The 541,825-nt window shown below is 39.7% G+C and overlaps 12 protein-coding genes across 37 annotated transcripts; 7 read left to right on the forward strand and 5 right to left on the reverse strand.

Moving 5' to 3' along the window:
* The first annotated feature begins 2,535 nt into the window (after window positions 1-2,535).
* On the forward strand, window positions 2,536-24,827 carry PAXBP1 (PAX3 and PAX7 binding protein 1). The gene is made up of 19 exons (XM_039732712.1): window positions 2,536-2,551; window positions 2,870-3,142; window positions 3,877-4,005; window positions 5,604-5,780; window positions 6,871-7,092; window positions 7,647-7,750; window positions 8,117-8,337; window positions 9,283-9,472; window positions 13,410-13,533; window positions 15,555-15,654; window positions 16,104-16,219; window positions 18,599-18,798; window positions 20,241-20,385; window positions 20,581-20,702; window positions 21,280-21,356; window positions 21,619-21,685; window positions 22,386-22,532; window positions 22,925-23,079; window positions 24,253-24,827. Exons 1-19 carry the CDS (start codon window positions 2,536-2,538, stop codon window positions 24,368-24,370), a joined length of 2,703 nt encoding a protein of 900 aa, XP_039588646.1. The 3' UTR covers window positions 24,371-24,827.
* A 578-nt stretch (window positions 24,828-25,405) lies between these two features.
* BACH1 (BTB domain and CNC homolog 1) lies at window positions 25,406-59,300 on the reverse strand. Of its 10 annotated transcripts, XR_005630256.1 has the most exons (8): window positions 57,526-57,907; window positions 46,862-47,159; window positions 43,706-45,097; window positions 41,869-42,075; window positions 35,598-35,690; window positions 31,291-31,398; window positions 27,692-30,506; window positions 25,406-27,613 (listed from the first exon to the last, which is right to left on the reverse strand). XR_005630256.1 is itself a non-coding variant. In XM_039732748.1 (7 exons), the coding sequence occupies exons 2-6, from the start codon at window positions 47,099-47,101 to the stop codon at window positions 31,330-31,332; spliced, it is 2,001 nt and encodes a 666-aa protein (XP_039588682.1). In that variant the 5' UTR covers window positions 47,102-47,159; window positions 57,526-57,907; the 3' UTR covers window positions 25,406-27,155; window positions 31,291-31,329. The 10 variants fall into 10 exon arrangements, 8 of the variants coding, with proteins under 8 accessions (XP_039588682.1, XP_039588681.1, XP_039588677.1 ...); XR_005630255.1 differs by having other exon boundaries at window positions 27,692-31,398; XM_039732748.1 differs by lacking the exon at window positions 27,692-30,506 and having other exon boundaries at window positions 25,406-27,155.
* A 21,393-nt stretch (window positions 59,301-80,693) lies between these two features.
* MAP3K7CL (MAP3K7 C-terminal like) lies at window positions 80,694-112,237 on the reverse strand. 2 transcript variants are annotated; one of them, XM_039732846.1, is made up of 6 exons: window positions 111,884-112,237; window positions 109,656-109,800; window positions 109,026-109,134; window positions 100,778-100,836; window positions 92,362-92,477; window positions 80,694-82,759 (listed from the first exon to the last, which is right to left on the reverse strand). In XM_039732846.1, the coding sequence occupies exons 3-6, from the start codon at window positions 109,093-109,095 to the stop codon at window positions 82,579-82,581; spliced, it is 426 nt and encodes a 141-aa protein (XP_039588780.1). In that variant the 5' UTR covers window positions 109,096-109,134; window positions 109,656-109,800; window positions 111,884-112,237; the 3' UTR covers window positions 80,694-82,578. The 2 variants fall into 2 exon arrangements, with proteins under 2 accessions (XP_039588780.1, XP_039588779.1); XM_039732845.1 differs by lacking the exons at window positions 109,656-109,800; window positions 111,884-112,237 and adding an exon at window positions 109,391-109,462.
* A 15,553-nt stretch (window positions 112,238-127,790) lies between these two features.
* On the forward strand, window positions 127,791-138,546 carry CCT8 (chaperonin containing TCP1 subunit 8). 3 transcript variants are annotated; one of them, XM_039732795.1, is made up of 16 exons: window positions 127,791-127,942; window positions 129,759-129,849; window positions 130,464-130,543; window positions 131,717-131,866; window positions 132,135-132,315; window positions 133,015-133,076; window positions 133,745-133,882; window positions 134,314-134,492; window positions 134,601-134,667; window positions 134,749-134,836; window positions 134,944-135,059; window positions 136,192-136,263; window positions 136,435-136,599; window positions 136,983-137,102; window positions 137,544-137,668; window positions 138,305-138,546. In XM_039732795.1, the coding sequence occupies exons 1-15, from the start codon at window positions 127,883-127,885 to the stop codon at window positions 137,634-137,636; spliced, it is 1,662 nt and encodes a 553-aa protein (XP_039588729.1). In that variant the 5' UTR covers window positions 127,791-127,882; the 3' UTR covers window positions 137,637-137,668; window positions 138,305-138,546. The 3 variants fall into 3 exon arrangements, with proteins under 3 accessions (XP_039588729.1, XP_039588728.1, XP_039588730.1); XM_039732794.1 differs by having other exon boundaries at window positions 137,544-137,642; XM_039732796.1 differs by lacking the exon at window positions 137,544-137,668.
* A 9,566-nt stretch (window positions 138,547-148,112) lies between these two features.
* On the reverse strand, window positions 148,113-169,935 carry LOC120513403 (cell cycle control protein 50C-like). 2 transcript variants are annotated; one of them, XM_039732829.1, is made up of 9 exons: window positions 169,094-169,935; window positions 168,163-168,273; window positions 166,902-167,003; window positions 165,418-165,508; window positions 162,877-163,014; window positions 161,678-161,887; window positions 160,772-160,897; window positions 151,604-151,676; window positions 148,113-148,902 (listed from the first exon to the last, which is right to left on the reverse strand). In XM_039732829.1, the coding sequence occupies exons 1-8, from the start codon at window positions 169,304-169,306 to the stop codon at window positions 151,639-151,641; spliced, it is 1,029 nt and encodes a 342-aa protein (XP_039588763.1). In that variant the 5' UTR covers window positions 169,307-169,935; the 3' UTR covers window positions 148,113-148,902; window positions 151,604-151,638. The 2 variants fall into 2 exon arrangements, with proteins under 2 accessions (XP_039588763.1, XP_039588761.1); XM_039732827.1 differs by lacking the exons at window positions 148,113-148,902; window positions 151,604-151,676 and having other exon boundaries at window positions 159,845-160,897.
* A 130-nt stretch (window positions 169,936-170,065) lies between these two features.
* Window positions 170,066-395,858, reverse strand: CMSS1 (cms1 ribosomal small subunit homolog). Of its 4 annotated transcripts, none has more exons than XM_039732831.1 (11): window positions 395,761-395,836; window positions 278,829-278,834; window positions 190,563-190,663; window positions 185,855-185,926; window positions 182,699-182,828; window positions 179,823-179,882; window positions 179,026-179,128; window positions 177,563-177,623; window positions 176,636-176,723; window positions 174,919-175,007; window positions 170,066-170,728 (listed from the first exon to the last, which is right to left on the reverse strand). In XM_039732831.1, the coding sequence occupies exons 1-11, from the start codon at window positions 395,819-395,821 to the stop codon at window positions 170,645-170,647; spliced, it is 855 nt and encodes a 284-aa protein (XP_039588765.1). In that variant the 5' UTR covers window positions 395,822-395,836; the 3' UTR covers window positions 170,066-170,644. The 4 variants fall into 4 exon arrangements, with proteins under 4 accessions (XP_039588765.1, XP_039588764.1, XP_039588766.1 ...); XM_039732830.1 differs by lacking the exons at window positions 278,829-278,834; window positions 395,761-395,836 and adding exons at window positions 352,230-352,400; window positions 354,715-355,046; XM_039732832.1 differs by lacking the exon at window positions 278,829-278,834 and having other exon boundaries at window positions 395,761-395,858.
* Window positions 202,075-394,234, forward strand: FILIP1L (filamin A interacting protein 1 like). 3 transcript variants are annotated; one of them, XM_039732817.1, is made up of 9 exons: window positions 202,075-202,301; window positions 244,472-244,617; window positions 290,179-290,268; window positions 313,093-313,389; window positions 315,562-315,735; window positions 322,772-322,950; window positions 374,219-376,955; window positions 390,432-390,616; window positions 391,894-394,234. In XM_039732817.1, the coding sequence occupies exons 4-9, from the start codon at window positions 313,120-313,122 to the stop codon at window positions 391,982-391,984; spliced, it is 3,636 nt and encodes a 1,211-aa protein (XP_039588751.1). In that variant the 5' UTR covers window positions 202,075-202,301; window positions 244,472-244,617; window positions 290,179-290,268; window positions 313,093-313,119; the 3' UTR covers window positions 391,985-394,234. The 3 variants fall into 3 exon arrangements, with proteins under 3 accessions (XP_039588751.1, XP_039588753.1, XP_039588754.1); XM_039732819.1 differs by lacking the exon at window positions 290,179-290,268; XM_039732820.1 differs by lacking the exons at window positions 202,075-202,301; window positions 244,472-244,617; window positions 290,179-290,268; ... (1 more) ...; window positions 315,562-315,735; window positions 322,772-322,950 and adding an exon at window positions 357,141-357,401.
* Window positions 395,859-396,835: 977 nt separating the features above from the next.
* Window positions 396,836-429,370, forward strand: TBC1D23 (TBC1 domain family member 23). 5 transcript variants are annotated; one of them, XM_039732822.1, is made up of 21 exons: window positions 396,866-396,905; window positions 397,385-397,432; window positions 402,745-402,871; window positions 403,560-403,671; window positions 403,921-404,026; window positions 406,023-406,227; window positions 407,513-407,636; window positions 410,064-410,188; window positions 410,302-410,345; window positions 411,233-411,336; window positions 412,244-412,366; window positions 413,314-413,406; window positions 415,968-416,138; window positions 416,333-416,375; window positions 417,125-417,231; window positions 418,030-418,172; window positions 419,635-419,679; window positions 422,677-422,765; window positions 425,613-425,748; window positions 426,264-426,458; window positions 427,598-427,679. In XM_039732822.1, the coding sequence occupies exons 3-21, from the start codon at window positions 402,825-402,827 to the stop codon at window positions 427,677-427,679; spliced, it is 2,094 nt and encodes a 697-aa protein (XP_039588756.1). In that variant the 5' UTR covers window positions 396,866-396,905; window positions 397,385-397,432; window positions 402,745-402,824. The 5 variants fall into 5 exon arrangements, with proteins under 5 accessions (XP_039588757.1, XP_039588758.1, XP_039588759.1 ...); XM_039732823.1 differs by lacking the exon at window positions 397,385-397,432 and having other exon boundaries at window positions 396,836-396,905; XM_039732824.1 differs by lacking the exon at window positions 419,635-419,679 and having other exon boundaries at window positions 396,865-396,905.
* A 2,421-nt stretch (window positions 429,371-431,791) lies between these two features.
* Window positions 431,792-443,035, forward strand: NIT2 (nitrilase family member 2). Its single transcript, XM_039732834.1, has 10 exons — window positions 431,792-431,856; window positions 433,964-434,082; window positions 436,388-436,508; window positions 436,629-436,717; window positions 437,476-437,569; window positions 438,536-438,610; window positions 439,076-439,154; window positions 439,802-439,900; window positions 440,936-440,991; window positions 441,379-443,035. The coding sequence occupies exons 1-10, from the start codon at window positions 431,829-431,831 to the stop codon at window positions 441,465-441,467; spliced, it is 849 nt and encodes a 282-aa protein (XP_039588768.1). The 5' UTR covers window positions 431,792-431,828; the 3' UTR covers window positions 441,468-443,035.
* On the reverse strand, window positions 442,970-467,823 carry TOMM70 (translocase of outer mitochondrial membrane 70). Its single transcript, XM_039732826.1, has 12 exons — window positions 467,519-467,823; window positions 459,132-459,305; window positions 457,940-458,066; window positions 455,362-455,471; window positions 453,903-454,051; window positions 452,575-452,782; window positions 451,850-451,984; window positions 450,453-450,560; window positions 449,151-449,267; window positions 448,215-448,312; window positions 447,567-447,689; window positions 442,970-446,631 (listed from the first exon to the last, which is right to left on the reverse strand). Exons 1-12 carry the CDS (start codon window positions 467,768-467,770, stop codon window positions 446,478-446,480), a joined length of 1,755 nt encoding a protein of 584 aa, XP_039588760.1. The 5' UTR covers window positions 467,771-467,823; the 3' UTR covers window positions 442,970-446,477.
* Window positions 467,824-470,839: 3,016 nt separating this feature from the next.
* LNP1 (leukemia NUP98 fusion partner 1) lies at window positions 470,840-479,671 on the forward strand. The gene is made up of 3 exons (XM_039732749.1): window positions 470,840-470,986; window positions 477,221-477,466; window positions 479,471-479,671. Exons 1-3 carry the CDS (start codon window positions 470,840-470,842, stop codon window positions 479,669-479,671), a joined length of 594 nt encoding a protein of 197 aa, XP_039588683.1.
* Window positions 479,672-488,881: 9,210 nt separating this feature from the next.
* On the forward strand, window positions 488,882-516,671 carry TMEM45A (transmembrane protein 45A). 4 transcript variants are annotated; one of them, XM_039732801.1, is made up of 7 exons: window positions 488,882-489,297; window positions 493,446-493,554; window positions 506,621-506,830; window positions 508,755-508,967; window positions 509,439-509,623; window positions 511,749-511,894; window positions 513,320-516,671. In XM_039732801.1, the coding sequence occupies exons 3-7, from the start codon at window positions 506,641-506,643 to the stop codon at window positions 513,411-513,413; spliced, it is 828 nt and encodes a 275-aa protein (XP_039588735.1). In that variant the 5' UTR covers window positions 488,882-489,297; window positions 493,446-493,554; window positions 506,621-506,640; the 3' UTR covers window positions 513,414-516,671. The 4 variants fall into 4 exon arrangements, with proteins under 4 accessions (XP_039588735.1, XP_039588736.1, XP_039588739.1 ...); XM_039732805.1 differs by lacking the exons at window positions 488,882-489,297; window positions 493,446-493,554 and adding an exon at window positions 493,757-494,031 and having other exon boundaries at window positions 513,320-513,418; window positions 513,931-516,671; XM_039732802.1 differs by lacking the exon at window positions 493,446-493,554.
* The last annotated feature ends 25,154 nt before the right edge of the window (window positions 516,672-541,825 follow it).

Genomic DNA, 541,825 nt, shown 5'->3' on the forward strand with positions numbered 1-541,825 from the left:
TTTAATCTAAATTAGATGGGTTTGCTATTCATCCTGTGTACATTACTCTATATTTAAACTCCTCTTTGCTTAATACATCACTTTCAGATAGGCATATATTAGCACAAGTGATGAATGAGGGGTTTAATTAGTTTTTTTCTGAAGAAGGAATGGAAGACATCAATTTCATAGACTTGGAACTTCCATTGAATAGGATAAACTTTCCTTGTGACAGTAGCATTCTCACACAATAGTCAAAGGCTTTTTATTGCTTTTTTTGCAATTTTCTTAAGAGACAGACCTGCAATTAGAGGGGAAAAAAATTAAAAAGTGGAATTGCCTTGTCCTCCTTGCCTGTACTGGCAAGCTTTTTTCCATGTATGAACCTTAGCCTTCCCTTCTCCAGGCTTCCTTCTTGATAGACAGACCTGCAATTAGAGGGGGAAAAAAAAAAAGTGGAATTGCCTTGTCCTCACTGGCAAGCTTTTTTCCATGTGTGAACCTTAGCCTTCCCTTCTCCAGGCTTCCTTCTTGAGAAGGAAGAATGCCTGGTTCCCTCACACTTTTCTCACAATCACATGTGTCAGCCCCTGACTCTTCACTGGGCCACTTCAGCCGATTCGTATTTTTCCAGGGAAAGGCTGCCACCTGCATGATGGATGTGCTGACACCTGCAATTTCCCCAAATGGAGGGAGCTTCAAATTTTGTAATAATGGCAAACTGCTCATGTTCTCCCATATGGGAGAGTAGAAATACTCCATATAATGACTCTCATCTGACAAGGGAGGTGAGGCTTTGGGCAGACAGTTTTCAGATGTGTTGCCTGAGAAAGGTTGCTATCCCCTGAAAAACATACACCAGGACTATCAAAATAGCCCAAAGTCTGCTCCTTGCCTGTGTCTGCAGGTTTTGAATTCTGTGAGACATGACTAAGGCTGGATCCATCCCTACAGTACAATAAAGGCTTTGAAATAGCAAGTTGTAAGAGTCCTGCCTTGCCAGCAATGGATTACATGAAACAGAGATAAAATATAAGGAAACTTCTGCCCAGAGAAGCTGTGGTTGCTCCATCCCTGTGAGTGTCCAAGGCCAGGCTGGATGGAGCTGGGAGCAGCCTGGTCCAGTGGAAGGTGTCCTTGCCCATGGCAGGGGGGATTGAACTGGGAGGTCTTTAAGGGCCCTTCCAACCCAAACCACTCTGGGATTCCATGATTCTCTGTGCACTTAGGGGAATGGCTATCAAGATTTCTATTTTAAATAGTCATATTGATATAACTGTAATCAGTGATGGAGCAATTTTGCTAGGAAGCAAACTTTAATTTTTCAGAAGACTTAAATAAATGCCCAACCCCCATTCCTGTGAGCATTCCCACTGAAATCAGCAATGTGATAACAGTGGAATTCATGAGGTCTATTTGTAATTGCAAATATATTTAAGCACACTGGTGTTTGCAAGCTGAGTACTGAACTCCATTTACCTCAGCCAGAGAACAATGGAATCAGCTGGTGTAAAGACGTCATTTCCTTTGTCACCATCTTGGCAACAAACCACAAGCCTTTTTCTCCAAATTATAAATATTTCCAGTGTCACCTCTCATGACTGTCTATTACAAACACAGGCAAATAATTCACATCATCTGCCCTTATCCAGCTGTCTGTGCAAGAGAACTAACCTTGCCTTCAGAAACTGGCAACTCACCAATCCTACATAGGACAGTGGTATTTAAAAAAAAAAACCAAACCAAAAAACCAAAACCAAAAACCCCCAGCACACACAAATATATTGATTTCTAAATGTTACCAAAGCTTTCTCCAAAATCTGGAAAAATGAAACCTAGGTGATCTTCAGCAAAGATCTGCTGCCCTCTGGTAAAAAATGTGCTGAAATCACAGTAATTCCCCATTACCATGACAGCAGTGTCCAAAAATTCACACATGCAGCAGTAGCTGAGGATGTATGTATTCTGGCCTTGTTGGGAAGAAATGAGGTTAATAAATCCATGGGCTTTCCAACAGAGCAAATTAAATTTCTAGTTACTTTTGCCACTCTAGTGTTCTAAATAAAGCTGGTGCAAAAGATATTTTATTCAAGCGTCCAAGTAAGCACAGCTGGATTTTTTCTTGCAAAGAGCAAAAAATCCTCAACTACAGAAACCCACAGCTCCGATATTGTGGTGAGCTTCCCAAAGGCCCTGTTCTGCCCCAGCAGGTACCAAGAACCCGCTACCAATTTGTGAAAAACGCCAATCACTTGTTTTTGAAATTTTAAAAGTTTAATAGTAATAAAATGGTTATAAAAACAGTAATATAATTAGAATAATAAAATTTGAACATTTGTGATTAGGACGATATGAGACAATAAAAACAAAGAGATACGGACGTCCGGGTACCTTTTTCTGGGCAACACAAGCCCGAAAAAGGACCCCCGTTAACAGAGGATTAACCCTTAGAAACAATCGCCTGTTGCATATTCATGCACCTCATACATGATGCATAAATTCCATTCAAACACAGGATTCTGTCTGGTCACTGTCAGCTTCTTCCTCTTAATCCTCATGCCGTCTGAGCGAGGTGGGAAGAAGTTAGTTTTCTGCTGATAAGGGAGCAATAAATTCCCTTTCTCTGAAAGATTTAGGTGTCCTGTGGCTTCTATCTAGTGCGAGTCCTTTCTTAAACAAGTATCTTGCATAGCATAGTTTCTATTTTAACATTATGTTATAACCTAAAACTGTATTTAATACACTACTTAAGCAAATTAATATAGCATAACTTTCTAGAATAACACAATATTTAATACTTGCGAAAAGCCAATCATAAAATACACAAATTTCACACAATTCTATTATGGATGGCTGTGAGCTACGGAAGTACTGCTTTAGAAACTCGCAGAATTTTCCCAGAGCGACGTCCCCAAAACGCACTGCGCCGCCAGCTACGGAGCGGCTCTCGGCTTGGGGCTGGGCTTGATGGGGGGCGAGCGGGCAGGCCTGGGGGCTCTGCCCGCGCCCGCTGCGCTGCGGCCGCCGCCGCCACCGCCGCAGCCCCAGCCCCAGCAGGGCAATGGGCTGCCGGCGGCCGGGCGCCCCAAGGAGAAGAAGCGGTCGAAGGAGAACAAAGAGGTGCCGAGGGCCAGCCTGCTCAGCTTCCAGGACGAGGAGGAGGGTGAGGCGGGCTTTTGGGTCGCTTCTTGCGGGAGTGGAAGGAGCCCGGAGCTGCTCAGCCTGCACTGGGCCTCCCAGAGGGCCGGGATCCGCATTGATTTTTTAGGGCAGTCCCCCGTGTGGGGCCTGGGGTGATGTGGGATCGCTGAGAGGGGGCGAGCCCTGAGGGCACGGTTCGGAGAGCCGGGGACCCGCGCCTTCCCCGGCCCGACCCGGCTCTGCGGGGCCAGCGTGCTCCCAGCGGGATGAGCTTCACATTAAATTTCCTCTGCTTCTGTGCTGCGGGTGCATCGCTTGTGCTGCGCTCGCCGCGCCTGGGTGGCCGCAGGTTGGTGCGGGAGTTAGTGCAGCCAGGAGTCAGCCACCAGTGCCAGCGGAGGAGCATTGTCCCGTGGCTTTGTGTGAGGTTGTTTCGGTCTGATGTGGTCAGTCTGTGGCTGGTGGTCATGGGTCACCTCGGACTCACTGCCTGTTGTCCGAACAGTTCGTACAGTTTTGAGTCGTCTTAGAAGGAATTATCTGCAAATCAATGAAACTTAGTTTCTAAGACTTGTGATTTGACATCTTGATGGAAGCACTTGAAGGTGTACAATCACACTTTCACTATAGACTGTGAAAGAACCATACAATGTTTGTTAATAGCATTTGTGAAGTTCCAGGTACAAAATTTAGGGGTTTAATAAATAAGTACGCTTGACAGATCTGATGTAACGTTATCAAATTTCTCTTTTAAAGAAACAGAAGAAGTTTTCAAAGTGAAGAAATCAAGTTACAGCAAAAAGATTGTAAAACAGTTGAAGAAAGAATACAAAGAAGATCTGGAAAAATCAAAAGTTAGAACAGAGGTCAATTCTCCAACAGATGGTAATTGCAAACCTAATAATAATAGTAACTTCAGTAGTGGAAAAGATAAAGTACCGTAATTTAATTTCTTGTTTTCAGAATGAATTGTTAGTCTTCTAGAGAATTTCACATTTAGAGCTGAAGTAAAGCACAGATGAAATGTGTTACTTGAACCTTAGGAATGCTGTTCTGTGTTGGTAGAGAGTTCCTTGGTTCTCATGTAGAAGTTAACATAGAAGGCTGGAACTTCTCAGCTCTGTTACATGGTTGTCAGTAGACAGCAGTATTCTGAATTGCACCTGTGTTTATGACAGATGAATTGCTTACTGAATTAGGAAGGAATTCCATTCATTTGAGAACATACCTGGTGCTTGTCTGACAAGATGTATCCTTGTAATGCTTTTTCTTCGAAAAGGAAGGTTTTTGGGGTGAGCAGAGTGGTGGTCTTTGTTATTAAGTTAATTGTTAAACAGCTGCCTGTTTCAGGATTTGGACCTTTGAGTAGACTTGATTAAGATGATAGATGATGGACACTTTAAGTCTATCTCTTTTAAAAGGATCTGTTACAATGTACAGTCCTTGAGAGCTTGAAATAGAGCCTGGGACCTCAGTTTCATTTTACTGTTGGTTTTTGGGAGGCTCATTGGTAAAGTGTAGTGCTTCCTTTTCCACTTAAGTTTTTACATAGATTATGTAATGCTATGAGCACAAGCTGGGAGGCTTATGACCTGAAGGTTGCAATGATCTAGGGAAGCACATGGGGGTTGAACATGGCCCCATGCAGGAAATACCCTTTTAAAATTTAATTAAATTATTTTAAAAGGTTTTGTCTGCATTTAGAAGACCCACATATTCCTTGTTATTAGAATCCTTAAATTGCCTATGCAGTGGTGTGGGGCATGAGCAAAACTTTAATTTCTGTGGCTCATGTTCAGGTCATCTGTGAAAACCTGGATTCTTGCTTCTGTCACAGTGATCCTTAGCACATTACATTTTGCACACATCTGTGTGGGCCACGTTTGTTTCCTTTCTGTTTGGTTTGCTCCCCCTGATTCATGTGGCTATAGTTCAAAGATTTCAAGGCTGCTACTGAGAGAGTAGCCTGGATTCTCTAAACAAGTGCTTGAGTCTGAAACCTCAGCTATGTGCAGCTTGGTTTGGGTAGCTGGGTTTAACTTGCATTATTTTACACATTATTTATACTTTCTGCCTGTATCTGTGTATTACCCACCTAATGCAGGGTGTAGCCCAAGAGGAAAATGAAGGGTCCCTTTGAAATCAGTTGGTTCTTGTGGGAAGACTTGGTGTAACACAGGCAGTGCTTTCTCATTGAAAGAGACTTTGACAAGGTGGCACAAGGCTGAGTTCCCCCACTTTCTTAATACTTGATGACAATGTGGAAAATGTTTAGTGGTTGGTGGGGCCAGCCTTGTCACATTTTATTTTGTGAGGATGTCAGTGATATAATCACAGTTAAGAAAGTGTGTTTTCCTAGATCTCAAACAATTATTATTTAACATTTTTATTTGATTTTCACTTTTGGTTGTTATATCTTTAAAAAAATACTTCGGAGTGATCTTTATAAATAGAGTAAAACATGGATTTTGCTGTCTTATCAGTTGAAGCACCACTAGAAAAAATAGGACAGAATAAAGATGTAGGCCAAGAAGATGGGACTGCAAACAGTGAGCATGGTGAAGAAGAAATGGAAGTTGAAAGTGAGAAGGAAGAAGAAAAACCAAAAGCTGGTGGTGCTTTTTCAAGTGCTCTGTCATCACTGAATGTTCTCCGCCCAGGTTGGTTTTTGTAATATGTCTGATAAATTACCAAGTGATTTAGCCAATGTTTATAGCAGACTAATATGTGTGAGAGATTAGGAAATTGTTTCCAACAATTTAGTATCTGAGAGTTCAAGCAACTGCTATTATCTAAAGGTGTTCAGTTTTACAAGTCTTATGGGATAAAATGTTTTGCTACGGAATGCTTCATCCTGATGTCAGAAGCAGGAATTTGTCTCTCAGGTAGATGACAAACTGCAAGAAAATCTAGATTTGGAATAGGTGACTTCACATGCGATTCAGCTGCTTTCAATTAAAATTTCTTCTTTAATTAAAATGTTTCAATTGGGTCTGCAAGGTATCTGAAATATTTTCCTATCCTGTTTTGTATACTGAGGTTTTAGTCAGACCCTGAGGCCAAAGAAATCCCTCTGAGAAAATATTTTTGAAACTAGTTTGGTAATTATGGTGGTTTGCTCCCCAAGTACCAGATGGGTGTCCTGGGTCCACACATTGATTTAAATGACGTATGGAAGTTGCATTAAGTTTTGTGCTGTATATTTTAGAGTTTTCTCATTAGGTGGGATGCTTTTCATGTTCCCCCTTGATTGTACAATTTTCTGTATATTAACTTTGTCTGATTTGGTGTTCTCTTAATCTCTGACTGATGACTGTCTGTTGGAATGGTTGAAGCTTTTTATTCCCTCAAAATAAGAAGAGCTGGGAGCAATATTGGGATAGGAAATTACAGAGTCACACACCTCATTTTCTTCTTCCCTTTGCAATAGTCAGCTCCTGTAAAGGGCTTCCTCTTCTTTGGGAATATTTCACATAGGAGCATTAGACTTCTGTCTTATGAACTGCTGGAAGCAGAGCCAGACTTTCTGTGACAATCCTAACTTTGAGACTTTCTGGTCAGAAAGTTGACATTTTTAGCATCTAAGTTGCTTGCAAATGTTTTTCGTGAGTATGGATTTGCTTCCTCTCTCTTTTTTTTTTTTTTCTGTGTGCAGAGATGATTTGATACAGTGACAGAGATGAGCAGTAAGAAATTATAACACCTGTTCTGTTGCAGAGGTTGTTTAACCGTGCACACATCTGTCTCTAGGAGAAATTCCAGATGCTGCTTTTATCCATGCCGCTAGGAAAAAGCGTCAAATGGCTCGTGAACTTGGAGACTTTACCCCCGTTGACAGTGAACCAGGTAAAAGCCGCCTTGTTCGAGAAGATGAAAATGATGCCAGTGATGATGAAGATGATGACGAGAAGAGGAGGATAGTTTTTACAGTGAAGGAAAAATCCCAAAGGCAAAAGATTGCTGAGGAAATAGGTAAACCCTTTTTTGGAAGGTCAGCTGATAAATGTTCACACTGTTTTCACTGTGAGTGCTCCCATTCAGTATTTTTAAACAACGTGTTTTTATGGAGTTGCATAACATTTCTGAGGAAAAGTACTAGATAATGGAATATGCTTGTAAAATTTTGAGCACAAAACTATGTTCCTGTGCACACTGCTGACTCTGATAGAAACTTACACTAAGGATCAATTCCTGTTTTTCCTGTACTCTGTTTTTAGGAAGTATATAATTGTGAAAAGAAAAACATTTTATATGGAATTCTTTTTGCTGGCTAGCAGGTAAAATAACCTTTTGGAAAAGGAGTTAGACATTAGAGGATTTTACCAGCAGTGAATTGTGAATTTTCCCATTGGATCTTTCAAGTGGAACCCCTGTGCTAATAATTCACAGGCTAGTGTCCTTAATTCCTCATGAAGAGGAAAGGAAAATGCTCTGAGGTGTTCTCACTGAGGCATGGTTTCAAGTTTTTGAATTTGTGGTCCTTACAATTATGAATGCATTATCTTTTTTTTCTTACTTGCGTGAAGGTATTGAGGGAAGCGATGATGAAGCACTAGTGGCAGGGGAGCAAGATGAAGAACTCAGTAGATGGGAGCAAGAGCAGATACGAAAAGGGATCAACATACCCCAGGCACGTATATAATTGTGCACTCTTTATTGATTTGTTTCTGCAAGTATTGGCTAAATCCTTTACAAACTTGAGTAGTTTACAGACGGCTGTTTCATTTGAGAAATTAAGTCTGTAAATTCTGATGCTCTTTAAAGAGAAATAGTGTAAGTATTTAGAATGGTAATGATATTAAAAATTTCTCCATCTACCTTCTTGAGGGCATTTGTTTTTTCCATCTTAGACATTGGATGTTAAAATCCCCTTGAAAATTACATTTTTTAACTGTATCTGCTTGCATTTTTCACTTTGATTTGAAATGTATAAAAAAGTAAGTTTCCCCTTTCTTTAAAGCCTAACATAGTACAATTACATTTCCTCTGCCACTAGGTTCAACCAAGTCAGCCTGCAGAAGTGAATAATGTGTACTACCAGAACACTTACCAGACACTGTCTTATGGTTCTTCATATGGCATTCCATACACCTATGCTGCGTATGGATCATCGGAAACCAAGGCTCAAAAAACAGATAATACAGTTCCTTTCAAAACTCCCAGTAATGAGATGACTCCTGTTACTATTGATTTGGTAAAGAAACAGCTTAAAGACAGGTAGGACAGACCATCTTTTTAGACTTAAAGACCTGTCCCCTAGGTTTCTGTTCCTCAGGTGTCTTTTAGTCTCGGTGAGCAAACACAGAGTTTCATCGCTGGAAACTGACTGGTACATCCATTAAAAAAAAAAAAGGCAAACAAAAAAAGCTCAAAGTGAAGATGACATTGACACTTTGTTCGAAAATCTCCTTGGATTGCTTCTCTGGAAGTGAAACTTTAAATATGAGGCCATTGATCTTGTTGAAGAGAGGTCTGAGTTCCATCTTCTGGACACTGCACAGTCTTATAGTGAAGAAATGAAAGGCCAGTGAGGTGTTTAGCTTATCAAGCTGCATTCCTTTAAACTGTGAATCAGAGATTTCCCCTTCAGTAGATAAATAATTTAATTTTTAGTGTATACAGGGGGTTTTTGGCTTAAACATTGTAATCTGCTTGTCAGGTATGCAGAAGGTATGGAATGAGCAACACAATTGCAATGAGATATCATATGTAATGAACAGCTTGCACTTTACATGTCTTCGAAATTGGTTTGTATGCCCCTCATAGTGTTGCAGCCTTTGACAGTGAATCTAGTTAGTAGAGGAAAAAGAATACTTCGTATAAGCTGTAGTCCCCATCCATCCCCAACCTGTTCTGCCAGCTTTTCATTAGGGACAGCCTTGCACTATTCTGTGTGCTATCAACTCCTGTAGAAGGTTGTAGGAGTGGGCAGTGCAATGCACTACAGCATAGTCTGGCACAGGAGTGTCCATCATTAGCCTTGTGCTTCATGAAGAGAGGGGAGAGAGGGGAGAAGGTGACAAATCAAAGGTCAAGAATTTCTTTGCAAAATTTCCCATCTCTAGGCTCAGTACTTGCACTGTACTGTCTGTTTGATGTCTCAATGGTCTGAAGTAGACAGACTTTTGGATGTAAATTTACTATTTATCCATTGCCCTTCAGGTTGGACTCTATGAAAGAAATGCACAAAGCTAATCGGCAGCAATATGAGAAACATCAGCAAAGCCAAGAGGACTCTACCAAGGCAATTGAAAGATTAGAAGGGTCTTCTGGGGGTATTGGTGAACGGTATAAGTTTTTGCAAGAAATGCGAGGGTATGTCCAAGACTTGCTTGAGTGTTTCAGTGAAAAGGTAAGGATGCAAAAACATTCATCTCTTTACAAAAAAAAAAAAAAAAAAAAAAGGTCTCTTATTACATGCCAAACAGCACATCTCCCTCTGTTGTTGAAAAAAGTTCTTTGAGAGCATATTCTTCAAAAGGTTTGGTTATTTGAGGATTGATAAGAACTTTCTGTCATGCTAAGCTCGTTATCAGAAATCTCTCCTCCCAGCTCACTGACTTTAGATTGCCTAAAAACTTGCAGGTTTTATGTCCTCAGGATTTTCGTAGATACTCTGCATTTCAACTTCACCCAGATACTCCTTTTTTCTTGTGTTGGACATGAGGTTAGCAAAAATAAGGGCTGAATTATGACATTACTGCTTTCTGGAGTGCTTGATGTACACAACAACAGGGGCTTGTATTTTCTGTGTTATTATAAACTTCCTCCTGCCAGGTGTTTCTTGGTATTGCTCTGGAGTCTGAAGGAGAGAAGTTTTAAAACTAGCATAGCTGTTCAAAGACACCCACACTTAAAAATATATTTCTTTCATATAATGTGATACCTTTATGCATCTCTAAGTCAAAAACTTAGTATTTTTTCTTATGTTATGCACCGTGCTTTGATAACTTACTTTCTTGAATATATATATATACACAAAGGTATTAAGCACATATAGAAGCTGTAGAATTCAGTTAGCACTATATTGGCTATTTCTTCATTGTCTTCTGATTTGAATACAGTAGTAGTATATTAATTTCTTAATATCTTGTCAGAACAATTGAGTAGTTGTAAGCTACTGCTTGCCTAGCCTGTTAAGTGTGGGAGAAAAATGGAGAAGTATTCTGGGTGCTGATGGGTTAGATACTAATTTTCCTCTGTTAGCGGAACTGGGAGAGTCCAGTCTTCATCCTGTAAAAGTGCAGAGTAACTATGTCATGAGGAAACCCATGAAGTGTGGGACAGTTAATTCACCCAGCTGACTGGTTAGTGTAACTAATTAGTTGCAATTGATTATTCACTTAAGAAGCCATATTCCTGAGTCTGTATTAGCATTAGCTGTTGAAGATTGATAAAGGTACTTTTATAAGCACGGCTGGCAGTGCTGCTTACCCAGATGGCTGATTTCCTATTAAAGATAAGTTTTTACATTTTTACTCTGAGATAAATTTGTATTTCAGAAGTCAAGTTAAATATCTGTGATCTGTGTCTCTATTGATTGTTTGCTTTCTGAAGACCTTGTGTTAAATTACTTCTGTGACTATAAACCATGTCTGGAGGTTCTCCTCGATAGCATAAGCTGTCTTGTTCAAATATTTTTAAGATGTGACTTTTATCATCTCAGGCTTCTTAAAGGCATTCACAGAGTTTTGCTGGTTTCAGGTGGAGGCTGCTACTGTACTTGTATGTAGAGTGAATTGCAAAAGCAGCAGGTGATGTGGTCAGTCTAGCAGGAGCATTTCATTTATTTTGATATTGTTTGGCTAGATAATGTGGTTTGGAATTCAGTGCTTTCAGCATGACACAAGTACGAGCAAATTCAGAACCAGTAGTCCACAGGATACTGAAAAGTTTTCTAAAAAGGAGGTGTCAGAAGGGAACAAAGTCAAGTAATAAAATCAGTATCAGTTTTTATTTAAATGGAATGTGGTAGGATGGTAAATAGTTTTAATCTTTTGAGTGTAGAGATAAATTACCTTCAGCTTTTTTTGTAGAACCTGTGGCCCTGACTGCTTCTATTTAAAGTGTTGTTATTGTTTACAATAATGTATGTAGTTATTATAATATACATAAGAATATATATATGTGTAATAATAATCCCATATGTGTATATACATATATTTATATATATATATACATATATGAAAATGTACATTTAAATATGATATTTTGAAGAAATTCTGAATGTTAGGATCACATCACTTTGCCCAGTCTTAAGGCTCAGCAGAGTATGAGAAGACAGCTATTGCACAGATTTTAGAAACAAGCATTAGAAAGGTCATATCCTGTATAATACCTTTTATCCCCCCATAAATAAGAAAAAGAGTGGAGTGGAAGATGGTTGCATGACTTCCTTCAGAAGTAATTACTGTAAAAATTATGCTTTCTGAGAAGGCTGGCGAGTCACAATGGCATTTTTACATTTTGATTGTAGGAATGTACAGTGGACTCAGAAAGATTGAATTGTTCTGGGCGTACCTTTGACAGCACAAGTAGATGAACTGTTACTTAACCTGCAAAAGTGATTTACCAAAATAGGCTCTGTGTATCTGAATTATCCTTGTGATCTAAATGTTTAGAGACCTTTCTGCTTTTCCTCTTCCACTGTTTACAAGGAAAGTGACTTAAAAATCCCCTTAAAAATACTGAATTTAAAGTACTGAATAAACAAAACAGGGAATGAGGGCTATAACTTTATAGTAGTCAGTGAAATTGTCAGCTAGTCATTAACTACAGTATTGATTAGAGAAGAATTAGGGCTTCTAAGTCTCTTGTTTTCTGAATGGTAAATATTTTGAGTGGATTCATATATCTGAATAAATCACTTGGTTTCTTTTATCCTGAGAAAATTGCAGAAAGAACCACTATGGATGTATTGATAAATTTTCATTTAACTTTTCAATCTTAGAATTTCCTCTACATGCTTAAGAGAAGAAGCTATATTTCCTCTGGTAAACTGCAGTAAAGCCAGTATTTTTTAACTATTATTTCTGTTTTCAAAACTTTCTTAAATTCCAAATATGAACTTCCAGCTCTTGGAAGATTATTCCCTCCTTGTCTTCTCTCTACTCTTTTCTCCAAAAGAAAGGTGTGTGTATTTTGAGTTGGTGCAGAGCTGCTTTCATTTTAATCCCTGGAGCCTCGTTCATCCTACAGAGCTAAAACCTTTTTCTTCTCTGATGTGTATGTCAGTCTCAGTGAGCTGAAATGGCCCTGTAGTTATGAACTCAGAATTTTACATTTTACTGAACTTCAATAGTTGCTGAGTCACATTCTAAAATACTTCAGGAAACAATTTCTGATTTTACCTTTTGTTTTGAAAAAAACATAATCCTGGATGGTAGGCAGCAATGAAATATAAAAGGCTGGAAGACTGTGGAGTAAGCATACATCTCAGAGGTAAGGAGGACATGGCTTAAGTGTTCATACCAAAAGGACTTTTTTTTCAAAGGAAATGAAGAAAAAAAAAAAAAAGAGCAGTGAGCCTGCTATTTAATGTCAGGAAATTCCTGGCTGGCATAATATCATCTATTTTTATTAGAGATGCTACCAAAATAGTTCATTAAAGAAAAAAAGTGACACGTCTGACATGACCTACCTGATTAATTCAAGGTTATGCTTAATACATAACTTGCACAAATTGTACTATTTTAATTATAGTGATTAGCCAGAGGAGTATTTGACTGATTTGAATTACCTGTTGGCATAACACCCTTATGCAGGATTTTATTTCATTTCAGTCATAATATTTCAGCATGTGCTATTAAGAGTTAGAGGACACAGAACAGTAGCTGCTGGCTTCAGTAGGTTGGATTGATGGATTTTTTTTTCACTGTGTAAAAAAGTCAGATTATTTTCTCACTGAAGTGTAAAATACTTCTGCATTCTTGTTTAGAGGTAGAGAGGAAACAATTGATGTCTGAGAATTGCAGACCTCCACATAACACGTGACACACTTGGTAGGGAAAGCAAGAATACTGGAAAGAATATTTCACACTCTAAATAGGATGTCTAGCTGTGTAGGCTCATTCAAGCCGTGGAAGTTGCTTTCAGAATGCTTTTGTTCTGATTGAAGGCTGCCAGTGTTAAATGTATGGAATTATTTCCTGGTGCAAGTGAGACAGTAAAAGGCAGGACTTGGTGCTGCTGGGAGCACAGTGACAGCGTTTTGCTCCGGAATAGACTGGGACCCCAGAAGCTGAGCAGCTCAGGATCCGGGTATTACGTGGTGTGTTGTATTTTTACAGGTGCCTCTGATTAACGAGCTTGAGTCTGCAATGCACCAGCTGTACAAACAGCGAGCTTCCCGCCTTGTCCAAAGACGACAAGATGATATTAAAGATGAATCTTCGGAGTTTTCAAGCCATTCAAGTCAGTCCATCTTGAAGGTTTTTATTATTCATTAAACAACCTTGTTTACTTAGTATGACTTAATTGAAATGTCATTGTTTAATGTATTACTGTCTTATTGAAGTTTATTCTTACTCTTGAGATAAGTAGAAGCAAGTTTAGATGAAAGTTCTCTAATCTGTTTTGTTTTAAACTCGAAACCACTGTAACTCTGATTTCATCTCTCCTTACTGTTTCTCTTAACTATATTTTCTCCTTCCTAGCACTAAAAATGTGTGCATGGTGGCTGTGAGAGTAGTGGTATTATGTGACTCCCCATTTTCTTATATCAGAACTTTAAAAAAATTTATTTTAACCTTCCTGAATCTATAAATGTCATTTAACATGTACAGTTAACTGTATAAAGCCACGAAGCACTGGGCTAGACTTTCTATCTAATGTTCTGTTTTGTAGCCAGTATAAGTATTTGATTTCAGACACTTTACTGGTAAATTAAAGAACTGGAAGACTAATCAGACTAATACAGTGACCCTGTATGAAATACAGCTTAAGAATAGCCAGTTAAAATGCCTGCTTCCTGTGAATTTGTGGATGGGGGATTCTCACTAAGGAGGTTTCTTGTGGTGATTACTCTTCAGTATGTAAAACTCTACAAAGGTGTAAATGTTCATTTGGATGGAAATACCTGTTTCTTGGAGGAGGTTTTGGTCAGCATATTAAATCAGTGGATGAATTATCCTATTAACAGGAGGATTCATAAAGAGGAGCCATTCCTCTTTATGCTTCAGAGAGGTTCTCATTTTTAAAAATGGCATTCTGTCCTGTTGCTGATGTAAAATTCTTTAATCAATGTCATTTCCCTGTTCTGCCACAGTTGTTAGAGATGAAATCTTGTTAATACCATTAACTAGAACTCACCAAAGGTGATGAAATGTTAAGCTGTCAGAGTGATCATTCCTTTATAGAGTGGTTAGCATACATATTCTTTTTAGGACTGTTGGGTGGAGTTCCAGGCATCACATGGCCTTGCAGTTTCATCATGAAAATGCTGTTTTGAGAACTAGAAATCTGTTTCCTGAAAGAAGATTAGAGTGGATTTTTTTTATACTGATACTTAATATTAGGATGGGAATAGTTCTCATTACTGAGGTTGGGTTTTAGAGAAAGATATTATTTAGTGTCTGGCAGTTTAGACAAGGCTCTTTGTAGTTCAGGTCTTGAATTGGAGTATTGACATAGATTGGCAGTAATACTTAAAATTATGAATTCGTAAATAGATTTTGTCAGAACATGTAAATTTATTCCTGATTTGGAATGTTTGGATAGGCTGTTCTGTTGTTTAAATGTTGATGTTAATACTATGATGGGTGGACTTGAGCAGTGGCTGGCATTCAGTCTACTGTTTAAAATTTACCTGGAAAGGAGGAACTGGAAACACTCCTGCCTGCTGTCTACTGTTCTAGCTGTGTTGTTTTCCATAGCCAGGAACATAAATAAGCAGAGCTTGAAAAAAGGAAGGAAGATGGTTTATCTTTCTGTAGATTTTGATGTGTTTTAAACTTGAGGCAATCTAAAGCATATGAACTTAGAAACAATGTGACTAGAACTCTGAAATAACATATATTCTTGCCCCAGTCACTCTTGTCTGCTTTCTTTTTGCTAGTTTTCTTCTTAACAATTTAGTGGTGAATGTGTTTATGTAAGGAACACTTTTTTCTTGGACATTTCATTTAAGCTATTTCTGTTACAACTGTTGACTTCTGTGTAGTTTGGCACTGTTGTGAGAGAGATAAGAGTGAAGTACGGTGAAAACTATTTGGCATTTGAAACTTTTCCAAAGTCCACTGCTTTCTGTTTTAACCTCTACACGTCGTGAATTCAGGCTTTTGGGGGGCATTGTGGTTTGTTTTTTTTTAACTTCAACTTTCTATTTCAAATTACACTTAGTTTAAAAGTGGGTAAAAGGCTCTTATGAAACTGCCTACAGCACATTTATAGAATCATAAATAAGCATTTTAATTTTCATTGATGTAATTTTACAGGTAAAGCACTGATGGCTCCAAATCTTGATTCTTTTGGGCGAGACAGAGTGATCTATCAAGAACAAGTGAAGCGTCGGACTGCAGAAAGAGAGGCTAGGAGGTAGAGAATGAGATTTCTTCTTTAGGAGTCTTTGCTTGCAAGATACAACTGTCCTGTGTGACTTACTAACATAAGTGGCAATGTTTGCTTCTTCCCTGAAAAGGGAAGAAAACACTTCAGCTGGTATGCTGGGCAGGGCTATTCTTATATATCCCAGCTTATCGGGCAAGTGTACAAAACATTCCCTGATAGTGATTTAAAATCACTAAAAGAAAGCATAGTAAATACATTCCATATCTATATGGTCTGCTGGTTTTGTTTCTTTTCATTGTTTGAGGCAGCAATGTAGTGGAATGCTTGAGGTTGTGGCATAGAAGAAGTTCTTTTCAGCTTGACTTCCCTAGAACTAGAAGGACAAGCCTAAGTAGGCATATTCATTGTATAGGTGGGGAAAACAGCTGGTTTCTCTTGCTTTGTCATGGCTGGTTTATACTGCTGCTCCTTTCCAGAGCTCGCCGCAGACAAGCCAGAGAGCAGACTGGGAAGATGGCAGATCACCTTGAAGGCCTTTCCAGTGATGACGAGGAAACTTCAACAGATATCACAAACTTCAACTTGGAGCGAGGTTAGAAAAGCTACCCAGGCTTAATCACAGAATCACAGCATGGTCTGGGTTGGAAGGGACCTTAACTCCCACCCAGTGCCACTGCCCTGCCATGGGCAGGAACACCTTTCACTAGACCAGGTTGCTCCAAGCCTCATCCAAGCTGGCCTTGAGCACTTCCAGACATGGAGCAGTCATAGCTTCTCTGGGCAACCTGTGCTAGGGCCTCACCACCCTCACAGGGGAAGAATTTCTTCCCAGTATCCTGTCTAACCCTGCCCTCTGTCAGTGGGAAGCCAGTCCCCCTTGTCCTTTCCCTCCAGGCCCTTGTAAATAGTCCCTCCATCCCACAGACTCCCTTCAGGTACTCTAGGGCCACAGTGAAGTTACCCTGAAGCCTCTTCTCCAGGCTGAACAATCCTAATTCTCTTACATAACAACATCCCAAAGACTTGACAGAATCCAAACGCAGCCCTTTTTATATACTTCACCATATTTTGGAAGGAGTTTAGGAACTTTTGATTCCTGTATCATCAATGTGACCAGAATAGTCTCTATCACCAGCCTGTTGTGTGTCTTGCAGCTGACTGAATAACCCATCCTTAGTGAGGTTCTTTTTGTTTAATTCTAACATGCTTTTGCTGGCAGGCAGTAAGCTTTTGGACTGTCAGTCTTTCAATTTGTATGATAGTTTATCATTCTTGAAATACATATTTGTCTTACTTGGGAAATTTTGAAAACCTCAGTGCTTTAGAAGTCTTTTTTGTTCATGAAGTTTTGTGGCGCTGTGAATAAGCTTCTAGAAATGCAATGATAAAAGGTTTGTATAGTCTTGTTGCAGCTTGGCAAAGTGTGCAAATGATAGAAAACAATGTTGAATGCAAACGTTGCAGAACGATCTTGTGGTACAATTAGCATTTTTTCTAATTAAAAGAGCATCAGGGTAGATGTGAGGAGGAGGAGACCAGCAAGGATTGCATACACAGAATTGTTTATGTTGCATTTGAGGAGGGGTTGAATGGTTTTGGTCTCTCCAAGTAGAACAATATCAGCTTTTCACAGTATGAAAGCTAGGGATCATGAAATTAAGTGATAGGATAGGTTTAAAATAAAGAGGTCATTTCCCACAGAGAAGGTAATAAATGGCAAAGTCATTGATGTAGGTGGTTGTGGAGACCCAGAGTAAGAACGTAATAGAAAAGCAATTAGATGAACTCTCTGGCTGTTAGGTCCTTTGGAAGTGCAGACACTTTCCACACCTTTAATTGCTGGCTAATTTACTGCAATTTTATGATTGCACTGATTTTCTTCTTCCTACAGGGAGGGGGTCTTGGATAAACAGAATAACTGTTCAGGGTTGTTAGGTACTATAATTAACTTTGTTAAATTAAATTATGTAGATTCAATGGGGCTGAATTGCACTTGGTAACTTGGCAATTTATGTGTGCAAAAGTATTTTGTAGAAATGTCCTCAGTTTCTGAAGAGGCATCGTGTTTGTAAAGCTTTTTTACTATTGTTCATGGCTCTCGTGTTAGTCCAGAAACAGCAGTGGAATAGAGGAGTGCACTTTGGACCTAATAACTTCATATGTACTGTTTTTTCTTAATCCCAGTATGAAAAGTGTGGTTATATGGCATAATCTCATGTTCCCTCAGCCCTGTCTTTGCCTGCTGTGTGTACTAGTTGTGTTCAATGCTTTTTACTACTGTAACCAAACACAGCTGTGGCAAATATGACTGATTAAACTGAAACTAACCCTGAGAAGTAGAAAAGATAAAGGGAAAATAATATATGGAGAAAAAGTCTGGACTGCCTAGAATACTGGTACTGTAAATACAAAAGAAAAAAAGAAAAGAAAAGGTGTTAGAGGCCTGTAATCACTACCAGTGCTAACAGGCATGTTCTGGGCAGCATTTTAGCATGGTATCTGCCAGGACCCACCCTGTCTGAACTGGCAGTTCAGTTGGCTTATCTGAGATGCCCTCCTGTATTTGCACTTGGATTATCAAAGGTGTAGAATAATCTGGGTTGGAAGGGGCCTGGAGATCAGGCCCTGTTTGAAACCCCCATGCAAAGCAAGGCCAGCTGTGAAGTTAGAGCCACTCTGAATACAGCCCAATACCTCACCAATCCTAATTGTGTCTGGTAACTTAAAATCCTTCCATGAAATGTTAAAAGTAAGACCTGTGATAAACGAGTCTGTTGGAGAGTACTCGTGTTCCTGTTTTTATAGCTTTGTGTGTTTGAGGCAGGAGTAACAGAGCTTCTAAAGGTGATGGGGTTTTTATTTTGGTTTTGTTTATGGGAGTTAGCTTATGCCAGTGAGCGTAAAGTATGTCTTGAAAGAGGCACTGCAGGGAGGAGGTGATTAACTTTTTGTTCCTTTTCTCCCCTGCTAGATCGCATATTGAAAGAATCCAGCAAAGTTTTCGAAGATGTTTTGGAAAGTTTTTACTCCATTGATTGCATTAAGTCACAGTTTGAAGCTTGGCGCTCCAAGTACTTTGCTTCTTATAAGGATGCTTATATTGGCCTCTGTTTACCAAAGTTGTTTAACCCTTTAATCAGACTTCAGCTGCTTACCTGGACTCCTTTGGAGGTAAGCTTGTCTGCAAGCAGGTTCTGTGTTAACTGCTACATGGTGCTTCTTTCACACTTGAGCAAAGTAACCTGCACCTTTGATGTATGCTTCTCCTGAAGGTGTGTTCTAGGGATGAAGTTTCAAATGGGCACCTGTCTTGGGGCGAAGTTTTTCTGGGGGGTGCCTGGACTAGTTGATCTGCTGTTCCCAGCAAACCAGAGTTAAATTTGGCACATTGCCAGATCCTTCTCAGGAAGTGGTGTAAACCAAAAAAACTGCAACTGCCCATGCAACTTGTAGTGGGTTGGAACTTCAAGGTGATCTTTAAGGTCCCTTCCAACCCATACCATTGTATGGTTCTGTGAAAATGCATTTAGTCTTTAAATTACTTCAGAGAAAATTGTGACTCTAGATAATGCTGTTTCGTCAGAAGTGGAACTAAGAAGTTTGTTCTTACATGGCATTACAACCTGTGTCTCTAGGTTATGTATGTGTCTCTCACATACACCTCCATACGCTGTAGAATTCTGGCTGGCAATTTCCAAGTCTTTCTCTTAGTACTCACTGCCCAGTTATTATGTAGGGAACGTGGGAAGAGCAGGTCAGCACTGTGGCAGCCCAGTATCCCTGGCACACATTCATTGTCCAGCCTGGATATGTATGTTTTCATGAGATGCCTCCAGGACAAACAGTTCAGGTAGCGTTTGACTCCCTCTCTGTTCCTCTTTTTTTCAGAAGCGTTTTTTTTTTTGTTCCTTAGCCTACCAAGAGAATATCTGCAGAAGGGGTTTTTCTGTCACCTCTTCTCCAAGTGTGGAGGTGGAGGAGGCATGACTTCTCTTCAGAGAAAGTTCAGAGTATTAAAATAATTTTATTAATTTGATGTCTGGCTTCATTAATTAAACAAGGATTAACCTAAGAAAGACTCCATCATTAAATTTAAAACATTTTTTTGTGCATTCTCATTTCCCCCATGCTATTTCTCTGAGTTTTCAGGTTGACAAAACAAAGCTCATGTTAGTTGGAGACATGGTACAGAATTGTAAAGTCTAACAGAGAGTATTCTCTACTCTCTGTTACTGATCCTGGTAAGCATTTTGTTGAGGTAGAAAAAGTACAAGGTGCTCATAGAAAGGGGTTTTAAACCCCAAAGGCATAATTTTAAAATGCAGCACAGTTGAGCTGTACTTCTGACTTGTACCCTAATCTGTAGGCTTTTGTTTGGTTTAGGCGTAAGTTAAATTCTGTGGGGCAAAAACTGTTAAAAAATCAGTCTTGCTTCAGCCATTTTCTCTTTTCATTACATCTAGTGGCTATGCTGGTAGAATGAATTGGTTCATTTGACAGAGTGTTTTAAAGTTGTTTTTGTGTGTCTATCATACTCGCATACTTAATACTTCTTCTATATGTTGACTTCAAGTCTTTGTTTAGGAATCTAACCCGAATTCTTTTTTTATTAGGGCAAGTGTCGAGATTTTGAAACAATGTTGTGGTTTGAGTCATTGCTGTTCTATGGCTGTGAAGAGCAGGAGCAGGTGAAAGATGATGCTGATATTTCACTGTTGCCTACCATTGTAGAGAGAGTTGTTCTTCCTAAATTAACAGGTATAGGCTTAAAAAATGGGAGGGAGGGGATTGTGGAGTCTGATGCTTGTTTGTGCTTTCAGATTTTATTGTTTCATAAATAATTGCATGGATTTGAGTATATAATGCTGTATTTGAGTATATAATACTGTATTTGTATAATAATTACGGTATTTGAGTATTTGTAAAGTGGAGTAATTCTTTAATCTCTTACAGTAATTTCTGAAAATATCTGGGATCCCTTTTCTACCACACAGACATCTAGAATGGTAGCAATTGTACAGAAACTAATAGATGGCTATCCCTCAGTGGTGAATGCAGAAAACAAAAATACACAAGTAAGTTGTTGGATTTTTTCTTCAATGTGTTGCATAAGTTAAGGAAGTTGAATACATTTTTAATACCTTATGTTGGGAAGTACAGCAAGAAAAAGAACTTTAAATTATTTGATGCTCTGCAGCCTGATTGTGGGGAGTAAAGTATGGTGATAAATTAAAAGAAGAAACTCAGTGAAGACTTCCCAAAATAGATACCAGAGATAAAAAGATACACCAGATGTAGTAAGACTTGCTGGTCTCCAGTTTTGCTGTAAGGGTTGGCTACAAATACTTGGACTTTTCTTTTTTAGATCTTTGCAGCTTTGTCAAATGTATTGCCTGGAAATTGGGTTGTTTTACTTGCCTTCTGGGAATGCAGGAAGTGGTAATGAGAGTTCAAGTTTTAATTGAAAGTGTCAAATTTCTGCTCTGTTGATTCTTACAGACTTCTTTAAGACTATTTATTTGTGTGCTCAAATGTATGTATGCATGTTTAGTGTTATGGTCACAAGTGTTCTTTGTTGCTTTAAAAATCAGTTTCTGAGTGTTTAAATACTAAGCAGTGCTTTGGACATTAAAAAAAAATTACTTGTTTCAGATGCTTTTAAAGGCCTTGTTGCTAAGGATGAGGAGAACACTAGATGATGATGTATTCATGCCCTTGTATCCAAAAAAGTAAGTTTACTTTCAATTATGCTGTTAGACCTTTCTTAGCAGGTCACTGTGTTCTGTCCATAGTTAAGAGGGGTTTTTCCCAGTGTGGTTCAGTGCCTGGGTACAGGAGATCTTTTGTTATCCTTCTGGGAGCATTTGGCAGACAAGAAGGATGAAAGGGAATATTTATGGAAGTGAACTGTGTCTTGGAAGGAAAAAGCCAGCAAATTCAAGACACAGGTGTAGTCTTGGTTGCTCATTAAAGAAATGTCTTACTTTCCAGCATCTTAGAAAACAAGAACTCTGGTCCATATTTGTTTTTCCAACGTCAGTTTTGGTCCTCTGTTAAGGTAAGTCAGTAAATATGTCCAGTAAATCTTTGGTCTAAGACAGTGTAGCAATAAAATCCTCCTCAAATTTGTGGAAAACAGTAGATGGAAACTGCTTCAACTTCACTTGCAAAAACTCCAACTCTTGATTCTTAGTCTTTGATAACACACCGTGCCCTCTTGGTGGTGTGGCCAGTCACTCGTGGTGTCCCCAGGGCTCACTTTTGGGCCCAGTCCTGCTTTATATGGTGTTTGGTCTAAGAGTGGACTTATCTCAGAGGTCTTTTCCAACTTAATTGGTTTTGTAGTTGAAGAGGTCGAGTGGAAGCACCATCATTTCAACTTGAATGTTATGGGGTCACTTAGCTTACTCACCCCAGGTTTTTTATATCCTTGTGCTTGTCAGAATAAAAGACACTACTTTTGGGGAATGTGGGAGCTCAAAGCTGTGGCTGGCATAGTTTTTGTCCAATAAAAGACTGAAAAAATATCTCCCAGCTAAACAGATAACTAGAGACTGATGTTGATTGAACAACTCTCCATGATCACACAAGCAGAACTTTTCTCTGGAATTTTCTGTTCAAATGGCAGCAGCAAGGGAGACTGTATTCTGAATAGATTTGCAAAATAGTTAAAATATTTTAAAATGTTTGATGTATTGATAAACTCTCTGGTTTCAGTACATTTTGGAATAGTTATTTTCCCTGTGTTGTATTTTTAGTTATTGGGAAACTTTCTCCAGTGGTATGGAATCCTCTCAAACAAAACTCTGCAGGAGCTGTCCATAGATGGGTTGCTAAATAGATACATTCTTATGGCTTTTCAAAACTCAGAGTATGGAGAGGACAGCATTAAGAAAGCTCAAAGTGTAAGTAAAATCAAGCAATGTTTAAAGTAATGGATTTAAACTGAAAGAAAAATATAGTTAAAACTTGATGTTGCCTATGAAATCTTGGCTTTGATACCTCAAAAGCTGTAGTCAGTGAAAAATAGATTTATTTTTCTTTTTTTGTAGTATACAGACTAAAGAAAGAACCTTCTCTGGGTCATGCCTGTAGATGGATTGGGTATACTGTGGGTTTCAGTGCTTCACTGCATGGATTTTGGTGTGGGGTTTTCTGGTAGTTTTCTCATTTTTTCACTCAGTTGGGCCTTATCTCTGCAGCCTTACTAGGCAGACTTCACAAGTTATACATGTTACATAGCTTTTAAAGATTTTTATTACGTTGTATTTAACTTCCTTTTTCCTGTTTTTCGTAGGTAATTGCTTGCTTCCCTAAGCAGTGGTTCACTAATCTAACGGGAGACAAGACCATTTCTCAGCTAGAAAACTTCTGTAGATACCTTGTTCACCTGGCTGATACAATTTACAGAAACAGCATTGGTTGCTCTGATGTAGAGAAGAGAAATGCCAGGTAACTTACTTTGAGTTAAAGCACTTGCAGTTCTTGTGATTTGATTTATTTTGCCAATGCATGCAAACATGGGTAACTCTCTCTGTCCTGCTGTGTCTCTTTGGAAACTTCTTTGAATTCAGATGTTGGAAATGGATACTTTTAAGGTGTCTGAAAATAGAACTGCTGGAAATACTGGAACACTGATAATATATTTTGCACTACTGCTTAGTGTCCTGGATTCTTAAGGGGGTTTATAAAAAGCAGGGAGAAGCACTTTTTATATGAGCAGATACTGTCAGGACAAGGGAGAGTGGCTTTAAACCAGAAGAAGGAGATATTTGTGCTAGATATTGGGAAGGAATTCTTGGCTGTGAGGGTGGTGAGGCCCTGGCACAGGTTGCCCAGAGAAGCTTCTTGTCCCTAGAAATGCTCCATGCCAGGTTGACTGGAGCTCTGAGCAACCTGGTCTGCTGGAAGGTGTCCCTGGCAGGGAGCTGGACTGACATAAGCTTTAAGGTACCTTCCAACCCAAAGCTTTCTATGATTCTGCCAAATTTTGTTGGACTGTTTCACCTTGTGAGTCTGTTGCTGACTCCTGCATAGTGGCTTCTATATTGCAAACTGTCTTCTGTATGCAGTTCAGAAGTTCTGACTGTTTATGCAGCCAACTAGATGAACCTGTTTTGCCTGAGATCAAGAGTAATTTTACTTAAATCCAGTAATCAGCTTAATTAAAAGTTTGCATTAGACACGTTGCTGCTGGCCAAGTAAGCTGACGTGCTATGGGAGCAGCAGCAGCACAGGAATGAACAGTCTTCCAGTCTTGGTAGAGTCCTGTGTAACAGTTTGGGATTTAGATTTATTTAAGGTTTTCAGCTCTCTTGTTTTGCTGGTGTGTTTCTAAATTTCAAATATCTTTTTTCACCACGTGAAATGATAACTTGGTAAAAATTTTTATTGGAAGAGAAACATCCAATTATCCTGTTTTCATAGCAGGTTCTAATTTGATTTCTGTCTTGCTTTTTCCCAGCATTTAACAAATCTGTTGCCATTACCTCATTAAGCAAATATAATAAATCTGCAACAGGAATATGAAATACATGGCTCCATAATGTAGTCTTCTGTTGGAAAATTAGTCAATGTCATTGGTTGTTCTGTTTCTGTATTGATTTCTCCTGCCTCTTTTTTTAGGGAGCACATCAAGCAGATCATAAAGCTTCTAGCAAGTATCCGAGCTCTGGATCATGCTGTTACTGTTGCAAATGATCACAACGTAAAAGAGTTCAAGATTCTAATAGAAGGAAAATAGACTTTTCCCACCACTCATTTTGAGCTTTAAAACCATTCCTGATGTGTAATTTATGTACATATGTAAAGTTTCTTAAACTGTAAAGTATTGATCTTTGTTTTAATACAAAGTGCATTCTTATATACAGCATCCTTAAAAATAAAAATCATTGACTTCATTGAAAACAAAAATGGAATCCCAAGATTGTCATCTTTCCAGAAACCAGATTTTTCCTCAAGTTTCTCAAAATCTTGTTCACAAAAATACTTTGTGCCCATAATCAGTGGTCATCTTCTCCTGTTAATTGTTCCATGGTTAACTGGAATGTGTATAATAGATTCTGTGTAATACAGTGATGCATATTTATACCACCATGTTGCTTTCACACTGGATATAGAGATGTTGTACTGTTGCAATAAGCTTTTCATTTGCTAAAAAAATACTTATTTTGAAAATAAAATGATCGTATTATTGGTCAGAAGGGCTGGTAAAACATTTAAATATGTGAAAAGTCACGAGTTGAAGAATAGGGGAACTTTGAGTGGATCCTGACCTTTAAAAAGCAGCTGTGGCAATCCAAGTAGAGTAACTAAAAAGTTATTTGCATTCAGAATATGGAACTCTTAACACTCTTCTTCAAAAGGAAGATCTGGATAAATGGTGAAGTTTGGTTTTTTGTTTTAGGCTGGCAAACACTGAGAATTTGTGCTTACTGTGCACGTGTAGATGGTGGCACTTCCTAAGCTCAAAACAACTTTCATTTCATAGGACTAATGGTTTACTTCTGAATTCTGGACCCTCCTTCCTTTTCTAAATTGCTTAAGTTGTGTCAGGATTGGGGGAGAGGCAGGTGGGTTTGGTTTTTTGTTTGCTTGCTTTGGTTTTTTTTGTTTTGTTTTGTAATGTCATTCATGGAACCTCTTTCTTCAGGTTAGAGTGGCTGAAGATACGGAGCAAAATGAAGGTATTTTGAAAACTTTGAAGTATTTGTCTTGTAAATATTAAAATGTTACACTTCCCACTGTTAGGAAAATTAATCCACAAACATCAGAGGGCTATGTCCAAAAAGGAGACAGAGAAGTCTTTTATTTGAATAAAGGGAGAGGGCATGGGGCATTTCCCCTGGGGCCTCTCAGTTTTTTGGAGGACGCAGCCTCCTTTTTATCCTAATTTCCTGGGCACATTTCCTTCTCTTTCCCCATTGACTGAGGTGCTTGAGAGGTACAGACTTCCCAATACACCTGATCCTGAAGATTTTCCTCTAATGTATAACCTTCCCTTTAAATTTTTAATTCTTTTGAAATTTAGGGGTTTTCCCCATTGTTTATTTTATCTTTCAATGTCCAATTTCATTTATCAGCAAACCTGAAGTTCATTTGTAAAAGCAGATACCTTTTTCCATTCATTAATCAGTGGAATCCTTCCCATTGTTTCTTTTATCTCTCAGTGCTGGTTTTATCTACCAACAGACCCACAGCTTGTTTGTAAAGACAAATTTTTCATTCCTGTCATCACTAAATATCATCTAAGTGTAGTCCTAAAAAACTCAAGGCATTTAATTTAAATGTAAGTGAAAACCACTCCAAAAATCTGTTGGTATACATGAAAACACTGGTGAGTTGATCTTGGGGTCCAAGGCAGGTGGGGAGCTGTAGTAGCCTTGGATTAAGTGTTATTCTCCGTGTATGCCCACCTTTTATTTCAGGGAACTGTAGCAATCTGCATACTGAATAGTATTTATGCTTATGGCATGTGATATAAATGAGCACATCAAGAAGTGGGATGGAAAACTCACCTCTGCCCTGGCAGCACAGGTATAAATGCCTTTCCCATTTCCTGTGGGCAAGTCCTCAGACACAACAGGAAGGCTAATGTTAAATCCAGTCCTCTTGAAGGATTCCAGTTCATGTTTACAAGAAGTGAGCAGTGAGTACCATGATGAGAACTAGAGGGGCCCTGTCTCCTGCCAGGTGGGGAAAAGGGACAATCTGATCTATGGGATCCAGTGGGCTGGCATCAGATATAAGGCTTTAATTGACACTGGTGCACAAAGTACCCTGATGCCGTCAAGATGCGTAGGGGCAGAATCCATCTGTATTTCTGGGGTGGCAGGGGGATCCCAGCAGTGACTGTGCTGGAGGCTGAGTGAGCCTGACTGTGAACAAATGACAGAATCACCCCATTGTGACTGGCCCAGAGGCCCAGGACATCGTGGGCATAGATTGCCTCAGGAGAAGGTATTTCAAGGACCCAAAAGGACATAATTGGGCTTTTGGGATAGCTGCTGCGGACACAGGGAATTAAACAAGTGCAGCTCACACAGAAAAATGTACCAGCAAAAAAGGATTTGCTGGACTGCCCCTTCTCCTCACTGCCTATCAGTGCACCCAAGCACTGGGGCTATGCACTTTTCTTGCCAGCTGTATGTAGGGTCTCATACTCCTACAGTCTGGTGAGTCCATGTGCCAATTTGAAATCTCCAATAACCCTCAGATTAAGGTCCTAGAACAAAAAGAAAGTGCTGGGCATCACCTTCTGCTTGCAGCCTCTGCACACCTGGTGCTGTTCAGTTTCCTTCTCTATATCCCTTCCCATTCTTTCCCTCTTACAGACCCAAGATCCCAAACAGTTTACTCACTGCTCCCACACCAACAGCGTCCCAACAAAAAGCTTGTGGTGTCTTTTACCTTCCCTGCTGCAGTTGCCCAGCTCCACACGATGGCGACAGTGCAGTTGCAAAAGAGGAAAATGTCCTGGTCCTCCAGAAGCAGTGAAGGGTGCACATCCCAGCTTGAAATTATCAGTCCTGGCAAAAAAAGCAACGTGCCAGGGCAGGAAGGTTTGTCTGGCCTTCAGATTCCATTTGCAACCTTTAATTCACATCACACTCTAGCAGCATGCACTCCCTCTTTGGCTGGTAAACTGCTGTTCCATGGCAAGGAAAACCTGGAGACCCAATGTTTTAAGTCCTGGTCACAGGCTGCCCACTGGAGGTGAAAGCCAGGAACAGCTTTCTAGCCTGGCACCTGTTGTGTTGGAGCAATCCTTGGACATACTCAATTTTTGAGCTTAGCCTGAAATTTCCAAAGTGGGGCCTAGGAACTGAGTGACAGTTCCATTCCTTAGGAAATACAGAACGTAATGCCAGTGTTGCTGCTGCAGACCACAAGCTTCCAAAGGAAGGTAAAGGCCAGCAAGAACTTTGTCCCAAAATGTTTTTTGTGCGAGCAACCTTTGGATGTATCCAAAATTGCAGGAGGCATCCTGAAAGAGAGCAACAGTTCTTTTACATGGGAAGGAAAGCACCTAGACCACAAGTTTCAGTAGGAGAAAATAACTTACCCAGGGGAGGTAAAGACCAGCAACACTTTTTCCCTTTGCAGCTTGGATCCATTTGTCAGAGCTCATGTCCTGAACATGAATCACATCACCTTTCCTTGGAAATATACACAAGCTCATCCTGCAGATGAAAGGCTGCCTCACAGAGGTTAAGGCCAGCAACTGCTTTCTGTTCTGGAATGTCTTGTGTCGGATTAGTCCCTGGATGTATTCAGTTGAGCAGTGGTATCCAAATTTGTAGGAGGGAGAGAGAAAGGGGGTGAAACATCTTCCTGGGAAAGGAGAGCACCTTGCCCCAGTGTTTTTTGTATAGATGCTGGGCTGCCCAGACAAGGTAAACAGCAATAAAACCTTTTTTCTTGGGACATTTCTTTTTGGGAGAGTAATCCTGTGCCCCATTTAGTTTTGAAGATTGAATTTAACTTTTGCATGTGCCCTCCAAAAAGTGAACTGTATCTTTCCTTGTGGAAGAAAGCATGTAACCCCAGCAGTGGTTGAAGTCACCAGGCTGCTCAGGAGACCTAAAAGCCAGTAACAGTTTGTTCTCTTGGGGCCTCCTGTATAGCCTCAATTTTGGAACCTGTTAAGATTTGATTTCCGTTTTGAATGTGGGCTCCAGAAAGTGGATGTGACTGCCTTTCCTTGGGCAGAAAAGCACTAAGCTCAATATTGTTGGAGCAGATGACAGTCTGCCAAGGAGAGAGAAGGACCAGTATCAGCTTAGTGTTCTGGCATCTTTTTTTTGGGAGCAATCCCTGGATTTCTTTAATGATGGTGCTCAGATTCAAATTTTGGAGGAGGTATTCTGAAATTTGTGGCAGCAGCATTCAACTTTGCAAGGAAAGCACTTATTCCCCATGGTGGTGGTGCAGATGAGAGGCTGCCCAGGAGAGGTAAAGGCCAGCACCAGCTTTCTGTCCTGGCACCTTTTGTTTGGGCTCCAAGCCCAGACTGATTCTTTTTGGGAGGTGGTAACGAAATAGGGGATGTTGTCATCTGAAGACTATGAGAGTAAATAATTTATTTTGATGTATCTGGTTTGCTATCCTTGATCTTGCAGGACAAAGGCAAATTCCCACCAACACTGAGACTATTGTGCATTCCTTCCCAAAGAACAGTAGTGACATCCTATTTCAGAATCCCACCTCTGGAATTTGCAGCTGAGCTCCCAAATTGAATGTGTTCAAGATTTGCTCCTACACAGAAGGTTCCAGGACAGAAAGATGTTCCTGGCCTTTACCTCCATCAAGCAGGCAATCATCTAGAGCGCCCTCACTGTCAATAAATGCTTTCCTTCCCCAGGAAAGGAACCTCCTTCAGGAGCCACTTACCCAGTTCTGCATACTGCCTGCACAATTATGGAATACATTGCTCTCACACAAAATGTGCCAGGACAGAAACCCTTCCTAGCCTTAAATCATTGCCAACACTGGAAGTATGTCCCTTCCTTCCCAAGGAAAGCTACTGCCATACTTCTTCAGAAGCCCCTCTCCTAACTTTGGATACCAGCTCCAAAAATGAATACAACAGGTGATTGCTCCCATAGGAAAAGTGCTAGAAGTGAAACCTATTGTTGGCTTTTATACTCCCTGGACACCTCACATTTCCAACACCGAAAATGGGATCAGGCTCTGTCTTTCTATGGATAGGTATTGTCATTCTTTTTCAGAAGACCTGCTCTGAAAATTGGAGCCATCCTGAATTCATGCAGTGCTGAATACATTCAGGGACTGATCTCACACAAAAGTATCCAGGACAAAAAGTTGTTGCTGGCTTTTACCACCTCTAGGCAGCCTTTTCTCTAAATCCCCAACACTGGCACTATGTGCATTCCTTCCTGATGAAAGAAAGGTGCTGTCATCCTCTTTCATGAGCCCAACACTGAAATAAGAAGCTGAGCTCCAAAACTGAACATGTCCAAGGATTGCTCCCATACAAAGGTTTCCAAGAAAATAAAATATTCCTGGTTGTTAACTCCCCATGGTGTGTCTGCACCACCAATAATGGGGCTGGGTGCTTTCCTTCCCAAGGAAAGGTAATTTGATCTTTCAGGAGCCCACTCCAGAATATGTCTGGGGATGGCTTCCACACAAAAAGTGCCAAGAGAAAGTTGTTCCTGGCCAAGAATTTCTATAGGCACCCTACAAATCTGCACTACCAACACTGGAGCTAGGTGCTTTCCTTCCCAAGGAGAGGTAATGTAATCCTCCTTCATGAGTCAACCTCTGAAATTTGGATACCACCCCCAAAACTGGTTAGCCCTGGGGATTGCTCCCACGGACACAATGCCAAGAGAGAAAGATGCTGCTGGCCTTAACCTCCCTTGGGCAACCAATCATCTCCATACCAATACTGTGGCAAGGTGCTTTCCTTCCCAAGGAAAGGCACCATCATGCTCTCTCAGGAGCTCACATCACGGTATTTTTTCCCTCACTAGCAATGACAGCATGCACAAGAAAGTTCAATGCAAGAGATTAATTTGCCTTAACTCAGAGCTGCATAGTACTACATGAAAACATGAAGAGTTCACAAAGGGGGTCACACACATACACAAAATCTTACTTTTTGAGGTCAACAGATGCTCTGCCTTTTAGGGCAGAGACAGCTCCCAGTTGTGTCCTTAATGCACATGGCTAGAGATGGATGGTGAGAGCTGGTTTGAACAGGCACATGCCTCTGATGGCAACTCTAAGGGCATACAAGCCCCAAAATTTATTTTACTTTAAAGTCCATTGGTGTGAACTGGCAGGTGTGGCTACACTACACAGTTCATGTCAGCCTGGGATGTAGCAGAAGGGAAACACCTAAAGGACAAAGCCTGCAAAAGAACGTCCCCACACACGGTTCTGTTGTTGCCTGTTACTCTGACATTTCCAACCAGTTAAGAATCCAAATTTCTCTGTTAAGATTTTGAGGTCTTGTAAGTCCACCACAAAGCTGAAATAGTAATTTTATGACTCAGAAGACCATGACAAATTCTGGTATTCTGTATAACACAAAGCACAGAATCTCGTTCAGTCCTTCATCCACTATTTTGATTTGCATGTAAAAGGTTTACAAAAATTCTTGTAGAGGGAGGAAAAAAGAAAGGACATAAAAGCACAGAAATTGTCAGTGTTTTAAAAGTCCTTATAAAAGCCTGTGAAACAATTCACAGGACAGATTTTCAACAAGAACTGTGACTGGTCCATAGGCTTTTTGGGATAACATCTGGATAGATGCAGGTTAGCAAAGTTCCATGGTTTTATGGGTAAGCAGGACTGATTAACTTCAGAGACCAGAATAAGGGTCTGAAAATTCCATGCACCTTTTAAGATTCCTGCATTCACACACCACTTGTGAAAAATGGACCAGCCCAACAGACAGCTGTCAGTGATATCCCCCAAACTTCTATTGTCTTTTATCCCTGCAGCTGTCCCCTGGTTTTTAACCTTCTACTTTTAAAATAATAATGATAATTTCACACAGCTGATAGCTGATTGTTCTGCATTCAAGTAAATGTTGTAAATGTGGGTAGTTTTATAACTTGTTGTAATTATTTACAACGAGCAATTGTGTGACAATACCAACCAACAGTGTTATAACATCTGCATTTAAATTACCTTCACATGTTGATTCAACACACCATTTTTCACTGCCACCTAAAAGTATCTGACAGGCCTGTAGGAGTGCAAGCTGATGAGGCTCCATCTGAAGGACTTCAGTGGATCCTGTACAAAAGCAAATCAAGTGTATTTTTAACAAGAGTCAAAGTAACAGGAACGAAAACTCAGAACCAATACTGAAAATCCTTATTTCCTAGATCATTACCTGAAAAAGTCCCAAATGTTGCCAGGTTGACATGAAATGTATTTATCTGATTTATCACCACTGGGCTGAGAAATACAATTGCAATACGATTTAGAACTTTTCAGTCTCTCTCATCACCAAATACTTCTAAATGAAATCATGCCAGTTCACCTGAAAGCTTGAGACTTACGGCCTTCAACAGTTAATTAAGTTGAATATACACACATTCTGGAGCGCTATTTTGGTTACTGAGTCTTGTTTCTTCCCAAATCTCTCACATCCATCTCCTCCTCTTCCACAGGAAATATGAAATAGTAATTATAAAACATTAGGAAACCTTGTTAAAGCATCATACTGAATTATTACTAGACTATTGACATATACCAAGAAAGCCTTAAATGTTATTTCTGAAGTTAACAAGATATACTCAACTTACTTGTATGGCTATATTATTCTCACTCATTACTTATTTGTTAATCATTTTTAGGGTTTTTGTTTTAAATTCTGCCTATTTTGGCTCTGTCATTCACATGAAACAGCAGTCTTCCACATGGCAAATTTAATCTTCAGTAAGTTGAGAAGAAAATTCATGTATTTAAGAATATGCAATTAAAAAAGAAAATCAATATAGCAAAATACACACTGCTGAGGAAATATCGTGAGTAATTAGTACATACCCAACTTGGGTACAATTACCTCTGTATTATTAGATGTCAGCTTTGTCTGAAGAATCCTAAGCTACTGGTTTGGGCCTATTAAATTTATAAACTATATAGAGACTACATTTTCAGAACTGTTTGAGCAGTAATACATAAATGAATATTGCACCAGTAGAGACTTTCACAGCAGAAAACTTACACAAAATAGAAAAGCCTTTGTAGAAAGGATAGTGGTTTTTATTGCAGACTTAGAAAATACTGAATTATGAAAAATACAAAATCAACTGTTGTAATTATCTGTTTATTTTACAATCTGTATGCCATCATACCCATATGGCTTTAAGATAGTCTATTCAAAGTATTTTAAAACATGCTTTAACAAAGTATTTTACAATTTCAAAAACGAATATTTCTTTACTGGAAGAGAAAAAAATAAAACCAAACTCCAAAAAACATTTTCCTGAGAATTCTGTATCATAAAATTGTCATTCATTCATAACATTTGCAAGTTGATGATATAGGCTTATAGAAGTCAACATGCAACTTGTAGGTCTATGGTATTAAATAAATATTTTAAAAATTAATTAGATGCAGCTGGTCAGGCAAAAACCTACCCTCAAACTTCATCAAGTTCATGTCAGGTTTAAAAACATGATGTTAACTTTTATCACAGGTCAATGACTGCCATGATTCCTGCCCTGGAATCCCTCCACCATCAGCTACATGGAATTCAGGCTGTGGCTGATGCCCAGACTCCAGCAGTGGAGCACAACTCACACTTGGCCACCACTGACCTTGTGTTCCAACACCTGCAGCCAAGTGTGTCAGGGCTTTGGGCCACTGGACAAGCCATTCCCTACAAAGATGCTCCACCTTGTTATAATAAGGACTTAACCCAAGGAATTCTATTTCCAACTATGTGCACTACTAGGACAATGTTTCAATGCTATTGTCCACGTCATTTCAGAATATCACCAGCTTTAAAAGTGATAGTAGTTATGAACAGTAGAGGTTTGGGCTTTGAATTTTGTTTTTTATTATTTCTTTTTGGCTTGCTTTTTAAACAAATTGGAGACATAAGAGCAAAATGCTTCCCAGGGTGGCAGCATGGGAGGGAGACAGGATTAAATTAACCAGGAATCTACAGAAACTGAAGAAAAAGCCCAGAGAGCTTCATGAAGTAATACATATACAGGATCATCATATCTCAATTATGTAATTTGAAAGAATTTCAATCCAATTATCATGATGTCTGCCATGTAGTATTTATTTCTGAATTTCAATTACTGCAAGCATTGTGATTTATACAAGCTATGCGCCATCAGCATATTTTTTCCCTTAAAAAAGTAAATGATACATTATGAAAATCCAAGGATTCACTAGAGATTTGAATCAACTTTCAGTCCCATAGGTGAGGTAGTGTAGTCATTTGTGTTGCGTGCTGGTTATGAGAAGTCCTGTTGAAATCTGTTAATTTTTAGATTTTTGTTTTAAATAAGTGGCTTACTGTATCTATTAATGCTATGTTACCTATGGATGCTGGGGAGAGGAAAAAAAGAGCCTTGCCAAGAACAAGTTTTGCCTTGCTGCAAGGTAAAACTGAAAAACAGTATTTACAAGGGCTGTTGCTTAGTTGCTGCCTACTGTACATGCACATAAAGACACAAAAAGCTAATACACATTCTGAGGTAGGAAATGAAGAATTCCACTGGCTTGTACAAGATTCTTCATGTTTTGTAAACCAGCAAACCCAAAGTTTTCTGTGGTGAGGTTCAATACTTAGTTCTGGTGTGAGAAAAGCATCTACATAACAAAACATCATTGGTATACAATATGCACCCACTGCTATGTAAAAATCTAGAAAATGGGGATTATTTTCAGTAGCTGAATTTCTCCTTCACAAAGTAATAAAGGAAGTAACTCCAGCTAATTTCTTCAATAAACTTTTTATATATCTATGCTAATAGCACAAGCCATTGAAAATATACTACAGGTTTAGCCATAAAGTATCCTGAAGATTGATTCTGAAATTGAACTTTACTGGTCCCAGTGATCAGAGAACAAATATTTGTAACTTACTTTAGGCAGCTAGGCACTGAAAGAAAAAAATGTGGCGCCTGAATACCTAAAAAAAAAAAAAGTCTGTCCTTAGACTTTGACAATACTTTGATTTCAACTTGCCACAAACAAGCAGCAAGCTTGAAGGTGCTAGGACAGGAAGTCACAATACAACTGTGAGTTTTAATAAGCCTGTGGGATTCAGATGCCAGAGGATCCAATGCACACTCATCCAAGAACTGCACCAGTTTCAGATGTCTGCCTTCCACAGTGTGTTGTTATTCCTCCCACTAAATTTAGAGAAGAGAGCACTATGTGGCAGCACCTCTGCTGCTCCAGTTCTTTTAATTCTGTACTACATTGACAAGACAAAACCACTTATGCAATAAAAGCCTACTACCAATCAATTCCTCTACTACTAGTAGTAGCCTACTACTTTAATTCAGTAAAGTCTTCCCTGGGATGGGGAGGGGAGCAGCAGGAAGCAAGGAGCTATACCAGAGGGCACTTTTCAAAATCTCCTCATCCTGTCATGTAACAGCCCGTGTACAAAATGAACATTTACAGAGCTATATATGCTTCTTAAGGTTTGTCTACCAGGAAAAAAGAAGTCTTAGAAGAATTCCAGGTATAGAAGTCATTGTGCATAAACAGCTGTCACGAGGCTTTCCTTAAAATGCAGAGTGACATTAAGTACTGTGGCATAAATCAGAGTAGGCTGCTCTACACATGAACAAAACTTCCTCACAAATAAGCACCTGTGCATGAATTTGTACTTTCCAACAGCTTTCCTGAACCCTCCTTGGCATCACCACACAGACAAAGCTCCGAGGCTGACACATACAAATTATGTTCTGGAACTACACAGAGCAAACCCAAAGCTTGCCAAGTAATAATGGTGACCACATAATTGTCAATATAGTTTCAAAAGACTAAACTTTTGTCGTCTCTCTCACTTAGTAAGTTACTTTCCAATAATGCTCAATCCCACTTCTCGTTGCAATGCCGAGGGGCTGGCAATGGGAAGGAGAGATTCATTCATCTGTAGTGCATTTGTCAGTCATTTGCTGGCAGAAGTCTGTGATGCCACTGCTCTGTCCACAGGGCTCCCCCAGCGACGTTTGCTCCAATGCTCTGGCAGGAACTGGATGCAGCTCTTGCACTTGATCGTACGCGGCCTCACACACGCTTTTGACACACTGGTAACAGGAGCTCTGCTCAGCTGTAGGTGTGACACCTGAAACACCATTTGCTGGTTCTACAGATGCTGGTACCACGAGCTCACTATCAGATGGAGCTGTTTGTTCTCTTTTTGGGAACAAAAATGAGAGTGGGCAATCTGAAGAAGAATATTTTGCAAGTATTTGTATTTGCTCTTGACTCAAGGCTGCTTCCTTACACACCTGCTGGCAAAGTCCAGTCAGATTTTGCTTTGTCTCACCCAGAGTTGATAAAATGTGGTTTCTTTCCTTCAGCAAATTCTCCTTCTCATTTTGCTGCAAAAGGAAAAACAGTATTTTAAATATGTCTACATTTTAACATAAAAACTATGTTTTAAACTCCTACCAAAGCTAAAACAAGACTTTAAATAGTCTGGTCTGCTGAAACAGAAGTTGCTTTCTTTCTTAATGCCAAATTACAACACAATCAAACACATATCAAAAGGCCAATCCTAACCTCTCTGGAAGCATCATCAGGTAAGGTATTTGATTGGTTTTTCAGATATGCTGCTTTTTCCAAACTCATGCTGGCAGACAAAGGAGTAATTTGTAGTTATTGAACAAATGAAACATGGCTGCATTTACTGTAAATATTCTTGAAACACTAGTTCTACAGGATAACACAAACCCTACCATTGAGCCAACAAAGCATTAAGCAGTCTTCATAGAAATCTGTATTTTAGAATTGAAATGCTGAAAATCAAATATCACATTTTAATTACTGATACTCTTCTACTTAGTGAAAATAACTTACATTCTTAAGAAGTGCCAATTCCACTACAGGACTAACAATGTAGTTAAGTATAGCTCTTAAATTAGATAGAAAATTTCAGAAAGGTAAAGGAAAGAAGATGTGGTGAACAACTAACAACTTAGAGATAATGTAGCAGGATTGTCCAAGCACATGGCAACAAACAGGATGGCACCTCAATAATAAATATCAGAAAAAGTAGCCTGTATTAAATCAAGCTTTTATTTGGCTTCAGTGTTGTGAATTTTGTGAGGCTTCTGATAGAACTGGCTAAAGATGAAAAGACACTGATAACTGAGAAGTCTAATCACAGAAACAAGCAACTTTTTGAATAAAGAAAAATGAGGAAATGGCAAAGGACAGGGAACAACCAAGACCATCATGAAGAAGTTGAGCGAAAAGAACAAAGAACCCGAATCCAAACATGTCACAACACACACATTTTTAATTCTGTAATTAATTAAGATAGAGTTTTGAAGGCTTTAAAGAGTTTTCAAGTTTTAATCATAGGGATCATGTGTTACAGCTACTGTTATGTCAACTCGCTCTTAGAAAGTTTTATTATTTTCACTCCTCCTCACATCCCCTTTTGCAGAGAAACCTCATAATGCAACCTCTACAACTTCTTTTTGAAAGAACTGATTTAAGTTAGGCAGCATTTGGCAAGAGGAACAGTTGTTGCCAGTTCTTTTTGTCTAAAATTAGAAGAAAGAGGACTTGGCGAATAAATTTCTATTTGTCAGCATACTGGGAACAGCTGTTAATCATAAAATATGCCACACTGGAAAGGAGCCATCAGGGTCACTGAGTCCAACTCCTCAGCCTGCACAGGACACCTCAAGAGTCACACCCTGTGCCTCAGAACTTTGTCTGAACGCTTCTTGAGCTCTGTCAGGCTTGGTGCTGTGACCACTGCCCTGGGGAGTCTGCTCCAGTGTCCAACCACCCTACAGGGGGAAGAGGCTTTTCCTAATGTCCAACTTAAAACCTTCCATGACCCAGCTTTACGCTGTTCCCTCGAGTCCCGTCACTAGTCACACGGAGATTGGCACCTGCCCCTCTGGAGGATGCTGAAGACCCCAATGAGGTCTCCCCTCAGTCTCCTTTTCTCCAGACTGAATGCCCACTGTCATCTCTCATAAGATTTCCCCCCTCCAGACCCTTCCCCATCCTCACGACCCTTCTTTGGATGCACCAATGAGGTCTCCCCTCAGTCTCCGTTTCTCCAGACTGAATGCCCACTGTCATCTCTCATAAGATTTCCCCCCTCCAGACCCTTCCCCATCCTCACGACCCTTCTTTGGATGCTCTCCCATGGCTTAAGGCCATTTTTTAAACCATGGTGCCCCAAACTGCCCCCAGCACTGGAGGTGAGGCTGCCCCAGCACAGAGCAGAGCAGGACAATGCCCCCTCTTGCCTGGCTGGCACTGCTGTGCCTGCTGTCCCCAGGACACGGATGTCCCTCCTGGCTGCCAGGGCACTGCTGACTCCTGTTCAGCTGGCCATGGACCAGGAACCCCAGGTCCCTTTCTGCAGCTGCTCTCCAGCCCCCCATTGCCCAGTGCACACACAGAGCCAGGGCTGCCCTGTCCCAGAGCAGAATCTGGCACTTGTCCTCGTTAAACTCCACACTGCTGGTGACTGCCCAAGTGTCCAACTGGTCCAGGTCTCTCTGCAGGGCCTCTCTGCCCTTGAGGGAGTTGACAACTCCTCCCAGTTTAGTGTCAATGGCAAATCTAGGGTGTTCCATTAAGTCCTGAGTCCAGGTTGTCAGTGAAGATGGTGAGGAGCACAGGGCTCAGGATGCAGCCCTGCAGAGCCCACTGGGGACCAGTGCCAACCTGATGTCACCCCAGTCACTGTCACCACTTGCTCCTGACCATGACCCAGCTGCTCTCCCTGACATGATGTGTTTATCCAGCTGTGGGCTGGACATTTTGTTCAGAAGGATCCTGGGAGAGCCTGTCAAAAGCTTTGGTGAAGTCCAAGAGGATTACACCTACTGGCTTTCCTAGATCAGCTGGGTGGGTTACCTTGCCATACGAGGAAATCAGTTTTGACAAGCAGAACTTTCCCCTCATGGAGCCGTGCTGGCTGTGACTGATCCCTGCATTCTTCTCCAGGTGTTTTTCAATACTGATCAGAATAATCTTTCCATTCTGTTAGGCAGATCACCTAATACCTTTTGGGTATGTAGAGGCACTCAGCTGTGTATTATTGACTGATGAAATTATCTGGATTGCTATTTAAAACAACATTCAGAAATAGCTATTCCAGCATAAATTCCTCACCTCCCTTCTGAAGCTGTTGACAGGTTAATACATTTAAACATTATTATTTTATCAGCATAATACTAATACTGTAAAAAAAAGTCAGTCAGTTTTGAGATCATAATAAACTAAGAGCTCTTTTGAATCTCCTGGTAAAGAATGTACCTAGTTCACTCACCTCACCCTGCTATAATATATATTAACAAGATCTCAATTACATTTTTCTTGGAGCACTGACACATCCTCAGCTACAGAATCTTCAGCAAAGTAGTGCTTCTTGATACCAGTTGTGCTCTACTCTGCTCCCCCTCACAAGTCCCCTCATTTTAAAAGTTTCCAAGTGAAAAATCCAAGGATGGGTCAGGTTGGAAGGGACCACAGTGGGTCATGTGGTCTGACCTCCCTGCTCAGGCAGGGTCATCCCATTGTCCAGGAGAAAGCACAAAGAACATACACAGGATCTGTGAAAGAGCTGGTTCTATCATCTCCTAAGTAGCCCTTGCTTGTTCTCAAATACAGAACATTAAGGAACACCCAGATTCACCTGAAAGGTCAATAAGCAAAGGCTACATGGGAAGGTAAAAAAATGACTTTATCAGTACAGAAGATCAAAAGACATGATCAAAGGTAACTCTCCCAGATAACATATTCAGCACTGAACAATATTGTTCTTCCATCTAAGTAGAACTTAACGTAAGATTTCCAATTTTACAGAATCACTTGGGAGGGGAGGTACCTCAGCATTCTGTAGTCTGACCTGCTGCTCAAAACAAAGTCAGAGATCAGGTAAGATCAGGCTGCTCAGGGCTTTGCTCAGTCATGCCATAAAACCCCCAAAGACAGTGCATGCACAGCATTTCAGGGTGAACTGCTCCACTGCCTGCTGGTCTCCACTGGAAGAAAAAACTTTCCTTACATTCAGATGAAATCCCCCTTGCAATTTAAGACCACGTCTCTTGTTCTCTTGCTGCCAAGTACTCCCCCAGGAAGCTGAGGATCTTCTACTACCAAAGGCTGTATAACCTCAAGGATAACCCCACAGATATGGGCAGGGAGCCATTAGGTCTCCCCACCCCTTTCCAGGTAGAAGCCCCATTTCTTTGGCCTCCCACCACAGAAGTACTTCAGGCCTGGCCATGCCAACAACCTTCACCCAACCTTCCTTCTGTCTATCAATGTGCTCCTGGGACTGGGGGGGTGAAAACCCAGCAAACAAATCAGTGTCACATGTGCCAAGGTAGGTAACAACCACGGCCCTCCAACAATGGGCTGCACTCCTGCTAACACAGCCCAGGACACTGATGGCCTTTTTTTTACTCAGGACATGTTGCTGATCCTTGCTCAGCCTGCTGTCTGCCCAGGCCCCAAGGTGCTTGTCAGCAAAGCTACTTGCCAGCTGCTAGTCTCCAGCCAGGCAGGGGTCATTCTGTTCCAAATATAGGACTTTTCCAAGAAACACACCACAAGGATCTTCTGAGAGAGAAAAAAACTGAAGCAGCACCAATTAGAAACTATTACAAAGCAACATGCTGCACATACTGAACACCAGGATGAGGAATTCCACGAAAAAGTATTTCCTAACTGGTATACAGAGTATTATCTATCTGTCAAGAGCTGTCAAACTACAGCTACACCATTCTATTCCCTCTCAAAGCCACATTACAGATGATACCATGAGATGATCAAAGTCTAAAAGGTCTGAGACATGACTGAGCCAGAGAAGAGGAACAAGGCAGGAGCCATCACGCATGAAGCAACCTGGATGTATCACACATAGCCCCTCCACGACATCTCTTTTCTTCCATCCACCTGGAAATCATGCCTAGACTGATCTTGATGTTTCTGTATTTGTGTACAGCTTATACAAATTTGATGATCTGTGGCTATCAGGCATGGTCAACAGCTCCAAACAGAGTCTTTTCAATAATTTCTGAAGAAACTTATCAGCACAGTTGAAAAAAACATATGCAACTGGAACACGTTTGTGCCTACGGGATGATTCATATAACTCAGACCTCACCTCACAGTTCTCAAGACTCAACACTTCTTATCTAGGCCTTGCACAGTGTTACCTGTCAAAGAGCAGACATTCAATCTGTTCCAGCACAGGTCCATGAAAGAAGGATATTATAATTATTAGTTTCAAACAGCCACATGCCTAATCTTGCACACCAACCTTTAATCGCCTGCCCAAGTATTGCAAAATATTGACAGAGTTACATAACAGAAATGACAACATGATGACAAAACCAGGCAAAAAGTTCTGAAATGCCAGAAATGCAACTTCTCTCTTCAGTAAGGATATTATTAGTACAATCACCTGATTACCCTCCCTCACAGTGCACCTTCTTCACTGAGCACAACCTGCTCTGTCAGCCTATCAGAGCTCTATGGCACTGCAAGCCCTGCTTCAAAGCTGATCTCCTCACTGCAGAAGTAGGAGTAGATGAAGTGAAAGATGATGATCACAAGCAAGTAAGTTTCCAGTCCGTGGCACTTGGCTCTAACTTTACTTTCCTTTTCACTTTGAAGTCAAAAAAGATGCAACATGACTGCTGTATTCCAGCTGATGCAAATACCAAATTCAGGAACACCAAGCCTAAAATGCTCCATGAATGAGAGTACAGTAGTCCTAAACAACTGAACTATTTTGTGCACATGGCTATGACCAACTATGAAACTGAGATGAGAGTCAAACAAAGACTTGTTTTTCTGAAAAGCCACTCAATTAACTTCTTGCCTTTGCTATTTTTACATAATCTTAACCTCAGACTACCTACATTTCTCTTAAATTACATATTTATCTTTTTATTGCCTTCTTAAAGAGGAGAAAATATATTAACAGATGGCTGCTGAGAAATCTGGATGCATCAATTCCTCAGCTACAATCTTGATGCAACTGCTAAAAAGGCAAGCAACTTCCCAAGTTCTTCTGTATCTTCTGCCTTTCTGCAAGGTTCTCATTTTCAACACTCAAGACTCAGGAAACAGTTTGCCAGCCCCTGTTGATGTGTTCCAAGAACAGCACTTACACAACTAACAATTGCGTAACTGCAAACTTGATCATGAGCAATACCATGAGCTGAAGAACAAAATCTTGAAGCAAGAAAGGGGAAGAGGCAAAAAGCAGTGTAGGATAACAATCTGGGAATCATTCTGTACAATTAAATTCAAAGCTTATGGGTCTCAGAAACATCACTCACCAAAAATTACGCTGTGATGCATGTTTTATTCGAATGGAAACAAGTCCACAGAAGGAAAGATGTGTGTACTTTAGAGCAAGGCTCAGAAAAATCTAGAACTGCTATCAAGGAGTTATACAAGACTTGAGTGGAAAAAGTAGTAAATCACCCCACTCTCAAGCTACTGCCAGATAGCCAGTCAAGATGTTTAGAGAAAGACATGACAACAGCAATGAATATTTATACATACCAGTTTTTCAATTTCAGATTCAAGATTTTGTATACAGTCAAGTTTTCTCTTGCGACATCGCTGCGCTGCAATTCTGTTTTTACTTCGTCTTCGGATATCATGAATGCAGTCCAATTGTTCAGGAGTTAATTTATGCATTTTCAGAAATGACTGGAAGTCATTTCTGGAAAGTGAGATAATCCTTTGTGCATTAAATGGCAGTTTTACCTAGAATGTGAGATACAGTTGTAAATCCAAGGTGGAACTGATATACACAAACACCAACAACTCAAGTTTCCATCTTAAGCATTCTTTACCACACAACTCATCTTTATTCCTACATCTCAGAGACAAGAGCAAACTAACAACCATCAGATGATGGGATAAAATCCAGGGGATTCAACTACAGGAGTTCAAGCACAGGTGCAACAGAGCTTAGATCCTTACAAGCATATTCAGGATAGGCTGAAAGCTGCTTGTGTGTGCATCAAATATGCAGGTGACACGCTCTAAGAACATGAGTTACAGTTTGGTAAGATACACAACAGGTGTCAAGACTCACTTACACAGTCTAAAGTTTTCCCAAAGCTGCTATTAAGACTGTATCCTGCATACATTTTTATACCTATGTTTTTTTTTTCTGCAGGAAAAGTTCATCTGAAAGAGGCATTTCCTTAAAATACAGAAGTTAAAATATTCATCTTTTATTTCTTAGTGTTGGAGAAGACAGAGGACCAGGCTCTTGCTACTGTTGTATACCTGAGCTACAAAAACATTTGAGATCACAAAGTGTTGACTAATACTGAAAAACATATTTACCTTTACAAAATAATCACCGTGGTTTTGAGTATCCGCCTAAAGACATTTTATTTCAATCCTTACATTTGAGTATAGGAAGTAGCAGAATATGTCACCTTACTGTAGTCAAAGATCTGAATTTAGTTTAAAAAGAACACAGAGAAATCCTTCCTCTGATTGGCTACTACTGGTGACAAATAGGCAAAAAATAATAAGAAAACCCAGAGTACTATTCTCAGCAATGATACCACTTTCTCTGTCACATAAAGGTGAGGAATGTATTTAACCAATTCTGGCCTTTTGTTTAGCATTCCAGATTTTTTGTATTGATGGCAGGTTCCACTTATGTTCAGCCTCAGTAAGGCCCTGCATCTTGAAAGACAAAAACCCTAGTGCTTTGAGAACAACTGAATTTTTGTAACATTGAATGATACATCACGCAGAGTTACACTGCAATTCTATGATTCTAAGAACTGAGATGGAAATTGTTCCAGGTATATCACTTAGTACTAGAGAAGGTGTATTATTAATGAGTCTTAAATATACAGCTGTTGAAGCCAGCTTAAAAGATTAATTTTCACTTCACATTAAATCTGAAGTATAATTTCTCTCCCACCTTCACCACACAGCTCAGAATAAACCCAAGAAACTGGTAAGTTTCTATTAAACAAAGGTTCCAAGACGTTTACAGTTTTCTTAAACTCTAAACTGAAGCACATAAAAGAAAAAAAATCTAAGAATGAACCTTCATGCCTTGATTTAAGGCTCACAACCTTTTCTGACAGTTGTTCCAGAAAAAAAAATCTTAAAATATCTAATATGTAAGCATCTAACACTTCAGTATCTGACCAAAAATACTTTCATACTTTTATTCAGTCTCCCTGAATTAACAGTGACCTTTCATATAAACCTCTGAAGGGTTATTTAAAGTTTCAGTCCCAGACTTTTTAAAACAAGCAGCCACAGAAAAAACTCCAAAACAACAAAACACAGAAAACTCATATTTCTGAATATGGCCTTAAAAGACTGGGAAGCAAAGGATACATCAGGTTATTCTTACCTCACATTCTTGTTCTCTTGCTGAACAGGATTCACTGTCTCCCTCAGTGTCAGTCTCCGAATCCTCTCCCAAACTTATCACATAGTTATAGGGACACTGTTCTTGTTGCTGTCCTTGAACATAATCTCCACTGTTTATTTCAGAGGTGCTGGAACATCCTTCAGTGCTAAGGTTGCTTATAAAGGGGCAATTGACTGAATTCAGTGTTGTAAAAGTTCGCTGAGAGCAAGGTTCAGGGCTTTCACTGATCCTGATCCCCAGCCACGGACACTCTGATTTTTTCCCCGAGTAGGTGGGCTCCAAATACTCTTTAGAAACTGCAGGTGGTAAATGTATTTGACAGGCATCTGTGCTGTGAACATCACTCCAGAACCCCTGTGCTAGCTGTTCTGCTATCTCTCTCTCCACACTGCTTCGATCTCCAGCTGAGGTGATGCTAGTGGCTTCCCTAATGCACAAATCCACCTTTGAAGATGGGTTACCCTGACTTTCAGTTTTGTCATTTCCAGCTCCAGTACTTGACACAGTTTTTTCAGCTAAGACTGTGTTGTTTTGCATACTACTGAAATTCAAGTTACCATATTGCTCACAACTATGTAAAATAGACACAGAATTGAGTCCATGAGGTGCAGCAGAGTTTTGGGGAAAAGCAGCAAGATCCATTTTCTCCACAGGACATGACACATTCCGAGTTACAGAATCTCTCCTTGACTCTTCTTTTTTCTGAATGCCTTCTTCCCCTTCTTCCATTTCTACCTGAGTCTCTTCACAGTTTGAGATCAGCTGCATAGGCACACACTCCTGAGCTTTTTGTATGCCATCGTTATCAGGTATTTCCTTCTCAAGAGAAGTTGCAAATGGTGGTACCTGAACATCTTTAATACTGGAGCTGGACTCTGAAGTATTAACTTTGTCATTTCCAAAAGCTTTCTGGAATTTTCTATACTTTGGGCATTGGGAAGATAAGCTGGAAGCATTACCCCTTTCTAAATGTACAGGATCACAGTTTTGATTGGCATTATTTTGGAGAACAGGCAATGATTTAGCATTTTCTTCATCTTTACAGGGCTTTGTGTCAGGAATTTGACTATATTCCTTTTCTAGAAGTGCTTCTACTTCATCATTTATTTCTAGGTCTCCATCATCCACATTGCCAGTTTTAGGGTTTGCTTTCTGACAACGCTGTGTGCAACACTTTTTCCTAGGACATTCCTGCTGATCCAATTTAAAGTCCAAAAATCTGAATTTGAGAAATTGAAAGCAGGACTCTTCAATGTTGCGTACACCCAAAAATTCTGCACATTTGCAAACTTCAGACACATTGTCTTTATTTAAAACAAGTTTTGCTGTATATGCAAACTGAAGCAAAGGACTAAATCCTTTAAGTGTAACCTATTACAAAAACAAATGAAAAAAATTATTATGGTCAATTTGGCTTGAAGCAGAGAAATACACAAATTTACCTGTTTTGCCAGCAGGACAGAGCACAGGACAAAAGCAGCAGACTTGTTCTATTGTGAAAACTTGGTCAAACTCATTCTGAAACAACTCATCTGATACAATTGTATCATGCATATTTTGTGACAGTTTTCTTTACTGTGATCTTTCTCTTAATAAAACGTTCTGGCAACGCAGTACTAAAAGCAGAAAATACTGTTGTATACCGAAAATCAGTAACTAGATTCCAACCTCACAAAGATATATTTCTTAGCAAGTTGTATACTAATTACTTTACAGTATGCTGCTGGTATTTAACTGTAGTTTTCGATGAGCAATTACTGTTAATCACTTAGTCTTATGCACCATTCATGCAAAAAGTTTGAAGAAATAGAGTTTGACCACATATGATTATTTACTACTACAGCCACCTACTCCTTTCTTCCTCCCATAGATTTAAAGAAAGGCACTCAAAAATGGTACACCAAACAGAATTTTCAGTTTAAAGCCCCTTTAGAGCAAGTGATTTTAATTGAACATTTATGTCTTCACAGCAGTTGCCTCTCAAGGAACCCAGAGATAAACAAAAACTGTATCATTAGAAACTGTGCAAGATCTTCCACACATAAAAAATGTCTAAGGAATCAAGTAGAAAGCCACAAACAGATCCCACAAACAGATTACCAACTACATGACACTTCCTTTAGCCTCTTCTCTGCAAATGAAGAATAAAGCAGTATGTCCACTATAATACTAAACTCAGGTCCACACTCTGCTCTCTGCCTTTACTGAAATGACCAGTATTTTATGTTAAATAAAGCACTATATCAATGCATTAACTACACTGAACCCTTCTGCCAGCAAAATAATGAATTAATCACACAATTCAATTTCAGAATCAGTTGAGGGTTTGTTTACTTTGGTGTTTTTAGTAGTTGGTTGGTATGTTCTTTTTAAAGAATACAACACATGAAGTTGATGAGATCTGCACAGAGCCCAGTCCTTTAAAGCTGTCTGTAAACACTTACAATCTTCCTAAAGAATTCTTAAAATAGCATTTGAAATATGCTCTGGAGATTATACCACCACATTAATTCATCCTTTAAAATGCAGGGAAGTAGAATGTAAAAGACAGTTTATCCATAAGCTGTCAACATGTCTTCAGACTTAGTGTAGTTAACAAAACATTAAAGTAGCTTTACAAATAAGTAGCATTCATAAATGAAACTGAAATAAAAAAATACAATGGTATTTTAAAACTGTAACTTATTTCTATTTAAGGGAGAAACACTGCAAAAACTGCAATGTTCAAGAGGGGAAAAACACTCTCCTCCTTTCACTTTCTCTTACAAGTTTTAGCTAGCTATGCTCAAACAACAAAAAATCATAAAGACTTCGTGTGACTGACCTAGAAAAGCAATTCTTGCAATAGTCATTTATCTCTAATTTTTATTTGGGATGAAAGTCAAAGAATAAAAACACTGGCAAAAAACCAACAGACCTCTGACCAAGAAGACAGCATTTAGTCTTTACAATATAATATATATGAAGTACTTGAATTAAAAAAATATTTTGGTACCCCAGATTGTGGGCTGGTGTCTTTCAGCTCTTAAATCCCCTACTCTAAATCGTCAGTTAAACCCCAGCTACCATAAAAGAGAACTGAAGAAAGCAGATCAGAAGCACTGGCAGGTAAATGCAGAAGGGAGTGACACTCACCTCTTCCGGCAAGGTGATGATAAGATCAGCATCCACCTGGCCCACAATTCTTGAAAGGAAGTAACTGCTGCAAGCTGCAAGCACAGCTCTGTGGGCCCGAAATCGCTGATCCTCCACTAAAATGGTAACATCACAAAGGATATCTTGCTTGCGCTGATCATCGAGGCTGAGGAGTACATTGGTACTGTGCACTGAGGATTCATAGGCAAACACCACACTGTTGCTCTCACTTAGAGACATTCTGTATCACAGGTGGCAGTGTGAGGCTCAGTGGAAAGCATGCTTCTGTGCTTCACACCTGGGGAGCAAAGAAACAAGGGGTACCCCTGAAAGTCATGTCCAACAGGAGGAACCTATCGGTACTGAAACACGAGCATGTTAAACTGTCCTGGTCTAATTCTTCTTCAAATCAGTACTTCAAATAAATACATGCTTGTGACCATTTAAAGTACCCAAACCTTGATATGCACACCTTAACACAGCTTTTAGAATCTCACAGACCAAAAAATGGACCTCTGCAATAAAGAACTGTTCTTTCTTAGCCAAGTGATTCAGAGGTATAAATTTACTGTAACACCTAGAAATTATTTAAGCTTTCATTCTTAGTAATTGGTATATTCTAACTCCAACACTATGAAAATGTAAAGAGAAATAAAACAAATGCATTAAACTAAAATTCGCCAAAATACTATGTGAACTATTTCATTTTACTGATTCACCTAATGCAGTCTAAAATATATGTGGTCTGTCTTCTTTCAGAAGTATTTTGTGTGCTAAACCAATCAGGCATTGATAAAATACCCTGATTTTCTAGTAGGCTGGTGTTTTAAAATTTGAATTCTCTAACTGCCTTAACACAAGTTTTTCCCCCCCTTTTCCTCCATGACTACTTGATTTGTCATACTTGTTACAAGCTTGCTTTCCCAATGGATCATTATGATTCAATCACCTGGCAATGGAACACTGTCTCTCTTCTGACAAAGTTCTCAAATAACAGTATTCATTGGATAATAATCAACAGTTAAAGTTATACAATATTTAAAAACTTGAAATGTATAACTCATATATAATGGTCCTGAAGATTCTTAAATTTGCAGAGAAATAGAAGGACTAGGGAGAAGGCAGTTCTGCTAGAGAGTGCAAAGTTTTAAAGTATTTCCAAATCTGATCTCTACACTGTGTTTCACTTTCAACTGAGCCTTTCTTCCAATTAAAAGGAAGAAAAAAAGATTATTAAGCAGTGTCCTTGTTCGATTAAGAAACCGCTTAAAGAAAATATGGTATTACTAGGACACGTTAGACCTTAACAAACCAAGCATTGAGATTACACTTGACCCCAGAGTTCCTGTAACTGAGCACAGCTGTGGAGACTCCAGCTGACACGGGACTACCTCATGCTCCATTGCTCAACAGAGGCTGTTCCCATCTGCCAGCTCCCAACAATAATGAAACTGTAGCCAGTGCAAATCCTCAGGTTTCAGGTGTGGGGAAACTTTCACAACATGGGGAGTGCACAGGGCATGGACATATTTAAACACACTGTGGAAAAAGCAACCACGCTGCCAGCCGTGCTCCTGGTTACTCACTGCTCAAGCTGTTTTCATGGCACACAAGCATTTTGAGTGAACTTTTGAACAGAAAGAGGGAAGAAAATCCCCATTTCCAGTGGCAGTAACAGCACAGTACTAGTCCGGACCCCAGGGAAGTGCAGAGCACATCAGCATTACCTGCCCTTCCCACTGTACACTTAACTTCACCAACAAAATGTACAAATGTATAGTGAAAACAGAAGTTTTGAGGCGAAAATCCCTAAAGTTCCACAAAGCTGAGTTTTTCCCGGTAAGAAGCAGTAGAGAAAAGTTCTGTATGCCACGCACTGTTAATCCTAAAGGGCTTTTTCCTTTTTGGAAGGAAACAGTTTAAATGTTTTCATATACCTAATAACAAGACTACAGATTAATTAACTTAGGAAATATTTAATTTCCAGTCAATTTACATGGGAATACAATTGTTCCTCATGGAACTGCTATTCATGAAATTCTATTTTTGTAAGAGCTTATTTAAAGTAACCAGTGCAATATAAATTATATATTCCTAACTGGACTGCTCTATAACCTAACTTATCATCTTGCTCATATCTTACAGCACACAAAGTTTAATGAAGTATAACTTGTGTATTTGTTACAAGGTGAAAAAAAACAAAATCCCAAAAAGAAACAGAAGACAAACCAGAAAAATTGAAGACTAAATCCACAGTGGTGGGGAGCACAGGGAAGTATTATAGACAAGGACATATTCTGGGTGAACACTTAGGCAAAACTCATGAGGGAGACTATAGTTAAAGACAAGCCTTAAAGTGTTCTTTTTTTTTCTATCTTCTTAGAAGAAAGAGCCCTCAGACAGACAAGACACATCATATATGCTGCTTTTGGGTTTTTCCTGATAAAATAATCAATTCCAATATCCAGTTCAGTTCACTACACTTCTCTAGCACAGAAGGCTAAAAGGAACAGGAGTTTATTTCTATTTGTACAGATACAGACAAATTAATGCAAAGAAGAGTTAACCATCCTTCTCAGTTATCTCTGGGAGACACACACCATCTTTTCAAAACAGCTTTTGGACTACTTGGAGCAGAGGGAAAGCTTCCAATGTTTCATCTGCCAGGAAAAAAAAAAAAAAAAAAAGAAGCTTTCCACACTGAAACACTACCTTCTGTTTCTTGAGAAGTGAATGAAATATTTAGTTTGAGCATAACTCCATTTAACACTTTACTCTGACAGAATGTTGTACTTCCTAATTGTGAGGACTTTATCAGCCAAGTTATGCCCCCTCTATATTTAAACAGGATGACAAGTTTGAGGTATCCAAAACCCTCAAACACTAAATTTGCTCAGTCTTTGTAAAATTTAGGTATTCAAATACAATAAAAAGAAATCCAAAGGTAAAGCATCAGAAAACTGAAAATGCTGGTGAAAACAAAAGCATGAAATGGGAACAAGAAAATGCAACCACTGTTAAAAGCTATTACACTTAAGAACTAACAGAGGTCAAACTTGTGAATGTCTGAATTCTGTTTTCCAGTTGTGTAGTAAGGGCAGGATACCACATTTGTGATAGCATCTGTCATGATGATGACCAGAAGAGCCAACCAGATTTTCCACAGCAGCGTGAGTACAAAATACCTTCTCTATAACCAGATTTGTTCTACACACATCCACAACAAGAATACTTCCTGTCATAGCAAAGAGAAAACGTACATCTCTTCTGTGAATGGTTAAATTTCTCTTTTACTATAACTGTTCTTCTAGTCCACTCAGAATTCTTAAAATTAGCTTTATTTATGATTCGGTGAACAAAGAGGGGAAAAGGTATGAAGCAGAGAAAACAATTCAATTAAACTTACAAGTTTATGCTGCAACTGTCATGAGGATAGACCTTCTAGGCTCTTCTGTCCATGTTATGTAATTTAATTTTCTACAAATATTACTTATCAGGCTCTTTTTACCACTTTTGGAAATAATACTGATATTGGCAACCAGGTATTTAAAAGGAAAACCAATACTACAAACAATAACAAATAGATATTTGTAACAGACATTGCCATAAGAAATATGGAGAGTCCAAAAAGATCTTCCAAAACTTAAAATAGTTCTCATAACACAGGTTGGAAGGATTAAAGAAGTAACACCATGAAAGCTCACTTTCTACAAACCCTCAGTTTGTGGAAAAAAACTAGTAGTGTGAGCATTCCTCAAATTCCTCTCACCTGAAACTCTGCACACCTAATAATCTCATACTCTTGAGATTGAAAATTAGAAAAGCTTGTGAATGTAAGCATGCACACATGCTAGTATAAAACCTACAGGAACACTTGAAGCACAACCAATCAAGTTCTGCTTTGAGAACACAACCAAGTCTGCTACTACGAAGTTTTCATTCTTTATCAGTGATCTTGAGATAAATAATATTTTGCATAAGGACAAAAAGATTTCCTCCTAAGCACCAGCTATAAAACTTTATCTGCTTTATCAAAGAGAAGTAACTCAATTTTTTTCTCCCTACTAGTAAACAATTATGAAAATTATGCCCAACAGTTACCCCCAAATTACCATATCCTCAGTAAATTTAGACATCTCTCCATCCAGATGACTCTATATATTTTTTTCCCCAAAGAACATATAAATACTTATCTTAATGGAAATCAGTAGTGCAACCACATTTAAAGAAGGAATACATGTTTGTTTAAGTACACAGTATAGAGACCACAGCAAGATGCTTATCAGGACTCCTTGTAAAATACACATCTCATCCAAGGCTCATTTTTCTCATGCATTCAAAGTCATTCATTACATTATTGCAGGAAGGTAATAGTGAAGTACAGTGAGTGTAAGGTACTTTAAAATTAGGCTGCAGGTTTTGCTCATCTGATTGCTTACACCTGATAATTACTGCTCTTTACTAGCTGACTGGAGAATAAAGGTAGATGTAAAATCCTTTACTTCCTTCCACCACAGTCTCTGCTTTAGAGTGATGCAGATTCTCAGGTAAACTGTGAAGTCTCCCCATTGATAGTTAAAAAAAAAAAAAGAAAGAAAAGTATTCCAAAGATGAGAATCGTGATGGTTGAAACCAGGTAAAGCTAAAGCTATAAGGAACTGTTGTTGCTAAGTTACAGAAGAAAATAGTAGTAAAACAGGTAACCTTGTTGAGGAATGTATCCACTGCATGTAGAGTACAAGAGTAGGAAGACAGTACCAGAGTAGAACCCAAAATAGCGTGATGTATTCCTCATCCACACAAAAATCTCACACAAGGCAGACAAACTTTCATCCAAGCTCAGCACCACCACCACATGTAAGAGGACACTCAACATCCTGTGGACTAATAAGTGTCCTGGAAGAGTTGAAGGAAGCTAAAAGGCATCAAATTGTCATTGAAGGTGACAAAAGCACACACATTTGTACATATCTTTACCAAAACTCTTTTTGAACATTCTGAATGTTTCAAGTGCCATTAAAAATACTAAAGCAGAGCACAGAAACCCATGAAAATCAATGACAGTCACATCTTTACTACTTTGAAGACTTAGACTTTCAGGAAAAACAGCTATTTACATTTTACAATCTTCACTCCTTGTGCTAAATCCAAGGACCTGGAAATTAAATTATAGTATCTAATGGTCACCAAGATGCACTGGGAACACCAAACCTAGAGGCAGCATCCATCTCCACATATCAAAGTTTGTCTTCCAAATTCTTTTTTCCTCTCCAAACTATGGGTTTTTCAAATTCAGGAAAAACCAGACTGAAGAGCAGAGTAAACTGGAGAAGGTTTTGATACAGAAATCATTTGACACTCCCTCTTCTCCTTCACAGCTGAGGAGCCATCACTCCAGTGAGCCTTGCAGAGCAGCTACTCTATCCAGCAGGATCTCACTGTGCCTCTGTGACCAGGAATTTCCTTATCACCAGCTGAATATTGAAGAAGAGAGGACTCATCCAAAGACACCCGATGTAACCCAATCTAGGATCCAAACCTAACAATTGTTTCAAATACTCACTGCCAAATAAAACACAGGAAACTAAATTGTTACCATCAACTGTAACATACCTGAGAGCAACTGAGGCAATAAACTAGCAAAAATGGACCTGTGGTCCTTCTGTTTAAGCTCCACTAAGCCATAGTTCTAGCAAGAGCCAAGCAAAAACACTTGAGCTACAAGAGCTACATCCTATGAGCTCAGTGTTCTTTTAAAGAGCAAAAGACTCTTATTTTCCATCAGTGAATAAATCCAATTCAGTATTCCTATAAAGAAGAGCTAGCCTTTTATTCCTAGACTCAGATATTATGCATCCCTACAATCCCAATCAACTCAGTCTACATGTGTCTGGCTTTTTTCTGATCTGCACCTACCACATAATTTCCACACATGATCCAGCTTAAGGTTACCCAAATTACTAAAAATGTAAACAAAACCCTGTTCCTCAGTCCTTCCTTAGTGAACAAGCATCCAGCAATACCACACTGGGTATCAATCCTCTCTAGCAATCGCAGTAAGTGTCACTTGTACCCTGGTGAAGTTCTGAAATAAGAGAGCAGAGAGCAAAGCTCCCCTTGGGAGCTGCAGAACCAGGCAGGACACACCTCGGCTGTCACTGCATTCTAAGCTGCTTGAACTTGGACACACAGATGTAAATTCAGTTGTGATCACAAAAATGGTAAAACTAGCAAGATTAATTTATCACCTAGCAGACAATATGGGGCTGTTCAGTTAGCACCATGCTTCTAAAATATCTGTATCCTTGGAACACCACAAATTCCTCAGTTGGTAAAAATATAATTGTAGACCCTCAAAAATATAGCCTGGAGAAAACCAAACATTTGGTGCTGCTCCTATTATGCTGATCTATTGAGTAAGTTCTAGCAGGTCAGTCATTCCATCAGTTTGCTTACAGTTGACATTTACATTTACTTTAGCCTATAAAAAAGTTCTGTCATCCACACACGTGAAGTCCAAAGCAACAACTATAATTTACTACTACTAAGACAAGACAGTTTAGATAAGACACAGCTCATTCAAAACACATTGCAAAGACTTCTTTTCTACAGTTTATCTCTCTGTCCTTGCCCCCAGCTATCTCTCCTTTTAAGGAAATAGTTATATTACAGATGAATGCCTACAGTGGTTAATAGCTGCTGATTCACATTATGCTGACAAAGAATGAACAAGCATTTTAGTGTGCATGCTCACTGCTTCATCTTCAAAAAGACTGCAAAAGAAAAAAGTGATAATAAATGAAAAAGCAAGCTTTGCTGCCCAAGAACAATGCTTTCTCCTTTAGGAAGAAAGTATATTTAATCTTCAGCTATTAGCAGAATCATAATTCTAAACTGTCTTCTTTATTAATCCAACACATGGAAGGCATTATTCACAGCTTAATTACTTATATGAGATTTTTAAAAAAATACTAGTCTGTATTTTTGTAGAATAATTTTAAAAACTGCATTTGGACTGCTGTCAAGTCACAAGTAAGTATTAAAAAGAATCACGGAAGTCTGACAAGTCTTAAGTCTGGGCTAAGAGTCTTAATTTGTTTTCCAGATTTTAAGACTAAATACACACTTTTTTCTCAGTATTTGCAAGCTATATGAGAAATTGGGACATGGGAAGGAGAGCAAGGGGGATCCTGAGAGTTGCTAGCAGTCACAAGCCTCCAGAAGCCACGATTTTAAAAGGAAAAAAGAGATTGATACTGTGTAACCATAGACATTTTCCAAAGAACAGACGTTTGAAAAGCTTCCCCCATAGGATGACACAAAGTCTGTGTCAAAGCCAAATAAACCTCAAACTACTCTGCAGTTTCCCATTATTTTAGATGACGCTAATTGTTTAATTTTTGGATCAGGGATAAAAATCATGTTGTGGGATTTGGTTTGTTTCACTGCTAAAAAATGAAATAGGTCTGAAGGGATTTCAGAGACTCCTCTGAAAAATTGCATCACTTACAGCCCTTCAGTTGTGCTGGTGTTCACAGAGAATTGCTCTGAAAAGATAACAATGCACAGACTTTCTACAGAACTTTAAAAAAAAAAACGCAAAGCCTCTATCAACAGCAAAAATAACCACAAACACAACACCCCAAAAATGCAAGTAAAAAGTGGTTTCATTTTTTTCTTAAATAAGTACTAGGTTAGATAATAAAACATTCACTTAGGATAAGTAAAGCATGCACAACTAAAATCTGTCAACTCCTTTCTTTGCTTAAAGGACAAACACCTTTGTATTTAGATCTACATATTCTACTCATTGCCACATTTAAACAAACCACATTAATAACTTCATCTGAATGACTATCACAATCCATTTACAAGTAGATATGTCAAAATATTTATGGTGAATACTAAATTAACCATTTAATGTACTTAGAAGGACACAAGCAACAAGCTGAAAACTGTGAAACAGCTATATTTCCAAGTCAAAGAAAATTCTTCCTGGAAATTATATTCAGAATCTCATTTCTGGCATTATCTGTTTAACTTTGATTTGTTTCCACAACTGTTCTTCACAGTATGCAAAACTGAAAGAAATCTGCAAATGTTTTAGACATAAATCAGAATGAACTTCAGAAACATTTCTATGAAAACAGAACAGCACAGGTTTATCAGAACTAACAATATATAAAAACAAAACTTAAAAAAAAAATATATGCACTAGACCAGGCTTCAGATAGTAGCACTAGTAAAGGTCTCCAACAAATCACATGAAACTGCCTCAGTCTTCCCATCCTGAAACTGCAGGCTATTTTCTATCTGACATATGATGTCAAAAGACACGATCTTTCTAACTGACCTGTAAATAACCATTTTTGGGATGCCACCACATGAAATACTGATCTCCAACTCTGGGAGAACATCAGAAGGACATGGATCTTCTGGAGTAAGTCTAAAGAACAAAAAGATGCTCTGAAGGCTGGAGCCTTAAGGTCCCTTCCAATGCAAACCACTCCAGGATTCTGTGATTTGATGACCTTAAAAGTAGCATGAACAGGGCGAGCAAGTGCCATACATTTACTTATCACAGTATTTGTCAATGGGCCAAGACTGGAACCCAGACACCTACAAACATTATGCTGACAGTTCAAATAAAGTCATTCACAAAGTATCTCAACACAATTTTTAAAATTAATTGAATATTCTTTAAGACACAGACTCTCATTTAAAGACATTTAGTTACTGACACCCTAGGCTACACCTCTGCCACTCTCCAACGTATGTTTAATGATTAAACTCAATTTATTTGTATTTCACCAATGCTTCTAAAGTCAATTTACCCTTCACAGCACACTTTCCCCTTTTTAAAGCTTCAGTAGCTGATCGGTCAGTTGAGCCTTACTCTGACCTTCTAACTCACTTTTATACCAAATACTACATTTCCCCTTCATACTTCACAAGAACAAAACTTTCTTCCACCCTTAAGAGCGCCTTAACCAAAAACCACTGCATACTGCTGGAAACAGAGTGCCTTGTGATGCAGCCTTTGATTTGTTACAGCAAAGCAAGCTCTTCCATCACTTTTAGTCCCCTCTCCAGACTGCTTATCTCTAACTCAGAGGTGGGGGCAGGGAAACCTGCAGGTGGATCCTCACACATCATCCCACTGTGGTCACGCCAGGCTGAATCTACACAACTTAATGATTGGCTCAGCAGTTAATTTTGGCTCACTCAATGTTTTGTTCCTACCCACACTTGCATCAACCAACACGCTACCTCTGGTTTAACTAAGGACTACACATAAACAGGACTCACGTTATGAATACCACAGTGTTTTCTCCTGCTCCCCAAAACCTCCCCCATGAAACTTTCAGTGGTCAAATTCTACAGGACAATTAAAATGCCAGCATTCAGGCACAAATGTGAACCCTCTGACTGATCTACCACTCTTCTCTGCCCCCATAGCAGCATGCCCAGTGCAGGGAGAAAGACAGGACCATGGTTAAAAGAAAACCCATGAAGTGTTTACAGAAACACGCTGATTATCAAACTTGGGAGGTGGGGATGACAGTGACAAGGAGACTTGTTGAAGTATGTTTTCCTGAACCACAGAGCAGAGTTATTTGGGACTTACAGAACTCATGTGCAAATACCTCTCTATTGTACAGCTAACAAGGGTGCCCACCTGATCCAAAGGATCAGGTAAAGGGTATGGGTCTTAATACGAGACCATTTCTATCACAAGAAATTTATTAATGTTCAAAATATCCTTTGTGTAATAATATTAGAACCCATTAAAAGCAATTAAACATTTAACACATTAAGATCTTCTACATTTTTACACATAAACTCAAAGATACAGCTGATGGAAGCTAAAGCTGTGCTTCAGCATTTCAGTTAAAATCAGAAGTGTGCTAGTGAAGCAAACTTCCTAACACCCCATTTATTGTGCTCTTGCTCACATCACAAGATGAACCCAGACAACAAGTGTGGGCTCTTTTTTTGAAGTAAATTGGAAAACATGCTCTAGAAGTTGTCAAGAATTTCAAATACTAAGGGATTTAATTTTTTTTTAATTTACTAAGCCAGGTCAAAGGGTACCCTTCTGAAAAACACAGTGTGTATTCAGTTTTCAGTGACAACTGTTTCTCTCTGCAAATCTGCCTGTTTTGGGCCTCACTGCTTGCTAAGTTACATACAGCCTTATTCACTTGAGTTAGGGCATGCAAGAGTAACTATGCTATTTAAGTAATCTTTAAAGTTAAACTCATTACAAATCGTATTTTGTGATCTACCTTAGATGGTTTAATTCAGACTCATCATGTTGACAGGAATAGAGTCCTTTCTTTTCTTGCTGTATGGTGTAATACTTGAGATGAAATAAGTCACTATATGCTAGAGCATTCTGAGTGCTGCATCACCTTAATTTACAGGGCTCCTGGACTGCAATTACTCCATTACTGCAGCCAGATGTTTTTCACAGAGAAACTACCTTCCTCAAGCGCCTCGAATTAACGTGTCTGTCCAAATTTACTCCACATACAGTTACCTTTACTGCTAGAACACTTTCTCCCTCCTTTTTTAGCTCAGTAAGGATTTGGAAGACCGAGTTGTAGATGATTTTGGGATTACTGTTAGGCTAAAGGGGGTAACTATTCTTTTGCGATTACCACATTTCCACCGAGCCCCAAAGCGTGCCGAGGATCTCGGCGCACCGAACAGGACGGGCAGCACTTGGATTTCGTTGTTTACAGTCTAAAACAGACCTTCCCCGGCTCCCGGCAAAGGCACACGAACACCGGCGGCACCCTCAGCCGGCCGAGCGGGGCTGAGCCGGCCCTTCCGCGGGCAGCGCGGCGCGGGACTCCCGCCGGTGCCACGGGGCACAAGGGCACCCCGGGGACCGGGACACGGAGCGCTCTCGGGGAAGGGGGCAACACCCTCCGCAGGGCACCGCCGAGGCACAGCCGCCGCCGCTGCCCGGCGCTGACGAAGCGCCTCCGCCACCGCCCCGGCGCCCCCGCGGGCGGGACCCCCGACCCCGCACGGGCCGGCCCGGCCCTCACTGCCCAGACCTGCCCTGCCCTGCCTCCTGCCCTGCCTGTCCTGCCTCCTGCCTGCCCTCACTGCCTGCCCTGCCTCCTGCCCTGCTCTGCCCTCGCTGCCCTGCCTCCTGCCCTGCCCTCACTGCCTCCTGCTCTCCCTGCCCTGCCTCCTGCCCTGCCCTGCCTCCTGCCTGCCCTCACTGCCCTGCCCTCACTCTGCCCGGCCCTCACTGCCTCCTGCCCTGCCCTCACTGCCCTGCCCTCACTGCCTCCTGCCCTGCCGTGCCTCCTGCCCTGCCTTGCCTGCTGCCCTCCCTGCCTCCTTGCCCTCCTTCTCTCCTTTCCCTGCCTCCTGCCCTGCCTTGTCTCCCTCTTTGCCCTGCCTTCTTCCCTCCTTTCCCTGCCTCCTTCCCTGCCTCCTTTCCTTCCCTGCCTTCCTTCCCTCCTTTCCCTGCCTCTTGCCCTCTCCCTGTTCCCTCCCTCCCAAATTCCACGTACCTGTTCATCCAAGGGCACCAGGGAAGGCAGCCTCCTGCAGAAGCTGCAGAATAAAACGTTAATGACAGCAAATGATGCACTGCCAAGAGTGCTAATGGGAATTGCGTTGTTAAGATATTTTAACCCAGTTTGACAATTTAGTGTGCCTTTGAATGTTTTTTTTTTTAATGTCTCGTAGGGTGACACACTGTTTTACACTGTGTTTAAGTGTTGCATAACTTTCTTCAGCTGCTTTTACAGTAGGGTTTCAGTTTTGGTAGAGGCTAATACAGATTTTCCTTCAATGTCTGTTTGTTGATGGCCTTTCACCTTGTTAAGAAGGCAGAATGTAATTATTTGTATTTATTAGTTGGTCAACGTATTCACCAGTACAAAAAGTTGCATTACAAAATAACTTAAGCAATTTGTTGGAATTTAAATTTAAGAGCAGCTATTAGGTAATGATATCCACAAAGTAGCATTTGTCTTGAGATTTGGGTACTAACAATACTTAAGGTACTCTGAATCAAAGTTTCTAGGCCTGCTTTTTATGTTTTCTATGACTTGTTGTCATGCTCTTATATCTGTTGGGAATTCCTATTTCCCTGGTATTCACACATAAAGAGGGGGAAAAGGGGAATAAACTGCTTAGATGGTAAAAACTGAGTTGCAGAAGTATGAGATGTTTACAGTACTTAAGCTTAAAATTTAAAATACCTACTGGTAGACTGAAAGTTGGGGATTTTCAGGTTTTTTTTGTCTTCCACAAAGATTTTTGTGGGGAAGAGGGGGAAACAGAAGAGGGAAAAAACGAATAAAAACAAAAGGAGCTCTTACTTTGGTTGAAAGATTGACTACAAAATCGTGGACCGCACCCACCGAGAAGGGATCTTCATCTCCTGTTCTGGATCTTGGGGATGATGCAATTCTTACTTCCCACACAATAGGGAGTGAAGTTACAGTGTAATGGCTTGGTTCTCACTCACAGTCAGACCCAAGAACTGCACAAGTATTCCTGCATTGAGATTAGACATAACTAGAAAAAATACAAAAAATATTTACTCCATTTTTTTCCTAAAGTGAAGAAGTAAAACCAATAAAAAGGATATCTGGGAATCTAAGCTAAAAATCAGGGACATACATCTTCCTGCACATGAATAACAAATGCTTTAAGCATTTAAAACACTACAAAAACTCAGGTGACAAATGCTCACAAAGTTAGCGTGCATGATAACAAATAGTAACAATATCACCAGGAGAAAGCAAGAGAAAAGTCCCTTTTTTTTGGAAATAGATTTATTTTTCTGATACAGTGGTGGCGTTAGTGGGACTTTAAGTTCCATTCTATCAAATATTGTCACTTCCTTATGAAGCCTGGCTGGAGCTTTGTGTTGTTTTCTGCTCCTGGCACTCCAAAAGCTCCAGCTTCAGCCACCCCCAGTTTGTAACTGGATTTATTGAGTTCTGGCTGCTCTGTGGTTTGATTTGGTCCCGAGAGATGAAAGTGCTCTAATCCGCAGGTTAGCTGTGTGGCCTGCAGGGCACAGGTCATACCATGGAATACTTAGGCCATCTTTAGTATTGGGTGTGTTCTCTTCTGCCCTTGCCCCCTCTTTTCATCCTTTCTGTGCTGAAGCTGGTTTCCTACCATAGAAACTTGACCAATAAATTCTCAAGAGGTAAATTGTGACATATCCCAAGGCTAAAGGTGAGATTCATCTCACCTGTCTTTAGCCATCTAAAATTTAGCTGTCTAGTGTAAGCAACTCATCCAGGGTCCTGTGTAGCTGAGGGAACTAGATGGGCATCTCCATGGGGTTCCCCCTCTGTGGCTGGTGTCTGAGACAGCTGTGCTGAAACTCCTTTTGGAGATGCCTGTCCCATGCTTTTGGGGTGGGAATGTGTATCACTAAGGCTAGAGACAGAGCTCCTGGATTAAACCCATGGCCATGGAGTTCTGCAGGATGCTGCCAGCAGAACCCTTCACAGCAAAAGTGCTGGGGAGTCATTAGGAACAATTAATGCTGAAGGCCCATCTTCTGGTTCACATTGAAATATGACTTCTGTAGGCATCATGTAGAAGATTTGTCCATTTTACATTCCAGTAAATGAAAGGCAAACCACTCCCTCCTGTGAACTTGCAAACACAAAAGCTGTTTTCTAATCTACATTTAGATAACATTTTCTAACTGTGAATTGAGCTATCAAGGAGCTCCTCTGGTATGTATCTAAGTGATTGAAACCTCAGGGCTGTGTCAATAGGTATGAGCTGAAAAACTGACTCTTATTTTAAAATGGTTTTTGAAGCCTTTCAACACATTATTTTAGAATTTATTTCCATACCGTCTTCTGCTGTATGCGTGTAATGCTGTTTTAATCCTTGGGAACGCACATGCTTATTTTTTGTGGTTTCTGGCTTACAAAAGTCTTTTGTTTGTCCTGGGAAAGCATGGTGTTAATCATAGGAAAATATTTTTGCATTCCCTTTTTACAAAAAATGAGAAAAAAATGCTTCCTATCTAGAAGTAAATCCTATTCTAGTAAACTATCTTTTAAAATGCAACTGTAAGTGAAATTCTCTTAAACCTACAGCTAATATGGTCCAGATTCACATAAAATCTTCTTAAAATGAAAACTGGTGTCTCAGTTAAATCTGGTTATCTGGTTTGTTTCCTTTTTTTTTTTTTTTTAAACCATCATCCTTAAATTAAGCAGTAACATTTCAATGGGAATGTTCCCTTTTGTTTTTAACCCCAGATATAATTTTTAAAACCGTTATCCTTAAATTAAGCAGTAACATTTCAATGGGAAAAAGGGACTTTTTTCCTTTAATAATATGAGAATTATTTTTGATCCCATGAGAAGGGATATAAACCACGTGTAAACAAAGGCAAAAAGGTGGGAAACGAAGGGAAATAAGAGATCTGCTTAGACAGGCTGGGGGAGCTGTATGAAAAGACCAAAGAATGAGAATTGCAGTAGGACAGCTAAAAAAAACCTCATAAGGGTACTTAACTTAAAAGAGGAAAACAATTTGTTAATGAAAAATGGATTTGCCTTCCCGGAAGCCTGGAGCAAACACTGTCAATGCTGTAATTGTGTCAGACAGCAATGCCTGAGCCCATCCATCTGGGAGAAGAGCAGAGGTGCTCAGCAGGAGAGGTGAAGTGACCGCAGCCAGGCTGTCCAGACCAGGCACTGGCACACAGCAGCTCTCTTGAGCCCCGTGAGGAAAGGCAGCTACACGTGGGGAAAGCAGAGCACGTCCTGCAGGGCCCAATGAGTGTCTGCAGCCTCGAGCCACGCTGAGGGGTCACACCTGGGAGGGCTCTGCAGGAATTAAGTCAGAAAACTGCTGAGCCTGAAACCTGCAGGCACTTAGTTTCCATCCACATATCCACACATGGACTGATGGAAACACCAGGAGCTTGGAGAGGTAGAGGGAGACCTGGTGAAACATCTGATGCTCGGGGGACTGAGGATGTGCACTCCCAGGACCACAGACTGAATGCATACCAGAGCCCACTGTTTCCACGTCAAGGGGTCATGCTGGGGAAAAGAGTCATCTCTTCACAAAACAAACTGCTAGGGTGGGAAGAACCCATCTTTTAATTTATCACACAGTCTATTGAGAGCCTCCTGAAGCAGCAATTTGGGATGACCCCTCTGCATATGTTTAGTTTAGGAGAAATAATTGCTGGTAGTGCAATATCCCACACGTATCTGGTTATTGCTTTCACTCTGAACTGCTTTAATCCAGAAGTTTACTCCTTAGTGCTTCATTATCGAGATATCTGGAGTACTGGTTTGTTGCTCCTCTAGAAAAATGCTAACCCTCCTCACCCCAGATTATAACCCAAGGAATGTTCAGTATATTTGCAAAAATAGGTACCCTGAGATTTCTTAAATGACAAAAGTAATCTGTGGGTGAGACGCTTGAAATGTTGAAACTTTGGATCTATTCCCTATGAACTGTAGTCATACCCTGAGAGGAGAAGGATGTTGAGTCATAGTGAAGAAAGGAAAGAAAGAAAAACTGAATGTTTTTTCTATTGTAGTCATCCCAGAGGTCAGACGCAACCAAGACAGACAGATGAACAACAAAAACACTGGTTAAATGACTCAAAAGGTTAGGTTTTTCAGGCATTGGGCTGAAAGAGTTCAAGTACTCTGAAAGAAAATATAAAAATAAACTGTATTTTCTTTTTGAGTCTAATGCCTGAAGAAAGATTAATTTTAACATTTATTGGTAGGAACTTTCTGAAGGACTTAGACTGTCTGAAGGCTGCTATGGATATGTGAGGACCAGAATAGAGAACAATGAAATTGCATTTGCTTTTGGAGGTGTCTGAGAGTGGCATAAAGTAACATGTCTTCTGCAGCATGATATAACATATTTTTTAAAGTAACTTATGAAACTACTCTTTTGCTTAAATAAATTCTTCTTTATGATCACTCAGCTTGCTTGTGCTACACAGAATGATTGCAAAAGTGAATGACGTATTTGAAGAGCTAAGGCTGGAAAGCATACCAAAAGTAGGAAAGAATACCATGCATTCAAACACTTGGCTAAGTTTTAATTTCACAGCATAATTTCACAGCATATCATTTCATACCTTAAGCATAAGCATAAGGTATTGCAGCCTGCTATTCATGTATTGATCATTCAGTGACTTGCCAGGAAAATAGTTTGACTGTTTGACATAGTCACTCTCCTGTTACAGCTTTTAGAAAAGGTGACTTATTTTTCTGAGGTTGTACATTTCCCCATTTGTCATAAGAGAGGAAAAATTGATTCAGTATCTACTTCTGTCTAGAGCTGCACATTAAAATGTCCTACAACAGAGGCTGTTCAGTTTCTAGGACTCATTACCAAGCTGGAACCTCAGTTGAGAAACCAGGGTGATTGCTGGCTTGTTTGTCACTGTGGTGATCCAGTAAGAGGAGGGAGCCAACCTTCACCCCTCTGCTGTGTCTATCTGGATTGCCTTCTGTTCTCAAGACTGGCCAGTCAGCTCATCATGGGTCTGGGTGTGACTGCAAGTCATGATGAGTCATGGTTTAAGTGCACAGCTCTACTGCAGGGAAAATGAGACCAATTTTAACTCTACTTTTGGTTTTATCTCCAGGTTAGTTCTGTGAAAGTCACCAAAACTGCTACACATAGCAAGAAGTTACCTAGTGCAAACCAGACACAGAAAGAGATACCGCCATCAACATGAAAATTAAAAATAAGTTTTTTTTAAAATAAAAAATAAAGAGAAAGAGATAGACATAAACCTGCAATTGTCTGTACTGGCTCTGATAGCTTCTCAAAACCAGATCATTGGATGATGCACAAACTAGTGGTTGGTGCTTGTCAGAGGATGAAAGTTATTGAAAACAGCAAGCTGACAATTGGAAAGTGCACTTGCAAATCTGGAACTTGTTATAGAACTGATGGAACTGATTATACAGTGTAATTTCCTGATAACTTGGTTCTTAGCTTTTTTTTTTTTTTGTCTTATGAGATGTAGCTTAGCACACAATAATCAGCAAATCCCCTACTGTTTGTACTTTTCCTTTCCCTTCTTTGCACAGCTCAGGATCCACATCTTAGGAGTCTGGCTGTGCCAGGACCAGAGGAGATTCACAACCTTTTTTTAGAAACCTTTTGGAGTTGCGTTTCTCACAGTGCAAGTAGGAACTTCTTGAAACCAGTGTCAAAGCTTATCTCAGGAGCACAGTTTCTCTTCCCCTTTCCCTTCACAGAATCGCAGCATGGCTGAAGTTTTAAGGTACACTGCTCCAAACCCCCTGCTCAAGCAGGGCTGCACAGGGCTCAGGACCATGCCCAGACACTTTTTGGTATCTCTAGGGATGGCAGTGCTTGGTCACCCTTAGAGTGAAAAGAGATTCCCTGATGCTCAGATGGAGCCTCCTGTGTTGCAGTCCGTGCCAGTTCCCTGTCACGGGATGCCACTGAGAAGAGCCCATGCCCATCCTTTTTATACCACCCCTTCCGGTATTTTACCTGCTAAGATCTTCCCTCAGCTTTTCCTTAGCAGGGATGAAGCACTAAAGGAAGGCTGAAATAGGCCAAAAAGCCTTGTCAAAGACATATTTACTCAGCAAAAATCTCTGGTGTGTTCTTGCACGATTGCAGCAATTTTGAGTCTTGCTTTTTTACAGACAAACCTGTAAACATTGCTCTTAAAGGCAGTGCAGGTCTTGAGTGTTTTTGGAGCCTGGCTGCTGCTCCAGCCAGAGCTTACATAGCCTGGAACCTTTTCAAAACTGTCTGCAAAAAAACAACCTGAAAAAGTCAACGAAGGCTTTTTAAATACAGCTGGATGGTGCAGCAACCTACTGTTTCATGCCTTGGGGCTGGTTCGATATCCAAAATGGTCAAACGTATGCTAGGCTTGAGTGCAGTGGTGAAAAGCAGTCTGTGAGTATATTGGTGATAGTTTCTTTGCAAATTCTCTATCTTTCCTGAAATTGGCTCATATCTCTTGTTTGCAGAGCTCACATAGGGTTTTCAGTCCTGAGGAGAGACCTGATTAGTTATGTGTTGGCTGCTTCACCCCTCAGCAAGTATTTGGAAGGTTGAGAAAAAGAAGAGAAGGCAGAGGAAGTGAAGGGTTGCCACACTACCAAAAGGCTGGGAGAGAATCTAATTTTTGTGGGTCCTTCTTTGTCCACTTACTTCCTGATAAAGAGACCTAGAAACTTGAATTTCCTATAAGGTGATTCCTGACTGTTGTTTTGCTTAGGAGATTAATTTTCTCTCAGTATTTCCTGTGCCACTGTGATTCTTTTCTCCAGTACAAAATCCTCCTCTTTTATCTATCTAGCAAATTCCAGCTGTATTGACTCAAGGACTGTCCCACTACGTAGCTGGCTGTAGTAAGGCTTTGTGTAAGACTGTTGTCTGTGGGTGGGCAAGACCCTTACAGCCTTTCTAAGAGGATGTGACCATTTATGGGACCTGCAGAGCAGTCTCCTCTACTTGCTTATGCCAAGCACACTGCTACTCTTGGGGCATCCAGAGGAAGTGCTTGGCAGAGCAGTCTGCTGCTGACTAACCTCTCAAAATGCCCTGGGGCAGTGATGTTCTCCATGGTGTGTCCTACCTGTGCACATTACCTACTTCTCCTCATGTCCCTCCACCTCAGAATGACTTGGAAAATTTGGGATTCTGGAGTTCAGGTGGAGTTTTGCAAGTTAGGGTCAACTTGTTTACATCTCTGCTTGCAGCCACAGCAGAGCACAGTAAGGTTTGGACCTGATAAGCCTTCAGCTCTGAGTGCTCCCTCACATGCCTTAGATGAATCAAAATTGGTTGTTTTTCTCTGAGCATGAATTTAATAAATACATACAGAAATTGCATGCAAATACACAGTAGTGGCTCCTGTGTTATTAAGAGATCCTGAGGTGTGGATGAGGGTGACCAATACAGGGGCATTTTTAACAGCGTTTCTGAAGCAAAGTAACAAATATAACAGAACCATTTGGGAGTGCAAATCAACTGCTACTGCGGGTGGGAATGTAGGCTTTGGGACTGGCACTTACAGCCTATGTAAGAAATGTTTATGCAAAATGATACAGCTCCAGAGTTGTGAGTTACAAATACTCTAAAGAGAGAATAAAATGGAATATACGATGGGCTGAGTCCCCCTTCTGCTAAGACTAAGACATTTAACAGAGCAAATGTACATAAGTAGAGGAGTAGTCCCACTAAGATCTGAGTGAACAAGTCTTTAAAAATCTATTCAAAAAACATACCCTGTTCTGTTGCATATCAAGGAATGTCATAATTCTGATCTCTGCTATTTTAATACCACTTGGCAGTTCCATTTGTGGCACAATGTGATTTAACAAACTGAAACAATATAGCAGAATGAGAAGGAAACTTCCAGACACTAATCTCAAAAAAAAAGAAGTAACAGATATTTTGTGTAAAACCTGTTTTGGGTAAATGTCATAATTAATGACCAATTTCACCATCTTTGGAAAATTACTTTTTTCCACAACTGTTTCACATATGAGACTTGTAAACCTGTCTGTCAATATGCATTCAGATTAGCTGAAATGTGAGGTGATATACAGATAAAACACAGTTTGAGGTTCTACCCATTCTGCCTCTCATTGCCCAAATCTTGCCTGTTTGACTGAGAGAGGTCATGTGTCATCACAGGCATGTTGATTTGGATTAGTAGCTGTTCTTCTTCCAACAAGAACTTTTAGCTGTTTTTATGTTGCCAGCAGTTGTATTTGTAAGGACATGATGACTAAGTTTCACATGTTTCTATTAATATAAAGTTGGCTGTCATTGATATCAATACTTTCTGTTGCATAAAGTGAGAAATACTTTTGAGAACCACTTAAACGTTTCTAGAAACTTCTCAAATGTACATTGTGGTATAGATTTGGGTTTAAATGTTCTCAGTTGCACAGTGCAATGGAAAAATAACTTCTGTCAGGACATGAACAGCCTGCTTGGGTTTTTTTGTTATTTGCCGATTGCAGTGGAAATGATACAGCAGAAAAAAACTGCTGAAGAATCAGTTGTATTTTCTAGGTATTTTCTGGTTTTGAAATAACACGATTGATTATCACAAATGATGCAGTTTGAATTCAACTGCTGCCAAGTTTTTACACTGCCGATGCTGGTGAGAATAGAGAAATCAACATTAGAATCAACTTCTTAATTCATATCTTGTAATTCTCAATATTAAATATGAAATTATATTTAAATTAAATGCCACGTATTATTTTCATGACATTTCTTAAATTACAATGTATCTTAAGAGCAGTGTAAAGAATAATGTGTATTGGAGAGCAGTCTGCTGCTGCAGAAACCTGTGATCTACCAGAACAGGTGGACAACCAGAAGGTCGTGAGGTAATGTGCAAGGTGACACAACGCCACTGGTAGTATAAATCCCCTAATGAATGATAATAAAGAATGCATTTATCTCAATCAAGAAAGACAGCATTTTCACCAGATAAAGCCTGTGATGGAGGTCTGACAAAGAGAATCATGATCATAGAATCATAGAATCATAGAATATTCTTAGCTGGAAGGGACCCAAAAGGGTCTTTGAAGTCCAGGTCCTGACTCTGCACAGGGCTGCTCCAAGAGTCCCACCCTGTGCCTGAGAGTGTTGTCCAGATGCTCCTTGAGCTCTGGTAGGCTTGGTGATATGACCACTGCCCTGGGGAGCCTTCAAGGAGCTCTTCAAGGCTCTTCACCTTAATCTGAAAGCAAGTGCCCCCGGGGCAGCAGAGCACTCCCACACCCCAGGAACTTCCCAGGGCTTTGCACAGCTCAGCCCTGCTGCTCTCAGTGAATTTCCTGGCAAAGGTCACTGTATTAGCTGGGGTCTGTGCACCCACCTCCACTTCTACCCTAAGGTAAGACAGGGTCTCTGGCTAAATAATTAGCAAAGGCATTAGCAAAAACTTGTGGTGCAAAATGAAAGAGGGTATGTTTTATTTGCAAGTATTGCTCTTCAGTGATTCTTCTGGGGAGCTAGAAGAAGTAAAATATTAACTGGACTGAAAGGGGAGGGAGGCAACTTCATAATAGCTGGTGTGTTTAAAAGCACTGCATTTGATAAAGCAGTTCAAACAGCACCCCTGAGCTGGTGACAGAGTAGCACAACTGCAAATACTGCTCTGTGGGAAGAGTTTGGAAATATGCCTGGGTATATCTAGGTATACAAATACACCTGGTTTTCTAAGACTGACTTCCACTTACATCCAAAATGCAAAACTAAGCAGTGTGTTCCTTGTTTCTCCTCCTGCACACAGCTCCATCCTTTCCTGTTTGACCTGAGCATCTTCTCAGTGCCCCCAGCTGTGAGTGCACAGACCAGCACAGCCCAGGAAAGCCATTGCCTAGTCCCTGATGAAGTGCAGGGCTCGAATTTTGAGGAGCAGGAGTGGCATTTGCAATGTCCTCAGTCAGTGAGCACAGGTGGAGCCCCGGGCTCTGACAAAATGCAGCCCTTTGCCTCCTGACTGGGGCACCTCGCTGGAAACAGAGGGGACTCGGCCCCTCACCTGAGGGCTATTTCAAAAATAGAAGTATGAAGTTTAGGTGCAGAGCTCCAGTACCCAAACATTAGGGTTCTGTTTCTTGTTTGCTCTCCCCCACTCACAAAATTTTGCAAAAGTTGCTGGGAAAGGAGCCATTTGCTACATGACAGGATCAGGGTTCATCCTCTGCCGGTGTCCTCTGACTTCCTCAGCCTATTTTCTGGTGTTGGGGACACTGTCTTTGAAGCTGACAAAACTTGCCATTACATTCCTCTGAGCATTCCTTGAATTATTTTGGTAGAAATTACTAAAAAGCCACAAAAAACAAAACTGCCATTACCAGTTTTCCTTAGTTCTTCTCATCTCCTTCCGATCATTAGTTCTCCAGATATTAGCCTGTTTATGTTGATCAAACACTGCTCTTCTGAAGACATAACCTGGATTTTATTTTAATCCATGTTCACTATTTTAAGCTTGGAATTAATGAGTTACAAAAAACAGGGAGCAGGCAAAAAAAAATGTGATAGCTTGGATTAAACTGAGCTTCTTCAGATGCTGTCAGAGTTTCATACAACAAAATACAACATATTGTCAACTGCTAGCTACCTTCCAGATGCAAGATATCCTTGATTCTTTGGCTACATGGCCATCAGAGTTGAGCAAGTATTATGGTGTGTAAGTAATAAATAAATAAATAATGAAGCTTCATCCAAAGGAGGAAAATGGTATTTAGGTAGATAAAGCCCTGGAATATTCATACAGTAAAAACATAAAATTTAATCACTGATGGAATGAGTTAGAATTAGTTGACTAAAAACTTCTCTGGAAAACAAATGAGAAATACTGAGAAAAGTTGTGCTGTTTTGGGTGGAATTTAAAGTCGGCATGCTCATAGAATCTGTTAAAGTACAAAATATGTTTGCAGTTTCAGATAAAAACAGAAAACACACTTCTATGAAAATGAGTTCCAGAAAGGAAAGGTGCCTCCATATCATTGTCAGAGCAGACATCCCAGAGATAGAGTCCTGTCCCTACCGTACAGGCTGTGAGAGAAAAATAAGCTTATACTAGGGGAAAACCTGCTGCTGTTAGTTAAAGAAAAGGGGAAAAAAAAAAAAGTAGTTCAAAAGAGCATTTAGGAAAAATAAATCAACAAGTCTGTAAGAGACTGGAAAGCAGAGTAATTATAAAACAAGTAGCTTATTGCAACAGACTCTTGCAATCAGGGAAAAGCTGCCCATTAAGAAAGTTAATTGGCTGTTAATAAATTAAGACAGTTGTGTTGCTACCAATAAATATTTTTTTTCTTTTAATAAAGCATTGGTGTGGGTATGAAGTTAATTTTTCTATAGAAAGAGCCATCTGACAGAAGGTTAGAGCAGTTCTAACACAAAACACAATGAAATGGTTCAATTCAAAACAAGGAAATGAGAAACAAACTTGTAGCAGAGAACAGGTAACAGAAAAGTTCAGCCCTGAGAATGTTAGTAAACAGCATTAAAATTAAACATTTCTGCTTAATCAAAAAGGACTGTTGGCTCAGACCAATAAAGAATGGTTAAACTGTGCACAGGGTTTCCAGAAATAATTAGGCAGAAGGAAGGATGAAACTGGAGCTGACTTCACAGAGTGCACAGCCCAATTAAAAGAAAATTAGTAACAAGAACAAGGAAGGAACCACCTGGAGCAGAAACTGAAAAAAAATAGCAATCCAGATCAGTTGTCCAGAGTGAATGGGAAAAGTGGGAAAAGTGGGAAAAGTGGGCACAGCAAAGGGATGCCAGGCAGCCCAGGCACTATACCTGCCTTCTTCTCTCCTTCCCTTGTTTCCTCCTTCCATTCCTTGGGGGTCTGTTCCTGCTTGGAGTTTCCTGGAGTTCCTGCAGCACTGGAGATGAATCATCAGATGTGTCCTGGGATTTCTGGTCCTACAGACTGGCTCTGGAGAGGAGGATTGGTAGGACATCACTGCATGCTTTTCTCCTCCTGTTCGCTGCACATGAACGAAATGGTCCCGAACAGTTTTCCAAGGAAGTTCCAAAAGACCCACTTACAGTCTCACAAAGTTTATACTGCACATTTTCCCAGATCTTTATTACTCTGCTAAGTCTGTTCTTAAGCTGACACATCATCAAAACCTTCTGGAGGTCAAAGAGTGCAGACGAGCGAACTGATTTGTAGGGTACTTTTCCTGCATTTCTTAGCTCAGTTCACCAAGCAATAACATCCTTTCAGCATGTTGGGAAAGCAGTGTCCTGCCCCTGGTCAGCTGTCTTTCTCCAGAGTTTCCACTTATTGGAAGAAGCTGCAAGCTGAACCCTGAAAAAGCTCAAGTTCTTCTTGAATATAATTGTCCATACAGTACAAACAACTGTCAGTTTGTGTCTCCCACTTCTTCATTGCAGCAATACAATAGTATTTCTAGAAATTGTTGCTTTGGCTTTTTGTTGTTGTTGGTTTTTTATTTTTTTTAACAGGAATGTTTCCATTGTACTTTAAATCCCATTTTATATTTGGATCTCCTTGTATTGTTGAGTGGACTAGGACCCTCTGGAGCTGCAGGAGCTCTTGCCCTGCATGTTTGAAATATTTTTGGCTTCTTTGCTACTTGATAGTGCCTCTGGTAACAAAGGGCCACATTTTCTGTTCTCTACAACTTTGATGCCTTTTACCAGTTACATGAACAGGCAGAATCAGGAGATCAAGTTGTGGAGCAGCCCCTTTTCTCTGCTTTGCCCTTGTCTTGGTTTGGAAAGATCCGAAGATCCAGTGGAAGAGGCAGCTGTTCCTCTGGGAAATCCAGTGGAGAAGCGGTGCTGGTGTTCCAGAATCTCAAGATTATATCCAGTGAGGAATGCTTGGCTCCTCCCTCTGGGCAGAGCATATAAATGGGATGCTGTGATTTTTATCAGTCATGCAGTGAGATTCAATGGCCCATTATCAGCAGATGTCTCCCCGAGAGAGGCTTGGTTGTGTAAGAAATAAAGAAAACTTCCCAATTAACAGAAGATAACTGCCATACAGATGGCAAATGTAATACAATTTGCTTGACAATCCAGGACAGCCCTGCAAAAGTTGGAGATGACTCCATAAGGAGGAGAGGTCACAAACCTACTGTGCATGTGTGGCCCACAGTGGGGCTTTACATGAGACCCCCAACTTCAAGAGAACAATGTCTGCAGCTTCACAGACTTACCACAAGGATCTGAAGTTCCTTGTCACGTGTTATGTTTGTGCCTGTGCCATATCCACTGTGAAAAACGCCAATCACTTGTTTTTAAAATTTTAAAAGTTTAATAGTAATAAAATGGTTATAAAAATAGCAATATAATTAGAGTAATAAAAATTTGGACAATTTGGATTAGGACACTATGAGACAATAAGAACAAAGAGTTACAGACAGTCCAGGTAACTCTGGGCAAAATAAGCCCAGGTTCCAGCAGCCACTTCAGTTGACTAGACCTCTACATCCCTAAACAGTCAAGCAGAAAGAAAATACCTCAATCCCAGGCACTTAAAGTTTGAACAAACATTTCCTGCCTGACCTTGACCCTATTCCCAGGGCAGTATCACCCCCACATAACATGTGATCTGAGTTGTGGCATTTTCTCTGTTGTCCAAGTTCTCGTCAGATGTCAGAAGGGATCTTTATGCAGTCTTAATTTGCAAAGGTGAAGTCTGGTATGATGTAACATGTCAGGTTTTGTTTATTTCAGGAAAACAAGATACTCAGAAAGGCCTATTACCCAGTCCCTGAGAACGAAGTCCCAAGAGACTCAGCCTGCTGCTTAGGCAAATACTGCTTAGTTTTGAAAACTCAAACTTCACAGTGATCTATCTAAGCTCAGTATAGACTCCTCTTCTAATTTCATCCTTTAGCTGGCACTGATTTTTAACTAAAATGGTATTAAAAATTTAATGAGGCTGGAGATATTTATTTATCTATTTTGGAATAAAAGTCCTCAATTACACATCAGTAAGGCTGAGACTAGCTGAAGATTATGTGTTTCATAAATCTTTTGCTTGCAGGAGAGAGATGTTAAGTAAATGCTTCTCTTGAAACAGGAAAGTGCATAATCAGACAAAAACCTCCAAATACTGAAATAGTAATTTTGTTTGTTCAGTTGTACATGTCATGATAGGTCTGAGCTCACTGCTATATGACATCTTATAAAAGCACTCAAAGTTCCTTATCTTTTGTAGGCATATCATCTGATACTCCTGAATAGATAAAAAGAAAAAGGAAAAAAAAACTAAAGAAGGGGGGAAGGAAAAAAGAAGGTGAAGCTTTGGTTTTGATTAGTACTGATTGGTGATTCTGATTAGCAAATCAGAAAAGTAGGAACAGGTTTAAGCCAAATTTAAGGCAATTCTTCCTGGGTCCAGATATTGGATTATTTTGTTTTTGAACTTGGTATATTCTTCTTTCACAATTTACAAAGACCAAAGGAATGGCATTGACAGCAGGGGAGAATCAAATTTTAAGATGAAATCACAAGCACAATTGTGGCCACATACGCCTGTGCGAAGTGTGCATTTGTGAGGAGAGAGATCTGTGTGCTGAATTGTTGGCAATGCATCCAAGTTTGCAGGAAGAGATGGGATGGAGTTGAGCTTTGGGGTGTGGGGCATGCTTCCAGAAGCAGCTGGCAGAACAAAGAAGCTCATGGCAGCACAGAGAGGCTCGTCCCCTCCGGACCCTGGGAGGAGGAGGTGTCACCACAGACCCCTACGGGCAAGGACCTGGCTGGAAGTGACAGATGGGTGAACAGCGTGTGATCACCCCATAGAGGGGCTTTCAGAAAGCAACATGGGATAGGTACGTAGTGAGAATTACCGTGGAAAGAAATACTGTGTCTTGCAACAGTGTATGAAACCAGCTCGTTTATTTTGAATAAACGATTGGGATTCCCTGCCAGTCTGGGTCCAGCTTGAGGTCACTCACAGAAGTTCTTGGGTTACAGAGTAAATTCAGCTGGAACATATTTTTGCTCTACACCTTTACTTACTAAATGCAAACTGAAAATTTTATTTGCTTATCACACGTCCAAATTTGAGTAGCAATTCATGTGAAGAGCAGAGGGCCCACCTTTAACCCAAGCACTACTCCTCTGCCCAGTTCCTATATCAAAAGCAGAAGGTGCTTTCTCCAACAAAAGGGTGGCACAACCACAACATTGTAGGAAACATTTTATTTCTCTATCTCATCTTTGAGGCAGCTGAGATCTCCTCTTGCTGAAGAACAGGGAACACTATATGAAGAGAGAGAAAGGAGGAATGGGGCCTATCTGACAGACACCCATGGCATTTTTGTTCTAGTCCAGTATTTCAGCTACATTTTTCCAAAAAGAAAAAACCAAGCAAGCAAGAGGAGCATTTCTAAAATTTTTAGTAGTATTATGCTGTTAGTCTGCTGTTAAGAGCTATTTCTAAATGTATTTATAGTCCTTTGTAAATACTTGACCTTTCTTCTGTGTTTACTTGCTTTTTTTTCCTTTTTAAACTCATATAGTTTCATATAATGACCCTACAGAGTCACTTCATATGGGTTGGCATGGCTGCAGTTGTGTGAGTGGGAACAAATGTGCTTACCAGGAATGACAAAGAGAATGTTTTGTTCACCACTTCTGCATTACAATCATCTGGCTTGTGTGGCAGCTGCAGCTGGATCTCGACCAGCTCATGGTGCTGCAGCAAGATGGTTTTGTATGTACCTTACCACACAGAGGTGATAGATGCTGTGAAGATCTTTTTAGCCCCCTGACAGAGGGCTCAATGGAAAGGCCCTGATGTTGCCCAGTGTTTGAAAGCTCCAAGCATGTAATTAAATTCCAATGAATCCTGAAACAGTCAAGGTTCAAGCCGAGGAACTGGTCTCTCTGGCCTCAATCCAGAAAAACACTTCAGTGCATGAGTAAACTTACTTTGAATAGTCCTGTTGGCACATCAGTGGGAACTACTTACTGCTTCAAGTTAGGGATATGTTCAAGAGATTTGTTTGATGTGGCCACAGTGCCCCACGTTAAGTGCTCTTTGAACCAGAGCCTAAATCCAGTTTACCATGTGGTGCCTTTTTGGCGTTGCTGATTTCTTACCAGGCAGTCTTGCTCGTTTAGACTTGGACAGCTTCATTTCAAAAGCAATGTTAAGCACTTTTAAATGCCACTTTCTCATGATAAACATTCACAGATGATTTCCTTGTGGACAGTAATACAGTGGTAGATTTACTCTGGCAATCAAACAGTGAGTTGAAATTACCTTGAACAGAATTTACAGGATTAAAAGAATATCATGAACATCTGAAAACACTGCACATACAGTTATACTCAGAAGATATAAAGGTCTCAAATACTGCCAGTAAAAATGGTGTATTTGGTTAAAATCCTTGTCTGTTGTCTTAATGTCTCACCTTTAAATACAGTGTAACTAGAATTTTACCTCTTACCATGTTTCAGACAAATGACAAAACGTAAACCTCTTTTTATTAATTGAAGGTGAATCCTGAAGCAGCTAAAGTTGAAGACCAAAGTTAGTAGCATGCTCTTTCTGCTCTTTTACCTTTCAGAATGTTCTAGGGACCCAAATTTCCCAGAAGCAAGTTTGTTCAAGTAGATGGTGGGATGTGCAAGAGCCACTAAATTCTTTTCTGGTAAAGCAGTTCTAATATTCCAGTACAAGCACTTTGGGTCATTGAAACTCAAATTGTGGTTGGAGCCTTGCCCATGCATTGGGACACTCTTCCAAAGCCTGACACTTCCCCTATTCAGATTACTTAACCTAAATACAAAGAGAAAAATAGGAAGAGAACACTTGTGCTTTTCTTTTAGAAATGGGTCCCTCGTTAATATTAGAGTGTATGAGATTTAAGGCATATTCAAATTTACCAGGAAAAAAGAGGCAGATTCGCCAGCTGTTCTGTACTGTGTTATTGAAAGCATATTTGACTCTTAGTTATTGTACCATTAAAAGAGCACTGCAAAGTGCCTGCAGTTGGTCAGTACTGTCTAAAGCCATATAGGCCATATTTCTAGGTATATAAATCCAGCTGAACTCCAAAAGTAGTTTGAACAAACAGAGACTTTAGAGTGGTTTGGGTTGGAAGGGACCTTAAAATTCATCCAGTTCCACCCTCTTGCCATGGGCAGGGACACCTTCCACTAAGACCAGGCTGCTCCAAGATCCATCCAGCCCAATCCTTGAACACTTCCAGGGATGGGGCAGCCACAGATTTTCTGGGCAACCTGTACCTGGGCCTCACAACCCTCACAAGGAAGAATTTTTTCCCAATACCTAACCTAAACCTACCCTCTTCCAGTTTCAGCAATAACTGTTAATTATGAGCTCTCTCAGCTTTTGTAGAATGCCAGAACTCATGTAACCTGTGTGCTCCTGTTAGGTGCTCTTCAGTGTTAGGTATTGAAAACTACGCCTCCACTGAAGTATCTTTAGTATCTTAAAAATATTAGATATTACTCTTTGGGTAGTTTCAGATGTGATCAGATAGTGATCAATTTGTATGCTGACCTTTACCTAGTTATATAAAAAATTATTTGCTATAAATAAATAAATAAATAAATAAATAAACTCCATTTGGACAAACATAATTGTACATTTTTTTAGTATCTCTGCTTTGTAATAATAATGCCCCATTACCCACCAGAGGGAGCTCAGTGAAATGTAAGGGCCTGTTCCACCAATCTTGGACAAACATAATTGTACATTTTTTTTAGTATTTCTGCTTTGTAATAATAATGTCCCATTACCCACCAGAGGGAGCTCAGTGAAATGTAAGGGCCTGTTCCACCAATGTAAATTAGTGAGAGCTATTTGAAGGGTTATAAATAGATTTAAGCACAATTTTAGCAGTTAATGCATAGCTGGATGTAATTTATATTGGCTGGGAACTGTGATGTGGGTGGTTTGGGGTTTTTTGCTTGAAAGAATACTCCTTTTTTGAAATTATGTTAAAAAGAAGTGTTCACATTCTTGGCACAGATAATTTCATCAGAAAGTACTTCTTCATATGTGAGTTGCTGGCTTTTATATTCACAGCCATGGAGGAAACACCTTGAGTAAGTCTATTATTTAGAACAGCATTCATAGGAGTATGTCTGAATGTGCCTCTGTCTTCCATGAATATTAACATTGGTATTTTTTTGTACTGACATCTAATCAGTAAACATGTATACTGATGTACTTGCTGACCAGGAATACAAAAGGGTGTGACCACAAGACAGTCAATTTTCTTAGCAGATAATGTTAAATGATGCGTTTGCTTCTGACAGCTTTAAAAAGTTCAGAGTGGTTGACTTATTTCATCTGTCCACACACAGCAGAGGAATGTGGGAGTCAGATCCAGACTGGGGAGAGCACTGTGATGGAATGGCTGTGAAGAAATCTGTGGTCACAAGGCAATCTGGGTTGTGCACTGAGGTTTGTCATGCACTTGTGAGAAAGTTACAAGACAGAGGTGAAAGTTTTTTAATCACAGAACATCACGCTGCTGCTATTCCTTCATGTGCTAAATTGGGGATCTAGTTCATAAAAGTACCAAACTCTGCTTGTGCAGTGAAAGCACAAAAGACCATTAGTGGGGCTGCAGTTATTTTAGTACTGAAGTGCTCTGGCTTCAATGCAGTTTTTACTTTACATAGGCTATTTATCAAGGTTTTATTTATCTTTAATGCAAATACAGCAGTTGGCATAGGCTTGGGCTCAATGACCCCTATGGGACCCTCCCAACTCAAGATTTTCTATGATTCCATGATTAGCACAATAGTCATATTCTGATACTGGTTATTCCTCTTTCTGTAGAAGAACCATCTGCAATGCTCTGACATCTGTGTCACAACATAGCTCTGTTAATTCTAGACAGCTGAAAAAACATTACCTTAATGAAGTAAATATTCCAGTATAAAATTTTAGTGTAAACCAGGCTTGGAAAAGTGTTGGGATACATCCAAACAAAAGCTTCTTAATGCTGAGTTAAGGACAACAGCCTGTACATCCTACTGGTGCAAGCCGTAAGCAGCCAGAAAGCAAGCAGTTAAGGCAGCAGCTCACTCACCAGTTCCTCTTCCCAGCTGTACCTACTTCCTTTCCATCACTTGAAGTTCTCATATCACTTAACTCATTCTAAGCACCCAAAGCACAGTTTGGCATCTGGCTGCACATTTGTTATATCAGCACACACATCCTCATTTCGTTTCCCTAATTCCTGTGTTAAAATTTAGTATAAGATTAAGACAAATAACTAAATCCACAGACCACCTATCTCATATTTTCTAACCAGTTCAAGGAAACGAAGCATGCCTCACAGCAGACACCTGCAGGCTGGCAGAATTCCTTGCTGCCACATACCAGCACCAAACCACAAAACATCCTACGTAGCACTTGGAAACCACCTTGGGCACATGGTGATCATCAGACCATGTCATAAGATCGTCAGACAACTGGATCTGAGCTCCAGGCTGACGCTGCTTACTCAGTGGGGATGGATTGTGGTCAGGGGGATTAAAGGAACTGGGGTTTAGAAGGGGGAACTGATAATTGGTGCGTAGAAAAGCAGGGTGACTCATATGCCAAATCTTGTGCTTTCTACAGAATAAACCATGCAGTAGAGGAAGCCTGGGTTGAGGATAATGGTGATTTGTGAACAGTTGTCATCTTTCATTCATATGGGTATGAGTAACACATGACATTACTTATTAGGAGCACTGAAGAACCTAGAGTTGACTGGCACTGTCCCAAGCAAGGTAGATTTTTCATTCTTACAAAATAATCTACTTTGAATTTAAAGTGTCGGCCTCACAGTTTTGTTGTGCACCTGAAAGACCACCTTGATAACTCCCAGTTTAACATTGCAAAACCAAGTGACTCAGTCAAGGAAATGGAGAGGTTGAGGTTTCCCCTCCAGCTCTGCTTTGTTACCTTCCCTTCCTCCATGATGTGCTCCGTGGTGCAGTCATGCAGGTGGTGTCTGGTCTTGTCCCACAGAAGTACATCAAGATGAACAGCAGGACCCAGCTTTTGGGTACTTGCTCAGTCTTAGTCTTGCATTGCTGCACACCTTCCAGGCCTGTCATGAAGACAGGTAATAGTTTCATCGTGGGTTTTCCAGGGATATGTATCACCATATCATCCATGCATCTGCCTACCACGACATTCCACCAGGAGGCAGAAGACCCTCAGAGCTGTGGGTGCACAGGTATGGCTGTGGAAGTATGAAGATGGGAGACAAAAGTCAAAACCACCCAGGTTTTGTCAACTCTCCTCACATCCCTGCTGGACACGGCCAGTGCTCTTCCTGTTACATCACTGCCTGGACCAAACTTCCTTTCCCTGCAGCCCTATTCTTCCACCATTGCACATCTTGTACCTCCCACAGAAAGAGAGGCAAGACTCTTCCAGACAAGTCTCCCCTGTTCCTTTAGATGCTTCCACTTTGTGCATTGATCACGAAAAGAATTTTAGATAGGGAAAAACACCAAGTGGCTTTGTGGTTATTACTGTGACTAGTTAATTTCTGCAAGGTGTCCTGTGGCAGGAGGTGAAGCAGCAAAGGGTCATGTGGCAGAGCTCCCCAGCCACAAAACACAAAGGAAGGCTGAGAACACCTCTCTGTCCCAGCTGTCCCCACTGCTAACAGTGTGTAATCTTGACAAAGGCCTAGATGGTGGAAGCCTCTGGTAGAAGGTGACACACTTCCAAAGATCATTAATTCACAAATCAGCCAGAATAGAGGTAATTCTGAAACTTTTTTTTTTTAAAGGCACTGAACTCAAACTCACAGCTCCTCATCTTCCAGACTTTCCAAGTGTCAAGTCACCCTTGGCTCTGGCTGTTTCAAGACCGCATGAGTCATATCCTTGCTAACTGGAAGCCTTAAATTGAGTTTGTTCAGCATTCTTCACGACGGAAGGAAGTTATTTAGCAATGATAGAAAATGGAAAGCACAGGTCTTGTTTTTATTTTAAACCCATGCACTTCACTGTGCCTTAAGTGGTTTGAAGCAAATGCATTTACCATGATAGTGGCACTTTTGCTAACCTGAATAACCTGGATAACAGCAAGAAATACTTTGTCTGCAATACAACTGCAGTTCTCACAGGTTGTAGTCCCTTGTTAAACCTTTCATTGGTACTTGATTTCAAAAAGTGGCTTTTAAGTTTTTGAACTTCTAAACCCATCTTTGAAATAATTGCATAAAACTTGTTTTTATAGTCTGATAGATACAACAGGACCTAACATGCAGACCACTTCAACCAGAACACAAACCATATTGTCTACGTGGAAAATACAGGATCAGTATGATAAATGCTTTATTAAAAAGCCTAATTTCAGCTATTTAGTCAGCAGAGCTCCATTGTATCTAGAGAAAAACTCATCATGTCCAAATTGGAGACTTACCGAATATGAAAATATTATTCACTATTATGCTCTTGATAAAAACAGATAAGAGATGATAAGAGTTGGATGATAGATATAGCAGTTACCTCTCAGAAGGTTATTCCAGCTACCTTTACTCTTTACAACACCTGGATGATTTTCTGCATTATGTTGACTGTGCCACGTTTTCATTTAACTTGCCTAGGAATATTTTTGAGAAATTCAATTTCTCTACCTTCCTGCCTTTGAATCCCCCCTCCCCCAATTTTTTTTAAAGATAATTTTCAAGAGACACTAATTTTTCATCCTTGGTACCTCTATATCAGGTTTTTCTCATATGTATTGCAATACAATTTCTTGAGCTCTTGCTCTCAGGCACATGAGCATGCATGCAGGAAAATACGTTCATACAATGCTGTTATTTTTTACTTTAACTATAACTAAAAGTAGGGGGAAAATTTGCTTGCACATAGCTAAAGTCCAAGTTGAATATAAATCTTTGACTTAAATTAGTTTGGGATGGTTTAAGAATTTCATATTTATCCAGGCTTGTAGGCTGGACCACATTAAAAATTCGGCATCTGCACATCTGTAAAATATTTATTGAATTCTTCTATACTGGTCAGTACCTACAGGTTAGGAAAAACATATTCCCTGACTATTCTCAAAGTGCTGATTGCCACAAATGAGGCCCAACTTTCCTGCTCCACCTGACTGTGGCTCTCTCTTAGGTTTTTCTCCCAGCATATGGTCTGTAATTTTTCTAAATATATCTAATTTTTTCTAATATATCTAAAGCATAGTGACTGCACTTAAATGGAAAAGTTCAAGGTGAACATAGTTATTTGTAAGTAAAGGTCTGCTGTCTGATCCATTGCATAAAAAGACAGTCTGTCAACAAACTAATTTTATGTACTTTATATGGTTTACAATGAATTCACTGAAATCATCTGACTGCATGATGTTTTCAAGGCTAGATGGAAAAAACTTTGACTAAAATGACAAACTATTTTAAAATGAGAATTCTCCTGTTCAAAACACACAAACACAGGCAAAAAGGGGTAATTTCAGCTTCTAGTGGTGTTCTGTGCTCAAAGCAAGCTTTCATTTCTCTTCAAGTTATGTTTCCCAACAGTGCAAAACTCAAGACATTTCCAGCACTTCCAGGCCTAATATTCCAAGTGTTTTTTATTAACTATGTTTGGTTTTTTTTTTCTTCAACTATCCACAAGGTGCAGTGAAAATTGGATCCTCAGATAATAAGAGGAATAAATACAGTGTTACACTGCTCAGGGAGCATTCCAGCAGGAAGCACATCCCTCAAGAGTGGCGATTTCCCAGGTACAGCAGGAAGCAGTGCCAGGTTTGGATGCTGACACTGCCCTGGTGGCTCAGGAGGAGAAGTGGAAACAAGGTTGTCCTCTCCTGATACCTCTTCATGCTCTCCAAACAAGGTTGTCCTCTCCTGCTGCCTTTTCTTGCTCTCCTGCTGCAGTGCCAAGTGCTTGGGGTAACACAGAGCCAGTTTTCCCACCTGTGCTGCAGGGAATACTCTAGGCAATTAGCACAGATAAATTACAGGCAGCTTGTAATTCTTTTTTTGTCCCCTTTGCTGCCAGGAATTGTTCTGATTAACATGAAATTCCATTTTCATGACAGATTAATGATAATAATCAAAGCTAAAGTACTGGTGCAAATCTTAAGTTCATAGTTTTCAATTACTAAGACACAGTACTAATAACACATTAAGTTGAATTTGAAGCTCATGAAGATGTAACAAGCTCTATCTGAGAACATTCAGAACATAAGAGGGCTTTTCTGCATCCACTTTTAATGAAAAAAACTGCTCTATGAATAGAAATAGAAGTATAATGAAGTTTTTAGTTGATCTAAGAAAATACAGGGATAAATAGAGCAAGTAAAACTGACATTTTACTTGCCAGTTATTTATCACAGAACTCCTGTCCCTACTTACCAACCACTTATGTTTCAAAATAGACCAGAAATTAAGAACAAAAGATCCTTACAATAATTTTACTGACATAGTCTCAGTTGAAACGATGATGAAATTATTATTCTTGTATTAATTTTTCATTTCTTGCATGCCTAAAAGTACAATAAAAAGACACTCAATCTTTACACTTAAGGAAGGAAAGTTTGATCTCATCTGTTTCCTTTTAATTTTATAACTTGCAAATTATCACTGCAGTCCACTTGTTTGATAAAAAATGATTTTGTTACTTCAAGTTTTAATGTGCAGTTTTCAGATTTTATACAACAGTGTGAAGTTGACATGAAGTATAGTTTTTACTAGTAAGGAGATCTGCTTCAAGATAACTTCCAAACACTTTATGCATGAGGAAAATAATTTAAAAAGAATTTACCAAACTAAAATTAACATACATGTATTCCATATATTAACATTGTCCCAGTCCTTAGTATGATCCAAATTTCCAACACAGAGACTATTTATATAATTTTCTAGTGTGTCCATATCTTCTTAAATTGGAAGAAATATGTTTAGAAAAGAAACCTGATCCACTAGAACATATAATGGGGATAGATTAACTTCAATTATGTTACTTGAAATAAAACATTCATTATATAATGGATGAAATATCCATTATATTAAGCTACTGGGTGGCAAGCATTAAATCAAATTCAGACTTCTACATACTCTGTATCCGTAGTAAAGTTTTGCAACATATTAAACAGATCTTTATTTTAAAATCTCTTTCCAGCACAGGACCATTCCTGTAAGAACTGCCTCCCATGAGCTAGCTGGGAGTTATGAGGAGCCCTGTCTTTTTTGGTACTGTATCCTGAGCTTTTCCAGTTGCTCCACGCACTGCGTCTGGGCCAGCTTCAGTGTCCGGTTCTCCTCTGTCAGTTCTGCATACTCCTTAGCCAGCCGAGCAGCATCCATGCTTTCCTTTTCCACTTGTTCCAGTCTGGCAATCAGCTCCTTTCTGACAATTATGAAAAAAAAGCCCAATTATTAGAAATGGCAGTAGGCAAAAATTTGTTGTCCTGTGTTTGGTCAAAGATGGGCTGTGTGTTGTTAACTTTCTATTACTTGAACTTGTGTGAAACAAGGACCTAAAAAATTAATTTTTTAGAGTCCTGTTTTTTCCTTTTAAAAGACTAAGCTTCCAAAATCTCAGATTGGTTTGCTGTTCAGTGACCAAGCCTGAAAAATGCTGTGTTCATGTGTCTGTATTTGGGACTGTTCAGCAGATGAGAAGGCTTTGGAGAGCCCTTTCCAGTACCAAAAGGGGCTCCAACAGAGCTGGAGAGGGACTCCTGACACAGGTGACAAGACAAGGGAATGGCTCTAAACTGAAAGAGAGCAGGAAATGGGATACTGGGAAGAAATTCTTCCCTGTGAGGGTGTTGAGACCCTGGCACAGGTTGCCCAGAGCAGCTGTGACTGCCCCATGCCTGGAAGTGTTCAGGCCAGGTTGGATGGGGCTTGGAGCAACCTGGTCTAGTGGAAGGGGATTGGAACTGGGTGAGTTTTAAGGTCCCTTCCAATCAAAACTATTCTGTTGATTGTATGATTCTGTGATCTCTAGCTTCACTAAGAGTTGAGCACACAATTCACGGTGGAGAATCAGGTTCCTAGAGATGACTTGTTAATACTTTGCCAGAAGAATAACAATTTATTTTTCTCATGATACCAGGTATCACTGAAAGACAGTGAGGTGTTTTTGTTTGCTTGGTTGGATTTATCAGTAAGTTCTGTGAAGTGTGCCTGGTTTCCTTTTCTCTACTACAAACAAATCCAGTAAGTAGTAGGCACTGAATCTGAGCTTCATGTATTGCTTCTATAACGTGTTTAGATCTTAAGCCCTGTTGCTGAGGAAGAGCTGCAAACCTGACCCCTCCTGGTCCTCTTAAGTACAGACACAAGAGGATTGGAGCTGTGACTTCTGGATGGAGTCACACAGTGCCCTGTATTCCCAGAGCTGGCCAGGAGCTGGATTTTCCTGTATAGTATCAACTGAAATTACCTCAGCACAAGTTAAGATAAAAGAGGTCTTAAAACACACTGAAGGCATGAGTAACTCTCAGAGTATCTAATGCTCTCCCCTTAGTCACCCACCAGGCTAGCCTGGCCTCTGGGTTTCTTTTTCCCTTTAAGTCAAAAATTCACCCATTACAGGAAGTTTCTTCTAAAAGGTTCTTTTGATCATTCTGTCTCAGAGATTAGTTAATCTTTTAACCGTTCATAGCCCTGTGACTTTATTTCTGTCATGTCAAAACAGTGCTTGTAGATCATCAGTGGGAAGTTGTTAATGCTTTCATAATGGGTAGATTTCACTGCAGTCCTTGGAGCCCACTGGTCAGGCTAGAGCAGTGCTTTCAGACAGGAAATTCCTAGAGATCTGCAATTCTATTCCCACAGGTCAGAGTATTCATGAAAAGATAACATTTCTGTTTTTCTGATCACTTGTGTTACTCATAGCTGAAAAGCTACCATGTAGAGCAGCAAAACTGAAAATCTGGCTTTTGAAAAGCACTTCTGTGTGGCCTTCATTTAGGATCAAGTTAACCTTTCTCTGTCTTTACTGCAGCTTTCAGTGACTGCCCGTGGTTTAGTTGACTGTTTACAGTCACAGTTACTGCAATTCAAGGAGTCACAAGTTAGAACAGACCCTTGGTACAGCCATTTCTACCAGCTGTGCTTCCCATAGATTAAAAAAAAAAAAAAACCAACAAAAAAAAAGAGTTAGCAGCTGTTACAGAATTTTTAAATCAGCCAAAGAGGCAGCATATAGTCATCCTCCTATATGATAGCTTTGTTTTATACTGCCGAGGTAAGGCAGAGCAGCTATGCTGCTGCAAAACCTCTTCTTTTTCCTTTTACCAGGTGACAGGTGCATTCAACCAGGCCTTTGAGAAGAAACATCATGAGGGTATTTTTGCTCAGTAGAATTCTGTTTACATTTAACACAATACAGTTGTACAAGTTTTAAACACAGCAAGCCACTAACAGGTTCATTTCTCTGTGGCTGGGCCATTCTAGATCAAGAAGATTTCACAGAAGTTGAGACAGTCTTGCTAGACAGCTCCTATTCATGGGCCTGAGGCTGTGCAGGAGTGAGTTCACATGAGAAATACATTCAGGGACAATGAGTTTTTACAACTCCAGATGTTTGGGGGGGGTTTGGTTTATTGTTTGTTTGTTTTTTTTGTTTCTCCCTGGTGTTCGTCTGGAAGGCTTTTATCTCTGGAGACCAAATAAAAACTTCTGTAATATTTTTTTGTAATTATTCTCTGGTGCAATGTTGGACTGAAGGGCTAAATTAAGCTCTTTCAAATTACAGACTGTTAATTCAGAAGTGTCCAAAGGAATGATTTCAGAATCATTCTTCCTTACTTTTCTTACACTCATGAGCTCTTTGAAAGGGAGATGCAGTGAACACACTACTAGGTAACCAGCATCTTAAAAGCAGGTAAACCTTTTCTGTGGGAACTTCCAGTACTTGAAAAGGAATGGTACTGACTGTCCTGGACCTGAGCCAGGAGAGGCACAGACAGACAACGTGCAAACTCAGACATCTCTGGTAATGAAGGTCAGTTCTCATTTGATGACATCCTCTGCAGGCTTGGCTTTCATGCTTCTCTCCAGTAATACTCAAGCAGCACAGATAACTTCCCTCCCCAGCATTCAGATTTGCTATCAAACAAACTATAAATGCATTAAAATCAAAATACACTCATTGCTGTAGTCCACACTCTTGGACCTCCCTCACAGAAAGCAGTTTCCTTGCACTGAGGTAGTAAAATTGCCCACTTCTGAGTCAGCAGAACCTACTTAGTCCTTTCCCATCAGATCATCACCTGTTTACAGGATAGGGTGATGTTTCAGGCTGATACTGTCAGCCTGCCACAGATCTAAAATTAGAGTACCAGGGAATTGCTAAATGTTATGAATGGTGTAGTTTATGTAGCTCACAAAAGGATGAGGACAGTAACTAACATTTACATCTGATCTAATCCAAGATTTGAACTTAGCTTTCAGAGGTTAAAGAACACCATGCTAAGCTCTTGCACCATCTAGACTTTGTTGGGGATGCTTAATAAATAGATGTAGCACTGTGTAATCTGTGTTTTCTGTTAATGGTTACCCCAAGTTTAAATATTAACAGTATTGATAAGGTATTTTCCAAACTAGTGCTGAGGTACTCAAAGCTTTGAGACAATCTGTAACATGCACTTGAAGTGTTCTTTTTTGGGGAGGGTTTGGGAGGCAACATTAGTGATTTGCATTGTAAACCTATAAACCACAAGCAGGAGAAAAACATAGCACTGTCTTAGGGAAGCAATTTCTCTTGTTCTGGCCTTAAGGACTAAACATGAAGGGAACAGAGCTCCTCAACACTCATATTCACAAGGAATAAATACAAAGAAAAGTGACAAACTAAGCACATAAATCTGTCTGGAGATAAGTGTATTTGGAGATGGACTACACACAAGGAAAACAGTTTCCAGACTACACAGACTCAGATTTGCCTCTTCCCCATTGTGAACAAGGTATTCAGGATCATGTGTCTGTGCCAGTACAGTATCTTCTCCAACAACTGGTGTGTACTGGTGGCCATAAGGTCATTTTCTCTTCCCACATTTGGCATGGCTTTCCTATCAGGGGGAATTATGAGACCCTGCAAGGTAACTGCTGTCTTGGGGAGACTGTCCTGGCATAAGTCTACTAATTAATTTAAAAAACAACACCATTAAAGACATTAATGTCTGCTTTAATGTAAATGAAAATGTGTCTCAGATGCCAACACATAAAAGGTCACAGAATGACAGAATAGTTTGAGTTAGAAAGAACCTTCCAAAGGCAAGGACACTTCCTTTAGAAGAGGAGGTCTCTTTTTGTATTAGAAAAGCTGTAATTTAATTTCTTGTATTTGACAAGTAACATATATTTTGCATATACGTGAGATAATGAAAAAATAGGTCTAGAATGGCAAAATTATTGAGCTAAAACGTTGCCTTTAAGGTTTACACCAATCTTTTTCTGAAGTACCTAGAAGTCTAAAAACTACTTGTCTTCACAGTGTTGGGAAAAAACACTCAAGAAACAAGAGTACCTGAGAAATCCTCTGGACCAAAAAGCATAGAAACAGTCCTATGGTCATGAGAGCAAGCTAAAACATGTGAAAGCCTCCCACAAAATTAAGCAGTCATCTCCACTGCATGTCATTTGCCAAGAGGGCCACTGGGATGCTGGATTTTGTCATCAGTAGCGTGTCCAGCAGGACCAGGGCAGTGACTGTTCTGCCTGCTGGGCACGGCTGAGGCCACACCTCGAGTCCTGAGTCCATCTCTGGTCCTCTCAGAGAGGCACTGAGGTGCTGGAGTGTGCCCAGAGAAGGGAACAGAGCTGGGGAAGGGTCTGGAGCACCAGGAGCTGCTGAAGGAGCTGAGGAAGCTCAGCCTGGAGAAAAGGAGGCTCAGGAGGGACCTTTTCACTCTCCACAAGTCCCTGACAGGAGGGTGCAGCCAGGTGAGGGTCAGGCTCTGCTCCCAGAGAACAAGGGACAGGGAGAGAGGAAATGGCCTCAAGTTGTGCCAGGGGAGGTTCAGATTAGATATCGGGAAAAACTTTTTAATTGAAAGGTTTGTAAAGTACTGGAATGTGCTGCCCAGGGAAGTGGTGGAGTAGTTAAAAGAACAAAAAAACATGTGGAGTTGGCAGTGGAGGACACAGTTTAATGGTGAACAGGGAGGTGGTGCTGGGTTGGTGGTTGGACTTGATAATCCTAAAGGTCTTTTCCAATCTTAACAATTCTATGATACCGTGTCTACTCTAACGTGTAAAAGAAGGAAAAGAAATCATATCCACGGCCAAGAAAATGAGTGTTCCTAAACCAGGTGGTGGTCGAATGATATTTTCTGTAGAGTTATATTAGAATTGTCTGGGGGAGGAAAAGGAGATAACCATCCAGTGCTAAGAATATAAGATACAGCTAGCAACCATGGCAACTCTAATATTTAACTACATAATCCAGGGTCATTATCTAGTAATAGCAATATAACAAGTGCTCAAAATAACCAGCCATCTCATCCCTTTCACCCAAAGTTAGATACCCAAAACCATCTGTTATGGAAATACGTGTGTGTTTCTGGAACATAAATTAAATTACATTCTGTGCCCTAAATGTGGTGTGTTCTCGCTTCCACACCCTTTTCTTTATTTTCAATCATGTCTCCCATTCCAGAGTGGCTTTTTTCCCTTGTACTACGTATTGCTGGCATAAATGTGAAGAGTGGGAGTGAAGACAGCAAACAAAGCTATGATTAAATTAGCAAAAAAGTCTACCCACTGTTCTTTCAAATTCTTGCTTGCTTTTTTATTTTTGAGTAACTTATTTTCCCATCTTTATTTGCTTTGTCCTGTGATTTTCCCTTTTTTGATACTACAACCTCTTTTTCTCTCTCACATTTCCCATTTTCCTGTGAAATACTTGTCATCTTCTCTCCCACTGCCAGCCTAGTACCTTCTCCTAACATCTATATTGCACAAAAGAGAACAAGTAAGTAAGTTTGCTGTCACCCTAACGAAAAGCAACCCTTGTAATTTAGTTTCATTGACTTCTTACTTTGGCCATACTCGATGCTCACATTGCTCATCAAGCTAAGCAGAAGCAAAAAAGTTGTAAAAGATTCAGTGTTTTTCACTATTGTTAAAATAATGTTTTACAACTTTCTATGTCTTATAAAATAATATAAAAATATACCTGTATATATTGTTTCATGTATGAAAGGTTACACTGAACTTTGGAGGTTGGAACAAAAATTATTTAAAATAGAATTAATTCTATTTCTTTTTTTTTTTCCTAAAAAGCTCTAATACCTGTACAGATATTTGTCAGGTTAACATTATTTCTTCCTCCTAGCCAACAAATAAAAAATATTTGCTCAATCAATTTTCTGCTTTTTCTGTCAGTCATAGCCTTCAGCATCCTGTATGTGCTATCAGCAGGCACCACAGGTGCAGGAACTGCCAGGTGAGACTTGCCATTGGAATGCCACAGGTGAATTGATCTGTGGAGAGACGTTGGGAGCACTGGCAAGGATACCATCCAACAGCATTTGTGAAAGCCTTTGGTAAAAATGTACACTGAAAAACACTATAAAAGCTGTTTGTTCCCATTACAAGGGATGCAACTTGATCAAAATACTATTTGCAACTATATGTTAATACTATATGCAACACTTAAATACTATTTTTCAAAATAGTATTTAAGAGAAATAGACAGTAGATTGTAGGTGTAGTAGACAATTGGGCATCTTCATTTCCATATGTTCAAATTCAAATGTAGAAGAAGACACCCACAGCAGGGGCAAATTTTAGAAAATTGCAAACTCCGTGTTTTCAATTTGATTGTAATTGGTTTTGAGGCTAAAAGCTTGTGCATTTCATCAGACTTTTCAGACAAGTGAAAGCATTCTTCCCTTTTAAAAACTGAATACTCTATACTTCCAGTGATGGGCAGCCAGGGCTGTCTGGGCAACCATTTCCAATGCCCCAACATCCTCACAGGGAAGAATTTCTCCTTAATATCCAATCCAAACCTACTCTCTATCAGTTTAAAACCATTCTGTTTTGTCCTATCTGTACATGCCCTTGTAAATCCTCTCTCTCCATCTTTCTTGCAGGCTCCTTTCAGGTAATGCAAGGCCACAATTATAAGGTGCATATATAAGTATATACAAATATAAGAATATACACAGGTATTTATATACATATATATATATATACTTATATGTACACACACAATGCAAAACATGCCTGCCACCCCAGCCATTATAATCTACTCTTCATTCAGTATATGCTAGTCCCTAAACTACTTTTAACTCTCTTGCTGTAAGTGCTGAGAATGTTTTTAGACATAAATCAGTGAACAGGAGAGCAAAACTCCCTTTTACTTCTCACTTATTCCTTTGCCTCCACACTTATAATCCCTTTCTATCAAGTTTTAGATAAAAATCAAGGCTGTCATGTTCAGGTTTGTTTGCTTACATGTGTGTAAAGTTACATGTGTACTAATAACTTTCTAATCCACCTTTCAATTTCAACCAAGCCATGTGGTAAAGAGGTCCCAGTTAGTTTCTGGAGGGTTTAATAAAAACAGACTGCTCCAGAAAGGAAATATACATAATGGGGGAATGCAAAATGGATAATCTGCTTGGAGGAAAAAGTTATAAGCAATCCACATCTGGAGAAAAAATATCTTCAATTTGCACTTGCAGTTTAAACTTCAAAATTAGGCAACCAGAGTGAACCAGCTTGTAGGAAATTAAACGTCTTTGATCCCAGTGCTGTAGGATCACTTTTTCAGATTAAGACACACATGAGGTGTGAAAGGTGCTGCCCTGATATTTGTCATGTTTAGGCATTTCACTGCTATATACAGCATGTGAACATAAGGCTACAAATATGTAATTACAAAGTACATATGGGTCTCAATAAAATAATTCCATTTGTTGCCTTACACAGCCACTCCTAACATGTTTACTGGGGCATGGAATTCCCAGAACAGGTTCAGCAAAGACAGCAGTGATGGAAGCTTCCTGACATTGTTCCACTGTTGACATCCACTGGTGGAATGAAGGAAAATGCCAGCCTGAAGCCCTTTAACTCATCCAAGACAAGCACCATTGAGAGGCTGACCTCTGGGCTCAGAGGTTGATTAGGATAATTGTGAGTTTAGGTAAATAATTTTGTGCACGTACCTGCTATTCTCAAGAAGCAAACCATTTCTAATTTAGCTAGTACCACAGACTTAGAGATAAAAAAATTGCATTCAAATGGCAATTTTTTTTTTATTCCAGAAAGTGCAAAAATATACATGAATGTCTCATTTTCATGAGCTCCAAGCATTCTTCATAAATAGGCATAACTGATTCAGGGTTGTGCCAATAATAATAATAATGGATTTATATTAGTAGAGTCCAAAACCAAAATGATTGAAGGCTACCTTTGGTGTTTATACAACTAAAGTCAAGCACTTAAACAATAATTTAATATTTTATATTGCGCTTGGATTTTCAGAGTAGACAAAGACACATGGTTTCCACAGGATTGATTGCTAAATATGTATGTAAGCAGCTTGTATCAGACAACCAAATTTGAAAAATCATTGCAAATTTAAAAAAAAATACTTATCTTCTAATCTCTTTAAAAACACTAATGGCTTTTGATTGGCCAAGTTCAATTAATGGTGAATCAAATGCAAAATGCATTTTCCCATGACATTGGACATCACCTTTTTTAGCTTTTGTTCCAGTCTGTCAGCCTCTGAGTGCCACACTGATCCTCCAGTGGAAGGGGGTTTGCAGTGGGAAACTTCAACTAGCTTTGACACTTTAGGCAAAAAGTAATTCTATTATGTCTACAGCCATTAACCCAGATAAAGACATCTCAGTTTCTTACCCTGCATAGTTTGGATTCAGGGAGTTCTTTGGCTGTCTTGTAGGACTACAGAATTTCAAGTTTCCCTCTTGCTTCTGCAGCTGAAGATTCCCATGGATGCAAACTTGGCAGGGTCAGCTGGGCAGAGATTTCACTATTCACCTTCTTTCTTTCTCTGAACTTCTTTTTTCAGGCAATTTAATTTCTTTTTCCTTTTCTTGTGGAAAAGGATGGACAGCCACAGAGTGCACTTTGCCATTTAATAGCCAGGCAAAAGATGACAAGGCTATGAGTACAGGCATAGACAAGAAAAAAGCCTCCAGCTTATTCACTTTGTGTATAAACACCTGAAATGCCAATGCATATTGAACCAGTGTGCACAAAAACAAAGCACCTCACAGAAACATGTTTACTAGTATTGTCAAGTATTCTAAGCCTAAATGAGGATCCATTTTGTTCTTCATTAAAGGGTGTGACGTTCATTGAAAAAACGAAAATTGAAAAGGAACCTGCACCAGATGGACTGGATTGTTATGTGACCTGGAGGCTGTCAGTGAAGCTTTTAAGGGACACCCACAAAGCTGAACTGTGACAGCCCTTAGTGGCCTCAGCTGATCCTGTAGAGCAATGGCCAACTTGTGCTCCACATCAGGCAGAGGCATGAAATCCTAGGATCCTAAGATGGCTTGGGTTAGAAGGGACCCCCAAGATAATCCAGTTCCAGCCCCATGCCACCAGCAGGGGACACCTTCCACTAGGCCAGGCTGCTCCAACCTGACCTTGAACACTTCCAGGGATGGGGCAGCCACAGCTTCTCTGGGCAACCTGTGCCAGGGCTTCACCGTCCTCAGAGGGAACAATTTCCTCCCAATATCCCATCTATCCCTGCCCTCTGTCAGTTTGAAGCCATTCCCCTTGTCTTGTCACTCCAGGCTCTTATAAATAGTCTCTCTCCATCCTTCTTCTAGGTTTCCTTCAGCTACTGGAAGGCCACAATTAAAATATATGTATAAATAAGTATATACATATATAAGCACGTATGTATAGAAAGTCAGAAAATACAAAGTTAAACTTTCATGTTTCAAACAGGGTTTTACAAAGAGAATATAGGACAGTAAATCCTTTAGGAAAGTTACTCACTTTCTTTCTTCCAGCAGAGCAATTTCTTTCTTGACCTCGTGGTATTCTTCTGCTATTTTGCAGTGCTGTTTATACACCTGCATAGATTCCTTAGAGTCATGACAAGGAGGCAGAGGCTTTAAGAAAAAAAAAGAAGAAAAAAACCCCATTGTTTTTTGATGAAATATTAGTTTAAACCCACATATTTTGAAAGATACAATATTTATCTAAATTCTTGTGAGAATACCTAAAGAATTTTCCCCCTTAACTGCAGTATATGGCCAACTATTCCTAGTGATGGTGTTTCATGGAAGGAAAAAACCCAAACCAGTTCCCTGCATAAGAATATGTGTGAAATTTCAAACATATGTGTAAAACTTCAAACATTGTGAAAATGTTCAGAACTCTCCTTGTCAGCTTTGCAAAATATCCCTGAAGATTTTTCAAAGAAGGATTTCTCCCTTACCTCCCTCTTTTTCAGCTAGAGTGATAAGTAAATGCTAAAGCTGACGCATTGATCAGACCTATCACATACATCTTTACACGGCCAGGAACTGACATCATTGCAGCAAGATCATCTTTTTTTCAATGCATACTGAATGTAGTAAATATGGCAAATAAAACCAAGCTGTTCTAGGACTCCTTATGTAAATTTCATCAAAATTCTTGAAAATACATTTTGGTTAAATGTAGGTGCTTTTTGCTCCTTAAAAAAGAATGCATCTTAATTCAGGCTTCAGGTTTGACTGTCACATTTTGGTTATAACACATTCAGGAAGTATTTTTGAGTTATTAGCCATGAATCTAATTACTGTAAATGAACTCCAAATAGCATCCTTGAGCCACCTGTTTGAAGTAAAAGGAAACACTTAAAATAGTTCATTTACTGCCCATTTAAATAACATCCAATTGCTTTTCACAATATTAGTAGATTGTTTTGCATTTCTTGCTGTCCTACCTTGACTCTTCTGTGTAGCACAATATTCCCTTAATGACATTATTAGGAAAAGAAAAGCACAAGTAGTCAGACTTTTCCTGTTTATAATCTTGTAATCTTTTGTTTAATCTAAACTGAAAATTCAAATTTTACTAAACATGTTAAAAGACAAAGATTAAAAACCATTTTTGTTCAGGAGACAGGGTAAGCTGGCTTCAGACATAACCCAAAGCACAGATGTAAGTAATGTATGGAGCTTGCAAGTACTTGTAGTTGGTATGTGATTCCTCACTGAAATTTTGACACTCATATTCCATATTCTAAATTTAAAACTGCTGCAGCAGAATTGTTTCACAGCACATTGTTTCATTCTCCCTGATCTTGGAGATTTTGGGAACCCAGGGAAAGGGCAGCCCAATACTTGATGAATCTAATCCCTAGAAAAGGGTTTTTAATTGCATTTCAGTGTGGATGAGCAAGAGCACCATTCATATAGCCACCCAAATAATAAGCATAAATTTAGCAAGACTGAATATAGAAGTCTCAGTGCTCTAATCCAAGAATGCATGGATGAGCCAAAGCAGCATCTCTGCTATCTACCAGAGATCAGCTACCAACAAGTGTGTCACAATAAAACAATTTTGAACAGTACCAAGGGGAAAGTCCCCAAACAGTGATACTTCAAAAGAAAAACACAACAAAACAAAGCAGAAAAGACCTTGGATTTGCTTTCAATTTAGTTTCCACTAATCTAGCTGGTTTAAACCAGTTTAAAAATTAAAACAGTGCTCAGTTTCTATATTCCAGCTTCCCACTCAAAAGATATATATAGAGAGCTAAAAATTATCTAGTCATGCTGAAACTTAGTATCTAAGGCTCACTTAGAACCAGTTGCTGACTTTTAAACCCCTTCCTATTATTGTTTCCTTTTCAGTGACATTTTCTCTTACACTGATATTTTACCACTTAAATTAAAAATCAGTTTACTAATTTCTATTCATAAAATTCTTTTAAATTTGTCTGATGGTAGTAAGCACTATATCAAGCATCTTTTAAATTATTGGTGTATATTTCTTTAAAACATAAATGTTACAATGTTTTCAAATGACTAGATAGAATATAATTGGATCATACCATAGAGTGGCTTGGATTGGAAAGGACCTTCAAGAGCATCAAGTTCTAGCCCCTCTGCCATGGGCAGGGACACTTTCCACTAGGCCAGGTTGCTCCAAGCCCTGTCCAACCTGACCTTGAACACTTCCAGGGATGGGGCAGCCGGAACTGGAGAATATGGTGTGCTCCTCTGTAATCTGGAAACTTCTAAGACAGGCTCCAGAGATATTATCTACAGCATCCATGAGTATTTCTGGTCAGTAGCATACGAAACTGCATATTTAGCAAACACTTTCTACTGCAATAACATGGGAAAAGGAGAGATACAAATCTCCATTCCACGTGGAAGAACTTTTTTAATGGTCTGTGGCCAGGAAGTGGGAAGTACTGCAGATACTGCAGTACAGAATGCCCAATGGCATTCCATGAAGTCTGTATAACATCTTTGTGTTAAGGGATTGCTAGTTTACCAAGGTGACTAATTTCAGAAGGCCTTAATAAAGTTCAATTTGCATATGCTTTTTTTTTCCACTGAGAAGTAAACAGCCATACTTTACTTTCCTCTTAGAACAGCCTGAGCTTGCTGTACCTTGCCTGTCCACAAATTAATATAAATAAAACATACCTGCTAGACAAGCAAAAAACATGCCTGCCACAGTAGGTTACATTTAATGGCAACAGTTTCTACTTTTAATCCTGTTTATTTCAGGCTTCAGTGTCATCTACCCTCATTTTCCTGTGCTGGCAAAATATGCACGTGCAGCACCTCTGATCTTGTTCACAAAGCTAGTACAAAAGCTAAAGCTGTAAGTCATACTGGTGGTCTGTCCTATTAAGCCTGATTTTCAACAAGGTCTGATTTTTCCATGTATTTTGTTGAGTAACTCACTGTAACATTGAGAAACATTCTACAGAATTCAGCAAGTAGACATTAAGAGTTCCTTTTATAGACCATCCTGTAACTGCACATATATATGTAGATCTTTACAAGACATATGTACTGTTCATTCAGACTTTTGTTCAGACATGAAAGGTGTTGGAAGATGACATGCAAAAGCAGTTTTTGAAGAAACAGAAAATCACAGAACCTTTGGGTTGGAAGGGACTTGCTTTCCTTGCAGGAGAGGTTCTCCATGCCTTTAATCATCTGGGTAGCCTCCTCTCTGCCTGCTTTTTAAGGCAGGTTGAAGGAGGTCTTCTAAATAAAATATTTGGTGGGGTGACACAGAATGAAAGTTTTCAGGTTTGGGCTTTTGTTTTTTGGCTTCCCTCATATGACAAGTTTTTTTGCCTTGCCATGTGAAAATCAGCATTCCATATCTACAAAAGCTCTATAGTTGACAGTGTCAATCAACTGTTCAAAAGCTTTAAACCAGTTGATTTTTAAATTCACCATCATTGCACTTATGTGTTTAACTGTGAAAAAAATTAAAACTTTCTCCTGAAATAGTTGAAGTTTCAAAAAAAAAATTGTATCAGGCAGTTTTTTCAGCTCACATGAACTTGTCTAGAAGTCTTCAGTACTGATCTAATTAAAGAGTGGTGTCTTGCTTTTTGTGAATTCGGTAACTTTCAGCTGAACTCTTCTGGAAAAGTGGAAAATCCAATGCTAATATTTTGAATGTGGTCTATGTTCATTATATGGCCTTGTGCACTCTTCTATGATAGAAAAACCCACATTGTGCCAAGCAAAAATAGCACATGGCAGCTACTTTTTGTTGTGCAACTGGAACCCTTCCACCAGTTTCAGATACCCATCTTAGGATACATCTAGTCTAGTCTAGTTTTACTATGAAAGTAAACAGTTATCTTCCAAACAATTCAGGTCAACTGGATGAAAGCAATTGTGAGTTTAGCTCTCCTTCCTGGGAGATTTTCCATTCTTTTCTAACCTTAGTATGATGCTCTGACTTGGTGAACATACATGTTAACATACATGCATAAAATGGTCTTACATAATCTAAGACCAAAGTTATCACAGCAGCATTACAGGAGACTTATCAAGTTCGTAGGCAATCAGATCTAATTATAGAGCAACAGAGTCCTCTAGGAATTCTCTTGGAAACCAATACATAGTAAAAAAATTACAGCATCCTCTTTAAAAACAAAGTATGCTTTTAAACTTTCGAAAATTAATTTATGTATCTAACAAAAATCCTGGCATTCAGTAGAAGCAATTAAAGTTCCAGAGTAAACAAGGTTTCTGCTAAATGCTTATATCACACACAATGCACTGCTCCTTTCATAACATTTGCATTACTTTTATATGAGCATTTTCTACTAAAGTGAGAAAAACTATCCTTTGACTTGAGGCTGGATGTTATAAATGGTTGGAGCTTTTTCTTTGTTGCAGCAATTTTATAGTCATCTAATGACACAGATTTGTAACACAAAATATAACATAAATGTCTCTCAAGCTCACAAGCTCATTTCACGAGACAAGATCACAGAACCATTGAATTGTTTTGTGTTGGAAAGGACTTTAGTGATCACCTCCTTCCACCCCCCTGCCAGGGACACTTTCCACTAGACCAGGTTGCTCAGAGCCCCATCTAACCTGGCTTTCAAAGGTGAAGAACTATATGTGTATACATATGTGGCTTGTGTTCTTCCCTCTTCAGATGAAGCTCTCATCTGGAATAAAGATTTTGATGGGGAACAGAGAGATGAACTGAGCAAGTCACAGGAAGTGTTGGAACGGGACAGGCAATGCACAGGGCACAGCAATGCAGGTATGAACACTAGATACCCTCCTCCCCATTCAGTGACCTGAACAGCAAGGCCTTGGATGCTGATGTATGTTTCTAAACACAGCAGATAACCCGTAGTAGAATTTCTGTCAGAGGGGTCACTGGGCAGCTAATCAAGGAAGTGCCTTCCAAGGACCCATCCAGACAAAGCAAAGGTTAGAGTTTCCCAGTGACAGAGTGACAGGTGTAGCCAGCCCACCCTTGCTGCACTGCACACACGGAAGGGGGGAAAACCCTCAAATAAGCAGGTATTGCTTGTCAGTGGGAAGAGAATAATTTCCAATACTGCAAACAAAAGGAATTGAAAACAAGAAGATTATTAATATGAGTTTTGTTTCACTGATAACTTAGCAGGAAGTTATTTTAGTTGTGTGTGTGTGGTTTTGGTTAGTTTTTTTTAAAATTAATAATAAAGCTGCAAATATAGCTTAAATTGATCTGTTCTCATATGAAGGGCTTTCATGTCTGGTTGACCACAGACCACATAAAAAATTTGATATAAAATAGTTGAGTTATTTTTTTGCAAATTGTTTCTTGGAATGTGTAGAAAACTGTAACATTCAAAAAAGTGATTTGAAAATAAAACATGTTAGTCTGAAGCTAGCTAGTACATCAGAACACACAGACTGATAATTTTTATTCTTCAGAAAGAAGCTGCAACTAGAACTGTCCTTTAGTAAGAGTCCTTATAGAGGATTAGCTCTTTTGCTAAGTCTCCTAGAAATACCTTCCCTCCAGGCAATTCCACATCCACCTCTGTAGAGCTGGGTGCTTGGACAGCAGGGTTTGTTGCCCTGCCAAGGGGAGGCTGCACTGAACTTTGCCCTGCCATTTGATACTGCTGCCCAGGGAATAGGTATGGAAGAATTGTGGGAGGAAAAGTGGGACCACTAGGTAATTCTGCTCAAATAGCCAAGTTGTCTGCCAAGGCCCAACATAGGAGGACGAGAGCTTGAAGCCCAAAACAGAGGTGCAAATTGCTTGGTACTCAGGCTGTGGTCTGCTGCCTGCATGAATAGAATTCTAAGGCTCTGATTTTCCAAGTGACTTGCTGAACTTACATAGCATTCAAGCTGCTTTCAAAATTAAGCTTAAAGATCATCTAATTTAGGCTTTTTGTTTGTTTGTTTTTAAAACAGGTTTCAAAATTTTCCTTTGTATGCTTGAAATCTGTAAAGTTATTACTTTTTTTTAAGGTGCCTATTACTATATAGCCACATAACCTGCATTTATAGTTTGCTTCTTTAAATAAAATTCAAATAATTTTGACTGTATTTATAGCACACTGATTAAAATCTTGTGGCTCTCAGATATGATATTTTTATTATGAACATATGTATCAGCATTCTTATAAATTCAAGCATTTCAGGCTGCTACTGCCACAGTTGATTAAAAGGTTCATTTACATGACCCTTCATGTGTGTGCTCTGTATTAATGCACTTCAGGACAGAAAAAAAGATGGATGGAATGACAAAGGACACCACCATTCACTACTTCTGCAGGTCCTGGTGGAGCCCATTTTATCTGTTTCTGTAATGCAGGAGCTATCTGTTTCAAAGTTGGCATGAATTGCAAGCACATGCCATAGAGTTCTGACAAACCTGCAGAAGTTTGGATTGCAGGATTGAAAAAAACCACAATTAATAAGAAATGTAATAAGGTAAATAATAATTTTGTAACAGCTATTACTTGTTTGAAATTTTACAGCAGACTAAAAATACTGTAATGACATTAAATAATTATCACATGAAACTGTGATCCAGATTGACAAAAGCAAGGAAAATCAAGTTTTTATTGCTAAATTTGAATGCAATGTTATCTCTGCATCAGCTCAGAGCCCTGTATTGACTTCACTGCCCTTGGATGAACATAAAGGCATCCAAATATAAACACGCACATAAGCCTGAAAACAAAATTATTAAGTGCTGCCACAAATTTTATACTTTTAAGTGGTTGAGTCAGACAGGTAGTTCTCATAAGTTATCCTTTCAGCTACCCTGATATTACCAAGGGATTTTATGAAGGATAATAAAAAGAAAATTACATTAACCAAAGCCTTTGATTGTTTCTTTGAATTTGTTATCATATTCAATTATTCATATTCACGATTATGAGAGTAAAGGAAGGTTTTCTTGAAACAAATGTCAAGTACTTTACAGACCAGTTGGATACACTTAGTGGGATTGTGCTAGAGTGTACTTCAAAACTTTTACTGAAGGGCTATTATATATCCAGAACACTTGAATGCTTCCAGAGGAGCATTTTCAGCCTATCATGAAATTCCATATTTAGAGTATATTATAGGTTCCAGAAACGTAAAAGTCATAAAAGTCTTAATAAAAAAATCATCACTCGTCCTGCAAAGTACTTAGACGTAATGCTAGTAATATTGTTTTTATGTATCAATAGCAGCAATAATAATCATATTTCACTCTTTTAGAGCAATCCTTACCTACTGGTCTTAATGGTCTTTAACAAAAGATGCAAAAATTATTAACTTAATTTCAGAGATGAATAGAGGGATGAAGCAACTCCGGGATTAAACAATGTGTCACTGAGAGAATTGGAAACAAAATGCAGGTTCTTTACTTTCAATTCAGTGCTCCAGCCATACAACACAATTGTTTTTCTGAAACTGAATTCTTCTAAAGAAAAAAAAAATACCAATCCTGTTTGTTGCACTGGAAGGTTGGTTAGTGGAATAAAGAGGTTAGCATACTACCCGGTTCCTTTTGTCCCAAACCATAAGCTGTTATTAATTCCTACTTATGCCTAAAGAACCTGCCTCTATCCTCAGGACTAGAGGGATAGAGCAAGAAGAGTCTCTGTCATCCTCCATTCCCTTCTCAGTCATCCTTTTGAAGAGAGCAGCGGGACAGAAGCGTCACCCTTGAAGTCAGCAGCCATCCCGTGTTGTCTCACAAGATGATGGGTGCAGGAAAGATGGCATTATTGGTCAATGAGTGGTCTACTAATGCCCTTCTCAATTTACAGTCAGGAAACAACTGCCTTCATAGTGAAATATCAGAGGAAGTCTAAATGCTCCTGGGAAAACAGATGATCTGAAGTAGTCTACAAAAGCCAGCCAACACTCCAGAACCACCGCAGAGGAAAGGGAAATAATCCCTGGATACAGAACTGGCTTTGTGCCTAGAGAACCATGGAGCTGCCATCAACTGCTCACTGTCCAGTATACTGGGAGCCCATCATTCTATGCTGACAAATCAGACTGGTCACCAAAGGATTCTTTTGTAATGTATCTGAGAAAACTGATGGTATCAGTCATAGCACAGCCTGCAGGCATTACAATGTATAATGTCCCTCTCATCCCTTCTCCCATCATCTAGAGAACCATGGAGCTGCCAGCATGCAGCAGCACTACAGGAATGGGATGGAAAATCTTAAAAGCAGGCAAGATTGTTAAAATAGTGATTTCCCTGCGGTTGGACGAAAAATTTTCTGAAGATCTTGAAAAAACAGTGTTTTCTTCTATGGATATATATGGTCTTACTAAATGTTAATAGTCTAGAAAAGCACCACTGAAAACTTCCACCATATTGTAACAACCAGAGGCCTTTTATAACAACAAATACACTGAATGGGAAGTAGAACTGTCATAAGAGAAGAAAAGTTTACCTGCAGCTGCTGATCTAGTTCTGGAAATGCCAAAGAGAAGCTTTCAGGGGAAGCGTCATCTAAAAGGTAAACACAGTATTAAAAGTTATTGTCTACCAAAGAGGGCATTTCAAGTAATCTGTTTAATGAAGTTCTACATTGCATATATGGACAGTAATATTGGGATCCTGAAAACACCTCCACATCTTATCTTTTACACTTGAGATGCCTCAGTAGAATCCTTGAAAATACTAGTGGATTGGTAATAAGAAAAGTTTATGTTCTGGAAATAAAGTCTATTTTGCATTGCAGTGATTAAGAAACCAAGCAGTTGGTCCATTAGAACATGTGATAATTTAATAAAACAAATAAATCTAAACTGTTTTTCTTCCTGAACTCTCTCCACTACACTGCTAAGTAAAGGAGTGTCTTAAAGGACTTTACCTGTCAATTACAATCCTTATGGGCTAGAGTTAGTTCAATCATGACAACAAACCAAGCCGTGTTTTTATTTATTTGTTTGGGATTTTTTTTGGTTTATTTTTAGAACAGGCTTCCAGCAAAGGTGGAACAGATTGCGCCAGTTATGTCAGGGTTGTGCTGTGGACACCTGCCCACTAGTAGCTGGACTGAGATCAGAAACATGAATCACACTTGGTAGCGCTAGTGCAATATTTCTTTCTCAGTGACTTTCACACTCTCAGTTCTGCATTGGACTATGATGACTGTTTATTCATCTTACTACAGGTTATGGGAGGTGAGGAGAGTGTAACTATTAGCTTACAGTCAGTTATTTGTAATGTGTCAAAATTAAATAAGGATGGCTCTTCCAGAGAAAATTGCTAACACAGTTCAGATCCTGCAACCTGCTGTGCACTTGTAGACTTGAACATAGCAACAAAACCCCAACAGGATCAAGAGGACCTCATATCAAAGAAGGATTCTAAAAGAACACAGACTAGGATCTAAATTATTTCTCAAATATTTGATATCTCTTTCTCCTGGCCTCTGTGGTGATAAAGCAAAGGAGGTTGGGGGGAAAAGTAAAATAAGTCACCTTAGCCTATGAAAAATAAACATACTGGCTAACACATAGCCACAACCTTACTCAGTGATATAGCTAGAGCTGGGCAGCCTCTGGGAAGAGATGTACAGAGAAGAAAAAATGTATAGTGATACAAAAGCAAAAGTTCTTGAATTTCCTCAGGAAATAAAGTGAAGTTCCTGTATTTTCATGGAGCAGTTGTCTTGCTGTATTATCAAAAGGTCATACCCATGTCATATGAGTGTCCCCCTTCTTTCTTCATAACATATGTCAAGCATGCCCATTCTGGAAAATACTTAAATTGCTTTAATTGTACAGAATTTTATCATGCTAATATGCAAGTGTTTATCTTTAATTTGCTATTGCTTTCTTGTACAATATATAAATAGACTAATATTCTAAAAGAAGAAAGATGAATCATATGGCAAGGCTAAAAGGAAGGACAGAATAAGACTCAGTCTGACTAGGGCTACAGCTGCTCTACAGGTATTTGGCTGAATAGCTGTTAAATATTCTGACAGAGATATTGGACCAGAGTCATGGATGGCAGTTAAACTGCTATTTGCTTTGGCAATTCCAGCAGTACAATCTTTGGAACAGTAGCTTTATTGAGGTATCTTGAACATCTTTAAAATTCAGAAAAAATAGCAAAAGCAACACTCCAAATGATTAAAAAAATCTGAAGAAACCTCAGAGAGTAATTACATTTTCACAGCATCAGCTATTAATAAAAAATAAAATTAATGCAGAGTTAGAATATTGGAAAATAAATTGGATCATACTCTGAAAGGAACCAGTTAAAATTTTGGAAGTACTTTATAAAGGATGGAATAGAGAAATTAATGTAGAGGAAATCCTTTCAATAAACAGATGTTCCCTGCTTATTTTTTGAACTCAAGTGACTGAGTCAATGGTACTAAAAATAGAATGCACTGGTATCCTAACCATTATGACATACCATAGTACATTTTATAATGGGCTTGCCCTAGCATCTATTGAACAGCTGCTAGGGTTTTTTTTAGTTATACTAGTTTAAGACTTGTTTAGATCATCATCTGATGTGCAGAACATCATCGAGAAATGCTATACAGACTTCAGTCTGTAGTTTTGAAATTTTGAAATTTGTAGTTTTTTGGTTTTACAGGTTTTTTCAGTAGTTTCAGTTTTGAAATTATCCTGAGTTCCTAATTCTCTTCGGCTCTTCTAAGAATTTCAGCTGAAGTATTTAGTTTACAAAAATTAACAGAAATCCTCATAGCTAACTACAATCTTGTTTTTCACAAGAAGAACAACAAATGGCTTTCCCCACAGCTTTCAGTAAAATAAATCATTGCCCCAGATCAGTATTTCGCTGTTGTCAAAGTAACAACCACAACAATAACAATAAAAATCACTTGATAATAATGAAAACTTAAATTTCACACAAGGGGAAAGCAAATGAAAGCAGTCATTCACCTCCTAAAACTTTTTTGAGGATGTTTTCAGGATGTCAAGAGGAAAGATAGAAACTCTTGCATTTTTTTCTGAAGAATTTCTATTGCCCTTGCCAGCAGAATACCAGTCAAAATCACATTGATTTCTAGTCTTAAAAATCTATTGACTCTGAAAATCAGATACAAAAACGTTTGAAATGCCTATGAAATTATTCTGAAGATCAAAACATTCTCAAAACTATCTCCTGATCTGTGTTTGTTATTTTCTATTCTAACTCTCCTTAACTAGAAAAAAACCTCCGAAATACCTCTTTTCCCCCTTTTTCTTAATTAACTATCAATTTTTAATGAATATCTAGATTATTATAAGGAATCACTTATATAATTAAAAACCTCTTTTATTATAGAGTTAGTGGCTTTTCTGTACCACAAATTCCTGAAAATATCTAGGCTGATTCTTCACCAGTTACAAACACCATCTTATCCCTATAGTCACTATAAAGAAACCATAAGGAAAAATGATTTATAATTTAAGCTGAATGTTGAAAACTTATTTTGTTTAAAATAAAAATATATTTAAAAAGCAGAGACAGCAACTCACTGCACCTGAAAATGAGTCAAGATTTGGGTCAAAAGGAAATAAGAAAGAAGGAAAAATGTGTATATTATGGCCATACAAACAAAGTCAACAGCACTATCCTGTGATGTGAAAGAATCAGATCAGGGATTTCATTACAGACACCTAAGTTCATGTATCTGTAATATGATTTCTAAATGAGTAGCATTTCCTGATTTCCCATATATCCCAAATCTAATTTTGAAGTTCTATATTTAAAAATGCCCTAAAGACACGTACCCTGACTGCAAACCCATGTGTTTTAACCAAAGACTCAGTTGGTGTGAATGAAATAGTGTGATTTTCATGTTTGTTTCATCAGGTTCACATGCTTGCTTTGCCTGCTGCTGAAAACTGTCATTTGTAACAAAGAGGATTTGAACTCTATGAACACTGATTGTCTTTGCACAAAGAGCTCACTATTAGCCCTGAGGCAGCTGATTTATGCTAAAGTTGCACATTTGATTTCTGGAAAGCTTCACTTATTTAATCATGTTCTGGCCTCCTGGAGATTCCAATATCCCAGACCTCCATCACTGAACTCTATGAACACTGATTGTCTTTGTACAAAAAGCCCACTATTAGCCCTGAGGCAGATGATTTATGCTAAAGTTGCACATTTGAGAATGAAGCTTGATTTCTGGAAAGCTTCACTTATTTAATCATGTTCTGGCCTCCTGGAGATTCCAATATCCCAGACCTCCATCATGTAGTCCAATGAGAGAAATCCTTCACGTGTTGCTGTCTGACTGACACAATGTCTGGCACAATGAAGTGTAAACCCCAATTTTTTTCCTCTATGGCTGTTGCATTTAACTGAACTGTGAGCTAAAGGCAGTAAATCCATTAAGAACAACACCTGATTCACTTCCAGTATAATATTGAAAATTAGTTTCTCTATGATCTTCACTAAGATAGACAAAAATAGAATATAAAAAATTTAAATGTGTTGAAAGCACATTAAGGTTGCTAAATCAAGCACTTGAAACTTAGGAAATGCCAATCACAGCTCTGCTTCCTTGAGTAACTGAGTTATGATCCAGTATTTAATTATACAGTCAGGTCCTATTTTTTTTTCTCCTACATGTGTGGGCCAATGTATTCAGATCGCTTCCTTCTAAATTAAAGAATTAAATTGGTAACATAAGTAGGCTGCTGTCCTGTAAGTGGATCAGCGCTTGCACAGGAAAAGTGCTCAAACAGAACTGCAAGCACCACAACTTGCACCAACAGCAGTGTCAAAGTGCCTGTCAGGGTCCAGCCTTGGCCCTGGGAGGGCAGTGAGATCCAGCAGCTCTGGGCCTGGATACTGGCAGACAAGCATAGACTCATCAGATTCATCCTGGAAGGCTCTGTGGCTAAGTGACTGCAACTTGGCACTGCTTTGTGGAGCTCCAGGGTTTCTATTCACAGCCCTGCCTGACACGACCTTACACAACCTCGCAGTTACCTCACTCGTAAAATAGTGGGGAACGGCCACTGCCCCACCCAGGAATAGGATGTGAGGGCTTGCTCAATAATAAGAGTTGTGGACCTCCCAAAAATAGAAACAGTCCATAATGAAAGAGATAAGAGCAAAATCCTACTTCATATAGCTTCACTCAAACCTAAGCATCCTCAGATGAATGTCCCTTTGAGGCTGTCTCACCTGATCTCCCATCCAATTCCCCAAGAACCAAGCCCTGTAGGTTGGGTGTAGATTAGGAAATTAGCTCTGTAAATTTTAGCCATATGTTTTAGCAATCCTCACTGGTTGTCAGTCAATGTGCTGAAAAACCTCCGGAGCCATCACAACCAGTATGAGGGTGGAGTAGCAACTTGAAGGTTGCTTTTGAAGAAGCAACTGCTGCAAAACAGTCTAGCATGATAAACTAGAAAAGCAAAAAATTCCTTGTAGTCTCTAGGATAATGAGCATAAAGAAGAGTAAAATAAGTAATTTTGCTATGCTTGCAAAAATATGACACTATTCCACTGTCTGTCAGGTTCATTAGAAGATGTGTGTTTTGCCTTTGTTGTCAGTGATTTTTCTGTAAAGTGGTGTCAGAGGTATACAATTTCAAATTAACGAACTCACAATTTCAGACCCAGTCATTTATCACCACATATCATGAGCAGAACTTTTCAGCTAGATTCAAGCTTTTATTTGAAGAGGCAAGGTAAGAGAGATGAACCTATAAACCTTCTCTTTGAACCATTACACAAAACAAATCCAGCTGTCTAAATTCCATGAAGTTCATGTATTTTTAAGATTGATAAAAATTAGGACATACTGAATTTCACCAGTAGCATTAAATTGATTCTGACAAACCAGAATGAATTTTCAACTTTGGAACACTTATTTGAATCTTGGAACACTACATTCAGTTCAAGCTGCATTGTTTGCAGCACAAAACTGCACAAGTTTCCAAGTGATGTAAGGTAGGTTGAAATAGTATGTTTCCAATTCATTTCTTTAAAATGGTACTTTAAGTCAAACTGCTGTGATACGGTGCACAGACACACCCTGGGAAACTTGTGTTAGTGAACTTGAGTGAAAGGGCCAAACATAGACATTTATATATATGGGAATAGGAGATACACAATAAAACTGTCTTCTTATATAGCATCCTCTGATGGGCTGCTCCTGAGACTTTTAAGGAACTGATCACTCTACTATCACATTAAAAATACCTCACAAAGCTGGCCAGAATTTCAGTCATCAGGTGTTGACTGACAAATAATGTAAGACACATTTTTTCTTGTACACTCAGGATAGGCCAGCTCTGGTTTTGTAGGTCAGTTAACACAAAGTAATTTCTTCTCATAAGCTGAGAGTAGTTTTTCCTTTCACTGCTCCTCACACCCACTGCTTGGTTACAATCCTAGCCAGTGAGATAATCGCCACCCAGAAGAAGCATTCCATTTCCTCTTTTTATATCCAGTTATGCTGTCAGTTCCTCCTAGTAAGCAGTTGCACAGCCCCCGGAAGGAGAATGCAGCCTTTCTTGGCGAAATGTGTCACTGTGCCTTTCAAGTGAGGTAGAATTTAAGGAAAAGCTTAAGTCAGAGAGATTTCCTCACCACTTAGCCCTTGCCAAGAACTTATTGTATCCTAGCAGTGCATGGGCTTCAGCTGATGCTTTGCTATCACACATCAGCTAACTCCTGTTTGCACTGAAAACAAATATCCTCATCAAGGAGAAAAAAAAAGATGAAAAAAATATAAAAGAGTAAGGGGAAAAAAGCACCTACTACAGAATACTTAAAGGTCTATCTTTTGAATGTTTTTGTAGATCATCCTAAAAACAATGTGTTAAATACTTGTTTGTACTCTCTTGATTCAATTATGGTTTGCTGGAAATTTTCACACCTATTAAAAGCTTATTTCCTTTGCCCTCTTGAAATATACCTAACATAAAAGCACTTGAAACTCTTATGGTATGGTAAAATAATGATGTTGGTTTAGACCTCCTGGTAACTGCAAATGGAAGTGATGCAGAGGGGAACACGGCACTCACTCTACTGGTTGCTGGTTTTTTTTTTTTAATCAGTACTCATGAAGATTCTCGATTGCATACTGTAGGAACATTTGTATATATAGAATAAAGGATTCAACATTTTAACAATTTTAACATTTGGAACAATTTAACAATATATAGAAGAAAAATATTACCTTTCTCTAATTGAGTTTATTTTTGTAAACGTTAAGAAGGAGGCTGGAATTATTAGCAGGATAAAAAAGTAGAAAATAAAATATGATGCAATGTTAAGGAAGTTAGGCTTCCTGCCTTTCATGTCCCCTTCTTGCAAGCTATTCACAACCTTGTCATTTCCTACTGCCGTCTCTTGTCACAAACCACTCTGCTCTCTTTGATTTTCCCATGGTCTCAGCTTTCCCTGACTTGTTTTCAGTGTCTCACATTAGCATTCTTTTTTCATAATTTGTAAGAGCACGCCCCTTTCTTTTACATCTTTCTTCAAGACCTATCTATGCCATAATTCCTGCAAGAAATTTACCATGTGACTGTATCTTGAGAGATGTGAATGATTCCTTACTGCTCTCTGTAATAACAATGTAATTACCAGGTTATTTTAATTTATGAAAAAAGGACACATAGATTATCACATGTTTCTTTATATTCCTTGTTCCAATCTTTCTTTGTCACTCATCTTTATGAATTGAAAGTTAGGTTCAATAATATATGAAAATGTTTGGTTTTTAATTCCCTTGGCTAGGGGATGAGATTGTATCTCAGTATAGTCACTGAAAATTAGTAGTACGCAACAATTAGCTAGGAAAGATAATGCATATTCTAAAATATTTCTAAACCAGAAAATTGCATTCAAGCTGAGATTCTGTTCACACAAACCTCAGGCACCAACCATCACATTGTCCTACAATGCAAAGAGTCCCATAAAGCTTATAGGGTTTCAGTTGTCCTTATACCTCATGCCATAAACACAACTCAGCCCTGACTGCAGGCATTCACCTTTAGCAAAAGCAACAGCCAACTTTTTTTGGATGCTTTTAAGCTTCCCCTTTGATTTATTTAATTTTGACTTTCACTGTTTGACAACAGCTCTCTGGTCCTTAATAATACTGAAGGTGCAAACCAATAATATTTATCTACTCCAAAGGGTCCATGTGTGTACAGGGTATGTTTGGGGAAATTAATACTCCCTCAGCATGAGCTGATAGGATAAACATCAATGAAATTTCTGCTGCTGAGAGAACGTGCCATGTGGGGCACCTGTTTCCTGAAACCTTTCACCAAGCTGGGCATGTGTGGCACTTTCCAACCTTCCCCCTATAAAAAGTCTCTTCCTCCTCTAGGCTCATGCAAATATGTCCTTTTACTTTTCCTGTTTTACAATTCCACAAAATCAGACATACTGCACATGCAGGTAAGTTTGATAGTTAATTACAGTCCTAATGGCATTCCACAAACCACTGAAAGGAAGTAAAGATAGAAACTGTCAATCTAGAGAATCTAGTCTAATGAAATTGTTAATGGAAACACTAAAAGTTATCAGACAGGAAAACTGACCACAAGCTACCACTCATGAAAAGAAATCCATCCGTTACACTGGACTACATTTAATATTGTAAACACTGGAAAGTTAATGTAAAATTTAAAAGCAGTTGTGGTTTAAATTTAAAAGCACTGTGTTTTACTCCATAAATTAAACTGTACCTGGGGAATCATTAAGGCTGAAGGCAATTCGTACCGGCTTATCAGCAGGTACCCTGGCGGTGGTGATCATGTGGGCACTTGAGTCAATGCTTTTACTTGTTTGCTCCAGCTGCAATAATACAAAAAATATATTTATTACAGAGCATGTGACATCATTCAACAAATGAGTTTTAATGCTTTTCATGCACTCACAGCTGCCTTTCCCATCCTATCTAGATGTTTAGAATCAAAGTCAAGGGAGCGCCATTTCACTTTTCCATTTAAAAAGAATTTAAGTGAAATTCAGTGCAGAATCAGACTGCTTTTATTTTTGCTATTTATAGATTAGAAAGAACGATGGCAAAGGAAGCTGCCTCTCTTCTCACCTGCTTGCTCCCCGCCATTGCCCCTTCAGCAAGCCTTGACTCGTGGCAATACTGCCTGGTTCTGAAGGTGAAGAAGGAAGAAGGGGTGGGGAGTTGAGAGTAACATGACCCCAAGGCTGCCCTGTGATTGGAACCGTGCACACCACTCCACATGGTGTCAATGAGGAGGCACTCATCCTCCTACCTTCCACCCATACTCCCCCAGTCCAACTGCGTCTGCAAGTCACACACTTCATGACCAAAAAAATTCATGGGGTTTCCAAACCTTGGTGGTGATTCTTCAGTGGAAGCCTGTGCAGGTGTAGGGGTCTGTCTGCATGGATTTAGCTCCTGGGTTAGGACCTTACTCAGTCCTCTGTTTTTCTTCTGAGACCATCGATTCCAAAACGTGATTTTACCGCGATGAAACCCTGTCCATTAAAAAAACTGCTAGTTCATTTCAAATATCACACTAAAGAACTGTTGAGCAATAAAAGAATGAGCTACTTTTGATCTCTAACAGTGTAATTAAAACATCTCTGTGCCCTGAGAAGTTGTACACTGAGCTCTACTATGTACATTTAACTTTTTGAATGAATAGTTTTGGTTAAACTCTATTGAGTAGCTGAATGCAAACAATCCCCTTGATTATCTAGCACAAAGCTGCTAAAATTCAAAGATACTAATCTTCTGATTAGCACCATGTGTGGAGAATGTGAAGTCAGTGGGACTTTGTGCATGCAAAAGATCTGCCCATAAAGAAATTATTTTAGGACTCTGGACTGCTATCCAGCACACATTGTATTCATACCAAAAATGTGGACAATTATGCTTTCAAATTACCATAAAAACTTCTTAGGGAATTAGAAACCAAATTCATCAGGAAAATACAATGGATTTACTAACTCACTGTCAGCAGACAACAAAGCATTTAGCTGATGAAAACAAGAGCCAGTTTCCTAAGCCAACAGTCTTGCAGTTTTACAGTAAAGTACCTATTGTACTGCATGAAAATTCTACCAAGTCATTCTAACTCATACTGAATTATTTTGCAGTCTCAAAAAGTCAATAGAACAGAACACTGTTTCAGGAATATAATTCTCCTTGGTGGTGTACAAGTGAATCAAACACTTCTCTGACATCAATGCCATGCAATCAGTGGAAGAGGATAAAATTTGCATTGGGTCCATTAATTTCAGCATTTCTTGTTTATTTGCTTGGTCTTTCTTTATATTTAGGTAGCAGTGTGATATGGTTACTTGTTATTAGAAGAGCATAATCTTTTCTTACAATAACAACAAATAATCTAAAATCCTTACTTTGAATAAATTTTATTTCAAGCTGAAAGTGTCTCTTTCTGCTAGTATATGAAGGATATCAGTGATTGCTCTTAATTTCCCATTACTAGTATTCAAGACCCACAAAAATGGATCTGTTATCTGTGGAGCAGAGGCAAAGAAAAGCCAAATAAATTGCAGCCATGTTTTCAATTCAGCAAAAGACCCTTGGAGTCAACTGAAATATTTTATTTTGAAGTGAATTGCATCAGAGTAAATAATTTTTACCTTCTGAGCATTCTTGATCTCTTCCTCACCCTGACTTCAAAAGAAACATCTGAGTCATCTCATTGTTTTTAAAACACAAAAAATTACCAATGCAAAATTCTTAAACATATTTCCCTTCCTTACTTCCCAATACAAGGTAAAGAAAAAAACCTCTCCAAATAAAGAGATTTTAAGTGATAAGCAAATCCTTAAACCAAGGCTTTTCATTGTTCTGTGCTGTTTGTACACTTTCTCTGACACTGACTGTCTCAAGTGGTCTTCCACATAAGAGTACACTTCACATTTCACATCATAGACTAAGAAATTAAAAGGATGCCTTCTGCTAGAGTTTTTAAAGTTGCCATAACAATATTGCTACAAGACTGTTTTTTATCCCAATCACACACTCTGTGGTGTGCAATGTTTTTAAATTAACTCTTTTAACCATCTACTCTGTGAGGGCAAAAGTCAATACCCTTTCAGTAAGAAATGCTGTATTCTATTGAAACACAAGAGAAAGTATTAATTTTATTCTAATTCAGAAAAAAAAAAGAAATCTCATCCTTATACACAGCATTTACCCTGTTATCTTTTTTTTTTTATATTGCATTTATCCCTTCTCTCCTTTTTTTGCGAAATCCTCAAGCTCTTCATCACAAAAAGCAATCACAGAGAACAGAGAGGGATGGAAAAAGCCTGTGTGCAAACAAGGTGATATTATGAAACATGCAGACCAACTACCCCTAATTCCCCACATGCTTTCTCCATGAATGAAGAACAGTGTCTCTGTAGACAGAGATGAGAGTGAGTGGGCAACCTGGAACTTAATCAGATTTAATGAGCAGCTCTCATCTTCCCAACAATTGCCTATAGAGCTGGCTGGCTGCTGTTCCTCTGTAAAAAACCTGCAGCAGAACTCAGATTAAATGCTGTTACAGCTCTATGGATTTTTTCACACCTGTTGCCTTACCTCACTTAGCGGAGTGTCTGCACTTGTATAATCCGGGGCCAGCCACTGCCTTGGCTTGTCGTTGCCTTTCTGGAGTAAAGCTTCAATAAAAGAAAAGGCTGCACCTGCTGCATAGCAACAAACTGACAAGGTCTGAGAAGCTGAGACAGCTGTCAGGGCAACATGCTGCTACCTGCACTTCCCATAGGCTTTGCTGTCCCAAAAGATAACCCTTTTCCACAATTCTGATTTTCCTTCCTCTCCTTGCCAGGGATGAGGAATTATGATGCTGTCACGCTTCAGGGAGGAAAAAATCCTTCTGTTACAAGCATTATTAAACAGCAAACTGTGGTGAGCCCAAGATTTTTAATTCATTAGTCCTGGCAAACCTGAAATACAAACAGACTTGCTTCATAGGACAGGAATGTTTTCAGCATGACCCAATCAGTGTCTGTGTCTATTCCAGCAAACTGGCAAAGATAGCATGACTCCAGTCAGCAAAAATGTCTGCAGCTCCAATCAGCTTGGGCTGACACTGCCAACTTGGACTGGCTACAAGCACACTCTCAAATGATAGCAGTGACTATCAAAGCTAACAACAACTGATGGACTTGGCCTCTCGGGCTTCCGATCCTGTTGGCTTTGACTAAGCCAGGCTTGTTTAAGAGAAGCCACTAGCCCTTCTCTTCTGAGGAGATAACAGCAAATCTCAGAATGCTATAAAAAGCAGACATAAAAGCAGATGTATTTATAGACCAGTGATGGCAGTGATAAATGAAGCTGACTCAGAGATTTGACTGAACTCAGAGGATTTCCTAGTGTGATTTCAGATAGCTTTTTTTCTTTTTTTTTTTTTTTCAAACTCCTGGCAAGGAATTTATGGGATAAATCTTGAAGTATTACTAGAGATTAATTTCTTCAGTTTAAAGTTTTATTTTCTGTTGTCAGAAAATAAAAGTTTAATCCCTGTCATGCACATGTACTTCCTACATGACTTCTTTGATTGAGTGCTACCACTGTCATTGGAACAAGTGGAAAAAAATGAAGAACAACTACAGAATGATTTTACAGAATATCTTTATTGTTTTGTGCTTGAAAAGGGGGTCTCCTTCAAAATGTACATGAAGGTATATTTAATCTTTAAATTCCTAATGGAAAGAGCTTATCTAACCCAGATCTATATAGACACATTCCTAGATTTCCTTGGCTGAGCTGACACATAGAGAGGTTGCTGGACAAATAAAGACATGAAGGGCTAAAGTAAAATTTTCATCCTCCCTCACTCTCTCACCTTCTGTCCCTAGACCAGGACTGATCTCACCAGGGCAAAACTCTGGAAGCTGCCAGTTGTAGCCTCAAAAGACCTTTTTTATACTTCAAAATTCCCAAACTGCAAAAATATCCTACCTTTACTCCAGGAATGATGTGGGGAGAAATTGGACAGCTACACCATTAGTCAGGTATCCCTTGAGGCTGTCTTTAACTGCAGTGGGATTTCAGAGCTCTGGCCCACACAGCTGGTGGAAAGCTGGACTGCACCTATGACTGCACTGACCATTTTCTCTTCTCTCAATGTGTTTCTGACAAGATTGAGGGCTCCTTTGGAAGGAGCAGAAGACAGATTTGCCTCTGATCACAACCATTACAGCAAATAACATTCTACAGCTCAATATTATTAGCTCATTATTATTGATGTCCAGCTCCACATCCAATTACTGTGAAAGTATTGGAAGATACAGAAAATCCTGGCTCCAATGGAGTCACAAAAATATTCTGCATCAGTTTTCACGGAGCCAGAGTTTTCCCCAGATCATAAGATATTGCTTTGTATGGACAAATGATATTCAGATGGTGTTCATACTTTCATTACATGCCGTTACAGTAAAGCATAAGAAAGGCTCTCTATATGAAATCTTAAGACAGGCAAAACTTCCGGTAGCCATGACAGCAAAGGTCTTGGGCATAAATGATGTCTGAAAAGGGCAGGGTCCTTTTTTCCAGATGGCTCTGACACTCCACGTTTCCACACTGACACTTCAATTGCACTCACTTTAAATAGCATGTGCACTTGCAAATTACATAGATCATCATTTTATGTGTTGTAGCCACTACATCCATGTGGTTTTTTTTAATTTTACTGTTTCTAGTTAAATCTGTATTTTTCACAGACTCATGGAACACAGAGCTTTTAGGAAGGGACCTCTGGAGATCACCCTGCCCAACCCCTGCTGCCAAGGCAGGGTCACTGGAGCAGGTGACACAGGAATGCATCCAGGTGGGTTTGGAATGTCTCCAGAGAGGGAAACTTCACAAGACTCCTGGGCTCCCTGTTCCAGTGATCTGCCTCACTCCATGGAACTCCATGTTTTTCCTCATGAAGAGGAGTTTTATCCATGTTTGGATAAAACTTCTTGTGCAGTTTCTCTGCCTCACTCCATGGAACTCCATGTTCTTCCTCATGTTTGGATAAAACTTCTTGTGCAGTTTATGGCCATTGCTCCTTGTCCTGTCACTGGGCACCACTGACAAGAGCCTGGCACAATCTTCTTGTCATCCTCCCCAGAAATATTGTATGGATTATTGAGATCTCTCATCTCATCTCATCTCATCTCATCTCATCTCATCTCATCTCATCTCATCTCATCTCATCTCATCTCATCTCAGTCTGCCCCAGACTAAACAGGCCCAGCTCCCACAGTCTCTCCTCCTCAGAGATGCTCCAGAACCCTCATCATCTTTGTGGCCTTTGCTGGACCATCTCCAGAGCTCTGAATCTTTCTTGTCCTGAAGAGCCCAGTTCACAGTTACACTGTGTGAAGCTTCTGTGAAGTGTGCTGCCTCTGAACTGTGGGCTGAGATCCAAAACTGCACAAAGCAAAAGGCCCTGATTTGCATTTAAATGTCAGCTCTGTGCTATACACAATGATTAGTCACCTGAAACTACTGCTTTATGGGAGGTGGCATATTCTTAAAATGTGAGACTGTTATAGCATTCTGCATACAGGAGATCAAATCTGAAGCACCAGGATGAATGATTTGACTGTAATTATCAACTATCTATTCTTGGGATGATTGTGCTAAAACTCTCAACAACATGCACTCAAACAGCATATTTCAAAAAGTTCTTTAAATTACTTTATAAGGGTAAACTAGGGAAGATCAATTTTAAAAAATGGGAAAATTGAAGTCCAGGATGCTTCACTTTGTTGACTTGCTCAAATTAATAGTCCAAGGCATTTGGGTAGAGATAAATCTCACAATTCTTCCTTACTAAAGAGGTGATTAAAATAATTGCACCAAAACAAATTACTCTCCAATTTCTTGCAATACAAAAAAATACTTCTTCCTGACAGACTGCACATACACTTTACAGTCATCTCTGTGAAAATTACAGAACGCTGATAACTCCAGGGTGGTTTTTGTTGTTTTTGTTTGTTTGTTTGTTTGTTTTTGTGTAGGAGCACAGCCTGTCCTGTTCCTTTTTCAGAATACTCTTAGTAATCAGGTTCCTGGTATCCAACCAAAATTCTTTTGATCTTGCATCACTTTATGAAACTGGTGATGTGCTAGAAGAGGATATCACATTTTATTAGTCAAAAACACCTTAAAGGAATATACTCTAAATTAGGAACACTGGGACTTACTGATATTCAGTAGTGGAAACATGCAAATTTTCAAAAAGCTTTAGGATGAAGTAGCAGTTATCCCACAGATGTTAAAAAAGCCAATATCTGCAATCTAATAAAACACCTGTTGCCTTCACTTTTTAGCTGTGCTACTTCCAATTCATCTCAGTGTCCTAGTATAAGTAGTATTTTAGTAGCATATGACCTCATTCATGCTAAAATGGTGTTTTGCAGATTGCCAGTCACTATTTAAAAATACACTTTAAATATTCTAGCATATGGAAGATGTTCCAAGAAGAAATCAACTAAAAAAAATATATTGCCTGAAATTACACAAAGAGGAAAATCACTCACAATCCAACATCTCATATCCTGACAACTGGAGCAACCAACTGAGTATTTCCTTAGTGTTCTCGGGTGTTACCTCTGGTCTCCTTGCCTAGGTAGTGTTTTAACACAGGTAAAATAATGTACCTTCACCAAAGTTCTACTGTCATGGATGGCTGACCCCCACCAGATTAAATTAAATCATTAACACCAGCAGGAAAATACATTGTGCACTGAGTTATAAAAGAGGACATAAGCAAATTTATAATTAATGGCAAACTGATATGCAATAGCTGAATTCACTTACATAGGATCATGCAGGTTTAATAAAGGAGATCATTGCCAAGAAATGAAAGATTGGCTTAATCAAGGTAATGTGGATTTATTGGAGCTGAACCCAGCAATTCAGCAATTTTTACACCTGCCTCAAGATAAACTGCAAATAACTACATTGTGAATTATTTGAAAACCTGGTTGGTGAAAAACTCTGTCACTTCCACAGCAAACTCCAGGCAGAAACTGTGAAAAGCTAATTCTGCTGAAAGAAAACTGAAGCCTTTGAGATAGGATGCTGCCAAAGATCCTTGTGAAACTCTGCATGGAAAACAAGATGAAAGTTGAAGTTAGAAATATTACTGGAAAAGCTTCACTATTGTCAGAAATCAACAGGTGCAAATTTACACACTTTATTCACATCAGCATAGAGATGAAAATAACCTTTAGAAGCTAATTATGGGAAGAATGATGGTGGGTCATCTCAGCAGGGAATGCTGAAGGAGGACACAGTTAGATAGTGTGCAGCAATTCACTGGGAGGTCAACAGCTGAATGTTCAAAGCCAGCATTGGCTAGCACTGGCTAACTGGAAACATCAGCATTTAAACAAAAATGCATCCATTTTGCTTACCAATTGTGCAGCTAAATTACATTCAGCTTGGTCCTAGATGAGAAAGATGGTTCTCTCACGTCCATGGATTAAGTGGATTAATCACTCCATTGCAACTGGACTTGCTGTTCCTGAAGGAAATGCTTGGCTTATCTCATTTAGGAGCTCACCTGAAGAGGACATTACAAGATATTACAGCCTCAGCTGTTGATGATGGCTGAGGTCATCATGCTATCATGGATACATGCACAAGACTTTCAAGGCAGCACAATATTTAATCAAGCTTTGCTGCTCTGAGGAAGATACCAGCATTTAGAAGAATGTGACAAAATCCCAAACTGCAGCTGGTATTCTGGCAGTACTTGACCCCTCACTACTGATTTAGCACTGAAACTGCCTTCAGTAATACTGGAAAAAGGGGCCAAGGTGGAGATAAGGCAGCACTTTTCCATGAGAAAGAACCACATAGAGTGTGGCATAGGGGCAAGAATGGGCAGAGACTATGGGGTGGAATTAACACCACCATCAAAGCCCAACCCATTTCCTTCCTTCCTTCCTTCCTTCCTTCCTTCCTTCCTTCCTTCCTTCCTTCCTTCCTTCCTTNNNCCCTCCCTTCCCTCCCTCCCTCCCTTCCCTCCCCTCATATTGCTTCTCAAAATGATGATACTGATATTTCTCACAAAGAAATTTCTCACAATGCTAACTGGCTCTGCTGTCAGTTTTCCACAAAAACCCAAGCAAACAAACCACAAAATTAACAAAATGTCCACCTTTTTTGTTTGATTTCGAGTACTTCACAGGAAAGAATTTTGATGGTTTCATCACTTAAACTGAAACATGTTTGCTACAGGGTTTTTGACAGATTGGCACTAATACTCTCAAACGGATGAGTTACCTTTGAAAACTAATGATTCCAGACAACAGAGAATAAGCTCTAATGTGTTAATCCCTTCCTTATGTCTAATCCATAGTATGACTAGAAGGAGCTGTTTACAGAAACCTGCTCTTCAATGCTGCCCCTCAGAGGGCACATTCTAGAAATTCACAGTATCACAGAATGGCCTGGGTTGGAAGAGACCTTAAATATCCTCTGGTTCCAAACCAGGCCATGGGAAGGGACACCTTCCACTAGACCAGGCTGCTCCAAGCTCTGTGCAGCCCAGCTTTGAACATTTCCAGGGATGGGACAGTCACAGCTTCTCTGGACAACCTGTACTAGGGCCTCCCCAACCTCACAGGGAGGAATTTCTTCCTAATATCCAATCTAAACTTTGTCAGTGGGAAGCCATTCCCTCTTGTCAATCACCCCCTTGTCTAAAGTCTCTCTCCATCTTCCCTGCAGATTCCCTTCAGGTATCGGAAGGCTGCAGTTAGCTCACCCTGGAACCTTCTGTTTTTTCAAGCTGAACACTCCCAACTCTCTCAGCCTTTCCTCACAGCAGAGGTGCTCCATCCCCCTGACCATCTTTGTAGCCTCCTTTGGACTCGCTCCAACACGTCCATGTCCCTCTTGTTCACCAATATGGCACATTAATGTAAAACTCCTTAATGGCGTTAAAAAATTGCTTTTGCTACAGCAAATTTTGTCCAAAAAAGAACCTTGATGCCCCATTCCACATTCATGCTACCCCCTAGTGACAACCTTGTTTTGATTTTATAATTTTCCTCATATTATCATCTCTAATAATCTAAAAGCAAAATGAAATCTCCAAACTAAACTTGTAATAATTTTTTAATAAGCTCTACTGGCAGTACCAGCTAATTGTTTTAGCACCATGAACTAGACAGGCTGCTGTAGCTCCTGTCTGAGGCATCTAAACCCTGATTCCAAAAAAAAAAAGTGTGCACATACATTTTTTTGTGAAAAATTATATGTTCCAGGTTACAATTTAGATTATCAAATTGTCTGTTACTTGGGAATTTCAAGTCTTCAAACAACACAAAATTAGAAAATAACTATTGAACTAGCTAAAAGAGAACGAACTCCCATCCCAATCACCTAGTTCTTAGAGTTTTACAGCCACAAATAAAATCAAAGTGGTTTAAAATGAACTAAGTCAGCAATTAATATAGCTCACAATTCTCGACAAGTTTTAGAGTGCTCTTTGTGTGGAGAACTGACAGTTTGTATTATCACAGCTTAGCAATTGATGATATTTAATTTTAAAGCATTACTTTCAAAAGTTACAGAAACTGCGGCAGACAGACATGACAGACTGGTTTTAAATTTTAAAAATTTCAAAAAAACAAGTATAATAAAAGAGTTTCAAATATTTTTCTTTCTGCAAAATTTTTTACAAGCCATAATTTGCCATTAATGATTACAAAAAAGTGAAAATTAAGAAACATTGTCTAATTTCTTGCTGATGAACGCCCTTTCTTTAAAGTTCTGTATACCCACATATTAGACGGTTTTACTATTGCTCTTCACACCACCATTGAGAAATTTCACCATAAGCTCACTTAAGCTTCCTTAAACCAATAAACAGACACAAAAAGTTAAAGCAGCAGGATTCTGTGAGACTTAGATGCTGTGTAAAGACTCCTTGTTTTATTCTATTCAGGGAGAAACATCTAAAGCATGTGTCTGGAATCCTCTGACACAGGCAAGTAGAGATACATGCCCAACTGAAAATAATCTGTTCTTTAGACTACTGAGAAGTCTGCAGAACATTTTCAACCTTTTGGAACCATACATCATACAATGGTGTCACACAACTGGTAATCCCACTTGTTCTAAAATCTCCCTTATTTTCACACTAGGGATGGTTTATTATAACTCCTAAATCTGACAATAGATTAACTGAGTAAGCCACACTGTTGTTAGTAACTTAACCCACATCAACTTACAAGCAAGTAAAATCATTAAAAAAATTTTAACAGTAAAAATATTGTACATGGCAGTCTTTCATTGTTTCAGCTAGGAGTGTGATTCTAGTATGTAATATCAATTATTGGCTCTCAAATTCATAGTCCTTTTAAGTCTCATCAGAACAGAGCATTTTCTTTTGTAGTTTTTTTGTACATGCTAGCAGTAATAGAAGTTCAACACTGAAGACAAATTGCTGGTTACACTGTAATGTAGAGAATTAGAATCATGGAGGCACAACTTCAGGGAAAAGACAACTTTCTAATATCCAGCCTAAACCCTCCCTAACACAGCTTCATGTTGTTCCCTCAGGTCATCTCACCAAACACCAGAGTCAAGAGATAGATGCTGTCCCTCCACTTCCCCTTGACTTCAAGAAGTTGTAGACCGTGATGAGGTCTGCCCTCCATCTTCTCCTCAATGCCCACATTTTAGTCAACAGAACTCAGAACCTGAGACATAAAGATGCATAATAAACATTTAGACATTCACTTTACTGTACCATGTTAAAACAAAAGAAAAAGAAAAAGCATGCTCAAATACATAAGGGATAAAATCTAGTTTTGATAACCAATGAACACCTAGCCCGCAGAGTTACTAAGATAAGCAATACTTATGATGAAAAAGAGTTTTGACAATTATCCTTCAGAAGAAAAAAGGCAGAGATTTCTTTATGGATCCATTACTGTTTTAAGAATCTTAACCCACAGTACAGGGTCTGAAATGAAATCTGCCTGATGCTACTGATTCATGGAATCATTAAGGTTGGAAAACACCTCCAAAATCATTGAGTCCAACATTTGACTGAACACCACCATGTCACCTTCACCTTGGAACTTCAATGTCTGGTGACATCCTTTAGCTATTTTCAGTGAGCTTGGGGCTTAACAGGATGCAGGATGTCACCATTTTTCTTGTTGTTGTTGTACACATTACAACACTGGTACATTCGCAATGACCTATTTTGAAGGTATATTAGAAAAATGTTCTCTGCTTATTCCTTATATGTAAACTGTATTGCACTACCTAAATGATACCTTGGTTAACTGTCAGTAATGATTTTATTTATTTATTTATGTGTGCGTGTGTGTACATATATACATATATATCAATCACTTTATTTTAAAAAATAAATAGTACAGTCTTCAACATAACAGGTATTTTTAGGCAGTGTGTTTGACAGCTATAGTGGGTCTATAAGCTGCACAGATAATTTGGCTTAACAGATACCAGCTCAACTAGCCTAGCTCGAAGTAAACAAGTCCCAGGGCAGGATAACAATAGGTCAGATGTAAACCCAACCAGAGGACTCAGCACCCTTTGCAGAGTGCAGTGATGTGGGTGCACAGATGCACCCATACCATTAGCCAGTGAGCTAGGTGGAGCTGAGACCCTGAACCAGTCATGTCTGTAAGCGAGGGAAATTTGAAAGCCCTATAAAAGGAGCTGCCCCACAATAAACTTAAGCTGTTACTGCATGAACTTGTTGATGTGCCTGTCACTTGCCTGTCTCCAAAACTGTAACAGTGTGTACCTACTGTTCAAGAAGAACAAGATCACACTTTATTTAGTGTGCAAGGCTGAGAACAAGTCCCATGCGATAGTCTCAACTTCTGGTAAGAATCCATTCTGTGGCTTTTGGCCCATACTACATTATGACATGATTCCCTTATATGTGCAACATGGTGTAGTATTTCCTGCTTTGCATAAGTGCACAGCATTTTATTCATTAACATTTCCTTAAACACCTCAAGGTGTTTTTCCATGCAGGAAAGACTATGCATTTTCCATAGTGTGGGCTATGGGTCTTAGTTACAGCTGGGCAGGCTTTGCAGTGCAGAAATGAGGGCTGCGGGAGCATCTTTACAGTTCTTTCAATTCACCACCAGACAGATTCAGGCCAATTTCTGAGCTGCTGGCAGATACATGCCTGACAGAGTAGCCAGGAAATAATGGGACATGCTGAAGTTCCCCAGGTCACGCTGGTGGGTCACATTCCATGCTGGCAGCAAAAAGGACAGTGTCCTTGCACACCCTGGGCCAGAAAACTCTCACTGACCTGAGTTCTGGAGAATGAATGAATTTCTCAGCAGGTATATTCAGATGACACATGATGAACAACTCTAAAACTAATCCTCAAATAATAATGGGGACAATATGAGAAACAAAATATTTAGTTACTTGGGGAAGGCCTTTAAAAATATTTAGGCAGATGAACAAAGTACTAAAAACTGGAAAAGCCTCTGTCTCTATCCTGAAGATCTTGTACTGGTTTAGACCATCCTTAGAAAATTCCAAATTGGGCAACAAAGTCACAATATGAGACAAAGTGAAGAAAGTGAAGAAAGAAGACTACAGATATCAGTGGCTCAAGCACCAGACAGTGTAAATTGTGGTCTTGATCTCAGAATCCTGCCTTTTTAGCTACTTATTTTTTTGCTTAGTGTTTTCAGAGCTGAAAGAAATGCTAATTAGGTGTGGTAGCAGCTTGTTTCCAGAAGGCTGCAGATAGATTTTATTTATTCTACTCTTCATTATTTCTTTTGGGTATTATTTCTGCAGACCTCTTCATTTATTCAATGCCGGGTTTGCCCCTCTCTTCTGCCGTTTCCTGTCTTTTCCAGTTACAGCCTAAAACTCCCATTTTCTTCACTCCTCAGTTTGGTGTTCTCCAAGTTTCCATCACCACATAGGTCCTGGTAAATCCTTCCCACATGACAAGAACACCTGAACTTTCAGTAGTAGCAGGGATATATTTCCAAGTATTTCCAGGCTTCTGTGCACTCTACGGGATAAGAGTTCCCACATGACCAAGCTGAAAACTGAGGAAGGGTGTTTTGCCAGCCCTTATCTGATTCTGCAATTCATTTCCTCAAGCAAAACAGAACTCACCATCTAGAGGATATGTTTTATTTACATTTTTTTCTTACAGCAACAAAACAAGAAGGATCTCCACAATTTTGCCTTTTCTTGGATTGTATTTTGTTGAGTACCGTACCAGTGTCACAACATGTGTCTTGACTGTACCTACAATACAAACTCAATATAAACAGCATTGATTCCTTTCTGATATTATCATCCTTTCCAATTTGCTTGTTCTGAGGAACTTCTGATTTCTTGTCACTTGTGCAGGTGGAATCACAGAACTGTTTAGGTTTCAAAAGACCTCTAATACCATTGTGTCCAACTATTCCCCCAGCAGTGCCAAACCCACCACTAAACCATGTCCCTCTGCCTCATCTAAAAGTCTTTTGAACACTTCCATGCTAAGGCAACACTCCTCTAAAATCCCCAGAAATGCTTTCCTGTGACTCAAGCTAACTGGATTAGCTATAGCAGAGAGAGCACACACTGAGGTAAGAATTCCAAATGGTAAGGAAATCTTGCTTTCCTGTTGTCACGATCCGCTAGTACAAGCAGGGGTCGTGATGGTTCATTTAACCAATCTCAGAGTGCAAAAACAACAGAGAAGGGGATTTCAGTATTAATCAAACAAATGCACCTTTTATTGACTGCCCACAGGAAATGTGATAGAAGGATTAGAAAGGAGATAAAGAGGGGGGAAATATAGCTACCAAAGGAGAGACGAAATCCTCGTGGTCTGGCCAATAGATCCGTCTTGTCACGTCAGGGAGAATCTCTATATCTTGGTAACTCAGGGGTGTTTCATAGTCCTCTGCTGGGAGGGGAACAGGTATAGGGCAGTGGAGAATAAGTCCACTGAGAAGTACAGACAGTCCCATTTGGAAATAGGACAAAACCAGTTCCAGCAGTCAGTGCGACCCATTGTTTCAGGATTGGTTTCTATGGGAAACCAGTCTTGGTCCAGCGAACACACCTGCAGGCAACACTTGGCAGACATCCTGCTAAAGCCAGCCCAGCACCCCCCTGTTAGAATTTTAAGGGTCTCAGTCTCAGTCCTTGGGGGGAGGCTTCAATCTCCCTCCTCGATAACAGTCGTAAAGCAGATGAGAGATTTTCCATGGGGGATCACCAAAGGTACCTCAGAAAGTCAGACTTTCTCCAAAGCGGGTGGCATCTGCCAAGAGGTGGGGAAATTCATGGGCTATTGTGATGAGTGGGGATCATCCCAGCTTGAAGCAGTGTACTGTGGTGGCACAGCAAGCACACCTGCAAACAACCACTTGGCAAGCATCCACCTCAACCAGGCCAGAACTCCAGCCAGGGTCTTCAGGGTCCTAGTCTCTGTCCTTGCTGCAGTTGTGAGGCGAATGAGGGAAACTTTGGAGTGTCTCTCACACCTGTTTAGCTTGCAATCTTCTGCACAAGTGAGAGAAGCCCAGGATGAGGGTAGTGTTTAACCCAGGACCTGTAGAGCAATGACCTAAGTAGTACTTAGCTGACTGGACGTACTCTAGTTAATTAGTCTGTTCCTTCCCATTACATTACGCGTGACATAAGTACAATCTGGGGAAAAGCTAAAGTAACTGCTGCTGCTGTTACTGAGAGGATTATCCTGAATGTTCAGCACTATGTGGCTCACAATTTTCTTTTTCAGATTTAAGCATGATTCTCTGCAAACTCAGCACGACCCTTAGCCTTCCCTCAAGATGCCACTCACATTTTTTTTCACTGGCCAGTATTATTGGTGAAACACAACTGTTCTACTCACACTTCAGCAGATGCTTTTCAAACCCTTCTGTTCCATTGCTCAGGTTCCCACAGCTGAATAAGCAAACAAAAATTACCATTCTGTCCTTCTTATGAACTTCCCAAGATCTTGTTAAAATTCTACCCTCCCAGAATTTGACAAACAAGTGCCTACAGATAAGTCGGGGATTTCCATGTGCACAATTATAGATTTTGGGTGGGGAAAGTGCAGCCAACGGCCAATAGCCAACCCTCTGACCTTTGCATGGTCCTTCAGCATGTCAATGTCTATGCAGAAAATAAATGGTGTAGATGCATAGCTAAAAAAAGATCAAGGCAAGTCAAAGTTGTGATTAGACAGTGAGTCCCAAAGAAATCCTGGTTGTAACATAAAGAGATGTTTTAGTGTTAATTCAATACATCTTAATACATAGATATTGTCTCTATTCATAGTCACAAGCATACATATATATTATGGTTTTAGTAGTATTCTGGCTTTAAAAAATGTAGGTAGCACAAGCTTTGATAAAAGCACTGTGCCAAGAGGGAAGTTCAGAAATCACAGCAACGTAGAATATCCTGAGTTGGGAGGGACCCACAAGGATAACTGAAGTCCAGTCAGTAGAGTAAGTGCTGTGGAGGGAGCAGTCAGGTATTGTCTGCTATTGAGGGGTTTCTGTGTGGGTTGCTGATTTCCTCTGTCAGAAGTATTGTTGTTGGTAGTGCTTGTTTTCTAAATTCACTGGTGTTTCTGGTAAATTGTTCTTACCTCAACCTGTGATCTTTTACCTCTTATGCTGCCTCTTGTCCTGTCTAGCCCACCGTGTGGTGGGGTAGGGTGGGAAGGAAGGACAGTGAGCAGTGCATGGTTTCAGTGGAAGTGGAAGCAATAAACTGGGGAGTACCATTCCTAAATGACAACAACTCTCAGCCACCTCTCCTTCAGGCTGGACAAGCCAAGTGACCAGAGCCACTCCTCGTCGGGCTTCTTCTCAAGACCCTTCACCATCTTTGTGGCTCTCCTTTGGATGTTCCCTAATAGCTTTATATCCTTCTGATATTGGGGTGCCCAGAACTGCCCCCAGCACTTGAGGTGAGGCTGCTCCAGTGCACAGCAGAGCAGAACAGGAGAGGACAATCCCCTCCTTGGCCCAGCTGGCGATGCTGGGCCTGATACCCCTAGGACACAGCTGGCCCTCCTGTGACTCATATCCAACTTTCCTGGAATCCCCAGGTCCCTTTCCCCAGTGCTGCTCTCCAGTGTCTTGCTCCTCACTCTGTCCATACATGTGGGGCTGCCCCATCCCAGGTGCAGAATCCGGCACTTGTCTTTGTTAAACTCTTACAGATACCTGGAGACAGCAGAAGACAGCAATGGCACAGAGAGAATGCAGATTATAAGGAGAAAAATTTATACAAAGATTTGTAGAATTAGGGCAAAGTACAAAGAGTTATTCAAGCTGTATGCATCAATTAGCAGACAGACTAGCAGATATCCATCAATTCATAGAATCTAAAGTTTTCTGTGATGACTTAGAAGTAAGTACCTCCTCTGTTCTCCATAGCTAACATTAGATTATGGAAGTTGCTTTATAAAGTATTTTGACCCTAGAACGGGATGGATATTTCCTTCTTCCCTTGCTGCAGTGTGGTGCAAGATACACTGGAAAAAAAGAAGAGAGGGATAATTGGGGTGTTCCCCAGCAAATCTTTTTGGAAATGCCCAAAACTCACAGACATGGCTGAGTAAGATCCCTCTTTTGCTTCAAGTGGCATCTACCTCCAAGTACTTCTGGCAAAACTGCATACAGAATGTTTGAAGTTCATTTGTGGGGCAAATTACACAGTTTCCCTCTATCTTTACTCTTTTTAATACTTCTGGGCAGTGTACAAAACTGCTACCCTGTTTTATGATTTAATTTCAAGAATTATGGGACAGTAAACTTAAACTGTGTTCTTCTGAGGTTACTTAAGCAACACATAGCAAATGATTTAATGAACCTTGCAGGCAGCCTGCTGGAGAGGTGGGGTAACAGTCTCTGCTGGCTTACAGACTCAATATTATTTCTAAGGCCTTGAACTCCTTGTCTTTAAACACTGTATTTGATTCTGTGTGGCCCAGAAACAAAGTTAATAAAACTTGTCAAAATTAAAGCAGATCTACTGCTGGCAGGGCCTCAACTACCTGCAGAGGTGTCAAGGTGGGCCTCCAAACTGCTCTGCACATGTTTGCAGTGAACAAATTACTTGGATAACAATTATATATATATATATATATATATATAAATAAAAAAATAATAATAATAAAAAAATATATAAAATTATATATAATATTTATATATATATATATAATATAAAATTACCCTGGATAACAAGCACTTGACTGTACTGCATCCAGCTCTGGGATCTCCGGCACAGCAAGGACAGGGACCTGTTGGAGTGAGTCCAGAGGAGACCACCAGGATGATTAGAGGGATGGAGCACCTCTGCTGTGAGGAAAGGCTGAGATAATTCTCATAAGAAAGGATATTCCTTCATGTTTGGTCTTTGTATACTTGCAAGATTAATCAACAAGAAGGGACATTTAATCCCTGAAACAGATAGCAGCTAACAAGCAAGTTCTAAGTGGTGTCAGAAAAGCAAATTATTTGTTGTTAGAATTGCCTTGTTAAGGTTTAGGGCTTGACATGCTTTAATGAGCTCAGATTTAGGGGAAGGAAAACAAAGGGAAGAAGGATACCCCCTGATACTGGACACAAAGAATGCAGAATTTATGGGCCAGAAGAATATCTGGCAGACAAAACCTAATAAAGCCAATTCAGCAATTCTGTGGAAATCAGCTCGAACTGGGTGAAGGGTAAATCTGGCAGGAGGAGATCATTACCACCGACTCACAGACCACCAGCTCAGGAAACTCACAGACTCAAAAGACTAATTGGCATGAGAAGCAAGAATCATTTTTAGAAAGCAGACAGGATACTAATTAATAAGAGAACCATGTAACTTGCAGCCAATGAGCACTAACTCCTTTGTTTGCTGAAATGTATTTATAGAAAAAAAAGTTTTCATAGTTAGTGTGAAAAATGTGTATTTTATGACGGGCTTCTGTTGCGGGACGTCCGTATCTCTTTGTTTTTATTGTCTCACATTGTCCTAACATCAAATGTTCAAATTTTATTGTTCTATTACTATTTTTATAACCATTTTATTACTATTAAATTTTTAAAATTTCAAAACCAAGTGATTGGCGTTTTTCACAGGCAAAGTGTCCCTGCCCATGGCAGGGGGCGAAACTGGCTGAGCTTCAAGGTCCCTTTCGACCCAAATCACTGTGTGGTTCTGTGATTCTTAATTTTCCTATCATTGTGCTTATATTTGGGTAAGTACGTACTAAGTGAAACGCTTGACGGCAGTCGGCTCAGTTTTATGACGTTTATCATCAGCGGCCACGAAAACTCTGCAAAGTTCCTGCAACTTCCACCGCAAAACGTAACGAGGAGCGCCTGGGGGACGCTCTCCTGAACGAGACGTGGAAAGAAAGAGGGAGCGGAGCCGAGCCGAGCCGAGCCAACTCACGGGCGGCGGACCCGGCCGGGGCCCGGGCTCCCTCAGGGCTCCGCCCGCCCCGCGCCTGCGCGGTGCCGCGCTGCTCCCGCCGTGCCCCGCGCTGCCGCCGCAGCCCCGGAGCGGAGCGGAGCGGAGATGGCGCTGCACGTCCCCAAGGCCCCGGGCTTCGCCCAGATGCTCAAGGAGGGCGCGAAGGTGAGACCGCCTTCGGATGGATGGATGGATGGATGCGCGGATAAACGCATGGGTGGGGCGGGAGGAGCCGCAGGGTGGCGGCGGGGCAGAAGCCCCGGGAGGCCGGCGGGCCCGGCGGCAGCACGTGTGCCGCGGGGCGGGGGCCCGGCCGCTCCCCGCTCCCGACCCGGGCCGGGCCCTCCGCGCTGCGGGGAGCGGGGCCCGCCCGCTGGATCCCGCCTGTTGGAGGGAGGTTTCTGAGGCACGCGGCCTTCCAGAAAGCTCGGCGGGATGGATCGCGCTCCCCGCCCCGCCCCGGGCCGGGCCCTGCTCTGCCGCTGCCGCCCCGGGATGCGCCCATGCCCCGCTCGGGCCCGCGCTGTTGCACAGCTCTGGCAGCGGCCGGGCAGCCACATGCGGCCGGGCCCCGAGTTAAAGCTGTTCCGAAGTATCCGGGTCGTTCTGCTTGGTTTTTTATTTCGGATACCTTTGTCAGCGGTGCAGAACAATGAAATGTTTTCTGTATGTTTCCTTGCCAGTAAATCCGGTTTCACTGTATTTAACGTTAACATAATTAAGGTTTTGGTAGAGTTGAAGGATATGTCCTTTTGTTGAAAAGTGGGCAGAAAGCATAAAGTTTTGGTTTTGGTAGAGTTGAAGGATATGTCCTTTTGTTGAAAAGTGGGCAGAAAGCAAGTAAGAGTGTTTTTGTTTTTTTTTATTTTTTATTCATATAATAATTAATAGAGTTTGGATTGGAAGGGACCTTAAAGATCATTTAGCTCCAAGCCCCATCTGGTCTTGGACATTTCCAGGCTTGTGCATCTACAGTTTTTCTGGGAAATCCGTGCCAGAGCCTCACCACCCTCACAGGGAAGAATTTCAGGGCTTCCTAACACTTCATCTAAACCTACTGTCTTCCAATGTGAAGACATTACCCCTTGTCCTGTCTCTCCAGGCCCTTGTCCTAAGTCCCTCTCTCCAAGAAAGAGGGAAAATAGGAAAGTTTTCCATTTGCTGCTACTTAACAGAAAGAAGAGTGAAGGTAGCAGCTCTGAGAGCCCTTTGTGTTTCTTTTTAGAATTCTTCTTGGAGCCAAATAATGGCCTGCGTTCAGGGCAGGGGCAGAACAGGGAAGCAGAGTGGCCTCATTGTTAGAAAATTCAAGGCCAGAACAGCACGAGTTGTCTTCTGCAAAACAAGGAGGCAGCTGGCAATCGAAGATGTTTGGTTATTACTGATTTTCTCCCTTCTCTTGCAGGCTGCACAGTACTTTTTATCCTGCTGTTTCTTTCTTAATGTCCTTTCTGGGGATCCCATCTTGTCTTAAGGTTTCCAAACTGAAGCCAGGCTTGTTCACCTTCTCAAGCACAGATATTTTGCTTAATCATTCTGCTTCTGAATTTTCAAACTGCACATGTTTTAATGTAGAACCGAGTTAAATTATTTTTTTATCCTACAAAGATGCGAGTAAAGAATGATATACAGAAGCCCTTGCCCCTCTCCATCTGGGTCTTCTGTTTATTTTTGGCATGGCACAAAACTTTTTTGGAAGACTGAGGGGATGCAAATTGTATGGCAAGTCAAGTCACTGTTCAGATTTTCTCTTTGGAAGCTTTTTGTGCCTGCTGAGCTGCCTAGCTGAGAAGGTGTACGCAGTAGTTCTCACTGTCTTTGGGTAAGGTTTAGTGTCTGTTTAAACTGCATGTGAAGTACCAAATGTACATTAATAAAAACCTTCGAGGGGCTCAGTAGATCGATGCTGCTTTGATGAGAAATTACTAGTTCATCCCTTTTTTTTGTTAGCCTAATTCTGATCAGTGGTTGTTCTCTTCAGCATTATTCAGGACTGGAGGAAGCTGTCTATAGAAACATCCAGGCATGCAAAGAACTTGCTCAAACCACCCGTACAGCATATGGACCAAATGGTAAATAAATTCTAAAATTATTGCTGCATTTTTGGGACAAATGCTACGTTTGGAGGCTGAACATACCTTGACAAAGAAGCAGCTGTTTGTTTCTGGGGAAAACACACTGGACTTGCTCTAAAACTGCAAATGTGTAACTATTTCTTTGTGACTGTAGAAAAGAGATTTTTTGTTTTGACAGCTCTTGAGTTATGCTCAGTGCCTGATTTTGCCAGGTTTTTGTAGCAGTTACTGTGTTCTCTTTGAAACACAGTATAAAATATGTGAAAAAGCATAAAAATTAAAGGAAACATGATAACATGGTAGGTAGTCATGGTGCACATAATCTTGTTCAGTCAGATATATAGAAACAAAATATTCTGTACCATTTAATTAAATTATATGCTGGTATTTCAGAACAGAAAACTTCTTACTCAGAAATTACTGATTTCTCCTCAATGTGCTACACTTGAAGTATTATTTCACAAAAATGTTTTGAAGTTCTTAAATTGTAAACAGAGCTCACCATTTTAATGTGCAAGATACGCCTGAAAGTTAGGAAACAGTGTCCGTGCACAAAATATTGTTTGCATGAGGAATTATTTCTGTAAATTGGATTTTTTTTCCCTATTTAGGAATGAACAAAATGGTTATCAATCATCTTGAAAAGCTTTTTGTTACAAATGATGCTGCTACTATCCTGAGAGAGTTAGAGGTAAGTTTCGTTGCTTCAGGTGATGTCAGTTGTGAGCCAGTGTTTCTGCTCATGGGCTGTCATGGTCCTGACTGTCAGAAAGGAAAGGTCACTCTGACAGATTATTTACATATGTCACTTTGGAAGTCATTTACTTTTTTCACTGAATTTGAGGTCCACAGTGAAGAATTTAATTCTTTTGTGAAGCATCATTAATAGTTGTAGGAAATGCTTAATAATTCCTTACTTTCCCCCAAAACCAGTAGGTTTAAAAGAGGATATGTCTAGAAATGCAGTGGTTTGGAAAAGTCTGCATGACATAGTTGTTGAGTTAATCTCCCAGTGTTGTTGCTTGCCATGTTCTCCTGACTGTGTAGAATCCATCAGTTGAATTTTAGAATCTGAGGCTATAGCAGCATCCTTCTGTGAATACTGTGAAGGCATGAAAAGACTTTCCTAATTGTTCCTGTGATTTAAATATTATATTTGTGACATAATGCGAATAATATTTTCCTGAATTTTATACTTAGTGATAGAGATTATGTGAATATGAAATATTTACTTATTGAATACATTGTGTTGGTGTTCAGCATGAGTAGAGTAACTGTGGAAGTCTCAGTTCTGTTTTTTTAAGAAATATCTGCATACTAGTGACCTAATCTGATACGTTTTGCATGTTACTTTCTGGTATAAAATGGCAGGTACAAGTATTCAGGAATATGGTATTTTATTGCATTGATATGAAAGAAAAATGAAGCAGTGCAGTCTTTAAGCAGAACCCTCCCCCACTGCCTCCCCTTAAAATGAAACTGTTGTTTAGACAATATTTTGTATGTTACACATGAGTTCAATTTGAAGATCTAAACTCCAGACTTTTCCTGTTGCAGAACTCAGTTGTGAAGCCACTACATCCTATGAAAGTAGCTCAGAACCAGTGTCAAGGATATCTAATGTATGTTGTAGTGGCAATGTTCAGTTCTCTGATTTTTTTTTTAATATGTATTTATGTTTTTTCTTACTAGAGAAGTTAGCCAATTAAGAATATCTGTGCTGCTTTCTTTTCCAATTTTCTGCATTCTTTATATCTCTAGGTACAGTTTGAAATAAGAGAACTTAAAAAGATGCATAGAAAATGCCTGAAGCTGCAATCTTAGGTAGTGTGTTAGTCACCAAGGTCTGTAACTTCTTTTAAAGGTCCAGCATCCTGCTGCGAAAATGCTTGTGATGGCTTCACACATGCAAGAACAAGAGGTTGGAGATGGAACAAATTTTGTCCTTGTTTTTGCTGGAGTTCTTCTGGAGTTAGCAGAGGACCTTCTGAGGATGGGGTTGTCTGTCTCAGAGGCAAGTTAGATTCTCATTACAGTTCACAGGGCTTGAATCCAGATTGCTGCTGGTCAGTGTTCTTGGGTCATAATACTGTGAAATCACCTGCTTTCTTCCCACCTAATTTTTTAGATAAAGATGTTTGAAGGGGAAGCATGTGTTCTGCTGCTTGTGATTGCTTGCTTCCCTTGTAAACTTTTGCATCTGTTAATGTTTTATGTCTATTTGAAACGCAGTTAAAAGCAGCATGAATTCTTGTAGTGAATATTTCCTGTTTGCCTCACAGGTGATTGAGGGATATGAAAAGGCTTGCAAGAAAGCCCTGGAAATTCTCCCAGATCTGGTGTGCTGTTCTGCAAAGAACCTCCGAGATGTTGAGGAAGTGGCATCTTTGTTGTCCACATCAGTCATGAGCAAACAATATGGCAATGAACGGTTCTTGGCAAAGCTTATTGCTCAGGCCTGTGGTAAGTGGGGCTGGAATAGGTATGGGCAACAGCTAAAAAACTGTGAGAGTTGGTTTGGGAATGGTCCTTCCATCTTCATGGAAGATAGCAAGGATGGTTAGTTGAGCAGGTGGGATGGAACGCTTTACCTCTGAAGTGAGGGTAATCCTCGTGTTGAACTCTGCATTGGCATTGCAGCTCAGAAAAGGTTTGCCTTTCCTGCTAGGCATTTCTGGAAATTAGCTTTCAAGTCCTTTTAGTGCAGAAATCCATCTTTCTCCCTCTTTATTCTCATAAGGAGGTCATATTGTGCTTCACATAAGCTGTTTTTAGTCGGAGCCACAGAACAATGGAAGTAAGACTGTAGTTCTGTTGAGTTACCCCTTAAGATTCCTGGGATAAAACCTTCATTTTTAATTCCAGTGATTTCTCTAAATACTCTGGGTTAGACTTACCTCTTGACTTTACCTGTTTGAGTGCATATTTGAACTTAATTAACTGAGCAGCCTGAATAAATGTTTCTTTCTGATTATTACTTTGTAAAAACAAAATGTCTCTTTATGCCAGTTATTAGCAGGTTATGATTGAATTTAGGCAAACATCTCAATCTACTGAAATTAAATAGTTCAGAAAAATTCCAGGCATTATTTATGGTGTCATTGTTCTACTTTATTCATTAGGCAAGACATAATCATTATTTTTCTTCTTTTTTTCCCCCAGTTTCTATTCTTCCCGATTCTGGTCATTTCAATGTTGATAATATCAGAGTGTGCAAAATTGTGGTAAGTTTGAAGTAGCTGGCTTTACTGTAATTATTAAGACAAATAGTGTAATGAGGGTTAATCTTTGAATTTCCAGAGTATTTTCTAATTTTGTTGTGGCAGGTATACTAAGTTTTGGAAATTAGTTTTTCTCTTGTTAATACCCAGTAGCAGCATTCAGAAACAAAAATCATTAATATTGGAAGTAACCTAAAATGGGAACCTGTTAGACAATGTTTGTTGTTGCTGAATGAGCTGAAGTCTTATACTTAGGGTGTTACATCCAAATGATTGTAAGGTCTGCTGTTCAGGCAGAGTAGTGCAGTTTTTGACCATAAATGGTCAGCAATACAATGTTCCCCCATTCATAGAATCAAAGAACAGTTTGGTTTGGGCTGGAATGTGTCTCAAAGATCACCCACTTCCAGTTCCAGCCCCCTACCATGGGCAGGGACATCTTCCACTAGACCAGGTTGCTCCAAGCCCTGTCCAGCCTGGCCTTGAACACTTCCAGGGATGGGGCAGCCGCAGTTTCTCTGGGCAGCCAGGGCCTCACCAGCCTCACAGGGAATAATTTTTTCCTGATACTTAATCTAAACTTACTTTTTTTCAGTGAGAAACCATTCTCCCTTGTCCCATCACTACTTGCCCTTGTTAAAAGTCTCAGATTCTGTTTTATTTCCTTTCAGGGTGCTGGTATTTCTGCTTCCTCAGTACTGCATGGCATGGTTTTTAAAAAAGAAACTGAAGGAGATGTTACTTCTGTCAAAGATGCAAAAATAGCTGTGTATTCCTGCCCTTTTGATGGTATGATAACTGAAACTAAGGTATGTTATAGCTCAAAATAAGTTACATCTCTATTTATGCATATGTGCTCTTATTTTTAGACTTAGCTATAAATATTCATGACACTTGGTGATTGAGATATTTTGGTGAATATTGATTTTCTTAGTATAGAAAAGTTCTGAACCTTGATTGCTTCACAGGGTTTTTGAGATAGGGGAAATGGTGTTGGTTTTTTTGGGTTATTTGAGCCAAACTATGCCTTGAATTTCTGAACCCCAAGGTTGTCTAGAATTGCCTGGTGATTTCCTTTTTTTTTTCTCTCTTGTTTTATCCTGTTGCCTGGGGAGTGTGTCAGTATTACAAAACAGAATGACTTAAGGTTTACAGATAGGTTGGGCAACAAATTGGTTTGTCAGGATTTTGTAGGTGTGTGGTTTAATGCTGAATTTTAACAGTGCATGTGTTTTACTAGGGCACCGTCCTAATAAAGAATGCTGAAGAACTGATGAATTTCAGTAAAGGAGAAGAAAATCTCATGGATTTGCAAGTCAAGGCTATTGCTGATAGTGGTGCAAACGTAGTAGTAACAGGTGGCAAGGTGGCAGACATGGCTCTTCATTATGCCAACAAGTACAATCTTATGTTAGTAAGGTAAGTACTAGGAGAGCATGAAAACATTGGGACTACCAGATTTATGAAATGTACTTGCCAAGTTAAGACAGCATGTGGTAACATTGTTATGGAAACTTCTTTTTAAAGGCTGAACTCCAAGTGGGATCTGAGAAGACTGTGCAAAACTGTTGGTGCAACAGCCCTACCCAGACTGGTATGTACTTCCCAAATGAGGTGCCAGGAGGATGAGAACTGATGAGCAGGTTCAGTTCTTAACTCATGTTTTTCTTTGCAGACTCCCCCTACCCTTGAAGAAATGGGTCACTGCAATAGTGTGTATTTATCAGAGGTTGGGGATACACAGGTTGTGGTGTTTAAGCATGGTATGTATGTTCTGTAGAACTGCTGATACTGCTGTTCTAAAGTGTGTTTGTATGTGTTTTGGATAGAAGATTAATGAATTAATTCAGTGATGCATGTCTCTGAACAGAAAAGGAGGATGGAGCCATTTCTACTATCCTCATTCGTGGATCTACAGACAATCTGATGGATGACATAGAGAGAGCCGTGGATGATGGTGTCAATACTTTCAAAGTGCTCACAAGGGTGAGTAATGAGAACGCTTGAGTTGTCAAAAGTGAGAAGTGGATCAGTGTGAGGCAAGGCTTGAGCTGCTCTGTGCTCTGGAGGGCTGTGTAGGGAAGATGCCTGGTGTGAACATAGGCTACATAGAAGGTGGTGCTTAGCATGGACTGCACTGAGTTTTCCAGTAATGAGTGAGTGCTTGGAGGTGGATTACCTTTACCACTTTTTAAAGACAGTCAGCTCTTCCTTGACTTACTCCCTAAATGTTTTGTAATGTTCCTTGGAAACCAGGCACAGAAGAAAAGCTAGATAGCTTTGTCACTTGGGATCAGGAGAAAGTGATTGGTTGCAGACTCAGTTTCTAGTTCATTCATGCTTCCTCCACATAATACAGGTAGGTTTTATGGATGGAAGAACTCTGTTTTACAGAGGATTTTTTTGTGGGAGCAATTTATGTGGTCTTATTATTTCAATTTTTTTAATACAAAAATAAATGTTCCTGTATTTGCTTGGAAAACAGCATGCAAAAATTGTTAAAACTGTTAGAATCTCAATATCTTCTACATACCAAGACATGGATATTGATTTTGAGTACAGAAATGCTGAGCATTTATGATTGTCGTGTTTTAAGATTTATGAAGATTACTTTGAGGGCTAAGAGACCAGAGTTAATAAGTAAATTCTGGTTTGCCAAAGGATGTACAAAATGCTTAATTTAAAATGCAAGAAAACAGAAGTCCCAACACCTTGTAATACCTGTTGACATATTAAACTTAGAGTACAGTAGATTGATTTCCTGTATGATATTTCCCACCAAAATAATGGAAAAAATGAAAAAAATCTAGGAATGCTGTTACAGTTAACTGGGAGTTGCATTTTTTTTTAAAGCCAAAAAATCCAAGACAGAAATACCACTGCATTATTATTTTGATTTTTACAAAAGAAGCTGTTTTTCTTGAAAGGCATTGAAATGAATGAGTAAATTCTGGTAGATTTCCCTTAAATGCATGTTTGTTCTGAAGTGGATTCTTAGTAAGTCTGTGCGGAATAAAGTTCGGTTGCATTCTTGATAGACTAGAAAAATCCTAATAAACAATAAGAAGTAATGGATGCTTTAAGCAAAACATTGTGTTTTGGTGTGGTCTTTCCACAGGATAAACGTCTTGTTCCTGGAGGTGGTGCAACAGAGATTGAATTAGCCAAGCAGATCACATCTTATGGAGAGGTATGGCAAACAGGCTTCTTGGTTTTTCATCTTCACACACACATTCTTACAAAAAAATACAAGTATTATGTCATACCAACATAGATATTTGTATAATAACAAGTGTGGGGGGAAATGCCTCCCTATCTTACAGGTTTTGAAATGCTGACGTGGTTTTCATCTTCATTTTAGACTTGTCCTGGGCTTGACCAATATGCCATCAAGAAGTTTGCTGAGGCATTTGAAGCCATTCCTCGAGCACTGGCAGAAAACTCTGGGGTAAAAGCTAATGAGGTCATCTCCAAGCTCTATGCCATGCATCAGGAAGGGAAGAAGAATGTTGGATTTGATATTGAGGTAAATAGTCTCTGATGTTACTTGTTGCCCTGCAGTGCAGGGTTATACTTAATAGTACTTCTATCAGTATGAAGTATTTATAGATTGTTTTAAATTGTTGGGAGCTCTGTGTTGCACAGTCTAGAATAATAACTTTTTGTATCTGCAATCCTGAAATGTTCTTTTTATCAGCAAACAGTTCAGTTCAGTATAGTATAATGACCTTATGTCAGAGGTGGAGGGGGATACTGAACTAATGTGACAGGCCATAGGTCTTCCTCTTCCTGCTAATGGGTTAGGAATGAAGGTTTTCTAAAGGGAGTAGATGAGATTGGAAAAGTGATACCGCCTTGCTAGGTGAAGGCCTGGGAAAGATTTGAATAATGTTTTTTCCCATCTGACAGGCTGAAGCTGCTGCAGTGAAGGACATGTTGGAAGCTGGTGTGTTAGACACGTATCTTGGAAAGTTCTGGGGTATCAAGCTAGCTACAAATGCAGCAGTAACTGTCCTAAGGGTTGATCAGGTAAGTTCACGTGCATTTGGGTGCTGAATTAAAACCTGGCAGAACCCTTCTGCAAATAGGTGGAATCTCCTGCAAATGCAAGGTGTAAACATAATGCTACTTGAGAATGTGGTTTGTTCATTTCTGGAAGCCAGGAAGGCGTTTTTCAAGAGCTTGTAGTCTGGAATGTGGCTGCTTCTATAGCAGTACTATTAATGTGTGTTGGGATATTTTTTTTTAAAGATTTTGTTGATATTTTGAAGACAGTTTATATTTGTATCCAGAGAGCTACCCTAACTTCTGTAGGAGCAAGCTTTAGTAGAAGAAACCTTCTCTCGTCGTACATTTTTACATGAAAATCCATTTTTTAGGAAAAATAGAGGTTACAGTCTTGAGGATAAAACTCTTTCATTATTTTATGAAACTTCAGCAAAAATGAATTTGCATGTAAAATTTTTGTAGATTATTATGGCAAAAACAGCAGGCGGTCCAAAAGCCCCTAAGCAACAAGGACATTGGGATAAGGATGACTGGAAAGATGAGCCTGAAAACTAGAGTGCAGTAAGCTCTGTTTCTCTAGCAGAGAGGTATCTGTGAGTGCATGCATGAGTTCATTGACAAGCACATGGCAGATTGTATGCTCCTTGAGAACACATAACACTGCTGTCTTCTGCTGTGTGCTGATTGCTATCCTGTGTTTGTGCCCTTTGCAAATGGATTCTGCTCCTGAATCCAAATTTTCATGGAAGGGATGATGTGCAAGTTCAGATTTACCTTACTTGTCCATGTAGCCAGAGCAGAGAATGAGCTTTAACGTAGTAGGACTGATGGACTTCATGGTTTTAAAGTGTGATACTTAGAGACAATAATTGAGAACAATAGCTTGATAATCCTTTCTGTAATGTGCACCCTGTAAACTAGTCTGCTGTTGGCCTATTTAAGCACTCACTTTCTGTAGACTAACTGAAATCTTACTTTGCATGCAAAAATGAGGTAAAATACCTTTTTTTACTGTATCAGGGCTCAGCCTCTACCATTCTCAAGAAAAAAAAAAAGAAAAAGTTGTTAATATCTCAATTAGATAGATACTCACTGGCTTGGGTTAAGAGTAGGGAAGTTGCATGAATGTAGTGAATGCTAGCAGCCAGCATCCTGCGGCTGTAGAAGAGGGATACAAGTCTGATTTTAACATTAGCTTTTTCTACTTCTCTGTTCTCTTCAAGATTATTATGGCAAAACCAGCTGGTGGCCCAAAACCTCCATCAGGAAAGAAAGACTGGGATGAAGACCAAAACGATTGAACAATTTAACTGTATTTCTTAAGTGACATGACTTTGTGAGTTTTTTAATATCCCAGTTGGAGCCTGTCACAGTGTTTTGCTCTTGCCTTTAAATTATGAAGAGTGTCCAATGGAGTGCAGAACTTCAAACACCTCAATAAACGTACTCACTGTTAAAATGTTGACTTGCTTCATTTGGAGCTGGCATGACATGTCGTTCCCAATCTGTGAATGTGTAGGGGATGAATGACACTGTGGGTATGATGGGCTGACCCTTGGCTGGCTGCCTGATGCTCTCTTCCGATGAAGAAGGAGGCAGAACTTCTCAGGGGCTGAGTTAAAGGGGGAGATCACATACCAGTTCCTGTTGCAGGCACAAGAGACCCAATGTGCAGGGAGGCTGACCATGAGCCTGCTGCAGGGAGCTTGTGATCCATGATTGTCGTGGCTCTTTGTGTTCTTGTTTGCACTCCTTGGCCAGTACTTGAGTGTAAACAATTGAATGTTGAAATAATTAAGTGTTGCAGCAGGTCTTCTGCATTCAGTAGCCCCTCTCCTGAGACCCCAGTTGGAGCACTGTGTGCAGATGTGGTGCCTCAAACACAAGAGAGACAGAGGGCTATTAAAATGAGTCCAGATGAGGGTCACCAATTTGATAAGGGGACTGAGCACCTTCCCTGTGGACAGGGGCAGAGAAAGTCAGGGCTGTTCAGCCTGGAGAAGAGAAGGGTGTGTGGAAGCCTCACAGCACCTTCCAGCGTCTGAAGAGGCTACAGGCAAATTGAAGAGGAACTCCGCATGAGGGAATATAGTGCCCGGAAAAGGGGAATGCCTTCAAACTGAAATAGGGAAAATTTAGAGTTGAAATTCTCCCCTGTGAGGTCTTTTGCACAGGTTGCCCAGAGACACTGGCTGCCCCATGCCTGGAAGTGTTCAAGGCCACGCTGGATGGGGCTTGGAGCAGCCTGGTCTAGTGGGAGATGTCCCTCCCCATGGCAGGGGTTTGGAACTGGATGATCTTTAAGGTCCTTTCCCACACAAACCAATTTATGATTCTATGTTTCATTTTTTTTACTTGCGGCTCTCACCTCACACTTAATTCCCCATGCTCTCAAAAGGGCATCCTGACAGCAGTGAACTGCATCACATTCTAATGACCTTAAAAATAAATGCTGAGCAGCACTAGCCAGCATGATGCAGAAGGGCTGGAATCTTTCAGCTGAAGTCCTCTGTTAAGATTAATCTTAGGAAGTAAACAGCTTATGTGTCTCCAAGTATCTTGAAAGGAGAACTGCACTTGAAATCCAAGCCACTTCAATAATTAATCCTTTTACTACTCTTGCCAGAGCTACTCTATCTCACAACCAGAAGGGAGTGGAAGGCTAAATCAAGTCTGGAGCGATCTTATGCCTAAATAAGGCTGCCATACAACAGCTCTACTAATGCTGGCTTTATAGTAAGTTGTTGGTGAGGCTGAAAAATAAACTCAGCAAGTTTTCAGGAGGATTGGCATACTGCTATAGTCAGCTGCATGAGGGCCACTGCTGATGGCTCTAAGGGTTACAAGAACAAGATGCCCATTTTCTTGGTAAGGCTCTTGTGAAAAATGCACTGAATGCAAGCAGCTGCTGCTCTAGCGTGGCAGACCCAAGATTTTATTCACATGAAAGCCAACATGAAGTTTGTGGAGGAGAGAACTTCAAAGTTACAAGTCAGTGCAGGACTACTGGTCCTTATGCCCACTCTGCAGAAAGGCTACATGGGACTGCCTGTAGTGAGGGTGAACCAAGCACTCAGCCTTGCCAGAGCACCAGGAAAAGAATTCCTGGAGCATTTGCAAACTTGAGAGCTCCTCTATTGGACATAAACCAATAGTGAAAAGGGAGCTGAAGCTGCAATTGTTTTGGCTTTTAAGATGTGTAGTCTTGTAATGCTTCAGCTTCTTATGCTTGGAACCCAGGTCTAAAAAGTGCATGGGAACACATGATAGCCAAGATTAACTACAGTTCAAAAGTAGAGCTGGTTGCTTTAAAGTGAAAAACCTGCTGATCAAGATTTATATCAACACTAGCGATTTGCATGTTCCTTCTCAACTATATATATATAGCATCAGCACATTCTCTCAAAGTGGCAGAGACTATCGTTACAGCCAAGCATTTCCAGCTGCAATTCTGACTGACAGAAGTGCCAGGACAGAAGGCATTTGCCAACCTACCCTCTTTGCTGTGCAAACTGACATTCGCAGTGCAAATATTTTCACATTCTTTCATTGTCGCCGTGTCTGAGCAGCTAGAGGTCACGCAGATGAAAGTGTCAAGACAGAAGATGTTCTCAAAGTATACCTCCTCTTCTTAACAGCTTTTAAACTGCTCACAATCCTCTGCATCTTCTTTCCCAGATGCCATCACTTTTTCACTCTCACATCTTTGTTGCAAACGTCCTGCAGCTGTTTGCATAGAGAAAAGCTCTAGAAATAAAAGCGAGCCTTGGGCTGCACCTTCCGCCTGCCCCATGTAAGCCACATCAGACTCACCAGTGCACTCTACTCTGTCCTTCCCTTCTCCGCTGCATCTACCATTGTGTTCTCTGGATCTCAGAACCTAAAGGTAGGCACAGCTGTTTCCACAGAGGGGTTGGAAGAGGCACAGGTAGCAGCACAAATAGCTCTCGTTGAACTTTAATCCTTACAACTGCCACCGTGAGTTTGATTGTTAGGCCAGTAACAGCCACGCTCCTTTTACAGCCTGTATGCTGCAGCTTCGTTCTTTGACTCTTGTAACCTGTCCTGCTTTTACTCTCCCAGAGGGGAATAGGCATCTATTTCTCACACAGATCATTGTGGCAGCAGCGAAGGGCTCTAGTGCACTGCTTCTGCCAAAAGACGCTCGGGCCAGGCACTTACGTTCTCAGCACTACGTAGCCCCGTATTCTGGGTCTTTTGTTATCTGAAACACACGTACTGGAAAGCATTTCACAGAGAGAAAATGTGCCAGGATTAGCCCTGAAAACTGGTGGAAATTTGTATTTGCACCACATTCAAGGGGCAGTCCTCTTTCCTATACAGCCTGCAAACCGCTGTCAGTGCTCTCTGCCTGCTCCTTCTTAACTTGAAGTACCAGTGTGCACATTACAGCCTCGCAAGAACAAAAGATCTGGAGGGATGTCGCAATGTATTCATGCAGCACAGACACTGAAAAGTGGCAAAGCTGAATGCCTTCGCTGAGCTTCAGTCCTGTGCAGATGACAGAATGAAGCAGCAGAGTACTGGGATGTTGTGTGCAGTGTACCTCATTGCAGAAGTCAAGAAAGAGCTCGTTGACAGAGTCAGGTGAGAATACGCTTGCAGCCATGAGACTTCATCACAAAATGCTTTATCCTGCATGCTACCATAGCAGAATCACAGAATCACAGAATGGCCAGGGCTGAAAAAGACATTAAAGGCCATTTAGTTCCAACCCTCTGACATGGGCAGGGACACCTTTTGCTTGTGGAGCTGTGAGGATCTTTCTGTAAAATTCCTGGAGCATAGCCAATATTATATTCCTTTAGAGGTTCTTGCTGCCCTAGGGGAGTAGTGGACAGTCTACAGCTCCAGCACTTCAGCCAGACCCTCTGCCTTATTCAGCATGGCTACTGCAGCAAGGACATCATCTATACTGGCTTTCTATCCAAAATCCCAGGTCCAGGGTATCAGCTCAGAGGTGGCATTTGTCATCTGAATCATACTGGAAAGGTTTTCAGCTGTGTCTCACACTGAGGAAATGTGCCAGTATAACAAGCTTGCCTGGAGCGTACCCCTGAAACTGATGGAAACTTGCACTTGGTCCACATTGACCTATATCAATTTGCCTGGTTTTGAAAAAACACAGATCTCTGAAATCAGTGGCATAAATTACTACATCACACTTGAAACAATAACACACAGTTTTCTGTAAAAATATTTGGCCTTTTTAAAAATTCTATGCTATAAGTAATGTGGTCATGCCTAAAGGCGCAAAAGATTTTCCATTTCTATTCTATACTTCATTATTATTTAGAATGAATTGATAATGTGTTATTCAGTGCTGCACATACAAAACAGGACATATAGAACATATAGTATGGTTCAAAATCACATGACTCTAAATTAAATGTAAACTGATTTTAAATTGTCTCTATACTATTCTCATGCCTCTATCAATACAACCAGAGATGATGTCACTCATATCTGCAAACACAGAATTGTAGAATGCTTTGGGTTGGAAGGAACCTTTAAAGAATTTCTAGTTCTAAGCATCTGCCTTGGGCAGAGACACCTGACTCTAGGTCTGGTTGCTCAAAACCCCCTCTAACCTGGCCTTGAACATTTCCACTAATGGGGAGTCTACAACATCTCTAGACAACACATTCTAATGTGTCACAATCCTTATTCTAAAAAATCTGTTCCTTGCAGACAATCTAAACCTTTATTCCCTCTGTTTAAAACCATTGCTCCTTGACCTGTCACTACAGACCCATGGTAAAAAGTCTTTCTCCATCTGTCCTATAGGCTGCATTACACATATGGAAAGGCCACAAGAAGGTGTCCCCACAGTCTTCTCCAGGCTGAAAACCACCAACTCTCTCCATTTTCTCTCATAAGAGAGGATCTGATCATTTTCATGGCCCTCCTCTGGGCTCATTCCAACAAGTCCCCTTCTTGAGACTGGTTTCCACTTGTACATTGAAACATCGACCATAACTCTTTGAACATCCATCCATCCATCCATCCATCCATCCATCCATCCATCCATCCATCCATCCTTCCACTCATTAATCCATCCAATTCTTTATTAATCTGAAAGCTCACTCAACAAATCCATGCCTCTCCAATACAGAAGTAAGAACGTTGTGTGGGACCTTATCAAAGGTCTGGGTAAATGGCATTTATAGCTTTTCCTCTGTTCACTGGTGCATGATAGGAGGCTACTGGTTAATGAGGCAAACACATTCAGTGAACAGCTGAATAGAAGTGGAATGAGAAGGGAGGGCACAGAAAAAAAATCAATCAGCACATACACTGTGATTGCAAACATGCACTCACATATATTTAATTAACAAGAAGCATGCTTTCAGTCTTTGAAGGATACATGGATTGTACTGAGTCAGTTCCTGTTGAGTCACAGTGGCATGAGTGCTGAACAAGTCTCTGCAAGTGTCACAAATGTGAGAAAAGATAATTATATCTGCACTGCAGATATTTCCTGCTGACAATCAGATTTTTAAAAAGCCTATTGGAAAAAGTTCTCAGCAATTTCAGTTGTTTTTTTTATTAAACACCATGTGAAGAGTTTACAATATAGTAAGTAGATCTTGCATTTAAATAAAGTGCTGTTTTTTTTATCCAAAATTAGCAAATTTTGCTAATTTTAGTGAATAAATAAAAAATTCCAATCACTGTGCAACTAACATTTGTAAAATTAAAAAGTGTGAGATTGATCTTTTCTGTCTAGATCTCATATTCTGTTGTATTTATGTAATGAATATATTCTAATATAGAAATAGATGAACTCACCTCTTCTTAAACTGAAACAGGAATAAAATTTCTTCCCTATCACTATATTCTAATGAAAAAAAAAAGAAAATCTTAAAAGTCCTTTTTTTTTAAGGGGACAGAATCTAATATACAAATAGATGAACTTACCTCTTAAACTGAAACAGGAATAAAATTACTTCACTATCACTATATTCTAATGAAAAAAAAAGAAAATCTTAAAAATCCTTTTTTTTTTTTTTTTTAAAGGGGACAGAAAAGCTAAGGTAGGTTTTGACATTCAGCATAGTACAGTTGAATAGGCAGAAGTTTCAATATCAGGGCCAAAAACACACTGCTGGCTCTACACCCTTGCCACAATGCAGTGGCTGACATGTGCATGTAAGAAAGATGATATTAAAACTAAAAGCATGAACTTACCCTGTGTGGTTTTTTCCCCCACTCTACTCTGCTGATCTTATTAATAAAATCTTCAGGACATTTTTTGAGCCCTTTTGTGTGTTTTTTAGGACTGAAAGACACACATAACCTGAAGACTTAGTTATTTAGTAATTTATCTGGCCCATGAGAGACAGCTAGGATGTACTATACAGACATTTCTCTTCAGAAAAAAACCCCAAAACCCAAAAAAAACTTAAAATGCTGATGCCTGCTTGACATTAGGCATTGGGAATTTTGAAAACTGCATCTTTGAATTTGATCCTATTTTTCTGGCAAAAGTCTTGAACTGCATTTTGTTACTTGACTCTATCTCAGACTCTATGAACTATGTGGTGTTCTTGTTACTGAGGAAACGTTGCAAATGTCCTACCCTTGTTGCATTATAAATGGTGGCACGCTATCTTTGTGATGTTCAGAATGAAAGGAATGAAAGGAATGGAGAGTCAGAAATCAAAGGATTGTAGCAGGTAGGCAGCCAGCATTAAACTGTTAAGAAGTGTTAGAACTATTTCCGTCACCATTTCTAAGATTTTCTTTCCACATCCAGAATACTCCTGTGGAATACAGTCATTCCTTGAGTCTGGGAGAAGAGGAACAGAAACCCACAGGAAACCTTTGAGTTTCACTTTGTAGCTTTGAATATTGTATTGAGTTAACAAACACAGTCCTATTTATTTCTATTTAATTAATTTTATAAATATCTGTTTTATGAACATTAAATATGGGATTATTTCCTACTAATTGTATGAGTCATAAGTGATGGATTTGTAAGAAATAGTTGTATCATTATTGTTTATTATGTACATGTAAGGTTTTTTCCCCAGAACAAATCAGATTTTGATTTCTGATACTAGCTGCTTGTTTACCATAAGGGAAGTAGTAAGAGCAAAAAAAAGGCAGCTGGAATGAACCTATGCTTTTTGGGAAACCTTACCCTTCAGTTGAATGACTGTTACCCTGAAGCAGGACAAAAGATTTGAACTGATTTTACCTTTATGGAGAGATAAAACCTAAACTCAAAAATTCTTGCCAAATGTTTTGGGAAACTGCAGTGCAGTATTTGTATTTACAGAAACTACTATTCAATGAAACAGATGATGATGCCAGTTCAATACTTTTCCATATCTTGAAGGCTGGACCTCCAACCATCTACTTTTCTGTAACAAAAAAGAGAAAAATAACTTCTACTTGTATTTGCCCTATGCTACAGTGAAAGAACAGCCTATGTTCTGAACAGAAATTGTATAGATAGTGTGGTTTGGCCTAAAATGAAGCTTTAAAGATAATAAAAAAGACGTCATTTCACATGGACAAAAATGTTCAGCTAAATGGCATAGACAAAACCATTGAAACTGCATGGCAACCAGGTCAGATGCACTTTAAGATGAAAAGTAGAAACTTCATTTTCTTCTTCATTATGTCTGAAATTAAGTAACACTTGATACCATATGGTATTATTTCATGACTCACACAGAACATTTTAAATATCAAGAAGGGATGCATCAGATTTCCATAAAAGTTTCGAAAAGAACAAGGTTTGGGTCCAGTGTAAATACTGTTCTGTACCTGGCAGCACAGTTTGCCCTACAGATGGAATGAAATGCTTGACCCTCTGAAATTCAAGGAAATTTATTTCAGTGAACTGAAATAAATTCCCACTAAGAACTGTGGGAAGTAAGATAACTCTACAGACAAACGCATTGATTGATGGTTAAAGACACAGCAGTTCTAAAGAAATCAATTTTGATTCAGCTGTTTATGCTTCATAAATCCCATCACCAGAAAAGGCATATTCTAGTCAATAACTCTAGAAATATACTAATAACCTACAGTTAAAAAAAACCCCAAACAACCAGAGAGGAAGGTTCGATAATAGGGATTTTTATGTTTATTTAAATATCAGTGAACTTTATCTTTAAAGAAATCACAGGTTTTGATTAAAAAAAATATATATATATAAAGATATGTGTGGGTGAAGACTCAAAGCAGTCTATCAAAAAAGGAAGAGATTAGTTCTGTCCAATAGATAACCTGACAGGACACAGATGATAATGTTATTCCATCTAACTGAAAATCATAACTGCATCTTAAAAATTAATGGGAAGTATTAATATTTAGCAATATATGCTCCCATCTTATACTCACTAGAGATTAATGAGCATTCAAAGAATGAGCAAAATCTGCAATTAGAAATAATTTGTCATTTGGACAGTGTCATTGATCAACATCAGCTTTCAGCAGTATCTTTGATTTCTATTAAAAATTATTTATTTTCTATTCTTAGTAAGTATCCACAGAAAGATCCTTCAGCTCCCATTCATGTGCACACCCTGTGATCATAGACCAGACAGGGGGTGTCCATTTCTGAGGTCCTTTCTTGACAAAATTCACATGAGCATGCTTGAGAATGGTGAGAAAACAGTCTATGCTTGGTGTCCTAAAAAAATTTTCTCTAAAAGTGCAGCTGCCCAATACTTCTATAGCTAACAGAGAATCCCTCCTTTGTTTGATATGCCAATTTGTCTCCTTTGATTCTTCTAGGGAGCCTGGTTTGATGATGTTTCCAGATATGCCAGGTGCCTAAAGTGAGATTGAAGGTTTCTACATGAGGAAACACTGCAGCTACAACAAACAGAAAGATGTTAATGTCACTAATGCCTTTCCACTCTTTCTGGAAAAAGAAAGTTTTCATTACTAATAATGATAATGGAAAAAATTATTTCCCGTCCTCAAGGAATGAAATTGGAATTTTTATGCAGATTTTTCATCTTCAGATGACTTATGAAGTGATAGAAAATTATGCATTGCCTCACTGCATTATCACAAAGCATATTTATCATGGTTTAGTTTGAATGACAAATTTGACATTTCTTTCTCTGTTATTATATTTTAAAAATCACAAAACCTAAACCAAAATCAAAATAAAGAGATAAAATAAACAATGTGAAACAAGCAAAGTAGTGTAATTAGATGTTCTGTTTAAGGAGACGGTATATTCATTGAAGCAATTATGAATTTAAGCAATTAAACATTGAAGCAATTAAGAAATTATGTTGCCTGAAGAGAATATAAATATTTTCCCATTCACCTGCCATTTCTTTAACTGTTATTAACATCCAAGAGGATTTGGCCAAAGAAGCATAGGAGCCGTTTTGAGATCTTCAGTGTCATGGAGCAGTCTTCACAGCTGTACACCAGCAGGGGATGCCAAAAGAAAGTGTAAAAGTCATCGTGTCCCATGAGCATATACCTCAAGGTATTTCATACCTTGGCCTTTGAATTCTGAAGTCAGAAGGCTATAAAAAACAGTAGGAAAAAAAAAAATCACAGAATAATCACTCCAATAGTGAGTGATTATTAAAGTCAGAAGGCTGAAAAAAACAGTATTAGTAGGAAAAAAAAAAATCACAGAATAATCACTCCAATAGTGAGTGATTATTATAGATTAGTGATTACTAATCAAGATACAGTAAAACTTTGTAATGAAAGAAGCAGACTACTTCATTGGTATGCAAGTAGTGCTCTGAAAAATTTGAAGATAATAGGACTATTCCACATAATAAATAGTAGGGTTGTAAAGAATCAGACAATATGTACCACCACAGGAAAAATATCCTTTTATTTTTTTCTTTAAGAAAGTATCTAGGTCTGTAATTATGAGTTTAAGCCATCACAAGTATATATTAATTCATTGACATTTCTCTCTGAGTTTGGCAATTGGTTTATAGGTTGCCCTATGATTTATGATTTATCATTTATAGCATATCACTTTTAATACATTTTTCTAATTGAAGTTCTATTTATATACCATGAGGTAATTAAAACAATGACTTTTCTTAAATGACGTATAGGGTTGAAATGTCACTTTGCTTTATGAATTCCTCTTGACCTGTTTGTTGGTTTTAACATACTTTTTCTTTGCAGCATTAGCATTTTGTGGTGCAGTTGCATTAAAGTAACAGAGCTAGGCAGGCATGGAACCAATGCTGTATGTATAAGGAACATCTAAACCAGCTGATACAAAGGCATGGATGATTAAAATACTCTTTCAGAAGTAACAGAAATAGATCTGTTTCAAACCCTTCTACATCTTCCCTTTATAACCTCTCAAAAGTAGATTCACAGATAGGGTCTATACTGCTGTACCTTCAGTAATTGTGATTTTTTTTCCCCTCCATCAAAAATCACACAATCACCCAGCTGTGAATGTGGGATAAGAAGGCACTGGATCATCCAATAAAGTCACCTGCAGTTAAGGTGAGAAGCTGTCTCTCTGCTGAAAGAATATCAAAGATTAGAATCTTGTTTCTGATAAGGAGGCACTTCTAAGCATTGAAAAGTCTCTCATGTTTTGCTCATCTTCTGGGCAGGGCAAGATTTGTGGTGTTCCTCATCCTTCAGCATAATGAATACACTTACCTAAAATACCTAAGCTGGGAGTGATTTTTCATGTGTTGAAGAAATTCTAAATCATCTCTTATGCATGTATAACCTCTTTGTACTCTTCCTATACTTGCTTCACTGAAGCCTGCTCACAAAGAAATACATGGCTTTTCCCCAACTTTCTGATGACCAAGACACCAAATGCCTGCAGAGGGGAGGAAAAATAATTAATTGAAACACATCCCCCTCTGAGAAGAGCTCAGCTGGCTGCACTGCAGCCAGTTAATTTACATGAAGAGAAATACAAGCTTCTGTCTTTAGTCCTGTGCATGTTCTCCAAAATACCTGACCAGCTAGAGAAGAATGGAAGGTTCATAGAGGAATTCTCTCTGCTGCTCTGCAGTGGGGAGCACTCAGCTGGGTTTCCCTCACCTGGCCATCTGCTTTTGGGGTTTTTTGATTAAAAACAGCCTCTGGTTTTTCATTGACTCATAGACAATACAGAAAGCATCAATTCCTTCATGATAGGATATCAAAAAGGATTTGTCAAAACTTAATTGCCATCAATGTCAGCAAAGCACTGAAGTGTAGCCTCTGCCAAGGCTTCTTGTGAATCTGCTCGGGGAAGGAAGGCAGGTGGAGGCAGGCAGGAGAGAAGTGCAGTGGAACAACTATCCCAACACATATGTCCCCATTAATGGTTTTTGGAAGTTGGTTGCATTCCCTGACCTGCCAAAATTTTGCAGTCCCGTTTTCAGTGGAGGTTTGTAGTGTCTTAGAGGGAACAGTTTAAAGGTAAACCTTGTGTCAATAATGGAGTAACATTCCTTAGCTGCCGAAGTCTTGAAGAGCTATCTGCTTTGTCTCTCGTGAACTGAAGAGACAAAAATAAATTTCCATAGCAACTATTAGGAGCAAGTGAGGAATGGCTACAAAGAAGACAGAGCAGAGAGTATGTTAAATGTGTGTTTCGTAGGATCAAAAGACAGACAAATTCCTCACATTACCTCTATTAGGCAATAAAGAAAGTCATTAAGAGCCTGATGCAAATAAACAAAAAAAGCCAGTGATATTTTCTACTCCTTCATATTTCAAAGGGACTGAAACCAACCTCATTTAAAAGTCAGGTCTGCTCCATCACAGTAAACTCAGTTTAAAGGAGAGATGAAAATGGACAGACATCACTGGAAGACTTGATCCAGGTAAAAGTTTGAAACCAGTGTGGAGTGTTATACAACATATACTAAAAGGAAACTGATCAGAAAAAAATAAGAACAAAGGGCTTTTACAATTATCTACAGGTCAAATCCTACCATTCAAAGGCTAGGACAGAGCTGACACCAACACCACAGGAACATGTGGGGTTTATTATGTCTTTCTTTGTTTTGACTTAACTGCGATTCTCTCCTCTTTATGCTGTTCCATGTTCCTTTGAAAATTGAGAAATCTTTCTCTTGAGGGGTTCACTGTAAGTTGAGGTCCAGGGAAATCCATCTCAAAGCTCCACCCCACAGAAGATCCCCTGACAAAGCTGCAGAGTTTGCATGGGAACTGAATCAGGACTGTATAATTTACATTTAGTGCAGTCCAGCAGGCAGCAGTGCCTTGAACAGGAGCTCATCCACACATGGAAACAGCACCTGTCTGAACTGGTTTGTGATGTCCAATCTCCTGACACATCAGTGAAAACTCTGATTGCCAGGAATCTTGTTGAGATCCAGGATTTGTTTTTAGCTGCTTTTGTGAACACAAACCAATATTCTGTTCCAGAAATAACAGCATTGTAAAATACAGACAAAAGTCTAAACTCACTTCTGTATGTTAAACACCTATGATGGAATATATTTGAAATTCATTCAGGACTGCATTTGCAAAACAAAAATTAGAATATTCTCTAGACCCTGAGACAAAATACTTCAAATAAGCCTCTGCTTTTCTCTTCAGGTGTTACAATGACAATTTTAGAACAAAATACCCAAACAGAGAAAAAAAAAATCCCAAAGTTCCTAAGCCATCTGTATTAAAGGCAACTTTAACAGTTACCTTTTTTTTTTCTCAAAATTAAATGGGATCCAAATTCAGTACTTTGATGTGAAGGAAAAAGACCCAACATCCTAACAAAATTTCAGTTCCTAATATGAGATTATAACCAATGGTATATCAATTATGTTTTCTTAGAAAAATACAAATAATTTATGCTTCTATGCATATTTTATAGCATTTTTTCCAACACAGTAGCGGAAGATGAAACCATAATCACAAAGTACTGGTCTCTGCATAAAGCAAACAAACAGAAATGAATGCTGATTATTAAACCAAACGTGTCTCATGAACGAAAACCTCCACTGGCAGCATTCTCACTCCAAACAGTGGCAGATGCTAAATTTGTCAGCATCAAAAGACTGAAATCATTACTGATTATTTCAAAAGTTTTAATTTCTTTGCATCTGTATAAGATTTTAAACTCACATGATAATGAGGCAGTCACATGATATCCAGTACTAATCCAGCTGCCTGCAAGAATGAGTCCCAAGATGATCAACTGCATCCCAGCTGAATCCTCCTTCATAAATTGTGGAGTGACTAATGGCTTTGTTGGCACAAGCAGAGAGGAAGCTGTTTTCCCATGGGAACACTGTTACACTTCAGGGGTTGATTTTTTTACAATAACTAGTTATGAAACTTCACCATTTTTCAGCATCTTGGATGCAGAACATCCCAGAGCCAGCAGACTGACAGTGAGGGGCTGCATGTACACTTTTACACTGTTTCAACAAGTTTTTTCCCCTTTTCATTTTGCATGGTAAGATACATCTGACAAAGTCACTGTTTTGAAGTTCTGTAGTTCGGCAGTTCAAACACAAATATTTTCAGATCTTCATTCACATAGTTACAAAAATCCTTACCTGGCATTCCTTTTTGTGCGTCTTCAGACTTAACCTCAGATGCTTTCCATGTCTCCTAACTGTGAAGCTGCACCTAGAACCAAACAGAAATTTAAAATTTAATAAAAGTTATTTTTCCTTGACTGATACCTTATTTGCAACATATGCACAAATAATGTATATTCAATTCTTGTTTAGAAGTATACAATAATATGATTACATATAATTAGTTACATCTAGTTAGATACCACATGTAGATCAAATTCAAGATAGCATTACTAAGTTTGCAAAATGAAACCAAACTTATTCTCACATAAATTGAGGAAAAACAGCATGTGAAGTCCTATTTTTTCTATACAACCAATTATATAAAAATACCAGTGTTTTAATCAGCTTTTCTTTAGTACACCTGCACTGAAGTTTATTTCCTCACAGCATTTACAATTGCATGGAAACAAGTGGATTTTGTTACCAGCTACTTGGATGTTAATTATTAAAGTAAAACTGTGTCTGTATAAACTGTAAAAATATCCAATGGAAAATACTAAAAAATACCCCACTGAGTCAAAAATTGCCTGAACTCTGAATGTGGGCTATTGCCGCTTAAAAATAAAATTTTTGCTTGCATATCAAATAAGTTCAGCTCAGAACATACTTATTTATACAAAAAAAGCACTTTATACCACGTATTATGATGAGAAATTATTTTACATTTGTTCAGCAACATAACTGTTTTCAAACAAAAACTGTCTTCAAAAGGCCTCAAAAACAAGCACACCACAGACTTCGTATTCTTCCTACCAGAGAAGGAAAGTGCTACTGCCTGGAAAATGTCAGGATCATTCCAGTGTTTTCCTCACAGGCCCTTAACTCACCGGTGAGGATCACACATGTTATGTAGGGACAACTCAACTCTGGTATGAGCCTGGAACTTTAAAATTACACCACACCCCCACAGGAAAAGAATATATTTCACCCAAGAGCTCAGCATTATAAAATTGAATTAATTATGGAAAATAATCTTTCAGCAGCTGAGAACAATTAAAATTACACCTGACACGTTCATACTTCATTTACTTCTATGACAGGATCACTGTTAAGTTGGTGTGGGAAGTGCTGACAGAAAAAGTAAGTTTCAGGGCAAGTCCCAAATGACAAAACATAGCCTATTTACTTACACGGTGTGAGACATTCCATTCAAAGCAAACCCCCAAAAAGCAAAGAAATACAGAAATGCCCAGCAGGCTTGTGCTCTGCCTTCTCATTTTCTCACCTCCCTTTGAAAAGCAATTCTTGACCTTGTTAGTTAAGCCTTGGCTTGTCACTAGTTGCCTGAGGTGAAGTTACACACTTAGAAATCTGAAGGATAAATTCCTCAAGCTACAGCTTAAAACCCGTTGGCACAATTACAGTTTATACCTGTGTTAAGCAGTTATTGTTTTTAATTCATTTTATCAGTAACAAGAACAGGCAGAGATAAAATTTTATCTACAGCTATTCTTCTTAGCTCTTCAGCTTCATTCAGGATCAATTTTTATTAACTGCACAGCCAGAAATGACAGTGCATGAGGAAAACCTGCTCAAAGGCTTTCCATGATCATTGTTGGGCCTCATGTCAAAAAGACAGAAATCTGACTATAAGCACTGGTGTAAGGTGTAGATGATGACTCACTGATAATTATTTTATTAGTTTTAGCGATTCTAATTTCAATTTCTGGATGTCCCACACTGGGATGGCACCACACAGGCCAGCAAAAGCCAGCCCATGTATGTGACTGTCATCGAATTACACAACTTGGAAGCACACCCTGCCACCCAGCAGGATGAAGTGGGTGGCACTGCATTCCCTTGGAGCGTGTCCTTGGCTCCCAGCACTGAATCCCTCCTCCTGCCCAGTGTGGGGACACGGCCCCGCTGTCCCCTGCTGCATGACAGACTTCCCAGCACAGCCTCTGTGGGGAGGAGGATTATTAACTGCAGATGTTACCATTGTCCTGAGCTGGTGTGAAGCCTCTTGCTGCACTGCCAATAAGTGCCACATTCCACCTCAGAGGCAGCACAGTGGCTCCACACTCGTTAACTGGTTGTGACAACCAGAACTACAGGCAGGTACTGCTTCCTTACTTTTTTCTCTTAACCGTTCTGGTTTCTTCAACACATTCAGTTTTCCAGTGTTTTAAGGTTCATTGTTGCTAATTATACAGCCCAGAGACAGCCCATGCGATCATATAAGTTATCTGAGAAATCTCAAGACCTTTTAACCTAATCTTACACCCTGAATCCTCCAGTGTTATAACTGGTAACACAACAGTCTTCATTACAGACTGGAGCTGCTATAGGGAAAAGAGCAAATAACTTTGGGTAGCTGGGTTTGACACAGTAGAAAACTTCATTTTCTTCACAGGCTTTTAAAATTGTCTCAGTTTGTGAAGGATAATTTTAGGCACTTTACTGCAAAGTGGCAATAGCTGCAGTTGCATAGGAGTATAACCAAAAGGCCTCTTCTCATCTTGTTTCATGCTTTGTGTTTTTGTTCACAGAGTACATAGTACATACTCAGTAAATACTAGATATTTTGATTAGAGCTCTCTGAAATATAAGCTTTCCAGGGTATGAGCTATTTTCACAGAATCACAGAATGTTCTAAGTTGGAAAAGACCTTTGAGATTATCAAGTCCAACTTATGACCTAGCACCACCTCATCAACTAAACCATAGCGCTGAGTGCCACATTCACTTTTTTTAAACACCTCCAGGGATGGTGACTCCACCACCTCCCTGGCAGAATATTCCAGTGCCTAATGACTCTTCCAGTGAGGAATTTTTTTCCTGATGTCTAACCTAAACTTCCCCTGTTCAGCTTGAGACTGTGTCCTCTGGTTCTGTCAGCCGTTGCCTGGAGAGAGAGACCAGCCCCACCTGACTGCAGCCACTTTTCAGGAAGTTGTAGAGAGTGATAAGGTCACCCCTGAGTCTCCTTTTCTCCAGGCTGAACACCCCCAGCTCCCTCAGTCATTCCTCACAGGGCTTGTGTTCCAAGCCCCTAACCAGCCTCATTCCCTCCGCTGGATGTGCTCAAGTGTCTCAACGTCCTTCCCAAACTGAGGGGCCAGAACTGGACACAGCACTCAAGGTGTGGCCTCACCAGTGCCGAGTACAGGGGAAGAATGAGCTCCCTGCCAGCTCTGCTGCTGCACCATGGTCTCCAGCTCTTGTTTGTTACCTAGCTCTGTGCATCAGTGTACATGCACCTCAGCTGGACTGCTGATTTCACCCCTGACTCAGGCTTACCACCCTTGGGCCTGCTTCCAGAGAGCCCAGCTGCATCCCCTTCCCCCTTCAAACCTAGTGGAAAGCCCTCTAAATCAGCCCTGCTAATTCACGGCTAGAATCCTTTTGCCCTTGATAGAGTGCATATGGCTACAGCAGGCCAAGTGCTGTGAAAGTTGCCCCATGATCAAAAACCCAAAATTCTGCCAATGACACCAACCCTTGAGCCACTTGTTGATAATGTGTGTTCTCCTGTTCCTTTCATCATTTATCCCTGCCACCAAAGGGACAGAGCAGGACACTACCTGTGCTCCTGCCCAATCAACCACTTGACCCAGTGCCCTGAGGTCCCTTTTAATTGCCCCGACACTCCTCTTTCCAGTCTCATAGTGCCAGCCTGGAGTATCAGCAGTGGGTGATAACCAGAAGGCTGAATCAGCCCAGGAAGTCTCTCAGAGATATCCAGGAAGGCAGCAGACCTGCCTGTGGGATGGGTCTGGTCAACGTATGGGGCCCTCTGTCTCCCTCAGAAGGGAGGCACCCACCATGACTGCCCTGCTTTTCTTTTTAGTGTCAGAGGCTCTGATCTGTCTGAATTGGAAGGCTCACTGTGCAGACAGTTTTCTTCTACATCATCGGGATCCAGGGCCTCATACCTATTTCAAAGTGGCACCTGGGTAGGTGATGGGGGTCAGGAGGAATTTTTATTACCTCCTCGAGTAGGGAGCCATTTCTACTCCCCTTCATCTACCAGGTGTCCTCCTTCTGCCTGATGGTAGGAGACAGGGGAGTCCTCTGACTCCTGGTGGGCTTCTCTCAGGGATGGAAGGGTGAAACTCCACCAGTCTATTTCCTTTTCACTTTCCCTAATACTCCTTAGTCTGCCTACTTCCTCCTTAAGCTTTCTCATTCATTCATGAATGTGAACAAAAGCAAAACAAGCCCCACTCTCCAGGAAACCCTGCCTGGCTTCCATAACCTGAGGAAAAAGCAGGGCCCAAACAGAACGAAAAATGCTCCACAATCCCTCTTTTGGAAACAAGAGATCACCAAATTGAAGGCAGCTGCCCAAGGCACTCCCAGCTCATAACAAAATTATTCTTGGAATTGTAGGGAATAATGCAATTAGAGAGAACCCAGTCAAAACACCTTAGCTCAAAAACTATACATTGGAGTTCAGACTCACTGCAAACCAAGGCACTTTGGCTGCTGCTCAAAATCATATGGGCTTTCCAGATAATGTGTCAGAATATCCCATCACCTTGAGCAGCCCAGCCAAATTTCTTCACCTCCACATCCATGAGGAGCAACAGTATTTCTTCCCCTTCCACTGTTCCCTCATTTTGTGGCTAGAGGTTTTTCCCAAATCAGCTGTTTCAAACCTACTGACTGCTCCAGTGAGGATTGACAGCACCTTCTCATGTGACAAAAGCAAATGCTCTCTCCTTTTTTAGATCTAACTCAAATCCAAATTGCTCTGCAACTTCTCTTTATATTATCAAGGCTTACAAAGCCCTCCCTTCCCTGAGCTGCCATCTTTGACTTTACTCTTAAGAGTTTCATTTCTCAGAGGAAGGAGAGGAAGTTTTTACACTGCAGTGCATCACTACAATAACACTATCCAAACACTAATATTAATAATCTGCATGTAACACAGCTGTTAATATAAAATAGATGCAGCATGTAACTAATTTTTCCAGATTCTATAGGTCTGTGATCATGCTAATATGTTTCACATGAAGGACTCATCCCTTTCTTTTAGATGAAAGCAAATGTCTGTGATTAGAAACAGAAAAACCAACTTAGGCAGACAAATACTGGACATATATTCATGAGACTGTAAAGCCTGAAAAAGGCTTGGAAAAATTCTCTAACTGAAGTGCTATTGAAATCTTCTGTAACACCTGATTTTTATGTCTCTCTTTCCAGATATAGTTATATCCATTAATGAAATTTAATCTGAAAAGGAGCTGGAAACCAAAACCACTGCAACAGCTTTGACATCAGAATATGAATGTCCCCTACACCTCCCTGTAGTTTAGAAATGAGATTTAAATTGCAGGTAAGTTTTTCAAAATGATGGTCTCTTGTTCCCTCCAGATATTTTTGCCATTGTTAAAAATGGAACTAAAGAATCCCAGAAGATCCACCCACATGTAATTGCCATCTTCAAAATGATAAACAAACACTAGAAACATATATTCCATTTGACTTACCTATTTTAGATCACCATATAAATTTAGTTTACATCTGTTAACAGGAATCCTTTGTCCAGTTTTCCATCTACTAAATATCCGCTCACCTCCCCCACCCCCGCAAAAAAAAAAAAAATTGAATAAATAATATCCTCCTTTATTTATCCGTTCTAGGTAAAAAGATGGGGAAAACAAAACAAACAAACAAAAAAGCAGTTTCTAGTACTTCAGCATCTATGACATCATTAATTTAAGTTCACCAAACCTAAACTTCACTTCTGACATGCATCTTTCTTTTGTTGAGAGTGAAGAAAATGGCAAAATTTCATTTTGCTCAAAGGGACTGAAAATGCAGCAATGATGCAAGATGAGGCTTTAGGTAACAAAGCTGTAACAAAGGAACCAACAATTTAATAACTTTACTATGTCAAGATATTACAAATAATGGCAGTTAGTATTTTATGGCTTCGTGTTGTAGGCCCCACGGTGCTGCTGTTGACTTAAGACTTTTCAAGTACAGCTCAATGTCATCCAGCAATCATAAGCCCAGACACCTTTGCACTGAGTTGTCAAACCTACATAAATCAGCCTCTCTGAGAAAAGAGCCCACTTACTATTGGTGAAAATATGTTTAATAGATAAGCTAATTACAGTTCTATTTTTGAAAACTTTACCAAGGCATTTAAAAAATTATACCTCTTTCTCAAGACACATAATCTTAATTAATAAAATCAAATGCCCAAGGCCAAAGCAGCACTGTGCCAAAGACACAGTACTGGTCATAACACTCCTGGTATTCTGAAAGCAATTTGTATCTCAGGAAAAGTGCAACATCTCTGCTTCAAAACTCTGCCTTCCAAACCTCAGTGTTGCTTTCTCTGAACCAATTGACCTAATGATCTCCTAGCCAGGACAAATTAATTCAAAATCCCACTGGATATTTGCCTGGACCTGTGCTTCCTGCTGCTACCAGCAGCTGAGAAAAGGGGACGGTCCCCTGGGACCTGGCACAATGAGGAGCAGTTGATGATGGCTTTTCCCACCTTTCTGTTAGGTAAGGCCAGTCCTTCATCCCAGCCTCTCACTTCTGTTCCAGCCCTGCACAAAGGAGACTATGGCAGCAGCAGCATAAAGGAATTCAACAAACATTTCATGTAGATAGAGAAGTATTCCTAGTGTGAGGAGCACACCTGCAAAGCTTTCTTGAGAAGGTACAATTGTGCCAGCTCTGGCACAGGGGGCAGACTCAGTGTGGCTACAGCACTGGCACAAAAGGAAGCATAAGAAGGTTGCTAACACTTATTTCCCACCCTTTTGAGCAAGGCAGATTCTGTCTGCTGGGAGGAATTAACCACACCTGCCATTCCCACTGCTCTGGTCTGGGCAGCACACCCTGAACCAGCCAGACACTGCAGAGCTTCTCAGAGCTAACAACAGAAACAGTTGGAGCTGAAGCAGCAGCTTCCAAGGACACTGTTCAGAGGGTACCAGAAAGATGTCAGGCATGTTTAAAGCTGTGGTAAGGTAAAAAATGTGATTTTGGGTTTATAAACAACTTCTGGAAAAAACAGAAAGACTTGTTTGAAGACAGGTCTTCTCTATGGAGGGGTTTGAAGACAACCTACATTTGAAGAGAAGATGTTCCTGCAAAAACCTCTCAGAGATAATGGGCAAACACTACTTGCTGGGCTATGTTTTCTAGATAATTTTTTCCTGGTAGACACTGACTCACTGAAATACATACCTCATTATTCAGTCTCCTTTTACTAACTTTTTTACCAGATACTTAATGAAAAAATGAAATCAGTGATAATTGCATCGTGACTTAACCAACCTATCATTTCTTGAAAGTCAGTTTCTCAGACAATGAAAAAAAAAAAAAAACAACATAAAAATAAAGAGAAAGAGAAAAATGAAGAAGTTCCCATGGTCTGTTAGGAGCCAGAAAACCTAAGTTCAGCTTTGTCAGGAAATCCCATCAGGGCTTTCCAGAGAGCTGCATGGAATTACATTTTCAAAAGGACTGAAAAGATTTAGGAGCATGTCCCACCGTTAAAAGTGATTTAGACTAACGACTTAAGCATTGTTGCATGCCCGGCTTTATGCTCTGTCCTGTCCAGCCCAGTGAGGGTTGGGGTTCTGCCACATCTCCTGGCAGATCCAGCTGCAAGGTGCAGGAACCCTGTTTCTCCAGCTTCAGGATGGAGGTGACCGGCCCCGAGCAGGAAGAGCAGAGGGGACAGGCACCGTTCCTGGTCAGCACAAAGCGCCGGTGGGGCAGGACTCTCCTCCCAGGACGGGCTGGGAACTGGAGCAGCTCCTCTTCTGCTGCTCATGGCTCAGCTTCAAAGCAGAACATCAAGGGAACTGCACCTTCTGTGCTGCCAACCCCTTCAGCAGGGCCATCTGTCACAGGTCACCAGACCCCAGCCCCAGGCACTCCAAAGCAGATGCCCTGACAGTGGCTTGCAGGCTCCCTGTGCCACATCCCTTTCTCCTGCTCCAGTCTGTGATTCCTTTCTTGTTCTAGTGAGAAGGCATTTTAGGAGAGATGCAAGGCACACAAAATACTTATGAAAGTAATTGAAAGTGTTTTATTCCACTTGCACTTTTACAACAGAACAACTATTAAAAAAATTCACCTACCATGGTACGCTTGACCTAAATTCTTCAGTGCTGTCCCTTCATTTTGTGCGACTAGAAATAAGTCCTAAATGTGTGAAATTTTGAACGTGAAATACAAAAATTGATGAACCTAGTAATGAACTGCAGTTTTCACTTTAAATTGACGGATTTTCTGGCGCTTTGTTTTTTATTGACAATAAATTACCATTCTGTGTCATGTAAGAACTTGTGGATTTTCACATGGGATAGGTAGAGTGCAATTTTGGCCTAATAGTTAAATTAGGTATACGGTTCTGCTAAAATATTTTGCATTAAAGGAGCTTTTCATTTAGGATTTCTATCGAACCATAATTTAAAAAAATGCAAATAAATGATTGGATGCCCTCCATCTCTCAGCTGCTAGATAAATCAAATAAACTTGGTCTAAACAAACTCTGAACTCCTGATAAATGCCCTGTATTCAACCACAAATCAGGTGTCAAACTGAGGTGAATGCACTGATATAAACTGGTTGCTTTTTCAGCATAACTGAAAAAGGCACATAAAACTCAAGCTGAGCCATTAGGCACATGTATGTGGCCCACAAGCAGATTTTAGCAATAAGGTCTACCTACTCAAGCTTTTTGCTGGATCAAGACTTCACGTTTTACCCATCCAAAGCTCCATTCCAGTTAAGAGAAATGTTGTCTGAATTATAGGCTGAGTAATAAATTAACATGGACCCTGACTTCTGGCCAAACATTGGTACCACATAATTTCTTTGCCATTGCAATCCTCATCTGCTGTGCTATCTGCTGTTTGAAGCTCATCTCACTACAAGTTTCCTAGGAAACAAATTTAGGCTCACACGTACATTAATGAGAATGGTACCACAGGTAAGTTTCGTTTCAGGTGATGGACTAGCCCTGCCCCTCAGCTTGCTTGCATTCACCCAACCTGACACTGAAAATGGTCCGGAGCTCAGGGGAAAGACTGAAAGGTCTGTGCTGCACCTTCTTTGTTCACTGCACACTTCTTTGTTCAGAAACATGAAACTTAATGCTTCTGAAAGTATGTTTTCTTTTTCCTGAGCTTTAAGTGGATGCCAGTTATGACAAAACCTGTCAGGATTGCTGCTGTGCCAGAAACCAGGTAGGCAATTCCCAGGAATGGGTTCCTTCCGCCGCTCCACACCACGGTTGAAAGAATCACATGCTTCCTCCCCTTGAATATGGTAACAGGGAAATCTGAGAGAAGGATGTTAAGGTTTCACTAACAAAGTCTACATTATTTCCAGAAGAAGAGAAAGTAATGTGTAAATGCTCAAAAAGGTTTCCAAGGCATAAAGAGTTTTGAGGTCTGCATTTGCTGCCAAAACTCCTTTAACTTATTGGTGATGTTTCTGCTATTCTGGATCCAAAAACCCATCTGGTCTTTAGGAGGTGGTAGGCAGCTGGTCGTAAGAAACCCAGTTATTTTAGATACAGTCTTTGTGTGCATGTGGAAATACTTCCTTTTTCAAAACATTGTAAATTTCAGATTCATCATTTATAGGAAAGCTACTGCATTAATTTGCTATGAAAGCTCAGTTGAAAATGGGCCTTTTGGGAAGCTCATCATGATACTCCACATAGTCTCTGTGAGCGTAAGTGCTCAGCTCTACCTAATATGTTGTAGCCAGAATGTTATATGAGTTTACCTTTCACCTCTCCCATGGAAGCTTTCAGAATAGAACCATGACAGAACATTTTATAACCCCATTTCTGTCAGCTGAGAAAGAAGAGAAATTTATGGTCATGTTGACATAACTCCTGCTGACAAAAGGAGTGCTTTAGTCAGCAGTTCCCAGTGTTGGCAGTTGCACCAGCAGAAGAGCTCTTGTCAGTCAGGACATGGCCCAAATCCCTCGAGGGCTCTCCTGACACAGGGGTGTTCTGCATCACTTCTTTGCCAGTTGACCACATAAACCCTATTCACTTCCATGTCACTGTAACTGCCTAGGAGCCTTAGGGACTGTGAAAGGATACTGTAGGAAATCTGGAAGGTGTAATTCCCCGCTGGCAGGCCCTCCGCGAAGCGCCGAACGCGCCTGACGCGCCGGTAGAGATTCCTGAACGTCGCGAAGGCCGACACTCGCATCCAGACAATGAAGTCATCGTTCACATAGCCATTGTTCCTCTCATCTTCCTCGTCCAACAGATACACTGGTTTCTGCCAGTAAGGAGGTCTGGCTGTCCCTGGTCACAAAGAGACAAAGCAGGAAAGCACTGTCAGTAAAAACTGTGGTTGCTGAGATTGTGGGCCTCACACAACCAACACAGAATATGAGTGGTGGAACAGACATTAGACACTGTCCAAAATTATATGTATGCCAGATAACAGCATCTCCAAGCATGTCCACTCAAACACAAATTGACAGTTTAACAGCACCCAGGGGCTGCTACACATTAGAACCTTCAAGCAGAGGAGAAACAAAGTGACTTGCACAAGTGAAAATGCTGTTTATTCTGGATTCTTGTCTCTTCAGCAAGCAATATGTTCTCTATAATGAGGAGCTGGCCTTCATTTTTACACATTAATATATTCCTGTACAACCAGAAAGGCAACTTTTTGCAGCCTAATGGCACAGCCTACGACATTTAGAATAAGTCCCATGAAAATTACTTAGATCATTAGCTCTTGCATGTTGCACCCAGCTCAGCACTGCCCTGATCCACAACAGGCAGCTTTTAGCCCCAGTTCAATAGAGATCAACCATAACAAGGAAATAGCCCTAGGAAACAAATCTGAAAGAATTAGTGACAAAGGCAGCCTCTCATGTCTCACAACTGCCCAAGAATCTGCAAAGGCATGAAGGAAAGATGGGACATGCAATTCTCCTTCACGGATATTTTCAACAGGAAAAAAAAAACAAAACAAAACCAATTGCTTCCTTGCTTTCTCTGCACAGATTAAGCATTACAAGAAACTATAAAGAAGGGTGTTGATGTGGGCTAACTTCAGTCTTCCAAAACCATTTTTTCTCAATTTCTATGGTCACTGATTAAAAAAGTTAAAAGGTGGTATTTTGGCTAAATGTGCCTTCTGCTATCAGTCACCCTCTAAACCCTGCTTCTTCAACTTGCTTTCTTGCTGTTTCTCCCAAAGGTGATTTTTCTGACAATAGCAGAAGGGGAGATAGGGGAAGCCATTGAAAAATAAGGAGCACCAGCAGAACCATTCTTACCTGCAAATGCAGAAGAGAGATTGTATGATTCAGGATTGCGGAATTTCACATTTTTATCTGTCCACCAACTGTTTCCAGTCTTCAGCAGTGGCACTTGAATCACAGATGAGTTATAATTGTAAAACAGATCAATAGTATCTGCAGGGAACACAAAAAGCAACATCTGTGAGTCAAAGACAGTCATTCTAATAGCCAGCATGACTAACAAAAAAAAAAAAAAAAAGGCACATTGAAGCATCTTTCAAGTGGATAGAAAACCTGAACATCCTGGGTGTATATGGAACACTGCACATTTCACAAGAAGAACTAAGGTACCAAAGTCTTGGAACTACTGAAGTTTTAAAGACTGAACATTTCCTATCAATCCCTGTGTATGTTGTAATGCTTCTCATGTCCATCAGCTCCTGTGGGACTACCTTCTTTGCAAATCACTTTCTGAGCTCTCTAGCTAGTTACAGAAGTTACTGTCCTAGCTAGTTTCTCCTAGAATTTCTTTGACAGTTGTCCAAAACTTTGCTATACATGATGTGTTTTCAGGGACTAGGGTAGAGATAAAAGCACAATCAAGGGAATCCAGTCCTCTGGAAAAAAAAAATTGCTTTATTCTTCTACCAGTTAGAGCTTGCTTACCAACTTGGACACAAACACCTTCTTCAATCAAAAAACATTTCGTTAAAATTGTGCCTAACTATGTCATCCAATTTCAGTGGGTGAACAGCACTTGTTTTTATCCATTACTATTTTCCTACATAGATTAGTCTAACATAAGGCAAAAACATTATAGGATGCATTAACAACCCTGTAAACCCCTAGGCAGCCAATGGGATGATGGGCAGGGACAATCAGACAATACAGATGGGGAGAAGTTGCCTTTTAGGAGACATGAAAAGCACAACTCAGCTGCATTGGCATCAATGAAAACATACATTTTTATTTCCTTCTACAAAACCTGTGCTCATGCAGCTCCATAAAGCTCAGACACAGTCTTCTGAGGAATGATCATTCTGTGGCCCACCACATCCCCAGCTATTTGTCACCACTTCATTAACAGGAATTGCAATGCTCTGAGCTCTGCCTGCTCAGTTGCTTTTCTTGACTCTCCCTCACGTGCTCCAGAACAGCGTGGGCTGCACACAGCTGTGCTCTGCTGGCCTAGGTCTGAGCCCAGCCCAGTAAATCCCACTTCCAGCAGCAGGTGGGTAAGCAAGCAGACAAAATCAAATGGATCTAGAAGTTACTGAATGCAACTGGCTTTCACAAGTCCCCTGGTGTGGGTGGTGCAGCTGCTTGCAAAGAGCTGCTGCCTTCTCACAACCTGCTCCATGGAACAGGCTAAAAAGGGTGAGAGCAAGGAGTGGTAGAAATTGGAAGACATAAAAGATGGGGTAGTGGAGAAAAGTCTGTAGTTTTTTTGTTGTTTTTCCTTCCAAAGATACATTCTGAAATCTCCCAAGTGTATTCAGAAACAGATGATGGCCACTAGATTACTACAAAGATCAAATCCAGGATCAAATTAAGACTATGTATGCTTCCAGCATTCTAGAACAAAAATGAAATTGGGTAGATCCAAAGATCCAAAGTAATGCAGAGAATGTGGAGAGTCCCTCCTTCTAAGTACAAGATTGTGGGAAGGCAGAATCTGGGCTCTCCCCTCACTGTATAAGAATGTGCCTTTTAGCACATTTTATGGGGTAAAGACTTTTTTCCCACACAGAAGTATGGGGAGATGAAAGTGTTAAAATTGTAGATATGGAGCAAAGGCCTCCATGTTAAAGTAAGCAGATGTTAAAGTAGCTGCAATACTATGAGAAGTTTGAACAGAGAAAGAGAGAAGAGTGATGAAAATCCTGTCCTCCCAGGAAGAAGATGATTCCAGATACAGAAATGAGAACCTTTGCCTTTAAACAGCTCGTCTTTAAAACAGCATCCCATAAGTTAACATAGCCATAAACACAGCTGTGGGAAAAGCTGTGGAAAATGGGAGGGATCTCATGATTACAGATTTCCCCAGAGGCTGCTATTCGTGGAGAGAGCCATGAGAGAACTGTTTTCTTGTAGATAATTCTCCATAACAGTAACAAGAGAGACTTCTCTCCCTAAGTGAACTGAAGAAAGGCTATTCTAGCTAAGAAATCTCAAATTAGCAAACCAAAACCATGACACCCTCTTAAGAACATGATTGTGGGAAGGCAGAATCTGGGCTCTCCCATCACTGTACAGGAATGTGCTTTATAGCAAGGAAGTACATGAAATCTGTTGTATCCTTGTTCCTTATTTCAAGAGGGCCTAAATTCCTCACTCCTGCTGTACACTCACATGGAAGTGAGCCTTAGAAAATGAGAAATCTCCCTCAGTTTCCAAACAAGGGCCAAGTTACTAAACAGTAGGAAGCAGAGCCTCACGTTCACCAGAGCAGCACCACCAAACAAAGCCTTTTATGGGAGAAAGTAGAGACCTTGCAGTACCAGGTCTGCCCTGGCCTGAGGCAAGGGAATAGTTTCAAGAGGAAATCAGGAAGGGGCAGAGGAAGGTCCCACGTACCATTGAACATGCTGTTGGCAATGGCCCCGCATGGCGCCATCGGGGTCCCGTTCCTGTAGGTGCTGAAGGGCGCGCAGTAGCTCCTCTGGATCTGCATTCAAGGTCACACAACAATCAGGCACAGACCTGGGGTTTGCTTTTAATTGGTGTCCTCCCATGCCTTCTTCTGAAAAGCCACTGAACAATTAAGTCTCCAGTACCTTTTGGTCACATTAGAGAAACATTATATGAATGGTTGTGTAGTTCAGGAACACCTTCCATATCTAGGCACAGAAACTTAAGGTCTTCACCAAATTCTGCTGCTGACTTGCAAGCTCCAGACTACAAAAAACAGGTTTGGGGATCTGCCATTGTAAAATGGCTACAACTGAAAATGTTCCATTAAAGCCTTGGCTTACCCTAGAACATCTTATTTACCTTCTTTTTAATTTTGACCTGGGCTGAATTAGTGCTGGAGAACAGCAGACGTAGTTGGCCAAATTACTGCAGGTCAACAAGGCCAAATCTTGAGGTATAAAGATCCAGAATGAAAAACAGAAGTCCACCTCAGCTTTACCACATCTTTCCTACCCCATTTTTAAAAGAAACTATAAATCTTCAACACGGAAACAATTTTCAAGTAAGTCCAATGAGCTGTGTATCTGATTGGCATAAAAGCCAAAAGCAGCTGCATCTGGATGCAAACAAACAAGCTGACGGGACACCTGGAGAGTTTTAAGAAGTGTTTTATAGAAATGAGGAACATGTCTTTAGAGTTGTAAGAAGCACTTTATAGAAACAACAGATTACCATGGCACAACCATCTGAAAGGACCTGTGGACCATGTCTATATTAAGAAATGCTACTTTTAAGCCAAAGAAAATATGTTTTAGATTTGTAAGTAAAAGAACCTGAATGCCATGATTGCATTCTCCAGTTTCCTGGAGGTCTGCTGCAGCTGATGCTGTCTACTCCCTCTTTAGACTTCTGGATTGCATACTTAGAATGCTATATGATCACTTATTTCAGAACTAACCTTTTTCTGCTCCTTGCCCATTTCCAAAGCCAGATGGCAAAATTAAAGACTTAGAATAACTTAATTCCCTAGCCCTATCTAGGTAATAACTTAATTCCCTAGCACAGCTTAAAACACTTCTGGCTAAGAAGACTGACAACACAAGAAGGAAAAGCTTTCTGTATTTTTATTTGAAAAAGACAATGTATTTTTAATCAGCACTACAAGGTGCAGGTTTGAGAACTGCAACACAGGAGTGACATCTTTTATTTACCCCCCACCCCCTTCAGCCTTCCTCTCTTATTAACTTATTAGACGTAATGGCCCCAACAAGCATAAAACACCAGGACCAAGCACTGAAAATCTGTACTTCATTATTCCCTAGAACCACCTAAACACACTTATGGCTCTGCCTGGTTGGCTCTCCATAAGGTCAAAGGCACACCTGCTGGGAGTGCTGCTGATCTCACAGCAGAAAAAGAAAACTTACATTTACATTTCGGCCCAACAGTTGCGCGTCACTTCTTGATATCACATATCGACGGTGGTTTTGATAGAAGTTTTGCAGACCATAGTACATAAAAACATCACCCTAGAATCCAAGGATAAATCCCTTCAATAAGGAGAGTTCATGAAGGCGATAAGAAATCCTATTACTTGCTAAAAAAGAGGGGAAAAGAGTACTCATATTAAAATGTCATATTGCTTAGACTACACTCTAAGCAATACAGCTGTCATGGGCTAGAATGTAATCTTTACCCTAACTGTAAGTTTTTATGTTTTGGCACAAAATTAAACATAATTTAAGTCACCAAACAAAACCTAAATAAACAAATTTAAAAAAAAATAAAAATGCTTGATAATTATTTTACTCAAGATGGCATGGCTGGCCATGAACTTGGAATGACTATGAATCATATTGCAGAGACAGACACTCATTTTCCATAAAAGAAGGTGCACAAAAACCTTCAAATCAAAAGAAGAATGCTGGGCAGGCAAATCATGGTAATTATGCAACTATAAAAAACCTATTACTCAGTTAAATAAACTTCTCATCTCAAACATCACTGTAATCTGAAAAATTACAAAGTATTTTAACAGCCTCCTCAATACTGAAGAATCCTAAAATGACTTTAAATTGCACTGTCATTTTAAGGGATCATTTATTCAGTACTAAGTATAAGATCTCTTTGGCAGAACGTGAAGCATTTTAACAGTCTCAACAACACAACCTGGTAGGTTAAGGAAGGAAATGAAGGACACTTTAAAAAAAAACAAACTTCAGAATCACATTGCTAGACTTGAATTATTTCAAGGACCTTGGGGATTAGCAGCACAACCCTTGTAAAAATGACTACAGGGGTCTACTTATGTAAAGTGGTCAGAGCTTCAGATTTCCTTCTCACTTGAGAGCTTAGCAGGGCAGCAACAACCAATCCCAGGCCAAGGGCAAAGCTTTGCCTCTGACTCAGAGAGAGACAGAGAGAGGTCACCTCCACAATCAAACACCATTTCCTCCACCCCCTTCTTCTCCTTGGGCATCCCCCAACCAAGGGGCCTGGTCTTGATTATAAACACCAAAATGAACAACAAAGGCAAAAGTGTAAAATTTTGAGCATTTCATGTTCAGAAAAAGTACAAAGCAAATTTAGTCAGGAGCTCTACAGAACAGAATTACTGTCTTTTATCATTTAGGGATATAAGTAACAGGTGGTACACAGCAACCTGAGTTGGTTTTTGCACCCACTTACCAATATATCTTCCTTTAGTGTGAAATTAATAGAACAGTGGCATTCCTTATTCCAGTTAGAGGAATTTTCACGGAGCTTTGAACAATCTGAGCATTTATCTGAATAATCTATCTGTCAGAGAAGTGAACAAGGAAATACATTGTAATAAAGGACATGCTCATAGGAAAAGGTTAGTGTTTTAGTTCCAAGGCTTCTTAGAGCTGTTCTCTTCTAAGTGACCATGGGCTGCCAAAAACATTGCTGAAAATGAAGAGGCAAAGTGAGGACTTGGCCCCAATGAACAACCACAAAATTTATCTATCCCTATTTTAAAGCTGGTTCAAAGCCTTTTGATGACTGTTGCAGAGCTTTCATGTCTGCTCCTCAGCAAAGGAGTGCTGAGTGAAGAACACTCCTGCACCTTGGGCTGGCTGACCAAGCAATGCTTGACAAATCCCCACATGCATCATGGCCCACCCCCTCTGAACAGCCTGGGTGTAGTGCTGAGTGTTGGCTCCAATCAGGAGTCTATACACAACACCACAGGTCTGACTAACTTTTTCTGCAGGAGGGATTTAAACATTAGGGCTCCATGTATTTCAAGATCTTGCCCAGCAAACATGTATGTTCTTATACTGTCAAACACTCTCTGAGGGATTTGCTTATTTCCCTTCAAAACCCCAGAAGATAATGACAAAATTTTGGTATTAGCAGTAATTATCACCCATATTTCAGATATTACCATCCAGTTAATCACCCAGTGCTCTGATTTTATTGATGACTGACTGCCTCTGAAGACTTTCACAGGAATACCAGCTGCTGGACACATGTCCAAGGCATAAAGCCATTGTTATCATCTTTATTCAAAAGCAAAAATTCAAAGCTTTTTCTTTCCAAACCTGGCCTGGTTTCTACTTTACAGAATATCAAAGAACAGCACTCCCAAACCAACCTGTATTTCTCTGACGCTGTTTGCAGACAGGACAAGGCAGACTCCCACAGCGAGGCAGAATGCCCCTGTCAGAAAGAAGCTGGAGAGCACAGATGCAATGGTGAGCTGGGGCTTCCAAGCTGGCAGCCTCTGCTGTTTGAATGCACTGTTATCTGGACACCTGGAAGGCTGGGCTTCTCCTTCTCTGGGAAGAGCACTTGTCTTGTTTTTCATTTTCTTCTTGGTGAGAGAAAGGAGTAATATCCTTGTGCTGGAGAGTTTTTCAGCTGAGATACTGTCTTTATTGCTGGGAGACTTTATTCGATGTTCAAACTTGCATTATGGTGAGGAATTACTTATTAACTAGATCTCTCCTTCCTTGTTTTCTGTATTTGTGCCTGGATCCCCATGATCAGCTTGTACCAACCAAGTGATTGTGTACTTTGATCAGGGTGTCCAGTTCATTCCTCCTAGAAAAACTTAGTATCTATTTTTCCTGCTCCACAGCTCATTAGGATTTGTTATGACTTATTAATTTGCAGGGATACTGGCAGCTATACTGGAATTTCTGTGTAATTTCAGATGCGTTATTTCTTCTCCCTGCACTTCCACAGCTGCCCAGCTAACAGGCATGGCATACAAGGAAAGGAGTTCTACTCCAATTGCACTGGATTCCACTGGGGAGGACTGCAGGTGCTCAGACAGCACTGGACAGAGAACATGGCTTTGGAAGACCAAACCAATTTTCTTAACCTATTACATTCATTACTATTGACTTAGATGCAATTAAAGGTTGTGAAAAGGTTGTGTGTTCTTTATCATAGAAGGACAACTCATTTTTAAAATATCCAATTTGGATCAATGGCTTTCCAAGGTACTTAGAAATACTTTGGATCAAATACTTTCCAAGGTGAGTTCCTCATCTCTATTCATCTAGTTCTCTGAAAAAGAATCCATCCATTCCCTATTATCTACAATGACAAAAGAATCACCCAGAGATCACCTCATTTTAATTTAAATGGACAAACATAAGAATACTTTTTGCACACTTTAACAGTTTAACCAAAATAAAATCTCAGTACAGTATACAGATAATTTATCACGTAAGAGCAAAAAGCAGCATTTGGCCAGCTCTAGAACAGATAGATGAAAAATACCTTTTTAACATGTTACTGAAATTCATAACTCTTTCAAAGACCCTCCAAGAGCAAGTAGATTACCACTCTCAGAGAGAAATACATGTCTCTTTTAGGACAGCACAGGGAGGGAACAGAAAACTGAGCTGTGCAAAGACTTTCACACCCATATTCGCTCATTTTCAAAGTCTGACTAGTGAGACGTAGTAGTAAATCTAGCAGGTGAAAGAAGTGTAACTCTGATTTCCATATGACATTGTAACTGCAATAAGAATAATACTAGAACTACAAACAAAACTTCTGGGGTTTTATTAAAAGAAAACAGAAAAAGTTGCAATGTGCCTTCTGTATTGAGACCTTGGAAAAGTCAAAATTCAGTTGCAGACAGGATAATAGTAAAATGCAGCTGCAAATTACTTCCTTGTTGGTAAACTCATTAAAAGAGTCCCAGCTTCACAGATCCATCTCTGCACAGCTTTATAATACTCTTCTCCAGTAGGTCAATTGTTTCTTTCTTTATCTGAAGAAAACAAAAATCAAAGAAAGCATAAGAAGTTACTGATAATGACACCATTATTTATTTACTGAGGCACCTTATTATAGGCCTAGAAATTAAAGAAAAGATTCCTATACAAGGTCCTCTAGAACATTTTCAGTTTTTAAAATACCCACCATTTGCCCTGCAGCCCTGAAGTCCCATTTCACATGGCTACAGAAAGGTTGTAATTGGCATTGTTGATAAAGCACACCACAGCAAAAGGCCCATCCTGGGCTACAGAATCCATACAGAACTCTCCAGAGGAAAAACTGCCTTAAAGCAGATCAAGGGCAGTGCAACAGGCACAGCCCTGTCTGTGTCTGGGACACCTGAATGAAAGTGAGCATGAAGGTCAGGTCTGCCTGTGCTGTGTACAAAGTACTTTGTTTTATGACACTGGTATAACTGTGGCTTATGGCTTATCTAAAGATAAAACAAATATATTACAGAGTAAATATTGACTACATATTTCAGAGGGAACACAAGATTCTTTATCATCATGCTTAGTCCAGAGTTTCCTTATAGCTCCCTCTTACCACTTACAAATCACTTGTTTGCAGGTTTTCTCTCAGGATTCTATTCTTTCATGCCTCCACTTTGCAGAGGAATAAATGATGTAAGAAAGCCCAGCCAGCCTCAATTTCAGACTGGATGTGCTACATGAAGGTGAACACAGTTGTCTTGCTATCACAAGCCAATTCTCACAAACCTTTTATTTTCAAGAAGTCTGAAACTTAAGCAGAATATTTTCAAATTTACTGAAGGCTTGGTGTGTGTATTATTTGCACACAATATAGTATTGGGTTTTGGTAAAAAAAACCAACTTCATTTGAATTTTAGGAACAAGTAACTTACGGAGTTGAGACAGCTCTGTATTGCCACCAACCTGTGTACAAAGATCTTTCAAAGCAGAAAGCTTGTCCTTTGCTCAGACCAAAAATTACACAATCCATTTTGATTTACAACTTTATGCTTTACTTCAATGCCAAGACAAAGTCTGATAAACTCATTCACTCCTCCTGTGGTTTCTTTGGGAGCTTTCATCTCCTTCTCTCTCCATTGTTTGGGATGAATGAAGTGGGAGACACAGAAACAGAGAATGAAAAATTCCAGCAGCATTAACTAATGAGGTGCTGAGGGAGCTGACAGAGCAGCGGATCAGGGCACCATCCCTTGTTTGGATATGATGGTATACAGAACTGCATGTGGAAAGATCCATGTGGTTTTAAATTAATATATTTATTAGAATATAAATATAATACTATAATAAATATATTATAACATTACATATTATAATACTATAATATATTATTAGAATAGAAATATAATTCTGTGTACATCATTCTCCACTGAACATCAGGTGACTACCAAAACACCAAGTACAATGGACATGTGCTTCCAGTTGTTCTTGCTTTCTGGTTTAAACACAATGAAATTCAGCAATGTTGCACCTTAAGTATGCAAGGAAATTATTGATAATTGAGGTTTGCACTGAAAATAGGCCAGTATGCTGAGTTTCTGACTTTAAGTGTACAATTTTGCCTCCATAACTAACATAGGTGAAAGAAATTATTACATCAAACAGCCAATTCTCTGAATTGTATTTGGTACTCTCTTTCCTCTCTCTGTGAAAACTTATGACTATTCATAGCATGTATTTGACATTTTTCTCTACAATTAGCAAAGCTGACTAGGACTGTATTCCATATTTGAAGCCCACAAGCTGCTAGAACATCCCATTGGTTTATATGTGATGTTAAGATGCCTTACCACCAAAACATTATTTGAGTGTCTTTCACTGTTGACATTCCTTATTCATAACTTTAAGAAATCTGCCTGATGTCTGCAGTGGGATAAATGCTTGCAAAATACTCAACTTATAAAGCCCAAGATGTCAAAAACCTTCCTTTATGATGTGTTCCATGAGCCAAGAGCAGTTTGAAGACTTTTCTGTAATTATATATTCACTACCTTGTAATCACACATAAATATCTATTGCTTCTCCTAACACAATATTTGATGGTCCAGTGTTCTTACCTACTGGATTTAACTTCAACTAAGCTTTAACTTTTTATGCTAAGACAGCCTTAGGATTTTGCCTTAATAAAATAGACTTGGAGTCACAACTTTTGGCCTATATTTCTAGACAGACACACAGAACTACTATGATGCTGCCTACAGTGAGCTGAAAGGTATACTTGAGGTTTGCAATAGCCCAAAATTAAATAGTGGCAACATAATCTTAATTTTTTGGAGGTGGATCACCTATGGTCTACTTTACTGATGTTGACTTCAGATGACTTAAAAAATCCATCCCACTGCCATCAACATCTTTTGTACTGCCTGTGATTTTGTACTGTACTGTCTGTGATTTCATGTTTTCTATTCTTTACAAAACTTACAGATAAGTGTAAGCACCATACAAAAAAAGCCTTATGTATTAGCCACAAGAGGGAGCCTCCTTGCCACCAAAAAAGCAAAAGCAGGGGTTTTGTTGCTACTTCATTTCTTCAATGTATTTTTTTGTTTTGTTTTGTGTATGTGGGGTTGTAAAATGCAGCACATTCAAATACTTAGACAAGTACATAGATGGATTAATGATTGATAATTTGTTTCACTTGAGAAACAGCTTAATGTTTATATGCAAAAGAAGTCCTGTTCCCTGGAGATTCCTTTCATATATGGGCCTGCTCTAAATGCACAAAACCTCAAGACAGTGTGCAGGAAATTGGGAGCTTTCTAACGAACACTAATAGAGGAAACCGCCTCTTCATCTGGCTAGAAATAAGTGATGCCCCATAACATATGGTAAACATAGCTTGCTACAGCAAGAAATATAAAATCTGGATTACAGAACTGTAAAGAATTGGGAATTAACTTAGAAAGAGTGTACAAGTGATGGGTCTAAGTTGTTTGTTCTCTACTTCTTGTCAAAAGAAACAAAAAAGAAAAGAAAATACAAGAAAGAAAAGAAAAAACCAAGAGAACTGTCTGTAGATTTACTCATATGATGTTATCTTGCTCTCAGGTGGAGAAACATAGACGTTTGGCCATAGTTTTGTTTAGTTTTTGAGGAAACTTCACACTGAATCACAGTATATGGTGAGTTGGAAGGGACCCACAAGGATCAAGTCCAAATCCTGGCCCTGCACAGGACACCCCAAGAGTCACACCCTGTGCCTGAGAGCGTTGTCCAAACACTTCAGGTCTGTCAGGCTTGGTGCTGTGACCACATCCCTGGGGAGCCTGTTCCAGTGTCCAACTACCCTCTGGGTGAAAAATCTAATATCCAACTTAAACTCCCCCTGATACAACTTCAGGCCACTCCCACAAGTCCTGTCACTGGTCACCACAGAGATCAGTGCCTGCCCCTCCTCTCCCCCTCACAAGGAATTTGTAACTGCAGTGAGGTCTGTCCTCAGCCTCACTGAACATCCCAAGTGACCTCAGCCCCTCCTCATACAGCTTCCCCTCAAGGCCTTCTCCATCCTCATTACCCTACTTTGGACACTCTCTAACAGCTTTATACCCTTCTCATGCTGTGACCAGACTATATACAATATTCCAGGTGAGGCTGCCCCAGCTCAGAGCAGAGCAGGACAATCCTCTGCCCTGCCCAGCTGTGATGCTGTCCCTGATGCTCCTAGGACAGGGTTGGCCCTCTGGCTCCAGGGCACTGCTGGCTCAGATTCAACTTTCCATCGACCAGGACCCCCAGGTCCCTTTCCATGGTGCTGCTTTCCAATGTCTCACTCCCCAGTCTGTCTGTACATCCAGGGTGCCCCATTCCAGGTGTAGAATCCAGCACTTCCCTCTGCTAAATTTCACACAGTCGGTGATGCCCATCTCTCTCATTTGTCTAGGACTCTGTACAAAGTCCTCCTGCTGAGGGAACTTCCTGGGCACAGGTATCCATCAAGCATAAACAGGGGAAACTCACAGCACAACCACAGAAGTCACAGCTGTGACTTGCAACAATAAAGGAAAAATTCTTTTTCAGGAGATAATTTTGAGACGCGTGAGTACAGACTTCTCAGTCAATGTGAACTTTGTGTTCCTTTACCACTGAAGACAGCTTTACAGAAAGAAAACTTTACTAACCAAGACCTGAGAGGTACAAAAAAAAGTACTTAATACATAGAACATAACATATACAGGTGCTTATACAATACCTCAGGGATGTCCATCATTCTCCTTAGTTTTTGATCTCTCCAGTTCCAATCCAGAATCACATATTTCGTGGAGTTTAAGCACAGGGCATCTAAAAAGGCAACATAAATTTACTACCAAGATAATATGACATGTGCTTATCAAAATGATTTTTGGCTTTTACATATTTTGCTCTCTGTTTCCAAGGAAACTAATCTTTGAACACTTAAGTACTACATTTGCTGCTTAGAAAACTAATGCACTGACACTGCAAACTCCCTTAGCCACATAATCTCATGCCTTTTTGGAAGATAAACACAAAAGCAGAACAACTACTGTTGCCAGACTTGTCAAGAGCTTAACATCCTGCCAGAAAGTAATTCCTCAAGCTTCCTCTTGATGAAACCACAGGAGTTGAATTTCCAAAGCTGATGTCACTGGTAAGTTACAAGGACCCTAACCTGAAAATTGATGTTAACAGGAACAGACAGTGCTCAGCAATTTACAGGACAGGGTGCTCTGTGAACATGAGTCAGGTCAGTGGTGCTGCTGAAGAATTCCTTTATCCTTCAAATAAGTGGTGGTGAATAAAAAGGTCCCCTCTGAACTTCCTTTTCAGCTGTTCTCCTATTTTTTCTCTGGTCTTCTACATGATGCTCACCAATTTTTCCCATCAGTTTTGATTCCTCTCCCTTCCCTAAGTGACCTGGCACTGCAACACTACACTGTCAAAAAAGAACTAGAGCTTGGGATAAAATTTCTTCCAGGGATGGGGCATCCACAGCTTCTCTGGGCAACCTGTTCCATTGCCTCACTACTCTCATGGCAATGTGCTGATGTGCTGAGCACTAACATTTAATGTTGGTGGAAGCAACAAAATAATGTTACTCCTGCACTCTTTTGGAAGGAGCAGTAGAGTCCCAAACCACTGCCACTCCCTGACCAAGAGACCACAGTCAGAGCAAGACAGTGTCATGCATAAGAGGAATAGAAAGAATTGACTTATCATCTTGTCATTTTGTTGTTTCTTTTTCTTTGTGTACGTACTGTCTACTGAGTAAGTAAAAATACTCAAAATTTGGGAAAAGATTTATAGAGAATAATTAATTTTACTACAGGCAAATGAGAAATAAGATCAAATCAGCAAGCAGATCTTTCATACATCCCTCACAAAAGTTTACACTAAGCTCAGAGTAACATAAGATACAGTGACTTCTGCCACTATTTCCTTTTGATCCACTTGCAGTGTTTGGTTTCCTGGAGCTTTAAATCTCACATTATGGTTTTGCAATCACTTTCAAGTCAGCATAAATCAGTATTCCTGCCAAAAGAGGAAGTCTCCCACCTCTGCCTGCTCATTACCTGATTTTGTGTGACAGGTTTTGGTTTAATTGGGGTCATTTCACTGAGCTGCCAAACAGACTTTTGGGCTTGCACAGGGAGCAGGAAGAGGGAATAAGCACTGACTGGCAGGTGAGAGGAAGCATTTCTCTGCCTTTCTCTGCTAATACTGGCTTATGACAGCTTAAAGTGATCATAAAACAAAGTACCAGAACCTTGACCTTGTTTTGACTGACATAGTGAAGACAAGTAGTGACTGACAAGTGAAGAAACAGAACCATACAGTTTAGTACCCAAATCTGTATGTTCATGTCAACCTAAAAAAACCCACCAGTTTAAATTTCACTTCTCATGAGACCAAATATAAAATGCCTAGGGAGGAAACCCTCATTCTCCTACCTTGCTCCACTAGTGCCTTTACTCTCCCAGGAGTTCCAACCCCAATGTGAAACATGCCTTTCTCCAACATATTCATTTGTTCCTTTATCTAATTTGAAGAAAGAAAGAAATATCAACAGTAAACCCATAATTGTTTTAAAATTTCTTCTCAAGGAATTGGAAATAAATTCAAGATCTCAGTGTATTTCTTTCTAGAACACCATCAAGTAACAAATTATATTTGCCTTTCAAACTGTCAGATGATTATATCTGGAAGAAAGTTTAAGAAATATAACAAGCCAGCTGGGCATCACACTTCTCTAGAAGTTTAATCTTTTTTAACTTTAAAAGTCTGCTATTGCACCAACTATTTTTAGAGGTGAGAACAGCAAGATTCCTTCAGCATTTAAACAAATGCTCAGGAATACTGAAAAATTTGAATTAACTCTGAAGTCCTTCAAGATGAAGATACTGGAAAAAGGTGAAATAAAGCAAATGACATTTGTGTGTTTGACAGCATTTATATCAAAGGCCAAATGTCCACTCATTACTCCCAAAACCCCCATAATTTGTGCTTTTTAACAGGTATGGATACTGGGGATCCAGGCATTTGATTTTCAGAATGCAAATGTGGGTGGTGGACAGTGTGCTTCCACAGAGCTGCACGTGTGAGCCTTCTGGCACTGAATGAGCACTTGGTGGGAATGTGGAACAGTGAAACTCAGCAGGTGCACAAGCATCTACATTCTGCATAGGGCTGCACCAGAGCTACTGGAGATGGTGCTTAGTGAAATTCTTCACACTGCAGCAATGGGCTACCAAAGGAAGCACTACCTAAAGGAAGGAACTTCATATGAACACTAATGAAAGGCACTACTGCCAAAGGATTTAAAAAGAAAATCATATCACACTATTTAGCTGCTTACTTGCTCTATTAAAATTCCCTACCTTTATGTGCTTTGCAAACAACTTGATGACTCTGCAATCCCCTTTAAAGGCTGTCATTGACCTAATAATGAAAAAAATGAACGGTGAAATACAAGAAGCAGGGCTGGGCCTAAGACCACACATGAGGAAAGAAAAACCAACTGGCATTTCTCAATACGTTTGAGACACACACAGTCCCCCAGTGAACTCTGGTTGTACTCTGAACACTGTGTACATTCTTGTTTGCTACTCATCAACAGAGATCAACAACTGGACAGACACAGTGGAGAATATCAGGGCAATATTGTTTAGATAGCTTGTCAGATAATATTTAATATTATGGCCTGTGCTTTCACAGCTAGCTTAGGTCAAAACTGGTTAATCACCAAATCCTCATTAAAAAATAATTCAGTTACTAAGATAGAGGTATTAATGAATATGGGTGTGTGTGCAGAAAAGGAAGGATCTGTGTATGGACAAATCTATGTTTCACAGTCTTCCTGCAGCATGGCAGTTGGGAAAACCTAGGCTGCCACTGTCTTTACTGTAGACATTGTCCAAATTCCAATTAACCAAACGAATTTGTTAGAAACCTTGACTTGTTTTTCTGACACTCCATTTCGGCACACCAAAATAACTCTATGTTCTGTATTCATCAAATAGGAGACAATATATTCAGTATTTGTTGAATGTCATTTAAGACAGCTTGTTCTGCATGCTTCTTGCAGGGCAGCAAATTTTTAATTTGCAAAGCTAAAGGTTTATCTACACCTAAACCACCTAAGTCTCAGGTGCTAGTCTCTGCATGCACGACCGGCACTTACCTGCCTTATCTATGCTTATATCTGTGTCATGGAATCAAAACTTCCCAAATCTACATCTCATTTTGTACTGACAGATAAGTAGGGTCAAGACCACCATGAAATTTGTGAGGTATCCATCAATTCATCAGAGTCATCAAAACTTCTGGCATGAGAAGGGGAAAAAACGGGGGGAGAGGGCACACTGAAAATTGTCATCTCTGCCCAGCAGTTTTTCCAGCCTGAGCCGGCTGAGAACACTGACACAGACCTGGAGGCACTCAGGCCAGACACACCTTGGCACCTGAGGCCCTGAAATACCATGTCCTTGCTGCCTTTGGTGCAAAGCCTTAACTACTAGTGGTGGATCATCATTCTTCATGGGCTTACTCTGTTCCCAAGTATAACATGTTCCATGTTTCCCCTAAATTGGTTACACTTTACTTTTGGTTTTTAACAAAAGTAACACTTCCCAGGCAACTGAAATACTGAGCATTACTTGAGTCCAAAACCGAACACCACGCTCCCAGAGTTTAAAGAAGGAAGGGATATTGCATCAGTTTGAGTCAGTGAATTTGCTGGCTAGCAGAGGACAGTGTCCCAGTTTTGCCTTTTTGCCTGTGGTTCCAAGACAAAACTCCTGACCGACTGCCAACCTCAACACAGCCTTTGCTGTTGACATACTTGATGAGTTCCAAGGAGCGAAGGGCAGAGCTGCAGAGAACCAGCATCACCACGGACTTCTTCTCCTTGTGGCTTCTCCGGAGCTTCGCCCACTTAGGACAGACTGCAATGGAAAAGCCCTTGTACCCACACAAAGTACTGCATGCCACAATTTTAAATTACTAGAGTACATGATGAATGGTAGCCAGCAGCAAGAACACACATGCTGACTCCTTTGAGGTCTGGAACTTTGGCATCACTTTCGCATTTAGTCATGGCTGAGAAATCGGAAAATGGAATGCCCAAAATAAATATAATACAGAAATATCACATAACTGAAGAAACTAGATAAGCATTAACAATCAACAGTTTTTAAGGTGATGAGCCTATTGTCTTCATTTGCCACATATGGCAATTTTTATCAGAGAAAATAATCTGCAAAGAAACATTTACCAGACCAGAAGTTCTACATAAATATACAAGAGAAAAAAAAATTCACTTGGTTCATGTCAGCAGCCAGCTGCAGGCCTTTCATTCTAAGATAATACATACACCTACTCATGAAGCCACAATAAATTACTGACAAATAATCTCTAGCAATTATAAGAAAGCCTAGAACATTCTTGATACCAAAAAAGTGTGATAAACTAAATAAGAGCCAGAAAAACAATACCTGCAATTAAAAAAAATAATTAAAAGCCTTAAAGTAATTAATATTTCATAATAAACAATATTTGGAGCTACATATAAAAATGCAGCAATATTGTCTAAATAATATTTTTCATATAACTTTCATCCAGACCAACATTTAAACTCACTTTCCTTCAGGTATGAAGAAAAACTGTGGGTAAGATCATTGGCTGGCAAAAAGCAGGAGTCTGAAAACATAAAGAAAAAAATATTTTTTGTTGGTGTGTCTTAACAGCAAAGGGAGAACATATGTTTGCAGCAAAACTGCTAGTTATGTTGATGAAATCTCACCTTCATAAATCCATCACCAATAAATTACCATTTCTGAAACAAAAATTAATATAGAAGAAACTTTGTATGGGTTAAATCAATGAAGGTAACACCTCTGAATTGCAATTTCTTTTTTTTCTCCCAGCCTGAAACCTTGAATACTGGGCTGCTGTGTAAGTGTGATCACATGCTTTCAAGAAAGTTTTCATATGTCTTTGCCACAATGAATCAAAGCTCAGCCAAAAGCCTTACACCCCTAGATTGTTCCTCCAATGTACCTGTGATGAAATATGTTTGTACATCCCCCAAATCATTCATACTGTGCAGATGCAAGAATCTACCAATAATTTACTTGTCAGTAAGTTTGTTCACCTTTGTGGCAACCTACCTAACTACATCAACCCTGACAGCAACACCTTCACTGCATTTTCAGTGCCTTTCTCTTTTCTCATTTCCTGCTGACTTCCTTTTCTCTGGTCACTGTGTTAACTAGGAAGTCTTTTAAAAGCACTCTGTGGCAGACATGCCATTTAACTTCATATAATGGCAAAGAAGATCCTAACAGGTTCTTTGGAAGGTCCTTTCTCATGCCTATACAGAAAATCAAAGTTCTTGAAAAGGTGATGCATGGTCTGAAAACTTGCCACTGTTGTTAAGGACTCTGCCTGATGGAACAATATGCTTTTGCAGAGCATTAACAATTCTTTTGTCCTTAAATACTTACATATTTGTCTTACCATCTTGCATGAAGCACAGCCCCTCAGGGTGTCCATGGATGTTTGCTGATAGATTTTCTAGACTAAAGAGGTTTCTTCAAAGAATCATTCATGTTCACATGGATGATGCACTATGCTAGTGCTGAGCATCAATCCAAGATCTTCATCAGAACAGACAATGTGACAAACTTGCTTTGTAGCCAATGCCTGGCTCAAGTCCTGCCTTGCTAAAAACTTTTATTTTGCGCTGATCATCATTCATGTTCACATGGATGATGCCCTGTGCTAATGCTGAGAGCATCAATCCAAGATCTTCATCAGAACAGACAATGTGACAAACTTGCTTTGTAGCCAATGCCTGGCTCAAGTCCTGCCTTGCTAAAAACTTTTACTTTGCACTGATTCCTATTAAATCCTGAGACTGACATTTACTGTAAGTTGAGCTTCAAAGGAAATGCAACAATATGCAATATGTACAACTGAAGCATCAGCAGCTGATTTACTTTAAAAATCATGTCTAAAAGATGCACTTGATGCTGGTGGGGATGGGCAGGGGCTTATCTTCTGAATACATGGTCTCATTAATGATGACAGTTCAAGAGATCCTTTCTGAAGGACACAGCTTCAGTCACTGACTCCTCACCAACAGTGCAGCAACATTGCAGTATTTACAACAGTTTTAAATAGAAGTTTCAGAAAGGGGGGAAGAAACACACAGCTCCAGACCATGCTGACTTTCTGACCAACCCTGACCTTCTGCACTTTGCCAGCGAACAGGAACACACAACTCCAAAGTAGCTGCTTGTTACTGACTCAGTGCTTTGACGTGAATGACTTGACAGCTGTACAAGTTCATAAACTCCTTGGCACTCTAAGCCTTCAACTCCCAGCAAAAAAAAAAATAAGGAAAAAATATAGCCATCCAACACATATGGAAATGGATCCCTTCAGTAGCCCAAAGGGCTCTTTTTAATAAGAAAGAAACCAAACCAATTTATTATTTCCTAAAACTCTTATATACCAAAAAATACTTAACACAAGCATTTCAAAGAAATCAATAAGGGATTTCTCCAGGTTTCTTTGATCCAGTAACAAAGCTGAGACTGCCCCACAGAAATAAAGAAGGGTCCACCTAGAATCATGGGGATTAAGGAACAGCACATTTACCTAGAGAGACAGGCTTATGCATTAATAAAGCAAAAGCACTGCTGGACTAGAAGGCTTCTGCATTGGGCATTGGTCACTGACAGTTCAGTAAGTCCCAAGGTGAGTGCAGATTGGTTACCAGCCTGCTGCTCTTCATGAGCCCTCCCAACAAATAATGGACAGTGTCTCTGTCTGCACAGGAGAGGCAGAGAAATTCAGTGTTGCCATCATTTCCAATGCAACCCCCAATTCACAGAAGCTAAGCCTGCTCTGTTCTGCTTTTTGCCTCTTCTATTTGGCTTTTAACTGGAAGCAGGATACAGGCAAAAAAAAAGGGTCCCCATGGCTAAAATTTGGTCACTTCACACATGGATCAAAATTATCACCTCAATTCATGCCACTCCCTAAAAAAACCACTGCATTCAAAATCTCATGCCCATATGAGAATGATGCCTCATTATTTCTTTGTCTGTTTCTGTGAGCCCCTTCTTATGCACTGACTCAGATAATCCCAGGAACAAAATACATCTCTCACAGCTGTGGAATCATAAAGGAATCATAAAGGAATCATAAGGAATCATAAAATTATTATCAGAAAGGTGAGCTCAGAAATTAACACTTTGTAATAAAAAGAGATATTTAAACAATGTTTTATTTCCATTCCTCCAAGCCACCTCACATTTATTCCAAAGAAACTAACATTTCAACTTAAACAGCAAATTAATATACAGTAAAAAAGAAATATAAGAAAATATTTTCATTAAAAAGTACAACTCAGTTATGCCCCAAAAATCTTCTTTCCTCTGCAGAAGAAGAAGTCAATAGTATAATGAAAAAACCATTATTTATATATTAAATACAGGATAAATTACCTGACAGCTTTAATTCCTCTATTTCAATCACAGAACGGTTTTCACCGAAATGTTGAGTAAGCAGATTTTGTAGATCAGCAGGGACACCAGGTTTTGGAGCAGATTTTTGCAGAACATCAGAAATCTTCTTCTAAAAAATCCAAGTAAAATGGATTAATATGGTATTTCTATACAGCTCTTTGGCTAGCTAACAACACTGTACATAAATGTTCTTCCATATCTTTATACAGTTACAGCAGTTTAATTATGGCTTAATTGGGAAATCACCTTACAATGGGACAAGATTCCCTTTGTCTTTAGAGGGAATGCAGACTTGAGATGCAAGCTGAGATATTTGAACAAGATGGTCTGTGAGCCTGAGCATTAAAAATCTTGTGCACTCACCTGAAATGCTGCTGTAACAAAAATATAACTGAAAGCTGGTTTTTGAGTTTTGCTATTGCTACGCTTTAATATCAGATTGAAAATTCAGGCTTTTTTCTCCCCTAATTTATTGTAGTTTAATATTCTTAAGGCATAACAACAGGAATCAAGTGACAGTATATGATGTGGTTATATTTTGATTTAAACAGAGTAACTATCTATCTATCCATCTATATTTGGAAGGGAAGATGGTTAGTTATATGCATAGAATACCATGCCAGGATGACGAAAATTATTTAAAACAACAGAATCACAGGTCAAGCAGCAGGAACTCACAGCTGCTTTGTTCTCTCACACTGTAATTTTTTTTAAAAAAACTAATAATTTTTAGAGACTGAACATGAGTTCATAATGATTGTGTTTTGCTCCTTAGGAATGTTATTAAGTAACAGGTCTGAATTCTCACTGAAGTGAAAGGATTGCTGTACTTTTTGCCATAATTAAATGGAATATGTGGGTAGAATAGCCCATGGTTCCCATTGACTGATCTGCCAGCATTTAAGAAAAGCAAATGATAAGTATTTTAGAAAACAGCAAATTTGCAAGGATAGAGGCAGTCTGGAGAGAATGACAAGAATGTGACGCCTCTCTAGTTCTTGCTGAGATGTGTTTAGATTTTGAAAGGACAGCTCAAGGTTTCTCAGCTGTGTAAGCTAAACTGAACTCATCATGAAGGGGACACATGGTAGCATAGGTCTAAAAGTGAAAAGGAGCAGAAGGGCATGGTAGGATGGAGCAAAAGAGTCTGTATTCTTGAGTCAAAGTGGGATTTCAGAGAGATGAGGTGGATCTGGAAGAATTTTTGGCAGCTTTGGAGGAATGGTGGGTACCTTCAGTTTGATAGGCTGAGGTTCAGGACAGCAAAGATCAATGAAAATTTTGAAGAGAAGTACGGCAGGAATTTTAATGTCAGGGGCAGACCTTCTTCCATCCATTCTTTCCCCCACTCCACCTCAGCACCCACTCCCTCCTCTCTTCCATTCCCCATCACTCTGTCTGTTCCTCTTGCCCAACGCAGCCCAAATACTCCAACAAGAGCAACATGAGGGGCAGAATGCTGAACAGGGAAGAGCCATCTGGGAGCTGCCAAAACAGCCAAGGCAAGGCAAGAGCTGTCTCTCCCAGCCATTGCCACTTTGGCACTGCCTGTTTCCCCTGCTAAAAGCCACCTGTGGGTTTGCAAGACCCCAGCTGAACCTTTGACATGGAGATGAAGTCTTTTTGCCTTCCTCTCAGTCTAGCTTTGGCCTGGTGCAAAGCCCTCTGCAGTCCCTGGAAGACTTTGTAGAGGACCTCTGGCTGTTCCGCAGGTTTCTGCAGTGCTTCAATCTGCAGCATTCCTTCCCAAGATTCCCCTTCACTTACCACTGTTGTATTTTCCTGCCATGGAACAAGTGTCTTCCCAAAGCACGACCAGAGGCCGTGGGAGCACAGCCAGCCTCTCTGTGAGACCCACAACCAAACCTCTCCACTGTTCCTCCCAACAACCCCAGATGCTTTTCCCCAGCCCTGCCTCACAAGCTGCATCTGAAATGGCCCACATTTGGGAACCTCTGATTTAGCAGACAGCAAGACAGAACTATCAGGCTCATTTTACTGGGCAATTCAGTGTAATTCACAGGGCTGTTATGTCATTCATTGTGCCACTTGGTTCCTTCAGAAAAATTATTGTCCTCTGGAGGGGAGAAGCCTGATACAATGAGAAATTCTTTAAGAGCAAGAACAAGGACACCTGAGCAAACTCTCTTCCTTCAAGGAGTGCTGTGGGGAACTGTTCCTCATGCAGGAAGTTTTATTATTCCAATTCATTCCAGATGCTTAAAAACAAAAGGGTTTTCCCCACTTTTCCTTACTTTTGGAGACAGCACTTTGTTTGGAAGCCACAGATCAACATAATAAATGTTTCCTAATGGGGTTTTTTGACAGGCTGTGTATGTCACTTAGTGGCCCACTGAAAGCAAAGGTGTAAGCAAGCAGCTGCTGTTTGCCTGAGGATGGGGTTTCTTGCTAGGTGGGTTTGCCAGCCTCTGCCATGGTATGCCTTCACTCTGGCTCCAGTGGAGTGAGTACTGCACTTACTGTGCCAGAGCCACACTGAAAGCAAAATCCCACTCTTCCCTCTTCCCATTCCCTGGATGATTAAGAAGGCTGACATAACATAAAAAGGCCACCCCTCAGCCTTGTGAGGGTGCCAACTATTTACAGTCTGTCCCCCTACAGAAAGACAATTAACTTGCCTGGTGCCAGATAATCTCCATTTAGACTGCAGGGTGTGTTTGTTGTTGTGGGTGAGAATGGAGCACGGCCAGAGGGACAACACAGACTATTTATTTATATACTTATGCAGAGAGGAGAAAAGTGAACAAGGACTGTCCTTGGCTCAAAAGATGTAACAGCAGCTGGAGTCTGACCACACTGTGGGAGTGGGTCAGATTCTGCAGCAACTGAAGTTCCACCTTTCTTCCATACAGTCACCCTTTCCTCGTGGGCAACAAGTGGGGTGTAGACATACACAAGCCTTGAGTGGAACACAGACATAATGCCACAGGTCAGGTTGGGAATAGGTATCTCAAGTAAGGTTTAAAAATCAGGAATTTCTCTTCTTCTCCAAAATAGGCTGCAATATTATGACCACATTACATCTCATCATCACGGGGTTGTCCCCATTCTGCATCTTGTAGCAGCATATAAACCCACTGCCCAGACCCCAAACACACTCCAGGACACTCTTACCTTCTTCCTCTTCTTTGCCTTCACAGCACTCTCTTGCTTTTCTTTGGGCTGACTTAAAAAACACTCTGTAGGCTGCAAAACACATTAAAAAAAAAGAGGTAAGAAAAAAAGTCACCAAAGGAAGGCGAAGGAGGTAAGAGGAGATACAGAAACACTAATGCTGGGCTAGGAAAAAACAATTGAAACTGAACGTCCCCACCTGTAGATGGAATCAAATCCTTACAGCTATATGTATATAAACTAATTTTGGAATTGAGATTGCTGTTGCAACCAAGAAAGGGAATAAAAGAAGAGAAAATTGAAGCATTCAGGGTGCAGTCATAATTCCCTAAAATGGTGAAAAGCAGGCTTCGATACATTTAAAAAATCAGGAGGAAAATATGAACAAAATTACCACTAAATTCATATTTTTAATCTCTGCTGTTATGAATGATAATTTTTCTAAACTTTGCCAGTAGTGTTCTAAAATAACTGGGTCTAAGGTGAGCCTCCAGACAGTAAAAATAAAATGGAACTGGGCAAGATTAATTAGAAACAATCAAACTCTGAAGTTCCTTCTACACTTGTAATGCAAAATTTAGGAAAACATGTTTCAAATTTGTCCTACCCCATTCTTGCTTTGACTTTTCATAGCAGGCAGGGTCAAATACACACAAGAAAAATACATGGTGCTATCATTAACCCTCTTTTGTGCCTGAGTGGACAGGCTGAATTGGTCCATTTGTACCAGGGTCCCTGTTCAGTAATCCAGGGCTAGGATTTGACTGTAGACACCTAAAATTGTCCAAAACAGAGGAAGCAAGGCACAGACTTCTCTTGTTCTGAGTGTGGCAATTCTCTTTTCTTTTGCCTTCTTGGGGCCTTCTACCTAATGGAAGTGCACATTTATCTATATAGACAGGCTCTGGAACTTAGTAAGTGACTTAATGAAAAGCAATGGCAAAACAGGCTGAGCTGCAGGAAAATGCTCCACACCACTGCGATGCATTTGGCTGCAAAACTCTGCTCTTGTGAGAAAACGTGGAGAGGACTCATCACATGGAACATTAAAAAGCTCAGGAACAGCAAATCCAGCACTCCTCCTCGGGGAAAGCCTGAAAGAAAAGTATCTGTGGAAAAGGGAGCCTAGCTGAAAGCCAGAGAAGCTGCTCCTTTGTTACCTTGGGAAGGCAGCTCCAGTCAGGCCAAGGGGCACAAAGGAAAGCTAAGAGGAGTTGAGAGTATCTGGGCCTTTCTGAGCCCTCCTTGCACTGCCCCACCTTAACAGGAGGACACTTCATGGCAACTGCCGCTAAATGACCCAACCCAGCACACTCCTGCCTTTCCAAGCCCACTCTCACAGCCTTATCAGAAGCATTTTTTGAGGTTTAATTGTTCATATTATGCCTCCATTTCTCTTTTCCTCCCCACTCCCCTTGCTAAATTAGCTATTCAAACAGGTAACCACCATGCTCAACACAAATAAATGACCTCTTACTCTCTGTGCTGTGCTGCAGCCCCAGCCACTGCCCTTGCCAAGGTGGTGGTATTGTACAGCAGTGGCTCTGAAACTGGTTGAGGATTGAAATGAAACTTAGGAACTACCAGAGAAGGTTTGGCTGGGGACGTGCTACAGGTAAGTAGCAAGTAGGCAAAGCACTCTATAACTACGGCTGGAATGTAACACAGCCTGCATCAAAACCCATGGGAAGTTGTGACAGGGATTATATCTTGCCTCAACAACAGAAATCTGTCCCTGTGATTTTCTCAGGTATAAACAAAGATTATCATCACTAGAAACGAAGAAACTGCAAGTGGAAACTCACTTTAATTAACAAAATTGTTCCAGAGTTAATATAAGTTTTTGCTTTATTTTTGGTTTGTTGCTATTTTAAAAATCTCTGCCCTGACTCTGATTCAAGTGTTTTTAAAACACCACCATACGTTTCTTCATTCCTGTCCCTACCATTAGCATTCCCAGACATTGAGACTGAAACAGAGCTACCCTCTGCTCTACTCTTACACATCCCAGCTGTCCATAGATACTTAAAGGCCATTAGCCAGGTGTTTTAATAATAAATTTTATGTTCAACATCATATTTTATGCAGAGAACAAGCCTTTGCACTGCTTCAGTCAAGGGCTACCTACAAGCAATCAAAAAGTCAGAGAAGGGCCAACATGAATTTCTGTCCTCCAGCAGAGTATGATGGTTCCCTATCCCAGTGGTGCTTCCAGCATACTGAAAAATATCACTCATTCACTTTAGGCACATTTCTCCCTTCTTATACATCATGAACTGATTAACATAACTCTGCAAACACTCACAACTCCTATCTGTATGAGAAAAGAATGAAATGTGCCACACAGCTGAAAAAATTTCTCTGAAAGAAAAAACTTCTCACTGCTAAACCTTCATTCAAATATTTGAAAGTACCACCAAGTGCCATGGCTTCTTTTTTGGAGGCAGTATGTAACCCTTTCTTTCAAAAGCCACAGAAACAGCAGGCAACACAAGCACACAGCAGGCTTGTAGTCAAAGCCTTGCTTCCTTAGAGAGAAGCATGTTAAGACTCAAAATTGCCTCCTTTACACTGCATATATATATTTAGGCATAGCATATTATGCCTAAATTATTAGCCCAGCAATAGTAAATCCATGTTATTCAGACATTAAAAATAGTGACATAAAAAGAGAAATTTTGTGGTGGTGAATGGCTGTAAACTTACACGTCTTTGATGATCTGCAGTCTAAAATATTTCAGCATCTGATCTATCCTGAACTTCTGACCCTTATCCAAGCATTAGTAGCCTACCTACTCATGCAATAGCTCTTTGCATGCCACCCTTAAGAAAAGGTCATTTGCATGCTTTTCTTATGCAAGACACAAAGCAGACAACCACTGTTTTTTGACACGGCTCCCTCGTGCTCTGTGTTTTTATGCTATTTTTACATGGAAATTCTTAAAATGCAGAAAACAGGAAATTTGTGCCGAGACTAGTGATTTATGAACTAAAATGTCATAAATTCCTTGTTTGTTAATCACACACAGAGCATAAAATATTTCCTGTATTATATTTCTAACATGTTTTTTTTTCTTTACACGCTGCCAAAGTGATGGGAAATTCAAATGTCGAGTGAAAACAGTCTTGCATGTGTGTGAAAGTTTACATTCCAGGTCAGCCACATACTCTGACTTTTGGAGTTTGTGACAAAGTAAACACATCACTGCACCACTCAGACTGGAGAGAGATCACTCATTCCACTGTAAGCCCAAGCACAGCCTGCAGACTAGGAACATGGATGCTCCTAACTCTGTTGGGTTGTCTCGTGACAGGCTTTCAGGTGCCAAGTCCATTGCAGAACAACTTCCAGCCTCTGAATAAGGCAGCATGAGTAAAACGGGTTTTGTTATTTGCACCAGAACTACAAAACCACCAGCTTTCCATAAATAACTCTCAATTGGTATGTCTAAAAGACGGGCAATAACCCTTCTATGACTTTGAGCTCCCATAAATCATTTCCTTCTTGCAGTTTCACATCTAAACATCAAATTACCTGATTCCAATATGCAGGCTGATATTCTTTATATGACAGAAACAGCACTGGCAGGTGTTCTGCTACAGCTGAGCACTGCCAGGCTACCTTGGTAAGTAACTTGTCTTGGCTATCCTTTCTAAGGTTCTCATAAAAAAGGGTCAAGCAACCCTTCCAAACAAAGTGTCTTAATCTACTTCTAAATGCTTAAGTGAAAATGGTGATAAAAGGTGGTTCTGTAAGAATTCTCACTCCTCAGCATCTGACCCCCTGGTAGAGCATGTACAAAGGCAATACGGCTTTCTCCTTTATTGCTTGGTTCTCTTTCCTAATCAAAACATTGATCTCATTCAGATATTTGGATCACTTCACCTTTGGTCTCTTTGGAAAGACATCCAAAAGCATAGTAATTGCTACCATGTTGTTTACACTTCTCTGTTACAAAAAAAGAACATCCCTGCAAATGGCTTTCACTTGGGCAGCTGCCTAGGCATTACAGAGTGAATTTACTATTGACCTCGGGGTCAACATTGATATCCATAACCTCAAGGAGAGATAGCTTCCAATGTAATTTTAGCTCTCCGACAGCCACTCAGTCAATTCTCCTGGGTGGTATGAGGAAGGCAGAACAAATTTACCTTCAAACAAGAAACTTCATAACATCAGCCAACCTCTAGATGACTTTTTCCCTCAAACTGGGGTGATGCTGATGTTCTTTGGCATACTGAACAACACAGTTCCTCTTGGCATTAAATGAAGGTTTTAGCAGTCCAAGGGTAAGAAAACATCAATCCATGAAGAGCTAAATTCTTTTTCATTTGGACCTTGAAGTGGGGACATGCTTGGGTAGATAATCTGTATAACAAGTAAATACAGCTTTCCAGACTTTGTGTGTGCAGGGAAAGGGAAAAAATTGCAGGGAAGGATACTCAGTAGCCACATCCAGGCTTGTACCACTGGACAGTCACTTTATAGGACAGGCCTGGCAATCTCAACTCACACAAAACAATTGTGAAGTTATTGCTGAAATGTACTAAAATGTGACCACTTCCAAGTAAGGCAATATAATTAAAAAAACCCCAAAAACATGAACAGATCAGAGAGAGTGAAGAAAACTGTCCCTTTGCTGAAAAAAAAGACATTATGTTTCCCTATGTGTTATTGTTGTGCTAAACAATTACTTAATTCACAAACCTGCTTTCTTTTCTTTTTCACAGCAGGTTTGGATTCTGAATCTTGACATGTTGCTGTCCTGTCTTCACTTGCTTTTTCAATAGCTTCATCATCTGAAGGATCTAATCAAAAACAAAGAAGAGCTCTTGTAACTGTTTTTCAGATCCATCTACTCATCTTTGCATTCAAAAACAGGCATAAATCTCTAGATGAAAGGTTGTCACCATAATACAATCTCATGATTGGCAATAAATACAGCTGGTAACAAATACATTTTTCTTGCTAAGTTTGCTGATACTTCTTTCAAAATGAAGTTATTTCCTCCTACTAAAACAAGTCTTGCAGATGAAGGGAAAAAAAAATCAAGCAAACACATAAAAAAATGCACAAAATCTCCATTCCAAACTCCCAAATGCTTTACTGACACACATTAAAGAGGAAAAATTACAAGACAGGTATAATGTACTGTTGCATAAAAAATACACACACTTCCTGCAAGTACATTTTAATTGTGTCTCTTACTTCAGCAATAATTAGACAAAGGCACCACTCCCAAAGTTTGAGCGGAATGTCCACAAGACTAAAACATGCTTATGTTTTAAAAGACAACTAATGAAATTTTCGTGTCTCTACCCATTCTTTTCTTCATCTCTTTTATCTACAGAGAGACTTTGGGGAAAAAATAAATGCACAGCAACAGCTCCCTCCAACAGTGCCATAATAGTGCTTTAGATGCATTCAAACACAGACTTTTCTACTGGGGACTGAGTTACTTCCCTGATTATTCCCAGAAGTGTTTGCATCCATCAAACTGAATTAATTCAACTTCTGTAATTGGAATATAACTGCCCAACAGGTATTCAGTCATTATTCACAGCTTCAAGACCAAGTTATTTATTTTTAAAAGAGAGGAATAGAATGATTTTTAAGCATCATCTGAAGTACAGATGATATAACTGTATCTATGCATCACTAGCTGTGAACAGAGTAAACTGGCAATCTCCTGTATTCCAAAGCTGTAAATTCACAGCTTCAAGACCAAGTTATTCATTTTGAAAAGAGAGGAACAGAAGGATTTTTCAAGCATCATCTGAAGTATAGATGATAACTATATTTATGCATCACTAGCTGTGAACAGAGTAAACTGATGGCCAGAGAACATGAGAGAGAGAAAATCAGTTATAGCTGGTATTTCCAAATTCCATGTTGAAATAACTAATTACTGAAAAAAGGGTAAGTGAAAGGATACATGAAAAATATGCAAAACAATTTAAGTGAAAAGCGAGTAAAGGGATGAAAGGGGAGAGGGAAGACTTTCTATTAATCCACAAATGTAGCATTATATATTATATAGCAATAAGGCAGTGGCTTTAAAAATCCTAATGTGACAGAATGGGGAACAAAATGGTACATATTTATTCCTAGAAAGATACCATCTCATAATCTTCACTCCTTTTTCCCACCTTGAAAAGCCTGTGTCACAGTCAACTCCCTAAAGCTGGGGTCTGACAGCTGTTAGGAGTTCAAGAAAGTTTAGGAAGTTGAAAGAGAGTAAAGAAAATCAGGGAATGTTTTAGCAGGTTGGATGCCATTTCTAATGAAATCTTACTTGATATGGACTAGATTCTTGGCAAACCACAAGAGCTTTAGAAAGTGAGCAGCAACTGAGAAGAGAATTTGTTTTCTGTTCAGTAAGAGACTAAGAGATTCCCAAGTGAAGAGGGTAGATAAATATGTTAATGAACATAATTAAGACCAAAATAAATGCCATGGAAGAAATGACAGCACTTGTTTGCATCTCAATATAGGATGCAGCCGTTCTGAAATCTTAAAATAGGAATTCACCAAGAAAAGCCCTCGCTTTCCAGCTCCAGTGCAAATGCAGGAATGCGTGCAGCAAGTGAACATTACAGCTCAGCTGACCTGTCTGTTTCCTTCTCCTTGCAGACACAGCCTCAAAGCAGAGCTGAATGGACTGTGGCCACACAAGTGCCAGAGCCCAGGCAGAAATGATGTGCCTAGTCCTGTACAGCACAACACGTGGCAGCAGGTGAACAGGGCAACAAAGAAAGCTCAAAGTTTGTTGGACAAAGCTTTTCCTTTCCTTACATTACAGAGCAAATATCTTTCTCTTGAGGATGTCCAAGTGCTCCAGTACCATATGGCTGTCCCTGCACAGCAGCAGATCTTTCCTGCCTATTCCTCTCCAAAGTCACTGAGCACTTATGTCCCCCAGCCACTTTGGAATCTCAGATACAACACTTTGTTAGAAGAAGCTGAAAAATCACATCACTCAGCATACTCCAGAAAATTCAAAAGGTGTCTTGGTAATTCAGCATTACACTGGCCATTACCATGGCCTTGCTGTCCTGTGGATCACCCTTTCTCTGGCATATTTATTGTGCTATATCTTGGTAGAGCAGCTTCTGTATTTAAGGGATCCATCACTGATTTCTGTTTCATTTGCCCTGACTCCAGAGATACTGAAAGAGTGACCAACTTTAACACACACCAGCTCCACATCCCTGGGGTCTTGCACACACTGCATTGAAGCAGGCTGTGAAGAGCTAATATAAATGAAGTACATCAAAGAAATAAGAATTGCCTCTTCATCCCTTTTGCTCACTGCACTTGAGCCCCAAACACTGACTCCAAAATGAATTTGTGCATGTTTCTCTGAATTGAACTGCTGTGTGAGCTCTTTCCAATGTTTCACATTGAAAATAAATGAGAATTGCATCAAATAGATTCAGGGGAAGCTGCCAGTGATCTGCAAGCATTCCTTCTAAAATCCCACTTGGCATGCTCTGAAAGGCAAACAGGAGTTGTGTAAGTCTTAAATAACCTCTTCTCTTTCTCCCAACTGAAAGACATGCTGCTAGCAATAGCAATCTAAAACTGGACAAATGGTTTCCATGATCTGAAATAGCCTGACAATGTACCACCTGTTCACTGCTCATTTGAGTTTTGGACAGCACTTCATGGTGCAACGTCCAGTGCTCTCAGCAAGAAGTGAGAGAAGAGGGCACAGACTCAGATTCAACAAACATCAGTTCAAATTTGAGCATCTTTCTGCAGTACCTGAATATCTTTATTTCATACAACTGGAGAACTTTCTATCTATTCCAGAAACAATCACCCATGTCCCAGTCAGGACAGCAGCTCATCTCAAGCTGTAATTGTTTGTGACACCATGTCAGCTCCTGTGATGACAGGAGCATTTTGTTGCAGGCATCAAAGTACCACAGGCCAGACTCTGCCGTCCATGCTCACATTAAACTGTGTACCTTTCTCTGCAAATAGTTGCCTTGATGTCAGTGGGGTTACTCGCAAAATAAATCATAACTTGATGCAAATCTATGCAGAAGCTCAGAGATCACAAGCATGTCTGTAACAGACCAGCACTGTCTGCCCCACTTTGAGGTGTTGAGCTTCCCAGGAGACCTCTCTCTGCCAGAACAGGAGACTTCACAAATCCTTCCTTAATAATAAGCTGGTGAAAATGCAGAACCTAACTGATTAATAGAAAGTTGACTTTCATCTGGCTTGAGGTGCAAAGGAGTGGGCAGGCAGGTGCTGACAGGACACAATGCTTGCAGGGTGATGCTGTTGAGCACAGCAATTCTCTGCCTCTGCTTCCCTGAGACTTACACCATTCACACAACCACAAGGTCGTCCAAGGCATCAGAACAGTCACAAAATGCTCTCAATATAGAAAAATAAAGGGGAATTCCACAACTCTCCACGTGTTTTGCTTTGGTATTACATCAGCAGCATGGCACACACTAACAGGCTTCCCAGCCATGAAGTATTTATATTTGATCTTATTTTGAACCCTGCAAAAATGGAAAAAGCCATTTCTGCTTCACACATGCACACGCACACACACACACAGACTTCTTCATTTATATAAATCACTGTTTAAAATCAGCCACTGCACTAGTTTCTAACTTCCTTCAAATTTAGGACTAACATATGCATGTAGTGTAAGTACATAAATATGTGTACTATATACACATGTAAACACTCATGCTAACACATACACATCTGCATGTTTATACAGATTCACATAAAAAGTACAGAGATATTTAGATAACTTAACAGGTTGCCTTTAATAATCACCTTTATTAACTAATGTATTCACAACTAATTCATATTTTTTAATTATTTACTGTGGTATTTTTAAAGGCCACAATGATATAGGATGTAATGACATGCGCTTTGATGTCAATGCAATTTTGTTCATACAAAATAGCTGGTACATACAAATTTGCACTCGCTAGACTGATTCACAGTTACTGAGACTTCTGACCTTCACATGCCACTTTGCTACTCTGAAATTATTAACACAGGAGTTATAATGACAACAACATAAATAATTAATTCCTGTAAGAACTAAGGCTGACTGAAAAAGTGAAACTCTTCTAGGCAGGACACTTCCAAATGCCCCAAAATAAGCAAGAAGTTATGACTGAAATTAATCTTAAAATTCTTTGGGAAATGCAGGTTGTGGTTTGAGCCAGCCTACTACTGAAATAAAGATAAATGCAGCTCACAGAAATTATGCCAGCCATGGGAAGCTTGTTACAAGACAGGAATATGAAGAAAACAAAAGGAGCTTTTTGAGAGTGTAAGGAGGCAAGGTTCTTAGAACTCTTCATAATGTAGGAACAACCAACATGTAAGTAAAAAGAAAACTTGGAATAAAAATATGTTGTTTTGCATATATACTCAAAGATAAGTGAGAGAATAATTTCTGTTAGGTGTTTTTTTGCTTTGGTTTGGGGTTTTTTTTTGTTCTGGAGCTAAGCAAGATCAGGCTTGATCAGAGTCCAAAAGGCTCCCAGTGACAGAGTCCAGTACAGGACAAGTTCAATTCTTACCACTGAATTAATCTCTGTGACAAAATTTGAAGGGAACCTGTTTTACATGCCCACAAGGGAGAATCCCTCAACTTTTATTATATGTATTTCCCTGCAATCAGACATACTCTTGGTCAGAAATCCCTGTTTTTTTCCCTTATGCTTTCATCAGGGCTATGTATCAGTACTGAACTAGAATTACATGAGAACAAAGTTTGTACAAAACTTATTATGCCCCCCCACCCCTTTACCCCTTTCTGATTTCCATCCTTCTCTGCCTTTTCTAAAACTGTCTCATATCTGAAACCAGATTTTAAATAAACCTCTGTTTCCTAATTTTTTATAAGAAGTTCAGGACACTGTGGAAACAGGTTTTGTATTTGTTATGCTCTCTTTACAGTGTCAGATATGTTACAGAAAATTATGTGCTTGTCATTGTTCTGTAGGTGGGCATAGTTCAGTTTGGGTGTGCTATGATGGATTAATTTCAGGATGATTTGTAACTGGTATTTTTATTTACTGGTTGATTAAATTGCTCTGATCATTAATCTGAGGCAAAATACTTAGAGTGCTCCCACCTCTAGATTCTGTAGATTGAAACACATTTGATGCCAATTAAAATGCCAAGTGTGTTGGGCACATCTTGAGACTTTTCTTAACTGCCATTTTTTTTGGGGAGGAAGGGACAAGAGGGGTAGAGAAAAAAAAAATTCTGAGACTTGCTTATTATTCTCAGTTCTGCTATTAAAAACTGGCCTTAATCTTCAGTGAATCAGATTAAGTAATCTCAAGGTTAATGCACTACCTGGAACTTTTCTCACTGCATCTCTCCTGCATGTCCCATCAGGTACACACAGTGCAAGGTCAATTAAATTTCTGTAAAGTGTAACAGCTGTCAGCAAAATTGGCTCCCAAGTCCCTGTTCATCCTTGCTCAGCTGAGAGGGCTCCTGTTGCCAGCAGAGCTGTGCTGACCACAGTAGCTGGGCTAAAAGTGGCAGTGACAGTATTTTCCAGCACACCCCTACGGTGCCACTCCTGGAGGCAGCAGAGGACACAGGGCTCAGGCGGGTCCTGCCTCGCTGCCCACCAGCACCCAAAGAACACATGAGCTCTTCTAAATGCAGCAGGCCTGGCTGGTGGGCTGGTTAACTAAGAAAAGAGGATTCATACTTCCCTGACAAAAGGAGAAGGAGGTACAGAATTCAGCATTTCACACAGTCCAAACCATCTCCTGGACAAATCCCAAATTACTCAGCTGTGTGTCACCAGCACAGCTAACCCCAAAAGGAAGATGTCTTTCATGTCTACCAGGTCAATCCTCCCTAAATTCCCTCTCTGTAGGCAGTGGACAGCATAGAATTTTCCTGTTGAGAAGGCCATTAATAGCTCAGATACCCTGGAGCCCATGGTGTAAAGCCAACTGGCCAAGCAATAGCCATGAAGCTCTTCTGGGGACTTCCAGACCATGGAATGGCTAAGAATGCAAATTTTATTATTAACATGGTTCTTCGGATAAATTGCTGGCTATTTATCATGGCAATACTTTAGAAATTTCTAGTAAATGAGATAAAAATTGTTAGACACAAAAGCAATCTGTCCTTGGGAAGATCACCACATAACCATTGCATTAAAAATAGCTATGACAGTGTCAGCATCCTTTTCTTTTCTCAGATTGCTCTGGCTAAATTAGAAAGGGTCCCCTGGCAACTCAAGAAAAATAAGTAATTCTCCCCATCACAGGCATGCATCAAGTGCAGTGAGTGGCACAACTGAGAAATCTAGATGACACATTACAGGAAAAAATCCCCAAACAACAAAACATCTCCTTACCTACTTGACTAAGGATTAGCAAAGTAATTTAAAGCAGTAGAGTAAGACAAGATCTAGTCTTAGAAATCAATACAAGAACATATACTCACAAGAAACGAAAAAATAGTATTTAATTGTATCAAAAGACATATTACAGCTTAATGGAAAACTTAGGCAATTTTTGCAGTGTAGCTTTTGCAAAATGGGCACATGAATCAATGAAGTGCCTTCATTCATAAGGCCTTAAAATATGTGGGTATTTTGACCATTTAGAACTAAAGAGGGAACACTGAATGCACTGGTACCAGTTTGTTATTGTCACTAGGAAGCACAGAAAGCTCTGTTACAGGTCATTACCAGTTAGCAACCATTCCTCTGACTTTATCAGCCTGCTGCAACAGAGGACAGAGCTGCCTCTGCTCAGGCTGAGACAACCTCCCCAAGAATTACACATAGTGCCAGTGCTCCATCATCCCAAACCAACCACAGCCCCCCTAGTCTGGGCAGTTCTGCCTTCCAATCCCTACAATCTAAGGAGACCCTTCCCAAAACAGGTGCATTCCAGCACAGCAGCAAGTTTTGATGTCTGCGAGGATGCCTCAAAGTGCAGACTTTACCTGACAAGGTATTTGAAAAAAGGTATTTCCAATTATCTTTGGAAATATTGTGAGGCCCCCCTGAGGGGCAAACAGCGTGGGACTCAGCACAAACACAGTCCTCTCAAAGATTTAAATGAGCTTCAGCTTTGTCCTCACAGGTGACATTCAGATAACATAAACTTCTTCACACTCCAGCCAGGCTAAGCCTGTGCCAAGCCACCCTATAGGAATTCCCTGTAACAGCTCCTAAGGACTGGCCAAAACTTGTAGTACAAAATCAAAGACAACACTCTTCAGGAAATGCAAACCCTTTCCTGGGGTAGTTCGAAAGGCATTTCTAGCACAAACAACTGTTTGTGCCTGATAAATCCTGTGACAGGATGTTCAGTTTAGGTTACTCTTCTTCACCCTGATGGATAATTTAAATTAAAATCACTGTCTATTCAAGAAAAAAAGAATAGGTCTTAATATAATAATAGCAAGTTAATTTTCATTATACTCTGATATGATAAAAGAATGGGTTTTTATCACAGACATAACTATCTGCAATGCAAAGGATTTTCCACAATACATTTCTAACAATTACATCTCCCCTTATTTAAACACTTTTACTTTAATATTCAAAACAGGCACTTACAAACTAATTTTTGACATGACTTGCTGACTGGGAGTGAATTAAGAGACAAAATACAGGGCATATCAGAGAATAAGACAAGAAGAAATCCTCTGTTGTACATATGTAAGCACAGGAGAATAAATTTCATATGGTTGAGATTAGGCCCAGCTTGTAGTACAGCTACAGCCTCGCCCTTCTCATAATTTGACTTTTTCATTGTTATATTTTACCTGTAAGACAGAAAGATGGTAAAAAAGCCACAGAACATGACTGATCAGAGGTAAATAGTAGGCTGCTCCCCTTCTAATAAGAATTAACTTTTTCACCTGCTAGGTAAAGGTTGAATACTTATGCCTTGGACTATGGAAAACAGCATCACCAAGGTAAGCAGAGAGAACTCAGTATTCATTTAGTCACTGGAGTTTAAAAACCCATGGTAAGCAAAGGACAAACATGAAGATTTGACATGACAGGAACATGACAGGTCCTTTTACTGTTTGCCATCCATTTTAATTTCTTCATTATGAGCTTGCCAAAAAAGAGCAACCAGAGACTTCAGCACAGGGTACAAATCAGTTCTGTTCTTTGTACCCTTCACCAATGGTATAATGAGTGAAGGCTGAGATAACATCCACAAATCACTTCAGTCTACTCTTTTTCTTTTGTTCTCTCAAAAACTATCCTTCATGCTAAAACTTCCAACAATCTTCTTATAACTCCAAGTTTAATTCAAAAAATATTTCTAGAGAGATGGGGAAATGGGAGACTGTTTTGTTTAATCCTGTGCAACAGTTTATGATCATAAGACAACATTATCCAACTCTAAAACTCAGAGGAACAGGGCAAGCCAGGATACAGTTGACCACACTGGAAACTGTGCCATTATGGTTCACAATCTCACCTTGTAAATGCTCAATGGGATATTTAAACAACCACAAATGTCTAGGAATTTGGGGTTAATCAAAAGAAAAAATAGCTCACACATACTAGTTACAGAATGTTTAACTGTGTTGAGGGAGAATCCCATGAGCCTGGCTTGAAATAAGTCTCAACCCCAACACAGGCATCTGGGCTCTGGAAAAGTCAGACCAAACTCATTCCACAGGAAATGCTACCAAAGAAAGCTGGGCAGTTAAAAACTGTCAACAAATATGCAGAAAACCCATTCAGAATTACAAGGAAAATACAAGAGCTCAGGAAAAGCTAGGCACAAACTAGGGCCAGACTCTATTGCATTTTCCTCTTCACCGTGCAGACAGAAAAATTAAAGTCATCCTAAAGAAAACTTGAGTGTATACAGCTGTCAAACTAAGCACTTTTCCATCCATCTTGATGAACACATACAACCACTTTTAAAGCCTTTTCCCCTTCTTCCAGGAAGTTTGCATCACTGGGGCTGGTCACGCAACATTTAGAGCCCTGTACACATGAACCAGCGCCACTCTATAAAAACTTCCCCAAAGATTAACTCCCTGCCCAAAGCCAACCAGTGTATTATTTGTATGAGCAAGAAACCACTCCTTCTCCACAATATTCCTACGGGAGAAGTGCATGGCCCAGTTCCTGCCAAAGTATGACTATGCCTGTGCTTAGCACTGTGATTCCTTCTTTTTCTAAGACCCATCTGTCTTGTATGGAAGCTGCTGTTTGCTGCAAGGGTGCAAAGCTGGTGAAAAAGTGGGTGAAAAGTATATTACTCATGCTGGGGAGGAGTATATATTCCCTCTCTTACCCTCATCACCTTTTCTGGACTGAGCGAAGGGATCTGTGCTGAATTCAATATCCTGGCACTAGAGAGAGGGGTAGAATTGCAGTGGCACTGTGGAGCTGGAACTGGGAGGGTTGGTGTGGCTCTCATGAGGGTACCACCCTGGAGCACAGGCAGCACAATGCTATCCATGTTTAGTGATGTTGGTGACCTGCACATTCAGAATTTCACTACTTACCCAGTGCTATTTAATATACACCTGTCTGGAGGTGGACTTGTTCCTTTTTCAGGTCCTCTCTTCAAAATCAAACACCAACATTCTTCATTTGTTATAATATTAACTTCTGATAAACATTTATTCATGTTAATGGGGAAGAAATAGGTAAGCTGAAAGATGAACTTGGATAGATCCATAAAACTACTTAATGGGTGGGGTCTAGCCTCGGTCTGACTATGACCGAGTTTCAGCCAGGAATGTAGCATGGTCCCAGATGTGATGTTTCCCTTAACACTGCTAGTGATTTGTGCTTTTTTACTGTTCTCTGTATTGGGAAGCAGCTGTGGCTCACAGCTGCAGTTCTTGCTGTGAGGGTAACACAGAGTCTGGCTGATGCTGAGCACTTCAAGTCTATAGATCATGATAAAATTACACAGTGGAACTTGCCAGAAATAGTAGGCTGCAATTAAAAGGATATATAGTACACTTCACAAAAACTTAACAGCATAAATTATTGTTCATAGAGACATATTGCTACTTTACTGACTACTGATACCATTCGCACCTTTTGGCTCATGGATATTTTGCAGATGCACACATCTGTAGCATGCAGTTATCACAGTCCTGACTTTTCTCAGGTTTTCTCTGTACATGGAAAACTGCACGCATGCATATCATGTAGCATACACTCAGACAGATGTCACCACCAAATAATATATCCCGCTGAAGAACAACACTGCAAACAGTCTTTTATCCCAGCTCTCCTACCCATCTTTACACACAAAATGAAAGTTGACATTTTGAGCTGATCTGATTTCTGAAGCCTTTTTTATTTAGAAGCCTTCATATGACATAAAAGTATCAGGTCTCCATTTGACAGAGTATCAGGTTGACTCATATCAAGTTAAACTCTCCTTCAGGCTAAGAACAAAATACCCTGACATGTTGCCACACAGAGTTAGAGTGGCAAATTCCCCAGATTATAAAACATCTGTTGAAAACCAGTTCCCTCGCACAAGGGCTATGTTTCTATTTCTGTTACTCTTTGCTTCCTTCTCCTCTGCATATACTTCACATTTCTCTGCAGTTTGATCTCTGATATCCCCTTTTAAGCTATCCTAGCATCCCAAATGCATATGGTACTAGAATATACATTTGTGGATTTAACTTTTCCAAAAAGTCTTACTTATTATAAGAGCAAGTAAAAGGAGGGGTAATTTTTTATAGTGAGAAGCATTTAGAGCAATACTGCACACTCTGACACATTAAGGTTTTAGAGAGGAGGAAAGGCATCGGGCTTGTCATCTATGTCAGTGCTCTCTATTTAAGACTAACAATTACAATGCAGTCTCTCATCTGCACAGCCTTTTGTGAACTGACACACAGCTCATTTGTTTCAATGATCAACTAAAGCACATTATGAGTCAATCAGTTCTAAGGGAAAATAAGAGCCCATACCTAAATTCATTTGCTGCAAGCAGATGGCGGATTGCTTTTCTGTCCCTTTATGCTGCAGTCCTGTTCCCTTAGATCTTCTCTACTAAGAGGGGGACATACCGGGAGGTCAGCTTTCTGACAAGGTCATCTGCCTCCAGAGTATGAAGAGAATTGCACAGAAAGTGGGTTGGGCTATATTTAGAGTTTGGTCCAACTCCGTGCCAAGGTCCCCCCCACTGTCTCTCTCTTGCAGCACCGTCTCAGGTTTATTCTTGCAGATTCTCAGCCCACAGAACACACGAGAATAGGAAAGGCGCTCCGAGCTACTGCTGGATCGAGGTTTTTTTGCAATTTGCTAAAAACAAGTGGATCAGCAGTTCAGATGAGAACTCCTTAAATCACTCACTCTTCCAGTCCTTATCTTTCTTTATTTAAGTGGATTTTCCCTTTTCAGTTGAATAAGGGAAGGAAACTGCCTGGGATAGAGCAAAAAGACTCTCCTGAGCTAAGGTAAGGTTGCTTCATTTTTGTATTGTCATTGTAATTACAGCTCAATTAATGATTTGGATCAGATATGCTTCTTCTGCTACACCAGTTTTGCATGTCAGTATTAAGGGTATTTTTGGATAATGAAATTCTCAATGTAAAAATATAAATTCTCATTATCACTGTCTATAAGAAATGGGAAACTAAAAGGGTATCAGCATGTGTAAGAGAATATATACTCTCTGATTTTTACCTGCTTAAATTACTGTAAAAACCACACAGCCATGCCAATAGACTGTATCATTCTGAAAATGAGAGAACCCCAAATGTGTGGCTATATGCACATGATTACATAGACAGGCATGCAATTAGATGTGCTGAGTGATGTTTCAGCCACATTCTTTTGCACAATATGAGCAAGCATGGCAGCAAGTTTGTGATATAGGGCTTGCTGCAAATGGCACAGATAGAGTAAAAAAAAATAAAATTACTAAATGAACACGTGCTCAAATCCCTTTATAGTTCCAAAGTTGCTCAGCTCCAGAGTACAGGCAGTATTACAGATCATATTTTATTTGGTTTCCTTTCCACTGTATGCCATGCACTGGTTCAGCATTGCTTCTCTTTTTAAAAACACATATGGCTCAACAATTTTCCTCATTTTAAACTGTTGTGATTCTTAAGGGAAAACACCTCTGGACAGAATACATCATTGCATACCTGCCTGTTAGGAGATCCTAACACACTTCAGGTCACAGGGCCATCATGATACTGTACTGTGCATCCAGAATGAGGAGAATGTTGTCGTGTAAAGACACTCTGGAGCCATGGATTAAGCACTGGCACAGACACACACTTTCTAATGCAACATGATCTCAGCAAGACCACAGGAATGGCAACATGAAAAAATTGGGTAGGAAGGTCCACTTGACCCAAAGGTCCAAACACTTATGGGACAGCACCAACTCACACTGCACAACATAATCACTGTGTAAAAGCCTTAGCAGAAGCAACTAAACAAAGGCAGACAGATTCTGCATTACAATTCAGCAAAGAGCAAGAGAAGTCACTGTGAGTTCAGCTAAGGTGACTGGGTGAATTCCTGTACTTATTTCAGGTTGTCTTTTCTTAATACAGCTCCTGGTTAAACAATGCCATGCATCAGGCTATTAAACATTCCAAGTTGGCAAAAGTCTTATCTGCTGAAAAAACTTCTCATTTTGCTCACTCTCAACTATGTATATCTTCTCATCCTTTGCTTCTGATTTGGCTTAGTAATTTATGCTTGGAGTCTTGAGTGTTAAGTTTATTTGACAGAAGAAATAAACACAATCCATTTCACACAAAATACCTTCCTAGCAGTGCTAAGACTGTTTAACAAATGAAAATGATGGTAGCATGCCATGGAACCAACTTGGACTGTGTTGCATGTGATAACTCTGATTCATCCAGAAGGTTTATATTGTGAGAACTTGAGGAAGAGGCTGTTAAAGGAGGGTTAATGAAGTACTGCAAATGCATTTATCAAATTTATCAGCAAGTAAACGGCATCAGTATAAAAGCATCTAGTGCAGTCTAAGATCTGAACAATCTCTTATTAAGAGTAGTTTTACACTGATAGAAAAGGGGAAATATACATCTTTATAAAGTTTCAATGTTCAGGCTTTGCCTAATGAATCAACTTAGTTTTTTTATTACGCTTTGTGATACTATTCTCCATTTGCACATGGGAAAATATTACTTACTCCCCCATCAATATTAAAGACAGCAGGGATGTAGGGTTGGCTTAAAAAAAAGCAGTAGTGCTGTGACTAAGCTTACTAAAGCAGTGCTCCCAAACACCCCCTGGCAGATGGACAGGACACTGCTGTGTCACAGTGGCAGACAGGACTGGCTTGTTTTGAAGGAAGGGTCATCACACCCTCCCCACAGGAGCTGAGCCTAAAATGTGTCTGTCACCCAAACTGGTGGGAGGTTTGTTGACATGGAGATGACAGGATGGCAGCTTTGGAAAATGGCAGTATGATGATGAATATGGGCATGGCATTACCAGAAGAAGCTAGAAATAAGCACATCTGAGAGAACAGGCTTCATATTTTAAGGCAGACAAACCTCAATCTGTTTCTAACCTCTTTCTGGAGCCAATCCTACTTGGTGGGTTCTTCCTCTTCCTATTCTCTCCTCATAAAACTCCATTAAAAATTCCAGCACCATGAGCTAGCTTTGCCTTGCTAAGGTGTGGTCTCCAATGGGCACAATATGTCCATTCTAGTGGAGACCACTATACAAGTGAAAAAAAATTTTAAAATAGTAAATTAAAAGGAGGAAATTTATTTTTTTCTTCTCTCATGTAAGAAAGACAGACTAAAACCCTTCATTTCTATTAGAGGAGCTGATGGGGCTGAAACCCACCTTCCTCCCTTGTGGTGGGAGGGCATGGCCATACATATTGAATGACATGTCCAAGGCTGTGGAGGAGGAGGAAGGGAAAAATTGGCTGATGATGTATGCTGCCAGCTGGCCAGGCAAAGCTCCAAGAGGACATTCACTCACTCCTTGCTTTGGCACTGTCCCTCTCAGCTGACAGGTGTAAGCAGGACCAGAGCCAGAAGGGTAAATCCAAACAACGCCAGGAGGACAAGTCCCACCAGCAGTCAGATCCCCTGCTCCTCTCACCGTATTTACCTTCTGCCTTGGGGGCTTTCTTCTGGTGCAACCAAACAACAAACAACCCTGGGATTTTAATCCCTCCCTGCCAATCTGAGCAGACAGAAACAAGCTGGGATTTTGGGGAGAGTCAAAGCATACCTCACCAAAGATCTTTAACAAGAAGTCCTGCCAGGTGCCATAGCACCAATGCTACACGGCTCTGCAGAACCCAAAACTCATCTCCACCCACCACCATCAATGCAGAGCTGGTGAGGAGAGTCAAAGCATACCTCACCAAAGACCTTCAACAAGAGGTCCTGCCAGGTGCCACAGCATCAATGCTACACGGCTCTGCAGTCAACCTGCAGAACCCAAAACTCATCTCCACCCACCACCATCAATGCAGAGCTGGTGCTGCAGCTGGCATCGAGGCAGGGACACACAAAAGGGGCTTGGAAGAGTGTGAGAAAGTTAAAGGTAGCTCTTGGAGTCAGTCTGTGAGTACTTGGGTACAGCTCTGTGTGCATACCTGCATAAGGGAGGAACACACAACTTGGTATGAAGACAGGTGGCTACAACTGCTGAAGGAGCTCTGCCTTAAATCCTACACTGAGATTTTCTTTCAAAACCTTTAGACTATTGCCACAACTTCTGAGTATACTTTCGAGGAAAGGATGAACAATGATATGACAATATATGCTGGATAGGAAAGAGAGATACTTTATAGACACAGAAAAATTTAATTATTTTTAATAATTAAAAAAGCTTTAATTAAACAAACAGCTAATTGAATAATTATAGTCATTCAGTTACACAGTACCTTCCCCTAAGACTTACTAGTAATAAGGACAGGGAAAGAAATCAAAGTTCGCAGAAAAATTTAATTCTTTTTAATAATTAAAAAAAAACATTTAATTAAGCAAACAGTTAATTAAATAATTATAGTCATTCAGCTAAACAGTACTTTCCCCTAAGACTTACTAGTAATAAGGACAGGGAAAGAAATCAAAGTTCCTACTCACATCCAGGCACATAACCCCAACCTTTGTCTGACCTGCTTTCACAAATCCATCTTTCAAAAATAGGAAGGAAAAAACTCCAACAACACAACTTTTCCATAGGGCGCCCTGCTGGTAGAGTGATAGGTCTTTGCAGAAAACTGTCTGCACTGAGGAGAGGAACAGACTCATCATCTGCATTTTCTTTCAGTCTGATAGAAGTGTTGGGACTGATGGAAAGATCTCCAACACTGGTTTTCATGTTTTGCATTACAGAATATCACTTTCAGCTATGGCAAATTGAGTGTTGTCTACTCAAAGCACAATAAATCTTCATGCTTACAACTAAGCAAAGTAAGGCACAGGACAAGAAATGCCCTGGAACAGTGAGGTACTCCTCAGGCCTGCAGCACCACACTGCTTGGCAGCTGCAAATGCCAGCTCTAAACTCAGGAAAACTGCAGGCAGACCACAATCTGCTACACCCACTGCCCTACTCCCAGACAACTTTGTGGTCCTACTCAGCACAATTTTCTGGCTCTCAGTCCTTACTTTGGTGATTATTCAGGATGGGTATACAACCCATTCACGCCAGAAGATGAAGCTCGTCAACTTTAAAACAATTTCCAGTGACAACCCCACCTACACAGTGTGGCATTAAGCTATGCAGGAAGAAACAGTTAAAATTTGGATTATATAAAACTGACACAAATTTCTTATCTTCCATTACATAAGCCTAAGTTTTTTCAATTGCAGCAAATTCACAGTGACCACTACTGATGCTAAAATGCCACAGAAAGTAATACAACAACACTCAAGTTCTTCTGTGTCAAACACCAGAGGGTGAAAGTGCATATAGATAGCTGCAAAACAGTAAATTACAATTTTACATAAAATGATACATAGTCCTGTTAGAAGAAATCCTTGGAGGTGAACTTTCTTACTTTTCACTCATAGCCAGCTTTTTAGTATACCAATCTGATCTGCAGGCATTCACTTCAACAGGAGAACAGAGTCCAATCCCTAGCACAAATAACATTGCAAAAAAAAAAAAATAAAAAAATCAGTATTTGCAACATGGTTGTATTTTAGCACAGTCCTCATGCACTTTTATTTCATCACGAATAATATTGTGGGTGAATATAAGAATGAAGGAGGAAAAAAACCCTCTAAATGGATGTCAGTTAATTGAGATACTCTCCCTAAAGAAACAAAGTAAAAATCATGTACAAAGTACGGTAAAAATAGGCATTTTACACCATCTTGTCTGTCTTTAAGAACACTCAATTTAAATAGCAAATGAGCAGCAGCCACTCTTCCTGTCACTGCATTTTCCTCTGCTCACACCATGCTTAGAGATGTCATCCAGTACAACCTGATGCATGTCCACACCTGCCTGAAAGAGGGGGATGGCAAGAAGGAAGGCAAGGAAGTCCCACTTGGGAAGAAAGTGAGGCTGTACAGGATGAGCTTGTCAGAATATGAGAAAATGAAGAGTTGAGATGATTTGTCAGGGCTCGTGTGCTCGAGCACCTGCTGCTGCTGTGCAGTTCTTCTCACTCAGCCAAGCCAAGGGGCTGCACATTCCCTGCTGCACATTCACCCACTCACCAGCAACAACCCACTTCGAAGGAAACACAACCAGGCTGTGATGGGTTTCTCAACACAGACAAGTAGACACCAAGAGGTTCAAATTATATGACCTTTTTTGCAACTTGAGGCTCTTGAAGAGGGGAAAACAGAGCCTTTGTTCCCCCTCACACAAACTTTCATCTGACTTCCAGCTATCTGAGCTGCAGACCATGAAGTCTAATTATAGGTTTATTGAGTCTTCCCAGAGACTGGCTCCTTACGTGGGCAAAGAATTTCACAGATCTCTTTGGTAGCCTGGATATTACTCCATTTTAGATTTCCCTGTCATAAATGTACAAAGTGGGTTTCTCATCAAGTTTGCTCTTTGACACTGAAACAAAAGGAAGAAATGCCAGGCTTTATCAAACAGTGCAGGGTATGGAGTGATCACTGCAGAAGGCACAGCTAGAGTCTTCTCTACTGTCCTCTCCTGTGACATGTCACTTAAATAGAACTGCTAGCACTGAAGACATTTTTATTATTAAAAGTACAAAGTTATGGTGGATACTAAGCAGTCAATATTCTATTTTACAATTGCATAGATGAGCCGTGTTTGCTTTGTGTAAATGTCCAGTGAACGTGGTCAGAGGAGGGAGTTCTAGAAGATTTATTTGGATGAAAGTCAGGTGCATGTATGTGCATTGTTATACTAAAGAGATTGGGAGTATGCATTGATACACTGAGAGGGACTACTTAGCCTTTAGCAAACCACTAGCACTTTTTCCACCTCAGCTTGTCTTACTGAAAAAAAAAAAGAAAAGAATGTAGAAATATTCCTTAATGGGGTTTGTTGGAGCATAAATATAAAAAGTTCTGTGGGATTCTGTAAGTGCTATAGGAGAATATGATAGTTGTTCATTATATTTTGGCAGAGAGGACATGAAATCCCTTTCTTTAACACTTTGAAAAAGCATGAGTGTTTTTAAAAGTATTTTTGAGAATCCAAATGCATTGTATTCAGATCATTAATACAAAGAACAAACTTGGGCTCACTCTGTCAGAGCCACAACTCAGTCAGATGCATTTTGATTCTGAGTTACAATCTCCGGGTTCCAGTATTGACAGCCACAATCAAAACCTTCTTTGTCATGTCTTTGCTATTCGGCAGCTTCTGGGACAGTGCCCGTGCCATGACACAAGAGAAAGATAAGGGTTAGCCTTATCCAGAGGGTGTCACTACTGCATCCAGCTCAAGGACAAACTGCTGACAGACTCTGCAGAGCTGAGGCCAGAACATACACAGGGTGGGAGAGACAGAAGCAGTGCTTTATCTAGTCCTGAAGCCAGAGCTTTGGAGACAGCCCCGCAAGGGAGATGTCCTCTGCTATCCTGTAAGAATTCACATGATGTGAGCTCTTCCTCCGAGACCCTGCTGGGAAATGCAGTCTCCACCTTGTTGATTTGCTGCAGGACTGCTGATAAGGAAGCCCCTGTGCAGCAGAGCACCACCCCCAGCACAACAGGGATGAGATAGGCAGCACATCTGCAGAGGGAGATCAGTGCCTTCGCCAAAGTCACAGAAAACAGCAACTGTAAAATATTCCATGTCTTACAATATGGGAAACAATGTAACCCTCACATCAGAGATACTTTGTCTCTGTTTGTCTTTGGGAGCAGAAAGAATGGCTATATACAATTAACGATATCGAACAGAGCCCAAGCATAGAAATAAAAAACCCCAAACAATACATTAAGTACTGTCATGATAATTTTATCCTTTTGTTTTTGTTTTAAAATGAACTAATTACTTAGCTCAGCAATGCTCAGGACTGGAAGGCTACACCAGGACAGTAATGAAGGTATAATCCTGGGGAACAATTTTGATTATAGTGAAGGTTTCAGCTGACTATATTTTAATTAATCCAAGTAGTACAGCATTCTGAATCCCCAGATATCCCAGATCAATTTGATGACTCATTTTACAGCATACTTTAACATTGCTCTAATAAATTCTTCAACAGTTCTTTTAAGTCTCAGAGGTAATCTAATTTCTCTTCTGTTTTTATTATAGAGGCTTTCAAAAGACATTTCAACTATATATCATTAAAATCACGTGGCTGTGGAATGCCAAATATAGCATCAGAAACCAAATAACTCTTCAATACTTGTATTCATTAAAAAGCAGAAAGACATTCCTAATTACAAAAAAAGGGTTTTTATTTGTATTGATAAAGCATTTTAATTTAAAATATGTCTCTATCATAATAAAGATGAGCCACAAGCATTTGGCTAAAAAGCTCAGCAGTGAACTAGCATAATAATATGAGATAACATGACAAGATAAGAGCAGGATGTTCAGGGTTCAACACATGGTGCAGTGTCATATACATTTTCTGTATAATCCAGGCTTAAGGAAGTCATGCTTAAAGTCTGACTAAACATGCACAGAAATACATAGCAAACAAAGAACCAGATCCCAAGATAAGCAAGTTCTGAGCTAATACATCATAAGACCCATAAGATGATGTCATTTATATATTTAAATTAAAAAAACCACACAAATTTTCCTGTCCGTTCTCCTCTGCATCATTAATTCACCACTGTTTTGCTACTGCATGGAAATGAAAATTTTAAACTGCCCAGTACTCTCCCTGCATCTACTGAGACACTGCAGACCCCAGCATCAGTTAAATGTGACCTGCAGAGGTGGCTGCACACTGTCCCCATCCAGCAGCAGCAGCAGCAGATATCAAATCTGCCTCCAAGAGGGATGTAAAAACCAGAAAAAGATCCAGACAATGTGAAAAAGGACCAGGAAAACCCCAGAAGCAGAAAGGGCTAAACCCAAGAGAAGGGCAGCCAGCACATACCACTGAAGCCAGTGGCAGTGGTGGCAGGAAAGCGAATGAAGGCAAGAGATGTGGAGCTCCAATTCTGAGGCAGAACACTTCTCCTTGCTGTCATGTAGAAAATGCTTTGTTTTCTTCCTCTCCATTCTCCTCCTGCTCAGGGTCTGGACAGTCATGGTTCCTTGGTCCCTGCTAGAGGCACTGTCACACAGGAGTGGAAACACACTTGCTCCTGGAAGCTCCTACCCCTGTGAAGGGGTACCAAGTCCCTCCCTGCTACACCACCAGGCCAAATGCAGCCCAACTCTGCCAGCTGCTCATTGTTACCTAAATCTTTGGAAAAGAAAGGCACTGAAGAGGCTGGGGAAAGAAAGAGAAGTAAATTCACATGTCCCTTAAACCCAGTGTATCCATAAAGCTGACAAAACCCAACCCAATTAAAACAAAGCATGAATTACATTAGTTTTCCAGGGTGAAACTGTTCTGTGCAGGATAAAAAGCACATCCCACTTCTGTGCAAGAGCAATGAAGTAAATGTGATTTAAGAGAATGATAATGGATATCCTTTGACAACAGGCCTATGGTCACATCTCTAGCAAAGCACCTAGTTCATTATTTTGTTTGCTTCTGCTAACCCAACAGTACCACAGATACTCTATTTTGCATTGTCATTACCCCAACAATTACAGTAATAATTTGTTACAGTAATTAATCACAGAATTGGGGAAAGGTAATGGCATTCTCTGGAGCATGTAAAGTTATTCCAGGCTGGAAACCAGCCATTCATGCTCAGCCGTAATTGTGAAACCAATGCTTGAAGAGCTTGGACTGCAAACCTCAAAAAGGAAAAAGCATCAAATTATTACTGCAGAACAGGGTACAAAACCTGACTATTTTATTTGAAGCAGCAATCTCTGCACAGATTTGCAAGCCTCAGTCATTTTAATTTTTTTGTTTTGTTTTGTTCACACTGGGCAACCAACTGAGTATTTAGTTCAGGTTCCAGAAGAGCTTGAGTGATGTATTTAACACCCACTGGGCCACCACTTACACTGTGCTCAAGCCAGCAGGAAAGGAACAACTGCTATTGCTCCCCCTGCCTCAGGGTAAGCACCAGGACTGGGAACCCTGTACCAGGAAAGTGTGAAAGTTCCAGCACTCACATGCTGCAGCCTCAAGTGATCTAGAATTCCCCTCCTGATTTTCTATTTTTCCCTCATGCCATATCTTTTAATTGCATCCAAGGATGTGGAAAGGTAAATAATATGGTGCACTTCACATTAGGCTGACCCTAAAAACTTCAAACTTGCTTCAAAACTGCAAGTTTGGGCAGATCATAGCCAGAACCTCAGAAGGGAGCCCAAAAAAGCTTGAGCCTACCAATTTCTATCACTCCATGGCTCTGAACAATACTCTAGATGAGAAAAAAAAAGATAGGTCAAAAGCCTCCAACCTGTGTACAACACAGAAAGTATTCAAGAGCTCAAACAATTCTCAACTTCCAAACTGAAAATGGGAAGCAGAAGTGACTGCAGAGGATTTTAACTCAAAAAACTGCTGCTGTTGTGGTTTGTTGGTCAAGACTCATGTTAGCATGTATTTCATTAAGCACACTTGTAGTCTGCTATACAAGGGTGAAAAAAGTTCCTTCTGCTGTATTCTTGTGTTCAGTTGTGGGGTCATTTTTTCTAAGGGAGTTTCGAAGTGTACAGAGCCAGGAACTGGACATGATCACACATCCACAGATCTGTGCTGCATTCAATACAGTCTGCTACAAGGTGTGAGCAACTGGCCTGCAGAAGGAACAGGAGTCAATCCCAATCTGTCTCGGATGGTTCCTCTTGCTCCTCTCAGAAGGCCCAAAGCAGGCAGCTGCTCCTCCTCATTAGGAGTGCTTGCTGTGGCATCCCAACAGATTAGGCTCCATTCCCCATGAATCTATACATTATTAATCTTATCTGAAGCAGACAGTGCTGACGCCCAGCTTCCTCAGTGTCTGGAGGAATACCAGCTGTCTCCAGTTCAGCACAGGGAAATTGAATCTCTGCATATATCAAGAAGAAATATTTCTTAAGGATTCAGAATCCTTCTCCTCTCCTTTTCCCTATGCACTACCAAAGTAACTGCCTGGGATTCATATGCCACTCCATGGCTCTGCATGTCCTTTCTTTATCCTCTGCTTACAAAATGACTGTGCCACTTTCTCTCCCACAAGGACCTGGCCCCAACAGCCCATCCATTGGAGGTTTTTTGGATGGGTTACACAAGGACTGTCTTTATCAGACCAACAGAAGGAGATGCCCAGATTTTGCAGCCAGGGGAAGATAGGGCAGCACACCTCTTAGAGCACAGGAATGGACACTAAAAAAAACCTACAAACTACTATACTCAACAACTCCTTAAAATGTACCTCTAAGAAGTCCATGTCCTTTGTTCTAAGGTTCAACAATTTCTATGGTTCTTTTCATCAGCTGTGGAGCATTACAGACAAGAGATGCCACACACTTACTAATGTTGTAAATAAAATAGTTAATTGCTACTGAAAGACAACCAAATTGAGAACAACCAAATTGAACTTAAGAACAGGTTTATAAGGGGGAGCAGATAAGATTAATATTCATCAGCCCTTCTTAGAAGTGACCTTAAAGAACCTGATGGCAAATTACACAAATGGAAGATAGGGCAGCACACCTCTCAGAGCACTGGAATGGACACTAAAAAAAACCTACTGTACTCAACAACTCCTTAAAATGTACCTCTAAGAAGTCCATGTCCTTTGTTCTAAGGTTCAACAATTTCTATGGTTCTTTTCATCAGCTGTGGAGCATTACAGACAAGAGATGCCACACACTTGCTAATGTTGTAAATAAAATAGTTAATTGCTACTGAAAGACAACCAAATTGAGAACAACCAAATTGAACTTAAGAACAGGTTTATAAGGGGGAGCAGATAATATTAATATTCATCAGCCCTTCTGAGAAGTGATCTTAAAGAACCTGATGGCAAATTACACAAACAAGGGGAAGAAATGGATTTTTACTGACTTACAGAGCTTTTGAAGTCTTTAACTATCTCAGAGATGTTCTCATGGCTGTCTGGACATGGCACAGACTGGTGCATTACAAAAACAAGGTTTGATTAACTCTTTAAAATTGTAGATTAACTCCTTAAAATCCAAAGAGCACTAACTACTAGTAGCTAATTTTGCGTCAGAAACTTGTTTCTTTGTCCAGTTTTGCATTTCAGGCTGCAGTGCAGCAGTAAGTTGGTTTATTAACAGTCATGTTAAGAGACATATATCGTGCACATTTTATCCTTTCAAGGAACTCAGGGATCTCTACTGTGTCCACATTACATGTGAAGAAGCACTATTTTAAAAGAAAAACATTTCACTCTGAGGTAAAACACTATTTCCAAACAGTTTTTGATCCCTTAAATCAGGAATTGAGACTTTGCTAGCAATTGGGAGAGTTTTCTACAAACCAAAATGTTACAATCAAGTGATGAAAGCACCTGAAATGGCTCACAAACATTTTTAATGTAACACTATTTTAAAAGAAAAACATTTCACTCAAAAACTATTTCCAAACAGTTTTTGATCCCTTAAATCAGGAATTGAGACTTTGCTAGCAATTGGGAGAGTTTTCTACAAACCAAAATGTTACAATCAAGTGATGAAAGCACCTGAAATGGCTCACAAACATTTTTAATGTAGAAAGAGACACACCATGTTCAGGTCTAATAAAAGCCCATCAGATTTTGTTATTAAAAAGACACTAATTTGACCCACTGTTTTCCACAGGCTTACAGCACTAATAAATCCATGTTTGTGTCATTAATCTATAGAACTAATGATCAGTAAGAGTGCAGTAAGTGGTGATTAAAGCAATAGAAATGGCTCATTATACAGATATTATTGCACGTTGTGTGTGGAGGCACTGTGTGGTAAAGGAGTATTAACTTCAAAAATTGTGCTCATTTTATGCAGTTGGGCTCTCCAATGAAAGCTGGATTTGGATCATGTTAGTGTAATAACATGCTCTCAAGTGCTATTTTATTTTTTAAATTGGTAATTATAATTAGACACTGTGGCTGAATAGTATTACCCTCACCCACATACACCATCAAAATAAGATGTCAAATTTACTTTTCCTAAAGCTTGATTTTGGCAAAGCAAGTAATCTGTACTCTCAGGTACTATTTAGAAAGCAAGATTAGCAGACTGAGCCATTTACCTCCTCAAATATTGCACTTTTTATGTTGCCATACTTGCCACATAACTTGCCACGGCAAATAAAAATCTGTCATAAATGTGTGTTTGTCAGGGCTCTTTATGCCTCTTGGAGCAGGCTGATAAGTTTTGTATGCCCTGGTATGAAGTACTTGAAAAACATAAAGATTTCCAAATAGAAAATTGAAACATGTTATACATCCACACTCAAATTCCACATGGCAAACCCACTCACATAAATTTACCTGGCAAATATGCATGAAGGTGCTTTGACTGATTATCATTGCAACAAAGAGAGACTGGATAAGCACTTATATCTCAACAAATTAGTTTTAGCCTGTGGCCTTCCCCACACTCATATCTGGGTTTGACCCTTCCAGTCACCTATGTATTTCTATTAAGACACTTCCACTAAGCCTTCATCACAAGGCAATGACAATTAGTTCCCATTAACTGATTTCCAATTAACCAGAGGTCTTAAGAATCTGATGTCTCATATACTAATGCAGAGTTGGAGCCAAGATCTGCCTGTTTATACAGGGCAAAGCAATTTAAATATACACTAGTAAGAGAGTTAGATTTTAATCATGTAAGACACAGTATTTGTCCAAGCAAAAAGCACAAGGGGAATACACTAAAAACCAAAAGAAAATAAACCCCTAAAATGTGGCTGTTGAAAGAAAATTATGGTCACATCTCATGTTAGAAATGTTGATATATGAGTTCAGAGTTGCTGCCAAGGCTATGATCATTCTGAATATGTACTGGTTGTTCAGCTTCTACCCACCAGATTTAAAGAATAAAACAACATACAGGTTTGCATAGGTCTGATACTTCATGTAAAACTAAACAAGTTGTTTGCTTCTTTTGTTGTCTTGTTTTGTTAAAACCAACTACCATTCTGCATGTGTTTAGAAAAAGTCACATTTTTCAGGAGTCTTTTAATCAACCGTAGCAATTTATAAACCCATTTCAAAAATAAATATTTAGAGGTCATGTAAGCAATGAACTCAGAGAATGGCTGAGATCCAGGCATTGTGTAGACTGAATGACATGATCCTCCAGACATTTTTCTGCCCATGTGGTGCCATCAAAGAATTCTGGGGGTTTTTTTTTTTGTTTTTTTTTTTAAACATCATGACAAAAATTAGGAAGGAAATAGAGAGACATATGAGAACTGTGAAGTGAGACAGGAATAATGCAAGAGGGGTCATATCCCATCACTCAAACATGGGCCAGCAGAAGGGAAGGAATGAGATAAGAAAAATCAGAGCAGCACTGGCAGACAGGTCTTTTCTTGGAAGGAGCTTAAGAACAAAATTAAAATCAAACACAACCATCACATTTTTCTTCAGACATCAGCTGCTCTCTGTATTCTCCTTGTCTCACCAGTTTGGACATGACTTTTACCAGGAAACCACCTTCAACTGCCCATTTGGACTGTGAGGTGCTTGAGGAAAGCACTGAGGACTTGGCAGTCATGCCAACATTAAATGTGGTTGGCAAAATACTCTGCTCCACTAATTACCTTCAATCAAAAAGCTTCCTGGGGTGACCAAGGAAAAGAGGAAAGAGAAGCAACACCTCCCTGTTGATAAATTATTTGCCATTTCAGACCACTGGAAAACTCTAGAAAAGTGATGCCTCTCCTTCAGTGTGCTCTGTGAGCACAAGAGACTGGGGCACCTTGATTTTGACATCCACACAAAAGATTCTTCTCTGGACTGGCCAACAACCATGCCAGGTCTCTGTAGCAATTTACAGCAATATCCTTCATTGGATTATGCTGCTAAATTAGCTGCAGATGCTTCTGTAGTCAGTCTTTCCTCAGCTGTGCGCTTGAGAAAAAACGAACTGGAAAAGTCTGCTTCATCGGCTCGGTATCAGCCACAGAAAACTGCATGACACCATGAAGTCAAGCTCAAACACCCCTGGAGAATTCTGGAGCATCACTGTCACATCTCGATTTTACAATTTCATCCACTCAGCTGAAAGGATGTTTAAAACCAACATTTCTGGGGACAAAGAAAATCCCATTTCATTCTTCTTTCATTACTGTAGTGTGGCTGAAACCGTCTATTCTCAGAAAAGCCAAAAATAAATAAATGCTGGTATATGCAGGGAAGTTTTAGCCTCAGAAGTGGAATTTCTCACAAGAACTGCTGAGCAGCTGAAGACCTAGGAAAGAACACTATTACTTCTCTCAGCTACAGCAATTGCTAACACGATTATATCATCTCCCTTTAAGGTTCATTTGCACAATGGAGGTGAGCCTATCAGTAAGTGACAGACTAAATTACCACATGCTCATAAACCTCTCCTACAACTGGAGAGGTTCATCATGAAAGCAGATCCCATACTCAAGATGAAGGCCTTCCTGTAAACTTAAGCTCCATTTCAGACTCTGAGATGCTGTTTTTTAACAGCATGACACAAGCCATTGTGCTGACAGCCAGGCTGTTTCTGAGAAACACCATTGCACTCCATGCCTGACTCTTCTCCTACTTTCTTAGGTTTACTTCCTATCTGAAAAGCTTGTTTGGTGCTCCAACTCATGCTATACCATGAGCTAAACCCCTAAATGTTAAACCCATAGTTCCTTATTTTGTCTGAGATTGAGAATCTAATAAAATCCAGGATACTCAAACTATATCCTGAAACGACAAAATACAATTATTTTCCCAGCACCTTTTCTATATGTACTGGAAAAAATACTACAAAGCTTATCAGAAGAAAAAGCCAACTTCTCTACAAGTAGAGTAAGATTTCAGAGGAAGCCACAGTCTCTAGTGAAAACAGATATGCCAGAGCACAGGAAGATGATTTTCCCCAAATCACATGCCAAGTTAAATCACAACACCAAGAACAGTATGCAAATCTCACTGATGTGGTAAAACATCTGCAAGTCCATGTGTGGCTTTTCTGCTTATTTATACGTCTCTACATCTCGTTATTTTTCACGAGATGTAGAGACACATAAATAAGCAGTATTCATGCTCAATACTGAACTATGCTTCTCCCACACTTGGGAAGTGTTACATGTAACTGCTCGTTATTTTCACGGAGTGAATTACCACCAGAGTGGGAAACATACCTTGGAATAGCCTCTGTTCATCTAAAATCCTGTGTCTTTATGCTCACAGTTACTTTGTAGTATTTTTTCCCTTAGGGTCACTAGAAATAGTACCATATTTCTCTTATTTCTGAAAACTCTTTGTGGTTAAATAGTTGTTCATCTAAAATCCCGTGTCTTTATGCTTGCAGCTACCATATTTCCCTTAGGGTCACTAGGAATAGTACCATATTTCTCTTATTTCTGAAAACTCTTTGTGGTTAAATAGGGCAAATCCTCCTTGTCTCTTACTACTTGTAAGGTTGTTTCTCCAAGTGCCCACTGTGCCGAACTTGGGTTACAAGTTAGATCACAAAAGAAAAAGCCACCAAGCATCCCCTATAGAGTTGGTGGCACATAAAGAAACAGGCAGGGAAAGAGAAGATGCTGTATTCCTCCTACCCCCTGCTTTGTATGCGTAATATCCCCGTTTCTCAGGACACTCTTGGTGATTCCTTGTCCCACATAGAGCCCACAATGTGGTTCCCACTAAACATCCCCTTTTCTTTGCTTCCTAGGGAATCAAGATTTATACATGACAACCACAATATGTCTGTGTGTATGTCTATGTCTGTGTGTTGATCCCAGAGTTTCTGTCTTGGCCCACAGCCACTGAGCCAAGGTTTGTCAAAAAGCTGGAGAAAGCAAATTCCTGCAAGTTCTTACAAGTTTTGTGAAAACAGGCAGGAAGGCATTTCTATAATTATCTCTGTGAAAGGCAAGGCTGGCATGTGCAGTCCCAGAGAGAGGGGAGCATCCCAGCAAATTCCTCAACCATGGGAAAAGTATCCACTGAGACTCACAGTCAACCACTGGACACAAATTTATAGGCAAGTAGGCATGTTCAACCCCAGTGCTCAGAAAATTACTCATCTGGCTAGGCAGGCACTGCAAAACATAGTCATTTGAATGATTTACTCTGTTCTTTCTTCTAAATCTTTCCCAGCATTGGATCAGGAGGGAGCAAGCTGGTGGGTGACACACATTTGCTAGCACAGCAAGGATCTTTACAAAAGCAGATTTTGTATTTTCCAAATTAAACAGAAAAAAAGCCAATGACAGGGTGTGGTAAGGGATCCTGCTTGTTTCTAAGCCTCTTTTCAAACACTTTGCATGCATGTACATTCAAATACAGAACAGCATCCATTCTGAAATAAGCACCAGGGTAGAGCCAATGCATGGGTCGTGGGGTAGCTAAATTTACTTTTTCAAGGTGTGTATTTCAGAGCACAGATATCTATTATGAATGTTTTCATCACACGTCCCTGGTCAGCACTGGCTGTGACTGCTTAAATAAGAGGGGAAAGGGGAAGACTGAGCCCATCATCACCCTTAGTCAGGTCATGCCCCTTTAGTTGCCCACGCATAGTTCAGCTGCACAAACCAGCCTGGCAATGGCCCTTTACTCAGGCTGTTTACTGCTCACCCTGCTCGTGATGATCCACAGAGCAAAAGCAAGCCACTCACCTGGGAGATCTGCAGGCGACTGGGGGAAGCAGGCTGTGAAAAAACCAGCCAGCAAAAACCACAGCAGGAAGACGGCGCTTGTACAAACCTTATCATGCCACATAATACTTCCCCATGGGTGTAATAATGCAGGGGAAACTATTTCCCACCACAGCTTACTATGTGAGGATGTAGCCTCAGTACAAAAGCACGTGTGAATTTCCAGGCTATAACAGTTGTGCCAGACCAGACTCTTGAGGAGCTCAGACCTGGGCAGGCACACATCACACACGTTGCCCACAACAGCAGCAGTGGCAACAGCACAGGCAGAACAGAACGGAGGACAGGAGACTCACACATGTGACTGCACTGCCCAGAGGGTCTCACCAGTGAGTGAGAACTGAGCTTTGACACATCTTTTCTTGAACTTTCATCGTCCCAGAAACTAAACACAGTGTGGCAGGAGAGCTGTGGACTCCCTGCAGCTCTGTTCACCTACCCCAACTGCATCAAATCTTGCTACTTAATACCACCTCGCAGATAGCTTCCTTTCTTCCCCCCATGAAACTTTAAATGTTATTTTTCACAAGTTGAAATTACCAACAGTGGTAGAATTCTTACACCTCTGTTTTAAAAATTATTTTTAAAAAGCTTTATGATTGCACTAAATATATCTCTATCTACTCCAACCCTCTCTGCTCAATCCCTATCTATAGATCCTTTAATGGGATTTATTCCATCGATCTTCTAGTTTCCCAGGTGATGACATGACAGACCTTCAGCCTGGTCTGGTGCAATCAGCAAAGGAGAGGTCAGTGAATTGGCAATAACAAGGCATTTGAGAGCCAGCAACAGGGAGGGGAAGTTCAGATATTCAACAATAATGTGCTAGCACAATTGCATCCTTCCCTCTATGAAGACTCCAGCATATGTAAAAGCTTCAGGAGCAGATCCTTCACCATAATCCCTTAGATTGTTTTGATGTGGTTACTTAAGCACAGTTTGATTTGCTTGTCTTCATCCATGGCTGGGATCTGCAACAGAGACAAAGATCTGGCGCCTGAGGTCTAGAGAAGGGACCAAAATACAACAGGTCCTACACATCTGTGAAACTTGTAATTGGCAATCGGGCAAGGATCTGAGTTTAATCTCTTGTCCCTGTTTTTCTGTTGCTTTCACATTCCCCAAGTCAACAGCCACTTCTCTTTTAAGGAATTTGGGACGAACATGCATTTCTTGCCAGTTCTCACAGGTGAGCTCAGTTGGTCAGAGCATGGTGCTAAGAACAGCCAGGTTGTGGGTTCAGTTCCCACATGGGCCATTCACATTAGAGTTGGACTTGATGATCCTTGTGGGTCCCTTCCAACTGTTATGCAGGAATTCAGGCATGTCTGCCACCATCAACACGGGCACAGTGCCTCTTCCACAGTATGCAGTGGGAAAACCTTTTCAGCAAAATTGCTCTGCCAGGGCTGGGTCATACTGTCAGGGAACCCCTGAGCAAGTCAGATCCCTGATGTGGGAAAAAGTGGGCCAGAAACACATGCATGGGAGGCAAGGGAATGGGAGAACACTTCTCCCCAGTAATATGAGATTTTGAAAAGGCTGATGTTTGACATTAGAGAAATGTGAGGTTGAAACATCTCTTTCTAAAAAAACCTTTCATGCATGGACTCCTGCATAGCAACATGAAACTCCTGAGTAGGAGGTTCAACAAAACACAAACTTTCTTAGCACAGGAGAGCCTTGTTAGCTCACCAGTACATGGAAGTCTATATGAAAGAAAAAAAGCAGCGAAGTATTTTTAAAACATCAATTTAAATCCAGAGCAGCTCTCCCTCCTCAGTAAGGCTTCAGTGTAGTTGCTTCTGTTAGTAAGGGACTGGAAGTGGTGACATTTCAGGCCTATTCTTCAGCAGTGCTCTAAAACCCCTGGCTCTGAAGCCAGCCTGCCACTCAGCCACCTTGCTCTGTTTGCACACAAACCCAAGTCGAGTAACCTGAGGAGACATTAGCAACTCAACACTCACCACAGTTTCATGCTGTGGTCTGACCAAGTGGCACAGGCTCTTAACCACAGCATGCTGTGCATGCTAATCCCTCCTTGATACTTCATGTCAGCTCCCACTGTGAATCAGCACAGAGAGCAATGGATTTTGGCTTAACAAGTGGACTCAATTGCACTTGTACTTTCTGGATGGAGAGAAATTATCATTCTTACCTACATTACACAATGATCCTGACTGCAGTCCATCAACATCCTCCAAATGGTGCCTAGCAGAGCTGATGTGAAGCTAGGGGTGTCCCAGCTGAGACTGCCTGAACAGCTCAGCCATTCCCTTCAGGGGAAAACACCAAAGGAGCTGATGTCATTTACACTTTACCTGACTGTGTTGAGCAAACTTGTTGGAAGCCAACCACAACACAACAGTGACACTTTAAAAGAAGTGCTCAGGACATGCTTTTCATTACCCAGTCAATCCAAACACAGCACTGCTGCCTCCACCTTATCCCCTTGTGCAAGACTTAAAAAAGCTAAAGCAATAGCTACATGTGGATGATGAAAACATTCCATTGGGAACTGGAATATGCTGAACACTGCACAAGAACATGAAGTGGGATATTTTCTGTATCCAAAAGTGGTATTTCATGACATATGAGACTTCCTAGTTTTTACACTTCTTCTTTGAAGTTTAGGTCCAGAGTGAGGTGAGCAGTGTGGCACAGGAAGTTGTGCAGCCAGTATGGTACAGGTAACAATTCCTTTGACTCTGTCCATCCAGAATGGCCAGATACTTTGAGAGGTACCGACAGCATTTACAGCTGCCTGATTGGAGGAATCTGTTCTAAGCAAGACTGCTTCTCACTCTTACAGCTGCCTGATTGGAGGAGTCTGTGGATACAAATCTGTTCTAAGCAAGACTGCTTCTCACTTATCTAGACTGGGAGCAGGTCTTTCAAATATTCAATAAAGAGCAAAGCCTTTGGAGGCATGACTGTTCTTAATGGATGTGTCAAGAAACCAAGAGCTCTGCTGTAATGGAGGGAATCACTTATCTGCAGACAAGATACTGTGCAGGATCACTTCCAAAACAAAGTCAGTTATTTCCTTCCAATTGGTATCTGAAATCTGCCAACAGCCATAAGAAAAGTATTCAAGAGAAAAAATAGGGGAGCACAAACACGGGGATTAGCTGAAAATAGATGGTCTTTTTTTTATTACCATTAGTATTTTTAATTGCAAATGGAATCAGACTACATTCTCCTAGTGATAATGTAATTTAAGCAGTCAGTTATTCAGCATTGTGTTGAATCAATATTCTGCAGAATGCTAACCTCCACGCCAAGTTCATGCCCCCATCCCATCCCTAATATACTTGTCCCAAAAAACCCACTATATTTAATCCCAAAGTTTATAAAGCAGATAACAAAAGCTATTACAGTCAACTCTAGACAATTACCTGCCCAGTTTTCTCTTTAAATCTCTATGGAAACTCTTGCTGGTATAATATTTAAGACTTTAGTCCCTAAAGCAACGTTTTCCATATAAGCTCAGGCCTAAAGCTACCTATGTTGTGTCAGAACTGCTCAGACATGTTGACGCTGGCATCAGTTCAAGTTCTTTTAAAATACAGTTAAGATGTGCAATAAATAGAGAACAATGAAGTCACCACATGAGAAAAAATTTCAAAAGTTACCGATCACAAAAACAGATCTTGCATAGAAACATGAGCAATCATTTCAAAGAGTGGCTGAGTGCCCTCCTCTCTCAGAGCTTGCTCAGCCATTATGCACTTCAGAGTACTGCATGTCACCCTTCAGCTCTGTCAATATGCTATAGATCAAGGATGGAGATACAGGTTAATATATAACCCAAGAGAGGTGAATATATTTGAAATTCCATCTGATCCTCATCAAAGGAAAAAATTCTTCACCCTTACTTCAGAGTGCAAGAAGTCACCAAATGCCCCTGAGTACGATGGCCGCCCTTCTGAAATAAGGTCTTCCCCCCCACAGCAACGCCACCAGCCCCAGGTGGACTATATGGGCTCTCCATGGGATCTTCACCTTTCAATAGTGGCTCAGAACCAAGAATGTTACTATTGAAGAACAAGGGCGGAAGGGCTGAATCCCAAGATAAGCAGCAGAGCTGACCTCATCTGCTGTTCCCTAGGGCATTCCATTTAGGATCGCATGAAGTTCCTGAAGCAGTATATGAAAAACAGACATTGAGGTTTTACTATTCATAGGCAGGAAGTAAACAACATTTAGCAGGAATTATAACCACTTATTCAGAGAAATTTAAAACACAAACCCCACATATAAATCATGCTGGGGTTAAAGCAGTACTTTAATCTAATGAGGGAAGCACAGGAGGAACAGGCCAAAGGAAAATCCACACTTGTAGTGCACACACACACATACACCTGTAAAAGTATGGAAAGAACTAGAGATGCAGGTATCCAATGTTCTTCAATAAACACAGCCACTACATTAGAGTAGTAAGAATTAGTTTGGTTCTGACCCATTCCCAGAGAAGTCTGGGAATGGGTCGGAAGTAGAAGATAAACAGCCACAAAACCCTCCAAAACAAACAACACATTTCAGTGAGCAGAAAATCAAGCTCCTGAAAGTCCCCATCCTATGTGCATGCTCTGCTGAGAGAAACCTGTGTAAACTGACAAAACATTGCAGCTTTTGTCCACTTTGTGATCTGTCCCATGCAGATGAGTCTCATCCGAGTTTCCCCCTTACTATGTGAAAGAAATCTTCTATATAAAGTATGCATTTAAATATTCTCTAATACTGAAGATTATCTTTCTAACATGCTGCAAACATTCAGGGGAAACTAACTGGAAAATAAAAGGTTTGACAAACATCAGCAATACAGAAAAAAAAAGCAGAAGATACATATGATGGGCCCAGAATTTCACACCTATCACTGCAACAAGCCATGTTATTTTATTCAAATCCTTACACTTTTTTTCTGCTTTGATGACATTGAAGACAAGTATCTCTAGGCCTTAAATCACAGGTACCTCAGCTGCCTGAGCTGCAGCATTAGGACCTATAGATTAAGGCAGCTGCCATTGTTCTACACTCATATAGTCTGTGACAAGCTCATGTGGACTGCACTACAAACAACACAAGCCCTGTATTGGTCCTATTGGTCCCCTGCCACCAAACTGGCCTTGAGATCAAGTCAAACTAGAACAACCATATCAGGAGAACATCACAGAGAAACTATTCCAATGAAAAGGCTTTTGCTTGGATCAAACAGATTTACAGTGATCTCCCCTAAATATTTCTCCCCCCCACATTCCCCACGCCAGTATACTGCAATTTGTTGCAAGCAGTTGAGGACTACTGAATACTCAGTACTCTAAGATCAACATTGTGTTTTCTTCCCTTAGAGGCAAATTAACAACTAAGGAAAAATAAATTTTAAAAGTACAATACTCAGTGGTTATATAATGTCAGCAACTCAAAGAGGTGCACATACTTTTTAATGTACTTATCAATTACAATTCCAGAAAACTGGACATGCCTCTACGCAGCCTTTCACAATAGACACCAGATTATGGCAAAAAACCCTGGTTTTTCCAGTATCAAAAACTCATCCCTTTTAGGACCTTAGAAAGATGAAAAACAGCCTTTGGTCAATTGCATCTAATAGAGCCAAAGTCTCACACCCAGCTAATAAAAAATCATTCTCTTGACGTAGCCAAGCTGTACTACACTGATATCTGGGTATTATCCTGGTGCTGGAAACACCTAATTCAAAAAAATCTGGAATTCTATTAAAAAGCTGATAGGACATATGAATCTGAAGTGACAGGTACACTGCAGACAGAGCACAGAGAACATCTTGGTTTTGAGTCCACACATTAAAACCCACAAACATTTACAGTGGGTTCTGCAAGAGAACAGACACATACTCCAGGGCATCCCAAGGCCAACCACTGCTCTGGCCCCTGGTTTTATAATTCTATATATAACTGAAATAAATCCAGCTCAAAGCACCATTGTGAAGACTCAAGGTACTCAAAAGTTGCTCCATTTACATGTTCTCATGTCCTAAGAGATGGGCAGAGAACACAACAAAAATATTAGGAATTGAGTTTTAGGAACTGTGATCTCACAGATGAGAACAGAACTATTTCAACTGAAGTCAATGAAATTATACCCACAGACATGAGATCACAACGTGGCACTCAAAAAATACCTTCAATCATAAAATCCCCAGATGCAATGCCTGTGGCCAACATTTATATTAGCCACACGTGCATTATCCTGAAAGAAGGTTTTAATTATTTTTATAGTGAGATAATGGTCCCTTGATGATCCTAAAGTCTAGTAGCATGTACCAATTAAATTTCATTCTTGAGAAGACATTAACAAACATCTGCTACTTTGAATCTATACAAGAATTAGCTATTTTCCATTTCTTCACAATAATAGGGACTTTTCCACAATACCATAAAAGCTACTGACAAACTACATACAGAAATTTGAGGAGAAAGCAGGGGAAAGTCTTCTCTGGGGCCAAGTGCAAACTGGAAGTTTTACACTTTGCCAGTTGCAAGAAAAATGGGAAAGAAAACACTTCATTCTGTAATAAAGTATCAGCTAACACACTTAGCAGAAGGAAACACATTCATCACCAGCCAGATCTGACTTTCATTCAGTGAACTAAAAATACATCTAGAGAGGCTTGCTAATATGGTTGACCTCAAAATTTGGAACTTCCTTCCTTCCAGATGCAAAATAGCTCAAAATTATGCATTTTCAGGTAAGGATCCAAGGGCCCCTCTACTGTCTATTCCCCACAGAAGTTAATCACCAAGCATTACTGAACACAGTCAGTGCTTTAAACTAAGGAAACAATGTTATCCCCACGTATGGATAGAACATTGAGCAATAAGTCTCTTTTGTGTTTTCTAGGATACACTTTACAGAGAATATGCTTTTTCCCTACCAAACATAGTTTAGAGTTGCAGTTGTTTGACTTACCAAATTAAAAAGATTAGCCAGCCTATTAGGACAAATTCCTGTGATGAGCTGATTGTACACAGACAATGATGTACTGATCTTACACTGTCAGGGATCAAAAGTGCCAGCAGGATTCTCCATGCACAGGGACACTAAGGGATAGAACTCCAGCAGCTTTCCTCCTTGGCTGACCCTTAACATTAATCCAACATAAAGTGTTTACAACATTCCCAAGTACCCATGGATAATAATCTGACAGATTATTCTCTGTTCTGTAGTTTTCCCTCCACATAATTTACAGGTTTGGATATTTTTTTCTAACTTCAGGATAGATAGTAAGCAGTTCAATAGCTCCCCTCAGTTTTTAGCTATGTTTGTAGAGTCCAGTAAAAGGAACTGCTCCGAAGTGGGCACACACTTTTAAATTAAAAGTAAATTAATTGGATCCTACCATTGATTGTCTAAAGAATTCCTTCAGCTGTTTTGATATATGTGGGGATCTGTACAAAACCATTTGGAAGCAACAGTTTCATCCCAAACCAGAAATGAGACTTCTTTTATTGGCATGGTGGTGAGAAATGTGGAGTTACAAATCATGCAGTCATTAGGAATAGTAGACATCTCAAAGACAAAATCTAAATAAATGGACTAAGCTTTTCCATAGCCACTGGCAAAGAAAGCGAGCATAATTATGTAGGAACAAAGCAACTGTACAGCTATTACTCAGTGCATAAGCCCTGAGCAACTCAGTTTCGTTATGCAATGTTTAATTCAGAGGAGTAAGACAGTGCCTCCATCTGAAAACTTTAATCTAAACCAAATTAAAATCCTAGGGAAATGTAGCAAGCACTTTAAAACACATTCTAAAACCAGAAAAAATGATATCCGTCTTAAAAGAGACAAGGATGTATAGTTCAATGGGTTTTGTTTAACCGCCGAATTTTGAGGCCAAGACTCATTTGAATATTTATTTCATTCAAACTACAGAACCTCCATCTGAAAACTTTAATCCAAACCAAATTAAAATCCTAGGGAAATGCAGCAAGCACTTTAAAACACATTCTAAAAACAGAAAATTGATGTCTGTCTTAAAAGAGACAAGGATGTATAGTTGAATGGGTTTTGTTTAACTGCTTAATTTTGAGGCCAAGACTCATTTGAATATTTATTTCATTCAAACTACAGATGAGGAAAAATATATTCACACAGTCTGTAACAATCTTGTGTATAGCTTATGTTTACTTGTAACAGGGCTGCTTCACTGTACTTTTAACTTGCCCTTGAACTCCATCTTTTTAAGATGCCTTTGCAGTAAAAAAAGATGGTGAAGTTTTCAGACTGACTTAACATTAGAGGAAAGAGGAGCTCTCCACAGCTGGCTCACAGTAACACCCTCTGATCTCTTCTTGGCAACAGCTGTAGAGATCCACCACCTCTGTAAGCCATGAAGAAACAAGAGGTGGGGGGAAAAGCCGACAGGTTAATGTGGTGGGTTTTTTTCATCTTCCATTCAGAGGTGACAAAGAGACACAGCTCATTATGTCTAAGACAGCACACAGCTCTGACCTGCTTGTCACATAAAACCAACAAACTGCCTTCCTAAGGAAGTAGCACTAACCTAAATAAGGGGATGGAAACATCTTGCATCACAAGGTCAGGACTTATAGGTCATGCAGCCAGGCTAGTGCATTCAGAGTCAGGTAGACAAATGTCTCATTTATGTTTCTAAAAATCCAATTATGTGGTGTTTCACAAACCTTTTTCTACTGAAACATCTTAGTTAGTTCATCCAGTTAAAAGGCTGCAGGATGAAACTGTGATATTGTGAAGGAGGTAAATTACCAACCATTTTGTTAAGAAAGACGATGAAGACATGGGAGGAACACCCACAAAAGCAGCAAAGGAAGGTCTACCATATGTAACTGTACTGCTCTGCATTGCTGTGTAATCTAGTATAAAACTGGTTCTTGTTTTCTCCTTAGTCGCTCATCCTGCATCTGGCAACTCTTCCCATCCTTTGTGAATGATCCTGATCATTCACAGCTCTCTCACACCTCAACCTTATTAGCTCAGCTGGCCTACTGGGGGTCTTTACAGAGTCTTTGACTTAAATAGGAATTTTTCTGTTGGTGCAATGAAATTCTGACCAAAGTCTTCAAATAGTGCCAATATATATGCTTATGGCTAAATACAACAATTGTGAAAAATGAGGCAATACAGCAGTTAGATCCATTACATGTTCTTGCAGTGACTAATAATTTCTTTTGTGTTTCAGAAGATTTTTAATAGTCAACTGAAGCATGGGAAAATATTTAATGTGATTTTCCAAAGCACTGCATTTCTGAAGCTCTGCCAGTCATGTAGTAGACTGAACAAAGCATTACGAAGTATTCTCACACGTAACCACAGGGACTCTATGACACAGGTCATTTAAAGTCTTGTGAGATTCATTTACAATTCTAGGTAAAGCACATTTCTGAAAGTATTTCATTGGCAACTCTCTGAAGCTGTGTTTCAAAAACCAGAGTGCAAATCTCACAGCCTCTAGCCCCGGGAATTCACATCCTATAAAATATTCAGAATTTTTATATTTTGCAGAATAGCCGGAATCTCATCCTCTTGCAAGACTATTTTTATTTTTTTTTCCCTTAAACAATAAAAATAACAAGAGCTGTTAGCAGGTTGGAAGAGGGTCAACAAAACTAGTGTCATAGGCTTTTTATTTCCTTTCTTTGAAACTCCATGGGGAGTCTAATGATCAAAACTTAGCAAAGTGCCTAAGTATGTTGTGTAACGGATTGTTAGATCTCTTGGCTTCAAACTAAAAAGACTATAAACCAAAATTCCTATTATGGATATTTCTTGATGTTTGGTGGCCTGTTATGCATTCCCAATACGGGTAGTAATTTTCTTCCTCTTGCCATTAAGATTTCTGATTAAAAAGCATTGCTGCAATACTTCCATGAAATTACTGTAATTTGGGAATTTTTCTTTTGAAAAGAATGTAATAGAATAATTTATGTGTCTATCAATTCCATTCTCTTAGTTAATGCCAAAAGTGGAAGGTACGAATTATAACCACTTGCTTGCTCTGGCTATGACATTGACAAAATGTCATAGATCACGGAATCATTTAGGCTGGAAACAGCCTTTGTGCTGGGCCCACTTGGAGCACTTCCACAATGGCAGAAGCTCCATCTGCTTCTGCCCACAGAGACCTGTCCGAATGGACAGCGCAGACTCACAACAAACACCTGAAATAAAGCTGGGTCTTCCTAGAAACACCTGAACCAGCACTCCACTGCTGATCTACAAGAAAAGGGAAAGCAGACAAATTTGAAGCGTATTTTGTACTTATGCTTAAGTAATTCCTGTTTGAAGCTTAAAAAGCTGGTTTTGATCAATGAAGTTCTCTGTTTCCCCGTGCTACGTTAAGGAATGTCCTGCCTTTCTTTGTCTGATGAGATGGCCTGAGACTTGCCCCCAGCAGAGCCAATCTTCCCAAAGCTTTCCTTATTAAAATGCTTCATCTGTTTGGAGGGGTTTTCTGTACAGTAACCCACTGCTGTGGATTACAACCAGTGAGCAGCAGGTTTTGAGCTCCACCAGTGTGACTAAGAAAGGAATCCAGCCTGAGTGCCACAAACACCATAAGCCAAATCTTAGTCACACGGAATTCAATGGCAAACTTCCTACTGATTTTGTGGAATTCAGAACTTGCTTTCTAGTCACAGACACATATCGATTAGAAAACACAGAAGGAATCTGACATTAGACTTCCTTAATAAATGTACTAATGTAAAGATTTTTTATACATTTTCACAAGCACATAATGTTGAACCTTTTCTTCAAAAATTAAAATTTCCTTTGGTATTTCTTACACAGTATTCTACCTTCACACTCTCTTGGTATTTTACAAGCAGATCTTAGCATCATAAAACAACACACCACACTAGATACAGCAGACTTCTCTCAAAGAAAGAGAACCAGAAATTCTGTGGTCAGTTGAGTAGTTTTTCCTCTAAATAGCTACGTCAGTCCCCAATAAATGTAAAATAGCATTTTAGATCTTCACATATTAGTGGAACATTATTTCTTAACTCCTCAATATGGATATTTAACAAGCTTTCTTCTTAAAAAACAGACCCAAATGCCCCTGAAATCAAAATGACCAAAACAAGAAACTCAATCAGGAAATTAAATAAGTTCCTAAATTTCTGCACATGGCTGGACTTGCCTCAATAGGCCTTACATGCATCTGCAAAATAGAAATGAAAGGTAGATAATCTTGTAACCATAACTGTAGATTTTATTGCATATTTTGAATAGTTATTTGCTTCCAAAAATATGCTAATATTTAATTTAGCTGTTTTATTTAGAGGTTTCTTTTTCCAGGAGAAACCAGAATTCCTTGATTTTGATTACTGGCCCTGAAAACTGGGATAATTTACTTTAAAGTCAGCCAAGCTGTGTCTGTTTTGTGGAAAGACAACTAACATCGATTGTACACTACAAACAAACCAACTGACTGCTACTGGATTTATAATTTCTCACATTTTAACACACTGAAGGCAAAACACTTTAGGTGGAATATTAAAAAAGCAAAAGTCAACTCACCCCAATCAGATGTACTGCATGATTTAATTTTGGTACTAGTCAGTGGTAACTGAAGTGCAGAAGTGTTTCAAGTAAATTTTTAATTACACAGGCAAACTGGGAAAAGATGACCAGAAAAAAACTAAAACATAAATCAAGCTAACCATGTATAAAATTAAGATAAAGCACACGCATGCCATATTATCCTTTGAAAAAACCCACGTGGCCAGATTTCTGTAAGAAGCAGTGCAGGTTTTAAGGAGCAGTGTCATTAGATGAATCCTCACTCTGCACTTACACCTTCCTCAACCATTTGATGCACCAGGAGGTGCTGGGAGCAGCTGTGGTTTTGCTAATCCAAAACCCATACAACCATCAGAGTTAAATAAGAGCTGACTAACACAACAAGGAGTTAACCCTTTAAATAAGATGTTGTAGGGCTCCTCCTCAAGGGATTTCTTGATTGCTATAAAAACAATGTTCTAAATCCAGCTTCCACTGCTAGAATAAAAACAAATGCTGCTTCAGTTACCAAATGTAACGATTTCAGTGCCAATGTAAAAATAGCCTTCAAAGTAACACTTTTCCAGAGGTCATGGCTCACAGCTTGCAGGGAATCCATCATCAAAACCTTTCAAAAGTAGGAGCCAAATTTAACTTCAGCACCTGATAGGATAGTATTAAGCAGACAGACTGGCACTAAAGGATTCTTACACAGGAGCTTACACAAAGCCCTCAAAAACGTGTGTTATCATAAAACATACTTAGGCATCTCATGTGATCTCAGCAAGCAAGCATGGGTGAGTTCACCTCATATGGCACTAAAATCAATGCTGCAGATTTACTGCTTCCTTCTCCTAAAGTAATGATGAAAGCCATTTTTCTTCCCTATTACCTCTTCCACTGAGCTCTTCAGGCTGTTGTGATCTGCTAAAGACATAAAACTTCAGCCATTTATTTGCACTAAAATACAGAAACTGATCCATCTTCTGCAGCTGCTAGCTTGTTCAAACCCCAATTTAGATTGTATCTGCCTCATCAGATTTCCCCTTTGGTGATACCTGAGTAATTAGTTTTATTTTCTCCACACAGGCCTGTTTTTAACATCTTTTTCCTAATTTAACTGCCACAAGTTTTTCAAATGGAGTAAAAGTCAAGCTAGAAACTTGTTTTGGGGCAGGGGAACTGCTTTTAATTATACCTTTAAAAAATGCTTGATATATGGGTCATCCAAACGAGCAAGACTTTAAAATTCATAGGAAAGTAACTGTGATTAACAGATGGTTTTACAAGAGCAGCAGTGAATAAAACCTAGCCACTAGGCAAATTCTACCAAGCCAAACTGACCAATGTAAAGGAAAGAGGTGATGGTATCCAGCTGCAAAATAAGCACCACTTTTAAAAAGTTTTTTTTTTTTAAAAAACCCCAATCTTTGGAATTTATTGTCAAATTTTATTTGCATATTTTCCACTGAATTTTATGTTAATGTCCATCAAGAGATGAAAGTTGCCATGTTGTGTTACTGTTCCTCTTATCCAAGTATTCTGGACACTGATTACAGCATTATGAGGAATGATTTTATCCAAAACTCTGAGTCACAGGGGCACAAAAAAACTTATTAAAGGCCATCCTTTCACAGGAGAGTGAAAAGGCTTCAAGGAAGCACAACTGGATGTCACTGCTTGTCAATGCTCAAAAAAGTCAGTTTGGCCATATAATTTCCTTCACTGCCTATCCACACCACTAGCTCAAGCTCCTCCTGCTCACCTGATACCATACAAAACACGCATGGTTACCAGTCTCTAAAAAGTTTCAGTTTGTGTGTTCCTCACCTACTTGATTTTAGGTGGCTCTCCACAGAATAAACGGAATAGGGCTGATCTGACAGTGCTGTCAGAAGAACAGAGGCTGCACAGCCCCATGCTCCCAGGTGCAACCAGCAGCAAGGCTGAAAATGTGTCCTCAGTAGAGATCACACAGCCCCTCCTCAGCTGGACAGGAAGGGGTCTCCTGGTCAGAATATGTCTGGTTTATATGCATACACGTGTTCTTATCATGCATGTGTGTCTATATTTACACACACACACATGTCCACACACTTTAGCAACACAGATTCCTTCAGCTGCTGGGCTCACAGAGTCTGCCCAGTAGCCACTTCTGGATCCCAGTGCTCCCAGCTGCTGGCACCTGGACAAACAAGCCCACTCCAGCTGCTGGCACAGACTGTTACACATATATCCAGACATCTCCAAAAAGTGTTCATTGACTCATCTTGATGGGTTTCAGATCTGGACTCTGGGACTGAGGATCTCCTTAGACAATCCTGGAAAGGACCCTAGACCTGGTATCCCTTTCCTTTGTATCTTTAGGTAGTTTTGTCATTTAGCCTGTCATTGTGTCTCAGTGCTCCTCTGGGCCTGCTGAGGTGGGACTTGGGTGAGGTGATGGCTCCAGTGATGGCCTGGGAGGAGTCCAGGGCAGGGTATCACTTGGGATCCTCTGTCTGCCTTTGTCTGTTCTCACAAAATTATCCCATACTAGAGCGACCTGGCCCTGCACCACCTCCAGATTTCTTTTCCTTTACAATTAATTTATTCTTCTGTAATTGGTGAACATCTGCTCTTCCTGCTTAGCATTTGGTATAATTTAGAGGAAGAACGAAAGGTATCAGTATTGGAAGCACAAACAGAGGCACTTCCTTTCAGACATAACAATCCTCACAGAGAGCATAAAAATAAATGCCAAACAAATGCAAAGTTGAATTTTCCAAATCCCAGTCCCTCTCACATTAAGAGATGCATTGAGCATTTGTCTGTGATTTTTAAAAACTTGTATTTTACTCTCAGACAAAGAACTCCATAAACCTCATTCAACATTCACCCTAACTGTGGGTACCTTCAGACTGGCCCCACCCAGAGCTCCCAAGCTGGCTTTGCCACACAGGATGCTTTCAGCTGGTCCAGAATATCCCCTTGCGAGGAGAGGAGGAGTGGTGGCCAGCACAGCAGACAGGCTTCCCTGGCCCACGCAGGCAGAGCTGGGCTGGCTGACCACAGTCCTGCCAAAGGTATTTTAGCTTTTTGACCACTCACTGCAGGCAGCAGCCCGCTACACTTGTGGGGAGTTGCTCAAATATTTCGATCAATTCTTTCCAAGTATGGGGAAAATTACTGCTGCTTATGTAATCTGTCTTTTGCCAAATGGGAATCTGGGAGCTCAGCTGAGCTGACGTTAGCATTTAAGTTAAGGAGCCAAAACATTTTTCACTCTGATGTTCTTTTGGTTTCCACCATTGACTACAGATTCTGCTAAAACGTTACATCACAGTCTTAAATGTCACCTATAGCACTAGGATCAAGCAAGGTGTTTTGTTTGAGGTACAGTTTGGAAGGCAAATTTTGGGAATACATGGACATCAGGTGGTACATAGCAAAGGCAGCAGCAGCAGCATTGAACTGTGCAAGCCCCACAGGGCCCAGGTACTGTGTGGCACTTGATTATTCCATGTGACAGATTATTCCCTGCTGACCAGTGGCTCCCAGAAAGACACAGCCCCAGGTGTCTTCAGACAACCTTCCTACCTAGTTTCTTAAATTGGAAACTTATTTAACCTCTTAATTGCCAGCACATAATTGCATTGATTTACACTCAGTCTGTTTCTAACATATCCCTTGAAGACGCTGAGTTCATATAAATATGCATCATGGAAAGAAGATGTATATGCCAAGAAAAGAAAACAGAGGCAATTAAGAAGGATCTCTCTCAACCAAAACAGCATACTGATTAATTGAAAGCCTGTTTCATAATCTATCAGGCAATGGCAGCAATGAGTATCAATTTCAAAATAATAAGCACAAAATAAATACAGGAAGCCAACTGAAGGAAGTCTGTTATGGAAGTCTTTTGCAGCAGTAATAAACCCCAAATCCTGGAAAACTTTAAATGGTTCAAGACCACATGTTCTTATCAGGTATAAAAGCTGGCTTATAAACTGCATATGAATTAAGAACAAAACAATGGTAACACTCTTCAGATTACATCTGTGATGAAAAATGGCTCATCCAAAAAGAGGATGTCAACCCACCTGCCGCTCTTCTAACTTGAGTTTGGGTCAATTCTTACTCTCAGTCAAGTTTCTGCTAGCTTGAATGAGAGTTGATCCTACTGATGCTCAGAAAACCAATGTCTCAAGTTTAGAAACTTAACTATTGTATATGTACACAGGAAAAACAGTCTCTTCTGTTCATCTCATGGAACCTTAAAAGAAAACAAGCCATGAGGGCATACAGGTACAAACAGGTGTGACAGAAATCACAAGCTCCCTCTTCTGTAAATACCTTTGGTTGGCAAAGCCTTTTTTTTGTTGCCTTTATATCTACTAAGGGATGACTTCAGCAAGGTTAAGGAAACAGCTGAAAGCAGCAATATTGTTTTTAACTGTTTTTAATTCAAAAGCCCCTAAACACAGTCCAACAAGTAGCAAATTCAACTAAACAGACAGGTGGGTGTTTTGTGTATCCCTCTTCCCTAATTAAATTTCAGATGACTTGTGGAAACGACATACAAGTGGTGCCACCCCCAAACCAGCCTCTGACTGTCACTGCTGTCACTGCTGTAACTGAAAGGGTTTGAAATTCTCAAACCCAGCATTCTGCAACAGCAGAAAATGCTTTTACAATTTTCTTACATGCACTGATAAACAGGTCTACCACTTTCCATGACTCAGCATCAGTCAAGTTTCTTTTGGTAGCTATTGGCTTCTTCCCTTTCACTATTTCCTCCAAAGCTGATCTGTATTCTCAGCACTTAAAAAACAAACAAAAAAAAAACCTAAAGAAAACCCACACAAGCAAACAAATAAACCAAAAAGGCAAGGCTAAAGAGATGCAAAGACAAAACAGGTTTGCTTTACTTGATCTAGCTAACCACAACATAGCACCATGAGAATTGTCTTTCTTCAATACTATACTCCAGCTGAATGCCACATGTAGGGGTAAGAGTAGGAAAGCCTTGTGACACTTGCAGGGATCTCACTGCAGTTTCCTGTGTGATAAACAGAGCCATGTCAGCCAGTAAAGCTGATTCTCAGTGAACCAACGACAGGTGTCATCAAAGTAACAGGAACCTGCAGCAGGGAAAACCGCGGCTCAACGCCCGTGTCAGTGTGTCTCGGGCTCCACTCATTTCTCGTTATGCCAACACACTTCAGATTGTCAAATTTACTTTGAAAACCCTACAGTCTCCCCTAAAATTGTTTCTGTAATAGCAATAAGTAAAAGCTGGAGCACTGTGAGATTTGATTCCAATCAGTGTGATGACAATCTCACTAAAAAAAGAGAAAACATGAGGAAAACAAAGGAGAGATGGCCGATTTTGGCTATGGCTTCCAATGCTGCTGCTTTGCTGCACTTTATTTTAAGTAAAGCTAGATTTTTAAACACTGACAGAGCTCAGTAAAATTTAGTAGCTGTAACTTACAGTTAGTCTTGGTTAGATTCTCCATCACCTGAAGTCCTTAAATCAGTTTTGGGTACCTCCCCAGAAGATAAGCTGTAGCTCAGCCAAGTTTATTGAGCTGTGTAAAAAACTACTAGATTAGGCTCTCTGGTTTGTGTTTATGTAAGATTGCAACCATGACATAATGTCTCTAACCTTAAGTATCCACTAGGCTATAGAATATCCAAAATTCAAAGGCTGTATGTGGGAGCTATTGATTCTAGTGCACCAAAAGTGGGCATGTAAAACATCACATGACAAAGAAGAAAAAAACAGTGCAGTAACTCCAACATTGGTAACTTTGATGAAGCATGGAAAATTACTGCACGCACTATTATGCTGCAAATACAGTGCTGAAAATAAAATTCACATCTTATAACAAGACAAACAACTACAGAACATATCTGTCTTACCAGTGCCATGGCAACTGTAAAATAAAACACACACACTGACCTGAAATAGTAGCAACTTCTTCCCGTTAAGAATATTGCTTATAAGGGAACAAGCAAGAGCCGACTGACCACATATCCATAAAAGCTGGGAATGTTTTCTGTTTCCAGAAAGTGTTTCAATGCCTTTACTATTTTTAACAAAATAAAAAGAAACCAAACAACCAACCAAAAAAAATTAAGAAAGAAAAAAAAAAAGATAAGGTAAATTTGTCCCTGATTTTATAGTCCCCAAGTACATGAAGCTAACAAGCTGAACATATGCACGCTTCAGGGACTTTCCATAATCCAAACCATCCAGTTTCCACTTGCCTCAGAATGTGCTGATAAAAACAAACTCCCTTAACCAGACTCTGATCCCACAGGCTGACCTAACCCTTACACACAAGCATCCCACTCTTTTGTCTCACCAAAGAGACAATGACCTGCTCACACAAGTAGGCTGACAAAGTAAAAAGGAACAGCTGCATCTGCCCAGCCAGGGATTAACTGGCATTTCAGCCCTGTCTGTCCACTGAACAGCTTTCACATTACTAAGATTCACCACTTTGATGCCATTCACTCCAGTGAATTTTTAAGAAATGCTATTTACAATTGGATAGACCTGTAAGAAAGGTTGGACCAGGTTGATTGGAGATTCCTTCCTAAAGAAAATCTTGCACAGAATGTTTTACAATTGTATATCAGATATTGTCCCTTATCACTGCTTGCAGATTTTAAAAGAGAGAGAAGTCCTGAAAACTTCTAACTTCCGGAAACTCCTAAAAATCTGGTAAAAAATTAATGCAGAGAAAAGATGCTATAATCAGAGCATGTTGGGAAAAAGCCCCCAAATGTGAACTGTGCCATTGTCTGTCTTATTTGGTGGTACATCACCAAAACAGCTTCTGAGTGGAGGTAGCAGACAATGGTTATTGCCCAGTGTAGTATTCAGTAAGGAGAACAGCGTGGAGTTGGATGTATCCAAGCAGAATAGGATACACATCTAGTCATTATCCTGTTTTCAAGCCACAAACAGCTTGCATTTGCTTGTTTAACCATAACATATTTTTCTATTAGCAAATGATTGTGTATTCATGTTCACAAATTCTCCACATCCAAGCAAAAATTCAAAGCAGGATCTCCTGCCTAGAATCAAGTATCAATTACCATTTCCTACAATAAATATAGCTGTAACAGAAATAATCTTACATACTGCACTGGACATTTAAATATTGTCTAGCAAGCAAAAAAAGAGATAATACATATACTCACATATACCCCTTCATGTCTTTACTCTGACTAACACAAAAGTCTGATTTACAAGTACTTCATAAATTTGTGAAAACTAACATGGAAACTGTTCTGAAGCTCAGTGACCTCTTGGAGCAAACTCAACCCAAGTGCCGTGCACACTGTTCTTGCCAGTAACACAAGCCTGTGTGCCATCAAATGGGAAGGGAAAACAGCAAAACAACAGGCATGTTTTCGCATTTAATAACCAGAAACAGTTTCAACTGCTATTCTCTACCCTGTTCACTGACTTTCTAAGAGCTCCCATTTAAACACCTAGAATAACTTCTCATGAACTACTTAATCCAGTTCCCCAACCTGAAAGTCCTAACAGCTGCTGCTGTTTGAAGCATCCAGAACATTACTTGCATATACTTTGTAAAAATGGCATTTGCTAGTAAAAGCAAAGCTTTTAAAGCTTAGGGGAAATAGCCTTGGGGTTTTCCCCTTCTGAGAGCTTAAAGTTTTATGAGTGAACCTAAAGGACTGCCAGACTTCTAAAGTGACAACACATTACAAAAAAATTTCCTATGTGTTTTGCAAATTTGAAGTCAGCCACATTTCACTACTGACATAAGGGTTTTTAATATCAGCTCTAATGAAATATAATTCTCCAATGACATAACTGTGAAGTACAGCATTTTCATTTCACTAGCTGGCAGAGAGGTTTTGGCCTTATTATTATTATTTCTTATGTAGAGCCAAAAGTGTTCTAGGCCCTGCACAGACATGCCTGAAGACAAAACCTTTTCCTTGTATCTGCTGTAAACACAGAGACTGCAGCATATTCAGCTTTACAGAACAGGTCACGCATTCTCACACGACTGCTACGGCCGAGTCATATGGTAAGACACAGGAATAAGACAAAAATGTAAGAAATAGTTTGCCTTCATCTTCTCTACAGTTTCACTTTCACTAAATCTCTTTGGGTAGGATTGGATAGTTTCTGGTTTGGGAGAATGTCACTGTTAATTGGAAAAAATCCTACAGTCAAATGAAGAAATTCCAGCCATTATCATAAAAGCCTGAGGGGAGGGGGCATAAGCTGAGGGTTAAAATGACAGTCTTATTTTTAAATCTGATTCTTCCTGAGGTCACAATTCCTCTGCTGGATGAGAAGTGTTTATTTTAGAATTGATAAGTGCACAGCTCACAACAGTTTAACCACACACCAATAAAAATTAAAAAGATCCTGTTTGTAAATGACTGAACTGAGAAGAGCTCTGCTGTCCCTAGACCCAGAACACCCAAGAAACAGGGATGACAGAAAAAGCTACACTTATCCCATCAAGGCCTACACCCCTTGAAGAACGAGATGAATTCCAAGCATGGAAGACAGCAAGTCAGAAAGAGAGACTTGTCTACTCCAAAGCCCTTGAGTAGTTGGTAGGAGCATCTGACATGGCCACTGTGTTCTGAATTTGTTGTGGGACAAGCAACAACAATGACAATGCTGTACTCACCCCTTCACCTACACATCCTGCTCAATGCACGTGTCTCCAGGTCTCCAATGGCATTACTTGGGACAGAAATTGCCTCAGTTTGGCTGCTGCCTACATGCTGTGCTTTGGGACCGAGCAGTGACCCTGGTATCACCAAGTGCTAGGGGATACTGACACTCTAGAGACACCTCCACACACACAGATCCAGCTCCAGCTTAGGAAAGAGTTTGAAAGGGGTATCCCACGGCATAGTTCACAGTAACAAGACTAGTCCTGACCTGCTAAAACATACACAGAAGGAATAAACCATACTGACAGGTACAAAGGGGACGCCTCTGCTGTGGCAACATCTCCTAGTGGCTGTCATGGGTGGAATGTAACAGTCTCTTTGCCACAGGGCTGATGCACACTCAGCTTGAAAAAGAATAAGAATTCAGTACATTAAATTGAAAGGTGGAGAAAAAAGCCTACAAAAACATAAAGGGCAGATGGCTGGTGAGAGTTAACAAGGTTCATTTGTGGGGCTCCTTTGCCACCTTCTTGTATACGTCTTGAGATAACACTTTGTTGGATTCATAAAACACAAATGCACTAGATCAGCAGCAATTTCCCCTTTGGACTGGACTCTAATCAGGGTATTTTGGTACCCTTGCCCTCCTTTTGCATCTTTCTGAAATCCCAAAGCACATTTTAATGGGGGTTTGCAGACCCTGAACTGCAGCCTGAACATGGTTTGAACTCTCAATGAACCACTGACAGCTGCACATAACTTCTGTTTGGGGCTACAGCAGAAGCTGAAAAGAAATCATGTTTGATTTTTCTGCTTTGGGGGGCAAGTGAGGAGAACAGTCCACATAATGCATTATGGTGCAGCTTGGAGTGGTGGTGGCTGTCTCTTTTGGTGCCGCAGCTCACTGCTGTAAAGACAGCTATGCAGGATGAAGTAAGTGTTATCCTTCAGTTTCTCTAGACTGCTGACAAACATTACACTGGTCTCCAACGCTGATTGAACACAGAAGAGAAAACACAGAGTATGACTTCCCAAAAACGGGCAAAAACTTTGGTCCTCTCTGGAGGACACTCTGGGAAGAGGCAGAGGATAAATGGGGTCAGAACAGCCTTTCCCAGCTCCGTGCAACCAAGCACAAATCAGTAACAGAGATGTTACCTCTGAGGGGCTGCGTGAAGCTTGCAGCAGACAACAGCACAGTAGGGGAAAAACTGCAATGCATGTCCGCCCTCCACAGCCAAGAGATCACAGTCAGGGCTAACACACTTGCTGGAAGCTTTGCTTCAGAAGGGAGAGAATCAAAACCATGGAAGGATGGCAGGGTTTGTCCTACTGTAAATGCTGGCATTCATAATGGAGAACAAAGTGTCACCGGATGCCTGTTGCAGACAGTCATGGTTTGCTTTTCACAATGTCATGTAACGATGCTTTGTACTAAGATTTCATACAGTAGTAGTTCTTTCATTGAAGCAATTACATTTTTTGCTTGTAGGAAATGGTCCCCTTTGACCATGCCAAATAAGCTATTGTCCCACCAATCATATTGCCATAATCAGCTACCAAAGTTTGTTCTAAGGCACTGCCATTTCTTAAGAGCTCTTACCTCTTTATTAAAGGACAATGAAAGCCTAAAACCAACAGAATATTCTTCCCCAAAGACAACATCCCTTTCCTCAAGCACTGAAGCAAAAAATGGTACAGGAAGGAGAAAAAAAATAATGAATTAGTTACAAAAACTATCTAAAGCCTCTGTCTATGAACTCAAAAATGCTATTTTTCACACAGTTCTAGAGTGCTAATATGCAAAGTTACACTAAAGCAGTATTAAATCCTCTACATCTTCCACCCACACAAACGAAGCAGTCCCCTCCTATCCCTCCACAGCTTCCAGCCTCAAATATCCTGGCGTAAAATGATCAGACAAAATAGGTGACTTATGTTTTTATTGGTTCCTCCAGACTATGACGACATTTCCTAAAACACTGAGCCAGGAAACTATTAATGTCTCTGAAAAAGTGGAAAGGGTCAGGCTATTTTAAAGGATGTGTTTGCTAAGAGGCCTTTGTTATAGATATATAGGCTACTTAATATTTGATTGATAATAACAAAAGTATTTCACATTCCCATAACATTTCTAGCTTGAAGATATATTGTGAACATATTTGTTACATTGTGTCACAAATACATTCTTATTTTTCTTGTGTTATGAAAGCATTACTCCTATTCACCTTTCTGAGAATTAAAATATACAGGTTAATAAGCTTTCCTAAGATTTTGTTAAGTATTATAGCCATTCCAAAATCAGAATTACCCACAGATCCATATGTGCTCCTAATCTCAGGCTTTTATTGGAAAGAGAAATTAAAATGGTCTTAGCTTATCACCATTATAATAATGAAAGACCTGGAAGATTTTCTAGATTTATCTCAGCTGTGTGGGCCTGCATTTGGCAGCACAAGTCAGTTCAGGCACTTGCAGGTGGGGTCAGAGATCCCTTTAGAAAGCTCTGTGTGTTATATATAAGACTAAACCAGAGCACCCAGTACTCTAACAGGAGCATAGCACAATGCATGCAGGACAGAGAGATCCCACAGAGACTCCTCAAAACCTTCTAGTTTTCTAGCACATACTACATGTATATAACTCTTCATTTTGGCTGCTTTGTCAGTAGGTCTGGGAAATATCAAGGGGGACACAACGGACTTGCACAAAAGCCTTGGAAGCAAAGATGCTCCAAAGACATCACCACTTCTTTTGTGGCCACACAATGTCACCCACAAACCCAGTTCTGATCCTGGCTGCACAAGAGTAGTGTGAAGGTCAGTTCCCTAGTGCAGGAGTGCAAAATGCAGGAGTGCAAAGCAGATACACAGAAGAGCACTGAGGCTTCCTAAAAGAAGTAAAAGTCAGTCTGTTTTTACTGACAAAGGAATTTCACTCTTCTGTCACGTCTCAAACAATCACAGTCGGGTGAGACAACAAACTCTGCAGGTAAAAATCCCACTATTTCACAGTGCCACCTCCTGGGCAAGCAAGACTGGAAAAACACCCTCATGTGTCCCTCCTCTACTGTAGCACCCAACGTTTTAGTGTCACCTCCCAAGCTCTGGTAGAGCAGGCATCACCTCTGTTCTCAGAAGGCAGGCCATGAATACACGGAAAGAAGAGCAGATTGTTTACAGCTCTCCCCACGAAACGTGAGCTGCAGCAATCCCACTCTTGAGTGAGGCTGTATCTGCATAGGCAAGCACCACACAAACCCCCAGGATTAAGTTCACTCTGGGTTGCTGGCTAATCACAAATCAGGGTTTCCTTTCAACATCCAAACAGGAAATGGGAGTGGAGGAAGTGAAAGCTTAATAATTTCTTGCATGTTAACAAGTTACATGAGCCATTCCAATAAAAAAAGCTTCGCTAAGTGAACTTAAACCTAGCACACAGTCTGTCCCAAAATGGCAAGCATTTATCTTTAAAACCAAGCTGTGCATTTTGGAAAGACAACGGATGCAGACATTTAAATCAGCATAATTTAATTTCCAGGATAAGAGGACATCAAGCAGTGATCCGAAGTTGAGGATCCTAGTTTATTGTAATCACTAGTGTTGAGACTATAACCCCCAAACCAAATCCAAGGTGGTAATCCTGGCATCTCTCTTGAAATTTAGTGAAAAAACAGGATTAGAAGAGAATAATTTTACTTATCACAAACCGTTAAGTCCATAATGGCCTCCGACAAAGGAGCAAGAAAATCAGGTCTAATGTTAGCTCAATTTCTTTCCGCCATCTTTTAGGGGTACTGTACTCTTTGGCTGTGCACACCCCATAATATTTACTTGGCCACAAACAGTTAAGTGTCAGGAAAGCTGGGAAATAAAGTCCCTGTAAGACACTGAGAACCCTAAAATTCCTAAAGGAGCACAGGACTTTCAGGCCTCTATGTCAAGCACAGCAAGGAACATCTCTCCATCTTTAGGTTAAGAGATCACAGCCCCTGGCGATTGGGAAAAGCCTAACCCATAACACACTCCTAATTTGGTAATATCTTCACAGCAGGAGCAGGAAAAGCAATTTTGCGCAACTGTTGAGCAATTCTCAAGAGTTCAAGATAGATGAAAGGCCAGTTTCTTGGTTGCCTGAAGATATTAAGACACATTAGGAACAAAAGTAAGATGACTTAAATGGGTGGATGTAGACTGAAGTTTTGAGGGAACAAAATTGCAAGGTAGAATTCCTTGTTTTTTATGGATGTACCCAATGAAAAAGAAAAATCTCTTGGAAAAACTCTGCAATATAAAAATATATTATTTCAGTGGGCTGCATGAAGAACAGAACAGAAGCAAAGGAATTTGGGAAAGAAACCCTGCTGTCAATATAACCACTTCACAATCTCATTATCTCCCAGGGATGCAAGCAAGAACAGACATATAACATAGATAGTTACCATGGCCCACAATAAACTGGCTACAATAAATAAGGAGCTAAACCTGCGTGGGTGCATGCTCTGCATTATGGAGTGTGAAAATAAGTTTTTTCCCTACTTTCAGCAGCAGAGACATGGGCACTCCTAGTTCTAAGGCAGCATTTACCATGAGGTGTTGCCAGCCATAAGGTGCCTCAATGTACTTGTTACACTGTGCACATAGCTGGAAATGCAGACCTTGCTGTGGACTCTTATATTTTTCTGAACAATAAAAAAGGGGGAAAAGTCTGTTGCACATGAAAATCTGAATTTCCATCCTGGATCCTTCAGACTGCTTTCACAGTCGGCATTCCCTGTTTCCAAGGTGACAGGAGGCAGAACAGATATTTAATCAGCTTTGGTTTTAGACCACCCATTTGCAAAAACTCTCCAGAAGAGTTTTGAAAGCTGAAAAGCAAGGAGTCTGTAAGATTGCTGGGTTTGGTGTTGGGGTTTTTGTTTAGTAAGACATAATCATTGGTAGGTTTTACATCTGTCACTGGCAACACCGCTAACTTCTTCTACAGTACTCGTGATCTGGCACTCCAATACTTGTGGTATCACCTGTGTCCAAGAATTTATTTCTATGGAGTCACTAACCAACCACTTCTTTTCTAGGATGTTTGCATCCAGGACAGCAATGCCACTTCCTACTACGTGATAAAGACCATGAGGACTTTGCAGGACTGCCACCTGCGCCATTGCCAAAATGACGCCGCCATCTGCCAGAACATTCAGGTCTCCAGCCTGTGATGCTCCAGCAGGTTAGCTAATCTTCACTTAACTTCTGTTGTACCAAATGGTTTTCCTTAAGCCAGAGACTTCCAACTTTCCTTCTTTCTACTTCCAGTGAGAGAGGTAAGAGTTTCCAGGCACGGTGTCTTTGGTAAGGAGTGTGATGAACTCATACCTGTTTAGCAGCTCTCACTATCAACAATCCACTGTCAAAAAATGGAGGAGAAATGTGCTTGACAACATGAGAGACAAATTATGATCTGTGTCCTCCTTGCTCTACATTCATGTAAAATCCAAGGCTCACATGTGCCATTTACTTGAGTGTCTAAAGGAAGGTGTATTTGTGACCCGTTTCTCTAGATCAGACACCACTGTCTGAACCATAGCTGTTAAATAATATTAAGAATGATTTCACCATGAGATGCTTGTACTGGATCTCACCCAAAACCTTTTTATATTGCATATACTACTGTTTTGCTGCAAATGTGGTCTCAAAGCAAAGTAAGAACTTTGATGAATATATGCATGACATCATCCAGAGGAAGAGACTGAATGTTTACAGAGGTGTGGAAACACTTGACAAAATAGATTATCTTTTTCAGTCTCTATTCAAAAAAAAAGGTTTTCTTGGATGATGAACTCAGGAGTTTCCTGAGTTTTGCTCATGGAGGGCAACCTCATGGGTGGGACATCAAGCTAGGTGCTGCATGACCAAAAAAAAGAAAAAAAAACCAAAAAACCAAAAAACCAAACCAAAACAAAAAAACCCCCAAAAAGAATCAGCAGGACAGTGCAGAAAAGCCACAATTTGAAAATTTTCCTGAGTGTCACATACTTAGCATCTTTCAGGTTAGTCTCTGGGAATCCCTGACTCAGATGTTGAATTCTTGTGAGGAATATGATTGATCCTTGTGTGAAGTCTTCCTCCTCAAAGACCTATTTCCAAAGGTTTTCTTTTTTTGTGATGACTACTGGGCTCTGTGTTACACAAACAGAAGAATGGCAAGGCAAGAGCAGACATGCTAACATTTCAATTTATATGGTAGTTGTAAATGCTTGTATAAGCTCAAAACAAGTGGTAGTCTTACTGAGGAGGCCTCCAGCTCTAGAAGCAGCTCATATATTTAGGTGGTGGTGGAGGGGTAAGGGCTTTTACTGCTTAAATCTTCAGTAGACTTTAAAAGTTTATTTTCATAGTCTAAAGGCTTGGGAAGGTAATGATAATACCACTGTCACTGTGGTCTTGGTATTTGTATGATTTGGTTCCTCAGTACCACAAACATACAAAAAGAGGAAATATTTCTGCCTTGCATCCCCTCTGCAATTGAGAGATTGCCTACAGAGGGAAGAGGAACAGCTGTGGAGATGACTGCTATAAAGAATCGCAGCCTCCATTTACACCCCTTCAAGTGCAAGTGACAGCTGTAAACTGTTCCTAAGATCTGAGCACACAACTGTGCCAGTTAATAGTTCACTCATGGAAAAAGATAAAGAAGATTTTTGGTTTGCTAGTGCTGTCCTGCATTTAAACTTTCTGTGAATATTTTCAAAGGCCTCTCATTCCCAGCTGCACACAGATTTACAAAATAAGATATGTTAGGAACTTGTTCTCCAGTTTGCAGGGATGGCTGAAGCTTAATTAACTTCTGGAGAACATCTACCTTGCTCCTTTGGTACAAGCAGGTGTAATGGAGAATTCCCTTCTGCCAAAATAAACTATCTGAGGAACAAACTAGGAGTCTTTCTCAGCAAACTTTCTGACTTTTAATTTAGATGTTATGAGGGGAAAAGCCACCAGTGAAATGGAGAAGCAAACAGATAAAAATCTCTGGAATGTCCTCTCTGCTCAGAGCACAGGAACTCAATTATGCAGGGAGACCTGGCGTGAGCCCTATGCTCCCCCAAGATGCAAGGGACTCCTTGAGGGTGTGAGAGCTGCAGTCCCAACCAAAAATTTTCTTTTGTCTCTGTTAATCTGGCAGACCTGACAATGAACTTCTCAACTTCTGGGCAGGGAAAGCACGTGTTGGGTTATGCACTCCTGTCACCCTGGATCACGGGGTGCTGCCTGTGGCTGCAGAGCTGTGTGACAACAAGAAAAGTGTTCTGGCATGGCTGAAGCACGCTTGTTAAAAGGCCTCCTGTCAGCAGCAGGCATGACTGACTGGTAGAGATCAGGCTTAGCTAAGTAAACTCCATTTTTCGCCTCATCCCACAAGACAGGTGTGGCTGGTTGAGAAATCCAGGCTCACGCTTCCCCAAGGCCCTGCCCTGCCTCTTTACAGGGAGGAGGAAACGCAGCCGCCCCTGTTGCAAACTGGGCATGGTCCAGGTTGAGCTGTGGGGTAACGTGAGGTCAAAGCCTGGTGTGATGATGGTCTGATGTTCAGTGCATGCACTGTGCCAGGAATGGTCAGTGAGTCACACAGCTCTCAGGAAGGTGCCTGGTCCACGTGAAATAAAGAGACTCAAGAAACATCACTTGCTTTTAGCTGAAAATCAGACAGTAAGGACATATGGCAAAGTCACACAGCTGCTGTGGAAACAAAGGGTATGCCAGGCACTAGGTTTTCTAGGAGACAGCCAGCCAAGGAGGCTGTATCTGACCTGTGGTCTGTTTAAGAAATACAGCCTCGCTGTCTTTGGTGTTTTATCTCATTCTGATCATGGGTTAAGCGAGGCACTCAGTCTATTGTTCTTGCCACATGATAAGTAACTAGCTACATGTAAACAAAGCAATTAAGCTCCATAAGGAACTGTTTGCCCTTCAAAGCTGAACTAAACATTGCATTTTGTTTTGGGAATCCAAATACGGTAAATTACTGACAGTTAACTATGACCATGGGATTGTTTCCTGCACAGAAAGGGCTCCTGGAGTATGCAGCAGAAAATCACCTTTCCTTCTCTTTACCCTGACATTAACCATCTAAGGACCCTGCTGGGCTCACTGCTAGCTGTCTTTTGCTGAGTATCACCTTAGCATAACTAATTTGTGATAATTTATGATAATTTTTATCACAATCTATGATAAGAATAGAGAGAGAAGCTTCTTAGGCTGGCACAGCTTGTTCTAAATCCCTGCTCTTCAGCTGTAAAACCACCGGGCTCCATCAGCACTCCTCCAGGAGAACAACTCTCAGTTGTTAACTCCTTAATGTATTTGGTAGTCAGACAATTCAGTAGGGAGCAGCACAGCACAGAAATACACACCAACTCATTATTTTCTTATTAGCTGTACCCCTGCTGCACCTAAAACCCCCGATCAACACCAGATTGTCAACTTGCTGAACAGAACAGCAAGAACAAAGAATGAACAGCAGAGGAAGAAAGAATCTCATCCCAAATGTCTTCAAGACCAGAAGACTGGATACTTTAAATCCAACACACACATCCAAATAAAAAAACCCCAACTCTCCCACTACTGCTATGTGTGCATGTTCAGCTTTGGAGACTGAATTCATATATTCATAGAATGTAGTAATGTAGCATAGACAAGGTAAAAAAAGAACCACCAAAATAATACCAGAAAGGAAACATTACTAAATCCATTTGGGGCTATTGAAAGCAAAAGTAAAAATGCATTCTGGCATAGCACCCATTATAATGCTCACTTTTATATGTTCCTTTGCAAAGATTTAACAGATACCTCCAGTTACACACCTGCACTGCAGCTCTCTGCTGTGTCTGTCACTGTGGGACAGAAGCACCTGAGCTGAAGCAGGGACATGGCTGAGGGAGGAAAACTAGGAGCTGGCTGGAACAGGACCTAGTGGGGTGTGTGCTGAGCCCTGTGTCAGAGAGGTCACAGCACACCAAGGGGAAGGACATAGCCTGGAAGGTGATGGCAGCTTTCTGTTCACGAAGTTCCCACTGGAAATTTGAGAGTTAAAACCACAGTCATGGTGGATCTTCTGATACCCATTAGTCACGCTCTCCCAACAAACTCTGCTATGTGGTATCTCTGCTTACACTGCCTTAGAAACATCCCAGCCTCCTGATGAAGTTACAAGATAAATTGTGAGTTTTGAAATACAGATAGACAAAGGTTAAGAAAACAAACTGTCTTACTTTTTACTGTAGTGCTGTAACACGCACGTCTCCACATCTGATGAAGGGTGAAAAGCACCATTTTGTGCAACAGAACGGCAAGGACAACTGTTGGGAGGCTGAAATGGCCTGTTACGGTGGTGTTATCCAACTGACACAGCTGTGGGAGACTGGGACACAGGATGTCCAGGTGCTCTTTCCAGTATATTAACAAAAGCAGCACATCTTACACAAAGAAAAAAAAAAAAGGTTCCCAAAACACTTTAATTTAACTAAATTCTGAGTACCAAACTGGGAGGCAGGACCATGATGAAAAAGATAAAACCTCATCAATACTACTGGCCATCAGATTTTCACAACTTACCTTCTCTATTCCTTGCAAATACTTACAGGCACACCTTCAAAACCGCCCATGTACAACGGAGGATCTCTGAGCATCCTATGCAGGAGGCAACAGTGCCAGGAACACACAGAAAAACATTCAACTGTCTCTAAATAAAAAGTCCACATCAACTGCTGTCCCTCAGGTTTCTACTTTTTTGACTACTGAAGGGAATCCTTCATTCAGCAGACAATAAAGGCTTAAAGTTGCTTCTTGAGATATACCTTAGGGTGGGATAAGCTGGGAAGGGATGCAGGCCTAGAGTAGAGCTTTGGAGGCACATAGGGACCTGGAGAGTTTGGGATTTATCCTATGAAAGATCAAGTTAACCCAGAAGAGGTAGAAAGCTGTGAAGGGCTGGACTCCAAGGCCAGGGGTGAGGGGGGCTAGACCTGGGACAGCCTGTAGGACAGTTGTTGGTTCCTAGTCTCAGTGAAACTGGTGCATAGGGAAAGATCCAATTCTTCTTACAGCCAGCACAGAAATGAGATATGAGGTCTGCAGCTTTCTTATAACTGTGTAATTGCAGTGTTGGAATTCTGATTGAGAAGGACTTGAAATTGGGAAGAAAAAGGAAAGCTGCTTCTAGATCCATGCAGTGACTAGGTATGCCAAAGCTCAAGCTTTCATCAAATGGACACAACTACTTTCAGCAGGTTCTACTTGTCCTTTGGACTGCTTAGCATCCATCCTTTCCAACATTTCAGGGGAAAATATTGCAGGAGTGCAGGTCAAGATGCACTCTTCAAAATCTACAGAGTAGTACAAGCATTAGGTTTACCCTTATTCCTTACTTAAACATGGTGTTTCTCTGCCTCCTCTAACCTCTGCACCTTATTTTATTCTTGGCTCCATTAACTGTATGCTTGGCTCTTTCTGTTCTGCCTTCATTCTCTCTGGTTTTCTTCCTCTTCACTAAAACAGCCTTTCCCTCTTGTATGCTATTTCTCCACAACAAAAATCATAACATTAATCTGATTTCACATGTGTAGCACAGTTGCTTTTACTTTTGTATTCCCCACATTTTTCCTTCCAATAACACTGCCCACAAGCCCTCTGGACCCAGACCTCTACAAATTTGAACTGTGTTTAGCAAAGCAGCTCCCAGAAGATCTTGACTGGCCCCTCAGTATGTCCTGGACAATGGCACTTAACCACACTGGTTGCTGAACTTCTTACACAGCTGCCACCCTGGTTCACCTTAGGATTTGAAATGTAGGCAAACACATTAATATCGTGTCATCCCCCAGTACAGTACCTGAGGCAATTTTCTTCAAGATCACTTTGCCAACAACTTTTAAGGGGGTTGAAGAACTTTACCTCAGAACCCAGGCAACAAAAAACCCTGCTGTATCAGGGGAAACTTCCATGCTACAAAGCAAAAGGCCTCTACCTTACCTCCCTAAGAAACATAAGGCACAGTGCCTACCCTGCCCTTGCCTCTGCAGCTCAGAGGGCTTGGGAAGCACTTGCACCCCATGCTGTGGAGCATGGCAGTAAAACCTAGAAAGATTGTTCACACAACGTAGGACCTGGGCATTCTATTTCTCAAAATATACAACTGCTACCAAACATGACACTATAAATTTTCCATTCAACCCAAAACGCTCTTGACAAATATCCAAAAGAAAAAGAATAAAAATATTTATATCTTTAAACATGCTGACTGGATAAACAAGATTGTAGCCGGGCTTCTGTTATGTCCAGTTTCCCCATGTGCAGGCTGAAGCAGACATAAATGTTTACAGCAGACACTCACGGCTCATGGGCTGCACTCATGGCCTACGGGCTGCCCTTCCCACCCCTCTGCCTGGCAGGAGCAGGGTAATGCAAGGATGGGTGCCTGCTTATGCTTAGAAGGTGACAACCCTTGAGCACTCTGCAGATGCTCAGCTTCTCAGCCAGCTGAAATAAATCATTCCCACTCTATGTGTGAACACCACGCACGGCTACAGGAACAACTGTCAACTTTTCTTCAGGTCCCGAGTGCCTGATGGAGCCTGTTTGTAGCTACAGAATAATCCCTTTCTGCATCCTCCATAACTTAGGATCCTTCCTAATTTTTTGTGGGGTCCATTTACTCTCAGATAATTATCTAAAATTTAAATGGAAAAAAAAAAATCATGACCAAAAATGGTCCTCTCCAGCAAGCAGTTCGAGCTCCGTATGTCCATTCCATTGCCACCAGTCACCCTTTACAATGCCTGTGTGCTAGAATTCATTGTGTCATTAATGTGACAAATCTAATTATCCATTACATTAATACTTATTATACTATGTTGCTTTTAGCCAAAACTACCATTCATACATAGAGGCATGTGCCTTTTATAACTCAACATCTTTGGACTACATTAGTGTTTCAGTGTACTTATTACACTGAAGTTTTATGACAAAAGATCTCTAAGCCTACGTATATCCTACCTACCTGTAGTAACAGTCTTCAAAACTCTTCAAGATGACAACTGAAAATCTGTAACCTGCAAGGAGCTTGCAACGTTTCAATCTCATGCAGAAAGTAACTTCTACGCTTTAATGCCAGTAAACAAACACAGGAAATAAACATCCAAAAAAAGATACCTGAGGGACTTTTTCAGGTAGCACCTTAAAGAATACAATGTTTTAACGTAAGAAGAATTCAAATAGTTAAAAATAATTTTATGACAGAAGTTGAGTACAGAGCTCCATTTCAGGTAAGCACCTGAGTTCCTGACTAATCCTAACTGAAGGTCTGACACATCCAGTCAGCAGGTCTGATCTCCAATGACATCTCTGTATTTCCAGCCCAAGTATATACTGATATATCACTCTACAGAAAAGAGGGAAGATCCTTTTCAAAGCTTCTAACATCTGAAGTGCTTCTGAAATATGGATTTGCTACTCTAGTCAGAGCACCTCAGATGCACTTATTCTGCAAATTTCTTCTTATAAACCACACCATTAATAGGAGACAACTTGTAATCTAGTGAACTGTCAGTAAGAGAACCAACAATAAAAATCAGTTAAGTGCTACTGTCTACCCAGTTTTTCTGGTTGATTCTTGTGGTTTTATCATCACTGTGTTTTCTCCCCTTCCTCAGTGCCTGAGAGAACAAACACATAGAGTGTTTGCCTATTTAGCCGTGCAAACACAGCAATGGCAGAGAATATGCTTGAAAATTGTCTGAGCTATTATAGTGAGAAAAATGGATTCTTTTTCTCTTGAGTAGTCACAGTCATTACTTGTAACAGGGATATGCAAAAAACATTAAAGTGGATGTATGAACTCTTACTTGATGATATGCTGTAGTCCATTTCATCTGAGGAAGTGCTGTTACAGGGAATACTAGTGAGAGCATTTTGATATGGGCCACAGAACTGGCTAACACCAGTTTCATTGCTCAGTGTAGCATATTTTTCCTATTATGTAATGCTTATTGGAGGTATTATAATGATACATAGCTGAAAGCCATCAGTAAAAGCTTTCACAAGGGACCATGCAGAGAAAACTGATACAATGATAAAGAGAGAGCACTTGATTGTTTTTCCTTATATTCTTTTGTACCTTTTGGTGGCTGTTAAATCAGTGTGTTCTGATCAGATCTCTTAACCTCACCTGCCACCTTTATGATACCATTTGTCAGACCAAATTTAGAAAACAGCTGCTGGGAGAAGGCTGCTGTCTCATCACTTGTGGAAGGTCACTAAATAAGGAGGCAGCAGGAGGGAGGTCTCTGTCAGGTCACTTCACATCATTACAAGCTGTACAGGGCTCCATCTTTTCCAGGATGATTTCTTTCAGCATGTGCAGATGCCAAAATGGTTAGAAAACAGACTAACTAGCTGGGGCAATTATGGGGAAACCTCTCAAAATATGAAACCATATTAGGTGGCCTTCTATTGACTATGCCTAATTTAAAGTTTATATGTCATTGGGCAGACTTGCAGAAATCCTCATGAATGCAGTGTAATGAAGCTTTTATTAAAACTAGACAGACATTTTCACCACCAAAGACAGGATTTCATTAGGAACCTTTCTCTGGTTACTCTGTTGAACTTTCTACATTTACAGAACCCTGTTAAAATTACCTCTTAAAGATTTAAAACTGAATTAACTGATACTTTCCAGGGTGCTATTTATCACCAAGAAAAAGTACACTAATTTGGATAGTTTAGGGTATTCAGATCTTTTGTATTTTCTTTTGAGAAACTTCAACTGTGCTGGTGAGAAGCAGATGAAAAAGAACTGCTTCCAGTCTCAACCTCAGATATTCAACAACCATTTAATTATTAGAAGGAATAAAGTGCAAAGCAAATGAAAGTTCAGAAAGTAAACAAAGTATTCAGATCTTATGTATTTTCTTTTGAGAAACTTCAATGTGCTGGTGAGAAGCAGATGGAAAAGAACTGCTTCCAGTCTCAACCTCAGATATTCAACAACCATTTAATTATTAGAAGGAATAAAGTGCAAAGCAAATGAAAGTTCAGAAAGTAAACAAAACAGTTTAATGTCTCAAAATCCTTCTGCCACCAATAGACCACAAAGGTCTAAGAATCCACACCAAGTGGAATTTAATACAATAAACAGGGTGGAATCATTACTAAAAATTCATGTGAAATTAAATGACTGAGCACTACTTCAAAGCAGCTGGCTACACAGTTACTCCACCAGTTTATTCATAATCCCCTTTCTTGACCAAATACTCTAAATTCAATACAATATAATTATGAAATGCTGAGTTGACTGTAGTCTGCCGATAAGTTCTTTAAAATGCCACTGTGAAAGGATGCATATTCTAACCTCAATGGGTAAATAATATAATTCCAGGATGAAATCACCACAATTGCTCTAAAAATGCATTGTTTTAAAATCTAATACCTCCTATTTTGGGGGAAAAAAAACAAACTTGCATCTTACAAAGGGAGAGTGAAAGGCATCTCAAGTATGTTTATCCTTAAAAACAAGACTGTAACCTAATGAAAAAAAAATATATCTCCCAGCTGCTTAAAGCAAAGAAAACATTCAGTTACAAGTCCCAGTCCATTTTGGTATCTGGTCTCTCTTGACAGTGCAGATGCAGACTGAGAATACACGGTGTAGGATGAAATAAAGCCACGCTGTCCCATACAGTGGAAAAGGGATAAGACCTAGAACTATTTGCTGATAACAAGCCCATTAACTCATTGGTTCCAGATGATTCCTCCCCTTCATTTGCTTCTTTGGTGCCTTCTGGGCCACTAGAAAGGCAAGTTCCTTCAAGCAGAGATCTCAGTAAGGTCATGCCAAACATCAAAGGTACCAACAAAAATGACACACAAACAAATATGTGAAGGACATAAAAGAAGGCGAGTCTGGAGCAGCTGTCAGAATAAAGGAAGCAAGACTGAGGCTGGGCAGACAATAAGAGATCAGAGGAAGAAATGGTGGCAGATTAGCATCAAGCTGAGCAGTGAAAGCAAAAAAGGAAAATTGGTTATTGCTCTCCCCTGGAACAGAAAAGCAGTCAAGCTAAGAGGAAGAACTTGGTGAAAGAACACAACTGTCACTATAACATTAGCCTTGCCAAACTTTAAAGTCCTTTAAAACAGGCAAAATCAGTGTCTAAGACAACAAACAAATCTGGCAGCCAATACTGAGAAAGAATACAGGATAAAATGATAGAATTTTGTCCTCGTATGAATGCAATCGGAGAAGCTGAAAAGGAGGAAAAAGCTGAAGATGTTGCAAGCATAAGGGAAGAGAATGCAGAGCTCCTTTTGCATGTGGGCAACTAACACAGCTCCAAAGACATGTCTAGACACATTGCAATAGCTCTTTGAGGGTCAGGTATGGGAGCAGCCCAGCTGTGACTACAGAACACAAAGCAGTTTATTAGCTCATATACCAGCCTTGTTAGTAATCAACCTGGTGAGAGCGACTCTCTCAAAGCAGCAAAAATGTGGTGTAAGAGTATGGGGAGCTTAATGCTATGGGGGATAAATGAGACCCTCCATTCCTATGTCAGTTTTTTTGGAAACAGCTTCCAGTTGGGAAGAATTTGGAAACTACATCTCTTGGATTCAGTCCTTGAAGTTTGACAGCAGCAGTTTTGGTCGCTAAGGATTTTGAAGTTGCTGAAAACAAGGAAAACAGCAACTCTGAGCTACAAAATCATTCACTGATTTTCTAATTTGTCAGTCAGAAACAAATTAGAATTTTGCAACCCAAAATCCTTGTCATAGTTACTGCAACCCCTATTTTTAGTAGGGCAAGAATTATATCCACACGACAATAAAACAGGAATGTGATTTGAAGTCAAATTAGTACCATAATGAATTCTGGATCAAAGAACTTGAGTCCTGAAGTCATCTCTTCTTTCTGTTCACTCAGTCCTCCAAGCAACTACATGATGCCTAACACTGTGGGTTTGGGCGCATGGAAAGCCACTCACTGGAGTGTGTCCAGCTTCAGCTCAAGTACAAGACCAAATCTTTTCATAACAGCAACTACTTCAAGAAATTCAGGATGGACATTAACTCCAACAAAGCCATGAAATAGCCATATTTATATGAAGGCCCTGATTAATGTCTTACCATGTCTAAGTGCTTTAATAAAGTAAGGAATTGAGTATGTGGACCTTCAGATTGGTAAATGATGACTGTGTATAAAATGGACTTTGCATCCCATCTGCCCTACAAAATAAAACAATGTGGTCAGCCAGTACTGATTTTTTGCTGTGCTTGTAGTTTATGTAAATCCAATCTACCTCAAGACTGAGAAGAGATCAAATCCAGCTGAAGATTTTTAAGAGAAAAGATCATTAGATGTAGACGGGAGAACTAAAGATCCTCACACAATAGAGATACAATTTGTGCCATGGAAGCCTGGAGAGAATTGATCAGTCAGGCTGCCTAAGGCTTTTGGGCATGAGCAACATTTTAACGAACACTTCACCCACGCTCTAAGCTATTACATGGACATCCTCAGAGCTACTGGAAGACAAAACTGATGGAAGAATGAATCGTGACTCCGTATGGGCAGTGTCACAGAGCTCGTAGAAGGCTGAACCATCACCTCAGTTTCACCCTCAACTCCTGTCCAACCTATGTACCTTAACAAAAAGGCAAAACCCTGTATTAGAAGTGCAAGGAATACTTCAATAGATGCTCAGACATGGTCTGAGATGCATCTGTTCTGTGAGGAAGAAAGGGAGGGAATTAAATAATCAGCCTTAGGGCACACTCCAGTATTTCTTCCATGACTTTTGTACATGAAATCTTGAAAATTTCCATTGTCTCAGGACTCCAGGCAGTTTCCATCATTTAAAAAGGAAAAAAAAAATCAGCAGTCCATGATGAGAATTATTTGGATCTGTAGGTGGTTGTGTTTTAATATATAATTAAAATGTTGAACTGAAGTGAATAAAATAAACATTCTGTGAATACTGTGGTGCACAGGCATATAAGAAATATATTGCTGAGTCTTATTTCCCAATGTAAAAGCTTGGTCTGCATAAGAATTCAGCCTCCAAACCTGAATATCTTAGAAATCTATTCAATTATGTAAGTTTAACATTCTATTCTTTTCTGTTATGAGGTCTAAAAAAGTATCAGTCAACTTTTGTGCTGTTCTACCTTGTGACAACTACACACTGTGGAATGTTAGAAATGAGGCAACCGAGGTCAGGAGCAGTCCTTGTAGTTTATAGTCATTTAGACTGAAAGAATATTTATTTTCAGTCCTACACAGGCATTCATAGAAGCTTTTAGAGGGATCAAAATGTCCCATTAGCATTCCCCTGAGCTGCTATAATACAATTCAAGCCTAAAGTCATTAAAATTTGGTGTCAAGAAGTGGACTTCTTGTAATTTTAATTGTTTCCTAATTAGAGAACAGACTATAGGGCATGTGTGGCTTATAATGTTACATAACAAAAATAGCATTCATTTTAACAATTTTCTAAATGCAGATTTAAACAATCAGCCAAAATATTGCCTCAAATATTATCATGTCTAATTTAAAAAAAGAAAAGCTTTTACAAGCACTCAAATGCAGTTATAGTAGGAAAGCCACAAAATCCTATTTTAGTGATGTAACAAGCCTAATCTGAACCAGCTGCATGAAACATCAATCCTAGAACGTCTTTATTCTGTAGTTTTATATAAAAAAAGAGAGGAGACCAAATCTGCATCTAAATTCAACAGAGTAATTTTTTTAGACAAACACAAGGGAAGACCATGTGGACAGGTCAACTCATTTTGTCACAATATATTGCTCAAATCATCAAATTCAGCTTTTCCGAACCCTGTCTACCAAACACACTGTTCTCTTTGTCCTTCCCAATTTTTGCCAAACACTGATGTGTGAGAGCAGGACAGGGCAAGTGAGATAAAGATCCTTGAGACAGGCGGTTCCAATCACGTTTTCTACAACTGCGTAATAGACTTCCATTTTTAAAATTTTATTTAATATATCACCTATTATTTGGTGTATATATGTATATGTAAAAAATGTATATATATAAAATATGCATTATTAGTAAGCATTATGTCCTCACATACGTTTTCCCAGCTTGCCTCGAAATCTCCCAGTATACATTTCCCCATGCTTTCTGTGATTCCAGGCCCAGTTCCACTGAGCTGTGTATTGAAAGCTAGAAATTTTCTTTCTCTTGTGCTCAAGGACTTCTGTGTTTCTCCCCTAAGTTGCTGCACCTCTACCAATTTTTCCTTAGTAATAAAAAATTTACAATAGACTTTTCTCCTCTTTTTCTACCCACATAGTAAAGAGGTTCCTTCACTTATTATGTGCCAGAGCAAACAACACAAAATTAAAGGACTAAGTATTCTGCTTCTGGCATAAATGACGGCCCAACTACTGGGACCTTTGCTTCTTCTCTAGAAGGAAATTGTACAGGCCTTAGTTATTTTTTTAGGTCTTGTTTTTCAGAATGAGACAAAGAAAAATCTATAGTTCTGTAGCCCACCAGCAGTGTCAGGGTAGTCAGCTTGCTCCTGGGGATGACAACAGCCACAGGACAAACAACTAGTGACAACTCATCGCCAAGCAATGAAAGTACAAATAAAAGTAAAGACTGACAAAGTTTAGAGTTTGGAACAGTAAAAAAAGCAAAGTAGGAAACATAAGTGTGGGATGGAGGATCCCAGCTGAAGGGAGACAGACAAGTGACAATATGAAGCTATGCCCATGGGAGATCACCAAGTCTGGGATTAAATCCCACAAAAAGCTTCCAGAACACACTCAGGTTTGTTTTGAGAAACTGAGGGGTATGTGGGAATTGTGAATATCAATAAATATCTTATTGGAGCAGCTGCTTATTTGATTCAAAGATCAGGAAGTATAGGAATCCAATGCCAGCCAAGAGAAATGTCACACTTCTCCAGCCCAAAGAACATTGCAACCTTAAAAAAACCCACCTTGTATTGAAGTACTTGATTTAATTCTAAATATCTGAAGAGGGAAAAAAAAACCCCAAACCAGGGCCAGTGCAGCAGTTGGGGTTGGAAAGCAAAGCAGAGCAGTGACAGCTTTGTTCCAGTTTTAGACGTGCAGTACACAGAATCAGCTGAAAATAGCCAGGCAATGATGCCTGTTGCATTCTGGAGATTAGGATCAGGCAAAGGCTTTATGCTGGCTGCCAGCATTTGAATAGTTTTGAGACATTTCAGAAGACTACGTGATTCCAGAAGACCTTTTTGTTTTTAAACTAGAGGGTGCTTTTAATAGATGTTGAGTACAGTCAGGCCTTGTTTGAGAAAAGCTCTGCTTATCTCAAAATAAGCAGGATCCAGACAAAATGTTGCATCGGGTCACTGCCGCCTAATGAGATCTTTACGTAGGAGCTCTTCCCATTGTGTTGAATAAATGCAACTTGAAGGTGAAGGCAGAACAACCTAACTGGTAGCAAAAGGTGTAAGCTGAATAGTCAGGGTAAGGGCAGTACGGGATGGACAGTAACCCCAGGACAAAAGCAGTGCCTGAAAAGCTTGGTCCTGGATTTCAAGCTGTGAATATCATCTGCCCTCAGCAACTGCAGCTTTGAGCAAAAGAGATTAGGGAATTACTGTTAGCTCTTGCTCACCTAAGCAGGCTCCTCACCACATGGAAGAGAACAGTCACAAGCACTAGGGGAAATGTGCTCATGTTTTGGCCAACAGGCACGAGATTAACAAGAGATGATAATTGGTGTGATTTTAAAAAACCTGCACAATGCCTCCATTCATTCTGTGAGCAGTGACAACTGGATGGCTACTGGATTCCAACCTGAATCAAACCAAAGCATCTGAAAAATTGAGGCACAACAAAACATAACACTTACTCCACTTTTGACACACAGTAGTCAACAGCTATAGAAATCCTTTTCCCCCCTCTTTTTTTTCCCAATAATTGGAAATAGTGACTCACTAGCTCTGCATCCTACAAATCCTACCCCCTGCAAGGAAGTTTAATCCTTCACAGCCACTCCCATCACACTGAAGTCAGTTGAAAAAGCTTTAGTTTTTAAAGGAAACTTGTGATTTTCAGAGTATTTTCTCCTCACGCTGAAGGAAGCTGTTTAAATCTCTCATCTTTATAACATGCTCCAGTACACCAAGCAGTCTGAAGACAGGGAAAAGGATTAGATAAATAGAAATATTTTTGTAATGACCTAATTTAAGGATCTTAAAAATAATACAATAACTTCAAAAACTGAAAGGCATCAAACGGCTTAAAAATATTGCAGAGACATGAGAGTGCAAGATATCTGGCAAGTATTGATAGAGTAATGCTTAACTTGAATGAGAAACAGGAGGCATTCAGAGACACATGGTTACCATTCACATAAATTTATTACCAGGGCATTTCTGTTACTGTAATACTCTTTATACCAGGAGGCTTATGCAATGGCTCAGCCTTTTATATGCAATGTCCATTCATGTCATATTGCTGAAAATTAAAGAAAGGTTTGAATTTGGAATTTGCTGCCCGCCAGTACAATGTAAAAGATCAAGGTAGTACAGCTTCTGCTCTTTGTAAAAGAAATCAACAGCCCTAGGAGAAAGCAATCTTGCAGCTTTTACAAAATTCACAGTTAACAGCAGAGGAGATGGCTATGACACAAAATTATACTTGCCCCATAATACATACAATTAACATCAGACTAGTACATTTCAAATTGCACCTTTAATAAAACTGCCTAATGTTTCTATCAAATTAATGAATGCACTGCTTCCTTGATTACCTTAAAAATTCATTTGTGCATTTGCATTAGCACTGAAACTTCATTAGCATTACTGCATGTTCTACAGAATACCTTTAGTAAACCACTTTCTACCTCACCATCAATGGTTTTCAAAGCAGATGCACATTGCCATCTCTATTAGAATTCCCTCATTAATTAATTTTACAGTTTATATTATTTTCCATAATGCATTCCTCCTTTACAGAAGCACTTAAGACATCAGAACAGCCTGAGTAAAAAACTCCAAATTATAAATAGAAAGAACTTTTCCTTATCAGGCAGTATGTGTCTAGGATCCAAATAAGGTGAAGTAATTTGTAAACTGGAGAAATAACGAGTTGTAAAATTATTCCAAATCTTATTACAAAGTGCTTTTCCAATGGGTGTCTGCCTTCACTTCTACACCAAATTCACATGATTAAAGTATGAAGGGCAGAACTCCTCAGCCACACGCTGCTCACTACCAAGTTCTTTGATTCTCATGTATGATACCTGATTGCCTCAAATCGCTCCTTGGTTTGTTGCATTTATGGCTTCTCTTAAAGTAGTTTACTTTAAGAGATGAAAAATACTATGCCTAAATCCACAGGAAACACCACTGCCCCGACTCTAACCTGCATTTGTGTTTCCTCTTACTGCTCCTTTAAGTTCCATGTGTCTGTATCTTACTGTCCTGTACTCCTTGGCATCTCTCTGAGCTTATTTGCACAGCCCAATACTGCACTGTAAAGCCCTGAGCTTAGACTCAGTGGGCTGCTGAGAGAAATGCCTTCCCTTTTTGTATGATACAACATGCCAGGGTTCTTTACAATAAAGCAGGGACAGAGGAGCTGGAACCAAGTGGACCTCCACAGGACGCCTGGCACAGTGGACAGCACCTCTGAGAACTCCAACCTGACACAGTCACAAGAAAACAACATGTTATAATGGCTCCTTCCCTTTTTTTTTTCTTTTTTTTTACCACAATGCAGCCGAGACACAAACAGCAAGGCTACAGTCGAAGTTAAATCTAGACAAAACTCTTCTCATAGGTAAAGGGAGATGGGCTTATTAAGAAATATTGCATCCCGTGAATTCATGAAACCTCAAAAGCAGAACATCGTTGCTCCAAAGAAAATCAAAGTGTTTTCATGCAATACACTTCCTCCCCTAGTTTCCCTGACAATTGCTTCATCAAGACTGTCACTTTTCCAGCATCTCTCTACTAAAAAGTTTTCTTTGGAGAATAATAGTGCATTGTACAGATGGAACAGCTTGTTTTGCATCTTTGTTGGCTAAAAAAACCCCAAACCAATCAACAAATGCAAAAGCTACCCCAAAGCAACAAAACAAAGATTTTTTTTTTTTTACTCAGAAAAAGCGTTCCTAACATAAGAAGACAAAAAAAATACCCCATGCACACAGCAGAAAGATTGGTGATTGTCTCACTCTGCTGGAATGCTTTACAAAATCCCTTATATCCCCATATGGAATAAAAAGTCCCAGCAGTTCTTGACACTTCACCTATATTTTACAAATACCTCAGTTGAGAGGTCATGTAAATTTTGCTCTCAGCTCTTCAGTGTGCTTAGGTATCTCTATAGTATTTTTAAGGCAAATTTCAGAACATAAATTCCATTTAACCAACATAGAAGATCATAGTGGAGAAGAAAGAGGAAAGGAGAGAAATATGGTTATCATTGATAACATTTTCTAATTTCCCACCTGAGTTACACATTAAATTCCATGAAATTTCAATGGGATTGATAGTAAAACCACTGTGACCTAAATGCTGTTCACCCAATGAACACACATCACTCTACCCCACCCCAGAAGTGACAGATTTCCAACCAGGGTTGTACCATACTGAAATAGAATCCTGGCTACAGACAGTGCCTCTCACAATGTGTGTGAAGTGTAGGGGACACAGCATTGTGTAAGTCACTGGGTGTTACAGGCATCACAAATGCACTTGGGGGTTTTCACAGCTACAGTTCAATTCCTGTTCAAGGCCACAAAACAGGAAACAAACCTTTTTGCAAGTCAAGACAGTTGGAGAATTTTAAGGGCCTATTCTCTCAATAAATATAATCATCTGAAATTGTTAAGTGAAATATTAAAAAGAAATGTTCTGTCCATTGCACATTCATGGAGATGGCTGCTTTCCTCCTCAGCAGCACCTGAGCAGCTGGTAAGTGAGAGCTTCAGGAAGCCACAATGCTGCCATGTAAGACACTGCTACCTCAAACCTCTAACAACAGCTGAAGCACAGGGTAGGCTAAGGGCAGCACAGTAAAATTGCACAAAGAGATTAAGGAATCTCTCATCGGGTAGGGTGATGTAACAATTTCACACCACTTGTAACCAATCTCTTGCTGATCCTGTTATGCAATTAATGCCATTCACACATTTACAAAGGAAAAAAAAGGAAAATCCTCAAGGCTTCACTGCTTTTCCTAAAGTGAGGACCCTGTTGCTCTGTTATTATACAGACATTTCTATTGGTATGGATAACAGATTGAGGGTTTATAAATTACTAATTCCCAAAAGCTGCTTTAAAGCTTCCATTTCACAGATTTTTTAACTCAAGTTCCATATTAGAAGAGGGGATTAGTGTCACTGTTATAGAGATTACTGCATATTAGTATAAAGACTTACAGAATTTTGAGTCAGTGCCATCAAAGCAGAGTACTGTGCTGTATGGAAAACTGTCACTGCACTTACAATAGCTCATAATATGTTCAGAAATGCAACAAATCTGAAAAAAAAAAGAAGTCTCAGCTCTAATTCATTATGTTCATATACTTAAAATAATGCATGCAGTGCTTTACAATCCTTTGCTCTTCCATAAACATGGTGTAATTTGGAAATTTAAGCAAAAAGACTGCTCTGATTTATTTGCAGATTAAGTTGTATTTTTGAGCTAAATGCTCAGCTGCTCTGCCCAACAGACCACATCATGACATTTGTTCATATATGGTTGTTCTCAGTTAAAAGCTCTCTCCATCTGCCTGGAGGTTTATTAATAACTCATCACCATGGTATCACAGCATCTTAAGGAAAATAAAACACAGAGATAGTTGCTAGGCTCTCTGGCCTCTAGGGCTAAAAGGGAATATTTCTTGACGAAGACTGGGAGAAACTCTTTTATGCATTCACTTATCACCCTTGAGGGTAAGGCTAAGCCAAGAGATGGCCCCCATACTGTGTTCTGAAAGCTGCAAGTATTGTAGCCATCACTCAGATGTGTCACCCAAGATCCAATTCTCTGCACTAACACATTAAAAACAAATATCCAGAAACACAAACTGTGAAGGAAACCTAAGGAAAAAGAGACTGGGGGTGAAGGGATGCATCAATTTCTGCAGCACTCCCATTTAACCCTCAAAAGGACTCTGCAGCTGTTTGCTAACATGCACTGAACCCTACACTGCCTTGCTGCAAACACATCTGACATTAGTGGGGAAAACAGAGAACAGGTCAATGACACATCCTGCACCCAGAAGAGCTTCAGCTGTTTCTCACAAGTATTTTCAAATGTACTGAACATGAGAAGTGCAACCCTTTACCTGTAACACCCTACCCATCGATACTGAGAGAGGAGATGTCCCTGTGGTTCTGGCAGGTCTAAGCTCCAGAAAAAACAGGCAGTCTGCACTCTTGTAAATGATCTGCTTCAATAAGTGAAGTCAGCTCTAAATATGCTAAGATCTTCAGAACACTAATATAGGGAAGCATCAAACTTAAATGCAGTGAAACACACAGAGCAGACAGGGCTGGCTTGCAGATCACATCCCTTTTCAAAAAGCATGTACTGTCAAGATTGCCACACTATTATTCCACACTATTATTATTTATAATTATTATTATAAATCTGTAAAAACAACATGTATAATGCAGGGTACAAGAGTGTGCTTCCTACTTACAAATAACTACAGAATTGACTAAATGCCTTCTAAGGCCAAAAAGCAATGAAGCCAGAAGTCAGAAGTCACACCTTCAGTTGGTATGCTACTCTGATGAAGTGTCTTGTGAGCAGGAAAGTTTTAAAGCATCATTACGTCTTCTGTCAGGGAGAAACATCCAGCCATGCTAACTATCCAGTCTACCCTCTGAGAGAAGGACTGTCAGGGGTTGCACTATTTCCTTCCCTCTTCCCTGTTCACACCAGTTTGCAGAAAGAACCATAGGATGCGGCAGACTCATCTCCAGTGCCATCTCATTAAAGTCACAGTACTTATTTGTTTCTTCACATGTACGGTCAACCCAGCAAAAAGATCATGTGGCTCAAGGGACAGGGAAAACCAGAAACACCACCAAAGCCTTTCCCACTGAAGGGCTGGCATGACAAAAAAGCCACAAGCAGCAAGACTGCCACACTCCTCCAGAGACACTGTCATAGCTCAACATATTTCCTCTCAGAAGGGTTTTCACTCTTGTGTGCTATTTATTCTGTATTTTAGAAGAGGGAAAACTGCTTTTTATCACCTCTTTTTCACACTCATACTACTGCATACTGAAGCAGAAGTCTGTCACCTCCATTAAATATAAGAGGCTGTATTTTGATCTCCAGGTGGCCTCATGTTAAGTTTCAAGAGCAGTTAAGCACAGGAGGAGACTATTCCTGTTGTCCTTCGGCTGCTTAGCTAATTAGTGCAAGCAACAAGAAACCAGAAAATGTTTTTATTTTTGCTAGATAGTTCTAGTTCTGAGAGGCAATGATTCCAGCAATGTGAAGCTGTGTGCTACTTAGGGTCCTCCTTTAGGGTGAAAAAGAAACAGCAGGGCAAGGTAAAACTGTCTGGAAACAAACAAATCGCCCTGATCTAACCCTGCCTGTCAGGGTGCATTTTGTCCATCTCTGTACCCAAAACATATATAACTAATTCTATTTTCTAGAACAGCAATTGTTGATTGATGAGTCATCTTTCCTGTAAATTTATTTTTTTAAGTGATTTTGGCATTGTTCCTTGAAATTCCTCTCTGGCTATGTAATGGAAATTTTGACCTCACACTCTGGTTTCTTTAACATCACAGATGCAGAGATTATGAGTTTAGGAAGACCAAACAATTGAATAAAGGATGCAATGTAGAAATCTGTAGCTCGAAAAGAAAGCAAGCTGTACTAAATAAACTCACAATTAAATATTTAACTGTGTGGCCATTAGGTTATGTTCCTAATAATACAGTAGCTCATTTATTGAAATTAAGAATTCGTGGGGGAGAGGGTTGCTTCCCTCTTTTTTTCTCCCAAAATTGATTATGTTGTTAAAGTTGCTGGCAAGTGAAACTCACCAAAATATATCAAAATTTAGTTTTTTTCCTATTAATTAGCAACTCCCCATATTACAGTTTCTAAAGCAGACTACAATTAGTTGTCAGAAAACACAAAGTAGAAAAATGTAAGCCAGAAGAGAGTAGAAAGAAAACAAAAGCACCAAAGAATTCATGAGACATAATTATTGCAGAGGGTAGCATAAAACTCTTCAGACTGCAACTACCAAGAGTAAGGGTTTTTCTTCCTTATTCTCTCTCCGTTTGGGGGCAATGGAGAAAATACATGGTAGCTCAAAAGTCCTCAGCTATGCTGAGTTCAAAACATACAACAAAGAGCTCAGAATTTTAAATTGCCTTAGTCCCACAAGAAGAATTAGATGGATTTTTATAGCAAGAATAAAAATGAACACATCTGACAACTACTCCAATTTATCTAAAATATCATAAAATAAATAGAAGAGAATCTCTTCCTTCCACTCAGCCTGGATTCAGCCATCAGGAAAACTCCACAGCGCTCAGAAACAGACAGTGTCTAAGCACCTGCTGGAGCCTGGAGCCAGCATTTGCAATTATTCAATTGCAAATCATCATCATCATGTGCTAAACCTATGAAGTGGCACATTCACGGCTCATGAAGGCCAAGCCTATTGAAAATAAATGGACATATCTACCTTCCAGTTGTGAAGTGGGATGGCCAAGGGACATGACAACATGAGCTTCAAATTATGCATTCTTGGAGAAGCTCTAAACAGGATTTCTCAGATGACAACACTGTTACAGTCTCTGGTAATTCTCCATGGTCATGCCAGAGGGCATCCCACTCCATCCCACCCATGTTTACCTTGCTCCAACAACCAGTTTTCATTCAGGCTGAGCAAAAGGGATCACATATTTGGGAATGAGCTCTACTAGCTTCTCTAACCACAGGGCAGCCAGTCTCTTCACAGGTTTCATTAGACACTGAACAAATTAAATGGCCAATTTGAACCAGAAAGGTTGCAACAAAATTGAAGCTTTGAAGACAGTCAGTGCTCTTGCCCATCACACATGGCACTCTGAAAGGAAACTGTGCACCCTACCGTAAATTGGCTCTGCCTAGATAGGCTGGGACATATGACTGTGCTGCTGGCACTCCAGACAGCTTTGCAGCTGCTTTGAAACTCATAGGAACATCTGTTCTCAGTCTGTTGATTTGAGGGAATGAGTTAATGTGATTTGTACAAGGGTGATGGCTGACTGATAAGGTTTCAGAAAACACCTGCAATAAGATACTACTGAAAAAAAGAAAAAATCAATGTATTGTAACATTCCCAGCTCTTATCATAACTTTAATGAGGTTGAGTTCCCAAAAGAAGACAGTAAAATTATTTGGTTTTTACCTTGTCAGTCTCAGCAACCAACCTAACAGCTGGTAAAACTCATTGTTATTTGGGAAAAAAAACCCCAACAAACCAACCTTCAGATTTTTATGTAGAGAACAGCTATAAAAAAACAGCTTAAAGTTTCTGAGAACAGGTAACAGCCAAGCTGAAACTGTTTCTACATATGTTAACAGCTCAGAGATGACTGTAGATTAGTAAAACAAAGCCTCGGGTGAAATACAGAGTTTTAATACAAGCTAATACAGACTCCCTTACATACAGTGACCAGTGGGTGCAGGAGAGAAATGGCCAAAAGCTTTCTTATTACATTGATGCAATTTTAAGAAAAGCATTTTCAAATTCTCCATATCATTCTCTTCATCTTCATAGGCAAACTTTCACTGATGGAAATAGAAGTCAATACTGGGGGAGATGGGCGTCCTTTAGAGTCACAACATACAAACATCATAAGAATAGTTGGGCAGAACATAGGGAAAAAATATTTAGCATCTGTGTAGTTCCTTCAGCTGCTAGGGAAACATCCACCAGATGTTCCTAGATGTTACCTCAGCTGCCTCCCAAACCACTATCACATCTGCTCTCTTCCTTATTGAATACCAGTGGTAACTGAACTAATGTTTCACTTAACTCACCTTTGTAAAATATTCTCAACGCCCCTGAGGAACTCCTTTTTAAGGAGTTACACTAGCCACAAAAAGCAATGTGAAAATCTCCTGTGATTACATGATTGAATTTCCTGAAATTCTCAAGTTATTTAATATATAGGGAATACCATCATCTATACAAAAGTATTATTGGAAGTGATGACATTTTTTCATAAACACAAGTACTGAAACAGCAACAGAAATAATGGTCCACAGAAACTACCAGAATTAAAGAGGAAAATGGGAAGGAAGAAACCCCATTGTTATTAAATGCTCCTCCTTATCAGGGACACCAAAATTCTTCCTCAAGACCTTCCTTATACACCTAGAACTGAAACTATTTTCTGTGTCTAGCTACTGAAAATCCCCTCCTTGCATACCTTTGTGGTATGCAAGATTTGCTTACACTTAGCAACAGTGGAAGGGTTGCAACTGTATCCAGTAGAGAAGAGGAAGGAACACAAAAAACACCCAAACCAACAACAAAAAAAAAACCAAAAACCCAAACCATCAAACACAAAGAGAAAGACCACACAGATCAAAATGTATTATCTTAACAATTTCTATTCTGGAATTTTTAAAAGTTAAGTTTTCAATAAGAAATATAGAGCATTTGTGTATGATCTAAAATAATCCAAAAGGAAATATCTTCCTAAAACTGTTAGTTCAGTTTATCTATTATTCTCAATGATCATCATTTTCAAAATGTGTATGGAAGTAATGATTACATATTCCACACTCTCTGAAGTTATTCTCCAAACTTTGTACTTTCACCAAAACATTTTTCTAGTTATTTTCCAGGTATGCTGCACTCTACTATGTAATGTAGAGAAAAATACAATAAAGACATCAGAAAAGCAAAAAATGTACACATCCATGTCACCACTATGCTCTAGCTGATACCCTGCATGACCCTGAACAAATCACTTAACTGCATTCCCACCAAAAATGGCTCCAGACTCTGAAAAATGACTGTCAGACCAAAAAATGTTTACAGAGCAGCTTGCAATCATCAAACAGAGGGCTCTGCAAATGGAAAGTATTACAACATATGGGATGTTCTAGCCATGCGTTTAAAAAAACCCCAGAAGAGCAGAAAAAAGAACGTTCACAATCATGACTAGGCACATGTTCCAAACAGAAATTAAACTCCTGCTTCTCTGGTATAGCTCTTTGATTTTTCATTACTTATACTTAATAAATACTGTATCTATAAACAAGAAAAATAAATCAGAAGCTCATCAATACAGGATCAAATAAAAGCTGCTGAAATACTTTGCAAACTGCAGGCAAGACAAGGTTCTTGGAAAGAGGCAATATCTAGTACCAGATTTCATTCCTATAGCTAAAAGTTAAATTTCCAGGTACCAAGGTCTTTTCTGCAGGTTTCACCTTTATAAATTAAGGGATAAAAGGGAAATAAAAACAATGTGTGTCATGTCAGGATGCAACAATGCACACAGTAACCATTGATTTGACAGACAGAATGAGAAGTTCTCACCTTTTATTTGTACATGAGAAATGAAGATAACTCAATGTTTATTTGCAGATGAGAAATCAGGATACATTTATTTGCAGGAAGAGAGGATATTACTATTTGAAAGGAACTCAGAAAGGTTCTTTTTTTTCTCCTCCTTGGTAAAATTTGGATGAAGGAACAATGAAACCAAATGCCACTGTTTCCTAGTGAAATACTTGTTCAAACAAACAAAGAAATACATTCATGATTACAAGGGGATGCATAAAACCAATTCTACCTTGTTTCCAGATGCATAGCATAAGCAAAGCAAAAGCCTACTATTTTCTCCATAATTATTTTTCCTTATTAAAAAAAATCAGCTATACCTTTCATTCAACATGTAAATCTAAACAGATAACAGAAATAAGCATTTTCTCTCCATGCGTGAAATTAACGATTAACCTCAATAATTAAAAGCATCAAAGTGCGAACTCCCATTGGTTTCTCCAAGCATTCACCCACACTGCACATCTGACAGTGGTTTCAAAGAAAATCTGGACTGAATAATATGATTCAGATGTGAAGAGACTGACAATGAACAGCATTTTAGTACTGCTCAGTCACAAACCAGCAAGCTTTAGTACTGCATGTCCACATTAGGAAAAATGAAACAGCTTCTTCCGAGAACAACATGCTGGGTCTTTGACCCCTGTGCCTGCATTTTTCTCCTGAAAACCAAGGGAAATTTGTTATCCTCATTTCCCTTGTTCCTTACAGCCATACAATCTAGTGTAACTACCAAAAAAAAATCAAAACTTTGCTTTTAAAATCTTAGAAAAAAATGTTAATTAATTACCCACTTCTGTAACTTTTAATAAAATAATTTTATGGTGTTGTTGTTTTAAAAGAAAAATGTTCACACAAGAATTAAAAGCAAAGCCATAAAATACTTTTCTCAAAGATTACTAAGTGGACTGGATGGCCTATGATAATGCAAAAGCCACTCAGGGCAAGCATATCCTGATGCTAGCATAAATGATTGGCCTACCCATGGCAAGGAGGCAACTACAGAGCTCTGGGAAGAAAACATGAAACACAGTGACTTCTTTCACATTTTATAAGGGCCTTCCTTATCTCCCTTCAAATTCCTACAGGAAAGGGTCTTCTGGCAGTTTTCATAAACACTAATTCTTCTATAAAATGAATGAAAGAACAAACACTGTAACTAGACTCATCACATTTCTCAAGTCTTTTAGGCTATAGTGGACAGACAAATTTATCCTGCTTTAAAAGAAACTTCACAAATACAAGTATATATCACAACACACCATTAGCAGATGGTGATTACAGAACATGTTTGAGGGAGGCTCGGGTGTGCTTAATCACATAATTCACAAGAAAAGACAGATGACTATGGATATGTTACCACAATGAGGCACAATTTCCAAAATTCAAAGCTGAAAATAGACTTCAGAATAGAATTGAGCAGATTTTTCAAAACCAGCAAGATGTGACCAAAAAAAAAGGCATGACTATAGACTTGTCCTATCCCTATGATCTTTCTCTGGGTAGATGACATACAAGACTAGGTGGCCAATGGTCTGACAATCTGCTTCTCAATGCTCAGTAGAAGCCAGATATAAAGAAGTGATACCGTTTCTTAGCCAGTCTATCCATGCGACTGATGGTATGATCTTTTGATTACTTCATTTTTTAATAGCAGTCCTTTTACTGTCAATGGATGTGGTTTACTCAAATCTTATCTACCACAGATACAGATTTATAAATTATTCTAAATTACAGTGCTGTAATGGGACAGTGTTGACATGAAACTCAAGTAGTGTAGGATTTTTCAGAGGCACGATGCCTAGAGCCAAAGTTTAATTTCAGCTCTGAACCAGATTCCCTTTGCACCTTTAGGATACTCCTCTCCATTTCCTCCTCTCTAAACCTGCCTCCCAGGATGGTGCTGGAAGTTTACTTAATGAATGTGAATCATCTTAGCACTGCCTCCTGAAATCCAGATATAATCAATAATGAGCCAAAGCTTTACTTGGGCAAAACTGCATTTGAGGAAAAGCGCACTTCCCATGGTGCCTCTCAGAAGTGGCCTCACAAAACACCAAAAGCAAAACTGTGCTGTTTTTATCTCTGCCAACAAATGCAGCAGTCTGCCTTTAAGTGTGCAGCCACGAAGGCTGCTTAGCTTTCCTAGAGCCACACTCTGACCTGGGGCATTACAGCTTCTCTGCCAACCAGCTCAAGCTTGCGATGCAGGACACAGCTTGTAATGCCTTCACAGCCCCCAGATGCAGAGCAGAGACATCGCTGCCTGTGAGCATGCATCCTCTGCCAGGAGTCACCTCTCCTCAGAGGACACGACTCCCTTTTCCTACACACAGCAGAAGGGCAGGTCAACACTCCTCAAACTTGCCTAGCGGCTTGCATGATCATTTTCTAGTCATTTCCATCCAAGACACATTAGCACAGATGAGCTCCCTCAACTTCTTTGGTTGTTCTGGGCCTGCTTGTTCTGATCAAAACAAGCCAGGGAACAACTGCATCAGAGAAACTGGGTATGAGAGGGCAGAATTTTGCAAGAGATGTGGTAAGTGCTTGTATGTGACCAGCACACCATTAATCAATGTCCAAGGACTTGTTCAAATTATGCAGCTGCCAGATGCGCTCTTCCCTGTGTCATTCACAAGACTCCACAATCAGGAGACTCCCCTGTGTACCAGATTTGATCACATGCTCAAGGAGTTTTGCATGCTGCGATCCCAGTTGGTTTTGGCATCAGTATCAAGGAAATAATTTCAGGCACATGCTCTTGAAGAGCCTGGTTTTTTATGTAACACTAAACAGCTTTACATTGTAGAGCAAAAGGAAGGGGGAGCTACTTGAAGTATTCTAACTGCTAAGTGTCATTAACTTTCCATCTGGTCAGCTCCTGGCAATTCCAGAGGTGTCACAACAGGCATGTTCATGTCCCACCTCCCTGTTCGTTTCTCATGACAGTCATCATCACCCCCTTAACTTTTTGGCCATAAGGATCATTTCAGCATATATTGCAGGCTAAAGATCCTCACAGAGTATTTTCAGTCCTTAACTACAGAGCTGTGAGACAGCTTGTGGATGAATGTCCAGTTTTAATGACAAGACAAAATGATGGAGAAGCTGTTATTACTCTCAGAGGCAAGCTGTTCCTCTAAGTTCCAAGACCAGTTTCTGCAAGAGAGTGTCATGAGAAGAACTGTCAAAAAAAAATTAAACCTGCATCAGCCATTTAATACACAGAAAATAATTAAACTGCTGTCAGTCGTAAGTTTCTTCAGGTCTGACTGTTTCTGCACCAAGTATATTGCCAGATCCACTAAAGAAAGTGAGGACAAAACCAATGCATGTGCCCAGACACACACACTGCATGACAGCCCCTCACTCAGATCTCTGGGCAAGATTGATTTTAACTTTGCTGATTTACCATCCTGGAAAAGAGATTATATTCAGATTTGTAACTGATAATAATAATAAAAAAAACCAACAACCCAAACATATATTAACACAAGACAAAACATGAGGATCTTACAATGAAATGATCTGAAACCTACCACTTATTCAATTTCATTTCATCAAAACAAGAGAGGTGGTCTGCTCATAAGCAAATGTTGGCTGTTTACTGGTATTATGTTACAATCAAGACATTACAGGCCCCCATAACTGACATCAAACCAGAGACCTAAATGTTCAAAGAATTAATGCTTTCACCTTATTCTAGATGGCTAAATTTAATTTCAGCTGGCAATTTCGCCAGGTCAAAAAAAGAGCAGATGAACTTAGACATGCAATCTTTCCACTGTACATATAATTCATTAGCAAACTCGTGCACACTTTCCATCCATTTACATTCACTGGCATTGAAGCACCTTTCAGTGACAGGGTATGAACTCCTTTCCCCTTTTCCACCAAAGCAACACTGTCTCCAAGCCTCAATACCTAAACTGAATATACTTATAGGACAACTACGAGCAATTACACATCTAAAACAAATATATTAGTCAGCAACTGATTATATTAAAAATATGATACTCATTTGAAAATATTCTTATAAAAAACCCTAAGAAATTCCTTGACTTTTTATGAGTCTTTTAAGCTGTAATCAGTTTATAGCATAGAAACTGAGTCAGCTGCTATATAATCAAGGTTCCTCATGAGAACTACAGCTTTGCAATGACACAACATGCATTGTTCTCAACCTGCATGAGCCTGAAACACTGCAGTCACCACCAAGAGCAGCTCACAGAATCTTCCCACTGAAATCCACAGGAAGGTATTTTCACCTTCCCTTCCCAGTCAGAAATTGCTTTGTTAGAAAACAAAGTCTGCCTTTCTTTGCCACAGCTACTGCCTTCTGAAGACAATTCCCACCTTTTGATATCACTAGGTAATTAAGTGCCTCCAGTATAACTGTGACACCTCCATGCCTTTATTCTTGTTCCCTCCCCAGTTTGCTGCCAGGCTATGGGGGCCTTGCCTGAAGCAGTCTTGACACCTCCACAGAAAGAGTCCCACAGCTCTGAAATGCTGTTCTCTTCTTAACAGGCTCAATGAGCTTGGCAGGAGAGATCATACTCAGATCCAGCTTTCAGGTCTCCCTTCCTCCACATTCTGGTGTCTGTTGGCCCTTTGCCCACAAGTCCAGATCAGGAATGCTGGTAGGAAGGGACGTTGCTCATCGCTGCCGAAGACCTCCTCTGTAGGGAAATGCAGAAATCCCCCTGTGCAAAGCTTCCTTTTGCATTTGGAACAGACTTTGGTTTTAGGAAAGGCAAATTTTCCTATTCAAATGGGAAACAAGCAGAAAATGCAACGCATATGAGTAAAAACTCATGTGCGTGAGAGCTCCCATTCCTAGTAAATAATTATTACCTGCAGTAACCAGCAGTGCAGATCCCACCCCTCTCCTTTCTTTGTGTGTATGTGTGGTTGGGTTTTTTCCCTGCTTTTCCTCGCCCCTCTTTTTCTTTTTCTTCAATTATAGCATCAAAAGAAAACTAAGATCTTTTGGAGACATAAATGAAGCATTCCTGCTCTGGAATGGCATCAGCATCTGGACACCTGGCAAAACATAGTTCAATTCTTACTGTATTTATTTCTCAACCACCCTGACAGCAAGCATGAAGAGTCTTGCCTATTTACCAACAAGAATTAAAGCTGAGAATGTTCAGAAGTCCATTTCAATAGGTTTTGTTCTGGTTACATTAACAGATTGCTTTGATCTGGGGGGAGGAAGGAGGAGAGGAGCAGAGCACATCTTAAGTTCACAAAGCTAAAAGCCAAGATGCACAAAACTGAAGCATTCCAAAGTTAAAAATAATCGTCTTTAAACTGCAAGAGCAGAGCTGTAATTTTGAGCAGTACAGCATGACATCACTGTTTATGTGGGGCCAGCTCCATAAATCAAACTGTGCCTAATTAGAGATCATACTGCAAATCTACATTATTTGGATGAATAATTAAAACAGGACAGTCCATAACACAAGTCAGATATGTTTACTAAAATATGTTTTTTCAAACTTTTATGTTCACTACTGCTCACAAAGCTTTCACATTTAGTAAATTATAGACCCCTAAGCTTTTATTTTAGGCTGACTCCACTTTCAAGGAATTCTTCAATTAACTTTATGTTGCTTCAAGCTCTTCATCCAATGAGAAAACAATCTGAGGTTTCTTACTTCTCCAAATGCTAATGGCTGCCCTCCATGTTTGACTTGCAGACTTACTGTCTTTTTAGAGCCAGGATCTGCTTGTCTAAAATCAGCCTAGTTGTCATAGTATTTTGACAAGTCCTCTATAAAAGGAGAACAAACCTTTGTGGTGGGTTAACTACTAAGAATAATGAAGGTTGTTCTCACAATCTCAACAGATAAGTGCCAAAATTAAGGAACATTGAGCAATACACCCAGAGCTGAAATCCCTGACTACCTCAGTTGCCCTTCTTTCCCACCTACTCCAAAATTTCCAATTTCTGCTTCTTTGAGCTGTTTTTCTGAAATGTGTGCTTTTTCTCAAATCTAAAAGCTATGACATACTCACACATTTGTAGCATAAAAAAGCCCCTAGTGCTATCAAACATTACTATCTGTAGATGGTCAGGACGCCTCTGGAATTGTTGGAAATGCTGTGGAGACTTTTACTATCAGTTACTGGGTAGATAATGTCAAATCAAGAGCCAAAGAGTTTAATGAAAAACATGAGCTGAACAAAAGGGATAGGATTCATTCCTAAACTGCACATTCTTCCTCCTAGTGCTTGAGAAATTGGTGTGAAACTTTTAAATCTCAGAAATAAAAAAACAGAGGAGCATTGGCAGCTCTCCTTCCTTTTTCCTCCTGATATTTGGCTTGGTAAATGGACTAACATACAGATGATTAAAGGAACTCTGAAGACAATGACTAAGAAGCAAAATGTTTGACATTCTCAACAAAAAAGGACTACACAAAAATAAGAGTTATGTCTATTAGTGCAGTCTTATGATGTGCAAGTAATTTTTTTCTGTAGAATGTTAACCAAGCACAGATATGGAGAAAGTATCATTCACTTCTTAATACACAGATTTTTAGATAAAAAAATCCAGGGGGTTTTAAAGAAATCAAAACACATTAAACATTAAATGCACAGCACAGCAGAATTTATAAAGACATGACAAATGAGTCTCCTTCAACCACAGCCACCACGATCAGCATATCCTTAAATAGGAATGTACCTTTCAAACCTTCACTTCAATTCTTTGTTGCAATAAATAGGAATCAAACTTGTAATTTCCTTTTTTTAAATTTAAGACTGTCTTTGAGGCCAGAAACATTATGACTGACCTCTGTTAACTGCAAGCATTCAGAGCCATAGCCATTCCAATTTTCTTACATCCTCAGTGTGCAGCAACAGTTTTCTCAGGAAAAAAAAAAAAAACCTAACAAAAAAAACTCCAAAAAGCCCAACCCTGTAACTATTTGGACATACTTCTGAAAGCAACAGTGAAAATGAAGAAAGCAGCCTCCCTAAAGAAGTATCTATTTTTGAAATGTGTGCTTTTAAAACACAATGCTTATGGAATGAACTACTTCAGTTCTCTTGTGTAAACTTGTACAGATTGTTTGCTATTGGTCTTTTGAGTCATATTTTGGCAGGAAACTAGTATCCTTGTAGAAAATATAAGTACTGCAGAACAAGTGATGTAATCTACATCTATACTTAATTATTTTTCTTTTTTTTCTCAGTTAAATTTGTATTTTAAAATAATCTGAACTGCATACTTCATTTCTTCTCCAGGTTAGGAGCTTTAAGATAGTGAAGACCTTCAGAGGAGACAGTTTGTCTGTAGGAATGTGGCTCCTTTAAGTCACAGGACAGAACTCAGATCAAACAAAGTAGTGTTTCTATCTGTACCCAAATCTAGGCCTATTAACTGTTTTCTTAACTGAATGACATGAAGTGACTCTATAAAACCAGTGCAAAACCTGATTTCAAGGAATTGAAATCTCATTTTTTTTCACAGTGTATTTTCTTTCCTCCCTGCCCCCAAGCTGCTGTCCATTCAGAAAACAAGACACAGAAGAGAAAAAAGAAAACTGCACTGTAGCAAGGCTGTCCACATGGCCAGGCTTGTGCTGTGTGTGCAGTATATATACATGTTCTGCACACTGATGTGGTCCAGAGCAGGGGCACAATGTCCAGGTTTCTGGTCCTTTGTGGAGTACATGACACTGCGAGGGAGTTGGACACAAGTAGGGTGAGAGAGCATAGGGAGGTGGGTAGCTGACAGAGTGAAACTAGTGCAATACTCCAGACAAGGAATTAAAGCTTTGCTCAGCCTCAAACTCTCAAACATGGTAATTCTTTAACCAGCAAACGAGATTGCCAGGAAAGGACAACAGTGAGTGAGAAAAAGTACGCAAGCAAGAGCGTGTGCAGGACATGGAGCACAAGTGCTTTTTCCTTTCCTCCTCTCAGGTTTCTCCCACAGAGAACCACTACTTAATCCTGAATCTCTTCTAAGTCTGGTTACTCTAGAAATAAGAACATGGTCAAGGCCAGTATACAGAGAACAAGTATAGGAATTCTACCTTTTAAATCCTAGATCAATGCTTTCTTCCCTCTCTGAAGCAGTGATTGATGTCAGCTTTCTCACACCTTTTCCTCACTCTCATGCCATCAAGTGCCACTACTTCTCTACCCTACTGTTCTTGTCACACTGCTTCCCACCTCTTCCTCAGTGCCACCTGAGATCTAGTTTCATGTGGAGCCATGAAGATAAGGACAAACACCATACACCTTCCTCTGGGCAACTACAAGCTTTGTCTCTAGAAGCACAGCATCTCAAACTTTTCCTTTGAGAGCATCTCTAACAGCCCTTCAGGTGGAATGGCAAAGAAGGAGCATATTTAAGACTTGAGAAAAATTAAAATTAACACAGCTTGCAGTGACTTCATTAGAGGCTGAAGCCCACGTAAAATCTGTTTGAATAATAAGCAAGAGATTTTTGTCTTACATTACACAAAGGATCAGACTAGATGACTCCAGAGAGTCCTTCTGACTAAGTTGTGACAATACATGTGCTAGAGAATTTTAAAGATCAGGGTTATTTCCCAGTATGAATTACACGATTTCTTGTTTTAGTTTTGATCTTCTAAAAGTAGACAAAGCCCAAAGGAGTATTATGCACACAGAAGCCCAGAGCCTACCTTTAGATACTGTTCAAATGACATATTTTCTGACCAAGGAGATAGCAATACCTCTGTTTTCATTAATTCTCTATTAAGAATCACAGGATTGAAATTGTTGATTTCCAGCATTACCTCATGCTGGGCCTCCCACTGATTAATTAAAACTGTACTTGTAGAGGAAAAAGAACAAAAAAGCAGAACTGCAGTAGTTTGAACCAAGAGTGTCCCTGATAAAAGAAATGGTCTGCTGTTCCCAACTCCTTTCCATAGGTTGATTGTGAATTGTAACCAGACAAGATCTCCTTTTTCAAGCTTCCAGAAACTGGCAAACATGTCTACTGCACAGGAAGTCATATTTATAGTTGCATTACTTTCCACAATAAACCAATTCTCCTATAATCAGAAGTTGTCTCTAGGCTTGCTAAATGAAAGATCTTTTCCCTTGAGAATTGCAGCCTCTTAAGAGAAAGCTTCCAACTCTACAGTTAGAAATGACTGCAGAGGGAATACACAGTCCAGTACAGCCCCCACATCATTATTACAAAGTAAAGACATACCAGGATTTTTTATTTCAGAAAAGAAGAAACAACTCTGAAATCCTGGTATTGCAATGTGTGTTTATTACCCTTTTGAGTTACCATTTAATTTTCAGCATGGGTTTAGCTGACCTACTTTTTACTATCTAGCTTTAAATTCTTCTTGGATATAGACAAAGAGCTTCCAGTATATAAGCCTTATTATATACTTGGGCAGGGCCTTTGAGCATGCAGGTGTTCCACAAGAAATCTCAAGCAGTACATTGCTTCATTTAAGGGAAATATATTTCAAACTTCTCCAAATTACTACAGGTGACAGTTAATAACTTGCTTGTACATTTTTGCTATCATCCTGCATACAGAAAAGAAAAACCTAAATTATTAAGAAAAACCCCATTATTAAGAAAATCCCAAACACCTACTTGAAATTTGCAAATTCTCTTCCAGCAACTGTATCAGAGTATTTAAAAGGATACAGCACTAGCTTTGGCCAAGATTTCCCCCTCCTCCCTTAAATACAGAGAGAAAGAATACAATTTTTTAAAGGAAAACAGAGAGATTAATACTTTACCCAAGCAGAAATCCTTCAAAACCAAGAAATCAATGCAAAACTCACTCTTACCTAAAATTAGAAGAAAAGAGAGGGGAAAAGGTAAGAAAAATTAAGAATCATCCCTTGGAGCATTACACTTTCAAAATAGGAAGAATTCCAAACAAATCTAAAGTAAACAAGTTACACCAGAACAGGAAATTGCAATTTCTTTGAAACAGTAATTAACCTTAAGAAGGAAACCACTACTAATATAAACAAATAAGCAATAAAGGAAACCATTTTAGCAGAGGGAAACCTGTCTTGAAGCAGCGGACAAGGGAATATAAAAACACTTTGTCTGAAGTGATGGGTCTCTAAAGAAAATTGGAGCAAATCTGTAGTAAGGATTATGCAGACACAAGCTTCAAATAGGTAATTTTCAAGGTTTCAAAGAGGAGGCTGAACCACAGAAATTCAGAAGCTTTTAAATACAGGACTCAAATTTAAACTGAATGTAATCTCATACTTTTGTCACACATAAACAGGAGGATTTTGAAGGATATCTATGAGGCTAAATTGCTTTTATAATCATAGTTTCCATGCCCAATTGTTGTTATTTATAAATAACTACAGCTAAAGTAAGCACAAGCATCATGGTGATTATTTCCTGATATTAAATGGTATTCAGAAATAAGAAGAGATGAAAAATCAGAAACTTGAACTTTCAGCAGAAGCTGATATTTTCAAAATTTTGCCTAAGGAACATGCATACAGAATTGAAAACAGATCTAACATTCAGAATATACTTTTAGATAAAAACTAATTCTCAAATCTGAAGTATCTTTTACTTTCATTGCTTGCATTTCTTAAATAGCTGCAAGTGAGCAGTAGTTCTGTTGTATTGATTCCAGTGGAAGAAAAGAAGTTCATAGTGGTGTAAGAAAGTTATAAATAAAACAAATACCAAAAACAGAAACATTTTTTAATTTCAGATTTTAAGTCAACTATCTGCAAGAAACAGTATTTCAGACTCTCCTTATTTGTTCTTGTTTATTACACTGGCGCCCTTTGTGGCTTCTTGTATTTTAGCAACTGGAACATACACAGTAAAGCTAGCAACACAACAGAAGTTTAGCAAAGGCAGACATAATTTGATTTTAAAAAACCACCACAGAAAAGAGCAAGAAGCTCTACAAACAGTGGAACCAATGTGGTTTGGCTTCCCATGAAATTGTGTCTTATGGGGATTTGAAAAAATATAAGTAGGAACACAACCTCACACCAAGCTCTCTCTCTCCTACCTGGGAAGCCACTGGAACGAAATTTGCTAAAACTTTTTATCATCAAAATCTGTTTCTCAGCTGGTCCGTCCCCAACACTGAGAATGACTGTCTGAAAAACAGATAAAAGTCCTTCTTCCCTAGAACAACAGGTCAGTGACAGAAGTATCAGATCCCATATTTTTAAACAGGTTCATTCCATTTTTACTAAGTGGTATTCAACAAAGGAAACAAACACTCTTCATATCTGAACCAGCTTCTAAAATTCTATAGCAGTATTAAGTTTTGTGACTTGTTATCTTTTTCATGCATTTAGGAGACTTACTACAAGAGAAAAACCTTTATACGATATTAAAGCAAATCCCCAGTCAGCATATTCCAATATTTATAACCAAGGGGAGTTTAATAAATTCAGAAATTGAAAATATTTGTTATAGAGATCTAAAAGACAAATACACCACCTATGCCTCATTACCCGCACAAAGCAAGTTTTTTCTTACCTCTCCTAAAGAGATTTGGGAAATGGAATTTTCCAACGCTAGAGAAGTGGCAGAAAATAACATGTACAAATTATAAATGTCACAGGGTTGCACTCAGGAAGCTTAAGAGGTTATCTCTGGAAACACCTTCTCAAATGGAAAAATGGTGGCAGCAGCAACCATGGGAGATGAAGGAAAATCAGGGCTATCTAAAAACAAGACAAACTCACCAACCCCCAAGAGGAAATCTGGAACAGGAATGAAGGAAGATCTCTGACGGTAACATGATGCACTTTTCTCATGTTGTTAAACCAAAGAACAAGAGGGCACTGAAAAAGCCCCTGAATTCCCCTGTCATTATCTACCTGCAGGAGCTCAGACTAAGGGCTCCCACAGTGAGCCAGGAATCAGGCAGCAACAACCCTGAAAGGATTCTCATACAGGCAGGCCACCAACAAACCAGGAACGAAGGCTTTGCTCCTGAGAAACACCTGACAGACATAGAGGCTCAGATGAAATGCAAGAAATCCCATCACAGAAGTGTTATCCAGGCCCTTCTCAAAAGGCAGAGGAGCCAAAAGAAAGGCTCCAAGCACAGACCTCTGCACTGCTGATCCACTGCATCACAAGCATGGACCACCTCAGTTTGACAAGCAATGCCTTTGTGGCACAACCTGTTGTGGGTTTGTTTGTGTTTTTAAAATTTATTTTATTTTTTAACCCTGGGATTCCCCATATCCTTCGGGCTCTTGTAATATGAGACTATTGAACTGATGAATGGACACTAGGAACATCCAAAACCTGCAAGCAGATTGTAAAATGCATTTCTATGCACACTCCCTGGAAGATAAGATGCCAATACCCAAGTGAAATAGTTTGCTATGGTGCTGATACAACTAATGCACTAACAAAGGCCATGGGACGAAAAGCATACACAGCAAAAATAAAATACTAAATCTTCATTGTTTTGGAGACTTCAAAGGACTTTTTCTGAATATGTAAGACTCTAATGTTGTCCTTTTGCATCACCACATGCATGGTGATCTTGGGCCACAAAGAAGATAATAACTACTGAAATACCTGCATGACCCCAGCAAGCCTTTGAGGAAGGTACCTAACTGCACACAGAAACATGTGGTGGGTGACCATGGTGTTATCAGACAAGGTCTCTGAAGCTTGACAACACAAATGCCAAACAAAGAAGAGCATGTGCAAAAGGCACAGTACTCCTTAGGTAAACCTGGATTTAAGTAGCCAAATAAATAAGACTGAGCTACAGTTATAGCCATTTAACCCACTTAGTTATTTTGGCTTGGTACGTTTGTTATCTGGCTACCTGAGCCAGGACACTGCTGCCAACATCTGTTTCCTGCCGCTCAGGTCCTTCCTCAATCAGAAGTTCCTCTGGATTTGTGGGCTTGCCTGAGCCAAGGAGCCAGACAGAGCTTGCTCTCTCTCTCTCTCTCTCTCTCTCTCTCCAGGGCTGTTTGCTGCTTTGTGCAGCAAGAGGCAACCACAACCTGATGAACGGGAGGGTGGTGATGTCCTGCCTCATAAACCTGCACAAGTTTTACAGAACAGTTACTTTTTACACTGCTACTTCATTCAGTGCCTTTCAATTTAGAAAAAAAAAAAAAAAAAAAAAAAAAATTTTAAAAATTCTTTTATTTATTTTTTTGTTGCCATAAACCCGCACAAGTTTTACAGAACAGTTACTTTTTACACTGCTACTTCATTCCGTGCCTTTCAATTTTGAAAAAAAAAAAAAAAAAGACATTTTAAAGCCTTGTTTGATTAATTTTCTAGTTGCAAGTGTGAAAAAAGAGGGATTTGGACATAAAGCAAAAAATCAGTTCCACAGCCAAGGCACTGGCTATTTCACCAGAAGAAAACAAAAGCCAGAAATACCATTTCATTGCTCAAACTGAAAGACAGATTCTAGAAACACAGCTTACATAAAGGCACGTGTCAAACAATATGCTTATTTTTTGCCTAAACAGTGACTCACTGAATAAAATCTATGTTACTCTTTAATGTAAACAGTTCCTTTAAAAGCAGGAAAATTAAATACAGACAACATTAAGCTGAACATGAACTTTTGCCATCCCCATTTAGGCATCTGGGTAATTATAATCATTAACTCCATTAGCATATGCTGCAATGTAGGTAAAAAGCCTGCACATTGCATTAGAGAACTTTTAGATATTTTAATTATATGTTTACAATAAGAATTTACTCGTCTGGTGCATCTTTTGAGATTAACAGATCATGGGATGTTTGTTTTCCTTTAAGATATGTTTGCAAAATGTAATCAAAGAGCACATAAAGATTTATCTCAGGCATCAGTATAGTCTTTATTAGAAGTAGTTGAACCTTTTAGAACTAAGTTGGGTTGTGTTTGGGGTTTTTCTGGCTAATTATTCAATTTGACCATTCTTTTCTCTTAAGGCAATATTATTCCAAGAAATGTCACTTTTCCACTTATCAAGGTTGTTTACAATCTACACAAAAATGTTATGCTCTCAAGCTTTCATTTTTGAACATTTCAGAAAGTAAAGGGGATGATGCTGTGCTTGTAAAAACATTCTTTAGTAAGAGAATGAATCTCAAGGCATTTTAGGTTTCCCACAAGACATTTTTCTGTCTATCATTTTAGAAGTTTTTCCCACACATTGTGTTCCTGATATAGGCTTTGGCAGGTTGTGAGATAGAAGCTGGCTGGAAAATGATAGCCTGCTTTCAGCATATTCTTGTACAGTTAAACATTAAGCACTTTTTGCACGAGATAATTCAGACAGCAGCTCACACAGAGAAAAGGCGACAGTTTCAGCTGAGGAAAGCTAAAATCCTGAAGGATGCCAAAGATGTTCTTTGACATCTTGATGACAGTTCTACAGAGAAAATAAAGGAACCTTGAAAAAATAATCAGCATTACTTGAAAATTCTACATTGACTTAGTTCTGGTCTTTTAAAAGAGACTTGAGAACATGTGACAGTTAATGGACACACATACACAAATAGCAGAATAAATATTGTCTGCAGGTACATTGAACCAGCCCTCACTAAGGGAATGACCAAGGCTTCAAAGTGGATCAGAGAACATGCCCATGTTTTCATATCAGTAAGATGAATTTCCCAAATGCTTCATTAAGGAATCAATAGGTAAACCAAATTTGATGGGAACTCTTCCACCTGCAGCCCAAGGAAGTTCCAAAAGCCAGAGAGAGCAGCACAAACTTGCTGTATGTATTTTGTAAGCTTTTATCTGTACAAATACAAAAGAAGAAACAGGAGAGGGATGGCAATTGATTCACGGTCCTATTGCAAAGCTCACTTATGTCAAAACACTATCACTGTTAAACCAATGAACGTGAAAAAGACTTCAGCTGATAAAAATCAGAATTCATGTAAGGACAGAGAAAGTTTCTAAAGCTGTCTGGATCACAGCTATCTAATGGCACTTTTCATTTAGCCTTATGGTCAGCTATCTGCAAAAAGTGTATTGAATGTTTCATAAACAGTTTAAAACAAAAGTGATTCTAATCAGATTTGGCAGGAAAGGGAGAAATGCATACATAGAATGAGGTAAGTGTGATCTTGCCCAGCTGAAGAACAGGGAATGGCAGAGCTTCAGGCCATGACTCACACAGACACTAAACAGTAGAGAGCTGCAGATAATTCTCAGGTAAACTTTGCATGAGCCACTACGTCATCCTTCTCTACCCTTCCTGCATTAATCATGTCATTAGTAACCTGACGCAGCCCAAGAAGAATGTCTGATTTACAGGGAGCCGAGCAATGCTAACAGAACAAACCCTTTGGCAGGTCAGAAAAAGGAAAGACCAACCTAAATTTCATCTCAGTTTGAACCACACCCTAAAAGAACATGGAAACTAGGAAAAAGGAAAAACAAAAAAGGTATCTTCCCACCATGAGATTACATACTTCGTTAAAAGCTCCTGATGAACCAGTTAAGAGTACAAATATGAAGGATTTGGAAGAGTGCACGGATAAAAATCCAGCCCAAACATGTACCTAAACAAAGCAAACGGGGTGGGGGGGAAACCCCCAAGCTTTCTTTTGAAGTTTTTACCACAGTTACGTAATTTCCATGTTAGTCTAGATGTTTTTAAACATCTTTTATAGTGTACAGTTGAGAACCAATTATACAATGAGTACAAAGTGTACTGTTAGGCAAGATTCATGTCTCAGCCAGGTATCTTGGTTACTCCACAAAATATAAAAAGTATAAGGGGAATCACCAGGGCAAGCAAAGCAAAAAATGGGAAACTTCAGAATTTCTTTTAAAAAGTATTGCTCAGTCTGAATTGATAGCAGTCACTTTGATAAATATGGCTATAATCTACATTATATGGCTATTTAACCTTAAATATCCTGTAAAAGTAATGGTCACTTGAAGGAAGGGCAGATCATTGCCATTCATTCCGAAGCAAATGAAAAACCCCTGTAGATTACCTTAAAAGCAGAATAGAATTATCCTTAGTTTCTTGAAAGCAACAAAATTATCACCCAAAACAAGGAGTGCAGGTAGTAGCAGCTGCTGTGTTAAAACTCAAGTCCCACAAAAGTTATTTGATAGTAGCAATTTCCAGAAGAGCACCACAGAAAATGTGTGCTAAACTCTAAGTGTATGGCAAGCCCACTTCTTATGATGGTATTTTGTTCAGTTTTTCATGGCTTCATCTGTTTCTAAGTCTTCCTAAGTAGACTGTCTATTTTCTTGCTACCTCCTTCTGATTGAACACTCCTTTTCCCCTCACTTTCCTCTCATTTCATCTTAGCAACAATTCTGTGAACTGCCAAATGAATTTCTACCTTCATGACTTTGAACCACAGGGTTGCAGATCTACCTTCCATCTTAAAGCAAATCTCTAGAAATTGAAATCTCCTTTGTCTTTGACCCTCTGTAAGAGCTGAGCTGAAACAGCCAAAATGTGTCACCTCAGTTAAAACCAGCTAACCATTTTTGTTCCTATTCATTATTAATGGCATCCTTTTCATAATATTAAAAGTACTGTACAAAATATGACCAACTGTACAGCTAAAATGGTAGCACAATAATCACAATATTAGTGGAATGAAAAATAACAAAGAAAACGCACTCATCTTCTCAAACCAGTTTGGAAAGCTTCTCCATCATGCCATTACAGTAGCCCTGCATCTCTTAAGAAAATTTTAAAAGAGGTGCTTTGAAGGCTTTCTAAACTTATGTAAATGGCAAGTCCCTTTCCTGGCTTCTCACTTTAAAGCCAACAGTAACTTGAGAGAAGCAAAAAATTCTTTTGTCCCTGGTAGTTTTTCAATGTCATGTGCTGGAAAACACAGATAACCCCAAATCTTAAACAGGCAGTAATCTGCCTTACAAATATTCCCTTTGTCATCAGTCTTTCTGTAGATCAGGTAAAGACTATGTGGACACAGTGAAACAACTCTCACAAGAGTGTCTACATGGATAAATAGGGTTTGCCAGAAAACAGTAGGTGTTTGTGCTTCATTCAGCAAAAGTGCTAAGGACAGTTTCACAACTTAGGTTTATTTTGGGAGGAGTGGGAATATCTGGCTTGTCTTTTTTAATTTAAGACCTGAAATCAAAGAAAAGATTTAGAGATACAATGCCAAGAGCTTAATGAATATTCTGTAGTGTATATAAGCACCCTGGGGAAAACCTGCACTCAGATAAACAACGGATTCCATCTTCCCCTGCCCTGAGGAATATAAACCAGGCTCACAGTTTACACCTAATTCAATAGTGGCTTTCAAAACAAACATATTTCAGACATATCTAGCAAATACTCCTCATCCCACTCTGCATCCAAAACTTTCTCTTGGAAACAAAAAGCCTGTTTCTTGACAAAGATTTCACGGGTATCTTCCAAATCTGCCAGCAGCAGATTGCATTACATAGTACACCTAAAAATTTTAAACTGACCTTTGTCCCCTCTGAGAAAGCTGTCTGCTCTAAATGGCCCACACACACTCAAAAGAAAGCCAAAACCCACAGAGACTCTTTCAAACACGTTAGGTATCTGTCCTATGGGGAGAGCCTGTGTGTGCCTCCATACACACACACAAGGGAAGAGCTTTCTGCAGTGTTGAATATCCCAGAGCACATATCTGGATCCTTAGAGGATTCTCCTATACCTTCCTCTGTGGCACTGCTTCCTTTGCCAATATGAGCTGCAGGATGGCAAGGAGGAGGAGCACTCACAGCCCACTAAGGCTGCACACCTACTGAAGTGAGATGGGAGCTGCTCTGTGCCAAAGGGAGCATGCAGTGGAGCTTGCATGGCTATTACATACCCCTTGCAAACACACTGAGTTTTCTGGTGGTGGGAACCGAATTTTATGCCTCCTGCCAACTTAAAAATCATTCCCTGGTGAAGAAAAACAAAACCAAAGAAACAAAGCAGACAATGGCTACAGAGACTCCAGAGGAATGTAATGACTGTAACAAAAGGCAACAGCAGTAGTGTGACAAGGGCTTATTAATGGGTCAAAAAACAAGCTCAAATGACTCAGACACACAATCAAATCCCAGCAGGATTTCTTTAAATCTCCTTCAGAGACTGCAGGCCTTCATGCAGTTTGTATTCAAGCTCTCTTGGGATTGGTAAAAAGAAGGCTCTATCTGGTCTTTCACCTCTTGATCAGAAGGATGCCTTACCAAAACAGGGCAGCATCACTACCCCCTTTAGCAGAGCAGAAAGAGGCTCAGAAGAGCCAAATGGTACCCTGTGAAAGCAGGGCAGAGAGTCAAAGCAGAGCACACACAACTCCTACCAAACAGCCACAGGTGCAATGCAAATGGTTTTCTTGGAGTCACTCTCAGAATTCTGTAAGAAAATGGTCAAGAGGGTTTGCACCTACTACTCCAAAAGTACATAAATAGGCTGTAAGTGTTGAGAGAGGTGACAACAGTGCAGTGATTTAGGTATTTTATCCCATTCGTTCAAGGAAGGCATGTCTAAGCACCCTAAACTACAGCCTTGCTCTTTGGAAACACTACCTACCCTTGCCACTATCGGGACTTTCATGCACCCTATGAATACTTTAATATTTCCTTTTGGTTATTAATTCATATGTAGGTGTCATTCCAAGTACACAAGAGAGAGCAGGGTGTTGTGATTTTGAGCATTTCTACGTTTCACAGGTAACTACTCACAAAATTGACATCTTTAACTCATCTATGCCAGGCCTTATTTCAATTATCCAACTTTAAAAGCTCAGTAGCACAAAGGTTAAAACATTAATTTAACAAAAAAACTCAGTACCCTGGATTTTTTAAAAAAACCCACCAAATAAATTCACCTACCCTTTTCACCAACAAATCTGCAGATTTTTAAACAGAGCTTTCTAAGCAGTAAGAAAATATATTCCTTGATGTTCTGTGTATACCATAGAAGAGCCTTTGATGAGGACAACCACAACAGCCTGGTTTTAGTTTCTTTCAGAATACCAAGACAAGTGCCAAATTCTTTTATACATTTGATGAAGAGGTAAATGCTTCAGACGCATGTCTAAAGATGAAGAAGCAGAAAGATGAGAATACACTGAGATCAAAAAGAGACAGTCACAGAACTGGCTGGAATCATGGACTGAACTGAAACAAAATCCAAATTTTCAGGTCAAAACCAATCCAATACACTTTGCAGAAAAATACAAAACAAACAAACAAGATTTTAAATATCATATATTTTACATCACTGTTACAAGAAAGCACGTTATTTAAGTTCCTTGTGGTAGATCTCCTTGAAAAGCCAAGGAGACAGGCTGATGGACTAACATAATTTCTCATATTTTGCATTGCTAGATAATTTTGTAAAGTAAATATTTATACCGCATCTCACAATTTTTTTTTTTTCTTTTAATAAATAATTAGTAACGAGAATACACTGAGATCAAAAAGGGACAGTCACAGAACTGGCTGTAATTACAGACTGAACAGAAATAAAATCCACATTTACTGGTCAAAACCAACCCAATACACTTTGAAGAAAAATACAAAACAAACAAACAAAATTTTAAATATCATATATTTTACATCACTGTTACAAGAAAGCACGTTATTTAAGTTCCTTGTGGTAGATCTCCTTGAAAAGCCAAGGAGACAGGCTGATGGACTAACATAATTTCTCATATTTTTCATTGCTAGATAATTTTGTAAAGTGAATATTTATACCGCATCTCACAAAAATTTTTTTCTTTTAACAAAGAATTAAAACAGGATTCTGGTTTTATCTCCCTCCTGTGTCTGAATCTGTAACTGTTTGGTAATTACAAAAACTTTCTCCCTTTTGACTTTGAGAATGAATTCCCCACTTCACTATTAAAAATTCAGAATTTAAACAAGAAAGCCACTACAGATGCAAAATTTTGTGCCTCTAGCATTTCCAAAAATAAATAAAATGTAAGTGACAAAGCCGGGCATCCGTAATTTAAAAAACTCAAGCATGTTTCTTTTGTTAAAAGGTGTTATTGCAGCCTTTCTGGTATTTGTTATCTTATTAAAATAGCCAATAGAAAAGTGATCAAAAGGCAGTGATTACCTGAGAAAGTTTGAGGCAGGCAGTCATGGGAATACTTGAGATTACCTGACACTGACATGGAGACATTTCATCACATCCAGAAAGCAATGGGAAAGCAACATAGCCTAGTAGAACTTCAGGAATCTAAGTGTTCAAGAAAGAGTTATCCAGAGCACATGAGCTAACCCAGACTAACTGGTGCCTTCTCCCTCTACTCTGTCATTACCCATCAGGACTAGATGGTTTAATACTAGAAATGCATTGTGTGGTTTTTCACTCTTGGCAATAACTTCCAGGAACAGCAGACAAATCTAAAATATAATTCAGCTTGAAACAACTGCGTGTGTATATCAAATGAGCTGATACCAGGCAAACAACAAAAAATATGTCTTCATGTAACTAAATAATCCCGTTTTCCTTCCCTTTCTTTTCTGTTACATCCTTGAATCATTTTCTAAAAACACAGATTATACTTGTTTCATTCCTCAGCATGTAGCAGGCCTGAGTTTGGTTGCCCCCAGGACTTCCATCCACCAGCCTGCCTTTATCTCCTCATGCACCTCACCTGAGGTCCTGGGTCACATCTCTATAAAAAAGCCCAATCTCTGCTATTATACCAGTCAGCATCCCCATGATCCCTGGTCATGAGTTACACTTTTCAGAGGGCCCTTCAAGGTCAGTGACCCAGCCTCACAAACAGGAGAATTTCCAAAGAGGAAATTACTACACGAGTTCCAGCAGCTATAACTGTTCACTCCCTACCAACATAAATTAATATTTTTTTTAAACTATAAAAGAATATAGGAAAAAAGTACAGAATAACAAGTTTTTAAATGAAACAAAGAGCAGAGGCTAAATAGCAATGCTTTATTTTAATATTTATTATTATTTTAATATTCCTACAAGCATCTGCTAGACTTCATTTCAGTTAATCATATTATTCATGTGCAACATTTTAAATGATAGAGTTTTTACAGGACCAAGTCTAACTCTTAATAAATTATTTTGTAAAAATTTATTAAACTAATGCTGAGATAAGAAACCTCTGCAATCTAAAGAAAAAATCTCTCAAGCAGTATTTACTTATGGTTGCTAAAAAATAATAATTTACATTTGATTTTTACTGCAGATTCATACTATAAGAGCCACAATTGTGGAGACAACTTAGAGGAAATTTAGGGAAAATATCCCTAACTATCAGCAGAAGAGCTCTGAACTGGTAGGAATTCTTTTTATTTGCATGCTTTTACGTGGGTACTTCTGAAAAATATAAAAAAAATACAATCTTTCTTATGTCTGAACTTTTCAGTAAAATAAAAATAATAAGAACCTGTATATACAGGACACTTTTTACAGATAACTTGATAGATTGACTGGTGAAAAATGTTGAATTGTTCAAAAGCTAATTCTTTTAAATTATAAGTCAGAGAATGCATTGGGAGGAAAATGAGATTTTGTTCTGCTTATTAAGGAATTCAGTTGCTTAAATTAGTGAAAAGCACATTAGGTATCAAATCAGTCTTTGAGCATAAAGTAAATGAGAAAATGTAAGCAGACTTGTATTCCTCCTTTACCACTTTTTCAAGTCAAAGATACCCCTTAATATAGGAAACAAAACTATCAACAATTATGTGAAGCCCCCATATGTTTAACAAGCAGGTTCATACAGCCAGCAATATCATTATATTAAATATATACAGCATAAAGCACAATTGCTTTTGCCATTTGTACATTAGAGCAACAAGCAATGTTTTTTCTGGACTGAAATGATGTTTCTGCAAACATAGCCTGGAATTTCACTGTTTCATTTAAATTAATATGGATCTTATGGTAAGTGGCCCCGGGAGAAAGCATATTTCTGATGTCTTTGCATGAAACACACACCTTCCTGAAACACTTCCTGCCTTGCACCCGTTTTTGGATATTATCACTGTTGTCTGACAAGAATGAGGTCAGCTAGGATTTGTGTAGCAATACTTTACAGCAGCTGGCCGGCATTTCTTTGAAACTCCGCAAGCTTTTAACTCCTTAACTGCCTCACCAAAAGAGACATTGAAGTCTTGCAGGAACACTGGAATAATGACTTTTCAGGGTTCTGAATAATCTCAAAGGGTTTAATAGAGAGAAGTAAAAGACTGAGCTTTTCAGGTGAGCAAAAATGAGCAAGATCGTGAGGAGGGATGAGAACTTCAGAAGTGTTACCACCTTTGCAGCAGCCAGGGATGGGGAGGCAAGACAACATGACATATACAGAAGGAAGAGACATACTGTGTTTGAAAAACAGCAGAGAGACACCCAGGTTTAAAATAGTCGGGTTTATCAGCATTCTCCCACAGAGAGCCACTTGGCTGACTCTCAACAAATACACCAGTCCATTTGCTCGGTAGCACCAATAAAGCTGCACTGAAATTGTATAAGCAGCAAAGAGTACTCTGAATTTGCACAGAACTTAGTTATAGGGTTACACAACAAACTTCCATGCCCAATACTGTCACAAAACTTCCTGATGTTTTAAAACTAGCTGTCTCAGGTCAGGCTGACTGTCAGAAACCTTTTAAATTTGTATAGGAAGCAGCATTCACACAATCACTAGCATGAGCTCAGTGCATGAATTAATCTCTCAGTAGCAAAAATTTATTTGAAATGTACTAATCATGCCCATATTTCCACAAATGTAGCCAAAATCTGCACCCATGTTACACTGGCTGTGGGAGGGCAGACAGAGCCTCCAAGATACAGTATGGTATCTGGCATACAAGCTTTACTTGTATAAAAGTTGATGTGTTTAATTATTTTTAAGTTCCACTCCTCCTCCTCCACTCAAGTAAATTTACTGACTATCAGTTTCCTGAACTGCACTGGCCAGGGCTTCCCTTGGAGCAGCTTTAAGATGATCCAAATTTGTCATCTCACCAAACCCAAGTTTCTCTGCTTTGTTGCTTTTCCACACGTTGTGTAAGAGCTGTGGAGGAGATGAGAACAGCTTTACACCACACCACAATCTCTCCAACTCAGGCACCAGAAAAGGCTCTGAGGGAACAGCAACTAGGAGTGCAGAGTATGTGTTAAAATGCTCAGCTATAACATTGGTGAGAGACTGTGATCATGCAGCACAAATATCCTGACAAGAGAGATATCCAAAGCATCTTAGTTTCCTTTTTCACTGTGTTTACAGGTGTTGCACACATCTCCCCCCTTCATGCACAGTGATCCTAGTTTGCATCTTCTTCCAAGAATACTGTGATGACTTTGTGGTTTAAATCATAATTTAGTTACAATATTAAGGCTGGCATAGTTTTAAAAGATCAGCATTCCTCCCTAGGCTCCATACTGGTCACACTTTGCAGGGTTTTGGCAGCAAGTGACTTAGCTCATCTCTTATCAGACTGTGAAACACTTCAGAATTTACAACAGATCTAAGACAGCATTTACAAACTCAGCTCAGGGGAGAAAAAGATTTAAAACCAAATCTTTCACAAAACTGATTCAGTGTTACAAAAGTCTCTGTATGCCTCTGGCAGCTTCTGTTCCCACCTGAGGCAGGGCGTACCCACATGTAATGTATTTTATACGTGTGTGTGCAGGTCTGCAGGACAACCTCCATGCTGCCTTCCAAATGGCAACTTTCCAAGAAGCAGCTGCCACTGTGCACCTTGCTGTGTACAGCAGCTCAAGTTTAAAGCTGAGAAGCAAGTCAACACACTAGAAATTAGCTCAGCAAACCAATAAAAACATAAAGAATGAAAAAGTAAGCAATTTCCAATAACTTCACTCGGCTCATGAATTAAATGAAGAAATGCTTAGGAAGCAAATAACATTCAAATGAATGTTTCTTGTTCTATCACAACAGTTCCTGATGAATTTAATTACAATAATTAGAGTAAATATGTATTTAATTTTATTATACATAAATGAAAGATAAAATAGAAGGAACTAATTAAATTATAATAGATCAGAAACATTTTGGAGTTTAAAACAATTGCAAAAGCTCACATTCAAGATTCACACAACAATTCAAATGAAATTGTCTTGGGTACCTAACAATCCAAATACAAGCCACATGTTCTTTGGGGACAAATTATCTTTGATGAAATGGGGAACAACTGCCCAATCTTACAGGTTACATGATTAATTGTAGCTTTTGCTTACTGATGAATCATTGACTTCATCTTAGGCTAGCTTTAAGAGCCTATAATTGGCCATTCCATAAGCCTACTGCAAGGCTTATGCACAAGTACCCTAGTGTTAAAGGGGAGGGGGGTGGAAGCAAGAAGAACATGGGAAACCAGTTAGAAAGGCTTTGTGTGAAAACCCAGTCTGAGAGAAACAAAAGAAAATGCAGTAAAAGAACCTCTGAGAGCTCCAGCTGCTTTACCTGATCCATGCAGGTTGATTTAAAACGTTCACAGCAGCCCTCAGCAAAGTATCACCTATACTAAAAGACTTCTAGCTTGAGACATGTGAATGTTCACTGGTTCATTCAATTGAACAAAAGCAGACAGGAGCAAGAAGGAAGCCTGAATGATTTTGCCAAAACTAACAGGAAAGCAAACTCTGACAGTTTTGGTGTGGATTCTGCTCTGGAAATGTAAGAACCAGGAAATATAAATAAGGGGGGGAAAAAATCACGAAGTCTTATGAGAACTGCAAAATAATTTCCAGAGGAATGCAGAGGAAGTCTCATCCCTTGTAATACCTTCAACTAGATGGAAAAAAATAATGGAAAGTAACCTAAGGAAAAAGCTAGTACTGGCAAGTAGACAGGCTATATGGAATACATTTTTTCTTGCATCTCTGACTTCTGTTAACATTTTTGTGGCTCTTGAGGCAGCAAGGTAGGAGCTTTGGTTTATACTCATTAAGCACAAGCCAAAAGCCTCCCACAGTTCTATTTGGTAACTTCAGCTTAACATGCTCAAATATACACAGACCTCTGACAATGATTCAATTTCCCACTCAAACATAAACGATGCCAAAAAACATCCAAGATTATTTCAACTAATAAACACTTGATTAAAAAACATGTCAAATCAACTTGGTCTTTACATCAATTTAAAAGCCTCTTACCACAATCATTGTCTAAACCATAGTGTGCAGCAGGAAGCCCCAAAAGAAAAAAAAAGATTGACAACATTCTCACAGTGTTTCTCTGACAGTCATCACTTCTGTGGTTGCACAAAGTTTAGGACCCTGCATTTGCAAGAGTGATTCTCCTGCACGTGGCTTGTGCTGTGAAAATCATTTCGGGAAGTCAATGTCTTGACTCCTGAAGACCAGGATTTGGGACAAATTCTGTGCCAAAATTTAGTTCTTGAAACTAAATAGATCAAAGTCCTGTATGCAGGACATGATGCACAGTTTCAAAGCCCTCTCAAAAAGCTGCCCTTTGATTCAACCTTCATAGACATCTCTTCACAAGAAATACAATACTTGAATATGTACACTGTTACGCCAACTTCACACAGATGCTGTTCAGTGGCATATTTATTTTCTTTGTAAAATAGTGACATTTGAACTTCAGATTTTTTCAAATTCCATCTAACTCCCCTACTAAGTTTGTATATTGAGTATTAAAAAGACAGCCAAAGCAAAAAATAAAAACAAAAATTTCAACACAGGGACACAAATGAAGCGCAAGGTAACTTGTGATATGCTGGATTTATAGATCCTGAAATTGTGTTCTCCAGACGATTATTCTTTCCAAATTTTCACTGTCACAGTAGTGCAGAAGGCATATCTAGTATGGTTAGCTCTTACCCAAGAGGCTTTTCCAATGTAAGTAACATCTCTAATAGACCATTCTGATGAGCAACAAAAGAAAAGGCAGATTTTCACCAGACAGATGAAAGGAATACAGCACAAATGTATGTCAGGTAAAACACTGATTGGAAATCAATGACAAAACATCCCCAGTAGCTGTTATAGCAGCTAAAATCTGTTTTTTCTAATTAGGACCAAGGCACATTTGACAGAGTGTACTGCCAATAAGAGCAAGCCTCCTCCTCCACAACTACCATTCTGAAGCTAATCATGGTCAAATAAATATTAAATTTGCTCAAAACACTTGAGACAAAAGTTCTAAGACAACCCAGTTCAACAGAAAACACATGTATCCAAACACAATGTCCTGTTCCTATATGTATTTTCTCCTACAGAATGGTGGCATGACCTAAATTTCATTCCCACTGAGAGATCTGTTGAGTACTCATGGAAAGATGAATCACTCTCCTCAATGGAAATAATGACTCGTGACAGCAGTTAACTCCTAATGTATAAAGTATTGCATGGGCAAAGTTAGCCTGACTCCCTAGTGCAAATAATTAGTGGATTGCTACAACATGTATTTCTCTACCTAGCTTTAAAAGGTATTGGAGAACTAATAGTCTGGAGTATTACCTGTGCTACAGGAAAAATGCATCAGGAAAGCCAGAGGCTGATCTAATTCAAAAACCTTCTGACAGTGGCCAAAAGCAGATGTTTGCAGAAAGACAGCAACGGGAGTGATCCTTCTCCTAGCATGCTCTCAGCTGTCACTTAAGGGTTTAAGCTGCCTTCAGAACATCCTTCTGAACTACCACAACTAAACTGTTCTTCTGTGGATCTCCCCAATGAAAGCACTGACACCTCTGCTGTATCCTGTGGCTCAGGGGTTTATCTACATGCTGTACATCAAAATACTTCACTTTGTTTCAATTCTGTGGCAAACTGATCCACTGAGCGTCCCCCATCATCATGCTATGAGCAAGTAACTATTTCCATTTACTTAATGTATACTGCTCAGCATATCTGAGTCCTAAATCACACATCTCTTGAACATTTTCTTTCTTATTTCAGCAGTCGTGGTCTGCTTGTCCCAGGATATAAGAGCACAGGTAGTCTGGTGCAACTTTACATTTTATGAAGATAGTGCATCCCATACCCAAAATATGTTTGCACAAAGGCATAATGATGCCTTCTGGTTTAGCTTACCTGCTGTGTTAAAGCTCTCTGGTTTCTGAGCATTGCCAGAGACTAAGTTGAAGTACTCCCAGAGCAATGACAATGAATCCCCTACAAGCCCTCTTTGCTGAGTATCAGTTGCTAATAACTGCCTCAGGACTTTTTCTTAGAGGCAGAAGTACCTAATCAAATAGGCTGATAAGCCATCTATTTCCACAATTTTCATGCTACAATTCTGACAATTCTTAAGCAAGGCAAACTGGTATGTTGCACTGAACAAGAAGCTCAAGAACTCTGAGAAGCAACATGATTCCTTTGAGAAGGAAGGAAACAGGGAAGGAAAGAGGCTTTTATACTTCAGAGTTTAGGTACTTAACCAACCAAGCTGTGGCTACACCTCATGAAGAAATCAGGGCTTCTCCCAAGTGGGAATCCACCTTTGGAATTGTGGAAGTGCCCTCTGAACACCAACTCCATCCCTCTTCACTGCCTACAGCCAGATAGGCTAGGTACACATGCAAAGCTAGTGTGAAAACCTCCCTGCACAAGCATTTATATTAAGTGATCTGATTGTGGACACAGAGTCATCCTTTTTTTACATGGTATCATGGTCTCAGCCCTTACAATTCTTTCTCACAGTGGAGTGAGTTTGTGAACGTGTATGCCTAAATAGTTTTAGAGACAGGTAATCTTACATATGTAAATACATATGAGCTTTATTTGCATCCCACAACAGGGCACAGTTATTCACAGCCTTCCAGATGCTCTGTCCCGTTCACCCTGCATGCACAGCTTCCCTGAGACAATGATGACACTCCAACACTGGTGACATGGCCACTCCCCCAAAACTGTCATATATGTTTTGTCAAGAGCTTCTTTCCTCCCTCCCTTCTGTCCCTTCATCCTCCCAGGCCACACTGCTGTCCCCAGTGCCAAGGTCAGCAGGTGCAGAGGAGCTCTGTGGGCACAGCAGCAAACCTGGAGGCAGCTGGGGTGGGGAGCACAGCAGGGACCTGTGAGACCTTCAGAGCAGCGCTGGCAAACACCACTGTTCCAGCAGCTGGACAGGGACCAAATGTTGCCCTTGCTGGACCTGCCAGGCCAGGGAGCAGATGACCAGGGTCCATGCTTAACCAGGCAGCTGCAAATTCGACAAAGCTGTGCCTTACAATTGTTGTACAGGCCCTTTGGGAAGGCAGCCTCAAAGCTCCACAGGGTTACGTCTTGCACAGGTGGCCTGTAGAGCTTCATGGGATACTGGTCTTAATATTTTTTTCAAAGCTTGCTCACTACATTTATTACTGCAGTAGTGACTAAGTCTCCAAACTATTTTTACAGGCCTTGAACAATAGTAATCATTTAGGATTAAGTTCTGCTTGCTAAACTGAATTGTATCTTAAAGCCCCACATCTCTGTTGATCACAGAACATGAAGGATATCAGTTGAGATAACACTGGCTTAACAGACATTTGAAGAACACCACAAGAACAAGAATTTGCTATAGGGCCTCTTCACTGCTCAGATCCCAAAGAAATGCAGTGCATTGCAATATCTCCTTAGCAACAATTTCATTTTAAAAGGCACAATGAAGATGCAGCAAGGTAAAGATTATCAGGTTTCTGAATGATCACTCTTGTCAATTTTTTCAGAGGCATTTGGGAACCCTATCTAGGACATAGCAGGACATTAAGAAGCTGTATATATCACGTTCAAATAACACAAAACTAAATCTAGAATGTACATTTGCAAAAGGCTACTTTCATTTTATCTCAAAAACATTGAATTTTACTTAACTCATAGGAGAGCAACTTTTTCCAATTTAATTCTATTTCCAGAAACAAGAAGCACTAGTATTTAATGTTGAAGCCTTTGTCTGTCACCACATACATTTTAAACAAATCACTAATGTTTAAGAGATGGGTAAGTTTCAGCAGCTCTAATTTGCACAAAGCTGAAACTATGACCTAAACAATCTCACTACGTAAATGCTCTGAGGATAAACCTACATAATTTGTCTTAAGCTCATGCAAAAACAGAAAATGATGATGAACAGTATTTCTGACATTAATAAGGCTGGTGTTAAAAGCCACAATCTACACCATATTTATCATATATAGGCATTTCTTCTGCATTTTTTCCTTCAATTCTATCCCTGAAAACCAAACCAGACAGTCAGTTTACTTCTCAGTTATGAATATACCTTCCCCTCTCTTATTCCAGTAAATTCTGTGGTTTGCTGGTTGTTAAGGGTTTGGGGGTTTTTTGTGGTGGTGGCTCTTTGATGGGTTTTTTCTTTGGTTCAAGGGGTGTGTGTGTGGGGGGGGGGTGGGTATGGGTGTGTTTTGGTGGTTTTTTTCCTAGTTTTCTTCTTTTTTTAAGGCTGTATGACAAGAACGTGACCAAAACTTAAATCAAACATCTTACTGCTTCTACACTTGTTTCTTTAATTAATAAATATGTTATTGCTAACAAGAGACCTTTAAAAAGCTACATTTTGAGACTGTCCAGACTATACTTAAAGGAAAATACATGTACTCAGAGTTATATGAGCAGTAAGAGTCACAAAACACAGTCCCTAACCCTGTAATCCAATCTTGCACATGCAGCATCACAGACTTTATTGGGCCTATCAGCACAAGGAAAGCTTGCAGAATCTCACCATGTGCACTCTGATGTTTACTGGATATTTGGTATTAAATGATAGAGGAAAGATTCTCTGGCCTTTCATTTAAAAGCCTTACCTTTATATTACCTCTGGAAATTTAACTTAAATTTTGGTGTCAGAGAAGTACTAGGATCTGTGATTCCATTCCTCAAATGGAACTGCTTGCACACACAGGAACATCTAGCTATTCAAGGCTGTGTATCATCTTAATCAAGGTAAATCCACTCTACTCTTAACATTTTCTAAATACTTATTCACTCAAACAGAACTGATTTGAACAGAGCACTATGAAAAATTATCCTCTTAGAGAAAGAACATCAATACTATTAATGCATGGGAACATATGATCACAAATACACACACCTCCTGTGCATTAAAATGACTCCTTTATAACCACCCAGTAATCAAAAGGGGGAAGGGGTGTCCACTTCAGAATTGATCTTTTTTTCACACTAAGCAAATGTTCACAAACAAATTTACAAGCCAGAAGTTTTTTACAAGTCAGTATCTTTTCCATATGTATATTTGTACTAAATCTATAGGAGAGATGTCTGTATGTTCAGATGATGAGGTGCACAGGCACTGTCAGAAGTGGCATTATCCCACTGGTTTAATGTATAAGAAATTAGCATTATTTATGTGCAGAAGAGGCACAGTGCTCTCAGGAGCTAATATAAAGCTTCTGATAAAATAATTTTGGTGAAGTCTTGCTAAGCAGCAAGCTATGGATCTGTGCCTGCAGGTTATGACTCACTGCTTCATCAGGAAGGACTTCCATGTTAAATGCAAACATTTGGAGTCACTTGTTCATGCCCTCCTCAACACACCTAAAAAAACTGTAGAGTTGTCCTCAGCTGCCAGGAAAACACCAGCAGAAATGTACTATAATTGCCACCAAGACCAAAAAAGCAATTTCAACAGGGCTCTCCTGGCAGACCACCCTACTTATGGTAACTGCTGCCCAGGGAGCAGTTCCCACCCCAGAGTTGTCATTATAATTGCAGGGCTGAACACAGGCAGCAGGAGGGCCCCTGCTGTGTCCCCCAGGTCCCACCTTGCTCCTGCCTAGCTCCACATTGTTTGTCACTGGCCATCAGGGGCTGGTGGACAAGCTTTCTGCACATCTCCAGCACCACCACACCTGTAACAAAACCACACCAAAATGTAGGATAACTGGTGCCAAGCAGTTACGCTGGGCAATACAAAGATTCTGCTTTCATTTTAAGTACCATTCTTCCACAAGGATAAACAGGTGTTTCAAGTGGGCTTTCCAGAGAAGCCTTTAGAAGGGTGGGGATGAGGAAGAAGGCATCCAGACCTTGGTGTTCCTTTCAGACCTCTCTGAACATCAGACTCTTGCAAAATAGTCACAGATGCTCTCATTTAGATCTGCAAGATCTGTTTCCTCCACTCTCACTAGCCACTGGGCTAGCAGCTGCTCAGACACATATTTTATTTGAGCAAGCTGAAAAACAAAGAGAGGAGCAAACAACACTATGTGCTCTACACCACACGCCTTGCCCTTCCCCAAGGACTCAGCCGCAGTACCATCAGAACCAGGATGAAGTCACAGCTGCAGCCACAAATCAACAACTTTTGCCTTTTTGTGTGAACCTCACGTGGCAAAACTGTGGGGTGCTTACGCAGCAGTGAAAGGACAGGGTTTTTTCTCTACCTGCCCTACATTAAAACACAGGTGATGGCCTAAAGACCAAACTTCCAATATGGGGGGAAAAGAAGAAGAAAGCACAGCTAGTGACAGAGAGGAGGGACATTTACCTGGCTCACTGACCTCTACCCTACTTCCTTTTCACTGAGAGGAGGCATTTTAACTTCACTGCTTACAAGAAATTTCCTATTAGAAGGCTGAGGTTTCTACTGCATTTTCATTGCATTTTCCAAAGTTTCATCATCAGAATAGGGCATATTCCTATGCAAATACTGTAAGGCATTATAATAGATAATAGGGAGTATCACGGCTAGCCAAACATGTAATGTGAAAACATACAAAAATGAATTTCACTCTGTGCAGTTTCTTTTAAAATTCTGTGCTTTTCACATTTTCCTGTCAGACGCATATAGGCACAGTCACTAATTAATATGAACAGTATAGAAAAATATAAGCCATCACTGTAAATTTACTTTCACTCACTTAAGCTAACAATCAATTTTAATGAAAAGAATTCTTTAAAAAATAAAAATGAACTGCAATGCTGACTTGAGAATCTCCATGGAAGCTCGCATTTCCTGTGTGTTCATTTGTGTGGAGGTGAACAAGCAGCAGATAATTTAAAATATCCTGCTGCCATAAGATCAACAGGTTAGATGTTAATAAGATGTTAATAAGAACAAAAAGAATAAATAAAAGAAGACAGAGAAAACAAAAGAAAAATACTCCAAAGCAAGAAAAAGCAGAAATACATATTCCTGTCACAAAAAGGAGTTTTGATTTGAAAGACCAACACAAGATTTACTTCCACTTCCGCCAAAGCCTAGGAATTAATGTTTTCAAAATTTCTTAGGATCACCTTGTAACCCCAGCGCACTCTTACCAAAATTCTGCAATTCGTCCACAGGCATCACGGGAGTCTTATGGCAGCATATGAGGAGCTGCATAAGCAGGACACAGGGCAGTGCCAGTCAGCACTCCCAGCTCAGAGGCGAGGAGGGAACTCCTGCCATTCATCCCTTCCTGTCACCAAAGCCCCAAACTTAAACCCGCTATATTCCATAGACAATAAGGTGAAATCTGCATGGAAAAGTGAGAGGACTGGAGATCTGAGAGAGATAATACTTTCATTAAACTCCTGGGAAAAATATTTTGGATATTTATCCACATTTTCCTCTTGAATATTAAACCCAGAGGATGTGAGCATGGGGAATGAGTTGAGGAATCTTCCATGGCCATGCATGTGTTGTTATTTTGTAGCTGCAGCCGAAAGAGGAAAATGCCAGAGCAAATTTTCTGTGCAGCTAAGGATTATTCCAGTCAGACAAAAACATGTTAGCCTGCTGTTACATACTGAGGTATTGTCATGAATGAGAAAAGCAAGCAAGGAGAAAATAACAGAACAATATCACACTGGTTTGTATCACAGACTACAAAGAAAACCTTGGTATTGCTCCAAAGTACCAAATCACGGAATGTAATGAAGATCAAAACTTTAGGATATACAAGAAAAATCCAGTCCACAGCTAAAAGAAAACCCTAACAGCTACAAAAAAAAGAAAATTAAATTATTTCATTTATGATGAGATAAATCAACAAAATATTATTGTCCAACTTCTAGGTAGCAGTAGAACACAGTCATTGGTGGAGAGGGCATAAAAATGTTTGGCTTAAACCAAGAACTAACAAAAAAACCCCTAACCCACCAACTTGGAAACCCTAGGTCTACATACAAGCCTGAAGTCCCACCTAGGACGCACAGATGCCCTGTGGCAGCATGACAAAACCAGTAAAATGCTTCAAAAGAGAAACACTATTCTCAACAGCTTCTAAGAGTTAAGAGCTCTCTGCTATAAGAAAGCCTATAAAAATTGGTCTGAATCATAAAAGATGCAGTTCACGAAGCAAACAGACATAAGAAACAGATAGGAAAGAAAACCCAGGCCTTAAAGGATAAAAATAAATTTATTTTCCTGAATGCTATCTAAAGGTGAGGAATTCCAGTGTAGGAATTCCAGTTCACAAACTTTCAAAGCCTAGATCATATGTGTTCTGTGTTGTTTTGATAGAAAGAGATTTTTGGACAAATCAAACCAGAACCAAGAAGCAAAAAACCAAACCCCAAAACAAACAAACAGAAATGGAACAAAAACAAAGAAACAGGCAAACAAAGATGTAAAATTTCAGTGATGTGAAAGTCATACCTGGACATTTCACTGAGCACAACAGCCACAAAAAGCAGATAAAATTGATAAAAAAATGTAAATTGACTCATTCTTACACAAAACTCTTACACATGCACTGTTTAAGACAACTGTTTGAAGCAGAGTATAGTGGGGGAAAACCCAACAGAGTTGGTTTTAAAAAGTTATTTTATTCATGACTTTCCCGGTAAAATTAGGAGCATCTGTGGATTCCCCCACCTCCTCCTTCTTCAAACAAGGCATCTTTTCTCAGAGCAGGCTGCAAATGATCAAATCAATGGAATCATGATCTTGATTGTCTTAACCAGCTCTCCATAGACGTGAGTTCACAAGAGAAGCAGCTTCCTCAGACATTAGTAAAGACCTTTGATCTGTCTTTGAAGAAATTTTTCTCAGGATATTTAAAAGTCTGTGGTTTATTTTCATGTGTAGAGAAAAACAACACTGAGGTGAACACTCCCACACAAATGTCTCAACAAATCTACGCTTGTCAAAAATACCCATAAAGAAAATTAACATATATGCACTTTGAAGGTGTACATTTTTATTCTGTAGTTCTCACTGTAGCCTCTGCTGCTTATTTCACAACTCATGGACATTGGGCACTCCACACAAACACCAAGCAGAGAAAAAAAACCCACAAGTAAATTGGAAATGGAAATGGCAGCAAGATTTAAGAAGTTTCGGTCTCAGATATCCAGACCAATTAATGTGGGGTAACAAATTAACTTACACTAGATAACATATCCTAGATAATCCTTGCTTACTAACCATACATTTTCACTGAAAACAAAAGCAAACTTCAAAACCTGGGCTTTTACTGTGCTTTTAACAAAAGTATCTTATAAAGGCTACTTATTTTGTACTTGCCGTGAGCACCAAGCACAAGAGCATCACACAGACACACACTTGGTACACGAGTACCTTATTTAAAATGTCCATGTATGTCTGTGAAGACACACACATGCACACCGAAATACAATAATTATCACTGGTTTCTTCCTTTTCTTTTGCTCACAGCTGTTCTAGCTAATAACATTGTAATGTTGTATTTCTTGAATCAGATTATTTTTGAAGAATTGTGATTACAGGCTGCTTTTCAAAGTGACTTTGTACCACATTACCAGCATGTTGAAGGGCACAGAAAATGACCATCACAAGCACTTTGACAGAGAAAATTTACCTTCTGTCAGAAAGGTGGGACCTTATTACAGCAAACACCACGGAAATGGTGCTGGTATGTGCAACTGTGTATGTGTAGGGAAAGTTAACCATTGAAGTCAGAGGTGTAAAAATGGCATTAGGCTGAGTAAACTTCCTTTGCCTTTTATTCTTATAAGCTTCTATTAGTTATATTCAGGTTTTGCATTGGAATTGTTTTGATAAATATTTCTAAAATGAGGATATCTGTTATGCTGCTAAAAACAGGAAGAAAAATATTCAATTTATAGTGGTTGAATCCTGCTTATATGATTAAAATAGAACATTAAATATTCCCATTTTGGTAGTGATAGGATGTTTTGGAAAGTGAGAGAGAATACTATAAAAATGGGATTTTTAGGGTTTTTTTAAACCTGCTATCACAAAACTCACCTTGAAATATTTCTATTCTTACCACACAATGTTGATATTTTGGCTGCATCCAGTCTGCTGAGGGCAGCAAAAGAAGTATGGGCAATTACCTAACTTATATTGTCAGGAAGACAAAAATTGTTGCTTTTGTAAGTTCCCATTTACCAAAATCATGTTGAACCCAGGGAAGAAAGGGCCCATCTGTGCATAAGCAAACACATGAAACATTTAGGAGAGACTTGTGCAGTAAGAAACTTTCCCTGGCTTTTTGAATTCTGCCAAAACATGCACTTACAAAAAAACATTGCCATTACTAAGACAATACTTTCACATAGGTTCACACCATGAACCTCTGAATTAATTTACTAAGTTTCAGGAGAGAGAGGGAAAGCAAAAGCCAGGAGCTTTTGTATTAGGTATTATAATATATAGGTATATGTATAATATATAGGTTTTGACCTGGGAGGCACACGGATCTCATGTTAAAGAGTGAGAAATGAGATATGATGTATGAACTAGATCAGACTGATAACCTGTAAAACATAAAAGCCAGGAAAAACCCTCAATAATTTCACATAAAAACACCTTCAGAAAGAGTGAGAAATGAGATATGAATGTATGAAGTAGATCAGATTGATAACCTGTAAAACATAAAAGCCAGGAAAAACCCTCAATAATTTCACATAAAAACACCTTCAAACAAACCACCTCAAAAAACCAAAAAACCTTCACCATTCAGTAGACAGAAGGCGTGTGACTTTGCCCTCAGTAATTTCGCAAAAAACCACCCTCAAACAAACCACCTCAAAAAAAACCAAAAAACCTTCACCATTCAGTAGACAGAAGGCGTGTGACTTTCCACACAGAAAATTCTGGCCTATCCTGAAACCCAAAACTTAGAAAAATTTTTTTTGCGTTTTTACCTTGTGTAAAATAACAATATGCAAGACTGAAACCAAACAGATGGAGAGTGCTTCTCGAATCCTAAAATACCTCACATGAGCTATTGCCTGTGGGCTTTACAGTAACATGTCACACATGCAAAAACCTATTTGTTTCACAAGTCTGAATGTCCTACCCTTCATTTTCATTAAGGTCTCCATGACAGATGAAGCTGGGAAGGGCCAACCAAAGTTCCCAGTGTGTTCTTCCTAAGGATAGCCTGAGCTTGTTTCTCTGCACATTTTGTCCAATGTCTAACCAGGAGTCCCAGCCTGAATCAAGGCCAGTCCCAAACAGGGCAGAGAGAGAGGAAAAGGTACTGACATCTCTACAAATTTCAGGGAAACTGATGCCTGCAGGGAGTTCAGAGATAGCCACAGTGAGGAAAAACTGAAATTATCAACTGAATTATCCAGCTACATAAATGTCTATAGTCCAGGTAGTTTCCAGATATTCAGGGAAAGGGACAACTTTAGACACACTGTTTCCAAGATAGGAACATTTTTGTTTCATATAGCACTATATCATGGTTTTGCTTCAGGGAATGATGTAATTACAGAGTAATTATACATTGGAGCCAAAAATACAGCAGCTGAATAATAAATATTAAACCATGTTTATAATAGTAATAAATACTAAATTCAATAGTAAATTAAATATTAATAAACATTAAACTACAAACATTATATTAAATAATGTTAACTATTTCTTATGCTCATACAAAGAGAAAATTATATACTTGGAAAGTAAATTTATATAATTGAAATTGGAGCAGCTGAATTTTATTTCTGTTTAATAATAAAAATCTGTCATACAGATAGTGCAAGATTCACTTTTTTTTTTGGTTTTTTGAATTTTGTTTTTTTGTTTAAGAGAAGCAGATTGAATAGCATTACAGAATTTACTTTTTCTAACACCTGATGTTATAGCGACATTGCTTCACCAAAAATCTCTCTTGCGCTAATCCTTATAAATAATCCATTATTAACATCTAATTACAAAATAAGTATGAAACATTTTACTTTAAAAACAAAGATAAAACAAAACCTGAACCCAAGTGAGCATACAGAATAAACACCCAAACCCTATCAATCTCAGAGGCCACTCAGCTAATTGTGTAAAATTCTGCTCAACCCTTTATACCCAGCAGTACAATGCTAAAGACATTCTACATATTTTACTTTTGATTCCTCCTCAACTTTCTGAACCCATGAAAATATGGGTTCAGAAGGTCGAGGAGGAACCAAATGTATTTGGTTTGTGCACCTGCAACTTCAGAGTCCTCCCACTGCAATGAAACCCTTGGCTTCACACTGTGACCTCGTGGCAGGGGTGGCACCTCATGGAGAAGACAAATCACCTCAAGCATGTCCACTGTGTGTCAACTACTTGCTGCAGGAACTGTACACTAGTAATGTGATAAATATAATGTCATCTTCCAAGACTACCATCAACTTGGCAAAATGCTGGACCACAAACTAGGAGAGCTGAATTCCTGTGGAGGAGAGAAAAGAAGGGTTCACAAGAGGTTGTTTCAAATTATTACCAGAGAGAAGGAAAAAAAATTCAGTCTGTGCTTTAAAGTACTGATTCCTGAGCTGGAAGTCTAAACCTTCATTTCAAATTTCAAAAGAGATACCCAGGTTTGCCAAAGAAATGGTGTGTGATGCTTCAAGGAGCTTAAACTCTTGATTTTCTCATGGCTCATCACAAAGAGGTCTATTGTGCAACCATCTGAAGAATCCTATTTAAAACAAAATTTGACATCTGTGAACATTCCTAACCATATATTCCTAATGTGAAAATTTCAAATTTGTTCAAAGTGAGCATCTTATGTTTTCATGCTGTGCACCGTGAACTGTGTGCTTTAAACTGCCAAATATGTGGCAAACACCACCTAAGATTTAGCAGGAGATGGGCTGAGATCAATTATCCTACAGAATGGGCTTAACTTGAGCTCAAGGCCACAAAACCAAGAACTAGTCACATGGCACAGGTTCTTCTCTCTACTTTTCTCCTAGCACAAAATCCAGTGGATGGGAATGTGTGTGTGTGTTTATCTATAGCTATATACCTGGAGTTTGAGACATTACAAGAATGAAGACCAGATCATAAATTCACACACCAATAATGAAATGACAGACAGGTGATACAGATATATTCTTCAAAAGAACCTGGTCAAGACCTCCCACACAGACTCATCCTTCTAAAGATGACTGTAAGCCTGCACATATGCAAAATGGACCTGGGAAGATCTTAGCTACCACACTCACAACACATCCTGCAAAACACTACAGAACTGGAAGGGGGAGGAGGAGGAGGCAACAGATGGTGGAAATCTCACAGTGCCCTTACCGCGAGCAGAATACCATGACAACTCTAACACTGTTCAAAAGGCATCTTACTGTCTCAGAAGAGGCTCCCTGTAGCCAAGGGATGAGGAATCTGACTTGTGGTAAGATGAACATAAACCACAACCAGCACAAAAATTACATCCAGTTCTCACACATGCACTTTTCCTGTCTGGGAGTGTTCACATCCTTGGCTGAATCCAGACCTTCTTCCCCTTTGAGTTACTGCTGCACTTGCAGGATCCCCAAGGGCTTCAACTACCAAAATTTGACAAGATCCTGTGAGGGGGGAAACAAGCTGCTAATTTATTTTCTTTCTGCTGCTTGACTTTCTGCAATTCTGCATGCCAACAGATGCACCAGGATACACAGGTAAGCACTCTCGCATCAGTCTTCCCAGAAAAACGGCTTAATCTTGCCATCTCCCTGCCCGGATGAAACACTCATCTCAGATTCCCTGAGTGAAGAAAGGAGTCTGTTTTCACTAAATGACCTATGCACCATCCTATGCACCAAAACAGCACAGGATCTACTGAGAATGAGAGCACAGCTCAAATGAGATAGCTGGTCATGGCACAGACCACCCCTCTGAACTGAACATCCCTCTGGATAGAAGCCACTTCAAACAGTTTTCAGGAAAACACTAATGCAGTCCACCCAAAAGGAAGGACTGTTTTCTTTGGAAGTGGGGCAAATCTACCACAAAGCAATGCGTTTCACTTAGGGGAAGAATAAATGTCTTAAGCACATTCTGTCTGAAGGCACCAGTTCCAGGAAAGGCTCACTGATGCTGTGAAATGACCATATCCTGGGATTCTAATTATTAAAAAGACTTGTTCATGTTCTACCCAGTTCAGTAGGTGCATTTGCTGGCCTAAAGGTCACACCAGGACTGCAAAGGATGAACAAGACAAACCTTTGCGGGACCCCTTTTCTTCTTGCCCCAGTCCACACTTACAGTGATGGGCAGAGGATTGCAGACCTCCTTCCAAAAGCATGTGCTTTGCAGTCTCCCATTACATTGGTATGCCAAGCAATCAGATCTCAACTCCTTTTAAAAATCAGTCTGATGATAGGAGTCCTATCCATTTCAGCAAATTCAAAGCACTGCCCTTTAAGGGATGCTAAAAACTGGAGCAACATAATTCCTTGGTTAGTCATGGATTTTTGCAAGAAGCAGCAAGCTCTTAACAATTCAGGGTCCTCACCCTGGGATTAATGGAATATGTAGTCCTGTGAGGGATTTTGCTAGCTTCATAAAGCAATCACTGACTAAAAAGGAAAACACCAAAGGTGAAAATAAATGCCTAAATATCTCTTAAAACTCTAAGATGAAGCCATCTCTGAAGGATATTTCAGTCCTTCCCACAAAAGTTGCAGGGATTTCAGAACCACCTGCGAATTCACTGCTGCCAAAGAGACATATGCAGTTTAATCTCTACTTCAGAATAGGACTGAGAGGATGGAGACTAAGTTAACATCATAGAAACATTTGGTCCGTTATTCACCTGGCTCTTAAGGAACGTATATTTTGACACTTCAGATTGCTTGTTCATCATCAAGAAAAGAAAATATCTCCTTTATATGCAGAAAGATAGCATTCAGTTCAGAGATGAACAAGATCTTTAAAACACAGAACAGAAAATAAACTGTAAAAAGAACAAGAATATGAGCAACTAAGAATAGACGCAAACTTTGCTGAGTCTCTAACTTGCAATTATTTGATTTATCAGAATGTTTCAGTATAACCCAATGTCATTGCTCTAAGAATCTGGACCCAGCCTAACCACGCTGCACACATCTGATGAGCTTGAGAACCATCACATTGTCACTTCAAGCAAGATACCAGTGCAAAATCTTCTGTAAAACAGGCACCTGTTTTACATGAAGGAAAGCACAACAGTGCAGAACACAGGTCTTGTGCTATTCCATTAGCACAATTACAGAAAAGTAATCTCTGTTAAGTACCCACAGCACAGTGGTCTGTGAATTCCGGAGATGTGACTTTATGATCTGGATGTTCCCTCTAAATATTCTTTTAATTTTGACACAAGCAATAATGCAACACATGAGAATGCTGCAAGTATCCTTGTTTCTTCTGTTTACATAGTTACAATCCCTGTTGTTTAGTAATTGAGCTAAAACAGATGAAAGATCACAAACGCAAGGCACACACAATCAATTTATTTTTAGCAATTGTTGTTTACCGTTTTCTACAACATCTTATATTGTCATCCCTCCTGGTGGTACAGAGAAAAAGGGCTTAAATTAACTTGTATACAAAGGTTTGCCACAAGACACAAGTCAACTCTCCAGGAGCAATCACAGAGCCCCTGTGAATTACAAACTCTGTTACAAGAAGAAACACTTTTTTCTTACCTCTTTCTTGCACACAAATGCCATCATTATAGAATGTAAGTGTTGGTTGAGACAGATATGCAAAAAGGCAAATTTTATGCTCATTAGTTTAACCTTGAGAACCCAGGGTCACTGTTTTGGGTGCCATGATTTATGATACTTACAAATTATATGGGTCTATTTACATTTTTACCTTATGGAAAAAAAAGCCAAAGAAATAAAACGTTGCTCCTCATTAACCCCTCATGAACATGGAAAGAGTTGCTCAAAACAGAAAATAACCCAATGTACTAAAACACACTGTTGAAAAATTTCGAATCATGCTACTTCTGTCTTAAATGTCACATTACAGTCATTCCAGGGTCTAATAGCATTGCAGAAAACCAGCACTCTTTGGAATAGAATGGGTGTTTTTTATGTTTTGTGCCATGGTACAGGGCATGAGTAGCTGATGTTCTGTCCAAAATGTCAGGTGTGTTTTGAAGGTGAGTCCCTTAGGTGGTGGCATATCTAAAAGATGGGGAGTCTGAAAATTTGAAGGTGGTGAGAAGTTTCAGGGTATGTGAATGGCATGTTTGGTTTTGTCCATTTCTGATGTATCACTTGGCTTGCTACACCAGCAGTTACACTGTGAATTTGAAGTTTTAAATTGCCCTTCTGTTGCTCATACCTATCTCCTCTGCCAACCACATTAGCACTAACAGCCTTCTCTAGGCAGACAATGCTATAAATAATAATGCCTAACAGTGTACAGGTAGTTAAGAAAGTTTAAATAAATGAACTGAGGAAGAATATGTTAATAAAGCAGGCTACTAATACCAGAGTGCTTGTGCCTCTCATCAGCTACGTTCAAGTACCATTTAAAAAGTGCTTGAAGTATACCTGTAGTATTTCACTTCAACCTCTAATAATTCACATTAATTGCTTAATTGGATAAATATTTGCATTAGCAGATTTGATAGTAGGCACTGGCATTCAGGAATGTCAGAACAGAATACAGGTAAAGTGTACATAAGTGCTCTCAACAAGAAAAGGAAAAACTCCATCCTGGGAGACTGAACAGATGCCATTCTCCATAGGAGCACAGCCTGTCTGGCAAGTCAGCTGGCCTTCCCAAGGACCAAGTGCCTTTTGCCAGTGCAATAAGGACTGATCTACCTGATCAGGAAGTAGGCATGACAAACCTATAAGGGAGTTAGCTCTCTACAGCCATGAATACTGGATGGCATGGGGCCTTGAAGCCAACAACATACATACATTGCAAGAGTAAATGCAGGGGAGGATGTCCTTCTGGACTGTTTTTCCAAGTTCAGGATTTCCAGATGCACCCAGTTCTAAAGTTTGAAAAGGTATAAGGCTCTTCCTAATACGCTGGTTTCCCTTTCCTTCCACAAGAAATGTCATATTGACATTTGTTGTCAACAAGTTTGATACTAGCTTGATGTCCAGTTTACACCACTGCTGCAACTTACATGCATGAAAGGGATTTCTTGGACTGCTTATGTAATTCATAGTGTCCTGTGTTTGTGGTATCAAAGCCCATAGAAAAGGTCAGAGTACATTCAGGTTACCTGATTTAGCTCACTACTCCTGCATTTCAACTTAAAAGCATAAGCCTTTAACTGCACACAAAAGCCAAATAGGCATCCAGCATCTTACACTCAAAGGAAACCAACAGCCTTCTTCCCAAGTAGTAACAATCTGTAAGCAAGGGGCAAAAGGTGACTATCCTAATAAACCACACCACAGTGAATACAGGGAATCTGCATTTGACTGAAAAAACAGGATGAGCACCAACTAAAACTAATCATCATCCCCTAACATCGCTGCCAGCCTGCTATGAACAACTCTTGGTTTCCTACATGCACTATAGTAAGCTCTCATCCTAACCCGACATTGTTGATGCTTCACAAAACTGTTCCCAGTGCATGCTGCCATGCAAATCTGACATGCCTTAGACCTGGAGGAACAAGTTTTTCTTATTAATGAGTGCTTCAAATCAGACTAGAAGAGACTTCAACATTATAGAAAATGTCACTTTCTTTTTTGGTAATGTTTCTGAGCAATTCACCCCACTCTCAGATGTCATCCATTATAAACCAAAAGCTACTTCCACCTCCTCTGTTCTTGCAGAAAAACAACAAAAGGAATCATTCTTAGCATTCAGTGGAAAGTTACTACAGTTAATGAGCACAGTCACAGAGATTAAGATTTAGAGTCAGAGTCTGGTGGGAGTAGGGGAGGAGGCTCTCAAAGAATCTTAGCAGCCACAGAATTGAGGCAAAAAAGCACTCAAGAAATCATCTAGTGCCTATCATAGACCATAATGATTTTCTGGACTTTTCAGCAATTAGCTTGGCAGTTTAGTAAGAAAAATTGTGCCTTATTTGTGTTTGGAACATGTTGAATTTCACCTTTGAATCACACGATCGGGTTATTGTTTGCTAGATGGTATCCATGACCACAGTTTTCCAGCAGACGTGGACTATAATCCATTCATTCCTTAATCTGAGTGGTGATAACCAAAACACGAGTTCCTGAGGTTAATCAATATTTACACAGTGTTAGTCATTTATCTGCAATGGCATTAGAGTATGTTTCCTTAACAGTGGCACTTCAAAGGGGCCTAGTTAGGATAAGTCTCCCTTCCACCAGGTACTAATACCTCTAGAGTGCTGGACTCAAGCACTAAAGAAGTAGCAAGGTTTTATACTGCATGATTTTAAGGGTGGACAAGTCATAATCTGCAAGGTAGTTTGGTTTTGGTGGTGGTGGTGCTGGGGAGGGAGCATTTACAGTGCTGCTCACTTCTTGCAGTCTGGATGTGTTTGTTAGTCCCTGCATTTTGCCAAACATGGATAATGCAGCCTCCGTAGCTTGCAGTAGTGGACGACTACTTTTGTGCTCTCCCTTGGGTAGACAAAGGAAAACAGAACACTATCAAAGTGCAACAGATAGATCTTCCTAGTGAATAGTTTCTGAACCTAAATCTGCCTCATCATAATAAGTATCTACCCGAAAGGTGAGCTAGGCCTTGTCACAAAATAGGAAACGTGGTTTGCAGTGATGCACCCAGTGCTGCTGCTAAAGATGATGCTTTTGAAGTATCAGGGAGGGAATTGTTACAATGGCATAAGACCAGTAAACACTCACTTCACTACAGACATCCACTAAGGATCACAGCCCAGTCCTGTTGGTTTGCATAAGGTTGTCAGCTTTTGTCAAATGACAAACAGCCTTGTGCAGAAGGAGAATTACCATTCTAGAGGGAATAACACCCACCATCAATTATAGCAATAGTTTTACAGTCTCTGTTAGCTAAAACAATTACTTTTTTCCCCAGTTTCCTTCAGCTTCAGAGATATAAACCATGCATTCCAGAACTAACAGCACCGAAAGCCCAACCAGACCAAAGCTGAGCCAGCCAAGGGTGAAAGACCACCACAGAGAAGAGGTTGGTTACAGTGGGAAAGGAAGCACACAAACACAGCAGAAAGAGAAGGACGATGTAGCCCAAGCCAGCACCATCCTGAGAAGTCCAAAGGCAGAGAAAAAACAAAAAAGTTCTGTCAAGAAAAGAGAGGATCTCTCTCGTGATGACTTGCTATTTCTTCTGAGCGTCCTTGAGGGTGAATTACAGGTAATGTATTGTCCTGATTTATATTCTAAATTAAAAGACACTCCACCCTCCAACCCCATTATCTCCTCCACTACATACATATGCTGCTTTTTTTTTAAGAAAGCACCTTACACAGTCTGATGCAGGACAAATATGAACATATTTGTCTTGTATCATACAAAAACACCCCAAAATTATAGCTATTATAGCTATCGACAGGAAACATGATCTTTATACCACAAGTAACTCTTAAAGCAGACAACTCATAAAACTTTCTAGTTGTGCTGCCCCATTCTAAGTATCTTCAAATCAAAGTATCTGCCATGTACAGCTGAGATGGAGAACATATTACAGACCTTTAAGATATTTTACTTAATTATGTCTTATCCTCCCATCCTGTGAAGCCATGAGTTTTACTCCCTATGAAACAGTATGTGCCACTTCACAAGAAGAAACTCATTTAACAGTATTCCAACACTCTGGGCTAGAAAAATCAAAATAGCCATTTTATTTCCCATAGTACAAAGCAAATGTGTTACATGACACTTAGCCCCCAAGTTACTGGATTTTAAGAGTGAGCATTTTTCTACCTAGAAAAGGAACCATCTGTCAAGTGGTAAATGGTGCTTAACCTGGTCAAACATCATTTTAGGAAGTTGGAACCAGATTTCCAGTGAGCAGGGAAAATATTTCTGTGGCAGACTTATTACACAGAAGCAATAACTTTAAAACTACTCACAGGCACAGAAAAAAACAACCTGGCCAAAGTGGCCTAAATAGGTGTAGCACATGGTGTCAGAGTTTATTACCTAGACAGTACCTGGGTAGTTCTAGTCTTAAAGTGTGTGTGTATGTTTATACAATAATACAGACATGCTGAACAGAACTCACATGTGATATGAATATTTAATAGCTGCACCAATATTTGAGGGTAGATTCAAGGCAAACTTCTACAGAGTGTTTCATTATCCAAACAGAACAATTTCCATATTTGCAAAACATTTCTCTCCTGCCCACTTGGCCTTTCTTAATTTAGGTTAAAGTTCAGATGTCACACCTTTTTGTATATTTATTTATATTATACACACACTCTTCATTACATGTGCATCATATAAATGCAAAAATATAAATGTAAATATATATACACACACTCTTCAATTATTAAGCTTTAAAGCTGGAATAAGGAATTGAGAAACTGGAAAACAATGAACCTGAAATGAACATTTTAAAATCACATCTGAAATTTAAAAGGAAGCAGCACTATGAATGAAAAATATAGGAAATCATCTTTTATCCCTTATTTTCCACCTCCAGCACTGCCAAGTCAAATTACTGAAGATCAGCTGTCATTCCAATCATAACTAAATTTCTAATTTAGATGTCATTCCTTTCCAAGTTCCAGAACATTCAAGGTGTACAAAGACCACTCTTCTGTGTTTTGCGAAGGATTAGAAATAGACTATTTTATATTTTAACGTTTGTTTCAACAGTCATAAATGGGGATACAGAAGTCTTCCAGCCAAAAGGAGTCAGACTAGAAGCCTGGTATATCCTTGTCTCTGATTTCCTTCCTTCCTGGTCTATCCTTCTAGGATTAGCACATACTTGTTTTTAACTTGAGATGATTGCAGAGCACAGATGTTTGAGACAGTTCATGTAGCTTGTATCACTGCAATAAAGGGAGGCAGGGGGCCAATCTCCACCACCAGAGGATGCAGAGTTGAGGGGAACCCCCAAGAGGAACACATCTGTAGTGTGTTTAAACTACAGGAGTCATCTCCACCCAAAACATACAGAATGTACAACACTTTCAGGTTTCAAGAAACATCCCACCATCCTGCACTAACAAGTCAATTTCTAATACCACAAGACACACTTTGCCCTGAAACTTTTTCTTGTGAATGCTGCACATTAGTCCAGAAACAGCAAAACACTCTAATCATTAAAGAAGTACTTAAGCTTTGATGAAGGGTCTGAAGATCTTTGGAGTTTATGTTGAACTTAAAATACAAAGACCAACACTTCCCTCATGCTTTTCAACTGTCTTCACATTTCTGACTGTTTTGTAGCACTTTACATACACAGTGTTATTTTAGAAGCTTTTCAGTTTTCTTAAAATCAAAAGCAGAGAGCTAACCTGTAAATACATAAATACAGTTTAACAAGATAAAGCCTTAATTTGTGTTTCTGCAGGCTCAAGATGAAGTTATAGGAGTACTTAAGGCTGAAAAAATTGACTTAGCTTTGCTTGAAGCACAATATGGCTTTGTTACTCCTAAGAAGGTGTTAGAGGCACTCCAGCGAGACGCTATTCAAACAAAGGCTGAGCAATGGCAAGAAGATGTCTATGAAAAGCCTATGGGAGAGGTAAGAATGAGTAACTGATATTTAACCATAGTTCCCACCAAATTCAACAGAAAATCTCACCCACTGCTAGGGAAGGAGGGAAATGAGCTCTAAATCTGGAAAGGAACATGAGTGTAAGTGAGAGCAGAACAAAGTCCAGGGTCCAGCTGGGACCTGAATCTAGTGATCCTCACCACTTATACTGCAGACTGGGACTTTATACATCGACAGACATGATTTTGTCTAATTCAAACCATCTTATTTTTCTTTTCTTTTCCCTTCTGTTATCCACATTCCCAGTCCATACAAGCAGAAGCCTCGCCAGCTCCCACTTGTCTCATGGAGGCCCATCTTACCAGTGGCTGCAGAGTAGCAATGACACAGCTGTGCACCTCTGCATATCCCTGCTCCCATTAATTCGGGAGCAGTCATGGGGATACCTGCTTGGTCTGAAGAGTTACTATAATGAGCTGCCATTAGAAACTTCATACAGGCAGAAATCTAATATTCTCATGTTATGCTTAAGTAACCTTTAGTTTAATTACACTGCAGCAGCAGCTGCCATACTTTCTGAACAATGTTATCTGATTCATTTCTGCCCCGCAATGCAAATCACTGGATATTAAAACACCTTCACGTCAGATTGTGTTTTTTTATCCCAGGTAGCTGTCTCCAATTCAGATAAACATTTTTTAACATACTGCTCAATATAGATAAACATCAAAATATAAAAGCAGAAATTATAAATAAAAGTCTTCTATCAAGTGCTTTCCAAGATTTTTCAACAGAAATGTACCTAAGGACACAGAGATCATTCCAGACAAAATTATGACAGGCAAAAGGTCAACTCTCATTTCAGAAGCTCAAAGGTTAAAATCTCTGGTTATAATCTGAAACAGATAAAGTTCACCTGTGAAGCTTAATTTATTTTAGAACATCGTGCTATTATGTGACAGAAACTTTGAGCACAAATGGAAATTATTTGAGGAGAAGTCCAAAACAGCTTGAAAACATAAGCTCAGTCTGTTAGTTTACGTAAGTTTATACACTCTTTCCTTCTTACATTTAATGGCAGAGAAATAATTTCTAACACCAGCGGATTTGGCAATTTAAAAAGGCAAAGGTAAACACCTGAGAGCCACTGAAAGGGTAGAAGGACCACTGCCACTTCTTGGTCTTGGTAAACCCAAGAATGCTGTAATAGGCAGGCATTCCACAATTTCAGTTTCAAAATCGCCCTGAATTATGTCAGAGATCCATTTTGTTGTTTTTCTGGGTTTTTGGGTTTGGTTTTTTTTTTTTTGTCTTTTAAAAACACATGTAAAGACCAAAGGAGAGGTGGAACCAGCCACAAAGCCCAGGAACAGACCATTTAAATTCTCCCCTTTGCTATTAGGACAACATACCTTTAAGAGTTTTGCCTGGTAGCTCTAAACACAGAGAATCTTCCTAAAACTCAAGTGAAATTACAATCAATTTCACAAGGCAACTGTAAGATTTCCAGTCCTTTAACATTCTCTCACAATTCTCTTATCTATTCTAAACATAAAGTTTCTTGGCAGATTTGATTAAGAATGTAGTGGGAAAATTTGGTGACTGGACAATTTTACTCACTGGGAACAAGATTCATAGGTGAAGAAATGTAGAAAGCAGCATTGATACATCTTCCTCTGCTAAACCTATGAGAAGTGTGACAGACTAAAACCATTTCTTCTTTGGCCATGAGGAGACAGTAATTTTTTTTAAACAGGTTTTTCAATCAAACTTGCTCTACAGCTATTTCTTTCTGCAACCGACAAAAATGTCAGATAAAATTACTGTTAGCACTCACATTTGTGGGCCATAAAAGAAATTAGACTTTTATTTTGGTTTTGTTTCTGACTCAAAGGCTGAAAAGGTTTTCCATTTCTGCGTGGTTTATAAATTTAGAAGTAGTCAGTTTTTGTGAAAAAAATCTGTCTTCAGATCAATCTCCACTTTTCTTAAATAGACAATGAAGGGTATTCAACATTCTAGTAAATGCAGAACAACAATTTAAGAATAATTTTCCCTGATTCAAAAATAAACAATGTTTTTTAAAGGAATCAAAAAAATCAGAGATGGTGATGTAGGAAAAGAGAGATAAAGATAAAGACACTGCACAGTTTGTGGTGTCTTTTTCGCTTCTCTTTATGGTATCAGAAAGCAGATTCTGGTCAGTAATATAGTCAGAGACAAAAAAAATCATGTGCCTCACTGTTTGAAATAGAACAAACCTCCTACCATTTTGAGAACTCCTCTAAAAGAAGTGAAATGAGAGGAAAGCCTGTATTTTACATCCATCAAGGATAATTAAAAATTGAATCAATTTTTGAAACCTCATTACCAATCACCTTGGGGAAAGATGCACCCTCATCAGTATTTTAACAAAGTCTATCCGATTGTGTCCTCACAACACCTGGTAAGTGTTGGTCAAAGCTTTCCAAGGAAACTCGCCCTCCACAGCTGTAGGGCACCAATAAATCAGTCACAGGAAGAGACTCAAACAGCAGTGCTGACAAGGTGGCTTTCAGGAGAAGACCACCAATGTATCTGCATGGAAATTTGGCTCAGCTAGGGTTGAAAAAGGCAAGGGAAAAAGTGCTCCCAAAATCTCTTGTAATCCTAAACTCAGGATCATACATTTATAAACAATGACTGTGAAGATATTAACAGGAATAATATTACACTGAACTTAGGATAAAAAATGTAACTACCCTGGATTTTGTTCTGGCACACCACCAAACACAAAACAATCTAAAAAGAGAAAGATGAACAGTTCAGTTCTGATGTAATGGGTATGAGATACACCATCCTAGTTTGACTTCAGTCAAGAGTTAGTGACAAAATGTAGTTAAACTATTCATGCTTGCTCAACTATTCACAGTTACGTAAGGCTATGCCTCTGATTTTCCATTGTATTGTACAGCATGTTCAAGTATTAATTCTAGCAAAAAGTCCATATGGTTAGCAAGAACAAAACAACAAATCACTTAATTAAGATTTTATCACTTTAATTTTCACCAGAAGACATTTATACTGCTTCTTATTAGTCCTCTGTGGTTTTTAGCTAGGAACTGTGTAGGCTGAGTAAACTTGTGTGCATGCATATAAATGGATATTTCTGCATGGGCAGATCTAGATTTGGCCAGAGCAATCTGAGGAACCCAGGGCTTTTGGAGACACTTCTGTGTGAGGATCTCACACCAGCAGGGGTTCACATGACTTCTCTCTCTTCTCTAATGGAGACGTGGGAGTCAGCCACAAGATCTCACAGGGAAAATGCAAGAGTCAAATTTGCTCCCAAGGGAGGTGCCCTTATCTTGCAGAGGGCCACATCATTTTCTCAACAAACCACATGGAAGTGCAGCAACCCAGTCCCAGGCTCTGCTCTGTGTGGTCAGGCAGGGAGGGAAAGGTGTGCTGCACAGGGACACACAGGTGACACAAGGCCAAATGCCCGTTCCTGTTACATATCTCACACGCAGATCTCAAGTGTGTGCATTAATTGCGATATAGGATTGCTGTCTCTCCAATTCCCTCCTTTAAGACCCACCTGTACCAGGAGACAGTCCTAGCATTTCTTCCCTTCCCTCCCGAGCTCACAATCTCCAGCTTGTTCCCAGACACAATAGCCAAATGCTCACAGTAGAAATGATTTGACAGCATGCTTAAAAGAAACAGAAATGCATTTTCTCCTCCCAGCAACAGGAGAAAACTGCAACATGCAAACTGCTTTAATACAGCAGCTTATACTTTTCTCTTACTCTTTGATGTGAGTAGGTCTCCCCAAGACACTACTCTTCTTTTTCCCATTTAAAACTCTTTGTTCCAACTCCCTGCCCTGAATACACACCCCACCCGTCCTGAACACCAGCTTGTAATCCAAACTGTTGTAATCTCAACAGTGACAAATGTGCTCCTGTGAAGTGTAAAGTACGGAGAGCTGCAAAACAGCACCCTGGAATTAATAACTTTTATTTTTGTATACATGCTGCTTAGATTACTGCTTGAATTAACCTCTTGTAGCCATTCAACAAGTAATCTAAAGCAAACAAAATATACAGAACATGTAAAACCCTCCTGGTAGGTCCCACATCCTTTACCAAACAGTGTAAGAAGCAGGACTATTTTATACTTGGTTATGTTGCTTGGCTGATGACTAACCCTCATCTCAATCAAGCATTTACATGTCTGGAACCAGGATCATCTCATTTATGATCAGCTTGTAGCCAGAAATGTCAGTGCTTTCTTATGACAGCAATTTACATATCTCCTCAGATTTTAACATATACTTTTCCAAAGTGGTGTTCCAATCCACATACATGTCTTTACTTTCTTAACCCCATCCATGGAGCCTGCCTGACCTCACACTGAGGGCTGAGACCAGCAGGCACTCCTGCAAAGCTGATGCCCAGTTCATATCAATTTAAGCAAAACAGAGCCATAGTAGCAAGCAGCACTGCATCAGAACTTTGGCAAAAATCAGGAGCCAGACTGCTTTCTGACAACATTGCATATTTACCTGACAGCATCATCTTTAAAAATACAAGGATTAGAAAATTAGGTGACAGCATTTCATGCATCTGTAAAACCTGTTCCAAAAACCCTTCTGAAATCTTGGATGGTGGGGTGGGGGGAAGGTTGATAAAACATCTGTCTGGTAAGTTAGAAGCTAAACAAAAGATTTCAATTTTTAAAATTTCCACTTCTGGTAAAATAAGGGAGAGTGCGAAGAAATTAAAATGGACAGTTTTCCTCAACCTGACCTTTTAAGGTAAACCAGTTTTCAACTGCTTTAGAAGATACAGAAAGCACAGCTGAAAGATTCCTGTATAAGGTGATTCTTGCTTACTAAGAGACATTGCATATGCAAAAGTTTATATAAGAAATGTTTTTCTAGGGGAGGTCCTGCTTCAGGATCACGATTCCAGAAAGAAGTCACTTTGCTAGGGTAAAGCATACAAATGACCAGTGAACAAGATATAAAAACCAGAATGATCTGCTGTAAGAGCACAACAAAATAGCAGCAGAACAAATAATCACAGATTTCTTCGCATTTCTTGATCATGCATGAAGCAAGCTCAGCTATGTTACAACAGAAAAGACTCTCTAATGCCATAAGTAGAAAGTGCAGAAAGTTTTAAAAAATGGTTCACATTTCTGTTGGAGTATTTTGGACTCAAACCATCTTCAAAGCCTTGTCAATAGCTCTTTTTTCTTCATTCACAGCAGTGTCAACAAAAGGTTAACAATTATTTAGGAGGAATATAAGAGAATATATCTAGATTTAAAAGAAGCTGAGACGAGCAGGGGTAAACTTGGAAACCGAAGCAGAAATTGATGATATCCTCACTCATTCAAGAAAGTCATATTTAGGCATTCCAGGTCTCTCTGTCATCATTTCTATTGGCCAAACTATGAATAAACATGAGGAAAAGATAATTAATCATACTCCCTGGAATTAAATTGTCCAAAACAAGCAGCGGCCCTAAGAATCTGAAACCCCACTGTTTCTTGTGGCACATAGAATTCCTTGTGGGGGAAACATCAGAGAACTAGAACCAGCTTTGCTTCCCACACTGCCCATTTGTGAATTCTTTCCTATTAATAGAGTGAAACACCACAATCAGACTGACCTACTAGAATAGACTGTGGTTAGAAGGAGGCACTGGGCTGTGAGCTCAAAATTTCTCTTTTCCAAAAAGGACACATGGATTCCTATGTTGACATGATGAGGGAGGCAGTCTCTGAAGGGGAACAAGCAGGGAGCAAAGCTGGTTCACAAATACAGACTCTTCCCAGGTCTTTTGATGGCCTCCAGCGATCTCCTCTGAAACTTCAGCTAGATCGGTAATGCCCAAGGAGGAAATCCACTCATGGTTTCATACGCACACTTGCACAAGTCAGTCACATACTGAACTCAAAATTGTAACAATCTTCAGAATCACAGTTTTCTCTAAGTTTGTGGAGTTATTTTAAGAGCATAAGTCTAGTGAACAGTAATGCCTATACCTCTGTGGTTTAGAAAAATTAAAAATTATTGCCAAAAGCTAAAATAGATTTTTTTATGTTAAAATATCACTATATAGTAATATTTAGAAAAATTGAAAAATTTTTATTATAAGGGTGGTCAGGCATTGGAATGGGCTGCCCAGGGAGGTGGTGGAGTCACCATCCCTGAAAGTGTTCAAGAAATGACTGGGCATGGCACTTAGTGCTATGGTTTAGTTGGTATGATGGTGTTTGGTCAAAAATTAGAATCAATTATCTTGGAGGTCTTTTCCAGCCTTAATGATTCTCTGATCAGGTGTTAAGCAGAAATCCTTGAAGAAGGGAAGGGAATTTTATGCTCAAACTGTGCTATAAAGGCGCCATCTGAAAGAAAAAGACCTCAACAACATGTGCAATCTGAGGAGCATAACAGGAACTGCCACCATTAAAAAAAAAAAAATCTACTAAAAAATTCAGCACTTACATATTCCAGAAACCCAGAGCTACACTCAGAGTAAGCACAAGAGACAGGATTGTTTTGCACTCTTGGCACAACCATGCACATATTGTGAAACCAGAAAACTGCTTTTTGATCAACCTCTACCTTACAAAAGCAATTTAATGCTCTTATTTCCTAGGCAGCTATAAGTGAAGCAGCTATTTCTACTCAACCAAAAGTGAGTCATCCACTGGTGAAGCATTGGATGATGCTTCTTCTGCCAAGACATCTGGTTCTCTACCACAGTGATCAATGAGAAAAGCACAACCCTGGGAACAGTAACTGTTAATTAGTTAAAAAAAGTTGAGGATCACTCATGGCAGGAGGAGGAAAGGGAGGTTACTGAGGGTCTTGAAAAATAGCACCTTATTTTTTCTAATTTTTTGGGATTAGACTGACAGAATTAAGCTGAAACCTGATGCCTTTGCTACTAGGCTTATTATTATTATTATATTTTTAAGCTGCTCTCAAAATTCTTTTAGTAAAGAAAGCCCAAGAAAGCACAAGTTTTAAAATACTTCAGGAGTTTTTCCCTTCTTTTTGCAGCTTGATAAAGTTGTAGAGAAACAGAAAGAAGTTCACAGAAGAATGCTGGAACAACTACTAATGGTAGAAAAAGCACACAGACAGACACTGCATGAACTAGAGGAAGAGAAGAGGAAGCACAGCAAATACATGGAAAAAAGTGATGAGTTTACAAACTTGCTGGAACAAGAATGTGAAAGGTAAGGCTATCTCTTACCATAGTATTAAGAAAATGCACAATTTAACATTACATCTAAGAATCTCTCTGCTTTATTTTGCATCCACTAAAAATCAGACATATTTGTGAAACTGTATTTTGAGAGTTCAGCTGGGAAAACGTAACTAATGACTTCTAACAAACAATTATGTCTACATCTCCATCAGCCAGCAAGGTAGGTCAAACAGTTGGCAGATTCTTCAGCACTGTTGCATGATGCCAAGGAGGTTACACTGCAAAGAATACAGGGAGAGGAGCAGATGTGTGACACTGTAACCAACAGGAAGCAGGTGAACCTTTCCGTGTGTTTTAGAAGCTTGGTACACTCTACAGTATGTAAGGCATGGAACACGTCATCAGACATGCAGCCTTTCATGGCAGAGAAAAAAACATGAGGAAAAGTAGATATTTGGACAAAACATAGAAATACATAGCGTGAAAGCAAAGGCAAAGGATAATGTCCAGAAAGCTTTGAAAGTAAGAATGACAAAGGTCTCCTATCAGGGTTGGCATAAAACACATAAAAACAGCTTTATTTTTTAAGATTAACCTAGAAGTGCCACAGCTTGTTTAAGCACAGTGTTACAGTTTCAATACCAATTCTCACAAGAATTAAGAATTTAATTTCATTTACTGTCTTTAAAAGAAGCCACTTTATACTGTGCCTTCTTTGAATCTGCAGTACAACTAAACACATCCTAAGGGGGGAAAAAAATCAAAGAACATTTCCTATTCCCTGTATAGCTAGCCCAGAAGATAGGAGAATATTGTCTCAGTTTCCTTTCGTTTAGGAACAGATGGAAATGTTTGGGTGTGAGAACGTCAAGCCTATTCTAAACTCACATTATGCACAGATAATTCTTCCTTTGCTTGGCCTGTGTTACATCATGTCCCACATATTCTGGCAGCGCTCACGCCGTGTGCTGCACCTCTCTCCTGCACATCGATCAAAGGCAGCACACACCGAACACGCGGCCGGATTTACAGCTCACAGCTACAGAGGCTGGGGAAGAAAATGTGTACAAAAAAATGTATGCAGGCAAGCACAGACACACAGAGAAAAGCACATACTAGGAACTGTTCTTGGGAATCATCATCAATCAGGAACCAAACCCTGAGATCAAGGGAAGTTTTCATCTCTGCTGTCTTCTCCTCAAAATATGACACATTCATCTCTCAGAGGCAGAGCCAGACAACTCCACTTGCTGAGAGTGGCAAATGTTACATCAGACGATGTGCTCACACTGTGAAAAGCTGCACGCAGGGAAAGACTAAGTACTGGAGTAATTATATATTTTTTTTAAAGAGGACAGACATTGGATTAAAACTCTCTTCCCTGCCCCTCTCTATATCCCTCTATCCCTTCCCCTCTGCCCCACCTCTTTTCCCATTCCCAAGAAGACTGTAAAGCATTTGCCACTATTGTCTGCTACTTTTAGTCAAGCTGCCTGGAAAATGGTGGGAAGAGGGGGAATGCTGAGGTGCTTAAAGAGCCCTTAGAGGATATAATAATAGCTTTCAGATTAAGTCTTTTTTTTTTTTTTTTTTTGAGGATGTATTTTATGTGGAAAACCTTAAGGGGGTGTGATGTCACTTACTGAGCTGATTCCAAATTGTTTGCCAAGTAATGTCACCATCAAGATCTCCACACAGTTGCCTGCCATAACAGCAAAAAAAAAAGAAAAAAAAGAAAAGCCCAACAAAAAAATCCACAACAAAAAAACCACTCACCAAGTTAAGACACATGAGCCTGCCTGACATGGCAAAGTGAACTTTTCTTCCACTTGAAAATTCTTACTGCAATTTACATTTTCTCAAATGCAAACTTTGCATTTGGATTAAGAACAAATAGAACTCTAGAAAAAGTTTCACACATAAAGCAATGACGTGAAGTTTTGCTTACTCCCAATACAAGTAAAAAAAATAAAGCAGGAAGTATTCACCAATTAACTTATTTTTCTTTTTTAGCCAGAAGCAATATCCTCTTCTATATGATGGATATATAGCATTCCAAACAGTATTTCAGGTTCAAAGCATAATCCCCGACTTTCATTTAGCCAAAGACGTGCCTTGCTTTTATCAAAGAGCAAGACTACAGTATATGCTAAAGATATCCTTGGAGGATATGTAATGTATACAAGTCAAACAAAGTACATGTGACTGTGATCAAAAGGAAAAAAACTTAGATGCTATGAGACAATGATGCTGAGATTCTGAAAACTACTTCTTATGGCAAGATTAAAGAAATCATTAGTTAGATCCAAGTTTTACAAACTGTTCTGGATATATCTTCAAATAAGGCAGAAAGAAAGTACTTCCTTTCTCTTGCCTGTGTGCTCAGAAAAACAACTGAAGAATTTTAACATGAAAATTTTAGTGATGAATTTATCAGATTATAATGTTTTACATAAACTAGACAACCCTTCATCTCTACAGCCTTAGTATTGCCTTATGCCCTTCATTGATGGCATCTCTCATTGAAAGATTTAATGTTTGGATTGTGCAAAATATAAGAGTCTTTGGTGACTCAGTAAAAGCTCTTCATCTTAACGATTCAAGAATTTGACTTTACAGTAAAGCAACAAGACTGTCCACAGCAATTGTACATTGTCACATTTGGGAGGTTAAGCTCATGACAGGATGAGTGAAAACTTTCTAGCTATGAGAACCAGATTAGCATTCAATGTTAACCCTTTAGGCAATTTAAGTATTTTTCTTGTTGCCAGTGAAAAACTAATCCTCCATAGTCTTGATGTAGTTCAGAGAAAAAACCTGATCTTCAAAGTGAACAGTCTCATTCCTTACAACAGACATTTACCAGCAAACAAAGAATAAAACTAGGCTACTGTGATTGTAGTGATTCATCTTCAGTCACACTTTTAAAGCATAGAGCCACAAATGAGCCACAAGCCTGATAAACTCATAGCATATGAGGAAAAGTCCTGTGGAGAAAAAAGAGGCCAATGGACAACTGGATAGGTCTTTCCTGCACTTCAACATGAATGATTCTCTGTGTGTGCATGCAGACCAGACAGGAACACCAAGACAAACAACCTGTGCATGGTAGTGTAGCAGACCAAGTCAACTAGAGTTCAGAAGGGAAAAATTGGTTGTATTGTTGAAACTTAAAGAAACAGCAGCACCAAAGTTCAGAGAAATGTAAGAAATAATAAATCCAGAAGCTGCAAGTATACAAAGACAACTAGATGCACCTCAAGAATCATACCATAAAATCTACTGGCCTTGTTTAGAAGCTCTTACATTTCATGGGGTTGGAAGATGGAGAGCAGTATTAAAGACTACAAAGAATACTTACTTCAGCTTCTAATTCAGAGTCCACTGTATCTTCCCTGAGAATGAATGCATTTGTCCAAAATCACTTATCCACATTCCATATTTTTGCAGCACAGTTAAATAATAAAAGCTGCTGTTTTAGAAAACATTTTACAAGAGTAAAATATGAAACTGGAAGGTTTTCCAGATATCCATGATCCCAGTTTGAAAACACATGCCATATGCATACAAGTATTTATGCATATACATAGTACTCCACCCCACACAAAAAAAAGAAACAAAAGAGCAAAATGGTAGAACGTTTAGCACTTCCACAGTCCTTTTCCACTGCATATCTCAAGGAGCTTTAAATATTATCTAAGCACAGCTATTCCCTATTTTCCATTTACTGAAAGGAAATGAAGGTATGAGGAAAATAAATCAATCACAGGTACCTGAGAGTTAAACTGGATGAAAGGAAGAAATGTCCCAATGTATAGGTGTGTTCCACCTTCAAACCTTCTATATTCTATACAGAGTCTCAACTATACAAAGGGTAAAGCTTTATTATGAAAATACACCTGTTAAGAGGTCAATGTTATTCAAGAGGACAGGGGGGGAAAAAAGGAGTTTGCTAATAAGTAATGTAAATACATTTTTGAAGGTAGTTATGATAAATTTGCTCACAGAATTCAAACATTAGCACAAAACTCTGCAGTTTGGTATAGAAGGTATTAATAAGATCTTAAGATTAAGGATCATCTACTAATATGAGGGTCCTTTTCCATGAAACCCAATCTGCAGAAGTCTCACATATGTAGCTTTTCTCATCTAACAAACCATTACAAAACACCGTTTTTTGCTCCATCTGCTGCCACCCTCAATGTCAGTCAGTTAATAGAAAAAATGGAGTGATGCAGGTTGCAAGTGGTCTCTGGAGGTCTCCAGCCCAACCTGCTGAGTGCAGGGCTAACTTCACAGTCAAAGCAGGTTGCTCAGATCCTTGTCCAGATGACTACTGAAGATTCCCAAGGTAACTGTGTTGGCTGCCTGGGCTCCTGATGAAAACGCAGGCATCTTCACCAAAAGACCTGCTCCCTCATTGTAGGCATTGTTCTGGTCTGGCTTCCATGTTCAACCAAAACTGCTCTCAGTAAAAGCTCAGTAACATCTCTTCTTCTGGCAAAGCTCTGAACTTAATCTGTCTTCACTTTCTCTGATAATTTGGCTGCCTTGGGCACAAATGAGCATTCAGCACTTCCTTGCCATCTTACCCACACCGTATCAGCGACTCCAGCTTGGGCTCATTTCTCTGAGTGCTCCACAGGGTTGGAAACCCCAGGGTGGTTCCAGCCTGAGTTGGAAACTTATAATTGTCTACCTCTGCTCTCTTCATAGCACTCCATAGGTCTTATTTTTAATGTCTTTTCGTCATCCATTCACTCTCTGTGCTTCTCCTCACAGAAACTCAAAGTCAGGCATCATCTCTATGGTGATGACTCAAGTGTACTCCAGCCATCACCAAAACACCAAATCTCACCATATGAGCAACCTGTCATGAGAACGTCATGACAGGTTCATGAGAACCTGTCATTCCCAACTTCATGAAAACAGAAGGGAATCAGTCTTTTATCCCTCAGCCTTTTGGCTTCATCCTTACAATTCTCTAATACCTCCATTCTTAAAACTGGGGTAACTGCTTGTCACTCAGCCTGCTGTACCTAGACACATTTTTACCTGAGCCTTCCTACATTTAACTCTCACAAATTCTTGTTCATAACACCTCCAACAAAAATAAATATTAAAAAACAAAGGAACAAACAAGCCAAACACATGCACCCAAATAAGCCAAACATATCTTTCTGTACTTCCAAATAATTAAATAATTTTCCAGGCCCTCACTTAAAAAATACTTTTTGATCATTTCCACATTAGCTATTTCAGCCTTCTCTGTATCTTCCTTGGATGTACACTCAATACTGAATTAAGGCTACAGTTCACTTGTGTACCTTCTTATGTTCTAATGCAACGTCATTACATAGGCTAAACATCACATTAGAACTGCACCAAAATTAAATGAGATTACAAGACTGCTCAGGGCTTGAGTTGGTAAGAAAGTAGGAAGAAACTGAGAGCTCTAGGCAAAATGTTTTGGGTTTATTTTAAAGTGTCAGATGAAAGTAATTGCTACCCACAGTAGATCAAGTAAACAGTGTTTGAAATTCAGGACAGGGTATCAAAGAAAGAAGGAACCATTTAAACTAAAAGGTGAAGTGTATTATTTGCCAACATAACATTGCTATACTTCAATTCAAACACATTTACACATTGGATTAGCAATATTTTCCATGTCCAGCTCTGGAAAATTCAATATTCTGGAAGAGTGAGTTTAATTAATATTTGCTATTTTTCTTAATGAAGTCAATTAAATATTATAAGAAGCAGGACTTTATCTCTGCAGAGAGCTGCAGTAAAAATAAACACTGTCAACTTATTTATTCTACACGTGTTACCAGCGGTTTTTAATTTCATGCACACTGAACTATTGTTGTAGATTGCATTGTACTCAAATGCAATCATTTCCTTTTAGCTTTCTGGCAACGAGTTATATGTATTACATATGCTGGAGACTATGTCTTGCAAGTTGTGAAATGGATGCCAGATCTGTGTACATTTGACCTTTTTCATGGGTATCTTGTGTTCTGTAGGTGAATAAGAAAGACCCACCACAAGCACAACATTAGCATTCTTCCTCCACATTACACTCCAATGGGACGGTCCCACTAATAACACCACTGAGGCACGAAGACAGACTCGAGGAAGTGATGTACACAGATTAATTACCTCATGCTCCTATGTGGAAAACTATGTACTGTTGCACTACATAACTTTCAACAGATGTTGTGAAATCAAATCTTTGTCACAATTCAAGGATTCAAAGATGCTTACAACAGCCTTTGTGCATGATGAAAGATAAAAATACTTTATCTTAGAGCAAATAAATAGAATTTAGGGTTAAGATCCCAAAACTGTCAAACAAGATCACGTTATATTTTTTCAATATAAAATTCCAAGAATAAATACAAATAGAAAGAGGACTCAGTGTTAATGCAACTGAGAATTTCTCTCTAGACCAGTGGTGCAATTCAAAATTATTCCTCCTACTGTCATTAGCAAGGAGATGTGAAATCTAGATGACAAACATTTCTCATGCAACTCCACTGACACTGGTGGAATGACATAGACAAATAGACTCATATTTAGATATTTTTAAAGTTCTGGGTATGCAACATGTCTGTTCACTGTTTCAGGCACACTATCACTATTAGCAATCAATACTATCACTGCACACTTTGGGAGGATGAACACAATGAATAACCTTAGCAAAGGACATTCTCCTACACTGCTACCCTCTCTCCCCTCATGTGTGGGGAAAGAGATTCTCATTGCCCTCCTTGCAAAAGGACACAAATTCTGAAAGGGACAGCTGTGGAAAGCCACCCTTTACCACCATGGTGGTGGCCCTGGTCAGCACTTTGAACCCTCATGTCAGAACTCAAAGGGAAGGATGACCTTTCTAAGCTGGCAAGTCTCAGCATATTTATGGCTCTTGTAAATCAACACCTAAGCAGTGACCAGCATGGGCGATGAAGCACAGGCCAAATATGCTCATGGGGAGGCACTGCCCTCAGTAATGGGGCACTTGCTCCAGTCACCAATTTACATTTCCAAATAAGACTGAGGGCACCACTCCATGTGTGGCACAGCACAACAAGTCTAATCATAAGCAACAATAGAGGCAGATGACTGTACCAAGACCTGTGACCAAAAAAAGACAGGGTGCACTTCTGATTCATTGCAGGGTGGGGCTTTGAGAGAGGGAGAAACTGGCACAGGATTTTGTAACTGTAACTTTGAAAAGCAAACACACAACATCAGACAGACAGAAAAATCCCTAAATCGTTCTCCAAGACAGCAAACTTGACAATCTCATAATTTTCCCAAAAAAAGCCATTGCTATGGGAAAAGATGTAGATGTACTCCTGTTTGAATGTGGAGGAGGAGAAATCTCAATGAAGTTAAGATCTTTCTCGTGGCAGAAAAATTTAAGTGACTTGTATGTGCTATAATTAGTTTCATATCTTAAAAACAGGCAGGAGAAAATGGCCATGAGAACTCAGAATGCAGGTCACACATCAGTTACCAAGACTTGTGATCTAAACTCAACCAAGTTTCCCATGGCATGCTGTGAGCTTCAATGCATTTATGCTGAGCTAAAAAACCTCTGAGTATTATATACACACACGAGAGAAACATGCATAGGAGACTGCAGCAATTTAAGAAAAATGTCTCAGCCTCAGTCTCTGTGCTGAGACAGTAATTTTAAACAGGGAATAAATAAAAAGATCAGAAGCACTAAATCTGTTAAGAAAAGAGATTACTTGAAAAAATTGCTAAAAATAAACACCAAAATCTCTCATGGCAATTTTTATTTTTATGTACTTACATTATTTTGCTTCTTGAGCCTGAAATGCACATTTCAGAGCCTTTCAGAAAAACACCACACACTGGGACCTGCCTACCTACCTGTGTTACCTACCTAGATAGGTAACACAACCTATTTTGAGTCTGAAGATCAAGAGTGTGAACACATTGAAAAACTATGTTCAATATTTGTATCTTTCTACTAGGAATATTGGAAAAAAGCCACAGAAATTATCTAAAAGTTTGGGAAGAACATATTGAACTCTGGTTTTGAAAATTTGTGATTCAGACTCATGTATGTTTCAGTGTGTATAATGATGAGGCACAGGCCAGGTGGATGGCTCAGAGTAGCAAATAGGAGTAGATAGAAGAAAACCTACTGGACCATGTTGTCTTTCCCTTGCAACAGAGTTTTACTCCAAAAGCAGTGTCAACAATTTTACTTCTCATTCCAGATGTCCAAAATACAGAAAAGTCCTCATCTTCCTAGAAATGTTCTATGAAAGTTGCATTGTCATAAACAAAATTATACTTTTCTATTCATTCAATAATTCATTCTGTAACAGCTCAATACAGTATTTCCTCTACTGAAAGATACTGATGCTAGATACTTGGCTAAGACTGAAAAAGAACCCTAAGGTGCCTATTTTGGTAACAGAGAGATCCATAGCAGATAAAACCCTAGGAGGAGGGCTGGCAGTAAGGTCTGCTGCTTCAGGATGATTCCAAATGGAGAACTGCCTACTCTCCTTCTGTGGTAGGTCTCAGCTGCACACCCTTTGGGATAAAATCTGACACAATGGCCCTTGTGAGGTGCAACCTGAAGGAACTCCAAAGACTGAGCAGGCAGAGAATTAGCCAGTCCCTTCATGCTCCCACAGAAAAGTTTATGATGGGAAACACGGCTGGTAAATGCTGAAGCTTGTACAGACATTCTGACAAGGGAAGGCTCCAGCACTACACTCTTGAACCATAACTTGATCATCAACAACAGCAACAAGCAGATAAAAAACCCAAACCAACAGTCGTGATGACTACTGAGAGATGTTACGGGAAATATTCTGCCATAGAAAACTTTTATTCCTCTCCCCTCCCCCAAATAGGAGATTAAAAGTCCAAAAGAGACAACACTGAAATTACTCAGTTAACTGATTTATGTCTGCCAGATCTGGCCTAGCAACAGTGACCTTCACCCAGACTCTGCCTTGGTGTTGTAGAAGGGAAACTCACTGAATCCAGAAACATGGTTGTTTTCAAATGTGTACAAGAGCTTGATGAGATATAACTTGCACAGGTCTGGTCTCATTCTCTGACCAAGATCCACTGAGCATCTTCAGCAGAGACAGCATCCAACTTAAGGCACTGCAAAAGCACATCACTAAAGCTGCTCTTTGCCTTATTTACTTCCTTGCCAATACCTTCCAACTCACACATTTTGCTTGAAATTACACAAGCTGATTAAAAACCTGCAACTTAAAATAGAGCTCTTCACTTTTAGAAGCAGTCGAGGTCTTTGGCTTTTATATGCTACAGGGAAATTCCTTAGCCTCAGCACTTTAATTCACAGCATCTTCAAGTCACTGGGGAAAGACATGTCCCACAAACACTATCAGGTACTAAGAGGTACTAAACCCTGTTTTTTTTGAACTACCCTTCCATCTCAGTAAACTGCAATATTTACCATCTCACCTGCACTTTCTTACACATGATGCTAGCCTCCTTCCTCCTCATAGTCTGAACAAAACCAGAGAACCTTGTAAAAAAGGAAATAAAATCTAGCAGAAATGGAGACCATGCACCCTCCTCTCCCTTCACTCTGATTTGTCTGCTAAAAAATGTTAGGGTTATCAGGAAATTCTGAGCAGTGTAAACCTTATTCTGATGTATAAATTTACTGCTATTAAAAAGACCTTTAGGAATGTTCAGATCCCACAATTTGCGTTTAAGTCATCAGGAAATTGGGACATAATTTATTAAATGTTTAGACAAGATTTCACATGTTTCTCATTTCAAAATTTCATCTTGCATCCAACTGAGCAACTGAGAAGCAAGACCCACTCCCTGAAATCCTAAAATTCTCCCTTTTTTTCAACAGTCTTGCCAGCTAAACTCTGGATGTCTTTGTGTTCTGTCAGACAGGAGAATGAGTCAGACTGTCCCTAACTGGCTTTCTAAAAGGGAAATTGAGAAGTTTGACGACATATTTGGATAAACATACTCACTGGATAAAGTTACTTAACTTTTTATATCTCTAAGTTTGCTCTAAACCTCCAAAATCCTTATAGGCTAGATTTAAGTACAGCCAATAAAAACTATAGGTTATAAATAAAGTTAATGAAAACCACTCTATTAAAACTCCAAGGATCTTGTAAACATGCTCATCAAAGCTTATCAAAGCTTCACCACTGTAATACAGCACCACACCCATAAATCCATGTTATTAATTGCTATTCATCCCCACCTGTTATTGAAATATCAACCCAATACAGATTGCCTTTGGTTCAGAATCTAGTTTTCTCATGATCTCTGAACACAATGTAGCAGCCAGCACTAGCTCTGAATGAAGAAGCAGTGAGTGCAGTCTGAGTTTACACAGTTCAATTCTCCTGAAAAGACAATGAAAACTGCTGTGATCATCTGTATGTGCTTTAGGTCTCCCTGAGTGTAGCATTTGGCCTAGAAATAAAGAATGATTGAAATACACAGAACTGAACCTATAGAAGGGCACAAAGCTGACTTAGCTTCCTAAACCCTCAGTTTACCAGAGGGTAAGGGGGTTTGTGATACCACTTTGGAATGCGTAATTTCTTGCAATAGCAAATATCCAACAGCATGGTGTGTAACTCCTTTATCAAAGGAACATATCTTACAAATTCAAGATCCTGATCTCTGTGAATTCCAGTCTTCTTTAGCTCTGCATTAACTCCAGATGCCAAATAAGAAAAGCAGGCATTCCAATACAAAGAAAGAAAAGAAGGCATTCCAAAGAGAGCTTTTACTCGTTGCACAACATAAAATATTATTTTACATGAATCAGCTTGTTTTCCACATATGCTTATAAGGATTATCAAATTTTAAGATTAGTTTGGTCTAAATTTCTTATCTGCAACCAATCTTAAAATTCAGCTAATTCCACATAATATCAGATTTCACTGCCAGCATTTCATTAAAGTCTGTTATTCATGGTCACATATGCAAAGATCTGAGTCTCAGAACAGTACACACAACCTTGCTCTTGGGTACAATATCAAATTTCACTGCCAGCATTTCATTAAAATCTGTTATTAATGGTCACATATGCAAACATCCGAGTCTCAGAACAGTACACACAACCTTGCTCTTGGGTATTCCGATTACTAAATGCAAAGACAGGTGGTTTTATGATACACAGCAGACATCCAGAGCATTTCTTGGAGAAAACGAAGAAGGAGCTGTTCATGATAAAAATAAAAACATATAAAAAAATTTTCAAAGTGCTTGGAGAAAAAAAGATTAGCTTTTTAGCCACCTGACAACGAGACTGTCTCCATGGCTACATCTTAGAAATAGCTCTAGTACCAAAGCACAGATTCTGGCATTACAGTCATATTTCATAAAGTAGCTGAGAAAATTATGCAGCTAGAAAGAATTCAGTTCTATTAGACTGTGGAAGACTTTTGGAGCAGGATGCACAACTTTACCTAAAAAAACCCCCCAAAACAGGGTACTGGTATTTAAGCTTAAGTTAAGATGAAGACTATTTAATCTTAACAGAAAGTTGGCAGATGCAAGCACAATTCAGGATGATGCACCAATCAGAGATGCAATCATTAAAACTCTGTATCGTTGGAAATAAAGCATTTAAGTAGCTAATGAAGTTTGACAGGAAATAGCAAGCTCTGTCTAACCAAAGAGCATTTCAAACAAGCAGATTTGTAGCAGATCCTACAAACCAAACAATCAAAGAACAAGGGTGCAAGGGCTCCTATGCAATTCCAAGAATCCAACATAAAAATTAGTCTGCCCAGTTGTAAATGTGGCCATGGATGTGATTTTATACTTCTACACTATGTGAGAAGAACATCCAGAGAAATATGATTATACTATTGGTAAGTATTTAAATCAAAATTAAGAGAACAAATTATGCTGATGTAGGAGCTGTACAGCTGCAACAAAAAAAGGAAAGCAGAAAAGTGGAGCCGAACAAGAGAAATGTATTTAACTGTGTAAAAGCATATCCAGACCTGTGAGTTGAAGTACATATTTAAAGAGATAATCATATAAATGATAGATTACTGATCATCAATTCAAAATAATGACGAGGGCTGAAATCAGAATCTGAAGACCTTTCTCCTCTGAACAATGAAGTATAAAATTAATTTGCTTCATTTGTCACAATCTCTTTTACATTTGTATTGACTGACTAACAGTATTGGATTCCAATGTTTTGGAAGTCAAGGAGGTTTCCACATTGGACTCTTTATGAAGAAAGAGTCTGTGAAGCCATCTGAATCCAAACTGGTAGCAGAAAAAGCTTTAAATCAAATTTGTACAACACAAAGCAACAAGTTTACTAGCACTTTACCAGGACTAAATGGTATTTAAGTATTCTAGCAGAACTTGCATGAAAAACTGATGAGCTATTAGACAGGTTCTTAAAGCTGACAGGGAAATGGACAGCACTAATTTTTAACAAGAAAAGAAACTACAGTAAAGAGGAGAACTGGCATGCATCTGAAGAACACAAAAATGTCCAGCCATTTGAGGGAAAAGGAGAATGATGTGGTAAGTCTGCTCTCCTTCCCCACCTGTCCTCAAGTAATGCTTTGCTGTTTTATCCTGTTAATCCTGGTATCTGAACTGAAGCAAAACTAATTTGGCTTAGAGCACTTCATTTACCCCTCTCCCAGTATGGATAGTTTTGTCTTTAATGTGCATTAAAAAAGCCCTTGAGGGTTTGACTATTTACATACAATTGTTTGAAACAGATATTTACAAAGGCCAGTTTTAATTGAGTTTCTTAGCCTCTGCACCTATCCATCGTCACCCCATTTTTTTCATCCATAAGCTAACTTCAAGTAAAATGCAAGAATCTTCTGAATTACTAAATGTCTACTGGGCTCTTGAAAACAGGTCATCTGTTAGTGTCCAGGATATAAAGCAAGAGTGCAGTGTGACCTTGGTAAGAGTATGTTGCAGAAAACCTTTGTGTTCCTCCCAACAGTGTGGAAAATCTGGTAGCTTGCAAATTATTGGACAAGAAAACAAATCCAGTCATGAAACAAACTTCCATAACTAATTTAATTTCGCTATACAAAGAGCCAGCTTTTTTCTACAACAAATAATGTTGTTTTTACAAAGAGCTACCTATTCTTACAGCACCCAAATGAAGAACAATATCAGAAATTTTATTTGCCATTGCAAAAGCTGAATATTTGGATAGCTGTAGAATATCATAAGCTTCACTTTTTCCTTCTTTTCTTTCTAAAAATCAAAGAATGAGATCATGAGAACCCATGCACAAGTCTCTTGAAAACATCTATAATGAAATATTTAGCCAAACTTGTAAGAAATAAGTACTAGCACGTGGCGTCATAGTTTGAAAAGAGTTCAGGCATGCAGCCTTCATCCTCCTAGAGAGCCTCAGCCAGACTTCCCAGCAAAATAAGGCATGCAGCAGTTCATAAAAATAATGGGGAGAGGAATAAAGATGCTGAGCTCAAGGGAACAGTTAGGCTTTTACAAATTATTCCAAATAAAGCAGAGCTCTCCTACCTCCAACAAGAAAGGGAGAGGCTGTTTGTTTTCAAAAGAAAAATACTAAAAATATCTTCAATTACATTTATCTCAAAAAATGCTGGAAAGAACACATCACAAGACCTCTTCAAATGAATGCACACAAATAAAAGAGCAATTAGACAAAACGTATATGATGAATATTTAAGACACTGAAATATCTTCAAGAATTAGGACAGAGGACTACTTGGATTCCAACACAAGATGACACTAAGACCAGGAATGCAGAAAAAAATCCATCTTGAACCATTTGAACACCGTTCCACTTCCTTGTAGCATCCAAACATCAACCTTAATTATTTAAGAAACTTCTTATGTTATTTTGTTTGTTTAGCTGTTATAATTGCAGTGGGAATGAAAAAGCTGAGTGTTATACAGCTGATTTGCTGTATAAGACTCAAGAAGTCCTCCATTATTTCATACAAACTCCTCACTTTCCTGCGTAAAATGGAATGATGACTCTCTAAGTTATTACAGGTGCCAAGCCTTACTCACTGTCATTGCATTCAGAACAAACAAATAAAATGAGAGTACAAACAACAGCATGCTAGAGGAGTTTGTAAATACTTCATAAGGTATATACTAAACAGACATTCATATGCAAGTTTTGTGTATTGGTTTCTTCTTTTTTATATATGTTTATTCTACTTCATCCATCTGTTCTCAGATACTTCAGTTCTTAGTATTAAAACCATTCAATTCAATTTCCTTTTCTGTTCTTGTCATCAGCTCTATAAAGAGTACATATTTTTGCCATCATTATGGCAAAACATGTAGTTTTGGTTGCAGGTCAAAAAAAATCCCAATCTTCTCTTCCTATTCAGATTATGTTACCGTTTCTCCATTCTTACACAAGATGATCTTATGACAGGTATATCATAGCACCTCCTAGTAAGCCTAACATGGAGCAAGTTCTGTCCTCCTACTGCTCATGTCTCCCCTCTGCTCCTGAGTGTAGCTGTAAATTATGTACAGAAACAAAAAATGAACTCTGTTCCATGTCTGGCATTAAAGGCAGGATTCAACCTATAGATCTAAAGTGGGGGACTTTGTTCAGATGCCTCCACTTTGGGGCTGGTACCCAAGATCCCAGTGTTGTCCATAGCTAAATATATGTCCATAGCTATATTTTCCATAGGAAATATAGCTCCACTCAAGTGACTAAAGACAAGCACCTTTACACACACTAAAATCCCACTCCATAAGTGATGACTTGTAGATAACGTAGCTAGGTCACTACTCCTTTTCCATAACCTCTCTTTGATTAAGCAATTAGCAGGATAAATCTGTACTGGGCTCTTTATTTACACCACAATAACTTGAGCACAGTTTCTTGTACATCTCCCTTGTGTGCAGGTATTAACCAATAGCTCTGATCCAGCTTATCTGTTTCACATCTACAGCATCTGCCCATTCAGATTTCTTACCATTCTACTTTTGCCTACACATTTAGACTTCACCTTTCATTTTAAGGAAACACTCTCTTGAAAGAAAATTAATTCATCAAATTGGGGGAAAAAAGGCAAACAGCAAAATCACAGAAACACCTGAAAATTATACATGTCATAGAAGTCTACTAAATTGCATTTTGCATTCTGTGTTTGGACCAAGTGGAATGTCATAAGCAGATATGCCATGTATGGCAGAATTTGTGTCAGTCCTCACCAGGATATGCTTGGTAGTAAAAAATAAAACAGTGAGAAAACTGGTGCCAATGCCACATGGTTAAAAAAAAACCAAATGTGAGAAAGAAAAGAAGTTCTTTGATTACTGCTGTCTTTTCTCATTACTCATGTAGAGATATCCTTATTTATCAGCAAAGGAAGGAAAAATATATAATGACATTTTCATGGGAAGGGGAAAAAATACAACCCCTGTTTGATTCTTAACTGTTTGGCTAAGTTTAAAGTTACAAAATGTGTTTGCATTAAGAACCTGAGCTTTGTTTGAATGTTTACTTTATAAAAGTTCTGAGTTGAGAAGCTTGCAGAGTGAATTGCATGATACTGTCAGTGTAAATTACAGGTTTTGTTTGCCACAGCCCACTGCAATGAGCAGCTGGCCAAGAGCCAAACAAAAGGGCATAATTTAAAACACTCAATCAGTTATATTCTGAGGCATTTTGTTTAGTGTTTAATAAGCTCTCTGGGGATGGAGAAATTACTAAAGCACATTGTCCTGACATGAGCTAAAACGGTCCTCTCTTGTCACCACATTTCTGGGAATTTGACATTAATGCAGTAGATGAATGTAAGTCCATATATAAACACACATACACACTCATATTTTTGCACATATGTATATTGGGATACATTTTATTTTAAGATTTGCACATCTGATGTTCTTTATTGCTTTCCACCTTTCAAATGAGACATCCATAGCCAGCAAAATTTCCATACCCTTTTAGCTATTCACTCATCTACTCTCTCTACAAAATTTCTTGTTTTATATATTAAGAGAGGACACAATCAAATGCATCACACAAAGCATTATGAATGGAGAGTGAAGGCTGTTCAGGAACTGTTCTCTACCTTGCATTATGGAAAAAGGAAGTCTCTATTAATATAAAAACAGGGTAACTCCAAAACTAAAAGTACATCAAAAAGCTTGTTTCTTTTATTGATAAAGAGATTATGACACTTCAACCAGAAATTTCTAAGTCCAAAAGTTTAGGGAATTCTACTGAGCCTTTAGAAGCAAAATAAAGGCACTGAAATGGTTGACTTTCGTTTCTGAGTATTCAGCAGCATGCATGAAACAGAAGGGAAAAACATTATTTTGAAATCAAATGTATTTCTGGTTAGAAATCAAAATGAGACATTATTATAGAACAAATTATTCTGTCCATGCTTACCTTGCAGTTTGCCTCTTACACTTCTGTTAAGCATACTATGCTAAGAGTCATGATATGCTAGAAAAAGTGTACTAACATGCTTTACAAATCTCTTTATTCTCTGCTTCCAAGTCACTATGAAAGAGCAATGGCTGTTGTTGGTGCCTGTAATTCACATAAATCAATATGAAAAAACGAAGGTATTTTGAATTCCTGGAAAGAAGCAAAGAGAAAGGGGTTTGTAATGTCTATTCCCAGGCAGGGAGGAGTCAATTAGAAATGTAAAATTCCTGTCCTGATGACCACAATTTCAAGTGCATTTAGGTTTCAATTACTGTCATCTATTTACATTGTTCAAATATTTATTTCATTAGTATACAGGTAAGGTATTTTTGCACACTTTAAATTCTCCACATTAACAAGCTAACATCCTAGGAGTTTACATCTTTTAAAAACATACAAACATTCCGCTTAAAAGCAAATGGTATAAAACAACATCAGAGGACATTCTAGACTTTAAAGCCTAAATATTTACATAGGATCTCTACTCTACTCATGTTGCATCCTCCTCTTAGAATATTTACAAACTTCAAATTTAATTTGCAATAAACCCCAAAGCATTAGATTTGTTGTCTCTTTAGTTTATTCAGAGAGCTCTCCAGAGTAGGCAATTCCTAATCATCTCTAGGCAAAATTTCATCACGGAAAACAATCTACAACAGCATCAGCACTGCAGACTGGATGGGGAAATAAACAACAATACTGATCCCCAAGACCCAGAGAAGAAACTCATCTCAGTACAGTAAACCAACATAGCTTATATTTGAGTCTGAAAAAAACAACTTCAATTACACCGGATAAAAGGATTTAAAGACTTTTGAAGAAGTTCAAATCTGCTCCTATTAGAAGTTGCACCTAAGAGAACATCTCATCTTCTCAGCATTAAAAAAAAAAGCAGACTGATGCCCACCATGACATCCAAATCCAACTAAATTTGTAACTATACTCAAAACAGTTCATATCCACTGCTATGCACCAGCACAGGTCTGACACACAGAAGTCAGAGCTACACACACCTGCACAAAGCTTTTTTCAAATATCCAAAGCTATACTTGAAGAAGCTTATGGTTCAGTAATAACAAGAGTGACTTTTTTACAGGGCATTGCCAATACTCCTGGTAGGAACAGGACCCTAAAGCTCAGATGATCTAAAGAAGGATTTATCATTTTATTAGGAAAAAACAAGATATTGGTGGATCTTATCTAAAGACAGGTGGCATAAAAGCATAGATTTCAATCTTCAGTTAGGGAGGGATGACAGTAGTGGCTGTCTCTCCTCCAGCATTTGCTATATGGTGACTGAAGTAAAATGGAGCAGAATAACTTCTGTTCAACTCAAGAAAAAGAAAGGGGAAAAGGATGAATTCACTGCTAGCATTTCACAAGAAATAACTATGGGTGCACATGTGTTCCATACCCAGCAAGCAGTCCACACATGTCCCTTTGAAATCTGCCCTTCTACTGGATGGCTGCCACTCATGGCACACAGACAGGAAACAACCCCGTTGCTTTAAAAAGCCATACAAACCATTTGGAGTTTCCCACACCATAAAGATGTCACACCTTGAGACTGGAGTTACGTGGTGGTGGAGTACAATGACATGAGGCCATGCACTGATTCCCTTCTGACACCTGACAGTGGCTCACAGTGTGTATGTTTTAGCCAATGTACTGAAGCAAAAAGATCTTTCTCAAACATGACAAGTCCTCACAGCATTTTTGCTGGTGTGATGGCCAATCCAAGGAAAAACTCTAATCAACTGAAGTGTTTATAATACAAAACGTAGTTCTCTCCTTAACCATTAGTTGCTCAGAAACCAAAACATGACCAGTGCAGCAGCAAGACAAACCTCTTTAAATGCACTCTTCAAACTGAGGCATGATTAGGAGGCAGGGCCTCACAGAAAGGTTACATGTCCCTGTCCCTTCTGACCTGCATCACTGTAGTCCGCACATTTGCAGGATTCTGCTTGCATGGAAGTGATTCCACCAAAGTCAATTTACTAAACTAAAAAGCCAACAAACAAACAAAATACAGGGCAATGGAACGCATTTGCAAGTGGGTAAAATAAGACATACAGAAACTATCAAGTAGAAAATACTTAATAATTTTCCTAAAACTTCTTTAAAAATGTCTCCTCTTCCCAAACAAGCATTACATTAATAATTTTTATTGCACAGGTTCCCCTCTCTAAATAGTTAGAAATTCTTGCCTTCCTTTCTAACTCCAAAGATTTCTATGAATTTCAGATGCATTTTCCTGGCTTTTTGCTAACATGGGTGACAACCAAAATAACATAAATAGGTTTCCTTTCAAAATGTTTGTTTTAATTCATTTTGCTGACAGTATCTTTGATGTCATTTACTCTGGTAGAGATACTAGCTCAGGTTTCTCAAGTTTTCAGTGTTATTTGTTAACACAATATGGAGGCTGTTTTCGTTGTTTTAGTTTTGTTTTTTTAAAAAAAGCTAGAGCTGGCTTTTAATCTGTTTTTAGAAGTTTAGAAACATACTTTCTGAATTTAAGTAAGATTGGTCAGGCATCTGCCCTTCACTCCCCAGAACAAAGTACAATTCCTAGCATAATGAAATCAATTTACCAGTATTTATAATCTCACATAAGACTTAGAATCTCAAAATTAAACCACTAGACCATAAAATCCCAGAGCCAGAAGAGGTCAGAAAGGAGAACGAACAAAATTAAAATGTCATCTAGTCAATTTTCCTCTTCCATTCCAGGACTAAGATCCCCATGGAGTAAGGGCCATAACAAGACCAATCAGTTGCCAAGTTACAGTTCTCCAAGGTCCTCGCCGCTCTTCAGAAAGCAGGCCACATTTCTGAAGGCAAATGTGGTGGGACACATTCTCCCAGGGTTTTGATAAATCATTTTTCAATGGAAAGAAAACATTTCGGATTTCCTCCTAATATATTGAGAATATATTATTTGGATTGTAGAGTTTTCAGCTTCAGGCCAAAAAGCATTCCTAAACACACATTTTACATGTCATCAGAAGCTCCACAAGACTAGGTTTGACCTTGACCTTCCCAACAACACTCTCCCTAGAAATGAATTATTCAACTCAGGGAACAAAATTAACTGAGGAAACAGAAAGAACTACCCACATTCTCTCCCCATCACATACAGTTTGAGATTCTGCATTTTGCTTACAACTGTACACAGATGTAGAATAGGGAGAAACCCTTCTTAAAGTCAGCAGGTTACCTCAGCATGTACTGCACACTGGCAACACTATTTTGGATGATGCCTGTTTTCAGGACAGCTATTCCACTCATTAAGCAGTACATCTTATGTTGCATTGAGCCATAAACATTCTAGCTAGCTCAATATGGTAAAAATAAAAAAGGCACAAAACTGAATATTAAAATAAAGGAGGTTTTCAATTCTTCCTCTTTTAAAATTAGAATATGAATGAAGGTTGGTTTGTCTATTTGCACCCAGACTTCCCCCTCTATTCCTTGCCTGAGGTTCTGAACCTCTCCTATCACCTTCCACTCCCTCAGAGAGCAGAGAAATTATGAAGGCACTGTAAGATGAAGACCACGTATAGAAAACCTGAACAAATGGGAGCATAAATTTTTGTCTTTAAATAAATCAGTGCCTCAGAAGTTAAGTGTCCAATTATGTGGCTAACGTTAGGGCAACAAATTTTTCTTAGCCTTCCTACTGCCATATGCCTGTCATTTTTTTCCTACATTTTCCACTTACTGTTTCAAACATATGTTGCCACTTATATGCCAAGAAAGCAATCTCTGAATTGCCCCCTTCAAGTATGATGGAATGGCAGACTGAATGGAGCCAGAGAGAGCACCATTAGCAGTTGTTCACACTTGTTTTCTCTTAACTTCCTCTTCTCCAAAGTTTATTCTTCCTATGCAAAGGGACATAAAACTAATAAAGCCATCTATGACTCATGCTGCAAAATATATAGCTGCAGCCATGTACTGGAGAAGCAATTTTTTACCTTTTTTTTTTTTTTAAGGCCACTTTAAAGAGACTTTTTCCCCTCTCAGTTTGCAGATGGAAGATTCCTTTGTGAATCGCTTACCCAAGCACTCACACTGGTGATCCAACAGTCTTTTCTTGTAAACTCACTGCTCAGTTTGCCAGTGGTTTGCAGTTTCTCTCCCTGCAACTCCTGCTTCCCAGGGTCAGCTTGGTCACATACTTAACAATTCCAGAGTCTTGCACCTCAAGTAACATCTATAGCACTACAAATGCCCTTGTTTTTGTTGTCAAGAGAAGACCATGAAAAGCTAAAATCACACAGATAATTCTTCAGGAAGGTGGGCAGAAAAAAAGAGTAAAAGATTAATGGATGGGGGGAAAAAATGGATGTATCCATTAAAAGAGAAGTGAGCAGTTACCTTGGTACTACTAAACAGAAGTAATTAGTTCATCAAGAAATAAATTTTTTAAACAGGTTTAAAATTATCAAACGTGTCCTAAAAGAGTCAATGATAACCAGCACAGAAGTAGATATGCTGGCCAGCTTCAAGAGAAGTTTCATGGAATAAAAAGTGTTACTAAACTAAATAGAATTAAAGTAAAACTTAATTATTTTCCTTTCATCAGTGCTCTTGCACTGATTATCAGCATCACAATCACTACGTGACAACACTTTATTTTTTTCTTTTTCTGGTTTTGTTTTTCATTTCTTTGGTTGGTTGATTTCAGGTTCTTGGGCTGTTTTTTTTCTTGTTTGGTGATGGTTTTTTGATTGTTCATTTGTTTGTAATGCAAGGAGATGCAGACAGACGTTTCCAAAGGAAAAAAAGGGAACCAATGTCAGAAAATTACCTAAACTGCATAATCAGATACTACAGAACTACCTTATACCTCCATTTAAAGTCTCAAGAGCATAATGAAACCAACAGAGATGCACAGCCTGAAACCTGGTATTTTCTTAAGTTTGCAAAGCCAGTTAGTTACTTAAAGACATGGGTTTATGCTAAGAATGGGAACTATCCATCACATCTCTACTTTTATTTACAGTTTTATTACTGAGTGACTCTTGGACATGCTAGGTTATTTTACCTGCTTTTTAAGTCTAATTTCATCCCAGAGTTTGATGCTTGTTATTTCCAAGGTATCCTATGAAACTGACTCCAATTCATGTAGAATTATGCTTTTCCTTACATTTCTGAGTAGTATTCAGGACTAATTCAGAGAGGCCAAAAAGCAGAAAGACCTCCATGTGGCGAGCTCCACAGTCAAAAAGAGAAATCCTACAGGCTGATGCTTCCCTACCAAAACCTGGAGGGTGTTTGTGGTGGTGTTTTCCTTAACACATCAGTCACATGTATATTTAGCTCTCCAAATTAACTAGTAATCCTTTGTCCCTATGTCTGCTTCACCACTGGTATAAATATCACTGGGAGACTGAAAGAGAAAAATGCCTACGTGAATAACTACCAGGGAGAAAATGTCACACAGGCTCATCCCCCCACCCAACGCTCTCCTCTCTACTTTTCTAAACAGAACTGCTAATACGAAAAAATAGAAGCAAGTTGGTAGAATGTTAAACATCACCTATTGCCCATCCAAAGGATAAGAGCTGAAACTTGCATTCATCAAAAAATTTGCATATTAGCTTTGTTAGGTCTACGGAGTGCTCATCCACACTAGAAAAAGAGAAGCAAGTTGGTAGGATGTTAAACATCACCTCTTGCCCATCCAATGGGTAACAGCAGAAACTTGCATTCATCAAAAAATTTGCATATTAGCTTTGTTAGGTCTACGGAGTGCTCATCCACACTCTGTCCTGGGTATGCATTTCCAAAAAAAACCATAAAGAATTACACTGTCTGCTGTGACTGGACAATAAAACAAGGAAGTTTTAAATTCTTCTGTATATGCCTTGCTTTTCACTTGAGGATCTTCAGTGCTATACACAACTCTGTCCCAGTGGTCCTTGAAGGACCTAGAAGAGTATTTTGAGACCAACATTTCTGAAATCAGTATCTTGTTTCATGATTTTTATGGGAGCACTGTCCATCTGAAACTGATGTGAAGAACTGGGGGGATTCTGTGAAATGATCAAATCCAATTTTTTATTTCTAAGGATATGTTGGGACAGGCACAATAACAAAAAGAACTTGTTAATGAGTTCCCACTCTTCAAGAAATATACCTCAAAAGCAAAGTCAATATTGATGGATTACTCATACTGGAGCCTAAGTTAGTCTGGGAGCAGCAAAAGAGGAAAGAGAGGAACAAAACCCATGGCCTTGGGTTCAGTCAGCATTTTCCCTGAAAAACACCTTCCAGCCTAAAAGGTACACATACCCAGAGGCTGACTAGCAGTTTTAATTTGAAAGTTTGGTACAATTTTACCCTGAAGCCACATATAAAAACTGCATTAAGACAACACAGGAAATCAGATGTAGATCACCATAACATAAAGCTCAGATTTTTTAATGTAGGGGTTTTGTTTGGTTTTTGGTTTTTTAAATGTGGTCTCATTTCCCTCAGAGTAAGGACTTACCTGTTTATTTAATTTGGTTTATGAAATCCAGGTTCATTAAAACTAGACTGAGATCACAAAAAATACCACGACAATCAATAAAAGACCAAACTTTGGTATCACTTTCATGTAGCTTGAGAATTATAAGCTCTATATTATATCTTTTACAAAAGAAGTTCTTATTAAAAACCAGACCAGAACTGGACTAATTAAGATCACCAGACACATATTTTGTACATATGGTCATTAACAAGTGAAAAACTCTAAAAAGTGCTTAAATTAGCTTAGAAAGACAAACTTAATATTCCATAACAAAAAAAAAAATAAATTCCAGTATTTTTAAGTGGATAATTTTCCAATAAATTAAAACCACAGACTGGGTGGAAATTGGTCTACCTCCTTTGAATTCATTAACAACAGGAATTATACCACATGAAAGTTCAGCAAATCAGTCTATAAATATATCCATAAAACTCTTCTGGTTCTTTCTGTTTGTTTTAATACATTTAAGTGCATTTACAGAAAGATTATTAACTCATTAAACCAATTTAAAATCTTATTTTCTTTAGCTACACCCTTCCCAAGTGAATCCTATCCCCAGGCTATTATTTCATTTCATAGCTGTTGATAGGACGGTTAGGAAATGGTTAAGTCTGCAAGATTATGTCTTCCATATGCAACTACCATTCAGCATCCCACCCTAAGGGTACAATCAACCAATAAAGGCTTTGTTCTGATTATGTCATGCATGTATTTGATATCCCACTTGAGAACTCTGTTGGATGTAAAGACAGCTATAGCCTAGTGACTTGGCAAATAGGATGATGTAATATCTTTTTGGAAGTAACAAAACATCTGAGCATGCTCACTGTGAACCACAGCATTCAGAAGCCCAAGCACTTTTCAGTCTGAACCACTCAGGCACTCAAGAGCTGTGAACTTCTTCATGGTTTGCTTGCTTCATGGTTTGCTGTAGCACTTACAAACTTACTGACACCAAGAACAGAATCACAATTTCTTCCCACACAAAAAAACCACACTACCCAACTTCATTTGAATTTACAGGTTCTCAAAAAATGGAACAAAATTCTCTCCGAAATTGCATCTACGAACAAGAAAGAAAAAATGTTTTCTTTAAGCAACTTCATAAAATGCATATGCCCAAAAGGCAGCAGCCAAAAGACCACCTAAAGAGATCTGTGCAATTCCTAACAGAGAAATAACATGTGGAATTCCAGCTTGTACCAATACATCTATAGCTTAAGAGTTGTGAAACTGTTTTACTTAAGATTTGCATTCAAATGTTGCACATAAATACATTCCTGGTACATTCATTGTTCATCAAAGTGGAAACAGTAATAGCCTATAAATGTCATAAAACCATGCACACAAACATACACTTTAAAAGCACTGTCACCTGATAGGGTTTTAGATACAGAAGCTTTCATAGTTCAGGTCAATGAAGAAGTGGTTTTTAAAAGAGAAGAAAAGTTTAGTGAAAGTAAAATATTCAAATATTCACCAGAAAAAATGACACAACAAAACAATAAGATTCTATTATAAAATCACTGTCACTTAAGAAATTACTATGAGAGAGATAGAACAATGTCAGGGTCAGAAAAATGAAGACATTAAAAAAAAAATCAAACACAAAGCTCTACCAGAAAACAAAGTGAACATTTTTCTTCATTATGAAAGATGTGACCATTTTCTTTGTCCTCAATGCCATGCAATTGACAGTAACACATTGGCCCTATTTGAAACACAAAATTTCTAGGATAATTCCATGCAGAAATGCAATATCCAGGCATTCTCCTTTTTAAACTGAGATTAATGTCAAAGTGAAAAGCATTTGCGATTCTGTGTGGATTACTTCCCAATTCTGGACCTCTTCCCTTTCCCACTGACCTCCCTCAGGGAACAAAAATGCAATCGATGAGCCTCCCTGCATTCCAGTACAAATGCTAAAAATACCTCTAACCATTCCTTCCCAGTCACTCCACTGAAGATTGGCATTGTCACACGGCCCTCCCTCCACCTTCCAATAATCCACTAAGGGATTTTCTTCTTTCAACATGACAAAGACAAACTGGAACCTCACCTGACCAACATTATCCTCTTTTATTGGTTTTGGCTCCTAGATGCACATAAAAACCAGAGAGAGGAACAGAATAGCACAAGAAGATGTTAATAGCTGGTGCAATAGTTAAAGAAAAAAAATCCCAAACAAACAACTTCACAAAGTGATTTGGTCTCTCTGTTATGAAAAGAAATAAACTGCACAAATTGCAGTTATGAAAAGAAACAAAATGCAAATTTGAACTCGCAAAAAGATTCACAAACATGATTCCCCATTTCTTTTTGTATTACCTATGTTAATGCTATTCCCTGAAGTCTGTAGGAATTCACTACCAAAAAAGGGCAGCGTTGCTGCTTTTGTTAAGTACCTAAAATAGAGAAAATGCTTCCAAGAAAGCTCAGTATCGAAGCAAAAGTAATGAGTTTGACTAAATTATCCAAATTCTATGACATCAATACATGTGGAACATAGACCAGGACATAATTTAAAGCTAAGGTATCACAAACAGCCCTCACTCATTCATTCTAAATATTAACTAGCTGAAAGAAATCAAAATCCATTGGAATCATCATTCATTGAAGTTCAGACACACCCCAAACTCCTTTGTGTAAAAGTGCATAAACTTTTCAGAGTGATTCCCAACAGATCTGCAGGGAATTCCCTCCAACTCAGACCCTGCTCTCCACGAGCAAAGCCATGATCAGGGTTTCCACAAGCCCCTGAGCCATGTGTGTTTCTGCTCCAGGGATACCTATGCCTACCACAACTGCTCCAAGAACTGCAACCATCTGTCACACTGACTGCTGAGAAAAATATACTTAGCAACATTTCTGGACATGACTTGTTTCATTTACATACACACAGATAGCTAAAAGTTAAGGCTGCACTTAGGTTCCCAAGCCCCAAGGTCAAAGCAATTTTATAGCTCTCAAAGTGTTTATTCTTGTCAAGCTCTGTATAACCTTATGTCGCTCTGGACACATCTTGGGCTTCTAACAAAATAACTCCTCCTGTTTTGGTAGTGCTGTCCTTGATATGCTGCTACTCAGCAGCGATATCAAGGACTGATTTGTTTTATGTGAGGATAGCCTCTGCCCATATACTATGGGAATTTGAAATAAAAACAATTAAAATCAGAAAAATAGAGTAAAACAGAAAAGAACTAATAAACTTCATGTGCTCCAAACTTGAATCAAAGTAAGTGGTCATGCACAACTGGATCTGGATTTAACCAGTACAAAATACACTAGGAATTCAAAAATATACTTGTTCATTTGCAGCTTTCTAGTTCTAGGCCTCTGTCTATTATAAATGGCATCGAGACATTTCTGTATCGTTTTAAAAGCTAAACACAAAAAGGCTGCATAACTACTATCCTAGGTACTGCATTAAAATAACTAGAACCACTTTGCTCCTCTGTCTTTGCTACTGGCTAGTTAGGCACAAATATTTACCTGTATATATAGTTCTGTATTTACTGGAGAGGGGGCAGGGGGGTAAATAACCTGAAGATCTACAAAATTACAGTGCTTATATTTTTGTTCTGAAGAGTCACCTAAAAGTTACTAAAGTCTACGTTCTTCTGTTGAATCCATTTAAGAAATTAGCTTTTCTTTTCTTGAGTAATAGTACAGTCTGCGTATAAGACAAATTATTAGCAATTATCAAATATACTGTGTGATTTCATAGCAGAATATGCTACTACATATTTCACTTACAAGAAACTGTATCACTACAAGAACCCAATATATTGCTCTCTTTAATTAATACTACACAGTTCATCCTGACCACACTCTTTGTAAGTGCAATTTGTATGGACTCTAAGTACCTTTCATCTATTTAATATTAATCTTTGTATTAAAAGCTCCTGAGTTCACTGGCCAGAGCAAATAGAAAACAGAAATTGTGCTCTGTCAAAATTCTTTCAATCAAGTTACCCAGGGGAAACAATGTAAAAAGGTACAGAAGCTTCTTCCTTACAACTAAAAATAGGTAGCTGAACAAAACAGGTTAAAAATAAAGTACTCAACAACTAAAAAAACTCCACAAACTAAAGCAGACTATAAAGCAGTGGGAAAGGTTGCAAGGAAGACTGTTTAAAGAACATAAGATTTTAGGGACTAAAAGAAAATCTTGCTTTTCCTTCAGGTGCTGGAAGAGAATTTCCTAAAACCACTTTTTTTTGGTGCTTTAGTTTAGTTTTCAAGCATGAAGCAAGCTGTAGGCTATTCAAGCATTTAGTTCATCTCCTAGAAGATTTTCTTAGTAACAGCCCATCCTGTTGACATAACACCAGAGATATGAGATCAATAAAGTGTTCCCAGATAATGACACAACTTCAATATTGCTGAGTTGAAAGTAATGGTTCTTAAGGCCGATACGTCTCATGCCAGCTGCTGTAAAAAAGCCAAATTAATACCCTTTTGTATTTGTTCTCCTTCCTCACTCCAGGGTTTTGTAAAATTTTTGTTGCAGACTCTGGAGCTGTGGAGTGTCTGAGTCTGCTAAATACATTTCCCCAAGCCCAAGAGACTCCTTGAACAGTACCTGCTGTGGGCAAGACTAACACAAAGAGCTACATGTGACTATACCCTAGGAGGTCAAGAAATTCTGTAAATACTTTTCCAGAGCAGACAACTGAACCGCACAACTAAGTCACATTTCTAAACTATGAATCCATCAGATAGCTCAGCAATTCTGAATCCCAAAGGGATCAAAGTTTTACGAGCTACATTACATCCCTAGGAATTCACAATCCAAAACAGCCTGTATAGGATGCATTTGCCTCTGCATTATTTCAACACATATTCCTTGAACAGGTACGAAAATCACCAATAACTTGAAGCATTGTGCTTTAAACAGGAACTAATGTATAGTTACTGAAATTACAGAGAATAAGAAAAGCCTATTTTCTTATTCTACGTACGAATATATTTCTATGTAAAATGTATTTCTTAGCAGGAATCCTAAGTGTCGGGGCAGGGTTATCAAGGCAAAAAACATGTCTGTCATTACACAGATTTTGTAACATAGATGCAGCATCTTAAGACCCAAAGAAGGGCCTCCAGGCCCAAGAGCATGTTTGTGTTTTGCTCTGCTAATGCAGGCAGCCCAATAAAAAATACTTTCTCTCTACTTAACCACCTAAAAAGAGAATAAAGCATCACAGCTTTGTACTGCACTTTGCATAAAATCAATGGCACCAATGAGCCTCTTCCAGTTCCGACGCTGCATTGGAGCCCACATTCACCTGTGTGCTCCCCACACAGCCAATGGCCTCAGGAGGCTCCTGTAAACCTGCAGCCCCCAAGAAATGCACTGAATGCCAAATCCCTTCTACCTTTGTGCTAGGCTTTGCTCTCCAAGCCACTGGTGGAACCCAGCAACAAGTGCAGGAACAAGAGATGTGAAGGGAAAAGCATAAGGGAAGACATGGTGCATGATATGGAGGAGCTGAAAGAGCCTGCAATTACTTGATCTACTTTTTCATTTCATATCAAAGCTTTGAAAGAAATATCCTCCACTGGCACCATGTTCAATTCATGGCAGTGTGAAAAGCCGAGTCAACAAACCTGCACAGTTTTTATTCAAACAAGAATTATACTGCTCTGAAAAGGAGTTGATCACTTTGAATAAAACGACTGAACTCACAGCTTAAATTAATATATAAAAAAAGAGACAGGGATTCATGTGGAGTCAGACTTGAAGCTCAAAATATTTCAGCCATACCACTTCCCTGAAGTTCTACAAAAAGAATCTTGCTTTGACTGAATTCAAAGGAAATAGATAAACAGAAGTAGTACATAGTGTCATTTTTTTCTGCAGTCTAATGACTAAATACAGACATTTAAAATATGTTCTGCTTTCAAGCATGTTTACAGCCATGAAACTGAGCACCTTCCAAGGTCCTAAGTCTTCACAGGATTACAACTCCCTTTTGCTATTGCATTAATACTGAAGTGGCTGTCATGCCTCCAGAAATAGCCCAACTAGACAGGCATACTTGTGGGTGGGGGTGGGCTGATAAAAAAATCTCACTGCAGAACCCATCACAAACAAAACAAACCTCCAATCCCAAACTTCTTCTTAAAATACACTCTTGTACAGACCTTTCATGAACTAAAGAACATTGTCTCATTTTATCACAAAGATTACTTGGCTATATATGGTTTATATAGAGTAGGGGAAGGCATACAAATTAAATTCTATCCGTCCTTGTCCATGGTAAACTCTGCCATGCAAAAAATTGTCTTTTACACAAAAAATTACCTTGGTCCCACATACAAAATGAAACCATCTCACAAACAGACATGAAGCACTTGCAAGCTCTCCTTACAAGCCATTTATAGTTGAGAGGTCCAGTCATCAACTTCCCAATACAGCACCCAACAAAAAGGGATCAAATTATCCTTGCTATTTGGTTAGGAATTTTATTTGTATCTGCAAGAAAAAAAAGGCAGAATAATGGAATCTGTAAACAATAGGAGAGTTTGAAAAAAATATTTCTCTCTGCTGCCAAGAAAAATTAAAACCTCAGAGTAATGGAGATATGAATCTCTTTCCACCCATGGTCCACAGTAAAATACACATGAATCTGAAGAATGTTATCTTTAGAACTTTCCCCTGCTTCTGCCCCTTGCCTTCCACATGCATTTATCAGTTGTCAGTACATTTCAGACTGTAAATAAGCCATCAAAACCTCCATATTTCTCTTTGCAGCATTCAGAAATTAATCTATACATTAGGCTATGAAACTCTAAAAGACTTTACAGATGAAATCTAAGAGATCATCAAACAACACTAGGAGAGATAATAAAGACAAATTAGAAAATTTTTGAAGGATGCTAATAATCTAAGAAATAATTAGAGTGAATTTTCTTCCACTGACTAATGTCCAAACTCCCACAGATTTCAGAGACAAGGCTGAGCACACTGTGGAGAAAAATCCTTGAAGTCACATGAGTTATTAACACATTAAATATCAGCTCCCGTTTATGCAAGGCAATAAAATGCAACTTGTCAATTCTGCATGTTTCAGTTCTCCAGGTATCACATGCAAAACTTAAGCAGACCACCTCCAAAAAAGCAAACAGTTCTAAGTAATGTAAAATACTAATAAAAGTTTTGACAGTATTTGTACCTTAGTAAATGTTTACTTTTGGAATATGATTTAGACCCCAGGGAGAATTTCAGAAGCCCAAGCTTCAGCAATATCTACATGAAGTAAATGTGACCAAGAGCCTGATTCAGCCAAACATTTCAATATATCATTAAAATCAGACTTCTGCTGAAGTCCTTTCCTTTTTCAACAAAAGTACACAGGGCTATGTTTTAAGTGCTTTGTTGAACTGAGGCCCAAGTTCTAATTTCCTTTATTTATCTTAGATACAAAATGGCCAAAGGAAGGGGTCAAATGCTGCAATAGATAGGTTATGGGTTTAAGGACACTGGAGCTGCTGCTATGAAACGCCATGGGAAGAAAAAGAGAAGTTTAATGATGGAAGTAATGGGAGGAATTCAGATAGTTTAAGATAAAGTCTAAACAACTGCCTCAGAGTCTTCTAGCTTATTTGTCCTGTCTTCTCCTTGCCTCATATAATCTTCCATCTTCCCAGCTTCTATTTTTCTAAAGTAAAATCCTGAAAGATTTTGTAAGCACAAAGAACAATACAAAACGATAAGCAGCAACTAGAAAAAGTCACTGCAAGCAGCTGCAGAGAGCAGCCCTGCATTGACAGGAGATGCACCAACGATTTAATTAGATTTTCTTTTGGTCTCCAATTTCTACAAATCAACAATCTACAAATCAACTTTTGCTGTCACAATACTCGCAAATGCACCAGTTCTGTGCAATACAATGTGTAGTAACTAAGGAAACAGAATTCATTTTCAAGGAGCAATAGTGAATAAGACAGGCATAGCTGCCTGCCCAAAGGCTTTCTTTTTTTTCCCCTCTTCAGTGTAGCTCACCAGTGCCAGGATTCCACCTACAGATACTGAAACAAACTGTAAAAATGCAGTAAAGGAAAGCTCCTTTGCAACTCAATTCATTGCCTCAGATAAAAATGAGCTTTTCATGTTATAGTACTCCAGAACTTGGAATTTTTAATAAAATATCCAAGCCCTTAATAGGGCTTGGGTAGCACTGTACAATGTCCTTTAAGTCATAACAATATAAAAGAAGGAAGTCAGGTCATTATACACTCAGCTGATGCTCTTTGATAAAGCTGGTTTGCAGAAGGTCACAGATGTGCACTTTTGTATTGCAGAGAGGAATTAACTAAGAAACGAGGAGTTTGTATTTTGGCCATCCCCAGATGTAAACACAGACTTATAAACAGAAGGACTTGCATTCTCTATTCCCTGTTCCCAGACTACCAATAAACTTATCACCAGCACTATCTGAGCTGTGTTCCTTGGAACTCCAGAATAGAACTAGATTGTGAGGATGAATTTTTGATTACCAGCTTTTGAGAAGTCCTCTTCTTCAAAGCTGCTTTTGGCCAAAAACAACTGTTTCATGTGATAGAACAAAAACGCAGGCAATTTTCACATAGACTACAGAAACAGGGGGTGTGCAGGTGAAGGGAAAGTTGCAAAAAAACAAAGCCATTGCAAAGGGAAGGAAAAAACAAAACAAATAAACCAAGGACAGAAACAGTAGTTTTGACCTCTAAGGATTTATGTATTTATGCTCACATATGTATGCAAACACATGTAAAAAAGGGTGCATTCACATTTAACTCCTACCTACCTTGCACTGAGTAACTTCCTGGACTCCTCCTGCAAATCAGAACTGGATAGAGCAGTACCTCCGTGGCCTTCAGCACCTTGCACCTTCAGCTGTCCTGCCATTTTAAAGAGTCCTAGCAGAAAGGCTGAGTTTGTTGCTGAAGATACTTCCCATACCAAGGTCACCTAGATGAGCTTGGATTTCAATTGATCCATATGGCATAATAATTTTGATAACAACTGTTAGCCTCCAAAAACATTAGCCAAGGAACCAAATAGGCCAATAACAGCTAAAGGACAGGTTATTTTGCTTCTGTTTGGGTTTGATTATTAACTCTTCCTAGAACAGCAAATGATATTATCCTGGTCTGTCCATTGGTATATTCAAATAAGATGTTTTCTATCTCCAAAACCATTTGGGAAGGGTTAGCATTAAATAATTTTAAAGTTTTCTGACAAGGTACCCAAATCTGAACTTTCTCAGAAACTTACACAGATGACACAGCAAGATCACCCATGCAAATAAGCAGCAGAGTTCTGAGGAAGCTTTTACTTAGTACCCATGCATGGGGTTGCCTGGAATTTTTCAACTGAAGAATAAGTACCTTTTTCAGGCTACACTCAGGGTAAATCTATGCAAGATAGCTAGAAGATGTCTGTCCTGTCAATGAAATGCAAACATTTTAATTTTAGTCTTCACACCTACAGACAATACCCCCAAATAACTAACTTGCCTTATTGTTGGCATCATGTTCAATATGACAAAACACACTAAAGGCGGGCAGAGAATGGCTTAAGCTGCAGAGATGAAGACTAAAATTCAAATGCTGCAAATAAATTAATTGTGGATGCACCTACTAGTTCAATAGTGTAGCATGCCTTTCAGTGGTCTAATTTACCCACCAACATAAAAGGAGTTTGTTTCACTAACTCCTGTTATCCCTTAGTGGATTTTCAGTAACAAATTTTGTACCTATTTCCAGTATTTCTTCCATCTGTCATCAGTGTTTATTCAGGGTGTATACTAAAGCATGGAGAATACAAGCGATACATTTTAAGTTCTTCAATCTAAATCCTATTTTTTGGCTTTCTGCCTCTTTCCTAAATATTAAAACAAACAACTCATTTCTTCAAGACCTTCTTACTAAAAATAGTTGGTTGGACTGCTTAATTGTGTTAGCTGAAACACAAACATATGAAAAAGGAAAGGGGTTTGTAGAAAAAACATTGAAGAGAAAAAAAAATCAGATTTCATCTGGCCTTCCCATCATCACTTAAGAGAATTGTTTTGTAGTTACATCATCAGGAAATAAAATACTATCCTCCAAGGACCCCGACTCTTTACAGAAGGAAAAAAAAAAAAAAAAAGGAAGGCTCAAAGTTCATATTCGCCCCCAGAGGAGCTCAGCTAAAGTTGCATTTTTTTGTCATAATAAAATTAAAAGAAAAAAAAACACAACAGAAAAAGCTCCCTTAGAACAACTAATTAAACAAGATGACTTGGAATTTAGATTTTCCGTTTTCAAACTCTAGGCCGCGGGACTAAGTGGAAAACATTGTACCTAATCAGCAACAACTTAAAACGACTTTATTATCAGCGCTGGAGAGGAACTGCCCTAACCCAAACCTTCCGCACATTCTTCTTGGCCCTGAGCTGGAGGACAAACGCAGTGTTCCACAGAGCGCGGGGCTCGGCCGCAGCCAGCACCCGGGGCTGAGCTGCCCAGGGCCGGGGCTCCCAAGAGGCGGCCGGGCTGCGTCACCCAGAGGTAGCCGAGCTCAGTTGCCCAGAGGTAGCCCAGCTGTGGCAGGGCCGAGTTGCCCAGCAGCAGCCGAGCCCAGCTGCACAGGGGTGGCAGAGCCCGGCTGCCCAGGGCCGAGCTGCCCAGAGGCGGCCGGGCTGCATCACCCAGAGGTAGCCGAGCCCAGCTGCCCAGAGGTGGCCTGGCTGCCCAGAGGTGGCCAAGCCCAGCTGCCCAGTGGTAGCCGAGCTCAGGTGCCCAGAGGTAAGGGGTGGCAGAACCCAGTTGCCCAGAGGTAGCCGAGCTCCCCAGAGGTAGCGGAGCTGCCCACAGGTGGAAGGGCCGAGTTGCCCAGAGGCAGCCCAGCTGCCCAGAGGTAGCCCAGCTCAGTTGCCCAGAGGTAGCTGAGCTCAGCTGCCCAGAGGTGGCAGGGCCGTGCTGCCCAGGGGTGGTCGAGCAGCCCAGAGGTAGCCAATTGCCCAGAGGCAGCCGAGCCCAGCTGCCCAGAGGTAGCCAAGCTCAGTTGCCCAGAGGGAGCCGAGCAGCCCAGAGGCAGCCGAGTTGCCCAGCTGCCCAGGGGTGGCCGATGCGCCCCGGCGGCGGCCGCCCCGGAGTGAGCTCAGTTGCCCAGAGGTGGCAGGGCAGAGCTGCCCGGGGCGGCCGAGCCCAGCTGCCCAGGGGTGGCCGAGCAGCCCAGAGGCAGCCGAGTTGCCCAGCTGCCCAGGGGTGGCCGATGCGCCCCGGCGGCGGCCGCACCGGAGCGCACCGGGCAGCGCGGCGGGGCTGCACCGCGCCTTATATGGCGAGGCGCTGACGTAATGGTGCATAGGCTCGGGCCGCCCGCGCGCCCATCCCTCATTGTTCCGCGGGAGCGCTGGAATGCTCGCAGCAGCCCCGATGGCACCGCGCAGCGCCCGCGCCCCGCAGCACCGGCTCACCCGGGATTGCTCTAGCCCGCCAGCGCAAGGTAAGGCACAGGGTGGGAAGCAAGCTTCTTCTGGCAAGCACTGGCGCTTCTGGCTTTTCCTGCTGAGATACCTTTTTTTTTTAAAAAGTCACTTCCAAAGAAAAAAAAAAGAGGGGTGAGGAACTGAGAAACAATGAAATACCCCAAAACAGCACCAGGAGATCTAGAAAATGTCTGGTGAATCATACATAGGGTGGCTATTTCAAGCGTTAGAAACTGTCTTTAAAACAATTCCTGCAGAGGCAACAGGCGAGGAATTAATTTAACATTAAAGAAGGAGAGAGTTATGAATTACACACACTTTCCAAATGGTCGGATAAAATCATGACTGCATTTAAAGCTGTGGAAGGAGTCCAACAGTATTGTAATATATTAGGTAGAGCTACTGCCTCTCTTTCTGCTGCATTTACATGCATATGCTATATATTAGTAGGCATGTACACACACATGTCTCTAAGCATTTACTCTACTTTTGAACAACTTCTACTGTAGTTTTCAGAGCGTGTATAAATTTCCACATGCATTACTTTGCAATAAGGCTATGCTATGCCTAAAAGAAAGAATTGCAACTAGTTTAATCGCTAACAAACTTTTCAACTCATACACACTGCTTCCCTCTTCTCTGTCTTGCGTGCAAGTGTCAAATCACAAGAGGGCAGAACTGTCAGATTTTTTGTGAAAGAAAACTAATCCTCGTCAAACCCATGATGAGTGTGAGGATCAGAAAGCACGCTGCTCTCTGCAAGGCTTATTCTGCAAGATGTTCAACAGTATTGCAGCTATGAACTCCAGAAAACTGGGAATGATAAACAGCTCAGACGAGGCACAAAGCACCTTGAAAGATTAGACTTCGGTGTGTTTATAATTCACACCTGCGTGGTATGCAAAATTACAGTCCTCTCCGTTAATTAAGGGCCAAACCCTGTCAAATCTCTGTTCATAGGAACAACTGCAATTAAGTCAATTGTACTGTCCTACTTGCAAATTAGAACTGCTGAGCACTGCTCTTCAGAGTCCTATGCGTAATTTAAAATGTTAGAAAAGTTAGACCTTGAATTTTGACCTCTTCTTACAGGTAAAACATATTTTTGTGGTATGTTCTTCTTTTCCTTAGTACAAAAATAAATGCAATTTTAGGAGAGAAGTAAGGGTTCTTTTCCCAATTATTTGATGTTTTAAATCCTGCAAAATCCTCGTTCAATTATATATTTATATATAATTGGTATATATATGGTACTAACAGATGCATTGTTGTAGTATCACACATACACGGATTTAGAGGATGAGCCAAAATATCTTCTGTGAAATTTTTCGTAACTTTTTTTTGGCTTTAAACATGGAGAAAATATGAAGCAGTTATTTTCAACATGCTCCTAAAAATGTAAATATAAAGAGCCATTAAATTTCAAATATAATTCAGGTATTTGTGTATTATTAAGCTGGCAAATAGATAAAAGTCACATCCATGTTTCCAACCTATTCTTTTTTATAACAAGCAAAGTTTATACCTCTGTTGAGAGAATCAGGGAAGAGGGCACTGTATAGTGTATATATAGAATGAAAAGAATCCTAGCAACAAGAACAAATGTAATTTCACAGTACAAAAACAATATCCCATATCAGTATCCTGAGCTCCTTAAAAAGTCTTTTGCTCACTATTCTGTCATATGTGCAGAGTCCTTGCAGTTTAAAAATGATTACTTAGTTTTCTAAATATCCAGTGTCGAGTTATAGAGTAGAAAACTTAGCTATGTTGTGAACAGATGTGTTAGGAACCAAACTTAAGCAGCAGTCTTCAAAAAGTGTGTCTGAGTAGAAAGGATGAGCTGAAGAAGTCGAAAGACTACAATATGGGAAATAAAAAATATTAACAGGAGTGCTATGCATGCAATAATTTTGATAAAAACACAAAGTAGAAAAAAGAAAAATGTCTCCCCATAGGTTAGAGACAATTTAAATCCAAATCCAGCAAAGAAGGGTGACTTCTATCACTGATTACTGCTTTAGCAGTATCTAAAGTACCATCTGTACTCTGAATACTGCTCTCCTAAAACAAATCATAACATCTATCAAAAGCCAGAATTCTACTTCTCATAGTCTGTCTTCCTCAGATTAAAAAGAAAACATTCTTCACTTAATACTTACAGAGCCAATTTTGCTCTCATTTATACTGGTAAAACTCCAAAATAATTAGATGGAGGTATAATGATTAAACTGCCTCACTGCTGTTTCCCCCCTGCCACCACCTCTCTATTACACTCCTTTATTAGATCAGATTGCTTAACATGTTTTGGATATTAATGGATCAGTATTCCTAATTTTAAGTGATTAAGATGCTAGTTTCCATTAAAAGTAAAATGACAGTGAAAGAAAAGAATCATCACATAACTCAGTCTTAAATAATTGTATTTCTTCATCTAAATTTTTATAGTAATTTTTCACAACATCCAATGTGAAAACATTTTAAGAACAAATATATCCTCCAGAAATGAAAGTCAAGTTCCTATCAAACTGCATTGACCCTTTGTTCCTTTCCCGTCACTTCCCTTTCCTCCACTGACAAACATCTGCTGACAGCAGAATTTTTAGAGATTTGATCCAGAGGACAAAGGATAGTTTCTATTCCCCATCACTAGTAAAATCAAATTATTTCTTGATCTGTGCTGAGCAACAGAATTTTCATACTATTTACCTTATACTATGATGAATTACCAATTTTGCGCTTGTCATGGCATAAAAAAAAAAAAAAAAAAAAAAAAAAAAAAAAAAAAGCAAAAAAAAAAGCCTGGTTTTACTCCTGGTCAGTCTCCCCTGTGTGGCAGATCTTAAAAAACTGCTACTTTTCTTCAGGAGAAATTCTTTACCACATGTAAACATAGCAAGGGCAACTGAGCTACTACAGCTCCTCTGGACCTTTCATACGAGCAGCTGTTCTCAAATCCTGGGTGTGGTTCTACCTGAATAAAGTTAATTTAAAAAGCAATTAAAATATCTAAGTCAGAGAATCCTAAGGAGTTTACAATGTAGGAAGACATATCTTTAAAAACCATTGTATATAACTGTAGTTCTGTCTCATTAATAGTTTCCCTCAACACTTTCTCTTGTCACCAAATTGATTTGAACTTTGAAACTGTGTCTTAGTAATAATTTTTAATTGCTTAGGGTTTTTGTTTCATACTGAATAGATTCTGCCATGGCACCCTTAGGGTTTAGGTTGAGCTTCTTGATATAGTTGAAAGCTTGGTTAGTTCAACCATTCACTAAACTGTATTACTCAGCTCCAAGAAGGTAAAAATCATTGCTGAAAAATTCTAAATATAGTGCCCAGTCTTGTGATTTAAGTGAAGTAATGGATACTTTGACTCTTAACACCTCTCAGTACATTATGCTGATTTTGAGGTTTGCTGTGTTTTCTGTCAGCAAGACAAAAATCACTCTGACTGCATGTCCAGTGCACCATGATGTTCCTGAAGTTCAGTAGCTGTGCTCACTCCAGTGCACCAGTGGTGCACTCTCAGGCAGCTACAGCTCATCCAGAGTGTTCGCAACTTCTAGCAGGATGTATTTGAAGATTTTCTGAGGCAGTCTGTACCCACCAGTTAAAACCAGTACAAAAACACCTCCCAAAGCAGTTCCTCACCGGGGCTGATGTGACTGTGAAGAGGTGAATGTTCACACAAACAATGAATGCTGGCTGAACACCCAGCAACACCATCATAGAACCATCCTTTAGCAGCAGTAGGGAAATATTGGGGGTGACAGTTCAACTCAACTTTGCTACACGACATTTCCACACAGCTCAAAACCGTAACCTTGGTCATTGAAGCTGATAAATGCGTGGACTTTTTACCTGTTGCAGAAGTCACGCCTGCTGCTGCAGCTCATCATGCACATGATGATGACGATGATGTAACACAGCTGCTTGACTTCAGCCTCAGGCTGGGCAGGTGACTGCCAGAGAGTGGCTGCTGAGGCAAAGCAGCAGAACTTGAGCCATTCTGCTTCATGCTGCTTGCTCAAGGAAGCTGAGAAACCAGAGCCTGCAACCAGCACTGCTCATGCCAAACTCCCCAAAGCTTTACAGACATACATGAGGTAGGGTACACAAAGCTCTAGTGAACATGACTGAAAACGTGGATGGGAAAAAATCCACTCCTGACAAGAGAAACACTCATCTTGCATACATGTTGGGGATGTGAAACAACAAACATCAGACTTCATTTTGCTTTATAGATTTCCAAAGGTCTGGGAAGCAACACAACAATTGCACTTAAATGATGGATAGAGTTCTTAAAATCTGCCTTAAACCTAATATTCAAAGCATTTTCTTTCAAATTCATTGCAGACAGCTGATTTAAAACTTTGTCTTTTTTTATGAGAAACATAAAGCTTATCTAGTGTTTGCATAGCAACTATCGCAATGACAGAGTGAGGGAATGAAGAAAAACTTTAAAAACTGAAATGAAGCAGCATGAAGCTGCTGCCATTAAAAAACCACATAAAACTGGCTGCTTAAAAATAGAAAGTAATGCACTCATAAAACTCACATTTTAATTACACATTGAATTTTAGCACATGGACAAAACTATCTATCTAGCACATGGACTATCTAGCACAAACTATCTATTTAGCACATGGACAAAGCTATCCAGTTAAGTGTAAACTGATTGAATTCTGTCAGCTTTCAATGGATTTAATCTTTTTTTTGGGTACAATTTATACAGCTTTCAGTCAGTAAGTCTAATTATGAAGAAAACAGATTTTAAAATTTTATCACATTTAAGTTTGCCCTACCTGAAACTAACATCACCCATCACATTCCCAAACATGATTCCATTCTACTTAGCCACAAAGAGGTTTCTCAAAAGAAACCTAGTAAATGCCACAGTTGTTTTTGTTTTCAACTTCAAAATGCTACCCCCTGGTCAAGCACATTCCACACCTCAGAAAAGCCATTCTGTTACCAAAAAAATATCATACAAAAAAAAAGAAAAGTGATTTATATTGGTCACTTGAACCTGAGGGTGTAACAATGCCACAATGGGGACAGCCAATCCCTAATCTAAATATCTGAAAACCATTATTGAACACACTAACCTGGATGTAGGAAGGTGTGGGAAAAAAATGGAGTGGTCAAGTGTTAATGCTTAAATCTGAAACATTTTTCTTAACTTGCAAAATACTACTATATACTCTTTCATGTAAAGAGAATTTTTTTTTTTAAATTAGCAGCCAAAAACGAAATTCTGACACTAAACACTGAATTGTCTTCAATGAAAAGGCCACCAGGAACACTGGCAGCCCTAAAACCTCTAAAATCCGTGTTTCTAAAGACACATCTGATATATAAATGAGCACGTTCGTTTGTATGCCTGTGAGTAAGCAGAGCAGGGGGATGAAAGCCTCTACAGCGAAGTCAGCAAGTACAGCTTCAGGAGAGCCAATTCCAGATGACAAATAGCTGCCGCCGAGGGTGGCGCGGGGACGACACCAACCGGTGGAGAATGCTTATGAGGCTTCTGCTGGGAGATTCACACTTTGGCTCTTTTTAGGCAAAGCAGCAGACAACAGCTGACAGGAATAGTCAGGCTTGCATATGTTGCTAACCCATACAAAGGAGGAGGGAGGAAAATGTATCCTGGTATACAAAGGAGCAGCCACTTTGGAAAGGATCTTCTTGGCCCTGCTTTGGTCCCACCGGCCACCTAGAGCCATGCAGGATTATGTCATCTCTGTAAACAGCGACACTTCCTTATTTCCGTCAGGATTAATGCGGTGGGAGGAGTCTGAAATTGACACTGATAACATTTTATAACTTGTAAATGAACTTTTATAGATCTAGATTAAAGCAGTTAACTAAACAATTTGCAAGTTCTGCTAGCGAGAACTCCTTTATTTTCAGCATTTGAAAGCACATTGTAAATTAATGATAAAAGCTAAAATGTATTACATCAGAAACATACTGTACATGAAAACATGCTACAGCTTCTTCAGTGACATCTGAAACAAGAAACTATAACCTGAATACCACAGACCATCAGCCAAGAGGCAAGGAAAGAGATCAAGTAGGGCATGTAGCCAAATGTCACATAACGATACTGACTTATAAATCAGTTTGGGCTACACTAACAAGGCACAGAATGTTCAACTGAATTCACAGTTCCTTAAAGAACAAGGAACTCAAAGTCTTCATAAGAAGGCACAAGGGAAGCATACATGCACGTGACCCTGTTCTTTCCTAAAAAAGCCTTTTCCTATGACAGTTTTTGAAAGGCAAAAAACACTGGAAAACAACCAAAGATGGAAAAAGTAAGTATCTCTCTTGGCTTTAGGAAGACTGCTCAGACCAATTTTAAAAGAGTTTAAGAAATCATTGGTCACAGAAATGCTAGAATTAGTTAAATCTACTTTTTTCATCCCAACAATTTAGGGTTTTTTTTTCCCTAGGAAATAGAGAAATACTGATTTTATAAAGCAAGGAAGTTACTCCAGCTGCTGAACACACATGCAAGTAGCTAAAAACCCCAAAACACCACAATCACCCTAAACACTGCTGTTGGCACTCTGAGTGGACATACTACTAAAGGATCCAATTTCTTTTAAGCAGGGTGTTTGATTTTTAACACAGTGAACAACCAAGGCTGCACAAAAATGTAAACATCTTACTTCAATACATCATAATCAACAGATCTGAGAGTAAAAAATGTTCTTCAGTTAAACAGTTAATCACAGGTGAAGAAGCTACTTAAACTATCATTTGCTATTGAACTGTGAATTATTAAAAGAATTCTCAAACTATCATCTTTAGGTCTCCAAGGTAGCCTCCTATCCTGTAATCTAAAACAATGTGTTAGTCCTCTTTGAAGAGGATCAGTTTGGAAAAGCCATGTAAACTTAAATGGTGAACCAGAGCTCCTTTGCTCAGGATTAACATGTTTTAGACAAAACATGAATTGACATTGCACCTTTAGATAATTCACCAAGTGCTCCCAGGTCTGTGTGGCCAGAGGCCTACTGGGAGAAAAGAAAATACAACTTCCAAACACTAAGCAGGTTTAGAACAGGTAGCAAGAAAATGAATTATCTGCCAGGTCACTAAGTCACCAGAGCTATAGAGGCTCAGTACCTAGAACTGTACGCAATTTGTCATGCATAAGGAAAAGTTTTGATACAATTTCCAGAGGTCACAGAGTGAAAACCAGGAACTAGCAGGATTCTTCATCACTTGTAGCTTTGAAGTTCAGCTAGTTAACCCTGCCACAATGCATTGATACCATCTCTCTCACCTGTGCCTCCAACATGAAGTGCTGGCCAAGCCCGTCTTAGAGAAAGTGGACACCCTCACATTAGCAGATCTATGGGAAAAGATGCATGTTTAGCTTCAAAATGAACTTCTGTTTGATATTAACACTGTTGCTGTTAACATTATTACTTACAGTCTTGGCTACCAGAAAAAGTTGCAACTGTATCAGAAAATCTGATAAAAGTCTCAACTGCACTGCTTCGTGCAACTTAGCATCAAGGAAAATTTAAATGCCTCAAGCTAAATTTGCAGTAACAATTAAGATTTATGTTTTCTGATAAAAAAGAAGAAATGGGGTGCCACCCAAGCCCAGTTTCAAACACTGAGTTTATTAAACACATACATAGAGCTTCTTCAGGAAATAAGCACACCAGAAAAAGGGCTTATTTTTTACCCAAGGATGTATGTATATAATAAAGGTTTATGGGTATGAACAGAACAGAACCCTCGAAAAGTAATGGAATTTGAATCCTGCAAAGCAGTGACACCACCTATATAATTTCTGACAAATGTTTGTCTAATTGTTTACAACCAGCCTTATTCCTCCAGTTACTGGCAAACTCTCAGTCTTCCCTAACAGTGCCATTCAGTACTAAAGTATCTTTATCTAACTTACCATGTTTAATCTATTTAAATAAATTTAAATCACAATTTCAGCACATAAATTCTTGTACACTGAGCATGAAGAATGCATAATAAAGTTTCCAGACAAGTTCCACCTGTCTAGAAGCAAGTGGCCACTGAGCAGCTTATCCAGGGCTGGCAGCATGAGTAGAATGCCTTCAGTTCAGAAGAATAAGTAAGCATGGCAGCATGGAAAGTTCTAAATTTTACCATTGCTAATGCCTGATAATATAAGGTTATCATAAGAGATAGGCACAGTGCCTACTCTGCCCATGGATGAAAATGCCCCAGACATTTATTTTTATATGAAATGTGTGTTAAAATTGTTTTAGAGAACATCCAGTTCCTGTAAATGTTATGGGAAAATGCCATTTACGACTAACCAGTCTCCTCAGCGACATGATGTGGCTGAGTGCCATTTTCTGTCATACCAAAAATATTAACTAATTGAAGTTAAAAAAAGTTTGCATAAATTAAATCCTTGCACAATTATGCCCAATTCTGGTCAAGACAGCAGTACTAGCACTGCCTCAGGTGCATGATATACAGCACCCATTTTCCCACCTGTGCCTCCTTTAAAAACATTCCATAAAAGAGGTCCACCTTGAAACCTAGGCACTATGAAGTTACATACAGAATTAAAAAAAAAATCACAGGATTTATCTATAGAAATTGCTTAAAGAAAACTCAAAATCTTCTCTTAATATAAAACAGTATCATTAAATTGAAGTGTAAAAATGTGACTTAAGGGTTACAAATTTACAGTGAGCTACAGGAACTGACTCATTCAGGGAATCAGAACTTCTGCAAACTCCTCAATCAACTGAAGGATGCAGAGTAAGACAAAAACTCACACCTCCAAATATTACTCTTCCAGCAACAGTAAACACAGCATAGCAGTGATGGCAGAGTAGTATTTGCCTTACACAAACCAAACACACGTGGCTGGGATCACCAGTCTAGTAGCAACCTCACTACAAGTATCCACAACTTGGGCAAGCTGCACTCTCCTGTTTGTGCCTAATCTTTCCATGGGGAGTGGGGGTAAAGACAGGCAGGGCTCCAAAGGACAGTTTTCAGGAGCTGAATTAACTCCTGTAACAGTTTTTCACTTGGTAAAACAGCAGGAGGCTGCAACCTCATCTGTTCACTCTGAATAGAAAATGCAAACTCATTCACCTGCCTGCAGGGTAGAGGGGTGGATAAAGCCCTGACCTGTTTATCTCTGCAGTATTGAGTGTTTTATTACATTGGTGATTTTAAAAACAGCTCAGTAACTGTGGTCAAGCAATAACATTCTACCAGGAATAACACTTCAAGTATACACTTAAAACTCAGGTTCATAAAGACACAAATTTTCCCATCAATTTAACTTGTTAGCATGTAACATTAAATGCAGTCATTTCAATGACACTGTTGTTTAAAAATCACAAATTATAAAAAAACAGTAGTTGTCTTGGTTTATTTTGTGTAATTACTGCACTTAAAACCTGTTTGGATTAATAATAATTCTCAAAATCTGTTACAGTAAGTTGACACTGTTTTTTCCATTTTAATAAATCTGATGATCAGGCACAAAATTTCACTTGTTAAAGATGAAGACAAGACAGAAACAGGACCTGGATTAGTAACTGAAAAGTTCTGCCTCAGTCTTGTTGCTTTGACCCCTATACCACATCTCTTGTGGTTCATCTTTCCATTTCCTTCAGAAAGCTTTCCATCTGCAAAACTATAATTTGCTGGCTGACGTAAATTTGAAGAGTTCCAAATTCTGGTGTTGCATCTGAAATTACTGGCTTTATTTCTGACTTTACAGGCAGTATGGTGGGAGACATTGAGAGATGGGGGAGGAAGGAGAAGGCGGTGAATACGCGCTATCGTAATATTAAAAAAAATTCCTGAATTACTCACTAACAAAACCTAAGTGCTGTTCCTTAGTGAGCTGGTTACCTTATTGAGGTATTTAGATTCAGAATAGAAGAAGATTAAGTCATGCTGCATGGCATTGAAATGCCAACAGTAATGGATACTGACTTCAAAGAATACCTGAAATAGCTGTTAAATCTAGAAAGAGGAAAGAAAAAAGCAGAGTGCATCTGAAAAGCAGTGACACATCAGGGTCCAGCTCACAATTCATAGTGCCATATTTTCTAATAAGCTGAATGCTGGGACCCCGAGTTTTAAAGGCTAACTTCAAGCTCATTAATATTGTGATTTCTCAGATTAGTGGTCTTTTAAAATGTTTTCAGGATAAACAGTCAGGTCAAAAAACAAACCAACCCAAATAGCTGCCAACAATTTAATAGGACAGCTCTTCTTCACTCCCACCTAAAAATTTGACTCCCACCTCCCTATCAATCTCAAACACTGTAGATGGCTGCCATTAGAAAATCAAAAAAGAACAACAGAATTCATAATTTTCATGCTGGCATTCAAATCCTTACTGTCACACAAAGCATTAATGCTTTCTACACAAGACTGATGTTTTGACAAGTGACTTCCAAGAACATCTAGATAAGGAAGGAATGCAATTCAAAATAGAAAATTTTTTTCTTAAATTGAGGTTTCATAATAAAACAAAACTGAATTTTAGTGTTTCAAGTTTCAAGTTTCAACTGAATTTTAGTGTTTCAAGTTTCAAGTTTCAACTGAATTTTAGTGTTTCAAGTTTCAAGTACTGTCACACAAAGCATTAATGCTTTCTACACAAGACTGATGTTTTGACAAGTGACTTCCAAGAACATCTAGATAAGGAAGGAATGTAATTCAAAATAGAAAATTTTTTTCTTAAATTGAGGTTTCATAATAAAACAAAACTGAATTTTAGTGCTGAAGTAAAATTACTTGAACTGGAAGTTAATCCAGTCTTAAATCTTAAATTAACCAATATAAGTTTGTTAAAATTTTCGCACACCATTTACTGTCACCAAATTTACCCCAGATTTTGTAACATTTATGAGTGCAAATATCCCTATATCCCCAGTAAGACAGCAGCTTAGTAGTTGTGAAATCATGGTCACAAACAACATCAGTGTTCCAAAATAATTATTTTTTTAAAGCATTATCTACATATGTTTACTCAGCATCACGACTAAATACATCTGGTTGTCCATGCAAAATTTTGCCCGTTAACCCAGAACTGACAATACCATTCATCTTCTATGACTTTTATTAAGACTTGTAAAGCAAGTCAGCATTTTAAGCATCAGATAAAATGATAATTACTTTGTGATAGTCTATGGAGTAATAAGAGCTCACACCTCGCTCATTAAAAGTTCTCATTTTATAAAATAAATTTCCATATTGGGAAATTTGCCTTACAGTCTCTTGCAGCTGAGACATCCTTTGTGGAGGTTTGTATCCTAGCATAAACAAATTCTTTGAAATTTACAGATGTAAATTAACGTAATGGAAAATAAATTTTAAAATAAGTATTCACATTCTGCTGGGAAGTGCTGACTGATTCAGATGAAGCCAGCAGATTACACAACAGCTATGGTATGTTGTTGCTGCTGTAATTTCAAAGGCTTTTGACTTTCTTTATGACAGAGGAAAAAGAAGCATTAATAAAGATAATAGAGAGCCATAAAAAAAGCTGCAACATGTTTTCATAAAAACGGCACATCGATAAATAGAACTGTAGGCAAAGGAAAAGAAAAAAAAAATGCATAGCCACCTCAAGATCAGAAATACATTAAAAACACAAATTTTGTTTCAATGAACTGTGGAAGGCACAGACTGGCATTCTTACAAAAACAAATATGTAACTGCACTGGTGTCAAAAAATTACAACTTGTAAGATTTACCAAAAATGATGAAGCATGTTTCTTCTCTTATTAAAGGCCAGACCATGTCTTATTGCTAACTGGGGAGAGTGCCTCAAAGGAAGAGGCATGACTTCATCCACATTTAAAAGCTTTCAGCTTAAAGCTTTTACTTGCTTTGCACCAGGGGAAATTCAAGGATATGTTCAAAAACTTTAGAAGTAAGTCTCTCGTGTAATAACCTGTAGAGTCTCTCATAAACCACATCTTTCATCTGTGGAAGGGTAAAGAGCATGACATAGTTAAAAGTGTGTATCTTTATGATTTAAAAAAAAAGAATCACAGAGATTAAAAAAATCACTATAATTTCTGAAGAATGGTCTGATACAGATATTGACAATATGTACATCAAAAATTCCACAACACTGGAGAGGACAGACAAAAGCTGAGGTTTATAAACCAGTGTCTACTTCACCTGCATCCTTAGAAGACAGCCTTTTCTAAAGTTACCACTACAACATTGCTTAAACAAACAAAAAAATAATATTTTTTTAATTCTTATTATTAAAAGAATAACAGTTAATTCCAGAACTAACTAAAAAAAAATTTAAAAACAAATGTGTTGCAATCTCAGCCTCCCGTACTTTCTTTGGTTTCTGTGAAACGCAAAGGAAAAGTCGCCCCCTTAGAATTCTGTAAAACCATAAATTAAACAATCTCCATGTAATACAGGTCACCCCAGGAAAATGGAAAGTCCCTCTTAAAGACAAAATGTTATGACATGACACCAGGACAGTGAACTGTTATGGGAGTCTCACATCTTGTAGAGAATACAGTCATTATGTTGCCAGTTACAAAGTAGTGTAGCTGAAGTTATATGCGCTTGCAAAAAATGAAGAAAAACAAGACAACACAATTGAATGCACGGTGTTAACACCAAGAAGCTCTAGCTTGCATACTGAGGGAAACAACTACAATGAACAGAGGAGAACAAAGAAATACAATTTCTTCCAGGAAATAAAGGAGCAGTTAACTGGTATTGCAAGTAAGTACAATATTAAGCCACCATAAAGCAATAATTTATAACAGAAGCTCTGAAGTAATAAGACACTGCCCTGACTCTCTTTAACTACCTATCAGTCAGGTTCATAAAAACAATTTTCAATGTCTGTTTTTGGTGGCCTCAATTCAGAAAGGGTTGTTGTAGTCCTGTGTAAAAGCTCTGTCTAAATGATATACCTACCTTTGCCTAATACAAAATTACATGATCATGAAATTTAGCTGGCAAAAAAAGTGATAAAAATATTTTATTGGTTAGAGGAGTGTCTTTTCTTCTTAAAAAATTATTATTTATTTGAGCCAACTTTTTTGACCTTTGCATATTTTCAGTAAAATTGCTCTCTCAGATACTCTGGATACTGTTCTTCAGGGAGACAGTATTTTGGATGAAGTCAACACAAAGTGTTTTTACCCTACCACCAGTCACTAAGTGTTATTATCAGTTAAAGCACTTCTTCAAACACGTGACTTTTTAATTCAGATAATATACATACCCAAGCACTAACCCACAGAACTCAAGTTCCCAAAAAATAAACCCTGACCAAAATGAAGCAGTTAATTTAAGAACACAATCAAACAAATAAATAACACCAAAACCCCCAAACATTTCAGGGTCCTCTTCCATTCCTAGGTGCATACGTGCAGACACAATCACTGTGACCTACTGAACCATGAAACAGGAACCCAGCCGCCAAGGAAAATTCTTTGCAAATATTAACAGACTCCCAGTTGACTTCTTACAATATCAATCTTTATCCAAGAAATCACTATCTATTCAGCAGTGTTGAGCATATTTTCTTTATAGCAATATATGACTAAACATACAGTTATCAAAAGCAAGTGAAAAAACTTAATGACACAGTACGAAAAAATATACCATGCTTAATACATGCCTTTTTTCTTTCTAGAAACACATTAAAATCCTTTAACTCTTAGTTGTTGAGCTATGCTCTTAACTTCAATCAGGTGATTTTACAGAAATATTTTTTTAAAATGAAATAGACCTCAGTTATTACAAATATTTACTTGTGAGTCTGTTTCAATGTTAAAACTGCATTTTGTCTTTTGAATGAATTGTTTTTAAATACCCAAAGTCTTTTGGCATGACCAAAGAAACAGACTCTCTTGAAAATCCTTACACAACAATCCAGGTACCAGTAATAAAGAGACTTTTGTTCAAATAGCCCATGCAACACAGACTTCATCAGACTTGACTTGATTGTCAACTTATTTTATTCATTATTTATGCACAATCATCTACTTGAATAATAAAAAATTTAGACAGCATCTCTATGAAAATTACAATTGTTTGTTATTATTTGGCATAAGAGCTTCTTTCCAAAGTAATGTAAGAGGCATGACTTCCTGGATCATTAAGACTTTCATTTGGCCAGAGGGTTATCAACTAGTTAATATGGAAGTGTTGGGTAAAACACTGATTACCTAAGGTATTAATGACCACAGCTAAATCTCCCTTAAAAAAAATAAATTACAGTGAAGCAAGCTAAATCAAATGCTAGTAAGTCCAAGTAACCATATTAGTATGTCTTAACTTCATGCACACACAAAACCTGAGTTCATTCCAAATGAAATTGTTAGTTGTGCTTCTGTTATGGTTTTATAGCTATGGCAACGGTAAATCATCAATTGAACTTCACTACTAAAGCATTCAGAGACAAGGGTGGGGAGGGAAAAAAGATTTTTACACTAAAAAGAATTAGAACTGAAAGTAGCACTGAAAAGGGGACTGAAATTTATATCCCATGAACACAGTAAAAAGCTGCCTTTGAGATGGTGCAGTCCTCCCCCCATTTATTTGTTCTGTCAACCAGAAGCATTCCTTCAAACTCATTTCACAAACCTCTCCCTTTCTATTGATACATTTTCATATCTGTTCCCCCCATTATGTTAATTGACTGTTGTACAGAATTTGTGACTGCTTCAAGACTTTGATATTTATGGCTACTTCCCATTCTGTTAATTTTTAATACAAAGCATTTTATTACATTCAACATCGTGCAACTTAGGCACTAAAATAGAAACAGTAGGGACTGTGAAGATGTTATAAGAAATTTTATTACCATGGATTTCTATACAACATCACCATTAAATCAGACAAGTCTGGTGGACTGTAGTACAATGATGAGGACTTGCTCTCTGTGCAGGAAAATTACATTGCTTCCGAAGGGGATGCTGCTGAGGCAGCCTGTTGGCCAGGAATAGATGCCTTCAGTCAGTCAACAGCTAATTAAAAGCTGTGCAAAGCAGGCCCTTATCTAAGCTCTTCCTGAACTAAAAGGGAGGCTGCAACAGGAACTTGTCAGTGGGAAGCTGTAAAGATTCATCACTTGGACATGGACTTCACAGTAGTGACCCCAGACAAATGTGGAACAGGAATCCTGTGTTTCAGCAGCAATTTGACAGCTGTCATCATATTTCAGAGGGGGGAAGAAATAAGGATTAATGGGTTTTTAAACAGTCATTTTGTACAAGTACAGTCTTGATAACCAAATTATTTCCTTCACATGATCTACACAACTGAGTCTGTGCCATTCTTATGAACGTCATACAAATTCTAATTCTTTATTACTTCAACCTAGGCTTTTCATATTTTGTTTAATACTAGAATGTATTTATCTTGACTGTAGGAAAAATGTAATTGAAAGGAGGCATATGTGCTGGCCAAACCTAATCATACTTTAGACGAACTCCACAAACATCTTGACAAAGAAAAATCCACAAAAGAACCTAAGAAGTTGAGGTATTTGGAGGTTTCTTAGGCTCTTACATTAACAAACACACAACTTTATCCCACTACTTCAACATAGGCTTTTCAGATTTTGTTTAATACCAGAATGTATTTATCTTGACTGTAGGAAAAATGTAATTGAAAGGAGGCATATGTGCTGGCCAAACCTAATCATACTTTAGACGAACTCCACAAACATCTTGACAAAGAAAAATCCACAAAAGAACCTAAGAAGTTGAGGTATTTGGAGGTTTCTTAGGCTCTTACATTAACAAACACACAACTTTATCCCAAGTCTCTTGAAACTCCACAAGCATCTCCTTGACAAAGAAAAGTCCACAAAAGAGCCTAAGAAGTTGAGGTATTGGGAGGTTTCTTAGGCTCTTACATTAACAAACACACAACTTTATCCCAAGTCTCTTGCTAATTAAGTATGCTGCATCCCAGTAAAGACTGAGTATTAACATAACCTTGTAAAACAAATTTTGGAAAATCATGATGAAAACCTTCAAGAATCATGTAAAAGCAGGGATGCACTAAGGCATAGCTGCAAATCCAGGCCTAACACACATTAAGACATTTGAGCTTTGTTAGGTTCAAAAGGCACAACTGAATACCTCTTTATCTGCTGACTGCATTTGTGTGTGCATGTGTGTGTGTATTTGACATGAAGTCACAAGGCCTGCACTTTCACTAAGGATAGACTTGCCTAATTTTGCTCTGGTGTGCTGCTTATCAATTCACATTAGGCAGTCTAACTGCCCATTGCGGCTACATTTCCTTCACATACTCAAAGGTCCTTAAGTTCTGATTCTAAAATATCAGGATGGTTTATAAGTAACAAAGCTAGGAGTTTTATGATGCTGTAAATCATATCTGCCCTTGAGGGCTGCACTGACCTAATTTCTCAAGCATTATAATAATCACATTTCTTAAAAAAAAAAAAGGCACAACACACAAAAACCCAAAGCTTGCATGCACATACCTAGCCTCAGCAAACAGCTAAGAGAGGTGCAGTTCCAGTGAAGAATAACAGATTAGTTTTGTTGCACTGATCCCTGTCAAAAGTTGAAAATGTAATTAAAGAGGCACAATGAGAAGTTGCTAAGTCTAAATGATCATGCTGAAGTGTTCATTACAAAAGAACTTCTGAATAGGAAGGCCAGTGGGCACTTCCAAATAATGCTGCAAGGAGAGGTCTGCTTATAGTTACAAGTGAATGTTCATGGACATCTGGCAGAAATATTGTAGTGTTTCAAGTGTGTTTTTAAATGCCCACTAAAATGGCTACAAAATACAATATTATTTCCTCCCACAGATTGAAAAAGCTTCTTGAACAAGAGACAGTATATCAGGCAAAAAAAGAAAAGGAAAACAACAAGAAAATATCTAAATTGAAAGAAGAATTGACTAAACTGAAATCCTTTGCTTTAATGGTGGTGGATGAACAGCAAAGACTCACTGAGCAGTTGAATCAACAAAGTAAAAAAATTCAAGAATTAACCACTTCTGCAGAACAAGCACACAAAAAGTTGACTTTTGCTGAAGCAAAAATTCAAGAAGAGAAACAGAAATCCAGCAGGCTGGAGGTTGAAATTCACGCCCAGAGCAGTAAGATTTCCCGAGACCAAGAAGCGATGATGGCCAAACTAACCAATGAAGACAGTCAGAATCGCCAGCTCCGGCTAAAATTAACCACTCTCAGCCGGCAAATTGATGAGCTGGAAGAGACCAACAAATCTCTACGAAAAGCAGAAGAAGAACTGCAAGACCTAAGGGATAAGATAAATAAGGGAGAGTGTGGGAACACTGCACTTACGGCTGAAGTTGAAGAGCTACGGAAACGACTGCTGGAGATGGAAGGAAAAGATGAAGAACTCACAAAAATGGAAGATCAGTGCAGAGAACTTAATAGAAAGTTAGAACAAGAAGCATCACAGAGCAAGAACCTTAAAGGGGAAGTGGATAAACTTAATAAAAGAATTATGGAGCTGGAGAAACTAGAAGATGCTTTCAACAAGAGTAAACAGGAATGTTACTCCCTGAAATGCAACCTAGAAAGAGAAAAAATTTTAACAAAGCAGTTGTCCCATGAGCTGGATGGTTTAAAAGCTAGAGTTGGCGAGCTTGAAGCCATTGAAAGCAAGTTAGAAAAAACTGAGTTTACACTTAAAGAAGATTTAACAAAGCTGAAGAGTTTAACAGTGATGCTTGTGGATGAAAGAAAAACTATGGGTGAAAAAATAAAGCAAACAGAAGAAAAGCTGCAAGCTGCAACTTCTCAGCTTCAGGTGGAACAAAATAAAGTGATGTCAGTTACAGAAAAGCTGATGGAGGAAAGTAAAAAGGCACTGAAATCAAAATCTGATGCAGAGGAAAAAATGTCCAGTGTTACAAAAGAAAGAGATGAATTGAAAAACAAACTCAAAGCAGAAGAGGAGAAAGGAAGTGATCTTGTTTCCAAAGTGAATATTCTGAGTAAAAGACTTCAATCTTTGGAAGATGTTGAAAAAGAGTTTCTTAAAAGTAAACGTAGGGAGAGTACTAAATCTAGCACCTCCTTGCAGCAGGAAAACAACATAATCAAAGAGCTTTCTCAAGAAGTTGAGAGGCTTAAGCAGAAGCTCAACGAAATGAAGTCAGTAGAAGATGATCTTATGAAAACTGAAGATGAATTTGAGTCTCTAGAACGAAAATATGTCAGTGAACAGGACAGAGCCAAGCTCCTCTCAGAGGAGTTGGAGGCTGTGAAAATGGAATTGGCGAGGTATAAATTAACGGAAAAGGCAGAGTCCAATCAGGAGCGCCTTTTTAAGAAACTCAAAGAAGAGGAAGCTAAATCGAGTCACCTTTCCAGAGAAGTAGATGCACTGAAAGAGAAAGTTCATGAATATGTGGCAACAGAAGACTTAATCTGTCACCTGCGAGGTGATCACACAGTCTTACAGAAGAAACTCCTCCAGCAAGAAAACAAAAACAGGGAGCTAGCAAGAGAAATGGAGAGCCTCACGAAAGAACTGGAGAGGTACAGATCCTTCAGCAAGAACATCAGGCCCGGTCTCAATGGAAAGAAAATTCCAGATGTGCAAGTTTTTTCTAAAGAAATCCAAACAGATCCAGCAGACAATGAACCACCCGATTACAAAACCCTCATGCCTTTAGAGCAAACGGTCATAAATGGGCAGCTCTATGAAGACAGTGATAATGAGGAGGAACAAACAGCATCTTTGAAAAGCAACTCATCCACTGCAAATGCTGGAAACAAAAAATTATGGATCCCTTGGATGAGGTCCAAAGAGAGCCATCCTCAAAATGGAAAGATACACACAAAGCAAAATGGAAACTGTGCACAGACTGGAGATCTAGTGCTAAGTCATACACCTGGCCAACCCCTTCACATAAAAGTAACTCCAGACCATAGACAGAACACAGCAACCCTTGAAATAACCAGTCCTACCACGGAAAGCCCTCACTCCTACACAAGCACAGCAGTTATACCCAACTGTGGCACTCCAAAGCAAAGAATAACCATTATTCAAAACGCCTCCTTAACACCTGTAAAATCAAAAGCAGGAGAAGGTTATGTGACACCAGAGCATGTAATTTCTCCTATTACTATGACTACTACTTTTGCAAGATCTCAAACTCCTGAATCGTGTGGTTCTTTAACTCCTGAAAGAACAATGTCCCCTTTGGCTTTACCCGGCTCAAGTTCTCAGGAACAAACACTCTCCTCGGAGCCTTTGGAAATGGGAGCCAAGCACGCTGTTTTTAGAGTATCCCCAGACAGGCAGTCATCATGGCAGTTTCAGAGATCTAACAGTACAGGATCAAGTGTAATAACTACTGAGGATAACAAGATCCACATTCATTTAGGAAGTCCTTATGTCCAAGCTCTCACCGCTTCCAAGCCCATCAGCCCTTGCAGTGCAGTGCAAGACAGCAGAACTCCAGCACTAGCTAATGGCCTACCCACTAAGCCCACCAATAAAATCACCAGCAGTATTACTATCACACCAACAGCCACTCCTCTTCCACGGCAATCACAAATTACAGTAAGTAATGTCTATAACTGACCCCCATCCATGCTGACACCCTTACCAGCAACCCATCCTGTTTTTCATCCCAGCGAGAATTATTTGGAACAGCCTCTTTACTTTGGGAAAGTTCTGTGCATGAACTGTACAACAGCATATGGAACTAACGTTAAGTTTTGCCTGCTTAGTGTTATCAAGTGTGCACTTACTGTATATCTTCTCATTGAAATACAGTTATGTAAAATATTTAGTCTTGCACTTGTATAAATGCATCTTTATGTATTGCCATTTTCAAAATAACTCACATTACTTTTGACTGCAACTTGCCTTGGTAAAATATTTTAACATTACAAAAAAAACCAGTAAATAATTATTTTCATCATTGCTTGCTGAATATTTTTTGTTTGTTTTGTGTGGTTTGTATTTTTTTTGCATGTATGGTAGAATTTGAATTAAGCCATAATACTGCCTGCTAACTTCAGATAAGACTTGTTTCATTATCTTCCCTGCTATTTCCCAATTCCTTCTAGCCCTCTCATTTCAGGTAATTATCAGTACATCACACACAAAATATTGTGTATTGTACAATGTTTGGTTAAAATTCTTTTTAAACCCTCATGCAAACTTTGCTTGTAAGTGAACCAAGTTCAGAAGCTTGTATCACAAAGTAATTCTCCCCAAACAAAGGTTTTTTTTTTCCAGTACAATAGAAAAACTGCAATCATTTAGGTATGCTGTAAAACAAGAAACAGCAACATTTGAATTTCTAAACAATAATTCAGGAGAATAGATTTACATACAATATTCAGATTTCATCTAAACTCCTAGCCACAAATCTGACAAACAGTATACATCACACAAGTACTCTGAAGAAGAAACAGGATTACCAAACTATGGCATACCTTCAAGTTTTTTACTTCAGACAGAGAAAGCTTGGCAGAAGCATTAAGAAGCAATACTAGATCAAGTCTCCAAAGATGCAGGCCTCTGGGTCTGGTATAAATAGGAGTGCCATACAGAATTGACAAAGCAGGTTAAGGTATTTCAGTGACAATTACAGTATTTGTGCCTGGGAAAAGCACAGAAATTTAATGTGCCAAACAGTCAGTTTCCCATGAAGTATTGCTAGTGGTGGAAGAGCTTCACATACAACGTAAATCAGTCCAGAAGATCTGGAATGCACATTCAAAATCCTCTTTTTCACAAAGACTGTACACTCCAAATCTAAATTGTAACAATTGTTCTTATTCTAAAAAGTTCTATTCTATTTTTTAGAATAATATTCTAAAATATTCTATTACATTCTTTTATTCTAAAAAAGCTATATTCTAAATGCCCATAAATTTGATGCTTTCAGGGGGGTGTTGGTAGTATGCATTATTTTTAAAAAATTTAAAACTGCAACCTCCTAATCAACAAGGAAGTTTGCAAGTAGGCAGAAAGTCCCTATTCACTAAACCCTTATCTTTATTCTGCCTATATTCCCAAGAGGAAAAGAATATTTCTGCAGTATAACTTAGCAACGGATTCAGCAAAGAACCTTGGCCTGTGATCTCACATAACAAGAGAACTTCTATCATTTTAAGTCCTTTTGATTGACAGGAAATTAAATGTTTATAACTGTAGATAATAACTAACTTTTAGAACAGTTTCCATTGAAAAGCAAAGTCCACTGCCCATATACACTTTTTTCAGTAAACAGTGGGAACAAGAAAAAAAAATTATATATGTGATAGAAATGGATAACAACATATGTATTAGAGTTGAACAATGGCAATTTCAAAAAGAGAAATTGTGTGTGGAACTGCACAACCCCAGCTTATATAATCTGAAGTTACTAGGCTTCCTAAAAGGTCCTTCTTCCTTGTTTTGTCTCACTATCTCCATGGCTGCACAAGTGAGCTCTGACCAAGACCTGGGTCAGAAAGAGTACTGAATACTCTTATTCTGCAAAGCAAACTTCGACTCACACCTACTTCAGCAAAAGTTGCTGTTGAAGACAGTGGCCAGAACTCAGGCAAAGCATAATTATAAAATTTTTAGAGCATGTTAATTATACGAGCAAGCTACCTAATTACATTCAGGCTGCACATTCCTAACTGCAAGGCTCAGTTAAGAGCCCAAAAATCAGTACCTTCAAAATACATTCTCTGCACTTCTGTTCTTTAGGATAGCGCATATCCTGCTGATCTATACCTAAGATCTCTGCAGGAACACATTACAAGCATGGTACTGAATAACTGTGTCTGAAGTAGTCACATGCCAGCATACTAACAGACACCAAATTCTCCCAAAATTAAAAGACTAATGCTTGTCCTCCAGAGACACTAAAATTTTCTTCAGCTAGACCTAAAAAGCGTGTAGGAAAAAAAATTCAGATCTACTTTCAAAAATACACAGAAGTGTGTTGATCATTAACCACCTGGCCACCTATTAGAACATCTTATAAAAGAAAAGTACAAATAAGGGCATAGCAATAAGCACACACAGTCCTTTGGACAGTTACCAAGCTATTATGAATAAGGAAGTCCAGTCTTTAAAGCTCAGATTTGAATACAAAACCTAGATGAAAGTTCACACCATTTGTAAGTATAATCATTTAACAGGAAAGTACTTCATTCCCTGTCTTACACTCATAATGATTTATCAGCAACTGTCTAATTAACAAAAGACAAAGGAAGCAGCCACTCATGACATTAACTCCTAAGTAAGAAGCATCAGCACTGACTGGAAATAAAATTGCTACATTTCCTAAAAACGCACCTTGATTAAGGGATGCTTATATTCCCCTGCTGATGAAACAAACCCTGTGTAGATTTAAGTGACTTCACAGCAAAATTTTTGTTAGTCAATCCAACAGATTAAAAAAAAAATCGAATAATTATTTTTGCCTGAAAATAAGGTTTGCACAGTGAAACAGATTTGTTCGGTTTGAATTGCCAAGATCAATATAAAAGCAGAGAAAATAAGCACTTGGATGTACTTCCTGAGAGCTGAAACATAATTGTTTAAACAGAAAGAAGTTAGCTGTAATTTTATCATAAAATAGCAAATAGAAAGCATAGCTTAAGGAAGCAAATTACTGAATTACAAATTAACCTTGAGTTGTTCAGATCACCACTCCATATATCAGAGTGTTTCCATTTTGCTGAGTGGAAATAGCCACCTGCTTCCTTGGCAGACAATAAGAAAACAGCAGAGCAAGGAGAAATTTGACTAAGTTATCTGCACATTGATTCAAGCACTCTGAACAAAAAACATCAAGCATAATCATATTAAAGTTTGACAAGTAAGGCAACTTTTCTAGGATTTCAACGACCCTGTAAGTGGTAAGTACTGCTTAATTTGGAGGCTGAGACACTTTTGCTTTCAGCAGTTGCTCAAAAGCCTAAAGTCTGACAGGTATGTAATGGTTCATTTAAATGTTACGGGGAAATAAGGTCACATAAAAAGAAGCATTTATCAGAGGGATTAAGCTGTGAAAGAGAGCATAAAAACAGTTTTCAGCAGATCATAATATCAATTCTTCTCTTTTCCAAAACTCTTGGCAAGCATCTCTAAGGTCTAAAAATCTACCCTTTCTCCTTTGTGTTTAGTTAACGACTCTGTAAGTGGTAAGTACTGCTGTTAATTTGGAGGCTGAGACACTTTTGCTTTCAGCAGTTGCTCAAAAGCCTAAAGTCTGACAGGTATGTAATGGTTCATTTAAATGTTACGGGGAAATAAGGTCACATAAAAAGAAGCATTTATCAGAGGGATTAAGCTGTGAAAGAGAGCATAAAAACAGTTTTCAGCAGATCATAATATCAATTCTTCTCTTTTCCAAAACTCTTGGCAAGCATCTCTAAGGTCTAAAAATCTACCCTTTCTCCTTTGTGTTTAGTTCCCAGCAAAAGGGAGAATTAACTGATTAAAAAATGACAGCAGTTACCAGCCTACTTTCCTTCACCATTTTGGGTTTATTGCAGTGAATGATCAAATGCACACAAGAGAAGGCAGCACCAACACTTTGTTGTTTATGCCATTCTTTATATGTGATTAAATTTCTCAGAAGAAATACTTGCAATTTTTGTCCTTACAGGGAGGATGGATGAGGGGAGGGAGGGAAAAGGAAAAAAAGCAAAAAGAAGAGAATACCAAGCGATAGTGGTAATCTGAGACCAAAGCACCCATCCATCAACTATGAGGTAGTATTTCAAGTTATTTAAAGACCTCCTTCAAGACACTAATTAAGAAAAAGAATTGACAAAAATTACAGGAGCAGACTGCTAATCTTCCTGATACAAAGCCCCATAGCCAATATGGTGTGTCTGGGGACAGTATGTAAGACTGTAATAAGAAAAAGATCTGTATGTAAGCATTTCATGCAAGGATTAGGAAGGCGTGCTCCCCACACCAGGGAAAAAATAATCAGAAACAGAATTGTACAGCACTATTTTCTGAATAAGATTCAATGGATGCTGCAGGGTTAGATGATGGAAATGGAGTAACCATCTGCAGGATGACTTTGTCCCTAGGAAACAGATATTGAGGCAGGCAAAACAAAAACTGACAACTGCCTAATCTCCAGGCTTAAGGAAAGACTACCAAAACATTATGTTACCAAGAAACAGAAGAGAAAATTATCTTATGGTTCAAATACAGCAAAGTGGGTGTATAAAAATGTTTTAAAATTAACACCAAGTTCTTTAAGTGGGAATTTGCTCAAAAAAAAAAAGGCAAACCATAAAAATTTAAGCAGCGTGAAGTGTTTTCACAGATCTGCAGCCAGTGGCCCCAAGATGAAGCTGAATTCTCTCTGTGCTGTAGCTAGCACATTATCCAATGACCCACCATACTGCGGGCACTCAGAAAGCCTCAAACAGCAGAGTTGCCAACTGAATATGAGTCTCTTCTGACCACAAAGCAAAGTATTCCTGAGAAACGTTTTTTGAGTTCAAGTGAAAAGACCTCTTTTAATCAATGTCTCTTCATTTCCCATGCAGTGATCTGACATCACAGGGTATTCAAACAGGGATGGGCCAAAGAATCTCCCTCCCCTTTTTCACCCCTACCACAACCCAAATTACAAAATATTGCCCTTTCAGTTGTGCTGTCACCACTTCCAGAAGGCAGCACTGTGAACCAGGTCAAGAAACTAACCTGGATTTAAAAACACAAAAGCTAAACCACAAACAAAAAGCCATATGCCACAAATCCTCACTAAACAAAACAAACCAAACCCCAAACAACCTCTACAAAACAGGATCAATTTCACAGCACAGCTTTATAAAAGAGCTACATCAGCATAACGAAATGGACAAGCAAAAACGAAAAAGGAGCATTTTGTAGTGCAGTCGCTGCCAAAGTCCTGGACCCATCACCATTGTCTGCAGAGATACAATCTAGCACACAAATACATCACAAAGCACTTCAAATATACAACAAACATTCAGCAGCCCCACTAAAATAATTCTGTATCTCTCTTGGGAGAGAAGTTTATTGACTTGTGCAAAATCCGAGCAAGGCAGCTTCAAGTGTGATTAGTACCTACACTTTTTTATCCTTGATTGTCTCATACTCAAGCCACTATAGGTCATGTTTTGTCCTGAAAAAAACTGGACAAAAAGTAGAGTCTTTTGTTGTAATTAGCATTTTATATATATTAGAAAAAAATATATATACTGAAAATAGGACTCTGATTAACACACCTTTTCATGTGGCCTTCCAAGAGAAAAACAGCCTACTCACAGACAGAAAAAAGCCATGATGGTAAAAGCAAGAGGGTCTTTTTCCTTTTCCATGCAGAACCTCTCACCTTTTCACCATAAAAATTGTTAACATGGGGAAAACATACTCAAAGCTTTTGAACAGACAATATTGATGATGAAGACATTTTCACGTTAAAAGGCATGTACATGTATAAGCGCAAACACCTTTTCAAACTGCCTTAAAAATACCCAAACACAAATATCCCTACGTGCCCCCAGTCTGCACTGAATAACCCTCCACTGCCAAGAATCTTTCTCAACAAATGGCAGAGCAGATTTAAACCAAGTGGACTGCTGGTTCTCTCCAACAGCACAGACACCTAAGCGCCTGCAGGAACACATCCATGCCAGCACACCCCTGTGCAGGACACAACTGCAATTGCAGCGTGGTATTGTGCTAAAAAGGCCACACTTCTGTTCCTAGGGACCCCCAAGGGCCCTGTCAAGGTGCCTGAGACCCCTTGGGCTTTCAAGGGGCAAAGGGAAGGTTAACAATGAACAGCTGCTCATTCCAGCTGTGTGGTGATGCTGATCACCCAGCCCCAGGTCACCTTGTCCTACAGGAGTTAACCCACAACATAACCTTAGCCATCCCTGCATTCTTGTCAGCTATCTGCTAGAAATGAGTCTTTAACTTATCCAAAGTTTAAAATCATATCATCGCACTTGCCAGTGAAGACATGTCCCAAGAAAAGCAAGGCACATAACAGAATTTCAGAAACTGTAAATACAACTTCTGCCTCCAACCATTCTTCTTTTCCCCACCACCAGAAAGTAGATCTAAACTCTGCATTCAGGAAGTAAGATCACAGCAACACATTTAAGTGCATTAGTGTAAATTGTGCCACGTGTATGGAAATAATTTCTAATATTAATACTGATTTTTCTGTCAAATATGCCATATTATTGAAATCAAGAGGGCTGTAACAAAGCAAATATCAGCAGAAGAGTAGAAGACACATAAAATAGAGCTTATAAAGGATGTCAGGATATTTTTGAGCCTATTTCCTCACCATGACAACTTAAAACCTTCCAAATAAAAACCTAGTTCATATAGTTCTAAAAAACTTCTGCAATGCCAGCTTTACAGTTACCCAGGAATCTGGAACAGGCTTGAAATACCCTTGTCATTAAGAATCTTTCTAAACAAAATTTATGTTGCTGAAATTGTACTCCTGTATTCTCTTTCCTGTCTCCCCAATGGACTTTGAAAATTATTTTCTCTGCAACACATACTAGAAGACAATTATCACATTGCTTCTCAGTTTTGTTTTCTCCAGATTAAACAAACCCAATTGCTCTTCCACTTAATAGCTCAAGTACTATTACTCTAGATTACTGAGGAGTCATTTTCCCTCTGCTGAGCTGTTTATGGCGGTGTGACAATGCAGTGAGCCATGCCAGACACCAGCCTGGCATAGGTGTCACCCTAAGTGAGGTAGTGGCAGTAAGGATGACACGGCTCCTGCTCACACATCTCAGCACAGTCACACACCCAGGTGTGCTACATGAAAGGGAATCCAGAGCAACTGAGACTTCTCACTTTGGATTCCTAGAAAACAAATGCCAGGATCTAGCAGAAGTACAGAAAAGGAAGTATCTAAATGCTCTGTGCAGTTGAGGATGCCTAAGCAGAAATTTCAGCCAAAGCTTTCTGGCTTGGAGACCAAAGGGAATATTCAAGTTTATCACTTAATCTTAACTCGTTCTCACTTGCAGACCTGGCTTTCATTCTGACTGCATTCAATCATCCAGGAACAAACTTAAGTCTGGCAAGAGGCACGCTTGTGCACATACAGACATGGACTTCTGAGTAAAGGATCTTCAGCACCATCCCCTGGACACTTTCACTAATGCTGCAAATAATACTCACTCAAATTCCTTAAACTAAAAATTTAAGCAGTGAGAAAGAAACTTATCTAAAGTTATTTCTCCTAGATCAAGTGCTACAGTGACATAAAAAAAGAAAGAAAACTTACAGCATAAATACTACATGCTCCCTCCATTTAAATGAATAAAGTTCAAACAGGAAGCAAAGCACACATCGTACTTTCAGAAGGAAAAGGAAGGGATTAGGACCAAAAGCAGAACTACTTCAACAGCACAGAAACATAAATATTTTCTCTCCTTGACACTCCCACACACACTTGCCTTAGCCCACTCCCTAAAGCAAGCATTGCATTGTGTTAAAAGCTGGTCTATATAAATAAGCTGCCTCTGTTCCCCATGGAGGAGAAAAAAAGGTGGGTATAGACCCTGATATTTCAGAGCATGCTTTCTCCATTGTCTTCTTGGAATTAGAAGGGCCATTTTCACATTAATGTGAAAATTTCTCAATTGTCACCTGTGCTAGTGTTTGTCACCATCCCTGAAGTACCCACTGTCATTTGCTGAGACAACAAATGTAGTCCCTGTGTAGAGTTCTCACTCCAGCCTGCTTTCTCCTGCCAATTCCTATTACAGGCAACTGATGTCTGCTTCAGGAGTTAATTTAAAAATCAAATTAAAATGCAGCCTTCTTGATTCTTAGATCATTTCTTGCCTTGAGAATTAGCTTTAACCGTTCATTTCTCCAACTAAGCACTCTTATTTTCCAAGCCTAATGCCTTGAACCAATATGGTGCTATTATACTTACAGACATACCACATAATATAATTTAAAAGTGGTCAGTTTAATGCTTTTGGGGTTGTCATTGTTGTTGCAGTAATTATTTGCTGATTTTTACTCAGACACATTAAGTAAAGGAAAACTGCCTAACTACTCAGACAGGTCACTCCTGGGCAACATTTTGTTTCTGGGGGGGTTTCAAGAGCATTAATGGGAACTCACAAGGGATCTCCAGACCACGAGAGGCAGGTCAGCTTGTTTTTTGAAAAACAAACACGTCTTTTTTTCCTCTTCTCTTCTCTGACTTAGAAAGATAGCAGATATAAAAAGTGGCCTACAGATGGGAACTCAAGAGACCTAGCTAAACAGCAATGATGAACACAAAGCCAGCAAATTCAGAATACAAATGAGAGTTCAAAAAAGGATGAGAAAGACTAAAAACATTCATCTTGAAGGAGAAAATGAGTGGGTAGAAAGGATGCATACATTTGAAGAGAACTGAAGTAATTAATGGTGTGCACACAGATTTCCCATACATAGTTAAAAATCCAATTGAAAAGGCCCACCAAAATCGATATATAAGGGGTTTTTAGTCATTCAGGTCTGTCTAAAAACCAAACCAGACATCTGGAGAGAGAAGCCTGCTATGGCCAATGTATCTGCTCACATGCCTCTACACTAAGCAGCAGGGAAGGACCTAGGAGTATTGCACAAGGATTTTCAGCACACATACAAGTAAACCATGGCAGAATTTTATATTGGTTACTTCCAAGCGCTTTCCAGACAACTCCCACATAGTACCATTCCCTCCTTATGCATACATCTTACAGCAGCTTAAGCACTGATCTTGTCAAGCGACCCAAAATGTTCTGTTTAAAACTCTTATCTGAGATTTGTAATTTATCAAGTACAAGTTTTAGAGAATAAATAAAGTTTAGGCCTTGATCTAGGTACAGGTGTAATTGAATTCAAAAAGCTAAGTGTCAGTAAGTGTTTTCCTTAAATTATTCATTCCTTCCTCTCTAGAATTTGTATTACAAATGATGAAAAATAAACCAATTTTTAAGTGCAGTATGAGGAGGAAGAGAACTAGATGGGCATTTGTCAAATCCTTGCCTTGATCAGAAGTTAGATTGGTACAATCACTGAAGTGCAAGTTCAGATGCTTATTTGCATAGGAAAAAACAGCCCCATAATACAACTGTTATCCTCAAGTTTGAGCCTATGCCAGGAGTTAGAGCAAGTCAGTTACTGTGGCTAAAATCAAACATGACACAAGCAAAAGAGAGCAGTACAAACCCTGAAAGCAGATCAAACCTTGACAAGTCTCCATCAGTTATAATGCAGGCACTAAATGATAAAAATGTAGATGTATTCAATATTGTCAATTCAGAACTGCAAAACACATAGTTTTGAATCATAAAGAAAAGAAGTGTTTGAAATGGAATCTGATGGCTCAGAACACCTATTGTCAATGGTGGTTTTAATGAGCTAGACACTGGTGCAAACTGTAGGCCAGAGCACAGGGATATTTCAACACCTAACTTTTCATTAATTCAATAAAAGCTTACAGCCTGAATACCAGAGTCAGATGCACAAAACCTGTAAAAATCTGGGCCTATGAATACCTTCCTGAAGTACTAACATGGCTGATCAATCACTCCAGACAATACTCCAACCACTCTGTAACCTAAGGAATCTCTGAACTGGAACACTTTTCAAAAAGACCCTGAACCAAAAAAACCAACACAACTCTTAGAGATACAATCTCACTTTAACATGCAAGACTTCACATAAATATTTTTATCTGTTCACCTAAATATACTTGATGCATTTTGCTAATTACATTAGCAAATGAAGGCTAATGTAATTCTTTCTCTAGTTGGGAAACAGACACGTTTTCTATCATTGTTATAATTACATCAGGCAGTAGCACTGCCAGTAACAGCCCACCCAAACATTTTATTCTCAGTACCATGCCTCATCTACCAGGCTATGCCACATGGTCAGAGGCCAACTCTTCCAACTCAGTACTCATGGAAAGCCACATAGCAGTAATGCAATTATCCCCTCCAACATCGGTTCCTTAACACATCACCTTCAGTAATTGAAGCAAAATGCTTTTTGGTTTGGGGGCAAAGAGTTAATTCTTTTTTTTTGCTTCCTTTCCTACTAATAATATGAATGCTAAAATCCCAGCCTACTATGAAAATGCATGTTGATTTGTTTATTCAGCATTTAACGAAGAGTTTTAGTCGGGTTTAAGTGAAATACTACGATGCAATACAAAAGGAAATCTTCGCTGCCACCTAGAGGTAAAATCTTGAAGGAACAGAGGGAAAGAAAAATGCATCTCCTATTTCCTTCCTCACTTTCAAAGCCAAACTCTTTCCTTTCTCAATGCATTGAAAAAATTTCAAGTGCTACAAACTGAAACATCCTGATTTTAAAAATAAAAGCACGAAAGAGGTTTTAGACACTCAGACTACGTATCTCCTCTTTGGTAGTGACCAGTGTTAAATGCCTGTGAACGTTAAGTACAGGCACACAGAGTAGAAAATCCAGCCTTTGGCAGCCTGCACCTTACGGCTGGAATCTTCACACATCTTTGTGTTTAGCAGTCCTTGATCGATGCCCCGAATCAGTACAAATTCTCTCCAAACCTATTTATATCATCACCTCAAAAATTGTCTGTCCCAGTGAGTTTCATTGCTCATTGACAAGGGAAAATGCTTTTCACATACCTTTAATCCACCCTCAGTGGATGCCCCCTCAAGCATACTACAAAATTGCCCTATTCACCATAATGCTACATTTCTGCTGTTCATTTTTCTCACCACTATCTATTTTCCAATCTTGAAGAGGTTTAACATATGTTATTAATCTTCACTCAGAAGTAATTTCGTAATTGATAGTCTTTGCCACCTTTTTGGCATTTTGGCATACCCTTTCTTGAGCTGTTCGGACAAAACCCAGCAAAACATTCACAATGTAGGATGGTTTGGATTCACACACTAAAAAATGATGGGATTTGTTTTCTTCTGTTCTTTTCCTAGTAATTCCTAACTTGTCTGTTACCTTTTTAACAACTGCCAGTTCCTGAGCAATGAGGACAATTTACAGGGATTCCAAGACCCGTGTTCTGACTGACAATAAATGTCACTACTGTACATGAACTAGTTTTTCCTACATATATTATTTTTCAATTGTTAACACTGAACTGACACACATTTTTTACTCACTAACATGAGTTACTGTCGGCTCTTGCTTCTAATATGCTCCCTGGTATAACATATGCAAATATTATCATTTCAGCACTGTCTTCCTGTGCAGTTTATGAATATGTTCAGTATCAGAGGTGTGAGATTCAGATCCTATCTTCACTATACTATTAAAAACTAGGTCACTGCTCTGCTACCTATCCACTTGTCGCTTATTAATCTTGAAAATTTTCCTTGTTTTTCCACAGTTTGCCACAAAATCTGCTTGCACAAGATTCTTTTGTTAGAGACCACTATCAAGGGATTTTTTAAAAACTTACCTAGGTCTTTCCCTCCCACACGGGTCTCATCATTAAACAATCCAATAGCACGTACCTATATAGCAATATCTAACAGACCTGAATATTATCCCTGACAAGAAATGTGGATGTCTTCACAAAATCAGTAACTAAACTTATTACTTAACTGACATTTCTACACTTTGATCAGTTCAGCAGTTACATTCATGAATCTTCACTCTAAAGCAGCATTGCGCCCCTCTAGCATCACCAACAATTCCAGTGGTGGATTGCACATCACTGACAAAGATTCTGCAATTTTAAAAATCATCTCCTTCAGAACTCCTAGAAACGTATCACACTGTTCTGGGAGACTGTTACTATTTTATCTCTTTGTTATCAAACTTTAATTAAGCCCAGGCTGATTTTTTTCCTTCCTCATGATCCATTAAGCACATCTGTGATGTACAAACTTTCCCCAAATTCCTCCACACTGAACACATGCAATGATCTGATGTTGGCTCAGCTTTATACTATTGCAAACCCCTGCCATACATAATTATCTACAGGTAAATGACAAGCTTTTGATTTGTGATTATTTTCATTTTTTTTAACTTGCCCCACCAGATCATTACAGCCACTAGAGTTTTGATCTAGCTCATTCTTACTCATAATTAAGTCACCAGAATTCCAATTTTCTACTGTCCTCATTTGAACACAATTTCCATTTTGTTGTCTTTAAAAAAAAAAGCAAACAAAAAACTATTAAGTGAAGTTCTTTTACCCTTAGCATGACTGAAAAAGTTATATAAAAATGCTTGTGATGCAAAAAGTTTTTCTCATGACTACAGTATGTTTAATAATCCTGATTTCAGATAATGGTACTTTTCAAACAAATTTCTTGCCTTTATAGATTTTGTTGTCTTTAAAAAAAAAAAAGAGTAAAGTTTTTTTACCCTTAACATGACTGAAAAAGTTATATAAAAATGCTTGTGATGCAAAAAGTTTTTCTCATGACTACAGTATGTTTAATAATCCTGATTTCAGATAATGGTACTTTTCAAACAAATTTCTTGCCTTTATAGTACTTCACCCCTTTTCCATGCACATAATAACTTTTCTGGGCATATTTACATTTTTTGCCATTAAATATGACTACGATCATTCTGGAGGGGGAGCTGTCTCACAAATACATTAATTTTGTGTACACTGGTCACTGTCAAAGAATGATCTCTCACAGTAAAGTATGCCCCAGGTATTGTCCTCTGCTCAAGACTGAATCAAGATTTGCTTCTGCATGAGGAAGTTCTTTGATTATCCACCAGAGAACTCACCCAGCTCAATCCTTTCCACTGCATCACTCACCCAGCACCTAGGGTTGTCAGCTGACAAACAGGAAACCCCTCTTATTTATACTCTGAGTTTCAATCCAATGAGATTCTTTGATATTCCCCAATCAAGTGGGTAAGTTAAATACAAAGCTTCTGTCTCATTACAAACAAGATAAAGGAAGTTTAAACAAACAGTTCTAAAAGCAGTGCATTCAGGTTTACAAATTGAAAAAAGCACTACAAAGCTGAAAACACTGCTTGATTCTCCTCCCTAATGCATGATTTATTTTCTTGGTTTATTTTCAGATTACCAATACGTTCCATCGTTCAATTCCAACTCGGATCCCCAAACCAAAGCCTGCAAGCACAACCAAAGCACCTGTCAAAATTCCTGCTGGACATCTCAACAAGCCACTCCAAGACAGTCCTTCTGGAAAGATACGCATTATAAGGACGGTGTCTAAAGCCTGCCTTCAAAGTGGAGGGAGAAGGTAAATACTTTTCTGTGATCTATGACAATAGAATGGATTTAAGCCATCTGAATCTCAGCAGCAGTTGTTGCGACTGGAGAAAAATCAGAAACCATCCACATGGTCAGCACATCAATGGTCACCAATCACAGGACATCAAGACAGCCAAACTCTTAGGAGCAAAGTTAACTGCATGTCTGCAGGGACCATTTTTATGATGCATTTCCAGATTTTGCCACTCACAGTACAGGAACACAAGACACAAATAAGTTTCTATGATAAATTCCGTTCTGACATGTTCTACAAATAACAACAGTAAGGTTATCTCAGCAGATTTACAAAAACATGGTCAAATCACATGAAGAGGGCTTGCAGAAGGTGTCATGTTTTCAAAACTGGTCTAGCCAAGTGTCTCAGTATGGATATCCTAAGTTCAACATTAAGGGTGGAATGAAGAAAGGCATGGAAAAATCTGCTCTTGTATAACACACTGAATTTAGAGAAATGCAGAGCTCCTTGCTGTGCCAAGCATCACTTTAAAAGTATGATATAAAGATAAGTAGCATCCTCCCCACTAGCATGATTATCTTCACTCAATTCATGCAGATGTTATGTCAGGAAAACAGATGTGAGAATCAAGATGGATATTGTTTGCATCAGCTATATAAACTTTCACCACTTGGACTACAGTATTTAGATTTCAGTTCACTTAAACAGTATTTTAGAACTGATCAAAATTAGTATCAGGCTTAACAGTAAGTTGTGGCTTACACAGAAGTGCAACTTTATTCTTGCATTCCTCCACAATTTTGCCCTTCCTTACAACTCCTCACATTCACTTAAAATATGTAACCAGATTCATTGCTCCCAGTGAAGGTTTGGGGTTTTTTTAACTGAACTTTTTGCACAAGAAATTCTAGTTCATACATGAGAGAATTTGCCTTTTTGCTTTTCTTAAAGCATAACTTCTTTAAAACACTTAAAATTCAAGGTTTCCCTTCAGCCAATACACACAAGCACACACAAAAAAACCCTCAAACAAAAACCACAAACCAAAACATCAGAAGAGACTCCATGCTTGTTGTTTCCAATTTTCTGAAGAATAGCAATTGTTGCTCTGCAAGAAAATGTCTCACTGTTCTACAGAATGTTAAGAAAGACTAACAAAGTACTACTACAGCAAGGAACCCCCCCACAAGAATCCTGTAATACCAACTAACAGCAATTAATGCTTTAAAATATAAAAATTAATTTATTTCTCTGGTATTAATGTCTCACTCATTCTTCTTCCCCAACAGAGCGCATTCCAACAGCCTAAATGGCTCAACTGACAATACATGGGAAAACTCCTTACACATAGGTGTTTCTTTAAGAACTGCCAAATCCTAATTCCTAAATACAGCAAAAGCTGGTGGTGATCACAGTGCCATAGCCAGAACTGCAATCCTTTTGCTGAAGCAAGGAGAGATTCTGATGCATTCAGTTACCTGATTTTTCCCCTTCATTTCACAGCTAAAAGTTTAACTTAACCACTGAGACAGCACACAGCACTGCTGTGTGACTGTTTTTGCAAACCCACAAGAAACTTCCCATGCCTTCCTCAAGAGCTTCACAAGAAATTCTCTACAAATACTTTTAAAAAGTTTTATAAGATCAGCCTACTTAAAAATTATTTCAGCTGCATCCTATGAGACACACCTGTGATAATATGAAGACATTAAAGAATTACTTTGCCACAGTAAAAATGAAAGGATTTCCATTTTATTCAGCTGTCAAGTTCTGAGAGTCCATATCATGTGTGCTCAGATCCCAACACAGCTTACAGAAGTACACCATTGCAACCTGCAGAATGAATGCACATTGATGTGAAGAAACACAGATTTAAAAAGCAGCCATCAACTTGGCATGCTAATCAGAAAGATGTTCAAGTACTGACCAAGTTCTATTACAAGGAACAGCAAGTCATTGACGAGGCAAAAAAAAGGATCCAGCAACAGACCTCAGCTCTGATCAAACAGTGCTCCCACTGAATGCACTACAATGAGGAGTCTGCTTCTCAATAGCTGCAAATCACACATTACAAATTTATATTAACTGGCACCCTTCACGACAAAGAAAGAAAAGAGAACCCCTGGCAAAAGAATTCCTGCAATTCCTGCAATAGCATCCTTTGCTTTAGAGCCCACACAGGACCCCACAAGCACTGCCAAATCATCAGCTATGGTCCCATATTATATTTCTCACCTATTTTTGCTGCTGACATACAAGAGTTTTGCTCCTGTCTTGCAACGACACAATTAATTTTTACCTATGAGGGTCATGCCCCTCATAGGTAGATCCTACTTAAGGATCTAAAACTGACAAATGGGGATACTGCACTCCTATGGGATTATGGGCGATACAGAAAGCATGGAGAATGAAAGACAAGGAAGAGCAACCAAAAAGGAGGAAACTGGAAGAATTTCTGAAAAATGGAAGTCCATCTCTCTCCCTCAAACTGACTGGGAGATGAGGCACGCTGGCTACAGGCAAGATGTGGACATTTGTAGTGCTGTGAGAATCGCTCGTTTCTGTTCACAGAGGGAAGAGAAGAAAGTTGGGGTCCTTCACCAGTATGAAATAAACTCCTCCAAATTCCTTACCCTTTCCCTTGTAATTCTGAATGCAATATAAAAATCACATGAAAGTCTGGACAAAGTTGTGACACAAACTGGAAAAAAGGAAGGTAAGGAAGTCCTGCAGTTGCATGACGTGGGACATATGTAACACTAAACTATGCTGCTAAGTGGAGAATAATTCCCAACAGCTCCCTCCACAAATCTCATCTCAAAGGTTTGCTGAAGATGTTATTAGGCAAGATTATTTAGTTTTTGTCATGTGACATGATACAAAGATGGGTAATCCCTTTAGCATTTTTTGCCTCGGGTTTTGTGGGCTTTTTTTACACCTATAAATCATTTGCAGTATGGTAAATATTGACATCTTAAGGTGAGAATAATTACCTTTATTTTTAATATGGACTCTAAAATAATGACTTCCAATGACATGACCAAAAGCAAATTTAGAATTACACATCCATACATAAGGATATATATTTATATTTATTTTGTGTTTTCATACTCTTTTGGTGGAGTGTATGAATGATGTTCACACTCATTTTAAAAGCAGCCTTTTCTAATTACAAGTGGGTAAAATCTAAAACACTTTTGAGAGCTGAATTCTGATGAATATACTGTAGATCAGAGCTTATTCTAAGGTTAATTTTAAAGGATCTGGCAAAAGATCATTATTTCAAAAGTACATTTGAATTCTGCTTTGCACCTGCAGTTATGGCAGAGATGTTATTTTTAAATAGGTCAGCAAATGAGGTTGGATAATATTTTTTTAACAAAACTTCATTTTTCACAGAAATGAAATTGACCAAGTCTTGCAAAGGTGCTCACTAATGTGCAATTATTTTCTTGTATTGCTGCCTACATCATGCATTGTGAACCGTGATTTCCTCTTTTATGCCAACTGATTTTAAAACATTTTACAGTATTGATAAGATGCTGTACAAATTAACCCTTCGTTTTACCCGTTTTACGTGAAAAACAGCTACAAAAAATAAAAGTAACAGATGTTTTATGTTTCCTGTTAGCTTCTGTCAACTTCATCCGACAACAAACTCCATAAAAGGAGCCTGCCAACAAATTTACAGAGGTGGGCTGCAGACAGCAGAGTACGTGGTTTGCACAACACTCACCTGCAATCACTACTCATAACACACTCAAAGAATGTTCTTGGAGTAAAGTTTACAGGATTGGGTTAGACACCTCCAGAGGCTATTTTCCACCTGAATTCTTTTAGCAACTCAAAAGTGCTATTGCAAGAATCCCAAGTTTTTCATAACTGGAAAAGTTGTCATTCAGAGTCTCACCTCAAAGTCAGATGGTTCATCTCCTGTCAAGAGTTCACAATCAAAGTCCTGCTCTGTGTCCAGTGTCTAAAGGAAAGCTGACAACATTGTAGCAGTCAGCTAACCACGCACCCCAAATGAAAGCTGTGGTGGCAGAACGTGCAGGTAGGCTCTTAAGAAAAATTCCTAATGAAGAGCATTTACCACGGGAACTGCGACTGCTTAAGGAACCCACATGAGACTAAAAATAAAAATTAAAGGCTCAGAAACCTAACTAGGTCTTGTGAGCCCTCTTTATTACACACACACAACTTTTATGGTGCTTCCTCTCTAACTATTCTCCAAGTACCTTTTCACAGGAAATAAGCACCAATTATCAAGACGCTCAAAAAACTGGAGTCTTTGCAGAGGTGCAGATGACTCCCAGTAATTCCCAACTCTTACCAATATTGTATTAAAAAAGAAATTTTAAAAAATCAATAAAAAGGGCACTATAAAGTCAAAATTCATTCTAGTTGCCCAGATCTACCAGTGGCTGGAGAGAACTAACTCCTGCCCTTTTCCAGTAACACATGGCCAGGGTGATGCGACACACGCCAGTGAGCACATGGGAGATGATTTTCAAGTACCACAGACACTTTTCCCTCCAAAGGCTCTACTATGGATTTGCTCTTCCCTAGGCCTTACAGAACTGCAAGTTCATGCTGCTAATGGCAAACGCAATCACAGGATAGTCTGAGGTGGAAGGGACCCACGAGAATCATCCATTACGGAAAAGCCTTTCATCAAATAAACTCTTCGGAAGAAAATACAGTAAATGAATGCAAGGGAGAGGTGAGCTCTGAATTCAAACCAAGAGGTTTTCCCATTCCCCTCGCCCCGCTTTTAAAACTTCTCGTAAATGTATTTTCGTTACGTGGGTTCCTGCTGTTCCTTAGGTTCGGGTATTTTCATCTCCCGCTCCATCGTCTATCCCAGGGCTCAGATCAGCCTGGACATCACCTCGCTGCAGACTCTGCTTACAAGCAAACCCGCCCTCGGTAGCAAGCAGGGAAAAACAGGCACACGGAAAAAAAAGCGATTGAGAGTGGGAAAACCTGGAAAAGCAAATTAAAAGCAGAGAAAGGAAAGGCGGAGAGGGGAGGTGGAAAAAACACCCAAAACCCAACGAAAACGAAGGGGGGCAGGAAAGGAGGGTGGGAGGGGCTGGCTCTTAGGCAAAGTGCTTCAATCGCAGCGTGAGGGGCGAGCCCCGGGAGAGCAGTACCTGGCGTGCCGCCCGCCCCGGGCTCGCTGTCCCACCACGGCTCCTCCAGCGTGTCGCCCATGCCGCCACAGCCCCCGCCGCGCCTGCGCACTGCGCGCGGGGCCGGGCCGCGCTGCCGGGGGACTGATACACCACAGCTGATACTGCATCTTCCACAAAAGTCTTCTCAAAGAGAAGGAGGCCTTTAAATGCATGCTGGGGATTTTGAAACTTTTTTTTCTTTCTTTCTTTTTTTTTTAAGTGAAAAGTACAGAAGCGAGAGAAAGAGGAAAGGAGTTAAAACTGTTACCCCCGTTCTTCACACCATTCGCTTAATTGCCTCAACCCAGTTTCACGCTGTAAAATACCTGCTGTCTTGGCTGAGGCAATTCACGTAATCTTTTCTGAGGAGCAGAGAGGTGCCTGCCTTGGAATGGGCGTTCCCGGCCCATGGGCAGCGGAGCAAGCGTGCCTGTCCCGCGTCTCCTCCCGCAGGAGCCGTCCCGCTCCGCTGGGCCTTGCCTGCCGCAGCACATCCCGAGGCAAGGCGTGCAGGCGAAACAGAGCAGTCAGTGTAAGGACTGGAATCTCTCGTACGGCGGCGCTGTTACTCCGCGTATAACCCGCTCCAATGATTTTTGTCAATTTCCATTGAAATATACTAATTTTTTCCCCCTTTGAGGATGCAGGTGGGTAAGGAACGCGCACAACAGAGAGCATTAGTGTTGTTCTGCCCAGGCTTGCTAATAGCCGTCACCAGGTGATTTTCAGCTCTTGTGAAACTTGTGAATTTCCGTACTCGCGGAGTACGTCCAGCTTGCGGCACATTAAACACTGCGGGGGAAGTCACTTAATAATCAAACCCACATCTGGCAGAGCTTTATGAAAACCGAAAACATTCAAATCTCCGGCAGAGCGACGCCCCCGCCCCCTCAGAGGCCGCCCCTGCCCGGCTTCCGCGCTTTGCGGCCCGCGCCCTCGGCCCGGCGGCGCGGGAAGGAAGGCGGGGACCGCAGCCGGGAAGGCGGCGACAGCAGCCGGGAAGGGGACGGGCTCCGGGAGGAGCGGCCTCGGGGAGGCAACACCTCCCGAGCGCGCTTTACGGCCGGGCGAGCGGGCACGTCAACAGCTATGGCGGAAGGAGAGGAGGCGCCGCCGGGCAGCTGGTGAGTTACGGGGGTGTGGGCGCCCTCCGTCCCCGCCGCAGCGGAGAGAGGCCGGAGCGCCCCGGCCGCCGCCGCTCTCCCCCAGGGACGCGCCGCGCTCGGGGCGTGTGCGGGGTCGCGCTGGGAGCCCGCCCGGAGCCCCCAGCGAGCGAACGCCGCCGGCGCTCGGCGGCTCCGGGTCCCCAGAGAGGAAGGGGCCCGTCAAAACACGGGCGAGACACAGAACGGGGGCCGTGCCCGGCCTGGAGCTAGGCGGTCGCTCTAGTTTAAAATGACAGCTTTAATATGCGGTAGGAGCTGCTCCCGGTGTCTGCGTGGAGTGGAGTTGCTTTGTTCAGTTCAGCTTCCCGTTTCTCTGCATTCCTGCTGTCAGGAACAGGTGACAGGAGTGGGTCCTGCCTCATTTTCTGAATGATTTTGCTCACTGCCTTCCTTTAGCACAGCTATTACTTATAATGGATTTTACATTGAACCCCTAGGACAAGAATAGAGACTATTTCTGGAGCGTGTATAGGATCATTTTGATGGTAACAGTGATGTGATTTTAGTGTTTGTTGCATGCGTATTCACTGAAGATTGCTGAGGCTTAAATAAACATTGTGTTTAAACACTGAAGCTATTCTTGCTGCACCCAACATCTCCATTTGCATCTTCACTTTGTTTTTGTCTTTGCGCTTCTGCATTGCATGTGATTTCTTTCTGTGGCTCTGTGCCACACCATTGCTCTTTGTCCCTTCCACGTATATGCTTTTCAAGCAATTGCTTTACAGACCTGCTTTTTATGATCATTTCCAATCTGAGTTCCAATCATTTCCAAGCTGGTTTTGCTTTTAGGCTCTATTTGATGTGGCAGATTCAAAGTTAGCTGCAGACTGAGCCTAGCCTTCTTTGTGCTTAGTTATGTCACTAAAGAAGCCAGAACACACACAGGGGTATGTGTAAACTCTTCTTTGTCTAGTTTGGTTCCAGAAATACAGCTCTTGGTTAAAACAACTACGTATCATTAACTAGAAAGTTAGTTGGTGTCATTTTTTATTCTTGTGTTTTTTCTTTTATTTACAGCCTCAAAATTTATGAAGCTCTTTCTGTAAGCACAGTGTTGCATAAGCATCATTTCTAAATAAAGGCCTGACTGTTGGGCCATTTAATTACAAAGCAAGGGATGGACTCCCTGACAGTGCACTCTCAACACTTTGAATATAACTCTGGACATTGAATAAGAACCATACCTCAAATGCCTCTGAAAAAAATATTCCAGATGACTTCCATTACTAATATTGGAATAATATTGCTGTCTCCCAGATCACAATCAACTTCTCTAGAATTTTTGCTAAGGATGAGAATGAGTGTGTTTCCAGACACATTTCAAGGCACAGCCTGCATTGTTGATATTCTGATTGACAGCTTCAAAACTACAATCAATTTTGTATGCTGATGGTACTAGAAAATGCAAACATCAAGGCATTTGTTAAAACAGATTTAAGTCTTTATGAGAACAATTAAAGAGTTATGCTTAAATGCTATATTAATATGTGACAGTGCATCCTGTTACTAGAGGTATATGCTGTGAATTGCATTCCTTATTGCTTGCTTAGAAACTTCACGTGGCTTTTGGGTTTTCCTGTTTTGGTTTTTGTTTAAAAACCAGTTTCAGTGAAGTACTTGCTTTTTCAGTTATGGATTTAAAGCGTTGTCTTGTATTTATATTTCAATGCTGTTAGTACTTGCTGTTGAAAGAGCTTTTTGATGTAAATTACTACACTATCATATTTTGAAGTATATAAGATTTCAAATTTTAAAAATACCCAAACGTATAATGATACATATGTATGCCTGAGCTTTATTGGGAGCAAAACTGGCAGTGCTGATCCTGTGTCCTCTCTTAACTTCCTTAGGAGGATTAAAAGGCAGATGGAGTTTTGTAACAGCTCAGAGGCTGGTGCTGCCCCTTGAGTGTGTAGAATCCAGATGTGCTCACTAACATACAATTCCCTTTGATTTCCCTGTGTTGTCATGTGGTGCTAGTAGAAATTATTCGGGTGGGGGGAAGTGTCACAAACTAATTATGAATTAAACCCCTCAACACCTGTACTGACTGCTTGATTTTTTGCTCAACAGAAAACAGAAACCTTTGCCACTGCACAATGAAAATTAAAAAGAAAACCCAGCATCACCAAACTTATGTATAGAGAAAGATGAGAGTGTAGGTTTTTTTCTTCAGTAAATATAAGAAGTTCATATCAACACTTTTCATTTTAAAAATGAGCAAAATCAGGTAGACCTTGTTTACTAAATATTTCTTCTGAGCTATTTGGCATATACTCAAAAGCTAATTTGAGAAATTGCCAGCACTATTTTGTTCTGGAAGACATATCTGTCCAAAGCTAGGAATGCTGTGAAAGACAAAGGAGGCAAGCTGCTTTCAAACTGCTGTAAAATCTTTTTTTTTTTGTCTTATTTGTTTATTTTAATCATAATTTCAGTCAATGCAATACAATGTAGTTAGTACAATGTGTAGACACAAATAAGATGGCTTGTTATTAGTTAAAATGTTTGTAATTGGAAGTTATAGATTTTTCTTGTCTCATTTATCAAGGAAATCGATGGTTTGGACCTTATTTTTCTTGTTCAGGTTTTCAAACAGATTAATGGTTATGAATTAATTTCTAAAACCTTTTCGTAGATGTTTGTTTAATACTCAAGCTTCAGGAAACTTGCTCAATTAATAATTTTTAAGATCTGTACTTGGGAAATCAGGACCTGAAGTAACTAAATATAATTGTAACCACGGATGGAATTGTTCCTGTACATTTAACTTTGCATTGGAATAACTCATTCTGTGGGTCCCAAAATGCACTGCAAATGCCTAAGACAACATGGTGACAAACCTAGTTTCCATATATCTTTCCCATTCTCACAATCAGCTTAATTAGTACTTGGAGCCATAATATTTCTTCTGAAAGCCCATGAAAAAAGTCCCTTCCAGTTAAGCATGAAATTGAAGAAAAAATGTCAGGGAATTGTTTTTCTCCAAAATTCTATTGGAGAATAAATGGTGGTTCAGTGCTGTGCTGGGTACAATGGATATTTTGAAGCAAATGTGAGGGATTGATTTTTGTTTGTTTGTTTTCAGTAGAGACAAACACTCATTAATTTCAATTCAATATAGCTCTTGTTGACGCTTTTTCCTGGGAGTCAGGAAAATCCAGAATTAAAAGTAGGAACCGTAGTAATGCCTTCTATAAAAGTATGAAATTGATTGTAGTATTCTTAACACTTCATGTAGTTTATTTATCACTTACTATTATCTTTTTTCTGCTGTTCACATTCCAACACTTTTCATCCCTTCTCTAGTATTTATGAGTGATTATTACTAAATATCTCAGTTGTATATGAAAAATAATTAGAAAAAGTGGCTTAAGCTGAATTCTCAACAGTTGATCAATTTTTCTTGCCACCAGCTTACACATCTTAAGTTAAAAAGGGTCCTGTTTAATGTCTGTGAAGACAGCTACTTATTGAATATAATATGTCACCAGACTGGCATGAATGTAAGAGATCCTTCTGTAAGTATGGAAATTGACTGCAGATGCACTAACTGGAGCATTTTGTATTACGACATTTTGAACACTATATCATGTGGGAATTTACCTTTCAGGCCATGGCTTGGGTGTAGGCTGGAATTCCACACATCTAACCAAAATTTTGAGTAGCACCTAGAGACAGGTAGTGGAGCCGTGGCAGAGCAGAAAGTGCAGGTGTTCAGGTCTGGAGGAGTGCTTGCATAGGGAGAAGTGCTGCTTTCTGTTCAAAGTAAGTGTAATAATTACCCATGTGAACAGAAGACTTCCTAGCTGCTCTTCACTCATAAAAGACAAGGATCCAGATTGCTAGCAGTTCAGTGGAATAGTTATAGAACAACTGACAGAAATAAGGTAAAGCACAGCGAGTGGACATGTGTTAAAGTATTGAAATTTCATGTTTTGTACTTTGCAAGTTGGCCTGAATAGAAAGTTTATTAGAAAAGAGTTTACTTAATCTTTGAGAAGTCCTTACTTACAGTCTGTGAGCAATCTTGTAGTTGATGGAGGAAATGAGCACCTAATTGAATCACAGCAGAACAAAGCATTTTCCCCCCTGCTGTTATTTCACTTAACTCCTTGTTGGTAATGCATCACATCTCATCATGTGGCAGATGGGCTTTGTGAGGTGAAGTGGTAAAACTGGCTTTGTGAAGTGAAGTAGTAAAACTGGCATTTGCCTCTCATCTTCACAGTGTAGAAAGTGGGGGTGACAGCACTTGGAGGAAGTTTTTGCAAATGGTAATATATTGTCAAGCAGCAGAAGCACACATTTGGAGAGAACACGTTGAAGTTGGTGTTACATGCACAGCTTCTTGAAGGTTGGATACTAGTAACTGGTAGAATTTGTACTTGTGGATTTGTAAAACATTCTTTGCCAGGTGATTCTGTACTTAGTGTAGATGTAGTTTTAAGTGTCGTTTCAAGTAAAAATTACTTTCTTATTTTCAAAAGAGTTTCTTTGGGTGACATAGAAATGAAGTTAAAGTATAACAATTTAAGACCTTTCTACTTGAAATGGAACATGTACACAGCTGTTGCATTAATTTCCACATACCTGTTTAATACTTGGCTGTAGTTGTAGCAATTAGTTGTAGTTCAAGACCTGACTGTTGTTCTCTAGACCGTTTTTCATACACAGTGCTCACAGAAACGTGCAATGTGTCTAAGAGCACCTCCTACTCTCCAGCTGATGCTTGATGTTGGCTTCTGTTGAAGCTACATCATCCTAGAGTTCATGCAGTTCTGCTGAGAGCTAGGAGGTCTCTTTGTGTAAATGTCCTGGAAATACTTGATTTTTATTCACGGCTAACTGATCCATTCATTTAACTTTTCAGACATTGAACATTGTGTACACAACTGGGCAACAGGATTGGTGATTGAAGTACAAGTGTGCTTCCATATTCTGCTTCTGCTCTGTTTCTGTCTCAGGAAAGGGATTGACAAATTATACAACCTGTAGCCCTATACAAAACAGACTTTGGGATTTTTTTCTTTTTTTCATAATACTAAATGTGAAAATACAAATTTGTGAGAAAATAAGGCAAGTAATTATCTTTATAATTTATGCTTTCTTTCGTCCAGATTTGGAAAATTACTTGAAAAAAGTGGAGTTGTGCTCCAATGTATATTTGAAACATGATTTAAAATGCAGACCAAAAAGTAGTGACAAAGAAACTGCCTGATACAATGCAAGGCAAATGCTTACTCTTCAGACCTGTAAATACTTTGGTAACTCTTGAGTAAAGCTAGCTAAGTATTTGCATACCTTCTTCCAGGTCTGAGATTTTAATCTTTTTGTCCCAGAAAATCAGAAATGTGTATTTGAAGTTTTCAGGAGACCAAACTTGTGAACTTTTATATCAAGGATTTGGTTGTGGCTATATGGAAGTTAAAGCAGACAAGAGTTTAACAGCTGACGTTTTTTTCCTGTGGCTATTTGAATTGACTGCACAGTAGTCATGGATCAATTGAGAATTGTACTGATAACACTTTAACATCTGTTGCTCTGTGTGTATAAATAGATGTGTTATTCACCAGGAATCCATCTTCCCACGTGAATATCTGTCCTAGAGAAACAATCCTGTTCTTTGTTTTGCTCTGGCTATAAACCCCCTGGATGTGTTTAACTCATGGGGTAACTGAAGAAAGCCTTTCTGAAGGCAGATGTCAGAGCAAGTAGAGAAGAATTGAGGATATAGCAAGGGAGAAGTTTTGCCTACGGGACCTATGTGTCACTGCCATTGCTATTTTTCCAGTGAACCTGTTTTGCCACTGCCCTGCTACATGATATTGAAATCCTGAAATCATCAGATGTGGTTCTCCCATTACTGACAGCATGGAAACATTGAACCAGTCTGCAGAAACTATCAGAGAGATTGTAAAGTAATCATTCCTGAATGCTGAATTTCTTCTTATCTGTAATTCTTCTGAACTTTTGTTGTCTTACTACAGCAATCATCATTAGTGTTTGTCTTGTCAGTTTGTGTATTTTGCTACTCTCTATATTATTAACATTTTTGTATATGTTCATTCAGATTTGTGCATATGTCCATACTTGAAATACTACAACTGTATAGTTAAATAGAGTTTCACTAAAAGGTCTTTTCCCGTTTCAGGGAAGGTGAGGTTAAAAGCTGACTGTTCTAAACCTTTTAAGAAAGTGTTCTGTTTTCTAGGCCAGCTAATATTTTATTTAAAATAACTCCACCATCTAATTTAGGTGTAATATTTGCTTTGTGTGTGTGTGAAAACTTGCTGAAATTGAAAGTTGCTGGAAGTTGTAAACTGCAACTGAATTTGCATTTTTATGATACATTTTGCAACCTTGTCACATAATGAAAACAAAATAGCAAACTTTTTTTTTTGTATGGAAGTTGAATGGAATTACAAGTTGAATGAGCAGCTTTAAAGTAGAGAAATAAGTAACATTTTGCAAGTATTTCTTTTTAGTAATTTCCAAGTTGTTTTATAGCTTTGCATATGTGTGGGATTTGCCTGACAGTAGCCTTCAGTCTACATAAACATTGAAAAATAGTATAATTGATTTTTTTAATTACATTTCATTTTTTAGGATAAAAGATCTTGCAGACGCTCTAGAAGAAGGAGGTTGTGATCTTGAAACTGTGAGAAACATCATTCAAGGAAGGCAGTTGCCTGCTGATCTAAGGGCCAAAGTCTGGAAGGTAAATATGAGCTTAAATCAAGAAGCAGGAAATACCTGAAGTTGCGTTTCATTTGAGGTAAAAGATTTAATTGCCAGGGATCTCTACAGAAGAGATGTAGTACTGGAATTTTAACATCCATCTGGTGATTCAGTTTAAGAATAGTTCTCTTATTTTTTTTCTTTTTTTTTTTTAATTACCGAGTTCAGTAATTGAACAACTGCAAAAATACACTAAAATGTTTAGAGGGCTTTCTATTTTTATTTTCAGATTGCACTTAATGTAGTAGGAAAGGGGGACAGCCTAGCATCCTGGGATGGCTCCTTAGACCTACCTGAGCAGAGTATAATTCATAAGGATTGCCAAGAGCTAATTGGTAAGTTCTGTTGCATTTAGATCATCAGTTTGAAAACTTCTGTATTCTCAGTTGTCTTAAGACTTTATTTCAATTAAATTATCCGAACGATGTTTACATTTTGGAGGAAGATGAAAGAGAAGACAAAAATCAGTAAGAAACTGTAAGAAAACAATAGTATCTTACCTGTACACAGACTCTGGGAGGGTGACATCATGGGAGTTCAAAGTATTAGCTTGTATATATGATAGTTTGCATAGTCTGAAAGCTTTGTGAGATGAAGAGATGGTAATCATTTTCCAAGCTCCATCTTTTAAAGAAGACATTCTTTATTTAGTGTCCTTCAGGTTTTTAATTGTGGAAGGTCTGGTTCTTAATCTGAAAACCTGTTGTAGCACAAAAATGCATATAGCATTTGAGAGAAGAAATATATTAAACATTTTGGGCTTCAAAAACTGTTTTAAAGAAAGATACTTTTTAATAGCATTTTCAGCAAAAAAATGAAAGGCTGTGTTTGTGCAAGCAAGGTGCTGCCAGGACAAAGGAAATAATAATCTGGTATGTTTGCAAAGAGCTGTCACAGGATCTGCTTGGCAGCTCATCACAGAACTGGTGAAACCCCTGATGTGATGCAGCAGCATTGGTATCAGTGATCACTTGATGGAATCAATGCTGACTCATAAATCAGGATACATCTCACAACTTCAATAAGAGAATCTTCTATTTCATTACCTATCATTTTATTTATTCTTGTGCAAATGAAAGTTAGGGCAGAGGATGGAGTTGGTGCATGCATACATACTTACCATTTCTGAAATGCAGTTCTACACTTTCTAGCCTGGTAGGAGTTATTTTCCTTCTCTCTGTCCTGTAAAGGAAAGAGATGGGGGTGGAATTTCCACTATCTTTTTTAATCATAGTCTCTCTTCAGGAAAATGCAAAATGTTCAGATTATATTCATGACATACAAAATTAAGCACTTCAGTGTCTGATAGTTCTCTTTTTGTATTTATTGGCAAATATTTTGTGATATGTAAGGATTTAAACTGATAAGGGGACCAAATGTAAAGTTCAGAAAGAAGGTTATATGAAAGAAAGAAGGTTGTATGAAAGAAAGGTTACATGGAGAAAGAAGGTTATATGGAGACTTCAGAAAGAAGGTTATATGGAGATTTCAGTTTTTCATTGGATTAAATGTCTCTATTTCAATGTTTTAGCAAAGCAAGTAGTCTCCAAAATTGAAGTATATCCTCAGTTAGCATGTGAGTTTTATGTACTGTTTTATTTTTCTGAGAGATAGAGAAAAGGAATGCCAAACATTGACTGGGTTGTCAATATTCTTGATGGGAAAGTATTAGACTTTTGTAATAAAAAAATTCACTAACAGTCATGAGACTATGGTCTTCTTGTAACTGAGAGGGAAAGATGTTTCCTAGAAATTTAATGCCACTATGTTAATGTAGTGTGTACAGGTCTCTTTCCTCCATCTTGGGCATAAAAAATGTGATTTATAAGTTAATGCTAAAATCTAAGTCTGTAAGCCTAGCTGATCTCAAACTTCTGATTTAGAAAAATTACATGTCAGTCAACTTTTGAGGAATTGAAAGTATGCATTGTGGGTTGATCTGTGTTGAAATTCAAAAGAATTGTTGTAGAGCTGAGCTAAGTTGTGTGCTGAGCACATCAAATAGGAGTAGAAGAGGAGCATTCTGTGCATTGAAAGAATCTACCTCTTTTTTTTTTTTTAATAGATCCTGGAAACCCCAAACTTCTTTCATCCTGTTGTTATGTTATTTAAATGTCTTATCCTACTGGGTTTATAAAGTTACTTGTATTCTCATACCTTTTTAATGCCTTTCTGTAAGAATTTAATCCAAATAGCCAGCTTTTTGTCTGTCTGGTTTTGTTGGGTTTTTTCTCCAGTTGGACCTTATTGGTGCAATTGTGCTATGAAATAATCTCATCCAATTTCTTTGAAAATCCTTTAACACAGTTTGTATTACTGTGCCTGTTTCAGACCAGTTGTCGGTGCCAGAAGAAGAGAAGTCAGTATTAACTTTGGATATTGAGTCTGTTATTACTTTTTACTGTAAATCACGCAATGTTAAATACAGTTCTTGCCTTGGCTGGATACATCTGCTCAGACCTCTGGTGCACCTTCATTTGCCCCGCAGTGATTTGTACAACTGCTTCTATGCTATCATGAATAAATTCATTCCAAGGTAAAACTCTTTCTTTTCCATATGTACTATTTTTATTGGCAGTAGAAGTATTCTCTGAAAGATACGCGTGTTGTTTTTGGTTAGAGTAGCATTGTTCCTAGCCATGTTGTCAGATTCTTTCATATGATGATAAATTTCAGTACCTCTTGGTTTGAAATCCAGGATATGGTTGGATTGGTTTAAGATACAAAGAGTTAGCTGACTGATGTGACTGATCTAGATTCAATATGCCTTTTAAAGAGCTATCCTTTCATGCAATATCAAAACCATTTTTTATGAACTAATTCGCATAGGTTATGTGAAAGTGGTTTTTTGTTCCTTTTCCTAGCATTTTTACATCTAAAATACTTCTATTCCTTCAGAAACAGTAATTCATAGGCACTAATGAAGTCTCAAAATCTTTTTAGAAGTCATTAATATTTTCCTTATGTTCTTTTGTGTTGGGACTAATTTTTTTTTAAGTTGCTAGGTCTTTTTAATGACAAATACTAAATTTGAGCTTTTCATGCTGTTAGATAGATGCTCTCCTTAAAGTGAGTTTTTATGTATGTTGGAGCACCATGACACTTCAGCAAGGCTGGATAGTCTGTGATTAAAGGTCTTAGTCTGATTGCCTGGAGAGAAGATTCAGCCTGGCTGTGGATATGTGCCCAAAATATGAAAAATGCATGTTTGCTGTAGTGGCAGGAAGCAAGCATTTATCAGTCCTGTCACTTGACTCAGCTTGTGTCCCTTTCTGCTCTGAAACACTCTTGGGCTCTGTGAGCTGTTTGGGGATGGTGGAAATATGGCCACATCACCCCTGTGCTGTCAGCTGTAGAAGGCTTGCAGAGTATCTGGTGTTTGAGCTCCTCTATAGGAATCTAGGTGGTGTTTCAATGAGATGCAGGCTGTTTCCTGGTTTTTCTCCTCAGTGGGAGGATGAAAGACATACACAATTTACAGTAGATCAGTGAATCTCTGCTCCATGGGTACCATGATAGACTTGTTTTGAGATTTAAATCTGTTTTAAATACTCCTGTATTACGTAATCTGTCAGGCAGTATTTCATTCTGCTGCCTTGATAATTTAGTGGAGGTTTCAGTGTTTTTGGGGTTTTTGTTGATTTGATTTGATTTGTTGGTTTTTTGACTCTTGAGGCAAGTTTACTTCGTGATCAGTCCCTGTGAATCAAAAGAGCCATGTACAGGAAATTATATGATCACAGATACTAAAGAATTGCTGATGTAATTCTGAAAACTGCAATATTATGGGGGAGTTTATTGTTTTCATTGCTACTTTTTAGGGATTGTTTTATGAAGGGAAGACCCTTTCATCTATTTAGACTGTTGCTTCAGTACCATGAGCCTGAACTCTGCTCCTTTCTTGATACCAAGAAGATGACTCCGGATTCATATGCACTCAACTGGGTAATAAAGTGAAAGTAGGGAAACATAATAAAAAATAAATTTCTGTTAAAATTTAAGTACATGTTGTGAGTTTATGGAAGAGTAGTACAAGCAATTAGAATTGCATATATATTAAAATAAATTGCATATTTTAATATAGTGTGGGCTTTTTTTAGTGTTTAGCATGAGATATGAGGTCTTGTTAATGTCACATTTTTATTGTACTGGGTGAATTCTTATTCAGTCACTGATACTAGGAACTTCTTGGAGTAAGGAAAAATGAGAGCAGCTGGCATACTCAAAAAACAAAAAGTTAGTTTTGATTGTGGGCAGCTGTATGTTGTAGATATGGGTAACATAAGTCTAACAGGTCTTTTAAAGCTGAAGAATGAATTATTTTAGAAACCTCCCTGCTAAGGTGTATATGTGTGTCTTCTAGAATTTAGGCACATACATTTTAGAACTTTTGAAGCATTAGTCATTTCCTCTTCAAAACTGCCTCAGATCATGGGTAGTTACAAAGATTCTGACCTCATAATGTTTTATAAATTTTGTGTGCCAGGACTACATCAAAATTTTTGTATCAAGGCTTGGTATATGCAATACAAAATCATGATACTGTGCTTGCACAGGCAAAGTCTGTGATTTAATAGAGAAGGCTTTGACCCATGAACTTTTCTAGGTTCTTCTTTCATACTCGTTGGCTATGTAAAATTCACCTCATAATATTTTATAAATTTTGTGTGCCAGGACTACAACAACATTTTTGTATCAAGGCTGCTTGGTATATGCAATACAAAATCATGATACTGTGCTTGCACAGGCAAAGTCTGTGATTTAATAGAGAAGGCTTTGACCCATGAACTTTTCTAGGTTCTTCTTTCATACTCGTTGGCTATGTAAAATTTTTTTCAACCTTGTGAATTTTCAGTTAAAGAAGTGAAAATTAATGTATTATTAAACTGTGAGATCTGTCTTTGGGGGTTTTTTTGTTTGTTATTTTTAAAGTCTGCTGCCAATTTTAGTATAAAAATGTGTCTAGGAAAAATTTTCACATTCTCAAAATCTGCCTTTTGCCAGTCTCATGAGCCTTCAAAAGAGAAATCAGGTCCATTTTTGTCACTCAATTTCCATTTTTTAACAGAATTTTCCTTAGTACATACAAAATTCTTTGAAGTTGTTTCTTCAGATTTTGAAACCTAATTAGAAAAAGAATCTCCTCTCTGAAAGGTGGTAGTGAAGTAAGCTGGTGTAGCTGCCCGTTCTCACCACCATGCTCCCTGGTGTACAATTTTAGGAAAAAATCATAAGTTTCATTTTATATAATGAGATTACAGTAAATTTCTCTGTTTCATCTGTGAAAAATCTGTGTAAGTGTATCACTAATACTTAGAAGTATATAAGCAACATACTAAGACCTGCCACTGTCATCTTGTTCATGGACGTTTTGCCTTCAATTCTCTGTTTCATCTGTGAAAAATCTGTCTGTATAAGTGTACTAAGAAGTATATAAGCAACATACCAAGACCTGCCACTGTCATCTTGTTCATGGATGTTTTGCCTTCAGTTGCGTTTGAGCCAGAATTGAATAGGTCTATCTTTTGCTATAAAACTATACTAGGAAGTGTTGAAATATTCCATGATAGTGTTTTAAAAGAGATACCAAGCTTTTGAAAGCTATAGCTGTGTTGATACATTTGTGAATGTATGTGGAATTTGTGTGCATCAGCAAGTACAGTAAGACCCCAGTGAAGTCAGGTGGTATGCGTGTGAGTTAGGTGTGATTGTAAATCTGGCATGTATAGCAAGAAGTTCCTACCTTTTATCTGCTTTGACTTTGTGTATCAGAGGAGATGTATTTTCAAGTAGGAGCATGGGAACAGGCAAAGAGTTTCTTAAATGGTAATGAAAATTTTCTGATGCTTGCAAATGTTTAATTACTCAGTCATAATGTAATGCTAAATAAGTGATGTTGTCAAAATAATGTGCAACCATTTTCAATTAGCCAAATTCTGCTGTGGAAAATAAAAATAATTATGTTTGCAGGATCCTTTCAAAGCCCTAATTGCTATGCTATTTGAGTAAATATATTCTCTTATGATTGTCTTGTTGGTATAATTGGTATTTAGCAGTGGCTGTGAGCTAAACAGTACTCCAGCTTGATTGTGTTATCTGTGGTTGAATTTGCAAGGTTGGCAGTGTACAGCCAAATTTGCCTTCACAATAATCATATTTATTCAAAGATAATCTGTAGTGTTGTCCACTGTTTCCATAAAAGTTGGTTTCGAGGTTAAAACCATCCTTCAGTACATTGTGCAGATGTAGGCTTTATCGTAATTTTGTTGGGTTTATTTTCTTTTAGATACTTTGTATCTCTCTTAAAAATTTATTCCTGATAAGATTGTTCCTGGTAATTGCTTTTTCTCACATTATTTTCCAAATTTTTAGCTTGGAAGCCTCTTCTCATACTACTGTTCAGCTGAAGTCACTCAGGCAATATGGGATGGATATCTACAACAAGCAGATCCATTCTTTATTTACTTCTTAATGTTGATCATCCTTGTCAATGCAAAGTAAGTGTATAGTTAATTCTTTGGGGCATTCTTTGCTGACACTGTTTTAATCCAGGTTTGTTTCATTTTGGTTTTACTGACTTAATCTGTGCCTGTGACTTTACTGTTTTCAGAGACGTTATCTTAGCACAAGAATCAGATAAAGAAGAAATGATAAGTAAGTACTTCTCTTACATAGCTGTTAGTGAAATATTTACTATATACTGTAATCCCCATTTATTGCTATTTTTTGTTGCTAAAGAGCTAGATTGTTAATTTCCATGTGATTTTTCTCATTTTTTAATCCCTTCACACACTAATTTTTTCTTACTTTTGCTGCCCTGTCCTTGACCTTCTTACCTTATTCCTTTTAGTGCTCCCACACCTAGTTCTATTCTTCAGTTTGAAGTACTGGAAACAATCACCAGAAACTGGTCTTTCTAAGCCCAAAGCAACAGCTTTCAAATCCTTCTTTCAATCTACTGCACTTGTTGCATTTGCTGGATTGTCATAATGCACACTTAATTTGAGCCTAATTAAATGTTTTTATAGAAAATGCTTTAAATTTCAGTGGAAAATTTAAATAACTCTTGCCTTTGTATTTTTTTACACACATAATACAACATAATTAATAATCTCTAGTAGTTCAAAATGAGAGTGCTTGGAATTTTGTCTTTGCCATAAACTGCCAAACTACACCCTTGGGTTATCCTGGACAGAGACCAGTGCTACTGATTAAGTACTCATTTTAAAGGATTCTCTTGGTCAGAGCTCTTTAGAAAAGTAGCTGACTTAGAATTGAAAGCTAAAACTATACCAGGAGTAAGAATGTGGTGAAAAATAATTTGCATAGAAGGTTTGAACATCTAGCAAAAAGTAAAAGTTTTCCATGGATAAGGAATATTTCCTGTATCTTCACTTTTCATCTGGAGAGTGGATCAATATTCATGTTTAGTCAATACAATAGATTGTTACGCCTTATTTAAAATAAGTTCTTTTGTGGTCTGTGTTGTTTGATTTCTGTGTCTGAAATAGTGTTGCATTTATGTTGTTTGTTTGTCTCAGAATTCTTAGAAACATCACCAGCCAATCTTGATTTAGAGGATATAGAAGATCTCTTCTCTTTGGCACAATATTACTGTAGCAAAACTCCGGCTTCTTTCAGGAAGGTAATAACAGTAATTTTGAAATTCTCTTCATTCTGACAAGTGTTTAAGCTCTTTAAGCTGTCAGTAACTTTGAATATTTCATTGCAATACTCTTTTTTCCAACTTTTTTTCATGTTGTTACTCTGGCAGTATTTATTGTTAGGCTCTTTGAAAGATAAGGTTAACTGTTTCATTTTGACAAGTGTTTAAGCTCTTGCTGACAATAACTTCGAATATTTCATTTTTTCCAACATTTTTCATGTTGTTACTCTGGCAGTATTTATTGTTAGGCTCTTTGAAAGATAAGGTTAACTGATACATGAGAGAAACTTCCTTGCAATATTCTCACTTCATGACTGATAACCTCATTTTCCAAAAGAGGCTCTGGAAAGAACTGATGAGGCTAAACTTCATACTGACACAATTGCATGATAGTACACTGCACAGCAGTGCTTTGCATTTTGTGTTTTGCAATAGCAAAGAGGAAAAAGTCTCTTACTATAGATAAATCTATTATCATCTGCACTGTTTTTGCAGCTCTTCCTTAGTCATGATATCTGACTTAGTGAATGAATGAAATAAAAATATTTGATAGCCATTGCCCTCAGCTTGTGTGTACTTCCTCTGATGTGTGTAGACAGATATAGGAGGTTTTCTTGCGGGGAAAAAACAAAACAAACAACTGAGAAACAAATACCAGAGGCACTGCATCACGTTGGTATGGTCAAAGTGGTGAACAAGCATGTTTGTAATGGAAGTGCAGACCTTGCATGATTTTTCAGAAGGAATTTCAGTTGATCAGAAGTTTCATTACTATGTGGGCAGGATCCGCATGTGTGGAACTTTTGCAACGGATGTAGTTTAAAATAAAACTTTCATACATAAAGACAATGGCTTCACTTAATCTTTTTTTTCCTTGCCTTATTAGGACAACCACAGTCTTTTTGGCAGCAGCTTGCTGGGCCTCAAAGATGACGACACCGACTTGAGCCAGGCTCTCTGTCTAGCAGTCTCTGTGTCCGAGATTCTGCAAGCAAATCAGCAACAAGGAGTCAGTATACTGAATTAACCTTCCCCCCCAGTTTTATAGAAAAAGGATATAATCAATCACTAACCACTGGTTTTAAATGCTCACAGCACAAATGAGTGTTTGCTATTTCAGGAAAAATATTTTTTGTCTTCAAGCTTTTTGCCTTGTAAACGATCAGCTGTCTTCAATGCATTTGTGCTGTAGCAAGGAGCATAGGGGAGCTTAAGACAGATTTGAATTTGAGGAGTGTGAGCTGAAAGTAGTATCTCACTAATTTGAATTCTGTCCCAAATGTAGCTGCTGTAGAGGAAAATTTAAAACTCACTACTCAGTACCTTTGAGAAGAACGCTGTTAAGGAATATCTATCTTTTGTCATTGAAAGGTTTAAATGAAAAAAGCAAAATTAATTGAACTTGTTTCAGTAGAAGTTAATTGGAGATGTAGATGCAGGGACTTCACTAGAAATATTTAAGACCCATATATGGATCATAATGTAGTTAGATTACAGTGTTTCTTAATGACAACTGACTTCTTTTTGCAGTTTCCAAGCACCAGTTTTGTCGTGCATAGTTTGGGTTTTTATCTCTTCCACATAAAGTTAAACATCTGTTTATATCCTGTCCAAGTCGGTGGGACATAAACCCATCCTTCTGTGCTGTGCTGACTAGTAGTGGACTCTTGGATTGTCTCATACCCACTATGTTTCCTCTCAGTAGAAATTATATAATTGCATTTGGATGATCCTTTCCCATGCCCAAGCTGATGTATTAATGGAAAGCTGATACAGGAATACTACTGGTGGTCTGGTAACTGTAGACAAAGTTTAGATTAATCAAAATAATTAAGATTTTTTTTAATAGCTCCTAGCCCCTCTGAGCAGTTCCTGTAGTATTTGAGTTAGTATTAGAATGTAATTGAATTCTGCCAATAATTATGCAATTTTGAAGTTTAAAAATTTCTCTTTCAGGAAGGAGTGAGATTCTTTGTCGTGGATTGTCGTCCTGCAGAGCAATACAATGCTGGGCATTTATCAACAGCATTTCATTTAGACTCAGATTTGGTTTGTATGCTTTTTGTTTCTTTACTGCTATTTGAATCCTAACTGAGATGGAAGGGGAGAGAAATGGCTGCCTTGAAAAATGAAGTATTCTTAATTTAGGCTTTAATCTGTGGACTTCAGGGTCTAGCTGTGTGATGATAAGATTTTAAAATTTAGCATCTCTAAAGGAGATGGTAGAACCATCATTTTACTGAGAAGTTTAGTCCCTAATGACGTTAGAATTTGGGATTCCAGACTTCCTGTTCTTTGGTTAGGAATTGAAACCAATACAGATTAAAGACTATACATTGCTTGGAGGAGAAATCTCTTTTTAGCATCCTAATTTCCAGTGAAAGGTGTAATTAATTTTCTAAAAGAGCACTTTTTTTCTTTGTCTCTTTTTGTTTTGTTTTTTTTTTTTTTTTTGCCACAACCAGTCTTATTGCAGTCTGCTTTTACAGGGCATATATCTTGAAAAGGATTTTGGTGTCTTCTTTAAAATTTTTGCTGTACAATATGAAAGTACATTGATTATGGCACTGAGATCTCCCAGAAGTTAATAATTTCAATAAATATTTTGTACTTTCTATTTGATTATGAATTCCTAATTGAACATTCAGTCATATTTTTCTCTGTCCTTTTTTCCTCCCCAAATCAATTCCATTTCAACAATGTATTCATCACTTCTGGATTAGCCCTCAACTATTTTACTTTAAGCAGTCTGTGGAACCTGTATGGAATGATTTATTTGGAAATATGGCATAAAATACTTTTATACCTTAGTTAAGTTCAATCCTGCATCTAATATCTTTACCTCTCTAATTAAAATGATGCATTTTTCAGTATTATATGCACATTTATAAATATAATATTAAATATAATTGCCTAGCAGAGAAATGGAGGCTGAAGTACAACCTTAGTGCTTTCTGTAACCATCTGAAGGAGGTTGTAGCAAGATGAGTGTCAGTTTCTTCTCCCAAGTTATGAGCTGTAGGACAAGAGGAAGTGGCTTCTTATTGCACCAGGGGAAGTTTAGGTTGGATATTAGGAAAATTTTTTTCCCCAAAAGGGTTGTCAAGCATTGGAATGGGCTGCCCAGAGAAGGGGTTGACTCACCATCCTTGGAGGTATTTATTACTTTTAAACATGGCATTTGGGGATGAGGTTTAACAGTGGAGAGTTGACATTGTGAGGTTCATGGCTGGAATCAATGATAAGAGTCTTTTCCAACCTAAATGGTTCTTCAATAGTGTGGTTTTTAACCTGGATCAAAAAATCATTTAGGAAAAACTTTCTCTGTCCTGTGTGGGTGTTCTGCTAATCTTAATTGAATGTCATATTCAGTATAGTAGAAATAAGCATTTAAAATTAAGTAGTACAAATAGCTGATAGTATATGAAAAAGATGGCCATGAAAACAAGTCTTAAATTAGATGTGATCAGTTTATATGTATTTTAATTGTATATTGGAATTAATGGTATTTAATGAACCATGGTGGATGAATGTGACCAGGTTCATCCTTGTTTTTAAAAGTCAATGCTAGGAAAACATTATAGAGAAAAACCTTTGTGATGAGAAGTCATTAATGGAATTTCAGTGCATTTTACATTCCTGTATGTGCAAAGTATGCAAAAATTATTGTAGGGAGAGACAATGGGGAGAGAAAGCACTTTGGAATCCATCCCATTTATAGTTAGAGGAAGTAGTGAGATTTAGGACCTGTGTAAGAAAGCAGTAGCCTTTATCTCTAGGAAAACCTCAAATAAAATTCTGCCTCACTGATAGCTAGGTTGTGTACTTTTGACTTTGTCCTTCATCATTTGATCCACTGTACAGACAAAATTATGATAATCCCTTCTGGCCCCTCCCTGCCCCACCTCCGTGTAGGTACAGATCAAAATTCTCTTATAAGTTTAAATAAGTACCTTCCCCACAAACACAGGTTAAAATTCTAGCTGTATTGAGAAAGTCCATGTTTCTCCATCTCTTTCGTATGGAACTCATGTTTTTGCATGCATAGCAGCCCTTCGTGTATCCCAGCCTTAACTTTTTGAGAGTACAAAGAATCAGATACCTCCTTGTACTCTCAATTGTAGTTTCTTTTCCCAAACCTTGATAACTGAATGAGAAAAAGCTTAGTGGGGAGGCAACAAGAGGAAGACTTTACTAGCCTCTAGAAATTCTAAGTAGTTTAAAGGATTTCAAATCTCCAAAGTTTGGATGTGTTGTGCCCAAGCATGTGTAAATATGGAAACCAGTCTCACTGCTGTATTACCAAATCAATGCAACATGGAAATTGCAAAGACTTTTTCCACTGTTACTTGATACCTTCAGAAATAAACTAACATATGTTAGCTGTGTTTCTTTCCTGGGGAGAGCAAGTGGGGTGAGGAAGTAAAGGACCAGTCGCAGTGTTCTTTATGTAATGTGAGGTCTTGCTCAGGTTCTGTGTGTGTGACTTCACAGTGCTGAGGTTGCCTTGCTTGTGCTCAGGGAATTGTAAGCATTCTCAAAGTTTGTCTCCTTTCACAACTCATCTTACAGTATCTTGGTGTCAGTATTTTTTTTTGTTTATTTCACAGATGCTTCAAAACCCATCAGAATTTGCACAGTCTGTAAAATCCCTGTTAGAAGCACAAAAACAATCTATTGAGTCTGGCTCCATAGCTGGTGGGGAACATCTCTGCTTCATGGGAAGTGGCAGGGAAGAAGAAGATATGTACATGAACATGGTGTTAGCACATTTCTTACAGGTACGATTAAATTGCCATTGATTTAACAGCTGGAGTAAAGGGTGTTTGCATGTGTCATTGATGGTGAATGGCAAAATATGTTCTCCTTAAAATCTGAACTGGTTTTTACATTACTCAAGTTTACAGGTTGTAGTAAACAAACAAACCCATTCCACAGGCTTTTGCTCTGATCAGAATTAACTTTTCTGTTGCAGAAAAACAAGGAGTACGTAAGCATTGCCAAAGGAGGCTTTATGGGTAAGCTTATTAATAATGAAATTTTCCTTGAAAAATTTCTTAACACTGTTGGTATTTTTGAGGCTTTTGCTAAAAACCATCTGAATGAATAGCAACTAGGTCTCATTTGTCAGACTTTTGTTTTGTGTAAGTAAACACTGTGCACTTACACATTTGTGGTTAACTCTTAGGGCTTTCCCAAATTTCTGAGTGGTGAAAAATTAATGCAGAAATTGGAGAAATTCCTTCTTCCAGCTTGTCAATCTTGATGTTTTAGCCACTGTAAATTGCAGATTCATATGAAGATGCAACTTCATAATTACTATTAACGGCTGTTATGATTTCTTAAATCAGAAGTTCATAATTGATTAGTTGATGTTGCTGGAAATAATCAGGCTCTACAACAGTGGAGAGATCTGTGCTACAATATGACATTATTAACAATACAACAGAGGCATTATTAATCAATATGTGTGGTGTTATAAGAACTCTTAAAGATCGAAGCAGTGATTTATTTTTAATTGCTGCTGTATTCTAAATGTTTACTAAAGTAATTAGTTTATTAGGTTGATAAATAGGCATTAGATTTTCTTAATGCCTTTGTACTACTGAAAGAAAAGCCAAGGATTATTATAGTGACCACTGAATTTATCTATTTTATTGAATTGTGGGGAAAAAATTGTCACTGATTAGTCTTGGGTATATACAATATTTTCATCAACAGACTAAGTCCAGTGTAATTCTGAATATTTTTAATGGCCTTTTAACAGCCCTCCAACAGCACTTAGCAGATATCAATGTGGAAGGACCAGAAAATGGATATGGCCACTGGATTGCTAGTACCTCAGGCTCAAGAAATAGCATAAGCTCTGTTGATGTAAGTGAAATTTTAGTGCAAGTGTTACAGTGGGATGGGAGCCCTAGGTGTCATGTGTTTTTTCTTCACATTCCTCATTCACATTCCTCATTCCTCTATTCTGTAAAATGCATTATTGCAAGTCATGACTGTTTTCACTTGTGTGTTTAATTTCAAACTATGATCACAGTCTAGTCATAGGTGACCTAAACATTTTTATCCTCTTGAGGGGAAGAGTTTGTAGGTAAGAACTTGCTGTAGGCATTCTCCAGCAGGATACATGTAATAGATAACTCTTTCCCTGGCTCTTACTCACTCTGGGAACAAGTTACAATAAAGTGGCATACAATTTTGTGGCAAAGCTCAAAATTGTATCTTTTCTACAGCTGATATATTATGTGTAGAATTTAGCTTTTAATTTAGATGCAATGTATCACTAATAAGATTCCTTTGTCCAAATGTCCATAGTAGAATGCTCAGTAATACAGTTTGTCAAGCTTGCCTTATGGGATGATATTTTCCTCAGTCACGTATCATTGCTGTTATTTGATAGAATTCTAGAAAAAACTCAGTTGTGTAATTGAAGTTCTACTGAGTACCAGAAAGTAAATTGCTGTTTTGTAGGGATGATATTTTCCTCAGTCACATATCATTGCTGTTATTTGATAGAATTCTAAAGAAATACTCAGTTGTGTAATTGAGGTTCTACTGAGTACCAGAAAGTAAATTGCTGTTTTGTCTGTTTCCTTTTTAATGAATTCATTGAGATGAAATAACATACTTTTATATGATTAATCCTGAGAGGAGTTACTTTTACAGGGTGATGCTCCTAACGGTTCAGGTGATGGAAAAGGAGTGAAATCCCTAGTGAATAAAATGACTGTTGCTTTGAAGACAAAATCTGTGAATGTGAAAGAGAAAGTTATCAGTTTTATTGAAAATACATCTACTCCAGTGGACAGGTGCGTCATTTGTATCTCACCGTGCATTAGCTGGGAGAAGTGACTTCCTATTTCATGTGGCTGTTTGTAAGTGAAAACTGGGCTATTAGGAAAAAGTTGTCTCCCATATTTGGTTTTTTAATTTTCTACCTCTACCCTCCTCACAATTTTATCGTGACCCAGGGTGCCTACTGTGCTCCTTAGTACTGGAAGGCCAGTGTGGGTCCCTGTTGCCTTCAATGCTTATCTAGAATTTGTCACTTAATTTCACTTGTTATAGTGTGTCAATTTTGTGTTCAGTCTGAAAGTGAACAATGATTTCACTTTTATTTGAGTTCCTCCCCGTCCTGACTCTGATGAAATAGATGAATGACAGTGAGATTCTGGATAGGTTCTTTTGGTTGGTTGGTTTTGTTCTGTTTTGGTTTTTTTCACTGCTGCATCTTGGCAAATTGAGTTTGCCTCTTTTAAAGATCTTGATTTTTTTCAAGTCCTTGTGTAAAGCTGCTTTTCAAACTCAGAATCGACCCTTGTTTGGTTTTTGTGTCTTCAGGTACAGCAAGGAATGAGAATGTGCAAGTAGACTGCAGAACACTTTCAAATTTGGAAGTGATCATTCCAAATAATTATCTTAACTAAATACAAGAATAACAGCACTCATCTGTCAGGGCTTTAAATGAAACACTTGTTGTAGTTCTTTAAATTCCAGCTTTTGAAGGTGTATGTTGAATACCAAGACACTGGTATTCAGGAATCTCAGAAACCTAGCATTTGTTTCATAACAGGACTTAAAATATATGCCAAATGAAGAGTAATTTTTAATAGTCTGGTACCTCAGATCATTCCTTTATTCTGTATTGGAAAATGTTTTTCTAAAATACTATTAGTACTTTTATTTAATCATTAGAGGCAAAAAATGTTTAAATAATGTTTGGTAGCTTTTGCTTTATGAGGAATTAAACTGAATGAATATGAAGATTTAAACTGAAAGAGGGTAGATTTAGATTAGATATTAGGAAGAAGTTCTTCCCAGGGAGGGTGGTGAGGCGCTGGCACAGGTTGCCCAGGGAAGCTGTGGCTGCTCCATCCTTGGCAATGCTCAAGGCCAGGCTGACAGGGAGGGTGGTGAGGGGCTGGCACAGGTTGCCCAGGGAAGCTGTGGCTGCTCCATCCCTGGCAATGCTCAAGGCCAGGCTGGATGGAGCTTTAAGCAATGTGGTCTGGTGTAAGGTATCCCTGTCTGTGAAATCAAGTAATGCTTACACATATGCCATAGGTAGCATATGAAATGCATCTTTTAGTAGATTTTTTTGCAAATATTTCTTTACTTTGTGTCCAGCTTTCATGAAGCCTTGTTTTTATTTACAAGCATTCTCCTTGAAGAAGATACATTGCCAATATAGAAAATTTCAGCTATTTATCTAGATTTTTCCTTTACATTTTTTAATTCTTTTGTTCTGTCCTCTGCCCCAATGTACTGTAGAATACCTTTCAATATTTCCTGGCCAGACAGAGCAAGCCTGGAGCGGTAAGCTTGATGATTAAGCAGTCTGACTAAAACCACCTTTCTTGTATTTAGCATGGCATCGCAGTGTTTGTAAGCATTGGTTACACTGACAAGATTGCTTGCATATTTTGATATTAATTTCTTGAAATATATTAAAACTAGTGCTTTTTACAAGCACTGGTCAAGAGACTAAAGGAAGGAAAAGGAATGTATTGGCAGTGCTTTCTTCTCTTAGTTTCTGCTTTATTATTTCTGTTCTCTTCCTTACTATTACTTTTTATGGATTTTTTTTAACCTGTCATTTCCTATATACATTTTATTAGTTACCTGTATTAGTAGAAGACACCAGAAACAATTACTGAACAAATTATGGCTTAAGGTTTTAACAAGAGAGATTATAATTATGAAAAGTAAACTTTTTATAAAATTTCTTCAGAACTTAGATATGACAGGGAACCCATGTGGAAATTCTGTCTGGAAGTCTCAAATTTTTATGCATCTCATCACTTGGTGGTAGAACATGCTGAACGAAGCAGACATGCTCATTACTGGGAAAAGAAAACTGATAAGTAAATATGCTTTGCAATTGTACCTCATCTTGTTCACATAACTACTACATTTCATGCAAATGTGGAGGCCCTTCACATTTGACTCAGATATAGTGTCTTATAATTATTTCAGAAATAAAAATTGTGACCTGATTTTTTATAAAATTACTTGTGATAATTGAAGAGCAGCTCATGCATAATCACTTTTGAGCTTTGGTTATACTTTAGGAGTCCTGTAGCTTGTGACCCACTTACACTGAAATGCATGAAGGTTAGTGCTTGATTAATTATTGAAAATTTTAAAAGTGGATTTTCAAGGATTTTTGACTAATTTTGCTTTCAAGTAGTTTGTACATAATTTGAGCTGGGAGTCACCCAAAAGCATCACAGGTGTTGTTTGTGTGAGAAAAATCAGTAGTAATGTTCTGTAGAAGAAGAACAATTGTTAATTTAGAAATACTTAAGATCATGGGGATTGTACCCCACATTTTGTTGATCTGTTTCTAGAATATGGTAAGCAAGTGTTGAAATACCAAATTAAATATGGTGACTCTTTGATAACTCAGAGATGCATGAATCTGTATTTCTAATCAAGAAGTTTTGATATATTGAGATTTTACTTTGGTGATTTTGTTTATTCCTTTCACTCCTATTGCACATCTTCTTTCATTGGGTAGATGCAAGAATAAATTAGCTCACACTTTATGTCCCTAAAGTATTTTATTAAAATTACAGTTGTTAAAATCCTAGAATGGCATTTTTTTCTGCATCAATTCAATTAGATCTACTTTGTGTTTATCACCAGGATGTTTCATTTGGCAGGTTTGCCACCAAAGGACATTGCATTCAATTTGTAACCATGTAATGATGGCCTTCCATGTAAACAGGTTAAAGGGAATAAATTTCTAGTTTAAGATGTTACCAGGCTTTTATAAAGTAGCTTTTTACTCTCTTGTTTACTCTCTTGTCCTGACTAACTTCATTAGCAGTTAGTCTAAGAGCAGTGAGATCTGCTCTTAGATACTCTGTTTAATTCAATTTGACATTATTTAAATGTGCTGCCTCTTACTCAATTGGTTATGTATTACTAAAATATGTTTACCAAAGCCTCCATATGGAAGCACTGCCCTCTTGAATTGTCAGTGTCATTGATGCTTATTGTTTTAAACACTAATGAGCATGTTATTGTATGTTTATTTTTGTGCCATTGTAGACCACATTTCTGTTTGTTTGGTTTTAAAACTTTCCCTTATTTTGTTTATATTAGTAAATTTTACCCATAGAAAATGTTGTTTTCTTTTCTAACTTTCAATTCTACTTTCAGATATCCCTAAGTAATAGCATTAATTTACATGTTACTAAACCTGTTCCCTGTCCAGCTTGGTTCTACAGTAGCATTTAAACTGGAGTTTGTGAATGTACTTAAAACAGGAACCAAGGCTTAGTGTTGGTAGGAAACATAAACACACAGTATGGAAGGGAGGTTCTTGAACTGGAGGAAAGGGACAGGCAGGTTTTCTGGTTTTGTTTTGAGTTTTTAAAAATTGCTAAGTGTTGCCAGTTCTAAAGGCTAAAATTATGAACTGTTTGGTTTTTCCAGAAATTGCCTGTATTGTTGCTTTCTGAACTTTCAGGTTTTTCTCATAATTTTCAGGTATTCTCAACAGTTGAGGGCAAGAGCTTTTAATTCAGCTGTGACCATGTAATCTCAGCATTCTGAGCTGGAGCTTTAAAATATCTCAGGATTTGCAATCTTACTGTCACACATAAAGACTCAGTTGTGTGTGTTTGTGTCATTTGATATGATCTGTAGAAACAATTTAAATGTGATTTTTGACAATACATGAATATCACAGTGGTGCTGGGATTGTGGGATTGTAGCAGTAGGAATTGTTTGAGCAAATACTTCAAGATTTGACTCAAGCTGGAAGTAATGAACAGGAAGTCAGGGTTTAGACTACCACAGATGGTTTGTAATAACCCCACTGTGTAGTTCTTAAGGCATTTTGTTATCTTTTGATGAATTAATCAGAAAAATGAACTGCTAGACATGTTAATTAATAGTCTTTGTTTTTTGCTTTATCTGAATTTGGCATCCTTGTGAAGTTGCCCTGACTGTCCAGATATGTTTTCATTTCATGCTAGAAACGTAGCATGTTGTCAGTTTTCAGGTCTGTAATGTATTTGAGAAGATGGGGCTTTTTAAAACAAAACAGCATTTCTTTCCACTTTTTGTTACTACAGTCAGCCTCACAAAGTGACTGAACTGTGTGCTTTCACTAACCAAGATGCTTGATGGGTCACTCACTTCTTCCTTGCAGGCAGCTTCATGAGAGTCTCTTGTCCTTCTCTGTTGCACAGCTGTGTTTACATTTTGCTAATATGTTACTGTGGAACTCAGACCATCAGTTTGAAAGTTACTTTTCTTCTCCCATCCCACGCTTTCTCCTGCCCTTTTCATTGCCAACAGACATGTCAGCAGCAGTGACAGAGTAGGAAAACCCTACCGTGGTGTGAAGCCAGTATTCAGCATTGGAGATGAAGAAGAATATGATACTGGTACAGTAGAAAATTTTTCTTTTACCTAGCTTAACCTATTTAGACAAAATTATTAAATTGGACTAAATCAAACAGTATATCTTACATCTTTGTCTTGCAGTGTGATACTTGTCTATTATTGTTGCTCATGTGTGTTATGGTAATGCCTAGGACTGACTCTCTTCAAATACATAGGAGCAGATAAAATATAAAGTAATTTGTGGTAAGCACCAAACAGCCAACAGGTAGAAATTGAAATAAGCAGATTTGGGGGATCTTTTGTCTTCACTTGTTATTTCTGAATTAATGATCTTTTTCAACACTGATCTTGTACATACAAGATGGCAATTATGCCTTTATTACTCACAACATTGAGCAAAATATAAAAGACCTAGTTTGGCTGATGTATCTCAGTTTAAACGTCTAGTATTGTCTGTTAGTGTAATGATCTAAATTTCTGAAGTATAGTTGGCTAATGTGTGCACACCTCTCCAGTGTTTCAGACTTGGCTTTTTAGCACTGAATCTATTAGTAATTGATTCATCTCTTGATATACATGCAGATTGCTGTAGAAAAAAAAATGCAATTTTTATTTAAATTTTTATATCATTGAAAAACTACCAACAGAATTGGAACACCACACATTTCATAAGGGTTTGTTCGGAGGGTTTTTTGAGAGCAATTCCAACATTAGAGTGGTTCCAGCCTACTGTTGCCCTGGTTTTGCTCTGGTAGCTTTAGCCCACTGCCAATCATCATCTCACAAATAACTCTTCTGTGGCCAAAAGGAATGTTTGGCTTGTGTTGGAGAAACAAGTAACTAGTCTGAGAATCTTTGACACGCAAAAGAAGCAGTTCAGGAAGATTAATGAGAGTCACAGGTTTAAATAACATTAATGACAAACAGTTGATCATCATCTGCAATAAAAATTGTGAAGGGGCAAAGTGAAATTATCAGGCAGAAGCTTTAATACTAACAAGATATTTCTCCAAATGCCATGTAATTAAGTTTGCACAGTTCTTTGAGCATCCATAACAGTGTTTTGCAAAGTCTGTGTAGTTTCAGAAAACCAAATTATCTAGAACATGTTTTCAGTAATATTTTTTTACTAAGTTCTGTTTAATATTAGCTTTTAAAAGCACTGTTACACTTGGTAATTAAGCAGAATCACAACAATTGGAGTAAGCAAAGCCAACACATATGAAGTGAAATATCTATGATCTTGATACAGTAGAATGCAAAAAGTTAACCTGTTTCTGAATAATTGGTTTGGTGAAGTTTTAGTGTTTGGGGTTTCTCTGTAGTAAGTAATTGCAGTCAGCTGGAATTATTGCAGCCTGCTCTAGGTGGATCTGCTTGAGCAGGGGGATTGGACCAGGTGACCTCCAGAGATGTCACCTGTCCTCAGCCATTCTGTGATTCTGCGACATGAGGGTGGATTATTGTTCCATTTGCTCCAATTCCATAATGTATTTTTCAGTGAAAATGTTTCCTAAAGTGTGTTTCAAATTCTGAATTGCATTGAAGCAAATAGTTTAACAAAGTCTAGGAAACTGGCTTTGAAAAAGGCTCTTTGAAGAGCTGTCCTGAGTTATTTCTGGGAGTAATTTGTATGGAGTTAATATAGTTGATTGTGTTAGATAACTAGGTTGCTTAATTTCTTCTAATGTAGCACCAAAATTACTATGTAAACATAATCACCATCTTTAGACATAAAAGCAGTATTTTGCAACTAAGTAATAGCACGTGCAGGAGTTTTGGGTGTTTCACCGAGGTCTGTGCTGAAAATTTTGGGTTGGAATATGTTCTTAAAATGTCCTTAAAAAAGGATATGAAGCCAAAGACACCAATTTTTGCCAATGATCCAAGGTTATCTGAGATAGTAAGGACAGACTGAGTCTTTTGCTAATGGGCATGACTGGGTAATAAAGTGGCACATGAAATTCATATGATTTTAATGCAAGAAAGACATTAAAAACCCCCAACCACTTCTAGTTTCAGATCCAGTGGTGGTAGAATGATCTGTCCATGTCCAGCAGCAATGGGTTTATAATACGTAAGCAGTCACTGACAGTCAGAAAAGCAAATCAAATGCTCAGAAATCTATGATTCACCCACACATTGAATATTGTGTGTCTTCTGCCCTTGATGTCAGAAACAATGTTTGAACAGAACAAGGTTCAGAGAGGCATAAGTAGGGTGAGGAAAGATGTGATACTACTTTCACAAAAAGCACAGCTGAATATTAGAAGTTTTGTTATGTAAAAGAGGCATTTTAAGGGAGGAAAAGTGATGGACAAAAATAATGCCTGACCTTGAAAGGGATCAACAGGTGTTCATTTCTTCTTGTAAAAGAAACTACAAGCCACAAGAAGAGACTCTCCTGGACTGTAGTTGGCTTGATTTTGATACTCCTTGCCAAAAGATATTGGTGGTTTAAATGCAAAGTGTTTATATGTCTTCAAGGAAAGTCTGGACAAATGACTTGCATTGTGAAAGAAATCCATGGCACTTTACTGCATGGACAAATCGGACCAGCCAAAGATGCCCCCTGACCTAAAAATACTTGTTTGTTGAGAGAAAATTAAGTGAAATATCAGATACGGCTTTTTCTTTCTTCCCTCTCAATAATTCTGTATGGTTGGGTGCCCTTGCTTTGAACCAGTCTAGCTACAATGGGTTTGAGTGAATTGAAAAGTTAGCTGATGGGTGTGAATTTATATTTTTTTTTATGTTTTTTTTTCAAACCAGATGAAATTGACAGCTCCTCAATGTCGGATGATGATCGGAAAGAGGTCGTCAACATCCAAACATGGATAAATGGAATTTTTTTTTTTTTAAATGTTTACCCCTTCCATTCAAACCAGATGAAATTGACAGCTCCTCAATGTCGGATGATGATCGGAAAGAGGTCGTCAACATCCAAACATGGATAAATAAACCTGATGTGAAGTATAACTTTCCATGTAATGAAGTAAAAGAAAATGGACATATGTTTCCCAGGTACTGAAATTAGTGAAAGCATCCATCTTGATAGACATTCTGTAGAAAAGTGTTGGTCACTGAACTTAGCCTGTATATTAAACTAGGAAATGAAAGTGTGAAACAAACTAGAACAAAGTGTTACTGTATTTGCATTCTTGCATTTGCAGAGTTGTAGAATGGTAATTATGTATAAAACCTAGTGTAAGGTTTTGCTTTGAAGAACAAGGTAGTAAAAAAAAATGAAGAGGGAGAAAGGGGCTGGAGGTACTTGACATGCTCTGTGCACCAGTAATACTGGGGGCAATGCCATGTTAGCTTTCAGAAATAGCTGTGTTACAGCACTCAAGGAAATTCTGAAGTCTCTTGTAGAACTTTCTTCTTTAGGTATTATGAAAGTATTAAAACTGTTTCTTAGATTTGGTAGCTGTATTATCTTGCTCTCTCCATGTAGTTTAGTAATAGAATTTAACTTTCTAAATAGCTGATATTTAATTCATTAACAAAATTAATTTGTATTTTTCTTTTCCTTCAAGTCATCTCCTAGTAACAGCAACTCATATGTACTGTTTGAGGGAGATTCCATCACGAAAGGGACTGGCTTACATACAGTCTCGACAGGCACTCAACTCTGTAGTCAAAATCACATCCAAGAAGAAACACCCAGAACTGATCACCTTTAAGTATGGAAATAGCAATACTTCAGGCATAGAAATTCTGGCAGTTGAAAGGTAAGGCATCTCAGTAGCAGAGGTGTAAATGGTAATGATACCCAGGGTGCTGTACACTGGAAATCAGGGATATGCTGTAATTCCCAGAATTGAGTTCAAAAATAATAGTTTTTATTTAGGAATACATAAATCAGATGTGAACTAGGGGAAAAGATTTGCCAGTAAAATGATGGGTGTTTATGAGACCCAGAAGAGAGGAACTGCAACTACAGTTGTTGGGGATGGGATGTGTGCAAGTGTATTCTTTTTGTAATAGATCTTAAAAATGAAGTGGACAGTTCTCTGCAGCAAAAGGATGGATTTGTGAAGCGAGGGATTTAAGAGTACGGTGGAGTAATTTTTTTTTTTTTGACATCTGACTCATAGTCTCTGTGCATTGTGCAGGAAGTCCAGAGCCTAAATTCAAAACTCTGATTCCCTGAAGCCTGATTCCTGGAAGTTACCTGTTGCCATGCTCAGTATTTGCATGCTTAAGGGAGGAAGGGGTCAGATGGAGCGAGCTATCAGGCTTTTTTCCACTGGTGTAGCCTGCTGTTCTTGGCACTGTTTTAAGAAGGTTGCTGATAGCAGCTGGATGTTTTCTCATCTTCCTTGGAGAGAACTGTGTGTAGGGGATGCTCTGTTTTCACAAGAGAGGGGAGATGAGTTTCCTACCTAACTAGGGATGTTCTGTGCCTGTTGGCTCCTTAGGTTTGTAAAGATAAATTAAAATTTTGCAGAGAACTTTACTGCTTGTTGAATTACTTAATCACCACCTTGTGAACTGAAGCAGATTGATCTAGAGCTATAGGAATAGAAAACCAAAAACCAAAATACCACAAAACAAAATCCAAGCAAGGACTTCTATGCTGCAGTCAGACAGTGGAGATCTGTGGAGATCTGGAATGGCCTGACTGATCCCATTGTCAATTTTTCTTTCCAAGATGGCCTGTAAAGTACTCCTCAACAATTCTAAGTTCACAAAGAGAAAGTTTCATAGTGTAATCAGGAATTAAATGTTATTTTCTTAGTATTTTTTCCATTTCAATGTATTCCCCTCTTCCCTTCCTCCTAGTCAGAGGAAGAATGAAAATAATTATGGAATTTATACTCAAAAATTTTATAGTGAATTAATGATGGCTTTTTCTAATTTTTTTAAGGTATTTGATTCCAAATGCAGGTGATGCTACCAAAGCCATAAAACAACAGATCATGAAAGTATTGGATGCCTTGGAGAGTTAATAACTAAAGACTTTGTAGAGACCAGTTTATAAAGAAGAAGCAACCAAGATACTGTATGTGGACACAAGCTGTTTCCCAACTGAATACTAACTTAAGAGAATTTTTCTGTTTGCTGGTGGGACTGCCTGAGTAGCAGGCTTCAGATAGGGTAAATTATTATCCATTTCAGAACAGAATTTTTGTTTTTGGGGGTTTTTTTGATGTTTTTTTTTGTTTGTTTGTTTGTTTTTTGGGTTTTTTTTTTTGAGAAGTGTTTATTATAAAGGTCAGTTTATTTCTTTTTAATGCAGCCTTAATGGGAGTGATCTGCATCTTTGCAAGAGCAGATGCAGCTGGGTGTATGTTAAAGGAATGAAGGACGGTGAGATACAGAGGAGCAATTGAAAACAGAATGCTTTTAAAATTATCTCTTGTAAATAAAATGTCTCCGTTACCTACAGTCTAGAAATTGGATTTTGCCTACCAGGTAGTATCAAAGACTAATTAAAAATTTGGGGTTTTCAACAGGGCAGATACAAATCTTAAAAACACTGTTTTCACATTAAAAATTGTTAAGTCCAGTTTGGGCTGCAGATAAATGGAAAAAATACAAGCAATTTGTAAAATTAAGGGGTTTTTAAAGTCTTGCCAGCTACTAGGCTAAATAACTGGAATTGGTGGTAAAGATTATTTTTAAATACTGAAATTAACTGTAGCTTTTACTACAGGGTTGTGATTTTTTTTTAAATTATGCAAAATTTTACATTTCATAGGTTGAGGCTGTTTCCCTTGTAAAGATGAGTGTGTGCATTGAAATGCATGTTTCATGACAAAATATGACAGTCAAAAACAAGCTGCCTTGCTCCTCAGAAGCAAAGTATCTAAGAACTTTAGATGTTTAAAACCCTTCAGTTCAGCACAAAAGTGAGTGACCAAAGGTGTGTTCACACCTTTGGACATGCTGACCAAAGGTGTGTTCAGCAAGAAGATGAATGCTCAGAAAACCAGGGGAGAAATTCCAGTGCTGCATTCCTCTGATAAATGTATTCTTTACCAGTTACTTTCATTGATTCAAGCATTTGTTTATATTATTTTGAGTAACAATGTCTAAATTAGTAAAGATTTGGGAGATGGCAACTATATGAATATTCATCATAAGCTTTCCATTTGTTCAAGAATGGTTCAAAGCTCAGTACAGAAATGTTCTTATGGACAAGGCAGAGCATCTTTGTAGACTGATGGGAAATCACCAAAAACTGTGAAATAAAGATAATGGGGATTAGCTTTGCTGCATAAAATCTTCTGAGTACTTGAATCAAAACCTATGATTTGGTACTACATCAGAAGGTAAAATAAGTTAAACTGACCTTTATAAAAAACAGTTATTCTAAGTTATTTTACTAGGAATCAAGCTAGGGCACCTTAATTCTGGAACTAATTACTTTTCCTTCTTAGTATCTGAGTAAACACCAATAGAACTTGAACTGTTCAAAATATTTGCATGAAATTGCACCTGGGCCAATGCTCATGTATTTATAGTTTTGCCCAGCAGCTGTTGTATTACATTTTCCTCTTCCTAGTCCCTCCTGAAAATATCCTCAAAAATCTCTGACTCTGTGCCTACTTCAGCAACGAGATTTTTTCATGTAAAGATGTTTGTGCTACTGTTTATAAACTACAGTTGTAAATAAACCAGTACAATTTGAACATAACATGTTCTGTCAGAAGGCATTTAGTTGCATACTGTGTAAATTCTCTGAATGAATTAAAAGTTTTTCCTAAAGGTGTTTTGTAAATGGAAGTGAATTTGGTCTTTGGAGTGGAAGATGCTGATTGTGGATCATAGGGAGCTACTGCCAGTGACTTCTTAATGTAAGTATTTCAGAATTTAAGTTAATTTCATTAAGGACTTCTGGGTGAGCATTCACAGAAAGGTCAAAGTGAATTCACAGATAATCAAGTTATAGAAAAGGTTTCTGCACAAATTCCAGACTTCTCAACATGGTATTTTTGTTATGAAAATGCTGACAGAATGATACAACATATTTCTCCTAGTCAGAAGGGGAAAAGTGAAACTGACACTTGGTTGTTAAACAGGTGTATTTGAGTATTAAATGTGGAACGTGGCTAATGTGTATGCTACACTGTGAGGACAGCAAATACAGCAGATCTTTGAGATTTACAGCAAGTAAAGGAACAGGAAGTCAGTTCTTAAATACTTTTTCTGTAGAAACATATAATCCAAGCCATTTAGAGGCTAATTAATTGTAAATTTTAAGGCAATATACCAGTTATCAACAGACCTCTTATCTTAAAAAGCTCAGCCCAAATTATGAGTAATTTCAATGGTGCTGGTGTATCTCTACCCACAGTTTAAGGGCCAGTTTTGCCTTATATTGTACATACCTGTAGTTACTGTTTTAGTTATAAAACTTGCATTACTAAGCAGGAATTCTAATTATAGTACTGCAGTGATACTTTTTGAAAAGAAAAATCAAAAAAGTTAGTATGCTACTTCGTGTCCCTTTTAGCTTCAATGTTTTTTTTTAAATTATATTTACTAGAGATGTGTTGGCTCTTGTTTTATTCTGCATGCACCACGGTCTATATTGCTGACTATAAGGTGACAGTTATGATGCAGGAGTGACAGAAATCCAGAGGTCTGGAGTAGGAAAGAAAGTCTTGGAGTAAACTTCCCTGCCAAATGAAAGCTCTTACCTTTGTGTCATAGTGAAAGTTGGTGTTTCTGTGCTCACTGATGGTTCTTTACTTGTCTCACAAATTCTTTTAGATTCTGATTTGTATGAGAATTTGTAAAGAACTTTACATGTACTACCTACCAAAAATACTGTTGATTGCAGAGTTGAAAATTTTAAAGTTGCCTTTTCCTGTTAGCCCTAATACATGAGTCTCACCTGTGATTGGATCTTTTCCTTCTCCTACATGTCAGCTGTAGTTTCAAAACCAGGTACTGCCAAATAAGCTTTTTCAATATAGGTGTAGTCCACTGAAGGTGTGAAAAGTTTCCCTTTAGGGAAGGAAAAGGGTGGTATTATGTAACTTGTTCTACTGGGTATACTTAGTGCTTTCAGATACTTTTATATGGAAACTTGAAAAATACATTTTATCTCTCTGACCCATGGGAAACTGGATTTTTGGCCTGTGCTTTGCCTCTTCAAGGGATGTTAGTACTTGATTTCTTATTCTTTTTCTTATTTGGGAATAAGTTGGGGGACAGCTGTTCTTTGCACCTGGAGCCCTGCAAAGTGTGATGTTTGGGGAAGAAAAAAACTTTTTAAATCACATATACTCATTCTAACAACATGGCCATGTATAAGAAGGAGGGAGGCCTGCTAAGGGCTGCTGCACTGTCTGTTCTGCCATCCTTTGGGTTGGTGAGATTGGGATGAGTGGTTCCCTTTACTGCTCCAAGGGGCAGGTTGAACAGTTCTCTCTTGAAGGAAGGCTTGTAATTGTTACACGCTGTAGTGGTTGTGCATTTTACAGTGATTATGCACTTCCCATCTTTTATCTCTGTGTGTTTCCTGAAAGGGGGGGTGTGTAAGAGATTGATTACCCATTTTATCTTTACCCATTCTGCCATTATGTGCTTTCAGCTTACAGACATAATCTTGTATGCTACACAAAATCTACAATTCTACAAACATGCTTCTAAAAAGCCCAAGGCTGGAAAAGACGTACATGAGACAGCAATGTTGTGTGCTGAGCAAAGGGGAGCACTTGGTCTTTAAAGCCAAGGAAGAGCAGCATGGTACTTAGTGTGTTGGTTTCACAGAATTGGCAATGTTGGACCTCTGGAGCTCATCTAGTCCAAGTTCCCTGCCAAGGCAGGGTCACCTAGATCAGGTAACACAGGAACTTGCCCAGGTGGGTTTGGAATGTCTCCAGAAAGGGACACTTCACTGGACAGCCTGTTCAGTGCTCTGCCACCCTCAGTGTAAGGAAGTTCCTCCTCATGTTGAGGTGAAAGTTTGTGTTTTAGTTTATGGCCATTGCTCCTTGTCCTGTCACTGGGCACCACTGACATTAGTCTGTCACCACCTCCTTGACAAATACCTTTGAGATGTTTATATGCACTGGTGACATCCCCTCTCAGCCTTCCCTTCCGCGGGCCGCCCGCCCGGGCGGTGCCGGGAATGCGGGCCGGGAATGCGCGCGGCCGGCGCAGCCATGGCGTGTGAGTGGAGCCTGTCCCGTCCCTCTCCTCCCGGGGGCCGCTGTCCCGGGTGTCCCCCGGCCCCGGTGAGACCGGGAAGGGCCTCGGTGCTAGGCGCTGGCACAGCCGGTGGAATAGTGCGGGGAGGAGGGAGCTGCGCTGGGCGCAGACCGGGATGCAGTGCTCGCCCTGCGGGATCAGCTCCTGCAGAAACGCGAGCGAACCGGGCGTGCTTCGCTGCCGGTGCTCTGAAACAAAAAAAACAAGCATGTTCTGTAGTGTAGTGGTACAAATATGAACCATTATTTTACTCCGTTGCGCTTTTACCTGGTTGTGGCCTACACTGCTTTAGATTTATCCTGAGAGTTGCTTTTATCAAAGGTTTTGGGTTTTTGGGTCCCAGCTGATCAAGGCTGGGAGCAGAGGTCTCTCTCCACAGCACTGCTGCACATTTCTCTGCATTTCTATTGCTTCCACATCTGAATGTTTGTAAACGAAACTGTGGCACAAATACGTGTGTTCTGTTGTGGCTGAGCCTCTGTTTTGTGCCTTATCGAACTTCAAACCTGAGGCATATAATGTTATATTTATATATAGGGAAAGAATATTAATTACCTTAATTACCTTTCCTGGTGTTTTAAACATGATGGGGGTTTTTTTTTCTAGTGCCTTTTTTTTTTTTTAACTCTGAAATGTAAATCTTTTAAGTGGCTGAATTAAAACACATTCCACAAATGCTGGGAAGTTTTTGACAGATCCCTGGTGAGATTATCTCGGTGGGTCTGGAACCTGTGGTTACATCTGTTCAGAATATCAGATGAGCTTTGTTTGCTCAATAGAGCCAACAGTAAAAGTCTCTCTCCTGATGAGTGGCAAAGGGAGCAGTGCTTAACCCTTGTGCTTCAAACCCTTCAAAACCTCTTTCTAGTGTTATTAATACAACATATGTTCCTCTTCCTCCCTGGATAGCTTAGATGCTGTATGAAGCTTCAAAATAAAACTGAAAGCTAAAAAATCCCAGGGGTCGCAGCTGGTAGCACACTAAGAGGTGGGAGTGAAAAGGGAAACAAAAACCAGGTTGATCTTTTTTGTAGTGTAAGATTCTGGTAAAGTTTTTGCTGGTTTAAATCCTAGGCAATGCCTTCACTGATATATTCTGAATTCAGGTCAGTAATGCTGTAGTTTGAATCTTTGTTGAAGAAGTGTAGAAAAAAGGCAATTTTCAGCCAACTGCTCCGGATCCAGTCTCATCTTCACTTGAATCAGCTTTTCCAGTTTCCCTGACCACTGGGACTGTGTTGCTTCCAGCTTTGTCTTTTTCTTCTTGTGATCTTTGAATGTATGATGGGGGAGTTTTCCCCCAGACAGGAGAGGTGAAACTGGGATACTTTTTTTTTATAAAGCCAGAAAGGATTGGTTGGTTGGTTGGTTTGTGTTTGTTTTAAAGAAAACAGTTCTACCTGGTGATGATCAGGGTGTGTTTCCCTACAACCTGGGGTACTCAGAGACTCATGGAAGGAAATACAAGGGGTGTGCACAAAACTTGGCTGCTTGGAGAGCCTGCAGTTTTATATCCTGCTTAGTGGGAGTAGAAGCTGTTAATAACACTTGCAAGTTGGCCAGAAACCAGTTTGCTAAGAAGTGATCAGGAAAGATGTTAACCTTCCTTGATTTTCGTAGCCATTTCCAAAACTAGGTGTGAATTTAGGCATAAAAGCAAACAATTCCTTTATTTGGTGCTTTGGGGATTATCCAGTCCTTTGGTGTTATCCAGTCCAAGAAGATGGGCTCCCACAGTGCACACAGCCTGGGAAGGAGGGGCTGGGGGGACCTGTGCTCTCCCTTTCTGTGACCTGGTTCCTTCCCCTGGGACATGGGCTGGGTGTTGCTGGCACGTGAGCTCTGTGATCTTTGCAGGGAGGTGGCCATGCGTGGCTCCCTTTGACAGTCCTGGGTTTCACTGCTCTCCCTGTGGTAAGAGAGAGGCTGCAGAATGAGTTGGTAGTGGTTTGTGCAGATGTCTGTATATTAACTCATTTGTTTTCTTCAGTGCTTGTTACTGAATTCAAATTTGGAAGAGTTTCCTGTGGGAATTCTGATGAACATTTTTTTTCTTTTCTGCCATCAGCCTTCCGCCTTGCTCTTATCCAGCTCCATGTATCTGCTGTTAAATCAGATAATCTCCAGCGAGCCTGTGGACTGGTGAGAGAAGCATCAGCTAAAGGAGCAAAACTCGTGGCTCTGCCTGTGAGTAAAGATCATGGCCTACTTAACCCTTGTGCTTCAAACCCTTCAAAACCTCTTTCTAGTGTTATTAATGCAACATATATTCCTCTTCCTCCCTGGATAGCTTAGATGCTGTATGAAGCTTCAAAATAAAACTGAAAGCTAAAAAATCCCAGGGGTCGCAGCTGGTAGCACACTAAGAGGTGGGAGTGAAAAGGGAAACAAAAACCAGGTTGATCTTTTTTGTAGTGTAAGATTCTGGTAAAGTTTTTGCTGGTTTAAATCCTAGGCAATGCCTTCACTGATATATTCTGAATTCAGGTCAGTAATGCTGTAGTTTGAATCTTTGTTGAAGAAGTGTAGAAAAAAGGCAATTTTCAGCTAAAGAATGTTGACATGAAGGAGAAAGAGGGTACACATTAGCTTTCCTTGCTGTAAACATTCCAGACACATGAGAAACAAAATAGACTTAAAACATATTTCTAGCTGGTCTTTTGTGGCTGTATTATGATTAAGACACATTTCTCTTAAGACTTCCATGTGTGGAAACATAAATAGCCACTTAAAATGATCAATCACTTCTGACTTGCTTTTTGCACTTTAGTCATAATTATTTGGCTGAATTTTCACACAGTGGGTGTGCTGACAACAGGGTGGGCTTCCCAGTGCAGCTCTGAGCTTTTCTCCTCTCTTCATGGGGGAACTTGTGTTACTCCTGTACTTCTGACACAGGAGTGCAAAGTTCATCTCTGGGTGAACTTCGGGTCTCAGTTTTACACAAAAACAGAATGTTTTCTCTCCTGTTGTCATGGGGGAAGCATTGAGCAACCTTCCCTGGTCCTCTGTGCTAATGTGGTTCTTGTGTTGCAAATGTGACCATTCAGTGTTCTGCCTAGAGATTACTATTAATTACTGGCTTCATCATGTGTACAAGCATTGAATTTTCCAGACTTACTTAGCTGAGATACTCACTTTGCTGCCAAAGATTTATGCTTTTAGAATACAAGTTGTGGAACATAGGCAAGGCATTTCACAGACTTTTGGGAGATATATTTTGTATAGACATTGGCATGGGCATGAAATATTGTCTTTCCATTGTTTTGTTTCTTTGGGGGTCTGTTTTTTGTTTTAATTACTTCATATAAAATAAAGTAACTCACACTGGATATATGAAGATGGAGGCAGCTGGCTTTGCTCTCACTTCTTTGAAGTTCAGCCCAGATTTCAAAAGCCTGGGAAGCTCATTTTGGCAGCCTGCAGAGATTTCCCTTCCTGCTTCTTCCATCTACATGTTGTGCTGTGAGTTAGCTGGCCTAGTGCCCTGTATAGGGGGGAAAAAACCCTTTCTAGCTTGGATTCATTTGTTCCACTTCAGTGGAACCTACCTTAGTTGTTAAGAAGTTTGCTTGAGCAGATAAAGCAGAAGTGTTTATTGTGCTAGTCACAGTTTGATTTTTTCCCCTCTCCTTTTTCTTTGTGGGGGTGGAGGTGTGTTTGTCACTTCTGATGAGCAAAGGGAACAATGGAAGTGTCTGGGCTGGGAGTCCCTTTCTCACAGAAGAGAAGTTGCTTACACAGTTTGATAGCCTATCTGTGGCCTCCAGCTGTACTCCTTCAGGGTCCAAGAAAGTGTTGGGTGGAGTGTCTCACGTCCTCACAGAGCTGGCAAGTGTAATGCAGAGTGAAAGTTCCTCATCTCTTGGCAATCTCAAATACCACTGGCCCACCTATTTTGGGCATCTAAACTACTCTACTAATCTGACTGTGTAAAGATTGCATGCCTGGTTCTAAAGGGATGGCAAATCTTTAACAAGGGCCTGAGGTGGAGGACACTGTTCAGTTGTGAGGAGATAATGTTTGAAGGATTGTTTTAGCAAAACAATAAGTAATTTTGAGAAATGCATGCCTTTGCAAATGTCCTTTTCAAAATGAAGAAATCATGGGCTGTGGATGAGCATTTCGCAGTTTTGAGAGGATCTGTTGAGCTTGTAACTTGTCAAATGAGAGCTGTGTAGAACTTGGCTCCTCATTCTGATGTGAACATCCCTTGTGTTCTTGCTAAGCCCAGAGCAGTGAATGTGCTATTTTTACAGCTTGCATGATAGTCTTAGCTCTTGTTCTATTTGGCATGCACTCCACAAACACACCTGTTGTATTTTCAACAATTGTTCAAGTCTGGTTCACTTACTGATCTCCTATAAACTGAACTACTGTAACCGAAGGTTGTTTGAGAACATGGTTAGAGAGGAGCTGGAAAAGTTAGGTACATCTTACTGTATTGGTGTTACTGGATTTTAGTTTCTTTTTTTCCCCCATCTAATTCTAGGAATGCTTTAATTCTCCGTATGGAACCCAATACTTTAAGGAGTATGCAGAGAAGATCCCTGGGGAATCAACACAAAAGCTGTCAGAAGTTGCAAAGGAGTGCAGCATATATCTCATTGGAGGTACTTTACTCTTAGTGACCATCTCACTGTGGAAAAAATGGGCAGTGTCTATTACTGCCATTGGATCAAAATTACATAAATAATACAGTGGGGGAAATCTCTGTTCTTGCCTTTACAAAGGATCCATTCCAGAAGAGGATGGTGGAAAGCTCTATAATACATGTACTGTCTTTGGGCCTGATGGTGCTCTTCTGGCAAAGCATAGGAAGGTAAGATGGCAGAATATTGTTATTAAAAGTTTTCTCAGCAGTGTTGCACAAATTATTTCATCTGTTCTGTCATTCTTAGCCCCAGTTTCTGTTCATGGGACTGTGCACACAGGGATCACTCCATGAGTGAACAGCAGCTTATTTCTTTTAAGGTTAAACCAAAAAGATACTGCAGGGTTACTTGGAACAAATCAGGTGGTGCAGATATTAATTTATTCTGTTTGCTGATTCTGCATTAGCATTGCTTACTAGATCACCTCTGTTGCCTTCCACCTGTCACAGCACAGCTGTCTGCAAGCCCAGGAGTTGCTCATAGAATGGGTGCAGGCTTGTGCTAAGTATGAACAAATAATAAAGTAAAACCAGCTCTGTGGTTAGGAAGCTCCAGTCAGGAACAGCATCTTCCACTGCAAGGGAGAAATGAAGGCAGCTGCAGGCCTTCAGAGGCAGCTGCATAGCTGAAGTAATGGTATTTTCTTGAGAAATTTTACAGGAATGAGACTCAAATGTTAGAGACAAATCATTAGGTCAAGACATCTAGCTGTTTTGCATGTATTTTCAACTTTAGACATGTATATTTCTGTATAGAAGAAAATACTTTAAATAATCTTTGGGGGATCCAACAATCTTAAGCAATGTTTACTTTGGATCCTGACAAAAGAGTAGTCTAGATAACAGTAGAAAACACATGCCTAAATAGCTCAAATACCAAACAGAGAAATTGTTAGTAAATGTTGTTAATCGTAGTATAATTGCAGGTTCATTTGTTTGACATTAATGTTCCTGGGAAGATACAGTTCAAAGAGTCTGAAACACTGAGTCCAGGGAATAGTTTCTCCATGTTTGACACACGTGAGTATAAAGTAGGCTCTCTCTTTAAGGAGCTCTACTACAGTAACATTACAGTCACTCTACAGTTCTCTTCCCCCTCCTTCATTCCGGCAGTGGATTTTTGGACTATCAGATTGGGCATTGGATGACAAATATAGTTTAAGTTTGCTTCAAGTGTTTGGGTCACTTCTGAAACTTTTGAAAACGCAGTGTGGTTGCAAAAGGACAGAGGAGTACAGAGGGTTGAAACATATGTCACCCTGCTTGCCGTAATTAAAGAATGGTCCTATTGATTTTTTTAGAGGGAAGTGATGGTATTTTTTATAGCAGTTACAGCTTGAAAATTGTTCTTATAAAACATGGCCTAGAAAACAAAGTATCTAAGAGCTACAATGGTACATTGCTTCATGTGAGGATGATAAAATAATGGAGACAATTAACTAGATCAGGAATCCCATTCCAGCCTTCTTGAATCAACCACCTCAGATAAAAAAGCAAAATATCTACTCCTCCCCACCCCATATTGCTCAAAAGCTGCCACAGTCTGTTAACTGAGCTCTCCAAAGAGTCTTGTCTGCCACAGTCACTTTCTCCTCCTTGCAATGTGCATGCTGTAAGAAAGTACATGACTATTTTTACTCCATGAAAAGCAGGGAGTGTTTTCTTTTATTGAAAAAAAATTGAAAAAATTGCAGCTAAATGAGAGAGGAATATGTTACACAAAGACCTAATACAACATGATTTTGTGGAAATGACTTTTCTTAATGGGTAGATAAGACTGCTTCTCAGACTCTTTCTGTCCTCATGAGGCATGAATTCTCCCCCAACAATAGCCAGTGCTTGTTGGGCACACATTTAATTATAGCTCCTCATGTTGCTGCAAGCCATGTAAAATAACAGTTGGCTGGATGGCTACAGGGAGTCTTGTGCTTGTTTTGTGTACTTGTGCCAGTGATCTGACTTCTGTCTCTTGTGTTTTGAGAACAGCATACTGCAAAGTGGGCCTGGGCATCTGCTATGATATGAGATTTGCTGAGATGGCTCAAATCTACGGCCAGAAAGGTGAGGCTGGGTCACCTAAGGGAGCTTGGGCAGCCCTAAGGCCAGGGCTGGGCAGGGTTGGTTCTGGGGGGTCCGTGCTGGGTGATCCCTGTGATCAGGCATTCCTTGATCCATGTGATCAAGGCATTCCTTGATCCATGTGATCAGGCATTCTTATCCCTGCCCAGTAACACAAAATGCATCCTGTGGCCAAGACTTTTACTCAGATGAGTGACTTCTCTCAGGGAGTAAACCATCACTTCCTGATCCCCATGTGGTGGTGGAGTGATGGAGTTGGGGTATCCCCACCACAGCTCCTGGCTGAAGTAACCTGTTAGGGATGGACAGGCTCTGTTTGGTTCCATTCTGGGCAGAGGCTGGGAAGTATGGAAAGAAATCTCACCTTGGGTTTCAGTGTGAAGGGCCACTCTAGGGTAAACATTTTCCCCTTGATGATGCTTAGGTTCTAATTGTCTCTTAACAAAGGTTGCCAGCTGCTGATATATCCAGGGGCTTTTAACATGACAACAGGACCTGCTCATTGGGAACTCTTACAAAGGGGAAGGTAAGATCACAGCAAAGTTTATTCCCCTGTTCTAGAGGAGTTTTGGTGCATGGAACTGAACTTTCTTGTGTTCCAAATGACGCTTGTGTGTCAGAAGTGGTGCTGCAGGGCCACTCAGCCATTGGAGCTGTACCATCCTTCAAGCCTTGCATGGGACACCCAAATTATTTTACTGTCAAGGAGAAAAGCAGGAAATTCTTGGCCTTTACTCCCTCCCGCCCCTGCTATGCCCTTTCAATGACCCTTTCCCATGGCTTTATAAGCACCCTTCACACACAAATTATAGAGAGAAGAGCCAGTAACCTTTTGGAAAGTGCTCTAATTTCAGATGGAAATAGACTGAGATTCCTGAATGCAGTATTGCTTATTCATTTGGTCAGCTTCAATCAATTTTGCTACATACTGAATGAGCCTGTGAATTACATGATATTCTATGCACTAACCCTGGAGCCAGGTGCTAGAGACTTCTCTTTCCAGGCTCTTCTTTCTCTGACCTTTGTATCATTCACAGTTTGGGCTAGTCATTTAGAGGATAAATAGGTTGTTCTTCAGAATGAGTTCTTTCTCTTCTGCTTAATTAAATGGTATTATAAAAACCAATTCTTCTCACTTTTTCCCTCCCTTCCTTCATCTTTCTGTGAACACAGAGCTGTTGATAATCAACTCTATGTAGCTACTGTATCTCCTGCTAGAGATGAAAAAGCATCCTATGTTGCCTGGGGACACAGCACTGTAGTAAATCCATGGTGAGTTCAATAAAATAAAAAACACCACCTTTTCTTTGGTAAAAAAAAAAAATAATTTTAGTTGACAGTCACATTTCGATCTTACTTTTCCATCTACTGCTAAAAGTGCAAATTCTTTTTACAAAGCACATGAGACTTGAGCCTACATTCTCAAGATCGTGATCCAAAACAGCCACACTAAAAAAACAAGAAGTAAACTAGAACTAGTTTGAGTATGTATTCATTTTGGTAGTAAAGATGCTCCTTAGTACTGGGATTAAGCATTAGTTAAACTGCTGACCTTGTCACCTTGTCCCCGAAGTTCAGTCCATTATGCATAGGGTGCTATGCATAGGGTAATTCTCTTAAACAGCTCACACAGAACTATCTCATTTCCTCGAAGAACAACACTGCTTTGACATAAGAAAGAACAAGAAGAATGTCTTCAGCTAGAGAAGAGAGATTCTGACTTGGGCAGAAGTCACGCAGGTGCACAGGAGGTAAAAGTGACCAAATCTTCAGGCAGTTGTTTTTCTTTCAGATAAATCTACTGATAGGTCTGTGGCACAGTAAGAAAACTTTGTCTGTGTTGTGAGCTTTTAACTTTATGTGATGAAAGCAGTGAAAGAACACTTGGGGGAGACATGGTCATGTTCAGAAGTTCATGCAGAGTAAAAGTACACTGTTAAAAGCCAGTAGGGTATTCAAAGGAGAACGTGTTCATCTTTGCCAATGTGGTTGTTCCTTTCCCCTTGAGGTATGCTGCATGCTCACAGGCAGTGGTTCTCAGAGTGGCTTTTACCACAGTTCTTGATCTTTGAAAGACACTGATGTTAAATATGTATATATCACATATAGAAAGTCCCATATATAAAGCCTGGAACGCATTTCTATCATGCCAGAGTTATGGATTATGGTGTTATTTTTAGGACAGCCCTGTCATTACAGCTGTAGGCATCAAGGGTAGGAACTCCTTTATGTACAAACAGCAGCAACTGCACTGATGCCTTGAAACCAATGTGTTAATCCTGTGAACAAATGTGCTTAATTTTGCAGGGGTGAAGTCATAGCCAAAGCTGGGGCTGAGGAAACAGTTGTATACACAGATATAGGTAAGGGGGGAATTGAGTACAGGTTACGACACTATGGAGAGACAGTTTTTTAAGTCTGTGGCCTTACACGTGCAACTACAGATGATGCAGCATTCCTCTGCCTTGTCCACCTTTGCTAGGTTAAAGCAAGAACCAGCAGCACTTGGCTGTACTGGTCTATGTACAGTACTTTACAGCTGTACCCTTCTAGTTCACTTCCTTGGGGAGAAGGTGCCACCTCAGGAAAGAACAAAGCTGAGGCTTCCTTCAGCCCTGGCTGCTCACTTGGCAATGCCCTACCACCCCATTCTCCATCAAAGCTGCTATTTTCCCTGTCTTACCTCAGAGCAAGTCAGGAGCTTTCTTCTTTGGCTGCTGTTCTCTTAACTCTTTTCTTCTCTCCTGCAGATCTAAAGAAGCTTGCAGAAATACGTCAGCAGATTCCTATTTTAAACCAGAAGCGTTCTGATCTCTATGGTGTAGAGATGAAAAAGTGAAGCTGGGTCAAGAGGGAAGGTTCTGCTGTCACAATGGTTGTTGCCTTCATCTTTGGAAGGATTTCCTTAGTAGTTGCTTGACAACTTACTACTTAATGTGCCAGTTAAGAAACCACCATGTAACAAAAATCTTGGTGCAATTCTAGCATGATTGAAGCATAACTTTTGTATCTCCTCTCATACTTAAGTATTTCATAGTATTTTACAGCTAGGATAAAGATGGAGATGAAATCAGTTCAACACAGCAGTGATTAACATTGATTTTTATGCATCATAATGTTTTAGTTACCTTCTGAGGGCTGTTTTGTAGAACACAGAAATGGAAATCTTGTTCTCTGAAACTCCCTCTCAAGTCAGCTTTAGTATTATGAATTTTTCAGTGAATTGTCAGAAAATCTGGAAGCGTGATTCTTCTTACTCTGTCCTTTTTAGATGTACATGACTTAACCAAGGTCCTTGAATGCCCTACTTCTAACTTGGGAAGCTTAAAATTTAACACACTGAGCAAAACAGGCCAAATTCTGCTCTGTGCTACTCAGGACACCTCAAGAAGCTGCCAGACAGAGATGCTCCTGTAGAAGAATCTGTAACAGTTTTTGGTTCATGTGTTTTGTCCGGATCTGTGTATTAAATTCTCCTTATGGCAAATCCTGTTCATTGCTGAAGTGACATGAGTTACTGTGTTGTTACAGTAATTCACACATTGCCACACCTTTGCTCCTTAATAGAATGTCTGAGTGCCTGGAAAAGGCTGAGGGGAGTCAGGTTGGAAAACCTGCTGCACTAAGTCCTTCTGCCCACAGTCTCCCAGAAGGCTGCCCAATGCTTGAATGCATTATTGCTACCATGGGCAGCTCCCATCCACTGCAGAGAAAACATTCCTTACTGTGCTGCTTTTGCTGGAGACAAACTGCTTGTGAAAGACGGCTTTAAAATACTGCAAACCAGCCCAGCATGTTGCACTTCTGGTTTTGGGGTGTCTTTTTTGAAGGAAGACATCTTTTATTATAAAAATAATGTACAAATTATGCTTTTTATTCCTTGGAATGAAAAAAGAAGCAACTTGCCAGCCTTCATTGATAAGCGTTTCCTTTTCCAGCAGCATAAAACAGCTATAAGGCTAAAAGGGATTTCAAAATACAGAAATGGGAGGGAGAGAAGGTTTTGTCTTGCACTAGCTAACCACATTTCCCCCAAAACCGTCTTACATTTTATTCATGTTCAGCAATTCTCTTCCCACAGTTTTTTGGTTTTGTGGGGGTTTTTGGTTTTGTTTTGGCTTTTTTCTTTAACATTTTGGCTTCTTTTCAATGAGCTTGATGTGTGTTTTATAAACAAGAACAAACACTCAGCCAAACCCTGACGCATCCTTCCTCTCAAAAGCCAGATCCCACCATTCCACTCGGTGGCGTTCTGTATCAGCAGGTATTTTTGGTCTGTACCTTTCACTGCATTTTGGTGTACATACTGCACTGGAACTTTTAAGAAACAAGCCACAGAGCACAAGCTGAAATGAAGGTTTATTTGTTGAAAAATAAATATTAAAAAATTAACAATTTACCATTTGAGCTGAGTCTCCTGCATTAGATTAGTGCTTCCCACATATTCAACAACCCATATTATCCATGATGGCCATTGCTGGGCTCCAACTTCTAAGTCATAATAACTATTTCATCTCTTTCCCTGCCCTCTCTCTACTTGTTCAACACACAGGAGTAAACAAATACTACCTTTGGAGGATTAAAGTGGTGCAGGACTCTCATGGGCTGAGCACTTAAATCTGAGAAATGTAAAGTGCAGTTTGCAACAGGTAACAGAATCTGTGGTCTGAACTCTCCTCCCCTAGAATCCCAAATGGAGAGGATGGATGAAAACCTATTACAAGCTACTTTGGTGAACTCAGCTGAAGAGCTGACATGAGCTCAGTTCTTTTCAGCCTATCAGAACAACTCTTAGTAGGGTAGTTAGTAGGGTCTTCAGTGTGCTGCACTCAGAAGTGATGCAAATGGGACTGAATTTGTGATGATTTCACTAAAAAAGTACACTGTCAGTTCTTAGCCATAGTGCTTGAAGCAGCCAACTCTCAACTTTTATGTTGGTAGAAAACAGGCACTTTTTGGTATCCATACGACACATATGCACCAGTATTCTGTAAGTACAGGAAACTAATCAGTAACAACCCTGAAACGGTTCCAGAATTTCAGCCTGCAAGAATTTAAGTTTTTGAAGAAATGGCAGGGATTGGGCAGTGTTAAGATTGCTGGGCTGGTTAAAGCTTTATCTAAGCTGCTCTTGATAGTTTCAGAGTAAGTTACAGTATACTTTTCAGAGTATGTTAGTTCCCGTTTCCCTTCGCATCTGCAGTTAGATCCTGGTAATTCAAGTCACAGCTCAGAATCATGGAATATGCTGAGTTGGAAGGGGCCCATCAGGACCAGAGTCCAACCCGTGGCCCTGTGCAGGACATCCCAAGAATCACACCATGTGCCTGACAGCACTGTCTCCATGAACAGGGTCCATACATGATGAGAAGTGCTAGACAATTGTATGTAGAAGTATCCCTCTAGAGTATCCCTCTAGGATACACGGGCTTTATCCAAGTCTTCAGTACTTGCTTCCTACATAATTTCAACTTTTTTTTTTTTTTAAATAACAGTAATACTTGTCTTACTTCAAAGTTCACATGCACACCTGGCTTAAAAGAAAACTTCAACTGTATCAGCCATTCACAAAAAGTCCCTTTCATCACAGGGATGCACCTGCATGCACACATGAACAGGGTCACAGCTACTCAGATTCCCAGCCCTCCTTGCTCGACTTTCTTTTGTCTGTAATCTTCAGGGCTCAAGATCATACCTCTGAGGGTGATGGAAGCAAGCAGAGATGGTATTTGTTGATTCCACATTTCCTCCTCATTCTTTCTTAAAGGTTGAAGTGAGAGAAGATGACAAGGAGTATCAGTTCTTCCTAGACTTAGAACATAAGCACAGAGCTCACCACTGCAGAGAACACCTTCATCAAAACCTGTTCTTATACATGTCAGAGAGAGATACTTGAAGGTAGTATTTATTTTTTCAGTTTACAGGTGATATGTCATTTACAAAAAAATTACAGACAATGCATCCTTTCAGTGCAGTTTCAAACTAGTTGAAGAACAGGCAAAAGTCTGTGATGATTTGGAATGCTAATAATTGACAGCACATGCTTTTTTCCCTTAACTGATTGGGTGGGGTAAGGAATGGGGTACAGATGGGGTGATGAGGAGAAAATGCCAATGTAAATAAGGCCATGCGAATAAAAACTCTCTCGGAGAACAGGACTCATCAGCCTGGCATATTTTTGTTCTCAGGTAATTGCTGCAGAGATTGGAAGTTGGAGAAGACATTTGACACTTGTCACATTCAGTGCCCCTAGAAGCTGCCAGTACATTCCCGTATCTTCAATATCACCAGTGCTATGATTTCTGATCATCTAATGAGCTACTAAAATAATGATTAAATCTTTATCTCTACTCTCCACCATTTGAATACTCTACTGTAGTTGCTGGGAGAAAGGAAGGTCAAATTGAAAATGCAAGCTGCTGCTGTATGGTGGCACAACTACAGACGAAGACAGTTTGACTACAGCATCATTCATTTCTTTAAAAGGTTAAATACATTAGACAATTCACCACAAACAAATCTATGATTTCAGGATGGAAAAAAGCCCAAACCAGAGTGGCATAAATTAAGCTACATCATTTGCATGAGGTTTGTCCAGCCACATCAGTCCAGGGAAAGGCAAGATGGACTGACTGAGCTCCACACCAGAAAGATCAACCCAAAGCAAGAGGGCCCTCTGTGAAGTTCCTAATGAGAGGAAAACTGTTTCATAATTTGCCCATCTGCTGTTTGCAGCACAATTGCTTCCATTCTATGGTATTTGAAATTTTGGACAAAACAGGATCTACAGAACAAGGAAATGAGTGCAGTTTGAAAATCCATTATTGGAAGTTTGAGCCTATGCTTTGTTCCTTATCTCACTTAATCCTGCCAAGGGGCTCTTAAAAGGAGATCATAACCCAGCAGTCTCTAGAGACTGAAGAGAATTTAGATAGTCTATCAGCTGCTACACTTATGCAAAAGCATCAGAGATTACAAAGATTATATGCAAGCATGACCTTACCTTTTGGAGCTTGACTCCCAGCAGTGCTTTCTGTTCTTGAAAGTCTCTGAACCCTCCAGAACAAGTTCCCATGACATTCAAGTAAGGACTGCTGCACAGGAATACATTCTTTCTTCCAGTAAAGTCTACACTGAAGCAGTGTTACTGACCTCCTTCCCCAGTTAACCTTTTTCCTAGCTCTCCTATGCAGTATTCTAGGGCTTTCTGGGGTGAGAATAAGGACTACCAAATTAATTCCCTAATAGCTGCCACAGGACTATTCCTAAGTAAGTTATGCAGAGGGTGGAAGGGGATTTAAGGGAAGATTGTGCATGCTTGCATATATTTACAGGTGTCCTCTCCACATCTACTGACTTAAAAAAACCCTCTATTATTAAAGTTTGAAAATTAATTTTTGCAAAATTAAAATCAACCCTCAAGGATTAATTGGATATAAAACCTATTTTACAGCACTGACTAGTATTACCTTTAAAATCAACAGGAAAAAAACCCACATGCTGTAATATTATTTGATAAAGCAAAAATCGCCCACAACATAATCACCCAAAATGAACCAGTGTGAAGTTTTTATTTGCATGGCCAAAATATGTTCCTTTGGTTCCCCTGCAACTTTATTTCCCTTAACACACTCTAAGGTTTCTGCTGCAGAAGGAACAAGATGCAGCACTGCATACTTCCTTGAACAACCACTCCCACAACACCTAAACATTTAACAGATGTAGCAAATGACAACACCACGAACGGGAAAAAACTAAGTTCCACCATTCAGCATGGTCTGCAACAGCGTCTTTAGGGCTGGCTGAAGTGGGCAACTTCACTTTGGAAGGTCATCTCCTCCTTGTTTCTTTACAGTGTTGGTGGTTTCAATCCATACTTCTTTGCAACTTCTGTCTGAGCGTAGGCAGCATCACAGAGTGAGTAGAGGTGTGCCATCTCCATTTCTGATTTGGCCAGGTTGATAGCTTTGTTGAACATTTCAATGGCTTTGTCCAGGTTACCTCTGAAATAAACAAAAATTTAGCCCAGTTAAGACTGCCAAAGCATCTTGTCATCTCTAAAACATCCTTTTCTTTCAGGACTTACACTCTCCACCATTAATAATTTAAAAGGACTTCGGGAGGAACCACCACAAGAACTTGTGGTGATGCTGAGTGAACTCAGAGTTGTTACCAAGCCTAAGCAGCCAGGACAGCTGTTAAACAGCCTTCCTCTTGAGAGCCCCCACGGGTGATGGTGCAGGACAAAATGCTCTCCATGGGACACCAAGTTCACTACAAAGACAATGCTGGGCAACTGAATGAAGTCTCATCTCCCCTGAAAGGCCTTAGTATACAAAAAAGGAAAACTTGCACAGACAGAAGCACATTATTTAAATAGGAAATGCTTGCAAAATTTCTTGTGGCAATAGTTTAATTGTTTAATTAAGTCCTTTAGAGGACTAGACATATTACAAAGAGACCCTGTACTGTAGTGTCAGCTACACCCCAAACCTTTGCACAGTTGCAATACAATGTTACAGAGCAGGGCATTCCTCTTTCCCCCAAGAATTGTGGAGTCCTGTTGGCTGCAGGCACAGGATCCTCAGCAGAGACAGTCCAATGTCCAAGGACAACATCAGATACACACAAAGCCAGGCAATGATTTAGGAAGTCACTTTAAATGCAGAAGGGATGTATTTAAACATACACAGACTCCCCTGCATGTTGTCCATTAAGTATGGAATTGGTGATAAGAAGTTGTCAGATCATAAATCACAATTATGCCACAGAGAATGCATGCTTTCCCTAAGAGTTACAGAACAGAAACCAGGACTTTGGGTAAGAGCTGGCCTTACAGCACACTAGGGAGAAGATCTTAGGATCCATGAGGAAATTCAAAGAACTACTGTAACTTCAGAAGTAACTAAGAACTCTTAACACTGCAATTCAGCATTACCTTTGCACTTCAATCGTTCCCATGGTCTCATATGCAAAATCACATTTGTTATCAATTTCAATGGCCTTGCTTATGAGTTCTAATCCTTTGTCTAAATCTTGCTTCCACTGGAGCTGAAGTAAACTATAGAAGAGAGAAAATTTCAAACAGGCTTCACATACTCCTCCCAAACCTTCATCATGGTAAGCAAAACCATCCCAAATGTATAATGTATTTAATTTCTAATGCAGGAACACAGTAACTTAGTAACTTCACGACTTTTAAAAACACCTGTGTGAAAGTCACTTTAAATAAGCCACTTTACTGCTTTAATGACTCTAATGAAAGGCAAATTTTTCCCAAGAGGACTTGGTGCATGTAGTTTTATGAAAGAAAAGACTTCAACACAAAGCTGAAACTAATAGAGGTAAAGGAAAAGTCAGATACACTTCAAGCAGATACTCAATTAGCAGTGAACACTGATGAAACTTTCCTGAAACTTATCTGCAGCTTAGTCAAGACAAAATACAGAAATACATTTAAGAGCACAAAGATGGTTTCAAGTTATTTTTCCTGGCTAAATTTCTAAACATAAACACTCAATTCAGGTTGGTTTGTCTAAATATGCCAACTGCTCTCAACCAAAAGGACTGCAAATTCAATACATACCCTTTATGAACATATGTAGTAGCATTGTCTGGCTCAAGGTCAATGCATTTATCATACATTTCATCAGCCTTGCCAAACTGCTGTTGATCAGTTAGTGCCTGAATCAAAAGAGAAACCTGTTTGTCAATAAGCTTCCAAAGCATGCACTCTGCACTCAGCTAATTCTAATTAAAACTGTATTGACAGTGTGAGATTGGATGTAGTTCATTTATGGTAGAGCAGGCCAGGCACATCAGTTTCCAAAGTTTCAAACTTGAGGCTTTTTGGAAAGCTTCTGTGCTTTAAGTGCACAAATTACTGACCACACTGCCACCTGTAACAGGAAATCCACAAGCAACATGCTGTGTGCTGTAAATAAAAACCATTCTAAGAGTCTGTACCTGCAAGCTTCAACTTTTCCTTTTTCAGATATACTTCTTTCAGAAGGAAATGCATATATATTGCCAACCCACTTAAAATCAGAATGTCTCATGCTTCCTACTAAAACCAGCAGTATATTCTTAGAGAAGAAATTAGTCTCTGTTACAAGTGTACTACTCCCAACAGCTGTTCTAAACCACTACATGCCAATGGCAGCAGAACAAAAATATCACTGTAGTTCCACACATCTGACTCGCAAATTACCCAGAGAATCCCTGACATTCATCAGCTGGGATTCCACATACATGCAGGAAGGAGGGAACCATGCAGGGATAACCTCTGCCTCCTAATAACCACCCTCACCTCTCATTACTTACACCCTGCTCCACCAGTTCCCCCTCTACCTCCTCTGCCCCACAACACCCATAACCATAAATGCAAGTAGCTAACTCCAGGCAGCATGTCTTATCTCAGAACTTAGCATCACAAATCTTCATCTGTTACTTGAAGAAAAGTTATATCCAAGATAAAAAGTACAGGAGAACACAGCAATTTCTTTAAGAGAGAAAAACATACCTGAGCATAGAGTGCATAGCCCTCAGCACACTTTGGAAAATTTTTAATGACATCTTCAAAGCCTTTCATGGCTGCTTGCACAGTCAAAGCATTACTTCCTGTATAAGCTTGGCGATACTATTCCAAGGAAAAAAATAAATGAAAAAAATTAGGCCATCACCAGACTGAAAAAATGTGATCAGGCCTCTACCCACCTCCCCAAGAGTTGCCTGCATCATAATAATTCAGTTATTTTACATAGTCTGAGTGAATTGGGATTGTTCAGCCTGGGGAAGAGAAGGCTTTGGGGTGGTCTAATTGTGGTCTTCACACACCTGAAAGGAGCCATGAGAAAGATGGAGAGGGATTTTTCAGAAGAGTACGTAAAAATGAGTTTTTACAAGAACATGTAAACAGGACAAGGGGAATAGATTCAAATTGAAAGACAGCGTGTTTAAATTGGATATTAGGAAAAAAATCTTGTAAAGGTGGTGAGACACTGGAACAGTACCCAGAGAAGTTGTGGATGCCTCAACCATGGCAGTGTTCAAGGTCAGGCTGGATAGGGCTCTGAGCAACCTGGTCTAGTGGAAGGTGTCCCTGTTCATGACAGGGAAGTTGGAACAAGATGATTTTTGTTCCAACCCAGGCCATTGTATGATTTTGTGCTAAGCTCCAGAAGGTGATATGCCTGTACGAGATCCCTTCCAACCCAGGCCATTGTATGATTTTGTGCTAAGCTCCAGAAGGTGATATGCCTGTACATCCTACCAAATCTGTTTTGGGAACTCGTCCAGGTGTCTGGACTTGGAGAGGAAAACAGATGAAAGAAGGAAGTCATAAGACCTGATAATTGTGATAGCTTCCCTCTATTTTAAATGCTTAGAAATTCCAAACTTGGCATTCCTCCTTGTTCACACCATGCAAAGCTGCCCTGACAAGATTCTCGCACACTGAGTCATTGTACTAGCTTGAAAATGTTTGTTTCCAATTTCTTGATGATAACCATTTTCCACAATAGTAGAGTTTTATTAAAATCAATTTTTTTGATTTTTCTAACTCCAGTTAGAATCAAGATTTTAGTTTCTCTCTCACAGAACAGAAAAAATGTTCTTCTGTTTGAACAATGAGTGTTTCAAAAGAAAAGCAGGAAATCCCTACTCCGACTGAAGAAATTGTTGCATTATTCCTTTACTCTATTATTAAGACAGAGAAGTATGTTGCCCTACTTTCCTGTTAAATTTGAATAAACCAGAGAAACATAGTGTTTTAGAGAGCTCTTTAAAGCAAAAGCACCCAGACAAACCCCAGCACGTTACCTACCAGAGCAAAGCATTTCTGTGCTTGTGCCAAGGCAGAATTGGGTCGCAATCGGATACATTCATCAAAGTCTTCCACAGCCTCCTCGATTTGGTCAAGCAGGATTTTCAGCTAGCCAGAATGAAAGAAAATCCTATTTCTCTATTTCATCTGTGCTTCAGACACTTACATGATAATTCAATTAGCATCAGTTACTCAGATAATTTCCAGCTCAGTTGCAGAACTGTCTAGAAACCTACAAAACCTGTAACTAAAAATTACTGTTATTATTGTATTATCAAAGCCACCAGTGAAACTTTGGCTACCTGCACAAGCAGGCAATGACCCTGTGTAGGGATTGAGACTGCTTGCATTTTAGACTGTTGTCATCATTGTGTCAGCATTATGACCAGTCTCCAAAATTATACCATATTTTCTCAAGTTGTTTTGCCTCTCTGTAGCCAGTATCTGTGGACTATTTGGACACTGAAACATTTCAGCTTTTCCAGCTTCTATTTCAACTTATTTTGTTGGGTTGGGTTTTTTTTTGTTTTATTTTGACATTCGTTTCCTCCACAGGAGCAGAGTTCACTTCATCATTCTCTTACTTTACTGTGAAGGTACTTTAATTGAAACATTTCAGCTTTTTCAGCTTCTATTTCAACCTATTTTGTAGGGTTGGGGTTTTTTTTGCTTTTATTTTGACATTCTTTTCCTCCACAGGAGCAGAGTTCACTTCATCATTCTCTTACTTTACTGTGAAGGTACTTTAAAACACCAATTTTCAATCTGCAGAACATTTTCATTCCCTTCTTAATTTCTGAGCACTAAAGAGGTCTAACAAATTCATGGAGAAAAACCCTTGATCCATGGAAGTCTTCCTTACAAATATGACTTAGCCTATCTGCATAAGCTAGTGTTCCTTTTTTACTTCCAGCACCATTCATTTACAGGTCTGTGGCAGCCCAGGCTTCCCTAGAGCTAGAAATTAGTCAAGGACACAGCAATGTCACAAGCAGAGAGGGATGAGCTGAAGAGACCCAAGTCCAGGGCTCAGGGCTGCAGGTATTATCAGGGACATGTTACCTCTGCTGTAACAAAGCTTCCTGCTGTGCAGATGCTGCTCTGCCATCCAGGCCCCTTCACAGAACAGCTTTTATCTGCTGTACATGTACACAAGCCCCCACACTTGTAAGTCTCAGTTCATAATATAGACAGCTTTCCTATAGCTAAAGAAATTAATTGCTTCTGCCTGACCTGAACCTCCAAAACAGACTGTGTGTTTATCCCACAAAAGTTTCTAATTAGGAGTTCATATTTTTCTGCCACCAAGAGCATGAAGTGTCTCCAACGACACCTTTTTTCCTTTCAGTATAACTGAAGTAGCCAAGTGTTGGGACCAAATCCCTAGGGTTTCTTACCTGTCCTCGATGGTGGTAAACATCAGCATTCTGAGGATCAATGTCAGCAGCCATGTTGAAGTCCTGGGTGGACAGCACAGGCTGCTGCTGCTGCATGTACATGCTGCCCCGTTTGATCAGAGCGTTGGCTCGCAGCTGCAAAACACGGCAGGGAAACATCAGCCACCCCAGAGTTCCTGCACATTTCAGGCTTCATTACAGTCACAGTAAATTCTTCGTTTGACTAGTTTCTCCTACTGACAGGTTTCCATTATTCTAAGCAGGAGTAAGTTTCACATTGACTCTAAATAAATGAGCCCCTTACCTAATTTCAAAAATGTCAGCCTATGCTTTCATCTCCGTGGATTTCCAAGCCCTCCCAAAATCCTTCTTGATTCCTATGTTTACAAACACATCAATGTTTTTTGAAGCAGCTGAATATGCAAGTGCAATTAAGGTTTTTCACTTATCCAGAGTGGATAAGTGAAAATTCTTCCAATTCATTCAGCTTCCCTTGTTATTTAGTTTGTAGTACTTATCACCTTTAGTTTGCACTACTCAGTACAGCTGTCTCAAAAATCAACAAGCCCTTGAGAAAAAGTTTGTCAGTAAAAATACAGTAAATAAACCAGAATATTCCCACTAATACATCTGAAAATTTGGACAAACAACTTCTTGAAGTATATTGCAAGTTTATTATCTAACTTCTCAATCCCAACTACAATCCAGCTGTGACAGATTCTTACCTTCACATTTGCATCTTCCATGCTGATGACCTGATCTAGGTCTGGCTTGGCAGCACTTGCATTGCCAATAAGTAAGTAGAAAGTAGCTCGCAGAAGCAAAGCTTCTGCCATGTATCTTCCCTTTGCTTCAATTTCCTTTGTGCTTTCACTGATAATTTTGTCATAGTTCTCTTCTTCCATATATTGTTTTGCTCTCAGATAGCCAGAGCTGTAAATGATGTAAGAACAGTTGTATATATACATGCATTCACTGAACACTGCAATTTCCATTCAGATGTTTCATCAAATCATTACAAATACTAACTTGTGCTGTATTTTACAACACCAGCATAGTCCCATTGGAACATCCATCCCTGGATGGAGCCATCTTAGATGGAAAACAATTTCCACAAAAACTGGCCAAATTACATTGGAAATAAAGAAGAAAAACGTTTTAAAAAATTTGAATTTGTGCTTCATTTGTCCCTTGAGTTGTTTTTTTTTATTTCACACGAAGAACAGCAATAATCTCTGGTCTAAAACAAGAGGATGGAATTCATGCACAGGAAAGGGAAATGTTAAACCTAGCAATGTGCAGCTTGTATATGGAAGAAATTATTTAATAGCAAAATATTACAGCACTGCCTTGTTCTCAGCTGTATCCTGGATTCAGTGAATCTGCCTGTAGATCAGGACATTCTCTCTTACTTAAAAAAAAAATCATAATGCTGTTTGCAATGGTTTCCAAACTGACAGCATTGCAATCTTCCAAAAATAATCTGGAAAGTAGCATAGTAAATTAAAGAACCATTTATGTGGTGCTCAGGCTCCACTAAACAAAACACAAAACAAACCTACAAAACCAGAACAAACTTTTCATTTATGGGCAATTTGATTCCAGAAAGATAAAACACCATTTCAGCCTCAGTTGCTGTAAAAGCATGTTTTCATTCAAAATTCCCTTTTTCCTAGCTCATCTTCTCCCTGCCAATCCAAAGGCTAACTTGCTCTCTTCCTTGGAAATGCTCCTTCAATATAAAATATTCCTTGCCCGCAAAGCATCATTCAGCCCTCTCCAGTTCTCCCATCTCCTAAGATTTACTGTGATACTGTAGTAAATATTCAGCATATCATCCCAGTCTCATTGTCCTTCTTCTGCTTTGTGCAAGTTTAGAACTAGCCAGTCAGCTTCCACTAAGGTTTCACTTGCAATCCTGGTGTCATTTATGTCAAAGGCATCTCCATGCCAAGTACTAAACAAACAGCAGCACGTTACACTGAGCAAATGTCCAAACCACTGAAAACTTAATTCCAGTACCAAACAATGCTCAACTGTACTGTACACTCACTTTTCTTTTACTTCAGAAGCCTCTCCCTCCTTGTCCTTATCTTCATCTGATTTCTCACCCTTAAGCAAAGGTTGGGAAATTATATCATCTGTGAAAGAACTGAAGTAGGATTTAATGAACTGTGGCGAGGGCATCAGAGGCTCCCGATTCTGAAACAGAGAAAGGTAATTCCAAGTCATTATGTGGTGAGATCAGATGGTAAAGATGGAAATGGACAGCAAACGTGATTATTTAAAAAAACAACTGATGAAAGAAACAATGTATGACTTTCTCATCTGATAGCCTGATGTTTTGGATTTGCCATTTTGATGTCTAGGGATCCTTTAAGCTGCAGATCACAAAGCAATACCCATCACCAGTGAAAACAAAGTGATGATATTTGGGGGGAAGGGAGATTGTATCTTTCCACATATGTGGCTAGAAATAAGGACCCTTAGGAAATCATAAGACATTGGGTAGATGTACTAAAGCACTGGGTGTGCACATAAACTGGGTGAAAAATGCAAGCTGGTGATTTAAGCATGACCCTAAATTCAAGCAGATTCTGAATAGCAGTTTCCTCTTTTCTCCAGCTTGTCCAAGAGAAGCTGCTGTCATCATTACAATGGAGACTAATGAAGCAATACCCTAGTTCTGTGTGGAACTTGGACTGGATACAACCTATTTTACTTAAAGTCCCAGAAGTAACACCTCTCAGGCAATCAATCCTTTCTACAGCCAAAAAAGACTTCTTGTTTAAAATAAACTGCACACAAGAATTACAATGCAGTCTGTCCTGCAGGAAACACTGAGTGCACTCTTCTGAAGCATACCTATCTATGTCCCACACACTCATAACACTATTTGTTATTACCTCCACACTACACATTTACGTGAATTTCAACAGGAAAGAAATTCAGCATCTCAAAACCAACACAGGATTTCAGAACTTCAACCACCATCAAAACGCAAACAAGAATGCTTTAATAACAGCCAAGAACATGTTAATATCTGTCCCAACCTTTTTGTAAACCTACAGTCACTTAAAATGACTGCCCCTGGCTACCCCTATGCTTCCGCAGTTCTCTCTTCTGCAGTTTCCAAACATTCATGCACAGATATCTGTCTGTTCCAGCACACCCACTTTCTGTGAAATTGCAAGTTCAGAAAAGCCCTACACAGGGCAGCACACCAACTTAGGGTGTCTCCTGAATGTCGTAATAAGTTTCATTATTAAAGGGAAACAACTGCTAGAAGAGATGTCTCTTCCCTGCTGAGGTTCCAAAAACTTTGGAGAGGTCCCACAGGAAAATACCATTGGTACAATGGCAGCTTTGTAGAAACCAGTTTGTGTTGCTTCTTATGCTTGAGCAGATGAAGACAGTGACTTGTTTACAACAACTGACAGAATGCCAACAACTGACTTTTCAACAACTGGTCAGGTGAAATGACAATTAGGCAGCAGTATCACAAGTCCTACCTTGTACTTCTCTTTGGCCTTTTCTTTTCCAAGGAGTTTAAGAACTTTATCAGCTAATAACATACTTTGCTGGTTTTGGAAGGCTTCTAAAATGCAGACTGCAGTGACATCTAGGAAACAACGTACAGAAATGAGATTAAAGGAATTCTGATAGTCACTGAAGTACACTATAAAATGTGCCACTGAGTACAATGAGGCATTGCCAAAATAATACATGTCCTGTTCTCAGGCCAAAGCCTCTGTTTCCAGCTTGCTGTATTTAGTGTACTATTCAAGACACAAATTTGTATCCAAAATGATCTTCCTGGGATAAAAGGACTTCATGACAGTGAATGAAAAGAAATTACATTTATTTTTCTGTTCATGTTTTTATCTAGAGAAATACACTTAAATCAAAAGTGAAAATATATACCTCTATCAGGGATTTTCACCATTTTGAAACTTTGAGGACAGTAATTATGTTCATATGATGTTTGCATTAAAAGCGCTAAGGCAGCTTTTCTTCTGGGACTGGTCTTTATTTTCTACTTCTAAAATTCACATTCAGTCCCATCACATCTCGCCTATTCCTCAGTATAAGAAATCTGCCGAAATTCTTCTCAAATTTTTCAGCTCACCTCCATGACTTTGGAAGGGAGCAAGGAGAAATACCTTGCTGGCCTATTTGAAGTGCCAGCCCCTATCACATGGCTCTCATTCACACAGAGAAACTTCTGCAAATGTTAACCCACTGCTGCCCAAGTGAAACTTCCCAGTGTGAAATGCACTCCTACACACACAGCTTCTCTGGACACTCCACTTAATGCAATGCTACCACATGTTTTCCATTTTGTTTTCACCTAAACATGAGTGAAGATGACCAGAACCTGGATTTGAAATTCAACAAGGGTGTGGTCTGAATATGCTTGAAAAGTAAATGTCTTGCCCTGGAGTTTTACTATATTTCTCTAATTCTGCTGCTAGAGAGACTATTAAGCCATCACTTACACAGAAACTCCCTGCACCTCTGGCATGGTCCAGAAGCACATCAGAGTCCCTGGGAAAATATGGTACCCCCAGCAAGAATGTGCTATACAAACCCAGCAAACACACTCTGCCCAAACCCTGCTGCACTCCACGCTTGGCTGCAGCAGCAACATCTTCCCAAATAATACTGCCAGGGATCACTGGAGGAGTTTTCTGCTGGTAGTAGTTTTGAGGTTTGTTTGGTTTTGCTTTCCTCCACTACAGGGGCATACCCTACTTCCAGGGATTTTACTGGCCATATGTGGCTGGCAGGCAAAAGCAGCGTTATAGAAAAACAGTGTTGTTAAAAAAAAAAAAAAGCAAGAAAGCTTCAGATCTGAAAAAACTGCAAGCAAAAAATCGAATAGAAGTAAAGGCTGAAAATAATTGTCACTAGCATTACTGCTATTAACAGTAAAAAGAAGTTATATTTAAAACTGTCCTACTGTCACAGGGACACTTGATCTTTCTTGGGGCTTTAATCACCTGGCAGCTACATAAGGTTTAGATTTTGTTACAGCACTCTGGAAGTGCAGCTGATACACAGTGGTTGCAAAGGAGTGCACTAAATGGACCAAGTTTTCCTTTTCCAGTTACTACCATCTTAAAGGGCGTAAAGGCATTCTGCCAGCAGATAAACAGACAGATAAATTTTTCACATCTAATTTACCTTCTAATTTGGCAGACCTAATTCTTGTCTGTTACACATAATGAAACCAATTTAACAGTTAGATTTCCCAGCCAAAGCACTGCCTTATTTTCTGTCCTTTTTTGATAATGAGCACAGCTGAAAATTTAATTTGTCTTTTAACCTAACATCAGCAGGAATTATTTCACTTGATGAAATTTATATGGGTCATTTCAAGCAGCGTACTATAGCTCAAAAGTGCCATGAGACAACACATCTGACCTGTAGTTCTTAATTTCCATGGCTTCTCAGTGATATCTTCCTGACAGTTCAAAACATGTTCTGTTTACAAATAGCATTGGAAGGTTTGATACAGTAATTTCTTCTGAATACAAAGTATTAATAATAAAAAAAATCAATCTGTTCTAGTTTTCTTAAACTATGCACCAGAAGAAAATGCTACTGAAGTTATTTTCCCTCTAATACCAGTCCAATGCATTTAAATTACTGCAATACTTTTATTTCTGACCATGCATCTCTACCTGCAAAAACCCACATTTCTGTAGTAGCATAATTTCTCTAAAACAAACTGAGAAGAAAGTCTCTTTACTGCATGGAAACAGAACAACTGGTTATCCACTCATGTTAGATTAATTCTGTCCTAAAGTGAAGGAGTTTCCTGGACAAATAATACCTTGAGTGGCTACAGTAACATCAATTTCTCAGCAGTCATTTCAGATGTGAGCAGATGAGAGTTAGAGAAATGTGAAAAGGTTTCTTTCGACAAGAAAATAATATGTATTGCAGAAGCTAGGAATGGTTTTAAATACATAATTCTGTATTACCGTAGCTACAGAAGTGAAAACAAAACATTTCCAAAAGTTGCCATCTCCAAAGCAGCAAAACTAATTCCACTTTTCAGTATACACAGCATGAGCTACTCACCTTCTAAACATTCCTTCTTATTGTCTAGCTTCTCATGAGCCTTTGCACGTCTGAAGAGAGCTTTGACGTATTTAGGGTTAAGCTCAACGGCCTTTGTACAATCTTGTGCCACTTCTGTCCATTTTTGCTGTGGGCAGAGAAGCAGCAGAGTGAGAGGGGCCCTGCTCAGCTCCCTGTGCTGCCTCCCCCAGCCAGCTCCGGGGTCACGCACCCCGCGGTGGCTGCGGCTCCCGGGGCTGCGCTCCTGCAAGTCCCACAGGGAGAAAGTGCCTGCAAACCACTGTAAACACCTGCACCAGAAATGGAATTCCTACAAAATACTACAGCAGACAGTGCACAAATCCCATGGGAGAGCATATGACTTGATGCAAAGATGCTTGCAGGAGGTAACATTGGGACTGAAAGACTGGTGTGAAACAAGTAGAAGAAAAAAGATGGAAATATAACGGAAGCAAGCAAGTTTACCAAAGTGCTGAAACTTCTTTTTTTAATGTTATTTCAATTTATCAAAACAGGCTTTTCTAATACAGGAATCATATGCATTTGGTATTCATTATGGCATGAATTTGTGTTAGACAAGAACTAAATCTAATACCAGATTTATGTAAGCACAGTCTCTCACCTGATACTTCAGACTGTACAAGGCCAACTTTTCCTCTCCTTTATACAGCTCACCAACTCGACCTCACAAGCAAATCCATCATACCATAATAAGCAACACTGGCTGACTTCTAAAATAACACCCAGTGTGTAATTACCCAGCTGTCGAGTAAATGTTATTTCCCCATGTGCAAAATTTAGGTCTTGGCCTTTACTAGGATTTCAATGATTTTTTGTTTACATTTTGAAGTAGCATCCTTCCAAAATATTTGGCCTTTCACCTTTCTTTCACAGTTAATTACTCAAGTAGAGAGAAGTAAAATAAACTTATATACAAGAAAATTCTTCCAGAGAATAAGAAATTAAAACTTTGTCTTGGAAGAACCAGATGCATAAGAATTACATAAGATATACTGAGTGTGATTTTATTTACATGTAGAAAAGTATGATAAGCTGAAAAAAGCTGCAATAGCATCTTGCAATGAAAGCAGATGTTATCACTTGGGACCTTTCAGTGGATGAAAGTGACAAAATGCAAAATTGATAATGGTACTTTTTACAGTAAGTACACATTTATCTTTTAATTTCTTACCAGTTGTTCATAGGCAGCAGCTCTGTTTTGATAGAAGGTAGAAAGATCAAGGTTTTTCTCAGGAGGACACAGGCTGATAGCCTCAGTGTAACACTGAATAGCTAACTCATATTTTCCTGCTTTAAAGTATTTGTTTCCTTTGTTCTTGGCTGCTTGGGCTCTACCAAGAGGACTCTGAAAAAGAAAATGAGAGGTCAGTTCAAATTAAAAAGGCATCACAGCACACAAGCTACGCACTTTAGGGCCCATCTTCAAAGATATAAAAATGGACCTGACTTGTGAACTCTAGCCCAGACTTCTGAAAAATCTCACTGATTTCAGTTCCTGGAAACACACAAGAATTTTCTTTTGCAAGTATATCAGATAGTAGATAACCTTTTCACAAGATTCACTACAATGGTAATAAACAATGCAGTCATTTCTGTTTGAAAAGCTAAACAGATTCTAATCTTTTACATGGCTGGTGATCAGAAGAACCAATGAGGTAAGTTGTTTCTCCAGAGGCTAAATGTGTAAAGACAACAAAGCCCTCAAAGCAATTCAAACAGAAGATCCTCCTTCTGAAATACAGACAGCCTCTAAGACAAGAGGTGATTCATCAGACTATGAATTAAATATGGAAAACACTTTGTGGAAAGACCTACTGAGCAGGACAAATAAAACCTGAAAGGAAAATAAAGCTGATTTGGCTCTCATGCACTAGACAAATCAACTTTATAGTTGACTTCTCTACAGCTTCACACACTCTGCTCCATGTAATGACAAGTGTTGGACCATCACCATCTTAGCAAGGGATGGGAAACTTTGCTGACTGGCCTGAGATCCTGCTAAATGCATCTTTATGTTCTGCACCACATGTTGATGATCTGTATTTCTGCAGAAACTAACACTGCTACCTACCTGAAACCCCTGGATTTACAAATCAGTTATCAAATCTTGTGGTCTGTAAGGAATTAGATGTAGAAATGTTCTATCAAAGAGCATTAACGAAAAAAGAGCTGCAAAAGATTCTCACATTGATCTTCTGGATTTCTGCTCTTCTGTCACAGCCTTATTTCATGGACAACATTTTGGGGCAGTTTTGCCAGAACAAAATGAAGGGAAGTATGGGCACACATGCTATTCTACCAACCTTTCTGAGGAGGGAAAGGCTACAGACTGGGGGCAGAAGTACCTTTAACAATAGCTGCAGCATTCACTACATGTCCCCTGCACTTCAGATCACTGAGGATTTGTTGGGAATTGTCCTTGTTGCTCTTTGACCATACTGCTGCCTCCTCTACCCACTTACCCACTGCCAGGGCCAAACTGAACACATACAGACAACCAGACAGCTATAACACAAATTTGAAAGCAACTTTGCATTTAATTTGCCCATTCCCCGTAATGTCTGCTCATTTCATTCCAACCTGATCATTTTTTGCATCTAAGTGATTTACTTTAAAACTGAAAACCTGACGGGAAGCCAAGACTTGCTCTATAACCTGTCTTTTAAGGCCTGGATCCCTATCCTGGCAGGAGAGAATCAGATAATGGGTGCTAGCCTCAGTTCCTAAATAAAGGTAGGCATCCAAATAGAACAAAAGTATCCTAGAAGCATTCTCCTGAGGGGAGACTTACAAGTGAAACCATATAAGGCAGAGAATTTCTTAAATATCTCTACTGCCAGCAAAGCTCTTCTCTCAAGTCATTAATCACTGGGTTCACAAGAAATCAATCTGCACCATCTTTACTGTTCACAGAACAAAGCAATCTGCAAGGTGTTCAGATTTTTCTATTGTAAAGCTTCAAATTTAATTTGATGAAAGATTGTTAACTTGAGTTACTGTGTAACTCTATGCTACTCTAGGCCAAAATTAGGGTGCAACTATTTTTACTGAGAGACAAGTAATTGTGTATCTGGTTAAGTTTTAAAGAAACAACTTACCAAAGTTTCAAAAGGTTAAATTTATCTTGAGTAGGTCCTAAATTTATCTCCAAATATGACAATGCTTTTCTTGTAACAAAGGGAAGGGTTATGCATATGGTGCAACCTTAAATGCATGCAAGTCAGCTTGAATTTTTCCTTGTGCATGTCTAAAGCAAACCATGTTAAAGATGCCCTTGTGTGAAAATCTTACAAAATTCAGTGCTGCTTCTATTAACTTGGGTCTAAAAGGAAAAACACATGATATCAGCCATGTTGTAACATTCATACATGTGTTCCTAGTGTGAAAATTATTTAAGTCTGCAGAGATGAAGCCTAAGTGCAGCTAGGTTACTACTTCATGATCAGTGCAAATTGCTTCATGCCAGGGACGTCCCATGCCAGTGTGTGTGCTCCATCCCAGGCACTGTGAGAGCCCTGCCCACAGCCCTGAGTAAAGACACCAGGGAGGGATGAGGAGTGCTGGGTAACACCCCAGTGCCATGGCTGCTCCGGTGGCACCTGTGGGAATTGTAACTGCAAGCAAGACACCTGGGGTCTGGGGCTCTCACTGGTGCTCTGCTGGATTCTGGGAAGCATCAAGCCTTCCCACAAGCCTACAAGTGCACACAACAGTGATCACAAACTTCAGAGAATACAGACACGATGGCAAAAGTTATTAAAATCAGTAACTCTGTTATGAGAGTAAACTTTCAGTAACCCTTGCAGGATCACAGACCACACACCCAATCATACAGAAATGAATCATGGAACATTTGCTGACTCCTTGGTTACCCCCTGCTGCACCCATTGCATGAGGCAGGAAATGTGGGGGTAAGGAGGCAGAACTTGGAGCACAACATGCTCTCATGCAATGAAGTCAGCAGTATCGCCCAAGGCAAGGGAGAAATCAACTTGTTTATGTTGCCTTAAACTAGACTGCTTGCTCTGAGATGTTTTATTTCTGCACTCTTACTCAAACTACTCTGCTGTAGTCCTCAGTATGCACCCAAAACACCACCAAATCCAGTGTATGTTTTTGTTTGGTTTGGTGGGGTTTTTTGCTGTTGATGTTTTGGAGGTTTTCTGGTAGCTGTTTTTTTCAAAAAATAAAGTTATTAAAGAACTCACATCACATTCTGTGCTGGAATACATTTTCATGACAGCACATATAAGATGAATTCCTCACATAACATCAGTTTCTAAAGGTTTGTCAAGCCTTAAATTTAACCCTCACATAATTTTTAAGCGTATTTTTAAAAATTCTTTCTCAATTGCTACACTGGACATACACGAGATAGTACTTAAGAAACTGATTATGCAAACAAACTTCATGCACAAGTAATCAAAAACCTCATTCTTCCGTTTTCTTGCCGAAGTAATAATTCTAGACATTATTTTCCAATTTCACTGCTTCTCCCCACCTGACCCATGAGCCTGACCTCAACCATGCTATGTGGCACACTGGACACTTTTTATCCCCAAGGTGAAGATCAATATAGAGCAAGAAAAACTCTCCAGTTTGTCATCTTCTGCTCAAAGAATCTGTGCAACAACCAAACCTGCTCAACAAAATGAATGTAAGTTCATAGCAGAGCAACAAAACAACTCAAGTTATTTGCAGCTACCCAAAAAATAACATCTCAGTACTTAGCACTGCTTTCAGCAACTGTTCATTAACAAGTTTTAGAACAGAGCTTAAGCCAAAGGACACTTGTGAAATTGAGTTATCATTTATCCAGGTACCTGAACAAGCAGATTGCTAACTGACTAAAGAATAGACAACACTGGCAAAATTTTCTGAACTTCTAGTTTAACCTCAGCAAATGTGCTTTCCTCACAAAATGTTCAGAAACCATGCAAACAGCAACTTTACAGCAACAGACTGCCAGCTGCAAGAATAATAACGCTTAGTAACTCCCTGAAATGGCAATAGTGTTAAACTAGCCATTCAGAACCTTTATATTTGAGGGGGACTGTTATTCAAAGCAGAACAAGAAATCTCCTGCCAGCCAATGATGACAGTGATTCACAACAGAAGCATGAGCAGAGAGCTTCAGCATTTTCCCTTGGTTGAAAAGGATTTGCATGAGCCCTTATCTGACAGATGACATGGAGGGTGACTACTATTTCAGCCATCTTAATTCAACCTGCAAAAAAAGAAAGCCTTGGTCTAGGCCTCTTTTTTGTCCTTTTTTGCAAGTGAAAGAACCCTCTTAATGAGATGAGGTACCAGGAAAAAAAATCTTGTTCTTTTCTGAATACCTACCTTTCTGCTTTGTTTTTTCACTAAGGTTCATCTCAAGTCTTTTTTCAAACAAAGGCATTAATTGAACACAAATGGTTTAAAAAGTCCCTTTAGCACTAAAACCACTGTGAGAAAAAGTATGTTTACATGAGCTTTAGAAGTAAATTCAAAGCACAAGTAAGGATGTATTACACTCAGAAAAATGTAATGAAGTTTACAGGACAAATTCACAACGTTCTCAGTCACCTTCCTGTTAAATGAATTTGCCATCCACGCCTTCCATAAATAAGCCAAGAGTCAAACAGTTTTACTGCTATTATACACACATTTAGGAGTTTTCTACACCTGTTCACTATAGCTAGCACAAAAGAAAGACTCACAGGAGGTTGACAGTGAGATTTACTAAGCAACAGGTGCACAGTACAATAGAAATTACTTTTTAGTTACTTTGCTTAGATCAATCTAGAGTAAGTACCAACATGAGTGTATCTAGACTAAGGGGTTGTATTGTTCATATCCTGATCTAACATCACAGCAGTGAGAGAGGCAGCATTCAGCAATTGCTACTAAAACAGACCCTGGAAAGAAGCCACGCTGGCTGGCTGCTGATCCCGGGATGTGGCACCACAAAGGCCGCGGAGTTTGTCACGTTCACCCACCCCTGCACTCAAGGACAGTGCCCAGCTCACAGGAGAGTGTGCACACAGGGAACTGCTGTGACCCCAATGGCTTTTTCTAAAATACACAAGGCCACCCAGCTGACCTCCTCTCACAACAAACACAGGGTTACATTGTCAACTTACTGAAAGAGTTAAGGGGTCAGATCTGGACTATCACAGAACTGCAAAAGGAATTAATTCCAACTTCAGGGGAAAAAAATACTGAAGCAACCAACACACTATCTCACTGACTAACCACTGATCACTCCTGCAAGACAAGGAGGGTAAAAAACCTGCTAAAAATGTGTCATGGAATAAGTTTAAAAAAAATCAATTGGACGCCAACTAAAGCAATATATGCAAAGTACTCCACATTTTAATTACACAATACTCCCTACAAACCAGGAGAGCATGTGAAAAGCAACTGCTACTGAGTGACCAAAACACATTCCATCTAAATTATAAGAAACAGTGACAACTGTCATTAACAGATGCAATTTGGCTTTACGACCTTTGAACCATCATCATCACTTAACTGGTCCAATAATACCAGTTTACTGTTCTGTCAAGGAGCTGTGCTTACAGGAGAAGGAATCTCAAAAGCAGTTCAGCTTTTCCCAATATAGCACCTGTGCTAAGGGCTTCTGCCAACACAATGTCAGTCACAGATCACACACTTGGCCAGTGCGTTGATGTCAGGAGAATCCTCTGGTGCAGACAAAGCTGGGAAAAAAATGTGAAGCCTGTGCAGCAGGTAAAAGAAAAGCTTGAACTGCATGCAAAATAGTAGCAAGTCAGAATAAAGAACAGGGAAGATATAGGACCTTACATATTTTTAAAAAAACAAAGGAAAAAAATTCAAGGTCATGTCTTCAGAAAAAGTGACCAGAACATCAAATGGATACGGGGGCTGATTTAATGAAAAGCACAAAACAGTATGAGTCCTAAGTTACATTTATGAGTAAAAGAATAGTTAGCTGACACAGCTGTTAGTAGTAGATTCATTATTGGCCTATGTGTTTTCCAAAGGATTTTCCTCTTGTATTTTAACTGTGAAATGAATTACTGGCTCTTATTCACTGTGCAGACTTGTACGTGAAATCCAACTGAGTTTCAAAAAATATCTCATCACACTATAAAGGCAGACTAATGCAATACAGGCACTTTTGTAAGTGAAGCATCTGCAGTAGCTGTATTTTTAGTCATGGGTCTTATCACTAATATCCATAACTAATAAAATATGAGAGGAAACATAAAATCTACATGGCATCATAGCTTTGGATATGTAACAGGAAGACAATCCTCCACACACACATAAAGCAGTCCTGGGAACTTGCAGCCACATTTATTTCCCTGATGCAGCCATATTTTGACCAGCTAGACAATTATCTCATGTAATCAGTCAAATCCCATAACTTCTGCAGCTTTCCTAAGCAACATCCTTAATTTCTTTACAGTGTAAGCAATGCCACTCTTCAAGAAACTTTGCATCAGCTCATACCACTCAACTTATCCTTAAATGCACAGAGCCTTCTAGTAATTCAATTTGTGGAGCAACACACAATATTTTAAATCAAATGCTACATGTTTTAAATGTTTTAAGTGCTTCCTTCCTACAACTGTAGAATGACTACAAACTCCTGGATAGTGCTGGAATTCAGAAACACAATCAAGAAACCCAGAGTGAACGCACTAACAGGGAAGTCACTGCAGGAAGACAAAGGTCAGGAGCAGCCTGCAGACCTGCAGAGCTCACACGCAGCAAGCACACTCCCATAAGTGTGCCAGATGCTGCTTGCAGCCACGAGCCAAAGCTACCACAGTAAACAGTCTCAATTTGTCCTCTGTACACAACTTCTTCAGTACTGTTTGGTGCCCAGGAAGGAACAAATCACTGCACTGAAGTCACTGCCTCAAGGTCCAGCAGAGGTTTTACAGCTTACCATGCTTTCAGGAATGCCTGAGAGCAGCTATGATTCACTGGCTGGGGAAGTTGCCACCTTCCTCACCACTCCCGTGCGTGCCTGCCACTGCCTGCCCCAGCGCGTCAATCTTCACCATCAAACCACCAAGGTTAAAACGGACTTTTTCCAGCCTCCCAGAGGTGATTCTTCTTCTCTCCTGATCTTTTCAGATGGGAAGCTTAAACAGTCTGACAGTTCAAAGCATTTTGGGTGATACACAGGAACAGGAGAAGAAAAATGCAGTGTGGGATACTCTTACCAAAGCCCATCAGTTTGTCAAATCCATCACTTTAAACGTGCTTGTCAACTGCAACCTCACCTCAGCAATGCTGCATGAGTGGCAGGTACATCTGGAACTGCAGATGTGCACAAAGTGCATCTTAGAGGCATTTTTTCCAAACACAGATATACAAGAGAACCACAGATCTGATCTGGACTCCAATCTTACATGTTGTCCTTAAGCTTTCGCACAGACCATTTTATCTGAAAGTTCTCAGAATGGTAACTTACAACAGGACAGATGTATGCTTTGAGAGCATGCCTACTAGGCAAATTCTACACTTAGAAGTCTCTGCTGCATGAACTCTGTGGATTCTATATTTTCATGGAAAGTACTATTTAGTTTTAAAACCATTTTGGTTGTGTTTTCTTTCCACTCTGCTGTATCCAGCATCTCACACACAACAGATCTCAGATTTTCTTTTCAAAACACTATTCCTGGAGGAAACTTATTCACAGATAGCTCTGCCTCAGAGGTCTAGAGTATGTTCCCCCCTCAGCAGCACAGATCCATGCTCAGCCACTTGAGGAGAAGATGCATTTGGCAATGCCTGATCTTGGAACAAACTACTCCCGATCCCTGTGCAGCAAGGGCAGAACCGCAACCGTGACTGCCTGGCTAAGAGCTCCGTGTCACCCAGGCTGACCACAGAAAAGACATGGAGGTCCAACATCCAACCAAGGGTGACAAACGTGATGTAAGGGACTGAAGCATCTCTCATAGAAGCAAAACCTCAAGGAGAATGGCCTGGTCAGCCTTAAGAGATGGCTGAGAGAGGACCTCATCATTATCAGTATCTGGAGGAAATGCGTCAGGAGGATGGGTCTGGGCTCTGCTCGGTGGTGCCAAGCAATGGGACAAGAAGCAACGGGCACAAACTGATGCACAGAAGTTCCACATGAACATGAGGAAGAATTTCTTTACCGTGCAGTGACCAAACACTGAACAGGTTACTCAGAGAGGGCGTGGAGTCTCCCTCACTGCAGGCATTCCAGACCGTTCGGACACAATTCTGTGCAATGTGCTCTGGGACGACCCCGGAGGTCGGACCGCATCACCCACCGCGGGCCCCTCCGACCTGCCCGGCCTGTGACTCTGTGACCTGCCGGGCGTGTCACGCACAGCACGACCAGGATGTCACCCGAGCTCCATCCCACCGCACGCCTGCTCCTCGCTGGGGACCGGCACCCTGGCAGCCGCACTCCGGACGGGGCCAGCGGCCTGTGGGGCCCTGCCGCCCGCAGATGGCAGATGCAGCCCGGGCATCCCCACGCTGCTCCGGGCGGCCCGGCCGGCGGCGGGACCCCGGCCCCTGCCGCTCCCCGCTCACCATCTCCTCGTGTCCGGGCCCGTCGGGCTGCCCGGAGCCGCCTTCGCCGCCGAGCCCGGGGCTCGCCCGCCCCTCCGGGGTCTTCCTCTCGCTAGCGCCCTTCCCGCGCCGCGCCGCCCGCCGCCCCCACAGATAGATCGCGCCGGCTCCCAGCAGGATGGGCGCGCCCAGCACCAGCGCCAGCTGCCACCGGGACAGCCCGCTGGTGCCCCCACCGCCGCCCGGCAACTCCACGGGCTTCGAGGCGGCCATGACGCCCGGGAGGAGGAGGAGGAGGAGAAGGAGGAGAAGGAGGAGGAAGAGGAGGAGGATCGAGGGTCAGCGGACACGCGGGGCGCGCCGGGAGGGCGCGGGCGCGCCGCCGCTTCCGCCCGCCCGCAGCGCCCCCTGCCGGCGCGGAGGGGCACCCGCAGCCCCTGTGGGGGAGCCCGGGAGGGGAGGGGAGCCCGGGAGCGGCCGGGATCGGGATCGGGCTCGGGGCCGGGATCGGGATCCTGCCCGGCAAGCAGCGGTGGAGTGGCCTCGGGGCTGGAGCGATCCGTGCCGAAGGAGTTCTGAGCCGCTCACACGAGAAGTGCGCTCCGCGTCTGGAGCGCTGCGTCCATCTCTGGGCCCCTCAGCACGAGAGAGACGTGCAGCTCCTGGAGCGGGTCCGGGACAGGGCGGCGGAGGGGATGAAGGGGCTCTGAAGAGGAAAGGCTGAGGGAGCTGGGCCTGTTCGGCCTTGAGAAGAGACGGCTGAGAGGGGCCCTCATCAATGTCTACAAGTACCTAAAGAGGGAATCCCAAGAAGATGGATCCAGGAACTTCTCGGTGGTGCCAGGCAGTGGGACAAGAGGCAACGGGCAGAAGTTCCACCTGAACATGAGGAATAAATTCTTTTCTGTGCAGGCCACCAAGCACTGGAACAGGCTGTGCAGAGAAGTTGTGGAGTCTCCCTCACTAGAGATGTTCCAGACCTGTCTGGGTACAACCCTGTGCTCTGGGATGACCCTGCTGGAGCAGGAGGTTGGACCACATGATCCACTGTGGCCTCTTCCAGCTTTACCTTGGTTCTCTAATTCTGTGAAGTTTTAGCTAATGTGGCTGATTCAGACCTTCTGGGACTTTGTACTTAAAAGTTTTGAAGCAATCCTTGTTATAAAATAAATCTTCCTGTTTTCTTCCCAGTTATTAATTGAATCTGTCATAAAAATAATTTAATATGTAATACTAGAATTTTGTTTATGTTTGTGTCTATGCCTAGTTAAAATCCTTACCTGTAGGCAGAGGAAGCTTATGTTCCTGTCTCCACTTATTTCCATGGAGCACTCAGCTGAAGATAAACAGAAATCATTTTTGATACACTTTTACAATCAGCCCCAGTCATCTCATGCCTGAAAATTTCATTTTAGGTAGGAGGGAAATGTTAGAAGATATTGCACAGAAGAAAAAAGGGCTGCAAATAAAATCAACAGTAAGATTGCAAAGCAAACATCTCAGGGTCCCAACTAAAATTTGCCCTGCTGCACTCTGAGTCAGTGTATCTGCATGCCTGGTAGTAAACAACTTGAGAAATGTCCTTTAATTGATGGATTATTACTACTTATGTATGAATATTTGGACAAAACTGGGACAACCTTTTCCCTGTTCTCCCTGTCACCTCACAATAGAAAATATGTATCAGGTCAACAGCTTCCTGCTGGGACAGCTTCAATTCCACCCACATCATGCTTCCTGCAGGCCTTCAGATGTGCCTTGCCTGTACACATGGGTGGCCTCCAGGATGTAAGTCAAATTCTGGCTGTTTGAATGTGGCCAGGAGTGTCCTCCCCTACCTAGAAAATCAGCCTACACATCCTTTTCATTGCTTCAGGTGTCTTCTTACTGCTCTGTTTTGCAGGTATTCCTCTTGCTCCTGTCCAGGCTGCTGCAGGCATGGCTGTGTCCCCAAGCTCCCATACAGCAGAGACTTACACCTCACACTCACACCCCCATGAGTCAAACTGGAGTTGTAGCTACAAAACAGATCTTCTAAACAGTTCTAAACAGGTTGAGGAAAAGGTTTAATGCTGGACCGCTGATTCTCTGTAATGCCAAATTACCAGCATATTTCTGTCCAAGACTAACCAGCATCTCCACAGCAATGCATGGGCACCAGAAGAACACCAGAACATACCAAGGTTTGCTTCCAGTGAGAAGTTCAGTTTGGGTTCTTCCTCCCATGCAGCTTTCCAGCACCATCCCAACAGGCTCTACAGCCTCAGAGCCCTCACTGTCCTCCTGCCAGGCCCAAACCACCTAACACATCTTCCAGTTTCATACCATGCCGACAACAGTTTTGTGAGCCACAACAGTTTTTGTGTTATATCAGAGATTTTGAAATACAGGAGACACAAAAATGACAGCAAAGCATTACAGCCACAGTGCAGTAATTGCAGTGCAGAGCCCCGAGGAGACCCTCAGCACAGACACCATGTAGGGTACATGTGGTCAGTTTAGACACTTGGTCTGAGGGCCAGAATTCATTTCCTGGCCCTGTTTGTGGTATAGGCAAGGGCTGGATGGTTTACACCCTGGGCTGGTGAGGAAGAAACAGCACATTCTTACCCTGAGTGCATTCAAGTGAGGCAGGGCTTCCCCTACCCCTGATACAGCAGATGAAATTACTCAGGTGAAAAGCAGCAGCTGCAAGATTGCGCTGTCTGTCATAACCCAAAAATGAACGAGCAGTTGCTTTAGGAAGGGTTTCTACCTAGGCAGATGACATTTCTGGGATACTAAAGGAAGAGCATAGGCAACACAAGTCAGGAGAGAGAGAGCAGCAGGGGAAGAGTGGGCCATTTGTGCTCCCTCCCACAGAGCCAGCGAGGTCTCTGCAAGCAGCTGTGCCACTTTCTGACCAACATCAATATGTCAATTCTGCTTCTCAAAAATCACAAGCCTGCTTTGGGTCTGCCCCCTGCAGGCATGTAACTGTGGGCAATTCTGCATTGGTATTGACAGCTGGAGCACTCAGCAGCAACACAGGGAGCAGCCACAGCCCTGCCACCCACCCCCTGCGGCAGTGTCATATTGGACATCGCTGCAATGGAAAGGTTAAAGGAAACCTGGTTGAAAAGAGATGAGAAAGGGCTGACTTAATGTTTAGACAGTGCCCGGGGCTGCAGTGGGACAGGTTTTGGGGAGGGAGTGCAGAAAGGGTGGTTGAAACTGTGTGTCTGCTTCCTCTTGTTGGCAGAACAGTGAGAAGCTACTGGCTTGGTGGTGGAATTTGACCTTGCTTTGCCTTGTCTGGCTGGGAGAAACCACACCTCCCCCCCAAGTTTGGGGCATCTGTACATGGAATATGATGAGGATGATGATATTTTCTTTGCAAAATGGATGAGCAGCTTCTGGGGCCACAACTTGATCGATGAGGAGAAAGAAGGCAGAGGCCACAAGAAACGTCAGCCACAGCTCTGGAGTGAAAGGAGGGCATCCCTACCGGTAAGAGCTGTGTGCAGCTTTCTCTGTGTGTGCAGGTAGTGTATGTGTAAATATGAGTTCCATCCCCAGAGGCACGGCCCCAGGGATGTATGGGGAGAATGGGACACCTTGCCAAGTAAATTCAGTTCCTGCTGGCAGCTGCTAGTTGCTTTTTGAGCTTAGCTGTCTGACAGGGTCAAGCCTCTGGGGTCTTGGAATACAGAAAACTGGCAAAGTCCAAGAAAAGTGATGATAGGACCAGAAATATAAGGAGAAGTGTGTAATAGCTGCCTAACTATGTATTACAGTGTTGTTCTGGCTGCTCAGCACAACCTGGTAGACATCAAAACATTTTGCACCTGCATCCATAAAGACTGCCTGTAACAAGTCTGTTCTCATGTGAAAAACTGTACAATTCCATATGTTTTAAAAATTATGCAACTATATTGTCTCCAGGAAGTTTTACCCTTTACCTCTTGAGACTTACCTGTTTTCAGGTAAGTGTAATTTCTATTTTAAGCTAGAAGATGCAGTCCCTCCTGCTTTAAAACATCTGACTCTGAAAACAATGATACAACACATAATAAAGCTTACTAAACTGTGAAGTAAGATTTTAAGGTAGAAATACATTCTTTATTCTTAAAACAATCAGGAAAGGGGCAGGTTCACGTGCAGAAGGCTGCTCACAACTATCTAAGTGATTATCAAAATTAGATTAAACTGAAAACTGTTCATAATCTTCTCTTCATTCAAAGATAGTTGCTTTCATTTCAGCTTTTAAAAGAACACTTGGGTGGTCCAAACCTGTCTCCTTTTTTTTCCAACTACATCAGTTATCTTAACAAAGATACTATGTTTCCTTACAAACCAGTTTTTACTTATATCCTTAGATCATTATGGCTGCAATGAAGCAAATCCTAATACACTGGGGACGAGCAGCTAATCTTTTCCAAACTTTTTTTTTTGTGCCATTCCATGTTTCCACCTTGCAAGTTCTCCACTGCAGCTGTCAGGTTCTAAGCTGTGGGATTTTTCATTAAAAAAAAAAAATTGGCTAAGAAAAACCATCGAATTCCAAAACCACTTCCTCCCTCTTTGAATTCATGGGCAGGCTGGAGAGATAACCTTCATTCATAACTTCTGGTCTGATCAGCCACATTTGTTATTTACTCTTATGTTTCACCTCAGCCACAGACTGCAGGACAGACTCTGAGCTAGAGCTTTGCTGCTGTATTCCACCAAAATGCTGAATACATAACATTTATGAATGGGAGGGGAAGGAGGATAATTAATTTTAGTGTATTTTAGTTTTGTCACTCAGAGATCCATGCATATGTGATTTCTTTAGGCCTCAAGAGAAACTGGAGTGTAAGAATGCACTTTAAATCTCTTTCCATTCAGCAAGGTGCTGAACACACCTTGTATATTTGTGTCTGTATTAGCATGTCCTTATAGTCTGTTTGTTCAAAAGCTATTTAAATAGTTAGCTAATAGCTTCTCAAATACTTTGCTATACTTGCATTCCTGAATCCATACCTAGAATTTAGGTTAAGTTAGCTGACAGGAAGACTATGACTTTTTGATGTTACTGTTTAACAAGCTAAAGATACTGTGTATACTTAATTATATCTGACCTTTACATTAATGCTTCAAACAAAATTGTCTTGCTCCCCTAGTTTCATATAGAAGATGTAAGTTTTAACTGCCTTTTTTCTCAGTGCCAGATGTTGACTGGAGGAATGAGACAGGAATATTTGTCTGGGGATTTTATAATTTGCGGATACATTTTGAAATGAACTCTTGATTTGGAAGTTGAGTAGTCGGTAGTAAAGAGCAGTAGTGTGTGCTGTCTAACCAAAGCCAGAAGTTAAACAAATGGGCACTGCTGATGCCTTGTAAATACCTCCAGAAAGAGCATCTCCTTGGTGAGAGCAGTAACTTGAGAGCTATTGCTTCTGGATGTGTGTTTTTTGCACAGTTACTTCGAATTATAACTACTGTAAGATTCATTACTGCAAATTATAACTGTTGTAAGATTCAAAACACTGGTACTGCTATTTAAATATTGTCTTAATTTTATCTGCACAGTGCTGATTATCAGGAGGAATAATAACTGAGATTAGAGTGCATCTCTTCTGAGAGCTAATAGCTCCGCAGCAGGTCACAGTGTACCCTTTCTTCTGTCTCAACACTGAAAATTGAGATAACTCCACTGTCTAAAATCAAGTCAGCAAGTTCTGACACAGCTGTTGGGAAAAGCTCCTTGTGCAGGTACAATGGTGCTGCCAAAAGAGCACTGCCAGCTCACTTGGTCTCATACCAAGGTTGGTATTCAGGGCACCAGCAGCAGAGCAGTCCTGCCCATGGGAACTGCTTCATCACCATGAGCCTTTCGATGCTGCAAAGTAAATGCTCTCAAGGTAGCACAAAAGATGGTGCTGCTGGAAAATCACTTTCAGCTCCAAACTGCTGTATTGGTCTTTGTAGGTTTTCCTGTGCTATAGTGAGACATTCAAGCCACTGCTTCCACCTCAAAGACAAAAATAAACTCCTGTGGTACCCTACCATGGTACAGCCCCCATCCTAAGTATGGATAAAGCTTTGAAGAGTAAAACTCCCAAACTAACAGCAGTTTTCATTATTTTTTCCCCAGTATCTTTGTATACCTCACAAACACCACTGAGATAAGCTTTACAAAATGCTTTTGCTATTGTCATTCACACTTTGTAGAGGGGAACACAAAATTATTTTCATCCTACACTGGGTCACTTGCAAGTCAGGCTAAAACATGTAACTCCAATTTGTCAGGCTAAAATAACATGTAACTCCACTGTCCTGGAAAGCTCGGAGTTCTGTATGTTGCTGTGGGCCAACACTGAATGTAAAAACTGCCTGGGGATAATTAAATCAGCTGTTTCCATCTCCTTTATTTAACTTGTTCCCCTGGCAAACTTTAGACAAATTAACTGTGGTACCCTTTCTGAAGCCTCCAGCTATGACTTTCCTTGTCACATTCTAGTCACCCTACATCGTTTAGGTTCAGAACACATCTCTACCTCCCAGACATTTTGTTGTAAGGAAAAGATTGGAGACAAAGGAGAACTAATAAGAAGTTTACAGCCCTATACATGAATCCACCTTCAAATAGATGTTGTTGCTCACAGGAGAAAATTGCTAGGAGTGGCAGCAGAACAAATGACTGCTGTTGAAGTTACTGACATTTAATTTAAACTAAACTTAAACTGAACATCTACTACAATATTGTTATTATAGACCAATTGGAGGCCAGACCAAAACATTTTTAAGAAATATATGCTTGTCTGTAAGCTTCTGGGAAGGAAATGAAGCCATGGGAGAGCATCTGAATGTCAGATGTTCCAAAATATCCCTAAAATACTCGGGTCATTGTGTAAACTCCAGCAAACAATGAACATTTGTGCTGACACGCTGAAGATTAATGTTCTTACTGACAGCTGTGCAAGCTCTCAGATCAAGCCCAAAAGATGTAAACAATTAATTTGTCTACAACAGAAACTGAGAAAGTGATAAGGCAAATTATACTTACAACAATTTTTCTTGTGTGAAGTATTTTTGTTTGTGTACCTTTTGTGTGTTTGAGATTGACAATTAGCAGAAGATTAGCTGTTTTGTAAATAGATACACTGAACATGAGTGGACTTTACCCAACACAGAAAAAAGGAGTACTAATGGGAATGAGAAACAATCCCTGACATCCCTTGGTGCTTCTGGCTTTCCCAGCACTGGCAAAAAATCCCCATTTTGATAGTGGAGAATTTAATGTATCATGCACAGGCACTGTGAGGGAAAGCACAGTCACAGTAATATGATTGCATAGACCTGTGGATGTATCTTTACCCTTAGCCCACTGAGGCAGATGGGCATTTCAGAGGAAAGCTTGTCCCTTTTCTGGACCATTGCTGCCATATCAGCAGGTAAACTGCAGTCTTTTTGTTAAGGGCCTAACTGTAATTCTGTCTGTGAAGAGAAACTAAAAAATAGTGTCTTAGTAACAGAAAACATTTACAGTCTTTGTGAAACAAGACTGATAGAATACAATCCCCCATTTCAGCTGTCCTGTGTTTGGTTTGGGTTTTTTTTCCCAAACCCTCTAGGAACAGATACCAGTGATTTTTTACCATGAGATAGTTTTTTTTTCCAGGAAAGACCATATGTTGATGCCATTAAAATGTCAGAGATGACATTGAGCTTGTTGAGCCTGGCATGTCACGTGTGCCCCTGTCCCTCGAGCATAATGCGATTGCTTTGATGCTTTCTAAAGTAACAATACAATACGACCTTACAGAACTTGCAGCTGTATTGACTGGTTTGAAACCAAAGTAAAAGTAATATGGCAGAAATCATTAACACTACTCTCAGAGGCAGTCCATAATACTGGACATAGTAAGCTTATGCCTGGGGAAAAAAAATGGAACCAGTACCATGTATTTTGCAAACACTCTTCAAATATTAGGTACTTCTGTCAGGTGCAGGATTTGTTATTTTGAGCATCTCTCATCAAGCCTGTCTAATGTGATGTAGCTACAGCCATATGAATGCACAGCCTCTCTACTCAGAGAAAGGCTGCATTGGTCCCTGTTGTGCCAGTACATTTAGAGTAGCAGGAATATGTCATTCAGAGTGAATGAGGTTGTGTGCTGGGCATATTTCAGATCCCTTGCAGTCCAAGCTTTGTAGATTCATGTGAACACTATACCCAGTTGTTTTAGTTTCCCCTGTTTGTTAAAATAACAAAACAACCAATACACACACCACAAACCCTGCATTGAGTGTAGGGTTTTCTACTGGATTTTCTTAGAAAGCATTGCAGGACTGGTGGGATAAACTTCCTTTGTTATAAACAATCACAGCTCCCTTAAAGCCAGCAGAACTTCTCAGGGTTACTTAGTAGCTGAAGGCTTAGCACCAGGCTTATACAAAACAAAATCACAGAATCAATTGGGGTGGAAAAGACCCCTGAAATCATTGACTCTAACCTTTGACCAATCCACCACCATGTCAACTAGACCATGGCACTGAGTGCCATGTCCTGCCTTTCCTTAAACACCTCCAGGGACAGTGACCTCCTTGGGCAGTCTATTCCAATATCTAGTCATCCCTTCTGTGAAGAAATTCCTCATAATGTCCAAAACATATAGGCATTCAAAAATATATGCCAGCAGCTGGGTGCTTGGAGTGCTTTAATCTGACACTTGCAGGGGTGTAATTTTCAGTACCTCCTGTCTCTCATAACTTTCACCTTCTGCATCTTACCTGTGTCCAGCTACTCATCCTGAAAATCACTGAGAGTGGGCAGGGTTTGGGGTATCCCCAGCTGTGGTGTCCTTCTCATGCCTCTCTTCTACAAGTCTGTCCCTTTCTAAAATCACCAATTCATGACTCCACAGGACACAGCAGTTCTGTATAATTTAATCTCCTTTGCAGACATTCAATTAAACACAGCTGATGCAGATCAATAGCTTTTATCTGCATGCCAGGCCTTGGAAAATTGAATCACACAGAAACTAAACAACTATCTACTCATTCTGACTTCAGTCCTGCAAATGTAATTGCAGAAGTCTGTTTCCTACTATTTCTTTGGTAGGGATGTGTCCTTCAGTACCCTGAAAGTGCTTCTTCCTTAGTTCAAGACAAATGTGCCCCAAAAACCAGCAGAAAATTCAAAGCTGGCAAATAAAGCAGCTTGTCTGCATGTATACCGTGCTGAAAACTTGACAGAACTGGATGAGAAATGGTTGTTGTCACGATCTAAACTCAAACAGCTGATAAGACCTGGAGCACTGGTGGGTCAAACCCCTTACCTGACTCATCTGGCCACAAAAGGCTGGGTAATACTTTTTGAGAATCCTGCCTAGAAACTGCAGCCAGGTGTGAAGCCTGAGTTTTTGAGGTTATGAAGAGTCTCAGTTCTTTTTGTATCAGTGAACACTAAGAGGACCCAGCACGCTTTAAATTTGAAATGTTCCATTGTGTGCCAAAACTTATATCTTTATATCCTTAAACCCAGAAATAATAGGAAATTCTTCCCTTGCTGCCTCCAGAAAGCAAGTTCTTGGCAGTGTGATTCTCCTACACTTAAAAAGAAAGATACAGAATTCTGGGGAGAGTCTTTCACTTTGCACCACTGTTTGGGACAGTGTCTGTGGCAGAAAAAAAATCTGCCTTGTGTGTTCTGCTTTGCTACTCAACAGTAAACAAAGACCTGTTGTTTTTCAGGCCAAGCTTTCATCCCTCCATACAACACGACTTCACGCTTCTGCCAAAGGCTCATCTTCAGGCCACCTCAGGGGCTCCAAGGAATTTCAGGAAGACCAAGATGTCAAATGTCACTGCCACAGGAAGGCAAGCAGAACGCCTTCAGCAGACAGCTCATGTCCAGAGACAAGATCAAACTCCATTCAGGAATTTGCAGAGTCCTTTGAAAAGCAATTGCATCTCAAAAGCAAACGCTCAGTTTCTCTGGTAGGTAATAAGATCACTACAGAAAAAAAAAAAAGCCCAACCAACCAAGTCAGCTTCATCCTTTGTGTAATTGCTGTGACTTTGCTGGGGGAAAGTGCAGAAATAAACTCCAATTGGAATTTCTCATATTATGTGGTCTCAAATTACTACAAGTAGCACAAACCAGGTTAAAGCTGTGCAATTAGTGTGAGGATTCTTGATGTGGTGTTACTGTCCAACATTATTCAGAAATGTTGATCCTCAAAATGAAACACCACACTGGCTCATGTGGCAATGTTTTCAGAGGTTTCTATGGCTGTGGCCACAGAACATGACAATAAAAACCCAGGTTTGCTTCACTTCTTCTGCAAGACCCAGCTCACTTTTTCACTGCTGCTGACCTGACTTAACCTATGTGGAGTTGTCTGTAATACTGCCAGACACTGCAGGCTTCTCATTTACCCCTCAGGACTGCATCCATCTGCTTTCTGCAGTGTCACCACACAGCTGCAGCAGCAGCTATTGCTATAAGTAGCAGAACATATTTGCACTGAAAGGGCATGCAGGGGATTCTCTGCCCATTTCATCCTTCTCCCCATCATTCTGTTCACAGCCATGAGCATTTTGTCTGGGGTGTGTTGATGAAATAGCCAATAACAACTTTTTCTCTAGACTTTAATAGATTTTTATTATGATACATCATATCTGCTGTATCATGGAATGGAAGAAAGGGTAATAAATCCTAACTCACTTTTAAGTATCAGAAAAACCCCATCAAATTGTCACTCTGTTCAAAAAGCTGTGCTTGAATAACACCTGACATTAGCATCAAATAACCACATAAGGAAGTATCTTTTTTTGTTCCAGGTTCTTGACACTGACAATTTGTATGGAAAAGTAATTTTTCCACTCTCTTTGCACAGCAAAAAGGGGGGAAATTTCTTTTCAATAGGCAGCATAATTACATGATCAGTCCCATAATTATAGTCCTTGCATGACCAATTGTCTAAGAATATGCAGAATTATAATGATGACAACACCGTTACACCATGGTCAAAATTTCAAGTGCATTCTTTAATCTTCTTTTTCCTCTTCAGGAATTATTCAATTGCTTTCATTTGGAAATTTACAGTGCCTCATGTGCCAGCATTCACTAGTGGTTGTCTGGTTTATAATTTATAATTTCTCAAAAATGCCTGTGGCTAGAAAGTCTGCGAGTGTGTAGTTGATGTATGATTAGATATAGTGATGAGCACAATGTATTAATTATGGCTTCAGTTCCAGTTAAAAGCATGGATACCAGTGCCCTTCTGTAATCAGCAGTGGGATGTGTTGAGCTGTATTTTAATCTGTTTTTCAAGAAGACCAAATAGTTGCCATTCTCTCAGTCACAACTGTAGTTTGGGAGATGTGAAGGACTTGTGAATCTCAAATAACTGAGCAATAGATCAGAGATCTGAAAGGAAATTTGGGCTTAAACCTGTGTCTTCAAATGGAGCATTTTTTTGCATTCAGAGCTCTGTGGGTGCAATTCAAACCACCATGATCAGACAGGTGAACAGTGTGGGAAAGGTAATCTCCTTCTCTGTATATTGCTTTTCTCATATGAATGTCTTTGAGAACCCTTCGGACCTTGTTTTCAGTGAGGTCTTTGCAGCTAGCACTGAGAAGTCTTCAGGGATGTAAAGACAGATCACATAAAAGGATAGAAACATGGAGTTGGGGCTGAAATCTCAGAGCCCCTCTCTTTCTCCCTTCTGTCTGCTCTCCTCTTCATGTCCACTGAGCCCGTGACCCTTCTATCATATACAGAGTAAAATCAAAGCATGTGTGCTGCTTCTTGCTGAGCTTTAGGGTGACTGGCTTGGGCCTTGAATTTGAGCCCATCATGGTAAAGCTGATCTTGGTGAGGAAGTTACTGGAAAATTTTGTTATTTAGTGGAACAAAATAATGAGCTTTTTTTGTTGTTGTTGTTCTTGTAGGAGTCTCTTTTAATTCCCTGCTATTTTTTCCTTGCCTTTTAGCAACCTGAAGGTGCAAAAGAGAGACGAGAAAGAGAAAAATTGCATTTGAGAAAAAGCAAGTCTCATAAGAAAATGGGAGAGAAATCAGAGGGAAGGAGAGAGCGGGATGAAGCTGAAAGTTCAGAAGTACCTGCAAAACACAGCAAACAGTTTCCATCACAAGCAAGCATTCAGAAAGGTTATGTATCCACAGGCAGCTAGAACACATTGAGATAATCAATCTTAACACTCCCCCTGAAGAGCAGAGGGAGCATTCCTGTTCTGTTTTGACTAGAAGCAGCCTGTTAGCTAGAATAAGCCCTAAGTTGTAAAATAAAAGTAAAACTCAACTGCATCGCTGGCACCATGTTACTACCTTCCTTTCTTTACTTTTATCATTAGAAATATGACCTTTGTCACAGGAGTGTATCAGTAGCAAGATCCAAGTTAGAGATTAACCACCATGAGAGGATTTCAGGCATATTTAGCATTGCAGCAGGACAGTGGTGGATGCGTTCCTTTAAGAGGAGGCCACCACCTATGTATTACAGAGCCATGCAAAGCCTTACGTTTTTAATTGAAAGCAGCTTTTTGGTAGGTTTGGGAAGAAAAAAAGTACATATAAACAGCCAACTGCTTCCTGGCCCTGACATTCACTTAGATTTGTCTCGGAAACAGGTATCTTTTTGCTCTGACAGTCTTTCAGCTTCAAATTTATGTAAGTAAGAGAAGCCCATGTCTCTGTTACACCTCCCTGATGTCTCACTTCTCTCTGCTTTTCCTGTCACTGTGCAGTGTGACTCGTTTCACCGGCATCTCCCAGCCCTCTGCCATGTCCTCAGTCCCATTTCCCCAGCCACACAGCTAGTTCTTTCTCTCAACTTTACCCACAGAATTCACAGAATGACTAGATTGGAAGAGACCTTAAAGATCATCGAGTCCAACCCATGCCCTAATACCTCAACTAAACCATGTCATTGAGTGCCATATGCAGTCTTTTTTTGAACATCACCTCATTACCTTTCTTCTTTTGTGGCCTTTCCTCTCTCTGTTTACTACTTCACTGCCTTGCAGCTACCAACCTCTTCTGCTACAGCTCTGTTTTTGCTTTATCAACATCTGAGCCTTGCTGAAAACTCTATAATAAAACCAGAGATGTTCTGTCTCATATTTCCATATAATATCTTCAAGGGGTTGATCGGGCATTGCAACGCTGTTTCCTTTTCCAGAATTTGGGCAAAACTGTCTGTCTGTGGTGAGCAGGACCTATGAAAATGCTGATCCTCTGGCTGAGGATCTCCTGAAGACAGGTGTAAATCTCAACTCCACATGCTCACAAACACATACACACTCCCACAATCCCCCTATGCTCCCCTCTCTTCAAAGTGCCAGTGTTCTTTGCAGATACAACCCTTCCCTCTTTGGGAATAATCTTCCTGGGACTAGTATGGAGAAAGCCTGATTTGGATAATATGGGGAGAGAAGAGTGAAGAGTAATGAAGTCATGAGCAAAAGTCAAGGTGTGATGGATATTCTTCCTGTAATTTTTCTGTAATTAACAAAAATCTTACTAATTTACCTTAGAGCCTTACTTTTGAATATTCAGCCCTTTAAACGCTTAGGGCATCCTTAAAACTTTATAACACTTATATCCTTTATGGGATTGAGTTGTTTGGGTTTTTTGTTTAGGGCTTTGGGGGATATTTAAGAAAGCAATTGAACCCTTACTGATGCTTGTAAATTGCTTCTTGCCAGGTAACATTTATTATAAACTAATAAATCTAATAATGGAAAAAATGTTGTTCCTATGCATTGTTCCTGTCCTTCCCAATCCAGATTGAATTTTTACTAAGTTCTTCTGTCAGCCAAAACTTAAATACAGATGATTTTTCCTTTACAACCTTAATCTGCATTACAAAATGTCTGGATAGAAATGAACATGGCCAGCAGTGTCTGAGCTCCTCAGATAAAACCTCTCACATACATCCTTTCAGGTAGCAGCCCGTCCTCACTTCTTGGGACAGCTGAATGCCATGGCTGCATCAGCTTTGCCTGGATCTCAGGTCGTCAGCTGCCTCCTCCTGTTTTACAGACAGATTAAACAGACAGGCCCCAGCAGAATTTGCTTGTGTTCATTAAACCAATGTGCTGGCTGTACACCACACCTGATGGAAAGAAAACACCAAACAGAGCTAAAATAGGAGAGCCCTGTGTGGCTGCCTCTGACTTGCTGGTTACCATCTCCCTGAAAGCACAGATTAACCTCACTGCCACCAGGGCAGCTGGGCAGATGTGCCCCCAAACAGCTTCCCTGTATTCCACCAAATCCCATCTGTCTGATGGGAGACTCAGTAAGTGTTTATGTGCTCTTGAAGCAGCCCATCAGCCCCATGGTGTGACTCTGGAAAGAGAAGCTTTCACATAATGCCCTCTGTTGACTCAGAAGTGTTCTCTCCTGCTCTGTATCATGGCTGATTAGACCAACAGCCCTTTCCAGCTCAGTCCTTTCCAGTCTGAGGCAATAGTATTACTTGGATGGACTGAATCTTGCTTGATAGAATGAAATCATTCTCCACAGAAGTACAAGTACTCCATAACAAACTGGGCATTTGGGAAGGCCAGTAACCATCCAAAGAGGAATCTGATTGCAATGGCATGTCTGATATTTCTGTCAGAAAGACTCCAGAGGGTTTCCATTCTCACAGCAGGTCACTAGTTCTGTGGCAGCTGACATAAAAAACAGTCACTGCCTTGATTCCACCCTGAATTCCCAGAGCAACGGGGCTGGCTGCAGGCAGTTTCTGCACAAACACCCATTCCTGGGCAAACACTGTTTGCTTTTTCTGCCCTTTCCAAGAGTGGGATGGCTGCAAGTTGTATCAGAGTCCAAACCCTGGACATGAAGGAAGTCAGGCTTCAGTGGGAAGTGAAGAAAAAGTGATGAAGAAATCCATATTTTCACTAATAAGAAATATTGAAAACATGAAACAGAAAGGGAAATGAGCAGGAAAACTGTTGTGATTCAAGGGACCCATGAAGGAAATATTAAACTTGCTGTGTCTCCCAAGTGGAAGACCATGGTCTGATAAAACACTCATCCCTGTGAATTCTTCCAGCAGTTCAGGCTAGCTGGAAAGTGCTCCCGTGGGAAGAGAAGATGTGGGTACATACAAATCTTTCAACATCAAGAGAGACTTACACCCCAGTGTTTTCTGAGAGAGCTAAGAAGAAGACATCAACTGGGGTTACCTCATCTGTCAGGTGGGCATTCCCAAAGCAAAATATTTATGCTTGCTTCTCAAGTAGTGTTTAATTGCAGCATGGTTTGGAGGATGAATTAAATTTTGAGTACTGGTTAATTTATCAAGTATTGGTATATGAAATGCCATATACCCCCCACATAAAATGATGTAACAGCTGTATTTATGTACATGCTCACAAGAACCCTTTCTGGGGAAAAAAAAAAAGGAAATATTTAAATGCATGAATAAAATAAAAATAAAGCAACCATAATGTATAACTGAAGAAGAATATAATACCTATTAAAAACCCCCTGAAATATTAAATACAAAAAATATTAAAATATTAATCAGCAGGTTTTTTTTGTTCTTTAGCACAAAAAAAGGTATTTGGGTAAGCACAGCCCTGGCTCTGAATACACCCAGTGTACATGTGGATAGTGTAAAACCATGCAGAGATATAATCAAGCTTGATAACTGAAATTATTCACACAGCAATGAATCATAATCACAGGACTTTGAGCTTATCACAGCTTTCTGCCAGAACTGCTGTAAACAGACAGGTCTTGAAATATTTCCAGAGAGATATTACAGCCAAAATCTAGTCATTCAATGACAGAATTGAACACTGAAATACAACAAACTTCATAAAGAATGCTCTGCCTGCAGTTGTTGTGCCAGAGCTTTAGGTAATTGTGTGCGAACAAATGTGAAAATAAACCCACTCATCAAAGAAAACATTGCTCATAGCATGTTGATTTTCATTTTCACTGCTGTTTTAGACTGGCTTGACAGATGCTATTGCTTCTATTAGGAGGATCTCTCAGAATCCGAGCTCAGTATCTACAGTTCTTTGGAAAAAGATTTCTCTCAGCTGTGTCTTGTCCCTGAGGTCAGACAGAAAATAAGAGAAAGAAGTGATACAAAGAGCATCAATATTCTGTCATACTAGATGCATTCTCGTCTTTCTTATATGCTTGTCAAAATGCTTCAGTTCATACAATTTCTAAACTGACAAAAGTTTTGGTGAATTGAGAAGACCAACCAACCTGTGACAGTTGTATGTGAATTTTCATCAAAAAGCCATCAAGGCCCCTACAGAGAGTCCTCATACTGGAGAGAATTAGTACTGTTCCTGATAATGAAGTATCAAAAAAGAACTCTGTTTTTGCTCTAAAGCTTGAGCAGAAGGACTCATGGACGTGGTTGCCTGCAGCTATATCCCATGATATGAGGTGAATGCCAAGGTTTGGTCCTTTGAAAACCAGCCCTTCCTGGACCATTATGCAGTGGCTCTCGTTTGATATACTGCTCTTCCTCTATATACACAAAATACATCTTCAGTGGTTCTCATAAGCTTTTTAAATATACTGGGTCTACTCCCTGAGGACTCCTGTACAAAGAAATCTGTCTGTCAGAAAGCAGCTACAGTGATTTCAGATTAGCACAAGTTTATGCCTGGCAGAGAGGAATGGTTAGGGCATTTCTTTGCTCTAGTGGTCCCAGCAGCAATACAAAAATCTTCAGAGAGAACCAGGTAACTTTGGACTGCTCTCACCTGCGCAGGACTGGCAACTGCAGTTTAGCCAAGAATTTGGGATAGATATATATTCATCAATTCCTTTTCCATTGTGCCAATTTCTACATGCCCACAGCTGCAGGTGAAGCTACTTCATCTTCTTTAATGCCTTTTGCACGGAACAAAAGGATTCTCACATTAGGATATTCCAGGTCTCATCTGGTCAATGGGCATCAACCATAATGTCCATCACTCAGGGTACTTACTGCAATGTGGTTTCCTAATCCAAAGCAATTCTGAGCTGAGAATGACACAAATTTCAGTTGAAGCAAGAAGATTTGGATCCATGTGCAATTTCTCATGGTGTCTTGTGGACTGACAGGAGCACAGAACTTCACTGCATGCACAGCTTTTATAAAGAGGGCTTATGGCAAACTCTCAGGGCCTTGTTTTCTGTTACTTGCAATATAGAGAGTAGAGAATCTTGGCTAAACCCTGAATGCTGGTGACTGAGAGGTGATACATCTGTGTTGAAGCTGCTGCAGTAATCCTGTATTACCAGATGCTACTTAGAAGGTAGGAGAACCCTCAGTGCTATCTTTAATGACTTTTAACAATGTTTTGCACTGATGGAAAGACCAAAGGTGAAGATGGCGGGCCACACTGAAGCTGCTGCAGCCAGAGTGTGTCATTCTTTAAATAGCCATATTAGTGGAAAAGTGGAACACAGTGCTCCAAAAGAGCTGCAAGCAGCTGGGTGTTTCAATGTCTGCAGTTCAGAGCTGGCACTGCAGAGAGGGAGCAATCAGTTCTCCTAATTCCCTGCTAGTTGATGCATTGTGTTCAGCTCTGGGGCCCCCAACACAAGAAAGACACTGACCTGCTGGAATAAGTCCAGAGGTGAGCCACTAAACTGATCACAGCCCTGGAGCACCTCTCCTATGAAAAGATGAGAGTGTTTGGAACTGTTCAGCCTGGAGAAGAAAAGGCTCCAGGGAGACCTCAGAGCCCCTGCCAGTACCTAAAGGGGGCTTACAAGAAATCTGGATAGGAACTTTTCATGAGTGCATGGAGGTTTTGGGCTCCCTATTGCTGGAAGGCTGGATGAGGCCCTGAGTAACCAGGTCTATTGGAATGTTCCTTGCCCATGGCACAGTGCTTGGAACCAAACAATCTTTAATCCAAACTGTTCTGTGATTCTATGATGACAGAGATAAATTATATGGTATAGTTGTTGCCTATATTGATAACATCAGGAAAGGCACTAAACACCAAGTCTTCCTCTCTTTGGAGGTTCTTTCTGTAGGTGGCATCCGAGACACATTGGTGGGGTGGAATGAGAGAAGCAGGCATAACTGCTATGCTATAGTGGTACTTTAAAACACAGATCTTATCTCAATACTCTTTTGTCTAGTATCAAATAAACAAAAATAGAAAGCACTGAATAACACATTATTCTAGAAAAAAAGTAAAGCTGTGTACGACCTGGATCCTGCTGAAGTTATTCTGATGATAAGAGGACTTAATCTAACAATAGTAACCTTCCTTTCCTTAAGATCAATGATCCAGTAAATAATTTGGATTTCTCAAGGGAATATATCAGCTCCACCTCTTAAAATTCCTGAGAAATAACAGGAATTCTTGCATTAAAATCCAGTTTGCAAGTACCCATTTCCACTTGCTTTTAGCAGTGTATTCAAAAATTGCTGCTAAAGGAACCAACCTGTCCCACATATCATGTCCTGGTGCGTCCATAAGATCAGTGGCAGGTTCTTGTCCTCTGTGATGAAGAGAGGATCCTTTAGGATTACAGCAGGGAACTATTCAAGGCTTGATTCTAAATACAGAAAAAAGATAAATCAAAACTTTACTCAGTGCATTAGTGCATTGTAAGGTTAGTGTAAGTGGTGTGAATTTTTACAAAGTTCAGATATGAACTTTGAGGATAAAACCTCCTAGCTCCTTCCCAGTGATTAGGAAAGAAGTCAAAATATTTTTACAATTCCTTGGACAGTGTAAGTCAAAATCGCACATTTGCCACAGAATACATCGTTTGCAAGTTCTTTCACTTACAATAATTAATCAGCTAGACAACCTTCTTAGCTGTTTTCCAGCAGAGGGAGTCTGTCCATACCAAGTGAGAACATGCACTATAGTCCAGTGCAAGCATGCGTTTGAGACTGAAATAATTACAGTGCCAGAAGGAGAAAACTGTCATCAACACCACAGGTCCAAGTGGTCAAATTTTACCCTGTGTTGTTCAAATATGACTTTTCTTTTTATATAAAGGAAATCAATATAGACTGAAACCCATGGCAGAGCGTAGTCTGGTATTAGGAACTGCAGTATTTACCCCGTGGTCAGCAGAAAACCCCGATCCAGCTCTCTCCCAGTCCTTACTATAGGAAAGATAATACATTTCTTGCCCCAGGTTTATTCTGATAGAATCTTCTCAGGGAGAAAAAACAATAGCATTTTTATTCTTCCAAGCAGCACAACTTCTTTTCACAGGCAGAAGAGCTGAAAATAAGCCACATTTTAAAATACATTTCAAATGTATTTTGTCAAATGCAACCTCTCCTCTACAACTCCTAAGGGATGTGGATGGTATGTTCACCCCAGTTTTGGTTGGTCTGGTTCAGAGTCTGGGATGTGCTGTTTTTCTGGGCTGAGAACTCCCATGGCAACAGGCAGGGACACGCTCCTGTTGGGTGACTTTGCTGTGAGGGTACATCTGGCAGTGGGACAGAAATAAGCACCTGGGGAGCAGCAGGAGTCTTAAATCACTCAGCTTCTTTGCACAGGTAAGATGAGTTACAGTCCTTGGCCTCCCACTGTTATTGCAGAGGCAGTCTGGACTCATGAAGCCATATTGAACTTCATTCTCCAAGCACATACAAATTTGCTAATTGCAGGGGGATTATTTGTGGCTGTGAAGTAAAGCATAAATGGACCCATTGACAGGATCAGTTCATATGTCCTGTCAAGTAAATGTGTATATTTACTCAGAAATAAAAAGCAGGTAAAACAACTGTATTTCATAAAAGAAAGAAAGTCACAGGAAAGTCAAAACAAAGCTGATAGCAATTGAAAAAGGATGATTTGGCTGCGAACTTCAGCAGGAGACATGGAATCAGAATTGACCTTCTTTCCCTTTTACAGTTATCACTGGCTTACTAAATTAGTTGGTAGTTTCATTTTTATTGTGCCTGTTCACCAAGGTACAAAATAACATGTGTATTTATATAACATATGCACTATACATATATACATGCATATATACTTTTACATATACATATACACACACACGGAGACATGTGATGACAATTAGACATTTGTATATCTGCATCTCTCAGAACTGTGCTGTGGGTTTCTCCCCTCCTGCTAGCCACAAACTATTACTTTTCAAGCTGCCTCTGGGTTTCTCTGCTTTCTCTCATCTCTCTTGCTCAGAAACAGCCTTCTTTCTCCCCATCAATCCCCAGCTTCCCTATAACAACCTTTTCCTACAGAGATGCTTAGCTGATTGGCTGTGACCCCATTTCTATCCAACATCACCTTGCATGCTCGAACCCATGTTCAAGTATGCCTGTGCTGATATTGTGTCTGTGTCAATATATTCAAACCCATGGGCAGATGGACATTCCCATGCTGTGGGAAATCTTGTGAAAAGGCAGGAACAAGCGGGAGTCTGCACTGTGGAAGTGGCAGTGCCAGCTGGACTTCTGGATCAAAGCAAAGAGGAGGAGGACCCTGGTGAATTAATGCTGAAGCAGCTCTGCACCTGTGACTTGGTGCCTGGCTTGGGACCAGAGCTGGTGATGCCACAGGTGAAGAGTTCAGGCTGAACTTTTACCTGTTGTGGTCTGATTGTGACTCCACTGATCCTTGGGGAGGAGTGTGGTGGACAGAGCGCAGAGCTGCCTTTGGGAGCAAGCTGGTTTGCAGAGGTGTTTTGGGGTCACAGGAGCTCTGTAAATTCAGATATTTTGGGAGGTCAAAGTTTCCCTAAGTGACAGCCAGCTGGGAGACCAAAGGATCCATTTCCTAGTGAGATGGGACACATGGGCATGTCTGTAAGGAGGTGGTTGGGAGGACAGTGACTGAGGAGAAAGTGTTTGTCTTCTGGGAATATTGCACCTGGTCACAGACACTTTGGGACTTGGATGGAGTCCCTCCAAAAGAAAGATGGCTCTTTCTTTTCCCTGTACGTGTATTGGGGGAGCTTTAATGCACCAAAGATTTTATGGTGTTCCGTGGGATGAAGACTGGTACAACAACCACACGTGGCAAGCAGGAGGACATTTTCCTGCAGTGCTGCAGAAGAGCCAAGGGAGGAGGGTCAAAGGAGGCAATGCCTATGCAGTGACATTGGATTTCCAACCTCCTCATCACTCCACTCTCACCTTCCACAGCTGCACTCCAGCTCTCACTTTCCCTCTCCTGCTGAAAAAGCATTTTTCCTTCTTTCTCCCTAAGCTGGGCTACAGCTGATGTTTTTCATATCATTGCTTAACTGGCCGGTTTCCCCATCCTGTTCTTTCTGCCTGGTGTCTCTGTCCAGAGGGTTGTTCACCCCGATGGCTTTTCCCAGCTAACTCTCCTGACTCACCCGAGGTACGTGCAGAACGTCAGCAACTGAGCCAGAGAGACTGAGAGAACAAAAATTAACAAAACAATGAGGAAGATAAAACTGCAACTTTTAAAAATAGGGAAAGAACACCCCTAGGTTTACAAAGTTAAACTCTAAAATGCTGGACAAATCCAGACCTAAGGCTGCTTTTGGAGGGATAGTTTGGCCTCCTTTTCCCTTCCCCCACACAATGTGTATGATGTGACATGATTTAATTGTTTGGCTGCATGCTATTTTTCCCACAGGACTAGTGCCTCATTCAGTGTAAACTCAGGACAGCGTCTGGGAATGAAGCTGGTCTCTGCATTTTCTGGACTAAGTGTGTGGCTAGAAGCCCCATTTATCACCACCTAACCCAGACACCGTACTGCTTTCAGAGCTGACAGCTTCTTCATGAGGTTTTCTGGGGTGGCTTCCCTGCAGCCTCTGACTATTTATCACCACAGTGTGCCTAAAGGTGAGAAGCTATTATTTCCAGGGAACTGGGAACTTCTTATTACAATTTGATGAAGTTACTTTGAATACTCCATTGGCTCTGGCATTTGTTCAGAATACTTTATGATTTAACTAACTGATGCAGCAGACTTCATTTACTGTCCTGAGTGCTGGGTGCTTCTATAAATCTATAACCTAAATGTCTCCTACCAGGTGTCTAAAAACAAGAAACCATAAGTCAGGCATGTAGATATCTCACCTAGATGTGACTAAGGAAATTGATAGAAGCAGGGAGAGTTTCTAGTTCTTTCAGCTGTCATTTCTTTCTTCTGTTAGTAGATTATTCCATTTTCCCACAGCTCTCTGCCTTAGGTTTCCATGTCCCAGATAAGCTAGGACTTGGCTTGATATTTGACCCTGAGTGAGCACACCAGATGAGCTCTCCACTGCCTGATGCTATTTAGAAGTTACATCTTGTAAACTTGTTTGACTGTTCTATTGCTGACTGTCTTTCATCAAAAAATGCCAGGTCATTTTCATCATTATGAATAATTTCTTGTTTTCTAACACAAAACTTGCATCATGAGCTGGAGCACAGTAAAAAGAAGTTCCATTCCACATTCTCAGAGATGACTTTCAGAGCTCTGTGTTGATATTTGCAGCTTTAAAATCATATTTTCTCTAATTTAGCTGATACCAGATGAGACAAGGAAAAGTAAAGATTCTTGCTCGGAACTGTGGGGACAGGGCTCAATCTTTTTTTATGCATTTGTGTCATGGTTTAACATGGACACAAAAGCAGCACAGTACTGCAGACAATCTCACCTGCACAGCTCTCAGGGCTGAGACATATTTGCTTCAAGAACTGAAATTCTAAGAAAAACATTTGGAACCTGCAAATGACTTTCTGCTTTTCCCAATTTCTCCATTCTTCATTATCATAATAAAGGGATAGGAATGTCTGGGGAGAAAGTTTTTACTGTTACTACTCCTGGCATTTCTGGCTTTATTACACTAGATTCCCCATGCCAAATTGCTAGATTAGTTCAAAGGACTCTGATTAATTTGAACCATAGCCAATTACCTGTGAATTATAATTGTTTCAGGAAATTCTCCTGAAGTTCCTCTGTTCATGCAGATAGTGTTAAACTGAACTCTGCTGACTTTTTATCACCATGATTGTTTTTGTTATTCTAGATGAAAGACTTTCATGGGGGGGGGGGGGGGTGTACATTTTTATATGCTAGAAATCAGCTTGAGACATTGCAATGACAGGATATAAACTCAGAAAAAGTATTCCTTTTGAAAGTTTCTTACAAAGGTCTTATAGCCTACTCATAAAAAACCAAAAGCAGACAACATAAATATATCTAATAACTATTAACATTAAAAAAACTTAGAAATTTCATATATGATGTAACTATGTTTCTTCCCCCTCCCTCCCCCATTGATGGGATTAAGCCTGGAAGTATTTTTAAACTTTACAGATTAAAATGTGTACCTTCAAAGTCTATGCAAGAGCAAATATCCCTAATAGCACTTCAAAGAATGGACTTTTGTAATATGGGTCTTTGTATTCTAATTCACTTTTTACTTATTTTGGTGTTAGAAGTTGTATTAAAACCAGAAAGTCAATGTTTGTGTTTTTTCTGAAATCATAGCAAACGCATGTATTTCTCTTTATTCAATTGTTGCATGAACTTTGCAAGGCCAGAATTATTTGTTTAGCTTTCTGTGCACTTTATCCAGAGAGCTATTATTTTATCAGCCACACTTCTATGGTACATTTCATAAAATCATAGAATGGTTTGGGTTGGAAGGAACCTTACAAACCATCAAGTTCCAACCCCCCTGCCATGGGCAGGGACATCTTCTGCTAGACCAGGTTGGTCAGGGCCCTGTCCAGCCTGGCTTTGAACACTTCCAGGGATGTGGCATCCACAGCTTCTCTGGGCAACCTGTGCCAGGGCCTCAGCACCCTCACAGTAAAGAATTCTGAGTAAAGAATTCCTCACATCTTCCTTTCTCCCCTTTCTGAAAATGGGAGCAATGTTTCCCTTTTTTCCCAGTCACTGGGAACTTCGCCTGACCACTGTGACTTTTCAAATATGAAGGGAAGTGGCTTGGCAACATCAGCCAGTCCCCTCAGGACCCTGGGATGCATCCCACCAGGTCCTAGACACTCATGGCTATTCACCTTCATCAGATGGTCCTGAACCTGCTTTTAACTTATATGGTGGGAGGGCCTTCACTCCCTCAGCTATAAATTAGGTGTGGTGCTACAAAGATACAAACAGCCCTTGGATTCCAAGTGTTCAGGGGAGTAGATCAACATTTCACTTCAGTTTTCACCCAGAAACATGTCTGGATTTGTAGAGTAGTGTTCCCTCAAGTGCCCAGGCTGAAACCAGCTCACCTGCCCCTAGGTGCAGTTTTGCCTTCTGGGCCAAAATGCAGATGTTACAATAATCCTAAAACATCTAGAGTCTAATTTGTCTGTAATGTGCTCATGAATTATTTGGATCAAGGCACAGCTCTGTGACTTCATGGTTGATGTTAGTGCCTGGTATTTGTGATAACTCTGATGAAGTAAAAGCACTGGGCACCACACTAAATGCAGTGTAATGAACCTGTGGGTCTTGGAGCCACAGGCATTTGATCATGGGATGTTTCATTAAGCTGACCTCTGTGGAAAGTGGATCAAGCACTACTGCAAATTCATCTCACATCATTTAGGCTTTGCTATGAAATAACATTTTAGCTCCTTGCTTCAGATGCAATGCTCAATATCAGCAGGGAAAAACCAAACAAATGCTCTGTGTGGATGCTCCATTCCTCCACCAAGAGAAGAGCTCAGTTGTCTGCCTGTGTGTCAGGCATGGATCCTAAGTCTGCAAAAGGAGTATTGAATTAAATTCCTGACTAACTTTGGAATAAGGCAAAAAGAGTAAGGTCAAAATGAAGGAAGGTCTGAACTTGACTGAATGGGGCAGAACTGTCAGCCTTTTGCTGACCTTAGGTAAAAAACATCACAAAAGATGTTCTGTTATTTCTATAGTCTCCAGCAGTTTTGTAGAATATTTTACACATGCACTTCTCTGTGGTTACTTTGGCGCACACGGACTCGCAGAAGTGCAGGGCCCCGGGGATGCCAGTTGGAGTTTTTTACAATTGGTTGTCACTTAGATTGACTTTTAAGTCAATTTAAGTGTGGATGGAAATGAGGAATCCCAGGAAGCGATTGTTGCTCCACTGCCAAGACAAGCATCAAACAGTGGTAAATAGAAGAGGTTATTACAATTATCAGTACTACTTACTGATTAAGCTCAGTCTATGAAAACTCTCCTGCAAGAGAAGGATATTCATTAGTCAGGGATTAATGTTGTGTTGTAAAATACATTCTGCTGTCTGAAAAAAGAAATGCAGAACAAGTCACTCAGACCAGAAAGCAGCTTTCATAGAGGCTGGGTTTTTGAAGCACTGTTTACAGAGAGGTGGTCCTTCTGGGAAATATTATTGCCCTTTTCTCTGTACTCATTGCATCATCCAACCTGCAAAGGCATCTGCTTGCCACATGCTGAGGGGTATTTGCTGGAGTACTATTTATCTAAGAGTGAAAGTGTCACTTTGTGCTAAAGAGCAGGCGTGGATGCAGTTTCCTGAGAAGATGAGTGTGAAAAGTTTTAATCCTTATATAGGGTTGATTTCCCCCACCAGTTTCCACAAAAAAGTTTCTGGATCATGAAAGTAGAAATCTTAAATTAGAGGACTTGAAGGAAGTGTCTCAGAATTCAGTTCAAGTTGTGACTTACTGGTAGGGAGAGCAGCACCTTGGCTTGGTTATTCCTACATCCACAGGGGAATCTGGTGACACAAGATCTTGATGCTGACAGGGGTGGAAAAGGGTCAAGAGAGTCTTCTGGTGTAGTTTAAACAGAGCTTCAAAACCCGATTATCACAACTTCCTGGCAAATACCTCAAAGGAGGATTTTTTCCACAATTAAGGATTTGAGGCTTTCATTGGTGTTCTTTCTGGTGGTTGTAAAAGAGGTGATGCAGAGTGAGATGCCCTTCATTACACTGTGAGCGATTCTGTAATGTCACTTATTTACTTGTTTACTACAGGATGAAAATAAAGCTGTGGTTTCGTTCTTTAAATTTTATTTTTAGACATTCTTCTTTTGGATTCAGCGCTGTACCATAAATTCCTGCTAAATTACAGGAATTACAGCCACGGGTGCTCATTTTCGTGGAGAAAGCCACGGCTGTCGGTGTGTGTGTAAGTAAAAAAAAGGCCTCTGTTAAATGCAGCGATCAAAGGAAGGTTTGTATGCCTGAAAGACTCTCTACTTTTTCTATTTTTCCTCGCCTTGCCGGGCTCCTGGGAGCAGCTATCCCCGGCCGCCAGCCCTGCCCGCTCCCGGCCGCTTTTCCTGGAAAGCGGGGCAGGAGAGGGGGCGGGCAGCGCCGGATCCCGCGGAAGCCTCTCTTTCCCCGAGCCCCTTCCCTTTGGCCGCGCTCTGGGTCCTTCCCGGCCGGGCGGGGAGGAGAACGCCCGCCCCCCGCGGGGCCGCCAGGGGAACATCTGGAGCGGCCGCGCCGCCAACATCTGGAGCGGCCGCGGCGCATCCCCGGGGGCCGCCGCTGCTGGGTCCTGCCCGGGCCGGCAGCGAGACCCCCGAGGAGGGGGAAGCAAGGAAGGAAGGAAGGAAGGAAGGAAGGCGGAGAAGGGGCTGCGAGGGAGGGAGCGGCGCAGGTAAGGGCAGCCCGGAGCCCCCGATCCCCGGCAGGACGGGGGATGGATGTGGGATATTGCCGGGTGGAAGGACGGCTACTCCATGTTTGCCTCGCTCCAGGGGGGGCTCTCCTGAGGTGGAAAGCGCCGACGGGACGTTTAAATCGGAGGTCGCTTTTGGGAGGGCTGCTGGTGTGGAAAGGCGAGCTTGGCCCTGGCAGGCGGCCGGGGCGTTCTGCCCCGTGGGCAAGGGGAGTGCAGCCCAGCTTCTGGGTCGGTAAACAAAGGGGAGATTAAGTGTTCGGCTTGCTTCTAAGTTTACTACGTGATTTTTTTCCTCTCCCTCCCTCTTGGATGTGTCAAGTGGGGATGTATATCCAAACTTGAATTTTCCAAGCAAAATTAAAAGAGTTTAAATGTACTTCATGGCTTCCTGCTCTGTGAGAGAAACCCTAAAATTATCTTAGCCTCTTTATTTTTATTTCAAAACAGAATAACCCTCAGAAAAACACTTTCCATCCCTGCATATGTTCCATTTTGTTTCAACTTTTCCATCAATAAATCATATTTTACTCTCCTAATAACACTTAGTACTTGACATAGTATAAAAAATATTATCTTTTTGATAAAGGGCTTTCTGAAGAGTTTGGGAACTGAAGTACTTAAGACCAAAGTATTTCTGCTTTTTACTTTTTAAACCAAGTGTTTGATTATTACCATGCATTTGCATACTTAGGACTTGTGATTTCTCCACTATGTATAACTTTGTTTGCATCACCTTATATTGCTGTTTGTCTGTGGAACTCTTTAAATTATGGCACAAGTTGTACTCCAAGTCACTGCAAGTACTTTGTAAAAGGGGTGTTTTCAATATCCATTTTAGATCCAAATTCATTGACTCTGGAGTTGCCTTTCAGACGTTTGCTCAGATGTATTTTGCTGCTTTTCAGGGTTGCCTGTGTGGCTTTTTCTGTATTTTTCTCTTTACAAATGAAGCTGGGCAAACCAAACAGATCTCTCTCAGTTGTGGAGACTGTGGGTAGAAATAACTGCTGGAGAAGAAAACTCAAAAGAACCTTGAGGAGTGGCTGGAATAATTATGCCTGTGTTTAGGCAAACTGCTGTTTACTCTCTTCTTGCACACAAATCTGCCTGTAAAGATCATTTGAGTTGGTACAGCAGATGGCCAGTGCAGCAGTGCAAAAATGGGCTCCTTGTTCCAGTCTGAAGAGGTACATGAACCAAGACTGCTCAGTGTTGAAACTCTTGTCAACTGGCTCCTTTTTCTTACATGTGACCAAACACACTCATGCTCACTTGCAGCTGGCAGGAGTAGTAATTTTGACTGTCTCTTCCAAGCTACAAGCAAGACATGCTCCTAAACCCAGGAATTACAAATATTTGACATTGGTTTTGAAATACCTTCATTTTCAGTAGAGTGACTCTCTGCAGGGGCAGCTCTATCCCATCATGCAGCATGAGCCAGACCTTGGGTCCTGGTGCTGCTTTTGGCTCCAGAAGGTAAAAAGGAGACTTAAGTCCCTTTTATCAATTTATGCCTAAATCAGGGCCTGCTATAACAATTTAATGCTATCTGAGCAACACTCCTAAAACTCTTGCCCCAAATCACCATGCACTTAGACATTTCTAAGACAAATTGTGTAGCATCTATAATGGCAGTGGCTTTGGAAGAGGATCTTGCTAGGTCTGCTCCCTCTGTTAATTGTGTTGTTGGAGAGGTTGCAGGAACTGAAGCTGCTGCTGCTGTATTATGGAGGACTCTTCAGTTTCTGCTAATGTTGTATTAGCACAAACTGATTCCAGTGTAATGAGTATGAGGTGGTTCTGTGAAATGGACCCACACCTCTCAAGCATTTTGTCTCTTCTAGCTGGGCAAAGCCAGCCAGCCATTTCTCCCAGCTGGCATCAGTGTTACAGACTGCCTTGCCAACACTCCCATTTATTCATTAGTGTTTCTCTTGGTTTTGATCCACACAGCTTTCTGCTGTTGATAGTGTCTTCCCCCCCAGGCTATAGTTGGTAGAGGCAGTGCATTTGACTCCCCTTGGAGAAGCAGTATTATCAGGTAGCCTGAGACAGAGAGACAGACAAGACTGCAGAGAAAACTTCAAGGTACAAAGGCAGGTTAGTCAAGGCAAAGCTCTAGGTGCAAACCCCACCTGCTCTGTTGCACGGCTTTGGGGAAATTACTGATAAGAAAATTTTTATATATTTTTTCTTATCACAGCAGAGTGCTGTAAGCCCCAAGCACTCATAGAATTGGTTACAATCTTCAAATCCATAAGACTTAAATGTTTATTTTTAATCACTCTGTGGTGTCACACTACCTAACTGTACTGCAAAGAAAAATGAGGTGGCTGAAGATGGAGACAGTCTTTCTAGTAGGGCTTGTTGATGGGAAAATGGGCTAATGGTTTTAAACTAAAAGAGGGTCTATTTAGGTTAGATATAAGAAAGAAATTTTTTGTGAGGAGGATGGTGAGATGCTGGCACTGGTTGCCCAGACAAGTGGAAAGGTTCCTTCCAACTCAAACTATTCTATAACTCTGTCAGAAGGTTATGAACACTTAATGGAATAACTTCAGAAAGCAGAGATCCATAAACAAGTGACTGGCTCTCTATGGGATGAGACAGCAAAATGGAGCACAGTGTCACAGCAGAAACCAATATTCTGGACACATGTCCCATGTTTCCAGCCTTCTCCCTTGCAGGGAACAGGAGAAGTTCAGCTCTTACAAGTGTCACCTGCTTATTGCCCAAGTATGAGCTGTTGTGAGCTTTGCATTAGGAAGCTGAGTCTCTTTGTAGTTTTTCAGTAAGAAAAACTCCTCTCCAGAGCAGGGCACTGATCTCTAAATCATCAGCTGATACATCAAACTTTTGCTCTCCTGGCATTTTCCTAGCCTAGGAAGCCTTTTCCCTCCTAGGAAGCAAAGAACATGTAAGTGAACACAACTGGAAAGTCAAAGAGGAGTCAGAGATTACACCCCACATAACTGGCTTTTGTGGCAAAGCCATGGAGCAATCTTCCTAGTGGCAGTGTAGCCTCTGCTGGACCATGGAACTCCAGGAATAGCTAGAGTCCTGCAGAGGTTGTTCTTTGAAGTGACTTGGATGTTTTAAAGAATATAAATAATCCCTCCCCCCCAGTCTGCCTTGCCCCATCTGGGTTGCTGTGTCCAGTTCTGGGTTCCTCAGTTCAAGGAAGACAAGGAATTACTGAAGAGGGTCCAGCAGAGGAAGATTAGGAGACTGGAGCATCTCTCTTCAGAGAAACAGCTGAGGGAGCTGGGCCTGTTTAGCCTGAAGAAGAGACAGCTGAGGGGGAACCACATCAATGCATACAGGTATCTTCAGGGCTGGTGGCAAGAGGATGGTGCCAGAATCTTGTCAGTGGTGCCTGGTGACAGGACAAGGGACAATGGGCACAAACTGAAACACAGGAAGTTCCACCTGAACATGATGAGAAACTTCCTTCCTGTGCAGGTGGCCGAGCACTGGAACAGGTTGTCCAGAGAGGTTGTGGATTCTCCCTCACTGGAGATATTCAAGAACTGTCTGGATGCAATCCTGGGCAACCTGGTCTAGATAAACCTGCTTTAGCAGGGGGGTTGGACTAGACGACCTGCAGAAGTCCCTTCCAGCAGTAACCATTCTGTAATTTCATGATTTTGTGGTTCTCTGATAAAAGGAATTGACTTCAAAAGGAGAGTGACCACTCTATAATATAGGAATTTCACCAGCCAGCACAACTTGGGTTAAAATAGGGAAGCACTAAGAGCTCCAGCTAAGCCCAGCTCTGGATGGGCTGGACAGGGGAGATGGTCTCAGATGTTAGTGAAGAGCTCCCACAGCACAGCAGTGGGATGTCACAGCATGTCCCTCCTTATGGCACAGTCAAAGACAGCCAGGCTGGGAGGAGCCCTGCAGCACCTCAGCTGGAGGGCAGCAGTCTGCAGTGACCCTCTGTGGAGAAAGGAACTTCTCCCCTGCCTGGGGGACCAGGGAGGGTCACCCCACTGTGGGCACGGAAGTGGCTGTGGTGGCTGGAGCCCAACCTGTCCCACCAGAGGCAGCACTGCTATACCTGCAACATTTTACTGACATACTCGTGCTATTCCACCCCTCATTTCAGCCAGTGCTAGGAAATACCAGGGTTTATGACCAATACAGGAACTATGAATCTTTCCTAGGAAAAAATTACTCTCATGTGTCCCATGCACTTACCAGGTTTACTTTTTGTGTGTGTAAGTTTTTTGAACTTGTGGTGCTCTGAGAAAGGCTCCAATTTGGCAGTCCTGAAGGCAAAAAAATTCATATCCCCAGACAAGCAGCTGCTCAGATATCAAGAGCCAATGGTAAGATTGTTATGTAGTGCTTGTTGTCCCTGGGTAACCCCTGGAGATAGCCTGCTCATCTGTGGGAGCAGGAACAGTCAGCAGATGTGCAGAGAACGGGGAAAGAGAGCCAGAAAACAGAGGGTTATGAGAGATACCAAACACAGTGAGGAGCACTCAGAGGGCTGGCAAGTATCTGGGAAGGCAGAGTCTCTGATAGATGTGAGGCACTGAAAAAGAATAGAGTGGTACAAGGTGTGGGCCCAAACTCATCACTGTGGGAGATTGTGCCCCAGAGTCCCTTCTTTCTGGGACAGCAGATAGATTTCTGGTCATTACCTCTGGGAATTTTGGTTTTTATCCCTGTCTTCTAGGCTTGAAGATTCTCTCAAGGCTTGAATTCTTCTTCTACAGACTTTGGAGATGTGTGTTTATGACATTTCTTTTTTTTTTCTTTACCTGAAAATCTTTATCTCCCACATACAGCCCAAACAGCCCAAAACCACCAAGGCTGTCCTGTTACTTTTCAGCATTTCAAATAGTCTTTGTCCTGCTTTCATTCATGCACACAGTGCTTAGTTCCAGTCTAATTCTAAAGTAGCTATAGGTGCCAGCTGAGTATTTCCTTAACACCAGAGCAGTGATCTCATCTGGAAACATGGAGCTGTAATCACTGAAATGCTTTCAGTCATGACATGAAACCAGGGGTGTGTTTAGTGAACAATGTACTTGGAGCAGACAGTTTTTCAGTCAGCCTGGCTGGCTGTGGTGTTTACAGCAGAATGGCTGCAGGACAAAAGGCACTTGCCTCTTGAATAGATCTTTAGCTGCAAGTAGGAAACTTTGATACTGAATTAAACTTGTCTGTGATTTTCTTTCTCTTACATGCATTTCAGCTTTGCTGGTTTCAATTTTTTGTAAAAGCTGTATGATCACAGCTTGTGCACTGATTAGAAAATGCCTACAATTGTTATTTCCTCCTCTTATCTGGGTACATCATTCTCACCAATATCACAATCCATTCCCACAGCTGTTATGGATAAATAAACATTTCCCATCAAATGTTATAAACTCCACATCACTATTTTCTAATCTAGCATATGGAAGAAAAAATTGGTGATGTTTAATCTGTGAGCTTAACCTTTGTTGTCATATGGTTGTGTAGCAGAAATGGAAGCATTGCAGCAGAGTTTGTGGCTTTATAACTTGTGTCATTTCTGGAAAAGAAATCCATATTTCTGGTCGACAGTCCTCTGTAGAATCCCCCAGGGCTTGACAAACACAGGAAATTGCAGGGCATACTGCTGTGGCAGGAGAATGTGCAGGGAAGGGAAGCTGCCTGCTGCAGGGCAGGCTCTGGCTCAGCTACTGCTCACGTCCCTGTCCCATGTAGGCTGAGCTGCCCAAACCTCTGTCTGTCCTTTAAAGGGGAAAGGGACAAAAGGGAAGCTAACCTAGCTCTTCCAGAAGCAATTGAGAAGCCTTCTGAGTAACCAGGTGGCATGTAGGGTTTCTCCACAACACTTGCAAGTCTTGACTTGGACCCCACAAAAGTGGAGATCAGAAATCAAACTGGTAAATGCTAGAAAACATCTCTCCCAAAATCATCAGAGGATATTTCAATCAACCATCTGAGTCTATTTCTTTCCTGCCTTTCATGCTTCTGATGGTGTGAGATAATTTTCAGGCTAAAAAGGCAGCTCTCAATGGCCACAAAAATGCACACCTTTTCTTGAGTGCTCACTTGGAAGCCTCCTTTTTCAGTGGAATCCCATGTTCCCTTCTGACCCCAAGGAGTAAGATGCAGCCTGAACAGAGAGATGAACAACCCAGATACACAAAGCTTTATGGCTACATGGGGAATTTGTTGGCAACTGTGAACAGCCTATATTGGTTTGGCAAAGTGTGCATGTAAAACACTTTTGCAATACCATGCAGCTTTCTAATTACTGGAAAAACCTTAATCATGCAGTGCTTTCTGTGGTTATTGCAAGAAAAACTATGCTTAGAGTCCTCACATTAAAAAAAAAAAAGCATCTCACATTCACAGGTAGCTGTAATTTATTCTTGTTCTTTATTCCAGTTAGCTGCAGAAACATTGACTGGTACTTAAAATTTATAAACAACCTAAACAATTGAGATTGTTGCCATAATTATGCCTAAATACCTTTTTCTCCAGTTCCCCAGAGACCGTAGGCCTCTGAGCAGGGGTGCCATGATGGGGGTCCTTGGGTGAGTCTGACTGAGGCAGCTAAAACCTGTGGCTGTCCTGGAGCCCTGACAGCAGCCTCCTGTGCTGGTGTGCCCCACACTCTGCTGAAAGCAGCTTTTCAAGGGGCACTTGGTGTGAAAAGCCTGGATATGGGCTGGAATGTGTGCCTTGTCCAGTTCCTGGGCATGCTCTTTGGAGCAGCAGCCCTGCTGGTTGGCAGAGGGGGACCTTCCCTCATTTTGACTCCAAAATTTGCTTTGCTAGATCTCAAAATTTACTGTTGCCCTGGCTGCTGGGGGCCCATGGCTGCTTGCTGGAGGTGGTGGAAGGGTCCTGGGTGGTGAAACTTCAGGGTGGAGACATGAGGAGTGAGTGATCCTGCAGGAATCCTGGGGATGCACACAGCAGGTAACAGTGGCCATGCGATCTGCAATAGGCAAGGATGTACATGTGCTGGAAAGGCAGCCCTGTCACCCGTGGGGACAACTGTGGCCCGGTGAAGAAAGTGATCTGCCCAGTGAGCCTCCCAATTACTTCATCTCTCAGATCAGCGCCTCTGACACTAAAAGGAAAAGCAGGGCAGTCATGGTGGGTGCCTCCCTTCTGAGGGGAACAGAGCGCCCCATACGTTGACCTGACCCATCCCACAGGGAGGTCTGCTGCCTCCCTGGGCCTGGGTACAGGATATCTCTGAGAGACTTCTGGGCTGATTCAGCCTTCTGCTTATTACACACTGCTGATACTCCAGGCTGGCAGTATGAGACTGAAAAGAGGAGTGTCGGGGCAATTAAAAGGGCCTCAGGGCACTGGGTCAAGTGGTTGATTGGGCAGGAGCACAGGTAGTGTCCTGCTCTGTCCCTTTGGTGGCAGGGATAAATGATGAAAGGAACAGGAGAACACACATTATCAACAAGTGGCTCAAGGGTTGCTGTCGTCGGCAGAATTTTGGATTCTTCAATAATGGGGCAACTTTAAATGGCACCTGGCCTGCTGGAACTGGACAGGCTCCATCTTTCTTAAGGGCAGAAGGTTTTTACCTCATGAACTAGCAGAACTTGTTGAGAGGGCTTTAAACTAGGTTTGAAGGGGGAACAGGATGCAGCTGGGCTGTCTGGAAGTAGGCCCAGGGGAGGGACTATGTTGGACTGGTTGTTTGCAGATGGGGATGGGCTGGTGGGAGGTGTGGTGGTTGGAGACCCTCTGGGGCACAGTGATCATGAAATTATGAAGTTCTCAATCAGGAGGATCACCAATAAGACTCTTACAATGGACTTCCAGGGGGCAGACTTTGGCCTATTCAGGAGAATTATTCAGAGAGTTCCTTCAGGAAGCAGCCCTTAAAAACAAAGGAGGTCAGGAAAGGTGGGCGGCAATCAAAACAGAGGTCTTGAGGGCACAGGAACAGACTGTCCCTGTGTGCCAAAAGATGAGTCAGTGAGACAAATGTCCATCCTGGATGGGCAAGTAGGATTTGGAGGAACTTAGGAATAAAAATAGGATGTATCATCTTTGGAAGGAGGGTCAGGTCTCTCAGGAGGTTTTTAAGGGGGTTGCTAGGGCATGTAGGAAAAAATTAGGGAGGCCAAAGCTCAGTTCAAACTTAATTTGGCAACTTTTGTAAAGAATAATAAAAACTGTTTTTACAAATATGTTAACAGGACGGTAAGAGGAAGGGTAAGACGAACCTCTGTTCTCCACTGGATGCAGGAGGTAACTTGGTAACTGCAGATGAGGAGAAGGCAGAGGTGCTTAAGTCTTTCTTTGTCTTAGTTTTTAGTGAGAAGACTTGCCTTCAGGACAACTGTCCTCCTGGGTTGCTTGATGATATCAGGGAACAGAATGGTCCTGCCATTATTCAAGAGGAGGCAGTCAGAGAACTGAGAGGATACAGTCTTAAACTGCACCAAGGGTTGATAATAGGCTGGATATTAGGAACAAGGTTTTACAGAAAGAGTGATAAAGTTCTGGAATGGCTTCCCCAGGGAGGTGGTGGAGTCACCATCCCTGGATGTGTTTAAACAAAGTTTGAATGTGGCACTCGATGCCATGGTTTAGTTGAGGTGTTAGGGCTGGGTTGGACTCAATGATCATGAAGGTCTCTTCCCACCTAGTGACTTGGTGATTCTGTGTGATGCCAGCTGTGTGCCTTTTGATGTCTGTGTGCCTTTTGTAGGCATCAGAACAACTACCTTTTCCTGGCAGGGTTAGGAGAAGGATTTGGACAGAGTTGAAGTTGTCAGGCAGGTCACCAGCTAGAGGAATGTGTGTGGCACCTGGTGGGACTGGGTGGCTTTGGGGCCAGGCCTCATGGCCCCCATCTATGGGTCAACTTTGCTTACAGCTCTGGCAGCCCATAGAATCACAGAATTGTTTAGATAGGAAAAGACCTTTCAGATTATTGAGTCCAGCCTTTTACACAGCACTGCCAAGTCCTCCACTAAACAACGTCCCAGGAGCCACATCTCCATACCTTTTAAATATCTCCAGGAATGATGATCCCACCACTTCCCTGGGCAATGGCTTGACAATTCTTTCAGTGAAGAAATTTCTCCTGATATCCAATCTAAGATAATGAACTCTAGGGAGGGTTGTGGGCAGCAAGGAATGTTTGCTGCTGAGAACATGATTGTGGCTCTGCCAACAGCCCTGGCCCTGAAATCACTGAGGGTAAAAGAGTCTTGGATTTGCACATCCTGCAACATCAGTCTGACATTGCAGATACAGACTGATAAGGCTCTCTAAAAATAAGCCCTCAAATTTATCAAGTACTGTCATAACATGCTGATGCCCTCTTTATCCAATAAATAGCACCTGCTGTACCAAAACTGTCTGGCTCTCAAGCTGTGCAGAAGAGCTGGCAGATGTTTTGTCCCAGGCTGCACAGGGGAATGCCAAAGTGCCTCATGGAAAGGCAGCAGCCTGACATGTTGCTCTTCTCTCCTTTCACCTCCCATTACACCTCAGCCTTCCACTTCCCAGATGCACCTCCTGACCCCACAGTGACTTTCCTACTGAGGAGTCTGTGCTTAGCCTCACCATATCCTCAGTTTCATACTAAGCCCCCAAATTGTGCACTATCCCCCAGACAAAACTTCTCAGTCACATCAAAACAGTGGGTGCTGGCAGGTGACTTCTAGACTCACCAAAAGGAGCTCTCAGGCCTGAAAAGAGAAAACTCCTGAATTGGGAAGTTTAATCAGTTTAAGGCAAGCTCTGTCATGATGTTTTTAAGTTCACTAAAACTTTAAAGGGTAAGTTGTATAACTCCTTTCTGAAACCAACTGTGTTGAGATGCAGCATTCCAAAGGTTTGCCACAACAGCTGGCCAGCAGAACTGATGTGTGTCTTTCTAGAGAAATCCTACAAATAATCCCTAACACCTTTGGATGAACTCAGTCTGAAGTTTACACTCTCTAAAGCTAATAATATGTGATTGTACTTCTTTTAGCAAAAAAGTAATTTTTCTGGTTGCATTTTGTTTACATTGGATGTGGAACATCAGCTGCTGTATCAGTCTTTTCTTCTTTTTGCTTGTTTTGAAAGGCAAAAAATAGTTCAAAACAAAGTTTCTTGATAGTTTGCCCAGATTTAGTGTAGAAAAAATCCTCCAGTGTTTAAAAATCTAGGTAACCCAGGTGTAAATTTACAGATTAAGAATTACTTTTGAAGTTTTACTACAAATGACATCAACACAATTCTTCATTTCACTGCTACTGTAGCTGTACTCTCCTAAGGGAAGGTTATTCAGAGGTTTCCTTTATCTTTCTAATCCATTGTTTTGCTTTGATGTGCAGTACAGGGTAAATTGTTCCTTTTGAACTGCTTTGTACCTGTGATGAATAGTAATGATAATGAATAAAGTCTTTCCAGTGAACCGTGTTCAGTGAGATAAGATGTGGTGAGGAAAAGCCACTCCCCTCTCCTCCCCTCTTCCTTTCAGTCAAAGAAGGGAAAAAAATCAATGTGACCCAAAAGACAGCAATGCCTTCCAGGCCAGCATGTTTAAAAAACCTCAGAAATTAAGGTTTGAAAAGCAAAAGAAGTACTTTAAAGTTTAAGGCAAAGTTTAGAGGACTGTCTAAAGCTGTTAGTTCTGCCCTTTACTGAGGCAAGCAGTGGTGCAGTGAGTACTGGCAGGGATGTGCAGGCAGGTCAGAATCTTTGAACTAAAGGTGTCCCAAAATGAAGAAAGAACCTCTTGGCTGAGACAGCAAGGGCTGGGTCCCACCTATGGGGCTGAGCTCCCCAAACCTCACCACTGAGAGCCCCACTGTGCTGTGGACTGCTGCAGAGTGAGCAGGGCTTTCCCCACCTGCAAATAAAACACACAGGCATCAACCCAGCAGACCTTTAAGGGTGGTGGGAGAGGCAGAGAAAGCAGAGAAAGGCTCTCCCAGCTCTTGGACCCTCAGCTGCAGGAGGCTTTCCCACACAACAGAAATGCCAAGTGGGAGTGCTTTAGGTTTTGTTCATAAACACGTCCCTCGTGCCCCCTTTGGCTGCCCCATGACTGGCAGTGCTGCTTCCCTGAGCATTTCCACATGCCCTCCTTCCCAACTTCCACATGCAGACACCAGACCCTGCAACACCTGCAGGGACACATCCAGCCATGGGCTTGCTTGGGCAACCAGCATCACATTTCTTTGCTCTTGTGCTTCCCCAGTGCTTCCCTAGAAACTCGGAAAGCAGGGTATTACCCAGGGAAAGCTTTCAAAGCTCACCTCTCCCACTCAGCAGCCCTTGCAGAGGGAGAGTTCAGCTCTGGAAGGGGAGGGGTCAGGCAGGGGCTGCAGGACTGCATCCTGTTTAAATCAGGCCAGACTCATGCTATGCATGAACAGTTGTATTTTATTTTCTTCTCCTTTGTGGTTATAGAGGCCACTTCTCATGCAGTTGGGATAATCTTAGGAGAGCTCCAGGACCTGTGCATGTGGAAAAGTTTCTCTTCTTTTAAAAAAAAAAAAAGTAAAATTTCAGTGGAGTTTAGCCTCCAGAAATAGGACAGGGCTGACACTACGTGACTAGACTGCCTTACATGAACCCTGCAAGTACTCCATGGCCCAGAAGCTGCAATTTAAAACTTCTTACACAGAGCTGGCCATAGGAAATACTCATGAAAAAGAAAAATATACTAGAGCTTCCCTGATCCATTCATAGCCAGATAGCTCCAGTGCAGCGTGGCAATTGAACTTTTAAGTCAACAACAATAACAGAAAGTACAGACTGCCAGTGCTTCTAAAGTGGTTGTTCTTGATTGCTGCCTGTGCAGAGACTCAGTATGCCTTTGGGGCATGAGGCACAATAACTCAATTTATAATATCTTAAAGAAAAATTGCAATTTAATGTTAGAACCATCGTTTTAATGAAGAAGCCACTGGCTCAAAGGCAACTATCCCATATTTTGGGATGATGACCAGAATTACTAGGATTATGAATGAAACTGCTTTTAAATGACTACATAATCCTGACCAAGTAATAACCTTATCACACAGTGAACTTGATATACTTGATAATATATATCTAGTGGTGGGTGCATAATTCACCCATAAAAGAGTGAGAATTACTTCATGTTTGTAAATCATAACAAGACATCTAGATTTAAATAAAAAAATACAATTTACTAGTGAATATTTACCCATTTGATGGGTATGCAATTCATTTTTCCTTCAGTCGGGTATTGTCTTGGTTTCCTATTGTGAAGGAAAAAAATAGAAAACTCTCTTTGAAGGTGAAAGCACCAAATAGTGAGTATTCAGGTTCTCTCTTTCTCTAGCTCAACTTCTACAGCAAGACATAGTGTGCCATGTCTTTTCCTGCTCCTGCCCTGCTGACTGCCAGCTCTGCATTTCAGGTCAGCTGCTCTGCTGCTTCTGCAGAGCTATGACACTGGGGAGACTGGCTGGGGGGATAAGTACCCAATTTATTTTTAAATTAACTGTGAGTACTCAATTCAATGACACCCATTTGATGCATGCAAAATGATAACCCACAGAATTCTCCCACTATTCCCATAATCGGTCTCTGTTTGTTTCTTCCTCAGGTATTGCCTAGCAGAAAACCATGGGCAATTTCAAAGGGCATGCCCTCCCTGGAAGCTTTTTCCTTCTTTTTGGCTTGTGGTGGTCAGTGAAGTATCCACTGAAGTATGCCTGTCGAAAAAACAAGAATGCTTGCTACCTTGGCTCCAGGGCAGGATTCCAGCGCCTGGAGTTTGTTGAGGGCATCATCAAAGCTGTCTTTGCCCTCATTGGTAAGTGAGGTGGACTAAGGGCAGGCTGTACCTTCTAACTCTTTTTGCTTTAAACTTTGTTCTCCGATAAAATGAATCTCCTTTTGTTCTGCTCGTTTGCCCTTTAACCACTGAGAAGTGGTGGGGCTACTGCTGTTACACAGCTGTGGCCATAGCATGGTTTCCATCCATGATGTTCTTCTGGAGATTCTGTGAGGTCTCCTGACCACTCTCGACCACTTGACTGCTCCTGACCACATCTCAGCGTTCATGTGCTGTTCACTGTGCAGGGAGGGAGACAAGGTATTTAGGCAAGGGGCTCCCATGTGCATGCTGAGAGCACCAGACTATGAAGGTGTTGCTTTTCTGTTTTGAATTCAACCATCTCAGATGTTGGAAGCCTCCACTGATTTACTGATAAAATATGTAAATGATGCAGATGATTTTTTGATTAATCTCAGTCAAAAGTGAAAATTTTCACACAAAAGGCTGAACTCCAGATCTTATTGCTGCAGGACTGTTGTGATGAGGTTTGGGGGAGCTGTTTGTCCTTCTGTTGTGTCCAGGGATGGTTTTGGGAGCTGTATAGCTGGCTGAAAGTGTTTTGTTCTTGTTTACATCCTGGCAGGCTGTGTGGCAGTGATTTGGCTTTAGAAGGTAAATAAACTAAACAACAGGGGGTCTGAGGAGCTCAGCATCTGTGGCTCAAGTTGAAAAATAGCTAAATTTTAAGCATTTTTGTACTTCTAGATTCTATTTGTCTACTCTTCTTTAGATGCCCAGAGTTGCCTCATTTCTAACCAAGGTGCATTTCTAATCAAGGTGCAACTGTGACAAAGTTTTGTTCTTGCTTTTCCTTCCTTTCTGTTAAGATACATCAGCACTGAAGGGATGTTGTGTCTACAGTTTTATCATTAAAAAATGATAAAAATCTAAACAATAGAATTCATTTTGAGGGTGATTGTGGACACCTTTCCTACAAATCTCTCAGTCTGTGTCTAGAGGTAGTTTGGCAACTAAAACATTAATGTACTGTTTTTATTTTCACTTTGAAACCACAAGTTCTTATTTTAACATATGGAAATTCCAATTCAAATCAAAAGTATGGAAAAACTGCTTGGATAAGACAGACAATAAAGGCATCAGAAGTAAAAGCTGCTGTTTCCATGTTAGGAAAGCTGGAAATAAGGGTGGAACAACACTGCATTTACTCTACAGCATATCTATTTTACAGCAGATGCTGGCCTATGCTTTATAAACAATGTAATCAGCTTTTATGTTTTAAAAGCAGAACAACTTTTAAACCCTCCCCAAACTTCATTGATCATATAAAGCATTTAAAAGCAGTTTTCCCTTGCTGGAGTACCTCGGCTAGCTGGCAAAACACTGAGGGGCCAAGGTAAGGGAGAGAGGGGAGCAGTGATTCAAATACTAACTCTGTGTACATTCCCATGGGACTTTTAATAACTCTGCACGGTGGAGGGGTTTCCTTTTATGGCTTTAGAGGAAAAATCCCCTTTGAATTATGAGTCTGAACTCCATCATCCTGCATGTGGCAGGGCACTGAAATGGTAAATCTTTCTTTTGGAGACTTTAGTGTGTGTTTTGCTCATGTTTGAACCATTGGAAAGGGCCGCTGAAAAATTTGGTCAGAGGACTGCTACAATAGCAATTGTTTAAAAGAAGAAAAAGCAGCACAGAATAAGCTGTTTTCATTTTCATTGCCGAAAACTGAAAGATGCAAATAGTTCCACCAGGAGTGGAGCTGCAGCCTCATTTCCCGTGGCTCTCCACTCTCTAGATTATGTGATGCTAAAACCTCAACCTTACTGGCATGATGCTGCATGGGGATGTATTGCTGCCTCTATTGCTTGTGTAAAGACTTGCCATCAGTTTATACCACAAATACCAGAACAAATGGGTTTTTTTCTTGTTTCATGCACAGGGATGGTGGCTGAGCAGTTTGTTCCTGATGGACCCCATCTGAAGCTGTACAACTACGAGAAGAAGCACTGGGATCACCTGATGAACTGGCAGCATGCCACCATGTACCTCTTCTATGGCATTTCAGGGCTGGTGGACATCGTGGCTCACGGGACCAACGCGCTGCCAGCGGCCATGGACAGGATGATGCTTTCTGTAGCAGTCTTCATTGAAGGTCAGTTTGCCTCTCCCTGCAGGGATCTGCATGAATCCTGTGGATGGGCATTGATCATTGGTCTGGGAACCTCCAACCAGCCTTGCAGAGTGACCCTTTGGGAGCTGCCTGTTTCACTCCCTGAAACACTCCAAAGAGATCACAAAAAGACCAGTCTTGGCCCTCCTTACACTGCCCAGATCATGATCCTCCATGGCAAAGGTGTATCTTAGCTTTCCTACCTGCTCAGACAGCAACAGAAATGTTATGGAAATAGCAGCAAAAACCTGTTTTGGGTAAGGGCTCAGCAGCTCAGGCATGTGTTTGATGTAGGTACTGACATGGCACACAACTGGTTAGCTAAAGCCAGTGTGAGTGAAGGTGACACTGGCATAAAGAGAAATGCCAGAAACGTTTCACTGTTTTCTAAAAGCAGATGCAGGGAAATTGCAAGGGAAGAAATGATCTTAAACTGATCATAATTTATTCCAGGTTTTCTCTTCTGCTACCATCTTCATGGGAGGGCCATGCTGGACGTTCATGTTCATCAGTTACTGCTATTTGCTATCTTTGGAGCTGCTGCCTGCATATTTTTGGAAGTTTTTTTCCGTGGCAGTATTGTGCTAGAGATGCTCCGTACAAGCCTCTGCATATTACAGGGCAGCTGGTTCTGGCAGGTAGGTCACTTTTCTGCCTTTGTAATTTCTTCCTCACCAAAATTAGTCATTTAACCCTTTGCAGATGTTTCACAGGTTATGTATATGCCTTTTAAACACAGGCCTCAAAAGACTTACAGAAAATAAGTTCCTTTAAAGAGATACAGAAAAAAATTATTCCTTTTAAGTGATAAAAGTATTTCTTATAGCCATTTTACAGAAGAAGAAGCAACCATTTTACTTCAAGTGCCTTTTATTTGAATCTATAAAAAAGCTAAAGTGTTTTTCTTGTGTTCTCCATATTACTGAGCTCTCTGATCCCTGAAACATTCTGTTCCAAATTTGCCAGCCAAGTGGCAGTGATTTTAGAGCATGGAAATATATGTTGTTCTTTACAAAGAGAGTTTCTACTGTCAGCTGCAGGAGCAGTGAGTAGACACCCAGTGTAGCACTGGACAGGTGAGGCAAAGGCCTCATTGACACTGCCAGGTTCAAAAGGTACTTAAGGTACAGATTCTCATTAGGAGACTGGGTGATGTAAAGGCTCCTGCTTTTCTAGTGCTCTGGGAGCTGAGCAGAAAAAAAGAACAGCCAGAACTTTGATATTTCAGGGATGTGGCTCCTGAAAGGACTCTTCAAAATGTAACTTCCATGCCTTCATTGACCTGTGAGACTATCCAACGACAGATATTTGACAGTGACTCTTCCTCTGCTGTCAGAACATGAGACAGATTTAAGGAGCTGCTAGGAGTTTGTAACAGAAATAGGAGCACTGGTGCTGATGTGTGTTTCATCTTATAGTGGGGAATTGAGGTCACTCCAGTGATTTTTCCTTCCGGCATGTCTAGACTGGCTTCCCTTTTTTCTATGCTGGCCAGACAAGATGAATAAAAATGTTTGCTGTTTCTTAGGAGAACTGGACACTCAGCACCAAATCAAATATTTAAATGCTTTCTCTGGCTTGAAGTCAGACCTCAGAACTGGCTGTATTTTTCTATAAGTGAACTCAAGAATGTGATACTGCAGCACTTGCTGTTTTATTTTCTTGTTTAATTTTCTTGTTTGCAAACTTCCAGCCAGTGATTTAAGAAGCTTCACATAGGAGGAATAGATGCAACCATTTATTCATTTTTTTCTGCCTAGTCTTATTTTAGAACAGATTATTTCTTTAGCTCTAGAGACAATGTGGGTTTTGTTTCAAAGTAAAAATTGAAGTACTAAAAACAGAAGAAATTTAAGTGTGGCTTTTTTCACACCCGCCTCAGACTTCAACCATCTGTGTGACTGAAAACCACACACTGGCTGCAGCACAGGAAATTTGTAAAAGGTAAAGGGACTTTCTTTCTGCATCATCAACACCCTCATTCATTGAATTCTCTGCATGGAAATGCAAAATTCACTCCCCTCCTTCTTTCTCTCCTCTTCCCAGTTTCTAAATTCCCAGCTAAACTGCAGAGTGAGGACTTTGAATAGTATTAAGCAGTACAGAGTGTTTGTCATGCAAACCCTGCATAGCCACAGGATTAACTGGTTTCCCATTTTATGCACAAATATGAATCTGATCTTTCCCAGCTCTCAATAAACAAATCAGCTACGTATTTCACATGAACTTGCATGAGGAAGCTCCATTTTTATGGCATTTCTGACCTTTCCCTTGGATGGCCCAGAAGAAATAGAATTGTAGCTCCCCTTTATTTGTTCATTGATTATTCATCTTCCCAGCCATGTAATGCATTCCCAGACCCTGCTGGGAAGAAGGGAGGCAGTGCAAATGGCCAGGCAGGTTTTCTGATCCATGGAGTGATTTCAGTTCAGAGTACACAGGGCTGAGCACCAGCTCCTCTCCTTACAGTGCATAATTGTGATTGTTGCAGGGCTGGGCTGTTGGGCAGGCTCCTTAATTTCCTGGGCAAGAGCAGGGGGTCTCTGGGATTGTCACTATATCTTCAAAGGCATTTCTGCACACAGCTGTTTAAAGTGTTCCATCACACCTGAGATTGACTACAAAATTGTTTTTAATAGTAAACACAGAAATAAGCAACACCATAAGAAAATTAAATGTCTGCCTTGTGATGGGTAGCATAAAACACGATATGGCAGAGGATGCTCATCAAATGACATGTACTAAATCTCTTTTTTATTACAGATTGGCTTTGTGCTTTATCCTCCAAATGGAAGCCCAGAGTGGAATCAGACAGATCACACTAACATGATGTTCCTGACCATGTGCTATTGCTGGCATTATGCTTTTGCTTTTCTTATACTTGCAGTGAATTACACAATTGTCAGCTGGTAAGTTACTGAAACACTGAAACTTTGGTGACTTGTCTCTTTAGTCTAGTAGGGGGTTTATTTCAGAAAAGTGTCACTGACAAATGAAAAGGTTTCTATGAAGTAAGTAATTGTCTTGTAAGGTAAAATAAAAATAGTTATTAGTAATCAGTGAAAAGCACATGACATTGCTTCAGTAAAAAGGGGAAAAATGCACCCATAAATACAGCTCTGATAGCACAGCATAATACTTCTCATATAAAATGAGCAGCAATAGTCTTGCACATTTGTAAGTGCATAAAAAGTCAGAAGTAGGAGATTTTTTTCACCTGCAGACTCCAACTGGTCATCTCTGCTAATTTTAAGTGGCTTAGAGAGCCATGTTCATTGATTTCTTCTATTATGTAGAGAATTCGTAGTGATGGTAGGGCAAGTATGACTAGCACTATGGCTGGGAGAATTGTTCAGACGAGCTCATGGCTTTACTGTGAAGATCACTACACAGAATTCCTTGCTAGAAATTTCCTGTGATCAAACCTTATTTCTTTCTCACTAGTTGTTTTCACTCCCTAATGTCTAAAGTTAGCCCTTTTACTCCCTAATTACCACCTGCCTAGTGGTAATTCTGACAAAATTCCAACTGCAGTGTTAATTTGGCTGTAAAAATGCCTCTGCCCTTAGATCACAGAATGTGATCACCTTCTATCCACAGGACCTTACCAAACCTTTTCCTGCAGTGTCCTAAACATGCTTCCCACCCCTTGCTTTACCCCTGCCATCCTAATAACCCTATTTAATAATGCCAAATACATAGTTCTTCCAGTCTTGATTTGCACTGAGGTGTCAGTTCATTTTGTGTCTCAGTCTGAAAGGCACCAGCACTCAAGGCTGGGTAACTGGTTTGCTGTATAAGGAGGGGCAGCTCTTGAGAAAGTGGCAGCAATCTCATGTCCCTTCTGGCACTGGGACCAGTGGCTGCTGCAGCATCAGAGGAGGCCTCAGAGGAGGCTGATCATGCCACACAGGCAGAGTTCCCCTCTGAGGGTAGTTTGGGCAGACTCTTTCTCACAGCTTTATGGTCCCTTCCCAAGTGTGCATACTGCCTGCACAACACTGAACCTTCTGGAGGGTTCACTGAGGTTTGTTTGAAGTGCCCTGAGATATGTCCATAGGAACAAGTTCTTGCAAGCTGTACAGTCAGGATGGATCAGTAAAGGCAGCACTTCCTAACCAGAGAATCACAGAACGAGTCATTCTAACTCGCTGATGAGTTAAACAGGATTTTACCATGTAAAAAAAAGGCAGTACTTCCTAACCACAGAATCACAGAACGAGTCATCCTAACTTGCTGATGAGATACCAGAGTTAAACAGGATTTTACCATGTAAAAAATGGCCAGATGAGCCTTTTAGTTACCACTGACATATTTTTTGTTGTTGTTTCCAGGGCGGTCCGTTCGAAGGTTAAGCAGTCCCAGTCCATGGAAATGGGTTTACTGAAAACATCTGAACGAGATCATGAGTCAGAAGAAGAAATTTAGCATGAGTATGTCTTGACCAGTTTGCCCACTCCAACTATTAGGCTAATTGATACCTCATTTCTACATTTTTTTGCCATCTTATTCATTTTTTACTGTGACTTGCTTTGAAAATATCAATCCCCTATGATGCCTACATCTATACAGTTGTTTTTTGGGTTTTTTTTTTGTGAAGTGTAAGCTTGATATTGATTCATGGTGGTTGCACTAGTACATTGCTTATCATATGCTTCACAGAAAATCAGACTAGTATTAGACAGACTTGATGTGGATGAGGTGGCACAATGAAATCTGTATGTTTGCCTTATTAAAAGCTAAGCAACATGTTTTTCAGCTGCTGCTGAACGTGAAGTTTCCATAATCAGGGTGTCTAAATATGTGTGTTGGTTGCCTTGCAAGTACCTGTGGATAAATAACTGTGCAGACCTAGACAACAGTAGAATAAGATAAAGAAACCACAGTCTTGCAGCTGTTCTGTGTAACAATTTTGTGTCTCTGCCTGTGGCTTTATGTTAAACAGGAAGAACTTCTCACTGTGAGCCCATTGAGTGGTTCACTGAAGAGTGTGGAGTGTGTTCCCCCCCAGAGACACCACCACACCTGGCAGGAGGACCAAAGATGTGTATGGTGATCAAAACCCAGTGTGGTTGTTTGTGCTTGTGCCCAGACAGTCCTGTCTCCTTGCTGTCCTTTGACTTTTCAAGGCAGTGGAAGTGACCCTGCCTTCCCTTGGTGCCTGGAACAATTTATTTTCCAAAAAGGCTGAGGGGTGTCCAGACAGGCAGCGCCTAACTGCAAAACCAGTTTCTTTCCCAAAGCTATTTCCTTTCCTTAGGTGGAATTTGGTGGATTTCTGCAAGATTCAGAGCAGACATGTGACCCACGACCTGAGTCAGGAGTGGGTAATTCTGCTCTGTGGGCAGGATGAGATGGTTTTACATTTTACATTTATCATCCCTTCAGTCACCAGGCAGCCTGCACAGTGCTGCACAGTGAGCTGTGGGAGGGCAGATGTTGCCTTCTTAGTAGCTCCATACCCAGCTACCAACACCAGTGAGGGAATTAAAAAATAACACCACTTTTAATTGCATTTATTTTCTCTGTGCAAACTGATGTAGTGAAAAGCATAGTGTTCATGGCTAATGGCAGCAAAATGATTTCTTGACAAAGCTAGCTAATAAAACAGTTTGTGCCTCAAGGGATCCCAAGACCAAAAAAATCCTTACAGGCTTTTTCTAAAACTACTTTACCTTCAGTACAACATAAATATTTACTTTACTTTTCAGACCTACCTTTTATCTCCCCTTTTTCAAAGAGCACCTTTCTAAGCTGCACATGCTGTGAATGCTGTATTTTAGTCTGTCAGATTTGTCAGTGCCTTTCTAAAATCAGTGGTGTTGTTTATTCTGAAGGAGATCATCAGAAACTACTTTGCTTCTCACAGGCAGGAGCAATGCAAATTTCTTCACTGCTTTTCTTGATAAATACATTTAATACCATGTCAATATTAAGGTGCTGTATCTCTAAACTAAAGAGATAACCTAAGCAGGATGAAAAGCACAATAAACTTCCTGAGCTTTTGTGTGTTTTCTTAGAAGACTTCAGTTGTTAATTTTTAAAATAATTTTAGGTGTTTGCCAAGTATTGTGGAGTAACACCTGTAAACAGGTGCCAGATTCTCCAGATGAATCTTCTTTGGAAAGCAAGAGTAGTTGGCTCGCATACATTTCTACACTTACAAATGTCAAGGAGGAAATTGCACATTGCTAGCCAAACATCACTGCTTTTCTGAGCAATTGTTGGCCTTTTTCCAGTGCCTTTCTCTGAAGGTTCTTGGAGATTTTGGCAAACTTTAGTAAAGCCCAGGACATTCTTGTAAGATAGGTATTGATATGGTATATTTGTGGCTCTGTGTCTCAGCTTTAAAGTGGTCTTACTACAAACTCTGAAATAATTCTATTTACTCCACTCTGCAAATCTAAGACTGGAGTTTGATTACTGTGGTTCCATTAAAATCAGATTTTCTGTAGAAGGAAGATCCAGGGCTTCCCTGAGGAGCTTGCCTGTTAATTGCAGCAGGGATACATTTGCCAAATGTGTCCCTGTCAGGATCTTACCTTCATTGCACCACATCACTGTTGTCTCTAAATCGTGGGGATTGTTTTTTAAAGGGCAGATCCTTTTTCCTGTTAGAATGGTTGAGCTACAAAGCTTCTGTAGTCTGGGCAGAGAAGACGATGGTTGTGCATCAAAGAGAACTTGGGGATTATTACAAAACTCTGTCACAGTAATAAAATCAATTGATGAAGTGAACCTCACGGGCGAGCTGTGCGCAGGGAAGGTGCTTAGCAAAATCTCCTTTTGAAAACAATTCCCTGCTCTTACAGAAGCAAAAAGTGACAGTACTTGAGCTCATGGGACAGAGAATGGCTGCCTGATACTGTTCCTCCCGTGGGGAGGAGCTGGGGACTCTGGCTCTGTCCTTATCCAGCAGTGGCTGTAGAGCTGGGTGTTTTTGCGGAAAAACTGAGCAGGATTTGGCCTGCTGAGAGGTATCACCTGCACCTCCCTCTGTGTCCCTGCTGTGAATCTCCTGGAAATGATCACAGAACTGGACGAATAAGCCCAACACATGTCTGCTGGTTTCTGTAAGAGCACGCTTAGCAAAGACACCTCTAAAGAAGCTCAAACTGGAGGCTGATGCAGTCTGACACAGAATTGTAGGGCAGGCTTGCTGCAAAAGGCTCTCTCCTCACATTAGAAAATGTGGCACTGCATTATCAAGCTTGGAGAAATGCAAGGAAAAACAGATCCTGAAGTCTCAAAGAAACAGCAGGTTTTGGAATTTAATTTTTAATACTTACAGGACATGGAAAGTGAGTGTCATAGCATGGGGTTTGTGTCTGACAAGTGTGTGGTGCCACAAAGGAAAGGAACACCCTATTTCAGAGTGAGATTTTGCTATATGGAATGCCTGACCCATTCTCCTGTGTTGTAAAGAGATGCCTAGGAACAGTAGGGCATCTATGACAACGAAAATGGTACAGCCTTCATAATTTCACAAGCAGCAGGTATTGCCTGAGTTGAATGAGGGGAGGGAAGTCCAACAAGTTTACAAACACCATTCAGAAAAGGGAAGCTGCTCTCAAGAATATTTAAATTATTTTAAAATATTGGTGCCTTTGAAAAACTATATGTTAGTTTTTACTAGACAAAATACACCTGTAATTTTATTTAAATAAAATTGATTTATTAATGTAAGATGTCTGTCATGTTTTCAGGGGAAAAAATATAACTATTTATGGGACAGGATGGGGTGGGATAAGCAGGTTACTCTAATAACACATCCAGACATTTGAACAGGTTGCACTTTAATTCAAGAAAGGTCAGTTAGAAACTTGATGTTAGAAACTGTGATGTTTGTTCTATTTAAATTATTTAAATGTATTATTTAAATTATTTTTTTCCTTTGTAACTAAATATAGCATGAATGAAGAGCAAATATGACAGCAAGGAATTTGTATCCTCTAGGTTCACTCATCTTTAAAACTTAGGCACTAAAACACTTCAGTGGATCAAGTACCTTAATCAGGTACTCTTCCAAAAATGCTTCAGTTCCTCCAAACAGCAGTTGGGGTAGGAGTTGCTGGTATAAAAGTTGGTGGAAGAAAACAGAGCAGTTTTTTTTATCCAAAGAGCTCTCCAGTATGTGCAGTAGTGGAAGGGAGCCTGACTCCCAAGAACTAAGTAACAAAGAGCACATCTGTTAAAAGGAAGAAAGACAACTAGAAAACTGCCAGAAAATTTGTCCTTAAAATTTATTCTAGGTACAATATGTGCTTGCTCAAAATAGTTGTCAAATAAGGAATAACTTGTCCTCAGATGACTTTTGTTGAACACTAATTTCTACCTCTTTGTTAGGTAACTGTTGCTGCTCATGGATCTCTATATTTGATACATTTCTTAGAATGAAAATACATTTAGAGAAGTAGATGAAAACCATAATTATAAATACTACAGCAGTACTAAGCAATTTAGTTTAGAAAGGAAGCTCTCACCTATAGACTTCTGCCATTTACTGACAAAACACTCTGCCAGAGATGGCAGCTCAGAGGTCAATGTAAGGATGCAATAAAGGCCTGAAATGGGAGCAGAAATGGTTTTGCCTGTGTGCTGTGGTTACGAGCCATTGCCTCCCTGAGGAGGAGAAGGAAGAAATGGAAAACAGGCTGCAGATCCATACAGCTGAACAGCAATTAAGCAACAAGAAATCACCCCCAGCCCTCTGAAGAGCATGGGAGGGGCAGCTGTGTTCATGGTACACAACATTCCAGCCTCCTGCCTCTGGTGTAATTTACCAGCGGCAAGGTTCTCAGACACATGGTGGGATTTTTATGGCTCCTGTGCCGCAGGAAACAGCAATGCCAATCTTCCAGTAGGAGGGAAAGCTTGCACCGCTTTGCTGGAATTTTACTGGGTTGTGACTCTGACTCAGATGCAGTTGACACATTAAAAAAAAGTCAAAGATGGTGTTTACTGCTGGCACCATGCTTTGTGCACACTTGAAAACAAAAAAGAAAGGAAATAAGAAACATCTGGCTCTAATTAAGGCTTAAAAGAAATGAAGGAAAGCATTAGAAACATCCTGTCACTCAAGAGCGATTTTATCTCCCTGCAGCTGCATCACACATACAAATTTGCAAGTGTTAAGGTTCCCTTTCAGTTTGTTATTCTATCATATAAACATGGTTTGATATTTTCATAAATAAAAATATACTATCTTTTAAGAGGTGTTCATTCATTTGTGTTGGTTTCGCCATCTGGTGCCTCAAGTATTTTTTTCTCTGTATTTTATATAAAGTGTTCATATGAAGTTAGAAATTCACAATCAGTTTTGCTCACAATCCTACTGCAACTTCCCAGTGGACAAACAGTCTCCTATTTGCAAAGCTGGGCTTGTAACCCAAAGTTTTGGACTCTTAGTATTCCATATGTCTAAACTCAACATTCTAGTCAAAGATATCCATGATGATGTAAAGAAGCAGGGATGCTCTTTCCATTGAATAGAAAGGGCAGTGTAAGTAAGCATGAGAATGAATTTCTTTCCTATTTTGTCATTTAAGAATACCTGCAATCCTCTAGCAGCATTTCTATTAACAAAGAACTCAGACCTGTGATTCAGTAGCTAGGTATGCTTTCAATACACCAAAAACCTCAGACTGAGTTCAGCAAAGCTGGATGGAGCTTAATGTGACTGAACTGTTCTTTTTCCCATTTTCAAGAATCAAGTTGCACTTGGTTCTGTTTTGTCTGTAAGATTCCTGCTCAGGGATGAGCATCTTCCTGTGTGTCTCTTAGATCCAATTTTACATTCTTATCCCTTTCAACAGCAGAAAAACAAACACTTAACTGCTTATGGCAGGAGGCTGTAAAGCAATTAACATTTCAAGGCTCCAAAGCATTCTCTGAGCAGGAGATGTTTCTGTCCAGCTGAGCATTGCTGCTGTTCAGTGTGACAGCCCTGGGGGAGCTGGGCCGTGCAGCCTTCGTGCTCCCAGGGCTTGCCCACCCCACAATTCCTCCCAAGCCCAGGTATAGGAATGTGCCCCCTGTTACAGAGTGACAAAATTCTCCTTTGTCCCTCTAAAAAGGAAGGAAGCCCAGAAGTTTCTCTCATCGATTAGGTAAAAAGCCACCTCATAGGACCTTGGAAACTTCACCCCAAACTTAAGGGTAGCTAATTGGATAGGAGCCAAAAAGTACTGCCTGGGCAATTTACTAGAAAATGATGTGAACAAAGAAACGAATGGCTTTTGTGAGGTGTTTTACCAAGAGCAAGCTCTCTTGCACCTGGCTCGGTTTTTTTCTGTTTGTTATTTTGCCTTTTTGTTTCCAACACTGCAGCAGAAGCCATCCTGCCTATTTTTATGCCTCCAAAAGTAGCTGAGCTATCTTGGGTGTATTATATTCCTCTGAGACCTTATTACTCATGGCTTGAGGAGGATAATATAATACCCAGGGGATCCCTGGCCCTTGGATGCACACTGGGGCCACATGGCTGTCCTGCCCCAGCGAGCCCCGTGCCCCTCTCCCATGGAGCCTCCCATTCCCTGGCAATCCCTCTGGGAAAGCTGCACTTTGGCATCTCAGGGAGTGAAGGTGGCCCCCGGGTGATGTCTGTGCCACCCTGGACTGTCACTGTCACCAGGGTGCCACGGCCCCTGCGCCCCCCTTGTGTCCCTGTGCTGATCCGCCACTGAGGACCTTTTCCCTTTTCTGTTTCCCATCCTAATGAGAATAACACGGGGAGAGGAAAGATCTAGGACAAGAAACAGGGCTGCCACACACAGGCAGGCAGACACCCCCCGAGTGGACAGAGCTGAGCCCAGAGGGACAGCAAGCAGCACTGTCCCTCCTAAAGGATTGTACCAGCCTGGCACTGGGGTGGTGGCACAGCCTGGCTTTAACTAAAACTTCTGTGAGCAGACTATTAAGACATTTGGCTAACTGAAGAAGCACATTAACAATTTTGGTGTTCCCATTTGTAAAAGCAATCTTAATTATTTCAGCATTTCCATAGTCTTTCGTATGTCCTGAGGAGTTTTCTTCAACACAAAGTGTCTTGGTCACCTGACATGAGATAAATTTATTTTCAGTATGACTATTTTGAATATGAGTATCATTATGAATACCTTGTAGATTGCCACCAATTAAATTAAAATAATAAATACATACATTGCTCATTTTTATTTTTCATAAGAGAGAAAGACATAACAATCTGTAAGGTGTTAAAGGAATTGTAGTCTGGAGTAGTAGCAGTATCAGTAGTGTCTAATGGCTAGACAATTGTGCCACATCCCAAGAGACCAGAACCCTTTTTTTGGACTGCATTTTTGTACATTCTCTGCACATCACATCAGCTTGTTGAGCCTTGTTTTTAAAAGTGAGATGGAATTGCTTTGGTAGTTAAAAAAGCCAAACAATCTCCTTTCCTCACTAGCAAAAAACACCATGTAAAAGCAAGGTACTGTCCCTGCTTACACAGTGGGAATTAATCCACTGAATGCTGATGACAAAAAAGATGTGTTTATTCCAACTCATTCTTAAAATAACTCTGTTTTCTTCTTGACTTTGACTGTGCTGACTTTCACCCTGTGCCAGCCAACACCACTTTTCCCAGGGTACCTGCAAATCTATAAGGAGGACCAGAGTCAGTTCCCATGAGGCAATAAACACACATATCCCAAAACTCCTTTTTTTTAGAACAGAAAAGGTTAAAGTTTTATCAGTAGACAAGTAGTTAATGGTTTATAACAAGAGTATCACTGTATAATAACCATTTTATAGCATTGCAGACAGCCTGCAAGGGTAAAACATACCTTCACCCCACTGGGACAGAATTTTGGTTGGAGTCACTGCTGTGTAGTGACTGTGACCCTTTGGTTGCTGTGTATTTGGCAGCTCCTCAGGTTCAAAGCAGGTAAGAAATTTTTCTACCCCATTTGAACTCTTTGTGTTCTTTTTCCTTTCCTTAATGTTTAAGCATGGCTGCTGACAAATATTATTACATCCATGTTGCATGCTTTTCAGGAGGAAATATTTTTCTTCTTACAACAATGTTTAAAGAAGTACCCCAAACTTTATATGCTGCTGTAAAACAGGAGAGGATGACAAGCAATCTCTGGAGTGTTTTCATTGGAACATGTGTACACTGCTCATGACTCCTTTGATAGAACTTTGAGAAATGTCTTGACATTTTCTCACCCTTTTTAATAGAAATGTGATTTATTTCTCAAAAGAGATAAATAAACCTCTAACTAATCTAGTAAATTGTATTTTACAAAGGAAATATTTACTTTGCAGATGCTTGTATGTTTGCATCCATATGCCACCTGTTCATGTTTTCATTGCAACTTGCATTGTGGAAATATTTATTGAAAGCATACCAGAGACTTGCATTTTCTATATTTGAAAATCAGGTCAATGTACTCTTGTGAAACATTTCTGTGTGTAAACTTGGAGCAGAAAGCTTATCAGTGTTTCCTCAGCAAAATACTTACTACATTGAAGTGTCACAAAACTGTGCACGGACCTATATTGAAAATGCTTTGAAAGAATCAAGTAATCCTGGCTGCTTGTCCAGTAGAGAGTCAGACATGATTTAAGACCAAGAAGCCTGAAGAAAAGTTCATATAAGGATTCATTAGGTTACATTTACTTCAAGAGATTTATCAGATGTTTGTAGCGATTGCATTTTCCCGAGCCCAAGAAAGGATGCAAAAGTAAAGAGTGATTATTTAACATCACTGTGAAATTATTACTGTCAGTAACAATCTACCTTTGCTAATATCAGTATGTGCTCAGATCTTTGTTTGACTTGATGGAGCCAAACCCAGATGAGATGGGAGATGTCTCAGTACAGCACAGGGATACCTCTGCTTGTGCCTGACACAGCTGCAGGCAAACGAGCTGCTAAGGAAGGCATTTCACCTGCAGCTACTTCAGGGATGGAAAACACCTCCATGTCCATCTGGTGCATTGCTTGCTGTGCCTAGTGGTAGAGTTTCTTCTTTATTCAGACTTCAATCACAAGTATTAGCATTAACAGTTCTCATGATGCTTGATTAGAACTCCCTCAGCAGTTCACGGTGACCTGGTTTAATATGTAAGAATCTAATAATTTTAGTTTAGAAATATATACAGTCAACAATCAGTGGCGTTCTTGACATGATTAATGTCTGCAAAACCTAAAAGACAAAGGTGTTTCTTGAATCTTAAAATAAAACCAGAAGAACCCCATGATTTTAAGCCTGTTACCACATGTGTAATAGATGTGACTGCACAAGTCAGCTCAGGAATTTGCATTTGTGAAAGACAGATTTCTCTCTGTCAGAAAAAAAAAAAAGCGCCTCATGAGACCTTGAACAGTAGGCTAAGAAAAGTTATCAGGAAGCTCTAAGTAGAGGCACAGTTTTGCCTGGCATTAACAGGTTCTGTGAATGTCACGTTGTTACAGAGGAACTCTTTCGGGGAATGCAAAGGTAATGCTGATGCCCTTTGCTGTCACCTCCCCTTTGCCGCATGGGCTTCACGGCAGCTCTGTCTGCACCTCCAGGGCTCAATGCTGAACTTTTTACCCCACAGCTGCCTGCTTTTCTGCTTCGTTGCTTCCCAAGGTGTGTCAGCCCAGTCTTTCTTTTCACCTTTCTCTTTCCTCCTTTGCACTCCTTTGCAGACCGTCACCAGCCTTGCCCCAGCTGGCTGCAGAAGCAGCTCCAGCACTGCTCCCAGCCGAGGCTGTCCCAGACACTGCTCCTCAGCAGGCAGCCCAGGGTCCAGGGCTGCACAAATCTGGGCCATACAAATCTCAATTTTCTTTCGTTCCTGTACGATTTCCAATGGAGAGATGATGTGTTTTGAAAAGCTGATGGCTGGGACAGACTTTACCTAGCTACACGTAGATGTTATTCCACTATCATCAGAGAGATCTGGCTGCAATGGAGCTGAGACAGCCTAAACACAGCTGCTAAATAGCAATAACATGAGCAAAAGCTGAGCAAAGAGTGCCAAGAATAGAATTACCCCTGCCACGTGGCACAGCCCTTATAGTTTGCAATAATCTTCCGGTTTTATGAATCCCATTAAAGAGTAAGAAGTTAGGCAATCTCTTTTTCAGTGAGAACATTAGAAATATACAATGACACGTGTTCCTGGCAGTGCTGTTTACTTTTGAATGTTCTGGCTTTACTCTGTTTGTCAGTGTCTCAAAACACAGGCATTAAAATGCTAGATGAAATGGCAGTCCTCAAATCCACTTTTCAGCATTATTTGAAACCATACACCCAGTGCATAGGTGTGCAATTTCCACTGTGACCCTCACTGGAAAGGATTCTAACTCCACCCTTCAGTTAGGGACCTGGTGAGATTGACTGTGAGTAAACCTTGCTCTGCGGAGATCCCCCAGTTCTTGGATCCTTCTTTCCAAGACTGAGGTCTGCCCACCCCTTCCCTGTTGCAATTTCTGCAGCAGAATACCCCTTTAGCCATTCAAGATCTGCCAGCCTCTTTTTTAAAAAACCTACGATTTTCAGAGCTTGCTCTGAAATATCATCAGACACAGGAAATACCATAATACATTCAGAAATTTCTAAGATCTGCAACTTCTCTGCTATTGCTTAGACTGTGTCTTTTTATTTCCTGAAGCTGTGGCAGCCAGTTCAATGACTATTTCAAAGAAAACCCACTATTTCTGCCCAAAGACAGAATAAAAATCGTCACCTGTCCTGAAGGGGGTATAGAAGCTATGTCTGAGTTTGGGGCATGGGGTTTTCCCGTTTTATCCTATAATGCCTGTCTTAATTCATAGCATCCTTATCTGATTCTTGGATGTGTGACTATCCATGTCCTTATTGTGCCAGGCCCTTCAGGACTAGGAATCTGTGGCTTTGTTTTGCCTTCTTCGTTCTGTGAATTCCTGCAGAAGTAATTTGGGTGTTTCATGGACTCAACAGTTTGAGCTTTTGGTAGAATAGAGGGCCACACTCCTGCTCATTCAGCATCTGCACACAATATTCCCACCTATATTGTTTTGGGAATGCAAATTCATGTTTGGAAGCTTTCACCCCACATTCATGTCATTGGTTTTAGGTGCAAGTGACCGAGTATATGGGTGAGATTATGTGTCATATATATATATTTTTTAGCTGAGGCTTCAAATATATCATGTTTCTTTCTTTCCTTCATCAAATTAAATAGATACATTATTTTACATACCTGTTGATGAATATACATATATATATATATATAGACATGTCTTGATTCTTTATTTGCATAGGCAAATAAGATGAACCCATGGTTCCAGAACCCATGGAACCTCCATGCTTCTGTTCCAACAGAGGCAGCTCTGGGGATGGAGCCTGTCTGTGCCCAGAGGAGTGGCTGAGATCTCTTTGTCATAAAGGTCAGTACAAACCAGGCAACATGGGCAGCTGGCACCATTTCCAGGAACACCTCCACTTTGGGAGGTCCCTGACCTTTCCTGCTGCTGAGATCTGCTCAGCAGGATCAGATCCACAAGCAGTGCCATGGCTCTTCTTGCTTGGTGAGGCCCCATTTTTCACCCACCTCAAAGGAATAATACATCTGGGGAAGACATTGCAGGTTTTGGCAATCTGTGGCCTGTTTCTAGTCAATTTGGCCGTTGTTTGAATTCCCCTGTTTGAAGATCATAGTGACTTGAAAGTCTGATTCAGGTCTCAGTGACCAGTGTTGCTGTGTCTGGATTTGCCCTGTGTTTGATGACACCATCCACCTCAGCACCCCGTAGGACAATGCCTGCCTTCAGCTCCTGCTGCCACTGGCATTGGTCTTGGATGAGTCAAATTTCCTACACCTGGAATAGCACTGTCCTGGTTGACTCCTATTTCAGTCCCCTCTGCCACAGCATGGCATCTGTGCACTGCCCTGAGCTGGGAGGTTGCCAGCTCACCAAGCTGCAGGATCTCCAGAGCTGGAAAAATCCCCAGCTCCTTTTTCCCAGGCCAACAGCCTGCAATGGGGCCAGTGTGGCACAAAAATACACTGTCATGTGTCAGCTGGGCTTTTGTCAAATGATGTGACACCTTTGGCCAGAAAGATGTCAAAATATCTGCAGTGTACCCAGGAAAATATTCTTGGTGAGGACTGCTAGGTAGATGGAAAGTTCAGGTCTTCCATGTTACTTCCCTTATTACAGGATGGGCAGCACATACAACAGACAATGATAGATTGGATGAGTTCATGACTGATTGGAACATTTGGGCAAAATGTTTTAGAGAAGTTGGCTTAAATAAAATAATAATGGCTGGGATTTCAGCACTGGAAACAAAGCATTATGATGATTCTGTAATTTCTCTTGGTCACTGCTCTAGTGTTCTGCATTTGATTTGCTGTGAATTGCCTTAAAGAATAGATTTTAATAGCTATAATTGTTAAAATACATGAGGCAAGAATCTTTGGACAGACATAATTAACTTGAAATCATAACAAACATTACTGAAATTACAAACCCTCAATTTTACTCTGTTTTGCCGAGGAAAGTTTATACTGTCCATCTGCCTGTTGTTCCACTTTCTTGGCACTTTCTTTAACTTGCAGGCCAGTTTCAACTAAATTTACTAGGTGGTTACACATCTTAAAGGTCTCAAAGTCTTATGAGTTTTGCACATATCACCAGTTGGGTACCAACCCTATAATTATCTCAAAGAGGAAAAGGAAAGGAGACTTATGCCGCCAGTGAGGAGGTTGAGGCCAGTCAATCTAGTCCAGTCACTAAGATGCATGAACTACCCACAATATTTGTCTCCCCTCCACCAGCTAACAAGGTGGAGATGTATGTTTTATGTACTGAAAATATAAATATGGATCTAAGAGGTGAGAGGGGCTGAGATGTGATGGAGCATGAAGAGCATGGGATCACAGTGCTAAAGGTGTTGAGGAGGAAGAAAGGACAGTCAGGCACTGGGAGGATGGAGGAGGTGATCCAGTTTATTTCCAGGAAAGGAGAGCATGGCATACAGTGTAGACAACTTTTGTAACCCAAATACTTTTGTTCCAACAGTGCTAAAGGTGTTGAGGAGGCTGGAAGAAAGGACAATCAGGCACTGGGAGGATGGAGGAGGTGATCCAGTTTATTTCCAGGAAAAGAGAGTATGGCATACAGTGTAGACAACTTTTGTAACCCAAATACTTTTGTTCCAACAATGATGAAAAAATTTCCCCTTGCTCATAGTTCATTGTTTTTCTACATTATGTCATGGTTATTTTCTTTCACAAATCATGACAAAGGGCCTGGTTTTCTTTTTGTGGTTTGTCTGTTTGGGTCTTTTTTTGTTTGGTTTGGTTTCATTTTGTTTTGTTTTGCTTTAATCTGGAGTGATCCTAATGACATTAAAATATTTAGAATAATTTGAGATTTGCATCAGTGGGAAAATTTTATTTCAGATGGATTCTAAGCCCAAAACCAAGTAGTATAAGCATACAAACCAGCCCAGACCACTTTCAGATCAAGGCTTGAATAACTAAGAAAAAAAAAATAAAAAAAGCTTGTATGAATGCATGTGCATTTGTAGCAACTTACTCTTGGCTTTCAACCCTCAGAGGGACAGCAGGATCATCACAAAGGTATTCAATTCCATGGGTCTAGAGAGGATTCACTCAAGACAGCTGAAAGACCTGGCTGATGCCCCTGTGGGCTCCTGTCACCTGTGGTGATGAAGAGAGGCCACAGAGAACTGCAAGAAGGTTCTCATTATACTCACCTTTAAGAAAGGCAAGAAGGAGATCTGGAGGAACCATAAGCCAGTCAGGCTTACCTCTGCTGGTATATAGAAGCATTTTGGAACATATCCTCTTGAAATCTATTCCCATGCACATGAGAGACCAGAAGATCATCAGGCACAACATGGATTTACATATAGGACCAGTCTGACTGTCTGCCATATGAAACAACTGTATGCAGACACAGAGGAGTAACAAGATGTAATACACTTTGATTTATAGATGCCCTCGACACCATGTCCCTCAGTGCTCTCGGTTGGTAGTTGAAGACACGTGTTGGGTGAATGAACAACTTGCTGGGCTGAAAATTAACTCAACAGGCAAGATCAAAGGGTAGCAATCAGTGGCTGGATCAGGATGTTGTAAAAGCAGAGCCACTGGTCAATAGCAGAGCAGAACTGTTCAGTGTCTTCATCCACAGCCTGGGCCATGACACAGCAGGTCCCCTCAGCAAGTGTGCCCACAGCTATGAACCTGGGGCAGGGCAGAGGCACTGCTGACACAGTCAAGGCAGAGCTCCAATGCAGAAGAACTTGAGAAACCTGAAGATGATTCCAACAGAAACCTCACAGTGTCCAGCAGGAATAAGTGTCGGTTTCCGTGCCAGGGACATTGGTACAGAGCAGGAACTCGCTGGCTGAGGAGAGGCCTGCTGGAAACACCTGGGAATTACAGTAGATGCCAAGTTCAACGTGAGCCAACAGCGTGTGGTTCTCTGCAAACAGGGTGGAAGAGCAGCTGTGTTATGGTGGAGGGAGACAGGCGATGGACACTTTTACCCTGCCCTTCCTGGTCCTGGTGAGGCACCACTGGGAAATACAGGCTTAGTTTTGCCACCTGCAAGCCAGGTTAACCAGACTTAGGGTTCAGCAGGGTGCAGTGAGGTCAGTGAGGAGCTTTGGACAGGTGGCCTGCAGGAAACACAGGAAAGAGCTGAACTTGTTCACTGTGCTGAAGAGGAGACTGAAGGCAGGGCTAACAGCAGCCTTCAGCTGAGAGGGAGTTGCAAAGACCATCAAACCCAAACCCTCTCAGCAACACCAGAGGATAAAGCAAGACACAGCAGTCATAAACTGCAGTTTAAGATGCTGAGATTGAGCATGAAGAGAAATGCTTGGATTTAGAAAGGTATCATGTCACTGCAGCACATCTAGTGAGGTTGTGGAGCCTCTTATTGGCCTAGATGCCCTCCAGAGGTTCCTTCCACCAGATTTTTGAGACACCTTGTCCTGTTAATCACCTTCATAATATTTTACAAATTTTCTAGGACTAAAACAGTGAAAATAGAAAATAGAAGAGATGGCAAAAAGTATGGGCTTTTAAGGCTTCACTCACTTCAGAAATATCACTTGTGGCAGCTTAGAAGCTTGGGTTTAGATAAGATTTACCTAACTGCTTTTATTCACATAGGGCAAAAGATTGAATGAGCTTCTCTTGTCTCAGTACTATTTCATTTTTGAAAACTGATCCTTATGCTAAAAATATTTAATCTGGAAATATATATATTTTTTTATTTCTGTGTAGTTAATTTCTGTGCCTACAGCACTGCGACAGTGAACATTTTTGAAAGCAATATAAAAACCTTACTTTTGAACAGATTATAGTGGGTAAATATGGCCACTCCTAAAAGGAATGTGCACCTGATACTGTGAATGGTATGTGTTTATTTCCTTTTGCTCTCATTTCCCAAAAGTTGATGTAAGATTTGTGAAAGATGTCAGATTATTAGACCAGATGAGAGGTCTGTGTTTGAAGCCAGAACTCTGTAGCTCAGGCAGCAGGAGCACAAATTTTTCTGCAAAGCTTTCTATCCCAAATGCAGAGAATTCCAGGTACACTTGCTGAGATGGAGCTGTGCCTTTCTGGGGCTGGGAGGAGAGTCAGGGTCCTGAACAGCCTTTTATTAGTAAAACAATCTGTTTATATCCTATTATTTAGCATTAGGATTCAGGATGCTTTCCATCAACCGTGGTTTCATGAACTGCCACAGCTTTCAGAGACCTTGTAGAGGAGTAAGTGCTGCACAGCTGCTCTGCATGTCCTTTGCATCTCTTTCTTGACATATCAACTGTTTTTCAGGATGTGGTAAAAAGTCTTTCTGACAGCTCAGAGCTGATGCCAGTTCTGCCCAATTTAATGATGTATTTCTGCAGCTCTAACATAAATAAAGCCTGTCTGACTTGGACATAAAGAATGTCAGCCCCTCTGACAGGACTGTGTACATGAATGTAAACGACATGTTCTGAAAAGAACAATAAATAGTTAAATAATTGATGGTCACTTGCAACACTGAAAGACAAAATTTTACAAGCAAACAGAAAATAACACTAGATAGGGTGTCACAGCCACACAGCAGTTTAAACTCCCAGTGAGGTCATGTGAATGTGTGAAAACTCCTATATTAAATGCATATCTTTCTGCATTTAGAAAATTACAGGTCACGCTTCAATAGAAATCCAGATGTGCTCCAGAGAAAGGAAGATTCCTACTTTAAAATCTCCCCAAATTCTGAATTGTAATGAAAATCTGGACTCCTTAGCATCACAGGTAATCTTAAATTACTATTTAAACAGTTTCTGGGATTCTGCATTGTCCTGGGGAAAAAAAATAGGGAGTGGGAATAGAAAATTGGGGCAGGAAATATATCTCATGTTCCTCAAAACTTTTCAGAAAGCAAAATAAATGACCAAAGCCTTTTTCCAGTGGCATTCTTGGCATGTGTCTGCTCTGCAGATGACCTGAATTTCCAATGGTCATCATTTTATTTTGCTTGGGTTTGCCTGAACACAACATCCCATTTCATATTTCTTAACTGGCCTGCAATTTCCTCAGTCAGGTTCCTAGTTCACAGCAAATGACTCTGAGCAGGCATGATGCTGACCCGGGGTACCAAATCAGTGAGAACGTGGAAGGGGTCAGGAGAAGACTGACATGAGGGTGACACTGACACCAATATGTTTAGAAGGATTAAGAGTGAAGCCTTTCCATTCTGTCAACATTGCTGCCCATCAAGAATCCAAATTCAGACTCTCTTGCATGAATGCTATATATAAAACCCATAAAATCCATAACTCCCTAAGTCTAGCTCTAAAGCTTAGCCCTGCTGTATCTGCAAAACATGGAGAGCTGAACATGACTAAGCACATTACAGTGACTGCTTCCCTTCTGCTGCTTCTGTGTTTCACATCCTTATCACTAGTCCCAGCTGAAAAAAAAAAAAAAAAGAAAAAAAAATACACTAGGTACAGTCCCTGTTAAATAATTGAAGTCCTTTCCTCGTGCATTTTTGCTTGACTGCTGTACCTTCAACCCAATGCTTCATCTGCTTGGATCCTTTCCTGAGGAAGCCTTCAGCTCAATATTACATTTTTCCAGTACATAATCTTCACTGAAAGGTTCAAAGCAATATATAATACTATAAGTAGCTATTTCTAGTGCCAGTAAGGTGTGACACATGGTTTTTCTGCTGTCATCAGTAATGTTTGGGTTTCTTGGGAGCTGTGATGTTGGGCTGCCATCTAGTGAGCTGAGGGCAGCTTGGGGAGCTGGGGAATGGGAGCAGAAGGTGTGCATGCTAGTGATCCAGAGCCCAGGTTTAAAAGGATTTGATTACTTTTAAATAGAACTACTTATTTTGAATCCAAGGTCATGCTAGAAAGTTGGAAGCAAGAACAGTGAACACAGGCGTTCATGATGTACTGTTTGTCCATTGTGCATATGCAGATATTTTCAAGTCAAATAATATTATCTCCAGTAATTATAAATGCAAATTTCCTTCCTCCCTACGCAAGACATTCATTTTTTCTTACCTACCTATCTGCCAAGTTTCATCAATTCTTCAAAGCTGCATGATAGAATTAATCTTGATTTTGGTAGCTTCCCAACATAAATGATTTGAAAACAATTCAGTTATTGAAGCAATTCAGTAGAGTTCTTCATTGATGGGATTAAAAACCAGATTACTTGACCTGATGACTGGCAGATTTTCTGTGCCGTATTGTTATCTAGCTATACCTTCATAAATTATATGAAGGTACAGCTATATGCCTCAACTTGTTTTTGTGTTTAGACTTTAAAGATGCTACAGACATACATTAAATCTCTATTCATTCAGTGCTAACTAACTCAAACTGGATCCAACCAGTGCTTATAGCAATTCATATTGGTACATCTAGCAGCAGCATATTTTATTGGTTTTTTGTTTTGTTTTGTTTTGTTTTTCTTCTTACATTTATTCCAAGCTGACACTCTGTATAATGTACTGGAGTGAGGATAATGTCCTCAGTGTAGGTTATAACCCCTGTGTTGAGAGGCAAGATTGTTCCAGAGGACATTTGTGAAGTTCCTTTGACGGCCTTTCAAAAAATCCTGATGTGTTTATTTAAGGAACAATGAAAGGTGCAGAGAATTTTATAGACTCAGAACTCAGTGACCTCAAGACAAAGGAGAGGTCCTGCTGCTGCTTCATGGCAAGGTGGGGAGAACAATGGGGTCAGGCTGCTCTTCAAGGTGTGCAGTTTTAGGATGAGTGCCCACAGAGTTAAACGGCAATATAGGAAATTCCATTTAGATAAGAGAATATTTTTCCTCTTAACACTGTTCAAACACAAGCAGGTTGTGGATGTTCAAAATGATTCCCTGAGCAGCTTGGTTTCAGCCCCTGTTGGGCATGGGGATCTCCAGGGCTCCCTTCCAACCCAAGATACGTCAAGAATTCATTAAAACAATCTCTAGGGAAAATTTGCAAACACCACATACTTGACATTAACATAAACATTTTATATGGCCAATTACTTGTATATTTTTATTTTATTTTATCACTTGTATATTTTTATTTTGTGAGAGAATGTTATGAAGTGGTGATTATTTTGCCTTTTCTCTTTTGTTTCTGTTAAATGACATTCTCCTCACAGGCTGAAACTGTGAGCTCCAGGAAGGTTTCAGTTATTGCAAGTAACACTCAAATCCTCAGTTGTCCCCCCAGCAGAAAAGACACTGTTCTTTCTCTTAACTGTACACAATGTTACAAACAAATGCATTAATTTTGCCATTTAGCAGAGTTATTTTAACATCCTCGAGCATGTACTTGTGGAATCACCCTTGTTCTGTTCTCAGAGCTGAGTGTAAACTCACCAGCTGCTTAGATGTACATCTGAAATTTGAATATGAGCATCATTTAATGTTTAAGTTAATAATTAAATTGTTACTAACTAAATTAATAAAAGTGTGGCTTTATGAACCCACTGGCACAAACTTTGTGCTCACTTGAATGGCTTCTTTTACTTTTTTACTCTGTTGTGTACTTTCAAGCAATGCTTAAGTGTTCTTTGCCCATTCTGTGTGTAGCACATGGGGTGATTTACTCAACTGCATTTGAATATTGCCTTTTTTTCTGCTTGAGTCAGGCATCTGTGGCAGTAATGGCTACAGTGAGTCAACTCTTGGATGCCAACAAACAGAACTCATCCACAATAGTCTTGCCAATGCTACAACCAGGTAACTTGGGCTTTTGCCATTTTCTTTAGGTGTAAGTCGACAGCTTTTCCCCTTCTGGTTCAGGGTGAAAGCAGTTCATGAACAGGTTAAGATATGTTTGCCATTCAACTCCAATGTGTAATTCCCAGTTTACACCAATATAACATTGCTGGATTCTTCTGCTTTAGAGAAAAGATGGGCATAGGAAATGAGAAGCACTACCAGCTGGAGAATCAAATAAGAGAGGAAGCTCAGAAACTGAACCTATAGCTGTATAATAACAAATAATGATAATTTTTATCCCACTCATTATTTTGATACAGCCTCATGAAACAATGAAGGAATTTTCTTTCACTGGTACCATCTCACAGCTTGAAGTTGCAATCCAGTCTGCTCCACTGAATTAAGCTCCTCTATGATTCTGGTTTTGGCACAGAGAAGTAAGTCCTGTGTGTTGTTGGATTTAGCTAGACAGAATGAACACCAGTATGAATCATAAATCCTAACTCATACACTGCTAACTGTTGCAGATACAGCGCTGGGAAAGTATCAGTCAACAAAACCAGAAATACAGGAAAATGCTCCTGTATTGGGATAATTGGTGACCTTAGTATTGAAGTTCAGATACTGTTCAACATTTTAAGTAAGCCCTTTCTTCTTTTGAAAACTGCAACTGGGAACATTTTAAATTAATAATTCACTGAAAATGTCCTTTGGGGGAAAAAAAACCCTTAGCTGGCTGGTTTTTATGCATACTGATGCCTGGTACAAGAAATGCAAACATCCAATGAGCTGGAGAATCTTATTTATAGAAGAATGCAAACGTACATGTAATGGCTGGAATACTTTTGGTGTCTGTGACTTTTTCAGTTGTTTTGTTTTCTAAAATTGATGGTTGAATCTTTGACCATAACTCTACAAACATTGAGGTCAAGAACAAGTACATACTTTGCCTGAAATATGAAGACATGAACCATTTCAACTAAAATTCCTATTACTGTCAGGACATCCACATTCTAACACCTGCAAATTGGATTACTCACTTGGGATTTCTCCAGATGTCCATTACTTACATTCTGCAGTGCTTGGAGGATAAACTGACAAAGAGAAAAAGAAAAAAAAAGTATTATAGTTCTTCTGCTGAGCTTCAAATATGTGCATTTCTCTGACATCACAAGAGTTTCACACCGGGCACCTGAAACCAGCAGACTTCTCCTCAGTCTTCCAGTGTACTACAGTCTTCCACTTGTACTGACACTACGAGTGTGACACTAGACACTCGTAGTGTCAGTAACACTGAGACACCACAACAGCATAACAAAGGTGAAGTTAGTAGAGCACTTAGACATCATAATGATGAACATCATTTGAACACAAGCCCACAGGGAAATGAATAATCCAGGTCTCTCCCCAGGGTTAGAGAAAGATGTGAAGAGATAAACCAAGTAACCTCACACACCCAGCACTGACAGCAAAAATCAGTACATAACTCACTAACCGGTCACTGCCATTTCTGTTCACTAGTTCAGAAAACAATACTGTGGAAAAACAGTATGATCATGCAATAAAAACCTTTATCATAATGCCAGTATAACACAACACTCCCCTCAAGACAGATAGATATCGAATGCACAGTTTGTCTTAAAAGAAGTCCCAACAGATTTCTTCAATATTAAGTGCACATTTGTGATATTTTGTAGAAATACAGTTAAATTAGTCTCACCTGATGATCGGATTAGAGAGAGATCAAATCAGTCTCTCTTGATCTTAAGTCAAAAGCACAACACCAATAACAAAGCCTAGTATATAATCTGGGATTTTGCTTCTTCACTTAAACTACAATTCAGATAAGTGATTTAAATCATGTTGATGAAATCTAATTTGGTAGAAGTGTGAAAAAAAACTCAAGCCAACCAATCAAGAAGTGAGATCTGAAGGCAAAAAGCCAGGCAGTCGCTTATCTTCTGACTTTGCACTAACAGTAAATGACCCTAGTGTGACTATTTCTTATTTAGTGTTAAAAATCTGGCCATTTGGACTTTGTGCATATATTAGGATTTAGGATATTATTTTTCTCATTTACCAGTATTTTCCCTCAGAAATGATATTAGGAGAAGGGTAACAATTATTTTCACACTCCACCTCAGCAAAAATTGAAGATCTCTCCTAACATTCGCAGGAATAGCAAGTGTTCTCAACTACTTATATGGATTCTGAAAAAAATCTAAACAAAAATCTGTAAATGCTGAATGTGTGCATGAGCATAGTGCAGGCTTCTTGTGTTTAGACCAAGCGGCATGGAAAATGTTCTTTAACTTCTGTATGTAACAGCCTGTGCTGCTAAACTAGGACATTTGTGAGCAAAAATGTATTCCATAAAATGTCATAGGAATACCAGAGTGGATTTGTCTTAGGGTGCATCAGTCCTATATCAAGAATAAAAAAACCAGGTCTGTGGAGGACAGTCTTTCTCTCCAGAAGACAACCAAAATTTTGGAAAACAGGAAAAAAGTCAACATGACTGGCACAGCCCGATACACATATTAATGTGGGGAATGTTCATTTTTCATGCTATCTTTTAACTCCTACTTCCAGATAAAAACATTTTGTCCTTTGACTTCCTCCACCAGGAACTCAAGCCAGTGTTACTGCTTTCTTGCAGACAATGCTCTTATGTGTCTATTTGCCAAACTCCCTGAATTTTTAGACAGTAGGTATTCAAATTTGGCATGGTTTCTCTAGAAAACAGTATTTGGCTTCTTCTTACAATATTTAACAAAGTTTTTAAGCTCAAACATGTACATATGGCAGATCAGTAATCATCACCATAGAACCATACAGCCAAGTGATCCAGGAAATGTGTCATTTCTAGGGAAATTACTGAAACAAACTTTTTAACTCCTATTTTTATTCATAATTTTTAAGTGAACTATTTAATACCTCGAATGGTTCTGTTCGCTTTTTATTTGCACTCCAAGCTGCTTGTTGCTCATTAAAAGTAGTTCTAATTGCTGTACCCTGCAGAAGCATGTTTGAAAATGTCTGCATGTCATTTGATGTGTGAGTGCACGAGCACCACTGTGCTGCAGGAGGGGAGGGAAAGGCCACTCCATTTATCATTGTTTGCTTCTTGTTCCTGTGTGGATTCAGCTCTAGTTGGCAGTGCTACCAAAACCTGAAAGCTGTTGTTTGGCTTGCACGTAAATCAACTGGCAGTTGTTTAATGCTTAGTCAGTGGAAGCCTGAATCCTGATCACTTGGATAATTCACAGAAATTGGTAATTTCACTGGAAATTTTGACTGAGAAAGGCACATAAAGTAAGTTTAAAATGCCAAATTATGCTGTTATTGATATAATTCATAAGGTTTATGAAACCCATCTATTGCTTTGTAGGTGTTAGCTTCCCTTTCTAAATCAAATCACTGCCAGTTCACATGGTTTGCTGGTGCCTATCTCTCTGTCTCTGTAGCCACTTTTTCTCCTTTGAATCCCAACCCCTAGTATGACACATCTGAACTGCAGCTGTGTGGTCATGCCTGCGTCTTTTGGGATGCAGGTGTAATCACATCACTGATTTTGCTGTTCTGATGGTGGGGCATTGTCCTTTCTTCAATGGGAAGAGTCTGAGGTTGTTTGGTTTTTTTGTTTGGTTGATTGTTTCTAACTCTAAGATCAGCATGGCAATTCAAGGGCATAGGACATTCAAGCTAGAATGCACAGGAGTTTGAAGTGTCCCCAGGTACTTGTTTCTGCCCTGTGGCAGATCTGGCAAATTGGGCAAGTTGTGCCCAAGCTACTGAATAGCCAAATGTGTTGGCAAGTCCTGGCTTCCTCTGACACGACCTGTGGCTGTGCCCAGCTGCTTGTGCAGCTCCTTAGCAGGGAAGGCCTCATTAATTAATTAATTAATTAATCCCTGCCCTAATGCATTCCCCGTGCTCAGCCTTTGTAGCCTCCAGCTCTGCAGCTCCGTTGTGGCAGCTGGTGGTTAGACAGGGGTTGTCTAAAGGCTGAAGTGTCCCCAGATGAACAGTAGAGCTTCCTGGAATCTGGGCTGGCTGTGGCACTGCCTTGTGCTGGGTAAATATCTCAGAGGATTTAGCATTAGCTACTCCCTTTGCTTATATGTTTATAAAAGCACTTGCTCTGTAAATATTAAGCTTTCAACCATAAAGTTTTATACATTGCCCTCTTTTACTAACAAGACTATTTAGGAATGACTGCCTGGTGCTGATGTTTGTTATTCTTTCAGTATTTATTTCAGCTTCTCTAAACAAAACACACCCTGGATAAAATCACATATCTGTGGTCACTAACTTCAGTGTGCCAGCATTTCAGAGTTCATTTTTACTGTCTTTGCAGAACAGCATTTTCATATTTGTACTATTTACTTGTTTCTGTATTTTCCTTTTATGTTATGCATGTCCTTTTTGCACAAACTGACTATATTCTAAATAAGATTCTCATCTGTTTATGCAAATGCAACAGCATTTTCTGTTTCACTGAATACATTTACATTTACTTGCTGCTTTATTGTCACTATAAAGGCATAGACTGGTTTCAATTTATAATTATTGTAATATCTTACCTTAAACCAAGAAGTCAAAATTCAGAATGCTCACCAGTACGAAAAGCTAAAATCTGCTTTGTAAATTCTGTGTTTCTTTGCATTTTATTATGAATAATTTAACCTGCTATTTTGATGAATATTTGATTGGTATTGTTAAATCTCTTGTTGGTGTTTTTCACAAGCTTCTGTAGTTTTGAAGTCTAAAATAATTCTGTGGGACCTAAAAATTCTGGCAGTGGCTAGCAATAATCATAACTTTACTGAAACATTCTTGTTCCTATGTGCAACCAGAAACAGAAACTTTAAAAAGAAATGTATCTCTTCTCATCTCATATAACTGATACAATTGGTTTTCTGGGCATTTCAGATAAAATATAAATATGAAAAGCTTTTGGATTATATTTCTTATCTGGGTGTGGTTGTCCATGGCTGGTGTGGTTATTATCATTTTGTTTCAAATACTCACTAGGTAAGAGGGAAGATGTTAAACTCAAAGTATTTTACACTAAGTTACAATATTTTGTTCTGTATGTAGTTTGAGGAAAACAAATAAAAGCAGCCAGTTTAGAACATATTGCAATATTATTGATTAGCAAATACTATTTTCAAAAATACCTAAACCACACAGCATGGCTTGGGACTCACTGACACCTCTGTTTCTACCCTGGTCAGGCACTGATAACACAGACCCAGAGTACACAGGTCTGCGATACACATTGAGCTTTCCAGTTCACTATCTCAATACCAGGCTTTCAAAATGTGTCACAGTGTTCCACCACCAGTGTGACCTCCTCCCATACCCGGGTATTACAACGTGTAAACAGTTATCTCCTTTCCTAGGCAGTAGCTAGTTTGTGCTAGCTGTTTTATTGTGAATTACTTAATACAGACACAATTGCAGCAATTTTTTTTGATGGACATGCCTGTGATTAATGGTGTCCTGTCAATCCCCTCTGAACAATGAAAGAAGTCATGCCAGCAGAACTGAAGTTATAATGGATTAATGCCTGTTTCTCATCCTGCTTGCACTACTGCAGATTTGGAGCAATTCCATCAAGGTTCCTGTTTTTAAGACTGTAGGAGGCTCTAGCCTCTGCCTCTTAAATGTATTTATTTATGATAATATTTTCTATATATATAATAAAAATACACATTTATATATACGTGTACATATATTATATATAATGTCAAGGGAGTTGGTGGAATCACTGTCCAGTCTTAAGGAAAGACTGGACATGGCACTCAGTGCCAGGGTCCAGTTGACATGGTGATGTTTGGTCATAGGTTGGACTCAATTATCTTGGAAGCCTTTTCCAACCTAATTCATTCTGTGATTCAGAGATAGGGCAGAGTTTGGAAGTGGAGGTTCATTATTCTCTTACACTCTGGAGAATGGTTTTATGGTAACTCACTTCTGAACACTGATGAAAAAGATTCCAAAAGGAGTTTGCATTCCAAACTGCTGTCAGTCAAGGCCTAGTCCTAAAAGGTACTGGATATTCTCTGTTCTAGTCAAAGTCAGACAAAACTGATGGATTTGTGAAGCTGTCTGAGAGTACTGTTGGTGTAATGATGCAAACAAGTTATTGTTTTAGTTTCTGTCTGTATCAAAGTTTCTCCTCTCTAGCTTGCCTTTAGCATAAATGAAAATGAGGAAATATTTGAGAATTTTTCTCATTTTTCTCTTATTTTTTTTCTCCTAAACATATTTCTACCAATAGGAAAACTCAAAACTTATCTGTAAAGTGGATGTTAGTGAGTCTCTGCTTTTCTATGCTCATTTTTAACATCATCTTCATTTCTGGAATTGAAAACTAAACTTCCAGAAAGTGCAGCAACGATATCACCAGGTGCTACCAGCAATACCTTCCTTATGATGCCACCAGTGCCACCCTACCTCTGACACGGTGCATACTCCCACAGGCACCTGGTGCACAGTTGTGGCTGTCCTGCTGCCTTCTTGTTGGCAACATTTCTGTGGTCAGCCCTTAGTTCTGCACTGCTGTACTTATTGATGCTCAGAGCCATGAAGCCTGACACTTCCTCGTAACCACGTCGGTAATCGGATGGGGTAAGATTTAAAGTTGTCCATATGGCAACTTTTATAGTCCAGAGTACATTCAGGGAGAGTTGTAAAGATAGGAGATCAGCAGAGAGCAAGTAGAACCAGTGTCTCTGTGTCTGCGTTAGTGCCACGTGGTTTAATAATCTCCTGTTGCTGCTCACATTACTGGTATAACCTGATAACACACTGAAATTGATAGCCTGGTCAGTGCCACAGCAGCACAGGCCTGTTGGGTGCAGGAGAAATTTTCACAGAAATCAAGCATTCAACAATCTGCTTCTGCCAACTAAGTAAAAAATCTTACAGTTATGGTGATCCCATATGTGGACTTAAATTCCTCATTTAGTGATTCCCAGCCAGAGCTTTGAATACATCCAAAAGCAATGAGTGCCTGATATTATTTTTATATATTATTTATTAATAAGCAAAGAACACATTCTAAAGTCAGTACAGCAGTTAGAAGCAACACTGTAAACTGAAAGGAAACTTTCAGACAGTGTTTCACTTCAGAGAATGTTTCATTTTGTCTTTCAGAGAACTTACCCAGACAATGGAAAAATTCAGACAGATGCTGACAAGGTAAAGTGAAAATCTTAGACTGTTTCAAGAAACTCTTCTAATACAGTGTACAGGGGCACCAGTGTTTTCCACGTTGTGTATTCAGCTTTTGTATTGTATTGTTTCTTATAGCTCCCACCAAGCAGTTTTCAACCCTTATTGATCCATTCTTATGTCTTGCAGTTGTAGAGGCAATTACTCAGAAACTTTTAGAATTTAGACTGCATATGCAAACTAGAAAAAGTTCAGCAAATGCTGCCTGGCTACGTGGCACTGTGGTCCCTCCATATGTATTTGAATGACAGGACAGCATTATGTTGTTCTGTGTGTCCTGTGACAAGTTACACGTGTTCAAACCAGCAGGATTCTGACTCACTGCTTTTGGATCTCTTTTGAGACCACAGTCAGTGCATGGCAATCTGCAAGGTCTCTATTAGGGATGAAGAAGGAATAAGGAGCATGTTTATCACCAGGATAAAAGGCTTTGCATGAGGTTCCTTCCCATGAGATGTGCTGCCTAGTGTGAACTGGCAGGCAGGAGATGCAGAAGACAAGAAGTGAAGCAAAGGGATTGAGGAGGTAAACCTGAGAGCCAAGCTTCTTACAGGGCAAAAGTTACACTCTGCATCAATCTGGTAAGAAATGAAAAGGTGTTTCATACAATATGTTCCTAAAGTAGTTTCTCACTGCTGACCAGAAGGTAGGGTTGCACAGTTGTGATAAGGGAGCCCACTACAGCCCAGGAGAGGGCTTGCTCTTTCACCACAGGTGGTTGCTCAGGAAGCTCTGTTGAAGCTCTTTGCTGGCAAAAATCAGCAAGTCATGGATATGAGCTGTCCTCAGAAAAATATCGCTCACAACCCTCAGTCCTGCCTTTTGTCTGGGCTACAGAAAACCCCTTTAACTCAGTACAAGGCAGGTGAAACATAGATCTTAAAATCTAGGGAATTTAGGAGGCAATAAACTATTTGTGTGGAAGGGAGGTATGCCTGTGCAACCAAACAATAAATTGCTAATGTCTCATTTATTAATTAGGAATGCCTGCCATAGTAGTTGCAATAACACTTGCAGCTACTGACAGAGAAGGAAAAGCTCTAAACTACTGATAGGAAGAATTTTAAGTCCACATATTATTACAACAGTTGCTATCCCACGCCTCTTGTGATGGCTTATTATTAATACAATTCTAGATGTATTGTTGATATACTATTTTGTACTTCTAAGTACTCAAAAGAAATAAAACTCTTTACTCAACCTAGAAATTCACTAGAAAGAAGCACATTTTCTCCTTACTAAAGATCTAGGGTACTGGATCTACATCTGCCTTGAATCCTTCTACAAGACTGTGCAGTGCTCTGTGAATTGAAATGCAACCTGCAGACACCCTCACAGCCTAACTGATACTCCACTCCTTCACTTAAGTGCATAACTACGTTTCAGTACCTACATTAAAAACATTAAATTAATTAAAATAATGTACTGAAATATACATAACTCACATGTATATAAAATCTGGCTGTAATAATGATATTCTAATTTGCCCTGTGTTTCTGGAATAGGTATTCACTGGAGTGCCCACATACCAAAGCAGGCTATCAGGCTTAAAATGTACCTTGGCAACAGTGGATGATATGAAAGAAAGGCAGACTTGTACAGGAAATGTAAACACAACCCCCCTTCCAGATGGTGGTCATGTTTTTGCAAATTTATTCCTCAGTCCCTTGTCATCAGCTCAGACTTTCTTGTCACAAACTCGGATTTTTGACAAAATATTTTATTTTTAAGAAATGTATACTTTCAGCAGGCAGAAAATGAATTCCATTTGTTACAACGGGTCAGACTTTGTTCAAGCGCATATCAATAAACACATTCAGACTTTCGTCCCCCTTTTTGGATTGCAGCATCACTCAACTTCAGTGGCAGTTATTCCCAATTTAAATCCCTAAAAGTGAGAGAAGAGCAGGTCCAGCCAACTGAGAATTATGAATTTCTCAGCACAGCCAAACATCACAGCAGTTCTAGAGCAGCCTGAAGCAGATTTACTTGCTCAGTTTAACATCAACACTCCATGTATTGTCACAGGCTGTATGTCACAAGCCCTCAGCATATACTGTGTTACTTAAAAAAGGATTGCTTTCATTTTATTAATTCCATGGGACTGATCAATTCAACAAATCTTTGTACCATTTCTTCATTTCCTTAAGCACAATTTTCATGGTTGGAGCAAACAAAATACCTTATCTCTGAGTCTGTTCAGGCTTGAGAGAAACTTCATGGGCAGCTACTTCTTTTGTTGAAAATTAAGTGAATTTGGATGAATTTATAAGCATTCTAAAAAACTTATAATAGCTAACATGCTAATTTTCAATTGCCTTGGTAAACCTCACTTTTTAAATTGAAAACAGATACATACAAGTTGCATACTCCAA

This window comes from Passer montanus, unplaced genomic scaffold (genome assembly GCF_014805655.1).
Source record: "Passer montanus isolate IOZ18808 unplaced genomic scaffold, ASM1480565v1 scaffold80, whole genome shotgun sequence".
Taxonomy (NCBI): Eukaryota; Metazoa; Chordata; class Aves; order Passeriformes; family Passeridae; genus Passer; species Passer montanus.

Bases quoted from the DNA above. Each gene is read 5' to 3' on its own strand.
- MAP3K7CL (XM_039732845.1), bottom strand. The intron at 100,837-109,025 runs GTACAGTTTAAT...TTTACCTTTTAG, and splicing joins CAGCCTTAATGATTCCCCAG to ATGACGCTTCCCCTGAAAGC. The intron at 92,478-100,777 runs GTAAACTTTTCT...TTTTTCTTAAAG, and splicing joins AACTAGATCAGCAGCTGCAG to CCTCTGCCTCCTTGTCATGA.
- TMEM45A (XM_039732801.1), top strand. From the start codon at position 506,641: ATGGGCAATTTCAAAGGGCATGCCCTCCCTGGAAGCTTTTTCCTTCTT. The intron at 506,831-508,754 runs GTAAGTGAGGTG...TTTCATGCACAG, and splicing joins AGCTGTCTTTGCCCTCATTG to GGATGGTGGCTGAGCAGTTT. The intron at 511,895-513,319 runs GTAAGTTACTGA...TGTTGTTTCCAG, and splicing joins AATTACACAATTGTCAGCTG to GGCGGTCCGTTCGAAGGTTA.
- BACH1 (XM_039732743.1), bottom strand. From the start codon at position 47,101: ATGTCTCTAAGTGAGAGCAACAGTGTGGTGTTTGCCTATGAATCCTCA. The intron at 45,098-46,861 runs GTGAGTGTCACT...TTTTTGTAATAG, and splicing joins TCATCACCTTGCCGGAAGAG to GTTACACTTAAAGGATTTAG. The intron at 42,076-43,705 runs GTAAGAATAACC...CTCACATTCTAG, and splicing joins CAAGAGAACAAGAATGTGAG to GTAAAACTGCCATTTAATGC.
- CMSS1 (XM_039732830.1), bottom strand. From the start codon at position 352,326: ATGACTGGACCTCTCAACTATAAATGGCTTGTAAGGAGAGCTTGCAAG. The intron at 190,664-352,229 runs GTAATTTTTTGT...GTTTTTGATTAG, and splicing joins ATTTTGTATGTGGGACCAAG to ATCCTTCAGATGATGAAGCT. The intron at 185,927-190,562 runs GTTTGTGAATTA...TGTGTTTTGCAG, and splicing joins TGAAAAAGAAAAGAAAGCAG to CCTACAGAGTGTTTTTTAAG.
- PAXBP1 (XM_039732712.1), top strand. The intron at 3,143-3,876 runs GTGAGGCGGGCT...TCTCTTTTAAAG, and splicing joins CTTCCAGGACGAGGAGGAGG to AAACAGAAGAAGTTTTCAAA. The intron at 21,686-22,385 runs GTAAGTCAGTAA...TTGTATTTTTAG, and splicing joins AGTTTTGGTCCTCTGTTAAG to TTATTGGGAAACTTTCTCCA.
- TOMM70 (XM_039732826.1), bottom strand. From the start codon at position 467,770: ATGGCCGCCTCGAAGCCCGTGGAGTTGCCGGGCGGCGGTGGGGGCACC. The intron at 455,472-457,939 runs GTGAGTAGCTCA...GTTGTTTCCTAG, and splicing joins TAAGAAGGAATGTTTAGAAG to ATGTCACTGCAGTCTGCATT. The intron at 448,313-449,150 runs GTATGTTTTTCT...CTTTTGATTCAG, and splicing joins GCTATGCACTCTATGCTCAG to GCACTAACTGATCAACAGCA.
- FILIP1L (XM_039732817.1), top strand. From the start codon at position 313,120: ATGCATTCCAGAACTAACAGCACCGAAAGCCCAACCAGACCAAAGCTG. The intron at 315,736-322,771 runs GTAAGAATGAGT...TTCTTTTTGCAG, and splicing joins ATGAAAAGCCTATGGGAGAG to CTTGATAAAGTTGTAGAGAA. The intron at 376,956-390,431 runs GTAAGTAATGTC...GTTTATTTTCAG, and splicing joins CACGGCAATCACAAATTACA to ATTACCAATACGTTCCATCG.
- NIT2 (XM_039732834.1), top strand. From the start codon at position 431,829: ATGCGCGCGGCCGGCGCAGCCATGGCGT. The intron at 434,083-436,387 runs GTGAGTAAAGAT...ATCTAATTCTAG, and splicing joins CAAAACTCGTGGCTCTGCCT to GAATGCTTTAATTCTCCGTA. The intron at 437,570-438,535 runs GTGAGTATAAAG...TTTTGAGAACAG, and splicing joins TTTCTCCATGTTTGACACAC to CATACTGCAAAGTGGGCCTG.
- CCT8 (XM_039732795.1), top strand. From the start codon at position 127,883: ATGGCGCTGCACGTCCCCAAGGCCCCGGGCTTCGCCCAGATGCTCAAG. The intron at 133,883-134,313 runs GTATGTTATAGC...GTGTTTTACTAG, and splicing joins GTATGATAACTGAAACTAAG to GGCACCGTCCTAATAAAGAA. The intron at 136,264-136,434 runs GTATGGCAAACA...TCTTCATTTTAG, and splicing joins AGATCACATCTTATGGAGAG to ACTTGTCCTGGGCTTGACCA.
- TBC1D23 (XM_039732823.1), top strand. From the start codon at position 402,825: ATGGAAACATTGAACCAGTCTGCAGAAACTATCAGAGAGATTGTAAA. The intron at 404,027-406,022 runs GTAAGTTCTGTT...TGCCTGTTTCAG, and splicing joins GGATTGCCAAGAGCTAATTG to ACCAGTTGTCGGTGCCAGAA. The intron at 419,680-422,676 runs GTAAGCTTGATG...CATTGCCAACAG, and splicing joins GACAGAGCAAGCCTGGAGCG to ACATGTCAGCAGCAGTGACA.
- LNP1 (XM_039732749.1), top strand. From the start codon at position 470,840: ATGGAATATGATGAGGATGATGATATTTTCTTTGCAAAATGGATGAGC. The intron at 470,987-477,220 runs GTAAGAGCTGTG...GTTGTTTTTCAG, and splicing joins AAAGGAGGGCATCCCTACCG to GCCAAGCTTTCATCCCTCCA. The intron at 477,467-479,470 runs GTAGGTAATAAG...CTTGCCTTTTAG, and splicing joins GCAAACGCTCAGTTTCTCTG to CAACCTGAAGGTGCAAAAGA.
- LOC120513403 (XM_039732827.1), bottom strand. From the start codon at position 169,306: ATGAAAAACAAGACAAGTGCTCTTCCCAGAGAAGGAGAAGCCCAGCCT. The intron at 161,888-162,876 runs GTAAGAATGGTT...CTTTGTGACCAG, and splicing joins TCTCTCTTCTGCATTTGCAG to GGACAGCCAGACCTCCTTAC. The intron at 160,898-161,677 runs GTATCCTTTCAC...TCCTTCTCTCAG, and splicing joins CACCTTCCAGATTTCCTACA to ATTTCCCTGTTACCATATTC.